The sequence below is a fragment of the Larus michahellis genome, chromosome 9 (assembly GCF_964199755.1).
Source record: "Larus michahellis chromosome 9, bLarMic1.1, whole genome shotgun sequence".
In the NCBI taxonomy this organism is placed as follows: Eukaryota; Metazoa; Chordata; class Aves; order Charadriiformes; family Laridae; genus Larus; species Larus michahellis.
The window spans coordinates 30,817-571,409 of record NC_133904.1 but is presented as its reverse complement, the minus strand read 5'-3'; the positions used below and the strand labels follow the sequence as shown (position 1 = coordinate 571,409).

The 540,593-nt window shown below is 55.9% G+C and overlaps 35 protein-coding genes and 4 long non-coding RNA genes across 98 annotated transcripts; 20 read left to right on the top strand and 19 right to left on the bottom strand.

Moving 5' to 3' along the window:
- Window positions 1–22,200: 22,200 nt before the first annotated feature.
- Window positions 22,201–28,165, top strand: ANKRD34C (ankyrin repeat domain 34C). 2 transcript variants are annotated; one of them, XM_074601191.1, is made up of 3 exons: window positions 22,201–22,620; window positions 23,444–23,661; window positions 24,523–28,165. In XM_074601191.1, exon 3 carries the CDS (start codon window positions 24,571–24,573, stop codon window positions 26,161–26,163), a length of 1,593 nt encoding a protein of 530 aa, XP_074457292.1. In that variant the 5' UTR covers window positions 22,201–22,620; window positions 23,444–23,661; window positions 24,523–24,570; the 3' UTR covers window positions 26,164–28,165. The 2 variants fall into 2 exon arrangements, with proteins under 2 accessions (XP_074457292.1, XP_074457293.1); XM_074601192.1 differs by having other exon boundaries at window positions 23,441–23,661.
- Window positions 28,166–28,308: 143 nt separating this feature from the next.
- Window positions 28,309–31,368, top strand: TMED3 (transmembrane p24 trafficking protein 3). Its single transcript, XM_074601189.1, has 3 exons — window positions 28,309–28,542; window positions 29,214–29,462; window positions 30,041–31,368. The coding sequence occupies exons 1-3, from the start codon at window positions 28,357–28,359 to the stop codon at window positions 30,275–30,277; spliced, it is 672 nt and encodes a 223-aa protein (XP_074457290.1). The 5' UTR covers window positions 28,309–28,356; the 3' UTR covers window positions 30,278–31,368.
- Window positions 31,369–32,726: 1,358 nt separating this feature from the next.
- Window positions 32,727–34,982, bottom strand: LOC141748848 (gonadotropin-releasing hormone II receptor-like). The gene is made up of 4 exons (XM_074601501.1): window positions 34,940–34,982; window positions 33,964–34,517; window positions 33,370–33,574; window positions 32,727–33,181 (listed from the first exon to the last, which is right to left on the bottom strand). Exons 1-4 carry the CDS (start codon window positions 34,980–34,982, stop codon window positions 32,727–32,729), a joined length of 1,257 nt encoding a protein of 418 aa, XP_074457602.1.
- A 1,589-nt stretch (window positions 34,983–36,571) lies between these two features.
- On the bottom strand, window positions 36,572–37,971 carry LOC141748257 (uncharacterized). The gene is made up of 2 exons (XM_074599986.1): window positions 37,060–37,971; window positions 36,572–36,634 (listed from the first exon to the last, which is right to left on the bottom strand). Exons 1-2 carry the CDS (start codon window positions 37,969–37,971, stop codon window positions 36,572–36,574), a joined length of 975 nt encoding a protein of 324 aa, XP_074456087.1.
- Window positions 37,972–41,855: 3,884 nt separating this feature from the next.
- LOC141748742 (uncharacterized) lies at window positions 41,856–43,014 on the top strand. The gene is made up of 2 exons (XM_074601247.1): window positions 41,856–42,833; window positions 42,895–43,014. Exons 1-2 carry the CDS (start codon window positions 41,856–41,858, stop codon window positions 43,012–43,014), a joined length of 1,098 nt encoding a protein of 365 aa, XP_074457348.1.
- A 968-nt stretch (window positions 43,015–43,982) lies between these two features.
- On the bottom strand, window positions 43,983–53,082 carry ANPEP (alanyl aminopeptidase, membrane). 3 transcript variants are annotated; one of them, XM_074601063.1, is made up of 21 exons: window positions 52,959–53,082; window positions 49,214–50,221; window positions 48,811–48,956; window positions 48,591–48,724; window positions 48,378–48,504; window positions 48,113–48,267; window positions 47,924–48,037; window positions 47,654–47,797; window positions 47,506–47,571; window positions 47,291–47,356; window positions 46,912–47,084; window positions 46,747–46,823; window positions 46,449–46,582; window positions 46,273–46,328; window positions 46,021–46,168; window positions 45,774–45,865; window positions 45,484–45,594; window positions 45,229–45,396; window positions 45,012–45,152; window positions 44,794–44,875; window positions 43,983–44,546 (listed from the first exon to the last, which is right to left on the bottom strand). In XM_074601063.1, the coding sequence occupies exons 2-21, from the start codon at window positions 49,897–49,899 to the stop codon at window positions 44,382–44,384; spliced, it is 2,985 nt and encodes a 994-aa protein (XP_074457164.1). In that variant the 5' UTR covers window positions 49,900–50,221; window positions 52,959–53,082; the 3' UTR covers window positions 43,983–44,381. The 3 variants fall into 3 exon arrangements, with proteins under 3 accessions (XP_074457164.1, XP_074457165.1, XP_074457163.1); XM_074601064.1 differs by lacking the exon at window positions 52,959–53,082 and adding an exon at window positions 52,175–52,335 and having other exon boundaries at window positions 49,214–49,970; XM_074601062.1 differs by lacking the exon at window positions 52,959–53,082 and adding an exon at window positions 52,175–52,329.
- Window positions 53,083–55,150: 2,068 nt separating this feature from the next.
- AP3S2 (adaptor related protein complex 3 subunit sigma 2) lies at window positions 55,151–63,102 on the bottom strand. Of its 2 annotated transcripts, XM_074601923.1 has the most exons (6): window positions 62,439–63,053; window positions 62,050–62,141; window positions 61,819–61,930; window positions 60,097–60,168; window positions 56,522–56,629; window positions 55,151–55,987 (listed from the first exon to the last, which is right to left on the bottom strand). In XM_074601923.1, exons 1-6 carry the CDS (start codon window positions 62,505–62,507, stop codon window positions 55,859–55,861), a joined length of 582 nt encoding a protein of 193 aa, XP_074458024.1. In that variant the 5' UTR covers window positions 62,508–63,053; the 3' UTR covers window positions 55,151–55,858. The 2 variants fall into 2 exon arrangements, with proteins under 2 accessions (XP_074458024.1, XP_074458025.1); XM_074601924.1 differs by lacking the exons at window positions 55,151–55,987; window positions 56,522–56,629 and adding an exon at window positions 56,642–59,672 and having other exon boundaries at window positions 62,439–63,102.
- A 3,515-nt stretch (window positions 63,103–66,617) lies between these two features.
- ZNF710 (zinc finger protein 710) lies at window positions 66,618–97,551 on the top strand. 5 transcript variants are annotated; one of them, XM_074601918.1, is made up of 5 exons: window positions 66,618–66,713; window positions 92,343–93,804; window positions 94,876–95,067; window positions 95,573–95,747; window positions 96,486–97,551. In XM_074601918.1, the coding sequence occupies exons 2-5, from the start codon at window positions 92,371–92,373 to the stop codon at window positions 96,656–96,658; spliced, it is 1,974 nt and encodes a 657-aa protein (XP_074458019.1). In that variant the 5' UTR covers window positions 66,618–66,713; window positions 92,343–92,370; the 3' UTR covers window positions 96,659–97,551. The 5 variants fall into 5 exon arrangements, with proteins under 5 accessions (XP_074458019.1, XP_074458020.1, XP_074458021.1 ...); XM_074601919.1 differs by lacking the exon at window positions 66,618–66,713 and adding an exon at window positions 86,243–86,360; XM_074601920.1 differs by lacking the exon at window positions 66,618–66,713 and adding an exon at window positions 86,463–86,601.
- Window positions 97,552–98,890: 1,339 nt separating this feature from the next.
- Window positions 98,891–103,350, bottom strand: IDH2 (isocitrate dehydrogenase (NADP(+)) 2). The gene is made up of 11 exons (XM_074601922.1): window positions 102,988–103,350; window positions 101,907–101,998; window positions 101,383–101,548; window positions 100,769–100,929; window positions 100,521–100,664; window positions 100,281–100,417; window positions 99,985–100,136; window positions 99,791–99,903; window positions 99,616–99,713; window positions 99,363–99,455; window positions 98,891–99,095 (listed from the first exon to the last, which is right to left on the bottom strand). The coding sequence occupies exons 1-11, from the start codon at window positions 103,244–103,246 to the stop codon at window positions 99,008–99,010; spliced, it is 1,503 nt and encodes a 500-aa protein (XP_074458023.1). The 5' UTR covers window positions 103,247–103,350; the 3' UTR covers window positions 98,891–99,007.
- A 3,116-nt stretch (window positions 103,351–106,466) lies between these two features.
- SEMA4B (semaphorin 4B) lies at window positions 106,467–118,634 on the top strand. 3 transcript variants are annotated; one of them, XM_074601419.1, is made up of 15 exons: window positions 106,467–106,498; window positions 110,636–110,784; window positions 113,555–113,715; window positions 114,059–114,121; window positions 114,232–114,330; window positions 114,477–114,588; window positions 114,730–114,846; window positions 114,961–115,118; window positions 115,590–115,771; window positions 115,936–116,086; window positions 116,228–116,438; window positions 116,528–116,643; window positions 116,798–116,961; window positions 117,036–117,130; window positions 117,228–118,634. In XM_074601419.1, exons 2-15 carry the CDS (start codon window positions 110,697–110,699, stop codon window positions 118,001–118,003), a joined length of 2,493 nt encoding a protein of 830 aa, XP_074457520.1. In that variant the 5' UTR covers window positions 106,467–106,498; window positions 110,636–110,696; the 3' UTR covers window positions 118,004–118,634. The 3 variants fall into 3 exon arrangements, with proteins under 3 accessions (XP_074457520.1, XP_074457519.1, XP_074457518.1); XM_074601418.1 differs by lacking the exon at window positions 106,467–106,498 and adding an exon at window positions 109,090–109,622; XM_074601417.1 differs by lacking the exon at window positions 106,467–106,498 and adding an exon at window positions 110,440–110,518.
- Window positions 118,635–120,240: 1,606 nt separating this feature from the next.
- CIB1 (calcium and integrin binding 1) lies at window positions 120,241–123,465 on the bottom strand. Its single transcript, XM_074601802.1, has 7 exons — window positions 123,357–123,465; window positions 123,146–123,180; window positions 122,497–122,599; window positions 121,969–122,122; window positions 121,561–121,679; window positions 121,390–121,478; window positions 120,241–121,144 (listed from the first exon to the last, which is right to left on the bottom strand). The coding sequence occupies exons 1-7, from the start codon at window positions 123,405–123,407 to the stop codon at window positions 121,123–121,125; spliced, it is 573 nt and encodes a 190-aa protein (XP_074457903.1). The 5' UTR covers window positions 123,408–123,465; the 3' UTR covers window positions 120,241–121,122.
- On the top strand, window positions 123,453–124,710 carry GDPGP1 (GDP-D-glucose phosphorylase 1). Its single transcript, XM_074601801.1, has one exon. The coding sequence runs from the start codon at window positions 123,453–123,455 to the stop codon at window positions 124,581–124,583; it is 1,131 nt and encodes a 376-aa protein (XP_074457902.1). The 3' UTR covers window positions 124,584–124,710.
- A 1,557-nt stretch (window positions 124,711–126,267) lies between these two features.
- TTLL13 (tubulin tyrosine ligase like 13) lies at window positions 126,268–139,628 on the top strand. Of its 3 annotated transcripts, none has more exons than XM_074601787.1 (18): window positions 126,268–126,558; window positions 126,740–126,858; window positions 127,405–127,535; window positions 129,248–129,404; window positions 129,666–129,809; window positions 130,931–131,016; window positions 131,157–131,382; window positions 131,882–132,066; window positions 133,029–133,217; window positions 133,690–133,873; window positions 134,214–134,405; window positions 135,899–136,268; window positions 136,980–137,174; window positions 137,691–137,801; window positions 137,879–138,059; window positions 138,674–138,729; window positions 138,819–139,059; window positions 139,396–139,628. In XM_074601787.1, exons 1-14 carry the CDS (start codon window positions 126,402–126,404, stop codon window positions 137,774–137,776), a joined length of 2,421 nt encoding a protein of 806 aa, XP_074457888.1. In that variant the 5' UTR covers window positions 126,268–126,401; the 3' UTR covers window positions 137,777–137,801; window positions 137,879–138,059; window positions 138,674–138,729; window positions 138,819–139,059; window positions 139,396–139,628. The 3 variants fall into 3 exon arrangements, with proteins under 3 accessions (XP_074457888.1, XP_074457887.1, XP_074457890.1); XM_074601786.1 differs by having other exon boundaries at window positions 134,208–134,405; XM_074601789.1 differs by lacking the exon at window positions 133,029–133,217 and having other exon boundaries at window positions 134,208–134,405.
- Window positions 138,053–139,628, top strand: HDDC3 (HD domain containing 3). The gene is made up of 4 exons (XM_074601800.1): window positions 138,053–138,293; window positions 138,674–138,729; window positions 138,819–139,059; window positions 139,396–139,628. Exons 1-4 carry the CDS (start codon window positions 138,143–138,145, stop codon window positions 139,542–139,544), a joined length of 597 nt encoding a protein of 198 aa, XP_074457901.1. The 5' UTR covers window positions 138,053–138,142; the 3' UTR covers window positions 139,545–139,628.
- Window positions 139,629–139,668: 40 nt separating this feature from the next.
- On the top strand, window positions 139,669–148,037 carry VPS33B (VPS33B late endosome and lysosome associated). 2 transcript variants are annotated; one of them, XM_074601795.1, is made up of 23 exons: window positions 139,669–139,827; window positions 140,040–140,120; window positions 140,199–140,260; window positions 140,480–140,529; window positions 140,844–140,911; window positions 141,111–141,156; window positions 141,512–141,606; window positions 142,015–142,119; window positions 142,614–142,710; window positions 142,921–142,998; window positions 143,296–143,369; window positions 143,769–143,855; window positions 143,941–144,031; window positions 144,238–144,312; window positions 145,366–145,430; window positions 145,523–145,577; window positions 145,658–145,704; window positions 145,960–146,092; window positions 146,377–146,450; window positions 146,985–147,086; window positions 147,234–147,309; window positions 147,383–147,499; window positions 147,654–148,037. In XM_074601795.1, exons 1-23 carry the CDS (start codon window positions 139,732–139,734, stop codon window positions 147,731–147,733), a joined length of 1,854 nt encoding a protein of 617 aa, XP_074457896.1. In that variant the 5' UTR covers window positions 139,669–139,731; the 3' UTR covers window positions 147,734–148,037. The 2 variants fall into 2 exon arrangements, with proteins under 2 accessions (XP_074457896.1, XP_074457897.1); XM_074601796.1 differs by lacking the exons at window positions 139,669–139,827; window positions 140,040–140,120; window positions 140,199–140,260; window positions 140,480–140,529 and adding an exon at window positions 140,614–140,738 and having other exon boundaries at window positions 147,654–147,833.
- Window positions 148,038–148,149: 112 nt separating this feature from the next.
- PRC1 (protein regulator of cytokinesis 1) lies at window positions 148,150–155,805 on the top strand. Of its 2 annotated transcripts, none has more exons than XM_074601797.1 (14): window positions 148,150–148,278; window positions 148,550–148,682; window positions 149,022–149,144; window positions 149,491–149,724; window positions 149,807–149,977; window positions 150,251–150,400; window positions 150,837–150,984; window positions 151,199–151,335; window positions 151,618–151,713; window positions 151,856–152,002; window positions 152,421–152,531; window positions 152,841–152,951; window positions 153,426–153,611; window positions 154,739–155,805. In XM_074601797.1, exons 1-14 carry the CDS (start codon window positions 148,268–148,270, stop codon window positions 154,811–154,813), a joined length of 1,833 nt encoding a protein of 610 aa, XP_074457898.1. In that variant the 5' UTR covers window positions 148,150–148,267; the 3' UTR covers window positions 154,814–155,805. The 2 variants fall into 2 exon arrangements, with proteins under 2 accessions (XP_074457898.1, XP_074457900.1); XM_074601799.1 differs by having other exon boundaries at window positions 152,421–152,522; window positions 154,739–154,946.
- RCCD1 (RCC1 domain containing 1) lies at window positions 155,727–161,029 on the bottom strand. Of its 5 annotated transcripts, none has more exons than XM_074601792.1 (7): window positions 160,859–161,029; window positions 159,563–159,920; window positions 157,406–157,527; window positions 157,080–157,184; window positions 156,827–156,979; window positions 156,654–156,683; window positions 155,727–156,541 (listed from the first exon to the last, which is right to left on the bottom strand). In XM_074601792.1, the coding sequence occupies exons 1-7, from the start codon at window positions 161,013–161,015 to the stop codon at window positions 155,727–155,729; spliced, it is 1,740 nt and encodes a 579-aa protein (XP_074457893.1). In that variant the 5' UTR covers window positions 161,016–161,029. The 5 variants fall into 5 exon arrangements, with proteins under 5 accessions (XP_074457893.1, XP_074457891.1, XP_074457892.1 ...); XM_074601794.1 differs by having other exon boundaries at window positions 155,967–156,392; XM_074601790.1 differs by lacking the exon at window positions 160,859–161,029 and having other exon boundaries at window positions 159,563–160,831.
- Window positions 161,030–161,233: 204 nt separating this feature from the next.
- UNC45A (unc-45 myosin chaperone A) lies at window positions 161,234–169,034 on the bottom strand. Its single transcript, XM_074601445.1, has 20 exons — window positions 168,954–169,034; window positions 168,473–168,631; window positions 167,746–167,782; window positions 167,465–167,640; window positions 167,265–167,357; window positions 166,833–167,000; window positions 165,869–166,037; window positions 165,449–165,619; window positions 165,147–165,318; window positions 164,617–164,917; window positions 164,361–164,455; window positions 164,135–164,276; window positions 163,816–163,956; window positions 163,470–163,597; window positions 163,226–163,292; window positions 162,951–163,064; window positions 162,499–162,614; window positions 162,267–162,384; window positions 162,009–162,164; window positions 161,234–161,779 (listed from the first exon to the last, which is right to left on the bottom strand). Exons 1-20 carry the CDS (start codon window positions 168,963–168,965, stop codon window positions 161,519–161,521), a joined length of 2,796 nt encoding a protein of 931 aa, XP_074457546.1. The 5' UTR covers window positions 168,966–169,034; the 3' UTR covers window positions 161,234–161,518.
- Window positions 169,035–169,241: 207 nt separating this feature from the next.
- Window positions 169,242–170,567, bottom strand: LOC141748738 (protein shisa-like-1a). Its single transcript, XM_074601241.1, has 3 exons — window positions 170,501–170,567; window positions 169,620–169,833; window positions 169,242–169,461 (listed from the first exon to the last, which is right to left on the bottom strand). Exons 1-3 carry the CDS (start codon window positions 170,565–170,567, stop codon window positions 169,242–169,244), a joined length of 501 nt encoding a protein of 166 aa, XP_074457342.1.
- Window positions 170,568–171,960: 1,393 nt separating this feature from the next.
- MAN2A2 (mannosidase alpha class 2A member 2) lies at window positions 171,961–181,548 on the bottom strand. Of its 17 annotated transcripts, none has more exons than XM_074600691.1 (24): window positions 181,453–181,548; window positions 180,781–180,935; window positions 180,335–180,589; window positions 180,038–180,182; window positions 179,750–179,921; window positions 178,859–178,986; window positions 178,556–178,729; window positions 178,045–178,231; window positions 177,780–177,957; window positions 177,385–177,587; window positions 176,855–177,037; window positions 176,557–176,671; window positions 176,288–176,355; window positions 175,943–176,108; window positions 175,392–175,628; window positions 175,162–175,284; window positions 174,960–175,074; window positions 174,731–174,864; window positions 174,482–174,623; window positions 174,005–174,138; window positions 173,682–173,759; window positions 173,163–173,357; window positions 172,935–173,048; window positions 171,961–172,654 (listed from the first exon to the last, which is right to left on the bottom strand). In XM_074600691.1, the coding sequence occupies exons 2-24, from the start codon at window positions 180,910–180,912 to the stop codon at window positions 172,502–172,504; spliced, it is 3,531 nt and encodes a 1,176-aa protein (XP_074456792.1). In that variant the 5' UTR covers window positions 180,913–180,935; window positions 181,453–181,548; the 3' UTR covers window positions 171,961–172,501. The 17 variants fall into 17 exon arrangements, with proteins under 17 accessions (XP_074456792.1, XP_074456798.1, XP_074456799.1 ...); XM_074600697.1 differs by lacking the exon at window positions 173,682–173,759 and having other exon boundaries at window positions 180,335–180,382; window positions 180,500–180,589; XM_074600698.1 differs by lacking the exon at window positions 173,682–173,759 and having other exon boundaries at window positions 172,935–173,045; window positions 180,335–180,382; window positions 180,500–180,589.
- A 364-nt stretch (window positions 181,549–181,912) lies between these two features.
- On the bottom strand, window positions 181,913–188,882 carry FES (FES proto-oncogene, tyrosine kinase). 2 transcript variants are annotated; one of them, XM_074600130.1, is made up of 19 exons: window positions 188,566–188,881; window positions 187,519–187,778; window positions 187,249–187,422; window positions 187,079–187,175; window positions 186,459–186,642; window positions 185,959–186,096; window positions 185,729–185,848; window positions 185,524–185,646; window positions 185,268–185,454; window positions 185,114–185,185; window positions 184,664–184,873; window positions 184,165–184,287; window positions 183,863–183,916; window positions 183,574–183,692; window positions 183,269–183,363; window positions 183,030–183,153; window positions 182,737–182,894; window positions 182,402–182,524; window positions 181,913–182,272 (listed from the first exon to the last, which is right to left on the bottom strand). In XM_074600130.1, exons 1-19 carry the CDS (start codon window positions 188,876–188,878, stop codon window positions 182,130–182,132), a joined length of 2,817 nt encoding a protein of 938 aa, XP_074456231.1. In that variant the 5' UTR covers window positions 188,879–188,881; the 3' UTR covers window positions 181,913–182,129. The 2 variants fall into 2 exon arrangements, with proteins under 2 accessions (XP_074456231.1, XP_074456232.1); XM_074600131.1 differs by lacking the exon at window positions 184,165–184,287 and having other exon boundaries at window positions 188,566–188,882.
- A 2,542-nt stretch (window positions 188,883–191,424) lies between these two features.
- FURIN (furin, paired basic amino acid cleaving enzyme) lies at window positions 191,425–208,150 on the bottom strand. Its single transcript, XM_074600283.1, has 16 exons — window positions 208,009–208,150; window positions 205,355–205,739; window positions 200,019–200,117; window positions 199,199–199,294; window positions 198,520–198,648; window positions 198,180–198,256; window positions 197,765–197,853; window positions 197,351–197,523; window positions 196,157–196,369; window positions 195,733–195,833; window positions 195,508–195,611; window positions 195,188–195,305; window positions 194,051–194,230; window positions 193,823–193,947; window positions 193,319–193,435; window positions 191,425–193,238 (listed from the first exon to the last, which is right to left on the bottom strand). The coding sequence occupies exons 2-16, from the start codon at window positions 205,532–205,534 to the stop codon at window positions 192,670–192,672; spliced, it is 2,370 nt and encodes a 789-aa protein (XP_074456384.1). The 5' UTR covers window positions 205,535–205,739; window positions 208,009–208,150; the 3' UTR covers window positions 191,425–192,669.
- A 5,577-nt stretch (window positions 208,151–213,727) lies between these two features.
- MFAP1 (microfibril associated protein 1) lies at window positions 213,728–217,846 on the top strand. The gene is made up of 9 exons (XM_074600284.1): window positions 213,728–214,197; window positions 214,296–214,515; window positions 214,686–214,815; window positions 215,110–215,297; window positions 215,809–215,917; window positions 216,009–216,169; window positions 216,414–216,573; window positions 216,948–217,037; window positions 217,165–217,846. Exons 1-9 carry the CDS (start codon window positions 214,119–214,121, stop codon window positions 217,345–217,347), a joined length of 1,320 nt encoding a protein of 439 aa, XP_074456385.1. The 5' UTR covers window positions 213,728–214,118; the 3' UTR covers window positions 217,348–217,846.
- A 377-nt stretch (window positions 217,847–218,223) lies between these two features.
- HYPK (huntingtin interacting protein K) lies at window positions 218,224–219,264 on the bottom strand. Its single transcript, XM_074600589.1, has 4 exons — window positions 219,010–219,264; window positions 218,795–218,850; window positions 218,594–218,645; window positions 218,224–218,393 (listed from the first exon to the last, which is right to left on the bottom strand). The coding sequence occupies exons 1-4, from the start codon at window positions 219,193–219,195 to the stop codon at window positions 218,298–218,300; spliced, it is 390 nt and encodes a 129-aa protein (XP_074456690.1). The 5' UTR covers window positions 219,196–219,264; the 3' UTR covers window positions 218,224–218,297.
- Window positions 219,265–221,082: 1,818 nt separating this feature from the next.
- Window positions 221,083–225,472, top strand: SERINC4 (serine incorporator 4). The gene is given in 12 exon segments (XM_074601587.1): window positions 221,083–221,133; window positions 221,256–221,402; window positions 222,380–222,558; window positions 222,638–222,717; window positions 222,801–222,894; window positions 222,958–223,169; window positions 223,454–223,549; window positions 223,631–223,757; window positions 224,057–224,129; window positions 224,356–224,442; window positions 224,445–224,674; window positions 225,119–225,472. Coding segments are annotated over 12 exon segments (1,590 nt in total). The 3' UTR covers window positions 225,333–225,472.
- A 5,169-nt stretch (window positions 225,473–230,641) lies between these two features.
- On the bottom strand, window positions 230,642–231,378 carry SERF2 (small EDRK-rich factor 2). The gene is made up of 3 exons (XM_074601434.1): window positions 231,287–231,378; window positions 230,969–231,077; window positions 230,642–230,862 (listed from the first exon to the last, which is right to left on the bottom strand). Exons 1-3 carry the CDS (start codon window positions 231,291–231,293, stop codon window positions 230,799–230,801), a joined length of 180 nt encoding a protein of 59 aa, XP_074457535.1. The 5' UTR covers window positions 231,294–231,378; the 3' UTR covers window positions 230,642–230,798.
- A 37-nt stretch (window positions 231,379–231,415) lies between these two features.
- On the bottom strand, window positions 231,416–234,100 carry LOC141748816 (peptidyl-prolyl cis-trans isomerase FKBP8-like). The gene is given in 8 exon segments (XM_074601433.1): window positions 231,416–231,801; window positions 231,889–231,992; window positions 232,146–232,223; window positions 232,299–232,471; window positions 232,541–232,758; window positions 233,020–233,108; window positions 233,191–233,426; window positions 233,429–234,100. Coding segments are annotated over 8 exon segments (1,176 nt in total). The 5' UTR covers window positions 233,670–234,100; the 3' UTR covers window positions 231,416–231,764.
- Window positions 233,668–239,163, top strand: LOC141748736 (uncharacterized). The gene is made up of 11 exons (XM_074601235.1): window positions 233,668–234,063; window positions 234,192–234,233; window positions 234,640–234,758; window positions 235,590–235,720; window positions 235,796–235,920; window positions 236,140–236,242; window positions 236,604–236,811; window positions 237,205–237,259; window positions 237,515–237,686; window positions 237,765–237,809; window positions 237,995–239,163. The coding sequence occupies exons 1-11, from the start codon at window positions 233,668–233,670 to the stop codon at window positions 238,057–238,059; spliced, it is 1,461 nt and encodes a 486-aa protein (XP_074457336.1). The 3' UTR covers window positions 238,060–239,163.
- An 841-nt stretch (window positions 239,164–240,004) lies between these two features.
- PDIA3 (protein disulfide isomerase family A member 3) lies at window positions 240,005–248,783 on the bottom strand. Its single transcript, XM_074601039.1, has 13 exons — window positions 248,486–248,783; window positions 248,297–248,375; window positions 247,283–247,400; window positions 246,743–246,850; window positions 245,687–245,816; window positions 245,088–245,204; window positions 244,478–244,603; window positions 243,727–243,909; window positions 243,078–243,186; window positions 242,077–242,205; window positions 241,278–241,357; window positions 240,684–240,741; window positions 240,005–240,413 (listed from the first exon to the last, which is right to left on the bottom strand). Exons 1-13 carry the CDS (start codon window positions 248,638–248,640, stop codon window positions 240,294–240,296), a joined length of 1,512 nt encoding a protein of 503 aa, XP_074457140.1. The 5' UTR covers window positions 248,641–248,783; the 3' UTR covers window positions 240,005–240,293.
- Window positions 248,784–258,885: 10,102 nt separating this feature from the next.
- On the bottom strand, window positions 258,886–268,357 carry CKMT1A (creatine kinase, mitochondrial 1A). 2 transcript variants are annotated; one of them, XM_074600560.1, is made up of 9 exons: window positions 268,011–268,357; window positions 262,681–262,879; window positions 262,172–262,267; window positions 261,833–262,054; window positions 261,253–261,338; window positions 260,103–260,226; window positions 259,808–259,942; window positions 259,356–259,481; window positions 258,886–259,136 (listed from the first exon to the last, which is right to left on the bottom strand). In XM_074600560.1, exons 1-9 carry the CDS (start codon window positions 268,157–268,159, stop codon window positions 259,020–259,022), a joined length of 1,254 nt encoding a protein of 417 aa, XP_074456661.1. In that variant the 5' UTR covers window positions 268,160–268,357; the 3' UTR covers window positions 258,886–259,019. The 2 variants fall into 2 exon arrangements, with proteins under 2 accessions (XP_074456661.1, XP_074456662.1); XM_074600561.1 differs by lacking the exon at window positions 268,011–268,357 and having other exon boundaries at window positions 262,681–263,061.
- Window positions 268,358–268,925: 568 nt separating this feature from the next.
- Window positions 268,926–318,718, top strand: PPIP5K1 (diphosphoinositol pentakisphosphate kinase 1). Of its 16 annotated transcripts, none has more exons than XM_074600545.1 (32): window positions 268,926–269,052; window positions 273,487–273,656; window positions 273,953–274,127; window positions 275,668–275,863; window positions 275,951–276,041; window positions 276,999–277,084; window positions 277,314–277,468; window positions 278,464–278,565; window positions 278,849–279,010; window positions 279,834–279,955; window positions 280,792–280,893; window positions 282,170–282,256; window positions 282,679–282,754; window positions 283,250–283,359; window positions 284,834–284,919; window positions 285,333–285,458; window positions 287,296–287,417; window positions 288,174–288,356; window positions 289,253–289,394; window positions 290,032–290,255; window positions 291,262–291,389; window positions 291,888–292,002; window positions 293,165–293,272; window positions 294,532–294,648; window positions 294,961–295,125; window positions 296,230–296,320; window positions 301,356–301,478; window positions 305,342–305,404; window positions 307,895–308,122; window positions 314,974–315,111; window positions 315,550–315,663; window positions 316,920–318,718. In XM_074600545.1, exons 3-32 carry the CDS (start codon window positions 273,981–273,983, stop codon window positions 317,612–317,614), a joined length of 4,404 nt encoding a protein of 1,467 aa, XP_074456646.1. In that variant the 5' UTR covers window positions 268,926–269,052; window positions 273,487–273,656; window positions 273,953–273,980; the 3' UTR covers window positions 317,615–318,718. The 16 variants fall into 16 exon arrangements, with proteins under 16 accessions (XP_074456646.1, XP_074456647.1, XP_074456644.1 ...); XM_074600546.1 differs by having other exon boundaries at window positions 285,330–285,458; window positions 307,943–308,122; XM_074600543.1 differs by having other exon boundaries at window positions 285,330–285,458.
- A 4,290-nt stretch (window positions 318,719–323,008) lies between these two features.
- On the bottom strand, window positions 323,009–391,288 carry MAP1A (microtubule associated protein 1A). 3 transcript variants are annotated; one of them, XM_074600540.1, is made up of 7 exons: window positions 390,990–391,288; window positions 386,175–386,276; window positions 341,276–341,358; window positions 340,489–340,629; window positions 329,879–338,726; window positions 327,477–327,709; window positions 323,009–326,533 (listed from the first exon to the last, which is right to left on the bottom strand). In XM_074600540.1, the coding sequence occupies exons 1-7, from the start codon at window positions 391,144–391,146 to the stop codon at window positions 326,378–326,380; spliced, it is 9,720 nt and encodes a 3,239-aa protein (XP_074456641.1). In that variant the 5' UTR covers window positions 391,147–391,288; the 3' UTR covers window positions 323,009–326,377. The 3 variants fall into 3 exon arrangements, with proteins under 3 accessions (XP_074456641.1, XP_074456643.1, XP_074456642.1); XM_074600542.1 differs by lacking the exon at window positions 390,990–391,288 and adding an exon at window positions 390,448–390,726; XM_074600541.1 differs by lacking the exons at window positions 386,175–386,276; window positions 390,990–391,288 and adding an exon at window positions 360,544–360,808.
- A 6,043-nt stretch (window positions 391,289–397,331) lies between these two features.
- On the top strand, window positions 397,332–431,312 carry TP53BP1 (tumor protein p53 binding protein 1). Of its 6 annotated transcripts, none has more exons than XM_074600065.1 (26): window positions 397,332–397,379; window positions 402,281–402,507; window positions 402,784–402,854; window positions 403,487–403,645; window positions 404,103–404,184; window positions 405,102–405,247; window positions 406,230–406,350; window positions 406,690–406,781; window positions 407,848–408,050; window positions 409,090–410,329; window positions 416,979–417,098; window positions 417,731–417,967; window positions 418,477–418,534; window positions 419,751–419,843; window positions 420,994–421,495; window positions 422,468–422,620; window positions 424,485–424,777; window positions 425,112–425,288; window positions 425,535–425,956; window positions 426,089–426,280; window positions 426,762–426,965; window positions 427,608–427,820; window positions 428,431–428,525; window positions 429,125–429,324; window positions 430,207–430,352; window positions 430,979–431,312. In XM_074600065.1, exons 2-26 carry the CDS (start codon window positions 402,425–402,427, stop codon window positions 431,164–431,166), a joined length of 5,490 nt encoding a protein of 1,829 aa, XP_074456166.1. In that variant the 5' UTR covers window positions 397,332–397,379; window positions 402,281–402,424; the 3' UTR covers window positions 431,167–431,312. The 6 variants fall into 6 exon arrangements, with proteins under 6 accessions (XP_074456166.1, XP_074456162.1, XP_074456163.1 ...); XM_074600061.1 differs by lacking the exon at window positions 397,332–397,379 and adding an exon at window positions 401,929–402,182 and having other exon boundaries at window positions 403,493–403,645; XM_074600062.1 differs by lacking the exon at window positions 397,332–397,379 and adding an exon at window positions 401,929–402,182 and having other exon boundaries at window positions 407,878–408,050.
- Window positions 431,313–432,365: 1,053 nt separating this feature from the next.
- On the bottom strand, window positions 432,366–446,035 carry TUBGCP4 (tubulin gamma complex component 4). Its single transcript, XM_074600059.1, has 18 exons — window positions 445,781–446,035; window positions 445,563–445,694; window positions 445,035–445,157; window positions 443,816–443,869; window positions 443,312–443,368; window positions 442,655–442,734; window positions 441,808–442,009; window positions 439,946–440,111; window positions 439,080–439,204; window positions 438,346–438,396; window positions 437,838–437,943; window positions 437,392–437,499; window positions 437,018–437,156; window positions 436,375–436,552; window positions 435,249–435,383; window positions 434,092–434,208; window positions 433,501–433,640; window positions 432,366–433,205 (listed from the first exon to the last, which is right to left on the bottom strand). Exons 1-18 carry the CDS (start codon window positions 445,856–445,858, stop codon window positions 433,193–433,195), a joined length of 2,004 nt encoding a protein of 667 aa, XP_074456160.1. The 5' UTR covers window positions 445,859–446,035; the 3' UTR covers window positions 432,366–433,192.
- On the top strand, window positions 440,024–443,921 carry LOC141748283 (uncharacterized). The gene is made up of 3 exons (XR_012588958.1): window positions 440,024–440,153; window positions 442,157–442,223; window positions 443,007–443,921. It is a non-coding gene; the product is annotated as an uncharacterized LOC141748283 (long non-coding RNA).
- An 8,496-nt stretch (window positions 446,036–454,531) lies between the features above and the next one.
- Window positions 454,532–523,033, top strand: IQGAP1 (IQ motif containing GTPase activating protein 1). Its single transcript, XM_074600058.1, has 38 exons — window positions 454,532–454,759; window positions 456,420–456,519; window positions 478,661–478,817; window positions 479,189–479,266; window positions 482,862–482,938; window positions 485,716–485,783; window positions 486,840–486,953; window positions 487,360–487,538; window positions 488,205–488,295; window positions 488,768–488,931; window positions 489,568–489,652; window positions 490,772–490,935; window positions 491,299–491,459; window positions 491,965–492,089; window positions 495,685–495,848; window positions 498,591–498,681; window positions 500,291–500,458; window positions 500,816–500,958; window positions 501,307–501,477; window positions 502,614–502,697; window positions 502,796–502,867; window positions 502,979–503,048; window positions 503,484–503,692; window positions 504,709–504,864; window positions 505,007–505,170; window positions 506,332–506,556; window positions 508,351–508,491; window positions 508,584–508,668; window positions 510,893–511,125; window positions 511,923–512,055; window positions 512,420–512,522; window positions 513,390–513,525; window positions 515,408–515,495; window positions 515,920–516,132; window positions 517,196–517,362; window positions 518,273–518,395; window positions 519,275–519,383; window positions 521,129–523,033. The coding sequence occupies exons 1-38, from the start codon at window positions 454,702–454,704 to the stop codon at window positions 521,240–521,242; spliced, it is 4,983 nt and encodes a 1,660-aa protein (XP_074456159.1). The 5' UTR covers window positions 454,532–454,701; the 3' UTR covers window positions 521,243–523,033.
- Window positions 523,034–523,977: 944 nt separating this feature from the next.
- LOC141748857 (uncharacterized) lies at window positions 523,978–526,249 on the top strand. Its single transcript, XR_012589118.1, has 3 exons — window positions 523,978–524,144; window positions 524,827–524,885; window positions 525,650–526,249. It is a non-coding gene; the product is annotated as an uncharacterized LOC141748857 (long non-coding RNA).
- Window positions 526,250–526,395: 146 nt separating this feature from the next.
- On the top strand, window positions 526,396–529,398 carry LOC141748858 (uncharacterized). The gene is made up of 3 exons (XR_012589119.1): window positions 526,396–526,628; window positions 528,797–528,839; window positions 529,249–529,398. It is a non-coding gene; the product is annotated as an uncharacterized LOC141748858 (long non-coding RNA).
- Window positions 529,399–530,519: 1,121 nt separating this feature from the next.
- Window positions 530,520–535,071, top strand: LOC141748851 (uncharacterized). Of its 2 annotated transcripts, XR_012589117.1 has the most exons (5): window positions 530,520–530,678; window positions 531,438–531,621; window positions 533,778–533,976; window positions 534,086–534,284; window positions 534,609–535,071. It is a non-coding gene; the product is annotated as an uncharacterized LOC141748851 (long non-coding RNA). The 2 variants fall into 2 exon arrangements; XR_012589116.1 differs by having other exon boundaries at window positions 534,086–535,071.
- The last annotated feature ends 5,522 nt before the right edge of the window (window positions 535,072–540,593 follow it).

The window sequence follows — 540,593 nt, the reverse complement described above, 5'->3', positions numbered from 1 at the left end:
TTGTTTACTCTGAAACAAATGTTCACATCCCTTGGAGCTACTCAGCTACATAATCACCAAAACCAACACGGGACCTGGGGCTGCTCTTGCTTTTTGTACTTGCCCACTGGCCGCTCACAAAGATAAAAGGCTTGGCTCTGGCCAGCCGCAGCCGGTCCTGCGGGCTTTGTCTGGCTCAGCCGGCCCTGCTTTCCCACCGGCGGTGGCACCCGGTCATGGGACGGTAGCACCGGTGCAGTGGGAGCACCGGGAGAGCCACCGGTGTGGTGTGAGCACCTGGAGATCCACGGGTGCAGTGGGGGCACGGGGAGAGCCACGGGTGCAGCCAGTGATGTTGCAGGACTCGAGCTGCTCGTGCTTGGGGCTGAAGCTTCCTGCTAACCCCGAAACACGCGTCCCTTCCAAAACGGCCCGAGCCCTGTCACGGCCGGGAGGAAAAGCTGCGGGTCATGCTCTGCCTCGGGGAGGGGGTGCGCGCAGGGCGCAGGGCGCTTGCCCTGGTGGGATGCTCTTATGGCCCTTTGGTATTGCAACAAGTTTGTCATACCCCCCCCCCCTCCCCACCTCTCCCACCAGCCAAAGCAGTGGGGACGTGATTGTCACTGTCACCGGTGAAATGTGGGTGGCTGTGGAGGGGGGCACACCCCAAAGCCAGGGTGAGGGGCGAGGGCCGGGTCCCAGCCCTGGGGGGCACGGGGAGCACACGGCCCGTGGCTGGCTGCAGGGGAGGGCTGGCGGTGGGACAGCTTCTCACAAGCCCCCAGTAGTCCGGGAAATACCCCGGGGACACCCTGGGGATGAAGAGTCACCCCAGAGGTTTCTGCTCACGGGTGCAGACCCTCCCACCCACGCACGGATGCCGCTGGAGGTTTTCTTGATCCAGTTTAACCTGGTCCAGCCTAACGGGTCCTGCCCCGCGGCCCAACGGCCGGCTACGTGTGCCGAGCCATGGTGGTCTCGGGGAACTCGGATGGCAGCGGGACACAGCTGTCACTTGGACGTGTGCCTGACCGGAGTGCGCGGGCAGAGGGGGCTTCTCCCCCCGTCCCTGGCAGAGTGTGGTGCTGCCATGAGACAGGGCACAAGGCAGGGAAATGTCTGTCTCCTCTCCTCACGGATGTTTTAAACGGGACAGTTTGTACCTTCCAGCGAAGTCAGACACTGAACGTGGCCTCGTCCAGCAGCCCGTACCGCCGGCTCTGCACAGCTTGGAGCTGGGGAGGCCACGGCACCTCTCGCTGCCGCCTGCCCATGGATTGGGGAGCTGCGCGCTCCCGGCTCACTCCCGGCTGGCGGCATGGGTCTCCCTGCGTGTTACCTGTCCCGGCAGGCTGTTGTTAGCCCCAGTCAGGGGGAACGTTCCCCAGCTGTGTTTTCCATGCGGGGGGAGGCTGGGATGCCGGGGCAGGCTCCTGACTCAGCGGGACGTGTGCGGGTTCCCAAGCGTGCCCGCACCGTGCACCCAGCGCCCGCGGCAAGCAGCAGATGCAAAAGGGCTTAACACGGCCCCGGGTGCTGTGGCAGACACCATTCCTGAGCGCCAAGCCACAGATCCCGCACCCTTCCCTCGGGATGGCCACTGCTGCCCGAGGTGACGGGCTCAGCCGTCACCCCAAGGGTGCCGAGAGGCCGCGGGGCGGCGAGGGGCAGCACACCGTGCTGGTCAGACTGGCCAGCGCTGTCACCGTCTCTCGCCCTTACGGTAGCAAATAAACCTGGGCCGAGAAAAGAATGAACGGCAGCCGTGGGTGCCCTGAGCTGACGGTTGGGGGGAGCACGGGCTCTGGGGGCCATGCTGGGAGCCGGTGCTGAAGCTCCCCCAGCTCGCTCCTCTCCAGCAGCAGAACTAGGCAAAAGTTTTAGTCTTGGGGAAAAAAAGGCTATTTCCACCTGAAAGGTCACCCTGCGCTCGCTCCGTGCTGGCACGTGGCCTGGGAAAGGTGACAAAGCCCCCGGGAAAGCAGAGGGTGAGGGGGAAGGGAGAGGTCAGGGCAGGGGGGGGACGCAGTGACCCAAAGGGGGGACACAGGGCACGGCTATCGATGGCTGCTTCACTGACTCCACCCTTCCCCGCAATCCCCCGTCATCGCTGCGTTCCAGCCCGGTTGACATGGGCTGTGCGGGCAGTGGGAGCAGGGGACGTGCCAGCCCCGCAGCCCCAGCCAGGGCTTTGCCACCCACCGCCAGCTGCGTGCCAGGGGGGGCAAGGGCGGCTCCAAGGGACAGTGGTGGGGGCCGTTACGGCCAGCCCCTCGTTTCAGCCCCACAGTACCTGTGGCGAGTCCCCACGACCCAGCCCAGTGCCGGGGGCTGAGGGCTGCGGCTGCTGCCGTCTGCTCAACCAAATTCCCCGGATTGCTGTCACCGCTGAGCACTGGGGACTGCCAGGCCAGACCCGGCCATGCAGAGGGGTCCCCACCCTGGGGGACATCGCTCCCACCTCGGGAGGACCCTGACCATGGGGCGGTTGAGCCAGGAGCACCCGCTTGGCATTGCCCCGCCAGCGGCTCCAGGGGGGTCCTGGGGGTCCGTTTTCCACTGACTCGTGCCGGGAGAAGATCTCCGGTCTACCCCGAGCATCTCCTCACGCGCCTGGTGCAGGACGGCTCCCCGGCGCTCACCGATGCCTGTGCGGAGTGACTCGACGGCTGTGACAAGCTCGCACACGCCCAGGCTGGGATCGGAGATCCGGATTCCTGGGCTCCAGCCGTGGCTGCGCTGGAGCTGAAGCCGGGTGGGTTGGGGTGCTCTGGGACGAAGGCGCCGGGTGGCAGCCCCCCCGCCCCTCCGGCAGGCTCAGCCCCGGCAGGCAGCACCCGGCGCTGGCCTCCGCCTGCCTCCCCGCCGGCGCAGAGCGGGTACGTGCCCAGCGGATGGACCCGGCGCAACCGCTCTCCTTGAACCATGGCCCTCCGGTGTGCCGAGGGGGAGGAATCGCTCACGGCAGGAGAACTGGAGGACAGCACGGGGACACGGTGATACGGGGAGCTACCCTGGGGCACAGGATGGGGTGTCACCGCGGGCAGCCGGCGCAGCGGGCAGGGACAGGGTTAGCGGGCCTTTCCCAGCCGCCCGCCATGGGGGTCTCTTGCCTGTTGCAAGTGGGGCATCCCCAGCCCCGGTGCCCCCCGGCACTGCCACGGCGGCGGGCTGGGGAGGGCGGTGGTTGTCGGCGCCTTTCTGCAGCGTCAGACGAATCCACCCGGCTGAAACCCCGTGATTTATACAGTTAATCCGTCGGCGGGCAGGTCCCCACCCGCGCCCGGCCCGGCCGGGGTGCGGGGCTGAGCCCCGGCGGGCGCGGGGCCGAGGGGGACGGTCCCACCCCGCAGGGAGGGGACTGAGGTTATGAAATTTGTGAATGGGGAGTGTCTGGGGGGCTGGAGCAGCGGGAGCCCACGGGGCGCGGGGCACTCGCTGCGGGCAGCGCAGGCAGGACAGGGGCTGCGGCGCAGGCAGGGCCAGGCGCACCCCCAGCGCCCGCCAGCGCCAGCACGAACCCAGCGCCTTCCCGCGCCGACAGACGATGCCGACCCGAGGGAAGAGGCAACCGGTGATGTCCTAAACTTTATTTCACCCATTACCGGTCTGGCTTGCTTTTGGCGTTTTATATTCCGAAGTTTTAAGGGGGAGACGTCTCCTGAGGCCACTCTCATCTCCTTATCACTTTTCCAGCCCAGCTTCGTCACTGTAACTGTTGGACGGAGAACTGATAAGGGTATGCGAGTGACACGAGCGACTGGGCGCGCTGTCCCCCGCCTGTCCCCCCGCTGTCCCCGCGCTGTCCCCGCACGGGCTGGGATGCGGCAGGCGTGCTGCTGGCTCCGCTGCAGATGGTGGCTCCGAGTAAAACCGGCTGCAGAGCAAACTCAAGGGTTAAAGAAATGTATTTTTTTTCACTGAGAGCTGGCAGGTTCTGTCATTCCTGGCTTTTTCTCTTTCAGCGTCTACAACAGGTCTCAAAGAGGAAAATGTGGGTTTTTTACAAAGGTTTTGAAATGCTGTTTGTACAAGGGGTCCTGAAATGCTATTTTAGCGCATTACCGTTTGCTTGTGTTTCGGTGGAGTTGGCTTGAAATTCTTTGGAATCTGTATAAAGAGTAATTACAAAAGTAAGAATTCAGTGTTGCGTAAGTGTAGAACTCCTATGCTTTATATATGTCTGGAATTGTTTACATTAGAAGTTATTTATTCCAAATGTTTACTTTATTTTAAAGGTGAGTGCTCGCATACGGCTCGAACTGCAGCTGATGAAAGGAACGGTGTTGCCAGAAAAGCAAATACCCCTGTGAGCCGGAGGAACAATGCCAGGATTTAGGGAAGCAAAGCAAAGCGGGAGGTAAGGGGGTATTTGCCCGTGTCCCCACCGAGCCGGCAACGCCGGCGGTCCCCCAGCGGCTGCCCCCGTGGCACAAACCGCTGCTCTAAAGCACTGGGGGTTTGCTTCACGTTTCCAGCCTCTTTTTTTCCAGTTTTCCAGGTATCCTGGTCCATCAGATCTTCCCTCTCTGCCCTGGAACACTGTGCAGGAGCGGGGCGCGGGGAAGGGCTGTGCGCAATGCCGGTGCCACGATGGCATTCCCGGGGGCTCGCCCCATGGCGCAGGGGCCGTGGAGAGGCAGGAGCCGGCACCGGGGGGGGTCTGTGCAGGGGGGGGAACAGCCCGGCCTGGCTGAAACCCACCGGCCGCACTGCTCTCGCCCCGGGGCTGCCCCGACCCCACAGCACAGACCCCCGTGGTCCCACGGGGCTCCCGGAGACGTCGCCATCCCCCCGCCACCAAGATGCGGGGAAGGGGCAACACCAGCGCGGGCAGCCCCTGCCCGCAACTCCCTGCGTTCCCCTCGGATCGACAGGGCCTCGCGGGGGGTCCTGGAGCCACCCAGGAGTGGGTGCCCCAAATTCCCTCTGTTTCCAGGGGCAGGGCACCCTCATGCCCACACCTTCCCCCCGCCGTAGCCTGGGCCTGATCCTGACCCCTTAGACCTGGCCCGGCCCCGGACAGTGAGTTGGAGGCACAGCACCAGCGGGGGGGGTTTGGCCCCCCAGGCTCGTTCTCCCACGGCCAGGGGGGCCGAGAGCTCTCTGCACCCACTGTGGCTGTTTGGGGAGTCCCAGGCTGCACCCTGGGTGCTCTCCCCCCATCGCAGGCAGCACAACGGCAGCCCCCGCCGCCAACGGGGGGACGGGGCATCGCTGATGGCTTGTGCTCCTGTGGCAGCCGGCCCTCCCCGCAAAATTCGAGAGTCCCCTCGGAGCAGAGAGGGAAGTACCAGCATTTGGGACAGGCTCCCTCACCCCTTGCTTTCCGCTTTGCCAACCGGAGTCACAAGAAGAAAGCCTCGGAGGGCAACCCCCCTGCTGACTCAGAGCCCGGGCACAGAGTGGCAGGATTGGGCCCCCCCCCCCAGCATGGCTCTGCAGAGCAGGGGAGGGGTTTGTGGGGGTGGCAGCGAGCAGACATCCCAAGCAGGCTGGCACCAGCGGGCACGGAGCACTCAGGGGTCCCAGGATGTCCCCTCAGCCCACCCAGCCGCCGGGAAGTGGGAGGGGCACCGCACTGCAAACGGCCCCCCCGCCGGGCAGGGCTGCTCCCCTCGCCCAGGGAGCTGGGAAGGTGGCACTGAGCCCCGAAAATGAAGTGGGGGCAGAGGAGGTTCCTCCTTAGCTTCCCCCCGTGAGCCGGCCCAGGGGATCAAACCCAGGTGCTGCAGCATCCCTCGGCCTCAACGGGGTGGCCGGCGGCGCTGGGGTTTTCCTGGGGAGGCGGCAGCAGCGCGGTGAGAGCCGAAAGCTGCCAGGAGCCACGAAGTGGCCGGGGGCGAGTGGCTGCATTCCTGCGGCCGCTTCTGCATGAGGGGTTCAGCGGCGGGACGGGACCTCATCTGATCCCTCTCCAAACAGCCGCCAGCGAATTGTCGGTGTGCATTGGGATTTCACCCGTGGCAGGTGGTGTGATTAGCCATGAAAAGCAGGCTTAGTGCGGGCTGGAAAACTACTGAGGCAGCCGAATTCCCTGTGCCAGCCCCAGCCCAGCCCCGGCGATGGGGAGTCGCGGCCAGGGGGTGTCGGAGCAGAGGGAGAGCGATGGCTGAGCCAGCACCGGCACCGCCGCCGTGCAGCCACTTCCCTCCCAGAGCACGTAGCCCTTATATTAAATCCATAAATAGGAAATACCACTTCTTCAGAAGAAAACAGAATCCGGATATTTCATAAGTGTCCCAGCGGACATGAAAGCCGGATCAGGAAATTTCACTCAGCAGCGATATTAAAATCGCCGCAGACTTTCACAGCCGCGGCAAAGCCCCCGCGCCCGGGGCCCGGCACAGCGCGAGGGCTGGCTGCGGGACACGCGTGCGCCACGGCCCCTCGGCCACAGCATCTGTGCGTTTCACCATCCCTCACATCCCTCCTCCCCGCCGAGCCCCCACAGGCCACAGCCGCTATTTTCTCCGCAATCGGCGACCCCAGGTTTAGCAGAGCTGCACTGCAGCTCCGGGAGAGCTCCCACGGGAAAGTGTCGCCTCCCACCCGTGGCATTCCCGGCTGCGACAGCGAGCCCCCCTCCCCTGCAGCCACAGCCCCGGCGGAGCGGGTGCTGCCGTGCTGCCTGCACCGAGCCTGCTGTGGGCAGCGCAGACCCCCAGCGCCCTGCCCGCGTCAGCGATGTGGCTGCAGACCACCGCCTGTCCAAGCACGCAGGGACCAGGCTGCCAGGGCAGCGACCAAAGCGGCCAAGAGGCATTCCCACGCGGCGGCACGTCCACGGGTGGTGGTGGGAGCGGGGGGAGACGCTGCCCTGGCACTGCTGAGGCTGCGGCGCGGTGCCTGCGGGCGCTGGCTGCGGGGCCGGTGTTCGCACCACGCTCCGCTCCCAGCCGGAGCACGCAGAGCCGGCAGCCCCGTGGGACGCTCGGGAGGAGGCAGAGCCCCGCGGAGGTTCACACTGGGGCTCCCCGGCACTCCTTGGGCTCAGCACCCAGCCCACCTCCACCCACCCAACAGAAAATGTCCCTTTGATCTCCAAGAGCCCCAGGACCCCCCCTTGGAAAACCCCACTGCCTTGGGGAGGGCTGGGATGGGGCCGTCCTCGAGGGCAGAAGACAAGTGACAGCCGCGCAGGCACCAGCCCCATGGCCACAGCCAGGGCAGGTGGGTGAGGGGCTCAGGGGGATGCTGTGGGCATGAAAAGCGAAAGCAGCAGCTGCTGAGCCCCCCGCCACGACACGTGCCGGGACGGGCTCCTGCGGCTGGCTTCACCTGGCCCGTGGGGAGATGCCACCCCCGGGTGACCGGTGCCCGTGGGGCCGGGCACAGTGGCCAGACTGCAGCTGCCCAGGGCTGTGGCTGCTCCTGGGCCACCCGCGCCATGCCTGTGCCAGAGCTGCCCTGCCCGGCCCTGCCAGCGCTGCTGCCCCCCGCCCTGGCCTTGCCCACCTGTGGCTCTCACCGCCCGTCCTGGCGGCCGTTGGCGCTGGTGCTTGGCCACGCTCGGTGCTCGCCAAGCATGGTGCCCTGCGCCGGGCCCCGAGAGCACCGCGGCGAGGAGGGAGGACACGCGCTAGGAGCAGCCGCGTCCACGCCGGCAGCATCTGCAGCGCAGAAGCGCTCACCCTTCTCCCTCTGCCAGGGAAAGAGCCGCCCCCACAGGCACCGCGCAGAGGTAATTGCAGGTTATTACACTGCTCTGTCGTTAAATACGGATCACTTCTCTTCCGACAAGCGTTCTGTGTAATGCAAACTCAAATCATCTCCCTCCTCCACAGAGCACCTCTCCTCACCTGCCAGAAGCTGTGGCAAGGCAGGGCGGTGGCAGAGGATGGGATGTGCATCGTGTCACGGTGGTGGCAGAGGATGCGATGTCCATCGTGTCACAGCAGTGGCAGAGGATGCGATGTCCATCGTGTCACAGCAGTGGCAGAGGATGCGATGTGCATTGTGTCACGGTGGTGGCAGAGGATGGGATGTGCATCGTGTCACGGCAGTGGCAGAGGATGCGATGTCCATTGTGTCACGGTGATGGCAGAGGATGCAATGTCCATCGTGTCACAGCAGTGGCAGAGGATGCAATGTCCATCGTGTCACGGTGGTGGCAGAGGATGCGATGTGCATCGTGTCACGGCAGTGGCAGAGGATGCAATGTCCATCGTGTCACAGCAGTGGCAGAGGATGCGATGTGCATCGTGTCACGGTGATGGCAGAGGATGCGATGTCCATCGTGTCATGGTGGTGGCAGAGGATGCGATGTCCATCGTGTCACAGTGGTGGCAGAGGATGCGATGTCCATCGTGTCACAGTGGTGGCAGAGGATGCAATGTCCATCGTGTCACGGTGGTGGCAGAGGATCCGATGTGCATCGTGTCACGGTGATGGCAGAGGATGCGATGTGCATCGTGTCACAGCAGTGGCAGAGGATGCGATGTGCATTGTGTCACGGTGGTGGCAGAGGATGGGATGTCCATCGTGTCATGGTGGTGGCAGAGGATGCGATGTCCATCGTGTCACGGTGGTGGCAGAGGATGCGATGTGCATCGTGTCACAGCAGTGGCAGAGGATGCGATGTCCATCGTGTCACAGCAGTGGCAGAGGATGCAATGTCCATCGTGTCACGGCGGTGGCAGAGGATGCGATGTCCATCGTGTCACGGTGGTGGCAGAGGATGCGATGTGCATCGTGTCACGGCAGTGGCAGAGGATGCGATGTCCATCGTGTCACGGCAGTGGCAGAGGATGTGATGTGCATTGTGTCACGGTGGTGGCAGAGGATGCGATGTCCATCGTGTCATGGTGGTGGCAGAGGATGCGATGTGCATCGTGTCACGGTGGTGGCAGAGGATGCGATGTCCATCGTGTCACAGCAGTGGCAGAGGATGCGATGTCCATCGTGTCACAGCAGTGGCAGAGGATGCGATGTGCATCGTGTCACAGTGGTGGCAGAGGATGCGATGTCCATCGTGTCACAGTGGTGGCAGAGGATGCAATGTCCATCGTGTCACGGTGATGGCAGAGGATGCGATGTCCATCGTGTCACAGCAGTGGCAGAGGATGCGATGTGCATCGTGTCATGGTGGTGGCAGAGGATGCGATGTCCATCGTGTCACAGCAGTGGCAGAGGATGCGATGTCCATCGTGTCACGGTGGTGGCAGAGGATGCAATGTCCATCGTGTCACAGCAGTGGCAGAGGATGCGATGTGCATTGTGTCACGGTGGTGGCAGAGGATGCGATGTCCATCGTGTCATGGTGGTGGCAGAGGATGCGATGTGCATTGTGTCACGGTGGTGGCAGAGGATGGGATGTCCATCGTGTCATGGTGGTGGCAGAGGATGCGATGTCCATCGTGTCACTGTGGTGGCAGAGGATGCGATGTGCATCGTGTCATGGTGGTGGCAGAGGATGCGATGTCCATCGTGTCATGGTGGTGGCAGAGGATGGGATGTCCATCGTGTCATGGTGGTGGCAGAGGATGCGATGTCCATCGTGTCACTGTGGTGGCAGAGGATGCGATGTGCATCGTGTCATGGTGGTGGCAGAGGATGCGATGTGCATTGTGTCACGGTGGTGGCAGAGGATGGGATGTCCATCGTGTCATGGTGGTGGCAGAGGATGCGATGTCCATCCTGTCACTGTGGTGGCAGAGGATGCGATGTCCATCGTGTCACAGTGGTGGCAGAGGATGCGATGTGCATTGTGTCACGGTGGTGGCAGAGGATGGGATGTCCATCGTGTCATGGTGGTGGCAGAGGATGCGATGTCCATCGTGTCACGGTGGTGGCAGAGGATCCGATGTGCATCGTGTCACGGTGATGGCAGAGGATGCGATGTGCATCGTGTCACAGCAGTGGCAGAGGATGCGATGTGCATCGTGTCACAGCAGTGGCAGAGGATGCGATGTCCATCGTGTCACGGCAGTGGCAGAGGATGCGATGTCCATCGTGTCACGGCGGTGGCAGAGGATGCGATGTCCATCATGTCACAGCAGTGGCAGAGGATGCGATGTCCATCGTGTCACAGCAGTGGCAGAGGATGCGATGTCCATCATGTCACAGCAGTGGCAGAGGATGCGATGTCCATCGTGTCACGGCAGTGGCAGAGGATGCGATGTGCATCGTGTCACGGCAGTGGCAGAGGATGCGATGTCCATCGTGTCACAGCAGTGGCAGAGGATGCGATGTCCATCGTGTCACAGCGGTGGCAGAGGATGCGATTTGTGTTGGACACTTCACGGACACCTCAAACCACGACGTTATGTTCCCGATCCAGGGTACATTTATCCCTCGGACCAGCCTGTGGGTGATTCTCAGGCAGGGGAAAGTTGTGCCTCTCCCACGGTGCATTTTCTGTGGGTGATTCGCCCTGCAGTCACAAAGCTCTCCCTGCCGTATCGCCCCAGCTAAGCGGCTAAATTGTTATTTTATTGCCTTCTCGCAGAATCCCTGCTGCTCTCCATTTGAAGTTTACCCTGTGAAGTGCAGAGATAAGGTGCTGCGGCAGAGCCATCCCTTCCCCAGGCGTCCACGCTCAGGTGCTGCTCGCGTCCCGGGCTGCGAGACGTTTCGTTACAGCTGCCCCAATGATTCTTTCATTTACGTGATTTCAAGAAAAAAAATCATCTAAGTTAATCAAGCGCTGTGTTTAACCACTGAGGCTTGGGCTCTGTGCCACCACAGCACAGGCCAAAGCCACTGCCGCTGTAATTACACACACGTAGCGATGAGGGAAAGAGGCCGGAGTCCTGGAAAGCCAAGGCCAAGGCCGAGTCCGTCTGTCCTGTCCCCCTCGACGGGTGCTCCCCCAGGTCCTCACCCACCTGGTCGGGACGTGGCTGGTTTCTGCTTCCATGGAGAGCCATTTTGAGGCAACGAGAGAAAATTTCATCCCAGATGGCCTCAGCTGTGGCAGAGTCAGGAGCCAGCTGCCCAAATCCGGGGCTTTGTCTCCAAAACTAGCACGTCTTACGGCAAGGGACAGGTTGACCTTGGCTGGCTGCCTGGTGCCCACCCAGCCGCTCGCCCTCGGGTGGGGTTCAGACACTCGGGTCGGAGCGATGCGCCGTCAGCCGGGTCCCTTCGGCAGAGCAGCACCCCCGGCACGCGGCGGCCAGGACGAGCCCCCTGCCGTCGAGGGCTGATGCTCTGCACGGCGTGTCCGGCGTCTCACCCTGTCTCACCGCAGCTGCCCTGCCGGCGGGGGGGCTCCTGCCGCACGCGATGTTCAGAGCCCCCCGGCACTGTCTGTCCCCAACTCGGCAGCACACGTCGTCCGGCGACACACGGGCAGCACTGGTGCTTTGGAGAGACAAGGAGTGAGCTACAGGAAAGAGAAATAGGAAGAAGAAATCCTCAGTAGTGACACTTGTATGGCGTACGGCACAGGAGGCCTCAAACCCCTCCAAAATCCTTAACTTTGCCGTGTGAGACCCCCGCAGCCCCGGCACAGGCGCAGCTGCTCTCCGTCGGCAGTGGGTAATGGAGAGGCCCCGATGCGGGCTCCATCCTGCCCCACTGCCCTGCCCGTGACCCTCCACCCCCCCCCATGCGCTGCCCTTGGCCAGGGAATCCTGAATGAACATTTCATCAGGCAGAAGTGGTCTGAGGTCAAAACAAAATTACTTTCTATATAAACGAGCTTAAAACAAGATGATTTTTAGATGAAAGTCTGTTTGCTGTGATGGGTCTCAACGCTACACGCATAAGGCAGGAGTGCCAGAGCAGCAGGGCCAGTGTTTACCCAACCCACCTGGAGCACAAAAAATGTCTGGAATGGGAATTCGTCAGAGGACACTGGTGAAACGCGGCTGCCAGCTCGTGGCCTGGTCCCCGCAGAGCAGAAGGCAGGAGCTCGGTGCACTGGACACACGTGCTCCGCGTGGTCCTCGGGCAGGGCAGCCCCCGTGCTGCCAGCCGCCACCCCGAGAAATAGGAAATTGGGCAGGGGGAGAAAATCCTCCTGTGTTTTGCGGTTATTGTAACAGTGAGTTAAGAACAAGCTGGTTTAGTTTCTTAACCCTTTGCTCTGGCGAAATGAGGTTCCTGGGTGAGGAGCGCCGAGCCCCAGCGCCGTAGGGCAGAGCAGTGCCGGCGGCGGCCGATGCCGGAGCCCGTTGGTGGGGTCTTTTCCCGGCACGGCTCGGGCACAGCCGCCCCGGCACTCACGGCACCGCGCCAGGCCTCACGCACACGCTGCTAAAATTCACCCGTCAGCTCCTCTTTGCCAAGGCTCAGGGTGGTAGACGGGGCCGGGAGGGCGAGCGGCACCGCGTGTGCCTCCCACAGCGGGACAGGGAGCGAGCAGGGGGGCCAGGGAAGAGACCCCCCTCCTTGGTGTCACCCGTGAGTCTCGAGGAGCACCCATTCGTGGTGCAGGGGGGCACCAACCCTCGGGGTGCGGGTGGGCGCTCGCAGACCCCCCCAGGGCAGCGGCTGCCGGTCGTGTCCCACGGGTGCTCCCCAGGGAGAGCCGGGGTGGGGGAGACGCGGGCTCCAGCCAGTCCCCCCCAGGCCCCCACTCAGCCGCGGGGTCTCTCGGTTCCTGTTGGAAGGCGCTGTCCTGTGCACCGCGGGATCTCGCCTGTCGGTCCGCAGCCCCGCGGCCCTGCCCGCCCCGGCGCCGAGGCGCTGGGCGTTCGCTTTTGCTGTCCCGCGCGCTGCTTTGCGTTTCGCTTCTAACCTCACAGGGTGAGAAGTGAAATGCCACCCAAAGACCATTGTAATCACTTCTCAAGAGAAAACGAGTTTCTAAAATTAAACCAGCGAAATGAGAGAATGGAATATTTTTGCATTGATTTCGTTGCCATGAACGTTTATAACATGTAGTTTAATAATATGAAATAGAATTAAAAAAAAGAGGAGCGGGTAGAGAACTACTGCCTGCATCTCTCTGTTCCCATCGAACCGCGAAGCACACGTGAGAAAACACCTCGACGACGGCCACTCCGGCGCCCCAGCGATGGCACACACGCCGCGGGTCAGGGCTGCAGCAGCAAACCCATTCCAGCAGCTCAGGGCAGGGACCCGCCAGGTTAGAAACAGGTAAAATCCCCCGAAAGATCCACAAAACCCCGTGGAGGTTCTTGCCCACTGCCCAGCTCACTCCCCGGAGAGGCCCTGAGCCCCTGGGCACCCACGTGTCTCGCCAGCCCCGGCGTGACCCCCCCCATGGCCACGGCGGTGTCTCGGGGGCGACCGGCGGGCTTGTGGCCCTGCCGGACGCAGGCGGAGCGGGAGCGAAAGATGGAGCGGGGGGGGCGAGCGCTGGGCATGGCTGGAGACGTGCCGTGTCTCGGGCGCAGGGTGCCGGCACCACCAGCCCCGTCCCTTCCCCTGCTCGCCTTCGCGCTCCCACCTTCCCCTCCGCCTTTCCAACCCCTGTCCTCGGACCGCGCGGCCTTTTTCTCCCGTCCCAGACGCTGCCTGCGCACAGCTTAATTGGCAAATAATCGCTACAAATTGAACTGCCACTCAGCTCCTCCTACGCCTGCCCGTTAACTCGGGAGTCAGCGGGTTCGAAAGCCCCCGTGTGAAACCGCTCTCTGTCACAGGCTCCAGCCCAACTCCAAGCTCCAGCCCCAGCCTTGCCCACCTGCTCCCAAACCCGCTGCGGGGACCTGCCACCCGGACCTGCCCCGGCCCCAGGAGACCCCGGGGGGGGGTTACGGCTTTGGGGAGCGGGTGGCATCGTTGTGACAGCCCGCGGCGTGGGAAGGACACAGGACACCGTCCACCGGGGTGAGACGGAGCAGCACCGTTCACCCAGCTGCAGGACGACGGTCCTCAGCTCCCAGCGCCGCCTCCCTCCGCCCGCCTCCGCCACCCCAGCCTGGCCCGGGGCGCGATTCCATGGCTCTCGACCCAACAGGATTCTCTGCGGATCCTCCGGAGCGCGGCCCAGACGAAGCAAACCACAACGTGGAGGTGCGAGAACGGAGAGATTCCAAAGGAAAAAGGATGAAAAAGTGCACGGAGAGGGATACGTTGCCAAGGCAACCACCGACTGTGGGGACGAGAGAGGGAGGCCCGGGGGGAGCGGGGGCAGAGGGGAGCGGGGGCACCCGGCGCTGGTGGTGGCCCAGGGGAGCCAGGTGAGAGGCTGCACCGTGGCCGGAGGAAACGCGGTTCCCCAGCTCCGCGCAGACAGGAGCCAGTTTGCAAATGCTCTTCCAGCCCCTTTCAAAATACATTCCCACCCGACCCGTGATCCTCGTGTGAGAGGAGGGGGAAAAGGAAGGTTTTTCTGGAGTGACCCTTCTCTGGAGCCCGGGGCTCCGCTGATGGAGACAGCGGGGCCAGAAATCCCAGGGTCAAGGATGGGGCGGAGAAGGGTTGCCCCCAGCCCCTCTGCCACCGGGTCAGCTCCCGGCGCCACTCTGAGCGAGGGAGGACTCCCGGCACAGCAGCATCCCCTGAGCCCATCACCCTGCGTCCCGCCTGGTCCCGCAGCCCGGCTCCCTGGAGCCGAGCGGTCAGGATCCAAGGGATGGAAACTGCAGTTATCTGAGGGCCAGCACATTGAGTTAATTGAGAAAAATGTCAACCGTTAATTAGAAAATGAGAAGCAGTCGCTGTTCAGTGACACATGGCAGTGGCATTTCTATTTTCAGACCTTAACACAACTTATTAGAGTCGAAGTCTAATTAATGCACCACACTGTCGAGCAGAGATGGAGTGACCCAGATCTCCCCCATCTCCAAACAATCCCCGCTTACAGCAAGGTTTTAAACTTTGTTCACGCCTCAGACGTGGATCGGGAGGAGGCAGGCACCGAAGTGCCCAGGGCAGGGCGAAGCGCTGGCGTGGTACGGGGGCTCGCTCCCGGGCTCCTCCTCTCCCTGGGCAGGTGCCCTCTGGGGCTTTGTTTGCAAGTGGAAAATGAAGCGATGCCAGACCTGTCCCGCCGGGGAGCAGCTGGCAGAGCCGGGCCCGCGGAGGCACTGGCAAAGGGGAACAAGTGGATTTCCACGTGTGGTCTCCATCTCCGCAGCAGGGAGCGATGCCGTGAAGCTGCTGGCCGCCAGCCGGGCTGTCCTCACGGCACGTGGAGGAGGCCACCAGTGCCCTCGGTGTCCCCAGGTCGGTGCGATGCCCAGCAGAGGATGCTGCACCCAGTTGCCCAGCCCTGGTCCCAGTGAGCATTGCAGAGTTGGGCCACCAACGGGACAGCCGCAGCCCCGGCACATGTGGCACCATGTGGCACCGGAGCGAGTGGGTCTGTGCAGAACAGGCAGAGGCTGCATGTACCAGGCGTCCCCGTCCCTGGGGAACACCCCCGGAGGGTCCCCAAAGCATGGGGAGTGCTGGGAAGCAGCACAGCCCACCCCTGCCTGGGCACAGCCCTGCCTCGGTCACCACAGCAGCACCCCGGGACCGCAGCGAAGCCCCAGTTCTCCTGTGCCCCCCCCTCCGCAAACCGCTGGGGGTGACAGATGACCCCCCCCAACCTGCCCCAAACCTGGGCTGAGCCCAAGCTGGCTGTGGTGTAGCTGGAGATCCCTGTCTCTGACAGTCAGAATTGAGCCCCCAAAACCCCCTGGGGACCCTCAGGCTGGCCCCGAAAATCACTGCCAAAAATTTGGGCTGCTTCTGTGCTCACCTGGTGCCAGAGTTTTGACAGCTCCCGGCCTCCGCAGGGTGGGCAGCCAGCGCCGCCGTGCAGAGCCCGGGGGGCTGAGCGCAGCCCCTGCCCGGGGGGCACGGCCGAGACCCAGGGCACGGCTCCTGCGGGAGCCCCAGGCGCGGGGAGGGGGACAGCTAGGCACAGCCACCCAGGACTCGTGGTGGCCAAGGCGGCTGCAGAGCTGCCCATCCAACATGGGGCAGCGGCAGGGAGGGCAGCCTTGAACCCACGCTGAGGAACACAGCGGTGACCGTGCGCGTGTGCTCCGGGCACGGCAAATCCTTGGCGCTCGGTCACCTAAGAGCGTGCAAACGCCCATCACCGTGCCTTCGGCCAGGAGCCAGCGCTGGGCGAGCCCGGGCGCTGCGGGGCCGAGGGGACAGGCAGGGGCTCTGCGCCGCCGTGCTCAGTGTCCTGAGCCCCACATCCTGCTCCCTCGGCCGCCTGGAGCATCCCTGGGACAGCCAGCAGCACGGCGAGCCCTGCCCGGCGGGTGAACCCCTGCTCCCCCGAGCACCGCATCCCGGGAGCTCTCGCTGCCAGGGCCGACAGCTCCGAAAAGCTGCTGCACTATTTTTACCCCGCGGTTGCTATAGAGACGTGAGACCCGCTCACAGTGATGCAGCCGCTTTCGGAAGCGCTGCATCACCCGCTGCCTCCCACCTCCGACGATGCACGGGGCAGGAGGCCACCGGTTTGGGCAGAGCCCCTCCGCGGCTGGAGATAACATCGCCCTGCAGGACAGCCGGGCCTGGGGAGACCAAGGGAGGGAGGACCCCAGCAGACGGAGGGAGGTGGGCATGTGGGAGGGGGACAGCGGCGTTTCAGCGCCCCAGCAGCCTGTCCCTGCACCCCTCGCCCTGCCCACCCCATCCAGCCCCGCTGCTCTTTATCCCCTGGGCAGCGGGGGCCTAGACCTTTTAAAAGCAAGAAGGGAAAGGTTGAGGCTGCCTGACTCGGGACGTGTCAGGAAGGGTTTGGGGCCCAGGAGCTCCCAGAGCCCAAGGTGAGGGAGCACGGGTGCAGGATCCATCCCCTCTGCCGGGCTGTGCCCAGCCCTGCCGATGCGAGAAGGGCTCGGTTGCGGCCATGCTGGAGGAGGAACGTGGTGTGGGCCCCCCTGAACCCCCCCTCCAGCCCTGGAGAGCTTTGCCAGCTCCCCCAGCCCTGCCGAGGGGCGATGCTGCAGGACACGGGAGCAAACGGCCGCCTGCTCCATCGCTCCTGGTGCCCCCGCATCGAGGGCGAGCTGCTGCCCCCCCAGCCCGGCCGGGGTGCGGCTGTGCCTGCGCCATGTCCCTGTGCCCGGGCTGTTCTTCCCCGGCACTGCAGCCAGCTCGACCCACTGGCCAAAGCCAGGGACGGGAGGGGACGCGGAGGCAGCTGTACACGGCACAGGTGCAGCACTGCGTGGCCACACAAGGTGTTAGGGACAGGGCTGTCACCGGCAGAGGCCATCATGGATATTAGCTAATTCATCGCCATCACACCCTGGGAGCTGGTGCTTGCTTGCTTAATTTTTCCAGCAGGAGAAATCAGGGTCAGGGTTAAAGCAGATGCAAACCCTCACCGGGCTTTGGCCCCGCTCGGGTCCGCAGGGAAACGTGGGATGCCGCAGGAATGGCCGGTCCCCTCGCCTGCGAGACCCACCGAGGAGCACAGCTGGGCCGGGAGCCGGCAGGGACCTGCTGGCCCCCCAGAGAGCGCGGGCAGGGCTGAGGGCCTGACCCTGAACTTCATAAACCTGCCGCCCGTCCTAATTAGCACCACACACCCGCAGCACCCTCCCACCTCAGGGGCAAACACAGACCACTGCGAGTTACAGCCACGCTGAAGGGCTGGGACCCCTGGCTGCCCCATGGCGGGCATGCGGACCCCCCTGTGCCCCGTGGGTCAGGAGACGCGGGCCGTGCCCCCGGCAGGGTGCAGGGTGGCAGCAGCGCCGGTGGTCCTCTCCAAAACGCCGGCGCTGGCAGCCCTCCCTCACCTGTGCTCATCCCTCCAGGGACGCGTGTTTATAAAAAGCGGCTGCGCGTGGATGAGCTGGCAGAAATAGCCGCACGCAGCCCTCCCCACGGCGGGGTGGATGATCACCAGCTGTTCTGCAAAACACCCGAAATAGAACCAGCATCACGCGGCCCCCGGGGAGACCGTCCCTATTTAGCCGAGGCAGCTGGAGCAGCAAGGCTGGGCTGGCGTCCCACCACGTCTGCGTCCTCCCCCCACTGCTCGGGCACCGCTGCTCCCAGGGGAGCCTTCGGGAGAAGCCCCTTCCCCAGGAGACAGACCAGGCTCGGACAAGCCATGGGCTGAGCTGCAGCCCCTCCCGGGGCTTTCGAAGCACAAAGAGCCATGATGGCCCCGTGCCACCCCGTCCCTGAGCCTGCGCCCGTGGCCTCGGCCCCCTGCGGCATCACTGCAGCCCCTGCGGGTCACAGCTGCAGCACACACAAACCAGACAGGCCCATTATGGTCCCAGCAAGCAGCTGAAAGCAGCTCACTCCTCCTCTGGGCTGGGCCAGACTCTAATTATAACTTTGGAAAGCTGTAATAAGCCGATGAGAGCTGCCCGACGGCTCGTCTGCGGTGAGATATTGCTGGAGTGGCCAAGGAAGCACTCGACATCTCTGCTATTCTCTTCGGTGTCACAGTTGTGTCACCTTCACCTCTCTCTCTGCCCGGGAGGAAGGCACAGTGGGGGAGAAGGAGCCCCTCCGCTGGGATAAGGGTTCTGGGAACCGGTGTCCCCCGTGCTGCTGCCCCAGGGCTGCTCGGGCAGAGCGGAGCCCAGAGCACGCACAGGATGGCACCCCAGGCACCTGCAAAACCGCCTCCACCCTCGTCTTGCCCCAAACTGGCTGGGTCTGGCCACCCCACCCCCCCGGCAGCCCCCAAGCCTGCCCAGGGCACTCTGCAGCGCCGAGGATCAAACCAAGCACTCGCAGCCCTTGCACCGGAGCTGCGGCTTCTCCTCCCGCAGCCATCCCTGCCAGCCCCGTTGCCATGGCATCCTCAGGGATGGCACGGATGCCGGTGAGGATGAAGGTAGGTGGACACGTTGGCTCTGCATAGCCAGGATGGGGCAGATCCAGAGGCTGTCCTGCAGCAGGCAGGGGCCATTCCCATTCCCTCCTTGGAGGTCCCGGCTCTCCGGGATAACTGCAGCAGCGGTTCCTGGAGAGCCGTGTGCTCGCTGCGCTCACCGGCGGCCACGGGAGGTGCCGGGCTGGCCTTGGCAGCACAGCCATCGCGCTGCCCCGGGCTCCTCCGCTGCCTCCCCAGTGCCGGCAGAGCTTCTCCTCTCCCTGTGGATTGACAGGGACGGGGGAAGGAATCAGCTCCTGCGGACACCCTGCACCGGGTTATAAACATCATATGAGCTGAGGGGCCCCAGGCCCACCCCTGCTCCGTCTCCCTCGCTCTCCCCTGGTCAGACAGCACTGAGACCTACACCTGGGCTGGCAGCGACCAAAGAGCGAGTCACGCTGCTGCTGCTCCTGCAGCAGAGGTGACCTAGAGATGCTCAGTCCAGAAGGACAGTGGGGTTAAAGCTGAGGCAACACAGATGACACTTTCCAGGTGTCTCTACACCTCCCTGGGCTCAGCCAAGCCCCCTTCCTGTCCGCTATCCTGGTAAACCACGGGGGGAGCAGGGATATTTAGCCCAAATCTCCTACTTAACCTATCGCCCATCTAACCAAAAGCTCCCATTTTAGGCACATCCCATCTTGCTTTCACAGCGACTGAACCTCATGCTTGGAGCCTGGTGAGCTGGCCCTGGGCGTGCTGTGCCCGAGCCCTGGTACCCGGGCAGGGAGCGGGAACGGTTGCCCGGATCCCCCGGTCAATCACCAGGGAGTTAAACCGCAGCCCGAGGAGCAGCGCAGACATTACTCAGCAAATCACTGTGAATAACTAATAGCTCTGAAAAAAACACAACCTGTGATCGTGTGCGAATAGGAAGGGGCGGGGGGGGGGGGGGAAGGGCATCTCTGTTAATCACTCATTATGAATTATTCAGCAAAAAAGGAAGCAGAAGACAAACACAGCAGCGGTTTGTGTAGAAAGGGGCTGGGGGGTATCATCAGCGCTCAGCCCCCTCCGCAGCCACCCCCAGGCCGTGGTCCCAGCAGCGCAGCCCCGGCAGGGCTCTCCCCAGCCGGCACATGGTGGCCCACGTCCAGCCCTGCCACCGGAGCCAAGAGCAGGCAGCCCGGCCACAGCAGCCCCTCTCCATCCGGGCAGCCGGAGCTCATCCCTTCCTGCTGGGAGCCGGGGCATCTCCCACCCCGCCGACACCGGGAAGCCAGTGAGTTCAGGCTGGCGGAGCAGGAAAGCAAACCTTCAGGTCTGAACACGGGCAAGGAGAGGTCACTCCTGCTCTCCAGCCAGGCCCAGCCCCGGCAGCGCCGCAGCCACTTGGGCAGCGAGCGGGAGAGCCCGGCACTGCAGCTGGGGCTCTGACCCAGGGACCGTAACTCATGGGAACGGCAAAGTTCACGGATGAGGGAGGGCTGCTTGCAGGTCAGGGGGTGTCAGCTCCCCTTTGCTTGTTGCCGACACTCCTAATTAAGAGGAGAGCAACCAGGAGGAGTAATTGGAGCCTGGAGAAGGTTGTGTGTGACTCTCAGCACCTCAGCACCCCTCTGCCTCCAGCCACGGCCAGCCCACTCCTTGCTACAGCTCAACGCTGCACGCTGGGGGCAAGCGACCCCCCCAGTTTGAAACAGCCCCGACAAACCTTTCCATGAAGCTGATGGCAGATCTCCTGCCCTCCAGGACGTGGCCAGCCCCGGCACTGCAGAGAGAAGCCAAGGCGGGAGATGGGACCCCTCAGCACCCGCCTGAGGGGCCGGTTTCCACCTGCCTGGGGCAATTTCTGCCATCTCAGCCTGTGCCGGGGCTGCAGCTCCTCTCCCCGGTGACCCAACCCCAAGTCCTAAGGCAAAAGCAGGGCAGACAAAACGCTTTTTGGTATTTCATAAATTAATTATAAATTGCCAGGCATTTATGTAATCCCACGTTACAGAAGTGTGTTGGTTCTAAATTTGTTTTGGGGTGGGTTTTTTTTTTTTTTTAAGTCCAGCTTTTCTACAAATAATCTGGTGTGTGTGCATGCATCTGAAAATGAATAGACAAACACACGCATTTTCAGGGCTTCTATGGCCAGTGTAAGAAGCTACTGAGAAGTCTCTGCCTTACTGGAGCTAACAAGGAAGCTGCCATAAGGTTTTCCTAAATGTTTGCTAGCGTAACAAAACCTACTTCATTTCTCTGTGAGCTCTGATTATTATTATTATCATCTTTTATCAAAGAAGGTTGCAATTTTAGACTGTATTTTAGTAATCACAAGAGAAATTTCCCCTAATGTTAATCTAATCTAAGAGAGTGCTATGAGAAATACCGTTACAGCCAGCAGTAGTTGGGTAAATTACAGAGCCATGTGTAACTCTGCGTTTATTGTGCATTTATGACCATTTCCCCACCTTCCACCTAATTACCTGTTTCTGCTGGGACCAGTCCTAAAGAGACAATCTTCCCAGCAGCCGCGGAGTAAAATGGGCTGGAGACTGCAGAAAAGCGGTTTTCTGCCTGGGTGAGGGATTCGGGGACCGGAGAGGCCTGCGCAGGGAGAGCAGAAGACCACTGGTCCCAGTAACTTCCCACTGCCATCAAGGGGAGGTTTGAGCCCCAGCGAGCAGTACGCAGGGACTCCGGCTTCCCCCCGCACCGAGCACTCGGGTACCCCAGATGCACACTCAGACCACAGGGTCACTGACATCGGAGGGGACCTCAGCGGGTCTCCAAGCAGGGTTGGCTGTGGACTCAGACCAGTTTGCCCACAGCTGGGTCCCACTGGGTCCAGAAACCCTCCGCTGGCGGAGGCAGCACAGCCCCCCAGGGAGCCCCCACCAGTGCTGGGGGGTCCTCGCAGTGATACCTGGGCACCGTAACACCCGTGGGGAGTGCAGCACAGCAGCAGGCACAGGGGCACTGGCAGCACACGCGCACCAGTGTGCGTCCACCCCCAGCGCCTGGGCACACATGGCACCAGGGAACACGTGTGGCACAGCTCCCCCCCCACTGCACGTGGGCACATGGACACACGGGGACATGGGCACCCCCCGCACACGCACACACCCTTGTGCATGGGCACACACGCAAATGCACACGCGCAAGGACATACGGACCTGGACACACAGATGCAAGGATGCCACCCACAGAGGGACGCACGCCCACAGCACACCCTCGCAGCCAGACGCCCGGCACACCCCCCCACGGCAGCACACGCAGGGCTCTGTGCCCGTCACACACACGCACAGGGACACACCTGGCACACACATGGGGACACACACACACACACACCCCCCGCACACCGGCACGGACACAGACACCTCCGACGTGTGCACACACCCCACACACACCCCCCCCGCACGCACACACACTCACCCCCACGGACCTACAGCCCGCACACGGACACCCGCGCACCTCCCACCCCGCACACACCCCACACACCCCCCCCCCCCGCTCGCGGCCGGACACACACCCCCGCACCCCCTCCGCCGGCGGGCAGGGACACAGACCCCCGCCCCCGGACACCCCCGCCGGCGGGCAGGGGGACGCACCCCCGCAGCGCACGGACACCCCCGCCCCGCCGCTCCCCTCACCCTCCCGGGGGCGGACGCGCCGCCCCCCGTCCCCGCGCAGCCCCGGTGCGGGCCGGGCAGCGGGTGACGCAGCCGCCCGGAGCGCACATAAGGGACGATGCGGGCGGGGGCGCCGGGGCGGCCGCAGGGGTAGCCCGGCACCGGGCGCCGGCACCCCGCCATCAGCACCGCGGACAGCGGGAGCGGGGCGGCCCCGGCGGGGGGGGGCACCGGCCCCGGGGTCCCCGTTCTCCCTCCGGTGCCTCCGCGGAGCCCGGCGGGACGGGACGAGGCGGCTGCCCCCGGGCCGGGACCCTGCGGCGGCAGCGCGGAGCGGGGGACGCGACCGGCGAGGAGGCGGAGGTGAGAGCCGTCAGGGGGGGACTCTAACCCGGGCCCCCCGGGGGGAAGGGGCAGCTCACGGACAGGGCTGCGGGGAGGGGGCTGGGGGGTGACGCCCCCCGTGCGAGCAAGTCCCGGAGCTGCAGATCCCCGTCCGCCGGGGCACGGAGGGGACGGGCAGAGCAGCTTGTGCGTGCCCCGGGGGGGGCCTGTTGGGGGGCCCGAGGAGCGCAGGCTGCCCAGGGCTCCGGAGCGACCCGGGCAGGCTCGGCCGGGCCCCCCGCAGGTGGGGGTGCTCCGGGGAAGGGACGGGCACGGCCCGGGGAGGGAAAACTGCAGCTCAGGGCTGGGCAGGCAGCAAGGGGCAAGGAGAGCGTGGGGCAAGCGGGCAGCAGGGCCCCCGGCCACGCCGGCAGTGGGTCTGTGTCTGCGCCTCTGTGGTGTTTCCATGGTGCTGGGCATCTGCTGGTGCCTCCAGTGCAGCCCCGAGCCGCTACCTCTGCGGTGTGCACCAAGCCCACCAGGTCTCGGAGCTGCAGGGGACGGGTGGTGGTATTCCTCAGGGACACAAGGCGCTTGGGGTGCGTAGCGTGGCTGTGGAGCGATGCTCGGGGGCCTTACCTGGCTGAATTTCCCGTGGCCAGCCCAGGCCAGGCTGTGGCAGGGAAGCACTTGCCAGCAGAGACGATGCCTGTTGATCCTCCTGAGCTGGTGCTGCTGCAGAGACTGCCGTGAGCAGAAGCTGCTCTCACAGCACTCTCCTGCACGAGTGGCTCACACCACCGAGAAGCAGCGTGGGGCTACGGACAGCATGACCGCAGCTGCTTCGCATTTCCTTCAGCAGTGGGGAAGCAAAGTCCGTGGCTCCAGACCAAGAAGTGCTGGGAGATGCTCACGTTGTCTCCAGTGGGCTCTGCCTTACCGCCTGAGAGACCTGGAAGACGCAGTGGAAACCATCTCAGCATCAGGACCAGCCCGATTTCTCTGGCACTTGGGGAAATGGGCTGCATCCAGGCAAACGCCAGTGTGGCTACTGGGCAAGCAGAGCTGGAAAAGAGCGAGGCAAGATGAACTGAGACCTATTGCTGAGGCTGCTTCACAAGGAGGGGCAAGCCCCAAGCTGAGGGTGACCACGAGACAGGCTGGGGGCGAGACCTCACGAGCAGGGCAGGGATGAGCCAGTGACAGGTCCCACCAACAGCAATCATCAGGCCAGGGCAAGGTGGCAAGTCAGGTCCCAGGTCAATGAGGAAAGCCCAGTGGACAAGTCTGGTCTGACGGGTGGATGGAGCCTCAGGCACCTTCAGAGCTCAAACCAGCACTGGGGGCCTGGGCCAGCATTTAAATAGAGCCCCCAGCCCCGGGGCAGAGGGAGGGCGGGTCCTGGGGGTCTCAGCTGAGGCTGCTCAGGCCAATTAAGGGTAATTGGTGCCCTCAGGGCCCTGGCAGCCACGTCCTCTGGAACAAAGGGAGCGCAGAGGCTCCATGGCCGATCGGAAAACGCACTCTGTGCTAAAGACGAGATTATTGAGAGGGGGCCAACGCCATGGAGCAGATGCGCAGTACGGCGGTGAGAAGGCAGGGCTGAGGCAGCTCCCCGCTGGCAAAGATCAGCCCTTTCTCCCCAGGGGACCCCAAGGAGACCAGGCCTTTGCTCCCGCGGCCACTCCCCTGCCTTGCACCCCCCCGGCACCCCCTGGGCAGCAGTGGACCCCGTGTGCAGGGGGCTGTGGGCGCTGCCCACGGGCAGGGGGGATGGCTTGGGGGGGCTCCTGGTGCCACAGAGTGGGGTGGACGGGCTCAGGGACGTGGTGGGATGTGGAGCGGTGCCAAGAGCATGAACCCCCCCCGAGGAAGGCAGGGCAAGGTGAGAGCCGGGGCTGAGGAGCAAGCCTCATCTCTCCTTCACGGTTCCTTCCGCAGCTGCCGGCCGACGTCGCCTTTGCCCACCAGTAAGCGGCGGCCGGTGCCATGGATGAAGTGACGGAGCTGGAGGTGGGGGGGAACTCCCTCCTGAAGGCAGTGTGGCTCGGCCGGCTCCGGCTGACCCGGCTGCTGCTGGAAGGGGGGGCTTACATCAACGAGAGCAACGAGAAAGGAGAGACTGCCCTGATGGTGGCCTGCATCACCAAGCACGTTGACCAGCAGAGCATCAACAAGGCCAAGATGGTGAAGTACCTGCTGGACAACAGAGCCGACCCCAACATCCAGGACAAGTCTGGGAAAACAGCCCTCATGCACGCCTGCATCCGCGGCGCCGGGGGGGACGTGGTGTCCCTGCTGCTGGAGAACGGGGCAGACCCCAGCCTGGAGGACCACTCGGGAGCATCCGCTCTGGTCCACGCCATCAACGCTGACGACAAGGACGTGCTGCAGCACCTCCTGAACGCCTGCAAAGCCAAAGGGAAGGAGGTGATCATTATCACCATGGACAAATCGGCCTCTGGCACCAAGACCGCCAAGCAGTACCTGAATGTTCCCCCCTCGCTGGAGTTCAAGGAGAGGGCCCCCCCCGAGGGGTGCACAGCACCCTCCAGCGCCCACCTGAAAAATCCCGTCTCGGCACCTTCCCCCGCTGAGGAGAGCGGCGTTTTCAGCCCGCACCCGTCGCACCCCGGGGACGGTCCCTCTGCCAGGGCGGCCGCCGAGCCCCCCTCCCCGGGCCGCAGAGCCAGCGCGGCCAGGAGAGCCCGCCTGCCCCAGCTGAAGCGGCTGCGGTCAGAGCCCTGGGGTCTGGTCGCACCCTCGGTGCTGGCGGCCTCCGCGCACCGCGACGACACGCAGGTCTGCGCCGACGACGAGGTGATCATGGGCATCGGCGACCTCTCGCTCTCCAAAAAGGCCCCCCTCGCCCGGAGCAGCAGCAGCAAGGGCAAGGACCCCTCTCTCTTCCCCCCGGTAGACGAGCAGGCTTTGAGGACGCCGCCAGCCTCTGGGCCACTGCCGAGGAAAGCAGGCTACGAGAAGAGCCAGCCCACCCACCAGCGCCTGCCCCGCAGGAGCACTGTCCCCGAGGAGCCGGAGAGCGTCGGCCCCGCTGCCGCCGGCTCGGCCGCGGCCATGGACACGCTGCACTGGCGGAGGCTGGGAGCCGAGCACTACGACTGCGACCCCCAGCTCTCCGGCGTCCCTAGCCCGGCGGAGGCGGGGAAGGTGCCGTCGGAGCGGAGGAAGCTCAGCGGGTCCCACCTGGCCTTGCTGGGCGGCTCCCGGGAGTCCCTGGACAGCATCGCCCGCACCTCGCCCGGGACCGCCCGGCGCCGACCGCCCGGCTTGCTGGAGAGGCGAGGGTCCGGCACCCTGCTGCTGGACCACATCTCCCACACGAGGCCAGGATACCTGCCCCCCCTCAACGTGAACCCCAACCCCCCCATCCCCGACATCGGCTCCAACAGCAAAACCCCCTCTCCGCTCGCTGCTGGCCTGAAGTCCCTGGTGCCCGTCGCTCCCAGCTCGCCCTGGCGGGGCGACTTGAGAGCCAAAAGGAAGCTTCTCCGGAGACACTCCATGCAAGCGGAGCAGATGCGGCAGCTCTCCGATTTCGAGGAAATAGCGGCCCAGTAGCCATGCCACCGTTTGCTTCCCAGGAAGGTCACCAAACCAGTGCTGTCCCTGCAGAAACGTGACGGTTCCCTCACAGAGCGGTCGCTCGGCCCCGGGGAAGCGCTGGCGGCCGTGGGGGTCAGATCTGTGCCCGGGGGGGGAATCGGGGGGTTCCTGCTCCCACTTGCCAGACCTGTAGGGGGAGCCCGGGCATCCAGCCCAAACAGCCGGAGTCTCTCTTGCGTTCTTCGTTCACCTCGACCTTTCCCCGGGAGGAGGTGGTACCTGGGAGATCGACCCCAGGCCATCTGGGATCGTCACCCTTCGCACCAAGGCTCCGGCCTGCAGCTCCCCTATTCCTCATTAGTTACAATCCGCTTTTCTTCCATCCCGCCGGTTCTGACACCAAAACCCGTCCGGAGCCCCGCGCCAGGGGGCTGGTGTGTTTGTGAAGTGCCTACCAGGAAGGAGAGGAGGTTAATGCTGCAGGGGGTTGGAAGAGCAGAAACCCCCCTCCCCAGCCACTGAATGTATCGGTCCCTCGCCGCGCTGGAGAGGGAGACAATTCTCCGCCTCAGAGATTCCCAAGCGCTTTGAAACTCCGGAGGCTGAGCTAAACCCGTTACTGCTGCAACCCGGCGCCTTCGGTGGGCCTGGATCGGGAACGGGTTCGTCTCTGTCTCTGAAGCGACCGAGGTTCGGGGGTATTTCCCACCGCACTGAGCAACTCCGAGCACCAAATTCCTGGGTGGGGAGCGCTCCCAGCCTGCCTGCGCAGGAGGTTCTGCCAAGGATGGGGGAGCAAGGACGCCACGTCGCCGAGGATGGCACGTGGTGAGCGTCAGGGGTTGGTCCCAGCAGAGGAAAGCTGCAGGCTCAGCACCGCAGCCAGGACGAGGGACCCAGCACCCAGCCCTGCAGACGGGGGACCCAGCGCCCCGCCGCGGGACTGCGCCTGCACCAGCAGCACGTGGCAGCTTTGCAGCATCAGGGCAGCGAGACCGTGCACCGCTGGACCCCCCCTTCCACCCCCACGGCCCCGGCCCCAGCCCAGCCAGGCACAGGTGGGTGGTGGGGTGGCTCCTCACCCCTCGCTCCGTTGGGACGGGGGGCTGGATGTGCGCTGTAGCTGCCGTCGGTCTCAGCCAAACCCACCCCACAGAGCCGGCTGTGGAGAGAAACCAGCCCTCGGCCCTGTGCCGCCGGCTCGGCGGGTGTTTCGGATCTGCAGCCGACCCCGAACGTGGTGCCGCTTGTGCAAGGCCAAGCGAGAGCATCGCCTGTGAGGTTACTGAGGGAAGCCTCACGTGCCCTGACGCCCACCGCACGGGCAGCGGGGCTTTGCCACGCAAGTGGCAGCAGTGTCGCCCTGCCGGGGCTGGTGTCGGGGTCTGCCCTCGTCTCCATCAGCCCAGCTCGCGCTTCCATCCGCCCCTCAAAACTGCTGGCGACCAGCCGGCTCCGTGCCCAGGGCAATTGCCCTCTTTCTCCAGGCTGTTGCAAAGCTTTGTACAGTTCCTGCACAGAGCAGCGTCGCAGTTTGGTGTGAACTGCACAGGAATGTTCTCTGAAAGTGCATTTTAGATTTAAATATGCTATTTAGAGTAAAAGTGGGTTTATATTTTTACAGCCTTAAAGTTTATACTTTCTGCAGGTCAAATGTCTTATATATTGAATTTCAGGCCTATTTTCCCTATAACAGTGACGTTTGTCTTATATTTCGTAGCGTGCAATTTTAAATCCTGTAGTCCACCTTTTCCGTTCACTTCTAAATATTCCGATGTTTTGCGTTTGTCCTTTTTTTTTAAGCACCGTTTGGGGCCTTCGTCGGGCGCTGGGAGAGGGGACGCGGCTGGGGTGAGGAGGGTGCCGCGTTCTGCGCGTGGGAGCGGGCAGCGCCAGCGGCGCGGGGCTATTTGGGTGGGTTTATTGCCCCCGGCGCGCGGTGGCGGGGGATGCCGTGGGACGGCGTGGATTTCGTATGTCATCGCGGCGTTCGTAAAGAGCTCGGCGTGGGCCTGAGCCCCGCCGTGCGGGGTCCCGGCCGTGCTCGGCTCCCGCTGCCGGGGGGTGCCCGGTGCCGGGGGCGGGGGGGGGGGGGGGGGGGGGGTGGCGGGGGGAGGCACCGCCTCCGGGGCCGCCCCCAGCGGAAGCGCCGCCGGTGCCGGTGCCGGGAGGGCGCCACGTCAGGCGGGGCGGGGCGGGAGCGGCGGGATGCGTTGCGGGATGCGGAGCGGGAGCGGCGGGATGCGTTGCGGGATGCGGGCGCTGGCGCTGGCCCTGCTGCTGGGCGCGCTGCGGGCCGGCGGCACCGAGCTGACCTTCGAGCTGCCCGACAGCGACAAGCAGTGCTTCCACCAGGAGCTGGAGCGCGGCACCAAGTTCACGCTGGACTACCAGGTACTGCCCTGCCCGCGCCCCGGCCCCTGCTTGTGCCCGTCGCCCTCTGCCCGTACCCCCAGCCCCGTGGCCCTGCCCGCGTTCCCCCACCTCTACCCCCATCCCCCCGCCCGTGGTCCTCTACCCATCCCCCTGCCCGTGCTCCCTCACTTGTACCCCCGGCCCCGTGCCCCTGCCCGCATTCCCCACTGTGTGCCCCAAGCCCCTGCCCGTGTTCCCCCACCCGTGCCCCTGCCATGCCCCGCAGAGCCCCAGACAGTGCCGCAGCTGCGCCTCCCCCCTGCACCCCCCAGCTCCCCCCGTGCAGCACCGGGCGACGTCCCCAGCCCTGGCCCCCTGCCCGGCAGTGCCCGCCTCAGAGACAGTACTGGGGTGTGCCCACAGCGGCCACGGGAGCCCCCGGCCCGGCCATCAGGGCTGTCGCCCTGTCCAGGCACCCCTACCTGAGCTCCGGACACCCCACCTGAGCTGCAGGCACCGTGGGGCACAGCTTCCCCTGGGGCTCCCCCAGCCTGGGCCCCCGTCCCGTGGCGGGCAGCCATGGGCACGGCGCCTGCTCGCTGCGGGCACGGCTGTGCGCACAGGCGTGGGGCCGGGCAGAGCTGCTCCCTCCGGGGCGGGAGGCTCTTGCCACGTAGTTCAGCAGGTGCCACCTGCGTCTCCCTGCGCAGGTGATCACTGGGGGACACTACGACGTGGACTGCTTCGTGGAGGACCCCAACGGCAGGACAATCTACAAGGAGACCAAGAAGCAGTATGACAGCTTCCCGCACCGCACCGAAGTCCAGGGCGTCTACACCTTCTGCTTCAGCAACGAGTTCTCCACCTTCTCCCACAAAACCATCTACTTCGACTTCCAGGTGGGCGACGAGCCACCGATCCTGCCCGACATGAGCAACCGCGTCACCGCCCTGACACAGGTGGGTCACCGCACGCCGCTGCGGGAGAAAGGTCCTGCCCCAACTCCCGCTTGCGGCAAAACGGCCCCACAGGATGGCAGTTGGGGGCTCGTCCACCCTCCCCTCCACCAAATGCAGAAGTGCCAACCGCCAGCCAACCGCCCCGCTGTGCGCAGGCCACGTCCCCCTCCCAGCGGCGCGGGCAGAGAGGGATGGGGGGGCTGATCTGGGCCTGAACCTCCCCTGGCCTGAGCACCCAGTTCCGTCCTGCACAAGGGAGGAGCAGCGGAGCTTTTCCATCCCTTGGGGTGAGCCCGCAGGGATGTCAGTGCCCCAGGCTGGGACCCAGACCCTGCCCTTGGCCCCCAGCGCCTCGGCTGTGCCCCGGTGCTCAGAGCAGGCTCCCTCCACCAGCCGGTCTCCAGCGTTGCCCCTTTGAGCGGGACCGCTCTCGGGTCGGGGCTGGCAGAGACGCAGCAGCACAGCGCGCTGCTGTCCTGCGCTCGGGTGCCCCAGCACGATCCTCAGCTCCCTCGGCCGCGAGCGCCGGGCCCGAGCTGTGCTGCATCAGGAGCGATGGAGCACGCTTGTCTCCCCAGATGGAGTCCGCCTGCGTCACCATCCACGAGGCTCTGAACACGGTGATCGACTCCCAGACTCACTACCGCCTGCGGGAAGCGCAGGACCGGAGCAGAGCCGAAGACCTCAACGGCCGGGTCTCGTACTGGTCGGTTGGGGAAACCCTCATCCTCTTTGTGGTCAGCATTGGGCAAGTGATGCTGCTCAAAAGCTTCTTCACCGAGAAGAGACCCGGCAGCGGCGGGGCCAGCACCTAGAGCCGCAGCCGTTCTGTGCCCGAACTGCGGGGGGAAGACGGGCGGGCGGCGTCCCAGCGTCCTCCCGGCTCACATTTACCTCTGGTTTTCACAAGGTGCTGCTGCGGGGAGGCGGCTGGAGGGGAGCAGGGGATGATGTGACGCTGCCGAGCCAGGTGGAAAATGGTCACCCAAGCATGGGCATCCCCGAGCCCGTGGGCCACCCCAGCATCACCTCCCGCTTTGCCTTCACCTGCCCTGTGGCCCCGTCCCCTTGCCCGGCTGCTCTGTCCCCACTCGCCAGCCCCACCTGGGCCCTTGTCCGACGCCTGGTGCACCTTCAGAGCCCGATGTGACTGCAAGGTGCAGCCGGGCATCCAGCAAGGCCGGGCACTGCCCGCTCGCGCCCGCGGGGCGGGGAGCTGTGCCCGGGCTGCCGAGGGGACGGGGCAGCGCTGACCCACCCAGCGCCCACCTCCCGAGCGCTCCTGCATCGAGCCGGGTGCCGTTATCCCAGAGGGAGCTGCCCTGCGGCTGCCAGCTCGGTGCCCGCGGGCAGAGGAGGGGCGAGCGCAGCTCCCCTTTCTCCCCGGGGCAGGCACACGCTCCCCGCCGCAGGGCCCACGCCGGCAACAGCATCCCAGGAGCCGCTGGCTCAAAAACGGAGGCGAGGTTTCAGCAGGAGCTTTTTGCTGGGTGATTTCCTTTGCTTTGCGAGCCCCCGTCCTCACAGCGAAGCATTTCCCAGGCCCTTCTCCGTGCCCCGAGCAAGATGGTAGTTTCATCCTTGCAGGAGTCCATGCCTGGGGTGCCCAGCAGACAGCGGCAGCGGGCACAGCTCTGCTCAACCCGTGCTGAGGAAGCCCCATCCCCGCCCCAGCAGCAGCGAGGACCCCCCTGCACCCCTGGGACTGCAGCCTGGAGCCCCCCAAAACAGAGACCTCCCCCCTGAGAGCCCGGGGAGGCCACCCTGTGCGAGAGCCCCATGGAGACCAGAGCACTGGCCGCTGCCGCCAGCCCTTGAGCGGGTTGAGGATCACTCCTCCGGAGCCGGAGCAGCACCACCACTGCTGTTTTACTTTGCCACTGCGTAATAAACCCCCGCGACTGTGCTTCATGCTGCCATTATTGGGCACCGCTCCCCGGATGGGCACCCCGATGTGGCCACGGTGGCTGCTGAGCTGGCTGTCCCTGCCTGCAGCCCGCCCGGCCTGTTCCTGCCTCATCGGGCACTCGACCCCCCAGCGCGCGGCAGACAGGCTCGGTACCCGCCGGGGTGATGCCCGTCTCCCCCCAGCCCTCGGCAGACCCCTGTCAGGAGAAGACATTTTGATGTAGGCAGTTACCACAGCTGCCACGCTGGCAGCGCGACTTCCCCGGGGCTAAGGGCAGATCCCCAGGTCTGGGTCCCCCCTGGCAGCAGGGACCGAAGGGGGTGATGGAGCCCAGCGACCCACCGCAGCAAAGCGGGGAGCTCCGGGCAGACGCCTCTTGCTTCAGTCCTGGCTGCAGCACACCCCGGTTCTGCCCCCAACCCTTCCCTGCGCCGGGGGGAGGCCGGGGCCGTTCCCATGAGCCATCCCTCACTCCTGGCATTGCTCCCGGAGCCACGGGCAGGGCTCAGACCGGCTGCTCCGAGGTGCAGGGGGAGAGCAAGGGGCCCAGGCACGCACAGCCCCGCTGCAGCCCCCTCCCCAGTTCTCCTGGTCCCACGGGCCGCGCCAGCTCCAGTGGCAGCGCTGGCCTTGGGACAGTTGCCGCGCAGCCAGGAGCAGCCGGGCCCCCGCACCTCGCAATGACCTTCACCAGGAGCCAAGAGCTCCTGTTTCGAGCGGAGCCGCCGGCGGGTGCAAGGCTGCTGCAGGCAGCACGGTGCCCTGGGACTGCTGCCAGCTCCGCGCCACCAGCGGGGACCAGCCCCACGCACCACCGGGGCCAGGAGCCCCACGGGGACAAAAAGCCCCCGCAGCCGCCGCAAAGAGGGTAGCACCCAGCCCTGGGCACTGTGCGGGACACCCTCAGAGCTGCCCATCCCTGGGGGCCATGGGACCCCCCGGTGGCAGAGACCGGAGCAGCCAGGACCAGCTCTGGAGCAGCCACCCCCAGGGTTGGGGCTCCCACCCACCCGTCCCAGCAGCGCTGGCTCTGGGGACCGCAGCCCGGCTCATGGCTGGGGACACGGGCAGGGCAGGACAGGAGGTGGCTGCGGGACTCTTTATTGCTGGGCTGGGCTCTGCTCCAGCGGCTGTGCAGGGCTGGGCAGGCACAGAGAGGGGACTGGGGGGGCCCCCAAAAGCCAGCCCCGCAGCCCACAGAGGCACTTCGGGGTGTGGGAAAAGAGCGGCAGTGACCCCGTCCCCACCAAGCCCGTGCTGCCCTCGCTGTCCTGCCGCCGGTCCCCTCCAGCCCGCAGCCTCGGTGCCTGCTGAGCACCCCGGGGCACCCCCATGGGCGCGGGGCCGTGCCCGGCTCACAGGGAGCTGCTCTGGCAGGAGCCAGCCCCGGCAGGCAGCCCCGGCCCAGCGGGCACCCGCTGCCCCCGCGCCCCCGGGACACCCCGCTTGCGTGGCAGGGAGGAGGCCGAGCAGCGGAAGGAGCCGGTGGCCGGGGAGGGCGGCTGGGGCTCGGGGCCGTGCCCACAGGGGCAGCCCCAGCCCCTCCGGAAAGGGATGGTGAAGAGCCCGTAGGTGATGGGGTCCAGGCACGCGTTGAAGAGGCCGAAGATGAAGAGGATGTGGGTGAGGGCTGGCGAGACCCTCTTCTCCATGGCCCGCGGGCAGAACCAGTACCACAGCCCCAGCAGGTAGTAGGGGGTCCAGCAGAGGATGAAGGAGGAGACGATGACCAGGCTCATCTTCAGCATGCGCAGCCGTGCCCGCGGGATGTTGTTCCTGGAGCACCGCAGCGACATGTCCCGGGAGGAGACTGGAGGGCACAGCCCGGAGTGGGGGATGCTTAGCAGCCCGGCTGGGACAGGGACCCCATGCCCTGAGGGAGGGCTGGGGGGTCCCCGCACAGCCCCAGCCAGAGCTCCCCTCGGTTCCCCCCATCCCAGGGTCCCGGCAAAGCCCCCCAGGCACGGGGACGTGGCAGCCGGGTGCCTGGGCACTCACAGAGGCTGGAGCCCATGCGCCGGGAGATCTCCAGGAGGATGCGCGCGTAGCAGCAGACCATGATGAGCAGCGGCAGCAGGAAGAGGCAGGTGAAGCCGAGCATGTTGTAGAGAGTCTCGTGCCAGGGCCGGGGGAAGCTGCCCCGCGTGGTGCACTGGGTGAAGTTGTGCGGGGGGCGGAGGGTGACGGTGCGGAAGAGGAACAGCTGGAGGCAGAGCAGAGGTGGGATGGCAGCCCCCTCCCCAGGGCCGCGGGGTGATGGGGGACCCCACGCCTTCCCAAGGCAGGGTACCGGGCTCTGGAGCCGGGGACCACCGGAGCCACAGGGTGAGACCCTGCCCGTGGGACTGGGTCCCTGTGCCAGCTCCGCTCCCCACTGCCCGGGGCTGGGGCACACAGCAGGGCGGGAGCTGAGATGGAAGGGGCACGATGCCACAGCCCCTCCTTCACTGCCCGGCTCGGCTGCCTCCCTCCAAGCCTTCTCCATCCCCATCCTGCAGGGTTCGCGGCGGCACCAGCCCCGGGGACACCCTGGGGGGCAGGTGGGCATCTGCCACGGGGCACGGGCTGGAGAGGAGCCCCGGGGACGGGTACCTGCGGCACCGAGAGCCCGGCGCTGAGGAGCCAGGCGACGTAGAGCATGATGCGGTTCCTCCTCCGGGCACGGGCGATGGCCAGCGGGCGCAGGATGGCAGCCTGCCGGTCCAGGCTGATGACGACGGTGACGAAGGCGGAGGCGTACATGGCCAGCAGCCGGACGTACATGAGGAGGCGGCAGGCCAGGTCGCCCGCCCGCCACTGCAGCGTGATGTTCCAGACGGCATCCAGCGGCATCACCGCCACCGTCACCAGCAGGTCGGCGGCCGCCAGGTGCAGCAGCAGCAGGCGGATGTGGGACCGCCGGCCACCCCGCCGGCCCCCCGCCGCCCGCAGCACCGCCAGGTTGCAGCCGGCGGAGAGGGCGAAGAGGAGGAAGGTGACGGCCACGCGGGCCTGGGCGGCGGGGGAGAAGGTGGGCAGTCGCAGGGGCTCCTCGCCGCCCTCGGCCTGGGGGCTCCAGGCGCAGCCCCGCTCCGGGGGGGGCAGGCTGCTGGAGGGGTCTGCGCTGGCGTTCCCCACTGCAGGCTCTGCGTCCGGATGGCTCCTTCCTGCCGCAACAGGCAGACAGGCAGCGGCAGCCTGCCCGGAGGGGACCCTGGGGTGGGGGCTTGGTGGGGGGGCAGGTCACGCTCAGTGTAGGAGGTCCGTTCCCTGGAGCCCTGCTCCCTGCCCCACACCGCAACCCCCACCTTATCTCACTGCATTCCCATCTTCAGCTGCTCTCTGCAGCCCCGCGGCTCCTCCAGACACCCCCCCGCCCCATAGAGCTTTGGGGGTCCTTGGCACCAAGCAGGGCAGGGGGAGACAGTCTCTGCTGACCCCAACCCACCACCTACCCCAGGCCATTCCTGCTGCCCACCCATCCTCCACCCCCGAGCATCCCTCGTGGTCCTACACGGGGACAGAGACCCTCCCAGCCCAGTTCTGGAGCCCCCCGGAACCAGGTACCCCCTTCCCCCTCCCACCTCACCTCCAGCCAGGGTGTCCTGCCCAGCACCGCCCGGCCCGGCCATGTCGGGGCCACTGCTCACGCGCTGCCGGCTCTCCGTGCCGAGGGCTCCCGCATCCGCGCCGTGCCTGCTGGCAGTGAGCTGGCGGGGGCCCGGGGAAGAGAGGGAGCAGGACAGGTACTGCCGGCGCCTGCAGCCCCCTCCTGCCTGCTGCTGGGCCACACTCAGCAGGCGGGCGGTGGGATGCCCTTGGTAGCTCAGGTTGCTCCTTGACGTAGCCAGCCCGCTTGGAACGGCTTGGTCCTTCGCCCCGCGCCACCCACACGCGCACACGGACACGTAAGCGTGCACAGTGCTCACACACGGGGACACACACACACACACACAGGGACACGAATGCACGTTCCTGTTGGTGCAGACGCAGACGCACACGTCCCTGGGCACGTGCACACACAGCTCTGCCCTGAGCTCTGCCCCCCCACCCGCCCGCAGGCAGCTCCGTCCCCCTCTGCCCGCTCCCGCTCCACCGGCTCATCCCAAACCCCATCCCAGCGGCGCGGGGCTGGCGTGGCCCCTGCTCGGCACCCTGTACGGCTGCCGTCCCCAGGACACGCACGCGGGGCAGGGCAGTATGTGCGGGACGGGGGAGCTGGGCGAGGAGCTGGGCAGAGGGAGATGCCCAGCAGCCGTGGGAGGGAGCCCCCCAGCCCGAGCGTGCCCCAGCACTGGTGGGTGCTGCACTGGCCTCCCCAGGGCCGGGGATCGGGGTGCACAAGGCCCCTCACTTTGGGGTGCATCTGGGGAGCCCAGAGACCCACAGGTCCCTTCTCCCAGCCCTGCCTCTGCCAGCTGCTCCCCCAGACCGTGGTTGTCCCCACGGCCGGAGCATGTCCCCATGGCCACAGGGTGTCCCCAAGGCCCATGAGCCCTGGCCAGGGGGGAGCTGCAGCCTGGGGGAGGGCAGGGGACCTGCTTTGCATCTCAAAGGCTTCGCCCCCCTGGCAGAGGGAATTAACATTATTAGCAAGCCATTTCACAGATAAGTGGGGCTCATTAGCCCTGCAGACCCCCTGCCCCAGGGCCCCCGGAGTGGGCGGGGAAGGGCCCCCCCAGCACATTCGCACCCGGCTGTCAGTCCCCACCACGGCCCCTCTAATGGACTCCCCAGACCCTGCAGGGAGCCGACGAGGGGCTGGGGGGCAGAGGGGCCGGTCTTCAGCCCCCCCCGCACTCCCCTCCACCTGCGGGGTCTCCATCCCGATGGGGTCACCTCGGCCCCACGCTTCTGCCTGTTGCTGGACCCCATGTGCCCACATTTAACCCTGCTCAGCCACCCTCTCCCGGCCCCAAACCCACTCCCGGAGGTGACGCAGTGGCCCAGACGTGCTGCACCCCATCCCGTGCCCAGCTCCTGCCGCAGGAACAGCCACGCGGTGACACACGGAGGGGCACAAGGGTTTATTTATGTACAGTCGCGGCCGCCCTGGCACGTCCAGCAGAGCTGCGGGCTCACACAAGAGGTAGCTCGTCCCCCCACCTCCCAGCTGTCCAAGGGGGGACACGCTTCCCCGAGCTGCAGGCATCCGCCGGTGCGTCGTGGGGCCGCGTGGCAGCGGGTGCTCCGGCACCGGGGAGCCGGGGGCTCATCTGCGTCAGTCCTGGGGCTGTGGCGGGAACAGAGCCTCCAGGAGGGAGAACAGGTCCGTGGAGAGGTCCTGGGGGAGCAGAGGGTGGGTGAGAGGGTGACCGGCCAGGGCAGGGTCCAGGGCAGGGCTGGGGTCTGGGGGGGTGCTGGAAGAGGGGCTGGCAGAGCCCACCCGCCAGGAGGACTCCGGTCAGGGCCAAGCAGGACCACGGCCTCAGGCCTGTCCCAGCTGATGGGATGCCACAAACGGGAGGGAGGATGGCACCGGGGAGGATCGGAGCAGGCTGAGGGACCCACGTGCACTCACTGCAGGGAGGAGGGGGGACACCTCCCCGTTCCCACCCCCAGACAAGGCTGCTGTTACCCCAAAACCAGTCCCCGCACTGCCCCAAGCCAAGGCGGCTCTGAGCGCACCGCGGGGGCTGAGCCCTGCCCCATGCCAACCCCACACTGGGGACCGCCAGGGCTCCCCCCGATCCCTGCCAGCGCACGTACCTGGGTGACTGTCCCTGCATCCACAAACTCCGGCAGCATCAGCCCCGCGTCCAGGAGGGGGCTGCCGAGGAGGTCTGGGGGGGCCCCTGCCCCTGCGCAGTGAGGAGGGGACAGCCAGGAGGACACGCTGGAGGCGACAGCCCCGTGCAGCTCCGAGGGGGTCCCAACCACAGGGATGTAGGGGGGCGACCCCCAGGCCTCCATGCCCGTGTCGGGAACCCCAAGCACCTCTGGGGGGGTCCCCGCAGCAGAGCCACACGGGGGTGATCCCCAGGCACCCGTCCCCATGCCAGGAGCCCCGTGAAGATCCAGGGACGTCCCCATCATGGGAGGGGACCCCCAGCCCACAGTATCAGGGGGCGAAGCATCCCGTGGGGCTGGAGCTGGTGGGTGCAGGCGGGGGTCCGGGGCCTGGCAGCACCCCAGACCCTGTGGGCAGAGGGGGCAGTGCCGGGGGGCCGCCCCCCGCCGCCGGGCCAGCGCCTCCTCGCTGAGCCCCAGCAGGGCCGAGAGGTGGGCGATGTAGCGGATGGCGAGGCGCAGGGTCTCGATCTTGGTCAGGCTCTGCCCCGCGGGCACCAGCGCGGGCGGCAGGTAGTGCCGCAGCCTCAGCAGCGCCTGCGCCAGCCGCCGCATCCGCAGCTTCTCCCGCTCGCTGGCGCTCTGCCGTGGGCCCCCCGGCCCCGGGCCCCGCACCCCCTTTCTGCCCCTGGAGCAGCCTCGCAGGCGAGGGGTGGCGGGGCCGCGGCAGGGTCCCCGGGTGGTGGCGGGGGACGAGAGGCCGCAGGAGTCGGGCGAGGGTGCAGGCGAGCTGCTGCTGTAGCCCTCGGGGTCCGGGGGTCCGCGGCAGCCCCAGTCCTGCAGCAGGGCGGTGGCGGGGAGCGGGAGGCCAGGGGCTGCCGAGCGGGCCATGGCTGTGGGGCCGAGTGCCGGTGTCCCCCGGCCGCCCTGGCTTTATGCAGGGCCAGAGGTGTGAAGTGGCACCTTCGTGGCCAGCATCAGCAGCACTTCAAAGGCCGGGGGGGGCTGAGGGCAGCCGGCTTTGAACACGCGGGTGACGAATTTTACCCCGGCGGTGTGAGGCGGCTCTGTGCTGCCCACCCCCCCCCGGCAGCCCTCACCCCCCCGCCACCGACCTCAGGATGGGGCTTGGGCCCCACGCGGGGGCTGCAAGGAGGCTGGCAGCGGGGCTTGTAGCAGGGCCTTCAGCGGGGCCTGCAGTGGGGGTCTGCCGTGGGGTTTGCAATGGAGGGGGACTGCTGTGGGGTCTGCCGTGGGGTTTGCAATGGGGGGAGGACTGCCGTGGGGTCTGCCGTGGGGTTTGCAATGGGGGGGGTCAGCCGTGGGGTCCACACAGAGGGGTCTGCAGTGGGGCCTGCAGTGGGGTGCGAGCTGCCAGCTCCGGGTGTCCACGTCCCCCACGGCGCAGCGAGGCCCCAGCGGGGCAGCCCCGGTGCCCAGCCTGGCTCTGTGGGGCACCGACCCCCTCGCCCGGTGCCGGGGGCGGGGGGGCACGGCCCGCCCTCCCGCGGCAGGTCCCCCGCAGCCCCCGCTAATGGCGTTTCACACGCTGTCCCTAATGAGCCCGGCCGCCCGCGGGGCCTCGGCGCGGAGCCGCGACCGCCGCCCGGTGCCGTCGGGTGCCGCCGAGGGGCGGCCGGGGCGCGGGGACCCTCACGGGGGGGGCCGGGGCGGGCGGGGCGGGGCTGGGAGGGGCCCCCCCGCCGCGTTCCCAGGCCCCGCAGGTGTCGGTGCCGGCGGGTGCGAAGGTTTCCAGGGAAACCCGGCCCCGGGAAGGGAAGGAAAATCCATCAGGGAGCGGGCGGGGGGGCCGGAGCACCACCCCCGGCACCGGCACCGGCACGGCCCCCCCCGGCAGCACGCCCCCCCCCGCCGGCAGCACGGCCCCGCGGTGCCGTGGGGTACGTGACCCCCACACGGCGCTGTGCGCGGCGACGGGGGTACAGCGGGGGGCACGGGACCCCTCCATACTGGGTGGGCACAGCCCCGGAGATACGGCAGTGGGCACGGACCCCCCCGTACCGGGTGTGCACGGCCCCGGGGATACGGCAGCGGGTGTGGGACCCCCTCATACTGGGTGGGCACAGCCCCCCCAATGCCGGGTGGGCACAGGCTTCCCCAATATCAGGTATCAGCCACGGAGCTGGGCATGGGGCACAGGGCCAGCAGTGGGGCACAGGGCCAGCTGTCGGGCATGGGGCTGGGCACAGGGCCAGCTGTGGGGCCACGGGGCACAGGGCCAGCTGTGGGGCCACGGGGCGCAGGGCCAGCAGTGGGGCACAGGGCCAGCTGTGGGGCCACGGGGCACAGGGCCAGCTGTGGCACCGTGGGGCGCAGGGCCAGCAGTGGGGCGCAGAGCCAGCAGTGGGGCGCAGGGCCGGCCCCTCCCCGTGACAGTGTTGGCGACGGGGCGGGTGAGCGGGCACCTCGTTGCTCACCATCTCGTGTTTCCTGGTGGTCACATGGAGCTTGTTCAGTTTTCCTTGGCACTGCCATGACGCAGAGGCAATGAGATAAACCCTGCTTATCACCCAGCGGTGGCCAAGTGCTCCCGCCGTCCTCGCCGCGCTGCCGAAGCCAGGCACGCTGCTCAGCCCCGGGTGCCCCGGCCTCGTGGGGAGCCTGGGCACGGCGATCTCCAGTGTTTCAAACCCGCATCATGCGGCTGTCGCAGGGTCCTGGGCATCCAGCGGTGCAGGGGCTGTGGGGACCCTGTGGTCCCTTGCCACGGTCCCATCCTGCCACCAAGCCACACCGTGGCACCCGGCCCTTGTGCTGCTCGGAGCTACCTGCACCCTGATTTGTCACCCCTGCAGCCCGGCCCTTGGCCAAGCCCTGCTCCAGGCATGCATGCCATGAGGATATCGGCATCTAAATTGGCATTATCTCCCACGGACATCGCAGACATGGCACAAAAGCACCAGAGTTAATTGCTATTAATTCCCGCTGCCATCTCGCTGGAGGAAGTGCCGTGCCGCTGCCCTGACCAAGGTCCAAGGGTGCCGGTGCCGACCCGGACCCACAGCACGTCTCTGGGTACACAAACATCTGATGCCATCCCAGAGCCTGTCTCTGGGGCTGGGGGCTGCAGTGGGGGTCCATGGGCAGCCTGGCCTCGGGAGTGCGGCAGGGTGCTCTGCGGGGTGCCCTGCACCCAACAGCACGGCCTGGGGCGCAGGCCCTTCCCCGCACGCCCCTCGGCACTGCCCTGGCCCCGCTCCCCCCGTTCCCAGGCCCCCTCCTGGGTCTCATTAGCTGATGAGCTCCTGGGTAATGAGTTCTGCGGCCCCGCTGAGCAGCCGCTTCCCACCTCCCCCTGTGTTTAGACAAGTGCTGGAGCGCGGCTGGGCTGTCACAGCGCTGGCCGTGGGGTCAGAGCCCCCCCAAGGCAGAGCCCACAGCCCCCCACAGCTCGGGGGGGATGGGGTCACCCCCGTGTCCCTCCAGCCCTTATTGAAGGAGCGTGGGCACAGGGCCGTGGGTGGATGGGGAGAGGGCACTGGGATGGGGCTCAGCCACAGGGCTCCTGATGGTGCTGCTGGCCAAAGCTGGCCAAAGCCCTCCTCAGGCGGTCGGTGCCCATTCAGACTCATGCCCCCAGGAGCCGCCAGCCCTCCCACTGAGGGGGTCCCGCCGGGCACTGCCGGGGGCCCTCCCCAGTGTGCCTTACTGTCTACCTTGGACTCACCATCCCTGCTCTGGCGCACCTCCTGGGCATCGTACGGCCGCAGGGCTCCTGGCCCTGGCTGTGAGCTCCTGTACCTCCGGCCGGGACGTGGACGGCTGGCAGGGACGGTGCCCAGAGGCTGTGCCCAGCCCGCGGGAGAACTGCAAACGCATCCCGGCAAATGGCCCTCTGCAGCCGGGAGCGCTGCCCACCCCAGAGCAGGGCCAGTAGCTGCCTCCCCCCTGCTCCTGCTGCGTCCCCAGCACATGGGTGCTGGCAGCGTCCCCTGCCCTGGAGCATCCTAAAGGGCTTAGCACCCCAGCACACTGCTGCCCGCTGCCTCGGGGACCCCGACCCGGCTCTGGGGTTTGCACCAGCTGGACAAGCAGCACGGGGAGCCTCAGCTCCATTCGGGGGGGGGGCACAGCCTGCTGGATCCCCACAAAAACTCAGGCTGTGCCTCCAGCTTCTCCAGAGCACGCCAACAGCTCAGAGAGCCGGGGCTGCATCCCGCTGGGTCAGGGAGAACAAGGCAGTACGGCCAGGGCAAGGGACGTCACCCGAAGAGGAGCCCACTGGTCCCGGCACCAGCGCACCAGCCCGGCTGCCACATTCCTGCATCCCCCTGCCCCTCCAGGTGGTTGGTTGGAGCTGGGGGCACACTCAGGACCCCCGGCCCGCGGGGCTGGGAGCTGTGCAGAGGGCAGGGGAGGTGTGGGGACACTGCTGGGTGTCAGGGCTGGTGGCTCAGCGTCCCAGCACTGGAAGGTCAAGTCCCCGCTGCCCCCAGCAGCACAGCAGTGGTGCCGTGCGGGGTGGTGCGGGCCCTGGCAGGGCTGGTCGACGCGTTAGCATCTCTCATGGCCGTGTGAATTGGTCCCTGCACACTTCCCAGCGCCGGGCAGCGCCAATTAAGGGCCGGAGGAGTCAGAAATGACACCTCTGCAAATGGGCCCAGCATTCCCAGGCTCCCGGCCGGCCCCAGCCAGGCTCTGTAGGTTTTGACACCTCCAGGTGGTCGCAAAGGTGTCACCTCGCGCCCCTGCCCCGCATAAAGCCAGGGCTGCCTGGGCACCCCCAGAGGCGGGCGGCAGAGCAGACCCCAGCCATGGATGGACCCCCAGCCCCACTCCTGCCCCGAGGTCCCCAGCCCCCAGCAGGCCATGCCCTGCTCCAGGACCGGGCCAGGGGGCTCGTCGACACCATCTCCCCAACCCCTTCTGGAGAGCCCCCCCGTGCGTCCCCATGTCCCCCGCGGGGCCGGCAGCCGGGAGCCGGGGGGCAGCATGGGGGTGGGGATGAGCCAGGGCGGCGCGGGGGGCCGGGGGGCCCGCGGCAGAGCGCCAGCGAGCGGGAGAAGCTGCGGATGCGGCGGCTGGCGCAGGCGCTGCTGAGGCTGCGGCACTACCTGCCGCCCGCGCTGGTGCCCGCGGGGCAGAGCCTGACCAAGATCGAGACCCTGCGCCTCGCCATCCGCTACATCGCCCACCTCTCGGCCCTGCTGGGGCTCAGCGAGGAGGCGCTGGCCCGGCGGCGGGGGGCGGCCCCCCGGCACTGCCCCCTCTGCCCACAGGGTCTGGGGTGCTGCCAGGCCCCGGACCCCCGCCTGCACCCACCAGCTCCAGCCCCACGGGATGCTTCGTCCCCTGATACTGTGGGCTGGGGGTCCCCTCCCATGATGGGGACGTCCCTGGATCTTCACGGGGCTCCTGGCATGGGGACGGGTGCCTGGGGATCACCCCCGTGTGGCTCTGCTGCGGGGACCCCCCCAGAGGTGCTTGGGGTTCCCGACACGGGCATGGAGGCCTGGGGGTTGCCCCCCTACATCCCTGTCGCAGGGATCCCCCTGGAGCTGCACAGGACCCCTGTCTCCATCTCGGGGTCCTGGTCATCACCGCTGTGCAGCCTCGGAGCAGTCACCCCGCTGGAGCCCCCCCAGACACGCGCCACCGCCACGGGCACCGGGACGGCTTCCTCCTGCTGCTTGGAACCTGCAGCCCCCCCGCAGCCTCCTGGGGCAGGACTGACGGACGCAGGGCCCCCCGAGACGCCCACGCGTGGCTCCCAGCTGCCTGCGCACTGCCAGGTACCCACAGCCCCCTCCCCAGCCCAGCCCCTGCTCCCGCACCCACCGCCCTCGGGGGCAGCGGGGCCGGGGGGTGGATGCTCCTCGCAGGGCGCGGGCAGGGCTGCTTCAGCAAATCCCCCTGCACGCCATGGCCGGGGGGGTCTGCCTGCGCTGGGGGGCACAGACTGATGCGTGCTGAGCCGGAGAGTCAGCCCGGGTGCGGGGTGGGGGGCACCGGGGTGTGGGGTGGGGGGCGCGGTACCGCCCCACGGCCGCTCGCCTGACACAGCTCTTTCTGCACAGCTCGGCAGCCCACCCGCCCTGCACAGGCTCGTCTGCCCGGCCCCCCGTGCAGACCCCGTCCTGCCCAGCTGCACCCCAGCACGGCACTGGGGGGGCTGGAGCTGATCCTGCACCCCCAGCCGCAGCGGCCGTGTGGGGGACGGCGGCGTGGCCGTCCCATAGAGCCGTGCCGGACGGACGCCGGGGAAGGGCTGCTCATTAAAGCTGCCATTGCACTGTTGCGCTCCGACTCGTTACTGCGGGACCCCAGTCGCTGCGCCAGGGGCACCCCACGCCGCGCCAGGGGCTCGGTGTCCCCAGCCAGCCCACCCCGCAGCTCAGAGATGTCCCCAGAGCTGGGGTGACGGAGGGAACCCCCACCCAGGGCGCTTCCCCAGCCCCACTGACCGCTGGAAGAGCAGCTCCCACCCGCCCGTCGGGTCCCTCTGCCCAAACCATTCCCTGCGGGGACCCGGGCAGTCCACGGGGGACGGTCCCCGGGGGGGCCAGCTGCTGGCACCCCCTCCTGCCAGGGCAGCCCAGGGAGCCGTGGCTGCCTCCTGCCCCGACCCCACAGCGCCTGCTCCGAGGGGACAGTGGGGAGACCTCCCATGCCCGGAGGGACCGGGCAGGCCAGGCGCCGTGCGGTGCCGGGACCCGGCAGGAGAAATCGCACCCAGCCGTCAGACGGAGGGGCCGGGGGGCTGGCGTCGGCAAAGCCCCCAGAGCCACTTAGCACCGGGCTCCTAACGGCCCAGGGGGCTCTGCGTTCCCGGCCCCCACCCCGTGCCCACCGCAGGGTCCCAGGCGCTTCCTGCCCGGGCCCCAGTGCAGCCCCCCCAGGCCGGTATGTGCCCCCCGTGCCCCCCAGCACCCCAGTCCAGTGGTGAGAGCTGTTGTGCAAGCCTTTATTTACACCTCCCCCAAGCCTTGCACGAGCCTGCAGGGCCCAGCGCCGCTCCGGGCAGCCAAGGGCAGCGGGACCCCCCCACCAGCCAAAAGCCCCCCATTTCCACCCTATCGCCCATCATACAGGCGCCAGGCCCCGCCGTGGGCATTGGCCCCAGCCCCTCCCGAGCAGCCCAGGACCCGGCCAGGCTGGGCCGGGGCCACCAGGAGGGAGCGTTTGGGGCCGGTGGCTGGAGTGAGCAGAGCTGGGGAGTGGGTGAGGGTCCAGCCCCACGGCTGTGGGGCAGTGGGGTCCATGAGCTTCAGTTCAGCCCCCGCCAGCCCATCCTGTGCCAGCTGGGTCGGGCGGAGAGTGCGTTGCGTGGCATCCATGCGTTAGCGGCGGGGAGCCATGATCTCACCCTGGAACCAGGACAGCACCGTCTGCTGGTTCTCGTTCACCCAGTTGATGTTGGCGCGGGTCCTCTCCAGCGCCTGCTCCAGCGCCCGCGTCCCCGACCCGAAGCCGACGTCCTGGTTGTCCTCCTTGAATTGCTGCAGCTGCAGGGGAGGAGAGGGGCTGGAACGGGTGTGGGGCAACCCCAGCAGCCCCCCGACGGCCCCCCGGCACAACCCCGGCAGCCCCTGACAGCCCCCAGCAGTGCCCTGGCTGCCCGGACCCCTGGGCACATGGGGCGCAGGAGCTGTTGGCGAAGGGCGAGCTGCAAGGCACCGCCAGCACAGAGCCGTGCCCCCGCCGCAGCCGGGGCTGGGCATCCCTGGTGCCAGCTCCAGGGTCCAGCCTCACCTGCTGCAGCTCAAACTCCGTGGAAAACCGCTGGGTCACTGACAAAATCAGCCGGGAGAAGGAGAAGGAGCCGCCCCCATACCTGGGAGAGCAGAGGGACGGCTGAGCCGGGGGTCCCGGGTAGAGCAGCACCCCCCAAAGGGGCACGGGCAGATGGGGGATGCTGCCCGCCCCAGCCAGCCCCCCGCAGCCCCCTGCAGCCCCCCCGCGGTGCTCACTGGCTGAAGAGCGTCTTCCAGTTGCCGCGGATGAAGTCCCAGGCCAAGGGCTGCCCCACCACGTTGCTGGCGATGCTGTTGATGGTGGCGGTGGCATCCTGCTTCCGGATCTTCTTGGGGTCGAGGGTGTACTGCAGGTACCTGGGGGGGCACACGTCACCGGGTGAGGGGCCGGCAGGGGCAGAGTCGCGGCGCCCAGCCGGGACCCCGCACCCACCGGTTGAGGATCCAGGGTTCGCGGCTGCAGGAGAGGGCCGTGCGGAGCTTGTCAGCCTCGGACACGACAGTGGCCTCTTGGAACTTGTCCCAGATAAAGGTCCAGGCCTCCTCCCCGCCCGTGGCCACTATGCTGCAGTAGATGGAGGAGCGCAGGTTCGGGGGGATCCTGCGGGAGAGAAGAGCCATCTCAGCTGGGAGCCCCTCGCTGGGCGGTCGTCCACCATGGTGGCACTGGGGCACCCTGGGGACTCACGGGTTATGGCTGATGTTTTGCTGCCACTGCGTGTAGTAGTTGGTGGCCAGGTCCTGGCACTCAGCGATGCCGTAGGAGCAGGCTGTGCTGATGGCGTTGATCTCGTTGTACCTGGGGAGAGAGGGGCGGCGCGGGGCTGGGGACCAGCACATGACAGCCAGGCACCAACCAGCCGGTGCCGAGTCGCGAGCGGGGCCGTGCCCTGTCCCCAGCACACACTGGGGTGACCATCCTGGTGTGGCCGGGGAGACCCCGGGAGTCCAGCCCAGCCCCGGGGCCGTGGCACTCACTGGTCCATCAGGTCCTCAGGGATGTTGTTCCAGTTGCCGGTGATGTTCTTGTAGTGGTTGAAGAGGGGCGTCACCTGTTTCCGTATGTATTTCTGGGGGGCAGGAGGACGGTCAGCGCCCGGTGGCACCAGCAGCAGCCCCCAACCCAGTTCTGGGTGCGGACTCAGCCCCTCGCCCCCGTGCCCCTGGCACGGGGCTCTGCCAAGCGGCAGAAGGGGGCCGGGGCTGGGCGGGTGGCACCGCTCACCGTCATCACCCCGAAGACCTCACTGCGGTCAAACATCAGCTGGAAGTAATGGAGGTTGTTGAGCGCTGCCTCCCAGGGCATGTACTCCGTCTCCTGGCTCAGGAACCGCGTGGTGCTCAAGGCCAAGGTCACGTTGACGTACTTGGCCCTGTGAGGGGGGAGGACAGAGTCAGCCCTCCGAACCCACGGCCGCTGCCCGCTCTCAGGGCTCCCACCCCGCTGGACCCCCCCGGGGCAGCCGGTGCGGCTCACCTGGCCAGGTTAAAGGCATCATCGATGATCTGGGCACGGTTGATCACGGGGATGACCTGAGAGAGGGCAGAATCGGCGTCGCAGGGCAGCCCTGAGTGGGGTGCGTGGGGTGTGGGGGTGTGCAAGGTGGGGGCCCACCCACAGCCCACGCCATGGCCCCGGCTGGCCCCGCGTACCTGGTGGTTGCTGGAGAGCTGGGCGAGGAGCTGTTCCCAGTTCTCCTGGTTGTAGTTGACGCGGAAGTACCCACTGACGTTCAGGTTCAGCAGGAGCCACCTGGCGCTGCCCACCTTGAATGTGTCGTTGGTGTCTGGGAGGGGGAGAGGAGGGTCTGACAGAGTCGCCCCCCACCCGCGAGGGAGGCCAGGCTCAGCCCCCCCCACCGGTGTCCCCCCTGGGGGACCCCAACCTCCGCCAGGGCAGGGGAGGTGGCAGCAAGACACCTGCTCCCAGCCTGGGCAGGACACACCATACCTGAGACTTTGGTCAGCCAGTACCTGTCCCCCATGGTCTCATTCGTCATCCAGGTGACGGGGACGATCCAGCTGTAGCTGTGCCGGGGACAGGAAGGTGGTGGGACCAGCCCTTGCCCCCTGGCCCCCCCAGTTCCCCGTCACCAACAGCCCCCACGCCACTCACTTGAAGGGGGAGGGCCTGTCCACCTTGGAGTTGGGGTCCAGCAGAAAGTGCTTCTGGCTGATGGTGCCATCAAGGGTGTTGACGGTCACCACGGGGAAGCCCATCTGCAGCGTCCAGGTGTCCATGATGCCGCCGATGGAGCTGGGCAGCACGACATTGTTCTTCTCGACAGCCTGCGGGGGGGGGCAGCGCCGCGGGTCACCGGTGCCGTGGGGTGCGGGTGGGGCGCGGGGCTCAGCTGGCGCTGCACCCCTCGCCCAGCGCGCAGCAGCCACGTGGCTGGGACCCCGTCTCACCAGCAGCCCCCGAGAGCTGGGGCAGCGGCGGGGAAGGGGCCGGTGTTGGGGGGAGCAGCCGGGAGCCGCCATCCCCCTCCTACCTGTTGCAAATGCTGCCAGAGGTCCGTGTAGTTGGTGTTGCCGTAGGCAAAGGTTTTGATGTAGGTCTGTGAGAGGGCACCGGGAGAGACAGGTGGGCAGGGGCAGGGGCAGGTCCGGGGTGCAGGACACCCACAGAGCACCCGGGGAGGGCCCTGCCATGGGCCACCCACCCCGCGCTGGGGCTCGGTGCCCCCTGGCACCAGCAGAGCCTCACCTGCAGCCCCTCCCGGAACACGTCCTCGGTGAGGAAGTCGGAGAGCATCCGCAGCACGGACGCGCCCTGCAGAGACGGCGGGTGAGAGACCCCGGGCGCGCGGGGCACCCCGCAGCCCACCCCACCGCCCCGGTGCCCGTGCGCCCACCTTGCTGTAGGCGATGCTGTCGAAGACCTCGCTGATCTGGGCCGGGGTGTTGATCTCTTCCTCGCTGAAGGTCAGCGGGTGGGAGGTGGCCAGGGCGTCCGTCGCCATCACCGCGTACACCTCGTTCAGCACCATCAGGTCTTTCTGCGGGGGTGAGTGCCAGCACCCGCTTCAGCCCTGCCTGCGCCCTCCTGGCCGCGGGGGACGCCCCCGGGGGTGCAGGGGTGGCGGGGGTGCCTGCACCCCCTGCCCGCTGGCCCCAGCACTCACGATGTTCCAGGAGGGCTCTGCCGAGTCGGCGCCCAGGTACTCCACGTAGGAGGCGAAGCCCTCGTTCAGCCACAGGTCGTTCCACCACTGCAGCGTCACCAGGTTCCCGAACCACTGCCGGGGGAGCACAGCACCCCGTCAGCCAGGCCCAGCCAGCCAGCAGGGCAGGTGGGGGGTCCGGGGGGGTACCTGGTGGGCCAGCTCATGGGCGATGACGGTCACCACCCGCTCCTTGTTGCTGATGGAGGAGTAGTTGTTGTCAAAGAGCAGCGAGTTCTCCCGGTAGGTCACCAGCCCCCAGTTCTCCATCGCGCCCGCGTTGAAGTCGGGGAGGCCGACCTGGTCTGGGGGACAGAGGGGTCCCGTTGGTGTGCTGCTGCCGGGGAGCCGGACTGCCCGTCCCCCCCGCGGCAGGCAGCTCCTCTCGGAGACCTGGCCGCCCCGTGGCACCCACCGGACTTGGGCAGCGGGTACGACATGTTGTAGCTTTCCTCAAAGAACTTGAGGATGGGGCCAGTCACCTGGAGGGCATAGTCGCCCTGGCCCTCAGCGATGGCCTTGGGGCGGCCCCAGATGCGGATCTGGAGGGGAGAGACATGGGGCTCAGCCGCTGCCCGGGCACAGACCCCCCCGGCGGGCAAGGGGGTGTCTCCCACCCCCAGCCTACCAGCACGTTCTCCGAGGTATTCTCCACGTAGTCGAACTCGCTGACGATGAAGGCCAGCAGGTAGGTGGACATTTTGGGGGTGGTCTGGAATGTGGTGATGTTCCACTTATTGTCGTCCTTCATCTGCTGGGTGCCTGCGGGGAGCAGAGGGTACAGGGTCACCGCGCAGCCCTGCCAGGCCCCTGGGCCCCCCCGCCGGGGCTCCCCCCGCCCCACTCACTGTTGACAGGCATGTTGGAAATGGCTTTGTGGTCGGAGGGATGGATCAGCGTCACCGTGAAGGTGGCTTTCATGGCCGGCTCATCAAAGCAGGGGAAGGCTTTCCGCGCGTCTGCTGCCTGCATCTGAGTGGTGGCCACCACCTTCCTGCAAGCAAACCCCGTCAGCACCCGGGGGGGCCTCTGCAGGGCCAGCACCCCCCCGGATCCCTCCGCTCCCCCCACACCCTGCCCGCTCCCCAGCCCCCTCCTCGCTGGGGGTGGCATGCAGACACAGCGGGGCACGGAGGCTTCCCCGCACCCATCCCGCCATCCCAGTGGGAGGGAAGCCCCAAACCCCCCCCGTGCCCTCCGCCACCCCCAGGCCAGCCCCGCACCCCCCTCGGCCCCCTGCCCTCCACCTACGTGTCGCCCAACTCATCCATGTATTCGCTGCGGTAGAAGCCGGCCAGGTCATCAGCCAGCTCCCCCGTGAAGATGCTGAAGAGTCGGTAGCGCTGGTCCTTCTGCAGCTGGCCGTCCAGCTGCACCACCAGGTACTGGGTGGAGCTCTCCAGCCAGGTTTTGGAGATGAGAGGGGCACTGGAGCCATCCACTGCCTCCAACGAGACGAGGAAGGACCCCTGCATGGTGTAGTTCAGCTTGTTGCTGTGGATGAGGATGAGGTTGGTTGCTTCCTTGCAGACAAAGACCACGCTGCTGTTGCCCTTGAAGATGTACATGTTGTTGGCGTTGGGCGTCAGGAAGGGCTGCAGGGTCACCTCGTAGGATTCTGGCATCAGCGTCGTCGGCAGCCTCCACCGGTTCCAGGGGTTGTCGGGGACGGTGGTGGTGCTGGAGGCAGCCGTGGTGGCGGGGACGGCGGTGGTGGTGGTCTTGGGGACGGCGGTGGTGGTGGTCTTGGGGATGGCGGTGGTGGTGGTCTCAGCGACGGCAGTGGTGGTCTCAGCATTGCCAGGATCTGAGATATGCCCCTTGTTCTTCTCCTGGGCATACACCACCGAGAGCGCGATGATGGTGGCCACAGCCCCCAGGCCCAGCACAATGGCCACGATGCCCACACTCTTGCTGATGAAGAAACCGGCTGCCATGGTGGTGCTGCGGCGGCGGTGCTCACGCAGGAGGTGCTGCCTGGCTGGCACGGCTTTTAGCCTCTCGCTCACTTGAGGTTTATTAGTCCAAGTTAATGAGTGAAGTATTAAACGAGCATGAGGCTCAGGGTGGCGACAGCCCCCAGGATGAGCTTTCCACCCACCCGCCACCTGGCCTTGCAGGAGCACTAAAACCCAGTGCCACTAGAGCGGGAGGTGAAACCAGCAGCTCGGGATTGCACCACTGGGGATGGGCAGCGCGGGCGTGGGCACGGACTGTGAGCCAGGACTCCCAGGGTCCCTCCCAAGCACCTGCCTGGCCCTGCAAAAGGAGGGACAGAGCGGGTGGTCACAGCCGGCGACCACATCCCCACCTCACCGCGGGGCAAGGCGGGCAGCCCCGGCACCCGAGCCCACCCTCTGGTTCAGCATTGCCCTGTTTGCCCTCAAGTGACGGGGTCTGCATCATCACTGGGGGGTCCTGGCTGCCCCTCTGCCTGCGAGGGACCTGCTGCTGGGGCTGAGGGCACGGTGGCACCCGCGGCCTGGCAGGGGTGCACCTCGCCAGGCTGCCCAGGCACCAGGGGCAAAGCGGGAGGGCGCAGGGTGCAGCCGCGGGGGTCTGGGCGGCGCGGGTGGAGCCCGGGCTGTGCTGGGGAGCCCACCTTGCCCGCAGCCCTCTCGAAGTCTAGGGCTGAGTCACCGGGCTCGCACCTGGAGGTCAAACTCCAGGCCCTGTGAACCCAGCCTGTGCAGGCACATGCCCGCTGCCACCCACCGCGGGGCACCCAGCAGCCTGCACGTGCCACAGGCAACGCTCAGCCCCCCCGCCAGCCGCAGCCCGGGCGAGCTGGGGGTCCCGAGCCGCACAGCACATGGCTGGGAGATGGGGGATCCCGTGGGCACAGCCTCACCCGCGCCCCACGGCGCAGAGCCCCTGGCCAGGGGTCTGGCTGGAGCCACGCAAACACTGAGCCGGGGCTCAGGGCGCACACGTCTCCTGAGAGCTCTGCCCTGGCAGGGAGAGCAGCCCGAGCCCCCCAGGCCCTGTGGGTCAGCCCCGGGAGCTCTGCCAGAGGCGTCCCTGGGCTGGGGCGTCAGAGCGGGCACAGCAGAAACCATGGAGCAAAGTCCCGGCGAGGGGCAGGGTGGGGAGGGGAAGCGCTGGTCTCTCCCTGGGAACCGAAACTCCTCTTCCCAAGATCTGTCTCTCCAGCGGGGTGACATGGGCACGTCCTGCTGGGAGAGGCACCTCTGGGGCAAAGGTGGGGTGAGGCTGAGCGTGTCCTCAGGGAACCGTGCCCTGTCCTCAACAGCGCCCAGCTGCACCCGCCAGTGTCACTCTTCCCGGCAGAGCAGGCCCTGGGATGCCGCGGCGTTCCTGGGCAACCCCTGCGCTGTGGAGCCCGGCCGTCCCCACGGCCTGGCCGTCCCCGCGGCACAGCACAGGGACGCTGTGCCCCGGTCCCTGCCCTGGCCGAAGGGACACCCCCCAGGGACACCCCCCACACAGGGTGTGGGGAACAGCAGACGCCAAATCACGGCTGGGACAGTCCCCCAGGGACCGGGGGCCGCAGCAGCCGTGAAGGTGCCAGGCACCCTGCACGCCCTCCGTCCCGCACTGACGGGCACCCTGTGCCCCTGCAGGCACTGGCCCTCCCCACACAGACTCCCCTCGGGCATGGCGTGCAGTCACTCACCCCGGCTCGCCCCAGGGCCGGCCCCCTCACACACTTCTCCCCTGTTGACGCCAGCGGCCCCCACACCCTGCTCTGAGCCCCCTCCCCGGGCTGCCTGCACCACCCCACGCCCCCCATCTCCCCCAGCCCACGCCGGCTGCTGCTCCCCCCACTGCAAAGCCTCCTCCTCCCGCGGCCCTTGCAGACGGCGCACACGCGTGTCCCGTGTCCCACACACAGGGCACACGGGTGTCACGCACGTGGGCACACAGCTCCCTTGAGGCTCTGGCCCCACGCGCCCCATAACCTCGCACGCGCGCACATCCCGCAGCCCCGTAACCTCACGCACCCTCATGGACCGACCCCCCCCGCCAAAGCCCGCCCCATCACATACGTGCTCTATGACCCCCCTGCACACGAACCCCACAGCCCCACCGCCTGCCCCGCACCCCACAGCCCCGCGCCGGCCCCTTCGTGCACCCACACGGCGCCTTTCCCCAAGCCAACGACCCCCCCAGGGTGGGGACCCCCAGGACCCCCGGCTCGGGGTCTGCCCCCCCGCCCACGACGGCAGCGGCATCGCTCCCCCCGCTCACCTTCCTGCGCTCAGCCGCGGGCAGCGAGGGGCCGCGGGGGTCCCGCCCGCCCCGTCGCCATCGAGGCACCCAGGACTGCGCGCTGCCTGCGCGCTGCCTGCGCGCTGCCTGCGCCCTGCCTGCGCCCGGTGCCGGGCTCTCCGCTCCGCCAGCTCAGCCTCCAGCGGGAGGAAACTTCCCTCCTAAAGCTCCGAGGGAAGTAACCCGAACCTCCTCGCCCCCTTAACCCCTGGGCTGCTGGCCGGGACGGGGGCTGGGGGGCACGGCCCGGGGCGGGGGGGCCGGGCAGCGGGGGGCAGCGCGGGGCAGAGCCCAGCGCGGGCTCCCGCACACCCCCTGCGGGAGCGGGACTCTGCTGGGGGAAGGCGCCTCCAGCCCCGGGTAGAGCGGGTCTCCCCCCCCGGGGCTGCGGGACCCCCCCCGCGGGGCTGCAAGACCCCCCAGCGCCACAGCTGGGAGGCGTTGGCCGGGGCTGCGTGCCGGCCTGGGGACCGCAGTGCCCCGCTGCTGCGGATAAAAACCCCCCGCCCGCTCAGCCCCTACACCCCAGAGCCCCCCCGGGGTCCTGCTAAGGGTCCCCTCCCTCACACCAGCCTTGGCCAGCACGCTCATCCCTGGGGGGGTCGCAGGAAAGGGGACAAACCATCACCCAGCGGCAACCAAGCCAGGCTGTGCCACCTGCCCACAGCACCCAGAGCACCCCGGCGTGCCGGGAATGGTGTCCCTGCTTGGGGGGTGCCCCTCGCCCAGCCCCCCAGCCCAGCACCCTGTGCCCCAGACCCACCTGGCACCCCCTGCCCAGGCAGCAGCGGGTTCAGAGACGTCCCGGTCCTTGTCACAACCTGCGGGGCTGTGGTCAGGGCACGGATGGCTTTGCGGGTGCAGCACCCTGAGGCAGCCGGTCCCCGAGCTCCCCCCGCTCAGGGAGTGACCCAGCAGAGCCTGGGCACGGGGCCGGGACTCGGACTCGCCCGGTGGCTTGGCAGGGCAAGGATAAACATTTGCCTACTGTACTGCAGGTACCTGCGGAAGGGCTGGGCCCGTGCCAGGCTCCATTGCGCGCTCCCCTCCGCCTCGCTGCCGGGGAGGGGGCCCTGGCGTCGGGGGACACGGTCCGGCAGGCACCCCGGCTGAGCTCAGCACAACCCAGCAGCCCGCAGTGCCAAAGCAGAGTCCGGCCAGGGACAGGCCACAGAGCCGGGAGCCGACAGCCGGGAGCCAGCCCCAAGACACAGCCACGTCTCCCACCTCCGGACCACGCCGGCAGCTCGGATGGGAGAGCACTGACCCCCACATCCCTGCACATGCTGCGTCCCCCCAGCTCGCCTCGGGGTGCGGGAGGGGTCCGGTGACCCGGCTGCAGCCCCTTGGGACACGCAGGGTCACGGCCAGCGCCCCATGCCTCACAGCCCTGCCCTGGGCAGGAACGCTGCTGCCCGCAGCAGCCAGACCTCACCTTCCTCCCTCCTCCCTGCGCCCTGCCAGGTCACCCGGGGCTCCCGTCCCTGGGCAGCTGAGGAGCCAGGGCTTGCAGGGCCACCTCTGCCCGGGCCAGGCTGGGGCTGCTCCCCGTGGCCACCGGGGTCAGGGCTGCAGCCCTCCCAGGTGGCAAAAAGGGCGCCCCGGGGTTTGACCGTGCTCATCCCGGGGTGAGCCACCCCATCGTCTCTGCCCACGGGCAAGGGGAAAGCGGGCGGCCGGGAGCAGCAGAGGGACTCACCCTGCCCCGGCTCCTCGGCCTCCCGCAGACCCACGGCTCCGGTGGGATGTGGGAAGGGGCAGCGAGGCCAGAGCCGTTACCGGAGGCGGCCAAGCACAAACATCTCCTCGCTGCAGAGGAAGCACGTGTGGACGAACACGTCCTGCACCGGAGACTGCCGTGCCACAGTGTGGGGCTGGGCACGGCCATGGCTGGCCCATCGCAGCCAGGGCCACTTGCCCCAGCCTGACCCCCCCCAGCACCCCAGGCCTGGAGCAGAACAGGACGAGGGCACCACGCCAAGTTCCTCACTGTGGGGCAAGCTGGATTTTTCCCTCTGCCTGTCCCAGTGCCTGTCGGACCCCGTGTCCCAGCCCCAGGACACAGCCCGCAGCACTGCTCACCTGGTCCATCCACCACACTGCTCCGGCAGCTGACAGCAGGAGCAGGAAGAGGGCTGGCAGAGAAGAGGAAGCAGGTTGCCCGGCTCCTTGACCTCCACTAGCCACTGGTGGTGGCTCACGGCCAGCTGGGGAAGGGTTAAGCTGCAGGGAGGGGAGACAGCAGGAAAATTCCTTCCAGGCAGAGTCACGGTTTCCCTGCCAGGGGAAGTGGAGGCAGAGCCCGGCGGGAGCGCAGCTGGACCGGCCGTGGAGGGGAAGCAGAGGAAGGGGCCCCCTGAGCTACCCCAGAGGCTGGTGGCCAGATGGAGCCGTGGCAGAGCCAGGGGCACAGGGCACCCAGCTCAAGGAACCCGCTGCTCAGGGACCTTGCTGCCTGTCCCGTCCCCTGCAGCCATGCTCAGTCTGACCCCCAGGGACCAGCCCCGCTCCCCCCAGGCCTCGGTGGGGGACACTATCCCCAGGCCCACAGCCCCCACCGAGCCATCCGGGGCTCACAGCTGCCCCGAGAGCGGACCAGGGATGCTCTGCGGCAGAGAGAAGGCAGGAAAGCTGGCAGGAGGGCAGGGGGCACTGGCAGACAGGCTGCTGCCCCTGCCCCCAAAGGCCCAGAGCAGCGGACGGCGCTGTCACAGCCCAAGTGGGGCAGCTGCAGCCAGAGACCCTGCCCTGCAGCCCATGCTGCGGCAACCCCATCCCTCCCCCAGGTGGGGTCCAGGACCCATTTCACCCCCTGGGCCCCAGCCTCCCCGCCAGCCGAGAGTCCCCGAAGGCTGCAGCCACCCTGCAAGAGCTGCGCAGAGCCCCTGGCCCCCACAGCCCCCTCCTGGCACTCCCCCCGGCGCCGGGCCAGCAGCACCCACGGCAGACATGGAGGCAGGTTCACAAGGTGGTTTATTAGGACACAGGGACATGCTCCAGCAGGCCCCAGCCTGGCCCCAGCCCTGCCAGCCCAGCAGGCGGCCCCCCCTCGCTGCCAGCACCCCCAGCTCCAGCAGGTTCTGCCCGCGCTGGCCCCAGCTCCAGCCCTCGCAGCTGCCCCATGAGCAGCCCCGACCAGGCCGGTTCCACCCCCAGCCAGACCCCACGAGCAGGACCAGGGCGGGCGCAGGGATGCAGGGCAGGGGACAGTCCGTCCCGGGGAGGATGGAAGAGATGACAACCTGTGGCTCCTGCAGGAACCATCAGCTACAGGTGCATTTTTACAACCAGGAATCCCAAGACGTGCTGGGAGAGGCAGGAACTGGCTCTTCCCCTGTGAGGGGAGATGCTGGGCATCCACAGGGAGGGAGGAGGGAGGGGAAGAAAGGCCACCCTTGTTGGGAAACCAGAGAGCGGAGCCGAGCCCAGGTCCAAGGTGACGGACAGACAGGCAGCACCACCACCTCAGCTCCCGCTGAGCCCCATCACCGCTCCCTACCCTCTGCCAGCCAGCCCGGCACCCCGGCAGCACGCCGGGCTCTCCGTGTGCCGCGGGGGCAGAGACCCAGAGCGGGCAGGGGGAGCCCAGCAGAGCCCAGCTCCTCTTCCCAGCCAGCCCAGGCCACAGCCCGTGCCCGGGCAGCCCTCCCCGCCGCGGGACGCTCACATGAACTGTGACAGGTTGGGCACTTTGATGTTGATGTCTCCGATGTTGATGTTGCGAGGGATCTCTGGCAGGTTGATGTTCTTCACAGCCGAGACTGCGCGGGAAGGAGCGGCCGAGAGGCCTCCCTGCGACGGGAGGGACCAGTGACCACCGTCCCCTTGCCCCCCGCAGCCCCCCTGCCAGGGGCTCCCGGCTGTTCCCGGCTCAGCCCCGTGCTTTGCAGCAGGAGCATCCCCAAACCGAGCCCTGCTCCGTGCTGCCCTGCCTGCCCCGAGCCCCTGGGCCCAGCCACATCCCCCCAGGTGCAGCTCGGCGCGAGCACACGGGGAGCAGCCCCCACGTCCACCTCCCACCCTGCGGTGGACCCCGTCCCACGAACAGCGCGGGATCGGGAGCCGGAGGGGCAGCGTGGTGCTTCCCTGCGACCGCAGCAACGCTGCGTCTTCACAACAGGGCAAACAAGGGCAATAAACCTTTCGCTGCCTCAGATTATAAACCTTGATGGGAACAGCCGTTGCCACACTCCTAAACTGCAGGAAGCACAGCTGGGGAGGGGTGCCCTCCCCAGCCCTCCCCCCAGGGACTCAGGCAGAGACTGGAGACACCCACACGCGGCAGCTCCCGACCCCCGCGGGGAGAGCCGCAGCATCGCCGCTCACCTCCGCCTTCTCCAGCTTGCTCTGGGCCTCCACCTGCGCCACGATCTCGTTCATGTTGGTCTCCAGCACCATGCCGCCGATCACCACCTCCTGCAGGATGTGGTGAACCTGTGAGGGAAGGGAAGGAAGGGAAGGCTGCGAACCCGGCGCAGCGCAGGGACGGCCAGGAGCAGCCCCAGTGCCTGCAGGCTGGTCTGGAAGCGCGCTGGGTGCTGGCATTTCCCCCGAGAGACGCAAATCCAGCCCCAAATCCAGCTCCATCCTGCCCTCAGCCCCACAGCCCCGACACCAAGAGGGCGGTCATGGTCCCCAGCATGGGGGCCTCCAGCAGCCCCGTTCACTGCTTGTACCTCTGCTCTGGGGGACACCCACCACAGGGGCCGGAGCGAGTGTCACCCGCCGGGCCAGCAGGCACAAGGCAGCCCCTGGCGAGGCTCGTCCCGGCCCGTGCCGCTGGCACACCCTGCCTGCCCGTCTCCGACGCCTCGGCTGAAGTCTGATGCCCCCCGGGCCGGGGACAGGCAGGAACCCTGCGTGCTGGGGAGGGGCCCAGGGGCAGCAGAGACGCCAGGGTCTCTGGAGCCATCGGGCAGGACGCTCCTTCCCAGAACCAGTTTCTTCAACCCAGAAAGCCAGGCCAGAGCCCAGGTTCTTTGCTTTCTCTTAGGAAAGGCGGGACCGCGACACACGCACAGAAAAAGCATGATACTGCTAAGAGAGTCTGCTCCCTTGCCCGTGTCCCGGGATGAAGCAGAGCAGCCTCACGGCCGCGAGCTGCTCCCACCGGGGACCGGCCGTGCCCCGCAGCCACCGCAGGAGAGAGCCCATCGCGGTCGCTGCCGCGCACGCTGGGCCCCGCTCGCCCTGCTGAGCCAGCAGCTCCCCACCCCCGCCCAGCGCAGATAAACCGTTTATGGGTCTCCGCTTACTTCCGCGTAAGAGGCTATTACTGGAAGATGGTTAAGTTTTTATCTTGTTTTATGGTTTCATGAGGGCAGGTTGCGCTGCGTGGCACGTACCACCAGGGCAATACCATGAAAAATAACGCATGCCAGAGAACCTGCTAGAAGGGGGAAACGTGGCTGAGTGCGAGCGGGAAGCCTGGTGCCCGCAGGTCTCCCCCCGGGGCCCGTCCCGCTCCCACAGCACCAGCACGGCGCGGGGTCAGGCAGCGCCCGGGGCGAGCCGCGGGTGACACCGCACCTTCCCGGCACCCGCAGCGCTGCTCCCGCTCTCCCTCTGCTCGGCCCAGCCCCGGCAAACGCCGCACCGGATGGTGCTACCAGCTCCCCGCAACCGGAGAGCATTCGGGCCGCAGGAAATGCTGCTCCTTCCAGATCTGGCTTCAGCCCAAGTTGGACCAAAACCAAGAGGGAAGACATCCCAAGCAAGCTTTTGTTTTCCAACCCGAAACACAGCACTTCCTGAACAAACCGTGCCCTCTCCAGGACCTTGCAGCTGCCTTAGCGAAACTCACGTTCTCCTCCAAGGTGGGAAGCACAACCAGGGGCTGGGCCAGAGCCTCCCCGCGGCTTCGTGGCTCCAGCCTCCCCTTGCGAAAAAGGGATCCCCGCAGCCCTGCGGCTGCGGCTCCCAAAGCCGACAGCCTGGAAGCGCTGGTGTCACTGGTGCCCGAGAACCACACACCCAACCGCCCCGTCCAGCTGCCCGCTGCAAGGCCAGGGACCCAAAACCCGCAGCAGCTCCCATTTCAGGGACAACACGGAGTGTAAGGTGTACCTTAAGGCAGTAACAGAAAATCACAGGACCCAGACAAGGCTGCGCCCAAATCCCCGCCAGAACCTGCTGGGCTGGGGATGTTCACAGCCAACGTCTCTGCCTGACACATCAGCGCTCTCCCGTTAACGCTGCCCTCATTTCTCCTGTTCCAGTCGGGAACTCGGGAGCTCTGCAGTCCATGTGAGAGCGGAGGGCAGCACCGAGCCCCATGCGGCTCCTGACACACTGACGTCCTGGAGGCAGGGCTCTATGGGAGCATCGCCCTGCCCGGGCATCCGAGGGGCAAGACCCGGGGAGCGGCAGGACACTCCTGTATTCCCAGCACCCCTTACGCTGCCCAGCTGTAACCAAGCTCTTGGAAGCACCGGCACTCAACACGAACACATCCGAGAAATAAATACATGCCAAATATAGAAAGAGAGATAAAAGGACCAACTGATAGCCGCCAAGGACTGAAGTCACAGCTGGGAGCACAGGATGGGAAGTAAACAACCGGACTGGCAGCACAGCCCCGGGGTGAGGAGCCCAGGGCCTCCCCTATCCGAACCCTCCGACTCCCGTCTCCTTCCAACCCCCGCTTGGCAGGAGAGGTCGGAGGAAGGGAGATCCGTGCTACCGCCAGGGAAACAGACACCAGCAGGGTAATCTCTTCTGCCCGTGGGCTGCGGACGGAGTGTAAAGCTGCCCGGCCTTGGCCACACCACAAGATAATTAACCGAGGGCTCATCCTCCGCCAGATGTGGGCAGAGGTGAGCTGGGCGGCTGCCATGCCCTCTCCGGCAGCACGCCTCCCTCCGCCTCACTCCTCCTTCCTCGCCTTTTGCTTGCTTTGATAAGAACGCTTTTGCTGACGAGATAATCAACCTTGTAACATTTCTTGAGGTTTACACTCGGGCAAATTATGAAATAAAAGTTGCGAGTACATTCAGCTGATGCGGCTCGCCTTCTGAGAAGATTTGCTAACTCCCCTCCTCTGCCAGAGTTCGTAAGCTGGGATCGCCAACAGAAAGGGAACGTTTTACAGCCTTATTGATTTTTTTTTCCCCCACTCCTCTTTTTGTTGGCACGTTTTGTTCTTCAACAAAGCAAGAAAACCCTTATCAACAGCAACACAAGTCCAGCACACGTCAGCTAAGCCTCTCTCTCCAAGTCCCGGTTATCTTCAGCCCCATCTCCGAGATAATCAGAGGATAGGTTTCCGCCCAGAAGATCTGCCCAGCTATAGAGGAAGCATCAAAGGCTGTGGCTCAAACAAAAGTTTACCAAACACTTTGTATTCCAAACACTCCCATTGTTCCTTCCCCTTTTTTTTTTCTTCCTGCAGCTCTAGTCCAATGTTAACAGGAGTCCCAGCGGGTCCCCCGGCACAGGGGAAGAGGCGAAACTCTCCTGCACGAGGCCAGAGCCTGCCCTGCAGAAGAGCAAGAGCGAACCCTCAGCGCGGATCCCTGTCACCAGGCAGCAGGGTTACCCAGCGTCGGTGTCAGCCCCCGGGACAGCCCCCCCGCCCCCAGGGCTGTGCTGCAGCAGAGAGTGCAGCCCCGCAGCAGCAATGCAACAGGGCGAGTGTCAGCGTACCCGAGGGCTCAGAACACAGCCCAGCGTCTCGCATCTCGGGGGCCACAATGTGAGCGGCTTAAGAAGCCCCCACACTGCCAACAGCCAGGATTTCACTCTCTCCCAAAAAAGCAACGCCTAACGCACCACCGGTCTCTCCTAAAGAGCTCCAGAGCTCAAGGACTGGCAGCTCCTGTCCGCAAGAGCACGGGCTCCAGGGAGGGCAGGGCTCCGGGGCAGGCAGGCGCTGGGAGGAGCGCACAGAGCCTACAACCCACCTTGTCCATGTGGAAGATGAGGTCCAGCTCGCAGACATTCTCAAAGCACTTGTCCAGCGTCTCCACAAACACCTGAGGAGGCGGAAAGGGCAGGTCAGTACAGAAGACGCGTCAGGACGCTGCCCACACGCAGCCCCAGGGCCCGCAGGCACAAAACCCTGCAGCCCTGACCAGAAACTGCAAAAGCAGCCGCTGCGCCCCGTACTGGCACCGGAGCGGGGACAAACCCCCCTCAACAACCCCATCTCCCCTCCCTGGCAGGGAAGTGCCAGTTCCCGGGGCAAACAGGCAGCTCCACCCGGGGGCTGCCCGGGACCCCCAGCGCCGCAGCAGCAGCCGGAGGCAGCGCGGGTCAGGGATTGCCACGCAGGCACCGGTGCCAGTCCCTGCTGCACCACGGAAACCGGAGCAAGAAGCGCAGAGCTGCTCCAGGAGAGTCTGTCCTGGGAAGGGGCCGCAGATGGAGCGGGAGCCCAGCCATGGCTGGGCCGGCTGCAAAGATGGGGCACAGTGGGGCCGGGCTGGGCAGCAGGGAGGGCTCCCTCCCAGCAGTGGCGTGTGCCCACCCGCTGGTGCCGTCAGGCGCCGCCTGCGTCCCCGGAGCCGCTCACTGCGGGGACCTGGTCAAGCCCCAGTGCAAGGGGCCCGGCACGAGGTCAAGGGCACCGAAACAGGGGGCTTGGCCGTTCTGGGGGGAATCCCAGGCGTTGACGTCCTGATCTGCTGCAGTGCTGGGACAATGGCTGTCACCATGTCCGGGGCAGGGCTGCAGCCACCCGAACAGCCCGAGTTACGGGAACTGAGTTACGGGAACCCGCACTACAGGGCGGGTGACCCAAGGAGGACAAGTGGCTTCTGCCAACTCCTGCGCCAGCACTCCCGCCTGCCCTCAGCTGGATCTAGCAAAGGCCCCTTCACAAGTCCGCAGCGTTCGCACACAATTTTTAAAATACACTTGTAGTTTTGGGCCCCTCACCACAAGGAAGACACTGAGGGGCTGGAGCGTGTCTGGAGAAGGGCAATGGGGCTGGTGAGGGGTCTGGAGCACAAGTCCTGTGAGGAGCGGCTGGGGGAGCTGGGGGTGTTCAGCCTGGAGAAAAGGGGGCTGAGGGGAGACCTTCTCGCTCTCCACAGCTCCCTGAAAGGAGGGGGTAGCCAGGGGGGTCGGGCTCTTCTCCCAAGGAACGGGCGATGGGACAAGAGGAAATTGCCTCACGTTGTGCCAGGGGAGGTTTAGGATGGATATTAAGGAAAATTTTTTCACCAAAAGGGTTGTCAAGTATTGGAACAGGCTGCCCGGGGAAGTGGGGGAGTCGCCATCCCTGGAGATGTTTAAAAGCTGAGCAGACGTGGTGCTGAGGGACATGGGTCAGTGGTGGGCCTGGCAGTGTTGGGTTAGCAGTTGGACTCGATGATCTTAAGGGTCTTTTCCAGCCTAAATGATTCTATGATTCTATTTTTTATAGAAATTCATTTGGATTGACCTCCCCTGGTGCTCCCAGGTGGAGGGGCTGCGTATCGGCTGACACGCTGCAGCATCCCCTGCCCATGGCAGCCCCCGAACAGCTTCAGCCACCTCCAGAAGGTCTGGCACAGGGATGCCACAGACACGAAGTGCACCGGAACGCTGTGGGGGCCGGGCCCCCCAACACGGACCGTGCTTCGGGGGAAGGCACCCACCGGCCACCTCGGGGCAGCGAACGCGGCTGCGGAGAGACCGACCTGGATGAGGTCCAGGATGCCCAGCTCGCTCTCCGAGGAGTCCACGCAGAAGACGAAGTACAGCGTGGCGTAGTGGCGGTAGATCAGCTTGTAGTCCGAGCCGCCAAACAGGCTGCGGAGACACGAGGAGGGGTGAAGGGCTTTGGGGGGGGGACACACGCTGCCACGGGGCTCCCCCGGCCACAGGGACGGCCCTGCGCGGCCCCCATCGCCGGAGGGGACGTGGGTTACCTGCCGCACTCCAGGAAATTGCAGATGTGGTCATCCCGCTTCAGCACCAGGTGGAAAGTCTCCCGGATTATCTGCTGCTGGACCTCCTCTGCCTGACGGGAGGTGAGGGCAAGCACCCATGGGTGCACGGCCTGCAGGACCCGCGGCCCCCGCTGCCCCCGGGACGCCGTGAGCCGCCAGCTCCGGGTGGCAGCAGGTCCCAGCTCCCGGCCGGCCCTGCCACCGCAGGCACAGCCATGGGGGTGACCTGGCCACGGGGCACCCCGAGGGACCCCCGGCACCCCCAGCCCCACACCGGGCTCAGGGACCCGCTGCCACCAGCCCCACGGGCAGCCCGGTCCCCGTCCCCGTCCCGGTCCCTGTCCCCATCCCCATCCCCGTCCCCGCACCAGGTGCTGGTAGAAGCGGACGAGCCGCGGCTTGCCGTGGTTGTTGAACACCAAGATGGCGTTGATCATCCCGGCGGCTGGACGGGCCGGGCCGGGCCGGGAGCAGCACCAGGGCCGCCGCGGCCGCAGCCTCCCCGCAGGAAACCCCTCACCCGCCCCGGAAGCGGCGGCGGCGGCGACGGGGCGGCGCTCCGGCCCGGGCCCCGGTGGGCTGAGCCCGGGCGGCCCCGCGGGGACCGTGCGCCCCGGCAGCGCCCGGGGACGGGCCTCGGCGACCGGGCTCAGGGGGGATGCTCAGAGCCCCCTCTCCGGCAGGGACCAGCCGGGGCCGCAGCCGCTCTCCCGCTGCCAAGGCCGGGGGCTCCCCGGGACCGGGCTACTGGACCGGGGGCTGACTCGGCCCCCTCCGGGAGAGCGATAGACACTGGGGCGGAGCGGGAAGGGTCAGACGTTCCCCGCGGGCTGCGATGCGGCAGGGCATGGGCGGGTCTAGAGCCGGGCTGACCCGGTTCCGGTTCCGGTCCCGGTCCCGGTCCCGGTCCCGGTCCCGGCCTCGGCCCCGGCGTCCGCTCCCCGCCCGCGCCACCAGGGGGCGCACCAGCCCCGGCGCGACGGCAGCCGCGCGCTGCCGGGCCGCGGCGGCGCGAGCGGAGGGCGGAGCCGGGCGGTAGACCACGCCCCCTCTTAAAGGACCAGCGCCCCGCCCGGCATGGGGAGGGCTCGCAGGCGGGGTCAGAGGTCACCGGCGGGACCGGCCCGCTGCCTCCTGCCCGCACCCTGCCTGCACCCTGCCTGCCGCCGTCCTGCCCCGCTGCCTCCTGCCCTCCTGCCTGCTCCCTGCCTGCTGCCCCACTGCCTCCTGCCCCGCTGCCCTGCCAGCCCCTGCCCTGTGGGGAGGGGAGAGACCCCCCAGTCCCGTGGCGTGGGGACAGCCGGGCCAGGCCAGGCCACCGAGGGCTTTACGGGAGGACACTCGGCTGCCCGCCGCTTCCTGCCCTCCCCACAGCCCCCCTCCAGCCCCCCAGGACCAGCCCCGCCAGCGGCGGTGCCCAGGGTGCGCCGCTCCCGAGGCCCCCCCCCGGGTCAACTCCCGCTGCAATGTCCCATCAGCCGGGCCGGGCCCTCGGGGCGGCTCGGGGGGACGAGTGGTGTCATGGGGCTGCCGGCCTAGGGCTGTCCCAGCACCGAGCAGTTCCTCCCGGTGAGGGGTCCCACCGGAGCCCGTGACCCGCCGGGACGCTGCCTGCGTGGGCACCACCAGTGGCAGATCTCTGCATAACTCCCTCTGCTCGAGGGTTGTTCTGGAGAGGGAGGGGAGAAGGGATCACAGACGCCCGCAGCTGCACCGGGTGCTTTTTGAGGAGCAGGAACTGGACAAGCAGGAGCGAAGGGCGCAGGATCCCAGATCTGTGTGGAGAAACGGCACAAGCAGGTCGGGTACAATCTAAAGACCATGGCGTGTCCAAGTCACGAGTGGCAAGGGACTCCTCGTTGCCTGTGTCTCCCTGAGGACCTGGAGCAGAGCACGGGGTCACCAACGCGGTGGGCGGCATCGAGCCAGGACGGGCCCGAGGTGGCGGCAGGACGGGCCCTGGGTGCAAACCCATCCTGAGGAGTTAAAGATGTCGTCCGAAGCCAACAAGCTGAGATTCGGCAGAAACGTGCGGGGGCCGCCCTGCGGGAGGACTTGGGGGCGCGAAGGGCAGGTATCCGCCAAGCGTGGCCGTCCCTGGTCTGCTGAGCACGGGGGAGCTCCAACAGTGACCAGGGTGGGACCCTGCACTTCACCAGGGGACATTTAGGGGGTGCCAGGAGGGAGCAAGGAGAATGACAAGATGCCCAAGTCCTTGGCTCGCAAGGAAAGGAGAGGGGAAGAACTTCAGGTGTCTGCAAAAAGAGATGGCCACCATCTGCTGCTGCCTGTGGGCGTTATGGGTCGAGAAATCACAAAATCAGCTTCAACGGCAGCAAGGAAATCTCGTGTTCTCAGCTCTTCTGGCCACCGAGCCCACCCTGCTGGTTGCAGAGCCCCTCTCGCTGGAGGCTGAAGGCCGCGGGAGGTAAAGGGGACCCCTAAGGTCCCCTGCCCCAGGCCTGGCTGCAGCAGCGTCACCCAGAGCCAGTGGCCACGGCGGGGCTGGGGGTGTCTGCGGGGATGGAGACACCCCCCCCGGCCCTGGGCAGACGTCCCCAGGTGGCACCGTCCCCCGGCAGGGTCCAGGTGGGACGTCCCCACAGACACCTCCCCGCGACGGCCTCCGGGACGGCGGGAGGCACCGGCCTCCGCTGAGGGAGAGCGATTGGCTGGGCCTCCACTCGGGGACAGCCATTGGCTGGGCTTCACCTCCGCCACACCTGATTGGCTGAGACCTCTGCAGACACCGGGTGTTCCTCTGCTGCGATAGGCTGTGGGTGCTCCCGGCCTGGCGTCCTGATTGGCTGAGCTTGATGCAGCTTCATATCTGCCTGTCCTGATTGGCTGAGCCTGCTGCAGCCTCGTGTCTCCCCGTCCTGATTGGCCGAGGACACGCAGCCGCGTGTTCCCGGGTCCCGGTTGGCTGCGGTGGCCGCGGGGCTGCTCCCGGCAGGCGGGTGCTGGGGGCCGCTCCCCACTCGGCCGCCCCCATGGGGGCTGCCGTGCCACTGAGCCCGGTCCCACCGCGGGCGCTGGGGCCTCCCCACGCTGACGCCTGGCGCTCGCCATGTGCCCGGCTCTGCATCCTGCTCCGCACCCTGCTCCGGGCGCACGCAACGGACGCTGCGGGAATTTAGGGGAGAGAATTCCTTCAGCCGCGTTTCTGAGCCTTTAATATTTGCAGATACCGGCGCAGGCAAACCCGTCCTCAGCGCAGCGCCCGGGGCGAGGCGGGATGGCAGGCACCGGGAGAGAAATGGGGGTCCAGGGGGGGTTCCCAGCACCGGGGCTGGTCTCTGGGAGTGTTCCCACCTGGGCCGGCCCGACAGCAGGAACACGGTGACAGCTTGGTCACCTCTCTGACACACAGCGGGTGTGGAGAGCCGTAAGAACCCACACTGACAGCTTAAACGGGCTGGCGAGGCCAATTTTCATCCGGGAATACAAAAACCCACTGAAAACCAGAAGTGTGCCTGCCAGACAAAGGACTGCGTTTTTAGACAAACTCTTTGCTGCGATTAGTCTGTCCAGCTCCACCTGCTTCCATGGAGATAAGAATCTCCCTCTCCCGACGCAGCAGCCGCATCCTGGCCACCCTCACGAACACCTTCTCCCAAGAGGAGGAGACCCTCACCCCCCTGGCCAAGGGGGCGAGCGCTCCCGTCCCCCATCCCCAGCTGAGAGACACTTGGCAGTCGCCATCCACTCCCCTCACCATGCCGGGTCACGGCCCTGTCCCTCCTTTTGGGGACCTGCCACCTCCTGCCACCGCAGCCCCGTCCCTCGCCCCACCATGGCGGACTTTGGCCTCTCCCTCCATCGCTGCCTGTGAATAACCCCAGGGCGGTTAAAGAGCATCCCCCGCCCCAAGACCCTCAGATTTCTGGAACATCCCAAATTCTGCTCATCCCTTTCTTTTTTTGGGGGGGGTCTGTCCACCAGCTGGTGCGACACAAACCTGCACACGTTTTCTGGGGCGCGGATGATCTTTCCCGTACACCCACCCTCACCGCGGAGGAGGCGAGCGATGCCCACCGGGAAATCGGGGTCCCACCACCCATCCCGACGCCCACGGCTCCTCCGGGCACCGTGGGAGCATCCCTCTATGGGGCAATAACCCCCCAAAAACCCAAGGGGTGCTCATCCCACGGATAAAATGACCCCTGGGGTTGGGGGTCCTGGGTGGCCGCTGTGAAAGAGATGCCGTGCGGGGCCGGTGCGGGCGCGGGGTCGGGCTGGCCAGCCCGACCCCGCGCCCGCACCGGCCCCGCACGGCGTAAGGAGGGGGATCCCCACCGTTCCCCCCCAACCCCGTTCCCACCAGACGAGCCGCGCCCCGCAGCTTTGTTCCCCGCAAGCGGTACCGAGGGCGGACCCGGCTGCGGGGGAGGCCGGGGAGCGGGATGTCGGGGATGTCGGGGCGGGGGGGGATGTCGGTGCTGGGGAAACTCGGTGGGGGGGACGCGGGGGCACGGCGGGGAGATAAAGGGCGGCCGCCGGCGGCCGAGTTAGGAGGAGCTGTTTTGCATCCCTTCACGTCAGCCCTGCCTCATTCCCTCCTTCTTCCTTCCTGCGCACCCAGCGCCGGGCCCGCAGCCGCCGCCGCCCCGCACCCCGCGGAGCCGCCGCGGGAGCGCACGGTGAGTGTGTGTCCGTGTGTCCGTGTCGCCCACCCCCACCCCCCCCTCCCCTCCCCGACCTCCACACCGCCCCCCCCACCCCACCCCCTCCCCTTACTCCACCGGAGGGGACCGTCGGTGCGCAGCCGGGGGACACCGAGTCGTCGCCGCCTTCTCCTCCGCTTCCCCCCGCCGCGGGGACGGGAGCGATGGCGGCGGGAGGGACCGGGAAGGGGACACACACACACACACACACACACACGCACACACACGCACCGGCGGTGCCCGCTCCGCACGTGGGTCCGCCGCCCCCCCCCTTTCCCCCCCCCACCCCCGACCCCGCTCCCCGCCGACAAGTTTTTCCCCGTGGCCGCTCGCAAACTTTCCCGGCGGTGGCGGGGCCGGGGAAGTTCCGGGGAGGGCGGCCCGGCCCGGCCGCGGGGCCGGTACCTGTTGAAGGAGGGAGGGGGCGCGGCGGCCCCGGGGGATGCGGCGGCCCCGGGAGCGGCTGGGGGAGGGACACGACACCCCGCGCCTGGGTGGGGGTGCCCGGAGGGGGACGGGGCGGGTGGGTGTCGGGACGGTCGCCCAGCGGCACCCCGGGGTGCCCCGGGCCGGCGGGGGGCGGGGGGGGGGGCCGGGCCGGCGAGTTGATGGCGAGGAGGGGGAGAGGGGGGGGCAAAGCCGTGGGGTCCCCGGCGCGGGGCCGCGGGCGAAGTTTGGGGACAGTTTGCTGGGGACCGTGCCGGGGGTGGGTGTCCCGGCTGAGCTCCCCCGTATCGACAGCAGCAGGGGCGGGGGTGTGAAGTGAAATGGGTGGGTGACTCCGGGGGGGCCCACGCCGCACTGTCCCACGCCGGCCACGGAGGCGCCCCGAGGTTTCCCGGTGCCGGGACCCCCGATGGCCCCGCGGGAGGTTACCGGGCCGGGGGCTCTGCTGCTGCCGGGCCGGGGGCTGCTTCGTCTCCTGCTGCCCTGCCAGGGCCGGCGGCTCGTCCCGGGCCCCATTTGTGCAGCCTTTTGATAGCTCCCTGTTAATCAACAGGATGCGGTGGTTAAATTAGTTATAATTAATTAATTAGTCAATCATTAGTAGTTTCTTTGTAAGCAGCCTGTGTGGGCAGAGGAGGGGGAGCGATGGGAGTGGAAGGCGGCATCCCGGATCCCGTCTTCCCGTTGGGCCCGGACCCAGCAGCGCCATGAGCTCCACCGGGCTCTGCCGTGGGGTTCCTGCTCTGCTCCGCGCTCCCGACCTCGGCTCGGCGGCTTCTTGCGCCTCTGGCTCAGCCCAGCCTCGCGACGCCGCACGCCGCCATCCCCGGCTTGTGCAGGTGCTGCTCTGGGCCGGCCTCGGCCTTTGTACCAGCGCGTCCCCGGCTGGAGGGAGTCCCCAGACCCACGGCTTTCCCAGGGAGGCCCCTGAGAGGTCACAACAGGGACCCTCACCTCAGCATCCCTTTGGAGCCCCTGGGGGTCACCGTCTCCTGATGGGCGGTTTGGGGGCCGCAGCTTTGCCAGCAAACACGGTTTGGGCAGCAGGACGCAGGGCTGTGACCTGTCCCCGGCTCCCGCCCCTGAGTCACAGCTTCCCCCGTGGGAGCCCGGCATGGCCCCTGCCACCACGGGCAGAGCCCGGGTCACCCCCAGCTGTGCCGGGCTCCTCTCTGCTGGTGGGCTTCCATTAACGCCCCCTTTGAATAGCGATCACGTTATATCCCCCTAAAATAGTAAATTAGACCACAGTAACCTGAGCCGTGCTACGCGCCGAGGAACGTTCCCAGCCTAAGCCTGGGAGGCGGCTGGGAGGGTCAGACCCGGGTACCTGAGGCGGGGGGAGCGGGAGCATCTTCCACGGTGCCCGAGCAGCGTGTCGCCTCTTGTTCCTTTGGACGCTGGCAGGGTTTGGTTTAATCTCTGAGAAAGTGTTTTTAGCTGGTTTTGTTGGGCCACAACACAAGGAAGGTTTTTCATTTATGAACTAGTTGAGGAAAGGCAGTGTAGAGAGGGAGGAGCGCAGACGTCGTGCTGCTCTACTGTGCAGCTGGAAACGTTAGGGAATAAGCAAAACGGTGGGTTTGTACCGCAAGGAACGTGCCAGCATAAAGTCCTGTGAGCGAGTGTTGCCTACACGCCTTACATTTATTTTACGTTTATTCTTTGTTGAGAATTAGGCTCTGATTCAGCGTCTGCTGGAGCACGGTCACCTTAGCATCAGCTGAGCGGGTCACGTCCTCGGTGTCCTGCCAGGCCCAAGGTGAGGGGACGGCCCAGTGCCGTCCCCCGTGGGCCGGGAGCAGGGGGTTCCGGACGGTTTTATTGCCGTGGCTCCCCCGCTCCGCTGCCCACCGCAGCGTTGGGTTTCCCTTGGCCCATGACGTCCCCTCCCGTGGGAGGGCGAGCGCTGGCAGCTCCTGTCCTCGGCCCGGCCGTGCTGCACCCGCACCGAGGGCACCCGCGAGATGTCCCCGATACTGCTGGGGCCGTGCTCGCCGTGGAGGCGGCGGGGGTTTGGTGGCAGAACGGTGCTGGGCAGCTGAGATGTGCCGGGATCTTTGTGCCTGCCCTGGGCAAGGAGCCCTCGGGATGAGTCACGGTCCCCGCTGAGGTACCTCAGCCTTCCCGCAGGGCTTGACCTTGGGGACAGAGGACTGTGATCCCATGATGAGCGTTTTCCCTTTGTCCCGCTGTCCCACATTTCCTCCTGCAGCCCGAGCACCGCTCTGCTCCTCCCGTGGTCCTTCCACAAATGGCAGCACGTCGTGGTGACATTTGCGCTGGGACAGGGACCCGGCTCAGCCCACCAGCGTCCAGGCGTGGCGTTCCCTAAAAAACTCATTTCTGTCAAAATAGGCCTGGTGCAGTGGAGTGAAACGCATGAAGTCAGCCAGGAATGGTGCTTTTGCTGGAGTGGGCTGGGGGGAGGTCTGTGCTGGAGAAGCCCTTGGAGCCACCACTCTCCTCTGCCCGGGTTTCGGTGCAGGAGCAGGATTCTTCCCGCTGGGAGAACGCGCACCTAGTGCAGTTTCTTTCCCAAACTGTAAATTAAGGGGCAGGGGAAACATGATTTTAAATTTTCCTGACGGTGGTCTTTACTCTCAACTCTCTGTCCATCATCCCGGTGATGGTAAAGTATTCCTAACGAAAACAAGTAGGAACAACATGTAAGCTCCCTGCGTAAAAATCTCTTGGCAAGAGCATGGAGCTTCCACGATGCCTTTGTGCTGTCGCCATCCTCCCGCTTCTCTGAACACTTGCACAATGTTCTCCACAAAGTAGCGTAGGTTTTTTAGCAAAGGAGAAGTGACCGGGGGGGGAAGCCTACTTGTTTGCTAGATGCCAGGTCTCCTGGGTCGCTGCGAGCATTCTCAAGTGAGAAGAAAAGCCTCATCTCCCACCCTTCCTTCCTTCCTTCCACCCTTCCGTCCTTCCTTCTCCGGCCAGGGCTGATTTCTCAGCAGAGGGACGGAGGGAGACAGGCAGTGTCGGGGTCACCCTTTTGTGCAGGGCAAAGAAAAACCTGTAGGAAGTTGCTGCCGGGGTAAATCAGCGAGAAGGGGGTGACGGGGAGCAGCGGAGGCCGGGCAGGGGCAGGACGCTGCGTCAGACCCAGGTCCATCCTCAGCCCTGGGGTCTGCCCAGGAGTCTCCAGGGCCATCCCGTGTACAAAGGGTTTTAAAAAAAACCCAAGGCACGTTATTTTTCATTTGAAAGGGACAATGTCCTGCTCAAGGCTGGAGGGCCGAACAAGTTACACGGGGTCTCTGCGGGTCTGTGGGAGTGAGACGGGGGATCGGGAGCCGGGGGCCTCTGGAGGGACCGGTGTACGTTTGGACCCAGCTGCCGGTGCGGTGAGGGGCAGAAGCGCCGGGGTTTGCCCCAGGGCCCTGCGCGGCTCAGCAGTGCACAGCTCACGCGGGAGATCAGCGAAATCCCGCTTTACCCCCAAAAGTGATAGTTGCTCTCCAGGAGAGGCTCAGAGGAGGGAAAGGGCAGCGCGGTGCAGAGCGCGGTGACGGTGACATTTCCTGTGGGTAGCTGAGTAGTAACCTACAAAGGAGGAAAATTTGTGATTGTTCTTCACCTTAGAAGGTTAAAAATTAACTGTATCAACCAAGAGTCGGACCTGGGCGTTGCTGCCGGCAGCTCAGGTGAAGAGCTTTGGGATGCGGCTATGAGTGGCAGTGCAGAAGGATGGGATGCTGCTCCCCGGGGGAAGCGGGAGGGACCATGCCACTGGAAATGCCGCAGCGTTGTCAGGCAGGGGGTGTCAGGGAGGTGGTCACAGCGTGAGCGACAGGGAAGGGTCTGACAGACCGTCCCCAGGGGTGGCAGCACGTCGGGGTCACGGGGATGAGAATCCGTCTGATGCACTGGGGGGGTGACACCTGGAAAACGCTGGTGAGGACAGACGTGCAAGCAGAGAGATTTTGGTGGAGAACATTTAACGACGGGGGTCCTTACGGCTCTGGAGGAGCAGCAGTGGCAGGAGCGGGGGCGGGAGCGATGGTGGGGACAGGAGCCCTGCAGGAGGTCGGGGCTGCGGGTGCTGCCACGGGGCTGTCAGCACCCGGAGGCAGCTCCACGGGCTGAGGACCCCCCGGCCAAGGCTGGAGGGGGGGAGTGGGACGGGGGGGGCTGGGGGTGCCTGTCCGGGGCTGCAGGGGAAGGTGGGGGCAGCACCGAAACCCACCCTCAGAGCAGGGGGCTGGAAAGGGCCGGGAAAGGGTTATTGATGCTGAACATGGGGCGCAGCACTGGCCTGAAAACGGCCTAAAAATGGCCTGAAAATGGCCCTGCTCAACAGCTCCCGCTGCTGCCCGTGTGCGCACACGTGTGCACGTGTGTTTGCCCCTCGGAAGCGCCCACGGGCCGGGGGCCTCGGTGCTGCAGCGAGAAAAGCTACTTCCAGTGCGAGTGTGTTTTACATGGATGCTGTGACGCCGAGCAACCGAAACGCGTGAATTTAGTTAAAATCCAGACTCTGTTCTTCATCTGTCCCCCTTTGCTCTTCAGCACATTCTGCGGGCCCCTGACGAACACGCTTCCCCCTGGCACGCAAACCCGTGGGTATCTCCAGCGCCGCCAGCGAATGACAGACACAAAGAGGTTTTGACTAAGAAGGAAATATCAGTCAGTCCTTCAGAGGCTTTATCTCCGCACGTCAGTTTGGGGAAGAGTGTGTTTTAACTGGGAGGCAGCACGTGGACGTGTCCGTTGTTCTACTTCCACGTCTTGTGGATGTGAAACCACGTTTCTGCATCGGCGTTGCGCTCCCAGGTGCGCTTTGCTGGGCGGCGTGGGAGCTGCCGTGGCCAGATGGGGGAATTGCGTGGGGGATTGCAGGCTGGGGCCACAAACAGAAGTCGGTGCAGAAGTGAAATCTCTAGGGCTCGCTGAAGCCTTCGACGTCCTTCCCTAGGAGCCACGGCGCCAGGGTTGGGCTTGTCCCCGGGTCACCGGGCTGCGGGGAGCCGGGCTTTGCCCCTGGCAAGCAGAAGCCACCCTGGGCTGGAGCCCATGTCCTGCCCCTGGTCATGAGGGAGAGGAGGGGGAGGAAGGACGGGCAGAGCTGCAGGAGGAAGAGCGCTCGCTGGCGGCCTCTAAATTTATCTTTCCTGTTTCTCAGTAGCAGCTGCGTCTCGTGTCCGTGCTCCATGGTGCCGGGTCACTTCTCCCCTCGCTGCCCTTTCTCCTGACATTGCTCGTCCGTATTACCCAGCTTTTAACGAGCTCTCTGTCCTTTCCCTGCTTTTTTCTTTCAGATCTGTAATTCTCGAAGTACTCCCTGGTTGGTTTTCCCTTCCTTCACCCTCAGTCTGTTCTCCCACCCTGCGACCTGCCACCACTTCGGCCCTTTCCCTCCTCCCTTGCTGAGTTCCTCTCTCCCCCACACCTCACCGGCATCACACCCCCCGTCCCCGCCGACGCGGCTCCGGTTTGAATGCTCGGGACACTCCAAGCAGAGGTTTCGGCCATAACGTGCCCTCGGGCGCGGAGCCAGCGGGGGATGCAGGGAGGTGCCAGCCCACGGCAGCTCGGCCGTGCTCGTCCTGGACCCCGCTGGGGAGGTGCTGATCCCGGCCGGGAGGGACAGAGATGGCCAGGACTGGCTGGGAGGGTCCGAGGTGTCCAGGACTGGCCTGGCCGGTGGCCGCTCTTGGGAAGCGTTAGTTGTTGTTGTAAGGATGGGGATTCCAGGGAGTCGGATCCTGTTCCCAGCCGGGACACACATCCATGAGGGTTGTGGGACTCGCTCTCTGTAGAATCATAAACCCAGTCGTTCGTGTTGGAAGGGACCTTACAGCCCCCCCAGTGGCACCCCCTGCCCTGGGCAGGGACACCTCCCACCAGCCCAGGTTGCTCCAAGCCCCGTCCAGCCTGGCCTTGAGCCCCTCCAGGGATGGGGCAGCCACAGCTTCTCTGGGCAGCCTGGGCCAGGGGCTCAGCGCCCTCCCAGCCAACAATTTCTTCCCGATATCTCATCTCAGTCTCCCCTCTTCCTGATTGAAGCCGTTCCCCCTCATCCTATCGCTACATGCCCTTACAAAAAGAGGGCATGCCCTTCCTCACAGAGGACTTTCCCCTCTCGAGTACTGAAACACAGGCACCATAAAACCTGAACTCTAATCACGGAATCACGGAATCTTCAGAGTTGGAAGGGACCTCTAGAGATCATCTAGTCCCACTCCCCTGCTAGAGCAGGATTGCCTAAAGCACATCCCTCAGGGCTGCATCCAGGCGGGTCTTGCAAATCTCCAGAGAAGGGGACTCCGCACCCTCCCTGGGCAGCCTGTTCCAGTGCTCTGTCACCCTCACCGTAAAGAAGTTTTTCCGTGTATTTGAACGGAACTTCCTATGTTCTAGCTTGTGCCCATTGCCCCTTGTCCTGTCACTGGGAACCATTGGAAAGAGCCTGGCTCCGTCCTCCTTAAACCCACCCTTTAGATACTTGTAAACATTAATCAGGTCCCCCCTCAACCTTCTCTTCTCCAGGCTAAAGAGTCCCAGCTCTCTCAGCCTTTCCTCATAAGGGAGGTGCTCCAGTCCCATAATCATCTTGGTTGCCCTACGCTGGACTCTCTCCAGTAGTTCCCTGTCCCTCTTGAACTGGGGAGCCCAAAACGGGACACAGTACTCCAGTTGTGGCCTCACCAGTGCAGAGTAGAGGGGGAGAATGACCTCCCTCGACCTACTAGCCACAGTCTTCCCTATGCAGCCCAGGATGCCATTGGCCTTCTTGGCGACAAGGGCACACTGCTGGCTCATGGATAATTTGCTGTCTACCAGGACGCCCAGGTCCTTCTCCTCAGAGCTGCTTCCCAGCATGTCCGCCCCTAACCTATACTGGTGCTTGGCATTCTTCCTTCCCAGGTGCAGGACCTTACACTTGCTTTTGTTGAACCTCATTAGGTTCTTCTCTGCCTAGCTCTCCAGCCTGTCCAGGTCACGCTGGATGGCAGCACGGCCCTCTGGAGTGTCGGCCACCCCTCCCAGCTTGGTATCATCAGCAAACTTGCTGAGGGTACACTCTGTCCCCTCATCCAGGTCATTAATGAATATATTGAACAAAATTGGACCAAGTATTGACCCCTGAGGGACACCACTAATATCTCCCAGCTCTGTGCCAATTGCAATCTTTTGGTTTTTTTGGAGCCGTCTGAGAGTTACCGCTCTCAGGCCGGGATGGAGCTGCCCTCCTGGGTTTGCCCTGGGCTGTGCCCCGGCGATGCGGGTGTGCATCCTCCCTGGCTGCTCCGCGCTCCCGGGGGGGTTCACCCCTCGGCCCCCGGGGCTGCCCCGTGCAGAGCAGCTCATCGCGGGCGTCCGGCCTCACGCCGGGGTTCGTGGCACGGCTGCCCTCCAGGAAAACACCGGGTTTCTGGAAGAACAGAACCGTAGGCAGAACTGAAAGAGCCTTTTCCGTCGGTGGTGCCCAGCCTCTTCGCAGAATTTCTTCTCGTTGTTCCCCATTTTACGCCTTGGCCATTCAGCGCGCGCTTGTGAAGCCCGTCAGGGTAATTGCAGAACTCGTCTGCAGAGAGCGAGCCTTGATTTATGGGGGCTTGAGTGGTTTGGTTTCATTTTATGATTATCAACAAGGGACACATATAAGCAAATTATTTCAACAGCTGAATATTCTGTATATTTATAGGACTTTCTTGCTGTAAGACGAAAGCGTGCAGAATGCAGCAATTATGCAGATTGTGATGAAAAGGGGGATGGGGGTGGTTTGAGCCGACCTGAGCGTGAGCTGGCCCTTGGTGCTGCCAAAGCAAAGGCAAAGCTATAGACAAACCCAGCTCTGTAGATACAGTATGAAATATTTATTAAGATGAGTAAAAAGTACAAACATCCCCACCCCCCTCCGTCCTGGACACTGTTTGTCCGCTGCGTTTTCCATTATATCTGGCAACAAGCTCTTTCCGAGCACATCACGCCGGCGGGTGTCTCATTCCCTTGGTGCCCGCGGCAGCTCCCAGCCCCGCGTTTGCCCCGCACCGGCCCCGGGGGCACCGCAGGGGCGAGCTCCGGGCTGTGCCCGTGCCCGACGCTCCGGCGGCGCCATACCCTCCGGGCAGCGGCACCAACCTCTGCCCGTCAAGCACCATTTGAAAACATCGATAAATATGACATTTTGTGTAAAATTTCAGCCCCCACTGGGTGTTGGGGGGGCTGGGTGAACGCTCAGGACGTGATAACATACACAAGAACGGAAGCGCAATAAGCGGAAATTTCTTTTCACCTTGGCCCTGTGGACCCTACAGGAGTTTGCCGTTAACGCCGCGTCCTTCCAGACCGGCAACAGCTTTTGCCTTCTCCGGCGACAAAAGCAGCCATGGTCCTCTCCTGCCGGGGCTTTAAAAGACATTTGCTGCGCAGGAAAAATGCGTTTATGGTTCGCAGGCGGCCGGTGGCAAAGACGTGAATCCAATGGCAGGGGCTGCGCACCTCGTCCCCAGTGAGAAGGTGCCGAGAACTGCAGCCACCCCCAGGGACCCGGCTGCCGGACGCCCCTCCTGCAGCTCCGGGAGAGCAGAGGTGTCACCGGGCACCGCTCTGCCGCTCCCGTCTCATGCGTTTCAGGACACGGATTCCAAAATCTAGGTTTCTGCTGCCCTGAAGTCAGCAGGAGCGCGAGGGATGGCAGATGTGGGGTCCTTTCCGCAGGGAGCCCCGGGTGGTTCTCATTGATGCCTCTGAAGTGGAATAAAAAGTAGCTCAACTTAAAAAAACAAAAAAAAAAAACCCCAAACGTCACTCATAGACTGTCAAATAGTCTGAAGTTACATGCACAGCCTTTACTCTCTGAAGCACCCGTCCTGTGGCTGCCGCACATTCATTATCCTTCTCGCCGTACATTGATTATCCTTCGTTAGGGCAGACGCGGTGCCTCCTGGCTTGACGAGGCGCTTTCCATATCCCTCGCTGACTTTGCTGCCTTGACTTGTACCCGTCGCTGCCTCAGCCTTCTCGTCTGTGCTGCGTTAGGCTCCGTGCCACGGGATTTTTTCCTTTAATGCCGAAATGCGGTATTTTGGAGCAGGCTGTTTGTGTTCCCGCAGTGCCGCTGCTCGGGGTTGTTGGGGTTGGGGACACCGTCCCTGGCCCCGCAGGGCGTCGGGGGGGTGGGTGGTGGACGGGGCCGGTGTGTCTGCACCGCTGCTCGGAAGCCCGTTTGCTGAGGGTCGAGAAATGGCGGCGATGCGGGGCGTTATCCGTGTTCCCAGCTGAGCCCCGGTGCGGGCGGGCGCAGAACCGGCCTCGTGCTGCTGGGTACCGGCAGGATGGAGCTGGGCAGCGCCGTCGGCTGCGATGGCCCCTTTGCCAAGATGAGGTTTTGGCTACCGAAGCCCTCCGTGCTGGCGCCCACCAGGCAGCCGCGCTGCTGTTTGTCACCGTGTGCTCGCTGTCCCCCACGGGTGGCCGTGCGGCGGCGGGTCCTGGCTGTGGGGATGGAGCTGGGCGCCCCGGGGCTGGGGGGGGTCTCAGCCCGAGTCCCGTGGCCGTCTGTCTCCAACTCCTCTTCCCCCTCTCGCCCCGAGTTTGCAGTTGGGGTGTCACCGGAGACCCTCTGCGGTGCCCTGAGCCACAGCTGCCGGGGAGGGTGCTGAGGCTAGCGGGGCTCGGGGGGGGCACTGGGGGGTGCCCCTCATTCCTCCGACTCCCCTCTCGCCCCCTCCCGGGGTTTGTACCCTGCGGAGCGCTGCAGAGGAGCCCTGGGGGGTCCGGAGGGGACAGGGCGGGGGGAACAGCCTGCGCGAAGCCCCCGCAATGGCTCTGCGTCTGCGTGGCCGCCGGAGAGCGTCGGGACCACGGGAGCGGAGCGGGCAGGGCTGGCTTCGGCTCACCCCCGAAAGCCTGGGGGAGGAAAGAGAAGCTTCTGCTCAGAAAAGGATATGAAACCTTTTTTGCCTTGTGGATCTGAAAGCGCTGTGGGGTTTGCAGCTGAGCCGTCAGGTCTGCTCCTAAAAGGGTGCAACAGGTGCAAAAACGCTGTTGTCCGAGAAATTGGAAGTGGGACGTTGCCAGGCGTCCCAGGTCCCCAGCCCCTGCCCGCTGCGGGAAAGCTCCGATTCTCCCTCCCCCGTTCACCCACGGCCGCAGAAAAGTGCACTCCGTGCGTGCACTCCGTGTGTTCGTTATTTAACGTTTCCCCCCCCAGGGCTGGCACAACCTGGGAGCTCCAGTGGCTGATTCCGCGTGGCGGGGGTAATCCCCGAGACATCGAGCTGGGAGGTGCTGCCTGCTCCGCGCTGCCCTGGCCGTACGTCGCCTCGCAAAGGCTCATCGCGGCTCTTTGCCCTTGGCTGTGGGCAAACCGCTGTCGCGGTGTGCTCAGGGACCTGCCCATGGCCAATGGCCCACGGGGCCCAGTGCGGTCGGTAGCACTTTTCTCCAAAAAACTGCTTTTCTCGGAAAAAGTGAAGTTCACAGAGGAGACACAGAGTGAAATGTCCCCTCACCCCCTCGTCACACCAGCCTCTGATGGCAGCGGGACCCGGCTCCGCTTACCGCTGAGAGTGGGCTTCAGAAGCTCTGACGAGTTTTACATGTGAAAGATTATCCGGTCGAGTATTAATTAACACGCTCAAATTAGAACCCCTTGGCTGTGACTATCACATCACCCGGCCCAGCAGCGGTGACGGCGGACGCGGTGAGCGTCGCAGCACGCAGCAGCCCCAGCTCCGCGGGCGCATGGCGCAGGCACCGGCACTGCTGCCATGTCCGGCACCTGTCCGTGTGCTGCGGTGCGGCGTGCGGCACCGGTGGCCGAGTGCAGCCCGTGCCCGGCAGCAGGGGAGCGGGCAGGGGAGGGGGAGCGGGCAGGGGAGGGGAGCGGGCAGGGGAGGGGGTGCAGCCCTGGCAGGGCTCTGGGATCCCCTGTCTCCGACACCGGGGGCGGCTGTTTGAGGAGCAGAGGGGGTTTGCGTGCCCGTACCGCAGCCTGTGCTGAGGTTCCCGTCCGTGCTCACCCCGGGACCGTCGGTCGCCCTCTCCCCCTTCCCCGCAGAGAGAGGGGTAAGGTCTGCCCGGGCACGGGGGTGTGGGGGGAGCATTTTCCAGCACAGGGGAAGATTGAACTTGTCGGCAAAATCCCGCGCAGTCCGGAGCGTTCGCCTTCCTCCCGGCCTTTAAGTCTCCAGTTGGAGATTTGTGGCTGCCGCGAATGGACCCGGGCAGTCCCGGCGTCCCCGTTTCTCCCATTCTGGCAGCCCAACGCAGGACGGAGCCCGGGGGGGACGGGGGTGACAGGCCCAGCAGCTGCCGTCCTGCGCACGGGCAAGTTCCACAGACGGGGAATAGGAAAAATAGATTAGAATTGTTCCTAAGGGTAAGGGCAGCAATGCTCTTGAAAGTGAGACCATCTTTCTGCAGCCGGGGGGTCTCTTCCCTCCGTCCTCCCCCCCGAGAGGCGGTTTCACATCCTGTCGGGCAGCGCCGGTTCCCTCTGGGCTGGCGCACACCTCACCACATTCGTAACGTTTTGGTTGTCTTTCCCCTTTTACAGCCAGGGTTATAGATACGGGGGTGCCTGAGCCCCCGCTGGTGCCTCGGCTCCTCGACCTCCCGCCACTTTTACTGCTCCGCTTTGAGGTCCCGCCGTCGATGATTAACCCCGGCCCCGGGGGTGCTGCGCGGGGGTCCTGCCCCGGGCGCCTGCCGCCCCCCTCCCCGGGGCACCCCGCTTCCCGCTGGGCTCCGTCTTTACTACGTTCCTCTCATGGTGTTTCCACTCCCACTTTGTCCCTCTTTGTCCCACGTCCTCGTGCCTCCCTCCCCCCCGTGCTTTTGGGTTCATCTTCACGCGTGAGGGTCTGTTACCCCCCCCCCGCACCCCGCTGAAGGTGCTGAGCAGAGCGGGACGGTGCTGGGCTTTGCAAACCCACGGAAAAAGCCCCGCGTGGCCTCTCCCGCTGCTGCTTTCCTCTGCCGGGGGGGCTGCCCTGGGCACCCACCCGCCCTTCGCCCCCCGGCACCCCCAGCGCTTGGCCTGGAATCGGGCCCCTGGTTTTGCGTCCGTCACGGACGCCCCGCGTCGTTCTGTGCAAGGTTTGGGGTTTGACCTAAATCTCTGGCGCCGGCTGCCTTTCCCGGCCGCGCTTGTTCCCGCAGATCTGTTTTCCCTGGGTATTTGCTCCGTGGTTTTTCCAAGGGACGGCGCGGTGGCTTTTCATCCCAGGGACCTTCTGCGCGAGGACAGTCCTGCCCAGAGCCGCGCGCCGCCGGGTTGCATTTACTTTTGTTTTACATATCTGCATGCGTGATTACGGGGAGAGGTATTTTTAAAAGTAGCTCGGCGTCTCTTTCAGGGAGTTAGCAAAGAGCAGATTTATTTTCTGCTGTGCTGAGAATTAACTCCCCTTTCTTCCTCTTCCCTCTGCCCCCGCTGGAAAGAGAGAGAATGCAGAAAAGAAGAAAGGATTTACATTGTGGTGGTGATTGGCACGGGCTGTGAATGAGAGGTCATTTCATCTGGCTGTTTCTTTTCAAGCGCTCTTTTTTTCATGCACACTGTATTCAGGCTGGGAGCATTCTTTCTTTTCAAAGCTTCTCTGTCTGTCTCTCTCTTCCCCCTCCTTTATTTTTCATCCCTTTTCTTTACTTTTGCTGTCTTTTCATTCTGTTTTTCTCCACCCCCTTGGGGCTCCATTTTTTCTTTCCCTTTTCCTCTATTCAGTTCCTTTTTTCTTCTCGCATCTTTTTTGAATAGCTCTTCTATTTTCGGAGAGGAAAGGGAGTATGTCGGAGAGAAGTCGTTGCAGCAAGGAGGAACTTGAAAGTCTTTTCTTTCCCTGTTTATTTCACTTAAAAGCAAAAAATGTTTTCCAAGGGAGAGCGAGGATTCTGGGCGCAGGCTTTGAAGCCAGGCTGGGACGGCGGCGGGGTGGGATTTCTCCCTGCTCCTGGCCACGCCACGGGTCCCCAGCTGCTGACAAACGCCCAGCGCCCCGTAGAGCGCGGGGAGGTCGGTGGGTCGGGGCTGTTTCTGCTGGTTTGGGGTGTGGGTGCTCGTGCTGCGAGAGGGGGGTCCAGGCAGGAGCAGCCCCTCTCCCTCTCCCTCTCCCCTGGCCGCTGCTCGCCCCCACCTCCGGACACCGATTACCCATATTTGATGGCCATTTCTGTCGCTGGTGCTCCAGTGCGAGTCAACGGGAGCATTTTGAGGCATGACGTGACAACAAGCTCTGGAAGCAGATCCCAAGAGCTCTCAGCTGCGGCCGGTGTTCCCAGGCGGCACTGGGAGGAGGCGGGTGGATGGGGATGGAGAGGCCACTTTTGGCTCGTTCTGAAGGGGCAACGTTGTGCTCGCACAAGTAGCCCATGGGAATCATAGAATCACAGAGTGGTTCGGGTTGGAAGGGACCTTAAAGATCATCCATTGCCACCCCCTGCCCTGGGCAGGGACACCTCCCACCAGCCCAGGTTGCTCCAAGCCCCGTCCAACCTGGCCTTGAACCCTCCAGGGATGGGGCAGCCACAGCTTCTCTGGGCAACCTGGGCCAGGGGCTCAGCGCCCTCACAGCAAAGAACTTCTTCCTGAGATCTCATCTAAATTTCCCCTCTCTCAGTGTAAAACCCTTCCCCCTCGTCCCATGGCTCCCCTCCCTGCTCCAGAGTCCCTCCCCAGCTTTCCTGGAGCCCCTTGAGGGACTGGAAGGGGCTGGAAGGTCTCCCCGGAGCCTTCTCTTCTCCAGGCTGAACCCCCCCAGCTCTCTCAGCCTGTCCTCCCAGCAGAGGTGCTCCGGCCCTCCCAGCATCTCCAGGGCCCCACGTGGAGAGCATGGGATGTGCCGGAGCGCTGTGCCAGAAGCGGTGCTGGGACCCTGGGGCACGGGGTGGCCGTTGGGCATGGAGAGACACTCAGGTCTGGGGGACACAGGGCTTTGGGGTGCCGGGGTTCTGTGGGTTCGGGCTTTTACACGGCAGAAGAGCAGGAAGGGTCTCGTACACGTCCATGGGACCCCAGCGATTCCAGCCGGGTCCGAGGGAAACATCATCAGCAAGTTTGCAGATGACACGAAGCTAAGCGGGAGTGTTGATCTGCATGAGGATAGGGAGGCTCTACAGAGAGACTTGGATAGATTGGACCGATGGGCCACTGCTAATGGAATGAGCTTCACCCCACCGTGGCCAAACTGACGCAATCAGGACTCTGATTTTCGGAAAGCGTTTTCTGCCCATCCGTTTTAGTCTCCTCTGGTTTCCTTGAAATAAAGTGGAAGATGGGGGCTGGTCTGAGACACACGAGTGAGCGCTGGACTGGAGCCACCGGCTTCCCGGGGGCTGGGGACGGGGCTTGGGACTGGGGACAGGGATCAGGGATGGGGACGGGGATCAGGGCTGGGGACAGGGATCAGGGCTGGGGACGGGGATCAGGGCTGGGGACGGGGATCAGGGATGGGGACAGGGATCAGGGATGGGGACGGGGCTCGGAGCTGGTGGCTTCATCCTGCTGTGGGGAGCGGTGCCGGAGCACGGGGGTGTGCGGGGGCTGCTCCCCTCCTGCTCCCCCAGCCGTTCTGGGGAATAGCCTATGCGTGGAAAATCCAGGGAAGTGGGGACTCCTCGCAGGGCAGCCCCGACCACAACGCAGGGAGGTGACCCCGCGGGCGGGAGGGGGGTCTGGGCCCGATCCTGAACGTCTTGCAGTGTGAGAGGAGAATTCCGCTTCCCCTTTGTCTGAAGGGCTTTGGGGGAAGGTTGGAAGGGCCTCGGCAAAGCAGGGCGACTGCGTGGTCCTCGGGCGGAGGGAGCCAGGGGCTGAGGCGTGGGCAGGGGTCCTGAGCCGCCCGGGTGGGCTGCGGGAGGAGCAGGAGAGGAGCTGGTGGCGCGGCGGTTAATGAAGTAGATTATTTTTTTAAAGTGAGATTCAAATAATTGTAACCCCAAGACAGAGAAGACATTGGAGGAGATGAAAAGGGAGAGAGAAAGAAAGGAAGCAAGGACAGAGGTTTGGAATAGAGAGGGAGATTAGGAGATAGATGAAAGAGAAAGGAGAAAGATAAGAGGGAGAGAGGGGACAGATCTCCGGTGCGAGATGGGCGTTGCCAGGGAAACGGGAAGAATGAGGGAGCGACGGAGGGATGGAGGAGCGGAGGATGCTGGGGGTGGGGAGCAAGGGAGGGATGGAGCTCGCTCTCGGGTGGAGGAGGAGAGCGGATTCTCAGCAGAAAGGGACGCAGGAGCGGGATGTCCCAGCTCGGCGTGGGTGCCTGAATGCTGGGAAGCCACAAGAGCATTTGGGATGGTGGCTCCCTCCCTCCGTGGCAAACAGCTGGGGCATCCTCTGCTGCTGAGGGGCTGATCCCTCTCGCCCTCAGTTTCCATCAGATGAAACATTTCTTGCCCACCGCAGGGAGGTTTTCCGCAGAAGGAGGACACCACGGTGCCCCCGAACCTACTCAGACACGTGGAACTTCTGGAGGAATGGCGGGAGGCGGGAGAGGGTCCGACCGGGGAGGGAGAGCCCCTGCCTGTGCTTGGCCTCGATATTTCTATACCACTTCCAGGTGCCGCGTTTCAAAGGTGAAAAACGTGGTGTGTGACGGTGAGGGCAGAGCAGGGACCTGCTGGCACCGGGGGGGGGCACCGAGGCACGGGGCAGGTTGTGCCAGAGCTCCACCGGTGCCGCCCGCGCCAGTGCCAGCCCGGCCGCCGCGTGTGCTGGCACCGGGCCGTGCTGGGTGGGCAGGGGCAGCGGGACGGGGGCTGCCAGCGCTGCCACCTCCTCGCGGCAGCAGAGCGGTGGCCGATTCCCGTCCCGTGGAGCGAAGGGCCCCCAGCAGAAATCGAGTGCCGGGTCGGGATAAATCCCGGGGTCATTTATTGCGGTCGCCGGTGGCTCCCGAAGCCGGAGCGGGGGCTGCCGGGGTGGCCGGGGCTGGGAAAAGGAAAAACTTGGTTGAAAACCAGCCCTGAGGTAGCGGTGAGGCGTCGCTCGTGGGCTGCGGAGCGGAGCCCTCCTTCCGTGGCACTGCGGGCGTCACTGCAGAGCCCAGAGACGGTCCGGGGCTCAGCGGCTTCGGCTGGTCCCTGGGAAGGTCCCGAAGGCACCGGTGGCTCCCGCGTCCCTGCGCTGGCGATGGGGGGGACCGGGCGGCTTGGTGCTCTGTACATGTTTATTCTGCAGAAACGGTGATTTCCAGGTACTTGAAAAACATTCCTTTTTCCCTTCCAGAGTTTGCCAATAACCTGGTGGCTACAAACATAAATATTTACTTCTTGCGGATGGACATAAAGGTTGGGGTAAAGAAACATCAGCAGATGGGCTGGGGAAGGCTTTGAGGTGATCTGACAAAGCTGCTCCTCTCCCGAGACGTTGTCTGTCCTACGGACCTGAAGTTGTCCTTTTCCCCAACTTGGTTTTCCACCGGATCTTACTCAAAAACGTTATCTAGATCATGCTGCAAACTGTAGGTTGTGTCCTTTTTTTTTTTTTTTTAATCAGAGCCCCCAAAGACGATAATTCCTCCACCCAGAACCACTTCACGTGATACACGGGATGTCATATACATCTTCCCTTGTCAGAAAGCAAATCCAAGGCTGAAGGCAGCAGTTCTGCTTTTTAATCGACTTAAAATAAGTAGGCTTTTTCTCCTTTCTAGAGAAGTCGTTAAGGAAAGTTTTCCTTAAAAAATGGAGTCAGTATCTAATGTGGAGACACCGATTGAATTAATTTAAAAATTGGTTTGATTTCTTTCAAGACGCGGAGTTTATTTGGTAGCAGCAGCCTGGCACCGTGCGTCCTCCTCCCCGTGTCTCAGAGCTTGGGCTCGTTATCTCAGCTCCCGGTGACGCTCGTGGGGTGGCAGCTGCGGGCGAGCCGTGGGGCCTGCGCTCCGTGCCCCCATCCCCGCGGGCAATCCTCCGGCCTGATACAGGACAAATGCTCCGGATCGGTTTTATGAATAATTTTAGTCGTTTGTTGCGATTTTTGGAGAAAACAATTTTTCTGTTTAGAATTTTTGTGGGTGCTTTGAGCAGCTTTACGTGAAAACCGCAAAAAAAAAAAAAAAAAGATGAAAGTGATTTTTCCCTTTATTAAATTTAAATGAAAGATCCTTTTAAGAAAGGAAGAGAAATAAAATCAAAGGTCTTCTCACAAATGTTACGGATCTGTTGATCAGCCATTTTCCATTAAAAATTGTTGAAGAGTTTTAAAGCCTCCTCCCCCTACAAGATCCCCCCCACGTGCCCGACGTCACCCAGTCGTCTTTAGCCCCAATTTTTGCTGGGGCTCGCCCCCAGCCCCCCGGCAGCGCTGCAGGTCTGACCCCCACACCGAGAGCTGCGGGGCAGCCTGCGACCCCCCCGGGGGCACCTGCAGCGAGGGGGCTCCACAGAGGGGGTCCTGCCATGGGGACCCTGCAAAGGCTTCGACAAAGGTCCCTGGGAAGGTCCCGAAGGCACCGGCGGCTCCCACGTCCCTGGGCTGGCGATGGGGAGGGACCGGGCGGCTTCATGCTCCGTACATGTTTATTCTGCAGAAACGGTGATTTCCAGTTGTTTGGAAAACATTCCTTTTTCCCTTCCAGAGTTTGCCAATAACCTGGTGGCTGTAAACACCGTACACACATAATAAATAGGATGGGATGGGATGGGATGGGATGGGATGGGATGGAACAGAATATATTTATTACGTACTATAAACATAAACACAAAGGGGTTCCCGCAGTGGGGGTCCCACAAAGGGCACTGGCAATGGGGGTCCGGCAGCCCCCCAGCCCCGATGGCACCTTCCGTGGGGTGGGAGCCCACAGGAGTCCAGGTGCGGGGGTTGCTCCAGCGCAGGGACCCGTGCTGGGGTCCCACAGCCCCGGGATGCGCGGCTGCGCGGGCTGGCAGCGGAGACGCCGTGGGAGAGGGGCTCCGGCACAGCCCGATGGCGCTGCTCAGGTGCCACCATTGATTTTCTTCCAGCTGGGAACAATCCCCCAGGTGCCCCCCGATTGCTGCGGGGTTTGTCCTGCAGCCCGTAGCCCCGAAGGCACGGGGGTGAGCGAAGTGAGATAATCTGCTGCTGGTACCAGCTGGGCTCCTCCGGCAGCGCTCGTTTGCTCGTTTGCCCTCTGACGGGGCAGAGATAACATGGGGAGGGCCCCGGCGGGGGTGGTCCCTGCTCCTCAGGAAGGCTGTGAAAGGTAAATCTCACAAACCCTTGGGGTTTTGGCTGCTCTCGACTCCCTTTCCTGCAGGAGGGGCTGCGTGAAGTTTGGTGGCTTTTGGTGGCTTTTTTTGTTTTTTGGTCTGCCTCTGGGCCTGGAGCAGCGGGGAGAAGAGCGTTCCATCGGGAAACGGGGCCTGAGAGAAAGCTCTGCAATAAATAACTCGTGCCTCCGCAGAGGGTGCGGGTGCTCGGGAGCCGCGGTCCCTCGCGGAGCGCCTTCGCTGGGGGCCGCAGCCAGGAGGGGGCTTGTGGGAGCGGGGGGTGCTTTTACCCTGGTTCCCCCCCATCAGATCCGGGGTGTTGCAGCCAAACCTCGTCCGTGTGCACCGGGGAGGTTTTTATGAGCCAGGCGGAACTTTTCGAGGCTGCTCAGTTTGGGATTACCCAGAGCCTCGCGGTCAGGGCGGTTGGTTGGCGTCCGCCGTGGCTGGGGGGGGACGGGGGGGGGACAGCGGTGCAAAGCGGTGGAGCCGCTCAGGAGCGGATGGGTGAAGCCGAGGGAATTAAAAGAGCAAAGGGAAGGGAAAAGTGTCTGGAGACGGGCGGCTTTCAGTCTGGGGAAACGTGGAACCCAGCAAGGGGCGAGCGGGGGGATGCAGGGGCTGTCGGGCAGAACGCTGCTGCAGGAGGGGCCTCTCGGGTCCCAGGTGACAGGCGTTGGGGTGGTTAAAGGTGGAGGAAGAGAGGTAAATAGGAGTAAAATTGCATAAGGAAGTGAAAGCCATGTAAAAAAAAGAACTATTTTAAGTGCGTAGAGACCCGGAGGTGAGCGAGGAGCTGGGGGCGGCTCTGAGGGGGCGGCCGGGGCGGGCAGGAGCCGCAGGGATGTGGCAGGGCAGAGCCCGGCTCTTCCCAGCAGTGTGGAGAGAGACGGGAGGAGAAGAGAGATTGCACGGAGACAAAAAAACCTCCCAGGAGTGGGAGGAGAGATGCTGAAAGAGAACCGAATTTCACAACCCCCGGAGGAGCAGGGTCGGGAGGTGCCGCTGCCGGCCCCGGTGCGTCCTTCCCGGAGCGTGGGAGAAGGGATGGTGGCCGGGGGGACGCGGAGAGGAGAGCACGGCACGCGCGGCCAGCCAAGGGGATGCCGAGAGTGTCTGTGTGACTCCACGGGCGGGCAAGTGGCTCCATCGGCGAACGAGCCGGGGAGCAGCTGAACCTGAGCTAAAGGCTGTGGTTCGGGGCCGGAGGAGGTTTCGATTCCCAGCCACGGGACGCGCACGGGGACGGCTGAGCTCGGTGAGCGAGAACCTGCCGGGTACGGCCATGGGAAGGGTCTGGAGACTGGAGCTGGGGAGGAAGAGGAGCTGCTCTTGCGTTGCTGCTGAGATCAATATTAAGACACGTTTAACTAACTTTCTGTTCCCCTGCTCTGAGAGGTGGGACGGAGGGATGAGCTGAATCTACAGAAAAGTAGTTGGAAAAAGAGATTCAGGCAGTTGGAGTGTGGCGAGGCGTAGTGTGTAACGGTGACGGATGGAGCAGAGGGCCGGGGGGAGCAGAGCCCTCCCCAGCAGCGCGTGACACGGCACCCGCAGAAGGGCCCGTCCCCTCGGGCTGGGGGTGGGACGCCGCAGAAACGGGGGGGGTCTGCAAAGCTGCGAGTGTTTAAAAACTCCGCAGCCGAGCTGGGACCCCCGCCCGCAGCACTGCTGTGCCCTTTCACGGTCACGCTCGCAACTCTTCCTCAAAACTGGCTCTCGGCATTGCACCCGCCGCAATAGGTACGGGCTTTGTCCCCCGAGGAGGGACGGCCGAAGGGCAGGACGGGGTGAGCAGAGACGCGAGAGCCGCTCCCTTGCTGCCGGGTGTCAGCAGGGCACGGGGGTGCTCTCAGAAGAGATTTGAAGAAATCGGTGTAGGAGCAGATTTTTGCATATAATTTTTTTCCCTGAAAAGCTGTGAACGTGTTGAAAAATGGGGTGATGAGATTTGTCATTGCTGGTGCCGTTGTTTGTCGGCAACTGAGGAGAGATGGGGTGAGGAAGGGCTTGAAGGGCGAGCAGCTGGTGCCCGGCGCAGAGCCCAGCGATGGGAGGGAGGAATAGCGGGGTCACAGCAAGAAGTGAGTGACGAAACTCCGGCACGACGGCCTTCCCCCCGTCCAACGGGGGCAGGACGCTGCCAGCCAGCGGAGCACCGAGATCTGCACCCGATCAAACGGCCCGATGATCAATAGCTATGGAAAGTGCTGTCTGTGGGCACGGGAAAGAGAGGCGGATCTTGGACTGCGCAAGGAACTGGAGTGCGGATGGGGCGGCCAGTGGAGGAGCGTGTGGGATGGTGGGCACGAAGGCAGGAGGAGGGGAGAGGTTTGCAGGACTGGGGTGGGAAGCGGGGGGAGGTCAGTTTAAGGTTCAGCCTGGCATCGTTTGCCCTTCACGGGGTGGAAGATGGGCGAGAGGGGGATTTGCCCGGCTCTTCCACTTACCCTCGTCCTGCCAGCTTGCCCAAAGCCCACCTTCCCCGCTCAGCCTGCGCGTCCCCCTCGGGCGGAGGAACGGGCACGTCCCACTCGCTGGCCAGAGCTTAATTATTGATTAGGGGCATTATCAAGGCGGTACTGCCCTTTGTAAAGATCGTAACGGTCTCCTTTTCCTCCGCGGGATGGCGTTTAATTGTCAGAGCATCCTTACGGCTCCTGGAGACCCGGCCTGGTGCTCGGGGACTGTCGCCTGGCCGGGAGGGACTGGCAGAATCCTCCCCTCCCGTTCTTCCCACTGCGCTGGTGCTGCGGTGCCGCAGCTCCCGAGTCCCCGGCCTGGGAGGGACGAGCCTCTGTAAGAGCTCAGCTGGTGGGATTTGTCAGCACCAGGAGGGACAACGTATTTGTGCTTATTTTCCTTCCCCTGCCCCTTCTCCTGCAGCCAAGGTGGGCTGGGGCTGAGCGGGTGCTGCTGGGGCGAGCGGCCCTCGGCTCCCCCGGCATCGCGGCTGTGGAGGGCTCCTGTGCAGGGATCCCTCTGGGACCCCGCGGGAGGCTGACACCTCTGGGTCTGGGTTCAGGCGTGCGGGCACCGCAGGAGCCTCTGCCTGGCCTCTGGGTGCTCGGTGCACTTCAGCCCCGGGCTTGCGTGGCCGTGCTTCACCCCGGAGCGATTGCGGCGCGTGGGACTGGCAGCGGCAGGTCTGTGCTCAGTCACGGTGACAGACCAGAGACCCCCCAAGGCCACTGCTCTGGCTGCTTGAGCGACTCTGGAGGGGGCTCCCTGGCGAGCAGAGGTTTCGGCGGTGCTCTGCACCCCGGGGGGTGTCAGGGTGCTCCCTGGGGGAGCTGGAATACGTGGCCCAACCTCACTTACCAGTGTGTTGGGAAACAGCGTTTCCAGCCCGCGCTGCGAGACCCGAGAAGGCTGAACAGGGAAGTGAGAGCGAGAAGTGAAACAGAAGCATCTGTCCCGTTCCCCACGTCTCTCCTGCGGTGTTTGTGGAGCCGCAGCCCCGCGAGCCCTCGTGGCCTCGCTCTCCCCAACAGCAAAGCTCCGTTTCCCATCTAGCAGGGCTCGCGCGCTCGATAGCGAAAAGTGCAAAGAGTGATTTGTGTAACACAATGGGTTTTTTTCCTAACGAGGGCCTGGAGGAGCAGAGCTTGCTCCCTTTCTTGGAGTGCCCCAGAGTAGGAATCCACCGTTTATTTTCTTCTAAAAGCCTGTTCTAGGGTGGTTGTTCTTAAAACGCTTTGGTGCCAGTCTTGAGAGTGCATACGAGCGTGTCGCTTTTTCAGCTTCCTCGTCTTGTGGTGCTCGTGCTGGGGGGCAGAGACCCGGGGCTGTGCCGGGGGGCCCGGCTGAGCCCTCCCCAGCACCAGAGACGTGGGAGAATGGTTGGGTCCCGTCCCGTGTCCCTTCTCCCCTCTCCCATCCCTGGCTACGAGCCAGCTGCGGGGCTGCCCCTGTCGCGTGCTGTCCTTGCCTTGCCCTCGCGTGGCACTCGCTGGCACCTGCCATGGCAGCAGGATCCGGCCGTGCCCTCCTGTCCCCGCCGGGAGCTGCGGTGACAACCCGCCACCGCTGCAGGAGGCGTGTGGGTGTTTGTCGTCCCGTATAAGTGGCTGTGGAAAAATCCTTGGGAAAAGCGCGACCTTAACTGGACTGGAAGAGACATCCAGTGTATGTGGAAATAGAAACTGTGCCCCAAACCAAGGAGGAAAACAGAATGCGGTGGCCTTCCCTGCCTCCCAGCCCCCCAGCTCCCCTCCCCAGGGCAGAGCGGGGGGACACCAGTGTCCCTGGCCGGGCTGAGACCCCGGGGAGCGGGCTCCTGACTTCGGCTTCCTCAACTCCAGCAAGAATTACATCAGCGGATGCCCGAAGGCAGCGATGCTGCTCGCGTGCTCCTTTGGGAAGCTGCTGCTCAGCTCCGTCTCGGCTCTGCCCGTCGCCCAGGCCCCCGCCGGGATCCCCTTGGGACCCGGCTCTGGACGCGGGGCAGGTGGGTGCTCGGCGGCGATGGACGGTCCCGCTGCCGGCCGGGGAGAGGAGAGCGGGGAAGCGGGAATGGCTCCAGCCCTGGCAGACGGGGGTGTCTGTGCGGGGGTGCGCGGCGTCGGGCTGTTTTCCCTGGCGGCGCTGCACCCCCAGGGATGCTCCAAAAGGGAGCAGCGAGCCCAGCCCGGGGGTGGGGGGCACCCTACGGCAGCGCCCCCCGGGAGGAGGAGGAGGAGGAGGAGGATGAGAACCCGCCCTCGGACCGCGGCTGCCCGGGCGGGGGGCGATGGGCCGCGGGGTCGGTCAGCCCGGTGCCGCCTCCCCCCCGACTCCCCGGGAAAGGGGGGGTCCCGGCCGGCGAGGGGCGGCCCCGGGGCCGGGCGGTGCGCTCCGGCTGCTCCCTCCTCTTCCTCCCCGTCTTCCTCCCCATCCTTCCTCCCACCGCCGCCCTCCCCCGCTCCTCGCTTTGTTTCGCTGCCTCCGCGCTCCCCCTCCCCCTTCTCCCCCCCATCCTCTTCCTCCCCCTTCTCCCCCCCCATCCTCTTCCTCCCCCTTCTCCCCCCATCCTCTTCCTCCCCCTTCTCCCCCCCCATCCTCTTCCTCCCCCTTCTCCCCCCCATCCTCTTCCTCCCCCTTCTCCCCCCCCATCCTCTTCCTCCCCCTTCTCCCCCCCCATCCTCTTCCTCCCCCTTCTCCCCCCATCCTCTTGCTCCCCCTTCTCCCCCCCCATCCTCTTCCTCCCCCTTCTCCTCCCCCATCCTCTTGCTCCCCCTTCTCCCCCCCCATCCTCTTGCTCCCCCTTCTCCCCCCCCATCCTCTTGCTCCCCCTTCTCCCCCCCATCCTCTTGCTCCCCCTTCTCCCCCCCCATCCTCTTGCTCCCCCTTCTCCCCCCCCATCCTCTTGCTCCCCCTTCTCCCCCCCCATCCTCTTGCTCCCCCTTCTCCCCCCCCATCCTCTTGCTCCCCCTTCTCCCCCCCCATCCTCTTGCTCCTCCTCCTCCTCCCCCATCCTCTTCCTCCTCCTCCTCCCCCCGCATCCTCCTCCTCCTCTCCGTATCCCCTCTGCCCCGCCGGCGGCTGGAGGTGCGGGTGCCTGAAGCCGTCCCCTCATCTCCCCCCACGCCGTTCCCGTCCCTGCCCCAGGAGCCGCCCCCCCGCCCCGCGGCGGGACCCGGCGTGGGGCCGTGGGGGGGCTGCGATGAGAACGGCGGGGCCGGTGGCCTGGCAGAGCCGGGGGGAGACTCCGGCCGTTCGGCCCAGGGCTGCCCCTCACCGTGCAGGCGCTCCTGGGAGCACGGCGTGACCTGCTGTGGGGTTTGTTCCTGGGTTACCTCCCCCGGAGGATTCCTCTTTTGTTGTAACTGCAGAAATAATTACGTTTAGAAGACGTTTTTTGCCGCAGGAGGTAGCGGTGGCCTCCTCGCTTTCATCTGGTGGTGGCTCCCCGAGCCCGTCCTTGCTGGCCCCCCCCAGGCTGCTGGGGGGAGGCTGTGGGGGGTCCTGGGCCGCACCCCGTCCGTGGGGGTCCTGGGCTGGCCCGGCCCAGGGGAGCCGGGCACCGCTGCTCCGGGCTCTGCATCCCCCCGCACCCTGCCCTGTCCTCCCTGGGGCTGTCGGGCCCCTGGGCACGGGTGAGCCGAGCGGGAGCGTGTTCTCAAGGTGTTTAATCCTCACACAACAAACCACATCCACTCCCCTCCAGCTGGAGGGGGCGTTCTGGCAGCCGGAGAGTCTTTCCCAGCCTCCCGGCGGGCTGCTCCGCTGCCAGCCCTGCCCGCGCCTTTGCATCTCTCCCACTTCGCGTTTGGCTCTGGGGCGCGCGTCTGATGCTCTCCCTTCCCCGTTTCCCAGCCTCAGTCCCCAGGGAGCCTGCAGCCGCCAGCCGGAGGGGTCCGGGGATGGGTGGTGAAACGGCATCCCCGAGGCGCAGTGGTGCCTGTCCCGCTCTCCTCGGGGCAGCGGCTCCTCCGAGCTTTGCCGTCCCACATTCCCGGGTTGTTTATGGCAGCGATTCTTCGGATTGCTGGCCAGCTGCTCTCCAGAAAGGGCTGGTAGAGCGGGTGCAGGCTCTGTCTGCCGGGTGAGGAATGCCAGCTCTTCCCCCTGCTGCCGTTCCCACCCTGGTCACACCATTTTGTGGGACCGTGCCCCGTGCTCTGCTCTCCGGGCTGGTGGGTCCCTGCAGACCACCGGAGCGCAGGGAGCTCCGGGTCTGGTGTGGGTTTGTCCCAGGCTCGGGAGCGGAGCTGCTGTCCCCGGGGTACCCTCCGCCTGCTGCCAACGCAGACTCGCCACCCGTGGCCCAGCAGTCGCCAGGTGAGACCAGCAGTGGCCACCTGTGGGCACAATGAGAACGTGGGGGTTTCTCCTCGTTTGTCTTCTGACTTCTGCTGCTGAAACTGCGGCAACAGCCGTGTTGGTCTGGGGTTTGCTGGGGACGGTGATCAGGAAAGGGGTGACGGCTGGAACGAGCCCCTTGCGGAGCGGCGTCCCCAGCGGCTGTGGGTGGCAGGGGCTCCAGGAGGGCTAACGGCCGTCTCTTTCCCTCCCCAGCCATGACAGTGTAGGCAGGCGGCGAGAGATGGATCGCTTCACCGAGTGCGGGACCCAGACGGACGCGGTGGTGGTGCTGTCTCTGGCGCAGGCGGCCGTTCTGGGCTTGGTGTCTGAGAATGAGCTGCTGGGGGCCACCGTCAGCCCCGCCGGCTTCTTCCCGGGGCTGGGAGGGGAGATGCCGGACACCGCCGCCGGGGAGCCCGGGGAGCCGGAGGGTGAGTGCCGGCTGGAGGGCGAGGGGCAGGCGCCGGGGGACGGGCAGGAGGAGGACGCCTTGGAGGCAGAGTCCTCCCTGGAGAAGCACGCCCGGAGGAGGAAGCGGCCTCCGGTGAGGCTGGTGCCCAAGGTCAAGTGCGAGAAGGCGGAGGCGGAGGACGAGGTGCTGTATGAAATGCCCGTCCCCGGGGACGAGGAGGGTGAGCAGCAGCGCGGCCACCCACCCCCGCTGCAGGAGCCCGGCCAGGAGCAGACGGTGCAGAGCAGCGCCATGAAGATGATCGACCTCGGCACCTTCAGCAGGAAGCCCCGGCGCCTGCGGCACCTGCGCCGGCACACGCGCCAGCAGCTGCAGGGCACCGAGCGCCGCCTCGGGGGCACCGACCCGGCCGGCCCCGCGGAGGGTGGCACCGCGGGGGCCCTGCGGACCGAGTGCGCCTTCGAGGCGGGCGCCCCGTCCCCCGGCGAGGCGGAGGGCCCCGCGCCGGCGTCCCCCGAGCAGGTGAAGAGCGAGCAGGGCTTCACCTGGCAGGAGGCGGGGGAGCTGGAGGCAGAGGCGGCGGGGGCCACCAGCGAGCGCAACAAGAAGGCGCAGCTGGACCGGCTGGACATCAACGTGCAGATCGACGACTCCTACCTGGTGGAGGCGGGGGACCGCCAGAAGCGCTGGCAGTGCCGCATGTGCGAGAAGTCCTACACGTCCAAATACAACCTGGTGACCCACATCCTGGGCCACAACGGCATCAAGCCCCACTCCTGCCCGCACTGCAACAAGCTCTTCAAGCAGCCCAGCCACCTGCAGACCCACCTGCTGACCCACCAGGGCACGCGGCCCCACAAGTGCGAGGTGTGCAGCAAAGCCTTCACCCAGACCAGCCACTTGAAGCGGCACATGCTGCTGCACACCGACATCAAGCCCTACAGCTGCCGCTTCTGCGGCCGGGGCTTCGCCTACCCCAGCGAGCTGAAGGCGCACGAGGTGAAGCACGAGAGCGGCCGCTGCCACGTCTGCGTGGAGTGCGGGCTGGACTTCTCCACGCTCACCCAGCTGAAGCGGCACCTCTCCACGCACCAGGGCCCCACGCTGTACCAGTGCCTGGAGTGCAGCAAGTCCTTCCACTACCGCAGCCAGCTGCAGAACCACATGCTGAAGCACCAGAACGTCCGGCCCTTCGTCTGCACCGAGTGTGGGATGGAGTTCAGCCAGATCCACCACCTCAAGCAGCACTCCCTCACGCACAAGGTAGGGGCTGGGGCACCCCAGGGGTGCTGCCCTTGCCGTGCCCGGAGGAGATGTGCCGGCTCTGGAGGCGGGTGCTGGGGGAGAGGGGTGTCCCAGCGCCCCGGAGTCCTGGCCAGCCCCGGCAGCCGGGGGGGTGCGGGTGGGCAGAGCACCCACGGTTGGCATTTGCTGGGGGTCGTTGATTAGCGGTGAAAGGGCATCGTTACGGGCAGGGGCCATGGGACTGCCCGGCCTCCCTTCTTCCTGGGGATTTCCATCCTCGGGGAGGGGGCTTTCAGACCTCCTGTGGGTGCTGCAGCGGGGTGACTTGGGGGGGACCCTGGCCACGTGCTGCCGCAGCCCCCAGCAGGCTGTGAGCGAGGGGGTTGCCCTTTTCCAGGGGTTCTTTCAAGGGGGAGCAATTGGCCTGAGCCAGAGAGTGGAGCTGGGTCTCAGCTGGGCTTACGGCACCCGTCCAGCCCCGCTCCCCGCAGCCCACCTCCCGCACGCTGCCTGGCTCAGGCCGGGCTCTCCACCGTACCCCGTGCCGGGTCGGCTGCCGGACGGCGGCCGCGCTCCCCAGCCGGCTCCTTTCCTGGGCGCCGCTTTGCGGAGCTGCGCTCCATGCAGCGGCACTGACCCGATGCTGGGGTTTCCAAGTGCTGCAAATGCATTTCCAGGGCGGGTGAGACGATGGTGTCTGGCGGCGAGGTGGGATCCTGCCCGCTGCAGCAGCAGGTGGGGGGAGTTACCCCCCGGGGTAGCACGGGGATGGCCCCAGGCTCCTGGCAGTGCCCGCTCTGCGCTTGCGGAAGGGGCAGGGAGAGGGGAGCAGGAGGTGCTCCGGGGAAGGTGCTGATGAGGGTAAACCTTCCCCCCAGTCCCTGCGGTCCAGCCCGCTGGCAGTCCCCGAAGCTCAGCTCGGCGGGAGGACCCCGTCCCACCCCCCGTGGGGGGCGCGGGTCCTTGCTCCGCACCGTGGCCGGCACCGCTCCTGTGCCCCCAGCCCCTGCCGGGTCTGTTCAGAGACCCCCGGCCGCGCCGCGCGCTGGCCCCCTCTGCCCCCGCCCACGGCTCTCCCCCCCTCTGCAGGGCGTGAAGGAGTTCAAGTGCGAGGTGTGCGGGCGGGAGTTCACGCTGCAGGCCAACATGAAGCGGCACATGCTGATCCACACCAGCGTCCGTCCCTACCAGTGCCACATCTGCTTCAAGACGTTTGTGCAGAAGCAGACGCTCAAGACCCACATGATTGTGCACTCACCGGTGAAGCCGTTCAAATGCAAGGTACCGTCGGGGGTCCGGGGGGGGTTAGCGGATCCCAGGGGGTTTAGCACAGGCCCTTGTGCACTGTGCTCCCGGAGAAACCCGGCCAGGCTGGGCTGAGTCCTCAGCCACAGGAAAGCAGTTTTGTGATGCCTCCCTCTGTTCGCTCGGGCAAACAGCTCGTCCTGCCGCGTCGGCTCCGAGCTGCGCAGCGAGGGCACGGGCAGCGCTAACGGAGGAGGACAACTAGTGCCTCTCCCTGACCAGCGCTTAGACGCGCTGGAGTTCCCAGCGATACCAGCATAGCATCCCCGAGGCCTCCCACCGCAGAGGGGCGGGAGGGGAGCAGCCCCGTTACTCTTGGGAGTTGGTGGGGGCAATGGGGGGACCCCGGGGGTGAGATCTGCTCTGAAAAGCCCGTGTCCCTGCGGCAGCACTGGCCGTCGTGGGCGAGCGCCTGCCGCTGTCCCCCTGTGCTGGGGCGGCAGCGGGAGAGCCCTCGCTGACCCCGGCACGCTGCCCACAGGTCTGCGGGAAATCCTTCAACCGCATGTACAACCTGCTGGGCCACATGCACCTGCACGCGGGCAGCAAGCCCTTCAAGTGCCCCTACTGCTCCAGCAAGTTCAACCTGAAGGGCAACCTGAGCCGGCACATGAAGGTCAAGCACGGGGTGATGGACATCAGCCTGGACAGCCAAGGTGGGTGCGGACGACGGCCGGTCCCCGGCACTGCCTGTGGCAGACTGGGTGCTGCGGTCTGCCCGGCCACGGCCGCCCCTGGGTGCGCCCGGTTCTCGGGTGACGGCTTCGGGAGCTGGGCTGTGCTGTGGCGGCTCCGGCATGCTTGTCCAGCCGGCGCCCAGCGGCGACGCTGCTGCCCCCCTCCATCCTCAAGCAGCCGTCCTCCCCCAGGGGCCACGGAAAGGTGGCGAGCGGGAGCCGGAGTGAGCTTGGTGAACGTGGTACAAATACAGATAAATAAACTCCATAGAAAATAAGTTAAAATAAATAGCTCCTTAAGGAGCCATTGAGGCTTTGGCACATCTCTGGCCAGGACGGTGCCCTCTGGTGACGTGGTGACTGTGGTTTTGGCCAAAGGGTTTTGCAAGGTGGGAGGGGTGAACGCCACTGTTCTTGCCCCTGCTGCACCTGCCCAAAGGCACCCAGGGGACGGGAGGTGCTCCTGCCGCAGGTTTCTGCACAGCACCAGTGCAGATGCTCCATCGGCACCATCCCAGGTCTTGCAGTGGGACCGCCCCCGCTTCCTACAAACACAGCTGGAGACGAGCTCTGGCTGCTTCATCCCCTCCATTCCCCCGGCAGCCCGATGCCCACCTCAGGTGGGCTCTCAACCTGAGCGGCCCAGGAGGAGGGTGCTGTTTTGGCCCTGCACCTTCATGCAGGTCCGTCATCGAGTGTCCCTGTGCTGAATCCTAGATCCCATGATGGACCTGGCCGGGGCTGATCACGCCGAGCTGGACGGGCAGCAGGAGATGGATGACTTCGAGGAGGAGAACTCTTACGGCTACGGGGGGGTGGGCAACCCTCCGGACGAGCACGCGCTGGCCGAGCAGGCCATGAAGGAGATGGCGTACTACAACATGTTGTAGCCGAGGCTGGAGGAGGCTGCGGGGGGCCTGCATGGACTTGGCGTGGTAAGAGGAGCTGCTGCTGGCGGGCTGCGGCACCCGGCCAGACCTGCCCCACCGCCCCTGCAGAGGGGGGGCTCCAGCTGGGCTCGGTGAAGGAGAAAACAGGGATGTCCAAAAACCTTTGCCGGGGCGGAGGTAGGAGCGGAGGCCGGAGGTGGCGCAGGGCAGTGGTCACTGCTGGCCGTGGGCACGCCGAGCTGGCCCAGCGGGCTCAGCTCCGAGCTGCCGCCGGACCCTCACAGAGCCTCAGTGGGGCTCTCGCCATCGCTGGGGGCTGGGCCACAGCCCTCCTGCCCCACGCCGACTCCCCCTCCGCTCCGCTCCCCCCGGCCCCACGCGTGGGGCCAGCTGGGACCTTGCCTCTGCCACCGCCCTGCCGGCACCCCAGCGCCCGGCTCGCTGGGAGCTGCGGGCAGGGGAGGGCACGCCCCAGAAGATGATGAGCATTACTAATTATTCTACCTCCTGGGTCCTCCCCCACGGCTGTGCTGGGGCTGCAGCCCGGCCGGCCCCCCGCTCCCCCCACAAGCGCCCTGTGGGGCAGAAGCCCCTCTGCCCGTGGGAGGGGGTGGGTTTGCGTTTCTTGCTCTTCCCCGTCTCCGGAGCAGGCGAGAGCTGCCCCACTTGCTCTGGCACCGGCTGCGGGCTGGCACGGGCAAAGCCGTGGCAACCTGCGCAAGGCCACGGGGCACATACAAAACAGAATATTTTCTTACAAACTAACGGCAAAGCTCAGAGGAAGCAGCAGCTCCGGGTACAGAGCGGCTGCAGCGAGCAGTGTATTTAAAGGAAGGCGAGCCCTGTTCAACTTGAGCAAATGATGGTATTTTGAAAGTAATTTATTTTTTTCAGATGTGCCGCGTGGTTGGATTTATCTTTTCACTGAGTTCAGTTTCCTTCAACCAATGTGCTTTGTAAAACCTGTGTAACGTGTGTGGTCTGTGCGCAGGGGGCGGCGGGGGCTGCGATGGTGCTCGGGGGGGGCTGAGCGTGGGGTCCTGTCCCCCTGCGGGGCTGCTGAGCACCGGCAGGGCCACGCTAACGAACCACAGCCACGCTCTGCGCTGCCGGCACCCCCTCCTCGCCGCTCTGCGCCGCTCCAGGGCGCGGGAAGAGGTTTTGATGGGGCAGCGCAGCCCTCGGGATGCGGGTTTGCCTCCTCCGTTCCCGGCTGCGGAGCGGGGAGAGAGGGGCTGGGAGCACCCTCCTGGCTTCGACCTTCCCTGCCGCGGGGCAGCACCCAGAGCATCGCCTCCCACACCTGCCCTGAGCCGGGCAGGGCCCAGGCGTCTCCCGGGGGGCTGCAGCAGGAGCTGGGGACAAGCCACGGGGCTGGCGCAGGGTTGGGGACCCCCAGGCTGCCCTGCCCCACACACACGGGCAACGTCCCACCACCCTCCCTGGGGCAGGACACCGTCTGCCCCATCCCCAGCAGCCCCAGGCTGGCACTCGCGGGGTGGCACCGCTCAGCCCCCAGCCCCTTTGCCATCACCTCCTTTCCCCCCCCAGGCAGTAACGTCCTCCAGCCTCGGGGCAGGACCCAGACGGCCGCAGTGGTGGCCAGCCCGGACCCCCTCCCCGCAGCCCCGACCCCCTCCCCGCAGCCCCCTGCCTGCTCCCAGCCAGCGCAGCCCCCCCAACATGCTACCTCAGTCCCGTTACCAAAAAGCTGCGATGTGTGTCCCCCCCGCGGCAGGGGAAGACGGGCTGGACTGGCCCAGCCGAGGGGTCTTCACTGCTGCTGAGGGGGCGGCTGCGGCACTGGGCTCTGCCGTGCAGGACGAGGCAGGGGGGCTTGTGCCGGTGGCACAGTAGGTGCCAGTGGCCATGTGGCTCCCTGGTGTCCCCCCCTCCTCGCGCACAGAGAGCGGTCAGACTCCCCCCCCTTGTGCAAAGCCCTACTGTGTTTTGGTTATTTTTTACCTCCTCGGTTTGCAGAGTTGTTTAGCAATAATTCTAATAAATGCGTATTCTTTAGCTGCTGGCTGGCACCCGCCCCGCGCCGCGAGAGCCGCGCCACCACCACGCGCCGGGGGCCGGTGAGGTGTTTAATGGCTGCTGGCACCGCGAGGTGGGGGGGGGGGGTACATGGGTCAGCGTGGGACAGGCTCCCCCCAGCACACCCCCCCCCCCCCCGCCAAGTCCTACACACCCCTGTTAGAAAGGCTTTGAAAACACTCGTAAGAAAACTGCTTATAAAAATTGTTCAACTGTTCCTGAGCCGTGCTGGTGAGCTGGAGGCAGCGCTGGGTCCCCGTCCATCCCGGTGACAGCGGGGCCAGGTGGCCTCCCCCCTGCCTTGTCCCCCTACTTTTTGCCCAGGGCCTTGTCCAGGTTGTTCTTGATGGCGTCCAGGAAGTCGGTGGTGTTCACAAAGTGCTCGTTCAGCTTCACGCTGGGGAGGGTACAGAGAGGGGCTGAGGGGGTCCCGCAGCCGGGGGGTCCCTGCCCACCCCCCCCAACAGGCAGAGCCCGGGCCAGCAGCACAGCCCTGGGCACGGGACGTGGCCCCTTGCCTGGCCACGGGCACGGCCTGACCCCGCAGCTGTAAATAGACACCGCGCGTCCCCAGGGACCGTCCAGAGGCCAGCGGCCGCCCCGCGCCGCCAGCCTGCCTCCGTGGCACAGACCCGCACCGCTCCGCCCCGAGAGCCACACGTACTTGGCGAGGCCGTGGATGCAGCCGGCGAGGTCCTTCGTCATCGTCCCGCTCTCCACTGTTTCGACGCAGACCTTCTCCAGCGTCTGAGAAAACCTGGGGATGGCGGCATCACGCACGGCTCCAGCAAAGCCGGAACCTCGCCGGCACCCCCGTGCTGCAGACCCGGCCGCAGCGGGGACCACAGTGGTCGGTGCTGGGGGCAGCTTCTGGCAGCATCCCCCACCCTGGGGTGCCCCCACCCCACCCCGCTCACTTGATCAGGTCGGGGTTACTGTCCAGCTTGCCCCGGTGCTCCAGGCCACGCGTCCAGGCAAAGATGCTGGCGATGGGGTTCGTGCTGGTGGGTCGCCCCTGCGCGGAGGGAACGCTCAGCCGCACGGCGCGGGCAACCCGCTGCGGGCAGCCCCCCACGGGCAGCGCACACCCACCTTCTGGTGCTCCCGGTAGTGGCGGGTGACGGTGCCGTGGGCCGCCTCGGCCTCGATGGTCTTCCCATCCGGACACACCAGCACGGAGGTCATCAGCCCCAGGGAGCCAAAGCCTGCGGCGGGACAGGGGTCAGGGCGGCCCAGGGAGGGTGACGGTGCACAGCCCACCCCACACCCACCCCACATCACCCTACCTTGGGCCAGGATGTCCGACTGGACGTCCCCATCATAGTTCTTGCACGCCCAGACGAAGCCGCCGGAGGACTTCAACACCTGGGCCACCATGTCGTCGATGAGCCGGTGCTCGTACCAGATCTTCAGCTTGTCGAACTCCGTCTTGTAGTGCCTGGGAGCGCAGGGCGGGCGTCAGCCGTGCCTGGCCGTGCCCACCCCGGGCCGGGTCCCACTGCCACCCCTGCACAATGGCCCCCCCGAGGAGGGGCAGCCGGCACCCCCCCAGGGCAGCTCCTGAGCTCCTCCAAGTCCATACTTATCGAAGATCTCCTGGAAGATGTCTTTGAAGCGCCCATCGTAGGCCTTGAGGATGGTGTTCTTGGTGCTCATGTAGAGAGGCCACTTCTTCTGGATGGCGTACTGGAAGCAGCTGTGAGCGAAGCCCGAGATGGACTGCAAGAGAAGCGCACGGACCCCCATGGCATCCCCGTCCTGCCAGCCCAGCCAGGTCCACCACGGACGGACCCCTCCTGCTGCCCCTGGCCCACCCCGATACCTCGTCCGTGTTGTACATGCCCATGCCCACGCCGCCGCCGGGGAAGTTGTACACCTCCCACTCCTTCGCCCCGCTGCCATCCTTCGGCGTGAAGACCATCTTGAACGTCCCGGACTTGCCCACCACGAAGTCGGTGGCTTTGTACTGCAAGGGGCAGGGAGAGCGTGGGGCAGGGAGAGCATGGGGCAGGGTTTGGCAGGAGCTGCCAGACCCCCCCAGGCCGCAGGCAGCCGCCGCACAGGGCTCACCTGGTCGCCGTGGGCATGTCTGCCGATGGTGATGGGCTTGGTCCAGCCGGGCACCAGGCGGGGGATGTTCTTGCAGATGATGGGCTCCCGGAAGACCGTCCCCCCCAGGATGTTTCGGATGGTGCCATTGGGGCTCTTCCACATCTTCTTCAGCTTGAACTCTGGGGCACGCAGAGGTGAGGCCCCCGAGGGACCCCCTGACACCCCCTGCCCAGCACAGCCCCAGCAGTCACCTCAGCCCAGCGCCCGGCCCCTGCCAGCCCCCCCAGCTCCTCCGTGCCGTGGGCCGCTGCCAGAGCCCTGCTGCCAAGCCAGCCAAGGAGAGGGACAGCCGGCGCGGGCTCATGACTGGCACTGGCCAGAGGCCGGTCTGACCCCAGCCTCACACCCGTGGGGTCCCCACAGCACCCCCGAACACCCCATGGCTGGGGGGGGACACAGCACTGTGCGTGGGGCCCCCAGCCCAGGCAGCGGTGCAGCCCCCGACCCACCAGAAACCTGAGGCGGGGGGTGGGGTGGGGGTGAGGCACTGCTGACCGAGAGGGGCCGGGCACACGTCAGGGGCTCGGCACCCCACGGGGCTGCCGGGACCACCACCCTCGCCCCCCGCCCACCTTCCACCCTGGCTTCATCCGGCGTGATGGTGGCACACTTCACGGCCACGCTGTACTTCTGGGTGGCCAGCGCCGAGTCGATGGTGACCTGGTCGTCTGTCTTGTCCCGGTGTGGCAGGCCCAGGTCAAAATACTTCAGCTGGACGTCCACGTTGGGCAGGATGAGCTGGGGGCCCGGGACAGCGTCAGAGCGGGGGGACGGTGCCAGGTGCCCGGGGAGCAGCACCGTGCACTGTGGCAATGCCAGCACCGGCCCCCAGCCCAGCCCCGGCTGCCCGGGACAGTCCCCCCTCCCCGGGACGGTCCCCCCTCCCCGGGACCTCCTCACTTCCAGGTCCCGCCGGAAGCTGCGTTGATCCCACCACCTGCTTCCTGCAGGCGGATGGACGGACAGAGGACGGACAGACGGGGGGGGGGCAGCGCACAGGGACTGTCCCCTGCACAACAGCCACCTGTTCCCTGTACAGCACCCGCCAGCTCCCCTTGTGCAACACCCGCCGGTTCCCCAGGCAGGACCCCGTTACCTTCTCCTTGATGAAGGCCCAGATGATCCGCGTCATCTCGTCTCCGTCCATCTCCACCACCGGGTTGGCCACCTTGATCCGCTTGTCGGCATCTGGGGAGCGGCGGTGGGGCGTTAGGGCTGCGTGCCCGGCCCCGCTGGCACCGGCCCCACAGCTCTGCACCGCAGGGGGACCGACCGGGAGATGTCCCACGGGGACCGCAAGGTCCCAGCTGTCAGGGCTCGGGTGCCACCGCCGCTCAGGTCAGGGTGCAAACCCCGCTGAGGTGCAGGTCAGGGCACGAGCCCCCCTGGGGTCCCGGCTGGTTCATGGCGCCCGCTCAGCCCTCGGGCGCGGGTCAGGGTGCAAACCCTGACGTGGGAGCGGGCACACACCCCGCTCGGGGTGGGCCCCGGGCTGCGCAGCCCCACGTGAGACGGGAACCGGCACCGGGTGCAAACCCCGGCGTGGGCAGACGCGGGTTCAGCTGGAGAGCAAAACCCCCCACGGGACCGGGACAGGAACAGACCCCTGTCGGGACTGGGCACGGGTAGAAGGCGGGGGGCAAACCCCTGCGTGGGACCTGGGCCGGGCGTAGACCCCTCTGGGTGCCCAGCCTGGCTGCGGGTCGGGCTACAAAACCCCGCGTGGGACCGGGACCGGCTGGAAAACCCTCTCGGGGTGGGACCTGGGTGCAAACTGGGCTGCAAAACCCCCGGCTGGGCCAGGAACAAACCCCTCTGGGGGCCAAACCCGGCTGCGGATGCGGCAGCGTAAACCCCGCGTGGGACCCGGACCAGGAACGACCCCCTCCGGGGACAAAGCGGGGGGTGCAAAACTCCACGTGGAGCCGGGACCGGGAGCAAACACCCCCCACCACCACCACCCCGGGGACCGTCTGCAAGCAGGGGGCACGCATCCAGTTCCAACCCGCCCCCCCCCCCCCCCAAAAAAAAACCAAACCAGCGTGCAAAACCCCCTCGGAGCGGAGCGGTCGCCCTCCCCCGTCCCCAAGGACGGGGCGGGGGGGGGGGGCTTCCCCTCCCCCCAAAAAATACACACGCCCCCCCCCCCGCCCCCCCAAGGCCATCCCCCCACTCACAGTGTCGGCGCTGCCCCACGGAGGCGGCGGGGAGGGGGCAGCGGGCCAGGCGGCTGAGCGCCGGGGCGGCGCGGAGGTAGCGGGCGGCCATGGCGGGGGCGCGACGGGGCGGACACGACGGAGGCGGTGGCGGCGGAGCGGGGACTCGTTTCGCTCCGCCCCGGGGCGGTACGTGCCCGGGCCCCCCCCGTGGGGCCCCGCGCGGGCCCGAAGGGGCCCGCGCGGGGCCCCACGGGGGGGGTCCGGGCCATTGCTTCATCCCCCCGCATCACGCATCCCCCCGGGGGTGAAGGGGGGATGCCCTCTTGGGGTGCCACACGATGCAAGAGTGGGGTGTGTGTGTGTGTGTGTGTGTGTGTGTGTGTCCCTGGGTGGCAGGCGGGTAGAGGAGGGCGGGGGGCGGGGGGGAGATGCCACTTGGAAGCGGTGCCAAAGCCCAAGGTGACCGGTGAGCCCGGGATCAGCTTTCAGCGGGCTCCTTGGGACGAGGTGGCAAGGGCGGGCGTGTGAAGTGTTGAGCGTGTCGTGTCGTGTTGTGTCGTGTCCCCCCCCCCTGCATTGTGTGCATCATCCCGCCCCACCACCACCACCACCACCACCACCACCATCACCATCCGGCGACTGCTCGGTGCAGGGAGCAGGAGGGTTTGCGGTGGTCGCCCTTCCTATAGCAAAGGGACGTGGATCCCACCCCCCCCGGGCACATCTGGGTCGGGGACACGCCGAGCCCAGGGCTTGGAGCGGGCTCAGGTTTTCCCTACATAGAAGCCAGCGATCCCATGGGCTGCCAGCGCGTGACTCCGGGCAGCCGGACGCAGCGGGGACGGGCAGCTGCCGCCATTTCTCCCCGGGGGGGAACCTTCGCCTGCCCTGACCGAGACCCTGTCACGGGGAGGAGGGAGGGGTGATGCACCCCAGGGGCACCCCGAGAACCCGTGCGGGTGAGCTGGGGCGGCCCCGCAGGCTGCTCGGCCCGGGGTGTTTGGTGTCCCTCTGCACGGGCCAAGCCGATGGCTTTTTTTAGCCACAGGGGACGGGCAGATCCCGCTCCGGGAGGAAAAACAGTCCTGCGGGAGCTGCCAGCCCCAGGCGGAGGGGCTGGGGGGGAGGCAGGGCCGGGCGCACTGACGTCTGCCTGGCTTTAACATTAACCAGAGCAGAAGCCTGTGGGGCTGCCAACCGCGGGGGGGGCCGGCGGCCACTGCTCCGGGGCAGTGCTGGGGTCTCGGGCGTCCCGGCTCCTGCTGCCCTCCCCGTGGCACCCGTCCCGCCAGCAACCGCAGGGCCGGCGCTGCCGGGGCTGACCCGCAGTGTGGCAGCGGGCGGTGTCGCCCCCCTCCCCAGTGCAGGGCCCGGGGGGGCTGCCCAGCTGCGCCCGGCTGCAGCGCTGCCCCCTCCTGCCCCCCCGGCTGCCCTCGCCCCGGCCCCGCGGTCAGAGCCGCCCAGTGACCACGGGCCTGGCAGGGACGAGGTCACGCCAGCGCGGCGGCCATCCCCCCGCGGAGCACGGGCTCTGCCGAGAGCAGCCATGTGGCAGCGTCCCAGGAAAGGGCTGCCTTCAAACAAAGGAGTCCATCCCTGGCCGGAGCCCAATCCACACGCCCCAGGCTGCTGCCAAACCAGCTTCCCCCGAGCGCGGCTGGCCCTGGGAGGGTCCCCGGGGGCTGGCAGGGCTGGCTGCGCAGGGCCCGGCTCCAGGGAGCAACGTGTCCCGGGAGGGCTCTGACGCCAGTGGGTTGGGGGCACCGAGAGCCCGGACAGAAGATGAGCAAGGACCTGGAGGGGGGGGGGCCTGTCCACACGTGCACCGCTGCCTGCAGGCAGCCCCACGTCTCTGCCCGCAGGAGGGGGGCACCGGGCGGGGGGCTGAAGGGCACTGCGTGCCCACGGGGCAATGCACGGTGTTCCCTTCTGCGAGTGGTGCTGCCCCCAAACATGGGCCTCCCTCCCTGACACCGCTGGGAGCTGCTGGCCTGCAGGCGGGGGGGCTGCGGCCCCCCTTCGGCAGGGGTCTGCCTCCCCAAGGCTGCTGGGCAGTGGCCTGGGATGAGACAGACCAGGGGGCAGGGGCACAGCCCCCACCAGCAACCCCACACGGCAGCCCCTCCGGGCCCAGGGCGCACAGAGCGGGCAGCTGCCCGTGGCAGAGCCTTTGCACGTGCCAGCGGCACGGCCAAACGCTGCCTGTGCTGCACGGGCCGCGGTGGCACGGCCGCTCTGAGGACACGGCGTGACGCCAGGTGGAGAAGCCGGGCTGCCGAGGGGCTCGGTGGCCCAGGTGGGCAAGATGGGGCGCTCGGGGATAGAATGAGGGATGGAAAGTGCTCGCTGCACGGCCAGGCTGGAAGGACGGCCTGGGAAGGGGGTGTGGGGCCGTGGCTGGCTGGCCCTGGGACCCCTGCCCTGGCATGTCGGTGCCCACGACACAGGGCGAGGGCTGGCACTGCTGCCACAGCTGTGCTGGCAGCTCTGCCTGGGGGCTGGGGGGGCTCTGCCTGCTGGCACCCTACACACAGTGTGTGCTGCCCAGCTCACCCCCGTCACACCCTCGTGGCACAGCCCCCTGCCCCGCTCACCCCTCTGTGCCCGGGGCACGGCCGCCTCCTGCCCTGCCCACCCCGGCCAGCCCCTGCCATCGGCGGCTGCTGCCCGGCTCCTGCCGCACCCCAGGGGCGCAGGCGCCCGCCCGACTGAGCACGTCACCGTCGGGACGCCTGGAGCTGTGGGCTCCCCCGGAACACACGGAGCTGTGCGTCACGGCGAGATGCCCAGAGCCATGGGCTACCCCTAAACACCTGGAGCCGGGTGTCACCCACGAGAACCTCACGGTGACGCCTGGAGCCACGTGCCCATGCACTGGGTGTCCCCGCAGCCCCCTGCAGCACAGACGGCCCTGCTCCCGGGGCTGCCTCCCCGCTGCCCCGCAGCACCCCCCTCCCTGCGGGCTGTCACCCAGGAAGGGCCCCCACGGGGCACACGCTGCTGCCCCCCCAAGCCATGCTCCCCGCCGGCCCCACGGCACTGCTGAGCCCCTCGCTGCGCTGAGGCAGCAGGGCAGCATGCGGCCAGCCTTGCTGGGGGGCACCAGCATCGTCCCTTGGGTGGGCCAGCACCAGCCCGGGGCCAGGACCCCCCAGGGTAGCCCCGGGTGGGGGGGACAGCCCGGCCGGCCCCACGCCGGGACCCTCCCTCCCCCCTGAGCCAGGGCCCCCCCCAGCTCCCGCACCCTGCAACGGGGACTGACCCTCCCCGAGCCAGGAGCAACGGCCTCCCCCGGGCTCCTGCCGCCCCCCCGCGACCCCCGGCGGGCGGGACTCCCGCAGCGGTGCCGGTGGCGGTGCCGGTGGCGGAGCGGGAGCCGTGCGGGGGCGGCCGGGCGGGGCGGCCCTTTGTTGCGAGCGGCGGGCGGAGCAGCCGGAGCCGCCCGGAGCCGCCCCGCGCCCCGCCGCGGGCGGGGACCCCGGAGCCGCCCCCGCCGCCGGCGGGACCCGCCGCACCCGCCGCCGAGCCGGTGAGCAGCGGGCGGGCGGGAGGCTCCGGGCACGGCGGGGTGGGGGGGAGCGTGTGTGTGAGTGTGTGTGCAAGGGGTGTGTGTGTGTGTGTGTGTGTGTGCTCGGTTCCTGCGGGGGTTCGCGTGCGGGTGCGCGGGGGGTGCAGGGGTGCGCGGGGGGTGCGGGGGCGCGCAGCGTGCGTGCACAGGGTCTGTGTGTGCGCGGGGGGTGGCGGAGACCCTGGGGGTGCGTGTGTGTGTGCGCGTGTGTGTGCGTGTGCGTGTGTGTGCACGTGTGCGTGTGTGTGTGCGCGGGTGCAGGCGCGCTCCGGGGGTGCCTGTCCCGCCGCGTGGGGCTGTTCCCGCGGGGGTATTCCCAGGTGTGTGTTTGCCGTCCGGGGTGTGTGCAGCCCGTCAGCCTCCCCGCCTGTGTTTACATGCGTGTCGGGTGCGCGTTACGCACGGCGCTTGGCTGCGGGTACGGAAGCGCGCGTGCACACACACAGCGCCCGGGACGCGTGTTGTGGGTTCCTCGTAAGGAGGTGTGTGTGCTCGCTCGGTGTCAGTGTGGGGCACGCGTGTGCGCTGCGTGTCCCGTGTGTGTGGATGGGCCCTGGGCACTTGCAGGCTGCACACGTGCTGCGTGTCCCAGGCATGTGGCCACTGCGCCCGACGATGCCGTTAGGTGACAAAGCCGCCCCTGGGCTTGGGGCCACCCGGGCTGTGGGGTCTCCCCGCTGGTCCCGGCTGTCTGCTGAGCTGGTGCTGTGGCTGCTTTTGGGGTTTGGCACCCCCTCCTCCCCCAGGCAGCATCACACGGTGCCGGGTGAGTGGGGCTGAGGAGACAGGCGCTGGTTTGGGCTCTGTGGGGCCAGGGATGGCTCGGAAGGGGTCGCGCATCACTGAGCCAGGAGCCCTTAGTTCCTGCACCCCTGGGTGCAGAAGCGCCCAAGCTGAGTCCGTCACATCCCTGCCCTCCAAGGGGAGCTCGCCATCTCCATTTAGCCCAGTGCTGGGGGTGCCCGACAGGCAGCGGGGGCTGCAGCTTCTCGGGCAGGCAGCATGTGGGTGCAGGCACTGAGAGGGTGAGCTGGATCGTGGGGATACCCCATAGGCCTCACAGCTGAGCCCAACGTCGTGCAGCAGCGTGGGGCAGGGGAGCGATGGGAGCGATGGGATGGGCGTGTTTTGTGCAGTGTCTGGCAGGCTGGGTCCGGAGGCCCCCTGCAGCACACCCTGCCCGGGGTGAGGGCGATGCTGTGGGGCAGCGTGGGGCTGGCTGCGTGCCACCCTTGGACAGGCACCGGCACATCAGCCGAGGGAGCGGGGTGGTCCTGGCAGTGGGATCAGAGCCGACTGGGGGCCATGGAGGGGACGGGGGCAGGCGGGATTTGTGTGTCTACTGGAGGGGCAGAGAGCAGACCTGTGGCCCTGCGGGTGGCCCGTGGCTTGGGCAGGACGCCCACGGGACAGAGAGGACGCCCTGGAGTCCCTGGGCCCCGTGGGGAGCCCTGTGGCGCCCTGCCCGGCTGGCCATGCCCCGCAGGCCCTGCACTGGGGCCAGCACCGGGCTGAGCCCTCCCGCGCTGCAGGCTGGAGGCTGCCCCAGCCCCTGCTCCTGCCCCTCGTCCCACGTGGGGCCTCTCCCCCGGGGTCACCGGCTGCTGGGGTGCAGCAGAGCAGAGCCTGCGCCGCACGCCCCTCCACCGCGCCGACCGCAGCGGTGCCATCAGAGCCACCCGGCTCTAGCGGGACGTGCGGCCATCTCCAAGCTGCTGGCGCTGAGCAGCTGGGTCTGGGAGCATCTGTGCGTGAATCAGCACGGCCCGGCAGCCTGCGCGGCTGCAGGTGTGCGTGCAAGCGCGCTCACACTCTGCGCGTGTGCGCGGCCGAAGGGAGGCCGTGGGTTGGAGGGAGGGGGGGCGCGGGGGGGAACGCCTGGCGGTGTCTGGCAGCCTGCAGGAGAGAGCCGAGCCGGGGGCGTACGTGCGAGCCCCAGGGGACGTGGGTCGGAAGGAAGAGCCCGGGCGCGTGGGCTGTGTGCGAGCCGGGTACGGGACTGTGAGCCAGGGACGTGCCTGCGCTGCTGCCTGCGCTGGGGCAGGCTGCAGGAGCGAGGCGTGAGCACACAGCAGCAGCAGCGGGGTGCACGCAGCCCCGGCCCTGCTCCTCGCAGGCAGCAGCACCCGGCTCCGCAGCCGAATTCCCAGGCGCCCGCCGCCCGCGGGAAGAGGGTGGAGGGCGCTGGCGTGGGAATTTGGTGGAGAAACCACCGCCCCACCTGCCTGGTGACCCCAGGCCACGGGTTTTGGTGCTGCCCGGGCCCGGCACCCCGAGCAGTTTCCCCATCGCCAACTGCTGTTGCGGCCGGAGGGTGGGCTGGGACGGCGGCACGGCTGCCGCACTTGTGCGTGCAGGTACCTGCAGAGCCGCGCAGGGCACGCAGGCACACACTTGCCGGGCCGGCCGGGCGCTGCGCCTGCGCGGGTGCGCGAGCAGGGCAGGGTGCTGCAGGGTGCCCCTGGCGCTGCCCCGCGCTGGCAGCCTGCGTGGGCAGGCAGAGGAGATAAATGGGAGTTTGTCGTAAACAGGCCCGGCTGCCAGCAGCGGTGGGGAGCGCCGCGCAGCCCGCGCTTAAAGGCGCAGGCTCTGGCCTCGCTCCGCTGCCTGCTCACTGCCCGGCCAGGGCCAGGGCAACCTGCCTGCCCTGCCTGCCTGCCTGCCTGCCCTCCCTCCCTGCCTGCCCTCCCTGCCTGCCCCGAGAGCAGCTGGTCTCCCCGTGGGGGGTTCCCGTCGCTGCATGCCATCACACCGGGGCGTTGGCATGGCGCTGCCACAGCCGCGCACAAGTGATGGCCGGGTCCCCAGAGCCCCCCCGGGATGCTGTGGGATGGGGGGTGCGTGGCTGCAAGGGTGAGTGTCTGCTCCCACCCCACGCAGGGTCACATGCACGGCTCCATGACATAGGGTCGTGTCCCGTCTGTGGCACTTCCCGGGCAAAGGTGCTGATAAGGCAGGTGGAGCGGAGCTGGCGGGGCTGTCCCTGGCCCAGGAAGGGACGTCAGCCGCCAGTGAGCGCAGCGGGAGCAGGAAGGAGCCGAGGGAGGCAGGGGCACCACCGGCAGCCCCAGCCCCTGGGTGCCAGGTACGGCCCGGGGAGCAGGCACCGTCCGGCAGCGCCGAGCGGGCAGAGCAGGGGAGTGTGGGCACAGCCATCCCAGAAGAGTGGGCACAGCCATCCCAGGAGCGTGGGGTGTGCTCTTCTGGGGTGGGGGGCTCACGGGGGGCCCTGCCGGTGGGGTGACAATGGCCTGGGGCACTGGGGCCGGGGCTGGCCGAGTGGGGTGGAGTGGAGCCCTGCCCCACACGGGGGGGGCAGCGGCAGGGCGGCCCCAGCCCCAGGATTGCTGCCTGCTGCGAGGAGAGACCCTTTCCCCCCGTTGCCATGGCAAAATAAGCAGCTGTCATTAATAAAGTGTTGCCATGGCGACCGCTGGACGAGCTGGCGGTTCTCCGGGGTCTGCATGTGCCGCTGCCGGGGGGCTGCGAGCTCTCCCCGCGCCCCCGCCTGGCTGCAGAGCCCACCGTGGGCCCAGGTAGCGGGTCCTGCCCAGCGCTGCCTGCTCGGCGGCGTGCCCACCCTGCCCCGCTCCCCCAGCTCCCCGGGGACCGGCCGCCGGGGCCCGCGGGCCTGGGTGCTGCCCCGGGCGGGTGTGCGGGTGTGCGGGGAGCGCTGCCCCGCGGGGGGGCTGGCACGGGCACCCCGCTGCCTGCGGGACCCCGCCGCCCCCCGAGGGAGAGCAGGGACCGCCGGGCAGCGCCCGGGCGCGGCGGGGCAGCTCCCGGCTCCGGGTGCCCCCCGCGGCGGCTGAGCCCCGGGAGCGGGTCCCGGCGGGGCGGGGCGGGGCGGGGGCGGTCCCGGCGGGGAACCGGCCGCCTCCTCTTCCGAGCTGCCCGCCCCGCCCGGGGCACCGGCACGGCTCGGTACGGCCCGGCACGGGCCCCGTGCAGGGGCAGCCCCGATCGGTACCGGGCGGCTCGGTACGGCGGGGCCGGGCTCCCCGCCCCGCCCCGTCCCGCCCCGCCCCGCTGCCCCGGGGCCGGGGGCGGTGCCGGGGCCGGGCCGAGCCGCGCCGCTGAGCCCCTCTCTCCCCGCAGGTCCGCAGCGCCCAGGCGGCTTCGCGGGAGGTGGCGGAGGCCCGGCCCGGCTCGGCTCGGGATGGCGGCGCGGCCGGTGCTGCCGGTGCTGGCGGCGCTGCTGCTGGCGGCGGCGCAGGAGCCCGTCCCGCGGGTCAGCCTGCCCTACGGTGAGTGTCCGCCGGCCGCCGCGAGCGTCCGCCCCCGGGGGCTACGGCGGGCTCCCCCCCGGGGGCGGCTGGGCATCCCCCCCCCTCCTTCCCCCCTCCCCGGCACCCCCCTCCATGGAACCCCCCCTCCCCGGAACCCTCTCCCCCCGGGCACCCCCCCCCCGCCCGGGCTCCCCACGCCGCGGGACGGGGCGGCCCCGCGTGGAAACGCCTTGTGACACCGGCGGTGCTGAGGCTGCACAACACCCTCCCAGCCAGCCCGGCAAGCTGGGGCTCGTGTCCCGCCGTGGGGCTGGGGCTCGTGTCCCGCCGTGGGGCTGGGGCGGCTGCGCTCCACTGGGACATGGGGGGACGCGGGGCAGCAGGGCCCCCGGGCCGTGGGACGCAGCTGCAAGGGCTGGGGACGTGCTGCTTGGAGAGGGCAGAGCCGTGGGGCTGCTGCGGGGCTGCGCACGCAGCATCTGGGGAGCAAAGAGGCTTCCCTCCGTCGGGACCCCCGCCGAGGGTGCGAGTGGGTCTGGGTGCTCATGTCCCCACGCGCAGGACAGCAATGTCAGCCACATCCTGTGCGAGCGTGGGATGTGGTGAGCCGGCCGTGGGGGCTCTGCCGTGTGGTTTCATCCTTGTTTGGGCAGTGGGGTGCCTGTGGGCCCCCTCCCCTCTGGGCTGTGTCCCCAGGGCTCTGCACGGCCCTTTGCTGTGCTGTGTCTGGCCCCAGGCTGCTCTGGGACCCACTGCAGCCCCCAGCAGTCGTGTGGCCCCATCGGGGCTCGGGGCTGCACTGGGCAGGGGCCGGGGAAGGACAGGGGGGAGGCTGCTCGGCCAGGCAGAGCCCCTCGCAAGCAGGGGGGCCTGGCCTGCAGACCCCTCTTGCCCTGCAGAGAGCTCCTGGTGGGTGTGCCGTGGGCGCCTTCCACCGAGCTCAGGCTCGGCACCAGCAGCTGCTGGGCCCAGCTCCATTGTCCGGCGCTGGGGCTGTGGCGTGGTGGGGGCCGCCCACGTGTGTCTGGGCTGGCTGTGCTGCCAGGAGAAGGTGGCTAAATCCAGCTGCCACCAGCCAGCGGAGCCCATCCTGTGCTGGCTGCCGGCTGGTGCAGTGGTTTGGGCCGGGTCGGCTCTGGCAGCGAGGCGCGGGCAGCTGGGAGCACTGCCTGGCTCAGCGCTCTGCGGTTCGTCGGCGTGGACGTGGCCCCACCACATGCTCCCGTGACCGCTGGCCGTGGTTGTGGTGGCACCAGCGGATCTGGGACCCGCCGAGCTGGACAGGAGGCCCAGGAGCCCGCAGGACAGCCCGGCTCGGCGTCGTGCCATGCAGTGCCACACCGCGTCGAGCCGCACTGCCCGGCCCTGCCTGCACAGACCGGTTCTGGCCGAGCTCTGCCCACCTGCAGCGGCTGCTTCGTCTGCAGGGGCTGCAGCTTGCGGGCAGTACCCGGGGGTCCCGACCTGGACCCCCAGCGCTGCCGTGGGGAGCCGGGCGGGGGGCACGGGCCTGCCACTGTGTCGGCAGCAGCGTGCGCCCGGTGGTGGCTCCCGGGGAGCATGGCCGCTTGCGGTTGGTGGGAGGGAGGAGCTGGCGAGCTGCTCCCCTGGAAGCGCTGGATGTGCCTCCAGCAGGTTTGTCTGGAAGAAGCAGGTCTTGTCCTAACAGGTCCCCTGGCAGCCGGGACGGGCTCCCGCAGCTCCCCGGGATGGGACACTCCGCAGGGCGCAGGGGCCCCCACTGCCCCTCCACTGCCTGCGCTGGGCCATGCCTGCCATGGGCAGCATCCCCCTGGTGCTGGGGCGTGGGACCCCTCGCGGGAGGATGCCCTGGGGGCGTCAGCATCCCTCGCTCTGTGCTGCTGCGGGAGAGCCGGGGCGGGTGCTGGGCCAGGGGCCAGTGGGGCCCCTGGGGACGGAGAAGGTGCCGCCCCATCCAACGGCAGCGGGGGCTCATGGCGCGACAGGGGAGGGACAGAGGAGCGGGGTCTGGCCCCGCAGCACTGCCGGCACCGCAGCACCTCCAGCCAGCTTGCACCGGGCGGGGGCTGGCAGCGGCCCCAGGGCCATCCCGGCAGGGATCTGGGAGCGGGCAGGGAGTCGGGGCAGGTCGGGGCGTCCCCGGGGCGCTGGGGGTCAAGGGTGAGGGAGTTGGCAGCGTGAGTCAGCCCGACGTGTCCCGCTGACACGGCCAGGCCCATCTGATTCAGAGCGGCTGCGGGAAAGGAAGGGCTTCCGGGGCCAGGCCACCCACGCGGGACGGGCACACGGCTGCTCCGTGACTCAGCCTCTGTCCCGCCGACCGGCACCGGCAGCCGCTGGGGCTGCCCCATGGGACAGGGTGGGCAGCCGGTCCTGGTACCCGTCTGTCCCCGTGGGGCCGGGCTGGGCCACCCGCGCCGCAGGGCTGAGCCGCGGGGGCTGCGTGCGTCTGGGTGAGCGCAGACCTGGCTGCGCTGCCCGGTGCCGGGCAGAGCTGCTGCGGCGTGTCCCGGGGCTGGCCCTGGGGGCTGGGATCGTGCTGGCAGCAGTGCGGGTGCTGCCCTCGGGCGCTGTCGCGGCCGTGCGTGGTTCACTGCGGTGCTGCGTGCGTCTGGCCGTGTGGGGAGAGCCGGGTCCGGCCCCAGCAGCTCCGTGCGGGCAGCACGGCCGAGGTGCGAGGCCAGGGCAGCGGTGCCGAGCAGAGGGGCCAGGAGTGAGCTCTGGCGCGGGGGCTCTGGGGGGGTTGGGTGCTGACCCCCCCCAACACGGGCTGCCTCAGGCTGATGCCGTTACTCTCCCTCCCCAGACTCTGCCGAGCGCGTCGTGCAGCGGTTCGAGGTGCCCGGTGTGTCCAACTACACAGCCCTGCTGCTGAGCCCGGACGGCGGCACCCTCTACCTGGGGGCGCGCGAGCTGCTCGTTGCCGTCAACACCAGCCACTTCCAGCCCGGGGCGCCGGCTCGCAGGGTGAGCCCGTGGTCAGGGGACGAGCACCCCATGGGAACGCGGAGCCCCCGGGGCTGGGCTGGGGGGAGGGAAGGGGGCACCCAGCCAACTCCGGTGCAGGGGGTCGTTCCCCCCGCCGCGGTGCTCCCTTGGGATCTGTGCAAGCCGCAGCGCATTCGGGAGCTGGTTGGGACAGTGTGGAGGCAGCTGCCCCCGCCGTCCTGGGCACAGGGTGCTTGGGGCAGCCCGGCTGGGACAGGGAGGACATCGATGCTGGGGGAGGCGAGCCCTGCCAGCCCAAGGGGGGTGGCGTGTGGGACCAGCCAGTGACGGGGGGCTCCCGGTGACTGTCCCCTCTCTGCAGCTGCTGTGGAGCGCGGATGAGGAGAAGAAGAGGCAGTGCGTGTTCAAGGGCAAGGACCCCCAGGTGAGTCCCGCTGCTGGCGGGCGTCTGGGGGCTGTGGTGGGAGCGGGCAGTGCCCCGTGGCGGGGTGCGTGCAGGCGGGAGGGCTGAGCCGGGTCCACTCGCCCCCGCAGAGAGACTGTCACAACTACATCAAGATGCTGCTGCAGCTGAACAGCACCCACCTCTACACCTGCGGGACCTGCGCCTTCAGCCCGGCCTGCGCCTACATCGTGAGCACGGGGAGCGGGGCAGGGGGACGCAGGTCCCGCTGGGGGTGTGGGGCCCCCCCTCTGCCGTCAGGGCCCCGCAGCAGGGCTCCCGGGCGCTGGGGTGGGCGCTGGTGGTGCTGCCGCCTCACAGCCGGGTCCTGTTGCAGAACGTGCAGCACTTCAGCCTGGAGCGGGATGCGTCGGGGAAGGTGCTGCTGGAGGACGGGAAGGGACGCTGCCCCTTCGACCCCGAGTACCGGTCCACGGCCGTCATGGTCGGTAAGGCTGCCCTGGAACCCTCGCCCTCTCTGCAGCGCCCAGCTGGGCTGACCTGGGGCCGGGCCGACATGGCCCCTGGCGGGGGAGCGGGGCTGTGCCGGTGGCGTGTGCCGGGTCCCAGCAGGAGCGTCTCTTTGGCAGACGGCGAGCTCTACGCAGGGACTGTCAGCAACTTCCAGGGCAACGAGCCGACCATCTACCGCAGCCAGGAGAGCCGCATCGCCCTCAAGACAGAGAACTCCCTCAACTGGCTGCAGGGTGGGAGCCGGGCTGGCATGGGGCATCGGGGTCTCCATCCCCCGGGATGGGGGAGGCGTGGGGACAAGGGCCGGCCCCGGCGGTGAGCGATGCTGAGGGTGCCTGTGTCCCCAGACCCGGTCTTCGTGGGCTCAGCCTACCTGCGGGAGAGCCTACCCGCCGGCAACCCCGAGGGCGACGATGACAAGGTCTACTTCTTCTTCAGCGAGACTGGCAAGGAGTTCGACTACTTCGAGAACACCATCGTCTCCCGCATCGCGCGTGTGTGCAAGGTGGGTGCGGGGCAGTGGGGGTGTGTGGCAGGGGGCCATGCCCATAACGTCACTTACTGCTGGGATGCAGAGGGGGGTGTGGGATCACCCTGCACATGTCCGTCCCCTGGGTCCTCGACACCCCAGGATGGGACCATTGCCCACGGGAAACCCCTGTGAGGTATGGGCTCCGAGGTGCCCAGCCCAGGGCTGTGGCTTGAGCCTGCTGCTCCCACTGTCCCCGTTGGTGGCAGCGACCCTTCCCCATCTCCTCCGCTCCCTCTCCAGCGGGAACGCAGGCCCCGTCCTCCGCTTGGGTCGGTTTCCCTTCCCCTGGGCACGCTGCTTCGCTTGTGCCTCTCTGCCACCAGGACTGCTCCCCTGGGCCCTTGGCGCCGCTGCGCGGATGGACAGACCCCTGCTCTGCTCGCCCAGCACCGCGGGGCCGCCGGGCGGCTGTGGCACCGTGCCCTGACCCACTGTGCCACGCAGGGGGACCAGGGCGGGGAGCGTGTGCTGCAGCGGCGGTGGACGACCTTCCTGAAGGCGCAGCTGCTCTGCTCGCACCCTGAGGACGGCTTCCCCTTCAACGTGCTGCAGGACGTCTTTGTGCTCACCCCGGGGGAGCTGCGCTGGAGGGAGACGCTCTTCTACGGGGTCTTCACCTCTCAGTGGTGAGCAGTGGGTGGGGGCTGGTGGGGGACCCAGGGGTGCTGCCTGCAGCACCGTGGCGGGGTCAGGGAGGTGCAGGTTGGCTCTGGCCGAACTCTGGCTCCTGGGGCGGTGCAGGGGCTCGGCGGAGCCGGGGTGCCTGATCTTGCTGCCTCTCCCCTGCCAGGAACAAGGGGGGCCTGGGCAGCTCGGCCGTGTGTGCCTTCCCCATGCGCAGCGTGCAGCGAGCCTTCGGCGGGCTCTACAAGGAGGTGAACCGCGAGACGCAGCAGTGGTACACGGACACCGGCCCCGTGCCGGAGCCCCGGCCAGGCACGGTAGGTTCCTCCTCAACGCCTGCCTGGGTGCGGGACGCTGGGCAGCCTGTCGTGCTCTCCCGGTCCTGGCGGCTGCTGTGGCATGGCCGTCCACCTGCCCGTTGTCCTGTGCCCCAGCCGAGCCCCTTCCTCTCTCCCCAGTGCATCACCAGCCACACACGGCACCTGAAGATCAACTCGTCCCTCCAGATGCCAGACCGGGTGCTGAACTTCATCAAGGACCACTTCCTGATGGACAGCCCGGTGCGCAGCCAGCCGCTGCTGCTGCAGAGCCGCCTGCGCTACCAGCAGATCGGCGTCCACCGCGCCCAGGGCCTCCACGGCACCTACGACGTCCTCTTCCTGGGCACGGGTGGGTGCAGCCAGGGTGCCGACGGGGTGGGCGCCGGTGCGCTGCGTGCCCCCGGCCCCGCTCAGCACGGCCCTTGTGTGTGTTTGCAGATGATGGCCGGTTGCACAAGGCTGTGCGTGTGAACCACGGGGTGCACATCATCGAGGAGATCCGCCTCTTCCCTGCCGGCCAGCCCATTCTCCAGCTGCTGCTGGACCGGGACCAGGCAGGAGCCGGGCTTGGGTGCACCGGGGCTGGGGCGGGAGGGGATGCTGTGGGCTCAGCCTGTGTGGGGCGGGTCGTGGTCGTGGGCTGGGGGGCCTGGGAGGGCAGGGGTGTGCGGGGGCCGCCCGCTGACCCCACTGTGTCCCCTCCTGCAGGGCCTGGTCTACGCAGCCACCTACACGACAGTGGCTCAGGTGCCCTTTGCCAACTGCAGCCTGTACCGCAGCTGCGGGGAGTGTGTGCTGGCACGGGACCCCTTCTGCGCATGGAGCCGGGGTGCCTGCCGCAGGGTCACCCTGCACCCCCCGGCACACCCCCAGTAAGTGCTGCACCCTCTCTCCAGACCCCTGCCCCCCGCCACCCCCCGCCGCCCTGACCCCTCTCTGTCCCCAGGCTCTGGGCACAGGACATCGAGGACGCTGACACAGAGCGGCTCTGCCAGCTGGCCAACACCTCCCAGCCCCGTCCCCGCATCCTCCTGCCCCCAGGTGAGCTCCTGCAGGTTCTGCCCCTGGCCCAGGGTGTCCCGGGGCCTCTGGGGTCCCCACGGCCTTGCTGATGTCCCCATGGGTTGTCTCCCCACAGCCTCGGGCTCCCCGTGCCAGCGGATCCAGATGCCACCCAACGCGGTGCGGCCGCTGCCATGCCGGCTGCTCTCCAACCTGGCCTCGCGGCGATGGCTGCACGACGGGGCGCCCGTCAACGCCTCCTACCTGGTGCTGCCCGACGGGTCCCTCATCCTGGTGGGCAGCCCTGAGCGGGCGGGCACCTACGAGTGCTGGTCGCTGGAGGAGGGCTTCCGCAAGCTGATGGCCAGCTACTGCGTGAGCATGCAGGAGCCGGCCCGGGGGCTGCCAGACCCCGGCAGGAAGGTGGCCACCGGCCGGGATGCCCTGGAGACCGTCAGCACGTCTCGGAGCACCTCCGCGGTGGGCAGTGCCGCAGCCCGGCTGGACGGCAAGACCTACTGGACCGAGTTCCTGGTGATGTGCGTCCTCTTTGCCACCGCCGTCCTTGTGCTTGCCCTTTTCCTCCTGCACCGACATCGTGATGGCATGAAAGCCTTGCTGGAGCCTGGCGACCCCAGCCGGCACCAGAAGCCACCCCGCAAGCCGGTGGAGAGCCTGCCCCTGAACGGCAGCAGCCTGCCCAGCACGGTGCCCGAGCACAAGGGCTACCAGGCCCTGCAGGACAACTACATCGTTAGCACCCCCGTGCACGAGCCACCGGGTCCCCCGCGCGCCTTCTCTGAATCGGAGAAGAGGCCCCTCCATGTCCGGGACAGCTTCGTGGAGGTGTCTCCCGCCTGCCAAAGACCCCGGGTGCGCCTGGGCTCCGAGATCCAGGACTCGGTGGTGTGACGGGGACGAGAGCCGAGCCCTCACCCACCACCGCCTCTGCTCTGCTGAGCCTCGCCGGACCGCGGCGCCGCGGCTGGGGTCCATGTTGTCTGTGTGTGCATGCCCGGAGCCCGCGCCCCGCTGCGGCACCCACCCCGCCGGCAGGGCCGGCCCACCTTGTCGCGTCGGGGCTCAGCTCCCCGCGGAGCTCCCTGGGCATCACCGTAGCTGCTCCGGCCCTGGGACAGTGCTGGTGGATCAGAGGGGTGCTGCGTGCCTTCCAGGGCTGTGCAGGACTTTTCCCCCTGCCCGGCATTGCCGCTGCAGGGATGGACACGGTCCCTGGCTCAGGCTGCTGGTGTGGCCCCGGCTCCGCGGGGCCCTGGCCCCCTCTATGCAGAGGGCAGGAGGGGGCAGCCGCAGCCCCCTCGCGCCCCGACTCACTGTGATGTCCTTCTGCGGGACCCGGAGCCGGTGCAGCGACCCGGCGGCATGTGCTGTGTGTCTGTGCTTGGTTCGTTTTTAATACGTTGAAAATGTGAATCGTGTCCCGGGGAGGGAGCGGCGCTCGCCCTGCGCCGGGCTGGGCAGCGGCTCGCTGCCACGTCCCCACGTGTGTGTGCAGAAACATCTGTGGTTTTTATATAAAGTCCAGGTGTCTCCTTTGTACAGGTGTGTGCTGCTGTGCCCACGCAGCCGGCGGGGCCGGGCACCTTCCTGGGGCCAGGGACCCATCCCGGCAGCCCCCTGGAGAGGAACCGTGTCCAGCTTGTGCTGCGGTCTCAGGAAAACCTGCTGCGTTCAGCGGCTCCATGCCCGGGCAGGGATGGACGGACGGACATACGGGGTGGGAGGGGTGTGCTGGCGGTCCCAAAGTCCCTGTGTGCTTGGCGAAGCGTTGGGCTGGGGCAGACGGGGCCCCTTGCAGTGATGCTGCCCAGAGCTGGCGCCAGAGGGTCCCTGTGACCCCGCTGTCAGGGTGTCACACCCTGGCTGTTTTGGGTGGAGACACGTGCTGCAGTGGACAGTCTGGGGGGAGTGGAATGGAGTGACCCCCACAGTAGGGGTCGGATGCTGTCCCAGCACCCCGAGAAACACAAAGGCAGAGGATGACCAGGAGGAAGAAAAGTGGGTGCCTGGGGCTGGGAGCAGGGCAGCCTCTGGCAGGAGAGGGGCTCTGGCAGCCCCCTTCCCCAGGACCACGGTGTCGTGCTGCACATGGGACCCTGCTGCCAGCCCAGGGGACAGGCAGGTCCTTGTCTCCATCCCATGGCGCTGCAGGCAGACCCCCAGCTGCTTTGCCAGCAGGACCCAGCTCCGTGATGGCTAACAACCGGGACCTGCCATGCGGCGCTGCTCGTGATCCCTCCTGCCTGGGAAGCGCCGGCAGCGTGAGCACGGGGCTGGGGGGAGCTGTGAGTCCCACACCAAGCTGGCGTGTCGGGACAGGCCACCCCCCAGGGACCAGCACTGCCTCGCTCCCGGCTGGACCAGCACACCGAACTTCCTGCCCAGCCTGTTCTGGGACATCAAAAAAGCCACCGGAGGCACTGGCTGGTGCTGTGCCAGCAGACATGGCCCCTGGGGCCACAGGGGCACAGGCCGCGGCAGGCAGATACCATCAGCCCCGCGGGGCACCGAGCTGGAAGGGCCAGCACCGCTGGGAGCGAGGAGCCGGTACGTGAGAAACGGCCGCGCCGGCACCCTGGGACAGCCCTCGGCCACGCCGCCTCGGCACGGGATGAGCCAGACCCCAGGCACGGCACCGGCCCTGACATGAGGTGCCGCAGCCCAGACATCGCCTTTGCAGAGTGTCTCCGGGGTGGAGGCTTGCTGGGGGGTGGGAGCGGTGCTGAGGGGGCTGGGGGCTCTCTGGGAAGCCCAGGCAGGGCCACTGATGGCGGCTGGCAACCGGCCAGGGCGAAGCCTGATGGATGAACAGACACAAAAGGCTCCGGCGCTGCCCGCAGCAAAGGTAGCTGCTCGCCTGCCCTGGATTTCCCTTTGTGCCTCTTGCTGCAGAGCCGAGCTCTTTGTGCTGCTGAGAACAGTCCCCGGGTTTAGAGGAGGGAGGTGGCCCGCGGAAAGGGCTGTCACCGAGCAGGACGTGGGACCCGTCCCCTGGAGCGGCGGCTGGCGCGCGGGCAGAGGGGCCTGGCAGGAGCCCGTGTCCCCAGCACCCCTCATGGCACTGGTCCCACCGTGCTGCCGGAGCAGCCCCCTCCCTCCCCGCGGCCAGACAAAGGCGGCACAGAGCAGAGGGTGAAACCAGAGCCCTTTATTTGTGTCCTTGCAGGAGCAGAGGGAGGAAGAGGCCAGGGCAGGCAGAGCAGCTGCTGAGCTGGAGCCAGAGCAGGGGCAGAGAGGAAGAGAGGAGGAAGAGGAGCGCGGTCAGTGCCAAGGCAGCACGGGGTGAGCTCGGCTGCGCTGCCTCGACGGTTGGTGGAGGAAGGCGTCCTGCGTCCTGTGCAGCCGTGGGGGGACAGCTCTGCTGCCAGGGTGGCACATCTGCAGTGCCACTTGGGGTATTGCTTCGAGAAACGGATCCACATTTGTGGGTATTGCTTCGAGAAACAGATCCACGTTTGCCTTATTGCTTCGAGGAACAGATCCACGTTTGGCTTATTGCTTCGAGGAACAGATCCACGTTGCAGCAGGGAGGCCCCCAGGAAGACGTGAGAGCCGGGCAGGGGCTTGGCTGGGGGAGGCAGCTCCCTGCCTGCCAGTGGAAGGCACGAATTGGTACTGAGGGCAGAGAGGGGCTGTGCTCGGTGCATGTGGCCCCTGGCCAGGAGCACTTCCTTGTGCCTCCCTCCACCCATAGAGCTGCCCTTGGTTTGCATCGGGAGTTACAATCCAGCCCTGGGAGAGCAGAGCTCCTGCTCTGGCAGACGCGGCTGGGGCTGCAGGCAAGGCAGCTTCCCGGGGACCGACTGCTGCAGGCTGCAGCCGCCCGCCATCTCGCCTGTCGGGAGGGAACGGGGAGCAGGAGGGTGTCCTGCCTAAGGCACTGTGCGGCACCGCTGGGCTGGTGAGGAGCAGGAGCCTCAGCCGCTCTGTTTGCTAAAAGAGGAAATGTCTGAGACCACGAAGAGCTGCAATAGCCGGAGGAGCAGTGCTGCTGGAGAGCCGCAGGGCTCTCACAGGATGATCTTGAAGGAGCTGCAAGAGACATGACATGTTCTGTACCTCCTCGCTGGGTCACACACAAGTGGTTTGCAAGCGCCCAGTGCTCGAGGAAGTGGTGTTACCCTGCGCAGGAGAGGCTCTCTGCAGAGCTTGCACAGGACGCCGTTCCCTCGTGCAGCGCAGCCTTGCCTTACTACCACCGAGAGCTCTGCCCCCACACCAGCAAACCCCCCAGAAAGGCCCACCGGGACAAGCTGTGTGACTGGAGAACACTGTACCTGGTGAAGTCCGGGGAGCGGGAGACGACGTGCTGGAACTCAGAGAGGTTGATGGTGCCGTCCTTGTCGATGTCAGACTCCTCCAGGATCTGGAGGGGAGGAAAGGGCTAGCGGTGACCTCTGCATGGCCAGGACCATGCAGTGGCCTGTGCCCAGTTTGATGGTCCTCACGTTTTGGATGAGCTGCTCCATCTCTGCGTGGCTCAGCCGGGACTCCTCGCCTTGCCCCGTCAGACAGTTCACCAGTTTCTCCAGGTCCTTTCTGTCCAGGGTCCCATCATCGTCAAAGTCTTTGGGGAGAGGAAAGTTATGTTTCGTCAGGGCCACAGTGACCCCAGAGAGTCAGGAGCACCCATGCTTGGCGAGGAGAGGGCCTGGGTGACCTGAGGACACAACGGCCTCCACGCCACGCCTCTCGGTGCACGTCACTGTGCCAAACCAGCAGTTCCTACAGGGAGTTCCTAAGCCACCATCCCTGTGGGCGCTCCGAGGGCACTGCCAGCGTTCCCGAACAAGGATTTGTGTCGCCTCCCCCAAGATGTGGGGACCCCAGGACATGGCATCCACCCCCAGCCTTACCAAAGATGCGGAAGGCGTAGTGGGATTTGACGTCTGAGGTAGCGGAGTCGCTGAAGACACTCAGCATATCGAGGAAGTCTTCAAAGGACATGCTGTCGTCCCCATTGCCCGAGGTGGAGAAGACGCGGCAGATCCGGTGCTGGAAGGGGTTTGCCTGCCAACAGAGGAGCGTCTCAGAGCAGGGCTGGGCCAGCTCCCTGGCAGACACCGGCCACAGGCTGGTGCTGACCCCACACATGAGCCGGTGCCACGCTCTGCTGCTGGTCCGTCGGACATGGCATGACCCTGCCTGTCCTGTGCCTCTCTGGGACAGCAGCCCCGCGCTGCAGGGATCTCTGGGATCCTCCATGGTGCAGCAAGGAGGAGGAAGCTGTTTGTTGGCACAGCTGACGTGCGGGAAGTGAACAGCTTCCCCAGGTGACTGTAGGAGCCACACGTCAAGGGCAGAGCAGCGGCACCGCGAGGGCCGCAGCGGGTAAACAGGGCCCTGCCCCAACACGCCCCGACCCGGGAGCAGCAGCACCGTACCCGCAGCTCAGGCAACGTCAGGATCTGGCTCTTGGGAACCCGCGCGGAGCAGGCATTCTCCCTCTCCTCCTTTGGCAGCAGTTCACTGAACCTCTTGTAGGCACTTGAAGAGGCAAGAACAAGAGACGCTCTGTGGCGTGAGCGGCGCGGGAGGCAGCCCTCTGGGCACGGGCCGCACAGGCAGCTCTTCCCAGCGCTGCACAGGGGCAGACGGCCCGTTTCCCACAGCTCCCTGCCAGCTGTGTGCCGAGCCGGCCTGGGCAGGAGTGTGCCGGCCCGGGTGGTCTTGCAACGGCCTCCGCAATGGCTCCCGGGACCCCAACGGCCAGTGGCCGGGGAGAGAAGCCGTCCCTGCTGCCTGCCCCCCCCAGACGGCTGGGACTGGGGAGGGGGACAAGCCACCTCTGGGCCAGCACCCTGCAGGGCGTCACCAGCCAGGCCCATGCCCTTTGCTCCCTGATCCCGGCCTGGGATCAGCACCTCCCGGCTCCAGCTCAGCGGAGGGAACCCCGCAGCAGGAGTGGGGCCCCCGCACCCCCACGGCAGGGGCAAACCCCCTCTTGGGGACCGAGGGGCGAGGGCTGGCCGCGGGGGTATGCGGGGCCCGGGGCCGGCACCCCCATCCCGGCGGGCCCGGGGCAGTACTTACAGCAGGATCTCCTGCTTGCTGAGGAACGTCAGCTCCTGCGGGGAGAGCGGCGGTCAGCACCGGGCACGGGGGCCTGGCCGGGGGCCCCCCAGCTCCGGCGGCCCTTGGCCTCGGGACTTCCCCGCCCCTTCCCGTCCCGTTCCCCCGGTCGAGAGCCCCCCACCCTCGGGACTCCCCGTCCCCGCTCCCCCCGGCGCCGGTTCCCCCGCACCTGGTACTCGCCCAGCGCCTCCCGCGGCAGCAGGCTGGCCGAGCCCCCCATGGCGGCCCGCGCCGCTTCCGCCTCGCCCGTCACTCGCCCGCTCCCATGGCAACGCCCCGCCCCAGGCCCCGCCCACCGCCGGCCCCGCCCCGCCCGGTAGCCGGCATGGCGGCGGCGGGCCAGGAGCCGGGCGATGCCGGCCCCGAGGAGTTCGCGTACGGGGAGGAGGACTTCGTGCTGCAGGCGGCCGGGTGGGGGGACGAGCCGGGCTCCGCGCCCTCCCGCTTCGACCGGGCGTTGCTGGAGCGCTGGGACGACAGGATGGAGCGGGGCTTGTTCCGGTACCGGCTGGGGCCGCTGCCCACCCGCCTCCTGCCCGGCCCCATGCGCATGGTGGCCCAGCTCAACGTGCAGCGCGGCACCGAGCGCCGCCCGCCGCAGCCCGTCCAGAGCCTCCGCCAGCCCTTCGACCCCGCCGCCTTCAACTTCACCCGCCTGCGCCCCGCCGAGCTGCTGCTCCGCCTGCGCCGGCCCGGCGGCCCCGACCCGCTGCTGGTGGCCATCAACGACAGCCCGCTGGTGCGGGGACACGTCCTGCTGCTGCCGGAGCCGGCGCGGGGGCTGCCGCAGGCGCTGACGGCGCCGCTGCTGCGCGGGGGGCTGGAGGCCGCGCTGCTCAGCGCCCACCCCGGCTTCCGCCTGGGCTTCAACGGCCTGGGGGGCTGCGCCTCCGTCAACCACCTCCACCTGCACGGCTTCTACCTGCGCCGCCCGCTGCTGGTGGAGTCGGCGCCCGCCCGGCCCCTGGGGCCGCCGCACGGGCCCGGCCTCCTGACCGCCGTCCCGGCCCCCGCCTTCCTCTTCTACGCCGCCGACCCGGCCGGGCTGGAGGCGGTGGCGCGGGACGTCAGCCGGGCGGCGGAGCGGCTGGCGGACACCGGGCTGGCCTACAACCTCCTCATCACCCGCGGCGACCCGCCGGGGGGGCCGGCGCCGGACGGGCAGCGGGGGCTGCGGGTGCTGCTGTGGGCGCGCAGGCCCAGCTTCGGCGCCAAGGCGGGCGCGGCCTTCAACGTGGCGCTGTGCGAGCTGGCCGGGTACCTGCCGCTACCGGCGGCGCCGCTCTTCGAGGAGATCACCGAGGAGGAGGCCCTGCGCGCCATCCGCGAGCACCTCCTCCCGGAGCCGCAGCTGCTGCGCCTCGGCGAGGACCTGGCGCAGCTCCTGGCGGACTGACCGGGGCCGGGGCCGGGGCCGCTCCCCGCAGCGGTACCCCGGGACCGGCACCGGGCCGCCTCCGCGCCGTCCGCCAGGGGGCGCTGCGCCGCCGCGGGGTGCCAGGCTGCGTGCCACGTGACCACTCGGGGGGCGCCGTGGCCCCGCCCCGTCGCCATGGGAACGGGACGGCGCCCCCCCCCCACCCTCCCTTCTGGCAGCGGGCGCCATGGAGGCGGGCGGCGGCGGGGGGCGGCCGGCCCCGGGAGCCCCTGCGGGCGGGGAGGCGGCTGCCGCCGCTGCCCCCCCTGCCCAGCCCGCAGCTCCCTGCGGCTCCCCCGGCCCCGAGCCGCGGAGGCGGCGGAGGAAGCGCAGGCGAGTGCGGCGGGAGGCGGCCGAGCAGGCCGCAGCCCCCTTCTCGGCAGGGCCCGGCCGCACCCCATTCCCGGGCCGTTGTGCCCGTGTCCCGCCGGGTCCCGGGGTCTGTCTGTCCGCCTGCGTGTCTGCCCTTAGCCCGCGCCCCCCTGCCCTGCCCTGCCCACCGCCGGGCTGGTGCTCCAGGGCCCGGGCCGGCTCCTCGCCCAGGGGCGATGCTCAGACGGGCCCACTCTACCTTAGCCCAGAGCTGCTTTCCAGGGACTTTCTGAATCGGAAAATAAACGCTCTTTCCCTTAAATTGTCCCAATGATCCCAAGCATGGCAGGTCCAAGGACGGCCCCGGGTTCAGGGCCCCTCTGCTACGCCGCCTCATGCCTCGCTGAGCCCGTGGCAGCTCCGGGTGGGATTTGCCCGTTCGCTCCGGCGAGTGGGAGCTGTGTGCAGGAGCGTAGCCGTCCCCGTCCCTCCCGCCTGTGCCCGGGACAGGGCCCCGGCTCCTCGCTGAGTGGCTCTTCTGTCATCTCTTTCAATTCCAGTGTTCCCTCCATCAACCTGACCAGCTGCAAGTATGAGAGCGGTAAGTCCCAGACGCTGCAGGGTGTCCCCTCGGGTCAGCCCAGGATGGCGTGCGAGTGTCCGCTCGGCCAGGGAGGAGCGCTGGTACCGGATTTCCAATGTATGGTCACTTTCGGTTTCTGTATTTCCTGGTTGCAAGCAACTTGGGCCCCTGTGAAAAGTGTGGAGTTTTTCACACTTTGGACTGAGGTGCTCTCTGGTTTGAAGAAACAATATGTGCAACAGCAGTGCACGCCCTCACACGCATTCCCCCCATGTCTGCATTCACCATACATCTGCTAAAATCGTGAGAAGGGGCTGGTTAGGGGCAGTTACAATGCAAAACCGGTACCTGTGCTTGGGGAAATGATGTGACAGCTCTCAGCTGTTTAGCATAAAGCCGGTGATAGAAGGGGCAGGATTGGTACCTGGAACCTCTCCCTTTGCCATCCATCCCCAGTGACGTGCTCCAGGGAGCTGGTCCCTCTCCTGTGCTGCCACAAGTTGTATCTTAAAATAATAGACTCCTAGGTTTTGATGGCTATTAGCCAATTTGCTAATGACTATTCTAGCAGTGCAACTACACATGTGCTGTTGAAGGTCACAGCCTGGTCGGCTGTGCAAGGAATGCGGTTTTTATCCAGAGGGCCGGGCGCTGTGTGTTTGGCCTGGGGCAGTTTGGTGACGAGGTGGATGGGGACCCGCAGCAGGAGGTGGTGTGGCAGCACGGGCGCCACAGGAACCAGACCTATTTCACAATGATTCCTAGCGTGCATTGACCTTCATTGCCTCCCCAGCCCCGTGAGAGGCCAAATTCAGAACTGGCACGAACACAAACCATCCCAGCAGCGACCTTCTGCTCCAGAGCTTGTGTGTTCTGCTGCCAAATAGCTTTTGATTTGGAAGATGAAACTAATACCTTCAGAAGACTTGTATGTGCCCATGTGGTGTCAGACCCACAGCAGATTCAAGCCTGCTGTAGTTCAGGATATGTTCTGGGACCCCAAGGCATGCGGACTTAGGGGGCTGGTAGCTCCCAATATACCTGCAGCCAGAGACTGGGGTGAGTTTGGCTGGGTAAACCTTGTGTTTCTGACACCTCCCTGAAGGGTTCTTTGCATCTCTGAGAGTGGAATTGCAGCCTGGAGAGGTTTGTTCCACACTCTGTCCCGGGTTACTCTGGGGATTGAACAGTCCCTGGTAGTGTACCCTCTGCCCCTTGTCATACGCTTGCTCTGGTGCAGTGCGGCGGGCGGCACGGTACTGCGGGCTGAAAGAAGCAGGAGAAGACGAGGAGTGGACAGTGTATTGGACAGACTGCTCGGTCTCTCTGGAGCGCGTCATGAAAATGAAGCGGTTTCAGGTAAATACCCCCCATGTAAAGGCTGCCCAGCAGGAAGAGCTCAAGAAGGAGGGTGAGATGGGGGCTGTTAGCAGAACAACGTGTTACAGAATGAATCGGAATTGTCCAAACTAGCACCCGTGCCCCCTTCTCTGCATTGATTTCAGAGGGCACAGGTTCAAAAGTCTTTACTTCTGTTCTGTCGCTGGTACGCTGCCATCAGCAACACTTTGGCAGTTAGTAGTGTGAACTGGAAAGCTGCGAGCCCCTTTAATGTAGCATGAAATAAATGGCTCTTGATGACAAACGGCTGCCTTCCTGGAGCTGTGATATTTCAGGGAGGGTGAGCCTCAGGGCCACGATGGAATGAGCAGATAAATCACACTGGTGAAGTTCAGATAAAGCAGTTGTAGCGTAATCCCGTCCCTCGGCAGACGGTCAAGGCAACCGCAGGCCCTGCTTCCTGCTCTGCGTGCTGGTTTCCCAGCACCCGGGCTTTCCTCGGGTCTCGAGGAGGAGCCCTGCTGTTCCTTTGCTGATTCTGTTTCTCATCTGCACCTCTTTCAGAAAATCAACCATTTTCCAGGCATGATAGAGATCTGCCGTAAGGACTTACTGGCTCGCAACCTTAACCGCATGCTCAGGCTCTTTCCTAAGGAGTACAATATATTTCCCCGCACTTGGTGCCTGCCAGCTGAGTGAGTGATATGCGTTAATGCAGTCGAGAGCAGCGCTATGAAATTAGAAAGTGGGAACCACTATTTTTGACAGCCAGGGCTGGGATGGGGGCGCCTCTCTGAGTTCTCATGTCTTGGTCTGGGCCTTCGTAACCTTCCCTGGAACTGAAAGGGGGGGTTGGCAAGTGTTTCTAGTTTCACACATCTTTAATTCCTATTAGGCTGAATTAGCCTGTGGAATGGCGTCCTCTGCGATGTGTGCCTTGCTGGGCAGACTGTGTGCTGGAGGGCTAAATCTGAGGAGAGTGACCCGCCCGGAAAGGCAAAGGGCAGTGGGCGAGTGGGAAGCGTCCATCCGTGTTTCGGTGGAAGGTCTCTCTGCAGCTCAAGGTGAAGGGGAGAGGCAACTGCAGGGCAGCGTGGCAGGCTCCTTCCCCACCAGCTGGGTCGGTGCCCATCGCTTGCCCAGGAAAGGCACGGGACCGGGGTACGAGGCCGTTCCACCCCACGACTGCGATGGCTGCCTTCATGGCCCCCCTTGCGCCTCTGCCATCCGCTGCAGAGGAGCACACCGATGGTGGAGGGTTGTGGGAGAGTGCAGGGCACTATGTTAATACATATACAGTTAGATGTAAATGTTCACCAAATTACTCAAGCTTTGGGGCAGAAGGCCTGGCTGCTCTGATCGTATACAGGCAAGCAATGACAGAAATATGGCTGAAAGAGGCCAAAGAGCACTTAAAGTCTGGGTGGTTGTAAGAAGACAAGATACCCATTCTTAGACGGATTTTGTTCTTACCATTTCCTGAAAAACTCAAAGTAGGGCTCTGGTCACCTATTCTGTAGCTGACCTCTCCTCACAGTTAGAATGATTTTCTTAATGTCTGACCTAAAGCACAGTTGCTGAAATATCAGCACTTTAGTACTTCTCTCGTTTGCAGTGGCCTTGGAGAACAGTGGTTTGCTGTGTTTTGCTAGTAGTGTGTCATGTCCAGGAAGGCTATTGCCATGTGTCCGCTTGGTCTTCCCATTTCTGGAGAAGATGGACCTAGTTCTCTCATCTTTCTTTCCAGAACGCATTTCCTGGCCTCTCATTGCTCTTGGTGCTGTTTTCTGGGATTTGTCCTGTTTGCCTCTCTCTTTCCCTAAACGTGGTGCCCACTAGAGAGGTGGTGCTTCTCCATCTACAGCAGAATAATTAATTGCCATATGGGCTTGACTCTTCAAAGCACCACACTCCCACTGGAGTTGCGCTTGAAGATCAGCCGCGTAACGTGATCCAGGAGCTCAGCTCGTGAGCCTCTGTGCCCTGCGCAGAATGCTCTGGCCGTGGCCTCCTGCCTGCTTGCTGATGAGCTGGCATAAAAGGGGATGCAAAGACTTGTGACTCCCTCCTCCTTTGTAGCCAAGGCTTATTTATTTTCTCCTGCTCTCTGTGGCAGCAGAGCGAAAATCTTACTGGCTCCTGCATGCCCAGAGGTGACCGCTTCCTATGAGCCTCCTGGCAGAGGTGGAGATGTGTGCAAGTAGAAGGTGGAACCAGGAGAGCTTTGTCAGGTCATGCAAGGACCGATTTGTAACTGAGGTAGATCAGGCATAGCTGTACTATTCCTCTGCTGCAGAAGTTTGGTCTGTACTGGCCCACAGCAGCACACTTGGAGTACCTAGCTGTTACGAGAGAATTCAGGAGCTGATTTTTTGCAGCTTTTAACAGTCACCCCTTCCTTACACAGCTATGGAGATTTCCAGGCCTACAGGCGTGCGAGGAAACGCAGAACATTTATCTGCAAACCAGACAGCGGCTGCCAAGGGAGAGGTATCTTCATAACACGCAATCCAGAGGAGATCAAACATGGAGAGCATATGATCTGTCAGCAGTATATTGCTAAGGTAACGGGGACAGTTTTGAAATACAGGTGGAGGATTACAACCTCCTAGCTCTTCCAGCATCCCCCTTGTGTCCTTTGCCCCACGTCTTCCTGGTCTTCCAGGGGCACCGGGGGGGCTGCAGCATGGCGAAAGCTTGCCTTTCTCCTCGCTGCCGAGGAGCGGCACAAGCAGTGCAAGTAGCGCAGCCAACCCCAAGGAGCCGTTGGCATGCCTAGCAATGTTTCCTTATCTCATGCTTGTTCCTGCCTTTTTTTCTCACAGCCTTTCCTGATCGATGGCTTCAAGTTTGACATGCGTATATATGTGCTGGTCACATCTTGTGACCCGCTGAGGATTTTTGTCTACAAGGAGGGTCTGGCCCGTTTTGCCACCATGAGGTACATCGACCCCAGCAGCAGAAACCTGGTAAAAAAAGGGAAGTTTCCAAAACCACTCATAGAATTCTTGTAGGTTTCAGTCCTCAGTTTGTCCCAGTGGCATTCCAGACCCTGAAAAGGCAGGGGATGGTGGGTTTCATGGGACCCAGCTCTCTCTCTCTTCCTGTTCTCCCCTCCTTCTCTACCTCCTCTTCATGGGAGGCATTTCAGGAGTGCCTGCAGTAGATCTGCTCCTAGGCCCCACGTTTGGGCTGTTTACTGGCATTATCACAGAATCATGGAGTTGTGTTGCTTGGAAGGATCCTTGGAAGGTCTCAAGTACAACCTTCTGCTCAAACCTGTGCCAACAATAAATTCAGATCGGTTTCTTGGGGTTTCACCCTGTCAGGTGTTGAAAAGCTGCAAGGACAGAGACCCCACAGCATTTCTGGGCAACACTCCTACTGCTCCTTGCCTTTATGAGCATTCTCAAGTCCACACCATTCTTTGTCTGCCTGCATTTCAGGTGGAAAAGAGGGACCTGGGGGTTATCTGGTGGTACTGGAACAGCCTAGGAGAGACAGGGAAGGGAGCTGGGAAGGCAAGGTGCAGAGTATGGCTGTGCCCATCTCCAAGCAGGGGTCTGTAACCTGTAAAATCCCAGCAGAAGATGGACTGTGGTGTTGGATTGCTGTGCTCCGGTCACGGGCTGCCCTGAGATACCCCGGGCTTTGGCTGTCTGCCCACTTGTCCCAGAGCTGTGTACTGTATATGCCCTCCCTCGCTCCAATACGTGCATGTCTTGGAGAGGTCTTCTGCTCTGGGTGATTAAAGGAAGAGGAAGAATCTGCAGAAATTTGCTGCAGTTTCTGTCCTGAGGAGCCCCTGGTTTACTGGTGAGGCCAGGACTGGAATGGCATTTGTGGAGCTGACCCCTCTGCTCTCCCTCAGAGATAAGGCCAGAGCGGTGGAGAGGGTAGAGCTCTGTTAGCTCTAACTTCTGGCTAGGGAGGGAACCACCAGCGCGATTAACTCCTTGCTGCAGGTCACTGCCACAGAGAAGAGAGAGAAGCGGGCGAAGTTGGTGGCTAGATTAGTGCTAATAGGGCTGTTTCTGTTTACGCTCTGTGGTTAAGAGTAAATGAAAGTCTCTTGCGGTTCCTCTCTCAGGGTGATATCTGCATGCATTTGACCAATTATGCTATCAACAAACGTAATGAAAACTTCATCCAGGATGACACGGTGGGCAGTAAGAGGTATTGTCCTGTCCAGGTACCGCAATGCCCTGTGCACAGCCTGCAGGAAGGCTGCATTTGGGATGCTGGTTTACTTCTATCTTTCCTGGGGCAAATGTGGTATCACAGGTCAGCTTTACCATCTCCTGTCCTCCACACAGGAAACTGTCCACCCTGAATGCCTGGATGATGGATAACAGCTACAACACCACAAAACTCTGGGAAGATATTGAAGATATTATTATAAAGACTCTTATTTCAGCTCACCCTGTTGTGAAGCACAATTACCAAAGCTGCTTCCCGAACCACACCACTGGCTGTGCCTGCTTTGAGATACTGGGGTTTGATATTTTGCTAGACAGAAAGTTGAAGCCGTGGCTGCTAGAGGTGAGGAAGGGGTCTCCTGCTGTGCTGAAGCAACTCTGGAAGCAGCAGATAGCCGAGCGCTGGCTTCTCTGGGGGAGACTCCAGAACAAGGGTGGTGGGGTGAACAGAACTCGTTTGGTTAAAAAGGGCCACCTTGTTTGCAAAATTAATCAGGCTATAAAGACAAGTAGCCAAACAACCTGCCGTAGGCTAGGCAGCCTCAGCTCGCAGGATCCAAGAGCCCGTTCCCTGTACACCCTTTCCTGAACCTTAGGACTCCTTGACCTGTGACAGCATCCTGAGTCCATGATAGCTGCCCCGTGGCTGTAGTCCCGCAGGGTGTGGGCTCTGAGCGACCTGCAGCGCACAGGGCAGAACCAGCCGCTGCATGCAGCCTCCTGCTTTCTGTTGCTGTTACAGGGAAGAACCATGGAAGGTGTGTGGTGGGGCAGACTTTCTGGGAGCTTTCTGTGGTGCTTTCTGGGAGCTGCCAGGTTAGATTAGCTGCTTGTTTTGGCAGGTGAACCACTCTCCCAGCTTCACCACGGACTCTCGCCTGGACTGTGAGGTGAAGGATGCTCTTCTCTGTGATACCATCAAGCTGATAAATGTGGATGCCTGTAACAAAAGGAAGGTGCTGGAGGAGGACAAACAGTGGGCAAAGGAACGGCTCCTCCAGGGCCATCAGGCTTTCCGTGCATCCAGGTATTGCTGTTCCCCATCGTGCTGCAGGTCCCTAGTGAGAAAAGATGGGCGTGGTGGAGCAGGATAAAACCAAAGCTGTCTGTCTCCAAATTTAAGCTCCCAGAGGCCATGGCACTATATGGCATCTGAGAAGAGATCGCTCAAGCCATCTGCATCATGCAGGAGGAGCCAGGGCTCGTCTCTGGGCACTGGAGATCTGAGATGCCTGGTGCTCTGGGCCCTGTACAGAGTCATCCCCATCGATCTGGGTCACATCCTTCAGTGCTGATGGGCTGTGCCAGCATCCCTGGGCTCACAGTGGTGCTCGACGAACTGCAGCACTGCTTCAGGGACCAAGAGAACCCAGAGGGAACGGGGCCCGTCTCCAGAGCAGGGTCTCTTTCCCAGGGTTGAGGGTTTTGCCCCCATTCTCCATCTGCATGTCCTTTCATGATTAATTAACCCGCACGGCCTCTCGAGGCTGTGATGAGCCTGCTGCCCGGGCTTTTCCTGCCACGCAGGGTGAGGCAGGAACTCCCTCCAGCTCCTATTTCAATTAGACCTGAGATAACTCCGGGCTGGAGATGCGGAGCGTGTTAGCCCTGCACTCTGCACGCCCTGCAGCCTCGGCTGCTCCGAGCTCCACGCTAGCGAGGAAAGCTCCCAGCAGCATCAGGGTGGCAGGTTCTCCTGGAACAGGCCCGTTTTAACTGAACTTCTCTTGTAAGTGGGCTAGCTGGGTGAAAAGGCTGTGGGTTGGTTGGGTGGTAAGGAAGAGATCTGAGAAAGCTTCACCAGCACTCTACAGGTAGAGGATGAAGAACTGTGGGTTGCTTTGGTTCCCTGTGGTACACCCATGTGAAACAGGCCCCCAAACGGGGAAAGATGGGGGAAAGTGCCAGCTATGCCTTTGTCCCTCAGCCAGGGCAGCACCTGGAGCCTCCTATCGCAGCTCCCTGCCCGTGCTTTCCCCCGGTTTGCAGACGCGAGGAGTTAGAGAGCAACCAGGCTGCCTGGCTCTCTCAGGCGGAGCAGTATGAGGACTCGCACCTGGGCGGTTACCGGCGCATTTATCCGGCATGTGGAACAGAGAAGTATGAGCCATTTTTCAAGCAGAGCAGCTCCCTCTTCCAGGAAACGGTGTCATCCAAGGCACGAGAGGAGTGTGCCAGGTACGCTGTTCCTGCCGGAAACCCGCTCCTCACAGGGCGGGCACAGAGACCACTTGCTTCTCATCCCTTCTTGGGGACGACTCTGCTGCTTAAGAGATGTAAGCGAGCTGGTGAGAGCTGGAGGGGAGGAGGCTGCCATGTGCGGTGTCACCGTAGCAAAGCAACTTCCTTTTGCAGGTACCCTTGAGAGGCAAATGCAATATTCCATTGACTTTTGGACTCCGGAGGCACCATGGTGCAAGTGTCCTCCACCCTTCTGGCAGGCACAGCCTAATTCAAGGGCATTTCTTACAGCAGCAAGAGTCTCTTTTAAAAGCACTCCTGGCCCATTTCTTGGCACACTTCTATTATGGACTGTTCACTACAGAACTTCTGACCGCAGTAAAATGTCCTCAAATTGAAGGCTTCATAACAGCCTTTTGCTATTACGCCTTTTACTGAACCAGTGACCAAGACTGTTGTTCCATGGCAGGCATCAACTGGAGGAAATTCGCCTGAAAAAAGAAAAGTTGGAAGCTGTTACCAGGAAGAAGAAAATGGAGAGGAAAGAAGACCTGCATGGAGAGTCAGCTGGGGACAAATCCCAGATCCATAACAAAGCCACAGCTCCTACAACCCGCCTCACCTGTAGAAGCACCAGGATGTGGGATAGAAAGGTACCATGCTCCTGTCAGTGGTTGTCCATGGGGCTCTCAAAGGCCGTAACATGGCTCTGGGGTCGCAGTGCTGGGCTGTGGGCGTCCCCCAGGGAACAGAACTACGAGGCTGGACTCCCTTTCATGAAGTCTAGAGAGCTGACAGCTTGTGCTGGGAGGTACTCGCAAGCACCAGTGTTGTCCCTTCCCTGTTGTGGCTCCCACTGGAATCGTCATCCCACTCCACCCCCAAGTCTGTAATTCTCTTTAGGGCGCGGAGCAGTCTGGAGCTTTGTCTCTCTTGCGCATTACTGGGGCTTCACCTTTGCTGTAACTCGGGTCTCTCTTTCCTAAGATACAGCGCATGCAGTACGACTCTATGCAACCCCAGGATATTGTGGAAAACGAGGAGAAGAAAAGAGTAAATGCTCTGCTGCAGCGTGAGAAGCTTATCCGAGGCCTGGGCATCATAGATCAGCTCTGCCAGCTGCTCCCCACAACCGACAGACCAGCCGACACCTGGGGATCCGACACCATTCTCTCCAAGAGCCAGGTAACTGAAGATTGCTCAGATCCATCCTGCAAGGCCGACACAGGAGACAGCCAGTTGTGGCAGGATCGTGAGGAATGAATCACGGGCATTGAGCATCTCTGGCGTGGCTCAGTTAAATGAGATCCAATGTAGCGTCTGGGTCTGTGGGTTTTCATACAGTTACTGACGTTGTCCCTTTCCAAAGGGGCATGCTGGGGGTGTGCCAATCTGCACGGAGCCCCCGAGCTCCCTTCCCCAGAAGACCCTTCTCCCTGGTATTCCAAAGAACAGACCACCATAATGTTGCCTTTTGGACACTGCCGTCCCCGGCGCACAGCTTAGCGTGAGCTACTGCTCAGTGGGATTCTCCCAGCTGGAGGAAGTGAATTCCCGGGTAGGCTAGGAGCACTGACACGCTGGGAGCGTGCTAAAGGAGCGCACGCAGCAAAGGGAACTGAAGGAAAGCATAGGGATGTCTGTGGGGGGAAAAAGAAAGTCTTTAGGTGAATTCTGCACTGCAAACAATGCCTCTTTGTAAACATCTCGCCTTCTACATTAGACCATTCCCCACACAGGGAAGGTGATGAGTTAGCGCATGTGCCTAAACCCCGCAGGGCTCAGCCCTCGGTCTGGGGCTCCCTCTTCAGAGTCACCCTCGCTCTGCAAGAGCGTGGTATAAATAAACCCCGGGTGTTGCTACTGCCGCGTCCCAGACTGTCTCGAGGTGCGCAGCTGAAGAAAGCCGGGCTTTGCAGAGGATTGCACAGGGGAACCGGGGTTTGGACCTTGGGTTAAAGGAGATCTGCATGGTTGTCTCACGCTGAGTCTTGGCTGCCACACCGATTCCCAAACCGGGCACCGGTCTGAAACCAGACGAGAATGAAGCCTGTGGGCTCCATTAGGCTACAAGGGCTGTTCTGGAGCACTGACGGTGGCTGTCACCTGCTGTGTCGGCAAAGGGCTAGTTCTGGACCTGCAATTAATGAAAAACCTTGCAAGGTCCATGGCCTCTTCCAGTGGCACCGTCTGTTTCCAGAAAAGTCTCCTACTCCTGGCCATTTAATTTAACAAAAGAAGTCTAAGAAGGGATTTGATCTGTAAGAATGGATGGTAGCTGCCTTTGCTTCTACCAGACACAGCAGGATGGATCCTGAAACCCAAACTCTGCCTAAAATCTGGATAATTTTTTCAGCAGCAAGGGATTATCTGGGAGTGGGTCAGATCCTTCATTGCTGAGTCTTCCCAGCCCACTCTGGCATTTTTTTCCACAAACCCTGCTCCAGCTCAGCCCAGTGTTACGGGCAGAGGACAGGAGTCTAGGTGCTGCTGCAGGCAGGTCAGGCAGCTGCCGTGACCCATAGGTGATTTGTATCTGGACTGAGTATGGCGTGCCTGGGGAGAAAGTGTAGGTTGATGCTTTAGTGAGCACCTGTAGAGGACTAGAGAAGACGTTTCCTTCCCATCTCTTGCCAAGGCCTCTGGAGCTGAGCTGCAGCCACTTTCTTTCCTTCCAGCCGCAGTTTCTCTGGGATGTGCTCAGGGGCCAGGACACCCACCGCTTAATGACGCTCATCCCCCTCTCTCTCCTGAGAGGTCCAGCCCAGCCTTCGGGACAGCCGTTCGTTTACAAGTCCAGAGCCAGTGCTGAGTTGCCAGCCAGCCCGGGCTCGGACCCTGCCGCCGTGGGCACCCTCTTGGTTCGAGGCCAGAGAATCCCTTACCGTAAGCAGCACAAGGTGCAGCAGGGCCTCTGGGCGCAGGACATGGGCTGGCTGCGTGGCCAGGCAGCGGGGACGGCAGCGGTTCCCCAGCCCTTCACCGAACCCAAGGGGCTGGAGGTGAGAGGCCAGCGGCTCCCCGGCGCTGGGAACATGGCTGAAGGCTGTGAGTACACATTACCTACCTTTGTCTCTGACAGTCCGCATCGTGGAGGCTCAAGTCGGTGAGCCAGAGCTGTGGGCAGGCGCTTGGGAGCTGTGGCTGTTCCTGGGCCTGCTGGGGTGGGAGGAGAGGGGGGGCTGGATGGAGCTCTGTGTCCCTGGGGTGCTCAGACCCTGTGGAGGGGACTCTGGGAACTGGTGACCACTGGACGTTGCTGCCTGAGGCCAGTAGTGTCGCATTTGCAGGGGCAAGGAGGAAAGTGGGTGATTTCCCAGGACCAAGGGTCGATGTGCTGGGCGGACGGGGTGTGAGAAGCCCCGAAGTACTCGAGAGTAGGGTCAGAAGTGCAGCAGATGGGACAGCCAAAGGGGCGCGTTAGCTGTGGGAAGTGCGGAGGAGGCACTGGGTGACGCAGTGTGGCCCCCAGCCCCTTCTCAGGCCTCACTCCTGCCGCACTGCTCCCAGTTGCCCACAGCTGTTCCTGCCAGCCCTGCCCAAGGGCTGCACCATGCTCCCACCACCCACACCTTCACCCTGCCCTCCCTGGCTCCCCCGCCATCGGCTCCAGCTGTTTTCAGCCTGAGAAGCTGGGGCAGAGGAGGGTCTGCCAGGGCCTTGCAGGGCTGGGCACCATCACGGAGGGCAGCAGCGTGCTGCCGACCCGCAGAGCTGCTGGTGTCTGCCTGCCCTCCATGTCTGCCTGCGCTCTTCCAGGTGAAGCTGGCAGGCTGTCCTTCTGCACGGGCAGCGGTCACCCGGCGTCCCCAGCCAGCATGGGGAAGGGCACAGGCGATGGCACCTTCAGCCCTGCCGCCATCCAGGCGCTCCCCATCGCCTCCGTTGCCCTCGTGCAGCACACGCGTGTCCCGCACCGCGCCAGTGCCCCGCACCGCAGCCTGAAGAGCACAGGTAAGGTGGCAAAGGGGACGCCCCCGCTCGACCTTCGTCCCGGGGGTGCTCGCCAAGAACCAGGGCTGCTGGGCGGGGAGGGTGGCCCCGGCCGAGCCCGGGACGGAGGGTCTGCGCCCCCTGACCGGAGCCCGGCCCCCGCAGGGTCCCAGGGCTGCGCACCCCGGGCAGCTTCCCCTCCGCCGGGCCGGCAGCCGGGCCCCGGGGAGGCTGCGCCCTCCTCGCCCGCTGCGGTCGTTCCCGGGGCCGAGACCCCGCGGGGGCCGCCCCGCCGCCGGCCCCGCCCGGTTCCCGGTGCGCCGTTCCCGGCCATGGCGGCGCTGCTGCGGCGCGGGCTGCGGGCGGCCGCACTCCTGGCGGGGACCTCGCGGCGGGCGGCGGCGGCGTGGCCCGGGGACCCGGAGCCGCCGGACCCGGCGCTGGAGGAGGCCGAGAGGTGCGGGGCGGCGGGAGCCGGGAGGTGCGGGGCGGCGGGAGCCGGGAGCGGGGCCGGGCCGCTCACGTCTCTCCCCGCAGGGCCCGGCGGCGGCGGGCAGCGGTGCGGTTGCAGCGGCTGCGGCGGGAGCTGGGCGGGGGCCGCGGCGCTCCCGAGCGCACCCTGACCTGGGAGGCGATGGAGCAGATGCGGTAAGCGGCGGGGCCGGGCCGGGGCGGGGGTCGGATCGGGAAGAGCCGAGCCCCGGTGACCGTGTCCGCGCCCGCAGGTTCCTGCGGCAGGAGCTGCCCGAGGAGTGGCCGCCGGAGCGCCTGGCACAGGGCTTCGGAGTCAGCCCCGACGTGGTGCGGCGGGTGCTGCGGGGCCGGGGCTGCCCCCCGCCGCGCCGCCGCCAGCGGCAGGACGAGAGAGCGCTGAGCGCCGCACCGGGAGCGGGAGCGGGCTGCGAGGTGCGCGCCCCCGACGGCACGCTGCTGTACCGGCTGCCGCGGGGCCGGGGCGGGCCGGGCCCCGGCGCGCAATAAACGGTTGGATGGGGCCCGCCTCCGCCGCGCTGCTTCCGCCGGCGGCCATGGGCTCGGAAGCGGCGGCACTACTGGAGGCGGCGGATTTCGCGGCCGAGAAGCACAAGGGGCAGCGGCGGAAGGACCCCGAGGGCACCCCCTACATCAACCACCCCATCGGTGCGGAGCTCCGCCGGCACCCGCACAGCCGCGTCCCGGGGCACCGTCTGCCCCCGGGATCCCCCCTTTCCGCTGCCCCGGAGCGCGGTCTGTCCCCGGGAGTCCCCTCCTGCCCTGGAGTCCCCCACTCCCCGCCCCTGGAGAGAGCCAGGTCCCCTCTCCTGTGCCACGTCCCTGCCGCCCGAGCGGGGTGTGAGCCCCCCGGGCACTGCCCACCCCTGGGAGGCAGCCCCCTGCCCAGACCCCCAGTATTCGGCCATGGGGGCTCCTCCTACGCTGTTGCCTGGCCCGGGACGGTGCCCACGGGAGCTGCTGGCCCGGCCCGGGGCCGCCCGCTCCCCCCGCAGTGCCCCCTCCCCACTCTCTGCTCCGCGCCGCAGGGGTAGCCAGGATTCTGGCCCAGGAGGCCGGCGTGACCGACACGGTGGTGCTGCAGGTAACGGAGGCCCTGTGCCCCCCGCCACGGCCGCCCCGTGCCGCGGCAGGGCCCGGCCCCGGACCCCCACTGTCCCCTCCTGGTGCCAGGCCGCCCTCCTGCACGACACGGTGGAGGACACGGACACCACCTTCTCGGAGATCGAGGAGCGGTTCGGGGCAGAGGTGCGGCGCGTCGTGGAGGAGGTGACGGATGACAAGGCGCTGCCCAAGATGGAGCGAAAGCGGCTGCAGGTCGAGCGCGCCGCCGGCAGCAGCCCGCGGGCCAAGCTGGTGAAGCTGGCGGACAAGCTGCACAACCTGCGGGACCTCAACCGCTGCACCCCGGCAGGTACCGCCCGCACCGGGCGCGGCCCTGTCCGGCACCGGGGGGCTGACACCCCGCACCGGCACAGCGCGGCTGCCCGGGGCCGGTCCCCGCTCCCGCCCTCGGTCCCGGCCCGCGTTGCTCCGAGCCCGGCCCGGCGGAGGGGGGGAGGCAACGGAGGGAGGTCGGGAGGGGCCGCCCGTGCCGGAGGAGCGGGGCCTGACGGGGCTCGGGGAGCGGCTTCCAGCCGGGGGGACACCGGCGGGGCTGCAGCACCCGGAGACGGCCGGGGCCGGGTCGGTGCGGCGGAGCCTCCCGCGGGCCCCCGCCGCCGGACGTGACGCAGCGCCGTGCCCGCAGGGTGGACGCCGCAGCGCGTGCAGGAGTACTTCCGGTGGGCGGCGCAGGTGGTGGCCGGTCTGCGCGGGACGAGCCCGCCGCTGGAGGCCGAGCTGCGGCGGCTGTTCGAGGAGCGCGGGCTACACCCGGAGCCGGAGCCGGCACCGTGACCGGCGGCGACGGGGCCCGGCACCGGGCACGGGAACGGCGGGCGGGGTTGCGGCGCGGCGGCCAATAAACGTGCGCAGAGCTGAGCAGCGTCCCGCCTCCCCGCGTTGCCATGGCGACGGGTGCTTCCGCCACGGGGTTCCGCCGGGGCCGCGTCCGCGTCCGGGCGTTCCGGGGCCGCTCCCCGCCATGGCCTTCGCCGGCCGCCGCGATGCGCCCGAGCCGCCCGACTTCGGTATCCTGAAGCGGCTGGCGCGGGACCAGCTCATCTACCTGCTGGAGCAGGTCCGGGCGCGGCGGGGGCGGCCCGGGACGGCGGCGGGAGGGGCCGGGCTCGGGCCCCGGAGGGATCTCGCACCGGGGGCGGGAGGGCCGAGGGGGCGCGGGCCAGCAGGGGAGGGGATGCGGGCGGGGAGGGCCCGGTACCGGCAGAGAAGGGGGCTCGGCCCCGAGGGACAGGCGGTGGGGCTCCGTCCCCACGCCCCGCCTGCTCGTAGCTCCCCGGGAAGAAGGACCTGTTCATCGAGGCCGACCTGATGAGCCCCCTGGACCGCATCGCCAACGTCTCCATCCTGAAGGTACTGCGGGGGCCGGGACGGGTGGCAGCTGCCGGTGCTGCCCGCGCTGCCTACCCACACCCCGGCGTCTCCCTGCAGGAGCACGAGGTGGACAAGCTGTACAAGGTGGAGAGCCGGCCGGCCCTCAGCGCCAGCGACCAGTGAGTCCCCCACCGCCGTGGCACTGGGGCTGCTTGCCTGGCCTGCAGCTGGCCCCGCAGCCAGGCCAGGCCAAAGGGATTGGGGCAGGTGCCTCTTCCCGTTGCCAGCTCAGGATTGGGCTCCACTGGACTGGACGGGTCCTGGGGCAGATCTGCTGAGGGAATGGGGCCGGGGAAGGGCTGGGCACAAGGGCCTCTTACTCCCCTTTGTGACCGCAGGTTCTGCTTCCTCGTCCGGCCGCGGATCAGGACCATGAGGTACATCGCCGGTGAGTGGAGCGGCCGAGGGGCAGCTGTCTGTCACCCGCTGTCGGTGGGTGATGCCTCAGCAGCTGCCGTCTGGGGAGCATCCCGCGCTGCCTGGGCTGAGGGTCGGTGCCTGGGGCTACCGGTGTTGCATGGCCTTGAGAAGGGCTTTTGGGGGGGCCACAGCCTCGGCAGACAGGCCCTGCCCCAGGGGTTTTGCTTCCTGACAGAGGTATTTTGGGTCCTATGAGATGTGGGACCCTCATCAGACACAAGGAGCTGTGCCGGTGCAGGGGTTGAGCAGCCTTTGCAGGGTCTGCATGTTTTGTGTCCGCAGACATTGTCAATGCTGACAAGATGTCAGGGAGGAGCAGGAAGTACAAGATTATCTTCAGCCCCCAAAAGGTCAGTCTGACTGTGCTCTGCTGCCCGTTACCCCGTTGCTCTGTGTCTGCCCGGCCTTTGTGCCTTCCACCCCTTCCACAGACACCAAAAGTTCTTAATTTCTAACCCAGAAATGTTTAATTAAAAGCCCTCACCACCAGTTCCTTGCCCACCCACTCAGAGCCTGGCCGGATCCTGAGGGTCTCTCCTTCTCTTCCAGTTTTATGCTTGCGAGATGGTGCTGGAGGAAGAGGGAGTCTTTGGTGGTGAGTGGGGCTGTGGTGCCTGCCCCTGCCCCTTCCCCTCCCCGAGGTCTGGCTCGCGGTAGCTCTGACGCTGCAGAATCCCAGTTGAATCCAGTGCTGGGATCCCTATGCTGGCAGGACGGGAGTGCGGGCAGGAAGCGCAGGTTTCCTCGAGCAGCCGTGTGCACGCTGCAGCATCGGCACCTCTCCCCCCTCTTCTGGGAGGAGAGACCGTCCTGCCATGAATCCCTGTGGAAAGGCCCCATCTCTCTGCTCCCCGCACCCCTGTTTGCGGGGCTGCCGTGATTCCTGCCCCAGGAGCCCCTGTTTCTGCTGAGGGCTGGGTAACTCCTGCCTTTCCCTGTCCCAAACTCAGATGTCACCTGTGACGAATGGTCCTTCTACCTGCTCCCGTTGGACGAAGACATCATCAGCATGGAGCTGCCTGAGTTCTTTCGCGACTACTTCTTGGTCAGTGGGACAATACTGCTGGGACGCTGCCCTGCAGGGTGGCAGCCTTTCCCTTGCCCATCTGTTGGGCTTGGGATAGAAAAGCTTTGTTCAGAGAGCTGATGTGTGACATTCTGCTTGGCCCCCTCAGCTCTCGCCCTCCTGGGGTGGCTTTTGCCGGAGGTGGCTGCTCTGGCAGGGTGTGATGCCTCCCCTCCTCCACATGCAGACCCCCTGTCCTGGCCCCTCTGTTCCCCTCTAAGCAGCTTCAGGGCACCCCAGCACGTTCCTGTGCATGTTCCTCCTGGAATTGCCAAGCCCAGGGCCCACTCCATCCCCACTCCATCTCCAGCTGAGTGCCCTGGCGTGGCAGTCGTTTCCCAGCCAGCCTGCCCAGCCTCGCTCCCTGACATCTCGTGGTCCCTGCAGGAGGGAGATCACCGCTGGATCAACTCCATCGCTCGAGCCCTGCAGTTACTGAACTCCCTGTACGGACCTTTTGGCAAGGCCTATGGGATTGGCAGGTGTGCCAAGGTATGGCCCATGCTGCCGGGCTCGGCTGGTGCCCAGGGAAGCCTCTCTGATCCCCGAAAGGGGTACAGCTCGCAGGGACTCAAACCCCATCAACCGCGTGGCATTGTGTCACTATAGAGGTGGCTGCTGCTTCTCCCCAGGCAGCTCTGGGGGCTCAGCAGGTTTGCGGGGGGCTCGGCAGGTTGCAGGGGTCCCTGCCATCCTGCATCTCCCAGCCAGCGCTGCGTGTGCCAAGGTTGGGCAGGGGCAGCCACGGCAGCATCAGCTGCTCGTTGGGGTGTTGTGGGGCACCCCATGCCCTGGAGGGGAAAGCGTTTGTGCCCAGTCTTGGTCAGTGTGCCTCAGGCCTGCTGTGGCCGGTTGTCCCCGTGGATGGCTTTATCCCGTGCCCTGGCTGGCTCATCACAGCGGCACGTGAGGGGCTGGGGTGGGCTGTGGGCCTTGTCGGGAGCCTGGGCTGCTCCCCTGGCCCTGCCACGCTTTGCCCGTCACAGATGAGCTACGAGCTGTGGCGGGACCTGGAGGAAGAGAGCGAGGGCGACAGCCAGGGCAGGAAGCCCGAGATTGGCAACGTCTTCCTGATGGACAGAGGTAGGCTGGAGTGAGGCGGGCAGCGGGCAAGGGCTGGCCAAGTTTGGGCCAGCACCTTGCCCGGAGAAGGCTCTCCCGGTGACGGGGCAGGGAGAGGCTGTGCAGGCTGCGGGGAGCAGCAGGCGGTGTGGGGCGGCCGGCTGCGGGGTCGGGGCCGGGCAGCGAGGGCGAGGAGCGGGAGAGCAGCCCCGGCACCGTCTCTCGTTGCAGACACAGACTACGTGACGGCGCTGTGCTCCCAGGTGGTGTACGAGGGGCTGGTGGATGACACCTTCCGCATCAAGTGCGGTAGGTCACCAGGGGAGGCGACAGGGCGGTGCGGGGCTGCACACCTGCGCAGGGAGAGTCCCCAGGGTTTGTGCCTGCTGTTGTCAGACCGAGAGCCTGCGTGCTGCAGCCAAAGCCGCTCCCCACGGGGACAGTCGCGGTGTGGGGCGCTGCTGGAGGCTCTCCACAAGGACAGCCCTTGGTCTGACCGAGCGGCTGGGTGGGCATCACCTCTCTCTGCTGCCTTTTGCAGCAGGGGCGACACGTGCCGGGATGTCGCTAGTGCTGGGGCAAAGCAGCTCTTCATCCTTTTTGCAGGGAGCGTGGATTTTGGGCCAGATGTCACTTCTTCTGACAAGAGCATTAAGGTGCTGCTGAATGCCCAGGACAAAGTGAGTCCTGCTCACGTGCTTTGGGAGAAGCGTGTCCCTCTGTGCTCCGGTGGCACCAGGAGGGGCTGAGCAGGGCATGTCCTCCTGTAAGCCCAAGCAGGGACAGCCGGGTGCTGCTGGGCCTCGGAGCACCCATCGGAGCACGGGTTGGGATGGGTCAGGACAGAGAGACCAGAGAAGCGTGGTCTGCAGGCGCAGCTTGGTGCCTGTTGTCGGCAGAGTCCCTGCGTGCAGGGCTGTGTCTTGCTGGCTAGTTGGAATTTTGGGGCACTGGCCTCCCCGGCAGAGATAGCACCTTGTCTCCCTACTGTTCGGGCTGCTGGCAAGCGTCAGCTCCGGGTGCCGTGGCACTGGGGGCTGTGGCTGCCCTGGCACCAACTTCTGGGGTGCTCTCCACAGGTCTTCAGCCAGATTCGGAATGAGCACTTCTCCAGCGTGTTCGGCTTCTTGAGCCAGAAGTCACGTAACCTGCAGGCACAGTACGACGTGAGTATGGCCCCGGTGTGCGGGATGCCCACAGTGCTGCCCCTCCATAGCTGGGTCGCCTCCCTGGATGCTCTTTTCTCTGCAGCGGCGCCGCAGCATGGACATCAAGCAGATGAAGAACTTTGTCTCCCAGGAGCTGAAGGGACTAAAGCAGGAGCATCGTCTGCTGAGCCTGCGTAGGAGCTGGGGCTGGCACAGCAGGGAGGGAGAGGCCCTTGGCTGCTGCAGCAGCTGCCTGGGCTCCCCGGGGTTAAAGGGCCCTGCTCGTCCCCAGGAGGGGACGATTCTCTGAGCAGTGGGCAGGGCAGCAGGGGCTGTTAGTTCACATGGGGCTGGGGGGACAAGCGATGCTCCAAAGTGGCCATCTCTCTTGGCTATGCAGATATTGGTGCCTGCGAGTCCATCATGAAAAAGAAAACCAAGCAGGACTTCCAGGAGATGATCAAGGCTGAGCATTGTGAGTGCTGTTCCCTGTCCCACATCTGTTGCTACCCCTGTCCCGGCCCTCGCTCCCCAACCCTCTGCTCCGACCCAGGGTGTCGCGTACCACTCAGAAAAGAGGGGGGGTAAACGACTCGGATTCGCACATCTGAGTGCAAGATGGGAGACGAGAGCTATAGTCATTTATGTTTAGCATGGTCTCAATAATCTTCATTAGCATATGCAGGGTGTGAACTTTAGTATGCATTTCACAAATAATGAGGCAAAGGTCAACACTGGGCATGGCGTCTTTCTCGGATAAACAGCTCGTCCTTCACAGGAGGAAAAACAGGGCTGTTTTGTTTCTTTAGAACTGGCGTCCAGGTGCCAGCTTCCTTTCTCAGGAGATAAGCAGGTGTTGGCTTTATCAGTTGCTTGAGAATATGGCCTGCTCAAGGCCTTACATTGAAAGTCTCTTCAGGCTGCTTTATTTAGGAGAAATTACAAGTTGTCCCATACACATGGCCTCACTTATAGAATCGCCTGGGTTAGAAGGGACCTTTCAGATCATCGAGTCCAACCATCACCCCAGCACCATCAAGCCCACCACTGCCCCATGTCCCTCAGCACCACGTCTGCCCGGCTTTTAAATCCCTCCAGGGATGGTGACTCCACCACTGCCCTGTGCAGCCTGTCCCAATGCTTGGTAACCCTTTCAGTGTAAAATTTTTTCCTAGTATCCAATCTACACCTCCCCTGGCGCAACTTGAGGCTGTTTCCTCTTGTCCTGTTGCCTGTTACTTGCGAGAAGTGACTGGCCCCCCCTCGCTACACCCTCCTTTCCCTTGTCCCAGCCCTGCATGACCACAATCCTTCCAGACCATTTGCACTGGGGCGGGTCTTGGGGTCCTAAATAGGATCAAGCATCATCCTCAGAGGGCTGGTGTGTGGTGGGGTGGGAGGCCCAGCATCACAAGCCTGCCCTGATCCCTGGGGCTCGGGGAGGGAGGCCAAGCCCGGGCTCCAGCTTGGTTAGCTGGTGAGAGCCCTGGGGGTGGGTGAAGTGACGCCGCCTCTTCCCCCACCATAGCTCTGCTGGAAGGCTTCGACATCCGAGAGAGCACCAGCTTCATAGAGGAGCACATCGACCGGCAGGTGAGACCTCGCCGAGCCGGGGGAACGGGCTGCTCCGGCCGCCCCGTGCCGCTGCGGGGGCTGCAGGGGGCTCACTGCTCACTCCCACCCAGGTGTCCCCCATCGAGAGCCTGCGCCTGATGTGCCTCCTGTCCATCACGGAGAACGGTGAGGTGTCTGGCTGCACTGGGGGGGGGCACCGGCACCCTGTGGCCATGGCGCAGAGCTCACCCTGGTGCTCCCCACAGGTCTCATCCCCAAAGACTACCGCTCCCTGAAAACCCAGTACCTGCAGGCGAGTGTCTGGGGGCTCACAGCAGAGCAAGTGTTGTGTGTGACAGGGCTGCCCCTCCCTGCCTGCTGCTTGCCACAGGCGCCGGGCAGCAGCGCTCCCCAGGGGCGCTCGGGCTGTCTCCTCAGGACAGCCCCTGCCTCCACAGGCTCCACATGGGCCCCGAGCTCTGCCCTTTGCCTGCGGGGTTGTTCTAAGCAGGCTCCCCACGGAGGTGGCACCCTGGCTCTGCGCTGATCCGGCTGCCTCCTTCCCCAGAGCTACGGGCCTGAGCACTTGCTGACCTTCCACAACCTCAAGCGCGTCGGGCTGCTGACCGAGCAGTCGGCTGGAGAGACCCTGACTGCCGTGGAGAGCAAAGTCAGCAAGCTGGTGACAGACCGCGCTGCAGGTGAGGGCCAGCCCTCTGCCCCCCGCTTCCCCTGGGAGCCTGGGCTGTGGGGAGCACTGGGGCCGAGACCTGTCCCCTTGGGAGCTCCTGCTTCAGAGCTGGCTGGAAGCTCGTGGGAAAGGTGGGCACTGCCGGCACAGAGCACGTCCCCGGAGATGGTGCTGCAAACAGGGGCAGCAGACCAGCAGGCACTGCTGCCAGTTCTCTTCTAGAGCCAGCAGCTTGCGTGTCCCTCTTATTCCAGAGGCTCTGAGCCGTTTCTCCTTGTCTTGTTTTTTTTCCAGGAAAGATTACAGATGCATTTAATTCTTTGGCCAGGAAGAGCAATTTTCGAGCCATAAGCAAGAAGCTGGGGTTGGTATGTCCTCGTGGGGCTGCTGGCCAGTGCCCACCGGTGCCAGAAGAGCTCTGGTGGGTCCATGCCCGTGCCCGGCTCTCCAGGCTCTGCACCTCCATTGTGCCCTCTGCACAGGGCCAGAGCTGCTGCTGCCGCTCCAGGCAGCGGAGGGGCTTTTCCCCTGGACAGGGGCTCACTGCGGGCTTCCTGGTCTGCTCTGACTCTGGGCCCCGGCCAGGTGGGGGCTGGGGCTCACCTTGCCCCCTGTGAACACTGCAGCCCCAGTCCAGGGCTGGCGCTGGCTGCGGGCAGCTGCCTGGCGCTGGGGGGGGGCAGCTCTGTGGCCTCTCTCCAGGGGAGAGGTGACGTGTCCGTCCCTGGCCCTCTGATGCCCGCCCGGGCTGCATATTGGGCAGGTGGTGGCAGGGCAGGATGGAGCGGGGACAGGGGCTTGCTCTGAGCACTGTCCCTCCCCATCGGTCTGCACCTCTTGCGGGGGTCGGTGAAGCCCTGAGCAGGCTGATCCCGTAGCCGGAGTCTCGCTCGTCTCTGCAGATCCCCCGGGTGGACGGAGAGTACGACCTGAAAATGCCTCGGGACATGGCTTATGTGTTCAGCGGGGCCTACGTCCCCCTGAGCTGCAAGATCATCGAGCAGGTGAGGCCGCCTGTCACCGGGGTCCTCCCTGCGTGTCCCCCCACACGCCAGCCTGCCTCCGGGGCGTCCGGCGGGGTCCCTCTGCCCAGGGCTGGGGTGGGCAGTGCTCCCGGGGGGCCTTAGCCTGACCCCCGCCCCGTCCTCCAGGTGCTGGAGCGCCGGGGCTGGCTGGGCCTGGAGGAGGTCGTGCGGCTGCTCAACGGCAACGAGTTTTCGGTCTCAGGTAGGTCCAGGCGCCGGGCTGGGGGCGGGCAGGCCGGGGGCTGGGGGGTCCCACAGCGCTTTGCCCCATCCAGACAGCGCCGTGGAGGACAACCCCGCCTGGGAGTCCCAGCGCGTCGTCCTCGCCGTCTTCCTGGGGGGCTGCACCTTCTCCGAGATCGCGGCCCTGCGGTTCCTGGGGAAGGAGAGAGGTAGGAGCCGCAGGGGAGGGGCAGGGCTCGGGGACTCCCGTAGTCACGGCGTGGAGCCGTGGCTGTGCCCGGTGCCAGAGGCGGCCGAGCCCCGGGAAGGGGGTGCCGGGATCCCGGGAGCACTGTCAGGGCACCGGCATCGCCTCTCCCCCAGGCTGCAAGTTCATCTTCCTGACCACGGCCATCACCAACAGCGCCCGCATGATGGAGGCCATGATCGAGGCCAAGGCGTGAGGCCCGGACGGGGCTGGGGGGGGCCTGCCGCCCTCCGCTCCCCCCCGACCCCGTGCCAATAAACATCCATCGTGGCACGGATCCGGCTCGGCTCGGCCTGGCGCGGGGGCGGGACCGGGGCCGGGGGCGATGGGGCGCAGAGGGGGTGCCCCCCCGTTCGCCGCCTGGCGCATGCGCAGTGGCGCTCCGGCGCCGCCCGGACGGGGCGGGGGGGGTGTCACGCACCAGGTCACGTGGTTGCTGTCAAGTACTGAGCGCCGTTACGCGTACAAACACGGAGGTGCCGGCTCGGTTGTGATTGGTTAAAATCCCCGAAAGCTTCTCGCTGCCATTGGCTGGCGGCCGGCTTGGGGCGGGACAGAAAAAGCTTAACGGAGAGGGTGCGGCCCGACGGGCGGTTGTGGGCGGGGCTCGCGGTGACGCGGTCGCTGGCGGCAGCCAATCAGAGCGTCCGGCAGCGCCTTTTGAATCGGCGGAGCGAGCGGCGGGCGCGGGTCGGTGCACACCGGGGCGGATCGGAGCGGAGCGGCCGCCATGAGGAAGAGGTGCGGACCGGGGCGCGCGGGGGGCCGGGGCCGCGGCGGTGGGGGGCCGGGGCCGCAGATGGCGGACTGGTGGGGACGCGGAAGCCAGGGCGGTGGCCGGCGGGGACCGGGACGGGGTATGAGAGGGCGGCGGGGAGCTGGGAGCCGGGATGGCGCGGAGCAGTGGGGACCGGGACGGGAGGGCGACGGAGAGCCGGGAGCGGGCGGCAGCGTCCCGGGCCCCCGGCCCCGTCCGGCGGCCGCTGATGCCGGCGCGCCCCCATGCCCTCAGTGAGATACTGGCGGCCGAGACCGTGTCGTGCCTGAACCAAGCCATGGCGGTGCTGCAGGACATCTGGGACGAGATCGGCATCCCCGAGAAGCAGCAGCTGGAGCGCACCGAGGCCGTCAAGAAGCACATCGAGGTGAGGGCGGCGGGGGGTACCGGGCCCGCTCGCCACTGGGCCTGCGGCTGCAGCTCGCTCGGAAGCACTCCCGGGCCAGGCTGCGAGTGCGGGGCCAGCCCGGGCTAGTGGCAGCACCTGGGGGCACAACCAGCCCGGGCTAGTGGCAGCACCGGGGGGCACCACCGTGCCTCTGTCCTCACCCCCCACAGCCCAGTCCTGCAGGCCCCCCTGCTGCCCACCCCTTCCCATGGCCCTTTCTCTCCTTGGCCCCACTAATTCTCCGTCCCCGGCCCCACTGGCCCGCCCCCTCTGGCGCTCTCTCCCCACGGGCTGCCTCTAACCTCGCCTGTGCCACAGAGTCTTCTGGACATGATGATCTCCGAGGAGAAGAACCTGAAGGAGTATCTGTTGAACAGCATTGCTGTCTGTCGGAAGGAGCTTGACACCCTCCACAGGGAGCTCCAGCTGGCCCCCTTTGAGGTAAGGTATCGCTTTTCACTCCTGGGATCCTGCTGGCAGCAGTCTTCTGCTGCCTGGCCTCTGCCCGGGTGTCTCGGTGAGGCACAAGCGAGACGCCTGCTCAAAGCCACTCTTTCTGGGGCTCGGTGGAGCAGAAGGCTTTATGGCTTCTTGCTGGTGGGGCACGGGCAGACGTTGGCGAGGGGGGCAGGTGACTTGCAGCGTCTCATTTGGTGCTGCTGCATTTGCACCTTCCTGGGGAACGTCTTGTTCAGAGCTAGGGCTTGCATCCCAGGTCATTGTTTAAGAAGCCTTAAATATGTAAGTTAGGCCTGCGAGAACAGAGCTGATTTCTGGACTCTTCCAGGTGGAGGAACAAGGTACCATTCTGCAGATGGAGAAGGATTTGCGTGCCCGCGTGCAAGTGCTGTTAAAGCAGAAAAGGGACAGGAAGCAGGAGCTGGAAAGTCTGCAAGAACGAGATCGAGACTTGTGCGACATCCTCTGCGCAGCCCCGTTCCGCATTGACAGCAATGCCGTGCCCAGCCTGGAGGACCTGGATCGTTACAGGCGCCACTTGGCCTCCCTGAGCACTGAGAAGGTGGGCAGAGAGGGGGTGAGGATCTCCCCGGGGGCGGCACGCGAGGTGCTCGCTGGTTTCTAATGCCACGTGTCGCCTCCAGGAGCAAAGGCAAGAACAGTTTGTCAGCACCAAGCAGCAAATCATCCTCCTTATGGAGGAGCTGGACCGCAGTCCGGACACAAGCTTTGAGCAGGACGTGGTGTGCAAGGATGATGAAGCCTTCTGTTTGTCCGAGGACAACATCGCTGCCCTCCAGAACCTGCTGCAGCAGGTATGTTGGCACACCCAGGCAGCGCTGCCTGGTGCAACCTGGGGAGCTGTGGAGGCTGTTGGTGGGCCCGGACAGGAGCTGGCACTGCCGTGTGAAGAGCGACTGCTCGGTTCCCAGTAAGGCTGTGCATTAGAACATCCTTGTGGGAGCTTTTGCCAGGAGATCCTGGAAGATGAGCGAGTGGCTCTGCTGGGTGCAGCAGAGCACAGAGCCTCCTCGTGCCCCTCGGGGCCGGGCTGGGCTGGTGCTGACCCTCTGCCCTCCCTCCCATAGCTGGAAGCCCAGCGATCCCAGAACGAAGCTGCGTGCACCGAGCTGCGCTCCAGAATCACTCTGCTTTGGGAAAGGCTGCAGGTTCCTGTGGAGGAGAGGGAGTCTTCTGCGGTGCACATGACTGGATCCAGTACCAAAACCAGGAAAGCTGTAAGGATCCTCCTGTGCCTTTTGGGTGGGGAGACAAGAGCTATGGTCACTTATGTTTAGCATGATCCCAATAATCTTCATTAGCGTGTGCAGGGTGTGAACTTTAATATGCATTTCATGGATAATGAGGCAAAGGTCAACACTGGGCATGGCCTCTCTTTTGGAGAAACAGCTCGTCCTTCACGGGATGAAAAACAGGGCTGTTCTGTTTCTCTAAAACTGGTCTTTCTCTTTCTCACAAGATACAAGCAGGTGTTGGCTTTGTCGGCTCCTTGAGCAGAAGGCCTGGTACTGCGAGTGTTTGGGACACGAAAAGTCTCTTCAGGCCGCTTCGTTTAGGAGAAATTACGAGCGCCCCTTACAGAGATAAATCCTGTTGTGCTCCTTTTCTTCTCATGCTGCCTTATCTGAGTCTGTGCTCTAATCTTGTTGGCAGCTGCAGTTGGAAGTGGACCATCTGGAGGAGCTGAAGCTGCAGAACATGAAATCTGTGATTCAGGCAATCCGGGAAGAGCTGGCTGACTACTGGGACAAGTGCTTCTATGGTCAGAAGCAGAGGGAAGACTTCAGCCCCTATTATGATGGTGGGTGCTGGCTCTTTCTGCTCGCCGACTCCCCTGTGGGAGCTGCAGGCTGCCGAGAAGGGCTGCCCTCAGCTCACAGGGGCCTCCCGAGGTGGGACGTGGGGTGGAGGAGGAGTAGCACAGGATGGGGTTTGCACAAGGGTTTACACAGGGGTTTGCATGAGGGTTCGTGGGGGGTTCAGCGTTGCTGAATGTGCTGTTGTATCCTCTCCAGAGGACTATACGGAGACCCTGCTCGAGCTCCACGATGCTGAGGTGAAGAAGATGAAGAGCCACTATGAAACACACAAAGATCTGTTTGTGGCTGTCCAGAAATGGGAGGAGAACTGGAAGCTGTTCCTGGAGCTGGAGGTATTGTCCGTGCAGGAAGGCGCTCTGCCCGGCCCTGTGGTGGGTCACTGGGCAGCACATGCCTCCGCTCCCACGTGCCGAGCGCTGCTGGGAAAGACCAGGGAGGCACTAGGAAATACGGTGGGTCGGCGGGGTGCTGTTTCTGGAGCACTAGTGTGGTTTGTGACGGGGGGCTGCGCAGCAGGGATGGCTTCCTCCAGGGGCCGTGTCCTGCGGGGCGTAGGCTGGGCTGCGGGACCGGGTGGTGTGTTTGGTTCTCTCCTGACCTCCCTTCGGCCCTAGAGGAAAGCAACTGACCCCAGTCGCTACACCAACCGCGGGGGGAATCTGCTGAAAGAAGAGAAGCAGCGAGCAAAGCTGCTGAAGACGCTTTCCAAGGTAGGTTCGTCCCGGGAGCAGAAGCCGTAGTGCCGGGCAGGCCGTCCTGTTGCTGACTGAGGGGAAGCCCAGCACTTGGAGCCAGCAAGGGCTGTCTCTGGCCGTGGAGCTGCCTCTCCATGTACCCTCATGTCCTCATCAGCTGCAGGAGCAGCTGGAGAGCAGAGTCCAGGCCTGGGAGCAGGAGCAGGAGGGACCTTTCCTGGTGAAGGGACAGCAGTTCATGGAGTTCGTGAGGGAGCAGTGGCAGCTGTACCACCTGGAGAAAGAGAAGGAGAAACAGGAGCGGGTGAGTGCCCAGCTGAGCGTGCCGCCTCCTGGCCCGGAGGAGCCCCCGCTGCGTCGAGCGCCCACCCGCCTGTGGGTGACCGTGCCCCGTACAGGTGCGGAGCTGCCCCAGCGCTGCGGGGGGCTCGCTGTCCTCTCGCTCCCTGCCCGCAAGTGGCTCTGCACGCGGTCGCCTGTCTCTGACAGCGGGACTGGGTCCATTGCTGTCAGCGTCTGTGTGTGTTGAGCCCTGTTCTTGTCCCCTGCTTGGCTCTGGATTCCTGTAAATCTCCGCTGAAATAGCGGCTGCTCGGCCGTGCCGCAGGCTGTCCGCAGGGTATCGCCCGCGGGCGGGAGCCTGCCCTTCCCCTGGCGGCGAGCGGCGGGAGGCTCTGCGCCGCTCCCCTGCTCGCCTTTGTAAGCGCGGATCTCTTGCGCAGCAACTGAAGAAAAGCCGCCAGATTGAGGCAGAGATGATGTACGGAAGCACCCCTCGGACACCCGCCAAGCGTCGGATGCACAGCCCCCACACGCTTGGCAAAGTAAGGAAGGTAAACTGTCTGTGCGAAGCAGCTTAGACGTGCTGGGAGCTGAGCGCTGCCCTTAGATTAGAGCCCTGCCTTGGCCGAGGCAGGTGTCGGTCCCGCGGGGAGGGCTCGGGGGGCTGCGGCAGCGTAGTGGAAGCAGGGCAGGGCCCAGGCCAGGGGCACCTCTCTCCTCCCTGGGGACAACCGGCCTCTCGCACCGTGGTGCTCTGGAGGCAGAAGGCTCTGCGCAGCCGGGGCCTCCGCCTTGGTTTCCCTGGCGCGGGGCAGCCGCTGGTTCCTCCCGTGATGTGCGTGCTCTGCTTTTCCCCTCAGCTCAATGGCACTTCCATCTCCAGCGTCACACCCAATGCCACCGTTCGTTCAGTTTTTGGGGGAACCACCTACCACTCGCCAACGTTTTGTTTCCCACCTTCCCGAGGGAAGGTAAGGAGCTTTCCAGGGCCTCCCTGCCCAGCAGGGTGGGCTGGGGAAGAGATGGGTGAGCTGGGACGGCACAGCTCCAACCGCTCTCTCGCTGTGCTTCCCTGCCTCCCCTGCCAAGCTCCTGGGGCGCAAAAGCCTCTGTTAGTCTGTAGCCTGCTGTGCTGGGCTGCCGTGATCCTGGCAGGATATTTCTGGGACCTGAGGGGGGAGGAGGAGGGTAGTAACAGCATTCGGGAAATCTTCCAGCCCATATTTCTAGCGTAACTGTTCCTCTGTGCTGAGCCTGCAGCTTGGGGGACCTTCAAAACGCGGGTGTGGTGCTGTACGTTTCCAGGATCAGAATTCGGCCCTAGACCCCGGAGGGCTCCTGGAGCTTGAAACTCTCCTGGCTCCGCAGAGGGACAGGCGCCACAGCTCTCCTAGCTCTGTCTACTTGATTCTTGTGTCCCATCTAACTGTCACTTCTTCCCATAGTTTGGCCAGGCTCGGACTCCCAACTGCATGGCTGCGAAGCCGCCCCGTCCCAGGCACAGGGAGCAGAACAAGGAGAACATGTCCCAGCCCAACGGAGCCAACGTGGGCGGTGGATGCACCCCCACAACTCCTGGCCGGCATAACCGCAGCATTATTTCTGTTGCCAGCACCTATTCCGAGTTTGAGGTAACTCACCCCCCCTCACTGGGCAGCACAGGGGGCTCCCCCCTGCCAGAGCACCCCAAGGGGCTCGGCTCCGCACCGCCCTCCCCCTGTCCCTGCGACCAGCGGCTCTTCCTGCCCGTGCCCGCGGCAGCAGATCTCTTGGCTCTATGGCAAGAACTTAAAATTGAGGTCTGGGGGCTGAGGCCAAGCACTGCTCGTGTCACACAAAGGCCCTGAGCAGCTCCGTGGGGAGGGCAACGCACAGGAGAAACCCTGGTGTGGGGGACACCTCCCAGCCCCAGGCAGGGGCAAAGCCCGCTGTGGCCCTGCAGCAGCCCCCCGGCAGTGACGCAGCCCCTCTCCCGCCGTGGGTCTGTCTCCAGCTGCTTGAGCAAAGTCTCCCCCTGCCCCCGAGGCCCGAGTCTGTTGATGCAGCGTGTCCTGGGGGTGGGGGTGGTTCCCAGCCTTTCCAGGGGCTGTGGCCTGGGCAGCTGGCAGCAGCAGCAGCGCTCTATCCCTGTCCTAACCCCTGCAGTGGGACAGGGCCGGGGGGGTGTCTCCTGCCCCGCCCCCCAGGCAGGGGAAGCCTTTTTCTGCTGCTTGCGGGGGCTCATCAGGCACACGCTCCTGTGGGATGCTGCTTGCTGTCCCCCCGAGCTGAGCCTCCAAAGGGACCCCGGCATCTGCCCCTCCTTTTGGGCTGGTCTCTGCAGTGGGGCTGGGGGGTGCCCCGACTGCTGACGGGGGGTGCTTTCTGCCAATGGATGGGGCTTTGCCAGCGCTGGCTCGACGGAGGTCTTTCACTGGCCTCTGCCCTTCCATTAGGATGGGCTGAGCCCAAGTTTAACATCTTCTGCCACTAGAAAGCCACGAGCGTCCCTTCCGTGTGTTTGGGCAACACCTACTCCTGCCTCTGGGAAGCTGAGGGGCTCGGAGTTCTTTCTCAGCTGCTCAATGCTCACGCTTTCGTGCTCTCTTCTGAAGCAAGCCGGGGTTGGGAGCCCAAAGAAGCAAGTAGGACCAGCCTGGTTGCCCTCTTTGGTGTCCTGGAGCCGTTCCTGCTTTCCTAGAGAGTCACGGAGCAGCAGCTCTCTCCCTGCTGCCCCCTCTCTCACCTCATCCCCGTCTCCCGCTTCTTGTTTCCGCAGCGTAAATTTTCAAAGGCGTCCAACTCTGACGGCTCCTGTGTCCTGAACTCCACCACCACCAATGCCTTCTGCTGAGCTCCCGCCTGCCGCTCCAGCTGCTCGTAGTGGTAGTGAGTCCCCGCTCCGGCAGAGCACGGCGCACCCCTGCCCCAGGAGCCCCGTGCTGCGGGGTTAACCTCTCCTGGCTCCCAGGTGTTTCTCGGGCCAGCCTGGCTCTGCGGGGCAGGGGCTCCCTGCCTGTCAGGGCAGGGCCTGCACGGGACGTTTTTTTTTTTTTGGAAAAAAATATATACTGCTTTTACTGGGGGAATTATTGAAAATGTTTTTAATAAAAGATTTGAGTAGGCGGTCGTGTTAGGGTAGCGCAGGGGTGGGCGCTGGCTTCTGCTGCAGCCCGTCTGGCTGGGGCGAGCGTTGGTGCTTGGCTGCGGGGACTCGGCCTTGCTGGGCATCCTCGGGGACAGACAGGACTATTTCAGAGAGCTGGCCTCAGTGCCTTTTGTCACAGGCTCTTTTTCCCCTCCATGTTTCTGTAGCTGTTGTCCATCAGCATCTTCCTTTTTCAACATCAAAGCATGCTTACTCCAGTAAGGGCTGCCTCTCCCCTACAGGCTTAGCTTTTTTTCCTTACCTGGGAGGCTGGGGGGGGTCCCTGGGGGTGAGCAGCAGCCTGGGAGGAGCAGCGAACCTGACCGGGCATCCTCCTGCAGCCCTGCTGGCCCCGCCACCCCCCTGCCCCATCCCTGAGCCGGGGAGGGCAGAGCCTGCGCTGGGGAGAGCCCGAGCACGCGTTACACCTTCCCTGCCATGGTGAAGGGGGCAACTTGTCCCCCTGCCCGCCGCCCTCCCCCTGCTTCAGCTGCGGGAGACAGCCCTGGGCACGCGCGGGGGCCTGTTTGCACTTTCACTAACAAACCTCTGTGTGTATGTGTCTGTCCCTGATTATGTCTAATTTGCACCTTGTTATCACTACAGCCCCCACTCGCTGTTATTTATTCTCCAGGTTCTGTCCCCTTGTTTTATGACTTTCTATACTGTTCATGGGCATAATAAATATACGTGTCCGCAGCCGCTGCTGTTGGTGTGTGCGTGGGGTGACCTGGTGGGGCAGGGGAGCGGCGGAGGGTCGGGAATGGCTCTGGAGGGGCTGGCAGAGGGTCAGATGGGGCTCCAGAGGGGCCGGGAAACATCCTTTGTACGCAGCACAAAGCACCACCACAGCCCTTATGGAAAAGCAGATGTAATAAATACGTTCAGCCCATCCCTCGGTTGTCCTTAGCACTTGCGTAGCTGCAGCCCGGGCAGGGTCAGGCACCAGCCCAGCTCCAGGGGCTGAGTTCAGTTCACCGTGGGCTAAACCCGGCTGATCCTGGCCTGAGGGGCCCCCGGCGCCATCCCTGGGGACAGAGCCGGGCCGGGGCCGGTCCCACCAGCAGACATGCAGGAGCAGAGCTCGCCCGTGTCTTCCTCGCCACAAGCAGCCGTGGGGTGGGGGGGGGACTTTGGGCCCCTCATGGCTCCAGCACATGGACGTAGGTGGTCCAGGGCCCGCACACCACTTCCTCCGCCTGCAAGCCCTCGGCCACCAGGTAGTCGACGCGGCGCGGCTGGTCCGAGCTGCTGTTGTCCCCGTGTCCCAGCTGCCCGTATTTGCCTGCGGACACCACAGTCGTGCCACGGTGTGGCCTCGGCCCTCGCGGGGCGATGGCTCCCCAGGCCTTTGGGGACCAGGGAGGAAATGTGAGAGCACCCCGGTACGAACGGCTGCGGCTGGGAACCCGCGGAAGAGCTCTGCTATGAAACCTCACAGCGATAAAATAAATCATTATACAAGTAATAGCAGCCAAGGGTAAGGCAGCGGCAAACAAAAGCTGGTCCTGGGGGGTGTCCATCCCAGAGCAAAGGCACCACTTACCCCAGCCCCAGGTGTAGAGCTCCCCGCCTCCTGCAAAGGGGACAGACGGCCCCCGTCAGCCAGCGCCGGGGGCTGCTGGCTCCCGGGGAGCCCCGGCCCCCCTCAGCCACCCCATGCGTCACCAAGGGCCGCAGTGCCACCCGCCGCCCCGCTGGCAAGAGCCGGGCACTCACGTGTGACGACGGCCGTGTGCCGGGACCCGCAGCTGACCTCGGTGACCTCCAGGTCCTGCGGCAGATCCAGCAACGCCGGGAACGCCTGGATGGAAATGAACGCGGTGCCCTCGGCAGCCGGCTGCTCCTGACGGGGCGTCAGCATGGTGTCCCCTGGGGACGAGCCCACCCTCAGCTCCCGGCAGTGACCGGGCCCCGCTGAGAGCTGCTGGCACCGCCTGCATCCGCAGGGCCCGACGGGCAGCATCCTCACCTGCACCCGCGTCCCCGTCCTGCACCCGCTCTTCTGCCAGCGCCTTGGAGGGCAGAGCCAGCTGCCCCGACTCATTCCAGCCCCACACATAGAGGTCTCCGGCCTCTGCGGGACGGGGAGCATCGGGGGCGGGCCCCGGAGCAGAGCTCAGCCCTGCACCGTGCCGTGGCGGCGGCTGCGTGCTCCGGGGGCACCAGCACTGACCGTGTGTGGCACAGCACCGGGCCCTGGGCTGCCCCGGCACCAGGGGCATGGGACAGCCCCAGCACGGGGACGGGTCCTGCCGCCGTCCGCCCCGACCACCCGCACCCAGCATGGCCCCTCACCACTGACGCTGGCCGAATGCCACCCGCCAGCCGCCACTGCCTGCATCGGCACGCCCGCCAACGCCTCCACCAGCCGCGGCTGCAGCTCCGACTCCAGCGTCCCGTGGCCGAGCTGCCCATGCCTGTGGGGAGACACACGGACAGACATCCATCCGTCCATCATCTCCTGCACCCCATTGCCCTCCAGCCCTCGTCCAAGCCCCTCCTGCCCGAGTCGCTGCCGTGTCCCAAAGGCCGGGGGTGCAGCGGGGGGGGGCCCAAGCCTGAAAGTGAAACCAGGGGATCCCACCGGGGGCAAGCTGGGCTTGTGTGTGGGGTGGTGGCACCAGCCGACACAAGGAGCATTTCATGCGGCAGGCACACAAGACAGGTAGGGCCATGGGCCCCGGACCCACAAGCTGAGGTGTGAGAAAACCCTCCCCGCGTGGGCAAGCCAATGATTCAGGCAGAGGTGGGGTTTTGTTTTTTTCCCCCCACTCTATTTTGTTCGTCTTCAACAGCAGAGCAGGAATCTCAGGCATGGTCGATAAGGTGCCCCAAGTCCTCCCAGGCCTGCTTTATCTCAGTGCAGGCGTTCTACTTGTCGAGCACATAAGACTAAACAACAGTGTGATGTATGAGTTTTCCAGCACCGCGCACGCGAGTCCCTTGTGCGTGTTTACCGTCCTCCTCACTGATCTGCCATCGCTTTCCCACAGTGCTGCAGCCACTGACCTTTATCATCCTGCACCATAGTGCTGGGTACAACAGGGGCAGTGCAGGGGGCCAGACCCGGCGGGGGTGGGGTGGGGGGGGGTGTTACTTGTCTGGTTACCCTAAAACCTGCAGCAGCTTCACCCAGAAGGGACTTGCAGGGACCCCAGTGGTCACCCAGAGAGACCTGAGTGTCCTCAGAGGCTGCCCTGGCAGGGCCACAAGCCAGAAGAACCCACAGGAGCTGCAGCCCCACCACCGACAGAGGAGAGGGGGCTGCCTGGGGGCCCATGGGCCAGTGAGGGTGGGAGGGGTGCGTGGGGACCGGGGGGGCTTGGCAGGGCCAGCACACCCCAGAAGCAGTGACCCAGGCTGCCTGCACTGGGGGGGTGGGGGGGACGTGCTGGCACTCAGAGGGACCGGCCATGGGCGCAGGGGGACACACTGTGCAGTGGGGGGGGGGGCAGGGGGGGAAGAGGCAGGCAGCTGGGGGAGGTGCGGTGGGTGGGGGGGGTATGTCTGGGAGCACCCTCCAGCAAGAGCACACCCATCAGCAATGATGGAGGAGCCTGAGATTGCTTAGTGACAGTGTGAGACGTGTCAAATTTGGGTACAAGTAGCAAAACCGGGCCCAACAGGGCAGAGTATCGGGGATGACCCACCGGCCCCCCATCGCACCGCTGGGCTGAAGAGGTGGTATGGGGGAGCCGAGCCAAGATAGACTCGCACCCTGACGCCAAGTGATGCAGGAGGGTAAGGAGGGATGGGCCTGCACCCCAACACCCCTGGCCCTGCCGCACCCCCCAGCCCCGGCCCTGAGCCCCTCTGCGCCCCCCAGCCCCCCGTCCCTGGCACCAGGCAGCGTGGCAAGGTAAGGAGGGACAGACTTGCGCTCTAACACCAGGCGGTGCAGGAGGGAAAGGAGAAAGGGCTGTAACAACAGTTGTATGTAATCAACATCGCTTAAGAGTTATTAATTGTAGCTCAATAATTACAGCATGAAGACTAACAGGATCATGAAGCGATGAGCGGTGTGTTCACTAGTCAATTAGTTTACTGATTGGGTAATTGCTTCATTACGTTATTTTACTGTGTTGACTAATCAGCACTACAGAGACTTGAACCTTGAGCCTGCAAGCTAATGCGGGGGGGGGGACTCAGCCCCTGAGGTGACCCCCAACATCCTCTCATCTGCATCCCCCGCATCCCCTCCCGTATCCCCCCATCCTCCCCAGCGTCCTTTTTGCCCCCCCACAACGTTCTCTCTTCGTCCCCTCCCCGCATCCCCTCGGCCCCGCCTGCCGCAGCCTTCCCTCCCGACCGCCCCCCGACCCCGCTGCCCCCCTCCTCCCGCTCCCCCCCGCGTCCCCGTCATACCCCCCGCACCGCTCCCGTCCCCACCCCGTCCCTGGCGCCCTTCCCGCGGTGGGTACCCTGTGTCCGCGCCCCCCGCCCCGCGCTCACCTGCCGCCGCCCCACGCGTGGACCTGCCCGGCGTCGCCCAGCGCCAGGGCGTGTTCGTGGCCCAGGGCGAGCCGGCGGGCGCGCACCCCCGCGGGCAGCGGGGCGAAGAAGGGCGGCCGCGGGGTGGCGAAGCCGCCGCCGGGCAGCAGCGGCAGCGGCGGGGGGCGGCGGGGTTCCGGCGGCAGGGCCCGGCTCCAGGCGGGCTCCCCCCGCAGCTCGCCCCGCAGCGCCGCCGCCCGCCGCCAGGCGCGCGCCCCCGCCGGGCCCCGCAGCACCAGGTGCGTCTCGGAGGGCAGCGCCTCGGCCCAGCCCCGCAGCCGCCGCCGCAGCCCCGCGCTCCGCAGCTCCAGCCCCGCGCCTGCCGCAGCCGCGCCGTCAGCGCCCGGGCGCGGGGCGGGGAGGGGGGGACCGGTAATGGGGGGGGACGGACGGGGACTTCCCGGGGAGACCGGCACTGGGGGGACACGGGGACATCCCGAGGGTCGGGGAGGGGAGACCGGCACGGGACGGGGGGGAGCGGGCGGAGAAGGGGACATCCCGGGGGGACGGGCACCGGAGGGACACGGGGACATCCCAGGGCGATGGGGACAGGGAGGGGGGGACCGGCACTGGAGGGGACACAGGGACTTCCCGGGGAGACCGACACTAGGGGGACACCGGGACATCCCGAGGGGCGGGGAGGGGGGGACCGGTAATGGGGGGGGACGGACGGGGACGTCCCGGGGAGACCGGCACTGGGGGGACACGGGGACATCCCAGGGCGATGGGGACAGGGGGGGGGGACCGGCACTGGAGGGGACACAGGGACTTCCCGGGGAGACCGACACTAGGGGGACACTGGGACATCCCGGGGGCACCGGCACTGCGGGGGGACGACGCGACATCCCGGAGGGACGGGGACTTCCCAGGGGGACCGGCGCGGGGAGGAGCGGGGGGAACATCCCGGGGGGACTGGCACCGCCGAGGAGGGGGGAGCACCTCAGGGGACGCGGACATCCGGGGGGGACCGTCACCGCTGGGGGGCGGGGGGGCGCATCCCGGGGACACGCGGCAGCACCGGCATCGCGGGGACCCCCGCACACACACACGTGTCCCGTGGGGACCAGCACCGCCGGGCGGGAGGGGGAAGGCGGGGACATCCCGGGGGAACCGGGGCTGCGGGAGACTGGGGGGCTCCATCCCGGGGGTCCGGCGTCAGGGGACGGGGCGGACCGGGACGGCGGGGGATGAAGCGGGGAACGGGGCCCCGCCGCGCCGGGGCAGCGCGGGGGAACCGGGCACCCGGCGGGCGCTCACCGGTCTCCACCACCAGGTAGCTCCAGGCGGGCCACAGGCGGCGGATCCCCTCGGGGCCCGACTCCAGCCGCCGCGGCCCCGGGCCCGGGCCCGGCTCCCCCGCCGCCTCCTCCGTGCTGAAGCCGAAGACGAGCCAGGCGCGGCGCGGAGCCGCCATGGCGGGGCGGGCGGGACCTGGGCCGGGCGGGCGGGGCCAGCACCGGGCGGGCGGAGCCAGCACCGGGCGGGCGGGGCCTGGGCCGGGCGGGCGGGGCCTGGGCCGGGCGGGCGGGGCCGGGACCGGGCGGGCGGGGCCGGGACCGGGCGGGCGGGGCCGGGACCGGGCGGGCGGGGCCGGGACCGGGCGGCGGAGGGAGGGACAGACAGAGGCCGGGCCGTGGTCCAAGAGCAGCTTTAGTGCGGTGACACCGGGCGGGCCCCCCCGCCATACCGGGCCCAGCGGCGCAGGGCCCCGGGCCGGCCCCCCCGGTTAAGGCAGACGGTGGTGGTGGCAGCGGCGAGCCCCATCCTCCCCCCGGCCCCGGGGCGGCAGCCGTGTCCCCGGGGCAGCAGCGTGCCAGCGCCCCTGGGCAGCCGTGTCCCTGTGTCCCCGGCCGGGGACGGCGGTGCCGGAGCAGCAGTGAAACCAGCCCACGCAGCGTGCTCGGCCCCGGCCGGCCCTCACTCCTGGCCGGGGTTAGGCTTGATGAGGCCGTAAGCCACCGCCTGCGCCAGGCTATCCTTGGCCGCCTGGGCCACGCGCGGCTTGTCCTTGTCCTTGGCCAGCACCGAGAGGATCTCCAGCATCTCGCTAGCCATGAGCTGCTCAGCCACCTCCCGCTCGGCCGCCATCATGTTCATCACCACCACGGCCCCGCGGTGCTGCAGCTCCACGCTGGGGCTCAGCAGCAGGGCCTGCAGGATCTCCAGCCAGTGCACCGTCTGCGGGGGAACGGGGCCACCCTCAGCACTGCCCCCTACGAGAGGGGGGCCAGCTCCCCACCACCCTGATGGCCCCCAAGACCCTCAGCCCTGGCTCAGAGTCAGGCTGAGGCCAGCACGGGTTGCTCCGTCGCCCAGGGCCAGTGCTGGGACACAGGAGAGGTTATATGGGACCCTGGGTGCTGTCCCAGGCATGCCAGGTGCCCCAACCCCACCGCTGTGTACTCACCACCTGGGGGATGCGCTTGCAGATGGGGGGGTGCAGGGCAGTCAGCATGGCCAGGGTCCCCGAGGCTGCCCGCCGCAGCTTCTCATCCTCCTCCCCGCTGTACAGGACCATCAGCTTCAGCCGGTCACTGCCCTCGGCCAGGAACAGCTCCTGCACCTGCATAGGAGGAGGAGGAGGAGGAGGAGGAGAAGGGGGCAGTGGGGGTACGGGGGCCAGCAGCCCCGGCAGAGGCCCGGCCCACCCCGGCCTGGTCCTCACCTCCTTGCTCATGGCCATGTTGCACATGCACTCCGTGGCAGCCAGCCGGATCAGCTCGTGCTCCTCAAACATGTACCCCTCGATCATGGGCACAGCCTTCTCCTTCAGGATCTTCTGCCTGCGGCGGGGCGTGCGTGAGCACTCCCTGCCCAGGCCAGCACACCTCCGGCACAGACAGGGACACACAGGCCCCCTCTCCCCTCCCGCCCAGTCCAGCTCCGCTGGCCCCTACCGCAGCCTCTCGCTGATGCCAGCCAGGTTGGTTAACGCCATCAGCCCCTCGAAGTTCTCCAGGCCTGAGCGCTGAAGGTGCAGAAGGCTTACCAGGGGTCGGACCACCTCGTAGATCTGCGCAGAGAGCAGGGCAGGGCTCAAGCCCTGAGCGAGGGGCAAGGACTCTGCACCCTGTGGAGCAGGGGGTGCAGGGAGCCCCGAGCCCAGCCCAAAGGCAGAGCGGCTCCTGTGGCCAGGTCTAGGCCATGGGGCCCTTGTGGGGAACACCAGGGGTCTTGCCACCTCCCGCTCCCCAGGGAAGGGCATACTCGTGCCAGCAGTTCCTGCGGTGCGGAGGGGGGACGTCTGTGTCCACTGCTGCTCCCACGTAAGCCCCTGCGCAGCCCCGACTGCCCCCACAGGGCCCCTGCTTGGCAGAGCCCTCCCCCAGCCCACAGCAGCGACACTCACCCGCTCTCCAGGGAACGCCATCTCCGGGTTGGAGGTGATGGTGATCTTGGCCAGGGCCTGAGCTGCCTTGGTCTGCCCCACCTCGGTGCCCTCCAGGGACAGCGGGATGAGAGCCTGCAGGCGCAGACACAGCAGCCAGTCCTGCAGCCAGCTCGGAGGAGCCCCAGCTTCCCCGTATCTCCTGAACGAGGGAGCCAGTGCCATCCCCCGCCAGACCACAGCCCTCCCCAGAGCCCCACTGTGTGGCGCAGGCACAGTGGGTCCTGTCCCCTCACCTTGCCTCCTCCTTGTGCGACCACACCGCCCCGGTCCTCCGCCTCCTCCACCAGCGCCAGGAACACTCTAGGGACAAAGTGAGAGCACCTGGAGCACCCAGACACCCACAGCATGCCCAGGCTGCACGGGACTCCCGGACATCCCCTTTCTTCTCCTGGGAGCTTGCACTCACCACAGGCACCAGCAGGACACCGGGAGCCTCAGAACGCAGCCCTCTCCCTGCCACCCCCCGCACGCCCGTACCTGGAGATCAGCTCCCGGCAGGAGTTGGTGAGCGCCGGGTTCTCGCTCTTCACCATGCAGGCCAGAGCAGACACCACACCAGCCGCCAGCAGCTTCCGCACCCGGCGCTTCACGAAGTCCGGCTTGTCCTGTCCCAGAGGCAGGGTCACCGCTCAGCTCGGTGGCACTAGTTTGCCACCTGCCGCCACGCGCTGTGAAGTCTCCCACCTCACCCCTGAAGGCCCCAGGACACCCTGTCCCCACTCAGGACCCCTGGCTCTGTCCCCAAACCATGACACGCACCCACACGCTCTCCTCTGGAGCCAGGGCTCCCAGCAGCTCCCGAGAAGGGCCGTGCCCTGCTCACCTTGGGGTGCTGCTCCGGAATGTGCTGCTTGGCGTACTTGGCCAGCTCCAGCATCTGGGGGTCTGGCTCCTCATGGTCATAGCTGTTGGTGCAGTTCACTAGCGTGGAGGCGACGGCGTAGAGCACGCTCCTGTCCTCCGACTGCAGCGATAATGGGGCACCCATCACACCCCCGATGGGGAGAACAGGCCAGAGCTCGAGCCCACCCAGCACCACTGGGCCCTTCCACACACCCCAGCCCCACAACCCCCTCCGCCACGTTTCCCCAGTGCCAGGGTGCCCACCAGCCTGGGTCCCTGCCGCAGCGCTCAGCACGCACCTTGGCCAGGTGGAACATGGCCTGCATCGCTGCCTTGTCCTCCACGAACTCCTCCTTGACATCCGCGTCGAAGGTGAGGTAGGCCAGGCCCTCCACCGCCCAGCGCCGCGTGCCCGCATCGATCATCTCATTGCAGAGCCACCTGTCAGAGGGGCCCGGTGAGCTCTGGCCGCGGGGCACCCTGCCCAGCCCCAGCCCCCCCTCCCACACACCCCGCAGCACTCACTTGCGGCACTGCTTGGCCAATTTCATCGTGGAGCCCTCGGCAAACTGCTTCATGCTGAAGTCCGTGCCTCCGGCGGATCCCAGCTTGCAGAGACCCTGCATCCAGGAGCAGAGCGTCAGAGCCCGGATGGCCACGGTCACCCCAACGCACCTCCAAGAGCCCCCCAGCAGGGAGGGGAGAGCGCTGCGGACCCTGCAGCTACAGTCTGCCCAGCACCACCGCCCCTCCTGTCCCGCTGTGCTCCCACCACACTCACCACCAGCGCCCGGATGCGGATGCTGTCCCTCTCGCTGTGCTTGTAGATCTCCTTGAGCAGGCTGACGCCGTTGGCAGTGATAAAGGAGGCACGTTTGGCCTTGTCGGCAGCGTGGATCAGCGCCTCCACTGCTACCAGCTGGTGGGCCTCAGAGACGGAGGCGCAGAGGGACAGCACGCTGTCCATGATTCCCTCCAGCTCCAGTACTCTGTTCCCAGCATCGGAGGGGCCCTGCAGCAGGCACGACACCGTCTGGATGGCCCGCAGCTTCCCAGCCAGCTCATGCCCTTCGAACCAGCTCCTGCAGGAGAAGACCACCGGGAAGGATAAGGCTGATCCCACCCACCGCCTTCAGCCACACACAGCCCCACCTGCTGAACCCCTGCACGGCAGGTCGCTGGTGGGTCTGTAATCTGCTTCTATCACCAAGAACAAAAAGATGTGGGGATAGGGGGGCTGCCACTTCCCCAGAGGGCTGCTAGCTGTACGGGACTGAATCCGCCTTCTGCCCCAGGGACACCCGCGCTCACCTAACGTAGTCCTCGCACAAGTGGTGGAAGTTCTCCCTCTCAGCATCACATTTCAGGTCATCATAAAGCTTGCTCAGCAGAACGGAGGCGCTCATCCGGCTGTTCTCTGTCACAGGCAGGCTGCCCGGGGTGCCACACACTGTGCTCCCCACCTCCAGGATCTTCTTCAGGCCTAGGAGGACATGGAGGTCAAACACCCACTGAAGAGCAAAAGGGGGTGCACAGGTGGAGCCAAGGTGCGCGCCACCCCAAGGCAGAGGGGCGCGATGCCCCAGCGGGACGCTGCAGGCTGTTCTGCTCACCCTGGTCAATCACCCAGAGGCTCATGCTGTTGTTGGTCTCCTTCGGCGACTTCCTGGGCACCACCTTGATGAGCAGGTTGAGGGCGTTGTCACGGCCATGCGCAGAGGCCCCTTCCAGAGCTAACAGCTCCAGCAGGTGCTTGATCAGCAGTTTCAGGTCCTTGGAGGAATCTTCCAGAAGAGCCAGTGCCCAGCAGTCAGCACCCTGGGCACAGGCCTCACCCCTGCTGTGGTGCGGCTGGCAGGAGACACTGCCATGACCAGGGGTTCCTGCTCCCAGCTCAACCTCGTATTAGCCCTGGACCAGAGCCCCGGCTCTGCAGCAGGGAGCGGTGACAAGGCGGGCAGCGGGAGAAGAACCTCAGCACCCCTCCAAGGTGCGCTCCCCACCCCACGCCAGCCGGGGCAGCAGGCACTCACCCAGCACCACCGCATCCTCCTTGCCACGGAAATCCTTCTGCAGCCCCTCCTTCAGGGAATCAAACATCACGTGCAGAAGATTGCAGGCAGCCAGGGAAACCTGCTCATGCTCCACACCCAGCACCGCCGAGAGACGAGGGGCCCCCAGCTCTGCCAGGATGGCCATGGTCTGCAGGTACAAGTACAGCTGTCTGCTGGAGACTCCAGGGAAGCCTTGGCACATTATCAGGACAGTTCCTTGTCATAGAATCATAGAATGGTTTGGGTTGGGAGGGACCTTAAAGACCATCCAGTTCCAACCCCCCTGCCCTGGGCAGGGACACCTCCCACCAGCCCAGGTTGCTCCAACCCCGTCCAGCCTGGCCTTGAACCCCTCCAGGGATGGGGCAGCCACAGCTTCTCTGGGCAACCTGGGCCAGGGGCTCAGCGCCCTCCCAGCAAAGAACTTCTTCCTGAGATCTCATCTAAATTTCCCCTCTTTTAGTTTAAAACTATTACCCCTCATCCTATTGCTATACTCCCTTATAAAGAGCCCCCCCCATCCTTCCTGTAGCCCCCTTTAGGTACTGGAAGGCTGCTGTAAGGCCTCCGCAGAGCCTTCTCTTCTTCAGGCTGAACAACCCCAACTGTCTCAGCCTGTCTTCATAGGAGAGGTACTCCAGCCCTCAGAGCATCTTCATGGCCCTCCTCTGGACCCATTCGAACAGGTCCGTGTCCTTCTTATATTGCAGATTCCAAAGCTGGACGCAGTACTCCAGGTGGGGTCCCACCAGAGCAGAGTGGAGGGGTAGAATCACCTCCCTCGACCTGCTGGCCACTCTCCTCTGCTCAGCAGAGCTGCAGCCAGATGCAGGCGGAGGTCAGCAGCCCTCCCCTGCCTGGCTCCCTTCGCAGCCTCCTCAACATTGACTTCCCCTGGGCCAGGCCCTGTCATGCAGGAGAGCTGGGCTATGTTGGGACCTACCCGGGAGCGGTGCCCAGAGCACAGCCCCACCAGGGTGCGCAGGGCCGCCAGCATCAGGTCAGCCTTGGCCGTGTCGAGCAGCTGCGTCAGCAGCCGCACACCGTCGCTTTGGAAGATTTTCTCTGCTCCAGCCTCCTCTCGTGCCAGCACAATCAGGTTCTGTGCAGCCTGGGAAAGGAGAGTCGTGTCTGGGTCACCTGCCCACCAGAACACAGCCCATCGTGCACAGGAAACCTCCCTCGTGTGACGCAGCTGGCCAGCCGCAGGCAATCCCCAGTTTGGCACCCCCAATATCCAGGGAGCATGTACTGCTGGCAGGAAGCTTGGCCTTCCCTAGGCAGCACCCTTCATCCCGCAGCGCTGACCTGGGAGTACCATTCCTCTCCTCCCTGCCGTCCAGCCATGTCACCCTCTGCCCCCCTGAGCTCAGACCTTTTGCTTCTTGTCCGCGTCCTTTTCTTCAGGATCCAGCAAGATCTGGAACATCTGTTCCACCTTTGAGTCCGTGCAGGACATGGTCTTCATCTGAGACAGAGCAGGAAGAGCAGCTCAGCCCTCACCCTCTCCCTCAGCCCTCCACACCCACGGAGGGCCACAGCAGCAGCAGCCCCACACGCTGCCTCCCTGCTCACCTTCTCGTGCATGCTGCTCCCCAGGGCACGCAGGGCCTCCTGGAAGGCCTTGTTCTTGGGCTCCAGGCTCACGCACCGCTGCAGGTCACTGACAGCCTGGTCCAGGCGGCCCAGCTTCTGCAGCGCCTGGCTCCGGCGGAACAGCGCCTTCATGTCCCGGCCATCGGCTTCAATGGCTGTGGAGGAGCGGGGGATCTATCACAGAGCCCCTGGACTGCTCCGGACTGCCTGGGCAGGCAGCACATAGAGGCTGGTCCCCTGCCAGCCACCACTGACAGTACCTTTAGATGCATCAGCCTCCGCCTTGGCATAGTCCTCCTGCAGAGAGAGACAGTCAGTGAGAGACAGTCAGTGAGAGGGAAATGCCTGACATGCTGCCCATGCAGGCCTCGCTCAGCCCAGCCTGCTGTGGGCAGAGGCAGCACCCACCACTTTTAGAAAGAAGAGCAGGGAAAGGACTGCAGGGTTTGAGGATGGGAACAGTGTCACTGAAGTCACCGAGCCAGCCCAGCAGGACATCCCATCCTTCCCAGAACGCAATCCTCATGGGGTCCCCGAGGAGCCCTAAGGGCCCCCTGATACTTTTTGAGTGCTCCCAGTCCACCCGAACACCTGAAGTTCCTTGTATTTTGCCTTGCCTCAGAGATAGTTCCATGGTGGGAGATGAGAGTCCCTGTGACTGCCTGGGGAACTGCCCCAGAGCCTAGGCACAGCCCAGACATGGATGGGAGAGCCCTGCCCAGGCCCTGGCGTCCCCCTAGGGGCACGGGCTAGCACAGGACAGCGGGCAGGGCCAGGAGAAGAGGTGAGCAGAGGAAACACCTGACAGCGTCCTGCCCAGGGACGGACACCACCCTGCCCGGGGACCGAAAGGGCCTCCCAGCGCAGGCGCCGCGGCTGGCGAAGGCGGAGTGGCCGTAGCAGCCGCCAGCAGCACAGCCCCAGCAGGCCGGGGCGGCCGGGCAGGTCGCTGCAGGCGCCGCGGTGACGCACCCTCCCGGCTCTCACCAGCTTCAGGTAGCAGGCGGCCCGGTTGCGGTGCAGCACGGCTCGCTCCGGCCCGGCGTCGCAGAGGCTCAGCGCCCGCGTGTAGGCGGCGAGGGCCGCGGCGTGGTCCCCCGCCTGGAAGAGCGCGTTGCCCCGCTCCCGCAGCTGCCCCGCCGTCACCTGCCGACGGACACCGGCTGGGACAGGCCCGCCGGGGGTGGGCACGGCCCTGGCCCCCGCACGGGCGGCTGCCCCGGGGAGGGGCCCGGGACGGGGCCCCCGGGGCAGAGCCCGGCGACGGGCCCCGGCCACCGGCCCCTCCGGCGCCCTGGGCCCGGCCGCGGCGGCCGCCGCCGCCGCCCCCCTCCCCCGGCCCGGCCGCGGCGGCCGCCGTCCCCGAGCCCCCGGCCCGGCCGCGGCGGCCGCCGTCCCCGAGCCCCCGGCGGCCGCCGTCCCCGCCCCGGCCGGTCCCGTCCCGCCCCGGCCGCCGGGCCCCGCTCACCGCCTCCTCCATCGCGCCTCGCTCGCCCTGCCCGTGACGTCACCGCCGATCGCCCGGGGAACCCGGACGCCGCCGCCCGCGTCACGTGCCGGGGGAGGGGGCGATGGCGGAAGGGGCGGGGCGGGGCGGGGGGAGCCGCCATCACCGCCCCCCGGGGCCGCCCCCGCCCGCCCGCGACCTCGTCGGTGTGTCCCCGCGTGTCCCCGCACGTCCCGTTCCCGCGTTTCCTCCCCACCGTGTGGCACCCCCCTCCCCGCACCCCCCCCCCCCCCACGCCCGCAGACCCCCTCAGCACACCCGGCCGGGGGGCGCCGGGCCGGCGGCACCGGGGGGCAGCCGGGAGCGGGGCCGGGGCCCCCCGGGGCGGGCGCGGGGCGGGCGGCGGGCGCGGGGCAGGAGGCGGCCGAGGCGACAGCGCCGGGTCCGGTAGAAGTGGAAGAGGTCGACGGCCATGAGGAGGAGGATGAGGAGGCCGTAGAGCCCCACGAAGGGCAGGGCCAGCGGGTTCCTGCGGGGGGGACACACCTCACACCACGGCCCCCACACCGTCACCCCTGCGCTTCGGGCCCCGGGGTGACACCACGCCAGCCCCCGCAGCCGTGCTGCCCCCTCCCAGGCACCGCGGCCCCAGCCCGAGCACCGCAGCCGGGCCGCAGCCCCACTCACCGGAGGAGGCCGGGGGGGGCCAGGCTGGAGAGGTTCACCCCGGTGATGGCCTCCAGGGCCAGCTGGGAGCAGCAGGACTTGAGGGCGAGCGGGCTGGCCCGGCAGCAGTAGCGGTGGCCGGCAGGGTCGGTCAGCCGCGGGCAGTAGAAGCCGGGGTGGTAGCGGCCGTCGGGGCCCGCGTAGCCCTCGCAGAGGTGCAGGTTCTGCACCGAGACTGCGGCCAGGAGCCGGGGCTCAGCCCCCGCCGCCAGGGGCCACAAAGCCCATGAACAGGGCAGGCGTGGGGCTGCGCCGAGGGGAGTCGGGGTGGCGGCAGCCAGCACGGTGCCGGTGGGAACAGGCTGACAGCTCCAGAGAGGTGGCCCTTGCAGGGACACTGCGGAGCGGAGCCTTCCCCAGCCCCAGCAGGGATGGGCTGGGAGCGCCCCGGCCCCATGGGGCCTCGCCGCCATGGCACAGGAGCCCCCGGATCGTCCCTCGGGGTGGGCTCGGGTTGCAGCTGGGGTCCAGCCCGATGGGCAGCACCGGCTGAGCACAGCCCCCACCCGGCACTGCCTGCTGGTGGCCCTGGCCCCATGTGTGCCGTGACCTCCGGTGCTCACCATGGTCCCGGCAAGGGCAAACACGGGCAAGGAGTGTGATGGCGGAAGAGGGGAGGGGAAAGCCCCCATCTCCCCATGCTGAACCTCCTCCCATTCCCCACCACTCCACCGGGACAGCCCCAGCACCACCAGCCACCATCCCCAGTGTGGACCACCACCACCCAGCACAGACCCCCCAGGCTCCATCATGGGCCAGCGGGGAGCAGCCCACAAGGGAAAAGGCCCCAGCAGGGACAAGGACAGGCTCAGGGAGCAGCAGGGGCGGGAGCGGTGCTGTACCTGTCCCGAGGAGGCCGGGGCACAGAGCCGTGGCGAGGAGCAGCCAGAGCAGGAGCCCACCCGGCATCTTCCCTAGGCAGAGGCAGCTCTGGCTCCGGCAGAGGCAGAAACCACAGCCCCTCCTGCTCCCGCCTCCATCGCGGCCCATCAAGAGCGGCTTGGAGCCATTAGAGCCTCCTGCACTTGCTGCCCGCTCCGCAGGGACCGGGGCGGGAGCATCGCTAATGAGCTTCTCGGGGGCCAAGTGCGGGACAAGAGGCGCCTTCCTCACCCGGCAGCAGGCACCGACCGCCGGGTCCCTGGGCCCCAGTCGGGCACCTCAGCCTGTCTGGGGATCTCAGCATCGCGGGCGAGAGCCACAGGCCAGGCTGGGTGTGGGCCGAGCGCCTGGCCCTGGGGCTGTGGTGGGCAGGCTGTGCCGCAGCCCCTCGGCAGCCCAGCCCCGGGGGGCAGCGGGCCCTCTGCCAGCAGCCTGGCCCCCCGCCAGCCATGCCATTAGCCCAGCTCCAGCAGAGCCACGGGTGGTACGCTGTGCCAGCACAGCGCTGTGGTCCCCCGCTCCCCGGCACAGCCCCGCAGCGTGCTCGCACCCCCAGCCGACCACAAGGCCTGGGGTCCTGCCCTGCTGTGCCGCCCTGGGGCGGTGCGAAGGTCCGAGCTGCCAGGGCTGCTCCGTGCCGGCTCCACGCACTCTGACCGTTCTTGGGGCCGTGGCCAAGGAGGCTGTGCGGCAGCAGAGACACAGCTCAGCCAGCACCACCTCCTCGCCAGCCCTCCCTGCGGCCCTCTCTGCCCACACCCCTTCGCAGTAATTAGCCCCGGGGGGGTGAGGGGAGCGCGGCAGCCCCTGCGGTCCCCACAGCAACCAGGAGGATGCTCCCAGTGACATGGCTTCCCGCAGTCCCTGGGGCACTGCGGACCAGCCGGCCGTGCTCCCCAGGCACCAGAGCATCACAGCTGCTGAGGGCTTCGCACAGCTCCCTCTCAGCCTGCTCTGGAAAACCGGGCACAGCCCTGTGCACAGGAGCAGGGTCTGGCTCCCTCAGCAGGGTGCTGCAGCAGGCAATGACCCCCCGTCTCCTCCCCGCTCTCCCTGCAGGGTCCCCAGTGACTGTCAGCACCTGCCCCTCTGCCACCGGCAGCCCCAGCGGACCAGGCTCACACCAAAAGGGGGATAAATGCACTGAATTTGGGAGGGGCCGTCCCCACGCTTAACCCACATGTTGCTGCCCACAGAGGGAGATGCGTAACTTGGGTCTGCACCCCGTCCCCTTGCTCTTGCTGGCAGCACTCTCACACGGGCCCAGGGGCTCAGCCCCGGGAACACCAGCAGGGCACAACCCGACTGGCCCTGGGCATGGCTCCGAGCCTGCCTCCCCGCTGCCCTGTCTCCTCATGGAGCACTATTCCTGCTCCCCCACGCGACCAGTGCGAGAACCACAAACCAGGCACAGACTGAAGCCCTTTGAAACAGCCTCGTGTTTCCTACAAGCTCCAGGCGAGCTCAGTCTCCAATCCACAGCACCTCCCCGGCCAGCTGCCCCAACCCCACCAGGCTCCTGGCAGCCCCCTGCTGCCCCGGGGGTCGGGGGGAGCCCAGGCACCAGCCCAGGCCCCTGCCCCTGACACGGGGGAGAGCACCCTCCCGGGGCAGCCGAGCGAACACAGCAGGGCAGCTGTGCCCATCCTGCTGGCAGCATCCAAGCCCGGCCCGCTGCCCCAGCCAGCCGTGCTCTGCTCAGAGCAGTGCCCGGCCCGTGTCCTCTACACCCCAGCAGCATCCAGCAGCCTCTGCAGTTCACTTCTGAAATCTATCCGAGAACACAGGACTAATAAATTAGAAGGCAGCAGCCTTTGCAAGTCCGGCACCTCGTGCCCAGCGCCTGCCTGCCTGCCAGGGGCCCCCTGGCAGGCCTCTCCCAGGCTGTGCTGGTGCTGCTGGGCTCGGTGGCTGCTCCCACACTGCCCAGCCAGTCTGCTCCTCTCCCACTCCGGGAGATGCTACCCCAGGCGGATGCGGAAAGTGGCAATTTCCATGGGGTCCAGGCGGATGTTGGTGCTGTTGGAGGCCGTGCCCAGCGGGTACATCAAGGTCAGCGAGGTGGGCTGCAGGGAGCCAAGCTCCAGCCCCTGGAACAGGCTGCCCAGGGCCAGCTAGGGAGAGAGGAGGGAGAAGGGCGAGTGGCCTGGATGAGTGGGACGTGATGCCTGGCAGCACAGTACTGTGCATGGGGCAGCCCCACACGCGCTGTGCCAGCAGCCGGTTCACAGGACCCCACAGCGCCCAGGGCACCAGGCTGACCCATCCCAGGCTCTGCCTGTCCTTGCTGGGGGATGCAGGGCTCATGCAAGGCTTCAGACCCCCTTCCTGACAAACCAACATCCTCCAGCTTTGCCTGGGCAAGCGGTGGGTGGAGGCGCAGCCCGGTCTCACCTTGCCCTGGCTGGTGGTGCAGTTAAAGCCCAGGTTCTTGGCCTCCAGACTGCAGTCAAAGCCTTTGCGGTGCAGGATAAGGGCTGCCTCGGCTGAGGGAAGCGAGTCGTCCTGCTGGGGAGCCGGGGTGTGAGGCGCAATGCTGGGGACAGCAGGTGCCAGACGCCCCCTCCCTGAGAACCCTGCTACGGGGGGCCATGCCTGCCCCGCTCATGGGGCGCAGCTCACCTCTGCCTGCAGCATCCGGAGGTTCAGGATGTGAAAGTCGCAGGGAAGGGTGGTGGAAAGGGGCATGAAGGAGCGCAGGGCTGGTGGGGCCATCTTTTCCTGGGCCACGGCCATGACCAGGGCTTCGGCATTCAGGTGCATGGACGTGATGTGGCTCAGCAGGGAGGGGAAGCTGATCGGGCGGCCATCCTGCACCTGCCGAAGAGCACGCGGGTCAGTGCAGGCCAGGGGAGCAGCAGGGCTGGGCAGAGCCTGGACGGGACCACGGGGCCTCCCACTCCTTGCAGCCTCTCCAGCAGTGCTCGGAGAGCAGGCGCCTGCCAGCACAGGGCACCCAGAGCTGCTCCCGCCCAGCCACGACCCCCTTTCCCAGCACCCAGACGGGGAGGGCAGCTGCCAGCCAGGCAGCCTGCACGGACCCTGGCTAGCCGATGGTCAGACTACGGGGCCTGGCTAGGCTAGTCGCTAGCAGCTAGTGCACGAGACAGGGAGAGACAGTGCGGCCAGGCCGGCCGTTACCTCTGGGCTGCCAGTCCTGGAGCCGGGGAAGCCAAAGGCTTTAAACATGGAGGCCAGTTTGGAAAAGAAGCCGGAGCTCTGAATGGGTGACATGGCGCATGCATAGAGAGCAGGGAGGTGACGGGACAAGAACACCGTGATTACGAGGGTGGCGTGGCTCCGCACCAGGACAGACCCCACTCCCCGATCCCACCCTCCCCACACACCCCCTGCACCAATTGCACGCACGGCTTTCACCCTGCTCCATCCCAAGGCAGGGCTGGGCGCTCCAGGTGAGCGGCACCATGCCCAAACCCCGTCCTGCAGCCTCACAGCCCACAAACCTTGTTGGCAGTGGCGCGGCGCTCCAGGAGGAGCCGGAACCGGTTGCAGGTCCGCTTGTTGTCCTTCAGCCCTTGGCCCAGGCCCCGGTTGTCATCCTGCATGAGGCGCCGGTCCAGGATCACCTCCAGCTGGCCTGCAGAGATGGGGTCCCAGCGTCCCGCGTTTTAACAGAAGCCAGCTGCCCCACGCGCCCCTCTGCTGCCGTGCATGGAAACGCTCCCACAGGACTGGGGGCAGCCAGGGAGCCCCCAGAGACAGCAGGACCAGAGCACCCTGCGCCCACCCTGCACCACCCTCCACCCCTGCATCCCCCTGCAGCACCCTCCACCCCTGCATCCCCCTGTGCCCACCCTGCGCCACCCTCCACTCCTGCATCCCCCTGCGCCCACCCTGCACCACCCTCCACCCCTACATCCCCCTGCGCCCACCCTCCACCCCTGCATCCCCCTGCGCCCACCCCGTAGCACCCTCCTCACCGCTGCCGAGGCTGGAGACCCCCAGGGCCTGGGCTGTGTGGAGCGTCAGGCGGCTCTGCATGTCCTGGATGTAGGCCATGGCGGGCATGGGGTAGAAGTTCGCCTGCAGTGGCAGCTTCCGCTGGTACCTGCGGGGCTGGATCTGCCGAGGGACAGAGGTGTGTGGCTGCAGGCGGCTCCTGCGGTGCTGGGTGGCAGGGCACTGTCCCCCCAAGGGCAGCTGCTGTCCCTCCCCAGGCTGCCGGATACCTGGAAGCCATTGAGGTCTGTGAAGAAGGCGTCGTCACTCTCGATGTCAGTGCTGAAGCGCAGGGCCAGCTCCTTGTTGATGTGGTCACGGATGTCCACCAGGCAAGACACATCCAGGGACAGGCCCTCCACCCCTGCGGGCAGGCAGTGAGGGGCTGTGTCCCACGGGCAGCATCGCCCAGCACCCCCACGCCAGCGACCTCCCCGGCACAGCCTCGCATTCTCTCACCTGGCACATTGTAAAGCCGCACCATGGTCTGGACATGCTGGTAGTAGCTGGTGACCTCTGAGAAGAGGGGTCCCTCCGTCACCCGCACTACTGGGGGGTCCTTGGGAGCGTAGGGCTGTGGGGGAAGGAGGGCTGCGCTGAGGCTGCTGCCTGCAGGAGTGCCGCACGGCTGCCAGCTGCCTCTCGGAGCCAGTCCCTGTACCTTGGCCTCGCCGTCAGGCAGAAAGAGATAGGCTCCGCTTTTGTCCTTGGAGGTCCTGGTGCCATAGACGAGGAACTCGCTGCTCACCCTCTGCTCCCGCTCCTCCCCAGCTCGGCGGATACTCTGCAGGGCGCGGGCCGGCACAGCAGTGAGCACACCTTGCAGGAGGCAGTGCTGTGCCCCGCTCCCCTCCTTCAGCCCCATGCCACCCGTCAGACCCCTGCGCTTGCCTGCAGCAGCCCCGAGTGTCCTGAGAAGCAGGCCTGCAGGTGCTGGTTCTCCAGGCAGAAGTCATCGGCAGTGGCTGGGAAGACGTGCACGGGTACGGCCTCCTGCTTGCGCACGGGCAAGTCCCGGCCGTGCAGGTACAGGCGCACGGAGGACTTCAGAGTGGCGTGGCCATTGAAGGACTTGTGCAGCTGCAGCACACGCAGCCCCAGCGCGGGCAGGCGGGCCAGGACAGACACCTGCGGGCAGCATGGAGATCTCAGCCAGCCCCTCTGTGAAAGGACAGCCAGCACCGGAGGACCTGCTGGCTGTTGGCAGGGCAAAGGCCCCATCTCAGTGCTTCTGGGGCCTCTGCCGAGGGGGATGTGCGTGGGGGCCTGGGGGTTCGCAAGCAGTGGAAGCTTGTGTTGTGGTGCAGGGACTCTTGTTGCCACAGAGGAGGGCTCACGGGGTGTCCCGGCCACAGGAGCAGTGTGGGAGAACGGGACGCTGGCACACATGGGCTGTGCAGGCTGAGGATGGGGGTGGCCAGTGGCACCGGGGCACCCCATACCTGGTAGACGTCGGGCACCACGTCAGTGGCAGAGCCCCAGTGCGCACTGAGCTGGGAAGGCAGGGGCTGCCCCTCCTCGGAGAGCACACGCACGTGTGGGGAGTCCACCAGCACCGGCACGATGCTCAGGCGCTCCTGCTCCAGCGGGTTGAACACCACCAGGAACCTGTGGGGTGGGGTCACACAGGGATGGCCACTCCAGCCCCACGGCATCACGGCTGCCCCGTGCCCCACACCACCCACAGGTTCCATGCACGCACCCACTGCTTCACAGAGCCTCAGGTACCCCCCTCACTGCCCCACCATGGCCCCACAAGCCCCAGAGCAAGGCAGGCAGCCCCTTACCGGGGCAAAGTGTCCAGCTTGACCACTGTTCTCTCTGGGAGGGAGTCCTGGCTGGGGCGCGTGTCATCCTGGGGGGAGAGAGGAGAGAGGAGCAGTCAGAGCTGGGTGCACCCACCACCCCTGCCAGCTGGGCTCAGGGACACAGGCACAGCTGGGGCTCTTTCCCCAGGCCCTCATGCAGCACCGGCTGTGCTCCCTGGGGACAGATGCCCCAGCATGGCTCGGCGTGTACTGGGGCGCAGGGAGCCACGGAGGGAGGTGCTGCTCACCGTGCTGAGGAAGGGTGCAGCGGGGTCGTGGCGGTAGGCGTCCTTGTCCCCCAGCACGAGGTAATGCGCAGCATTGATGATGACGCGCTTGAGGTTCGTGAGGGAGTGGAGCAGCCTGGGGCACAGGCAGAGTGAGGCACCCGGGACCGTTCCCCTGCCCTGTCCCAACCTTCCCCCAACATCCCCCCGGGAGGGGGGGCCCACAGGACCCCCACACCCAACCACGCTCCCAACCATGCCCACCAACTCCTGTCCGAGACAGGTCCCCCAGGGCTGCAGCCCGGCAGCCTGCACGCACCGGACTCCATAGTCAACCGCCACAGCCTCCTTGGCAGTGCCAGTGATGGCGTCGTGGTGCTGGAAGAGGCCCAGGTTGTGGCGGGCGTTGCTCAGCAGGGAGTAGTCGGAGAGCGGGTACCTGCCATCGGCTCCAGCGCGGCGGGCGTGGGCGAGCGCCAGGCTGTACAGGATCTCTGCCCCCCTGCGCAGGGACAGAGTCACCGAGCGTCCCTGCTCCGCTGCCCCAGCGCTGCGGGCCGAGCAATGCCAGGGCGGAGGAGGAGCAGCCAGCCCAGCCTGCCCTCGCTCCAACGGTGCCCAGCCCGCGCGCTCCACGCACAGAGGCCTTGGCCTCGGGGAGATCAGGGGGGGCACACGCTGCCCTGGGGCTGGGCAAGGGTTTGGCCCTGTCTGGGCTGTGCCCCCCAGGGCCTTGGTGGCTGGACACAGACCGGGGGACTGCCAGGGCTCCCGCGTGCTGCCCAGCCAACCCTTGCCCGTGCCCCCTGCACACAACCCCTGCCCAGGGCCCAGCCTGCTTCCCCTCACCGGAGATGGGCCTCCAGCACCCGGTCCAGGCTCTTGTAGAAAGGTCGGGAGGTGTAGTAGCCTGTCCAGTAGTGATCCTCCCGGTCCGCGTAGGAGAAGAAATCCCCGCTCAGCACTGGGAACCCAGGCGGCTTCATCCCCGGCACGATGCCCATCTTCTTGTACAGGGCATCAAAGTAGTCGGAGAGCGTCCCAAACTGCGCCTGCAGGACGGCACGCACAGCCCTGAGCGCAATGGAGAGCTGCTGTGGCTCCCGTGGCCGGGGCCTCCCTCTGCCCCTCCCAGCACTGCCCACCCTCCATCTGGGCTCTGCGGGTGGCCTCCCCACAGCCTCCGCCCGTGGGGCCCTGCTCCCCCCAGCCCCCAGCGCTGCCCCAGACCTCCCTGCACGTACCTGGACATGGAGGTTGGGCCGGGAGTTGAGGAAGTCGAAGATGCGCTGGTAGTTGAGGAACTGGGCATCCCACTCCTGAGGCTTGTCGTAGCGGAAATCGTCTCCCAGGGGCACCAGCAGCACCTTGCTGCGGTACAGCTTGGACTTCTTGCGGTACTGGTCCAGCAGCAGCTGGGCTCTGCCGTGGGGGGCCAGGGCATAAGGCTGGCTCCCAGACAGGGCCATGGGGCTCAGAGCCACTTGCCCTTGCCCCTGCAGCACTCACCGCTCCGCCACGTTGGCATCGGTGATGGCTCGGGGAGGCACCTTCCATGGGCAGTTGATCCGGCCACCCGGCAGGCGCTTGAAGTCGAACTGGCAGCAGATCTTGGGGTCTGGCCCACAGGTGTGGGGCACATCGTAGCTGTAGAAGGGCATCATGTGGCAGAAGATGTCGGTGCTGGCGTCTGGATCTGCGGGACCAAGGACAGATGAGCACCAGCAATGGCTCTGCCTTGCCTATCCCCAAGCCGGGCGGCCCATGGGCACGGCTGCCAGGGCAGAGCAGACCTGGCACGCAGGCTCACCCGCTGGGACCCCAGAGAGCACAGCAGCCTCAGCCAGAGGCTGGGGAGTCACCCTGGGGCTGTCCCACAGGGCAAAACTGCTGCAGGGCAGAGACATCACCACCTGGTGCTCGTCTCGCCATCCACACGGGAAAGCGGTTGGTAGCTGTTCCCTGCTGCCACCCGCCCCAGCAGGGCCACCTCTACCGTCACCTCCCAGCAGCCCCTCACCCCATGTCTGTCTCCACATGAACTCCAGGTTCTGTGTCGCAGCAAAGTGCTTCTTGATGGCGTAGTGCACGCGCTGGATGAGCATGCCCGTCAGGTTGGAGCGCTTCAGCAGGTAGGGCATGGTGGAGCTGTGCCCAAAGGGGTCCACGGCCCAGCCTGACCGGGGCGTCACACCTAGGGACACAGAGACCCATCAGCCCCACACCTCCCATGAGCAGGCTCCTGGCAGTGATGGGGGTGCCCACTAGCGCAGGCCCCCACCCAGCACTCTGCCCCTCCTGCCCGGCATCCCCTGGCTCTCACCGATGTTCTTCTCCAGCCACTGGTGCCCCTCGATCAGCTGGTCAATCATGGCGAAGTAGTGGGAATTGGCCTCGTCAGGCATCACCCAGCCACCCGTCACCATCTCCAGCTGCCCGTTGCCAACCAGCCTCCAAGGGACACACACGAGATGTGATCAGCTCCGGGCAGAGCCCTGTGGCGAGCCCTGTGGCCATGGCAGAGCCTCTCCCCATCTTGGAGCCACCTCCGCAACCACTGGCTGCCATGGCCCACTGCCCACACTGTCCCCACACAAACAAACATCCCCCCACAGCACCACGCTGGCTGAGACCCCAACCAGAGCCCATCCCCACAGAGGCCAACACCTTCCACTGTGCCCTGCAGCCCATGATCCCTCTGTCCTCCACCCCCAGCCCTCCCGGGGCAGGGGGGCTGATGAGAGGGCCCTCTCCCACCACACAATCCTGCTCTCCAGGTCTCTCACACCCCCGAGGGCGCCCTGGGCCTTGCGAGGCTCTGGCACCACTCAGACTCTGCGGCAGCGCTCACAGTTACAGCGACCAGAGGGAGTTTCCCAGCTTCCCTGTGAGCGCAGGGAGCAGCGCGGGGCGAGATCTGCCTCCCCCAGCCCCTCAGACCCCCGCCGCGGAGGCCCCAGCGCTGGCAGCACCCTGGCTCTCGCTCCGCACTGCTGGAGTTTTGACCTCTCGTGGCACCAAGAGGTTGCTGGCTGTGCCAGGGCACCCCATGGTGAGGACTGTGGAGCCCACGGCCGCGGCACTGCAGCCAGGGCTGCCCTCGTCTCCCCAGGGCCCTTCCCTCACAAGCCCCATGCTCGCAGCCGGCGTCTCCCGCAGCGCCCTGCCTCTGGGCAGGGGCCGCGCCGGCCATGGGGTCAGCGAGGAGCCCTACCTCCGCACCGCAGCCCGTTTCTGGGCGCTGATGTTGTCCCACCACTTGGAAAAGAAGGAGATCTCAGACCAGATGAAGCGCCGGCGCGGGTCCTCCTGCATCTTCAGCACCATGCTGTTGAGGATGTGCTGTGTCTGGTCATAGTAGTACTTGTCAAAGGTCTTGATCCAGCCTGCCAGCACATGGGGGGTCACTGCGCGGGGCCCGGCCCTTCCCCACCAGCAGTGTGGGGTGGCAGGGGCTAGGCTAGCCCTTCTCCTCCCTTGCTGGCCTTCGGCCACTGCTCACCAGGGTCATTGTGGGAGTGCGGCACCACGAACACCTGCAGGGGCTCAGCATCCCACTCATTGGGCTCGTAGGTGATATCAAAGCCCTGCTTCCACACACCGCCATCCTGGTTGTCAAAGGGCAGCAGGGAGTACACAGCCAGCATCTGCCGGGTGGGAGACAGGGCTCAGGGCAGCCACCGGATTGAGAGACCCCCGAGAGTAGTGCCAGGACCCCACAGACACCCAGGCATGGACACCCTCATGCTGGCAGAGATGGGCCCTGAGCTGCAGGGGGGCTCAGACACCGGCCCCTCACCTGTAGGTCTGGGCTCTGGCCCTTGCCCCCCAGTGCAAACTGGCAGTCCTGTGGGGAGACGGAGAGGAAGCTCGGGCGACTCTCGGGGGGCAGCACCCAGGAGCCATTGGGCGTGTGGTGGGTCAGTGCTGGCTGCCCCTCCGCGTGGGCCGTCAGCTCCAGCACCGAGTCCTTGATGTGGCTGATGATCTCGTGGTTCTCCTCCAGCAGCTGCTCCAGCTGCTCAATGCGGTTCTGCAGCACCGAGATCTGACTCTGGGGACACAGACGCCGCCGTGACAGCCTCCGGTGCCCTTTGACGGGTGGGTCCCAGCCCCCGTGTGCACTGACAGCAGCAGGGAACAAGCCCTGGCCCAGGCAACCGAACGGCCTCAGGCTGTGCCAGCTGGCCCGCGCTAGCCCTGGCCGCTTGCCCGCTGTCCCATCCCCACAGCCCTGCCGCTCACCCTGGGGAAGTTGCCCCCGCTCTGGTGGCGCGTGGGGTCGTGCTGCACCCTGTCCAGCATCAAGTAGAGGGAGAAGACGGCCACGCAGAAGATGGCAGCTCCACACACTGTCACCTGCTTCTTCAGCTTCATGCCGGAGGGCCGCAGGGACAGACCTGCACCGGGGCACAGCGGCGGCGGTGCCGAGGACAGGCCGGGCGCGGGGGCAGGCCGGGGGGCCGGGGGCATGGGACGGGACGGTGCCTCCTGCCCTCGCCCTGGGCTGAGCCCTGCCGGGGCGGCTGGGGGGCAGCCCGGCCCGGTGCCCCCCTGCCCACCGCCGCCCCTCACCGCGACCCTCCTCCTCCTCGCCCCCCCCCCACCGTGTCCTACTTCGCTTAATCCGGCTCCGGGTATTTATAGCCCGGGCCAGAGCGGCGCCGGCGGGCGGCTCAGGCCCAAGGCCGCCTCGGGCCCGGCCCGCCGGGGGCTGCGGACGGGAGCGGGACGGGAGCAGGCCGCGGCGGCCCCGCCGAGCCGGGCAGCCCGGGGCCTCTGCGCCGCGGCCCGGCGCGGGGAGCGGGCCGGGCCGGGCCGGGCCGGGCCGGGGAGGGGAGGGCCGGGCCGAAGCCGGGGAGGGCCGGGGCCGCCCACCGCGGGACGGCTCCGGGGGCGCGGCCGCTCCGCTCTTACCCTGGGCGGCTCCGCGGCCCGTCCCCGGCTCCTCACATCGCCCGCCCCGGGCCTGCCGGCTGCCGCGGCCGGGATGGGCCAGGCCCCGCCCGCCGCCCCGCCCGCCCGGCCCCGGGCCCGGCCCCGGCCCCGCCGCCCGCCCGCCCCCTCCGCCGGCAGCGCGTCGGGGGCGGCACCGACGGGCCGGGACCCCCGAGCTCCCGGGGCCGAACTGCCGGGGACTGACGCGGCCGGGTCCCCCGCAGCCCCGGGGACAGGCCCGGGCATCCCACGACAGCCCCGGGGAGGGACAGGCCCGGCCAGGACCCCCGTGGCCCCGGGGCAGGCTTGGCCATCCCCGGTAGCCTGGGGGACACCCCCGGACAGACCTCCGCAGCCCCGGGGCCGTCCCGGTGCGCCCCGTACCAGCACGCTGCCCCCCGCGGGGTCTGCGCCCCCCGTACCCCACAGACGCGGTGCTGCAGAGCTCCTTGGTTTATTAGTCAGGATGAAGCCCGGCAGGAGCTACGGGTGCCATATCCCCGGGCTGTGCAGGAGCCCCCTGCCCTGCGCTGGGGAGGGGGCACAGCCGTGTCCGGCTGCTCCGCAGCACCCACGTCCCCCCAAGGGACAGCGGGATGGATCTGGGGCACACGGTGCTGTCCTGAGCGGGGGCGGCCCTCGGCTGGTGCCCCCCCTCACCGGTGCCTCTTGCGGATGGCGATGAGGTCCTGGTGGATGGCGCTGAAGCTGGGCCGCTTGCGGGGGTCGTACTCCCAGCACCGCTGCATCAGCCGGTACACCTCCTCGGGGCACTGCTCGGGGGGGTCCAGCCGCATGCCTGGGGGGCAGCAGGGATGGCGACATGGCAGATGGGGCCACCCGCCCCTCACCCCTCACAGACCCGTCACAGCCCCGTCCTGTGGGCACAGTTCCACGGTGGGCCCGCAGTGGACCCCAAGTCCCTCACCCTGCTCCACCGCCTCTCGCATCTGCTGGTTGCTGAGGTTGGCGTAGGGGACGGCACCCAGGCTGAAGGCTTCCCACAGCAGGATCCCGAAGCTCCAGACATCGCTCTCAGAGCTGTATCGGCCTGGGGACATGGTGTGGGACGGATGCTGGCAGCTGGGGACACTCGTGGCACCGCTGCCCTGGCTGTGCCCACACTCCGAGGGCTGGGGTACCCCCGCTCTCTCTGCCTCCCTCCCCAGGACCCGGCACGTGGGAGCAGGATGGTGTGCCCCCAAATCCTGGCACCCAGCTGTGCTGCAGGGCTGCCAGGCCATGCCCGGCTCCATCCCATACCATAATTGAGTGCTTCGGGGGCGGTCCACTTGACAGGGATCTGCTTCATCCCCCCCGTGGAGGCGTAGACACCATCCTCCTCCTCCCGCGACATCCCAAAGTCACTGATCTTCAGGGTGTTCTTCTCCGTCACCAGGCAGTTACGAGCAGCCAGGTCCCTGGGGCCGCCCAGAGCCATCAGCCACACGCCTGGCCGTGCCCAGGGCCGTCTGCCTGGCATGGGACGGGGGGCAGCGAGGGCTGCGGGGCTCACCGTGCCCTGCCCGGCACCCACCCACACTGCTGCAGCCCACCTGTGGATGCAGTGCTTGCTCTCCAGGTACTCCATGCCGGCAGCAGCGTTCTCCGTCATCTTGATCAGCTCCTTCACCCGCAAGTGGGACCCCTCGCTGCGCAGGAAGCTCAGGAAGTCCCCCCCTGCAGCCAGGATGGCCGAGCTGGTGGGTGGCTGCCCTGGCACATCGTGGCGAGCTTGCACACACGTGCACCAGCTGCCTCGTGAGCGTGGGGGCTGCAGGATGGGGCTGCTCACCCTGCACGAGCTCCATGACAATGTAAATGGGCTGCTTCTGGGTGCAGACGCCGATGAGCCGGACGATGTTGGGGTGGTTGTATTGCTTGAGGATCCTGTGGGGACAAGGATGGGCACGGTGAGTGTGCAGGGGCCCGGTTGCCCTGGGCACAGGCCACCTCCGTGCCATCACCAGGACACTCTGCCCGGCCAGCCTGGGGACACAGCCCTCAGCACAAGGATGCCACAGTCCCAGCAGGGTTTGAACGGCCCCAGGTCCCGAGGACGGACAGAGAGGCTGGGACAAGGGTGACGGCCATACAGACCTGGCTTCCTGCAGGAACTTGGCCTTCAGCTCAGGCGGGAGGGTTTCCCGGCAGGATTTCACAGCCACGGGGGTGTTGTCAGCACGCAGGCGGCCGCTGAACACCTCTCCAAAGTTACCCTGCCAAGAGACATGGGTGCACTGGCCCAGCTTGCCGTGGCATGGCCCAAGGCACCCCCTGCCCTCCCGCAGTGCCCGTGAGGACAGCCCTGCGCTGCCGCAGACCCCCTGGGACAGCCCTGTCCTCCCACAGACCCCACGCGGGCAGGGACCAGAGCACCCTGACTCACCCGGCCGATGCGCTCCCCCAGCAGCACGTCCTCGTGGTTGAGCACCCATTTGTCCTGCAGCGAGTGGACACTGAAGGCGGTGAGCTGTCCCCCAGCCCGCCCCAGGCCCACATCCCCCCCCCGCCTCTGCAGCTCCCTGTCACAGAGCCCCCAGGGGAGGTCCCCAGCCCCCAGGTCCCCACCCCCAGGGCTGAGTCACCACGTCTAGCTGGAGAATGGGGATCTCTTGGGCAGGAGAAGGGTCTGGGCAGGGTTTCCCCATGTGCAGGGGACTCGTCCCCCTCCCCACTGCCCACTGTCACCTTGGGGACGGCCCTGGCCAGAACGATCCCGCTCTTCCGGGTGATGGGCTGCTGGCTCTGCAGGAGGTGCTCGATGAGCAGCGGGATGGTGGGGAAGCCTTCCCCCTCCAGCCGGTACGTGTTCTGTGGGGAGCAGGGGCTGAAGGGGTTTCCTGCGCGCACACATGGGTGTGCTCACGAGGGCTGGGGCGCGTGGCTGTGCACGCATGGAGGAGTGTGCGCGCATGGAGCGCACATGCACATGGCGCAGGACAGCCATGCACACCAGGCATGGCAAGCACACACAAGTGGGCATTCACATGCCCGATGCAGGGCTCATCCCCCCACGCTTGGCCCATGCGAGGACGGGTGCACACAACTCGTACCACGCACACGCATCCCGTGCACTCACACCAGGGGCCCCGCGGCTGCCCAGCCGGGGAGTTGTGACTGGGCAGGGACCCCCGCCTGCCCGCACAGGGCCAGCCCCAGCCGTCTCTCCCCGCCTGCGGTCACTCACGTCGGCAGCCTGGATGATGAAGTGGCGGGGCTGCCCGTCCCACAGCACGCTGAGCACGTACTCCTGCTTGCCCTGGCTCTCCCGCACCAGGAAGTCCCCGCTGCAGCTCAGCAGCTCCTGCACTTCTGAGCGCGGGATGGCCCCGTGGTACCAGGCCTGCTGGCACAGCGGCTTCTGCACCTCCGGGATCAGGGGCACGGGGGGGGGCAGCTGGATGGAGACAGGGGTGAGCTCAGCCGAGCCCCCAGGTCGTGCTGGAGGTAGGGGCAGCAGTGGTGGCTGGAAGCTGTGCCCTGGGCACAGGGGGAGCAGGGGCTGGAGGGGCTGCAGCAGGGACAGGAGGGGGCTGTGGGACCTGAGAGGAGAGGGCATGGGGTGTCGAAGGGCCGGGAAGCTCGGCAAGGCAGCTGGGTGGGAGGGCAGGGTAGCCGGGGGTGCCCAGGGACTCACCAAGTACTTGGTGATGCCCGAGATGTGGTTCTTGAGGGTCTCCAGCGCTGTGGCCCCACTCCGCTCCTGCTCCTGGGGGGAGGCGTGAGCTGTACGCTGGGCGGGGGAGACCCGAGCCCAGCATGCCCCAGCCCTGCGGATCCCGGGGACTCACCACGGAGGAGACGGACTGCCGGTCCTCCTGCAGAGGCAGGGCGGGCAGGGGCTCCCCAGCGCCCAGCTCCGCCAGCTTCCCAGCCAGCAGGTCCCGCTGCGCCTGCAGCTTGGCCTGGGTGCAGAGGCAGCCCTCCAGCTGCTGCTGTGCCTCCTGCAGCCCCTGCCGCTTGCCCAGCAAGTGCACCCTGGGGATGGGACAGGATGATCAGTCCCCGCTGCCCCCGGCCCCTCGCCCCCCGCCCGCCACACCTCACCGCTCCCCGGGGCTCCGGCCCTGCTCCTCGCCCCGGATCTCCGCCTGCAGCTCCCACACCCGCTGCTCCTTGCTGCCCACGGCCTCTGTGGCGGCCGCCAGCTCCTCCTCGACCGACGTCAGGCTGCAAGAGACATCGGTGCCGGACAGCGCTGAGCCACGCTGCTGGCAGTGGTGGCCCCTGCCCATGGCCCAGCCCCACTCACGAGTGCTGGACGCTCTCGATGGTCAGTTCGTTCAGCTGCAGCTCCCCTGGCGCCAGGCTCTCAGTCTCCTCCAGCAAGCTCTCGTCAAAGGACACAGCCGGTGGCACTTCGGAGCCATACCTGCAGGCACCCAGCGCGGCTCTGCCTCCCACCTCCCCATGCCGGCCGCCGGCACCCGTGGCTGGCAGGGCCGTGCCTGGCTGAGGGGCTGCAGCCGCGCGGGGCCGTACCTGTGGCTCTGGATGAAGCCGCTGTACTCGGTGTCAGGGTCGATGGCCTGGATGGCACCAGCGATCTCCTGGTGCACGGCCAGCACGTCCTCCTGCACCAGGCTGCTGATGCTGTAGTACTCCCCGAGGATTTCCTTCCTGCGGGGGCATGGGCACCGGGTGCTGCTGGGCTCCTGTGTCCCCCAGCCCAGGGACCCTGTGCCCAGGCGCCACCGCCCCTGTCCCAGCCCTGCCACCTGGGCAGGCCGGTCCCCGCATCCCGCTGGCTCACACCCTCGGTCCCCACATCTCGTGTGGCGCTGCGGGGCATCACCGCGAGGGGCAGGGGGTGTGTGGGGCAGGCGATGGGGCAGGGAGGATGCAGGTGGCTGGCGGGGCTCCGTCAGGAGGGGGGAGCGCCTGCGGCTCTCGGGGCCCATGGGGGTGCCAAGGGCCGGGGCGTGGGGCAGGCAGCGGGGCGCGGGGCGGGCAGCAGGGCACGGGGAAGGCAGGGCTCTTACAGGATGAGGACCATCTCCTGCTGCAGGCTGTAGAGGGACTGGTGGAGGCTGGGCAGTGCCCGCTGGTAGTGGTGGTGGTGGTGCAGAGTGGCTGCCTGCACAGCCAGCACGTACTGGTTGTGCAGGGCGTAGAGCTTCCAGAGGCTGCGCACGTACTTCTCCTTTGCCTTGTCCCGCTCCTTGTCTGGGGGGAGAGGCCACGGAAAACACCCACCACTGTCGCCAGTCTCAGCCCTGCGGCGCATCCCCCCGAGCAGCCGGCGAGGGGCAGGGGCACCCGGCGGGGCTGGGGCAGGTGCCAGAGCGGGTGATGGGGCTGGGAGGGGGGTGCCGGGGCCGGCAGGGGGGCCGGGGCAGTCACACCCCTCCCTGTGCACGGGGATGCTCCCGACCGGCAGCACAGCGTCCCAGGGCTGTAGCCCCACGGAGTTTTGCCGGCTCTCCAGGGGCCAGTCTGGGCTCCCCCCGCACCACCCGCCCCTGCACTCCCCACCTGGTCCAGGCTGTGCCGTGGGTCCCGCAGGGTGCAGGGATGTCCAGCCATCCCTGACCCACGAGGGGAGCTGGGAAGGGGCCCAACGGGACGGGACAGGGGAGGTGAGGGGCAGGGGGGGCAGCACCTTTGCTGGCCTCCTGGTACTTGCGCTTGGCCTGGGCGCTGTCGCGTGCCAGGCTGCGGTACTGCGCCTTCAGCTTCTCCATCTCCTGCTGCGTGGTCTGGGGAGGGAGACGCTGTCAGGGGAGCGGGTCCGGTTGGACTCCCTGGTCCCCCCCGCAGGGACCTGCGTACCCGCGCGTATTCCTGGCTGAGCTGCTGCCACTGCTCGCTGAAGGCCTTGCGGAGCTGCTGCTTGTCACGGATGAGCAGGCTCAGCTTGGCCAGTGGCCCCGCCACCAGCTCCTCCGCGTGCCGCCGCAGAATCTGGCTCAGTGTCTCCGTCCGGCTCGCCAGCACCCACCAGGACTGCGGGGACAGGGTGTCAGGGACAGCCACCCTCTGTCACTGCACCATGCTGTGCTGGGCTCTACGGGGTGAGCTCCCGCCCTGGGACATCCCTACCTCCCCGATTTGGCCACCGTGGTCGCCGGCGCGGAGCTGCCCGGGGCCCTCCTGCTTCTCCAGCTGGGAGAACATGTGGTGCAGCATCCCCGCGTACTCCCGGTCGCTCTTGGCGCGCTGCGACATCCACTTCTTCATCAGCTCCAGGAGGCGCAGCTCGCTGTCCTGCAGCCGCAGCAGCGCGCTGTGCCCCTGCGGGCACCACAGCTCCGGCCCGAAGCCCATGGCACCGCCGTCCCGGGCGGGAGGAGGCTGCAGAGCTGCGGGAGAGCCTGAGCCGCTGCTGCCGTCCCGTGCCCCGCACCGCCCCCCTCAGCGGCTGGGGCCCTTTGCATCCACACCCTCCCGCCCCGTCGCCCCGTCACCGGGACGTGGTGCCCAGGTTGGCTGGCGGTGGGGGGCAGAGTCCTCCCTGCCCCACGCAATCTGCCTTGCAAAGCGCATTCAAAGCAGGCGGGAGGGCTGAGTGCGCCCCAAGCCCTGCGGCAGCTGGGGCCGGCGGGGACGGTGCTGGGGAGGAGGAAGTGTGGGGTCAAAAAGAGCAGTGTCACCTCTGCTGTGCGTGCGGGTCCCCGAGGGCAGCACGGCTGTCCCCCCGCCCTGCCCGGGCCACTGGCCCCTCACAGTCCAGCAGCTCCAGCCCCATGCCGCCCATCGGCACGATCACCCCTGCGCCCGCTGCAGGGGCAGCTGGGCACGCCGGGAAGGGGGAGCTCCTGGGAGCCAGGGCACAGGCAGGAAGATGGCAGGAGGAGGACGGGGCGCCGAGCCCCAGAGGAAGGTGCTGAGCCTGGATGTGTCCCAGCACCTGGGACTCCAGCATGGCTGTTAGGAGCCAAACTGGTCCCAGCCGCAGTCGTGGGGTGCCCTTCCCCATGGCAAAAGCGCAGCAGCAGCACAAGGGTGCTGGGGGACGTCTCTGTGCAGGGCAGGACGTCCCCTGGCACAGCCCTCGTCCCCCAGAGGGTCAGCGACGAGACCCCCCCCCAGCCCCGCAAAGGGGCCCCCTGTCCCCGCCAGCGACCCACAGGGCACGGCCCCTCCAACCTGTGTGTGCCTCGAGGTCCCCGCCGCGGGGCTGGCGCTGGCGTCCTCCTGGGGCCGGGGCCGGCGCAGTCTGGACCTGGTGCAGCTCCGGCTCCTGGGGAGGAACAGGAAACCCGGTGCTGACCATACAGCCATTGCGAGATTTCCTGCGCTTCCTCCCCTCCCTGCCAGTCCCCGTGCACGGGGCCACCGCCGGCACACGGCTCTGCCATTGCTGGGCAGCCCCCAGCCCCGCTGCCCCTCCGGCTGCCTCGCACCAAGGATCCGGCCCTGCAGGAGCCCAGGGCTCTTCCTCACCCCCGCTGTGGTCCATCACCCCTGGGGAGCCTGAGCTCAGCCCCGTCCCCACAGGGGTTTCACCCCACAAAGCCCCTTCAGCCATGCCCTGTCCTGCCTGTCCCCCAGCCCCTCTCTGTGCCCTCTGTGCCCCCGCTTCCCCGACAGGCTGCAGGGACTGGGGAGGGGACCCGGGGTGTCCCCAGGGCTCTGAGCAGCCCTGCTGAAGGGAGGCCATCCCATCACCACCCCTGAGCTTGGCCATCATGGCCTGGAAAGGCCACAGGACAGAGCAGCCACTGTGTGGGCACCCATGGAGCCGTGTCCCATCCCTCGGTGCCAGCCTGCTCCCACATGGCCGGGACCCCCATCTCTGCAGCAGCCCCAGGCGCTCCCCCCCTCAAAGTGCTTCACTGGTGTCACAGTGGGACCACTCAGCCCTGGCAGACGCATTGCAGGGGCAGCTGCCATTGCCTCCACCCAGCACTGTCACATGTGTCCCCGGCGCTGGCACAGCTCAGCCTGGACACCTCCCGGGTGGTTTGTGCTGAGCCCTCCATCCTGTGCCCGGCCCCAGAGCAGCGTCACGGTCACCTGCAGGACAGAGCCGAGCTGATTCCTCTTTCAGAGGAAGCTGGGGGAAAAGCATCGCAGACAGGAGTTTTGCTGACTCGCTTTCCCACGGCTGACAGTCACACGAAGGAGCGGCACAATGGCCCTGGGCACAGACCCCAGGCAGCACCACAGCGCCGTGCTGAGCCACACAGATGCCCAGATTTGAGCCAGAGTCGCCGCTCCCCCCGCCAGGCCAGAGGAGCCCGGTCAAAGCCCCCTTTGCCACCTGCTCAGTTGAGCAGTTCAAGAGCTGCCACGTGCTGCCGGAGTCCCCAGTCGCCCACCAGCGGGTCACCCTGCAATTGGCCCTGGTCCCCATGGGCTCCTGCTGCCTGGAGCACCCGGTGCTGCTAATGCTCCCTGGCACCACCAGTGCCCGGCTCCCCGGGAAGTTCGAGGGTCAGAGCAGCTCCGCCAGCACCAGCGCTGCGGCTGCCCCGACCTGCAGCAGACGCCAACTTGCCTCCAGCCCCCTCTGCCCCCGCCATGGACCCGGCCCAGGAGTAGTTTTATTTTCTGCCTGAGCTGTGGGTCTCACCACAAGCTTCCACACACCCCAGTGGCCCCAGAGACACTTGCAGCGGCGTCACAAGCTTAGCAAGTGTTTCGCGAGCAGCTGAGGGGCTGCTTCTCCCTACCCCCAGCATCCCTCCAGCATGTACCGGCCTGCGCCGGGGACACCAGGCACCTCTGCTGGGAGGCACTGGAGCCCCAGGGGCTGGGGGGCTGCCCCCCCCTGCAGTGCCAGGCCAGGCAAGATTGTGCTGCGAGGCTGCGGGTGCGATGGTGAGTGCAGAAGCTCCCCTTCCCTGGAAGCCGCGACCACTGCCTGCAGCAGGAAGGCTGCTGCGGTCCACGCTGCAGCTCGCCCAGTTTCACATCCTCCATCTGCCCTCCCGCATCCTGCAGAGCCCTGTGGGGCCACGGCCTCTGCCTGCTCCCTAACGGGAGCCACCGCTGCAGCACCCGCAGTGCCTGGCTGCCCCGACCCACGGGCTGCCAGCTCAGGGCCACGCCGGCCCCCACCGAGGGGTGACAGGGACCTGTCCCCAGCCCGGCCTCGCGTGAAAGGAAAGCGCTGGCTGAGCAGCGCCTGCAGCGCCTGCACGCCACGGGGAACTCGCTCCCGACCACAGGAAGCCACCGCAGGCACGGGTGCAGCGAGGCCGAGGGGCTCTGCAGAGAGGAGCTGCCTCTGCGAGCGAGCACAGCCCCGACAGACCCTCCTGGGGGGCTCAGTGGGGCTGGGGGCGGTCTGCCCTGGGGCGCAGCCAGGACGGAAGCGGGTCCCGGCTCCAGCCCCAGGGCTGCGCCGAGGGCACCACGCTCGGGCTGCAGAGGCTGCTGGTCACTGGGGCTGCAGCATGTGAGCGCAGCTGGTCCCGGGCTGCGGCAGAGGGGCTCAGCCCATGCACTATCGGAAGTGGTTCAAGTTCCCCCTGTGTTTTGCCCCCCCCACCTGCACCCGCCGCAGATGGTTCCCAAATTAACTCCCCTCTCTGCGGGTTCCCCATAAGCAGCTGCTTCCTATCGCTCAGGGGAGGGGGCCGGTCCCTGTCTGGGTGCCAAGTCCCCAACCGCATCCCCAAATAGCAGCCCCAGCCCAGCACTGGCTCCTGCCTGCAGCCCGGGCAGGGCAGCCCCTGGCTCTGGGCGGGGGTTTTACCTGCTGGGGGGGTTTCTCTGTGCTAGCCGTGGGCTGCGGGGGAACCCAGCACTGCAGGCTCCTGCAGCTGCACTACGGTGGGCAGCGCAGCAGCCTGCATGGCCCGCATGCCCCTCAGCAAGGAGCCCCTGCCCCAGCTGCAGGCAGGGCCCCGGCCCCCAGCTGCGGAGCAGATGAGGGGGGGCCCCACAGGCCCACAGCAGTGGCACGGGGTGACCCTGCACCCTCCTGCCACCGCGGCCAGGCTGCCGTCCCGACTGGGCCACCCGCTGCTGCGGCACACAGAGCACGGGCACGGGAGCTGGATTGCATAGTTCTGAACATTTAATAACTCAGTCTCTCTAGCGTTATATCCACATCCATTAAATTAAAAACAGGCTCAGGAGGCAGCTCCCGGCTGATTAAATTACAAGAAAAAATTACTGTGCACCAAAAAGTTATTATAGAAAAATAGTCCTGTGGCCCCTGGCCGGCATCTCTGCCCGCAGCAGGCCGGGGCTGGCGCTGGCACGGGGCAGGTGGGAGCCCGTGCCCTGGCCCCGGTGTGCAGCGGCAGACAGCAAAGGGGCTCATGGCACCGGCCCCCAGCCTGCGGGGAAGGGGCAGTGAGGGCAGGTGGTGCCGGGAAGGGCCTCCAGCAGGGAGCAGAACGGATTGTCACCAAGTGGGGGCAAGGCACGTCGGGGGGCAGGGGTGCAGGGGGGCTGCAGGCAGAGCCAGGGCAGTGCAGGCACCGGCGCTACCCCACTGCCCCGGCCGGCAGCGCACACAGCCCTGCCCGGGGACAAAACACAAGGGCGCCCGCGGCTGCCCTGCAGAGCAGGGTCTGTGCAAGGGGGTCCCTGCCCACACTGGCGGGTCTGGACCTCGGGCACAAGGCGCGGCGCTGCCCTGCCCCACGCTCTCCGGTGCAGGGGGGCTTCTGTCCACGCTGCAGGCAGCCGCAGCCACGGTGGGATGGGCAGGCAGCGGGCAAGCTGGCAGCAGAGGCTGAGGCCTGGCCATTATTGCTGTTGAAGGGCACGGGTGGAGGCGGACAGGCCCTGGGGAGGCGGCGGGGAGCTGGGAGGCCGCAGGCTGAGCAGGGACGCAGGTGGAGGCCCGGGAGGTGGCGAGGGTGGCAGGGGCAGGGGGACGCCTGGTGGGGCAGCGCTGGCCCTGCCCTGGCCAGCCCAGCCTGAGCAGTGACAACGCAGGGACCCCACACACTGCCTGTCCTGGGGGACTCGTGTGACCCCTAGCAGGGGACACAGCTGCCGGCGCAGGGCCATGGGCCCCGCCACCATCAAACGCCCCAGCGTGGAGTAGAGGGTGGACACGGGGCCAAGAGAGATGGTGCAAGACTGGGACGGTGCCGAGCTGAGGACGGTGCCGGCAGGGCTCTGCCCGGTAGCCCAGGCCGGGGCCGAGGGACGGTGCCGGCAGTGGGGGAGGCCCGGGCTGCTGCGGTGCGGGAGGGGGACGGGGGCAGAGTCCGGGGCCCCTCGGCCTCACCTGCCCCGGCCCCGCGGTGCTGGGCAGGGAGGAGGGAGGGGCGGGAGGGCTCATCAAAGGGCACTTTGGTCTCTGATGAAGGCAGTCCTCTCGTTGTGGGCCTCGTACTCCTCACCGTCCGACTCGGAGGGGCCTTCCTCCTGCCAGATGTCGGAGGGGAGGCCCTTGTAGGAGATGATCCCGCTGTCCAGGGCGTAGACCTTCACGCCCCGCAGGCTGAAGCCTGAGCGCGCCTGCAGCACCAGGAAGATGGTGACAAATATGACGACGATGAGGACACAGCTGAGACTGGCAATGAGGACGGGCAGGTTGGCTGTAGGGGGAGCCTCGGCCAGCCCCTCGCCATCTGCCAGGGCAGGGGATGCGCGGCTGCTCTGCGTCTGGTGGGAGCAGGAGAGGTCCAGGCTGCTGAAGTGGGAGTGCGCGGGGCAGGTGAGGCACTGGTTGGGGCCGGGCCCCGCGCAGGTGGCGCAGGAGGGGTGGCAGGGCAGGCAGAGGTGGGGCGCGATGGGCTCCACGCTGTTCTCCAGGTTGTAGTGTGTGTTCTGGACGCCGGGTGCGAAGCCAGGAGGGCAGCGCTTCAGGCAGCTCTTCTGGTGCAGATAGTACCCCTCCTCACAGACTGCGGGAAAGGCAGGGTCAGCAGAGGGGGGCTGCCTGCGCCCCGCGGCCCCCTCCCCTCCCCACTGGCCCCACACTCACCCACGCAGGTCTGGCTGGGCGTCAGGGTCTTGCAGCCGCTGCTCTCCAGCTGGTTGGAGAGGCTGGGGGAGTCGGTGGCCGTCCCGTACAGCACGAGCGTGAACTTGGTCAGCGTGCCTGCAACGAGTCAGGGTGAGGACCACCGACGGGCCCACAGGCACTCGGGGCAGGCACAGGGAGGGGGCTCGTACTGGTCAAGGCTGTCAGGGGACCACAGGGCTGTGCCCACTCACTGCCTGGGAGAGCCCCCAGCGTGCAGCCATGTCCCAGTGCAGGGCTGCCCAAAGGGCAGGGGCTCCTGCTACCGCAGACCCCCACTGCCCCCAGAGCAGCCCCATCCCCTCCCCGTGCGCCCAGCTCCAGCCTCTCCCCAGCCAGGTCACTGCAAAGCATCTGAGGTGCCACCAGCCCCTCTGCTCAGGGGCACTGGGTGCCCATGCCACTCCTGCTCCTGCCCCGGCCTTGGGAGAGGCAGCGGTGGGGGCGAGGACTGCCCAGCCCTACCATAGTTGTTGGCGTCGCTAGTGTTCTCGATCTCCAGCACCCATTCCCCAGAGGGATCCTCGTCCCACGAGTGCGTCGTCATGAAGGCCCAGTCGTTGAAGCCATCAGCCGAGAAGTCATGGGGCCTGGGTGAGACGGGGCGAGAGGTGGGTGCCAGCGTCCCACAAACCCACTCGTGCCAGCCCAGGCCTGGGGCTACCCCGGGGTCCCCCGCAGCCCGGCACCTACCTGGCGGCCAGGAGGGTGGAGCGGGTGCCCATGGGACTGACAAGGTGGATGGCCAAGTCCCCCCGCCGGTTGTAGGACAGCGTCAGCCTGGCCTGCGCGTGCTCCAGCCGGCTGATGTAGTTGGCTTTCCCCAGGCAGGCGTCCACCTTCCGCCGCACCTCCAGGCGCTTCCCGATGTCCCTGCCGAGGGCAGGCAAGAGTGAGACCAGTCCCAGCCCAGGGGCACGTAACAGGGCACCCTGGCCCCCACTCCCCACCGTGGGGCTTTGCGGCTGCCCCGGCAGGCAATCCCGCAGCGGCCGGCAGCGCCCCTCCATCCCCGGACAGGGCGCAGACAGCAGAGGGGCCTGCCCCAGCTCCCGGACACGGCGGGGATTGCTCTGCTGAGCACACGCTGCCCGACGCCGCCTCCCCAGCCGCCGCGCCGTGCCAGCCCTGAATGGGCCCTTTCTTCACCCGCCGCAGGGCCGGCTCCACCCTGCACGGTGCGGCCAGGGACGGATGGGCACGGCCATCCCCGTCCCACTGCTCGTGTGCGGCTGTCCCCTCCACAGCCGCCCGCGGCGCCGGCCTGGGTGCCAGCACAGGATGCTGGTGACAAGGAGTGCCCGCTCTGGACGGGCAGGGCTGGGTCCCAGGGGACTGGGGCAGGGCAGCAGGCAGAGGCAGGGCCCAGCCTCGGCTCCCTCCATCACAGGGATGCCCCACCCCAGGAGCCCCTGGGGAGCCCCCCGGCCGCACACGAGACACAGCACACGCTGCGCTGCGGTGGCGGCGGCCAAGCCAGAGTAAAAGGAGCTTCTGTCTGACCCCTGAAAAGCCCCTCTGTCTGGGGATGACTCGCGCTGGCTGCTCCCAGACCGCACCGTCCCAGCCTGCCCGCACCCCCACCGTGCCCAGTCCGGCCCCAGCAGGAGCCGTCAGGCTCAGCAGCTGATGTTGGCGTTGGATGGCTGAAAGCGGCTTTCCCAGCTCTCCCCCGGCTCTCGCAGAGGATGGTCCAGGATCCTGGGGGCAGCTCAGCCCCAGAGATCCTCCCCACTCCTCGCCCTGGGTTCACAGGCATCTGGGCTCCTGCGCAGGGCAATGCATGGGGTGGACGCTGGACGATGCCCTCCTGGGCTCACCAGCCCTTACTTCGGCTCCGTGAGGACGTCGATGACACACTTCCTCTGAGGTCCCACCGTGGTCCAGTTCTTGGCCAGGTTCACCATGGCCCCGGCATCCAGCAGGCCATAGCCGTAGGAATGGCTGACTGTGGACAGAGAGGGATCACTGCGACTAGCAGGGCCGGGGATCCCTGGTTGGGGACATGTGCCCGGCCATGCTGCATGGCTCACTGGGGCCTCCTGCCTCCTCCACCCCCCAGGGCTGCTGAGGTGCTCTGCTCTAGCACCCATGGGCTAGTGGCGCTTGCGGGAATGGGAGCCCCTGGTCCATTCCCAGCACCCTGGTACCTTTGCGGCCGACGCCGTTGGTGACCCAGTCATTGGCATTGAGGTGGGCCGGCTTCGACGTCTGCACCACCAGGTGCTGCATGTCCCGCCAGGTCAGGTTCTTGCTGCGGGGAAACACGGTGTTCAGGCACCGGTGCCCAGCTCCTCCTGGACCCAAGTGGGTCCATGGCCTCGCAGGGCTTGCACAGCCGCCCCAGCCCAGCCCCGCTCTGTGCCTGCCCTTACTTGGCTTCCAGGGCGAGGGCGATGATGCCAGCGGCCAGGGGTGCTGAGGCCGATGTCCCTGTGTGCGATTCGGTGCATTTCTGTCTGAGGTCAGTTGTCACCTGCAAGGAGGAGTGCCGGGGTAGGAGGTGCTGTGGGCACCAGCCACATCCAGGAGCCAGCTCGGAGGCTGGCGTCCCCTTGAGGGCTGCAAGCGGCGAGGCAGAGCCACCGTTCCTGGGGCAGCTCACAGGCTTCCCCCCAGCAGCCCTTAACTCACGAGACCAAGCCCTCTGTGCAACCAGAAGGCAGCAGCATGGCAGAGCGGGACCAGCCCCGCTCCCAGCCCTGTGCCCTGCTCATCCTGGAGGGACGCCTATGGTGGTCGCAGCTTATCCCACCCCCATGAGCCCCTGGCCCGCAGACCCCAACAGCCCTGACTCACAATTTGCTTCTCGTTCTGGTTGCCGCTGCTGTAGGTGGTGGCGAGGGTGGAGGAGCAGGCCTCGCTGTACCAGGGCACGTTACCGTACTGCGTGGTGCTGCTGATGGACAGCGTGTAGATGCTGTTGGTGTAACCGTCACAGTTGCAGCTGTCGTGCTCGCGGCCCCCGTTCCCGGACGCCCAGACGAAGATGGAGCCCAGCCCCCCTCGGCCCTAGCAACAGAGGCAGGGTGAGGGCCAGCACCGGTGCCACCCACGCTGCCGCAGGGCGGGAAGCCTCAGGCCGGAGCTGGGGACGAGGGGACGGAGCTGGCCCCAGGGGTCTTGCAGCCTGAGCGGGAAAAACTGAGCAGATGCAGCTGGTACACCGGGGGACAGCAGGATGCCACTGGTCAGCATGCCAGCCTGGGGGCCCAGCACCCCCATCCCTCACCACTGCCGTGCCTACGGAGATGCCGAGGCAGAGGCTGCCCCAACAGGTAAGGCACTGGGCGGCAGGAGGCCCTGCCGAAGTCGGGCTTCCAAGAACTAATGTCTTTTTCTGCTCGGAAATCACCCAGGCTGACTCTGCCTGTGTGGGATTTGCAGCTGCCTGGCAGTGCTGCAGGAGCTCGGCGGAGTGGTCCCAACCGCCTGCTCGGCACCCAAAAGCCACAGCTCCGATCACAGCGTGTGTGACAGAGCTGGCAGGCGCAGTGGGGGCGGTTTGCCAGCACAGCCTGCACAGCACACATGTGTCTCCATGCAGGGAATCCCAGGCAGAACACAGGGCACAGCTGAACCATGCACCACGGCCATGCCAAGGCACAGGCTGCACTGACAGCACATGGGGACAGCGAGGAGAGGACAGGAGGAGGAGGCGAGGGCGAGTGGCTGGCATGAAATGAGGCAGGAGCCAGCACAGGGCTTTGAAGAGCTGGGGGAGAGACCATCTGAGTGGGAGCCCTGGGAGCAGGGAGGAGAGGGCTCCTCAGAGATAGAGCCCTGCACGGGAGGAGCCCTGACTCAGAGCCATCACGCAGGAAGAACCGGAAAAACCAACAGAGCCTGATCCTGGAGATGGGCTGGGGGACAGCTCACAGACAGCTCATCACTGGACAGCCCGGATAACACCTGGGGCAGGCACAGCAAGGGAGACCTGGGGGAAGGGGCAGGAGCTCAGCCGGCGCTCCCCCGGCAAACTCTCCTGCTCACCTGGCTGACCCCTCGGAAGAAAGCCTCCTCCGCCAGCCGGGCCGGGCCATCCACAGTCTTGCCGTCGTCCTCGGGGCCCCAGCTGGCACTGTAGATGTGGATGTGGTTGGGATTGAGGCCCAGGGAATGGGCCTCCACAGCATCAGTCACCTCCCCATCCAGCATGCGCACGCCTAGGGCCAGAGAGCAGACGTCACGGGCGACCGGATGGGGCAGTGCGGCCACGCATCACAGGGCAGCAGTGTTGCTGGCGAGAGCCCTCCGTCCGCTGCCGCCGCCCTGTGCCACGGGCCATCACAGGCCTACCCTGGCCAACAGCACCAAGATCCCGGCACAGCCCGCTCCTCCGGCCACGAGGCACCCACGGAGCCCAGCGCAGGCTTTGCTCTTGACGCAGGGCAGGGTGGCACCCACCTCCGATCCTGGCATTGTAAGCCACGCCAACGCCGCAGATCCCGTTGTTTGCCACAGCAGCAACTTCCCCAGCGCAGCGCGTGCCGTGTCTGCAGTCAAAACAGGACCAAGTGTGCTTAGATGGGACGCAAGGAGCACATGGCTGGGCACCAGCCGCAGCCGGAGGGACCAGCGCCCAGGCTGCCTCGCATCCCTCCCGAACCAGGCGGCTGACAAAGGCTTCACAAGGCTCCTCTATCTACCCTCCTGCTCCAGGGGGGACTGAACAGCCTGCAGTGGTGCTGGGCAGCCCCAAAGGATGCTGCCCGCGTCAGAAAGGCAGGCAGGGCGTTTCTCTGTGGGGCAGAAGGATGCCACCATGCTCCTGCACCCTCCCGCAGCCACCTCCCGGTCGCACTGCCGCTGAGTCCCTCACCTGTTGTCGTTCATCTGTGTGTAGCGGGGCTGCGGGTCTGGGTCCTGGTCATTGACATCAAAGCTCGCCCCTGGATCCTGCAAGACAGATCTGGCAGTTAAGAGACCGTCTACCTTGCCCACCGAGTTCCACTGCCCTGGGGCCACACCTGTGCTCCACAGCCCTGAGGCTGGGCTGAGCATGGGGGCAGGCTCCAGTCCCACCTCCACCGTTTTCCTGCATGTGCCACCACAGCAGGCACGAGCCCTGTGCCACGTGGCTCTGGGGCTGCACCGAGCGGACGCAGCTGCCCAGACAGGCTCCTGTGGCACACCGCCCTGCAGCATTGCCCCACACTTACATAGTTGCCCTCCAGGTCAGGGTGGTTCTTCTCAATGCCATCATCCAGGATGGAAACCACGATGCCCTTGCCCGTGTAGCCCTGCTCCCAGGCCTGACGCACATTCAGGTCCCGCTGGTTCGTGTTGTACTGCCGAGAGAAGCCCTGGCAATAGGAACTGCACCCGGCTGCTGGCACTGTGGCAGGGTGTGCCCGACACCTCCCAGGCCCAGCCGTAAGGGCAGGCAAGAGTGGGGACAAGGAAATCCCCGGGAACCTGTGCACAGGGGGCTGAGCACGGCCACCTGAGGAAGGCCACTCCAAAAGGAGACTGAGCCCCAGGCTCTGCTTGGGCCCCATAAACATGGCTCCCTTCAGAAATCAGGCTTGTGCCCGAGCTTGACAACACAGACAGGGCACGGGCACAGACCCCGTTCCTGGGCCAGGCAAAGGGCTGCTCCCTCCTAGTCCAGCCCCTGGCTCTCCCCAGCCCTGCCAGTGCCCCGGCAGGGAGCCGCAGTTCCATGAGCACAGCCTCTTCCCTGGGGTATCCCTGGATCCACAGCACCAGACGGCTGCCGCAGGCCTTCCTCCTCCCCGCCATCCCTCCGGTGCCACGTCCGCATCCCCAGAACTTGCTGTTGTGACTGTGTGGCCCCCCTCCTCACCCAGCAGCACGCAGCCCCCACCCGGCACTCACCAGGTACCACTGCTGCGGGAACTTGGGGTCCGTGGGCTCCATGAACACGTCTCGCTTGGTCCTGCGCTTTGCCACCTGCTGCTCCAGCCACTGCACCTGAGGGCAGAGAGGGCATGGGGCTCCTCCGCTGCCCCTGCCTGCCCCCTCGGCAGCTCACACCTGTGCCAGCAGCTCCCGAGGCCCTCTGCCCCGCAGCCAGCAGCTCGCCCAGAGGAGCCCTCCGCCGGGGGCTCCCAGCCAGCCCTGGGCTGGCAGAGCATCTCACCCACCAGAGCTACCGCAGCACCTAGACCCTCCCTCCTGGCCCCTTCCGCCTGGCCGTGCCGGGGCGGCAGCACGTCCGTGACAGGCTCCGCTCCAGCGGAGCGGGCAGGTCAGAGCGCAGAGCTCTGCTGAGCAGCCGAGAGCCTGCCAGCCGCTGCGACGCTGCATGCCCTGCTGTGACACGCTGCACGCCCTGCTGCGCTGCCAGAGTGTCAGGCCCCTGGGACAGAGATCACGGCAGCCCCACCACACTGCCGTGCTGGGATCTGGCACTGCCCTGCACACCTTGTCCCACGTACAAGGACAGAGAGCCCTCCGGGGAGCCAAGGCTGCCCCGTGCCCCGGGATCTCAGCAGTCCACAGGCCAGTGACACCAGCTCTGCTGACCCCCTGCCCTTGCCAGGCATGTGCCAGGCTCCCACCCAGCTCTGCCACGGGCCTCAGTGCCAGGGGACGGTTCAAGGCAGCTCAGTCCTGTCCTGTGCCCAGGGTGAAGTGCCCAGGACCAAAGCCAGGCTCCTGCAGACGGCAGGCAAGGCCCCCCCACTGCACGTACCTGCGGCTCCCTGGCCAAACGGCTGTGCCAGGGCTGGTGGGGCGAGAGGGAACGCTTCACCACACCGCTGTGCCGAAAGTGGTAATAGTCACCAAAGATCTGCAACAGAGAAAGGAGCAGGATGGACATGAGAGCCCAGTCTCCCCAATTCCATGTCCCCCCCCACCTGCAGTCCCAAGCCCTGGGGCTGCCACAGGCAGGCTGGGCCACCCACTCCAGAGCAGCTGCTGGTACACGGTGCAGGAGACACTGCAGCAGCTGGTGACAAGGCAGCTGGGGAGACCCTGGGTCCACTGACGTGGCCTCTGCCCACCTTACCTTCCCGTAAGTCCCTGCATGGCAGTAAGTCCCTAATTGTACAACAAAGCTGCTGCCCTGGCAGGGAGGCCCCGTGGAAGCAGCAGCAGAGGGGGACAGGCCTTTCGGAGCCAGCCTGGAAGAGGCTCCAACCTCAGGAGACAAAACTGCTGCTCGCCTCCCTGAGCCAACCAGCAACCCCTGTTACTGGTGAGGTAGGGACCGGGGCGTCCAGACCTCACTCCTCAGACAGCCCCAGCCAGGGCAGGGAGGGTCTGAGCCAGCCTCCGCTCCTTCGGACAGGCCACTCACAGAGCCCTTCTGCCCCCCACGCCAACATCCCACCGGAGCACCCACCCTGCGCCGGTCTCTACCTCGGGGTACAGTCAGCTTCAGAGGAGCAAAGCGAGGGAGGCACGCAGGCATCCGACCCCAGGCAGGGGCCACTACCAGACGAGGAGCCATGCTGCTGGCCGTGGCTCAGCTCCCACGCATGTGGGGACAGCCCAGCCAGGGCTGGGGCAGGACGGGACTCCAGCGCAGCACAGCTGGGCCAGGAGGCCACGCAGCCGCCCAGCCGGTTATTTTTAAACCCCAAACCCTCTCCAGTGCTGTCATTTCCTTGTCCCCTCCTGCACGTCCCAGAGGCTGGCCTGGCCGCGCTGGCTCCACCCCTGCTGCCCAGGGCCTCCCGGCCCAGCAGCCTGCCTGGACTGGGGAGAAGGGGGCCAAGTGGCCACCCTGCCCCGCTGGAAGCCACGAAGTCTGGGCAACAGCCACAGGCAGGATCCATCTGCCCAGGCTGCGCCATCACTGGCAGGGCTGGGCTGCAAAGGCTGCAGGAACATGAGGGAGAGGACATCTTACCCTCCGCTGCCCCAGGCTGCCGCAAAACTGTTTGGCTGCAGTTAACAACCCCCGCCAAGCTTATCAGAGTTCTGCAGGTGTGCCACCACCCTGGCCAGCCATGCAGCCAGCCGGCGCCGAGCAGGGGAGGAAAGATGCACCTGGCTGACTGGCACCCTCAGTCCTGGGGCAGAAAATCCGGGCTGCAGCTCCCCAAGTCACGAACCTCACCCCGAAGCCCCTCTGTGCTCTGGGGGGCAAGGGAGATGCACCCTGGCACCTGGAGCCCAACCTGCACCACCCCTGCTTGGGGGGAACCACCAAGCCCCTGCCAGCCAAAATGGAATTGCTCCGCTCCGCAGGGCTCCCCCATGGCACAGCCCACCGTGCACCAGCTGCTCCATGAGCAGGAAAGGGAACGGACTCAACTTGTGACAGCCCAGCACCGTCAGCACAGGATGGCAGGAGACAAACACCAGGGGCAGGACTTGTGTCCATGGCTCCATCACCAGAGGAGTCTGGTGCTCACAGCTTGCCGGCACGCATCAGTCCCCAGGGAAGGGGCCGGCAAAGCCCCCACCTGCCAGCTCAGGACCCGCTCCCCTCTGCACGTGTCCCCCAGAGCTGGGGCCGTGGTGGGGAGCAAGCTTGGGGCAGGGGACAATGCAGCGTGCAAGTCAACCCCATACCGCACCAACTGGTGTTATCCAGGGAAGCCGCAGACCACACCGGCTCCCTGAGATGTGGTGCTCGTGATGTGGGGCTGCGCTCCCCAAGGCCGGTGGCACCTGAGCCCTGCTCCCACCCTGGGCTGGTGGAGGCAAGGCCAAGACTCAGCCTGCAGCTCTGCGCCCCTTCCCTGTGGGGCACAGCCGGCTGCAGAGCTGCAGCCCTGCCTCTTAGAGCAGCACTGCGCCTCCAGCACTGCCAGAGTCACTGGGGACAGACCCGGGCCTGTTCTCCACAGCACACCACGTGCCCTCAGCACAGCCTGGGACGCCTGGCAGCTCAGGGCATTTGGGAAGGTGCTGAGGTAAAAAGCCTCTGCACCAGGCTGGCAGAGGGGAAAGCGAGCTGCAGGCTTGCTGCCCTCCCCCCAGCACCCCCTCACCCCCTCCGGGGGTAAGGACAGAGCCCTGATTGTTCCTGCAAGCAGATCGCGGCTCTGCCTGGTCATCCGACTGGATTAGGTCTGCACAGACACTGCGGTGGCAGCCAGGAGCCGGCCAGCCCACACGCTTCCACCCTAATCCCCACAGTCCCTGTCCTCAGCAAGGGCAGAGCCGCCCCCCAGCCCTGCGCGTCCCTGGGGCGGGCAGCGCTGATCCCATGGAGAGTGGTGTCATCTCACTGCTCCCGTCTTGACCTCCCCCCACAGCTCGCAGCCATCTCCACCAGCCTCGGGGACAGCAGGCTGCCACACTCCCACCCGTGTCCCCAGGAGCAGAGCGATGTGCTGGGCAGCAGCAGGGGGCTAGCGGGGACTCGCAGCCTCCTTGGGCTGGGGCTGCTCACCACCTTGATGCAGCCCAAGGCCGGCACCAGCAGCCGGGCCCTTGCCAGTTCTCCCCATCCCCAGCTGGGGCAGGCAGCACTTGCACCCCCTCCTCCGCACCACCCACGCACTCCTGCCTCACTCATCCCTTTCCTCTGACTCCCCACAGCACTGTCCTTTGGGTCCCCTTCGAGGCCGCTGCCACCAGATGCGGGTCCTGGCACCTCTGGCTGAGGCACCGCTGGCCCAGGGGATGGCCAGCCCGCCCCGGCTCTGCAGGGAGCACCGCAGCAGGGAGTACGCCAGGACAGGACGCCTGCGAGGACAGTGTCCAGACCCCACGCTGAGGCCAGGATCCTCTCAGATAAGGACCCTGGGGGCCTCTCACTGGGGCACTGCCAGAAGCACCCGGTCCCCCCCCTTCCAGGCTGGCTGTCGCATCCTGTCCCAGCGGCACACACCCCCCGGGAACAGCAGCCCAGAAACCTCCCGGGAGGGAAAGCTCGGCTCCTTCCAGCCCTGCTCTTCCCACCAGGCTGCCATGGCCCCTCTGCGGGAGCAGGCTGCCCAGGCCAGCCAAGCTTTTGTCCCACAGCACAGACACCAGAACGGGCTTCAGAACGGGTGAAAACATGCCCAGACCAGCAGCTCCCGCCACAGCCCGAGCGGCGCAGGGAGAAGGTGAGCGCCAACAGGCAGAGCTGGCACAGAGCCTCCGTGGCTCGCAGGGACTGACCCCAAACAGGCCTGGGCTCCCTGACGAGCCACGGGGCCCTCCATGGCTCTGTGCTGCTACCCCGGGCTGGTGGAGACACGACCACAGAGCCCGGTGCCCCTTGGCCCCGGCAGCTGGTCTGGGACCCAGCACTGCAGTGCGGTGGGAAACACTGCTGGGAGCAGGCTGATGGCACCTCGGACTGTCACCGCTCCCAGGAGTCTCTGCAGAGACCTGGCCCAGTGGGACACATGCTGGGTTGCTCTCCCAGTCCCCTCTGCATGGCAGCAGCCCTGGCCTGACATGTCCCTTGCCCTGACCCTGGCTCTAAGACACTTCCACACAGACAGCACCTGCGTGAGGCCGCCTCATCGCCCCCTCAGCGCAGACACCCTCCGCGGGGCCTGGCCCTGGCCCCCCAGAGTTCCCTTCTCCAGTACGAGCCCCAGAGGACTCGAGGCCCCCTGTCCCCAGAGCCCTGTGTATCCACTGTCCTGCGCAGCGCTCCTTTCACGCGGCAGGACAAGGCACCCGCCGGCTCCAGCAGCGGCCACCTTCCCCGCCCGCCACAGCTCCAGCAGCTGCTCACAGCGAGGTCCTGACACCGCAACCACAAGTTGTGCAATTTCCTCTGGGATTTGGCCCCTCGCTTCCTTCCCGGAGAGCCAGCCCAGCCCGGCGGCAGCACCCTGCTCTGGGTAACAGACCCCAGGGATGCATGCAGCCCAGCGGGGGCCGGCAGAGCCGTGCAGGCTCTGCTCCACCAGCACCAGCCTCACCTTGCCGGAGCAGCACCGGCTCAGCTCCCTGTGCGGGGGCCACGGGGGCGTCCTTCTGGGCCAGCCCTGCTGCACCCATTCCCCTGGAATCCCCTTGGCCTCCCCCTCGGTCATGGCAGCCGTGCTGGCGCCAGCTCCATCAGCGAAGCCCCTACGGGCTGCCAGCCCAGCACCCAGTGCCCTGTCTGCAGCGCAGGGTGAGAAAAGCCCCACAGATCAGTTTGTGCTGAGAGCACGGGGCAGCCGGCATCACACTGCAACAGTGGCATCAAGAAGCACTGGCCTGCAAGAATCAGCCTGCCAACAGAGACGTGTCATGCCCATAGCACCACGCTGGCAAGCAGGAGCCTGGCCATCGGCCCGCCCAGCCCCACCGCTCTTGGCCAAGGCCTGGCTTTCACACCGACACCTCAGACCAGACCTGCGAGCACGCCTGCTACCAACGAGAGCATGGCCCGCAGCAGCCAGGGAAAGCAGAGCCTGGGGCCTGGGGCACAGGGGTGCTGGGAGGAGGGCACCACAATGCTCCTCGCACTGGGGACAAGGCCAGGAACAGCCGTGACTGTGGGGAACAAAAGGGGCCCTGGTTCCTTCACTGTCACCCCGTTCTCCCTGCTCTGCTGCCAGGAGGGTGATGGCAGCGACAGCCCCAGTGCAGCTGCATGCTCTGCCCCATCCCTGCACCGGCTGAGGGCAGAGAAAGCCGAGAGCAGTGTGGACCTGCTGACGCACCTTCTGTGAAGGGCAGTTTAGGGCCAAGGACATGCGCTGCTGTCAGACTGCCTGCTCTGGGGACACCCAGGAGCTGCTGCTGCCGCCCCTGCTGAGCCGAGGCTGTGCTGCGCTGGGGCAGCTCGTTGCAGGGAGCACCATCAGGAACTGGGAGCCCTCCCTTTCTTCATCAATGCATAGCACTCCCAATTTTTTCATGCTGGGATGGGCTTTTCCTCCTTTCCCCTGCAGCAGGCAGAGTGTGCCGTGCCATGCCACCAGACCATCCCGCTGGCAGGGGGAGGCCCCGGCTCCATCTAGCTAATTACGACCCTTGAATCAACGCAGCAGATGCTGGAAGGCTGCAGTGAGCGAGCACAAACGCAGTGGCCCTGCTGCCAGAAAGAGCAGCCCCCAAGCCAGCTCCAGAGCTGAGCCTGGCACCCCCCAGACCACAGTAGAGGACACCGGGAGAGGGAAGCGGGGCACTTACCGGGCCCAAGTTGAGGAATCCATGCTTCCTGGCCAGCCTGTCAGCCTCCTGGGGCCCCGCGGGGACGAGCACGGCCCAGGTGTTGGTATAAATACGCTGGGCCAGCACCTCCTGGGCCAGGAGCGCAAGGGCAACCACCAGAGTCCAGAGCAGGAGCAGCGAGCAGGGCCTCAGATCCATCAGAGTATCGGGGTTCCTCTAGCCGGGGAGCAGGAGGGTCCCAGGAGCAGCGGGTCCAGCGTCCTCCCTGCGTCAGCACCCTGAGGCGCGCCGGCCTCTCTGCCCCGCTGGTCCCTGCTCAGCCCAAGAGAGCATGGGGACAAGCCCACGACAGCTGGGCCGGAGGGCGGCAGCAGGAACAGACCGTCCGGGACAGCAGCACGATCTGCAGAGAGACGGAAGAGCGGTCAGGCCCCGGGGCAGCTCTCCTCAAACCCAGGGAGGGCAGGCTCCGCCGGACCACGCCGTGGCTCCCGCACCGGGCAAAGGGACCTCGGCACACAGCACCCGCTGTGTCTCACCAACAGCCGCATGGGAGCCGGGGCCCTGAGGAGACATAGTGGCAGCTGGCTTGGCAGGGGTCCCAGCACGCCTGCCCCGCTGCGGAGCCGCTGTTTACCTTGTCTATTGCCCAATGTGTACTTACACTCTGTGCTTACAAACACGGGAGACGAACTGGGAGGGGAGAAAGGCAGAGAAGGAGGAGAGAAGCAAGGGAAGGGAAGCCATGCCTCCTGCCGCCACGCTCTGCAGCAGGCAGGAGCCCCTTCTCCAACCGGGACAGGCCTATCTGGGCAGAGCTGGGAGCAACTGGGATGGGAAGCCTGCCTCTCCAGTCCCAAGGGGTGACCGGAGGAGATGCCCCCCACACACTCTGCGGGGAACCCCAGCTAAACGAGAGACTGGAAGGAGGAAAGCCAGGGAGAGCTCTCGCTCGCTGATTAGTGGAGCACCAGGCCCCAGCACCTCCACAGTCAGCGATCGGCCAGGCAGTGCCCAGTAGCAGTGCTGAGCGCCGTGCGGCCTGTCGCTACCAGGAGCTCAGCTCTGCCCTTCCTCCGGAGCACAACATGGTGACACCGGTGTGACTCATCTTCACAACAGAAAGGAAATTGGCACAGGGACTAGGAAAAGGGACACGCTGTCACCTCCACCACACACCCAGGGACATGCACCCCAGGATGCCTGGGGACAGCTCACACCATGTCAGAGAGCAAACACAAGCAGCTGGGAAGGCACGTGGGGAGCGGAGCAGGGCGCGACCCACCCAGCGCTAAGGAGCCCACAACACGATGGCGCCGGTGTGAGCTCCACAGGGACCCTGAAATACCTGGTCGTGTTTCAGGGACAGCGGGAAAGGTGAGAGCCAGCAGTGCCCAGAGGAGCCCCATCCCCCTCCAGCCATCAGCAGCCCCAGCGAGCAGGGAGCCTGCGGCTGCCAGGGGAGGAGAGCAGCTCCTGGCAGCCGCCTGAGACCCCGCCGCAGGCTGCAGCACAGACAGTGCCGCGATTCAGGCACGCTGCGGCTCCCTCTCAGCGACCAGACCTGCTGAAGCACCCAGAGCCATGAGTACCCACCGGAGGCTGGACGGAAGCCCTGGGTCCCAGATCATGCCAGGGCCCAAATCACAGTTTCCAGCAGCAAAGGCTCCTGGAGCCCCCAGCGAAGGGAAAAAGCTACCGCAGGCACAGAGAGAGCAGCAAGCACAGCACAAGGGGACACTGTCTGCCATGGCCGGTCTCTGTGCCAGCACCTCGCACCCTCCACAGGTCCCTGACCCAGGCAGTCTCCTCTGCCTTGCTGATCCCAGAGCCAGCAGCCACCCGGCTGCCCGGTGACAACCGCTCCACGTGGGGACAACGCTGCAGTGGGCCCCTGCCACGGGGTGCAGAGCCCAGCCCTCCACAGCCCTGGCACTCGGTGCCTGCTGCCCCAGCACACCAGGAGGGGCTGGCTCCCTCCCCGCTAGACCGCGGCGGCTCTGCTACGTGCCCCGCTCCTGCCTGCGAACCTCTGCCCTCGTGTCGCGGGAGCAGAAGGAGGAGGGAGAGGCACCGGGGCAGCCCCGGGCTGCTGCAGGCCAGGGGTGCGAGCGGGGCAGTGCTCCCTGCTCCGCACCCGCAGCCCCAGCAGCACACTGCCCAGGGACCCGGCACGGGCAGGACCGGCCGCGACCCTGCCCGGTGCTGCTGGACGCTGGCTCTTCCCCGCGGGCTGAGCCCGGCTGCCACACGGCCGGAGCCGCCAGCCGTCCCCGCACCGGCCGAGCCACGGGTGGCTGCGAGGGCGGCGGGGCCGGGGCTGCCCCCGCGGGTGCGAGGCCCGGCTCTCTCCCGGCCCTCGGCCGCTCCGGCCGTGCCGCCGCCAGCCCCGGCCCGCTCCCCCCCGGCGCCGGGGCGGCCGCAGCCCCGCGTCCTGGGGTGCCGCCGGGCAGACGGACGGACAGACAGACGGACAGACTTCGCCCCGCGGCGCCGAGCAGCGCCCCGAGCCCGTGGCTGCCCAACGGCCGCGGCGCACCCGGCCGGCCCCAGCCCCGCCGCCGCCTCCCGGGGTCCCGCCCGGCCGGGGCCGCCCCGGCTGTCAAACCGCCGGCGCCGGCGGGCCGAGCCCGTCCCCGGACGCGTCCGCACCGCCGCCCCCGCGCCCTTACCGCGCGGCCTGCCCGCTCCCGTCCCGCCGCCGGCCGGGCCCGTCTGTCGGCGCCGCCGCGTCACGCCGCGGGGCGCCCGCAGCGCCCGCCCCGGAGCCGGGCCCGGCCCAGGCAGGGGCGGCCGGGGCGGCGGCGGGGCCGCTTGTTTACGCCGCGCAGCTGTCAGCGCCGCCCGCCCCGCCCCGCGCCCGCCGACCGGCCCCGCTCGGCCCCGCTCGGCCCCGCACGGCGCGGCCCGGCCCGGCGCGGCCGCCGCTCCGCCGGGCGCCGCCGGATGCCGTCACCGCCGCCCGCCCCGCCCGCCCCGCCGCCGCACCGGCGCCGCCGAGCGACCCGCGACCCGCCGCGGCGCCCGGCCCCGGCCCCGCTGCCCGTGCTGGGCCCGGGGCACCCGGGCACTCCCCGGGGCACCGCGAGAACCGGGGCTGCTCCCCCTCGGCCCGGCCCGGGGACACCCACCCGCCACCGACACCGGGCACGGCCCGGGGCTCAGCACAGCCTCTCCCCCGTCCCGGCATGGGGCTGCCCGTGCCCACCCGGGGCTGCCCGTGCCCACCCGGGACTGACTGCCCACCCGGGGCTGCCCGTGCCCACCGGAGACTGCCCGTACCCGCTCAAACGGGAGACCTGGATCTGCCCTGCAACAGCCCAGACCCCACCATGGCCCCCGGCACCGACCAGGGTGTTCCGGCACCCGCAGAGAAGGGCACCCCAAAGACACCCCGTCTCGCGTCCCCACACACCCAGCGCAGCAGACGGCGGGTCGCTCTGTGACCAGGGGCCGGCGGGACACAAGCCCACCCAGACCAGCCCCTTTCACCCCAGCCAGGGGGTTCCTCAGCCAGGCCCACAGCAGCGGCACCTCCCTTCCTTGCACAGACCGTACCCGGGGGCTCAGCCCCCGGCCAGCAGGCAGCAGCCTGACGGAGAAACTGTCTGGAAAGCAGCAACACAAGGAAAACCCATCAGCCCAGTTTCAGGTTTCAGGAGAGAGACTTCCACCAAGGAGAAAAGGTGAGAAGGGAATTGCGCTTCATCTCAGCTTCGGTCGTTCGTAAAAAACAATACACTCTGTCGCTGGCGTGCGCAGGGCTGGGTCAAGAGCAACACAAAAGCTGGGTCAAGAGCAAAAAACAACAGCAGCAGAACCCAAACTGACCTGAATCCTCCGCACCTCCGAAGGGGTCTGGGCAGCCCCGGGGAGGAGCGGGTCCTACAGCTCCTTACAGAGAAAAGGAAGTCCCTCAGCTATCATGATTGAGATCATGAAGCATTAGCAATCGCACAGGAAACAGTCACCTTGGTAACTGAGATGCTGAGAACAGCCCAGAAAATCTGGCACAGGGCAGGTTTCTCTGTGAAACTGGGTTAGTTCTGCGGGGCAGACACCTGCCGGCGGCAGCTCCGGCTGGGCAGGCCCCTCATACTGGTCCCACGAGCTGCCGCGGGGGCCACGGTAACCCCAGGCCCACCCCCTGCAGCCCCTGTCCCGACAGGCAGTCCGGGGGTCCCGGCGCCCCACGGGCGTGCAGCGCTCACCCCTGCCCTGCTGCAGCCAGGTCGGGACTCGTCCCTGGCAGCCGGAGCCCTGGCCAGCCCCACAGCCCCGGGTGTGTGGCCGAGCCGGCAGTGCCCCAAGAACATATATGGGGGGTACAGGGGGCAGGCCCTGGGCTGGACCCTGGCCCGGTGGTGGAGGGAGGGCAGTAGGCAGGGGGCCTGCCCCTGCATCCCCCCCCGCCCCCCGCCAACCTTATCTTCAGAGGCCTCACTTAGCGCTGGCGGCAGGTGACAAGCTGTTGCACCTGGCCCCTGTGACATGGCACCGGGGGAGAGGTGCTGACAAAGGGCCCTTGTCACCATGGGCTTATCTTGGTGCCGCGGGGCAGGCATGCAGGAAGCACCTCTCTCTTACATAAAACACTGGCTTTGGAGGCGAGCGCTGACCCCGTGGCCCTGCCAAAGACAACGCCTGTGACGGGGAAGCACCTGGCTGCAGGACAAGGCCACGAGTGGACCAGGGGGTGGCTGCAGATGCAGCAGAGCAGGGCGCCAGGCTGGCTCTGAAGGGCTGCTGTTCCCCCACACCTCACAGGGCTGCTCAGGATCCCTCTCCTCGGCCACTGCCTGTGGGGCAGCAAGGGGGTGAGGCAGCTACCGCAGCCGCAGCTGCCAGGACCGCCAACCCTCCTCTGGGATACCAAAGTGACTTAGGGGCCATCGCTTGGAGGCACCGGCACATGCCAGGAGATGGCCCGGAGTGGGCTGTGACTCCCAGTGCACCGGCAGCTCCCCGCGAGGTGTGCCCAGCCAGACGACGGCCCCCCACGTCCCCTGGGGCCGACGCTGTAGGCACGGGGGCCAAACCAGTCACTGCGGCCGGGGGGAGACCCCCCCATGCTCCTCCGCACCAAGCACACTATGTGGCGTGGCCCGGCAGCGCACAGCGATCAATAGAAACCTACTTTCATGGAAAAATCAGGTCAATTTTTGGCTTTCGGGTTGCAGAGATTGCACAAGCTCCCACAGTGATGCAACTGCCCATCTGCTCAAGCTTTCCGGGCGGCAGAGCAGCAGTGGGGCTGCCCCCCCGCCTGCAGGCACCCCCAGCCGGGGGGAGCTCGGGGGCACAGTGGGACCGCGGGCGGCAGTGCTGCTCCCCAGCAGCCACCGTGCTGCGGCGAAGGCAGAACAGCGAGTGGGGAACCAGCGGAGGAACGGTGAGAGGGCCCTGACGACAGCAAGGGCAGGCAGAGGACATCCTGAGGAACCAAATCAATAACAATGTTTACCTGGAGCACAGCGACCCGCTCCGTCCCCCGTGCTAGCGCAGGGCGAGCCCACAGCCCCTCTGCTGTGCTGCAGATGCGTTTCCACAGCCCCTCTCCTGTGCCCTCTCCCGAAGCTGCGGCCACAGTCCCCTTTCCCTGGCATCTCTCCAGCCCCTCTGCTCCCCTGCCCTCCCCTCACCTGCTACCGGCAGGCTCCTGGGGAGGGCCCGGTGCCCCCCGAGCCGGACGGCCGTGGCCCAGTGGGGAGCCACACTTCACAGGTTCCCGCTGGCTCCAGAGGCTCTATTCATAGCCACGCTCCCAGACACAACATCCCACTGTGGTCACACGCGGGGGACTCAAGGCCCAGCCCAAACACCTTGACCTTGTCCTGCAGTACAGCCGCAGACACAAACAGCAGCGGCTCGGGGTGGTTCTGTAACTTTATCTGCCTCTGACTGTGCCAGCAGCAGCCGTAATGCTGCCAAGGTATCGACCCGCAGTCTGCCACAGCATGGCTGCGCCGCGCCACACCCTGCCATCGTTGTCCCCTGACGACTGCAGCTGTGCAGCTGCAGGGACTTCCTCGCCCAGCCCGAGCACTGTAAGGTGCCTGCGGCACTCAGGGGCTCCACGCAGGTGACGCGCAGGAACACAAGTACACGCATGCAGAAAACACCAGGGCTGGGGCTGCCTTTGGCTGCAGTGGCTCTTGGCACCCCGTCTGTGGCAGCCCCAAGGGACTGGGTAAGGGCAAGTGCAGAGCCACGACACCCCCATACACTCCCGCCATGATGGGCGCTGCAGGGCCCTGCCTGGGGACACCTCCTGCCCCTTCGCCTGTAGGGACAAGTCCCCCTGTGGCTCCCGCCACACCACCTCGGGCAATGCTGCCATTTGGTTTCTCCAGCTTGGCTGTGCCTCTCGAAGGGACACGGGGCTGAGGGGACACGTCACAGGCCAAGGGCCGCTTCCTGCCAGGGCCTCCAACGCCTGCGGTCACAGAACTCAGCCAGGCTGTGAAAGCATTTCCCTGTTTGCTGAGGTCTTTACTTTTGCTTCACCTGAACAGGACATTATGTCCTTTGTGTGCAGCTCCCAAGCTTCCCTTAAACTGGTGTGTATAATTGTTTCACCGAGCCATATGTTGAAGCTCGCTCCTTGCGCGGTGGCACAGGACCCATTAGGTGGGAACGCATTGTGATAACCCACAAGATTAACATCTCATCAGATGATCAACTGCAGAGCTGGAGCTCTAATTGTCGTCTGGGTGTAAAGGCCAGAAACACCCGAATGAGCTCTTGCTTATTCATGGGCAAGGCCAGGGAGGACCATGCCCCAGTTTCTAAGGCAAACCACAAGCTACAGGGCACATGGGGGCCCTGCAGCACCAGGGCCCAGCTGTGCACCGCGTGCCTCCTCCCTGACCAGCTCTGGCAAGGCTGTCCCAGCTCCTCCAGCTGCTGCAAGGACACACTGACGCAGGGGCACCCTGAAGAGAGCCCACAGCTCTGCCTGGGGCAGAAATGGGGCCATCTGAGGCAGTTCCTGAGACTGCACGGAGAGCCTTCCCCCCGCGCCACAGCAAGGACTGAGCCCAGGACAGCCGGGCGCAGCCAGCCCACACTGTGAGGGGTTGGGTCCCAGCTGTCCCCCGCCTGCAGCCTAGCAGGATCACAGTGACCCAAGTGGATCCCAGCCCACAGAGGTGCTGAGGGCAAGAGGAGAGTCCCCCAGCAGAGAGCCTGCCTTGGTGCCACCGCAAGGACCTCCCACCCCAGCAGAGCTGGGCCCAGAGCAGGGATGGTATGGCTGCCGAGCATCAGGTCTGCGCAGCCCAACACCAGCTGAATGAGATCCCCCCAGGAGGACACATCCCAGCCCAGGACACCGAAAAGAATTGAATTGTCTGCACGTCCTTTGGGATCGTGCTCCAGCACTGACCCACCAACTGGAACTGCACGCTTGCTTTGGTGCTTCCTGGCTGCCACCTCCGGCGCTGGCCTGGCCTCACACAGCCCCCACAGCATGGCCACGAGAGCAGCTGCTCCGGTGAGCGCAGGGCAGGCACCGGCAGCACAGGGTTAAAGCACAGCTCTGGCCCCTCTGCTTCCCAAATTCCCCTGTGCAGAGTGCTGGCAGGTTGCCTTCCCGGAAGACAAAACCTCTTCCTTTCTTGTGAGAAGGTGACACAGGACGGCAGACGTGGCTGCGGTGGTTTGTGACACAGTTTTGCCCAACTTCAAGAGAATTCTTATCTTCTGTGGCAGGATACCAGGGCAGGGGCAACTCACGCAAGCCAATCGCTCCCAGCTCTGCACTCGACTTTCCTCTGTGAAACCTCACACCTCTCGGAGGCTGACGTGGGCAGCACCCAGTTGCTTACAGAAAACCCCCGATGCCGGCCATGAAGCAGCCATGGCCCCAGCCCTTCCCGACACACATGCTGCCACCGTCACCTCGCCAGTGCTACTGGGAATCCCAGGAGATGCCCCAGCCATGCAATGCAGTGTGGCGGGAAGGTCCTGCTGCAGCAGCAGCCCTGCCACCCGGCACTGGCCGTGCCAACGGCTGCAGTGGGATACGTAGCTGCACAGGGGCCACTTGTCCTCGCTGCCCCGGAGATGGGGACCTGAGTGGCAGCACTGGGGCTGGATGGGGCCAGCTCTCTGTGGGCAGGGTGGGACGGCTGGGGCTCAGAGCTGAGCAGGGGCTCAGAGCCAGAGCTCCAGCTCCACCCCAAAGCAGCTGCACCCGTGGCGGGCACAGTGCAGACCCACCGGCAGCTCTGCCACTGGGCCCTGCTGCGCACCGACGGTGTCCGTCGGGCGCAGGGCGCGCCCCGCCGCCCAGCAAGGCGCCGGGGGCGCCGAACAGACGGCGCCCAGGCGGCCGTACGAGCCTCTGCGGTTCGTCACTCCCACCCCAGCCCCGCACGAAACACTTCCGTACCAGGGAGGGGCAACAGGCGACGGCCGGGGCCCCAGAGCCAGCAGCCCCGGCCGTCACGGCACCGGGCAGACGCGGCCGGAGACCGGGTCTGGAGACCGGGTCTAGAGGTGGGCTCCTCCGCCCGAGCAGCGGGAGCCCCAGCCGGTGCTACCCGGACTCTGCCCCACCGCGCGAGGGACCCGTGCGGCTGCGGCCTCTCTCCGCGGCCCGGAAGCGACCGCCGCGCCGAGCGTCACGTCCGGTCAGACGCCGCGGAAGATTCCCCTTCCGGCGGAAGTGAGAGTGCGATTCCGGTTCCGGTTCGACGGCTGCGAGGAGACGTTGTTAGCGGCTGCTGCTCTACCCTGTCCCGGGCCGTCCCGTCCCGTCCCCAGCCCCACCGCCACCATGTCGGTCCCCAGCGCCCTCATGAAGCAGCCGCCGATCCAGTCCACGGCGGGCGCCGTGCCCGTCCGCAACGAGAAGGGTGAGTGGGGGGGCTGCGGCCGGGACCATCCCAGCCCTGGTGGCGGGGGGACGCGGGCCCGGTCGCGGGGCCCCCGGTGACGGCCCGGGCTCCTGCAGGCGAGCTCTCCATGGAGAAGGTGAAGGTGAAGCGGTACGTGTCGGGAAAGCGGCCTGACTATGCACCCATGGAGTCCTCGGAGGAGGAGGATGAGGAGTTCCAGTTCATCAAGAAGGCGAAGGAGCAGGAGGTGGAGCCCGAGGAGCAGGAGGAGGAGCTCGCCAACGACCCCCGGCTCCGGCGCCTCCAGAACCGCATCGCGGAAGATGTGGAGGAGCGGTGAGTGCTGGGGTCATCAGGGAGCTTCCTGGGAAAGAACGTGTGGGGTCTGCTCACACTCGACGGTTCCAGCATTTACCAGTGCCTTGTTAGGAATGAGTCATGAACAGTCAACTTTATGCAGCCTCTTTGCATTTGAAGTGACATTCTTTAACTGGGGTCTGTTGCAGGCTGGCAAGACACCGTAAAATCGTGGAGCCTGAAGTGGTTGGAGAAAGTGATTCAGAGGTGGAGGGGGAAGCTTGGCGCCTGGAGCGGGAGGACACCAGCGAAGAGGAAGAGGAAGAGATCGATGATGAGGTGCGCTTGCAAAGCCAAGTAATGGGCCCAGGGAAGCCCCTGAATGACACAGGTTGGAACTGTCATTTGCACGGACATGTGGGCTGTGTGGTGGAGCTGGACAAGTGTCACAACTGGCCGTGATTTAACTTGTGGGTTACTGTACTCTTGCATGGGACGGGACACCGGGAGAGGCCACTCTGCATCCAGAGGGACGGGCGTATTATCTCATCGCCAGCACTTCTTATACAGGAAAGCAAGAGGGAAGCGGTAGCAGGGCTGGTCACCTGACTCCTCTGTGTCTGTCTCTGTTAGGAGATTGAGCGTCGGCGTGGGATGATGCGTCAGCGAGCACAGGAGAGGAAAACGGAGGAGATGGAAGTGATGGAGTTGGAAGATGAGGGTCGATCCGGAGAAGAGTCCGAGTCAGAATCTGAGTATGAGGAGTACACAGACAGCGAGGATGAAATGGAGCCGCGTCTCAAACCTGTCTTCATCCGCAAGTGGGTGACACAGCTGTGCGGGTCAGCTCTGGGCAGGATACAGGAGGCAGCGGCCACACAGACACTGCTGCTGTGGTCTCCTCTTCCTCGTTGTGGGGCAGGGGTTCACCTCCTCCGGAGGGAGTGAGGGGCGATCCCAGCACCGACAGCCCCTTGTCAGCTGCATCAGTCGCTGCAGGATCAGGCTGTGGGTCAAAGTTGCAGCAGGGTCTGACCAGAGCCCTCGGGCAGGTGCCGTATGGTGGCAAAGGGAAGCTATCAGCGGGCCGTTCCCCACAGCTGGTGGCCTGGTCTCCCTTCGCTCGCATGCGTGCCTGCAGCCGTAGGGGAACAGCGTGGTAGCCTCAGTGTGGGCAATGCTGGAAAGGGGAGAGCTCTGGGACTCGGCCTGTCCTTGGAGAGAGAGAAGGCTGAAAGCGGCTGCGTTGCATGATGGGGGAGGTCTGTGAGGAGCCAGGCAGCTGCGCTGGCTCACAGAAGGGCTGAAGGCTGTTGCGGTTCCTGCCTGCAGGAAGGACCGGATCACAGTTCAGGAGCGAGAAGCAGAAGCCTTGAAGCAGAAGGAGCTGGAGCAGGAGGCAAAGAGGATGGCGGAGGAGAGGCGCAAGTACACCCTCAAGGTGCCAAGGGGCGGGCTGGGGGTCGCGCAGGGAGCGGGGCAGTGGCTGCGGGGCAGTGGCTGCAGCAGGCTTAGCTTGTTCCTTGCTGCAGATCGTAGAAGAGGAAGCAAAGAAGGAGCTGGAGGAGAACAAGCGCTCGCTGGCAGCACTGGATGCGCTTGATACAGATGATGAGAACGACGAGGAGGAGTACGAAGCCTGGAAAGTACGTGAGCTGAAACGTATCAAACGGGACCGTGAAGAACGAGAAGCGTAAGTATTGTCTGTGTAGATATGAGGCTGAGAACGCGCAACCCAGTCCCCGCAGGCCCATGGGCAGTTGAGGCATCTCTTTCTCAGGCTTCCCTTCGGCAGCATGGCTGTCCTGCCTCAGGGTGCCTTTGGTCCCCTGCGGAATCAGTAAATGTATAATCCCTCGGACGGCAGCTGGTGACAGCGGCTCTCCCAGGAGGGTGCTGGGGGAATGCAGGGTCTCAGGGGTTTCTCTCCTGCCCAGCATGGAGAAGGAGAAGGCGGAGATCGAGCGCATGCGGAACCTGACGGAGGAGGAGCGCCGTGCTGAGCTTCGGGCCAACGGCAAGGTCATCACCAACAAGGCAGTGAAGGGCAAATACAAGTTCCTGCAGAAGTACTACCACCGCGGCGCCTTCTTCATGGTGAGTGGTGCTGCGAGGGCCTGGGCACCAGCAGGGCTGTGCGGGGCTGACTTCCTCCTGCGGGGAGCCAGCAGCGGTGCCCGGGGGCTGGGGGTGTTTGGACCAATGGACCCTGACAGAACTGAGCCAGCTCCGTGTGGGCTATGGCCCAGGTTCTGGAGGAGTGGCCTAAGGGGATGCGAGGGTGGCTGCCAGGGACAGCTGGGGGACAGCGCTTGTGTCACCCACCTTCAGCAGTAGATTAATAGGGCTGCAAGTAGCATGGCAGGCCCTGGCAGAGCAGCAAAATGCGCTTCTGGTGTCTCTCCCTGACTGCCTGCTGCTGGCACTTGCTGGAAACTTGTGGGTTGAGCATGTGTGTCCTTCTGCTGCAGGATGAAGACGAGGAGGTGTACAAGAGGGACTTCAGTGCCCCGACCCTCGAGGACCATTTCAACAAGACCATCCTGCCCAAAGTCATGCAGGTGGGTGCACTGGCTGCAGGGTACCCGCTCTGCATGCCACACTGAGGGGATGTGATTCCTCGGTGGGGGAGCTGTGGGTCCCAGCATCCCCCCTGAGCAGCTGTTCACGAGCTCCTCTGCTCCGCAGGTCAAGAACTTCGGGCGTTCAGGGCGGACAAAGTACACACACTTGGTGGACCAGGACACCACCTCCTTCGACTCTGCTTGGGGCCAGGAGAGCGCGCAGAACACCAAGTTCTTCAAGCAGAAAGCAGCGGGCGTTCGGGACGTCTTTGAGAGACCCTCCGCCAAGAAGCGAAAAACCACTTAAAGGGAGCAGGCAGGAGGGCACTTCTCTGCCAGCTGCTGGGAGCCTGGCCAGGGACAGAGGGGACACAGCACTGTGCCAGGACTCGTGTGGTGACAAGCCCTTCCTTTGTGCCCCTGTGCCACGCCTGCCCTGTTGACAGGGTGTCCCACTGTGGAGACCCAGTGGGCTCCCTGCCCTGGTGCCGTGGAGGACGGCCACACCGTGCTGGCCAGGCCTGCAGCCAACCTGAGAGCCTCGGCAGCACCTGCCAGGGCTGGGCAGGAGCAAGGCAACGTCCCTGGCTCCATCACACCCGCTTTTGGAGGAATTAATGGAGTTTTATACCTGTCTGGTCCACAGCATCTCCCTATCGCCTGTACTTTCCCCGTTGTCAGTTTGGGCCCTTTTCTGGTGTGGGACAGCAGTGACCCCATCTCCCCACCCTGCCTCTGCAGGGCCTGGCTTTTCTACCTGTGCATAGGGGTGGGGTCATTTTGATTAAAGCGGTCATTTTCTTACACATTCTGTCCGTGTTGTCTGTGGAACGCAGCTGAACCGTTCTGTGCCTTCGTGCGAGACGTGGTGGGCTGGTGCAGCTGGACTTGCCGAGGCGGGAAGGGCCAATGTAGTGTTCCCCTGCCAAACCCGCTGGCACATGAGCAGGGACAGTGGAGCGACAGGAGCTGCTCCCCGTGGGAGAGCCGCTGCGCTCTGGAACGAGGGTCCGAGGTTAAAAGTGGGAAGAGCGGCACATCGCGGCGTTGGGGCAGGTCGCCTCGTACCACTCCAGTCACAGTGGTGTCCAGTGCTGCCAGCACGATGCCGCAGGCCCGGCCCTGCTTGCCAGTCTCTCTGGGAAGGGGCAGGCGCCTGGCGCCATGCAGACCACAGCAACAGCCCAGTCCCACCAGTGCCTTTATTGGGTAAGGTAACACACACCGCGTCTCCGGCGAGGGAGTGCCCGTCGGCGCTCAGTTGGTGAGGGTGATGAGCGCCTCCACCACGTTGCCCATGTGCTCGCGCAGGCTGCGCTCCGCGGCTGCCCGCGAGATCTCCATCTCCGTCATCTGCAGGGAAACAGCCACAGCCCCTGCAGCGGCCGCAGCACGGCACGGGGACCAGGCCACGGGGCAGCAGCGGGGGCCGCCCGGCACCGTCGGCCAGTGGGCACCAGCCTCCTCCTTGGGCATGGTTCCAGTGACCAGACACCGGCTGCAGACGAGGTTTGGGACACGCCACCGCCCGCCCGGCTTCCCCCCCTACTCACGATCAGCTCCAGGTCCTCCTTCTTGATGGTCACTTTTGCCAGCTCCTTCTCCCTGCAGCAACAGAGAGACAAACCGCCGGTGAGACTGCCGGCCGTCCCCCTCCTCCCCACCGGCAGGGTTCCCTCCCGCCTCCGCCGGTGAGACGACCGGCAGAACCCGCCGGTCGGTCCCCAGCGCCCCACGCGAGCACGGGCCGTTACCTCTCCTGCTTCGCTTTCTGCTCCCGGGACCTCCGGTCTCCGATCACCGACATGGCCTGCCGGGACGAGCGCAGTCACCGCGCTGCGCGGCACCGGGTGGGCCAGCGCCGCGCCCGGCAGCACCGGCACCGGGAGGGGCGCCGCGGCGGCCGTGCAGGCGCGGTGCTCAGGGCGCGGCTCGGCCCCCCTCCCCGCCCCGGTCCCGCCCGCCGCACCGTTTCCAGGTTGGAGCTCTGGATCTCCTTCTCCTCCGCGTAGTCCGTGACGCGCTCCAGGTCCGCCGCGCCGCTGTCGTGCTTCCGCGGCTTCTCGGCCGCGCGCCCGCCCGCCCCATCGCCGCCGCCGCCGGAGCCGTTGGGCTCCGTCTCCAGCTCCAGCTCCACGTCGCCCTCCGCCGCCATCCCGCCGCCGCCGCCGCGCTTCCGCTCACGTGCGCCGCCGCCGCGCTTCCGCTCACGTGCTGCCCGCCGGAACCAGAGGGCGGCGGCGGCGGCGGCGGCGGCGGGCCCCGCCCTCCCTGCGGGCAGCCCGGCCCCGCCCCCGCCCCCCCCCGCGGCTCCTCCTCCGCCGCCTCCCAGGCAGCGGCCCCGTCCCGCCGCCGGCGGGCGCTGCGGAGCCCGGCGGGCCGAGCGGCAGCGGCGGAGCGGCTGAGGCGCGGGTCCGCGGCGGTGTCCGGGCGGGGAGGGCGGGGCCCCGCCGCCGCCGCCGCCGCCGCCCCCCCCGGACCGCCGGGCGGGCCGGCGCTAAGCCGATAAGAGGGTTACGGATCCCGATTTGGCTCCCGCCGCAGTCGCACGCGAGGAAAGGACGCGCCCGGGCCCGCGCCGCCGTTGCGGAGGTGCCCGGGCGGGGCCGTGCCCGCTGGGCGGTGCGCCCCGGGGCTGGGCCGGGAGACCCCCGGGAGCGGGGCCCGCCGGCGCCGCATCCCTCCCGCACCCCGCGTCCCCACCGCACCCTGACGGGGACACCGCGTCCCCTCTGGGGACAGACCGTCCCCGCGCTGCGCGGGGCCGGCGGGGTTTAGCCCCAGCCAGCAGCGACCCCTCGGTCACCGCTCCCCAGCTGGGGCGGGCAGAGAACTGGAACGGCGGCAGTGAGGAAAAAGTTGTAGGTTGAGATAAAGACAGTTTAATAACGCGGAAGCCAACGCGTGCAAGCAAAGCAAAGCAAGGAGCCCATTCCCTGCTCCCCGTGGGACGTGGGGGTTCAGCCATGCCCAGGGAAGCCGGGCGTCACGCGGGATGGTGGCCTGGGACGGTGACCCTGTGGTGGGCTGACCCCGACCAAGCGCCCACGCAGCCGCTTGCTCCCCGCTTCCAGAGCAGGAGCAGGAGAGAAGAGGAAGTGCAAAAGTAAAGAAAAAAACCTCATGAGTCGAGATACAGACACTTTAACCTGTGAAGGAAAGGGGAAAAATAAAACAACCCCCAGCGTGTAAAGGCAGTTACTCATCGCCTCCCACCAGCAGCCGGCACCCAGCCAGTGTCCAAGCAACACGCTGGGAGCCAAAACCCTTCAGCTCCCCTGCCGCCAGCCTCTGCCAGGACAACGCTGTGTCATGGAGCGTCCCTTCGGCAGCCAGGGTCGGCTCTCCCGGCTCTGTCCCCTCCCAGCCCCCTGCCCAGCCTGGCCTCCTCGCCGCGGGGAGAGCGGGGAAAGGGAGAGCCTTGCCGTGGGGCGAGCCCTGCGCAGCCGCAGCCTGAGCACCCCTGTCAAGGCTGTTCTAGCACAAAGCCCGAGCAGCTGCAGAGGAGCTGGAGGAGGCGACGCCATCCCAGCCAGACCCAGCACAGGGGCAGCAACAGGCCCCCCGCACAGCCTGGCTTGTCCCCAGCTGCTGCCCGCGCTGGGGGGATCCTGCTCCCCGGCTGGATGTGCTTGTTGCCCTCTTCATGCCCCATGGGGTACCTGTATCCCTTGGGTGCCCACGGGTGTCTTTGCACCCCTCCAGCCCTTTGGGACCCCCATGCCCTCCAGCCACCCCGCACAGTCCCATGGCACCACTGCGGGACCAGCGCCCCACGGACCCCACGTGCCCCACCATGCTCCCCATGCCCCCCATGCCCAAGCTGGCTGCCGCGGCCTCATCCTGCCCAGTGAAGGGCCAGGGTCCAGGCGGGGCTCCCCATGGCAAGGGGGTCACTGGTGGACCCTGGACAGGCTTCCTGCAGAGCGCCCCAATGGTGGCTGCCGGGAGGTGGTGGAGAGCAGATGGCGGGGCGGGCCGAGCCGACAATCCCCCCTAATCCCATCAGGGCAGCGGGGGCCAAGTGGAGCCAAGCCGGGCCATGGCGGGCACACGGGCGCACGGCCGCCTCCTGCACTCGCTGCTCTGCCAGGTGGGACTGAGGGGGCTGCGGGGCTGGGGGGTACGGGAGGGCTGGACCAGGGTGGGGGTTCCAGGCCAGGCTGGGGGGCAGCTCTGGCCTGATGGGGTCCCTGCTGACCGTGCTCCCCCCAGCTGTGCGGCAGTTGTGGCTGCAGCTCCTGCCACGGGCTCCGCGTGTCCACGGGCACCCGCATCCTTTACACGCTCCTGCATGTCCTGGCCTCTGCCGTGTGCTGCCTCATGCTGTCCCGCACTGTGGCCCAGACCGTCAGGGAGAAGGTGATGGCGGGAGCTGGGACACCGGGGGTGCTGGGGTGCCAGGGGTCCCAGGGCACCGGGGGTGCTGGGGGTCTGTCGTGGGTTAAACCCAGCCAACAACCAGGACCGCACAGCCGCTCGCTTGTTTTCCCTCCAGTTGCGATGGGGAAGAGAATCAGAAGAGTAAAAGTGAGGAAAAACTTGTGGGTTGAGATAAAGACAGCTCAATAGGGAGAGCAAAGCTGCACACGCCAGCAAAGCCAAGGAATCCATTCCCTGCTCCCCAAGGGCAGGTGGGGGTTCAGCCATCCCCAGGAAAGCCGGGCTCCATCACTGTAATGGTGACTTGGGAAGACAAATGCCATAACACAGAAGGTCCCTGCCCCTTTCTCCTTCCTCCCCAGCTTTATGTACCGAGCGTGATGTGACATGGCATGGAACATCCCTCTGGTCAGCTGGGATCAGCTATCCCACCCATGTCTCCCCCCAACCCCTTTGCACCCCCAGCTCTCGCTGGAGCGGGGGGTTTGAGGATCAGAAAAGGCCCCGATTGCTTAGCAACGATCAAAACCACCAGTGTGCTTTCACACATTTCCTCATCCCAAACCCAAAACAAGCACTACACCAGCTGCCAGCAAGAAAGTTAACCCCATCCCAGCTGAAACCATGGTACCAGGGGTACCACGAGTGCTGGGGGTGCCAGACATCCCAGGGGTATTTAAGGGTTCCAAGAGCACTGGAGGTACCAGCATTGCCAGGGGAGACAGGAGTACTGGGAGCAACAGGAATGCTGGGAATGCCAAAGTCCTGGAGGAGCCGGGGGGGAAGGGGTGCCAGGAGTACCAAAGATGCAGGACTTGCCGGTGCTGGGGGTCCCAGGAGTGCTGGGGATGGAGAAGGTACTGGCAATGCTGGGGTGTCAGCAGTCATGTGGTGCTGGGTGCCGAGGGGTGCTGGGCACACCAGCAGCCCCATGCCCTCGCTCGCCCCGCCTGCAGGTGCCCTTCTCTGCTGTGCTGTGCGAGCACCTGCCCGGGGGCACGGACTGTGAGCGGCTGGTGGGCTCCTCGGCCGTCTACCGGGTCTGCTTCGGCACTGCCTGCTTCCACCTGGTGCAGGCTGCCCTGCTCCTCAACGTGCGCTCCAGCGCCGACTGCCGCGCTCAGCTCCACAACGGGTACGGGGACAGGACGGGACGGGCTACCGAGGGGGGGGCTGCTGGGGGCCCTGTCTCCCTGACGCTCGCTGCCCCGCAGATTCTGGCTCCTGAAGCTGCTGGTGCTGGTGGGGCTCTGTGCCGCCAGCTTCTTCATCCCCGAGGACGGCTTCATCCAAGGTGTGTCCCCCACCCCTCCTGAGCCGGCACTCCGGGGCCCCGTGTGCCCCCCGTGCCAGCCCCACGCTACCCTCTCCCCCCAGCCTGGCACTACACAGGCGTCTGCGGGGGCTTCGCCTTCATCCTCATCCAGCTGGTGCTGATCACCGCCTTCGCCCACACCTGGAACAAGAACTGGTGAGTGCCGGGGGGCCGGGTGGGCGCCTGCCTGCTGCCGGCTCTCACCCGCTCTCCCGGCAGGCTGACAGGCGCCGCGCAGGACAAGCGCTGGTACCTGGCCGTGCTTCTGGCCACCGCCGCCTTCTACACCCTCGCCTCCGCCGCCTTCTCCTTCCTCTACAAGTTCTACACCCACCCGGCCGCCTGCCACCTCAACAAGGCACTGCTCACCCTTAACGGCAGCCTCTGCGGCATCATGTCCTTCATCTCCATCACGCCCTGTGTGCGGCTCAGTGAGTATGGCACGGCAGGGCACCGCACGGGCTGCCAAGTTGCAGGGCCAGCTGCGTCCTGGGGCTGCTTGGTGGGGGTCGGTGGTGGCTCTGGGCTCCCAGATAAGGGCAAGCAGATGGGCACCTGGGGAGGACCCGGCTCCCGCTGGTCACTCCTGTGCCTCGGCACAGGGCGTTGGGCGGGGGAGCGGTGGGAGGGGGCTGCCCGTGGCCCACGCAGAGCTCGTCCACCAGCTCCCGCTGCTCCAGGGGCTCCGGTGACACCTCTGACCCCACTCTTGCAGAGCAGCCGCGGTCGGGGCTGCTGCAGTCCTCAATCATCAGCTGCTACGTGATGTACCTCACCTTCTCCGCACTGTCCAGCCGCCCCCCAGAGAGAGGTGGGTGTCCCCACCTGCCTCTGGCAGCCCCCCCCACACGCACCGGGGCACGCACCCGTCTCACCTCCGTCCCCCTCACAGTGCTCTACAAGGGGCAGAACCTCACCGTCTGCTTCCCGGGCGTCCGACAGGATGAGCTGCAGACAGAGGACACCACCGTCGCCGTCCTGGGGGCTGCCATCATGTACGCCTGCGTGCTCTTCGCATGGTGCGTGTGCCCGTGGCGCCGGGTGGGCACTGTCCCTTCTGGGCACGGCCAGCCCCACAGGTGCTGCGTGGGGACCCTGTCCCCAGCCCGTGGCAGGGACAGTGGAGTTGGGTTGGGTGATGTCCTGAGGGATGGCAGGGCTGGAGCAGGCTGGGCATCTGCAGGCGGGCAGGGGCAGCGCGGTGACCCCGGGCACTGCAGGTCTCCGGTGGCTGTGCCGGGTCCATGGGGCGGGCTGGGGGCCTGACATAGGGTGGTGGGTGCCCGTGTTACACTTTCTGCCTCTCTCACGGGCACAGTAATGAAGCCTCCTACCTTGCTGAGGTCTTCGGGCCCCTCTGGATGGTCAAAGTCTACAGCTTTGAGTTTAAAGTGAGTATGGTCCTGGCACCCCGCAGCTGTGCCCTATGTCCTGCTGCCATGGGCACCCCAGACCCGCCGCCCCAAGCCCTCCTGAGCCCCAGGTCCTGGTCCTGAGGCACGTTTGTCCAGCCAAGCACAAGGGGCTTCCCTGGTGGGGCCGGACCCTGCGGCCGGGCGCAGCTTGGCAGCGTGGCGGGGCTGCCGTGCTGTCACCCGCACACTGCGCTCTCTGCAGAAACCCTCGTGTTGCTTCTGCTGCCCCGAGAAGATGGAGGAGGAGCTGAGAGGTGGGTGCAGGGTGGGTGCAGCAACACACGCCCTCGGGTGCTTGTGTCCCAGCCCTGGGGGGCTGGCGAGGAGGGGGCGCAGGAGCCACCGTGCTCCTGTGCTCTCCCAGGCACCAAGCAGATGTGCGAGCAAGTGGAGGAGACCAACGGGGCACAATGCATCGTCCAGGATGAGCGAGACCGCGTGGTCTACAGCTATTCAGCCTTCCACTTCGTCTTCTTCCTCGCCTCACTCTACGTCATGATGACCCTCACCAACTGGTTCAGGTAGGGCCCCATGCCGCTGCCCAGCCCTCCGCACTCTCGCTCCCCTTCCCTGTTGCTGGTGCAGCCGCCCGGCTGGGACTGCAGCGCCCCAGCACCATCACCCCCCCAGCGTCACCACCCCACCGGCTCCCACCCGCTCCCCGCGAGGGCTGGGGGTGCTGTGCTCCTCGCTGCCCCTCTGCTCCAGGCTGCGCCAGTGTCACCGAGCTGGTGCCTGCTGGGGAAGCGCATGGCTTTGACCGACAGCCCCCGTTGACTGCAGCCCATGGCTGCGCACTGCAGAGATGGGCTGGGGTCTGGGGGGCTGTGGGGCTCCACGGCAGGTGGGATGTGCCCAGGGACTCACAGCCGCTGGGACATGGGGTGACCTGGTGGCCGCAGCTGGCCCTGGGAACCCCCGTGCCGGCACCTCCCAGGCGCCCAACGCCCGCCCTCTCCCACCAGCTACGAGAATGCGGTGCTGGAGACCACCTTCACGCATGGCAGCTGGTCGACCTTCTGGGTGAAGGTGTCCTCATGCTGGGCCTGTGTCCTGCTCTACCTGTGGCTGCTGCTGAGCCCCCTCTGCCTCCGCGGCTCCCCCCAGCACCGACGCAGCAGCCCGGCCCTGCGTGTCCTACGGCGACGTGCCCCACAGCGCATCAGTGTCTCCACGTAGTCCCTGCTGGGACAGACTGTGCCTGGCGCCGTGCGCGGCAGCAGCCGGGGCTGGTCCCTGCCATGCCCTGTGCCTGTGCCGGGTCCCGCTGGCCTCCCCTGACCCCCTGTCCCAGGAGATGGCAGCATCTGAGAGACCGAGGGGGACCCAGGCGGTGGGCACTCCCGAGGACACGGGTCCTACGCTGAGACGGAGCCAGCGGGGCGGTGGGTGCTCAGCCCTGGCTGATGCTGGGCTCCCCCTTGGCCACGCACTGACCACCAGCCCGGCTGCCCTGGCCCGGGGCTGGCTGTGGGAGTGGGGCTCTGCCCCGGCCACCTGCGCGTCTCAGCTCACCCTCCGGTGGTGTGCTCATTGTAAATACCTCCTTGAATACATTTTTACATAAAACTCTGAGCCGAGCCTGTGCCGTCCACCGCCATGCAGGCTGCAGCCATGGGGCTGAGCACAGAGGTGCCAGCAGCACCCCAGCGCCCGCCCCCTCCATGCACCGGTCACGGCCAAGGACGCCTTCGGGGCGGCTCTGCTGGAGAGGGGGACAAGCCGGGGGGTGGCAGAGCAGGAAGCGCTGGCCTGGGGACCGGGGCTCCAGGGGGGCATTCAGCCCACGGCCGGTGCCCTCAGCACACTCCCAGCTGAGCCCCTGGAGGAGCCAGCCCCCCTCGGGACACAGGGATGGCTCCAGCATGACGTGGTGCCGGGGACACCGGCCCAAAAGGTGCCTGTGAGCTGTCAGGGCACCGAGCCCCAGGCGAGCACCTGCCCAGGCAGCAGGGACCGTCCCAAGCCGCTTGGCCAAGGACCTGCCCCAGCACACCAGGGACAACGCCGGGACACGGGGTCCTGTGGGCACCATGCCCAGCCCTGGCTCCAGCCTCTCCTGTCCTGTCCCATCGCATCCCACCACAGCAGCTGGGAGCAGTGACCACAGCCGCCCCAGAACACCCTCCACCCTGCCCACTCTCCGTGACCGAGCAAAGCCCCGGGGAGGACGGATGGGCAGGCAGACAGACCGATGGAGCCCCTGGCACCTGCCAGCGCCCAGTGCCCGTATGGTCCGGTGGGGGGGCTGGAGGCACTGGGTGCAGGTACCGGAGCAAGACAGGGCACCGAGGGGCCCGTCTGGGCCACCCAGGAGGGTGCGGTACCAGCGGTGCCGCAGGACGGTGCCCCAGGCCCCCGCCCCACCCGCAGAGCAAACACGGCGGGGCAGCACCTGGGGCCACGGCACCGGCTGCGCCCAACGGGCCCCACGCAGCAGCGGTGGTGGCTGGTGCCAGACGGGGACCGACACCCGCAGCCAGGGGTCCCAACAGGCCCTGCGCCCACCGGCGCGGCAGGATACGGCTCTGCAGGAGGTGAGGGCAGCACTGCGGAGTGGGCAACACGGGGGTCTGGCACGGTCCCCACGTGGCAGGGCAGCTGCCATGGGGTCCCTGGCCAGAGCAGCGGGGGCTGCACCAGCAGCAGGGGGGGTCTGCAGTGCCCGGCACGGGGCTGCCCTGGGCGCTGTGACTTGCACCTTCCCCAGGAGATGGAGGCACCCACACAGGGCTTGGGGACAGGCATCGGGCAACTGCGGCGCCAGCTCGGGGACATCGCCCAGGTAGGGCCGGGATGGGGCCAGGTGGGCGCCCCTGCAGCCCTGGGCACCCGAGGGACCCCGGTGCACCGGGCTGCGCCGCAGCAGGGACCCATCTCACCCTGCCCAGGAGAATGACCGTCTGCGCCGCAGCCTTCACGAGGCCGAGCGTGGCGTCTCCCAGCTGCAGGCGGAGCTGGATCAGCTGCGGGGGGACTTCTCCGAGCGGGACCAGCAGCACAAAAGGTGGTATTTTGGGGGGGGGGGGTGGGTAGGATGGCAAGGCTGTCCCCAGCTCTGCAGGGACCCTGTGCCAGCCCCGTGTGCCGCTGCAGCAGCCGAGCGCAGCACTGCCAGCGGGTGCCCCACCGAGCCCAGCTGCAGGTGGAGGGGCTCTACCAGACCCTGTCCATGGCTGCCTGCCCTGACGCCGTGGGGAGGGCCAGCCGTCCATCGGGGACGCGCTGCCCCACTCGGCCCAGCGGTGAGCGCTGGCAGCCGGGAAGCCTGCCCAGAGCTGCTGGCACGTCCCTCCAGGCCTGCCATTGGCAAGCCCTGTGACGCTGGGTGTCCTTGGGGCCCCCCGGCTGTCCCAGCACCACCACGGGCAGCTCTGCCGCCCCCGCCACGGGGGCACAGCCCCTGCGCCAGCCCAGGGCAGGTCCCGGTGGGGGCCCTGCCGTGAGGATGCCGTGCCCCTGCAGGGAGCAGCTGGCCCTGCGGGAGATGGCGGAGAAGAGCCTGGCGTTCACAAGCTACGTCAGGATGCTGCAGTATGTCCGAGCCTGGCCGGGCAGCAGCGGGGAGGCAACCACGGGGGCAGCCAGGGACATGCTCCCGCCTGGAGCAGGGGGTGCCGTTGCTGTGGGTACAGCCCTGCCCTGGCTTGGTCCCCTGCTGCCCACCAGCCTCAGGCTGCTCCCTCCCACCAGGACAACAAACAGGACCCTCTGTGAGAGCAACATCCGCCTGCGCTCAGCGCTGCTGCTCAGCCCGCACAGGGACCCGCCAGCGGTGAGCCCCGCAGGGGACGGACAGGTCCGGCACCCACCCGGGTTGAGGGGCGCAGGGATGCTGTCCCCCCACAGGCACACGGCAGGCTGGCTCGGCTGCCCTGACTCGCCCCGCCTGCACCCCCGGCTCCGACAGACACAGCACGCAGGCAGTCACCAGCACTTGGACCCACATGAGCCCCTGGAGCCAGAGGCCACAGAGTCCCCACGCCCCAGGTACTCCCTCACCTCCTCGCACGGTGCCTCTGTGCTGAAACGCCTTCTCCCCGCAGCCATCCCCCCTCGCCGCCTGCCCAGAGGGCACCCGCAGCAGGTGAGCGATGGAGGGTGGAGGGGCAGCACCGGCTGCAGACCCCCTCCCTGAGCACCATGCTCTGGCACAGGCACTGGGGGGACAACTCCCCACACCACTCGCCCCCTGCCACAGCCTCCTGGGCAGATGGAGACCTGGTCCACAGCGATGCCAGCCTCGGGCAGCAGTGGAGCTCAGCCTCCAGCTCCGATACGGCCTCCTCGCTCAGCAGCAGCTCAGAGGATGGGTCTCCCCCCAGCCCCCGTTGGGGCACCAAGGTAAGGGAATCTGTCCCCGGCCTGGTGCACCAGGCTGGGGAGAGGGACACAGATCTGCTTGCCCACAGCTCCCAGGCTCAGGCCCCTCACCGTGGTGTCTGTCACCCAGCAGGCCTCCAGCCCCCCAACAGGTGATGCAGAAAGATCCCCCCGCTCCAACGGGCGCTCCAGCAAGAAGAAGCTTCCTGCCTTCGCGCCAGAGGTAACTGGCAGCTCCCCATCCAGGGCAAAAGGGCCAGGCTGGGGGGAGCTGGGGTACCCCTGCGCTCCATGCCAGCCCTCCACCTCCACTTGTCTCACCAGGGGTGTGAGAGGAGCGAGGAACCCGTGTCCCCCTGCCCCATGTACCGGCTGGTGCTGGCAGGGGACGGGGGCACAGGGAAGTCCAGCTTCCTGCTGCGCCTCTGCACTAATGAGTTCAGAGGAGACATCTCCAGCACCCTCGGTACACCCCCCAGCACCCCTGTGCTTCCCCCTGGCCCCAAGCACCCTCGGTGCCCAGGCCAGGGCACAGGAGCAGTGCCTGACTGTCCCTCCTGGCAGGGGTGGACTTCCAGATAAAGCAGCTGCTGGTGGATGGGGAGCAAACCACGTTACAGATCTGGGACACAGCGGGGCAGGAGAGGTGAGAGCACAGGGACGGGGGCTGCTGCCGCCACCGTGCCAGGCCAGCTGGGGATGGGTCCTGCTCCAGCAGCAGCCCCATGGGCTGGGGGTCACCACAGCAGTAGTGGTGACACCCCTGTTGCCAGGTACCGGAGCATCACCCAGTCCTACTTCCGCAAAGCCCACGGCATGCTGCTCCTCTACGACATCAGCTCCCCAAGCAGCTTCCTCAGTGTCCGCCAGTGGATCGAGGACATCAAGGTTGGCAGGAAGGGCCTGACAGGCACCCAGCCCCTACGGGGAGGGGCAGGAGCCTCGGGGCTTCCTCAGGTGCAGGGTCTGGACCCACACCGTGCTCCCAGGCACAGCGCAGACGTGAGAGGAGGCAGCCGGCGTGCGGCAGAGCTCTGCGGCTGCCGGAGGAGGCGGGCACAGCAGCAGCTGCAGCCAGAGGCTGCTGGCCCCGCAGAGTCCTGAGCCGCCCTTCCCTCACGCAGGCCACCGAGAGGCCACTGCCGCTCATGCTGGTGGGGAACAAGATGGACCTGCGGCCCAGCCTTCCGGAGGCGGCGGGGGTCCGCACAGCCCACGGGCAGCAGCTGGCCATGGTAAGCCAGTGCGCCTTGGGGCCGCCAGGGCAGCAGGGACCCCACTGACACCCACTGTCCCCTCAGGCCCACGGGTCGCTGTTCTGCGAGGCCAGCGCCAAGGACGGCACCAACGTGGTGGAGGCCGTGCTGCACCTTGCCCGGTGAGGAGCCCTGCGGGGCCCCCAGCGCCGCCGGGCTCCATCCTGCCCTGGCAGCAGGGCCATCTGACACCGCTTCTCCTGGCCCTGCAGGGAGGTGAAGAGGATGGTGGGCCAGCATGAAGGCCACAGCGCTGGGCTGGACCTCAGTGTGCCCCCACGGGCAGGTCGGCCCTGCTGCCAGACCTAGCGCAGGAGGTGGCCAGTGACGGCTGCCGCGCTCCCCACAGACAATCCCCACAGAGGTGCTGCGGTGCTGGCACTTCACCCTGCTGCAGCTTCTTCGCCTACTTGGCCCCACCGGCTGCAGGAGCGGCCCAGTCACCATCCCCGTTGCCCCCCCTCCCTGCGACTGGCCCCAGCGCCCCCCTTCCACCCCCACAGCATCCCCTCCTTCTCCCACGCAGTCCTTTCCTAGTTCCACTCCTCCAGGCTTCCAGCAATCCCATCCTCCCCAGGATGTTTGTCCCTCACCACCTCCGCCCACACCTCGCCCCCGAGGCTTCCCACACGCCCGGGGCTGTGCTCGGGGTCCCACCGGCTGCTCTGACCCCCGGGCGATGCCTGCAGACACCTCCCAGGCCAGGCCCCATCTTTGTTCCTCACCATGAAGATGCAGCTGCTCCACACCGCCACCGCCGTGCTTAGTCCGTCCCTCCTCTTCGCCGTCACGAAACACGGCCACCAACGCTCCCTCCCGGCCGGGGGACACGGCGGCCGCGTCCCCTCCCGCTCCCCAGCAGCCCCAGCCCCCCCGCCCGGGCGCACGGAGAAAGGAGACAGGGCCTGCTGGGCTCCACAAGCTACTTTAATAGGAGATGGACCCGAGGCGGGCGCGAGGCGCTGCCGGGGTCCCCGGCGGGGCGGCCCGGCCCCGGGGCTGTGCTGGGCATCCTGCCGGCGGGCGGCCCGGCCCCGGGGTAGCGGCGGCCCGACCCGGCCGTGGGCTACTTGGCGCCCTCCTTCTTCTCGTCAGCCTTCTTCTGCTTCTGCTGCATGATCTCCGAGTCCCTGCGGGAGAACCCGTCGCCGGGCTGGCAGCGGTACCGGCAGGACCACGGGGCCAGGACCGGGAATGGGGGCGGGGGGGGGCCGGCGGGGCCAGCCCGGCGCTCACCTCTGCTTGCGGGCGGCGGCCGAGAGCCCGTCGTCCCGCCGCTTGCCCTTGCCCGAGTCGCTCTGCTTCTTCAGGTTCTTCTGCCGCGCCAGTTCGCGCTGGTTCCCGCCTGCGACGGCGCGGCCGCCTCAGAACGGCCCGGCCGGCCCGAGGCCCGGCCCCAGGGCCCAGCCCCCGGCCCCGCGGCCCAGCCCGCGCCCCGGCCCCGCGCTCATGGGTCACGGCGCCGCTCCCCCCGCCCCCCAGGCCGGCCCCGGCCCGCAGGGCGGGTCACGGCGCCGCTCCCCCCGGCCCGGCCCGGCCGCGGCCCGCACTCACGGGTCATGGCGCCGCTGCCTCCCGCCCTGCGCTCCGCCGCCACGTCCCGCACTGCCCCCCCACCGCCCCGCCCCGCGCACACCTTTAAGGGCGCGGCGCGGCCAATCGCCGCGCCGCGCCCGCCCATGCCGCCTGCCTATTGGCCGCCGCGCCGGCTAGGCTCCGCCTGATTGGCCGCGGGCTACGGCTGCCGATCTGCCGGCGGGGGCGAAAAAGCCGGAAGCTGGAGCGCAGGCGCCGGAGCCGCGCCCACGGGGGGGGCGCGGGGGACGGCAGGGGACACGCCCCCTCGTGACGCTCCGGAGGCGAGGCCTCGTGAGCGGCGTGGGAGGGGCGGGGCGATGGGGGGCGGGGACGGGTGCCCGTAAGCGGGTGCCCGGAGCCGCCCCCGGGCCCGGCCCCGGCGGCCCCGGCGGCCCCGCAGCTTCTCCTTCATCCCCGGCGCGGCGGCTCCTCTGGGCGGGCTGCGGAGCGCCGCTCAGGCCTCTTCTTCTGCCGCGGGCGGTGCCGGGGGTCTGCGGGGACGGACCGTCGTAAGCGCCATCCGGGGCCGAGCGGGCCCAGGACGGGAACCCGCCCCGACCGCCTGGGCCGCTACGTACCCGGGGCTCGGTGGCGGCACCGGCCCGTGGAGGGATTCCTGGGGGGCGGCGCTGGCCGGGGGGCTGCGGCGCTTCGCCAGCTGCGACAGCTCGGCGTGGATTACCTGCGGGCGGCGGGGCGGCTGCGGCGGGCAGGGCTCCGGCGGGACCCCTGACGGCCCCGGTGCTCCTGTAGCCGCGCTACGGCGGGACTCCCGACGGCCCCAGCGCTCCCGCTACCCGGCTCCCGCGGACCCCCGCCCCCCGCCTGGCCGCACCTTGCTGGCCGGGTCCAGCTCCAGGGCTCTCCGCAGGACGAGCATGGCCTCCGCGTCCCGGCCCTGCTGCGCCAGCAGCTGCGGGGAGAGGAGCGGGCGATAGCGGACCGCCGGGCCGGGCTGGGGGGCGGTGCGGGGCTGTGCGGGACCCACCTGCCCCCGCCGGAGCAGCGCCCGGCCGTTGTCGGGACTGATGCTCAGGGCCGCCTCGCAGGATGCCAGCGCCTCGTCCGCCCGCTCCAGCTTCATCTCGGCGGCCGCGCAGTTGTTCAGGCACTTGACGCGCTGCTCCCGCAGCTCCTCTTCCTCCTGCGGCCCGGGCGGGGCTGCGGGACGAGCGCGGCCTCAGCGCCCCGGCCCCGCCGCCCCGGCCCCCCCTTCCCGCCCGGTCTCACCGGAGGCAGGCCCGTCGAGGGCGCGCAGGGCCAGGCGGTAGGAGTGCAGCGCGGCCGCGAAGTCGCCCCGGGTGAAGTGGAAGTTGCCCCGCTCCCTCCGCTGCGCGCCCAGGAGCAGGCGGTCGGCGGGCGGCAGCGGCTGCGGGTCGGGGCCGTCCCGCACCTCCAGCAGCGTCACCTCGAACAGCAGCGGCGCCTCGGGCGGCACGTCGGGCTCCCTGCGGGCACAGCGCCGGCTGCCCCTGCCCGACCCCTACCCGCCCACCCCGGTCCCCCTACCCCTACCCGACCCCTGCCCCTGCGCAGCCCCTGCCTGCCCCGGCCGCTACCCCCCCTGCCCCTCCGCTGCTGCCCGGCACCTGCGTGTCCCGGCTCCCCTGCCGAGCCTCTGCCCTTGCTCACCCCGGCCCCCCTTCCCCTGCCCGCCCCTGCCCTGCCCCGGTCCCTCTGCTCTCCCTGCCCCTGCCCTCCCGCCCTACCTGCCCGGGCGGCCGTAGCCGTAGGGGAAGGCGGCGAGGAAGAAGGAGACCTCCCCGGGCTGCATGGTGGGGACGCCCAGCTCCAGCGCCTGCGGAGGCGGACACGGCGGGGCTGGCCGGGCGCGGCCCCGGGCGGCGCTCGGCCCGCACCGCGCCCCGGCCGGGGCTCACCTGCACGACGTCGCCGTGGCCCGGCACGAAGGTGAGCCGCGGGTCCCGCTCCACAAGCCCGCCGTCCTCCAGGGCGCCCAGCACCTTCACCGACACCTCCTGGCCCGGCTGCGGCCGCGGCCCGCCCTGCCCGTCCTGCATCACTCGCTTCCGCAGCAGCCGGTCCTCTGCGGGCGGGGGCGGCCCTGAGAACCGCCCCGGCACCCCCGGCCCGGCTACCCCCGGGGCCGCCCGCGGCTCTCACCCGTCAGGTCGCTCCAGCCGTCGGCCGCGAAGAGCGGCCCGAAGCCGCCGGGGCCCAGGGCCACCAGTGCCTCCAGCCGCCGGTAGAAGAGCCGCTCCTCCTGGCGCACCGACGGCAGCGGGATGGCGGTGTGGGGCAGGAGGAACCGCACCCGCCTGCCCCGGCCTGGCCCCTGAGGCGGCCCTCGGGCTCCAGCCTCCCTCTCCGGGGAGCCGCCGGGGGAGGGTCCCGGCATGCCGGACCCCAGTCCTCCCCGCTGCCCGCCGCTACCCCCCGGGGCCCGGCGGCGGGCGCCCGCGGCCCCCAGCCCGCACCGGCCCCGCCGCGCAGCGACTGCCCGGGGCCGCCCGGGCCGGGGCCGCCGCCGAGCGCATCCCGCCGCGCCGTTACCTAACACCGGGAGGCGGCTCAGGGGATTAGCCCGGGCCGGCGGCAAAAATAGCCGGCTCAGGCCGAGCCCTGCCGCGGGGCTCCCGCCGCCGCCCCGCCCCGCCGCTGGCCCCCGGGACCGGACCGGCCCCGCCCGCCGCTGTCCCGCACTCCGGGCCACGCCGCGGCCGCGGGCGGAGCTGCGCGGGCGGCTCCGGTACCGGGGCTGCGGGCCGGGCCCCCGGCTCAGCCTCCTGCACGTGCGGCTCTCGGCGGCGGCGGCGCGGGCGCTGCGCGGCTGCGGGCGGCGGCAGGTGGGACCGGCCCGGGCGGGGGGAACCGGGGAACCGGGCGCAGGAGAACGCACCGGCGCCCGTTGCTGTTGCAGGGCGCGCCGGGGCCCGTGATCGCCTTCGAGGGCAGCCAGGGCGTGAGTGGGGGGCCGGGGAGAACCGGGGGGGCCGGGGAGCCCAGGGCGGCCAGGGAGTGGGGGGATCGGGGGATGGCCGGGGAGCCCAGGGCGTCCACGCCGTGGGGGGATCGGGACGGACAAGGGGGTGACCAGGGCACCCGGGGAAGGCGAGGAGAAGGGACGATGGAGCGGGACAGGGGAACGCACGGCTGCCGGGGAGTGATGGGGACCGAGGAAACCAGGGCGCCCACGGCACTAGGGGACCGGGAGGGACACGGGGGGGCCTGGGGGTGAGTGGGTCGGGGACCGGGGAGATGGGAGGGCCGGGCCGGTACCCTAGGGCCGGGTGGTGGCGCCGCGGGGAGAATCCGCTGTGCCCCGGGGGACGGGAGGCTGCGGCTCTGACGGCCCGTCTCACTGGCAGCTCCTGACGGTGCCGGGAGGCCCCGGTACCCCCCCGCGGCTCTTCGCCTTCTCCCTCTCCCGCTGCGGCCGGGACGAGCCGCAGGGCAGCTTCGAGTGCGTGCGGCTGCCCGTGCCCCGGTGAGCTGCTGGGCCCCGCCGTCCCGGGGCTGTGGGACCCCCCGTCCCCCCGGTCCCCTTTGTGCTCGGGGCTGTGCCGGCAGCACCGCCTCGGGGTCAGCCCCAGCCACGCTCCGCTGGAGGGACCGTGGGCACTGACGTGTGCGATCCCTGCCCTGGGGCGCCAGCTCCCACCACTGCCCAGGGCCCACTCGGGTCCCCTCCCGCTCACCTCGTGGTCCCCAATGTCCCCGCCCAAGCAGCCCAGTGCTGCGGGTTCTAAAAGTCCCTGAGGTCCTCTCCGAGCTCATAGCATCCTGAGCACCCCAGTCCCCATAGGGGCATCCAGAGGGCCGGGGCAGTGGCAGCCCTGGAGATGGGCCCTTTGGAGACAGTCTGGGGACAGATTCCCTCGTCCCTTGCTTGCTCGGGTGCTCACCTCACAGGGCCATCTCTGGGTGTTGCACGGGGCTGTGGGAGCGGGCCGGGCTCGACTGGTGGGAGGTGTTGTCTTCTCCCAGGCTAGGTGAGAGCTGACTGGACAGCCTGGGCAGCATCCAGGAGAAAATCACGGTCTGTGCATGGGAGAGCACCCGCTCACCGCTGCGAGAGCGTCTGTCCCCGGCGGAGGAGCCCTGCAGCAGAGCAGTTGTTGAGCCCGATCCGGCTGTGCTTGGCTATGGTTAGTAGGGTGCCACAGGTGGCACTGGCCCAAGCGACAGTGGGTGCTGAGCCTCTGCCCCCAGCCAGGCTGGGGTTTGGTGGCTGTGGGGGGGCCCGCTGTCCCCCTGGGACGACAGTGCTGCCTCCTCTGGGACCAGCTGTCCCTGACACGTGTCCATGTCTCGACAGCAGCCAGCCCTGGGGCTTCTCTTCAAAGCCCGGCTCAGTCCCGGGCCCTGCAGCCCTATCGCAAGCACAAGCTGGTGCGGACACCGCCGGGCAGGCACGGCAGGGCACAGCTGCTGCCGGCGCCAGAGGAGGTGCGCGTACCGGCTGTGACATCTTCTCGGGTGCGGGAGCGCTGCAGCGCGCCCACCCTGCTGCGCTCCCCCCAGGTCGCGGGGGTGGATCCCACTGCCTGCTGCTGCCGTGGGAAGGGGACGGCGGCGGGCCGGGCGCAGGAGGACTGGCCGGGGAACATGGCCCGGGAGCAGCAGCAGGATGCCCCACTGCAGCACAGGTAGAACAGGGGCCTGGGGGCAAGCAGCGGCGAGAGGAGTGGGGTCTGGGGGTGCTCGGTCGCTGCTGGAGTCTGGCCATGAGCATGCTGCGTTCACCCCGGGGTTCTCGGCACCCTTTGGGCAAGACTGGGCCCTCCCCTCTGCTGCCCGGGCACTCGGCCTTTGGAGGCGTTTTCCCCAGCTGTGGTCTCTGGTCTCCGCTGTATCCCACTCCCCAGGAGACAGAACTGTGGACCCTCAGCCCCCTCCTTCCTGGTGCCTCTGCAGCAGCCTCTGGAGCACGGCTCCCCGTGGGCCACCGGCAGGAACCTTCTGGGGGTGGTGAGTGCTCGTGGGCTGGGGCAGCAGAAGCCCCCAGGTTTGCGTGGGGAGAGCCTGGTTCACGGTAGTGGCTTCCTGAAGGCATCGGGCTGCTTCTCCTTCCCGGCAAAGCCTCCTTCTCCCCCAGCCCAGCTGCTCCAGAGGTCTGGACTCTGCCTTGTGTCCCGTCCCCCCTGTGCAGGGGGGAGTGGGGGGCACTGGCCCTGCTGTGACACCCCAGCACAGCCCAAAGGACAGGGCATGCCTGAGTGCTGGCATGAAGCAAGGGACGCAATAGCCCTGGGCTGGTGGGGGACCCTGTGGCACCGAGTCCCAGCGCGGGGGCCAGGACAGCCTGCAGCACAGCAAGCTTGCCTTCCAGAAGCGCCTGGCACTGCTGGATTTCTCAGATCCAAGAGCCAGCAAGAGGCACCGGAGCCTCCTGCGGACGCTCAGCAGGCAGCACCCAGGAACTCTGGCCCCCAGCAGCCGCGCCGGGGAGCTGGAGAGCCCAAGGAGCAAGGAGGAGACGGGCCATGGCTGGGAGGAGAGTGCCCCGTGCCCGGAGCAGCACCCCTCTGTCCCCAGAGGTGGGGGGCTGCTGGGGGAGGGGGACAGGGACCCAGCCGGGGGTGCACGGCCCTGCTGGTTCCTGCAGCAAAAGCTGGACCAGAGCCCTGGGTGCCCTGGGAGGAGGCAGGTGGCCCAAAACAGGACTCCTAGCAAGCAGAGAGGTGTTGGCCCAAAAGCCAAGGCAAACGTGGGGAAAGTGCAGCCTCATGGCCAGGGGCCGTCCCTCCTGCAGCTACATGGCCGAGTGGGGCAGCCCCCGCACCCCACTGTCCCCGGGGCTCCATGGCCACCAGGGCCCTGTGAGCCCGGCTTGGGGAAGGGCCTTCCAGCATCCCGGGGGTGGGACAGGTCCTGGCGGAGGCAGGGGAGAAGTGCCCCAGGAGAGCTTTAACACGATCTGCTCCGTGTAGATGCCAGGTCCCAGCCCAGCTGCTCCTCCTTAGCAGAGACCCCGGATTACTTGCGGTAAGTTTGGCACTCGCTGCCACGGGGGTCCCCTGTTCCTTCGTGTACTTTGTCCCAGCCCCGCAGCGTGGGACGAGCTCCCTGCCTCACCCGCAATGGTGGCAGCACGGGCTGCAAACCAGGCCCGGGCACAGCCCTGCCCACTCGCTGCCCCCCACGCCAAGGGCCTCGCCAAGACGTGGCAGCGCCAGCCCCCGCCCCGGCAGCGGGGGTCCCACAGCCCCGTGGAGAACGCGCTTCTCCCGGTCGCTGCAGCAGGTACCACACCATCTGCTCGGTGGGGCAGCGCTGAGCCTACGAGGCAGCGTTCAGCACCAACTACGCCGAGTACCGCCGCCTGCACACGCGTGTCGGCAACGTCAGCCGCAGGTTCATTCAGCTGGGAGCCAAAATGAAGATGCTGAAACAAGGAACGAAGGAGCACGAGGCAAGGGGGAGCCCAGGGGCAGGATGGCGCCATACGGCCGTGCTCCAGCTCTGCTCACCCACCTCTTTTGGGTTTCAGGCACTCGAAGCTACGATTTTGCACGAGTACAGCCACTTCAAGAAGGTGAGGCTGGATGCCAGGCACAGGCTGTGTTCCCTCAGGGTCATTGTCCATATAAATGTCCATAAATGTCCATAAATGTCCATAAATGTCCATAAATGTCCATAAATGTCCATAAATGTCCATAAATGTCCATAAATGTCCATAAATGTCCATAAATGTCCATAAATGTCCATAAATTATCCTAGCTACCACCAGGAGAAGAATCGCTGTGAATACCTGCGCCAGAAGCTGTCTCACATCAAAAGCCTGATCCTGCACTTTGAAGGAAGAGGGAGCTCCTAGGCAAATTGCCGCTGCAATTCCTTTTTCCTTGCTTATCAGTACCTGTTCCTGAAGTGGTGAAGGAAGCAGCTCCCCGAAGGTGCGTTAGATTAAGGCTGAGGTTCAGGAGTGCACCGCAGCCCAGGACACTGCCGGGCCGCTCCTGCTGCCGTTTCACCGGGGCTGCTGGTCTCCTGCTCCGGCAGGAGCTCTGGCTGCGGAGGCAGCGCCAGGCTCTTGGAGACCCTTTGCTGAGGCCAGAGACAACCCTCGGGGATGTTACTTGAACCCTCTCACGGAGCTGGGCCAGCTTTCCCCGGCCCATGCCAATCACGTTTGCTGAGTTAACCTAAGAAGCCTTCCTCTGATGTCTGCTTCTTCTCAGCTGAAGCCTCATTAGCTTTAGCTTAATTGCAGCACCACGGCAAGGGATACCTGGGCAGCCGGGAGCACTCCCCAGCCCAATGCCCTTTCTCACATACTTTGTCCTTCTTGCCAGAAAGCTTCGCCAAACTGCTGCTTCCTTCACCCCGGCTGGTCCAGCTCTGGCAGCGACGCTTACCAAGACAGGGCTTTGGGCCAGAGCCACCAAGGAACTTAACTCCTGCTTAGCGCCCAGCTGCCACCAGGCCTGGTCACAGACCAGGGAGCAAAGCCAGGATCAGCAAAGCTTCCCCTGGCTCTCCCGTGCCCATCAGGGGAGCACAGCTCCGGTTTGGTTTTACAGAAGGTAGTCGTCAGCAGTCTGAAGTGGAGCCTGTCGTAGCCCCCTGCTCCTTGCACTACCGCCTGAAGCCTGCAGCCAGCTGAAGGGTCCCGCCAGCTCGAGGTGCAAGGACCACTCAATGTCACGTGTATCTGTCCCCCCAAACACGCACTCCTGTCTGTTCTGGGGGACAGAGCACCCGACAGCCAGCAGCAGGGTACAGAGGGTAGATGTCGTTAAGATACCCACATAGCTGGGGAAGGAATTCTTGTTTCAGAACTGATACTGCATAGCTGTTGTAGACAGAGAGCTGTGTGCTAAGCATTGCATGTTCTACTGTACCTGGAGAATTCCAGCAGCAATAAATAACTGGTACGCAGCCTTTGGAGTTGCGGGGGAGGAATCTACGGAGAAAGCAAGCCCCGGCTCTTACCATGGTAACTGCCACAACACAGCAGAGCCTTGAGCCTGCTGATCCTCGCTTCAGCTCACGGGCAGCCCGAGACGCTCGGAGACAGGGCAACAGCCCATCTCTGTTCACCCACTGCCTCACTCCCCACCCTCCCCATCAGCACGGGGCTGCCCGCACCCCAGGGTGATCAGCCACAGCCCACACCACCCACCCACAGCATAAGATCCTACTCCTCTCCCTCCTGAAGCAAAAGCCACAGCTACCAGCCGGCTTTCTGCCAAGAGAAGCGATGATCTTAAGTTAACTGGTCTTAACTGTCCCAACCACACACAAGCTCCGGAGAAACCTCCTGGCTGCGACAAACACCCTCAGCACTGGCCCTCCTGGAGTTAGCAGCACTCCTCCCCTGCACTCGACTACTTCTGCACCAGCTTCAGAGCTGATTTATTGCTGCCCTTGTGCACTGTACGCCTCCACTTGTCCAGATCCAACAGTCACATTAAGTACTACACACTCCTAAACTCGCTGAGGCAGCACGCAGACAGCAAAAGCGTTTGTGACCAGAGTCCCATAGCCCAAAACCCGCACCAATGTAGCGCCCGAAGCAGAGCACATTGGGACAGTTGCTGCTACTCCCTTCTGGAAGGACTCGCATTAGCTGAAGAAGATCGAGAACAGGCTAAAGGCTGAGCTTAGTGTCTCAAAACAGACTTCTAAAGGCTCGCTGGAAGAAACCAGACTCACGGTAAGAAGCTGCTGGCTACAAAGAGCAGGATCCCGGTGTTAGGTTTGACAGGTCTCCACAGACAGCGACACTTGGTCTTAAGGGGGTCATTTTATTGTTTCACTTCTCCAAATGTACAAAAAAAATTAGAAAATAACCCTACCCCCCACCCCCTCCCAAACCACAAAACAAACCAGTCTGGGGAGCCCCACAACAGTGCAGCTAAGAGACGGCAGGAAATTAAACAGAACTAGATACAGCAGCTGGGTCCCCTCAGCCCACGCGGTCACTGGCTCTCCACAACCCAGAACTGGCCCCAGTCTGCCCAGTGCTTCCCCGATTCACACAGAGCTCATCCTGACAAGATGGCGAGCGGGTACTTTACAAATCCTCCTTCACCTTCTTCTTGGATTTCTTGGTTTTATCTTCCTCCTGCAGCACGGGAGTGTTGGTTGCCTCCCGCTTCAAGTAGCTAATGAAGTCACTCACTTCTCTGCCACCCTGTGGAAAGCACGAGACAATAAGGCGGTGCCTGGGCTCCCCGGGGGCACCCCCTTCGCTGGGGGGGCTCAGGTGCCAGGCAGAGACCGCACGCAGAGCTCTCCCCGGTGGGTCTGCAGCAGGCGCAGAACATGCCCTGCAGGCACCAGTGGGCGCGTCCCCAGGGTAACTAATGGGACGGAGGCCACCACAACTCCAGAGGGGCTCGGCTCGATTTGGACACCTGGATGCTACTTCTTTACAAATAAGCAAGAGCAGCAAAAGACTCACCTCGTACTTCTTTGGACTCTGCTTCTTGCCAGCTGGAGCAAAATAGATGGTGGGGAAGCTGGGGAAGAGAGAAGAGACATTGGAGCTCCTAACGTGCTCGGTTTTCTTTCAGACCAGCAGGCCAGCCCTCCCCGAAGGGACTCGCCCCTGCCTTCCTCTGGTTTAACGTGGTAACAGCCTCTGCAGCTCAAAAGCCAGCAGGTGTGGCTTCCAAAGCCTGGCCATGTCCAGAGTTGTCTGAGCTCCACTACGTCCACGTTTGCTGGCTAAACTGTTTTCACAAAAGCGAGCCAGCAGTCTTTTTACACTGCCAAGAACAGAATCCCAACAGATTCTAAAGCAGAGGACGGGGATCAGCGAGACAGGCCTCCAGGCACAGCCAGGACACCAGAATCCCAGAGAAGTAAGGCAGACGACTGTCCTTTGTTTTCACTCTTGATTTCTTCACACTAAGTAAATGCCTCGCAATCGCATGCCAATCGCCCCCACCCATCCTCCCCATGAGACTCGTTCAGCTCTTCTTCTGTGGCTGCTGCTCAGAGACAGAAGCCTGAACTTGTCCACTGACAGTGGTGTGACAACAGTAAGACCTACCCTCTGACTTCATACGGAGAAGGCACATCATTGGCTGTAGCATCCATTTTGGCAATGACAATATTGGGGTCTTTACTGAGCTGTTGGTAGAAAGAGCTTATCAGTAATCAATCCACAGTAGTTAACACCAGGAATTCACCGATCAACATCAACTAAGACAGTGATGTCTAAAGGACAGTGCACACAGTATGCTAAAAGGTGAACAAATTTCTTCTGAGCAGTTTCCTTCTGCCTCAAGAGGGGCACGGGGAACAAAGCCCCTCCTCACCCAGCTGTATGCAGCCACACCTCCCAGTGGAATTGGTCTGGTATAAGTTCTGGAGAATGCTTACCCCAGAGCAACTGCTTGTCTGCTACCCTGGGAAGTGAGCTGTGAGGATATGCAGTGCTCGGGAAGGAGGGGTGCCTGACGGCAAAACAGCAGAAGGCTGGTCAGATCTGGGAGAACAAATTAATTTACTCCACTCATGAAAGTGTGCAGGGCAGTGTCATCCTTCAGCAGATGGGAAACTGTAACCACGCAGAGGGAAGAGACCCAAAAAAGAATTTTGCCAGTTGAGACCAGTCACTGCATCAGGGAATACTTCACAGCAAAGGGAGCAGGCTAAACCTACCAGCGTGGTTGCTACCACGCTCCAGATCCTGCCAAGGTACTTCTGCATTCACAGGAGAGGCCAAAACTCATAGTCCTCAGGAAGGCACAATTATACCCCGTTATCATAAAGGCTAGACAGAACCTGCAGGATTGTTTATTGCTGCCAAATTCTGTTTTGCCTTTGCAACAGAGTCCCAGACCTACCTTCTCCCCCAATTCTTTGTATTTGGGCTCCAGATTCTTGCAATGTCCACACCAGGGTGCATAGAACTCTATCAGGACATCTTTGTCTTCTGCGTTGACAATTTCATCGAAGTTCTCAGCAACCACCACCTGGTAATGTTTGATCACACAAGTTAGTTCTTTCTAAGTCAAGAGTAGGCTGTAACACGACACGCTCTATATGCTCTGCCCAAGCAAGCCAGCCCTCCCACGGTACGAGTCACGCTGCACCTACACACCAAGCAGCAAAATGACCAAACACACAATCTTCACCAAGCTGTAACATCCTCGACTCGCAGGTAAAAACCTGTCCTAAGGTACCAGCGCTACCTGCAGGTGAGGTTTGCACCTGGTATCCTCGCAGGAGGAGGACGACAAAATAATTTCTTTTTAATCCCAGCAAGTTCCAGGCTGAGCAATCAGTTTAGCAAGACTGGCTGAGGCGATGCCCATGCACACATCAATACGGGAGTGGAGGTCACTGCTTGTAAGGCCCTCACCATAAAGCCAGGCCACGGAATGCTTTCAGTCAGGGCAGACTTTACCGTGAGGAATGAAAAGTTGTACCACTCCCGCAGTGATGAGATGAAGATGTAACTCTTCAGAAATAGCGCAGTCACAGCCAGCTTGAAAACCACGCCACAAGGAGCACAAGGCCAGTAGAGCAGGCCTTCACGTAATCCCTGTACATCTGGATGATCCTATACCTGAAGAGCACATTGCTAGCACGCTCAAGCAGCAGTTACTAAACTGAGAGAACAAAACAGAATCAAAACTGCAAACTGCATTTCTCCCTCGGCTCAGAAAACTGCAATACAACAAGGCACTGAATTCTTCTTCCATCTATCACAGTAGAGGCTTCTCAAGATGCCACAACGTGGCACTCGCAGCGTGGGATACTGGCGTATGACTAGAAGCTGCCGCTGAACAGTGTCTCTTTATCCACGGGTAGGAGCTGTTGCTGCGCTTGATACAGCACTCACCTTCACAGGGCCATCATTGCTTTCAGGGACAGGCTCCGATTTCAGATACTTTTTCAAGTTTCCATCAAAGTAATCTTGCAGGAATCTCTCCAGAGCCTTTCCATCACGGCTGAAAGCGAAGTGACATTTTACAGCCATCACCACACACACAGGATGAGAGGGGAAAACTTTCAAGGCTGATTTAAGCTCCTTCCACCCACAGAACATATGCCACCCGCACCTCCAAGAGCACCAGTCTGGGGCTGGCTTATAGGCCCCAGAACAAGTGCAAAGACGCCCCTAAGAGTTTTGACAGGAGGCTGGACACACATCCCATTCTAAGTTTTAGGCCTTTCGGCACCCTTAAGTTTCAAGAAGAAAGGTACAACTGTTTCCTCTGCCCTTTAATGCACCTTAGTTCCTAAATAGACACTTAAATATCTTGAATTAAATTATCTAGCCAAAGCTAGATATAACAGGAGGGGCTGCAAACTCTCTACAGGGCAGGAAAACACATGAGTAGGAACCATTTTGACCCAGCAATCATTTCTTCCAGCTGGAACATCCAGCTTTTCTGTTTCCTCTGAGCTAACAAAGTATGATCTGGTCAGAGACCTCCAGACCAAAGTCCATCAAGTGAGAGGCAACACTGCTAAGTTCCAAAACTTACGAGAATTCTTCCTGCATGACGTATTTATCTCCTTTAGCGGTTCGGATGGCAACAACTGGAGCCTCACCCACGCTGCTGTCTAGACCAAACTCTGAAAGCTCATGGCCAAAAGTTTTCCGACTAGCAACAGCAAAAGACAGTTTGTGGCCAGCATCTAAGAACTTCTTTGCAATCATCATAACTCTAAGGGGAGAAAAAAAAAACAAAAACACAAAACAAAACATAGAAAGCATTATTCATTGGAACATTTTCTTCCATGTGATGTAACACCCTTCGTGTTGAAGTGCACGTTGACAAGGAATTCAATGGCATGATGTGTTCTGCACAAGCAAGTCCTATAGAGATGGTGTTAAGAAGCAGAGGAATCAGCTTGTGTCTATTGTGACTGAGGCCTGTGCAAGTGTTGTGTGCTTTCATCCTCCACCCCAGTCAACATGACCACCAGGGTCTCAGGCACTGGGGAATATAAAGGATAGAATCCCACACAACACCAATTAGGAAGTTTGTGTTTAAGGTCTAAGGAGTATGGATACAAAAGCAAAGGGGTTTCAAAGCACACACATATCACATGCTGCGGGCTCTGCAGGCAGCAGCCACCCCAATAGTTCCGATTAGAAACTCAGCTGGAAGCTTTCTGGGAGACAAGAATTCAGGTATGAATAATAGGAGAAACTTCGTCAACTGCGCTATTGAGTAGCGCCGACGCCGGGAACAAGTGAGAGAGGACGATTAACCCCCTGCCACTGCCTACCTGTTGCGCCAGTAGTTGGAGCCCTTCGCATTCTTCTCATAGTCCACATCATAATATGCCACCAACAAGTCCTTCCCCTGGATCAAGTCTTTGTTGTCTTCAGTCATGTGTGGACAGATGCCGAAGCTATCAACGAGACAGATGTTCGCAGCTTCAGTCTCACTGCCCAGAACCCATCGCCCCCCAGGAATAGGCTTGATGCAGCACACTCTTGTTTCCCATCCAAGAGTGTTAACTGCCAGTCATCAGTAAGACCTCAGTAGGAAACACCTGCCCATTCATGTACCACACTATTCCAAGTCCAACCTTCATCTCTAGCCACAATGTCAGCAGCTGTATCTGACCTAAATAAGGCCAAAGCTGGCATACTTCTCAGGAAGCTCACAGTTTTTAAACAGAAGCGTGGTTATTAGAATAGGGACAGTAAATGCCAACAGCAACGCCAGACTTCCCAGAAAGAGGGTGGTCAGAGAGAACATGGGCAAGACAGCTCTTCTGGACGCTAAAAAGGAAGTGGCAGCAACGCCAGTTAGAGAAAACAAGTTCTGACAGGGCTGAATCCAACTGGGGCCAGTCTATCTATCACATTCTCTGGTGAGGAATGACTCACATGTTCTCCTGGATGAATTTCTTGATTTTTCCACTGGTGATTTTGTCTTCTGTGTACTTGATGGAGCTGTCCTCAAACTTGTTCATCAGGCGTGGAGGACGAAATAAGATTATACCCCTGAGGGAAAGCAGGTATCGAGAATTAGTTTAATGTATCCCTGGGTTTCTAAGGATGGCAGCTAGATGAGACAAGAACCCCATCTCCACTGACCACCCACATTCACTGTTCATAGCTTCAACAAGACTGTCTAGTTTCTTGGTGGCACTGCTGCATTAGATGTACCTGTCAGACACTTCTCCGTTATCCAGACAGGCCACAATGACAAACAAAAAGACCCCACCATAACAAGCAACAGGGAAGCAAAACACCTCTGTTGAGATACTTCCCACCTGGAGGCAGACACTAACTCCCCAGAGCCTGCAACCATTTTGTACCTTTCATCTCAATTCTGAAGAGATAAAAAAAGATACGCCACTGGCCGTTGGGGAAGAAACAAGACCTTAAGCTATGTTCAGAGAGTGAATCCAGTTAACAAGTGGAACCCATGAATTTGTTCCAGATATATCATTAACAAGAAATCCTTGCGTTAAGCAACTTACTCTCCATCTTCCTCATACTTCTGCACCAACTGGTCCTCACTGGTGTGTGCAAAACGGTAGTTATCTCTTAGGTTGTTGGCTGCTTTCATGAATTCTGAATAAGCATCCCCAGATGCATCTCCAAAGAAGCCTGCAGCAGAAAGACAGATGGTGACCCCAAACCGACTCATCAGCAACGACTGTGTTCATTTATTTCATCATTTATCTCTACAGTGCGCTGAAAGATCACTTCTGAATCAAGTCCTCCAATGCACGTCCAGGCCTCCATCTTTGACAGCTTCTCTCCCATTTTTATTGGAACCTTTCTGCATTCCCTCCCTTCCACCCGCAGAAAGTTACTCAAGAGTCTGCCCAGCTTAGTTGCTCAGCCAAAAGGCAGCTGTCCTCTGAGCACTGAGATACCCCTTCATAACCACGTGCCACTACTAGTGATAGCAACTGCCAATGGTACTTCACAAAAATAAGTTTGGGAATGCTGATCAATACTCATCCAGTTCCACTTGTAAGGTGGCACCTGATCTGCACAAAGGAAAACTGGTATTGCTGCTTCTAAACTGGGATCAAATCATACGATGTTGACAGCCTAAGAGTGTCACGAGACAGCACTCGAATGTACTTTCTAGCAACCCAAAGCTACCTGTTGTCAGCCAGCCAAAAGAGCAACCAGCTTTAAAAAAGATACACTGTGGTGCCAGGAGATCTGAAAGACAGTCAAAGAATCACCGGAAAAAAACAGATTGCAAGAAATCCCTAGAGGTGACTGAGTCTGATCTCCTGCTCAAAGCAGGACCAGCTTCAAAGTCAGGTCAGGTTGCTCAGAGCTTTGTCCAGCTGAGTTTTGAAAAATCTCCCACACTGAATGTTTCGAAATCCCTCTGGGCACACATTCCAGTGCTTTATCTTTCTCATTACGAAAAACTCTTTTGCTCATGTCCAGCTAGAATTTCTCTTGCTACAGCTTGCGATACTGCTTCTCATCCTTTCACAGTATGTTCCCCAAGACATCTCCCAGAGCCAAGCATCTACTCACTTCAGTGCTGCACCGAATCTACTCACCCACTACAGATGCATCTTTATCACTGATGAATTTCTCAAAATCAGCCACAGAATTGAGAGCCACCGAAGCAGGTCCCGCCTGTTTCTTGAGATGACTGACAATCCCATCTTAAAAGAAATTAGTTACATGATTAAAGGGATCACTACAAAGTTCCACAAGACATTTTTCAAGTTTCCTAAAAAAAGTTGTTTCTGCAGAATCCCTACACCCCTCCCATACAGTAAGTGATTTGTATTAAAGGAACACTGTCACCAACTTCACATAGAAAGCTTCTAGCATCTTCTAGATAGCGCCTATCAAGGGTAGTAGGATTTAAAGATAATGTGGAAACCTTCACCTTTAAAAGCGAGCTTTAAGGGATACTAAACATCCAGGGCTCTGCCAGCACAAAGAGTTCCGGAAAGGGCAAGGGGGAATTGTGTGTGTAGGCGGCAACCTTCTTTGTATCCCTGAACACACGTAACGTCCCTGACACAGGTCTATTAGATGTGGGTCTGCCTTCCAGCACCATTTCCAGACACTTGCCCATGAGCTCTTACCTGCTGTCCTAGGCCCATCATAGGTTCCTGCCTCTTCTCCATCTCGAAAAATCTTTAAGGTGGGATATCCACTGACTCCATACTTATTACAGGTGTTTGAGTTTGCTGTACAGTCAACCTAAAGGAAGAGGAATACTGCTACTCAGTGACCCAGCCAGCTGAAGGCACAAATGAAAGCGGCTTTGCCATTGCCCACATTATCACATACAGAGTCTAGAGGGTCTGAAAGCTCTTTGGCTTTTTACCCAAGGCTGGATTCCTTTCACAGAAAGCCTAAGGATCCACAAAGCATCTACAAGATCAAAAGCTGGAAAGTGAAGGATAGGGAAGGAGGTAACATAAGCGTAATGACAGGCCCAGAAAAGTATGTGAGGAAACACTGGAAAAATTAAATAGTTGCAAGTTTGGCCAGACTACATGCAGAAAAATACTAGAAAGATCCTTGTAATCAATGACAGGCTTAACAGGAATCAATTGTTCTTAGCACCTCACCAACTAACATTCCTACAACGCCTGAAAAAACAGGCTGACCTCAACTGACATGGTGTCAAGAGCCCACGCCGCTTCCCAGAAAGGAAGAGGAAGACCCTGATTTGAGAAAACCATACAAGTTTCCCTGGCAGAAAACAAAGCTCCTGTACGGGAACCCTGACTGTACGAGTCAAGGGACAAGACCGTGAAGCACGGTACGGGCCAGTTCTCGGGGGGATCGCACACCTCCCAGGTGGCTTCTTCCTCCCGGCCCGGGCGAGCCCTGGTTACGTGCTGGTGCACACCCACGTTATGCTCTGCACAGCGGCTGAGCAGCAGCAGCCCTTGGCTTCCAGATCCTTCCCTGGCGCCTAATGCTTCACGGAGGCGAAGCCCATCAGGCCCCGAGGGCCCCCCAGGCCCGATGCGCGCCCCGGCCGCCGGGCGAGTGCAAGGCCGCGGCACAGCTCGCGTTTGACCCAAGTCCACCCCCAGGCCGCCCCCGGGACACGCCGCCCCCGGGCCGGTGCCGCAAACACTCACCTTCACCAGCGGCACGATCCCCTTCAGCCTGGTGGCCGCCGACTCATACTCCGGCGCCAGCCGCTTGCAGTGCCCGCACCTGGCAGAACGCGGGAAGTCAGGCCGGCCCGTAGCCCCCTGCCCGCCCCAGCCCCAGCCCCTTCCCCGCCGGGCCCTGCCCGCACCCGCCCGCCCCCGGCGGTCCCTCACCATGGCGCGAAGAACTCCACCAGCACCAGCCCCGGGCGCTCGGCCAGGCCGCTCTCGAAGTCGGCATCGCTGAGCTCCACCACGTCGGAGGCGCGGGCGGCGATGGCGAGGAGCGGGAGCAGCAGCAGAGCGGCGGGCGGCCGGGGCGCGGACATGGCGAGGCTCCCTCCTCGGCGGCGGCGGCGGCGGCTGAACAGGGCCGGGGGCTGCAGAGCCGGAAGTCCCGCCCCCCCAGCCGGACCTGCCGTGTGGCAGCTCTCCGTTGGGCACCGCGCAGCGCGTCACGCCGGCCCCGACCAATGGGCTACAGACACAGGGGGCGGGGCCAGCTGCGGCGGCCACGCCCCTCCCTCCCCCGGCCGCCGGGTCTCGGCGCCGCTCGGAGCTGGGGGGGCGGCGCCGGGACCCGTCCCGGACAGCGCAGCCCCCGGCTCCCTCCGCCCCTCCCTACCGCCGCCTGGCCCGGCCCGGCCCGGCCCGGCGGGACCCTGCCGTTTGCCGGGAAGCTCCGAACCCGCCTCGCCACGTGCCTTCTCGGAAAGCCCGGGAGGAATCCCCGTTCCCGACCACCCCCGGGAGCGGGGAAAGGCTCCGGAGACGGCACTTCAAACTGCAGGGCCGACTAAACCTGATCCTGCCTGTTACAGAAACAAAATCATCGCCCGGGGGGGTTGTGCCGTACAGAAATTGCCACCAAAGGATCCAAAGCCAGGGCAGGGCAGCAAAGGCTTGGGAAGGGGAAGAAAAGGAGAATCAAGGAGGAAATATTTGATGATCTCGTGGTGGTGTGAGAAACGCAGAGGGTGATCTAGACGCAAAGGCCAGGAAGCGAGGGGACAGTGGTGCCAAGTGCTGGGATGCACAGCAGTGACCCCGCGGGGGTGCGCGTTGATGGCCCCGCGGGGACGCACAGCGGTGACCCCAGAGCTGGCGTGCACCGGCAGCGGGTGGGAAGGGACCCGCATCGCCACCCAGCCCGTGACAGACACGGAGCTGGAAGAGCAGCTCCTGCAGGTGACGAACCAGCCCAGGCTGGGGAGGGAAGACAGCTCCGTCACCACTGCTCCTGCTGCCTTCTTCCCCCTCGCCAGAGCGCCCTTCCGCTCCCACGCCCGGACCCCCGGGACACCTCCCGTTGGAGATGCCTGCTGGGCCCTGCCACCACGCTTCCAGCGGGGCTGCAGAGCAGGAGCCGGGGTAGCTGAGCCTGCGGGGAAGGAGCAGCTGCCCCGTGGCGGCCCATCGGATCCGCACGAGCCAGGGCTCCCAGCACCGCTGGCGCCACTGCACAGAGCCTGTGCACGCCATTCTGTCTGTTAGTGGTGCGAGAATGGCCTAGTTACTGCCAGAGGAATGGGTTTAAAACTGCGTGCTGGTAATAGCTAAAAAATCTGCGTTTGACCATATTCCTTTAGCCTGTGGAAAGTTGAAGAAGATGCTTCAAGGTACCTCTCAGGCCTCCGCTGTGGAGTAACAGCCGTTCAGTAATGCAAAAACGGATGGTAGAGTAAAATCTGCCTTCAGTATTTTCACATGAGTTCTCAATTTGAGTTTCCTTCCTTTCGTTTAGGAATAAAATTACTCATCCGCAGACAACTGGGTGGGGACCATCATCTCGTACCCACCCAGCTGTTCTCAGGACCGGATGCAAACACCTCTTAAGTGAAGAGCAGTAGTTGGGCAGCCAACAGAGGGAAGGAAGAACAGGTATTTAACAACCTGAGTGGGAAGTTCACGTCGGCGGGAACTGATTTTGTTCAGTAGGAACCACGTCCAGGACATTCGATGCTCAGCAGGAGTGGCCGCGAGAGCTTTGAGGAGTGATGAGAACGGCAGGAGTCGGTATTGTCCACGAAGCCAAGGGAAGGAAAGCAGAAAGATGCTCTGCCCGGTGGGGTTGCTTCGGAACCCCCTTGGCTCATCCCGCTGTTCGGAATGAGCCAAGGACTGTGTGTTCAGCGGGGGGAGAGTCCTGCGTTTCCTCTGAGGAGGGTTCAGCTGGAACACCGGGATCTCTCTGGAGCAGAGGTAAGGCACACCAGCGGTTTTACAGGGAAAACATATGCAATGCCAATTCCGCTGATTGCTTTTTCTGTGCGTTGGATACTCTTAGTCTTCAGAATGCAAATCCAGCTTCTCTTATAGTCAAACTCTTAAAGAGAACACTTGGCCCTTTGAACTAAAAATTAATATTATTTTGTGCACAAACTGTTTTTGGCTTACGACAAGACAATTTTCCTTTTCTTCTCTGAAAAGCTAACTTCTGCAACCAGGAGCATCTTGCACAAGAAGATAAAAGTAAGAGTTATGTTACCTGCAAGAAAGGTGTAAACACACGATGAGAAGAAATATAACACCAGAGTTCCCTGGGGGGAGATGATGCTTTTACACTCTCTTTAACATAGCTACTTGTTTTTATTTATACACGCAGTTGGAATTTGAAAGAGGAAGTTAAATAATTACCTGCTTTTGTTTTACTAGAAGATTGAGCAGCTTTTTAAAAAAACTGCCAGTAGATGGTGCCCCAGCTTAAATAATGCACAAATCTGCGGCATTTCCCCGTGCCCCCTCCGTCCCCGGCACCAGCAGGACACAGCACCACACCGGGGAGCAAACCTACCTCTTGCCGTTGGTATTTGTCAAAGCAGCAGCCAAAACTAGCTTTCCCCCAGGCGTAATAATTCACTCCCTTCTCTGGCGTTCCTTTTAAAGCGGAGGCAGCGGCGGCGGCTCCTCGGAGGCAGAACGGACGGTATCGCAGATGCTGTGACCGGGAGCCATGGGGACACGCCTCTGTCACCCCCCAGAACTGCTGGCAGCTCTCCTTGGGACCAGGCTGCTGCTTTCCGGATCAGCCGCCAGCTGACGCAACTTTAGCTTAATTGCCCCAGCACGGGCAGGACGTCACTTATGGCCATTCTGGGCAGCAGCGGGGATCCCGGTGTGACCCAGCCTCCTGACACAGGCCAAAACCACGTCATTCCTCAAGGCCCAGAGGCACGCACCATCATTTTCTAGCTAAACCCTTTCATTCAGGCACACAAAACCTTCTCCGAACCCTGCGTGTGGTTTTGCTGTGTTTTTGTCTCAGGCGGTGGCAAGCATTTGCTTTAACATTACATTTGGTCACTTCTGGTACCTCAAAAAACGGGAGAGTCAGCTCTCACTGACGGATAAGAACTGTGTCGTTTTAGCTCCTGTCAGAGGCAACTCCAGACAGAAGATGACAAAGCAGTGGCAAAACTACCCAGATACAGAGACCATAGTTCATATCCTCCTGCCTGTGAAAGACAATTTTTCCTTTTCTTTGGTGAAGAGAGTTTAGCTTGTGATGTGTATTTTTTGTTCAAATGAACACAACTGCAACTGACCACCACATTTACTGATCGGATTTTCTGATCCGTGCTAAATATTCACACTAGCAAGCACAAACGTGCCTGTCAAGTCCCAGGAGTAAAACCACGAGAGCGTCGCTGGTCAGGCTTACGGTTTCAGTTACACTAACACCTTTACAAGAAACAATATAAAGGTGTATTTTAAAAAAAGGAAACAACAAACCACCAAACTCTCGCCCGCAGACACCCTCCGTTTCCTCTTGTCCATTAGCTTTGGCAGTGATGGGTGACGCCGTGTGGTGGCAGCAGGCGGACGATGCCACCAGCATTTTAGCAGCGGTGTCCCGCAGAGGCGCCGCGCCACAGCACCAGTCAGCATTGGTGCATCAGTGCTGTGTTTATACATCACCGTCTTAAATGCGGGACACAGTCGCCCTTTTTCCTGCATTATTTTCAAGGAGTTCCCAGAAGCTGACGAACCATAACCTTTCTGAAATAAAGGCACGTTAGTGCTCTTAAAGAACACCTTGTTTCAGTGTGTAATCTATTGTTTGATAAAATACACCCTTGCAAAGTGTGGTGGGTTTTTTTTTGTCGTTGTTTTTTGTAAGTCTAACTGGCGAAGGGGGAGAAAGGAACAGTTCAGACTTACTACTTTGGTTGAACCCAGCCATTATTGCCCAGGAATTGCTCTATAATTAGTTAAACACACATTTCCCAAACATTCTCATCTTTTATGTGCTTACATATGGCAAAATCTTTCTAGCCTAAACTTTTGTACATATATACCTCAGGAGTCTCGATGATTCCAGCAGCTCTTTGAAACAACCTGCAAAATTTCATCTCAGCTGTGATTAAGTTGTGATTGTAGCTGGCTCAGTTCACTCATGTGAATCCATTTTTAACTGGAAATATATTTTATAGTACCCTCTCACTCTTCTGCAAGCTGCCTAATAACTAGAGATGGAAATACTGATTGGAATGTATATTTTTATTGCTTAACCTTAAAGACTTTGTCTCTATGACTTTCAGTTGCCGTGACACAGTCCGGAGATAAGGCGATTAATTGCTACTCACGGCAACAGCACAATTGTTTTAAATAGGTGGGTGAAATGACCTGGAAATACTGTTCCTTGCTGGCATTAAACAACACTAAAGTCATCTAAAACCCAGCAGAAATGGCTAATCACTGAAATTCTCTCTCATTCAGGTATAGGGAGTATTCCAACAGGAGGAGTTAAGACACTACACATTTTTTAGCTAATTAATGACTGAGCAAGCTACAACTAAGAGGTTCAGGTTAAAACTGCTGACATTATCCCTGTTTGAAGTAAAATGCAAACCAGCTTCTCTGTTCTTCCTCTCCCCTCTCCGCCTGTCTTCAATAAAAAAGAGGTTCACGTACCTCAGTGCAGATTTATTGTCACTGCTTTACGTATTGGGCTCCACCACCACCGCTGCTGAACACGGAGGAAGCAAAAAAGACTTAATTCGAGTTTAGAACTGAAAATAACACGAAGACGGGGCATGCCGGTGTCATCTCTTAAAGAATGAACTACTACTCTGCTCCCGACCCTTGAATTTGCAATTTTGATGCTCTGCAGGGCTAACTATTGACCTAAATCGAGTGCCAAAATCATAAAGAAGGGCATTTTCTTCTAAGCAGAAAATAGAAGTTAGAATGATAGAAGTTGTTGTTGGTTTTTTTTTAAATGAGCTTACTAAGTAAAAATACATATGCTATTCTTTGATTTATGAGTCGGGAAATACTGCTATCTAGCACTACCATAAACTAATTTGTTCCGATAAAGATGTGCTCGGTCATGCTCACGTGCAGGCACCGACAAACACAACCTTCAGCCAGCAGCCATCGACACGTCAGGCTCCCATCAGCGAGTGCCCCTCTCACCCCGCCTCACCTCGTGCGGGCGGGAACACACAGAGGCCACGCGTGACAGGGACATTTTCTTCTTGCAGCAGCTTTACTGGTGCCAAGATGACTGTCCTCATGCTCTTCACCACGGCCCAACCTGCTTCAGGAAGCTTGGGAGGTCCCCAGTTTGAGCAAGTTCATCAGCGGAACCTACATCATCCTTTGGGTGCTGATCGCGCCCTTTCTCTTCAAGAGCATCATTGTGGCCATCGCGGGTGAGCGCCGAGCCCGGGCCAGCCACCAGCCTCCTCCTGCGGATCCCCCGGACGGCTCGCAGGGCGATTCTTTGCCCAAGCACCAGCAAGGCAAGGGCTGCCCCACCGGGGGAGCTCGGACAGGGGGTGCTGCCCTCTGCCACCATGGGCACTGCGAGCCCCAGGGACATGGGCTGAACAGAAAGTGAGACACGGAGAGGGGAGCAGAGGCTGCCCCCGAACTCTTGCTCGCTTTCAGTGGGGATCGCTCACAAATGGGAGCCCGGAGGCCGGTGCCCAGTTGTGGTTTCTCCCCCCGGGTTCGGAGTGGGGCAGCCACCTTGGCCCCCCGTGTTCTCCGGGACACAGGGACAGGACAGCCCCCTCCAAAGGGGCACAGGCAGAGCAGCCTGGGGACAGCCCACAAATCCCCAGGTCCTCTGCTCCCCAGGGTGTCAAGTCCCTCCTCTCAGGACTCACGACTGTACGGTGTCGCTTCACAGTGAGCGTTTCACAAAGCGGCCGGAGTGACGCGCTCCTGCAGCAGAGGGGAGCCCCGAAGCAAATGGGTTTATGTAAAATGCAACGTAGAGAGAGGGAGGGATGAGAAGACTCCAACAAACTCCTGCCCAGAAACGTTCCCCACAGCACGTGGGAGCTGCGGTGTGAGGGAGATTCTCGCCTTTTGTAGTGGTTTCGGCTGGGAGTGAGTTAACTTTCTTACGAGCGGCTGGTATAGTGCTATGTTTTGGGGTTGGGATCGGAATAGCGTGGTAGCGTGCTGGTGGTTTTGGTTGTTGCGGGGCTCTCAAGGCCTTCGCGCTGCCGGGACCCTGGAGAATCCCCGAGAGCCCGCGCGGTGGCTCGGACACGCCGGGTCCGGACGGGAGGAGCGGGAGCCGGAGGATCGTCCCCGTGCGACGGCGCCGGGAGCGGGGGAAAAGCCCGGCCCTGCGCCGGACACGTCTGACGGTGCTCCCCCCGTTCCCCACTGAGACACAGGGCAGAGAAACAGCAACAGAGCGTCCCTCCCGCCGCGGTCACCGAGCCCGGAGGGGCAGCGGAGGGGCCGCCGCTCCCCGCCAGGAGCGCTCCCGGCTCCGCGCCCGCCGGTCCTGCCCTTCAGCCTGACGGGCCGCGGGTACCGGCGTGGCGGGGCTCGCCCTGCCCCGGCCCCGGCAGCCCTGGCCTCGGCCCCACCGTCCGGAACGAGCCACCCGCCGCCGCCCGCAGCACCGGCACCGCCCGTCCCCCGCCTCTCCCGTTACTCCGCGCCGCCGCGACCGGGTCCTGCGCTCCCCGGGGCCGCCAGGGGGCGCTGCCGGCCGCTGCGGGGCCGCCGCCGCTGGGGGGGGTGCGTTCCGGTCCGGTCACCCCTGCGGGGGCCGCCGGGGACACCCAGCGCGGGGAGGGGGGGCTGCCCCCGCAGCCGGCCCGGGCGGACCCCGCACCCCGGGCAGTCCCTGCGGCCCCGCTGCCCCCTCGCCGGTCCCTGGCATCAATACTGCAGTAGCCCGGCGCCGTCTGCGGCGGCGGCCTCGGGTTACAGCCCCGAGCCCAGGCCGGCAGGAGTCAGCCCCGCCGCCGCTTCCAGCCCCGGCGGCAGGAGCGGCGTGAGCGGGATGGGCTGGGGCCGGGGCTCGGGGAGGAGCTGGGCTGGGGAAGGGCTGGGGCTGGGGCTGTGCAGGGGCTGGGGCTGGGTCTGGTGGAGGGGCTGGAGCTGAGGCTGGGGCTGGGGCGGGGGCCGAGCGGTGTGGGCAGCCCGGTGGCAGCTGCGGGCGCAGCCCGAGTCGGGGGTTCGTCCATCGCTCCCTCCCGCCGGCCGGGGCTTCCCGCTGCCCCTCCAGAGCCTGCGCGCCGTCCCCCGGGAGCACCGCGTCCCGTCCCGCTGCCAGCGCGCTGCCCCACGGCTGGCCATGCCGCGGCCCTTCTGCCCTGTCCCGGAGCTGTGCCGTCCCCATCGGTGCCCCGTCCTCCTGTCTGTGCTGTCCCTGCCTGTGCCCTGGCCTTGTGGCTGTGCCATCCCCACTCCTGCCCCTGCAGCCGGGCCGTCCTTGCTGTCGTGGCCCCTCTCTCCGCGTCTCCGGTGCTGCCCCAGGTCCTGCTGAGGCGAGACGTGGTGGAGCAGCTGCTGCAGAGCCAGCCGGACTGGGAGCAGAGCGAGCTGGGACGCCTCTGCCACCCCCCGGCACCCTGGGTGAGGGTCCCAGCCCGCAGGACGTGCTGGTGGCCCCACTGGTGGCAGCTGCCAGAGCAGGGGACCAAGATGAGACTGTGCACTGCCGTCCCCAGCCCTGTCCCTGCTCATCCGCCTCCTGTCCCTGGTGCCCTCCCATGACCTGCACACATACTTTGTGTCCCTGCTTCCCAGTATCCCCTGTCCTGTCCCCTCCCTGGGCTGGCCCTGTGTCCCCGGTGCCTAGTGTCCCCATGCTGTCCCCTCCCTGGACTGGCACTGTGTCCCTGTGCCCGGTGTCCCCATGCTGTCTCCTCCCCAGTTGGTGTGTCCCCCTCATGCACCCCGCGGGGCACCGTGGGGGTCCTGGGGCTGGGGCCAGCCTGCTCAGGCCAGCCCTGCAGCCCCCGTGCCCAGCTGTGCCGATGTGCATGCCACCTTCCCTGCGGCATGGAGCGCAGCCCAGCTGGCCGTCATGGCCCCCCAGCAGCTGGGGGGCTGCTCAGCTGGGACCCTGTGCTGCATCCCAACCAGCTCCAGGCTGCGCTGGGCCAGGCCGGGCGGGTGAGGGGGGATGCAGAGGCCATGCTGGTGGGGGTGGTGGGGCTCTGCTGGGCTGGCCTGGGGGGGAATGGCCTTGGCAGGCACTTTGGTGGTCTTGGGGGGCTGCCTGTGAGAGGGCTGTGCTGGCCATGGGGGGGGGTGTCCTTGGGGGGCCGTGCTGGTCCTGGAGTCTGTCTGTGGGGGGCTGTGCTGGTGCTGCCCAGGGGCCCTGGGCTGGGGGCTGCTGGTGGCTCACGGTGCTGCTGGTGCCGCAGCTGTGGGGCAGCACCTGGGCACTGGAGCCAGCCCAGACCCTGCACCTGGGCCGGCTGGGTGAGCCGGAGCTGCGGGAGCTGCTGCTCCCCGACTGGGGTCCCTCTCTGCCCTGGGGGAGCTGGACGGCTGGTCACCTGAGCAGGTGAGGTGCTGGGGGCCGGGGGGTGGCTGGCCCCTCAGATGGGCTCTGCCCCAGATGCGGGCCGCGGTGTCTGCCTTCCTGCCGCAGCGTGGGGTGAGCACCCAGACCGAGCTGGTGGCCCTGGGGCACCTGCCCTGCAGGCTGCTGAGCTGCGGGACCTGGACAGGCGGGAGCTGAGGCGGGTGTGCGCCCACTGGGAGCAATGGCGGAGCCCCCGGTCACGGCAGGCACCGCCTGCTGCCTCGGTACAGGCGGGGATGCTGCCCCCCAGCGCTGCCCACTCCCTGCAGCAAAGTTGCCCCTTTCCTGGGCTCGCTGAGCCTGTGCTGCACGGAGCAGCGGGCGGAGGCACTGGCCGCCCACCTCACTCCAGCACTGCCTTCGGCCCCACTGCTGCCTGGGGACCTGAAATCTTCGTGGAGGTCGGGACACTGGCAGGTGAGGGCTGGGACAGCACCGTGCCCTGCGGTCACTGCTGCCTGCCCTGCCAGCCCCTGTGCCTGGGGAAGGCGTCCTGACCCCATGCTCTGTGCCCCAGCTGGGCTCCCCGACATTGCTCTCCCTGCAGAGGTCCTCGAGCAGATCTGGGCGCTTACACCCCGGGCCATTGCTGCCATCCCGGCACCCAAGTTCACAGGGAGTTCCTGGCATCCCTCCCTGGCACACTCAGCTGGGGCGGCCATGGCACCATCCCCTGCATGCAGGGGAGGGGACACCCCTGTCTGGGCCAGCGTGGTGGGAGCCCCCCACACCGAATGCTGATGGATAGAGGAGGGACATGTCCCGGCTGCACTGGGGAGGGGGTGCAGAGCCTTGCCATGGCTGGCTGCCCTCTCCCCACAGGTGGTGTTTGGCCCAGCTCAGCTGCACACCCTCTCCAGGGCCCAGGCTGGGGCTGTCAGCCCTCGGCAGTCCCAGCGCCAGGCCCTGGCCAGTGCCCAGCGCGAGGGACAGGCTGCCCGGGACGGCCAAGCTGAGAGCAGCCGGGTGGCTTCTGTCCCCACACGGTGCCCAGGCTACTGCCCGTCCCCGCTCTGCTCCTCCGGGCTCAGCATGGGCACCCCGGGGTGCCGGGAGGGCTCAGGTGGTGCTGGTTTGGCCCCGGTGCCACAGCGCTGCCTCACGAGGATCCTGGCCCCGCTGCCTGCCCGGCTCCTGCTCCCTGTCGTGCGTGTCCCATCTCACCCCTGCCCAGAGGAGACCCCCCTGCTCCACCCCTGCCCTAAACCCAGGTCCTGAGCAGCCACCCAGACAACCTGTGCTGTCGCTGCCCAGAGCTGTGCGTGCGGGCGCTCGAGGGCTGCCTGGGCTGTGAGCCTCTCCGCAGCGCGCCGGGGCTGGCACGCTCACCTCTGATGGTGCTTTCTCTCCCGCGGGCACGAGCGGAGCCAGATCCCAGTCTGGCTTCACCTTGGCTCTCCTCCTCTGCCTGCCCGCAGCAGAGAGCACAGAAAGCCCTGCCCTGCTTCCCGTGAGCATCCCAGTAATAAACTTGTGATGGGCACCCAGCTCTGATCCCTGCCTGCCTGCAGCACCTTTCCCTGCACAGCCCCGACTGTCCCTGCGGCTCCTGGCCCTGGCTCCCTACGCACACGCAGTCCCTTGAGGCCCCCCATACCAGGGCAGCCCCAGTGGCCCTCCCAGGCCCGTTCCCCAGGACAGCAGTGGCTCAGGGAAACCCCAGGGAGGGCTGCTCAGGCCAGGCGCAGGCAACCCGGACCCTGGTGGGTGCCTCTGCAGGGGGACAGGGGAGAACGGCGGGTGCCGGGGAGGCGGGATAAGGAGGAGACGGAGCCATGGCTACAGCAGCACAGGTTTATGGGATCTGGCCTGGCGCGTTGTGGGTAACAGGACACAGCGACATGCTGGGCACAGAGATGGCGTAAGCTATGGGGAGAGCTGGGTCCCGTGGGGCTGGCGCTGCCTTGGTCCAGCTCAGTGCCGGAACTGCGGCACCGCGGCGGGAACGCGGATGTCCTGCCCCTTCTCCAGCCGCCGCTCACAGTCAATCAGGTAGTTCACGCCGTCTATCACCAGCTGCACCAACTCCACCTGCACCAGGAGCACACGCGTCCTGACTCGGGGGCTGTCCCGGGAGCCACCCCAGCCGGGCACCCAGCTGGCCCCACGGCACGCCGGGCAGGCGCTGCCACCCCCGTCCGTGTGGCTGGGCCCAGCACATGGCTCTGGCGCTGTTTGGGTGCCACAGGCCTGTCACACACACGCGCTCCAGAACCTCCCTCCCCAAAAGCATCTCTGCCCAGCACCCACCTCTGACTTCCCCAGCCGGTCCAGGTTGGAGATGTCAAAGACATTGCCTGTAGCCGCAGTGTCCACACCGCCCGTCCCACGCTTCTGTAGCCGGAGGTTCTCCAGGATCTTAGGGAAGCGGCTGTCCTGGTGCCCGGAGAAGGTGTCAGTGCTCAGCGGGACCATCAGCAAAGGAGTCGGGGCTCTGCAGCCCGCTGCTCCCCACGCAGCCCCCCACTGCTCACAGGATCCTGTCAGCGGGCTCACAATCCCCGCGGGGATCCCTGCCCTGAGCAGACCCAGGTCGATGCCTGGGTCCCCGGCCCCTCCGGCTGCGGATGCAGGCGTGGGCTGGATCATACTCTTCCTGGGGGAACCCGAGCGAGTTCCAGTGCACTCCTGCACCGCCCGCACGGCTGGGCTCCCTGCACCCTGTGGCTGGGGCTCCCCACAAGGACCGGCCGTGGTAATACCTTGCTGAGCAGCGGCAGCTTGATGTGGACGCCCGCTCGCAGCCCGGTGCCCAGGTTGGAGGGGCAGGTCAGGATGTAGCCCAGCCTCTCGTTCCACATGAACTCCCAGCCACGCTCCTGGATTAGCCGCTCCACCTGGGTTGAGGCACAAGCAGCCATTCAGCCCCTGGCCGTGGGGGGCACGGCTGCTCCTCGGGCGCTGCGCAGCCCCAGCCAAGCGCAGGGGCCAGCGCCGCAGCAGCCCTGCGTGCCCCCGACCACTGGGCTGGTGCAGTGGGGGCTGGCGAGTGCTCACCTCCTTCAGGCCCCGACAGAACCGCTCAAAGACGCGCTTCATGTTGCCACCCTTCTCCATGGAGATGACGCGCGTGTGGTCCTCCTCGTTGATCCAGATGAGGAAGGTCTTCTCGTTGTTGTGCCTAGGGACAGGGCAGTGTTTGGCTGCGCTGGCGGCCGGCAGAGCCCTCGTGCCCACCCAGCCACCTGTGCCAGCCCTGCCCATGCCCCTTCTGTCCCTGTGACCATGGTGCCAATGCTGCTCCGTGGTCCCGGTGCTCTGCCCGCACCCGTGGCTGGGAGCGCATTGGCAGAGCACAGCCCGGCAGCGAGGCCGACAGCCAGGAGATGCTCCTGGGGACGGGCCAGCGCTCATCCTCACGCACCACTGCGGGCGACGGCTGCTGGCTCCAGTGCCATGGGCGCAGGCAAGCAGTGCCAGCGTAGTGGCAACCCTGCCTGGACTGGGGACGGGACCACGGCTCCTGCACTGTACAGGCAGCAGGAGGGGGCTGCAGGCGTGGGGTGCACATCGGGGTGCTGCGTTAGGGGGCGGCCAGAGCTGGGGACCATGTGTGCTGTTTTCCGTGAGGCGGCTATAAAGGCGCTGTGCCAGCGAGGGCGGTGCGGGCGAGTGCGTGTGCTGGCTGTCACTCTGTGGGTGCGCGAGATGCTGCGTGGGATGCTGCATGGCTGTGCAGAGATGCTGGGAGGGAGCGGCAAGATGCAATCGTGGGAGGATAAGATTGGGGGCAGGTAGAGCACGTGGAGAGCCAGGAGGAGCGCTGGGGATGGCCTGGGGAGCAGAAGCAATGGCAGGTTTTTGGCAGCCTAGAGTGCAGCGTGCTGCAGGACGGTGAGAGCGGGCAGGACCGACAGCAGGGGCTGGCTCCAGGTCCCAGTTCTTAGGAGGACACTGTGGTTTGTGCATGGAGCGGCTGGCTGCTGACTGAGGTGCACAAGGGGCTCGCTCCCAGGTCAGGTGTGAGCAGGGAGAGCCCAGCTTGGCGTGGCCACAGAGCCTGGGCTGAACGCGGCCCAGGGGCGCCGGGGTCTGTGGTGGGGCGAGCACGTGGGACGCGGGTGACAGGGCTGGGGCAGCCAACACAGCAGCAGCGTCCCCCGCCTTTCTGCCCTGCTGGCTCCCCGATGCTGCAGCAGATCCTCACCAGATCCCTCGGGCGTCGGGCCAGTCCCGGGCCATTCCTGCTGCCGTCAGGAGCGGGGACACTGGCTTGTCGAAGAGGAAGTGGTCCTGGAGGGAGGCAGAGTGCGTGGGCTCGCCTGGGCTGCGCAGCCGGTGCCAGGGCACCCTGCCTCGCTGTCCCCAGCCTGCCACGCACCGCAGCTGTCCCCACCTGTGGGCAGGAGTCCCCCCCTTCCCGGCCAGGGAGGCAGGAGGCTGCTGGTGCACAGCCCACCCCGCACCGGGGGCTGGGGGGCCGCCGGCTGTGTGCCATGAGCCCACCTTCCCCTGGGCACGGGCAGGGACACAGGGTGAGACCCGGAGCGGGCCACGAGCTGCTGGGGCTGTGTTCAGCAAGCTCCATCCTCCCATGGCTCAGGGCGGCTGAGCAGCACCTTGAGCACCCTCTGCACTGTGGGGCAGCCTCGCTGGGGAAGGGGGTCCTAGCCCGAGGACCAGCGGGGCTGGGAAAGGAGGATACGGCCTCCCGGAGAGGCAATGTGGGGAAGGGGTCCTGTTCCGTGGGCACGCGGGGTGGCTGGCTGGCAGCTTCACCAACTTACATCAATGAGCTGCTGTTGCTCCTTCTCCGTCATCTCACTGAGCCGGTAGTACCGTCCCGCCAGGTCTCCGGTGAGGCCGTTCAGCGCCTCCACTGTCACCTTCTCCACCTCTCGCCGCTCGGCACGGGTGCAGGCTGGCGGCAGGCTCAGCCCACGGATGCTGCGCCCAGTCCGCACCCGGGACGAGAGCACATAGCGCTCGTCGAAGTGGCCAAACTTTATCTGGAACAGACAGGAGCCGTGGGGTGCTTACAGGGCGGCGCTGGTGCTGGCAGGGGCCCCGTCCCCAAGGCCTGGGGAAGTGTCCCCATGCACAGCACCGCTGCCCGGCTCGTGCACCTTGGTGGCATCCAGGTCTGTGACGTGCTTCATGGTGCGGGGGTTGTATCCGTTGTGCCGCTCCTGAATCACGGGGTCAAACAGGTCTGCAAACACCTGAAAGCAAGGGGGACGATGTGCGGCACTGCACACCCAGCGTCCCGTGGAGCCCTGCCACGGGCTCAGCGCAGCCCCACGGCGCTGCGGGGCGGGCAGAGGGTGGCTGGGGCCGCGGTGTGTCCTGCGACACAATGGCAACCCATAGGGACGACGCTGCCTGGGCAGGGGGGCTCAGGGGCCAGGAGGGGGAGGCTGCAGGGCTCTAGGAACAGCAGCGCTGAAGAAGCCTGGTGTCCCACAGGGACACACTGGGTCTGGCCAAGGGGCCCCCTCCAGCTGCCCGGGCTGGGCAGGAGGAGGTGGCAGTAACACCCCAGGCTGCTGGATGTACCGCAGGTACCAGGACTCCTCCGGCTGCTGCAGGCACGCTGGAGAGCCTGGAGCACAGCAGGGCTCCGGTCGCCACTCACCTCGTAGGTTTCTTCGTCGCCAGCTACCATGCCCACAGTCTTGATGAAGGGGTGGCCGGGGTTGTCAACACCCGTCTGGATGCACTGGTCCAAGGTCCAGCCATTTGGGGTTGCTTTGTCACACAGCCTGGCATAGATGGCTGGCGTCAGGTTGCTGGCCATGCAGTTGTTGTGTTTCCGCAGGTCGGGGTACTCGGCGCTGCGGGAGGAGAGACTGATGAGTCCTTTGGGGCCAGGGCACGCCAGCGCTTGTGCCCCTGCCCCACAGAGACCCTTGAGCAGGCGTGGGTAGGGGAGGGAGGTCAAGCTGCTCTGCTGGTCCGCAGCAGCGAAGGCAGCCGGGCACGGGAAGGCAGCCCCTGGCATCGCACAGCGAGGGCAGGGAGCAGCCCGAGCCGAGGGCTGACATTGCCACAAGGACAAGAGTCCACGAGCAAATCCCAAGCGGTTGTAGGGTGCGGCTCCTTATCAGGGCCCTGGGGTTGGGAGAGCTTGCCAGGCGAGTGGCAACGGCCACGTCAGCCACAGCCCCGCGCTGGGGCACAGGCAGCTGGTGGGGCCCATGCATGGGCCGCGGGGGGGGGGGGGTGTCTCGCTCCCCTTCTCCTCCCCAGGGCTGCCCCCAAGGAGGGGGCTGCTTCCGCTGCCCCATTGCCTGGCCCCAGGGCCTGCCCGTGTGGCGAGCGGGGGGCACGCAGCCCCCGGGGGCCCTGGCGTGTCTGGCCACCAGGCCCCCCGTCCCTCTGCTCCCCAGATGCCGTGGGGCAGGGGATGGGTTGACCCTGATCTGCAACCGGTGGGAACCGCACTGCTCTGGTGCAGTTTATTGTATTAGGGGGACGCTTTCCTCTAATCAGCTTAGCGGGAGGCCGTCTCCTGACCTCATTCCCACTTTAGCCAGGCTTTGGGATTGTTCTGCGCTCGCATGGGGGGATTGGCAGGGCAGGACCCCGAGAGCACTCTCCTTCACCAAATCCCTCCTGCTGGGAGGTGGTGCCTCCGCTTGCCTCAGTGGGGCAGGACTGGCCTTTGACAGCCCAGGCAACCCGGCTGGTGGCCAGAGGGGTCCCGCAGCCCTGGGGACACCTGTCCCCTCTCCCAGGAGGGGCACTGCCTTCTGTGTGGGGGTCCATGTGGGAGAAGAGGAGCCGGGGCTAGTGCAGGTCCGGGTCTGTGGGAGCAGCAGCCAGCCACCATCCCCAGCAGCGAGTCCTGGCAGTCGCCCAGCGCCCAGGTCCCGCTCCGGGGCTGAGCCAGCGCCCGGCCCCCGTGCTGCAATGCAGAGTGCCGTCGCTGCTGCCACCTCCCCCCCTGCGTCTGCAGGCCAAGGAATGTGCGTTGGCCCTTCGCCTACGGCTTGGCTACTGCCTGTGGCTTCCTGCGCCTTGCAGAAAGAAAGGGAGGTAGGGCTTGCATTGTCTGCTCTGCGTAGGGAAGCACTTGGCTCCAGCCTGGACCAGTGCAAGGAGGCGTCAGGTCTGAGCAGGAACTCGTCCCAGGCCGTGCAGGCAGAGGGCTGCTCCCCCAGCCCAGGCATGTGTCTATGCTGTGTTGAGATGCTCCAGGTCAGAGCCAGACTCATCGTGTATGGGACGCAGCCTGCCTCAGCTTCCCCAACTCTCCTGCCATTAGCCAGCTACTGACCCACGTCTCCCCAGGGAGAGACTCTGGTAAAAAGCATTTGTTGATCAGAATGGGAGACTTGGACAAGTTCCTCCCCGGCCCCCAGCACAGCTGGTGCCACCTGGCACACCGGGACCACAGCCTGCCTGCTGGGCTTGCCACTCTGATGGCAGCAGACTACGTCCAGAGAGCCAGCAAAGGCTGCTGTGGAAGCAAGATTACTTCCAGCCAGCAGAAGACAGCTGTAGGTTTGGGCATGCTGCCTGCTATGGTCACTCCGTACCTTCACTGAGGTGTTCCGAGAGTCCAAAACACCGAGAGTCTCTGGCCCCTGGCTGCAGGCTCCGTGCCCCCTGCGGTGCTGATTTGGCTCCTGGCCCGAACACACCCCCCAGGAGCAGCCCCGAGTCACAGCCATCAAACCTGGGGACTCTCTTCAGCCCTTCTGGAGCTCCCAAACTAAGCCGGGTGGTGCCAGGATCAGCAGGGCGATGCAGGGATGAAGGCGCTGGATGCCCAGTGCTGTGCTCACGAGCGGTGCCCGCAGAGCTGCGGGGAGACAGCCCATCCCTGCAGCCCGAGGGAGGGCTCAGCAGCGGGTACCGCGCTCTCCTGGGCACCCAGGTGTCCTCCGCCATCAGCATGAAGGTGACACTGCTCTTGGCCTTACTGGGGCTAATCTGGACCCTTGCGTTTTGTCCCCAAAGCTGGTTTTTGAATTATGACCCCTTCAGCACTATCTTTTGTTCCTCATGCCACGCAACCAGGCACCGCTCCGCCCCGGCTCCCGGCCACAAAGGCTGTAAGCGTCTTCAGCGGAAGGTGGACGTCTGCCAGGAGCGCGACTCGGTGCCACCCGCGCTGCCGTCCTGCCTGCAGCAACTGCCCTGGCGCCAGGAGGTGCTTCGCGCGGGAGGAGACCTGCGTTATCCATCCGTCCGCTGGCTGGGCAGTCTCTCCAGGAGCGGCAGCCCATGCATCGCCCCGCGGCTCTTCACCGCGCACCCAGCAGCCTCCAGCGCCCTTCCTGGTGTCACCCTGCCGACGGCAGCCCCTCGGGGGAGGCATGGGGGCAGTGGGGCGAGTGCTCGCAGGGGGCTGTGGGCAGCGGAGCGCAGTGAGGAGGGGGCTTGGGCTTTGTGTGGAGACACTTTGGCAGGGAGCCCCAGTGCGGCCATCCAAACGTCGCACTGTCCCTTCTGCGGGATCCTGCCTGGCAGCGGGCACATCCTGCCCTCAGTGCCTCCGGGGGGTGCCCGTGTCCCCCCAGCATGGCCCTTTGGACTGCGGCGCCTCTGACGAGCGGCCATGGGGAGCCGCTCTGATCTCTCAAGGCTGTTGCCCATGTCTCTTGTTATTTAACTTAAAGACTAGAGGGGCGAAATCCCAGGTGGGTTGACCTGCCCCCGCAGGGCGGGATGCTGCATGTCACCCGTGGGCTCTGTCTGGGCCCGTTTCAGGTGTCAGCACCGACACAAAACCATTCCCAGCCATAGACCCTCCCAGGAAGCTCATTTTAGAGCTTCCCAGCCACATCCCCATCCTCGATTTCATCCCCTCCTCCAGACTCAGCTCAGCCCCCTCCTTCCCACGGATGGTGCCTGTCTGTTCCCTCAGCCCCATCCCCATTTTCAGCGCCCTGACCTGTTTGTCTCCAGACCACTGACCCTGCCACAGCAGCGCGGCCAGCTTGGCCCCTGCCCCAAGCCACAGCAAGGATGCAGCCGTTGTTTTGTGCACAAGGGGACACTTGTGTGCCCAGGTTAAGCAGGGACTGGCCAGCTCTGCCCAGGCCCCGGTGCCCTTGCCACAGCAGCAGGACACGGGCAGAGTGCCCTCCCCTCTCACACCAGCCAGGGGGTCTCACGGGTTTTTCCCTCACCGTCCTCACTCGGTGAAGACCCGATGTCTGTGGCCCTGCACTTGTTCAGAAGGCTTGAAAATACAGCCTTCTTGGGAGGTGAGTAAACAATAACATCCAGCCTTCATCATTCTTCAAACTGGCTCCATTTCCATCCCCCGGTTCCTGTGGCCCGACCCAGCGTGTCTGAGCCCCAGCGCCAGCTCTGGGCACGCAGCTCCCTGCGCGAGCGGGGCTCTCAGCCTGCAATGCAGCGCCGCACCGCCCTCCCCACATGCTGTTTGCTGCAGGGACCACGGCAGCCGCGTGTGCTTGGAGCCGTAACGTGCTGCCACCTTCCCTGCTCCGCTCCTCCACGGTACGCAGCAGGGAAGAAAACCTGCTCCTCACTCTCCTGACCTGCCTCCGAGCTGTGCCGGGCTGAGCAGACAGTGCCAGTGCAAGACAGAAAGATCGGTGGCCGCCACGTCCCTCTCCCCTCCCAGCCCTGTCCCTGCCCCACACGGTCCTTGTGAGGCACAGGCAGCCCCTGCCTTGTGCCCTGGCCCCCTGTGCTCCTCGGGGACAGGCAGTGTGGGTGCCAGCAGGATCTGCCGTCACCTCCCCTGGCCCGGAGGCTCGCCTTCCCCACTGCTACAGCCAGCGATGGCAAATGGAACAGCCATAATGCCCTCCTGGGGCCCGGCCAGGCTCCCCAGGGCAGCCCTTGGCAAAGAGTGGCTCAAAGGGGGAGTGACACGAGACCTTCTGTGCTGGAGCTTGACCCTTAGCACCGCTCTGCAGCCGGGACACTGATCTGGCTTAAGGGATCAGGCATAGGCTGGGTAAATAGGGCCAGTGGCTCTTGCAGAGCCAGCATTACCCCAAAAGCACCCCTAAGCCAGACCACGGCCGTGCCAGCGCCCGCCTGGCCTGGCTCGGCCCCGTGCCCACCCCCAGGAGTCCTGCATGCACATCTCGGGGCGCGTCTTCATCCAAAATTTGCCCACAGGATGGGGGCTGCCCGCAGGCCCCGCCGGGTCTCCCTTTAAAAACCGCCCCTGAGATGGAAGAGCGAGGACCTGCCAGGAAACCTTTTCTTCTGCACAGAGCGGTGCCAGCCCCGAGGGCAGGCGCGTGGGAAGGCTGGTACAGCCAGATGGGGTCGGGCCAGGAGCTGCCGCCAGCCCCGGGGGCTGTGAGGAGCCTCCGTCTCTGCCCCGACCCCGGCTCTTGCAGACGGAACTGCCGGGTGTTTCGCCAGGGGAAGGGAAAATGAGCCCTTTTCGCTCCATCCTGTTCCCACCAGGACGCTGGCAACTGTCCCCTGTCTCCTGCGAGATGCACTTGCCCACCCCCCCCGGCCAAGTGCCCCCAGCCCCGCTGGCAAATGCTTGTCCCCCCCGCCCCGCTCCGGGCTGGTGGCTTCTCCCGGTGCTCTGCCACCGCCGGTAGTCCCGGGGCACCCAGCCTGGAGCAGGGGGATGCGTCCGGGGAGGCCCCCGCCGCGCAGCCCCAGTACCGCGGGGAGGACCAGTGGCCACCCGGCCCCGCGCCCCGCCGGCCCCAACGGCTCCGCGCCCCCCGCCATTGGGGCCGGCGGGGCGCGGGGCCGGGCAGGGCGCGGAGGCCCCGCCGGTGCCCTTGGGCGCGGGGACGGCGGCGGCCGGCGGCCCCGGGCGGGGTGGCTCCGTCCAAGAGCGGCCGAGCCCCCGACGCCCGGTCCCCGCCGCCGCCCGGGCGTCCCGGCGACCCTCGTCCCCGGACGACCCCCGCCCCAGCGGGAGCTCGGGGGCAGCCCCGCGCCCTCCCGGTGCCGGGGGGACCGGCCCCCGCCCGCCGCCCCCCGCACGTGCGCGCCCGGTACCTGGGCGGGTATCGCCGCCGCTGCCGGTCGCCCGCGCTGACCGAGTCCCGGGCGAGCAGGAAGCCGGCGGCGAGGGAGCCGGCGCCCACCATGGCCAGGAGGCCGGCGGAGCGGCGGGAGGAGAGGGCGCGGGCGAAGGTGCCGGCCATGGCGGAGCAGCGGAGCCGGGCGGCGGACGTGATGGGAATGGGAATAACGATGGGAATGGGAACGGCGGCGGCGGGAGGGTGCGCGAGGGGCGGGGACCGGCCGGGCGCGGGGGGGCTGCAACGGCACCGCCACCTGCTCGCGCGCCCCGCCCCGCCCCGCCCCACCCGCCGCACCGGGGCCGCCGCCGCCTTCAGCACCGCGCGTCGGACAGCGGCGGGGGCGGTGGCCACGGGCCGGGCCCCGCACCGGACCCCGCAGCGCGCTCCGGCCGCCGGCGGGCACTGCGTGGCGAGGGTGCGGCCGGGGCAAAGTCCGCGCACCTGGAGCCGGGAGCGGCAGAGGCGGCTCCCCGACGGCCCGGAGCCGCGCTCGGGTGCGGCCCGGGATGGGCGGCGGGGCCGGCGGCCCGGCCTGGCGCGGGCGGCTGTCAGCGGCTCTGCCGCCGTGCCCCGCGGCTCCTCCGCGGCCCGCGCACGCCGGGACTGGGCGGCCGCCCCGCGCACCCCGTGCCCGCGGCACCGGCGGGGCAGGGCGCGCGCCGCGGGCCGGCCCGCGTTTCGCCGCCGCAGAGCCGGCGGGAGGGGAGCGGCGGCGGGCGCTGCCGGGGCCACGCTGACCGGCTCCCCGGGCTCCTCCGGCAGGGCGGGGGCGCCCCGCAGTTGCCGTGGTAACGCGGCACCCGGCGGCGCCGCCGGTGCCCGGCGCGCCGCCCGCGCCCCACGTGCGCGCGACCGAGCAGGGCCCGCCGTCGCCGCCAGGGGCCGCCGCGCCGCGCCCGCCGGGGCCCGGCCGGCCCGCCCCCCTCCCCGCTGATTGGCTGGCTGCGGCCGTCAGCAGGTCGTGATTGGCCGGCGGCGGCGCCGGCAGCGCAGGGTGCGCTCGGAGGCCGCAGGTGAGCGGAGGGAAATGGCGGCGTCCGGCGTGGCGCCCCCTGCTGCCGCCGGCGGGGCGCCGGGGCGTCCCCGGGGCGCCGGGACCGACCGGGGGGGGCGGCGGCGCCGGGCCAGGGACGGGAAGGGAGGCGAAGGGAAGGCGGCGGCGGCAGAAGCGGGGGGTGGGGGGGTGGCGGACGCGGCGCCGCTGGGCCCGGCTCGTCGGCGGCTGTGCGGAGCGCCGAGTAGGTGGTGGCGGCGGTGGCGGCCCCCCGGCGAGGCGCAGCCCGGCGCGGGCCTGACGTCCTGCTGCCCCCCGCGGGGCTGTCGCGGCCCGCCCTCCGCCCCAGCCGCCCCCGGCGCGGCCTGCCCTCGGCACCGGGCGCAGCGGGCCCTGCCCGGGAGAATCGGCGCGGCTGGGACCCGGCCCTGGCCCTGCAGGCCCTCCCGGCCGGCTTGGCCTGGCCCTGGCCGTTTCCCCGCCGGTGTCGGTGCCGCCCGATCCCTGCCCCGGCCGGTCCCGACCCCGTGGCTGCCCCTGGGGGAGGAGCCGCCGCCCCCCGGGACGGGTGTGTGTCCGCGTCGCCGCCGGGCTGCGGGGGGGCAACCGGGGCCGACGAGCCGGCAGGCTGCGGTCTGCCTGCTAATAACGCAAAACCAACAAACACTGTGAATTATGCCTTCAAGATCCAAGGCATCTTTAAACTCCTTCATAATCTTGTTTAAAAAACATTAGAAGGTATTATTTTATACTTCTGTTTGTTAATAAACCTTTATTAACAGTTACAGTCTCAGAAATTCTGATACTGTGAAGTTTCACACTTAACAATCTCATAAATCTCATTAAAAGCAACCTCCGACGGCAAGAATTGGTCTTACTGCTACAATTGCTGTGTGAGCAATGTAACGCTTGCCCAGACATGGAAGTGACAAGCCAACATTTAACTAAATTTGCAAAGGGCGTTGTCTAGCAGAAGGGGCTCCTGCTCAGGAGACCGTCGCCCTGGTGGCTGCGCTCTATCCGGGTTTGAGGATGTTGGTGGATCTGGAGGTACCGAAAGTGCTGCTGGAGCCGGAGGGGCCGCTCGATTAGAGCTTGACTTGTGCTTCCTGGTTGTGAACTCATTGAACTTCTATGCTAATACAGCATGGAAAGCTTTCTTTGATACATCAAGTCTGAATAGCTTTTAATTATTAACTCTGGAATAGGTGTTCTTTGTCTTCTGAAGCAATTAAGTGTCTATGATAAGAGTTCAGCTTTCACCTTTTGTATGTAAGTATGTAATTAACCTTAATACAAATAGCCCTTGTGACAATGGGGGTAATTCTTTGGGCAGAGGTACTTCACTGGTCATGCATACGGAGGTACTTCATGCATCAGGGCCTAAACTTTCAGGGTTTTTTTTGTTTGTTTGGGTTGGTTGCTTGCCTTAGTGCCCACAGCAGTTTCAGGTAGTTCAACAAGACATTGCCAGCATTAGCATTCTAAAATGCCACCTATGTGTATTCTTAAAGGTTACAATTCTGCAGGTGCCTGACCTGGCTTAGGTCCCCGCTGTCGGTCTGTAGCTGTCGCCTGCGTGGGCTGTCTGCAGGTGGTGGTACCCTCAGGCTCCCGTCTCCGCTCCGAGAGATGCCTCTTCTACCGCTGCCGGCGATGGCATCAGCCGCGTTTGGCTGCCGCAGGGATTGCGCTTTCCGTCGTGCGTCTGCACCTGTAACAGGCTTTGTTTTAAAACCCATACAAAACAGAAAACCAGCACCCAAACCCACTCTTTCGGTGGTTAATGGCACACTGACTGCAAAGTTAATACAAGGCCTGATCATACCTTTTTCTGTCTTAAATTTCTGGTACCTCAGAAGTGGGGCTCAAAGAATAACTCTTTACCCTGTGAACCTCCTTATCTCAGCAGCGCCAGAATGATCTGCTGGGAAACCGGAAAATGATTTACTATCTCATCTGTTATCACTAATACGGGGTAGTCTAAGGAGCTGAATTAGTCCCAGGATACTTAGAGGCAAGGTCTACATCTCGGTTTCAGGTTGTGTGTCAGCAGCTTCTGGTTGCCATTAGGTGATTACGGTAACCTTCGGTATGACTGTAGCCGACGACAGCTGCCCTTCTTGGAAGAGAGTGTGGGAATGTCTTTAGCTGTAGCGGCTGGTGTGTCCTTCCCTGCGTGTCCGTGATGGGACTGGCAAACCTGAATATTCCGTATTCAAGGGCAGAACCATCTTTACCTTTGTTGTGTGTATGCTGGAGCCGTGTTAATGCCTTTGTCCCTCTTGGACAGTACAGCCAGCAGCATTAACTCAACACTTAATTTTCTTGCTGTGATTAGTGAAAGGTGAGACCATAGCACTCTCAGCAAGTGGAGGCTGGTCTGAACGGTGACCTCTAGGACCAGTTAGCTCACGAAGTGATGAGAGTGGTGCAGAACCATCATCGTCGCGTACTGTCAGTGCCTCTCACAGCTCCAGGTTTGAAGAGGAGAAGTAATGGTGCGGAGGTGGTGTGGGCTGAGTGCTCTACAGGGACCCTGCTTCTTACTCTGCTTCTGTAAGGGAAGTTGCCACGCTCCTGGCATACAGACTCTTTGGTAGCCCAGCACTGGAGCCCATTCAGGCATGGTGGCAAAACCTCCCGTTTTTAGCCTTTGGGAGCAGAATAGAGCTCCGCTTTCCCGTTTCCCTTTAAGAGCAAGAGTCTGTCTGAGGTTTAGATGCCTTAGTTATGCCTGTAGCTAATAGCTCTGTTTCATCGAGAGTCTAGTCAATGAGGGATCTACTTTAAAAAGAAACTTGAAAAAGGTTTTGGTTGTACCCTCTCTCTTTCCCCTCACCAGAAACAACCTGAGGTGATGAGGTTTTCCCTGTTAACACCAAGGGGCTGCCTGATGCATCAGCAGCCGTCGGCTTCAGTGAGCCTCTGGGTTTTTACCTGGTTTGAGTATGGCACGTCATAGCCTCTAGAAACAGCTACAGGGCAAGGCAGAGGCTTTTTTCTGGGACAGGAGCAGGAATGTAGAGAACTTACTGCTTTCTTCGTTCTTAGGGCAAAGGTTTTCCTGCTGCTTGATCTGTTTTTTCCAGGAGGGAGGGGAGAGTAAGGGATTGGAGAAAATAACCCTCCTCCTCTTCTTGCATGGTTTACTTCATTAAATCATCAGCCATCAAGCTGATAGCATACTTGCTACGGTCTCGCTCTGCACTGGCGTGCTGAGGCAGCAGGGCACAGGAAAGAGAATGGTTCTGGAGCGTGTTGGGAATCCTGCTCTTGTCCTCGCGTAGGAATAGCAGGGCTATATGGAGCACACAGCAGAATGCCTGTGTAGCCTGGTCTGCCAGCACAGGCGGGGACTGGCCTGAGCTGGGACTCGGTGGAGGAGATCGTCCTTGGCGCGGTAGGTGCAAAGTCGGGGCTTGCTTGTCAGCTCCCTGGTTTCTGTTGTGCTGCTGTCGCTCCGCCGGTAGATCTGGTGTGATAACCCACCAGTTTGCTGTCAAACCAGCACCTAGCAGTGCGGCTTTGGGACTGCGTCTGCTGTGCTTCTGCTCCACCGTTGTCTCCGGGCACTTACCTGTTACGTCTCCTGTCCTTCCTGGGGGCGCAGACGGCCTTTTTGCCTGGGGGCATGCTTTATTTTTACCCTTATTTCTGCGAGGATTTCACAAGCAGCTGGATTGCTCTGTGTGTTTGTTTGTCTTGCCTGTTCCCACCCTGCTCGGATGGATTCAGGCAGTCTCCCTCCTTGGTTCCTGGTGAGGGGTTCTCACTACCGTGTGGCAGCGCTGCCAGCAGCACAGCGTGTGCCGCCTCGGCTCCAGGCTGGGAACTGACGGCTCTGTGTGGCCGTATAGCCTCCTACGGTGTGCTGGCTGTAAGGAAACCATGCTCAAAAGAGGAGGAAATACAGTAACTCTCAGTCTGGGGAGCGCTGGAAATCATGTGAGAGCGTGAGAAGCAGCGGTAGAGTGTCTCATGTCCATTTTTAGGAAGTACTTAATAAGAGGAGGTGGTCGCAATGTCCTCAAGGTTGGACTTACATGGGAGGACAGCTTTTCACCACTTTATTGTTGGGGAAAACACAGCAAAGGGCAACCACTTGACATTTATCTGTGTGCAGCTATGGTCAGGGGTGAACAGCTGTGTCCTTGGTGTGTGCAGGTCATGCATACTGTGTCTTCAAACGCTGTCACTTCTGCGGCAGGCAGTGCTGCTGTTGTAGGTGACAGCACGAGGCACGCTCCTTCCCTGGCATTTATAAAGCATAGCTTGTGTCCCGATAATTGTCCTTCATGGTCGCAGAGTAAATCAGAGCCAGCTTGCAAACCCAGAAGCCCTGACCTCCCGCAACCCAAACCGTTGATGATGCTTCCTCCGTGTCCACTTTCCCTTTTGCCTCTTCCTGCAAACTCCTGCGCCTCTCAAACTGGTCTCTCTGTTACTCTAGGTCTTCCTGAGCTGAGAGGATGAAAATTGGCAATTGGAAAGTCACCGTCACCGTCCTAAGCTTCATCCTAACTTCTGGAGTCCCAGTTGATGTATTTGGGTGTACGAGCCTGCGAGAGTGTCCACTGTCCCCTTCCATGATTTAGACAGCGGCTTGGAGCATGCATCACTGTAAGGTTTACATTATTTCAGCGCTATCAGTGACACTGTCCCTTTCTCGCTTGGTGCAAAGGGGTTAATTGCACGATGGAGCTGCCTGTGTAAAATGGTCCTGAATCCTGGACCCCCTCCCACCCTGGGGGTCTCATCCTGCTCCCCCGGTTTGTGCTGGGCAGCGGTCCCTGGGCTCGCTCATGCCAGACCAGTCCCTGCCCGCCCCACCGTCACCTGCTTCCAGTGGCGTCAGCCAGCCCCTGGCTCCCCTGCGCCTGACCTTCTCTATCCCTTTCTGCACGCTGTGATTCCAGAGCGGGATGGTCGGCCACCGAAGCTGCCATGTCGTCCCTGACGACCTCCAGTGAGGGAGAGAACTCTGCTCCCAGATTTGTTGTTGGTTCCAGGGATGATGAGACAGACTTTCTGGGATCAAACATGAAGACAGACGAAACCGATTTCTTTGAAGATGATGAAGAGGAGGAGTCGGTAAGGAGGTCCCGGTGTTCTGGGTTGGAGCATCTGTGCAGAATTCCTGGGTCTCCACAGGCAGTCAGGACCACAGGGGACATGGCACCGGGTTGTGTGGCACAGCCGTGGGGAAGGGCAGTGTCACTTGTGACAGGGCGTATTGCGTTGTCGTGTGGCCGTGCTTGGTGCCGCATGCTGCAGTAAATTCTGACCTGTTTGCTCGCAGGCCTTTTTCAGGTACGGTAGTGGATTTCCTTGTCCTAGCAACTTAACCCTGACGATCCTGTAAACCTTTCTGTTTCACTGGTGAAATTACTGAGGAAAACTCTGGCAACTGTGGAAAGGGCAAATGTGTGTCTGCAGAGAGGCAGTGTTTACTCTTCTCTGTAATCTCCAGGAACAGGACGCAGGAAGGAGAATGATCTCCAGCTCCTGACTGCTTTTGGCCCCTATTCAGTGTTACATTAAATGGTGCATTTGCTGTTCTGCGTGTGGGACTTTGATGCTGCAGGGCCATTGCTGCTGCCTGTGCAAATTGCCGGGACCGTACGCCAGCGCAGTGGTCATTTCCATTGCCTCTGTACCCCGATTCTCCATGGCAAGTGGGTCGTTAACTTAGGAGCCCACATGGGCTCCCTTCAAACCTACACAGTGTTCTCCTATGCTCAGTGGAGAGCTAGTTATCAGGTGTGGTGAAGGATTTGGAAGGCCTTTCATTTCCCAGGTGTTGTTTTTGCTGTGGAACCTTGGCTTTGCAAGTCAGCGCAGTAACTTCTAAAGTCTCAGCATACGGTTTGAAGCCACAATTGTTTGTGCTGGGTAACCCGCAGTCCTGCGTGTCGCACTTCAGGTGATCTCACTACATTTAATCTTACTTGGGCCAGAATTAATCTGTCAGGAAAATGTCTAGTCTAGATGGTGATGGGAAGTCCGCCACAGACCTTAGCCTGTTCCTCCATTAGGGTTACCAGTGCTTTTTAAATACACACCTTCTCTCTTGTCTTAGACTTACTCAATTCCATCCCAATGGATCTTGGTGTAACTTTGTCAGATATATAGAAGAGCACTTGGTTCTCTTCTACTCATAGCTGCTTACTCTTGTTACCTCCCCTTCATTTTCTCTCAGATAAGACAAACAGACTGAGCTCCTGGACTTTTTTGCTATGAAACATTCACAGCTCTCCTCTGAGCCTGCCTAAGTCCACCAACTATCTGTGTGAGTTTTGGGCCAGAGAACATGACGGGGAATTCCAGCCCCTGCTGCTTGTTCAGGTGCCCGATACTTATTTCTGACCTTAGCTTTAGCGCCCAGTAGAAGGAGGAGGTACATACTACCTGGTAAAGAAGCAGTTGTTTTGGGCTGCTCCTTAATGATGTCCCCCAGTGGACTCTAGTGGGAGGTGGAAGTGTGTTTGTGTTCGAGTCTGTCATGAGCTGTGAGTGCATGTTTGGAAGAAAATCACCTGTTTGTTCTGCCTTGCTGCATTTCTATACTGTTGTGGTTTAAATTCAGTAAAGTAATCGATGCTGTACTGAACCGTTGCCTGTCTTCCCTTAGCCACCTGAACGGCAGATTGTGGTTGGAATCTGTGCCATGACCAAGAAATCCAAGTCAAAGCCCATGACACAGATTCTGGAGCGTCTGTGCAAGTTTGAGTATATCACAGTGGTGATTATGGGGGAAGACGTTATTCTGAATGAACCGGTGGAGAACTGGCCCTCTTGTGACTGCCTGATATCATTCCACTCCAAAGGTAAAAAGTCTGCAGCAGGCCTTAGCCTACTGGAGATCTGGGCAAGGGAGCTTCCACTCATTCTCTCCCCCTCTCCCTGTATTTCAGGATTCCCCCTGGATAAAGCAGTTGCTTATGCCAAGCTGTGCAAGCCATTTCTGATTAACGACCTTGATATGCAGTATTATATCCAGGACAGGTAGGTGTCTGTGATCCACTGAAGCCCCTTCCCTCTTCCTTTGTCTGATTTCCCTTCTCAGCATGCTGGGCAAACTTTGTCTTCCTGACCACAAGCAAATGCGTGAGGTGGGGAGGAAGGGGACCTTAGCAGCCCTTAGGGATTGTTTATCCAAAACATGGAGGGGAATAGATTTGGGGATAAAACCATTGAGACTTGGCATGTTTCATTTTCTGGTGCAAACGTCTTGTAAGGAATGGCTGGATGAAGTAGGAAGTGGAAGAGATCTCACAGAATGAGACGGCCGCGACTAAGACAAAAAGACTAGTCTCTGAGTAGGAGAGCCAAGCAGTGGGATGGGGTTCTGGGGCAGAAATTGGTCTCATTCTGAGGAAGGTATGTTGGTCAGACACTTCAAGAGGCTTCTCAGTCAGCTGTTGGTAAAGGCAGCCAGCAGGCATGTCCTTCAGTGCGCACAGCCAGACTGCTTTGGCTGCCTGTGGGTAGGGCTCATGCCAGACCCCAGCCTCCTGCCACGTCTGTGGGTTGTGCGCAGTGTTCCTGTGGGGGCTGACAGGCAGGATAGGGTGTAACTCCAGTGAAATAATTGCAGTTTTCCCATTGACATCAGATGAAAAGAGGCTCTGCTGCATCTGCCTGGCCTGGGCCTTGGGCAGCTTAGCGTGACGGGCGCCCTTCGAAGGGCAGGTCTGGGTAGCGGCGTGCGCTGCTGAGGATTGGGCTTGTGCTAGTAAATGAGTATCCATGTTTAAGCCAGGTAGAGATTTACTCTGGGGCATCTCTGGAGCAGGACAGAGGCATGCCCCATAGCCCATAGGTATTCTCTGGAGAGCACGTGCTGAGAAGTATTTGCTCTCTGTCTTGGGGCTTTTTTGTGTTCATCTGACTTTGTTCTTCATCAGTGGCATGTACTGAGGACCTTCTAGACTCTTCTGACACTGTTTCTGTCCTCTACAGGCGCGAAGTGTATCGGATCCTTCAAGAAGAGGGAATAGACTTGCCCCGCTATGCAGTGCTCAATCGAGACCCTGACAGACCAGAAGGTCAGTGTCCAGGCTTTACTGAAAGCCATTTTCACATGCTGGGCTATTAGAGATATTCTGCAGAGAACAGGTACTGACAGTCAGCTTGAAGAAGCCAGATTCACGAGTCTGTTGTTTTTTGCGGACGGAGGTCCCAACAGCCAAACTGGCTACAGGCCGGGACCGAAGGGCTCCATGCTAGGGCTGTCTCACCCTTTCCTGACATGCTGCTGCTGCGCTTTGTCTTCAGAGTGCAACTTGGTAGAAGGAGAGGACCACGTGGAGGTAAACGGAGCTGTTTTCCCAAAGCCATTTGTAGAGAAGCCGGTCAGTGCTGAAGACCATAATGTGTATATTTACTACCCGACGTCAGCAGGTGGGGGCAGCCAGCGGCTCTTCCGGAAGGTGAGGATGGAGATTTCAGTTTTGGTGTTGGAATCAACAGATCTGTGGCTCTGAGAGCCATGTGGCTTCAGGAGGGAGTGTTGGGGCAGCTGAGGGGAAAGGAAGGCTTTGTGTTGGGGAAATCTAGACCTTCTTAGCACTTTTAGTTCAACCCCATCTACCTGGAATCGCGGAAGGACATATTTTAGTGGTAGTGCTTTGCCTTCCCCATCCTCTGTTTGACCCGTGTCCTGCCTAGCAGTCACGGAGAACTGTGTCCCTCATTGAATTGCATGCTGTTTTTTCCGGATCACTTCCTTAGTTTATCAAAATGATTATTTTTTAAAAAACTTATGTTCCTGTCCTCTAACATCATTGTTGCCCTTCTCAGCTTAGTATAGCTTGCAAACGTGATAAATGCAGTATTTATTCCTAGATTCCACAGGGAATCTGCCCTTACTTACTTCTTCTACTTTGCCAGCAAACACTTAATAGCCGTGATGAATTTTTTTTCCAATCAGTTACATATTTGCCATTAATAATCTTAAAATTATTGTTTCCTTAGCTAACACACATGCATGCCACGAGGTTGTATCCAAAGCCTTACTAAAAATGAAAACAACATCATCATCTGTCCATAAGATCAGTCAGCTGTCCTAGAAGAAAGTTAAATTGGTCTGATTATAATAATTTATTTTCATTTGCATATTAGCTAGGGTCCTTACTTTCTAGGTCTTTATCCACTGTTGTTTGTTCCGTATCCTTGTGGTGACCAGAGTCAACCTAATGGTATATAATAACTTTTCTCCTCTTTAAAGCCTGGAAAAGGACATACCTACTGTCTGCGTTCTGGAGTCTCTTTTGTCCTCCATAAATAAGTGTGCTGTAATAGCTGGGGGTTCTGAGAGGCGTTCTGCTAATTCACTACATAAGGGATTAAATTTATGCTTTTTATTTTTCTGTCTCAGAAAAGAAGCCCCACACTCTTCCCTGAGGTCTTTGTTCTGTGCTTTCAGATCGGCAGCCGGAGCAGCGTGTACTCCCCGGAGAGCAGTGTGAGGAAGACGGGCTCGTACATTTATGAGGAGTTCATGCCTACAGATGGCACTGACGTAAAGGTAAGGAAAAGCCTGGAGTGGCTCCTTCCTTCTCTAGACCTGGGTGGCTGAAGGGTGGGCAGTCCTGCGTAGTCCTGCTTAGATTCTGGAGCGTCTGTTTAAGCCGAGAGGTGCTGACTGTGCAGCTTGGGTCCCAAAGCGGGGAGCAGGTGTTCTCTAGGTCATGACAGGAGGAGCGCCTGAGACCATCCCATCTTCTTCTCTGTGTCTGCAGTGCAAATACCTTCTGGAAGCTGTAGTTAGTCGTGGTGGTTATGTCAGGTGTAACTATTTCTCTTCCCAGGTGTACACTGTTGGGCCGGACTATGCCCATGCAGAGGCTCGCAAATCCCCTGCTTTGGATGGGAAGGTTGAACGGGACAGCGAAGGGAAAGAAATCCGTTACCCAGTCATGCTGACTGCCATGGAGAAGCTGGTTGCCCGGAAAGTCTGTGTAGCCTTTAAGGTCTGTGTTTTCTCTCCTATGCAAGCAGGATACTCCACGAATGTCTGATTCGAATCTCAGTCAGTGTTAAGACTTGAGCTCCGTTCCCCCGATGTCTCTGGTGTGGCAGTCTTCCATGCCTGATGCCAGTTGCCCTCTCTGGGGGCTGGGTGCAGCTGGTCCTGCTGGCCATGAAGCTTGGTCTTTTCTTCTGTTTTTCTTTTTTTTTTTTTTGTTCTATTTTTGAATTGGCTTTGGTGCACATTTGTGTTCTATTTTACAAGTCGGAAGAGTGTGTGAGTCTAGGTATGGTTATGTGACGTGTTCAGCAATATCAACAGAAGCAGCACTTGGCTACGTGTTCCTGCCCCTGCTGCCATCTGCAGCCTGTGCTGTGCCGATACGGCTGTGGGCTTGTTCTGCCTTATGGCCTCTTCCACATAGTGGTGGATGGCTTTGCCTGCACCACTTATTGTCTGTACTTGTCAGTCTGGTTCAAAACAGTTGATTTAGAGGCAAGAAAGAGCAGGAGAGCCAGGAGCTGCTCTGTCTTAAGCCTTTAGAGCTCTGGGGGGTAGAGGGGTGGCCCTGACGGCTGAATCGGGGGCTCGTGAGTTGGTCCTTTGATACAGTGGTGAGGGTGTAAAGATTCCTCTAAAGGGCCGGTTACTGTTGGCTAGTGGCTGTATTTTCACACTTCATGGAGTGGAGGATGGCCGCAGCGCCAGCAGAGCGGAGCTGGGCAGCGTGTGCTGCGTGCCCCGCGGGGCTGGGCAGTTGCCGCTCCCTTGCTGTGCTCCCTCGCAGCACGCCCGAGTCCCGTGTCCTCTGCTTCCTCCTGCAGCAAACAGTGTGCGGGTTTGACCTCCTGCGGGCAAACGGACACTCTTTCGTGTGCGATGTGAATGGCTTCAGTTTTGTGAAGAACTCTATGAAGTATTATGATGACTGTGCCAAAATCCTCGGGTATGTAAAATTCAAGTTTTGACAGCGAGTAAGGGAACTCATAGCAAAGTAAAATGAATGCAGAGTCCTGATCAGTACGTCGGAGAAGTCTGCAGGTGGTTCATATCGGGACAGTTGTTCAGCAGGTGAAAGCTTGCTCCGGGAGGAATGGGTTAATTGTTTTTATCCCCTGGATTTCCTGCCTGCGTTGGCACTAGCTGTCTCTGTCTACAGCTAGATGTGTCTTACAGGACTTTTCGTTGGGTGCTAAGCCCAGCTGCAGTATTGGTGATGTGAGGGAAACTGATGTCTCTCTGGGGTGCTCTAACTAGGCCATGGTGTGATAGGTGTCTCTGAGAGGAAGGCGAGGAGAAATTCTGTGACTCTCTTCAAGTGTTTCAGCTGGACCAGTAAGGAGGAGGTGGAGAACCAAGGGAATCCTTAGTTTGAGGAAGAGGAGGCTGAGGGGAGACCTCATCGCTCTCTACAACGTCTTGAAAGGCCATTGTAGAGAGGTTGGTGCTGGTCACTTCTCACTGGTAATTAGCGACAGAACAAGAGGGAATGGGTTCAAGCTGCAACAGGGTAGGTTTAGCCTGGACATTAGGAAAAAATTCTTCACAGAAAGAGTGGTCAGACACTGGAATAGGCTGCCCAGGGAGGTGGTGGAGTCACCATCCCTGGGTGTGTTTAAGACTCGTTTAGATGTGGTGTTAGGGGATATGGTGTAAGGGAGAACTTTGTAGAGTGGAGTTGATGGTTGGACTCGATGATCCCAAGGGTCTTTTCCAACCTAAATGATTCTGTGATTCTACGAATCAAATTTCTTGTGAGTTGTGTATTCTAATTTCTTCCAGAAATATAATCATGCGGGAATTGGCTCCCCAGTTTCACATTCCCTGGTCCATCCCAACAGAGGCAGAAGACATTCCCATTGTCCCCACAACTTCAGGCACCATGTGAGTACCTGCCACCTTCTCAAAGAATGACAGTGATGGCTACGTGAGGGACAAGGTGCAAACCCCCTCCGAGGGACTGACATCACCCAGCAGCATGGCGTTCTCCACCTGCTGTGTTGGTTGCAACCCTGAAATGCCTGTGGAAAGGCTTAGCCACGCACATGGAAGGGGTGATAGATGGTAAATTAGTCGTAGGTTTGATGAATGCAGACAAGCAGTTGTTGCAGGTATGACAGAAACTTCTCATATGGCTTTCAGAAGGCCCACATTCTTGACCAGCACAGGAAACAGATTGGGGCATCGCTGTAGCTGGTGCTCTGTTCAGTAGGCTGCTACTCGGAGAAAATGTGTGTTGAGCTGCCAGTGAAATAGGTGGAAAACAAATAGCTGAAGTATTCACATTACCTGTACACTTGGCAGACCCTCATTTGATGCTATTGGCTTTACTAGTTTTCCACCGCATAAGGCTAAAAGACCAAAGGCAAAAGTTTCTTTGTGATCCTCAGCACACTTGTATGAAGTGAATAAAGTAGGTTCTCCAGAAAAGGTAGACCGAGAGTATGTATTCATTCTTCCTTTACTGTGTGATCCTTTGGAAAAAGTTGGCACACACAAACCCTGCACAGCTCGGAGGACTGCGGGCTGCAATGACACCTTGTGACAGTGAGACTGATAGAATCCATCCCTGTTTCTCTGGGATCCTATAAGAAATAGTGGGATATTGTAGTATCTGAAAAGGCAAACTCATGTAGCCCTTCTGAAATTAGCCAGCCTAACTGCTGATTCCTGCAGGTGGCTCATTGCTATGGGATCTTTCTATGTACAGCTCTATTGGCTGCTCAAAGACAGGACTCCACCTGCATAACCATTTTTCTGAATCAAGTTGTTTTTTTCTTGGGTCTTTTTAAGTGGTCCTGTGAACATTACACAAGTTTGGCATGAAAACAAGCTTGGCACAATTCATGATTGTGTTTCTGTGGTTTCTGTAACATCCAGCCTGGTCCTTTCTGCTGCAGATGTGGTTCTTCCTGTCATATCGTGGTGCTGTGGTGCTTTTCCCTGATAGGAAACCAGATGACCTGGTCGCGTCTGCAGTACTTTGGCTGCTTTTACAGCCTTGGCACTTGTGCCTAGTTTAGTCTGGGAGAAGTTCTGCCAGTGATGAGGAAAGCAGCTGTCAAAAGGAAGGAACTGAATGAACAACGGGAAGGTACTTTCTGGTGTCAGTTCTGGAGCATAGGGACACATTTGTCAGGTGTATCTTGTGTTTCCCCAGGATGGAGCTTCGTTGTGTTATTGCAGTCATCCGGCATGGAGACCGCACCCCAAAGCAGAAGATGAAGATGGAAGTTAAACATCCCCGGTAAGAGTCAAGGCAAGAAGACGCTGTGCCGCCGGGAAGTGAGGAGGGCGAGCAGAAGGGCTGAGTGCACAGGAGGCAGTGCTTTTTCCTGGCTTCATTCAGGCAAATACTTTCTGCCCAGTTGAGGGAGTCCCCTTTCCCCATAAGGATCCTGGCACCTTCTGTGTGAAGTCTGGAAGAAAGAGTGAAGGTTTGCTAGGTGCTGCAAAGGGAAGTGCCCCCTAGATGGGAAGCGAGTGACTGCTTCCTTTTCATACCGCAGCTGGAAACACTTGTTTTCAGCATTTCTGAAGCACAGGAAGGGACCAGTGGGCCTGCTGGTTCTCCCTGAAGAACAGAGTGTGAATGCATATGTAGGGATGACAGTCCTTGTAGCATTGAAACAGCAGAAAATGGATCAGAGTTCTTTGTTGTCTGTTCAGGTTCTTTGAATTATTTGAGAAATATGATGGCTACAAGACAGGGAAGTTGAAGCTGAAGAAACCAGAACAGCTACAGGTGAGGGGAGTCCTCTCTGGGGTTACTGTGTGGGACATGCAGGTAATACGCATCCCAGAGCGATACAGTTCTTTGGAAGGGTGGAAACCCTCAAAAGGGCAACAGTCTGTCGCACAAACACTCCCTTTCCCATCCCCCACCCCGTGCGCACTCAGCTGGGTGATGGTATGAGAGCAGAATGGAAACTGTTCCTGGCTGATGCGGACTGTAGGTTGGGGGTGACCTGATGCAGCTTGTCCATCTGCTGTGGTTGCCTCTGGTGGAAGATGGGTCCAGGCTTGGGAGTGGGGCAGTCAGAGGCACCTGCTTGGTTCTGAACAGGGCTGGAGCACAGGGTGGGGATGTGAAAGTTTGTCCTGCCTGAGCTGTGTCTAATGAAATGACGTGTTTCTGACGAGTGTCTGGGTGAATGTGGTGCTGGGTGAAGCCATCTGGAGGCCTTGCAAGAGTATGGTGGTGAGTCTGAGGCAGACTTGCTGGATGCTTCTCCAACAGGAGGTGCTGGACATTGCGCGGCAGCTTGTGGTGGACCTGGGAACCCACAGCGATTGCGAGATTGAGGAGAGGAAATCCAAACTGGAACAGCTGAAGAGCGTCTTGGAGATGTAAGGGTTCATGTCTCGGGGCACTGTGAGTTTGTCGGCATCGTGGGTCAGCATGCGATGTAGAAACAAGCTGTGCTGCCGATGTCCTGGACAGCTGGCTCCCCAGAGGTCGGATTCTCCTCCATCCCCCGTTAGCAGCTGTACCTGAAAGGTGCCATGCGCTTAACATTTTTTCATTGGCATCAAAACCACTGCTGACTGTTGTTCCAAGTTGTCGTGGTTTAACCCCACCCGGCAGCTCGGACCACACAGCTGCTCAGTCACCCCTCTTCCCCAGAAGGATGGGGAGAAGAGGGAGAAAAGGAGGATAAAGGGAAAGGGAAAAACCTCATGGGTTGAGATAAAGGCAGTTTAATAGAACAATAACAGAAAAGGGAAAAATAGTAATAATAATGACATAAGTCACTCTCACCACTCAGTGAATTGGCACCGTCCCGAGCAGCATTCACGAGTTCCTGGCCCCCCGGCCAACCCTTGTTTATGTACTGAGCAGGTGCCTACAGTATGGAATATTCCATTGCCATTCCATTGCTGTCTAGGCTCCTTCTCAGCTTCTACACAAAGCGGAAAAAGTCCTTGAAAAATATAAACAATAGCTGGCAATAACTAAACCCATATGCATTATTGACATTCCTTTGGTACCAAATCTGAAACACAGCAACCACTAGAAAGGAAATTAACTCTGTCCCAGCTGAAACCAGGACACAAGTGTGTCTGGTTTTTGGCTTAACAACTTGAGACAAAACTGAGCTCCCTTTGCTGCGGGAGGGGAACTGGACTCCTGTAGGGACCATGTTGATATGATTTTGATAAATTCGGAACAAATCTTGTTTTAAATAAGGTTGTCCTGGTGCCAAAAGTTGAACAAAAAGGAACTTGGAAAACATGAAAAGATGTTTGTGTCCTCTTGGGTTTCGTACAGCTGAAATAAAAGGCCATATGGTGGTGTTGGCATTTATAAACAAAAGAAGGGTTTCTCTCAGAACCCCAGCTCGCTGTGGCATACGCAGGCAGTGTCTGTGTTGGAGCCGTGTCTGTGGAGCACCGAGATGAATTTTTGCTATGATTCCTTCCCTTGCTCTTTCTGCCCATTATAGATGCGGTTATCCTCAGAGCGGCTGGCAGATTGTTTTTCTGTGATCTCATTAATTCACTTGTTAAAGATGTAGATAGACATTAACTAAGGCTGATTAAAGCCTCACTGGGATATGAGAGCACAGAGTGCTGTCAGCTGAAAAGCAGGCAAGTAAATGGGTCTTTGAATTTCATTTGGGGCAGTTGTTTGACTTTATCTGGGGGTGTGTACTGGGTCACAGGTAGATGGCAAAAATGTTCGTGTTCTGTGGCAATCGTGTTACAGCAGAAAGTCTCTTGCCTGTGCTGTATTTTTGCTGTGTGCTGCCGAGGGACCTCTGGGCGAAGGCTGAGTGGAGTTGATTTGTTTAAATTTGTTTCCTCCCTCTCTTTGTGACAGGTATGGACATTTTTCTGGCATTAACCGTAAGGTTCAGTTGACCTACCTGCCTCATGGACATCCAAAAGCTGCAAGTGAAGATGAAGGTAAAGAAACCTGATGTTACTGCCATGATCTTCAAGCCTGGTGTTCAAGAGCACGTGCAGCTATCCCACCTACATAGGCCTCTGGACATACAAGAAAAATTAGCAACCCGTGTCTTTATCTTTGCTCACATCGTGTGAAGGGTTGGAGCAATGCCTAATGCACTGTACTAATGTACCCCGGATGGTGCCACAGGGCCTATGCTTCCAATTTCATGAATGTCAGCCTATACCTTCTAAAAGTAGTGACTGTTAATTTCGTACTTGCTGGTTTGGTTCCTGGGGATTTTGGGTCAGGCTTGTGTTGAGAAAGCTTTGCAAGGTGCTGATGACAACCTCTTCTTCCTCCCCTCCTCTCCCCCTGCAAGCTCAGCTTTGAGATCTGATGTAGTCAGTACCTGTTTGTCTCCTAGAAGCTCGCCGAGAATCTTCCCCATCCCTTCTCCTGGTGCTTAAATGGGGTGGAGAGCTGACACCAGCAGGCAGAGTCCAGGCAGAAGAGCTGGGGCGAGCCTTTCGCTGTATGTACCCTGGGGGCCAAGGTAAGCTTTGTCCGCCTGTCTCCGGTCCTGTCCTCTGACTGTGCCAGCCTGCCCAGCCCCAGTGACTAATCACCGGCGCGAGGGATGCGCAGACTCCGTGGGCTGAGTGCAGCCTGTGTGACTCAGGTCATTGCTGGTTTTGTTGAGTTGACCTGGTAAGGATAAATAATTCAAGTGGGTTTTGCCCCCAGAGATCCATCCCTAGGCTGGCGAGAGATGTCTGCTGCAGTGGTTAAACTTGAGTATGTCTTGGAGCACAACAGCATTCTTTCAACTGACATGCCAGTATTCAAATATGAGAAGCCGTTCTGATAAGGTACATTCTGATGCAGCAAATATGATTCAAAATTTATGTATGATTAACAAGGAATTTAGGTCAGGTGCAGAGAACAGAGGAAATCTGTCTTGGAACACAGATAATTCTGCCTTGAGACAGGAGAATAGGAAGGTAATTTCTCCATATTTTCTCCACTGTAATTCTGTGACTCTGAAAAGCATTCAGTACCCACTCAGATCAACAAGATCCCAAAGGGCAAAAAAAAAGGCTGAGATTGCCTTTTTCATCCAAGTAAAGAGTCAGAGGTAATACACTGCTACTGTATCGATCTGATGAGAGCAGTATTGGATGTTCCTTATCTTTGACTTGTATGTTTAATTAATTCAATTTAATTAATTAAATTTCAAATTAATTAAGCTAATTTAAATTGAATGGGAGAAGATTTCCTTTTGGAATAAGGAAGAGTTACCCTTGGTGGAAGAGGATGGGGTGAGGGAATACTTAGGCAAACTGGTGCCTGGTGGGACGCGCCCACAAGTGCCGAGGGAGCTGGCAGATGTCACTGCGAGGCCACTCTAGATTATTTTTGGAAGATTGTGGGGACTGGGGGAGGTGCCTGAGATCTGGAGGAGAGGAAATGTCGCTCCTACCTTCAAAAACGACAAGAAGGAGGATCCAGGGGATGGGAGCCTCACCACAGTCCCTGGGAAGCTAATCCTGGAAACCATTTCTGGGCACATGAAGGACAGGAAGGTGATTGGGAGTGGTCTAGCATGGATTCGCAAAGGGAAGTCAAGCTTAACCAACCTGTTAAGCTTCTACAGTGAAGTGTCTGTCCTCGCCTTAGAAGGGCGTTTCCCTGAGCTGTGAGCTCAGAGCTGGGAATAGTTTTCCCGTCTTCGCCTGCAATGTGACTGACTACTGCTCAAAATCATCATGGGATTCCAGGCAGCAGCCAATTAGTCACCACTGTGCTGGCTTTGGAGGGCTAGGCTCAAGAGCTGCATGAGTTACTGTCTCCCGTTACTGATCTGACTCCTGTGGCTGACTCAGCCATCGTAAATAAACTGGTGTTTTGTGCCACAAGGTAATCGTAGCTCTACAGGGTATGCTTTGGAAGCCGGGTGCCTCCCTGCTGAATAGCTCTGCCTGCAGTTCTGGTGGCAGCCGTGCCCGCTGTCCTGCAGGGAACAAGTAGGAGGAGGCATTTTTTGTGTGCGTCTTTATCCTGCAGAGGGGTATTCACACGAGCAGGACGACTACGGACTGTTCAGAAAGGGATGCTGCAGAATTTGGGCAGCATCAGACTTGACTGGTGAATCCTCACTTTTTTTCCTCAAAATGAACTTTTCCAAGTTAAGTGAAGCCTGAATTGGATTTCTAGTCGTGACGTATGGCTAGAACTGTCTATTTTGGAGTAGCCTGAATGTGGGCTATGAAGGTGATTAATTCTCTATGTAACTTTGTTACCGTGATAGAGTTTGTTGTCTAAAGCAGTATATTCAGCTGATAGTTTTGCAGGTGTCAGCATATTAATTTTGACTTTGCTCTCTGTTTCAGGTGATTACGCTGGTTTCCCTGGATGCGGCTTGCTCAGACTGCACAGCACCTACCGTCATGATCTCAAGATCTACGCCTCGGACGAGGGACGTGTTCAGATGACAGCAGCAGCTTTTGCAAAGGTCCTTCCTCTCTTTTGGGCGTCTGTTAGTCTGCTGCATTAGTCTTGAAATATGCCAGTTCTAAAGGAAAACCTCTGGTGATGAGGAAGGAGCCGTTCTAGGAACTTCTCCCTCTCTTGGGAGGACGGTGGTACACTGTGCAAACAGCAAGTGTACGGGGCGGTGCTGGGAATCCAGTGTAGCTGCACACGTTTGTTACCTTTAGTGTCCTGTCCAGGATAGGACTCTGACTGGAGACAGAGTTGGTTATGGAGTAGTGCTGGTGTTTGATGGTGGGGCACATCAGACCTGTTGCTGAGTATTAATTGCCTGCAGAACGAGAGTTTCTTGGATGACTGCCCAGCCAGAGGGCTGGATTTAAAAGGGGAAAAAAACGTCTCTGGTGCAGTGTGGGGTGGGGGCTGGAGAGAAGACAGGTTCATCTGCAGTTAAAGCTCGAGCTGAGGGGAATCCCGTGGTGACTTCAGCTGTTCTTCAGAGCCTCTGCTGTATCAACATTTTCCAGCAAACTGCGTTGGCTGCTCAACAATTGCCTAGACAAATCTGGGGCTGCTGCAGGCAGAGCTGGGCTTTTGCCTCAGATAGCTCTAGAAGCATGCCAGCATCACTGGTGACCGTAGCTGCTGCGGCTGTGAAACTGCTCTTCAAGGACAGTTGAGATTTCAATCAGGTTGACTGATGGCTCACCATGAAACTACCAGAAATGTTTGTTGGTTGGGTTGCACATAACTGAAGTCTTTTTCTGTGTTGCTTTAGGGTCTGCTGGCCCTGGAAGGAGAGCTGACCCCCATCCTGGTGCAAATGGTGAAAAGTGCCAACATGAACGGTCTCCTGGACAGTGACAGTGATTCCCTTAGCAGCTGTCAACACAGGGTGAAGGCACGACTGCATGAAATCATGCAGAAGGATGCCGAGTTCTGTGAAGAGGATTACGAAAAGGTAAAGCACCGAGGTGACTTTATTGCTTCCTGTCTCTGGAAGGAGAATAGCGTTGCTCCAGTGGTTCGACGTGAAGCCTGCTGCTGTGTGAACAGTAGTTTGGTTAGTCTGAGATCAGTTCTGGTCAAAATTACAGGATATAAACAGAACTTAAGAAGGGAAAGGGAAGGGTTTGGGGGGGTAATAGCCCCTGCCCTTCTCCACCGTTCCCTTCAAGAATCGTCATGGTACCCTTTAGAAGTCCCAGTGCATTTTATTCCCATGGGGTGCTAAAAGAAGAGTTCTCGTGGTTTACTGCATGCTGCCCAGAACAGCCCCAGTTGCCGTGGAGAGGGAGTATGCCTTGCCATATTCTAGATCTGTGCTTTGTGCATGTGTGAACAGATCTTTTGGATATAAACCCTTTTGTGCTCCTATCAGTGTCTGATAACTGCAGAGAAGGGAGCGTGGGCTGCATCCAGCACAGCAACCAGTAAGAGCACTATAGCTGCTTCTCTGACAAGTCCCCAAAACACTATTTTTCCCGGACTTTGGGATCTGATTACCAGACTGAAATCCATTACCATTAAGGAATATATTTTTCACCTCAAAGAACTACTTAAAACTTCTATGAAGCCCTTCTGCTCAATCAGAGAAGCAAAGTGGGACAAGAGTGGATGTTGTAGGTGGAGGGAGGTCTGATCTGAAGGGAGCAGTTGTTTGCTCTTTTTGAGGTCGGTCCTGAGGAAGGTTTTAAAACATGCCTAACTACCCCTAGGAACAGGCCAGCATACTACACCTAGCTGGGGGCACAACTTGTGTACCTGATCAGAAAGTGGTACAGCTGCAAAGGGCAGACATTTTGTGTTCCCAGTTTGTAAAGATACTAACTGATCTCTACCGGTACCTCCTCTCAGCTAGCACCTACAGGCAGTGCTTCTCTGCTCAACTCCATGACGTTTATCCAGAACCCGGTAGAGGTCTGTAACCAGGTGTTCGCCCTGATTGAGAACCTCACGTCCCAGATACGAAAACGTCTGGAAGACCCAAAATCTGCAGGTGAGCATCAGGAAAGGGTCTGGTGCAGATTCATTTATTGCTACATCTTCAGAGCTCCCAAACACCACTATGGTTTATGTTTGTCTGTAGTAAAGAAATTCTGAAGTTAAATTCTGTATCTGCTATTGGTGTAGAAGGCTCCTATTCTGCTTTCTGCTACTGTTAGAGAGAGCTGTCATGTAAAGGAAATCATATGTGCATCTTGGGTTCAGAGTGGATGTAAAGAGCAGCAGTATAGCCTGGAGAGGTATGCCTGATTTTTCCAAGCATCTCCTGGGGGGGAGCCCAAGACTATAAACAGCAAGTTTTTCAGTCACAGTTTGCTCATCTCTTAAGAACTTTCCTAATAACAACGCACAGGTTTTAAAAAGGCATCTGTGGGACATTTCACGTGATTTATGGCAGACGTAAGCCAACAGGCAATCAGTCTCAGTCTTCTCAAGTATTTCCGAAGTAGTGTATTGCTGCAGGTTAAAACTCTGCAACGGGTCCAGTGGCTTTTCCAGTCTGGGATTCCTGTGGGTGACATGATAGTCGGAGCCCCTCTGTGCTGGGAGAAGTCAGTCACAGCTGTCCCTTGAAATCTGGGCAGAAGCAGTCAGGATGTCAGTGTGGTCTGGTGTTCTCTGCTGTTTAGACCTGCAGCTGTACCACAGTGAGACTTTAGAACTGATGCTGCAACGCTGGAGTAAGCTGGAGCGAGATTTCCGCATGAAGAACGGGCGTTACGACATCAGCAAGATCCCTGATATCTATGACTGCATCAAGTATGACGTACAGCACAACTGTGCACTGAAGCTGGAAGGCACAGCTGAACTCTTCAAACTCTCCAAAGCCCTGGCAGATGTGATCATACCCCAGGTATAGCCTGTCCTGCCTGTGTGACCATGTCTGTGGTGTCACTTTCTGACCCCTTTCCCTGTCTGTTTCCTCTTGATTCTCTTGCACGTTAACTCTCAAGGCAGAGTATTACAGGTATTTCTCAGATATATCTCTTAGTCTTTGTATAAGGCCAAAACCATTTATGACTTAAGATGTGGCAGGGCTTGCTTCCTGGGTGAGGGTTCTGGCAGCGTCAGAATAACGAACAGCTGACGCAGCAGCTTTTCTGTGTTCATCGTAGTGTGTTACAGCACGGCGTCGAGCTGCGTGTGTGCGCTACAGCAACGTCCCATTCTCCACACGTAAGATTGTACGGGGGAAGAGAGATTTCTGTGGTAAAGTGGAGGCTTGTTCTGGAAAATTTGTTATTCTTGTCAAACGAGAACTTGTTCAATTTACAAAGTTGGCTTGCTTCTCACAAAGTTTTTGCCCATGAACGTGGGAGGGGAAAGGAGCGCCACGTGCAATGGATCTCTGCCTTCACCATTGTTCTGTCCTACTTCTGGATAAATGCTTCGTTTGCATGGGACAGGCTTCTACCGGCAAGGTCCAATTGCACGTGTAGAGCAGACGTGGTCTTAAGCTTTTTCACAGTGTTCCTCATGAGATGCAGTTTGGCTGTTTCTAGCGTAGCTCTTAAAGTTTTATCTTTGCAAATAGCGGTCATTGCATTAATACTCATGCCAGGTCAGGGTATAAGTTTGTGTGTCATGAGAGGAGGTTCCTTGATGGCACCTGTGCCTCTCAGCTGTTGGAAGAATACTGACAGTCATGTCTAGACAGACTGGGATTCTCAGAGGAGTCTCTGTTACCCTTTGCGATACATGGGGAAAAAATAAGAGAAAGGCGCTGAGTGGCGTTTCCCTTTCTGTCCTTGCTTAACCGTAGTGCTTGCGGACAGGACCGTTGAAGTCCAGCCTCCTTTCGTGTGAGGATGCGGCAAAGAACCAGGGCTCAAAGGGTATCTATTGTTTTGTTCCTGCAGGAATATGGGATTAATAAGGAGGAAAAACTGGAGATTGCTATTGGCTTTTGTCTTCCTCTCATTAAAAAGATCCAGTTGGACCTACAGAGAACCCATGAAGATGAGTCTGTCAACAAACTACATCCCTTGTAAGGATTGTGCTGCACGCAGCTGCTGGTGGGGAGGGCAGCTTTGGAGCGGTGTGTGGGAGCCGTGCCAGAAGAGTGTAGTGGTGTGGAAGGAGGCTCTGAACAAACACTGAAGGACGCACCAAGAGGGAGGCATGTTGGTTCTTCTGGAACTGGCAGGGAAATGGAAAGACACATTGAGACTGTGGAGCAGGAGTATGGTGCCACAGAAGCTTACACCCTTTGTAGTTGGATGGTGGTGCCTTCGTCCCTGTCTCTGCAAGGGGCAAGTGGTGGTATGATGAGGCCACCTCTGCCCCACCATGTGTCTCCATTGGGATACGACAAAACTTGCTGCTTCTGTGCCTGATGCTCTCACTGTTTGTTCTGTTCCTGCTGCTCTTTGACGGTTCCTAGTGTGGTGTTATCTTACTCCGTTAAGCATGTGGAAATGCTGCTGTGTGATAGATGACACTTCATTGGCAGGCTGTGAGTAACCCTGGGCTGATTTTGGTTTAGGTACTCAAGAGGAGTTCTGTCACCAGGTCGCCACGTTCGGACGCGGCTCTACTTCACCAGTGAGAGCCACGTGCACTCTCTGCTCAGTATCTTCCGCTATGGGGGGCTCCTGGATGTAAGTGTCCCAGCAATGCTCACAGAGTAAGCCTCCCTGCTTCTTTCCAGCGGCCCTTCCCAAGGTGGAGAGTGTATGTTTGTAGTTGCCCCTCTAGCCAGCTCCCCCAGTGAGGACGTGCCAGCTCCATCTCCGCTGTGTTTGCATGCTGCAGCTTCCTGCCTTCCTGGCATGTAGGAGGATTGTTCTTCCTCAGTCCTGACACTGCCTGCCTTGCTTGTACAGAGGCATGTTTTCTCCAAGGGCTGTCCTGCTGGTTTCAGACGAGCAGAGCGCTGACCCGTGTAGGAGGATAGCAGTGGGAGGCAATGGGGATGAGGGGATTTCTCTCTTCAGGCTTCCTTCAACCCTTTATTCCTTCAACCCGGTATTTGTTATTTAAATAACACACCCCTTGGCTGTGTTATTTAGTGACTTTCTGTCAATTCTAAGTCAAGAAAGTCAGCTGGCTACGGAGGAAGTGACTGGAGGTTGCAAATGCATAGGGGGTGCTCTCTACCAGAGGGACAGATGACACATTTTTAGGGGACTAACTCATCCAATCCAGCCTTCACTTGGTCCTGAAGGAAATGCCAAGCAGACCCTAAGAAAAGCTCTGCTTTAGACTCCTCGATAGACTCTCTGGTTTATTTTCGCATTTTTGAGTATGTTGTTCTGAAATGCCTTGAGAGCAGCGGTGGGAAGCAGCGAGGGCTTCCCCTCTGGCACGGCTCTGTGGCCTTTGCATTCAGCATCGTTTAAAGCAGCTGCACTTGGTCCCTTGTTTAGCACAAGTTCATCCCTTGTGCTTTTTTTTTTGAGGTTTCTGCAAAGTACTCCATTCTGCAGGCCACTGTTTGAGACGTACTGTGTTTGGGAAGGGGCTGTGGGTTACGCGTTTCTCCCGTCAGCATGGCACAGGGGCTGGCAGCTGGGTGTGCTCAGGTCTGCACGCGGGTTGTGTGGGTAGCTGCACTGTCCCTCCATGCAGTTGCTCCTCACCGTAAGCACCCTGCCCTCGTTGCAAGGTCATTTCTCCTTGTGCAAGTTAAGCAAGGTGTTTTTTTGTCCTGACAATGTTGTTATCTTGTGGAGAGACAAACTCTCTCAGACCCATTTCACTGAATGCTGCAAGGTGTCTGCTGTTGCTTATTCCATGCGACTGTTTATGTGTATATATCAGGAAAACAAAGACCAGCAGTGGAAGAGAGCCATGGACTATTTGAGTGCTATCTCAGAGCTGAACTACATGACCCAGATTGTTATCATGCTCTACGAGGACAACAACAAGGTGAGGGATATAGCTGTAGGACAGAATCCTTCCTGCCATGATGCAAGGCACAGTCCCGAGAGATGAGTTCAGCTGGGAAGTCTGTAACCTGAGCTCTCTCCGCCTGAGAATAAAGACCGGCAGACCATTAACACAACTGCTAGTTTTCATGTTTAAGTGGGAGGCTTAATGCTTGTTACATGTAAGCGGAATGCCACCCTGAGCAGTAACACCAAACTTAAGTAATCAATACTATCTATTTTAAAGCATTTCCTAACACAAAATAATTTGCTGTTTCTTAATATTAACTATGAATGAATGGTAGGGGAAAAAAAAAAGGAAAAAAAAAACCCCAAATTATATTTGGCAGTTTTTTCCAAATATTTCTGGAAAACATCCAGAAATTCCACGTTCATAAACTTTTTCTATTTTAAAAATCCACTGACACAGTTAGGGAAGTATATACTGATATCTTCAGGAAGTAAGGAGAATCATTTAAACAACAGCTGGAATGTGGAAGCCGGAGGTGGTGACCAGGAGTAGGTTTGGCACCGAGCTGCAGGTACCGGGCCCCAGGCTGTGACGGGTTCTGTGCTGCGGGAGGTGGTGGGTGAGGGGAGCAGTCCCCTTCCTCCGGACACTGCAGAGTTAGAATCTTGTATTCACGGAGCTGATGTGGGCTTCTAATGGTACAAGTGAAATATTTCCTGGTGCTGTTTGTCCAAAAAAGAGAAAAGTCTGAATACCGGTGCAAATCTGTTAGTAAGTAGAGATGGTGAAACTTTTGGGTGTACAGCATTAGTGCCAGATAAAGAAAAAGCTCTGACTTCCTTTAAAAAAATAATCTATACGTTAGAGACAGTTACTTAAGTCTTGGAACAACCTGACTAAAGGTCCAGGAGGGAGTCGATCTCTCCCTGCCCCGGTGTGTGCTGGTTTTGCCACAGGAGCGGATCGGAAGGGGCTGTGGTTTAGGTTTGTGGACATATATATAAACATGTAGCCCGTTCTGTTTTGCTCTTCTGGTGGCTGTTGTCACAAAATAACAACAATCTGAATGCCTCAGCTTTGTGCTAATAAGGGCTGTCCTTTTGGATGAAACGAACCTAGAGCCATGATGTGTGTGGTTTCTTGTTGCTTCAGCTTTCCTTCCAAAAGGATGCGCTTGGGATGTGTGCTGCACGGGCATGGCAGGCTGGCCCAGGTCCGGACTGTGGCCTGTGCTGACGGTGGGACTGATTCTTATTTATTTACTTATTCCCCGTGCCTCATGTTCGCAGGACCCGTCTTCAGAAGAGCGTTTCCACGTGGAGCTGCATTTCAGCCCTGGCGTGAAAGGCTGTGAGGAGGACAGAAACGTGCCCACGGGGTTCGGCTTTCGCCCTGCCTCGTCAGAGGTGAGCGCGCTGCCTGGCGCCGGCTGCCCTGACAGGGGATCGGCCATCGCCGGCCCTTGGGCACCACGCCGCTCTGCCGGGCACTGCCGACGGCCCCTCTCCAGCAGCACCGTCACCCCTGGCCTTTCCCTCCTGCCCGCGGGCGGTTAGCGGGTTGCCTTCCCCAGCTGCCAGGGTTTGTCAGGGCAGGCATGGGGAACGCTGGCGTCCTCCTGAGCTCCGCGGAGCCGGGAGGCCCAGGGCTGGAGTCAGTGCCTGGGCAGCGCTCGCGAAGGCCAGGTGCCTGCAGGTGTCGATGTTTCCTTACTGCAGAATGAGGACAAGAAAGCTGATCAAGGCAGCATGGAGGACCTCTCCAAAGAGAAGAGCATTGATGAGCCAGACCGCGCACAGCAAAGGTCTCCGCAGCCTTCTGAGCCCGTCAGCCTTCAGCGCAGATCTCCACTGATCAGGAACAGGAAGACAGGGTCCATGGAGGTAACAGTGCCATGGGCGCCCTCGGTTGTTCTAATGGAGGTCTTTTGCTTGGTTTCGTTTTCCTGGCATTCCTTTTAACGTGCCAGAGTTTGAGTTGATTCTGGGAAAGGATCTGCAGAGGTTAGAGGGATTTTTTGGAAGGCAGACTTTCCAAACTCCTCACTGGCAAAGGACAGGGGGAGCCCAGGTCAGAGGAACTGATGAGGAAGAGCAAGTGAGGAAATGCTTGAGAAACACAAGAAGCATTTGGATCACGTGCTCTGTAGAGGCATCAGTGTAACAAGCTACGAGATTGCATGCAACCTCTTCTCCTAGCCAGAGACATCTTTGCCTTCCCTTAGACTCCAGCCTTTGCCTCCCGCAGGTCATCTCCACGTTTCTCGTTCCTGTCTCCCATCTAAGATATCACACAAAGCGGGGGTCCCTGCTAACCCATGGGTTTATTAGAGAGTGTTTAAACTGTCAGGGTTTAGAAGTGTCCCATTCACTGATCTGCTAAAGTAACAAAGATCGATTTTACTGTTCGTACTTCTCTCCTTCAGGGCCAACATGTGCCATAAGGCTAGCTTCACAGTCGGCAGGTGGCTGGCACCTTCAAAGTGCTCCAGAATTGCCCCTCCTTTTGGAGAGCTTTTGCAGACATTTTTGCTATCTGTTTTCTGAACCAGTGGAAGCAGAGAGTTAGGGCTTGAGGTATTTGTTAGCTGGCTTACATCTTTGTGTCACTCATGATGTAATCTTTGCATGCAGCACTCAGGGGCTCTTTGTAACAGGCACGTACTAAGCTGAAGGGGATATGCTTTCCTGCTGCTAAAGAAGGAAGTTTATGTCCCAGTTATCTCAGCAAGACTCTCGGGAGACAAGGAGCTCAGTACCTGATCTCCGTTCATCTCCACTGTTCCACAACCCAACAGGAACTTGAAATGAAAATTGAGCGTGCACTGTCACAATTTTAGCATATGAGTATTTTATGCGTCTTGAAAAATGTGATTTTTTTTTTAAGGAAGAGACCGGCTTTTCTTTACCTTCAATTGATGTATAAAGGCTTTTGAGACCAGTGGGTAACTTAGAGCACGGCACTGATTATACTGTCTGTCTTTGCAGGTGCTATCTGAATCTTCTTCCAAATCAGGAGGTTATCGCCTCTTCAGCACTTATTCCAGGCAGTCTTCTGAGATGAAGCAAAGTGGCTTAGGTACTGTACGTGACCCGTAACCAGCCTGCTCACCTGTGCCGCTCTGTTTCTGTGGGCATCTGTCTGTCTCTCCACATACACATCCGGCTTAAGTTCCTTGTATGTCTCTCTGTGTGTATTATGTCTTCTTTTAGTGTTATTGTTTAGACCACTGTAGAGACTATCTTACTGTATTTCCTTTTGTGTATGATCTTCTCCTTCAGCTTCTAGCTACAGAAGATGCACTTTTCATCCTTTATAGTATGGGAGCAGCAGAGCAAGCTGCGTACTTGCGGGCTGGCCTTCTGGTTCCATGTTGCTGTCATTTGTTATACCATTTCTGAACTTAGTAGGAAGAGATGATTTTAGGTGAGAAATAGCGTGCTTTCTGTTCTGCAAAACAGTAGTTTACACGCAAAGCTGCTCTTCATGTAGGGCTATTATGTTTCTGCCTTTGTTTCATAAAGATCTCTTGTGTGGAACAGATCTGTCATCTGCAAAGGTGTTTGACAGCTCTCTAATTGAGGAATCCCTGATTAGCCATTCTTTGACTGGTAGCCAGAGGAAGAGAATATTTTTGGACATTTGGGGTTCTCTGCCTGTCCTTGAGAGTAGCATTCCCTGCCGTCCTAACCTGAACTATGTCTTAATAGTTGAAATTGTTCCACAAATATTTTTGCTAAAGCAAGATCTATTTGGAAACTGAAAAGCTGTCTTTGCTGTCGTGAGGTTCAAAGACAGCTGTGAAACCTAGATCTTGCAGATGACTAATAAGCACCAGGGGGTGAAAATGCCCAAGTTATGCCCACTTTCTTTTTTCTTTTTTTTTTTTAAATAATTTTTGCATTATGTCATGGCCGTAGACTTGCAGCGGTTCTGGCTTACCAGTTCTTTACTCTGTTATGTGGACATCCTGCAGCCAAGAGATTTCTGAAAGGCCTGATCATTTCTTTGTCACTTTTGAATGAGCTGCTTCTTTGGAAGCTAATTCTTACCAAGTAAAGGGAATTTTCTTCAGAGTGGTTAGGAAGTATCCCTGGAGTCTGCCAGCTATGCTCCCAGCCAGTTGGAAAAATCTAAGAAGGAATGGCTGATGCATATTATTTTCATAAAGGTACAATAGCCTTGGCCATAGTGGGTTTTGAATGTGCTTTTTCAGGTAGTGCATCTATTTACATCTGCTTTTAACAGAGCGCCTGCAGGATTAAGTAAGCTGTAATAGACTGCCGTGCTTAGGCTTGAAGAAGCCTGTGGTTATTCTGTGAAGCCCTGTGAATCAATGTGAGAATTTCTGAGATGGCACACAGTCAAGGAAGTGCATCTGCTTGGAAAATTACTGAGTACGTCAAACGCCACATGCAAACTGTCTTTACTGTTTGGATGTCTGAGTACCAGAAGGCACGTGCTCTGGACAGCAGATATTGAGAGCCTGTTTACTACAGCCTTTTCCAGGTTTCTGAGGAATGTCTGTTTTGGCAATAGAGAAGACTACTACTCTACTGGACCCTTGTACAGTACTGCTTTTCCTTCACAACAAAATTTGAAATGTGATCCCAGCAGGTTTAATTTGAGGTTCTTGCCTGACTTGCCTTGCGGGGAAGCCTGTCCTGGTCACTCTCCCAGCTGTGAAGCTCTGCAGAGACAAAACGTTGAGTGGGAATTGATAGACCTGATCTGTGACAGTAGACCTCTAGCTGCAGACTCAGTCCAGCCGCCATTCTTCTCCATAGAGTCTTGCACCTGCAGGCACAGAAGGGCTGAGCAGGAGAGACCAACAAATTGTGCAACACCAGCTTGCACAATCCTGGGTTATTAGGATGTCTCTGAATTTCTCTTAACCTGAGAACTGTTAAGAAGAATTATGCCTCTTTACCTGTAAAAGTCAAGCTCTTCAAGGAATCTTCCTGATTCCTTTCCTGCTTGTTTTGTAGAAATCTGATTTCTTCCCCCTTTAGGACCTGAAATGTGCTCTCTCTGTGAGATATAACATGGAACTCATGGGAGCTTGAACATTGGCTTTGATACTTGTCTCAGCAGCTGTGCTATGAGGGGGTTCATTCGGATTCTACCTGCTGTTTCTCGGCTTTTGTGAAGTTGAGCTGACCTCCTGTTGCTGGACCGTGTCAGTGGCTGGCTATCGTTGTCTCTGGGAGAACGACTGTTCAGGGGTAACCTCGTATGTCTAGGCATGCAGGAACGGGGAGCAGGATGGAGCTCCTGCAATAACCCTGCTGCCATACCTGTCGGAATTGTGTCTGTACTGTAATTTAAAATATGCCTTGAAATGTCTGTTTGGAAAAGGGGCGGGCTGAGCTTGTTTTGTGTATGCAAAGTGGGCTTTGGGGTGTGCCGTGTTTGTCTGGGCAGGAGCGAGTGCGTTATTGTGGCTTGTCTGCAGTAGTGTGCATGCTTCCAGCTTGAGAAGCCTAGGGAGGTTTCAGTGCCTTGCTTTGCTTGCAAACGCACTTCAAAATGGGGGAAAATCGCTTCCTTGCTGTTTGAGCAATGGAAGTGGTGTATTGCCGTTGGGCAAGAAGCTTTGTGCTGAGACGCACGTAGGGAAATAAGGGATGTCCATTTTTTAAACATCTGAAACATTGAATGCACATACGGTAATGTCTAGCAAATGTTGCTATACCTTAAGTCCAAATGGCTAGTATACCATTATGGTCTTCAGGATGCGTGTGTGGTACAGGGGTCTCCTAGAGCTCACTGTAGACAATTTGTAACTTCTCCTCTGGCTTAAGGATGCTAGCAAAATGCCTCTGTCTACTGTAGGACAGCAGAAACACTGGGGTATCCGTAGCTTAATGATTAGTGACACGAGGTTGCTCAAGACAGAAAGTCATAAAAATCTTCTGTTCCATTTTTATCTGCCAGTAAATGAGCCTGTTGGCATTTTGTTGTTGTTGTTTGTTTTTAAGTCATGGAAGGATGATTGGGAGCGTCATCCTGGCTGCTGCTTGACAAAATTTTGTTTGCATTCTGACAGATTCCAGTTCATGCTAAGTCCGCGCTGAGCTCCACTTTAAGGCATTAGGAGGAAATTTTCTAAGACTTGGGTATCAGTCACTCTGCAGGCAAGAGTTCTTCGCCTGTTTGTCAAAGGACACGTATGTGCTAGTCTGTCCTGTGGAAAGCTACCAGCAGTGTCACAGCGGTGGAATGGCTTAAGTTCAGCGCCTATGAGGACCCTTTCGGTCATCCCCCACTGCTCCCAGGAGCAGATATCATCAGCTTAGGCTGAGCTCACATGTAAATAGCTCAGAACTCAGGATCTGTGTGTTTTCTCCGAAGAAGCTCTGGCTAAAAAAGAGCTTTGCAGAGAAAGAGCTGGGTTTCTGAAGAACCACCGGTGGACACGAGGCAGCAGCACGTCCTTACACCAAAGGTGGCCAACGGCATGCTTTGCTGGGTTAGCAGGAGCACAGCCGTCAGGCTGAGAGATTTGGTTCTTCCCCTCTATCCCCTCTTGGGAGCCCGCGTCCTGTCCTGGGCTCCCTGATGCCAGAAGGGTGTGGGTGTAGCGGGTGTAAGCCTGTTAAGGGGCAGTGGAGGTGGCTGGGGGCTGGAGCCCATGACCTGGGAGAAGAAGCAGAGCGCGCAGGGCTTGTTCAGATCAGAAGCTGTGGGGAGTGGAGACCTTGATGCTGTTCAACCACCGAAATGGCAGGTTACAGAGAAGACGGAGATGGACTGTCCTCCAAGGCATGTGGCATAGGACGAGAACCAACAGACACAAGTTGCAGCATGGGAAATTCCAGCTAGCTAGGAGGAACAAATTTTTCACCATGAATGTGCTAGACATTGGAACAACCAGAGAGGTTGTGAAATCTCCTTTCTTGGAAGTATTCAAAACTTGACTGGACAACCCCTAGCAAGCTGATTCAAGTTGTCCCTGCTGGGGCGTTGGGAAAGAAGCCTCCAGCGGCTTCTTCCAACCTAAATCATGCTATGATGCTGTATTTTAGAATCAAGAGCTGCTTGCAATATGGGCAGGATCTTTTTAACAGTAGTAACAGTTGCGCTGTTCCAGTTAAATACTAATAGGCAGTATGTCGGGTTTTTTGCCTTGGCAGACAAGGTAGAACAATATCAACCTGCTTCCTTCTGGAAGCCTTTTGTATGTGGGAGTAATGTTATTTTTAGCCGTTGGCATTCTCAGTACAGCATGCAGGATGGTTTAGCAGAGAATTTATAGCCTATCAGTGGCTTTGGCCCATTTTGTCTCACTCACAGTTGCCATCTTCAGTCGAAAGAATCCTGTTTCAAATGCCCAATGTTCCCTAAATAAAGACAAGTCACTCTACAGAACCTTGGAGAGGCAAAAACCAGCAGCTGCCAAAGCCAGCGGTATTAGGTTGCCCTCCTCTGCGTGAGAGTGCCTTGCATGCCGTATTCCTCGCCATAGGGTAAGCAAAGTTCCTCGCTGTGTGCGCATCTGGTGCTTTGGAAGGGCAGTGCATGGAGCAATCGGACCTACTCTGGAGTAGCAGGACATGACCCAGTGGATGTGAAATGGCATCAGGGCAGCAGCTCATGAAGGAAAGCTCTCTGGTCACATTGCTTTTGTTACTGTGTGACAGAGTGATTAATCCACGTTTGCTGATCAACAGATCAGGCAGTCCTTTCTTCTTCTCGGTGTCCTACAGAAAAAGGAGCTTTCCAAAGAGAAAGGGCAGAAGAGCAGAAATGAAGCCCTGTGACACGAACGTCAGTGATTTGGCATCCTGGCTTTTCTCACATGACGGTGTAGATTTGCTGACTGGAGGGTGTCAAGGTGTTTCTCCTAGGTCAGGGCAAGAAAGCCAAATGGAAATAAACCCCTGGATGGAGTCAGGAACTTTCCTGGTGCTGAGTTTTGGTTTACCTGATGTGCATTTGGCACTACTGAATTTAGAATCGGGAATACTGCCTCCCCATGCTCCCTGGCATCATGTGTTTTCCTGAGATTGCCTGCGAAGTGGCAGTTCATTCCTCATTCTTTGACTAACCCTGCTTTTCTGTAGTTGCATGCAGTGGAGATGTAATACTAACACCTTCCATGCCTTTCCAGGGTCACAATGCACCGGCCTGTTTAGCACCACTGTGCTGGGAGGCTCCTCCAGTGCCCCCAACCTCCAGGACTACGCACGCAGCCATGGCAAAAAGTTTGCCAGCAGCCTGACATACAAAGACGGTATGTGTGTTCCCCATGCAGCAGGTGCTTAATGTGTGGACTTTGGTGTCTCAGGATGCTATTGAGACAAAGACAGACTGCGAAGAAGAATGACAGTTGAGTGTGTATATTCGTCGCATCTACAGTTATGCATTTTATCGTATCCCAAGAAATTGTGACCCTTGCTAAGACAAGACAGGAGCTGACTCTGTGCGAGGAGTTTTATGCCGATGTATGGTATTACTGGGGTCTGATTGCGCTCTGACATTTTAATACTAGTTGCTGTTGTGGAGGAGGATTTATTGGTCTAGGTGTTAAATAGGTTTGTCCTGGTGTGGAAATCCAGCACGTCGCATCATCTTGCGTACCTTGGTGATCTTGATGATGCTAAGTGAAGCTTTTGTGGTGACAGTAGTCCTCACCCTATAGAAGGTGGAGCCAACCCAGGGGCAGAACGATGTGCTTGGGGGTGGATAAGATGGGTACTAGAGTAAGGCTGGGTACACAGAAGAGTCCGAGGTAGCTGTCAGAAAGCAAGTGTAATATGCTTGAAATGCTTGAGGTAAGTGGGATACTCGCATGAAATACTGCAAAAGTCATTGTGCAGTTCTGCAGAAACTACCTTAAAGTTCAGCAAGATAATCCTGTAAAATCTACTTGGGTTATTAGTATAAATGTTACCTGATGCACGTGGGTGAAAGGTGTTGCTGGCTGCAGATGGATCTGCAGTTAGTCCTAGCGCGTTGTGCATTGGGAAGCAGAGAGAGTGTTGCTGCTTTCAAGGAAATTGGAGCACAGGGAAAGACTGGGGTATCCTGGAGGAGTTGTGGGGGTGTAACGCACAACTGCAAGTGTCCGCTGTGATCCCGTTAAGGCAGGCACTCGGACTCTGCAAGTGCCGATTAACATATCATTTGTTGGAATGCTGAGTTAAGCAGTGGTGGACAAACCTCTCCGTGGACAGGACCTGCACAGCGTGCTGTGTCCTGGTTGGAAATCCACCTAATGTTGCACAACTTGGGCTTCCCAGCATCTGAATGGATGTGAGATTATCTGTCCTCTCTTTTTCCTTTTTGTGTTAGTTCCAAAAAATGGTATTTTGCTCAATACCTTCCAGTCTGAGTGCCTTTCTTACCAGGATCATGACGAACACTAGCACTGTTGGATTATAAGGTGGGGAGATGATTAAGGCAGTAATTTGGGGCCTTTGGGGAAAATGGGAGGTTGGTCCATTTGGATTTTTGTCCACTTTTGAGGCAAGGAAAATGGCCTAGCAAATCAGGGTGGAAAGATGCTGCCCAGTTCTCAGACCTGATGGAACATCCTGAATGCGGTTGTACCGAGGTCAGTATGCGTACTGGCTTTCTGTGCTGCTTCTCGCTGTGTAAGAGAGAACTGTGTTGCTTCTCACCTCTTCAGGGGGCTGTGAGCGATACAGGGAGGGTGAGCTGGAGGGATTTTAAACCCCGCTCTACCAGTCTGAGCTGCTCAAGGCAGCAAGCACTGTCTACTCATAGGTCCCAGAATAAGCTGATGATGTCTGGCACAGGACAGGGGTGGGAATACCAGGAGAGTTGCTGAAAAGGCCAGTGAGGGCTCTGGCTGCTTTTCTTCCATAAATCTGCAAGCAGCATGAATCCAAGGCAGCACTGATTCCCAGGGAAAAGCATCAAAGACTGCTCTGTACCCAGCTGGGAAGAGAAGAGGTTCTGCTCCGTGCCGGTGCTGCCTTTCCCTGCAGGCTGTGAGTAGGAGTGTGCCTGCAACTGGCTGCCTGCGTTCCGGGTCCAGAGCAGAGTCCTGCTGCATTGGCCTGAATTCGGTGTCAAGGTCTCTGCATGCTGAGACGCAGTTGTGCCCTCAAGTCCTTAAAGGCAGACTTATTTAACTAGCGTGTGACTAACACAGCCCAGAATTATTCATCTTGATGCTACGCTTCTTTTCTCATGTTTCTTAGGGTGCTATGGCACCCTGTGCTACCAACACCTTGCTGCAATAAGAGCAATTGTGAGGAAGAAGTCGGGGGGCTTGGAAAAACAAGTAGGAGGCAGAGGGGAATTTAGCTTCTGGGGAAGGTAGTTTGGAATGTGAAATAAGGCCTTGATCTGCATGTTCCTGCTTAAATGAGCACCAATGAAATGCTGAACAATGAAATTTAAACCAAACATCACTAGAGCTGAATATGGTGACACAGCAGCTACAGCAGACTCTTGCAGCATGTTTGTATCAAGGCCTTTTTCACAGTCATCAAGCTAATAATGTTTTAAAATCTCCAGATTCTGTAGCACATCTTTGCATGAACTCTGATATTTTTTCATGGCTGTGATGCTTCAAGGTGTGGTGCATGGCTTGTAGCACTTCCTTAAAGACTTGCTCAAGGGAAGTTAAAATGGCCCTTATTTCTGACGTCTTTTTTGCTTGGGGCTGGAAGAGGCTAAGGAAGACTTCAGTGGAAAGTTGTGTCCCAGCCTCAGGTGGTGGGACAACCACACTGGTGGTTGTGATTTGAGGTTGCCTTGTCTGCAGCCAGGGGTCCAGTAAGCCGTGTGGCAGTACCATGTAAATGGATGTGCTGTAAAGGCGGGGGGAGATGTGGGGTGGAATGGAGAGGGTTACCAGCTGGCTGACTGCAGCTCCAGGGCTGGGACACTTCTAAGGGACCGCACGTGTAGGGAAGATTGTCATGTTCTCTTTGCCGAGTTTAAAGAAAGAAAAACAATTTTTAGGGCTGTTGTGCTGGTGAAGGAAATTGCAGCAAGCTTGAGATTTGGTTTAAATATATTATTTGGCCAAGTTGGTGGATGTAGCTAGAGAAGCACAGTGGGGGTGTGGAGCATAAATTGCTAAGTGTATCTTCTAGCCTTGGAGTAGAGGGGTAGGCGTACAGACCCTATTGACTAGGTAGAACGGCCGCATGAAACGTGAGAGGGAAATAAAAACATTTTCTAGTATTTCCTAAAAGTTCCTAAATAGCAGCAGAAGGTATGATTGGCTGGGTTCTCACATCAAATCCTACATACAGGTGTTCTGATCTAGGCTGAGGAATTTCTGGAGTGGGAATAAACTGAAGTTTTCAGCCTCTTTTTTTTTTTTTTTTTTGTTGTTGTTGTGCACATGGAGACTAATCCATGTCTTCTAAAGCTCATCTCCCTACACGCCATTAGGTGCCTAGAGTCTCTCCTTGCACTGTCTTTCCAATGTGTGATTTCTGTGGGAGAGCTTGGCCTGGGACATGGCCAGGAGAAGCCCGAGGACCAGTCTGACGGGTGTATCCCAAAACCTCTTCTGTACTGAAATGCTTTGAGCAACAGAACTGTAGAGGCATGTGTTCACGGGCCTTCTATTTGTTCACCAATTCGTTAGTTGATTTAGCTTCAAACGCATAAATAGCTCTGTTTAGCTTGCATGAAGGGGATGTCTCGAGCTGCACTTACCGATGCCAGGGCCCTTCAGTTCCTCTGCAGAGCAGTTGTGGTTTTCCTTGGGCAGAGGTGAATCCTGAGGACTCTTGTGCTTCTGCTTTGCCACGTGCTCCTGTGGCTGTGAGCATGGCCCGGCTGCATCTTGCACTGGACCGAGCCTGGGTCGCGCTCAGGACGGCTGGAAGCGTGGTGGGGAGGAACGAGGTGCTGCCTGTGACTGAGAGCGTGGCTGAGTCTTTGCAGCGTCAGGGGAGACCCTGTCAGGGCAGCGCAGGGGAAGCGGGAGCCGGCAGAGTGCGAGGAAGCCAAGAGGTGCGGTCAGAGCCACAGCAGTGCCCCGGGGAGCACGTGTTATGGGGGTCAAGAAGAAGGTGAATCTGAAAGGGTAGTTGCAAGCATGTGAAGGTCGGGGATCCTTAGAAGCAGGCTGTTAACTGAGATGATCTGTTTTTATTTCCTCAGAGCTCTTGTCTATGCCAGCCGTAAAACGATTTTCTGTGTCGTTTGCAAAGCATCCGACTAATGGTACGTTTGCTTCCTTGATTTGACGTTCCCTCACACTTCTAACCCCATGCTCACATTCAGTTCTCTCTGCACATATTCTCCTCTCAGCCTTCTTGTGGTTTTTTTGTGTCTGTGTATCTGGTGTCCAAACACGCTTCACCCTCCCCCCATTGTCTCGTTGTGACTAACTTGTTCATTCATCCTCTGTAACTGCTCGGTGGTTCCTCTGCTGTTCCCCAAGGCATTTGCGTCCCAGGTGAAAAAGCAAGAGCAGCAGCTCTGTGAACGGACTCCTTAAGCAGCCTTTAATTCCACTACTAACATTAAGGCCTTCTTTCACACTCCCTTTTCGGGGAGTGGGGGTCGGGGGGAGAATACCATCGGATTTGGGGCCGGGGATATCCGCTCCATATTCTGTAAGAGCATCAGCAGCTTAGGTCCTCAGTTTGTACAATGCAGATTTGCAGGACCAAAACAAGGATAGCCTGAGGCTGCCCACGTGTCACCTGGAAGAGTGCGGTGTACGGTGGGAGAGAAGGAGGTGCTGACAGCATTCTCTCTGCGTGTGGTATTCCTCAGCACAGTCGTTTTAGGAGTACTGGTAACCTCATGGCCTCCTGTTTGCAGACTTGTCTGTTCGGGTGGTCCCTTGGTTACTGTAGGCACGGTGGTGTTGGTGGGAGTAGGCTCACCTTTCCCGCAGAGGTTATCCCAGGAATGGTGTCTCTCCAGAACTTTCACTCATCTGCTGTTGGTGGACAATGCTGCCTTCCTGAGGCAGGAGGGGTTCTGCACCTGCCACCCGGGGGGGTGTAACCTGCTTCACTCCCGTCATGCCAGCAGCTACGAGGAGGCTTGGTAAAGGACGCCTGACATTGCTTGTGTTTTCTCACCGTCTGTGCTTCATATTGCTGCTAACCTAACACCCGAACTGGGAGTCCTTTGAGGTTAAAGACCACTAGCTCTGTTGTAGCAGATGCCTTGAACTAGTGTTTATTATTCCAAGTCTTGCACAGAAACTTTTGAAAAGGTTTGTTTCACCGCACCGCTCCTACCTCATGGCTCCTGCTGTTGAGACAAGTTAGAACCAAAGCAGATCACTGAAAGGTGTCAGGTCAAGTATTTCTGTCTTATGTGATCAAGGCTGCTTCTGCAATCTTGTTGCTTAGTAAATGTGAAGATATTCTGCTCTACGTGATCTGGAAGACGAAAAAAGTTCAGAAGACTACTATGAAGGCCAGAGTTTTGGGAAAGATGAAAGGGGACGGGGCAGCTAAAAGTGGCTTTATTGTTTCAAATACCTGAAGGGAACCTGTTTTCTGTGCTTGCTCAGTTTTGTTTTTCCCAGAGTGGCCAGCTGCTCGATTTGTTTGTATGTCTGGATGCCATCTGAGCTCACGTGGTGTATGTCAGCAGGATGTGTCGTTCTATCTTGCCAGCAACACTTGTACCCAGCGTCAGTCTTTCCTAAGCCACACTGTAAAGCAACTGCCTCCGCCCCAGATACAGTAACGTGAAACTAGGCATCAGGTTTTTCTCAAGAACCAATGACTATTTCTAGTGGCAAAGTGCTCCTTAATCCAGAAAACAAAGACAAAGGTCCAGCAGGTGTGAGCTTGAAGTTAGGCATATTTGGTTTAGGCTTGGCACTGGTTTTCACAGGAAGGCTGTTTCGCCACACCAGCTGCTCGCCTGAGGATGCAGAAGCTATTCACGGCTCTGAACCTGCATTTTGTTTCTGAAGACCTACCTCTGTGTGGTGAAATGGGATGGGTGAACCAAAGCAGTGGCCAAGCACAGCATCAGGCTGTGTGCTTCATGCCCTGGTCTTGTGAGTCTCGGGAGTGTGACACGAGTCCTGGAGCTGTATACGTGGAGGAGACGCGCCTGTGTGCTGGTGCCTTGTCTGCCATGCAAGGATGTCACAGAAGATGGCACTGGGCTCTTCTGAGATCTAGAGAGGGGCGGTCAGCACTTCTGTGCCCCCTCTGTCCTTCCTGCTTTAAGCACTGTGCTCTCAGTCAAACCCTGCTGTCCCCAGCATCCCTTTCACAGCCTCCAGTCGTCTGATGCCGGGTCATTTGCTCTCTTCCATGTGCTGGGGTGGCTGGCTGCGTTTGGATGCAGGACTCGAACGCTCTGTTGGCAGTCCGGATCTCTTGTCTCAGCTGGGGGAGGGCAAGTGTGGGCCTGACCTTCTTGTCTAGCCAAACCTGAGCCTTAATGGAATCGGAACGTGTCCTAAAATGTATTTGCTTGTCAGACTTTGACTTACAAAGGTGAAGCCTCGCTGCTCGGGGGCTGCCCCTGCGCCGCAGCTGCCTTTGGCGGAGGCTGGCCCGGCCGGGCGGCTGGCCTGGCAGAGTGACGGGGGCTGTGTGGATCTGAGGGCACCCCGACCCGCTCCCTGCGGGAGGGATGGGGCTTCAGCCTGTGTGTGGGTCTTGCCCACGCAGCAGCCCTGGTGCTGGCAGCTCCATCCCCACATTTCCTCAATTTCTCTGTCCCCAGCTGCACCTGCCCCGCTCCTCTCACTCTCTGTGGCCCCCTTTCCTCCAGATGCGTTTGAGCACCACCACGTTGCCCAGTTGCTGCGCCGTTTTTCCTCTGACTATGCCACGAGCCGGAACGTCTCCCTGGATGCCGCTCTAGCCCATCACCTCCAGCAGTGCTCCTACCACCTGCGCCTCTTCAGGAGCTGGCTGATCTCAGGGCAGGATGACTTGGAGTGTCTTTACGGTACTGCACGCTGCAGCTGCCTTGGTCCCGTGCTCTTGTAGCTGAGCAGGGACCACTGTCTGCTTGAGAATGCAAAGTATGCTTTGCTTCTAAAATAGGAAAGCATTTCCCTCACTGCATCCCTTAAATCTCTGGGCTGCTGCTGCAGCAGGCTGTGTGGGCTGTCGCACCCGGCAGTTTTGGAGCCTTAGGCAGTAGCCGTTCCACACGGAGCTCTTCGTGTGGCCGTAACCGTGCTCTCTCCATCTTTGGCAATGGTTCGTTGCCTCCGTCCTGTAGCCAGGGTAAGCCCTTAAGCTTCCCTCAGGTTAGATGCTGAGCTCCTACTGGTGCTGACACGATACCCCTGTGCAGGCCTGTGGAGCGCTGGAGGTGTCCCACTGTTACAGAGGAACCAAAGTGTAAGAGTATGGGAAGAAAGAAGATTAAGGAGGTGCTGCAGCTGGTCACGTGCAGAGTGAACTTGCTGTGGAAGTTTGGGGGAAGCGAGTGCTTGTGGGATTGTGTTGTTTCTAGAGAGACCAAGTTAAGACAGGGTAGAAAGTGAGCTTCTGTGTGGCTGCATTGCATGGCATCTGTTTTGCCGGTTAGGATCTTTGCAGCGTGTCGTGTCTCTGGTGGGAAGAGGTAGGCGATTTCAGTATTGAATCTAGATGTTATAAATCAAAGCTTGCTACAGTTTCTCTGATGTTTTTCAGCCTCTGGCACAGATGGGAAGTCTGATGCCTTGAGGTCTCAGTGCGTCTAAGACAGGTAGAAGGATTCCTCTCTGAGGGGCAGCGAGCTAGGGCTGGCTGTTCGTGTTTGCCTTGCACCATAAAACCTGCTTGGTGCATGTGGCTTGCTGAGCTGTGTGGTGTGATGCATGGACCTCCTTTTTCATTCAGACCCGTAGGTGGAAGGGGCAGAAACAGTACAGCTTTTCAGGTAGTGAAGCAACAGGATCAAGCGTTTTCAGAGCCCGGAAAAGAGAATTTTTTCTCACACAGTCTATTTTTTCTTGATATAGCCCTTTCTGTCAAGTAGGCAATTTGGAGATGGCAGTTGCTTTTCATATATAATTAGGACAATCCTTGGTCTCCTAGCAACAAACGCTAAAAAGGAGCAAAATTGCTTCAAGGGAAGAGATGCTGGAACCCAGCAGATTGCTCCAAAGCTGAGCTTCCCCTGCTGCAGAACTCAGCCGTCTCCTGGGGTCTCTGGTGGGGAGAGGAAATGAAGTCAGCGCTTTGGGCAGCAATACGCCAAATATTGCAGCACGGTGCTGGGTTGTGCAGCCTGCCCTAATGCAGCCAAACCTGTGAGTTACGTTCCTCAGCGCAGCAGCCTTCCTGCGTGGAAATCGGGTCTCTGCAGTCAGTGAGTTCTTTCTTGCTGCTTTCTCAGTTCTGTCATCAAGCCCACAGTTAATTAGCGTGTTTGGGATTCCTGCTGGGGTTCTTCTCAGAGCAGACACATCTCCGGTCTCTGCAGCTGACAACGCAAATTCCCCCCCCCTTGTGAAAACTGCATACTCCTGTCTGCTCTTTCTTGGCTTTCAACCGCACTTCTATCCACACAAAGAAAAGATGAATTAAAACTCAGGGAGTTAAAAATATGCAGTTGGCATCCATATTTGGAAAGAACGGTGGTGGAGCCCCGAAGCAATCTGTCTGGGAACCTGTGTGTCTGGGAACCTTATCTGTGTGGTCATAGCTGGGAAAGAGAAGAGAAAATTTACATGACAAGGGGAAACAGCCTCAAATTCATATCCAAAATGGTGGGCTCTGATCTGTTCATCACCTCTCGGGAGGATGTGTAAAAGTTAGAAATTTGCATTCTGGGAAAGACGTTTGTGACAGTGGTCAGAGCGGCCCATAGAGCGGTGGTGGGGATCCACAGTTCAATGTCTGTCCCAGTACGGGAGCTGGGAGGTTTCTAATAGAGAGAGTTAGAGGCAGCTTCAGACAGATTTTTTTTCCACGCAGGGTGAAACTACTCACTGTGGTACGTGGGGGGATTAGGAGTTTAACTGAGCTCAAGGGGAGACTGGAGAATATGGACGAGGCACATCAGGGTCAGAGCCGTTCTGAGCTGCAGGTCACCGGAGTCCGGGGACTGCCTGGGGGAAGAGTCGCTCCACGCTGCCTCGTCTCGCACCCCTTCACTCGCAGCCGCTTCTGGCACCGTGGGCAGAGGTGCTGAGCTACGGTAGACCTTCAGGCTGACTGTACAGGCTTAAATTTAGAAAGGCTGTTTAGCAAAAATCCTAGTTCATGTCCACATCGTGTATGCATATATAAACACATACAAATATACATGTGGCATATGGGAGTTCTCCCCACAAAAGAGGCTGGACTGACCAAGCATGTTGGAGAGGAACTTGCTGAGCGTGCTTTCTCCCGTGCCCTTCCGAATCTGTGCTGGGGCTGGGCAAGTGCTGCTTTACTCCAGAAGCGCTGACATCCAGACCTTTGGCGTACAGGCCTTTTGGGGATGTGCCAGGTGCCCTTGGGCTGCCTGTTGCTTTCGGGGTCTCCATTAGAAAGGAACGGGTACCTCTCCACTGCAGTGTAGAGCTCACAACTGGAGAGTTGGGTGTAACTCAGCAACTTCTGCTAGTCAAATTGTGTGTAGTAATGTTCAGAACTCTCAGACAAAAATATAGTACGCAAAAAGGATTGCTTTGGACCAGAAAGACTTCTCACCTGAGTCTTCCTTGGCATCTGTCTTTGTCTGTTGGCTGACAGCAGTTTGGCTGCTTTCTGCTTGTGAGCCTGCAGCAGCAGCAAGTACATTCTCTCGTTGAACAAGCCCACTCTGCTAGTAGAGAAGCTTGCCCTATTTGGGACCTCAGCTCAATCTTAGTAAAGCTGAGGAATATGCCATTTGGACTACGTGAAGACTGCTCCTTTGTCATGCCCGCTAGCCAGGAAGTCCGCTGGCTCCCAGGTGATCTGCTGAATTACCAGCTCTGAGGGATCATCACACCTGCACTGATTTCATTCCGGGGGGCACACGTGTTCCATATGAACTAAACTTTCCCAATTCATATTACACAGTATGCTTTCTTCTTGTCTCTCTGGACATACTTAGAATTTAGGAAGCTTAGTGTTACCTTGATTCAAATTAGATGCTTCCTCTTAATGAAATGGTATCAGTTTCCTCTTGAGGGTTTAGACTGGGACAACTCCTGCAGTAATCAAGAAGGTGCAAATGAATTCAAGGCCGTGTTTTCTCCCTTGTTCTTCCCTTTTCCCAGTATAAAAATCTGCTTATTTTACTTCTGCTGCTAACACCTTTGGTTGAATTTTCTTTAAGACCTCAGGGTGACTGAAGAAAACATAGCTAAATGGGTGAAAGTACCTGTTACATCTGCAGTGAAAGAGCAATAGTGTAACTCAGCGTATAGGGTTCACTCAGAGACCTGCAACGTATTTGCTTGATGTTCAAGCCGTGTGATCATAAAGTAGGTGTTGGCTATTTCAGAATTCACCATCATGTAGTTCAGGTAAAAAGGTGGCACTTCTTGACTCTTCCTTTGAGGTCATCTGCTAAGAGATAGCTGTTCACAAGAATCGTATCTGTGTGTTCCTACCACCTGCTGGAGTCTCCTAGAAGTCTGGGATTCTCTGGTTTAGACAGAAGATGTGAGGTGGGTGCAGGTCTACGCTTGCTTTATATAGTATAGTGTCTAGATGATCTCTGCAAAAGGGTCCTTATACCCAAATCACCTTCTTAATACTCTTATGAAGTGTTGTGTGCAGCTCTGAAACAGTCTTACTCTAAGGGGAGAGTCACTTCCTGCTTGAACATCTGGACGACTTCTTCATAAACCGAGATCGCGCCCAGTAGCCTCTGCCAGGGGGCAGTAAATGTGCACTTGCCAAGAACGTGAAGCTCCGGGGAGAAGAGCTCAAGCTGGAACACGGTTAGTTCAGCTCTAACAGGGGTGGGCCTTCAGCTTTGGCATCAGTGTGCCTGGGAGAGTCGGAACAGGACGTGTAACCCCCTGGCTGGACTGCACCTCTGGTGCTCACCTGCAGAATGGCTCTTGAGGCAGTTCCATTCTCTCTGCAGCTGTGCCAGGATGCGGCTGCGTTATTGATTCGGAGTGGAGATTCCCCCATAGCTGCTGCCCCACATCACACGCAGTCTCCTTGGACATCCAAAATAATACATACTCAGCAGACTCCACTGCCTTGTGTATCTTAAGGTTTTTCCCATAACCAAATCTTGTTTTCTTGACTCTAACAGATGGTTTCTTCCTATTTTAAGGAACAAAAATTTTGGAGACATAACCATGCCGTACTCCTTGCTGGGAGAAGTTTACAGTTGACTTTGGGATTCATTTTTAGCTGCTCTGGTCTGCAGACCGCAGCCACATGCTGTCCCTGCAGGGCCGGTCTCACTCTGAAGGGAGCAGATTGCCCTCTGCACCCCTAACGCAGCTGCTCTAGTCAAACTTGAATGAAATGAGAAGTGAAACTCCTTCCTCTGTGGGCTGCTGTTTGACTTTGGTACCAAATGAATGGAACTCTGTCTAATTTCTTGTGCTGTTGTCTGCATCACAGACCCCTGCCCTGCAGGCCCCAGGGAAAGAGTTTCGGGAAGCAGCAGCAGTAGCGGAGCGGTCAGCAGTGGGTGACTGTCAGGCTGGAAGGGTTCCTGTGGTTTGCACTCACGCTGTGTTTTTGTTGCCCCTTCCCAAAGATGTTGGTTCTTTGCTAGATGTGTGCGGTGCAGCAGTGGTCAGGGCCGTCGCTGGGGACTGGCTGCTGCTGCGATACACGGAAGCACGACGGTCTGTAGCAGTAACTTCTGCTTCGGCTCTGCTGTGGTGTATGAGGCTGCCGCTGTTGGCCTCTCCGCAGCAGCTAAGCAGATCAAGGGAGGTATGCAGGGAAGAGGGCTGCCGTACACAAACCAGAGGGATTCCCTGGAAATAGTAGTGCTTCACCTTGAGAAGGTGAACTTTTGCTTTTTCTCTACTTGCTTGAGACCAGTTAAATGACACAGCGCTGAGCAGAGCTGTGCAAGGTCTCTGGGGACATAGGTGTGTCACTTCACATCAGTGGCGTTGTCAGTGGTCCGTGTTTCCTTTAATGCTGGACCTTTCATTTCCTCTTTATTCGAGGAGTGCCCAAACACTCGGATCCCCATCAGTGCCTCAGTGTATCTTGTAACTACGTTGCTTTGCCCTGTTATATTCAAACTTCTTCCCGTTGTCTTTGGAGACCCCAATAGATGAGCCAACTTTGGCCCCTCTTAGAAGCAGATTCTGTTGTGAAATGACCTTAGCCTCATGTTGTGCTGCTCCGCAACCATCTCCACGTGGTTGTCCGTTAAGTCTTGCTCTCACGCTTTTCCTTTAGCTCTGTCTCCAGCATGCCTTTTAGAAAATAATGAACAGATACTCTTCCTTATTCAGCACTTCCACTCTAAGGACTTCCCAGTAAGTGTTAGAAGACTGCAGTATTTTTCCCATGTCTTACATTCCTTCAACCCAGCCAAGGATTCATTATCCTTCATGTCTTGAGTTGATGTTTGTAGGCCCTTTGTGGCATAGGAAAAATCTCCGGACTGTCTGGAGGGTTCTTTGTCTCCAGTAGCTGTTACGGCAGCGTGTCTCTGCAGCATCGCAAACTGGTGGTGATCTGGTCTGCAGCCTCCTCGTATTGCATGCAGATTCACTCTAAGTATCATCTGCTGGCTCATGCTCCTTGCCTCTTGCAGAACTGGGCGAGATGAGCGCCTTGGGGCAGGGGCTGTCCTGGAGGTGACTGGAACAATGACTACAGCAGATAACCCACGTGCTCTAGGCCTTCTCCTTGGGTGCTGTCAAGGGATCAGTTTTACCCTGTCAGTGCGCTGGGCAGCAATCTTGACACAGTGGTGCATCAAGAGCTCTTGTACTTTCTGCATTTCAAAGTAATTTTCTTTCTCTGTAGGAACAAACCCAGTTCCTTCACAGGGCCTTTTTGAGCTCCTCGGAGGGAGCGAGGGAGTCACAGAACGGGAAGCGTAAGCTTAAGAAGTGGAGATGCCTCTGAACTCAGGAGGCTCCGAGCAGGAGGAGGCCTCGTTCCCATATGCCCAGAGGCTCTTCCCGGCTTCTCTGACAGTTTCAAGTTGGTTGGTGCCACAGAGCATTGCCAAGAAGCTGGGATGAAAAGGAAGATGCTTTGCCGTAATACTCTGCTGGCTCGAGTAGCAAAGAATTTATTGTGAATGGTTGTGATACAGCTTAGCTCTGAGCACGTGTCTGTTAAATGTTGAGATACCTATTTCTACTAATCCTGGGTTTGCTGGCGGTGAGATCTTGTTAAGGGGACAAATAATTCAAACAGTTGCCCAGCCCTTCCCTGGGAGACAGTCTGTCAGGCGCACGCAGGGGTCTGCTGTGAGAGAGGCAGGTTCTGCCGCTCCCTGCCGTTGTAGCAGCGTGCGCTACCTCACTGGGGGAGAGGGTGGACGGTGTCACTAGTGGTGGGAGTCCTTTCATGGAAATTCTGTTGGCTTCACTCAAGTTCTGTTTAGCTTCTGTAAAGTGTGGGGCATTGTGCTAAGTTCTCCATCATAACCATGTATTTTAGCAGAAGGGTCACAGGCTCTGCAGCAAACACGACTGCTGCTAGATACGTTTCCTCCTCTTCCCCCCTCCTTCTGCGTGTGCCTGGGCGCTTGCTTTCAGGTCTGTTATTGCATGTGATTGCCTAGTGGTGGTTTTTTTGCCTAGAAGAGGTGACCTTAGGCCTGATTGTGCCTGGTGTTTGAATCCTGGACTGCCCAGCAACTTCGACCATGAGTGGTCCTGCATGGATTTAGGTTGTTGTTTGCTCTATTCACTTTCTGATTGGGTTTCTTTCCAGGTTTTGAAGGCTGTTCCATGGTTCCCACCATTTATCCCCTGGAGACCCTGCACAACTCCCTCTCTTTGCGACAGGTCAACGAGTTCCTGACGGCTGTGTGCAGGAGTTGCAGCGAATCGCATGTCCAGTCTACCGCAGGTACTGGAGAGGTGGGCTTGTCTCTGGGTAAGCCAGAACAGAGTCGAGGCGAGGAGACCTTTTGGTCCTTTACATTATCGGGACAGATTGGCCCGACAGGACTGGCAATAATGGCAGTCTCTGAAACCTGCTCCAGGGTGTTCTAGCCCAGGAGTGAGCTATGGGATCCAGCTCAGAGCCATCCTAGGCCACTTACTTGAGAGACAAGTAATCGGCCAGGTCTGTCCGTGGCTGATAAGTGCGGTGATGTGGATACACACTCCAGCTTGGGAAATCTTAGCCTCATATTTCCAGGAGCTGAGGGACAAGCACAGCTATGAATTTGCACCGTTCTTGAGCTCTTCCTGGAGTGCCTGCTTGTGGCTGCTGGGCTATGAGCCATTCCTTTATGTCTGTCTGAATATTACTGATCTGTGTTGTTTGGTTTTTTTCTCAAAGCTCTGTTTGATTCAATGATTGGCAGCCAGATACCGGGAGACCCCTTTATGTCCCAGCGAATCCTGTCATCATCCTCTTTGCCGTTGCGCCAGCGTTCGGATAAGCCCCCTTGGTGTGAGTGTTCTCCCTTCTTGATCAGGGATGAATGTGACGGTGAGGGAGGGAAGCAAAGGGTGCCAAATGGTGGCATTGGTACTGGTGCTCAGGGTTTCTGTGTGCTGCACTTGAAGGAACAGAAATGGAAAAGGGAAATAGGTAAAAGGGAAAGTAGTCGTAGGCCCTGTGAAAAAGCTTCCAAAGAAAGATGCAAAAAGGGGACTCTCTGTAATATTGTATATCATGGGAACAACTACTGTTGGATGGAGGCTGTCTCTCCAGACATCCTCTGCTTTGTGCTCTAGGACATGGAGGGCCTGAATGCACTTCATTTCCACCTCAAGTTTTGTGATTCTCCACGACACATGGGCAACTCATCGCTGGCAGGTGGAAATGCCTTCCTTTCCTAGCCAGCCACATACACGCCTCAGACAGAGCTCCAAACAGGAGAGGTGATTGTTTAGTTCTTCACTTACAGGCTTTTCTGCAGCTGCTGGGCCTCACTTGTCACAGTCTCTGCAGAGCTGGTGACTTGTTGGTCCCCTTTGCAGACCTGACTGGAGCTCGACGGGGAAAGGGTTAGCCAGCAGTTGCACAGCAAATGCCTTAATAGCGCAAGTCAAGGTTGCCACTGGAAGAGCAGTCCTGCCCTTCTCCTGGCTGTACGCTCCTTGTGCCAGCGGTCGTGTGTGTCTGTGTAGAGAGCAAGGTCAGGGAACTGATCTGACTGAAAACAGTTGTTTAATCCTCCCCCCTTTATTGGATTAGATATAATCTAGATCTCTTCTCAGTTTTGCTCATTGTGCGATGTAAGGCAAGAATAAGCATTAGTGGAAAAGCTATATTTCTTCTTCCAGTGGTGACTCTAGCTCAACATTCAGGGGTTGTGTGTGGCAGGAACCAAGAGGAGCAAAGTTGAAGCTGAGAGCGTTCCATAATAAAGAGGGAATGAAAGAAACTGTTTTTCAGCTCAAAGCCCAACATCCCAATTCACATATTGCTTTGTGGTGGCAACAGAATCCACTCTTGGCTGTATGCCAACGTAGCACTGTACAACAAGATGTTAAGTGTGGTGTTTGTGCTTGGGTTTTCGTCAGCTGAGCTGCCAGAAACACACCTAAGAGCAGCAGCAAGCCCGTGCCAGGTTGCATGGCATGTAGACGACCCTCACCCATGGGAGGTAGAACTGTGGGAGTGCGACAGCTCGGGTCTGCCCAGGCTTTGGGCTGGGGAAAGATCAACTAAATGTTTAAGATTTTTCTTCCTCTTTGCAGACAGCAGTGGCCCCTCCAGTACGGTCTCCAGTGCAGGCCCGTCCTCCCCAACCTCTGTGGACAACTGCGCTCGTTTCAGCTTCACTGAGAAACTTTCCATCAGTCCCCCAAAAAGTGAGGAGCAGCTGACTAGCCAGTCCCCTGAGCAAGGAGAGAGACAGCCTCCAGGCAGAGGGACTGACGTGGAGGTGGGGATGTCTGGGTTGTCAGTGGCGGAGCCAAGTGCCCCAGAGACCCTGATCTGGAATAAGTGCCCAGAGCCAGGCAGGGTCCTGGAGCTGTGCAAGGAAGAGCTGGCGGAGGACTGTTACCCAGAGGAGAAGAGCATGGTGGAGCTGGATGAAGAAGAATCAGCTGGGGAAATGTTAGAGCCAAGTAACACAGGGAACCCAAAGTGTGGTACAGGGTCTGATATAAGGCTGGCAGGGGAAAGAGTGAAGCCAGGCAACGGGTACACAGGGGGAATGACTGTCCTGGATCAGTCAGGGCTGTCCAAGGAGACCTTGGTGCCCTGTGAAGAGGAGCTGCTGGGAGAGGTGTTGGATCCAGAGCATATTCAGGGCAAGGAGCTGCTGGGGGACAGTGGTCTGTCAAGCCAGCTTCTGTTTGGTCACCCGTGCCAGGTGCAGCCACTGCCTCCTGAGAAAAGCGTGGAGGAGCTGCAGCCGCTGTGTCAGGAGGATCAGCAGAATTAGCAGCTCACTGGACAGCACACTGCTAGCGCTTCTAGCCTGGAGACTTCATGCACAGCACCTCTTGCAGCTGGCTGTCCACAGCACAGAACAAGCCATGTCCCAAGGCCACAGGACTCTGAGGTGTGGAAGATTCTGCTCTGCTCCTCCACAAGCCAGCCCTTTGCCATTTGGCAAGAGACAATGCCCCATCTGCCTTGTTAAATGAACAACAAATGCAGTCTTGGTACCGGCATGGCACCTCCACGGAGCAGGGACATGGGGCTGCATTGGTGTCCCAAGGGCTGTGTGCTCGCCGGGACAGCAGAGTTAGAGGATTGGTACAGCCAAGGCTTTTGGGGTGGTAAGTCCAAAGGGGACAGATGCTGCCTTGAGATTATTTGGCTCATAGCCTTTAGGGAAAGGCACTCTGGGCCCAAAGTAAGCAGATCCACCACAACCACCAACCTCCTCTCTGTTCCTACCTTCTTCCTCTCTCTCAGTTCCCACCACTGGCCACCAAAAACAGGTCCTGCGGGTCCATGGCAGGAAGACTAGGAGAAGCAGAAAGCGTTCTGGATGAGTGGGGGAAGGAGAGTAATGAGGGGATCAGGTTCAAGGCTGACACTTGCAAGAAAAATGTCTCTTTGGTGTGGACTTGAATGCTTTCTTCCTGGTCTGAGGCAGGCAGGAGCCTGGGGATCCTGCCTGAGAGAGGTGGGCAGGGAGGATACACACGGGTTTGTTTTTTTTCTCGTCCCCAAGGGTCAGGCAGGGTACAGCTCTGAAGTCTTGGTGACAGAAATTAAAAGAAATTGCTATTTGAACAAATCAGGATTATTAGAAACCAATAAGGAGAAATCTTTATTATATATAAAATGAAAAGTATTTAATACATATTTATGTAAATGACTTGTGAGCACAAGCCTGAGGGCAAGATTGACACGAATGTCCCTGCTGCATCCTGAGTGCGGGCCAGGGCTGTGCCGCCTGCGCCTCCTGTATTTATGGACAAGTCTGCGTGTTTGTCTGTAGCTAGGTTCCGTGTTTTTGTGAAGCTGTGCCCAAAGATCTCCGCGCTGTGTTGTGACGATGTGTGTTCACAGTAAATCTATGCTGTGGGTCTGGCGTCTCTCTGTCTCTGATGCTGACTTGCGCAGCAGTGTGTGTGTGCCAGAGCTGGCGGGTGCCCAGGACAGCAAGCCCTGCTCATTCTCCACCATCCTGGAAGAGGACGTGAGTGCACAGGCATGGGGCCTTACTCAAGAAGGTCAGATACCTCTTTTTTTCCTCTGCAGAAGAACTGGTCATACTGGGAAGAGGTCCTGGCTTCCCAGGTCCCAGGGTGGTTTGCGGTAGAACGAAGATGCTGGGGCAGAGTGTTCAGCTCCTTTCACGTGGCCCACTCCTTCTCTTTGGTTCCAGGCATACTCTCGGTGCCGTGGCCTCTTCCTCATGCCTGATAATCCCTACCTGCCAGTTTGGGTATTTAAGAAAGGTCATGTTTACTCGCACTTGCCATGCAGCAGTGGCAGAGCTGCCTGCAGGGGGAGGAGGCCTGGCCCTCTCTCCCGCAGGGACGTGCCAGCTCTGCTGCGAGCTGGGGTGCAGGGAGCAGGGCCTGCCTCCTGCTGCCTGGGGACGCCTCTGGCTTTCACCGCAACCCTCTGTTAAAGACCTGCACTGACAGATACCCGGCGGGTCCCTCTGGGGCCGAGGCCACGGGGCTGCAGCGTGCCCTGCCCCGAGAGATGGCGGCAGGGATGGAGGCAGAGCAGCACTCGTTCCCGCGCGTGCCCCTCTGGCACTGCTGGCACCCTGCTCCCACCGCCCTGCCCCCAGCCTCCCGGGGTCGGTAGCGCATGGCACCCACCGCCCCCCAGCAGCAGGGCCCGGCTGGCACCAGAGCTGCCTCTCGTGCCAGGATTCGGGTGTTTCTGTCTGGGGGAGGCAGCACCCACCCCTGCGCCCGCGGAGCAGAGGCCATGGCTCAGGTGTGGGCAGGGTGGTTGCCGTGATGGCCCTGCCGCAAGCTGTCCCTGCTTGGTGGGGCACAGCCCCTTCAGTGGTGGCACGAGCGGGTCATGGAGCAGGGTGTTGTGGGGTGAGGGCCTGGCGCTTGGGTGCTCACCCCACACCGCTGGGAGCTTGCTGCCTCCAGGGCCCCACAGCCTGCAGGAGCGATGGCTGTACTGCCTGCAAGTGCCTGGCAGACCTCCTGCCTGCGGCCCCCACGCTGCCAGGAAACAGCCAGGGGATGCTCAGTGCTGGCTGCCCTCCTGCCGTACTGCCCAGCAGCACAGGAGACAGGCTGGACTCAGTCTCTGGGGGTGCTTTGTCGTCAGGAGCCCTTTCCCCGCCAGAGAAAGCAGCTACTGGCCGCAGTGCCCTTGTGCTCCCACAGCTCTGCAGGGGCAGCACAAGTGCTGTGGAAGCACTGCCCGAGAGCTGCGGCTGCATCTGAGTACAAACGTGGCCTTTCTTGCGAGGCTCTGAAGGCCACATTCTGCAAGAAGGGATGTCTGAGTGCTGCAGTAGTTGCATTCCTGGGTAGATTGCTGCCACTCACAAGAACCATTGTTATTTATAACGTTCCCCAATCTTCAACCATTTCTTCACCTGGAAATGAAAAAGGAATGACGCTTGGGAAGCAGCTCGCAGCTGCGTCTCTCCAGCTCAGTGAGCGCTCGGGCCCAGGAGAGAGGCCAGAAGGGTTTTTGTTGTGATGAAAAACACAAACCTCCATATCCCTAAATTGAGAATATTTCTACAAATTCTAATTAGTGTCTAATTTCAGCTTCTGAATGTATCTTTCGGTTTCTGAAGTCCTCTAGCCAGAAATTATCTGGCTGCTTTGGTACTTTGCATGCTGGTAATACTGCGAAATGTTGTTCTCCAGATAGTTTGTAGGATCAGAGGGGGCTTCCTGGTGCAGCGCAGAGTAACAGGGAGGCAACCTGGTTAATTGTGGCTAGTAGTGCTTACGCTGCGGAAGCAAATGTCCTGAACTCAAAGGCAGGTATCATCCCACAGCCAGCCAAAAAGAAAGCCGGGCTGCCTGCAGTGGTACAAGAACTGCGTCCGAGTCTGTGTCTGCTCTCTTCAATAGGTAGGCCAAGAAGGGACAGTGCCTTTTATTTTAAAAGCTGCCTAATAGCTGCCTCTGTTGATAAGTTTGTGGTCTTTCATGATGCTCTAACACGTCCAAACGAACACCTGCAGAGTGTGTTGTGACATCTGAGCACCGACCCGTCTGCTCTTACGCAGTGTCTTTACTGTGTTTTTCTTGGCTTCGCAGCTGCAGTGATTAATGACAAAGCCCTTTCCAAGCAGAAGGGTGGTGTAAGGAAGTGCTGTGAGTCACAAAGGAGGGAGAAAAGGGCGATTGCACAATTTCTGGATACAAGGGCAGGAGCCAATATTTTTGGCTTAATCCTGTCAAAGCCAGTTCTGGCTCCTCAAATCTATGCTGATGCATAAGCTGCACTTTCAAATGCTTTCAGGCCGCCTAAGTAGGGAGAGGCACAAGTGGCTGCTGCGTGGTCCTGCACCTGGCTGGGTGTCGCTAATACTGCCTGCAGTGGCCGGGACAGCTTGTATCAGGCTTGTCAAATCCCTGGCAGATGCAGCTAAGCAAAACTCTTCCTGAGTTGTAGTCGTGTGGCAGAACGGGCAGGAAACTGTCTATACAAGTAGCTGAAGTATGGCGATGCCCTGTGTAGGCTGTGGGAAGTGACAGGCCCTCTGTCAGCCTGCGTGTACAAGCCACGTCCCTGCAGGTGGGGGATCGGTGGGGTTGTACTGCGTGTGCCGGCTCTGGGCCTTTGGCGGAGCAAGGCCCAGGCAGCCCTGATGGTTGAAACAAGACCAAAGTCAATGTTGCTGCTGTTGCCTCGGACACTCCTCTGGCTCATCAGTTTGCAAATACTGATGGAGCTGATTAAGGAAAGGCCGTTTCATTGCCTTACTGGGACCTGTCCTTTGCTTAGCTGTTCGGGTTTCTCAGAGCTATGCCGCTTCCCCACAAATTACTAACCCTTATCTCTCGAAGTGCTACGCAGCAAGTGATGGACACAGCTGGCCAGCAGAAGACAGCTGGTTTCTGTCCTTGCTGCGAGAGTCCCGTTCCCCACTCCTCCTGTGGCCCAGTGCTGTTGGCCCCAGCGCTGCCCAGCTGCCGCCTGCTCTGTTTGCTGGCCACAGGGGAGCAAGAGGCCAGGAGTTTGAAGGATTGCTGCTCCCCTCTTCTTGTTTGAGTTGAGCAAAGTCCAGCTGGTCGCTGAACTGTAGCCCTGGCAAAGCCAAGGCCTGCTTTGGTGGCCTGGGCTGATCCGGTTCCTCCTTGCAGACACCTGCCCATGGATCAACACTGATGCTTCTATCCAGGTCTCACGGGCACGCGAAAGCTTCCCAGCCGCAGTGTACTCCTGCCGTTGGGAAATGTACGGTCACAGCCTCTCAGCTGGCAGGGGCACGGCCGTATCCATGTGCTTGTTTACCTGGAAAGCATCTGTGGAAATAGTTTGTGTTTATGGTAGCGGGTTGTGGTCCCTCCCCTGCCAGTAACAGCTTTGGCAGCTGCCCCGAGCTCTCCATTACATGCTGCACAAGCCGTGGTTTGCTCCGTGGCCACGACGGCCCCTCTTCCGAGGGTCTCAGCACAGCACCTGCTTTCCTTTTCCCTTTGTGTTTCCCCTGTTTCCTCCTGCAGAGCTCGGGCAGCAGCAGGGCTGACCGGGCGTCAGCCCCTCCCCACGGCATCCGCGCAGCAGGACAGAGGGCTGCAGTCCCACATCTCTGCTGAGTAGCTAACAGAGCTGAAATAAAGTGATTTCCCCCTCAGAGGTGGGTTCGGCGTTCCGCAGGGTGCCAAGGCCCGCTGTTGCCGCAGGGGCAGGCAGAGCATGGTGGCCACAGACCCTGAGCTGGTGGCTGCCCAGAGTCGGGCTGAGCGCCCCGGCCCTCTGCCTCCATGGCACCAGCTCAAGGAAGGCCCGTGGTGCTGGCTGGAGCAGCCATTCCCGAGCAGCGCAGGGACAGGCAGAGGACCACGATGGAGAGTATCCTTCAGGAGCTGTGGCATCAGTGGGACAGGCCGTGCCGGGCTCCACACCAGAGCACGGGGGCTGCTCCCCCCGGGCCCTGGGCCGGCCATGCAAGGGCCCAAAACTTCCTCTGGTGGGGAGGCCGCCGCAGCTGCCAACCTCCCTGCTGGGGTGGGGGTCCCAGGTGGTCTCTGTGCCCCTCAGGTGCCCGTCCTTTCCCTGGGGCCGCAGGAGTGTGAGCAGCCGCGGGAGAGGATGTGGTGTTGGGGAAGCCAGGCTGGGTGGCAGCAGGGAGGGAAGGCATGGCGGCCGTCTCTGCGTCGCCCCTGCCTGCAGTACAGACTCACCCAAAGAACGGCTTGAAACAGTTGGAGGTGTTCTTGTTCGCAATTAATGTGGCTTTATTATTAATGTGTTGGGCTCCTCTCTTGACAGCAGTTAGTTACAGAGTATTTCACATGGAAATGGGAAAAGGACAGAACTCAAGGAACTAAATTCAAAGAGAAACGTGATGCTGAAGAAAAGAATCAGGGCTCTGTTCTTAAAACATTTAGCATAGAAGAAGCTAGGAGCACAAGTTGCCATTTCAATACAGTTAAGACGTTCACTTTTTTAATTATAGGTTTAAAATAGTATTTTGTACCTATTACATACAGGAAGATTACGCGTTGTTGCCCACATGCAGAAACAAGCAAAAGCAGAGTTTAACTGTTTCTCTCTGTAGTGTTGTATTACCTCTGGCTTTGGATGGGTTCTGCTGGCTCCTGCAGGCTAAGCAGGGTCAGACTCTTTACAAATTGGCATTTTTACAAGTCTTTTTCACCATAGTTTTTTAAGGGGGAGAGAGGGAGGACGAGGGGAGGAAGACAGAGAGGGAGGGAGAGAAGCAGAAGGCAGAACAGGCTGCCACGGGAGACTAAAAAAAATGTATCCTTGAGGCGGGGGGAGCGGAGGGGCATGGGATGAAGCTGTCCAAGCAGCGCAGCTGCGGAGCACAGGAGTACGGCACACGGCGGGCAGGCGCCAGTGACCCCGCTCCTGCCTGGAGGATGCAGGCACCTTGCAAAGCCTCACTATTACTGCTGCTTAGTCAGAATTGCTTCAAGTTTAAAATTGAGAAAACATTCATGTGTGGGTCTATCTAAAGTTAGTGCATTAGCTTTTACACCTAGCCACGCTTTGGGATCCAGGGAGCCGGTCTCTGAGGGTCCCCTTCGCTCCTCTCGCCTGGCATCCCGCGCCTGCGCTGGCTGGCAGCCAGTGCCATCGGCAGGTGAGCCAGGACCCCCCCTCGAAGGAAGGCAAAACCCCCCCAGCAGTGCTGGGGGGGAGCAGGAGCACCTCTGTCACTGCCTGCAATTGCTTGCCATAACCAACATTCACAGACGCTGACCCCGTCGGGCTACAGAGAACGACATTTATTCTTCTGGCAGCCACCCCGTGATTCCACGGTTAAAATGAGTACAGCACAGGGCAGGGATTTGCTGAATCCCTGAGTAAGCTCTCATGCTCCTAACAAGGCCTGTGTCAAAAGGGCCGGCTGCTCCTCGGGAGGGGCTGCTAGCCTCAGGCTTTGTCCTGCAGCTGCTGGGTTTTAGACACAGCCTTGCAGGCTGCAAGCGGAGACCCTTTTTGCTGCCAGAAAGTTCTCTATGGTCTCTTTATGTTGTTGTGGTTTAAGTTGCAGCATCTAAGTATTTGTACGGAGAAACCTCTAAACTGACACTAAGAGCACATGGTGTCATGTTAACATGTATAAATTAAAATATTAAATCTACACAAAATGCAGCTTAACATCAAAAAATAAATATATAAATTAAATGCAAAATAAACCATTTCCCTAGAAACTCCATTTTAGTCCTAGGAGCAGGTTTCTAAGCAGCATTTCCTTCACATCAGCTGCCAGAAAACTAGCACTGAGACTGAAGAGCCCCAGGCAAGCACAACACAGGGTCCCAGGATGCTTAGTACGGAGTCAGACCTCGGCCTAGGGCCAAGCAGTGCGGGACAGCAGATGGAAATACCTTTGAGGTGCATGTCAAGCCTTGCAGCATCGCTTTCTCTATCTCCTCTCTCCTTCTCCAGAGCACACCCCGCTGCCACGCTCTTTGTCTTACGGAAAGATAAAAGCCGTCTTTGCGATGAGACGCTCTCGCAATGCTCTCGGAGGCAGCACAGGCTCAGCGGTGCTGCAGGCTCTGGGCACCGAGCGCTGTCACGCTGCACTGCTCTCCCTGCAGGTGCTGGGAGCCCCGCAGTGGGGAGGGGTGCGCGTGCCAAGGGGGCTCCGGGTGCCCGCTCAGTAGCAGCGACGCACTCAGGGCACACAGCCACACTTCTGCCAGGGTGGCCTGGGGGCGAGGACACGTGCCCACAACGGCTGCACTAGTAATGGGCTGCCAGCTGCAAGGTGTGCACAGCACCTCATCTGTGCCGGCAGCAAGAGCCTGCGTGTCCCTGCCACAGGTGCGGAGGAACTAAGAGCAACTACACTCATTAAACTACTTTCCCTGGGTGTTTGTGGAAGGGGGTTCTCTTTCCTCACACCACAGGTTCCGCTCCCGCATCCCGGACACGTAAGGGGACAACAAAAATCTTGAGCACAGCTAAGAGGCTTGGACCCCCAGCATACGGGCGGTGATGAAACTTCTGCTGCTTGCAGAGCTGGCGCACATCAGCTGCCCCGGCCAGACGCCAGCCTCGCTCAGTACGGCGTGCGGGTTCCTCAGCGGCCTCACCACAATCCTCAAGAAAGCCTTTGGTTTACAAGGACAGGGAGGTTTCTCGTACATTTTAGGCCAAGAGCAGCCAGGGCTGTTTCAGCCCTTCTGCTTTAAGGAGGCTGTAGTTGTGCGTTTGGATACTCTATTTGTGTGACTGTTCAGGCAACAGCCCCTCTGTGCCTCCTACTGTCACACTGCTGATGTGCAGGAGTCAGCTGGCCACTGTGTGTGTGCGAAGCTCACGTTTGCAGGTTAGGAATGTGCTCTTTGTAGCAAAGAACAACAAACAGGCTGAACCCTCCCCTCCCACCGACACCCCGAACAAGTGTGTCCTTCACCCCAGTTCCTTGAGCATAGTGAGCAGGTATCGCAGGATGCCACAACCAAATACTTGGGACAGAAACCTGCAGAGCTGGCAAATGGTGGTCCTGCCTAGTTGGAGTACAGGTCCTCTTGCTCAGAACACCACCTGTACGTTCAGGATGGGAGGTGGAAGAATGACCTTCACTGTCATGTACAGTTGCAGGGTTTCGCCTTCCCTCATCTCCCAGGTGCATTTTCTTTGCAAATTAGTTTTCTTCTCTGTCCCCCCCTGCCCCCCATGCACTGTCTACATGCAGCAGCAGCACTTCAGCCCTCACCAGAAAGATGAGGTTCATGGTGCTACAAGTTAAATGGCAAGGCAGCCAGGAAGAGAGTAGAACAAGCTCTCACAGCAGCAAGGCAGCCAAGATAGTCTACAGAAACTGTACAGGCAGCAGAATAAAGCAGGGAAAGTGAAAGTGCCCCTGGCCTGCAACTGCTCTTGCACAAACTCTTAGCTCAGTCCAGAATATTACAGAGCCCTGCACTTCTTTCTCATGGCATCCAGTGCTGAGCTAGATGGATACCCGATTGCCTGACAAATGGGAACCATGTAGAGGACTAAACCAGAGAAGAACTGGACTGTGATTAGATGGCGTCTCTGATGTTGCATCGGTGATTGGAGAGTCAATGGATGAATGCAAAATGTGGGAGATTTAGAATTCGATCTTACAGGCTGGAAAAGATTCATCCTGCATCACAACAGTGCTGCTGCTTGCCAGTACCATGATGTTCAGCTCCTGCTGTTTCTCATGGGTCTGTTGGTACCATTCTCGTGTCACCTCAGTATCATGCGTTGGGATCAATGTCACCTGGGAAAAGAAAGCAGCAGAGATGATTGTCTGAGAACAACTGCAGTGACAAACAATGCCCATAGGAGCTGAGGCTAAAATTTCCCATTAATTTCGGAACACTGTACCCTTGGTACTGCTTGTTCTATTTAATGTCTTTCAGATGTTAGGTTCTCTACGGCAGAGCTGGTGCTTTATTTTGTGCAGTACCAGCACAATGGTGCTCTGAGCTGGCTGCAACTGGCAGCACTAACACCATAACGATGAAAATGGCTGCAGCGCAGGGGAGAGCATCTGTGGAGCTCAGAAAACAGGCTCAGAAAGATCAAGTGTCACAAGGACAAGGCTGAGAGTGTCACTGTTAATGGCCTGATACTAGACTTTATGTGAATATTGACCCAATGTGCAACTTGGGGACCTTGAAATCTGAGCCTGCTTCATCTGAAAGATCATACACACTTTCTTGTACCTGTCTTCAGAAAGCGCCCATCCAGGATGTCCTGCAAACCTCACTAAGTAAGAACTATGTGTAAGAACACTCTGCTTTAAAAGCACTAATAAAAAGTTGCTATCAGAAAGATCTTCAGCAAGCAAGGCTAGCAACAAATGCCACTGGGTGTGGGACACCGATGTGAATTCAGGCTGTGATGGCGCTTGTTTTCGCTAGAGGACAGGCTCATCCTGCAGCAGATGAGGAGGACTGTACGATCTCTAAAAGCTTCCTCCCCTCAGAATGATGTGGAAAGGAGGACATATCTGCTTCCACTCACACCATTTTGCAGGTGTCCTCCTCCCCATGGGCAGAAACAGTTACTCTTCTAAGACTGCAGAGCAGGACGTGCCCCAGCACCATTTGCTTCCTCTTAGCGTGCTCCCTCTGGGTACGTTTGTGACACACACCTTCTCCCCAGCAGTTGGGACACAAGGAGCATCACACACACTCCTTAGCATTTCCATGACCTACCTGCAGGTTCTCCCCCCACTGAGACTTCCCTTCCAGGAGCGCATCCAACACTGCACGGCTTGGTTCTCCATTGGCTGCGTCATTCCCACTCACAACATAATACGACGCTCGAACCCGCTTGAAGAACTCTGGATCTGTGTTCTTTCCACTGCAATGGTTGGGGATGTACGCCAAGTCCACATAGACAGGTGGGCCCACGGGCACAGTGAAGCTGCTCTTCGGACTATTGGAAGCTTTGGAAAAAGAAAACAGAGGCTATCAAAACCCTTCTGGAAAGGACAAACACTCAAATTAATACTGAAGGACCTGCATTCCAGAAAGGTTTTTCCCTGCAGCTGCAGCAACAAGTTAAGATCTCTGCAGGCTCTGCTGCTCAGGAGTGACCTGGGCAGATTTCTGTGCCAACGCTGTCACAGCTCTTGGGAGGGAAAGGGAGTTCTGCTGTTCTTTGGGGAGGGACTGGAAGGCTTTAGGCTCAGAAGCCTTTCCTGGGGAAGGGAATCAAAAAATCTCCATTATTAGCTTTTGCAGAGTTGTCGTCCCAGCCAATATTTAGTCCTTATTTTTGTTGTTTAATAACCTCCATTTGCTAAAGAAACCTGTTCTGATGGCCTTTATATGCTATCCCAGGATATTACAGTAGTCCTTCTGGAAGCTCCATCCTGGCTTTCTGCCACCCCTGTGAACTGCTGCTATTCTAAGGACTCTATTGCTCTTTCCTATCAACCTTTTGTACCTCTTTTCTTCATTTGCTGCTGCTTACATTTATGAGATGAGAGATGGTCAAACTAGAGTTGTTACGCTCAGCAATATATGCGCATATACATCCCCCCCCGAAGGACCGTCTCTTCTCTCCCTCCTGCTCCCTGTGGAACGAGAGAGGCCTCTGTCCTCTGTTTCCTCACATACACGGTCTCTGGGTAGTCTCCTCTGTGAGCAAAAAGCCACTAACTACTAGCACGGACAACTTGTAGCCTAGCTGCTACACAAGCAAAAAATTCCCTACCTGTCTCAGCCAGTCTTACGGATGTCTTGCCCTCATCCCAAGTTTGATTTGGGCAACCCCCAGCACTGCTCCGTGCACAACCTCTACACCCCGTATCCTCGCCTCAACCCTCCCTTCAGACTGGCATGTCCAGGCACTGCATCCTGCCCGTCCTTTCTGTGCAGCACCTCTAAGACGTGCAGACACTGTACTAAAACCCCAGTAAAGGCTGTCTCTGGATGCACCCGATGTGCTCAGCAGCTGTTCCTGAACACCCACCCAGCCCCTCTTCACTCACGTTCCCTGGCCTGGCGCTGTGACCACCGCACCGCTCCATCCCTGCTTTCCTCCCACTCCCCCCTGCTCTGAGCAGACCAGAGCCTTCATTAGACGCTTGCCTGGTCCATCGCCCTTGATGACAGTGACACCATCTCTCAGAGACACCAGTTTGCCCCCCCCCCGAGTTGTATTTGCAGCACAGAGGCTCTTTCCAGGTCTTCCCCTTCAGCTGCTCTCACCTCCGCAAACCTTCCCCCACTTCTCCTACTACGCCATCTCTTTGCCACGCATCTGCTGAGACCACAGCACACCAGCTGAGTTCCAGTTTTCCCCATTCTCCCTGGGACTACCCCCCTGCTGGCTCTTGTCTTTCACTCAGCCTCGGTGACATGGAGAGGTATTTGCTCTGTGCCTGGCACTACGGGCTCTCAGCACAGGCATGGCAATGCCGCAATACTGTATCAGCTAATACCGATACTAACTGGTAGGATACCAGTAGAGCACTGGTCTCGGTGTGAACACCTACCAAGAGGCCATGGGCTGTACAGACACGCGAGGCTGAGTCCCTGTTTCCCACAGCCAGACCGCCTTGGGTGCGGAGCTCAGATGTGGGAGCTGTTCCCATTCCATCCCTGATTAACATTTCAGAGGAAAGGACATACCTGATCGTGGCAGTGTCCTGCTGTTCTAAACCACAGCTTTAACTCAGTCCAGTGCAATGCACTCACCCCACTCACAGGCCGAGAAGTTGCCACCTCTTTTTAGAACACCCACACATTTTGTCCTTCAGCTGCTGGCACTTCTTTGACAGCACCCGCCTCTAAATACCTACAGACGTACTCCACAGATGTAGCCCCTGGCTGGCACTGAATCTTGGCCTATAAAGTTCTGAATTAGGTCTCACAGGTCTGTCTCCCTTTAGAGGTGGCTGCATTCATCTCTACAGAAGTTGAGAGTTTTCCTCAAGGCTTTGAGATTTTTAAGTGATTTCTGTGACAACCTCTCTACCTTATCACTGCTTATAACTTTTTATGCCCGACTGGGAAGTCCTGTTCCCTGGTTTGCTACGTTTAACCCAGCGCTGCTTCTCTGTGTTGGACCTAAAGAGAAAACGCATGCTTAAGGAAGAATTTCTTACCGGGGTTTGTTTTGATGCCATTAACAAGGCTCTTGCCAGGGTTGCTGTGACTACTCCGGGATAACTCATCCTCTGCGTGAGGAGGCTGCACCAGCGCACTACGTGGTTTGGGCTTCTCTCCTCCATCTCTTTCTTTTTTGGCAGTGACAGATTTTGGAGATTTGTCTGATGGCTGTTTCACAGGAGTGGGTGACCGTTTCCCTTTCGCATCTAGTTTCCGGGCAGGTGAGGAAGATTTGGGTTTGCTCAAAGGCTTCCTCACACCTTTGTTCTTTTCTTTTATGTCTTTCTTGGAAATTTTATCAGTTCTGCTCATGCTTTGCTCATTTACCAACATATCAGGGTCTACCATGCAGACATCAGGATGAGGAGGGTGGGGATGGGGATCTACCATTGGAACAGGCTGAGGATCATGGCTGGACCTAGAACTGGCATGATGAGCATTCCCAACAGCTTTGTCCACTGGCAGGAAATCAGCATCTTCATCTGAGTCCATGTTGGCATCTGCTGTGATGGACGGACATTCTTCTGTCTCAGGCGGGACATCCGAGTCTGACTGAGAGGTTCCAGAATCACTCACTGATGTTGGAGGGGTTTCCTCCACTGTGGCACTTTGCATGGGGCTACTACCAGTATGGGGTGGTCTCCCTTGCACTGAAGGATGACCATCCTCCTGTGAGAGGTCACTGTCTTCAGAGAGCTCATGAGGGCTCGGGTTGATGAATGAGGGAGAGAGCTCTCCCTTCCTGTGCTTGTATTCACATGAGGAAAATTTCTGTCCACAATCAAAACTGCCTCCTAAATGTGGCTCCATCTCATGGGAAGCATCTCCATGGTCCTCTGTTTTTCCACCCCTCTGCACATCAGGGAAAAAGGGCTGGAAACTGTGTTCAGGGGACATCAGAGAGGAAGGACGGCTCTGCCTCTCTGTGTCCGTTTTGCCTGCGCATGGAGAAAAACCGCTGTCAGAATCAGGACAGGTTTTTTCATCTTTTGCCTCTGCTGCATGGTATGTACTTTGGAAAGCTTGCAGACTGGTGCTCACCTCTGTTGGACCATTGGCTGTGGTTTCATCTTCACGCTGATGATGAGGAAATGATGTCAATACATCAGGGAGAGGTGTCAGTGTCATCAGCTGTTCTGCAAACGGTGCCTTCTGCTCTGGACTGCTTACACAGGGCTGCTGTTTCTCTGCAGACAACGGTGCAGGCTGTGAACTCTGGCTCTCCTTTCTGCATGGCGAAACGCTGTCACCCATGCCACTTACGAACGGAGAACCATGTTCTTCGGCAAACACAAAGTCTTTGGTTTCAGCTGTGTGTGTTTTCACAGCGTTATCTGGAATCTGCGGAGACACATCCCAAAGACTCCTGGTACCTGGTTCTGCTCCTGCACCTGCGTGTGTGGAAAGCATATGGGAGTAGAAACTTTCTGCTGTAGTCTGTATCACAGGAGTGGTAGCTTCAGATGAAGGTTCCTCTGACAGGCTGGAAGAGTCATCTTTCAGCTGCTGTTGGGGCACAGACTCTCTTTCCACAGCTTTGGAGAACAACTTGTCTTCTTCATATGGACTCAGCAGTGAGAATTTAGTAAAGGATGAGTCGAGGCTGCTGATTTTCTCAGAAACCTCCAAGTACTCATCTTTCTTCCCCTGGTCTGAGGGCAAAGCACAAGGAACCATTAAAGGAAGAGAGATATTCCCTAAATGGCTTGCTGAGGTTTGCTCATGTCTGAACATACTGGCTGTTTCACTCTTTCCTAGCAGGGAGCATTCAAATCCAGAAGAGCTCTCCATCACTCTGCCCTCTACTGTTGGGCCCTTTTTGTATCCCTCTTTCTGATTTCCAGAAGCAGATTTCAAGTACATGGCTTGCTCTTGGCACTCTGAGACCACCGCCGCACTTGGATAATCTGTTACACAGAAATGGGATTCCTTTGTGGATTTTTCAGCAAGCTCTCTCTTTTGCGAAGAATCGTGTGTTAAATGGCACATTTCTGAAGCCTGCTCATCTCTGCCTGTGTCCGGCAGGTCACCATAACCAGGAACATACGTCCCCACAAGAGCGGCTGATGCAGTTTTCCTACTTCCGTATTCCTCTTTCCAGCCTGGATCAGAAGGTGAAGAAGCAGAGGAACCAGGCGAGACGGACTCCTGACGCTTGCTTTGCAGAAGGGGTTCTGACACCTGGAACTTGTCCATGGCTGAGATGTGTGCATAGACTGCGCCTGCAGCTTCAACAGGGCTGTGCAGTTTAGACTCCTTTTCGGATTTCTCCTTAGCGCCTTTTTCTAACTCTGAGTCACTCATGCTTTCTTCCCCTCGACCTGCTTTCTCATAGTATGTATCTTTGGGAATTGGGCTTTCAGATTTCAGGGACAGAGATACCTGCTCCTGGCTAGACAAAATGATGTTCTCATCTGGATAAGCAGCATCAATACAGGCAGCTGATTTTTCTTGGTAAAACGTGTCAGTCATGTCTGTGGGAGAGGCGAATGCTGTGCTTGCGGATGATGGATGCAGTTGAGAGTCCAGTTCTTCTGGCAAAGCAGAAGACACCTTCGGTTTTTCCTGTCCTTTGGATATCCGAGACTTATCTGTTTCAGACAAGGGTGAGTATCTTTCACGGACATCTGTATAGTCAAAGGCTGAATCTGCTTTATCTCTAGGGGATGCTGGAGATGACAACTCCTTCTCAGCAGAGGTATAAAGGCAGGACTCTTCCTCCTTTGCAGAGACATGAAAACTTTGATCTTTTTGAGCGATCAGTGCTGCTGCTGGCACCTTGTCGGTGTGACCTGGGCTGTCCGCACCTTTGGCTGTGAAGGGAGAGGGTCCAGCTCCAGACACAATTATCTTCTCATAGATGTCAGCATACTTGAAACTTCTTTCATCAGGGTAGGGAGTTGGTTCTCTTTCTTCTTGCTCTTGTCCTGTAGGACTGTCATCACCTCTGGGTCTGCAGACCCCTTCCTCATAGGAGTAAGGCTCAGGGGAGCTCCTGGAATAGGTCTCTGGAGGATATGCCGCTCGGCTGGCAGAACCCACGGCTTCAGCATGGCCCATGGCAGCACTGCTTTTTTGACAAGGGCCTTGTCCTAGAGGGGAGCGTGGATGCTGTCCTGACACCACAGCGCTTTCTTCTGGGGATGCTGCTGGGTGTTCTGCCCATCCTGTAGATTGCAACAGAGCAGATGCTGCTGCCGTCTGCTCTTTCCTTCCCATAGAGTCGTAAAGACGCTCACTGGATTTGCAGTCATCCTCCTGCTTTCTATCTGACTTGTATTTGTAGTCTATTTCCTGATACAAACCACTGATGTCTGATTTCTTCTCTGTGTCCTTTGATGGGACTTCTTCCCATAAAGGTGGCTTGCACTGATCTAACTTGTAAGGCCTTTCTCTTTCTGGTGTTGTGTCCATCTCCTTTTCCAGAGTGGTAGCCATTACAGACAGGGGAGATGCCGTCAGTGCTTGGTCTAGTGACTTTGCATAGATATCTAGGACAGCTTTCTCCTCATCATCTAAGTAGGAGTAATCTTGCTTAGATGTCAAGAGCAACTCTTGCCTTTCTTTGTTTCCAGTTAATGCTTTGGCCTGATTTTCCTCACCAGAGACATATTGAGAAGACAGAAGAGAACTTTCCATTTGTGTTCTTTCTGGGAGAGTGATGTCAGCAGGAACTGTTTCCACTTTCTTTGTTTCTGATGTAGGTTTGGCACTCTTCTGTGTGTCTTCTTTGTAATCACGTGATTCCATCTTTAAACATTCTGCTTGCAGTAGCACAGGTTTGTCTTCAGCATGATGGAGATCCTCATCCTCCTCACTGGGTAACTGCCCTCCTCTTCCAGTCTCTCTTCCTTCCTGAAGATACCCATACGCAGAGGCCCATGCTTCACTTTCTGTTCTTCTCCAGGCGCGACTGCCAGGCACTGCAGGAGATAGGATCTCCTCCTCTCCCACTTTAGGAAGGGCTTTTGTCTCATATTCTGGTACCTCGTCCAAGAATGTGCTCTCTCTCTCTTTATCATATCTCTGCCGCCTTCCCTGAACAGGGATCTCCTCCACCTCTTCTGGAAACCACACCTTCTTCTCATAACTTGAATCTTTCACGTAAAAGTCTTCCATTTCTGGAGATTTTTCTTCTTGAGCTTCCTTGAACCTGCAAGATTTTGCACCTTCAGCAGGTATGTGTGAAAATGTTTTATCCTCAGTTGGGCTAGATTCAGTAAAGTCTAAGTCCTTCGCATCTGGAGATACCTCCTGAGAGTCCAAGCCTGCAGTTCTTCCCCTAAATGGGCCCTTTTCTGCTGCAGAAAATAAACTGCTGTCATCTGGAGACATTTCTTCAGTTGAAGTGTCTCCGGGTGACATGTCTTTAACTGGGCTACTTTCTGGGCAAGGAAGAGATTTTGACACTTCTTTTGTGAGTTCTTTGGCAGAAATTTTCAGTGATTTTTCATATGTAGGTGGGCTCTGCTCTATGAAGTCCATGGATTTCACAGCTTCTGAAGTGAATTTGTCAGTAAAGTCAGGCATAGTTTTTTCTTTTGCAGGTATCTCTTCTGTGAAACTAAGAGATTTGATGTCTTCTGGAGAAATTCCTCTAACAAAAAGGTCTGAAGATATTTCCTTGCTGGGACTCTCAGTGAGAGAAATGGATTTGGTCTCTTCTGGAGAAATGTCTTTAATGGAAACATGAGAAGATTTTTCTTCTTCTGAGGCCTCTCCTGTGAAATATGGCAGTTTTCTTTCTTCAGTAGTCACTCCCTTAACAGAAATATCTGAGGATTTTTCTTTACCAATACTTTCTTCTGTAAAAGAAAGTGATTTGGTGTCATCTGGTGACAATTGTGAAGACTTGTCACTTTCAGACTTGCTTTGGCTTGTGAACTGTGGAGGAACCATACTTCCTAGAGATGCTTCTGTGGTAGAGGATGGTTCAAAGTGTTTTGAAAATCCCATTAAACTTTCTGCTGTGGTTTTAGTTCCTTGCTCTTTTTCTGGCTCCAGAAACACATCTGTGCTGGGATGCGGCAGCACGGGACACTCCTCCTCCTCCCCTATCACCACTGTGTCCTGCTTGTGGTAGGAGAGCCAGGGCAGCTCCTCCTTCCCCACCGGTGGTTCCTGCACCTCCTCCCCCAGGGGCACTGGAACATCACTGCCTAAGTCCAGTTTGTGATGTACAGGTCCAGGCTCTTCTTTTTCATCTCTGTATTTAGCTGCAGATACCTCATCTTCTCTGACAGGTTCACCCTTGGCGTCCTTCACCACAATGGAAGTTTGGCCTTCCGATTTCTTGTCAGCAGCATCCGTTTGTTTTTCAAATAGATCTGAATCTACTGTTTCTAGTTTTTCCTCCACTGGAGACTGGTGGAAAGGTGTGTGTCCTGCACTAGTGGGGCCAGATGGGGTGGGAGAGGCCATTTTGACTGTACTGTCATCAGGACTCATGCATCGTTCTTCAGCCTCTGCAGAGTCAACCTGGGAAAACGGTGTTTCTTCAGTGGATAACGGCAGACCAGAAGTTTGCATCACTTCTGTGGGAACGCCAATTAACACATTATCAGGACATCCTTGATGAGCAAACATGGGGACAGTGTAATGCCCTCTAAGTTTCCCAGGCATTTCAATATTTGGAGTTCCATCTTCTTCTTCCTCTTCATCTTCTGCCTCTTCATGAAGATCCTTCTTTTGAGCTTCCGGTTTTCTCTCTCCTTCTGCTAATGCATGGAAATCTTCAGGGGGTGGAGATTTAAAACATTTGTCTTCCTCCAAGGATGATGTGGGAGAGATTGTGCCAGCAGAAGGAACATAGTCGAGACCTTGGGTTGCTTCAGTCCGAGAGGAGGGCATGCTGTTTACTGTGTCTAGAAGTAAAGAGCTTTTCCCAGTCTCTTCTGTTTGTGGCGCTGTTATAGATGCAACAGATTGATCTTCTGCTACTGAGGTTGCAAAAGATGAAAGCTTATCGCATTCCGTAATGGAGGTAGCTGAGGATATATGTTCCTCCTCAGCTAGAGGTGCTGCCACAATGTTTGTGGGATATGCCAGGATTTCAGACTCCTGGCCAGCATAGCCCTTGGCTGAAAGGTCAGCTGTAGGCATGGCCTGTATTCCATGTATTGCTTCGAAAGAGGCTGGGTGGTCAGGAACAGAAATGTCATAGGCATTGACATCATACTTCAAGTGTGGGATCCTCTCTTCCTGCTCATCGTGTATTTCTTCATCAGAAATGGTCTGCTCTGTTTCTGAGTAGCCTGGGATAGTTTCATCTTGGATATATGAAACATGTTCTGCTGTGGCTCCTGGTGGGACTGGCAGACTGCTCAGATATGACTCTTCCTTTGTTACGTCCTTTCCAAGTAACTTGTTTTTCTCGCTCATGTCACCAAATTCTTTTTCCTTTTCTGTCGTGGCAAATATTTTGTCCTCCCTCTCATCCTGATTCAGCTCATAGAATTCTCTATTTTTTTCCACCTTCTCCTCTGCCTTCATGGGCTGCTCTTCCGTTTCTTCCAGTTCTGCCTTTTCTATCACATCCTCCCTCTTTTCCTTCTCACCCTCTTCATGTGCCTCTCTCCCTTCAATATATTTTTCCGAAGTCTTTGCTTCTGCTTCCCTCTGTTTTCTGTCCAAAAAGATTTTTTCCTCTTCCTCCTTTTCATCCTCTCTGAACGCTGATGACCAAACGCCTTTTGCTAAGAGGTCTATCTGTGATGGTATCTGTTCCTCATCTGGAAACAGCTGAACTTCCTTGTCCTGCTCAGCTTTTCCCTCCCAGTGTCTTATGTCACGATTTTTATCTATTGTTGTTCTTTCATCTATTTTTTCAGCACGACCTGCTCTCAGTTCTAGCTGATGGACTGCCTTTTCCTCTGCTGGTGATTCTTTTTCCATATCGATAGTAGTTATTTCCTGATCAGGAATGTTTGTTTTCAAAATAAGATCCACTTCAATGCAACTCTGAGCAATCATGTCAGCAGAGTCTTTTATCTCTGTTTCAGGTACTCTCGTTATCTTATCACTAACCTCAATATCAGACATTTCTCGAGCCACCTGCAAGGCCCCTTTCTCCTCATGCTTCAGTTCCTCAAAGTCCTTTGTGAGATCTTCTGGTGAAGACAGGACTAACCTCTGTTCAGCTATGGAAGCCTCTCCTGGCTCCTGTACAGGTGCCTTCTCCATTGGTGACATCTTCAGGTCAGCAGGCACTTCCTTTTCAGGTTTGGCTTTAATCTTCTCAGTTTTAAGTCTGCCTGGAACTTTTGCCTTGTATAATGTTTTCCTTACTTCTGGAGTAAATGGTTTTAAGTCTGGTTTAGAAAGTTTTTTGGGCTCTGGTTTGGTTTCTTTCTTTTTATCCTCTTTCTTTGAATCTTTTTTTTCCTCTTTCTTTCCATCATCTTTTTTTAAGTCCTTTTTCTCCTTCTTAATCTCTTTCTTTTCTTTGTCTTTCTTCTCTTCCAGTTTAGATACTTTCTCTTTGAGATGTTTTTTTCCAACCTTGTCCTTTGCTAATTTTCTTTTCTCAGCTTTGAGAGCATCAGTTGTTTCTGTCTTTATCTTTTCATGTTTAACAGGTTTCTCAGGAATTTTCTCCGAGTGTTCTTTAACCTTTTTCTCAGTTTTAGCATCCTTTATGACTTCTGGTTTTACCTCCTTAATCCCCTCCTCAACTGCCTCTTCTTTCTTAGCTTGCTTTGTCACAGATGGCTTGGGGGAAGACTTAAGACTCTCTTTACTGTCCGTTCTTTGTTTAATTTTGGTCTGCTTCAGCACAGGTGGAGGTATTCCAGAAGTGATATCTTTCTGAGTAGCCACTGGGTACCTCAGAAAATCCAGGTGCTTGAGTTTCTCAAGACCTTCCAGTATCTTATTTTGAGGAGCATTTCCAGGAAACAAAACCCTTACAATTTTCTCCGTTGGGCTCGCCGGAAGCCACACCACTAGGGCTGTGATGGACGTGAGATAGGGAACAGAAATTTCACCTTCTTTCCCACTTGCGAGAATTATGCCAGTCTTTGCTTTACTATTACCAGCCCATTTCTGCATTAGAAACTGCATTTCTTTACTGTCCTTGACAGGATTCAGTATATACATGTCCAGCTTACCCACTCCCATTTTGTGGAAAAGTGTGATAGGTTCAATGGTGCTGCTCACCACCCTGTAGAGAGGCTCTGATTTAATGCCCAGTCTGTTGAGATACTGCAGCGTCAGACAAGCTTCTTCGATGCTCCTCTTCACTTTCATGGATGATTCAGGCATCTTCAGTTTTTCAGGAACATTAAAAAAAACCACCCCTAGCTCAGGAGAAATTAGGTTCTTCATCCAGTCACTGTAGTTGGTAGAGCCCTGGGACTGTTCCTCCTCTTGCTCAGCAACTTTCCTCTGCAGCAGCCCATTGATGCCAGGCAGGTTGTCTGCACCGATGTGGGTGAGCAGGATTGAGTCAATCCTATCCAGGTGCCTTACCAGCTTCCAGAAGCAAGATTTCCTGTCTGAGCCACCATCCACGAGGATGTTAAACCCGTTGACAGCAAAGAGAGCAGAATCACCTCTTCCCCCAGGGAATATGTAGCAGCAGGGTTTAGAAAGCTTCAAAAAGCCCCCTGAGGTGGGTGGCTCCAGGAGATCAAATGGAGACGGCACGTCAACTGTCTCAGAGACATACTCTGCAAACTCAGACACCCCATCCATTTCTGGCAGAACTGGATCAGGATTCAGTTTCAGATCAATAATTTCCTGAAATCGAGGATGCCCAAGGTTGCTCCAGTCTCCTTCTCCCAAGCACGAGACAGTAAGGGAGGCCTTGATATCTGAATCAGTGTTGCTAAGAATCTGGGTGACCTAATGAGACAAGCACAGACAAATAAAGGTCAAAGAGAGCTCTGAGACCAATTCAGCACTTAAAAAAAAATAGCCAGTTAATGCAGAAATACTGAAGACACCATAACCACTTTACTGACAGAAAACACTGGGGATAGATTAAATAGTCCAAAAGCCTGTTGCAAATAGATGCGTGGGCCTCGCCCTGCTCTCCTCTGCAGTTCTCACTGTTGATGAGCTGTTATGCGTCCTGACTGTTGGGAGCACACGGTGACCTCAAGAAAGAAAACAAAAGCAGGAACCACCTTGTCCTCTTTCCTTACGTCTTCCTATTTAACCTGGGAACATCAGTCCCTGGCTTGGGCTCAAAAGTAGCAGTTTCTTTTTGATTTGTGAACTCTAACCCTGAGATACCCTTTTCAGTGCTAAGCACCATTGCCTGAGCTTATCCTCGCTCACTGGCCAGTGAACAATCATGTAGCATTTCGTGCAGTTTTAGTGCCATTGGACTTTCTTTTTTATTCAGATTCATTTTCTTTCCTGGGCCCTATTTTGAAAGTCGTGACTCCATCTCTGACATACGTACAGGATCGGGGACACGCTACATGATTAATAAGTAGAACTAAGGTCGATATGATTTCCAAGGCTCCTTAAAGCTATGCTGAACATATCCCGAGCAAAGAAGGATTAAACCTCAGACTTCCCAAGTACCATCTGGAATGAGATGAGTACACTTGTTTACACTGTGTTCTCTTGCTTAGACACCCCTTAGTTGACTAGTTAGTGTCCCAATAAATGGGCACCAGAAATAAATGAGAACAATCAGCCTAAAATAAATGAAGGTGGGCAGATTTGCTGATGTAATTACAGCAACAATGATATCAATTGTCAAAATATCACCTAGCCATTCCTGCAGCAACTGCATGTTCAGTCAGACAGAGACGTTCTAAACATCTGGCATACAACAATCAGTGGAAGTAGGGCCTATCAAAAACTGGAGCAGCATACCCGTATTGGCAATGAGTGCCAATGGAAAGGGAGTTTAAACCCTCTGAAGAAAGCTATAGTACACTTAGCTAAGATAATAAGCACTGGAGTAGAGGTTCAGAGGCCCTGTAAGGTTTTCAAGAGCCCACTGGACAAAGCCCTGAGCAATCTTGTCCAAATTCAGTGCTGCCACTGCTCTATGCAGGAGCTTGGGCTGCAGACCTCTCAAGTGCCCTTCCAACCTGAATGATTCTGCAATTCTATGATTAAATAACAACATTTGTAGTTATTTCATCATCATGTAGTTACTTAATCAGCATTTAATCATCCCCTTGTCATCTTTGCACACCCCCTAATGAACACTCTAAACCCTGTGAACAGCTTACGCTTGATGGACTGACTGTGAAATTAAGAGAAATTCACACTCTTACCAGGGTGATGATGGCCTCTGTTAGCTGTTTTTTGCAAGTTGCCCACAGATATTTTAGGACCTGCTTTAAGAAATTTTGAGGCTCTGCCCACTGCAGAGCCAGTCTAGAAGGTTATTTCAAGCTGAGAACTTAAAGGTGGAATTGCCCGTGCCTGCCACCCTGGAAAACTTAAGCCAGGGAGCCAAAGCAAGATGCCCGATACTATAACAGGAATTATTTATGGTATTCAACAAAACAATTGTTTTGCTGGATTCCAAGCCCATCTCTCTGCGGATCTGCCACCTGAAGGAGTAGCGCAGGCTGCACTGCTCTGTCACGCACCCTGCGACCAGGAGGGGACACGCTGGCTTACTGCTCCCACTCACCTCTGGGTCTGAAAGTATCTCAGCAAACTTCTGGTAAGTGAAGGTCCCTGTCTGCAGGATCAAGTCTCCTTCCTGGTCTGAGCTTTGACCACAGAAGATCAGTAGTTTGTGGGCTGATGAATCACACACCAGTGAGCGGACCTGTTAGCATGAGACAGAGTCAAAAAGTTATCTGCATTCCTCACCAGCACCCAGAAACCCAATCACATGGACAGGCGATACTTATGTATTATTTACAAATAGCCAAAATGTAAATTTTCTACATAAAATTGAAGAGGGAAGACAATGCTACTGCCTGCCCAACACAGCTCCACGTCAAATCATAATTCGCATTGAGAAAGTAGGCCAATGCTAAGAGAAAATGTTTGCTATTACACTGCCATGGAAAAGGTCAGTGCATTTAGACCCTCATCAAACCAGAATGCTCACAGTTCAGAAGCCCTCTGCCTTGTTTGCTAGGAAACTCTACAAGCTCCTGAGAAATCCTTAAAATCGGGCAATTCTAAGGCACTGACTCTTCCAGGAAGCAGCTCATTCTTAAAGGGCTAACACACAAGAGACCAGACACTCTCATGTGTTTCTTTGTCTAGCAGCAAATTCTGCCACAGAATAGCTGTTACTGCATAGACCTTGCTGCAAGACCAGAACACCGTCACCACACCTTGCAGCAGACTGGCAGCATGTTCCAACTCTCCAGAAGACGCAAAGTGTGACAATCATGACCTCTATGTCAAGCATGGGCAGGAGAGCTGGTGTGGAGAAAAACCTGCTGGCATCTGGTCCTTACCTCAGACACAATGCTGTCCACATTGGGGTTCACCAGGATCACTGTCTCCAGGGTATCGCTCCGGTGGTGGAGGGTTCTTTGGCCTAGGGAGAGGCAAGGGATTAGACAGGATGGGAGAAGCTGCTAGGACAGTATCTGCCTACCGATGTTTGAGCCTCAAAAATTCCACTTCAGCATGGGTTTGATTGCAAGGCTTCAACTTGCATTCTAGAACCAATTCAATACCTGGGTCTCATAAACCGAAGCAAACTCTTCTCAGTAACAAGGCAAAAAAAACCCTACTTCTGGGTCAGCACAATTTGCAACTCAACTCCACCATGTTCGGAAGTCCGCGGCGCCAGGCACGTCCAGCTGCTCGCTTGTGCCGGACAGCCATGCCCCATAAGCGCTGGCACGGACCAGCTGTCCCCTCCAGACAGAGGTATCTCGCCTCATCGCAGCTACCACGGAGCGGTATCTTTGGATGTTCTCCAAGCCTTAGTCACCACAGGGCTTTAGGAGCCAGCTGGTGCGTGCCAACTCAGCCTTCATTAGAGCAGTGCAGCACTAATAACGAATCTCTTGACATTCTTAATACGTTTTTTCTCTTACAAAGTGTTTTCCTTTAATCCAGACCTGCAGTCCTGGAGGTAAACTGCTGCGATAGGAACCACCTAGACAGTAAGAACGCTTGTTCTCCTGTTCCCCTCCTGTGAGAGTCACAAACAGGCGCCCAGACAGGATTCTGCTCTCTATATATTTAGGCAAAAAGGCAAGGGCAAAAGAAGAGCAAGCAGGAGCCTGAGGGTGCAAAAAAGCAGCTTGGCATTACATGGATATTTGGCAAAATATTGACATAATGCCTGGGCCCTATTAACTCCTTAGAGAGAACAGCGGTGAGTGCCTGCCGTGCTCAAAGGCAGGGCTGGGGCCATCCTTGTGCACCCACAAGCAGCAGCTCTGGGAAGCGGGAGGATGTACAGGACCTTCCTGCAGCATTTCCCTGCACACTGCTGGCAGCATGTAACTTTTTGGATTCTGGTCTTTGCCAATACCTACCTCTGGCCATTACACCCACTCTACAAGCCAGGCACTTAGAACTTAATTGCTGGAATGTATAATTTATAGGGTTTAAATCTTTCATAGGCTTTGACCCCTCATATAGACTGGAAGACCATAGATTTTCACTGAAAACCAACATCTATTTCTATTTTTCATCTTACAGACAACTGTGGCTCTCTGACAAAGTTGTTCTTTCCACCCTCTCTGTTCCACAACCCCCATCACCTCGCTTTCTCGGCAGATCTCAATCCTTCTAAAATAGCTTGATCAAACTGGTATTTCAAAGAAAGACACCAAAAGGACACAAAAAGAAAGAAGTCAGAGAAAGGCCAATACTCAGTATAGCTTTACTCAAATTCAGTTTACTGGGATGTGTTACTCTGGCTGCCAGCCATTATGTATGAACCAGACAGATATGCCCAGAAGGCAACTTTGAGTCCAAAATGAAAGCGGCTCTTAGCTCTCAGCACAACTATTTCTACTCTGCATCTCTAGCTGCTTTCTGAAATTGCGTTCTTTTCGTTTGTCTAAAAATGGTCCCTCCAGACTGAAACAAAACCATCACTCTGCAAAGGAAACACTTGCACTGAGTTCAGTGGCTTTTCTGCCACTCAGTGCGGGACGTGGAGGGGGGAGGCCGGGACAGCCCCTGCAGGGGAAGGCTGCGGGTGAGCCCCGGGGGGTGGCAGGTGCTGCAGGTGCAGGGGGGCAGGACATGTTCTGGGGCACGCTCAGCCAAAAGAAGCAAAACCCCACCCATCCTCCCGGTAATAGCATTGCTGATGCCTGGGCATTGCTTAGATCCCAGCAGCGAACACCAGGTGCCTCCTTTCCCCACCGATGCACCGTGCAGATTTCACACAGCTCACCCCACACCCCCACCCACGCGCGGCCCAGGACAGAACCGATCGCCTCCTGTTTTTCAGCAGTAGGTCTGGGACAAAGTGAAACCCCAACAATGCCATTCCCCAGGCTTCAACTTCTGCCACCTTGCTGCCTGCACCCCAGACAGACCTTTCAGCGGCTGTCGCCCGCGTTGCCGGGGCACGGCTCTGTGTGTAGAGCCAACACCAGCAGCCTCTTCCCTGCACCAAAGGAGGGCTCTCGGGCGCGGGGCGGTCGCTGGTGCCCAGCATGCGAGCGTCCCTCCGGGCACCAGGTGCCAAGGGCTGCAGGGGCAACACCAGCCAGGGGGCTGCAGGCTGGGCAGCGCTGGGTGGACAACACCAGCGCTACGGGGAAAAGAACCTGTCTGCAGGACTAACAGCCATGACGATACTGCTGCTCTCTGCCATTTCTGTGTCTGGAGCCCAAGCAGCTGAGCTGTCACCACTGAGACTGGCAAACAAAGCGTGTCTGGTTAGCATTCTGCTGGCATCCTCCCCCCCGAGGGGCTGTCCCCTTCATCCCTGAAAGAAAGAGAAGGGCTCAGGCTGTGGGGCCAGCAGCTGCTGGCAGATGGGGGGTAGGAATGGTGAAGTACTGAGTCTTGCAAAGGGCCGTGAAGATTAAGGCATTGAAGCATTTTCACATGAGGCAAGACTGGGCGCACTGAGAGCGTTTAGGCTGGAAGAGAAAAGGTTTGGGATGGGGGAGGGATCTTATCAGTATGTGTAAACACCTGATGAGAGGGAACGAAGAAGAGGACGTCAAACTCCCTTCTCACAGTGCCCAGTGACAGGCCCAGAGGTGAGAGGCACAAATTAAGACACATGCAATTCTATCTGGACACAAGAAAACACCTTTTTTACTCTGAGGGTGGTCAAACACTGGAATAGGTTGTACAAAGAGGCTGTGGAGCATCCATCCTTGGAGACATTCAAAGACACCCGGAGATACCTGCTCTAGCAGGTGGCATTGGACTAGACAGTCTCCAAAGGCCCCTTCCAACCTTCGATTCAGCGATTCTGTGACTGTGTGAAGCACTGCCACCCTCCAGAGCCTTGCTCCTCACCCACTGCTGGGCAGGTTCCCTCTCTTCAGCCGCAGTGGTTGGTTCTCAGAGGGACACAGAGCACAGGCACACAGACAGGCCGTTTCCAGAAACACCAAATCACTGTGCATGCCAAAACACCTTCAGCTTAGTTCAGCAATAAAGCAGAACCACACAGAAATTCCAGGCCAAACTGCAAACTGCGAGCGAGGTGGCGACACGTGCCCATGACACCCCCCAGGCTGGGGCAGCAGCACCCCCCGACGCTGAGGCGCGAGCGCTGGGCTGCAGGAATCCCCATCACCCAGAGCCGTGGAATCCAAGGGCCGATCGGCCTGAGGAGCCCTTTGCTGGCTGCTGCCTCCACACAGACCTGCAGCAGCAGCTGCACAGACAAAGGATTTAAACACAGACTGGGGTATCCTTCGTCTTACTAATGAAAATTACTTGCAGCAGAAACGAGTAGCGGTGCAAGCGACACTGCAGACACAGTGATTGAAAGCGCACCGTTCAGGTCATTGCCAGATACTTGTCCTTACTAGAGCCCTGTCGCAGTGAAAGCCATGCCTGAAAATATCACTGCAAATGGCAAAATCCCTTAATTACATTTACCAGCACGAGGAATATCCTTCTCAGGCTCCTGAAGACTGCTGCCTTCGACTTGGCCAGAACAAACATCCGAACATAGCTCTGACCACAGACCTCCAGGCACATTCTGGACACAGATCCCAGCCCCCTCCAGCCACGCACACAAGCTGCTACACTAAATGAAGTCTCTCCCCCAGTAACCGTGAGAGGAAACTTCATTAGCATTGAATTTCTCATTTTGTACAAACCTTCACTTTTTGCGTTCAAGTACATACTCATTACTGCAGTCACCACAACTCCTGTGCGCTTCCTGAGAACGTTTCTAGCCATCGTGCCCCAACCGAGGCAGGAGCCCCCAGTCTCCACCATCTGTTCCTTAAGAGGAGAGTTTCCCTCATCCCTCATAAGCACTTGTCACCCAGCCCTGAAACTCTTCTAGTTCCGCCATGGCCGTTGGGATGACTAAGAGCGAAGTATACATGATGAGAAGGAACAAAGATGATTCACAGTGGGGCATTATTGTATTTTCTGTACTATTCCCCATCCTCTTTCTCTATGCATCACAACATAACCTGACATGAGCTTTGGACCAAATAAAGATCTTCAGTTAGGGGTACACAGTGACATCCAAAATTCACCCTAACATGATACTATTAATTGACACCTTATATGGAGTCTGGAAAGTTTAATTTCTCCAGTGTGCTTGATTTTGCATTTCTTGACAATTAATTTAATGGGGCATCACAATGACTGTTCAATTTAATTGCAGAAGTTCTTTTCTAGGTATAAGTAACTAAGTCATCTACAAATTTTGATACCTCCATGTTCATTCCAACCCCTTTCCTCGTCATTACAGTATTGATCAACTCTGTTTCCAGTAGGAAATCATGTAGCTCTTGTATTTTACCTCTGGATGCTGCACAAACTTGACCATGTATTTGTTTTCTAATTTGTTTTCTGTCTCTTAGGTAGTTTTTGACTGCTGGCATTAGTTGCTTTTGACCAACACAAAGTGCTTGCTGCGTAACATATGTAAAGATTTAATACACAAATGCACCCCATTCATAACCCCCCTGAAATTTCAGAAAACAGAGGGGCATTCTCCGTCTCCACATGGATCACATTACTTACCATTGTGCACCAGTATCACCTTCGTCCTGAAGGGCTGCGGAGGGCACACACAAAGCTCTCGGATGGCAGTCAGCGGGACCTGACCGTGGAGGCATTACCCAAGAATGTCCCAGAGGTGACGAACAGCAGCTTCTCCAGGCAATACTGGAGGAACTCCATGGCTAATACTAATGGGACATTTCAGGGTGTGCAGGCTGCTCTCATGGATCATTAATGGGGAGGGAGAAAAGTCTGACTTTATGGGGGTTTTTAGAAGAGTATATGTAGCTTTCATGCTAGAAAGGCTGAGGAGCGCTCTCATGGCAGACTGAGCCTTCCTGGAGGGGGGCAGTGGAGGGGAGGTGCTGATCTCCTCTCTCCGGTCACAAGCGACAGGACGCGAGGGGATGGAATAAGGCTGCGTCAGGGGAAGCTCAGGTCGGACTTTAGGAAAAGGTTCTTCACTGAGAGGGTGCTCGGTCACTCTCGGCCCAGGGAAGTGGTCACGGCACCAAACCTGTCAGAGTTCAAGGAGCGTCTGGACGATGCTCTTAGTCAAATGGTTTAGTTTTAGGCTGTCCTGCGAGGAGCAGGGAGTTGGACTCGACAATCCTTATGGGTCCCTTTCAACTCGAGATATTCTGTGATTATTTGGCCCACGGAGTGTAGCATCAATTTGGTTATGGGGCAAGATAGCGAGTGATGAGCAAAGCCACAGAGATTTTGGAGGCAGTGAGAATTAATCATCTGGGGCTGCCTACATGTGCAGAGACCAAGGGCAACAGAACGAAGGACCAGACGCTGTGTTTTTGGTGACTAGTGCTCAAGTAAAGAGGACTATGTGGAGAGGTCAGTCTTGGATAAAGCAAAGGACAGTGCTCTGGGTAACTGTGTGGCAAACAGGATGCCCAAGAAAGAGATGATCCTAGAAGCAGACAGATGGTCGTGGAGGAAGAAAAGGAGGTCATGCAGCCAATACAGATCCTCGCATGCAATGTGATTTGCCGTTCTAATTGAAAGCACCTAAAAATCCCTGTAGCTGAATAATAAATTCTGGGCTGGTCCGAAGGGCTGGCAAAGATAGCTGCAAGAGCTGCTGCTTGTCACTCGCTTTAATCTTTGAGACCATCAAACCTCAGAGGTCTGATTAGTCTGTTGATCAGAACTGGAAGAACCGTGGTTACGACGGACTGCGCTGAAATTGTCAGGGCAGCGGGACCTGGGTTCTCATCTTTGTGAGACATCATCAGCTAGGCCTGGGCACGAAAGGGTCATCTTTCGAAGGAGACTGTGCTAAAGTCAGTCATGATGCTCTGACTGGTACACCAAAACGTAATGAACAGGAGGGCCCCAAAGATGATTATAGGACTGGCACATCTCTGACGAGAGGCGGGCCGAGAGGTGGGACTGTGAGCCTGGAACAGAAAAGGCTGGGGGGGGGATCTCACAATGTCTGCACGTACCCGATGGCAGGGTGTGAAGGTTGGGCTGCAGAGCTCTCAGGACGTGCCCTACAGAGGATGGAGACTGCTCATCCGGCCTCAAAGAAACCAGCCCTCTCCCCATCCAAGGGGCACTCCTTATTCCTCATTACCTGTCCTTCCCGCACCCTTTGCCTCCTTTGTCCCTAAGATTATTTGTGCTTACCAGGCCACGTTCTACCTGTAAAGCAAACACCAATAGTACGTTGACAAAAAATACCAAAGTTTCACAGTCTGAACATGTTATCAAGTCACACAAGCCACAGTGACTAAAAAAATGACTCTTCCTAACTTTCAGATCTCTTACCTGATGTTATGAACATATTTCCTCAGGGTGGCACTTCTGAAAAGATCTTACAAGAAGATACCAGATATCACTATGGTTCAGTACCTTTTGCTACACTTCAGCAAAGAGCTGAGACTTGTATTACATGGTCTTCCCCACGCTCCACTGAAAAAAGTCCCCCTCTGGAGACAGTCAAACCGAGCATGAGGGTTCTCAGAGTGCATATATTTGCATAATTAACACGAGCTAGTGCAAGCTGAAAGACTGCCATTTCCTTCATTCTGAAATGACATCATAACGCTGAGATAGTAACTGATTCTTTCATTCTGAGTCTGTCAAGTCTCCAACTGCAGCTTCTTCAGTGCCAATGGGAGAAAAAGGATCCAGCCCCAAATGGTGTCCATTCAGAGAAAACGAAACAATGCATCCATTCACCAACACGCCGGGGCTGTACCGAGTACAGCAAGCTACAGCTCCTCAGGACAGAGACTATAAGGGCCAGAGGCAAGGTCCTGCACAGAGCTCCGGGCAGGGTCCTGCCTCTTACCCGCTCTGTGCAAACGCACCTTCCTATCGCCTACCGCAATACGGACCGACCCCCCCGAGAGACCAGGGAGCCCCGTGCTGTTTGGCAGCGAGGGAGAAGAGTGACTGCTCTCTGGCTGGGAGCAGCGTCCTACAGCCAGCACCTGAAGGGCACCCAGCTGCTGAAGCTCCTTCCTCCAGCGTGCAAATTTGACAGCGTGCAGCTGGTAGGACCAGCTCTGGCTGGTGGAGATCTGGAAGCTCTGCCAGCTGGTCAAATGGGCTCAGGAATTAAAAAATAAACACAAAGATTGCTTTGCCGGCCAGTGCACAAGCCAGCAAGTGCGAATCCTCCTTACCTGCAGACTTGTGCATCTCGGAAACGTCTCTCAGCTTCTCTGCTCTGGGGCATCCCTGCTGCACTGCGGGAGTTGCAGCAGCCCCCGAGACACGCTTAGGCCATTTTGTAGCTGTGGGCGATCTGCGGGCAACCACATCACCAGCAGCATGAACTGGAATGTGCCTCAGAGCGGCACGAGGGACGTGCACGCGCAGCCTTCCTGCTCTCTGCGTGCTCAAACCATTCCAGTGAGAGTCCTCAGTAAGTTTAGAAAGAAACCCCTCCACATAGGGGTGGGCTGAAGAGACTCTGAACAGCATGTGGGCATTTGTGGTAGGTTCTAGAAAGGGAAGATTCTGGGCAAATTCAATTTCAAAGAAAATTGTCATTTCCTTCTCCTGGCAGGGGGAGGCAGCTGCCTTTAGCGGAGACCCTGTACGGGGTGGGAGCCACAGCGGCTGCCGCAGCCACAAACGCAGCATGGAAAGAAAACGGCTACATCTCACTCTGACTTGACCTTTAGAGGATAAACGGGAGCCCAGGATGGGCTAGCGTCAGCCTCAGCCCTGGCCCAGGGAGACGGACTGTCTCCACTGCTAGGCCTTGGCCAGGTAGGAGATGGCCACCATCACATGCTGCGTTACAGCCAACTTCCAAACTAGATCGCCCTGACGAGGAACGGAGCGTGGCCAGTTCCTCAGGCTCCAGAGAGAGCTGGAGCGTGACCCACAGTCTCAACTGGTTTCCACCATCTGTAAATTGGATTCCAAAGCTGATGTAGCGCTTATATTAGCTGCAACAGTAAACTGTTTTACTAACGAACTGCCCTTGAAAAAACATTTCTTTTTATTTCAAAACAAAATATTAAGGTTTTTAGATTACAACAGAACATCTTTGTTAGAGTGAAATAATGGCTAAAATTATCAATAAAAGCAATTATAGATTTTTTTCTTAAACTCGCAGCGATCCATCAGTTATTTTTACTTCTCTTTCTTTTCCCTGAAAACTTTGAGAAAATTCTTTTCGGGATACTCTATTTATTTACATACACGGAATCCCAGGCTCCCAGTTCTTATTTTTTTTTCAGACAACAATGGCTGTATTGGCTTCAGCACATGTTTTGATTGAGAAGATACGATAAGGTCGCTGCACTTCCTCAGTTTTAATCTCTTTTTTCTTTCTTGCCCTGACCACTTCGCTCTTGGGATTATTTTTTCATCCATCTTGGCTGTTTGAAACACCATCCAATTTGCTATCAGCCATGTCTACGATCATGCTGGTTACATCCCAATCCCAGTCTGCCTTAAAGGAGCATTAAGGAAAATGGAAGAGGGTATTTCGGAGCAGCTCTCTGGGACGCGGGAGGCTCATCTGCCTCTGGCCTGCACTGGGTCTCTCATGCGGCAACCAGCCCTGGTGGGGACCGCACTGGCACCGACCATCTGAGCAGCTGCGGGAGCAACCGAGAGACCATGGCAGGGCCCCAGCACGACGCCATCACCCCTGCACTCCTAAGACAAGAGATGCACCTGCAGCTCCTCCCTTGCAGGGGGTGGGAAGTCGCTGTCTTCTCAGAAGACGACAGAGAACCTGACAGAGGACCCTCGTCCAGAGAGGACGGCACAGTGGCCTGCTCACTGGCATGTTCTCTCATGAGATGGGCGGCCTCCGAGTCCCCCCCACCAGAGAGCGCGGGACTGACCCCCACCTCCAGCTGGAGTTTGTCTCTCTGTCTACAGCTGAAGAACCCTCTAGCACAGAGATGTGAACGACATCTTCACACATCTGCGTCCCAAACACCAGACTGTAGAATGACTGTCTTTGCTCCCTCCCCCAACAACTCTAAGGAATAATTAGTTAATTATGCAAGCCACAGCTATCTCAACAGGGGACACAAAGAACGCCCTTGGCCTGGCAGCGCCCTGCAGTGCGGGAAGCATCTTTGCCTTGGTGCAGTCCTAAAGCCCTGTGTTGGTTCCAGCTCAGGAACTCAGACACCATCTCCAGCGCCCCAGTGGCTGGAGACCGCTCTGTCACACCTCACCTTTTACAGGGAGCACCCAGTCAGATAAGGGGAGACTTTCGGGCAAGATCAGTGGAGAAACGCGGTGAAGGCTACAGCTGGAGCGTGGTGTAAACTGCCCAGGAAAGACCGAGAGGTATTTTGAGTGCCGGGTGGGGGCTGCAGTGCAAACCCGTGCCTGGAGAGATCGCAGCGATCGCAGCAATTCTGGGCACATCCAGCTCTTTGTTTCTTTTCCAGGGACGAGCAGAGCAAAGGGCACAGACAGCTCACTGGGTGATCACAGTCCCACAGCCTCCCCCCGACTTGCGCTCACAACATGTGACACTACAGTAACCACTTATTACAGTAAAATCATTATTGGGAAAGTGTTGCAGTTTTAGCTTTCTAGTGTGATTCAATAGCTGAGAATGATGAGGAATTGGCTTCAGACAGTGCTTTGTGGTCCACCAGCAAGTGTCCTGCCTCTCATGGTCTGAAAAAGTCTACAGTAAAGATTTATTTCATATACTTTCTATTTTTAGGTCTTCAAACTCTCTGCAGAAATAGATAAATAAGTATCTATTTATTTATCAATGGCTAAATCTAAAGATCTACCCTCCTTAGAGATTTTCTTTAGTGATTTTCTCTTAGCTAAAGAAAGAAGAACCACTGTGTACTAGAAAAGGGAAAATATATTTTTAGTGGGAATATGAAAATCAACAGAAAATGGAAAGGCAAGAAGCTGCAGCAAAGTGCAGAGTCCCTGCTGGGGAAGGCTGGGGCAGAGCCATGTGCTGTCCTCTGGAGCAAGGGAAGGGAGCATACGAGCGATCACCAAACGTGTCAGATGAAACCACAAAGGACATAAAATGAGGGATTTTAAACTGCACCTAGAAAAGAAGGGCAAGCCAATGGTATTTGAGCAGTAAAGTATTATTGCATGTATGAGTTTTTATTTTTTATGGAAGTTTCAAAATAGCGTGTGACGATTTTTCGTATTGGAATGCTGAGTCACATAGTTAAAATCACGGCACCACCGAAATAAAGCCCTGTGAATGTGAAACAGGAGACAGGCCTTATCTGGAGGAACTGAACAGACAGTTACAAAGGACAGGAAAACACAAAGCACTGTGCTGAGAGAGTGAAGATAATTCAAACACCTCTAGGAAGCAAAGCATCCCCTAGGGACTGCAGACCTGACAGCACACCCACACCGACTTCAGCCTGTTAACAAGGAGAATTCTCCAGGTGTTGGGTTTAGCTTTAGTTACCATCCCAGGCACACACCAATGGGAATTTGGGGTACACATGGTATATTTACCACTATTACCCGTATTCCAGTCAGACTGAAGCTGGGTAGAAGAGCTCCCGCTCAGGAGTACACCAACACCTGCACTAAAACCCCCTCAGAGTTCCGGGTATCCTGATGCCTGTCTCTGTACACGCAGAAGAGGGCGAGAGCCATCCCACCAACCCCGCAGGGAGGCCAGCAGCACGCAGGGGCTGCAAGGGGGAGGAAGGAGCACAGGCACGAGCGTTAGGGGAGACAGAGCGGACCCCGGGACACTCTGTGCTCCTTCGAGGGCTCCAGACAGAGCGTTTCCAACCCCAGCGTCTACCCAGCTGTCTTCAGGAGGGCAAACAGGACAACTGGTCACAGATATGCTTCCAGGAAACACCGGCACAACCGAACACTCTCAATGCAAAAGGAGCCATGAAGCACTAAGATCAGGAAAGAAGAGCACAGCTGATTTGGGACAGACCAGGCACTAACTTTAGAAGAGCTCAGAGGCAGAGAAACAGAACTCTGCAAGTAGAGAACTTGGTGTAAAAAGGTACAGAAAGAAAACAGCATCAGCAAGACAGCTCCAAGAAGAAAGAAGTTTCTCAACAGGAGCAGAGTCAAAGAGTGAAATTAATTGAGAACCACGCTAGGCAGGACAGAGAAATTAAAAACACAGCAGTAACCAGCCATTAGGGTCAAAAGAAAACTATCTCCAGGATAGCAACAGATTTTAAAGAATACGGGAAAAGCACAACAGATTAATTACTGTCAAAAACAGCAGCGTGTGGTGTGGAGACCTACACAAAGCCGGAGGGGCACAGAATGGTCTGGGGTGAAGAAGAACAAGGTCTGGTTTCCAGAACCATTGCTGAGTCTGCCAGGATGGAGATACTGAGGTGCCTGAAGGCGTGTTCAGGTTTCCTTTTGTGGATCTAGCTGGAGATGTTTAATAACTTACCTTACCTTACTGTTACTGCACGTCAGGAGAACTGATCATGCTTTAAGGCAAGAACAGACTCTGCAAAATGAAAGACCACCTCCTGGGGAATTACTACAAAGGTGAACCAGCAGCACGGCAAGAGAAGGAGGTGAAATATTCTTGAAGGTGTGGGAGGTTGTGGGCACTTGCCACATCCCAGGAGATACTCCTCCTAGCCATTTGCCTGTGTCTTCCTATCTTCCCTCCTCCTTGTGATAATTTCATGCCATCTACAGCTCCTCTCCCAGGCAACTTCTATTTCTATACAGTGCCAACCATAGCAACCATCTCATTGCTTCCTAATTGCACATACTGTCTCACTTTTATGCTAAAGAGCAATTTGATAGCTCAGCCATTTTAGAACCACTAATTGAAGACACAGATGTTCACTTTGGAAACAGCTGGATCTATTTCCAGAAGGTACTGTTCCTCACTGTTCATTAAATGCCCCTCACCTGGACATTACACCACCGCTGAGCTACACTAATGGGTGAGCGCTTCTATCTAGTATGCCAGGTGCAGAATCGGTCACGAGAGATTCTGTTGCCTTCAGCGGCTTTGCTGACTCCAGCTGGCCTTGTACCCTTTTGTTGTAACACAGTGTATGGCAAGAACCGAGATCACAGCTCTGCACAGAGGCATAATCCCCATCTGTGAGGAGCTTCTGCTGCAACTTCTTAAACGTCTCCAGCTAAACCCACAAAAGGAAACCTAAACACACCTTAAAACGCCCTCTTATCTGGTGCCCTCGCTCCACCAACCCCGGCAGACTTATAGATGGTCTCTTTGGAAACCAAATTAATGTTTTGTGTTTTCCTTGTCAGTGGGACTTCAGCTGTGATTCGCTGCCAGTACCTGAACAGAGGCTCCCCCAAAACGGCTCCTGTTGGCAGATCCCTGTTCCAGATCCCAGGGCTGAAGACTCCTCTGAGTCGCAGAGCTGGACAGCTTCTGATTTCTTAATTTTAATAAGAACATGCATCACACGTTCTTACAACCAGAACACAGCACAGATTCAAGAAAACTGCACGTTTCCCCTAGTTTTGCTGTATGTGGGTAATGCCGATTCTGACCAACTTGGAGGTAACAGCTTGTGATCTGTCCTATTTCTCTCTGGGTTTTTTTGTTTTTTGGTTTTTGGGTTTTTTTGAGGACTGATCAATATGAAATGTGTAAGCAAGCTGCCTGAGGCAGAGAGAACTTAGCTGTATCAAGGAAGGGATGGCTGTCACAAATAAGGAAATAATTCTGAGATTTCCTCCCCTTTGCCTATTGAGACAACAAATTTCTGGCAAGAGGCTCCTGCCTCTGATTTCTAGCATCTGCTTAGACTCCCCAAACCTCCTTCCTATTCCGCACTGCTAACAGTCTCATTCTAAGTAGCTTTTCTTCCCTGTCACCTGCTTGTTTTGAAGATGACCTGCTGAATGCGATCTCCGTTTGGGACACGGATATTAAACCCGCTGTGGACTCTGTGCGGCAGGGGCTGAAGCAGGGGCAGCCTGTACTCGGCCGTTCCCTGAGAAGCAGCAGCTGTCCTCTGCCAGCATCTTTCTTTGATGCATTTTGACTTTGCACTCTTGCATCTAGTTGCCACTTGACAGATTCTCTGCGTGGTCTGGATTCCTGGGATTTGATTTACAGCACAGACCACGGTGACGATGAATGGGATACAGAAAGTTATTTTGAAGTGCAGAGGTTCAAGGCCCCCCATCCCTTCTGCCAGCAAATGTAGGCCTTGTCTGTTCAGCATTGAAGAGAGGCATTGGGGAGAAGCCAAGGAGGTTTCTAGCAGAGTAGGGACAACTTCTCTCAGTTCTGGTGACGAGTCAACTCAGCCACCGCCTCTCACCAGCGCTGAGCTCACTGAAGTCTCACTCCATAATGGGAGCCCCTGCTTCTCAACGCTTCCCCGTCCAGCCAGGTCTCCTTCCACTTGCAGATTACACAGTGGCATCGGGGACTGAACTTACTGACCTGGGAGAACAAAAAGGACTAGAAGAGGCCGCCACCACCACACACACTCTTGTCGCAGGGCCTCTTACTTGTTCAGCTCCCCCAGAGCCACGTGGGCACAGAACCCCTCCACGCTCCCATGCCTCCCTCTGCCTCGACAATTGTCGTTGCCTTTGAACATGAACCAACCGCAAGAAAGAAGCCCCGTAACAAATAAAACTCCCATGCAAATCTAGCAACCAGGAACTGGGCCAAAACACATACTGTGCTCACACCTACCAGCCTGCAAGCTGGTTCTTCAAACAGATGCCACACAGATCAAAGCCACAGAGAACCACCCTATCCAACGTTTTCCTACGTGTCGTATTCTTTCGAAGCCATTTAGTTCTCACGTGGCCTGGGCAGTGTTCGCATTTCTGTCCAACTACTGCAACTTACCCATCTTAAACCATTTTAGCACACTTTCCAGAACATAAATCTAGTCAACCAGAAGGTAAATCACTGACTTCTTGCCCACTTCTCCTCTAAGATAGCTATGAGCACCTTGAGCGCCTGATGACAGACCGACATTCCTCAGGCAATATTCAAGAGAGATACTAATGGTCTTTCCTTCCAGTTTTCTCCTTAATTATTTAAAAATTTGCCACTGGAGCTTAATAGAGAGTGGCCCAGGCAAAATGTCTGGATCCCAGTGAAATAACGGTTAGCTACAGCAAGCATAAAAGCAAATGACAATCTCTTAACTTGAAAGTCAGTAGAGGAAACAAACAATCCAGACTTGCCAGCTATGCGGCCATACTTTTCTAGCATGATGTATTTGTAGCTATAGCACGTTGTGAAAAACAGCAGTAAGCTTTTATAGCCTTCATCTTTTCACTGGAAACAACCAAAAGGACTTTTCTCAAGACTACGAAAGTACATGAAAAGCAGAGCTAGCAAATGCCAGCCCACCATGGAACCACGCAGCTTCTGGACAAGTCTCCAGGTGAGAGCTAAGGCTACAGCTCGTGCTGCTTATGTCCTGCCAGCTGGTATTTCTATTTTCTTATCGTGGCCGGTATCCCAGAGATAGGAATGGACTCTCCTTTCCAACCTTAAAACAGCTATAAGAGTTTCAGGTCAGGTATTCTATGAACATATTCAATAACAACCATTTATTAAGCCGCTGCTGCCTGAAGTGTTTAGCTGACTCCCAGGGGAGTCTGAAGAGGCTCAGCCTTTTGCAAAGGAGGGGTCTGAAACTGTCTCGCTGTGCCTTAACTCTGCAATTTTTTTCACCTTTGCTTCACACTAACAACGAGGAGACAGATTTCCACATGCCTGACTGGTGGAGATGACTTCTCCTTCTGCTGCACCTTCTTCTCCAGGATCTTAAAAGTCAGTACAAATTTACAAAAGATTTCTTGTTTTGCAGGATGCCAGAGACATGAAGAACCTTACATACTTGATCGAACTGTGAACCCAGGGCCCTGAGGCAGGTTCTAGCAAATTGCCAGAGACTTTGGTGCTTCACAAGAAGGCTCGTGAAAGACGATGATTTGTCCAAAGAGGCACACAAGTTATTCCGTAGGACACACTGGTAACAGACATGCGTATTAAATCCTACCCCCTCTGAGACTTACATGCCTCCTTCCATTTCAGATTCTCAACCTTCATCCTCTTAGAGGAAATATCCAAGCTTTTACTTCAAAAGCAAAGAAAGGCCTCGCTCATTTCTTTCAAAACACAGAAACTGTGATGGCAATGCTTTTCAGAAAGGCAGAAATGAATCAAAGTTGCATTCCCCATTAAAAAAAACCTAAATATCCAACCCAATACTACTGTATACATTTGAGAGATCATTCCAGCAAGACTTAAAGGCCTGTCTCAGGAGAACCGAGAACCTGCTGGCCAAGGACACCAATGCTCAAGTTCATCGGTGAATAAGGCCTTGGAAGGACAGAGATTTCCTGAAGAGCTGGACACATAACTAATTGTTCCGTTAGCACTAACTTTTGATATGCTGGAGAGGAAGGCGCGAGAGGAGGAGAACTGATCTATGGTCACCAGTCAGCACACGCAGAAATTAATCTCCATTTCTTTTGTGTGAAGAAAAGCTAAAAACAAGCCCCACAGCTTATGCACAGCAAGGCATGGAATTAACGAAGACTGCTTTTTGCCTGTCCACGCTGCACTGTCCCACTGCTATAATCCCAGCTCCCTCCACGTTCCTCAGCTCCTCTCACGAGTCACAGCCACCAGTGCATCGAGCAGCTCAGAGACAGACGCACGCTGTCCTACGGCTGGTGCCCGAGTGGCGACTGCCCAGGTGGCAGGGCACACAGAACAGGCACTGTCCCAGGCAGGCACCCACTCGGATTGCTCTCCTCTGCTGCCCCATCAGTTTTCACAAAACTGGTAGAAACTTGCTTTAGTTTCTACCAGTTTACTGGCAAAAAAAGAGTTTACTCCAGACAAACACAAATTGCATGTATTTGTAAGAGGAATTCATACAACTCAATCAAGCACCTTCAAGGGGATGGAAAAAAACCTAATACAAACTGAAAAGTTAGAACCAAAGTAGCTTAATACTTTCTCTAGTCTTTCCTGTCAACAGCTCCAGGGCTTGTGCTGGAGTCCAGAAAGACATGGTCCTGCAGCTAATTCAGGATTTTCGAGGGGAAAGAAAAATAAATCCTCTTTTTCCATCTCAGTAAATTCTCCCCAGAATAATTTCTAAGTATTCATTTACACCTAACTTACTCTTTCTTCCCACACACAGAGACTGTCCATCAGCCCAGTAACTATCACCTCCCTTTCTTCCCCAGGTACTTTTGCCTAACGAACACTTCACGGCCCAGCAGATGCACCCTTTATTCTGAGCTAGCCACTGCTGTCAGGTCCCTGCACGCTAACCATATAAAACAGTCTTCTTTGGCCTCCCATAGCATCTCTTTTCAAGGGCACAGAGGTCTCTCTCCTACCCATCAATTAGTAGTGGAAAGCCTGCGATAATGCATATAGCACGCTTGGCTGTGCTAGCCAAGTGGCCAGAAGTAGCACCCACTAGGATCCCTATACTCGGACACCTATCACAGAGATATACCGCTGGATCCTTATTTGGCACTCAGTTTCTTCTTCTTCTTCTTTTGTGAGATGCAGCCATCCCAGGTGTTACCTAGGGTACGAATATGTGTATGAACATGTACAAAGAGCACAAGACCATGTCCCACAGAAGCTCATGCTGAGGAACCCCTCTCCCACCCTTGCTGTGGTGTCCAGCCATGCTTCTTTGAATGAGAGAGACTGCACCGGAGCGTCCTTCCTCGCTTCCTCGTTGTCACCAGAGAGAGCCTGTGCTTGCTGCTGCTCACCATACTCCTGTGCTCAAGTCCATCATCCACTTACCACCACATCTGCTGAGGACGTGACTAAGGTATGCTGACAACAGAGATGTAAGAAAGAGCGGCAAAAAGGCATGACAGAACATGAATTATTTTGTTAGGAAAGAAACTACTGCAAAGCTACACATATCTCTGTCTGTAGAATGTGAGCAGGGCAAGGAAACTGACAGCCTGGCCTTGTCAGGTCCCAGGAAAGGAAAGAAAAGGAGGGAAAAAAAAAAAAAAGGATTCCCAGCCTGTATAGGATAGCTATTTGCTGGAAAAGTGTAAGGACAGACACGCAGTCTGGGTGCAGCCAACCAGTACGGAGCCATCAAGGAGATGGGGAAGGTACTGACCTCGCACAGCAAAAGGTCCCCTGCCCCATCAGGAGAAAGAGGAATCCCTGTCACTCTGGAACAGTGCCCAGCCTGCAGGGCTTTTCACAGCGGAACCAGAGCTACTTGGAATAGAAACAGCCTCGTCTCTGAGATCAGAGAGTTTAAACCGGAGCTTGTTTTTTCTGCAGTCATAAGCCAGCAGGCACCAGCTGCAGAATTTGCCGCAGTGTGTGTGTGTGTGCGCGTGTTCCTGCGTGTGCGAGTGTGCAGCAGCCACGCTCCTCCCCTGCAAGCTCACTGTGTGATAAATGTGCCCAGACCCCTCCTCTTTCTCCTCCCTACACCACTGACCCAGTCTAATAGCTCTCAGCCCCCTCTCTTCTCTATTAAGAAAGCTTTTGTTGGCATCACTACTGACTCCTTTTAATTGCACCCTCCCTGGTCAACAAGGTTTGCCTCTCCTCCTTCTCCCTTTTACCCGAAACAGCAGTGTCTGACAGATATTCATGGTCACGTACCCTGATCTGTGCAATGTGCCAAACCCTGCTCCAGCTCCTCTAGCTCTGGACCCTGGAGATAAGAGGCCCTATTTTGAAATAGTTCAACACATTTTAGCATTAGCATACAGATGATTTAACACTTTTAACAAGATGTTTGCCAGCAGCAACTCTAAAGGATGTCAAAGATACCCTACGAAAACAGAACTCCGTGTGTCCGTGGACTGCAATGGGGTCATCATCGCACTGTAGCGCTGGTGATGCAGGAGAGCTAATCATAAAGGGAGAAGATGGCCCCTTAGACCTCTGTGCTACATGGGGAATATCGCAGGGCAAGGGATGACAAAGGACCACTGCTAGGAAAAAGAAAGCGCTTTGCTGTTTTCACCTGTAAAGCACAAAATCCCTCCCCAGCCTACTAGGATGAAAATGAGCTCCAAGCCTGGCCGCATCTCCTCTCCTTTGCTGCCCTAGAAAGGCTGCATCACTCACATTTTACAAGAACCTTCCCTTTTTTCCTCCCCCGCTAACTGGATGCGTTTGGATGCTTTTTGGCTTCCTGTAGGGGAAGAATGTAGTGTTGAGCAGCTCAAAGCCAGACTTGAGCTACTTCAAGACTATTCGTGTGTGGGTGTGCAGCACCAAAGGAAAGAGAAATTGCAAAAGGGGCCCTGCATCTCTCTTCTGTCTAATCATCAGCACGACAGTCCACCTTAACAACCCTCCCCCCTCCTGACTGGCATTAGCCTTATTCCAGCATCAGCACTGAGCCGAACAGCGATACAGACATTAATACTGGCTTTCACCAAGCCTTGCCCAAAGGGAGCGTCTGGGAGATGCCTCGAGCCACCTCCTCCCTTCTCCAGGAGCATCTTCTTCAGGAAAGACCATACTGGGATAAATCGTAATGCTGCAGGACTGCTTAAGTCCCTAGCAGGAAGAATATCCTCTCCAGATTCTTCTCCAGACCCATCTTCATACATCCTTCCCTGTGCCTGAGCTAATGACACAAGTGCAGCAAACAGCTGAGCAGCCAGGGAATGCCATCGCTGTTCCTATACTCGGGACACAAGCAGCTGAGAAGGGGCGAGGTCCTCACATAGATCATTCCCTTCTCGTCACCAGTCCTTTTCCCCTCAACCACCAGTCCCCCCCCACCTCTGCGCTCCAACAGGATCAGATTCCAAGGAAAAAAACCCCGCATCTGCTACCGAGTGCTCGGCACAGATTTCCTCACCTGCTCCCCCGCAAGGGCAGAGCAAACCCAGCGCCTCGCCCGGAGCCGCGGCAGATTGAGCGGGAGAGCCCGCCCGGGGGTCACCGCGCTGGACCGCTACCTACATTGACAGTCGCCTCCCCCCGAATAACGCGTCCCCCCCCCCCCGCCGACCCGCTTCCCCCACAGCGGCAAACAGCATCAGGGCAAGAACAAAGCCAGCGCCGGCTGCCCCAGTCCTGCACCCCCAGCAGCACCGGGGGCTTCTCCTTCCCCACCGACACCCCCCGCCGCCCCCGGCCTCGGGAGGGGACGCCACGTACCATCCTGTGCCGGGCGGCCCCGGAGCGGCGGCGGCCGGGGAGGCTGGAGACCCGCGGGCAGCGCCGGTGCGGGAGCGGCTGCTGTGTCAGGGCGAGCAGGGAGGAGCCGTCGCCCCCCCGCACCGCCCTGCGCAGGGCGGCTTAACCCCCTCCGGGCCGCAGCTCCGGCAGCGTCCCCGAGACACGGCCGCGGGAGCACCCACCCACCGACCGACCGACCCACCCACCCATCGATCCCCCTCCCACCCATCCCTCCCTCCCTCGCTCCATCGCGCTCCCCCGGGCACCGCCGCCCGCCCCGCACCAAGCCAGGCTGATCCTGACGCAGAGTCTGGGCAACCAGCAAGGCCAGGGCTCCAAAATACGTGAAACTGGACAAACTCCCGCAAACAGATGGGTTCCCAACTACCGGAACATTTCCCCCACACACAGCCTAGAGTCAGGCTGCTCCTCACAGAGGGGCACTCCCCATCTCATCCCAAGGGGGCTTTGGTTTAAGTTACTCTTAAACTGGAACCTGGTGCCAGGCTCCAACCGCAGCGCAGCTCCTCCAATTAAAGAAACACAACACGAAATACCAGGCGCAGCATCGGCTGGGGAGAGGGTGCCCAGTGCCACAGACCCCGTGTCTGGCTGCTGGTGAACAGGGATGTGTCAACAGTGGATTGAGCGGATAAGAGAACTTGGATGAGCCATGCAAGAACACCAGCAACCTCACCTCCGGAGACTTATTTCCAGCGCTACTTTCAGCTAAATGTTTAAATCATTTTCTAAGAACCTTGCAACTCATTTCATGACCAGTATCAGTGTCTGGCTCATTTGACCTCCAAGGCACTTGAGAGGAGCATGCTTCCTTGCTCCTGCTCTACTGGGCTTAGGCCCATCAGTCCAACGTTGGAATATACAGGTTACTCCATGGCACGCTAGTTGCCAAGAGTGACTTTTTTTCACAGCAAGCACTGAAACCACTACCAGGGCCCTGTCTGCCTTACACAAGATCCCGGCTTACTTTTAGATTCCAGAATTAACTGTGAAAGCTGGAGGTGTCCTGCCTGCCCTACAGCAAGCCTCCTTCTCAATGATCTTCCAAGGGCTGTCAGAGGCAATGGAATATTCAGGAATAAAAATATCATAGAATTGTGATGAGTTTCAAAAAAAATAAATAGAATCTACTCTTCTGTAGCTTTCACGTGACACCAATCAGGGCAAATATCTGTGAACCTCAGGAAAAGTTAATGCACTGGAATCAAACATCTTTGATTTCTGTATGTTTTGAACAGGTAACATCCTCATCTTAACACCCTATTTAAAAAACACCACAGATTAAAAAATTCTCAAGGGACAAACTATTGAAAAAAATAGTTCCATATGGGAGCTGCTGAACTACTCCATTACATCGGTCACATCCCAGCCTTCCGCTTGACAGTTCTGACACACAGCCAGTAACACCAGCTACTTGCTGGTGCCAGTTGTCTACTGCGGTGCCTGGGAACCACTCTCAAGGGGCCGGAGCCCTGTGGTGAGCACTAGGAGGGAACAGAGCCTTCTGGATTCTGCTTTCACCTCCAACACAGAAGTCGCTGCAGCGAGTGGTTCTGAGATCCGTGCCCAGCCACTCCCTTGACAGTCAAATCAGCCAACTAACAGATGGAACGGGACACAGGTCTCTTCCAGCCACCAGAATCATCAGTACAGCATAACCTCCCAGCCACAGGAATACAGCAACAACTGCAATTAAGTGATCGAGCACTTCTTTTTAATATACACATTTGGATTGTTAATTCCTAGGACAAAGTGTTGGAATGTTCTCTGACAGATCCGCAGCAAGGCATAGTGGCCTTCCCATGGCCCAGAGGGGCAGCTGGTTCTGGTCACCAATATAAACAGGCCCAGGTAACGGCCAACGCTTTCAATCATTATTCTCAACTGAGATACTTAAAAGGGTTTTATCTTTGGAAAGAAAATTAGGGTTCAGTCTGAAGCCAGCATATTTTGGTGAAAAAGCCTGGGTTCTGAAAAGAAGTAAAAGTTCCTGCTCTCCTCTTTGAAATAGCGCGGAGAGCCAATATTAACAGAGTTGAGCTGACCCTTTTTCTGTTTTGGTGGAAAGTGAAAGGTTTGTGGTTTTTTAAATGTATACTACGTAATACGGAATGAGAATCTATGGATTTACATTTGTTTAATTCAGGAACTAATGGCCTGAGTCTACTGGACGCTACAAAGACTACCTCAACGTAAAAGCTCCTTTGGATTTATGTCAGCACTAGGATTACAAGGAAGATCAGTTCTACATATGCTGAAGAAGGGTCCACAGTCAAATGGCTACAGCCACCCATTGACACTAGGATCTTAACAATTGGTTCAGTATCTATTGAGCACTACCTGCAACTTCAGCAAAGTCTCATCATCAGGGAATTAATGGATTCTGACAGTAGCCAGGACTGTGAAACATATGATCAGAGATGTGGAAAAGTAAATCACTGCATAGCTCAGACTGGGAATATCCCATCTTTGGCTGCAGAAGGGATCAGCTCCCCACCCCAGTCAACCACGTAGAATGGAGGAACTCCAAGTTCCACTTCCATGAAACGTTTGCCTCAAAGAGCAGAAGCAAGCCTGCTTGCTGGCCCTAGGCTCTTCCATGCTGCTGCTTCTTGGTGCTGCTATAATTAGTTCTGCCAGTTGTAAGGTAACGATCAATCATTTCAGTCGATCTGGTTTGATGGTTTTAATTAAAACTGTTGGGACAGCAGTCAGAACCCCGCCCACCACACCTTCACGTATTCTTTATTCCTGCCTGTAAAGAGTGGAGAAGACGCAGAAAAGCCCATTCCATACCCTACCTGTTCATCCCTACTCCCTCATCTGAGGGTTTGGCCTCAAAAACCTTCTCATGACCCTTAATCCTTAGGAACTTCAGAATGGGAACACTGGGTCAGGCCCTGAGCCCGTCTAGCCCACAGCCCTGAGTGGACAGCTGGGGAAAGAGCATAAAACACGTGACAGATGGATTTACCCTCAGTTATACCTCTCAGCTTCTGGCAGATGCCCTCACTCACCAACAAAGGTTGTTTCTGCATCTTTATGTAGAAGTTGCATGAGCTTCTCTATTGCATTCTGAAGCTACGTAAACTTTTGAACTCTGTGGCAATTGTTTAGCAATGCATCATGTGTGAAGATGACTTCCTCTTCTATATTTAGTTTGTAACTTCTGCTTAGTGATTTCATTTGATATTCCCTAATTCTTAGGTTATGAGGGGAAAAAAAATAATTCCCATTAATCTTCAGTAGAGCATTTGTATTCTCGTATTTGTCACACTGCTCTTCCACTCCCTTTTCTGTAAGGTGAGAACTGCTAGGTTTGGGTTTTTTATTTGGTCAGTTGGTTTAAGTCTCCTCCTGTAGTGAAGCCTTTTTGATCATCCCTATCACTTTTCTGATGTTAGAATATTCTTTCTGAGACCAGGAAAGAAGAAGGACCAGAACTGCACAACACATTCAAGAACTGAGTGCACAATATACCAACACAGGGGCATAACGATGCTTTCTATGGTGTATTCTACTGTTCTAATTGCTAACATTCTATTTGCTTTTTGACTGCAGCTAAGCATTAAGATTGCTGCAACTCTATAACCATCAATAACTTCAAATCAGCAGCCGTCTCTGTTATTTCAGCATTGACACTATGCCCCAAATCATTTATGAACACATGGAACAGCACAGGCCCCACAGATCCAGGGCACGTGGCTCGTGACAGTGATGCTGGCAAGAACCTCCCTTACCACAGTAAAGAAGAGCATCAGGATAACATCTGCCAGTATCCATCTATTCACCGAGGACACAAGTATAACACTAATCTTAGTGGTCCCGGGTCCTTCCAAGTCCTTTTAAAAACAGTGTCCCACGTTCCAGGTTTTTTCTTTGGTATCCTAAAGCCATTTATATCAATCCTTAATATAATAACTGCAGAATAGCATCTTCAATTATCTTTAGAAAGTGTTTTAGCCACCACTTAGCAAAAGCTTACTAATTTCCATGACATCATAGAAGTAATCTGTGGTAGTGTACTCCCTGTACACTACTCCCCCTGCACAAAAAAGAAGTTAACTGGCTCCACACTGATGGCTTTTTTTTTTTTTTCATATGTATACAGGGTATATTTGCCCCCCTCCTATCTCCCAAACATGAATATATTACCTTTGTTGTCTGTGCTTCCAGCCACCCCTGCTCATCATCACTTCAGACTCATTTTCTTAGCCCCTGCGCACTACAGCAGACATTCTTAGAGGAGATCGTTATAACCACCTATTGTGCTTGCCATCCCACCACGACCAGTATAACCCAAGCTAGAGAGGCTTGCACAGTCAAAGGGAATAGGAGTCGGAAGTAAAGAGCAAAGTAAACGGCTGGGGATGCAGAACGACTGCAAAGCAAACCGGCAGTCCCTTTTCGCAGCTTACAGATGTACAAGGTGAGCAAAGGACGTTACTTAAAAGGTGCTGCTTTGCGGCAGTGCTGAGGACAAAGCAAGAGGATATATTTGCTACTACTGCTACATATAAACTAGGCTGCTTAGTATTTGAGTTAACATCACCCACTGAACTGTACAACTGCCCAGGTGGCGGCCTGCAGGCTGGACCTGGCCTACGGGGTAATTTCATCCAGACTACACTTTTTGAGGTCTTTCCTAATAAACTTACCACAGAGACACAGGTCTATGTCACTCCAGAGAGCAGTGCGATGGGTGCAGGAAGGAAGGGAGGGGGGTTAGACAGCCCCGCTCTAGGACTGGTCTATGCTGGCAATTGCGCTGCCATTAGCAGATTTTTCAGAGCGCTTCAGGACCCAGCTCCCACCACCGCTACGGACGTACACCGGGGACATTCCACACAGTGACGCACAACTCTGCAGCCGTTTCCTTTTCTATGCCCATCACAACACTCACCAAATTTAGCCCCTAGCAGGATATTTAGGGCAGCAAGATCTCCTTCTGTATTGATTTTTTTTTAATATTGATTTAGCATATTCTATTTCAAGCAGCAAAATAAGATTTGATATAACTGTTTAATCAGGACATTTACTGATATTAGTAATTGTTCCAAAATCCCTTCCTCTTAACAGTCATACAACTACAGTTTAAGCATGAACTAGTCTGATGTCTTTAACTGTATTAAAACTTTTTGAATATATAAACAGGCCAATTTGTTATCTGCCACCCACAATCTTATTTTATAAGGAAACTATATTGTTTCAACAACATCATATCATGCTTTTATCTCTCTTTTGCCTCAAAATCTCTGTATATGTCATAAATTTGGTACTTCTAATAACTATTTCTGCTGTATATTTTCAATAGCAATCTCCATGAAATTCATGACTGAAGGTTGATGCATCTATTTTCCTCCAATTTTTGTTTCACTTTCTGCTCCTGGTTATGCGTTCAGGTCCCAGCAGCCACGAATGCATCTTTTTATACTTTGCAGGTGTTTTTTATAAAGAAAAATTACTTATGAGGTATGGTGATTTTCACAAAGCACAGTTCTTTGGCATATATGTCATATATGTACTGCTTGACCAGCAAGACACTTACTTAAAGCTGAAGAGGTTCTTAAAACAGCTGCTGCTTTTACCGTACTCCAGTTATTTAACTGGCCTAAAAAGCCTCCTGCACAGCAGTTCTTTGAGACAGGCCTCCTGCCTTCATGCGATCAGATAAGAGTTGCAGATAACCTCTTCATTTTAGCTTTTAAAGAAAACAACAGATGATCATTTAGCAAAAAACCTAAAAATAGCTGTCAAAAGCAGAAGAAAAGGGGCGCTAGTAAGGAAAGCACTTACTGAGTTTCAAGCCTCTTCCAGTTCCTAAAGAGAGTGTACTGAGCTTATGGTTTCTGCTTCCTACTTTCTAAAGCCAGGAAGACCTACAGAGCTGTGATCAAGAACGCTTCAGTTTCTTCGGTCCACCAGGAAACCAGGAGGTTCACCTGACAGTTATGGGACAGCACAGACCAGACACCAGCACCACAGAACAGGAGTATACACAGCCTTAGTATTCAGGAGAAAAAAAAAAAAGGAAAAACCCCACACTGAAACCAGTCCCCCCACCTCTGCAAACCAACAAACAACCCCCACCACACCAAAAAAATCCAAGCCCAAGACAAAAACAGTGCACTGAGGTAAGGCTCATTGATGTTCCATTCCAATGACCACTCAAACATCGGTATTTAAAGACACTATTATCCTCTGATGCAAGGACATATTTATATCAGCTGCTGAATTAGAGAAGAGACGGAGTGTTTCCCCACTTATGCTAACAAAATAAACTCTTCTCCGATTAGTCAGACAACAGCCACTGAATCACTGTGGTTTGAAACAAAGATCCTGCCTTTTGGTGAGGAATTCTGTTCCTTGTCCACAGGGCTTTGAAAAGGCCTCAGAGCTTCCTAGGACGTTAGGTGTAGTTCTCCTCCGACTAGAATACGGAATTAAATTTATTTCATCATTGCACACCTGAGTCAGTATCACACCAACAGGAATGTTCTGGATCATAAAAATTACGGAGCCACAAACTGGCTATGCCCCCAGGCTTGCATATATAACAACAGTGACTACATAAAAGGTTTTTCTGTTATTTTCAAATTTTAGGGTGCAGACAGGGTTATGTCTCCATGCTCTTCTCTACCATGGTATTTAAAACATTTTTATAAAAGTGAAGGCTGCATATCTTTATGAAATATGAGACCTCCAAGAACTGCAGCTAAAGCGTAATACCGAACGGGGCTTACGGTACGTGTTGAGTCCAGAGAGGTCGTGCTTCTCTGAACAATAGCTCTGAGTTACCCACTGTCTTATGCTCAAATACACTTGATTTTCTTCACAACTATAGGCCAAAGGCTTTAATGCGAACCGAGATTCTAATTAACACTAGACTTGCTTCTTAAAAGTGTTGCAACAAAGAATAACCACAGCCTGACCCAGCCGTAGCCCTGATAGAGTTAGATGCTTTTATTAGGAAAGATAGGCATTTATTTCTCCGTACCTCTGCATAGAAAGCATACAGATCTCAATGCACAGAGCTCTAACCTCTCTGTCAGTCTGCATGCCGGGCTTGTGAGATCTCCTTACACAAGGCTGCCCAAGTAATTACAGGAGAAGCAGGCTGTCACCACAGCATGCTGTACAGAGGAGGCTGCGGAGAAGCACAAGGATTTGTTTGCATCCATCCTCTTGGAAGATTTTTTAACTATCCGGTTTCTGACTTTCACAGGCTATGTGCTGTCAATAAACCAAGAGCCCCAATTACTTTTTCAAGCCTTTGGCAAATCACTTCTAAAATCCTCTTGGCTATCCTCATTTCTGTCTAGGTACAGCAATTTTTACTGTTTTCTACAGGCTTTACTAGGATGTTTTTAGAAGATACTTGTTTTTGCTGAATACTTCTGCATCTTTCTGTGCAACTATTTAATAAGTCTTTGCTACTTCCTATCTCCTTTCTTATTGACAGATATTTGTACCTTTTTGTTCTGTATGATTACTTAAATTATGATTAAAAAGATTTGTATACCACTTTTGTGAAGTTTCCTTGTTTTTTAAATAACCATTTCTGAAGTGAAGGGACACCTCGTTAGTTGTTTGTATACTTCTATTTCAAGGAATCCCTGATCCCTTAAGTATTTTATTCTTTCAGCTGCTTTGCAAGTCCAATACAGTTACATATTTAGGCTTCTCTTCCTTAATTTGAGAATAATCTTTACATCTTTCTGATACTTCAGGGCCTAAGGAGTGACTATCTGAGCTATTAAGAATTAGGTTCTCTAAACTTGCTGTGGTATTTGACAAGTTGATAGGTGGATAGCACAAGTCAAGTCATCCATTCCATTTAGTTCTTTATCGTTTTCTTCACCAAGTAAGGTTTTCTCTTTGTGTTACTAGCATCCCTAATACAGGTCCAGAGAGACTGTCAGCACCCATTTCCAGCTTCTTTTCCAATTCCTACTTTAAACAAATTTGTGAATCCTGTGAGTTTTCTGTGGCAACACTCTGGTCTCTCCTGTCCCAGAAAATAAGGTTTTAAAAACGGTGATCCTAATTTAACTCAGCAACTCAAAAGCTTTAGGGAAAACAGCAGAAGATGACCTGTCTAGAACTCTCAGCGGAAAGGATAAAGAGGTTTATAAATCAAGGCTGCAAAACTGGAGCAAACATGAGCAGTACTAAAAGACCAGAAGGAACATGAAAAGAGGGATGGAGGAAAATATTGGGGCACAGTAAGAGCAGCAGTGTCCCCTGCACAAGCACAGTGTGACCCCCCAGCACCCAAAGAGGGGCTTAATGCAGCAGAGAGGAAGGAGGGACAAGGATCAAATCTTAGCAATTTCTTAGTGACACTGGGATAAACCCTAGTGTTCTCCTAATAACACTAACACTGAGTTCAAGGAAAGACTTCTCCAGAAGTGTGTCCAATAACCAGCATGCGTCTACCTGAAGAAAAACGCATGCCTTCCAGGCAGCGTTCAGGCTGGCTGTACTTCCCCAGCCTTAGCGCCCGATGGGCACCACTGGATGGCCCTGGCCAGAGGCACAGTGAAGCTTCCCACGTGTCCCAACAGAACGGAAGAGAGGGTACAAGCCAGGTCTAGCACCAAAAGCAAGAAAGAAATGCATCCAAGGCAACGTGAGAGACGCTACAAGAGCCAAAGCGTACTGCAGAGGGTATCTTTTCCTTATAGACGTGTTTAACTGCCTCAGATCACATTCTTTCCCAGAACCAGCCAGTAATCTCTTGTAAAAGGCACCAGCTGCCCTGAGAAGGGTCAGATTCCTGGGAACTTGCTGTTTTAACTCTGTCTCCAGGGCCTGAACAGAGGCAAAAAGGCTGCTGAGATCCTTATGCAGGAGAGTGCCAGCCCAGAGGCACCGATGCACCCAATGCCCCGTCCGTTTTCCAGGGAAGAGGTGCCACGCTGCAGGGAGAGAGGACACCCGCGGGACAGTCTGACCAAGTCACAGCAGGAGACAGGCAACAGGCACCAGTGGCAGCGGTGAAGATGATGCAAATGGATGTTGGGAGCTAAGCCTGGGACAACCCAAGAGGAAGGCTGAACAGAGGGTAGAGCAGGATTTAGGGTTGGCAGTGGCACAGGTAAAATATCCAAGACAAAATACATTTGGGAACGTTGACAGTACTCTGAGTATACTGCCATGTTTAGGTGACTCTGTCAAAGACTGTAGAGGACTTGCTTAAGAAAGGTACAGTTTTTATTAACCCATACTTGTTACTTTTCTGCTTTATTTTTCTCCTCGGTATGATCTCTAGAATTGGAAACCGAGATGTTGAAATGCCAGCATTTTTCTGTAGTCAATGCAAAACAGCTCTGCCACATTCCTTGAAGCTGCAGAACCCATAACCTGTCAGGTTCACGCAGATTTAATGGGCATCGTATGGAGGCTTCTCTCAGTGACTCTAGGGATGAGCAAAGCAAAGAATTCTAAGAAAAACTAACAGATCTAGTTGCTACTACATGCAAAGATACCACAAGAAATAACCATATGTTATGATTACAGAACAGGAACTGTTCTTCCAGGTGTATTTTAAATTTAAAGAGATAAAATGTTAGTCCCTCCAAACTAGTGCCCATAAATTGTGTGTATGTTTGGGATATTACAGCTACCAGCCATGTGCTGCTCATAAGGCCTACTAGTTAAGAAACAGAAAAAAGATGCAAAGTAAGCGAGTGTTCCTTAAACATCAGTCAAATAGGACATCCATTTTAGGCACTATTCCCTCCTGGGTTTATGCCCTTCTGTAGGATGAGATCAGCACTGCGGCACGTGCTTTCTTGCAAGTATATAGTGCATATGAAACCAGAGATGAAAAACAAATGGAGGGGAGGGGGAAAAAATAAAAAATAATCAATAACCACTTTGAATTATTCATCGCCATGAAGTAGGAATAAAAATGCAAGCAAATTCCATCTTTAGAACAGTGATCCCAGGAGAAATCTCTTTATAGGAGTCAAACTGTCTAACACAGATTTTCCTGCAGAATCATTGGTACTCCGTAAAATTTTGGAGGCACAGAGATAGGATTAGGTCAAACCCAGGCCATTCACCTACCTGAAGGCAAAGTAACACTGTGAATACCCATAATCCATGTCCACAATGGCTACTGTCAAAAAGAAGGCAGACAGAATCCAGAACAGGTCTGTCTACAAAAATATGAGTAAAACTACCGAGGATGGGTCATCTGAAAGAAAAAAAAAAATATGGCTCTGTCCTATTGTGTTGTTTGGGCATTTTTTTTTTCCCCCTCTTTTTTTTTTAAGCCATGAGAAATGTAAGTGTCATCCAGCTTGTCTGTCCTAGAAGGTTCTACAGACAAAGACCAATATCTGTTTTAAATGGATTCAAAATGCATTCCACCAAATCCATTTAACAGAGGACTGAGAAATCAAAATCATTGAGTTATGCACAAGGTACTACCTCAAAGACAGACCAGTGTAGACTTAGTATTTCTTTAAAAAAAAAAACCAACAACAACAAAAAATGACACCAAGAAGATAACTATAGGACACAAAGTACTAAAAAAAAACCCAAACACAAAAATGAACAAAAAAAATGCTTCTTTTATTCTGTGAGCTCAAAAAAGGTCCAACCCTTCCCCAACAATCTCATCATTATTTTCCTTTTCTAAGAAATTAAAGGGCTCATCTTCTCTCAAGGTCCATTCAAACAGATCCTGGCACCTCCAATCTTTATATACGAAAGGCAGTAGAGCAGAACTGGTTCAGCACGATGCACTACCTCCGCTCTCCTTGAAGGATTCAAAGGACCGTTCCAGGACAAACCCTACACTTCAAGGATTTGAATTCCATGAACTGCCATCAACACCTAACCACAATGTCTGGTTTTAGAAGCAAGAGTAATAATTTAGCAGGGCAAGTTCTAACTTTAGAAAAGCTCCCAGTGAATTCACGACTGCAGTGATTTCAACTCTAGGAGCTTTGATCTAAGAAACTCACAAAATCAGGAAGTCAGTTATCTGTGGAGATAAAACTCAGAAAACTAAGGACAAACCACACCGAGCATTATTTTTGCCTGTGTTTTGTATAAGGACTATTTTTTGAGTAGGAAATAACTATATCAGTTTATTTCTAGTTAATCAACACCATCTGGCTTTTGAAGACTTATTCTTGAGTAAGTATGCCTGCATCTTGAATTCTACTGCTAGCATTGCACTGGCAGTTTGGCTAGTAGGTTTCCCATCACAGCAGCCCTAAGCAGTGACCACCGAGAGGAGAGGGGTGGAGCACAACAGTTACCTCTGTTCCCTGGGTTTCCTATCATGGCAGCGTCGGACTGCCCCTCTGCAGCAAGTGAGCCCCACAGGTAACACGTCTTTGGTTGTGCTGAACTTTTTCCTTTAATAAACACATATGCCTGCAGTACTCCGTTTAGAGGCAGCAGGTTAAAGAATCACACTTACATGCCAAACAAGAAATGAGCTTGTGGTGACCACTGGACCATGTGGGAACTCTTACATTACCAAATTTAGCCTCCAAGAAGCCACATCTGCATGTGTCATTTTCATGTGTGCAGCACAGTCCCTGCTCCCCATGAAGTTATACCCTGCAATTTTAGGAGCCATCCTATCCCCGAACTCAGGTCACCAGCCATCCTGAAGCAAGAACCAAGATCTGGACTATGACTCACAGTTCTATGGGTTCAGGCAGCCAAGGGCAGGTCTGATGCATTTGCATTGTCAGGCAGAAGGAAAGAGAACAGTTCCACATCCTAGAAGACTGATAGTTTATTATATTGGGAAGGTTAAAATCAGTTTTAAGTGACGGACAGCTTTCAAGATATTTCAGGGGAATCTCCTAACTTGTTATCAAGGAACCGATTACCTGCAAGAAAATATGCTAATTGTTAACTGAAACTCATGATTAGTACCAAAATCATTGATGTGTCTACTTGAGTAGACACACTACAGACAAGAGCAGGAAGTTTACAGCATACTTCTGCAGTGTCGGTTATGTTTTAGAAAACAGTAGCTTCACAGCTGAGAACAGCACGCATGAGGTCAGCTCAGTGTAGAGAGGCAGCCGTGGATGTACTGCAGGCTACTGAGGTTTTTTTGTTGGGTTTGGGTTTTTTTTGGCCTAGGGTTTTAGTTTTTGAAAGGCAGGTTCTAAGATTCTAAAACTGAAGAGATCCTAACACAGTTACAAGCATTGTTTGAGTCAAAACACCCAAAATTAATCCGATTTATGCAACAGAATGCATTATGAGGTGAGAAGAGACAGCTACAGGTAGTAAGAATTCTTCCAGAAGAGAACTCAGACCTCGTAGATACAGGCAGAATGCAATATAGTGGCTAGAAGCCACAATAAACAAATTTAACCTAGAAGGGAGGGCACAGTTTTAACTACAGGTAATTAACCACTGAAACTAATTACCCATTGTTAATAGCAGACTACTTGCAACCTGATGCATTCAAATAAAAAGCAATGCCTCACCTTAAAAAGTCTGTATAACACAAAAATCATAACACCCCCAAAAAAACCAAACACAAACCATAGTTTAACATTTGTTCAGTTTAAAATAAAAATAGGAGACTGTCTTCAGGCAGTGAATTTTGTTTCTTTGCAGTGCTCTTAGTCTTCCAAAGGCTGAATGCAGGAATTGACTCATTTATTCCATTACTGCTTCATACAGGCTAGCAGGATAACAGGTTGCCCAGAGGGGTGGTGGAGGCCCCATCCCTGGAGACATCCAAGGCCAGGCTGGATGAGGCTCTGAGCAACCTGATCCAGTTAAAGATGTCCCTGCTACTGCAGGGCGGTTGGACTAGATGGCCTTTAAAGGTCCCTTCCAACCCAACACATTCTATGATTCTATGATAAAGCAAAACCTAAAAAAATTACAGATGGAATAGGGATCTGGTGTAGATCCTCTGCAGTAGCACATCCACCTGAGCAAGGAATCCGGAAAATTTGATTGCTTTTGCACACAATCCTCTGAAGTTTCCAAATCAAGCAGCAAGGCATTCCAATACACAGACTACAGCAAAAACAAGCTGGTACTTCAAAAGAAAGATGCCTCTAGACACAAGCCCTTAATGATCCCTGTTAACTTCACCTCATAATTCATGATTTTCTAGCACAAAGACTATTATAATTTCTCAGTATCAAATAGGAAGCCTGGCATCTCAGATTCCCTAGGAAAGAAGCAACACCAGATCAGGAAAGGAAAACAGTGCCTCCAGTCTGCAATTTTGAGTTCTTACAGAGGGAGTAAAGTGGCGTGTGTTCTAGCGAAGCCACGGTTAACAGGGCAAGACAAAATCCTGGAGCAGAGCCAGTCAGGCTGAGAGACATCTGTTTTCTAAGGAGGTAGGAATTATGGCATTAAAATTACAATAGCACATGACAACAATTAATCTCACTGCAAAATAGGATTAACAGGCTCCTTCCACAGTGTTTTTCACTCTTCTGAATCTGCACCTAGTGGAAGAATTTATTCCCTGAAATAGCAGCTAAAGTCCCAGGCATGATCCCCTGGGGGGACTCTGATGGGCTCCTTTGCCTGGGCTGGAGGCAGCAGGACGGTGTTGTCCCCACACATGCAGAGGTGCCACCAGCTCCGGGGTGCGTCTGCGCCTCCTGCACCTGCATGGGAGGCCAACGGCTGGCCTCATTCCCGGGCATCAGCACTTGGATGTCACCAGCTGCTCTGCACCAGAGCCACAAGACAGTGGGCATCTGCGGGCTCTCGGGGAAGGGGCTTTCCTTCACCTTGTGAAACCGCCATGGGAAGTCTGCAGGACCAATGGCCAACCCATCCCAGATGCCTCCATGGGCTCTCACACGGTCACGACTCAGCCCCAGAGCCACAGCCCCAGACAGCAGCCGGCATTGGAGCACCCCGAGACACTGACCTCCAAGTTGGGTAAACAGGAATTGAGAGCAGCTGGTCAGGGACTCCCTCCTCGAGCCCACGCAAATACTTGGGACTCTTTAAAAGCAAAGAAAGAGTTGGGGAACTGCACTCATAGCAGGGTAGAGGGAAACAAACCAAGAAGTCTGTCAGAAAATTACACACAGCTGTTGGAACTGTCACATGTTAAAGATTATTTTCCTACTTAATCCGCCTTCCCCTTTGCTCATCTTGTTTGTCTTAGCAAGGTCCAGTTGACAAAGACTGTAAAGCTACTCTAAGCCACTGAAGCCAGGGACACTAGAGGAGTAAAGTGTCCAGAGCCACAGTGAAATAATGATGCACTAATGATACATTAACAAGGCTTTTGTTACCAATAATATAACTGGTTCTAGAACATTCATAAGAAGAAGTCGCCCAAAGCTTGTATTAGCTCATAGTAAGTATCTCTAGTTTCAACATTTCTGTTAAAACATGGAACAACATGAAGACTCCAAAAGACGTGTCTTTTAGAACTAGTCTTATTGAGGAGGTCGCTCTGTCACTGCAGCTGCCGTGCTTACAACGCACGTGGCCACCAAGAGAATGCTGCCTTTGTCAAGTTAAAGAAATGTCACTGTCACACACACAAAAAGCCAAAAACAAAAACTCAAACACACACCAAATCCCTAACTCACCCACCCCCAAGTTATTCTGTGTGCAACCACTGTAATGGACAACATTAAATAGTTATCAGAGCACTGTTTAAAAAACTGTTCTGCATCTGTTATCCAGTGACTGAAAGCTGCTAGTTTTATAAGATTGAGAAAATGGTAAATTCAACAGCCTTTGTTGTTTTTTCTGCTGGCATTGAGTGGAAGTACATGCCCAGTTTTTTTTGTTGTTGTTTTTAACTGTTCACTCAGAGCTATTGAACACTTATTTAAAAAAAAAAAAAGACAGACAAACAGCTTATCAGAAAAGTAGAGATAAGAGAATAAGGCCAGCTAGTCAATGAAAGAAGAGAAAATGCTATTCTAAGCAAAAAATAGGAAGAATTAAAATGGGTTACACGCTAAAAGATGGCAGGTGTCTGCTAGGGGAAAAAAATTATCTTACATAAGGTGCTAAAAACAGTGTGTGCAACCCTTGAAATGCCTGACTTGTCAGAACAATGGAACTGGTTGCTCACCAAGGTCACAAGAGACGCTGCTCCACATACTCAAACGCTGAGTCCCAGCAGCCACATCAGCTTTCCTGACTCTGGCCGGCCGTGCTCTGACCCCAGCCAAATTTTATGGAAGCCGGTCAGATTCCAGGGGATGCTGAAGTCTGGAGTGCAGGTAGAAAGGTTTATTTTGTGGTGATGTCACTCGTGAACAACAGCAAAGAATGAGAATTGAAAATCTTATAATTATTTTCAAGAAGTACAAGAAGTCATATAAGTACTCTACCGTAAATAGGATCCACAATTATAGACAGGCAGTAACACTGAGTATTCATTAAAATAGGGACTATTTTGCTAAAGTTCTTATGTGACTGACCTTGTCCGGGGGTGATGTGCGTTTTCCATTCTTTAGAAGTACAGTTTCATGAACTCTATTATCTTTATGAGGGTGAAAGATGATCTAGGATAGCACTGCATGCTGTTGCTGCTTATGAAGATAACAGTGTTGTGCCTATCGATTCAGCTTTAGCTTAGATAATCAAAATGATTAAGAGGTTTGAACAGTGGCATTATCATAAGAGTCTTAGAAGTCCAGAACTCTTCAATTTAGAAAGGAGCTTAGAAAAAAAAAAAGTGAGGGACCTGTGAGGAGGAAAAAGGACAATCGAAAGCAGTTAGGCTCACGTGCTTCCCTGAACTGCATCTCTTGTTGCTACTCCTGGAGACAGAATATTGGGCTAGACAGACCACTTTCTGATTCACTAAGGCATTTCCTTTCATCTTATTCACTTTTTAAAAGCTGAACAGGATTTTCACCTTACCAGGCAGCAGAAGAGAACCAGAGCATCTATGAAAAAAATTTTCTTTGATAGGAATGATGCTTCACAAGGGTAGATCCCATATGATTTTACTGAACCCTCAGCAGTTTCAGATTTATAACCCATACACAGAAGTGTCAGTTGCAGAGGGTTGGTTTAATGCTTACGTTAATTTTGGAGGGAGAGAAGTGTCATTTGCCCCTTCAGTCAGTACTCAACATTTGGACAGAACAGCATGAAAGCAAGAATTAAATTAACCTCTGCTTAGCTGAAGCGCAAGACAGCTAATTGGAGCTCTGGTTTCTTATCCTCACCCAATAGCTTTTTGGGTATCGCAGGCAGAACCATAATGTATGTGTTATAAACAAAGGAATATTTTGAAATACACAAGAGGAAAACAAAGATTAATCCTGTTACCTTCCTAGTGTGGCCTACCAAAGAAGGTTCAGTATGCTGGCTTCAAATACATAAAATGCAGCCCAATATTATCAAAAAGAACTCTGAAGATATGTAGTTTCCAGAGGAGCTCTCTTGGCATTAAAAAATTCTGTTAAAGATGGTAAAATCAGCATGTTGAAATAAAGTTTTATACATGATCTTACAAGTTTTTGCTTTTGTGCTATCTCTTGTTTTTAAACAGCCCTGCAAGTCAAATAGACCCAGAAATATTCAGTAAGTATTTCTGTTATGTATTTGGAATAAATGAAGAATATATTTTAGAGACAATGAAATTATTTGTGTTTTAACAGTAATGGTAGTGGGAGAATGCAGCAATCAGACTACATCTATACAAACCCGTAATGTCTGTACAAGATCCAAGAGATTGACTAAGAAGCTTTCAGCTTCCAATCTGAGCTCCAGTGCTCTGGCATTTAAGTCCTAAAAGACTGGAAAACCCAGCAGCAGTAAAAATCCAAATAGAATACAAAATGAATGCCAATCAGCATGACATTACAGAAAATATGACCCTACTTCTTAATAAAAACCAAATAAGCTTGTCAAAACCTCAAAGGTTGTATTGATATAGTGTAATTATTATTTCATAAGGCATGTCATACAGCCTATACCAGGACTTGTGCTGTTCACCCTATTCATAAACAACCTGAAAAGGAGGAAAGCAGACTGGTGGCAAAGCTTATGCATAACACCAAGTTATTAGCATGGCTGAGGATGAACTACTGAGGGAGACTTCACAATGCTGAGTTTTATTTACCATTTTATTTATCAGTGTAAATCACACTTAAAATGACACTAACTAGAGTAACTAGGGCTAACTGCTAGCACTAGGGAGAGATCTTGAGGTTATGATAGTCATAGCTCTATTCAGGAGTCAGCTCCCTGCTCAGCAGCAGTCAGAAAGTGAATAGATACGTTAGAAATCAGAAAAAGAAAAAATATTGTGATACTGTATAAATACATAGCTCTACCCCGCTTTGAACACTACACACTTCTGATCCCAGCATCTCAAAGAGGTAGTTCCAGAAGACATTAATAAAACAAGAAAGATAAAAGGTATGGAATAGCTTCCCTATAAGGAACCATTAGGTAAACCAGGCCTCTTCAACCTGAAGAAATAATGAGAAGGCAAATATGCCAAACCTATAACACAATTAGACTAGACAGGAATTGTCCAGCGTAGGAGGGTAGATCAAAAAGAACAGACAGGAATGAGAATCCAAGGCAATGAGAAGAGGTTGCAGATTTCTTCCGGCAACATGTCACTGAACTGTTCAACTCCTTGACAGATTTTTTTTTTTGCTTCTAGTAGGGGAAGACTGGAAAACGTTGTGGAAGTTGAAGAGTGCTGAGTGTTACTAAACACACAGAAAATATAGCTCTCCATGAGCTGGAAAGAGATATGAGCTAGGACAGTACAAGGAGGAAGTATTTTATGTGCTCATCTTACACTACTGCCTACACATCCATTTTTTGTCACTGTGCTGGGTGCACCTTTTGCTTGAACCCGCACAACCACCTACCCTGACCTACAGCATCCTTACAGAATGCATATTCTTACAGAACACACAAGTAACTGATTAAAGGATGTCTAACTGGTGGTGCTTTCAAGTCCCACAGAGCCGATCTTTAAAGCTGTTTGTGACAAAAGTCAGCTGAAAAGAGCAACGCTTGGGATTGCTGCAGCCACACCGTAGCAGCAAGAAACACAGGCTGCACTTACAGCATGGGAAACTGTATTTTGGGAGGCCGCAGTTCACATAATCTTTGAGGTCACACTCAGCATTGTTACTATGAGAGCAAATACAGCCCTCAAACATGTAAGGAAAAAGCACAGAAGGTGACAAGTGTTTGCTTTTATATTTCTCTGGTCAGAAGTATGTTGGCAGACAAATGGTGCAGGAAAGTTAATTGCTCAAGGACTAGAAATCACATCTAAAAGTCTAAAGAACCATTATTGCATCTGTGAAAAAAAAAAACAGTATTAACCACTGACTTTTTTATTACCTAAACATGCAAGTTTAGAAAATAGTAGTCCTTTTACTAACATCCAGGAGCTGAAAAAAATCCATCACTGGATGATCTATGTTACAGCAGTCTCTCTAGGAAGAGGCCACAGCTGTGGGGAACACGCATGTTCACTGTAATATAATTTTCACAAGCAATTGGTCTAGAACACCTTTTGCTTGAACACACAAACTTGTCATCTGCGCAATCTGGGAGCTATAATTTGAATAAACAAGGCAGGGGTTTTTTTATTGCCATGCTCTTGAGATTAATCACTGAAAACTAGCTAAGCAGTGCAGTGGAAAAAACTATATGGCACAAACTGACACTCAAAGCCATTCCAAGTTCCAAGAAGTCACTTGTACAAGTAAAAACATTAAACTATGAGATATTTGTTACTGTAAAAGGAGGATCAAATTCAGACTTTGAGACTAAGATGTTTGTAGTGGACTCGTGCATTTGCCTTTGCTTCTTAGCAGGTTTGTAACCTCACACAACCTTATTTGTGCCACTAGTAAAACTCTTCGTTCTTTAACTGTTGCAAAGTTAAATCCTTAGAAGCACAGAACAGCGTGGGTTGGGAGGGACCTCAAAAGATCACCTCATCCAACTTTTCATGGGAAAAGGAGCACACATGATATTACCCAGCACCCTGTCCAATCACATCTTGAAAACCTCTGGTGATGCGGACTCTACCGTGTCCCTGGGGAGGTTGTTCTGTGACTGTTCTCACAGTAATAGAATTTCTTTCTTACCTTGAGTTGAAAGCTCTCCCAATGCAACTTGCAGCTATTGCCCCTTATGAACAGAAAGCCTCCATCCTCTTTGTAGCTGACCATAAATTCTAGAGAGGCAATAAAACCAGATTCTTCTTCTCCGAGCTCGAGTTGATAGCATTCCAGGAGTACTCATCCAAAAAAAGAGAGCTGCCTTCAGGAACTATAATGCAACCTTGCTACATCCTAAGTGAGCTGTGGCAGATATCTGTAACCTCAATTGTCATTAAATGTAAAACAAAGGCATCGGTAGGATGTGGAGCGTGTGTATTAGGTCGAATATGGAAGGCTTCAGAGCCTGAAGGCCATCTGCCTGCAAGGCAGCTTGTTATTAGACTGTTATACAAACCCTGCTGGCTTTCAGCACACAACACTACGTTTGCAAAGAAACCTGCAAGCTGATACTTGAAAGTGTTTAATATTTCTGATAACCCTTTTACAGAGGCAAGAAAAGTAGCTCATCAATGTTTCATTATTTCAAGCATTTGTTCCATCAAGTTCAACCTGAATGTTGTTTTTAATTGCTTGATTTTCAATTATGTCATTAGTTATTTATAAAAAGTTTTCTGAAGACTACTACACAGTACGATGAGAGGAAAGATCACTGGGACGGCTGTTGAGCTACTTAAAATCCCCTAGTTGGGCTGAAAGTAGCTGCTAATATTTGTGTAGAGAACTGTTTTCAGAAAAAGCAGCTGTTTTCCCTGAGCATCAAAACCAATAGGTATCAGAAAGCATACTTCCCTGTGCTGAGAAGTTATTTTGAGCATTACACCTTGTACCACATCATTTTTTTTTTTGAAAAGAGACAGTCCCTCTCAGCTGTAAGGAAATATTAACATCCAGCACAAGGAGACACTGTACATGATCTTAAACTACTGCGGCAGCCGGTGGGTATTGACAACTGTGCAAGAGTGGACATGGGGCTGCCCTTGCCATGTAAGAGCACACAAGCCTCCAGTAGTTCACCCGGAATTAGTTTGACACTTCTGTTCATTTTTCTCATCACATCACCCTCTCCCTCCTTCAGACCATTTACCAGCTTCCAGATTCTCCATAACACATACAAAGTTTGTCATGCAAGGTCTTCCATACAGCAAGAGTCACAATGTTTGTGATACTCAGAAAAGAGCCAGCAAGTCAGTGTAGAAAAAAAGAGACCCCAACAAATCAACTTCCATGAGGTGCATTAGGTATGACCACCTCACCATTACCAGCTCCGTCCGCATCTTTTCTCCTCTCGTTTGTAGCACATTTGAGATTCATTTGTTCCTCGTCATCTCTAAACAGACTAAAAACTTGTCAGAAGGATAACTGTGCCGTCTGCTCCCACACAATATTGCAGTTACATTTTGATTTCAGCTTCAAACACTAAGCATTAACATAACACAAATACAGTTTGGGAATAACTACTGTAACCAAGTCAGAAATTGCAGGTAGGAAAGCCTTGGAATATTCTGTTAGACTGCTTTACTTAGTCATATTGTATTACCAGCCTTCACCTTTTGGTTATTGCCAGTGGTGTCAAACTTTTACTGGCTGTTACAAGTCTGTAGAGCGAGAAGCCTTTTGCATTAAATAGAAGGTCAAAGAACCACTTTGGCTTGAAAGTAACTGCTGCGCTCCAGCTGACTTTTCCCTAATCACAGAGTGCAAACATTAACCATTAAAGGAATGATATTCTGAGATTAATGCACATCTGAAAATAATAGTTTTATCGTCCAGATACACTGCTGAGCATACCAGTATGGAGACACACTCCCACACACAAGGTAGACTGGGATCTTTCAAGCGGTATGGAACCATAAAAACATTAACTGGAAGGGATTTCAGGAGATCCCTAGGACAGCCTTCTGCTCAGAGGAGCTAACACCAAGCTATGAATACTAAGAGGAAAATCAGTTGCAGCCATGCTTCTCTACGCACACAGCAGGAAGAAGAGGGCATCTACAGCGTATAGAGCAGAACAACTCCTACTGTTAAAGAGTTTCTAGTTCTATGTATGTCCATCTGGAGTAGAATGGCAATGAACACACATCTTCGTAGGGCTGTTACAGGATATACAAGTTGCAACAGAAGTTAGAAAATAAATTATAAAGATTCTTAACCATGAAAGTAATCAGTATAGAATAGCTGCTCAAGCAGAACCAGCATAGCTAGAAGAACATTTGTTGAGACTGCAGCTATCTTCCAAAGGGTATGGTCTGACGGCACATATGGAATTCAGTCAAGACTGTTCCCAGTTTACATTTAGAGCTTCTTCTAGATTATATTATCAGTTGTGACCTGAAATTTCTCTGGTAGCAGTCTTTCCCATGCCCTCCGCCTACTCAAGATCCACCACCATCAAGTAAATAATGGGATTATAGCATAACTCCTCAGTTTAAACCCTCAGCATTCATCTCTAAGCTACACTATCTCTTGCTGCAGTCTTCAGCTGTATGGACTGTCATCATTTTCTGCAGCTCTAGACCACTGCTTAATACATTTTAAATTGTGGCCGTTATTCGCATGCTTATTCCTTTTGCTTCAGTATTCTTGAGTCCATGGATAGACCCTTTCTGAGGGATCATCTTGCTGCATTTCAAGATCCATGCTAACCGAATCAGTCAACAGGAACATGCAAATATCTAGTTTGATTCAAACCTGCTCTCTAAACCTTTGTAATCCCAAAGCCTGTCTCTACCTGGCTGTTCTTGCCTTACGTGCTGCCAGGGGACTCTGTTAGAGAAATTACATATGCCGGCTGTACAAACTTGCCACAAACCAAACAGCTATCTATAGTAACTGATCTGTTCAAAAGACCAATCCACGTTCCATAGATTACCAGGACAGAATATCTCACATCTACACCACTGACCACACCAGAAGCAGGAACAGCTGAGTGCCAGCTATGCTTTTCCTTTCCTAAAAAAGTACTAGAGCTTTTGTGTAGATGCTGTGCAGAGTTAGCGGGAATGGGTAGGCCCACAGGAAATCCTGCAGATGTGTAAAGATGGGGAGGGTCTCTGAGGAAGAATGGCAGCATATCTTGTACCACATTAAGCTGCAAGCCTCCAATTCAGGATCAAGTCTCTACAGACAATTTCAACTCCTTTAGTGAAATCAGCTGACCTAAGATGAGGTGAGTTTGCCCTACAAAGAGAGTCACCCCAAACTGTTTAACATGATTATGATCCTTAGTGATACCACAACATCCAAAAAGCAGCATGGTAAGAGGTTTTAGCAGTATTAGCCACTGCTAGCAGAGAGACTGCAATAGCTCTAAGTCACACTGTCTTTTCCTAAGGAAAAGCTCACCACCACCCACTTCTCTCCCTGACTCTCCTCAATCAGGCAGCTTACAAAGCTATTGAACTACTGAAAACATTATTCTGTTACACAAACTGCCTCCATCATCTTCCAGAAAACAAGCGCATCTGGAAAGAGACTTGTCCAAATAGCCACATCGAACCATCCGGAAGCATAAGGATACCTTTACTGAACAGACCCACAGGACAGACTCAGGCACAAAGGCAAGACCTGCTGAGGGGCTTAGAGCCTTGTCTGTTTGGGGGATCCCTGTGTAAATAAGAGGTGTAAGTTAGGACAGAAAACCCAGCCTTTTCAGACAGTGCAGCAGTCAAAGCTTGCCTGCGCTGCTCCAACTGACCAACACCATTAGCACTTCTGCAGCTGTTGCCCAAGTCGTAACTAACTCATCGCAGCTACGATATAGTGCTGTTCATACTCACTGGGGTTCGGAATCCATGCCAGCAGTTGCTTTTACAGCAGTACAGGAGAGCAGCCTCCCTCAGATTAGATTACTAAATTTGATAGAAAATAGCTTATTTGGTATATCACTTTTGAAGAGATAACAGTATCTGGGAAATGTCTTACACTGCAAGAGCTACACCTGCGTAAACAAAACCCAATCTGACTTGCAGCACCTCAAGAAGCCACAGATAGAGACTATTCTTCAATATATCCTGCATCCATATTTGCTATAGGATGAACTACAATTGCACTTGACCCCAGGTAACAAACATTTGGTTGAAGAGACACAGGGACAGACTGGTCCAGGGCAGGGCAAAGGCGAGTTCCTCCAGGAGAAGCTGGGAATTGTCCTGGAATGCAGAGTGCATCCCATCGGCGTCTAAACCGTCACTGTTTCTCCACAGTGTTACTGAAGAACAGCAGCACCAGAATCTTAAGGAACAATTTGACTGAGCCAAATCCAGAACTTTCTCCATCGCACATTGGTTAATACACAGCAACACGTGAAATCCCTACATCAAGGAAGAGCATTAACATATGTGTTTCTTCAGCTCTGCCAGATCCTGCAGATAGCTATGGCCACTTAGTCTGCACTGTGGCACTAGAACCATTATGTAGAAAGGAAAACAGATATCAGTTCCCCACCTTGCACGGTCAGAAGATAGAAAACAGACTTACAGATCACAAACTTTTCTACTAGAGTGGCAGGCCATTGTTCTGTTGTTTATTTGTGAGACCAATATCTGTCAAATTAAAGCATGATTATAACAATTAATCTGTATTTCTAAGTAGAGGAGAAAATTACAGCTACCGATCAGCAAGTTTGTCAGTGAAGTATGCAAACAGACCATAGAATTGTTCGTGTTACTGGAATCCTATTCATGCCTTAGCTCTTTCCTGAGCAAATATTGAACACTTCTTATCACATGCCCATCTAATGCTAAGTACAATTGGGAAAACAGGTCAGGATCTTTAGACCCTAGTGTGATAAAGCAAGGGTTTTTCAGGTCCAGTGACAGCACAGCACTTTATTAAACAGATTAATGTTAGCCTAGCCATTATCTTACAAATGCAGTGTTAGCAATAAGAACCTGAGTCCTTAAGATCGCAGTGGATGAATAGCAAGAACCTACAATCCTTTAGGCCACATGACTAACGGCTTGGGGCTGAGTGGCTGGAAAGCTGCCCAGCAGAAAAGGACCTGGGAGTGTTAGTGGACAGCCAACTTAACATGAGCCAGCAGTGTGCCCAGGTGGCCGAGAAGGCCAACAGCATCCTGGCTTGTATCAGGAATAGCGTGGCCAGCAGGAGTAGGGAAGTGATGGTACCTCTGTACTCGGCACTGGTGAGGCCTCACCTCGAGTACTGTGTTCAGTTTTGGGCCCCTCACTACAGGAAAGACATTGAAGTGCTGGAGCGTGTCCAGAGGAGAGCCACCAAGCTGGTGAGGGGTCTGGAGAACAAGTCCTATGAGGAGAGGTTGAGGGAACTCGGCATGTTTAGTTTGGAGAAGATGAGGCTGAGGGGAGACCTCATTGCCCTCTACAACTCCCTGAAGGAAAACTGTAGAGAGGCAGGGGTTGGCCTCTTCTCCCAAGGGAATAACGACAGGACCAGAGGAAATGGTATGAAGCTGCGGCAAGGGAGATTTAGATTAGATATTAGGAAGAATTACTTTACTGAAAGAGTGGTCAAGCACTGGAACAACCTGCCCAGGGAGGTGGTGGAGTCACCATCCCTGGAGGTATTTAAGAAACGTGTAGACATGGCTCTTCAGGGCATGCTCTAGTGCCCAAGATTATTGGTTTGTGGTGGGGTGTTGTGTGTGGAGTTGTGGGTGTGGAGTTTAGTTGGTGGGTGCTTTTTTTGTGTGGGTTTTTTATGTGGTTGGACTCGATCTCAAAGGTCCCTTCCAACCACTAAGATTCTGTGTGTCTGTGACTAACATCTCACATTTTACAGATTAGACCTGAGTGAAGAGACCGCAGGAGGTTTCATGGAAGCTTACAGGACTCTCACAGAAATCACTTCTGGGGAGGAGAGAGGTAGCGTTTTTAGATGTTTAATAAACTCCTGCCATACTTTACAGATGGTCATAGTCTAATTCAATTTCCTACTTTACAGCCTGAATCAAGGTAATGCTTCAGGTTCCAGTTACATTGCTCCAGAGTTAGAGCTGTCCTGCCATACACAAATGGAGACATGGTTGCAAGATTAAGTCAACTTTTAGGTCTTGTTCACCTACAGAACCACAAGGCCACAGCCGTGACAGAAGGGGGAATAGGCCTTCAAAAAAGGGATTCAGAAAGTCATTCGACTAGCCTTATACACTACTTGCAATACATTTTGTGCATACAAAAGGTACATTCTAAAACCCAAAAGGAAGAGATAGATAATAAACAGCTTACAAAGTAAAACTATATTGTGCCACCCGAGTAAGGTACAGGAGACAGACAGGCAAATTATAACTTACTAGCTTAATAGGCTTTTAAACAGCACATGTTTCGATCTACTCTATTCTCAGTGGTAAGATCTTTACTTTTTAGTTAAATTCCTTGCATCCACAGATCCTTAACATAGTTTTTCCTCATTAGTATTCATATCTGAAGAATCCTGGGCAAACAACTCATTAATTAAATTTGTCATTCTCAATCACAATCAGCTTTATTGTGTATTTTTTTTCAAGCCCCAAAAAAAAGTTGAAAGTTAATGCTAATAAACCAAAAAGCTGACCTTTGACTTCTGAAGAAAACTGCGCCAGGTGTCGGGTCACAAAGAGTCTCAGTTGCTGATTCAGGTCACAGGACAGAATGTTAATGTTCCAGGAACGAATTCCTGCCAAACAACAACAAAAGAATAGTGAGCTGTTATTACATTTACTCCAGAAACAGAAGTGGAGATAGAGAAGTTAACGGGACACACAAGGACCAGTGATGCTCATCCAAAAGAGCAGACTTAGGATGGAGAAAGTCTTCAAAAGCAGAGGGCCATAAGATGCTTGCCCTCCATAAAACATCTATCTCTGAAGTACATGCAGTGAGCAAGCCTTCATTCAACTTGGGCTTCGCACAAGTAAAACCAAAAAGCTACAGGGGGTTGAGGCTAAATAAATTACACCACTGCCTAAGCAAGAAATGCATGTTGTGTTACGCAGCAGGTTACATTAGTTCTACATCTTCTGCGTTATCCAGCATTGGTCACTAGTCTACTGGAGGGTTAAGCTACTAAACGGCTCAGAGACACCAGCTTCTCTGCTCTTACAACTTGTGCATCCTCCAAGTCACAAAAGCCCCCCCACAACTTGCCCTGCCTAATCACTCCTTCAAAGCCTGTGACACCACCGAGACCCTCTGAGTTTGCTCTTTAATCTATATAATCTTGGTAAGCTAATCGCCTTCATATCACAGCAGGAAGCAGCATCTGCTCCCAGAGCGAGTGGCACCATGCCATGCTGAGGAAGTCACCTTCAGTGTGAGCAGTTGCACATTCTGGATGACACCAAACACTACAGATTACACATCTTCACATCCCAGTACGGAGCAGCCTCTCCTAGATGGTGTGATACTACACGTCAGCACCATGAACAAAACCAGGATATCAGCGTGAATCAGTACTACAGCCTCTTGTGCTGCTGCCTGATGAAATACAGGTGTTGAAGGCCAATGTCACAGACTTCTAAGAGTTAACTGAAACAAGAATTTCAGCCCCACTGTTTCTTGATGGGGTCCTCATAGAGTTCTTCCACCATCTTCTGGAGACATTTCCTCTCTTGCAAAAAATAAAGTTTTATTGCAGCTGATATCTGCCTTCTTTCAAGTGAAGCATGTTGATTTTTCACGGAGGTATCATTCCCAGTTACTGCAGTTCTAGTTCTCCAGCACAGTAACTCCACGTTGTGCAACAGCTTCTGCTGGCCACTGGTGGGAAAGAGGATCTTTTAGGATACAAACTCCGGCTTTCTACACGTAACCAAGATAGTTAGTAATCATTGCATCACACAGTTCAGTAGTCTCAAGGCCTGCAGAATCTATAGCAGCTCAAGAAAACTTTGTTCTTGGCTTCTTCTGATGATAGCTGACAGAGTAATAGCTTATGTATTACCTGACAGTCTGCACTGCAGAGCGCACAAAAAACCCTCAGTAAACCCTCTGAACATCAAAGGCGGGGAATAAAACAACTTACCACCACATTCAGCGTCACAGAAGATCTATTCCTTTCAGTTTGGGCATGGGATAGGAACAAATTTTACATGTAATAAAAGACAGGAAGCAAGAAGGTGAACAAAATGTTTTAGTGTGCTATACTCTTGGAAAGCATGATTGCTTAAACAAATGTCCAATACCAGTGCATCTTAATGCAGTACTGATGAGCATTCTGACCTGGACAGGAACAAGGTGGCACTCTGCAGGGCAAATCCTGCTGACTCTAGCTGCTGTGTCACTATCGTGGTGTCCTACTGCAGCAATAAATGCTATTTGAGGTACTGCTACATCCTCTAGGATGCAGAAAGAAGAGATCCTCTTTCAAAGCAAGGAAAGGGAAGAGTGAAATTATGATCTCACTCATCATCTTACTTGCAGCAGTTTATTCAACATTTTTTCCCCTCCAGGTAGTCTGAAGTTACTCCTAATCAATTTATCATCCCATGGCACAGGAGCCAGAACACTGTCCTTGCTGATTAGGATCCTCTCTACCTCCCAATACAAGAGTGCACACTATAACATAATAAGGTTTCTAAATATTCATTCTCTTTGCACATGCATGGCTTAGGTAAGGTACCATGCAGTTCATCAGTTTTCCATCTCTTCCCTTATGCCCTTGTGAACTTTTTTGATTTCCTGCTGAGGTAATTGGCTTATAAGATTTGTCATTTCCCCCTAATACCAGACCTAGTCTTCCAGACGTTGTTTCAAAACTGGACAAAAGTCACACAGGAGCAGAAAAATAAGACCAGTATTTATTAGAAAGCATTTTAGAATAAGTGTTATTCAAGCATCCCACAGACACATAATGCCACTGCCTAAGAAGCACTACACATGGGAACAAGCAGGTTCCCGTGATGTCCTATATTCACTATTCCATTCTCCTGAACCAAGGTATAGGAAGAAGTCTGGGAAAGCACACTTTCTGAATCAGCCAGAGCAAGAGATTTATTCACTGAAAAATATTTTTGTGGTTTTTTTTTGTTTGGTTGGTTTTATGTTTGGGTTTTGGGTTTTCTTTTTTGCACAGACAGGGCACCACAGGCAACAGAACTAAGACACAAAACAAAACCTAGTTTTTTCATTCTTTAGAAAACCCTATCTAGATGTACATGTAACACTAAGGACCAACTTTGCTTGCCAACTTCATTTGCCAGTTTTGTTAATCTGATTGTTTTCTGGGCTATAAGCCCCTTACCAAGTTACAGAAAAATGCTTCTCTGAAGGGCAGAAGCATTTTGTTATTTACACGGCTTTGTTTCCTGAAGAAATAAAATCATCTGCTCAGCAGCCTGTTCTACCCTCACACAAACCTCACATAAGCACTCTCCAGCAAACTATTGCTTAAGAAACAGGAATCATCATGCACGTACCATTTCCACATTTCTTGAACTCCCTGAATCAAGATTATAGCTGTCTCCAGCATTGTAATATGCTCTCTGGTGGCAGATCGAAGACCCTGCTGTCACTTTAACTATCCTTCCTTTTTATATCCATCTTCCAATTTGCAGATGTTGGTCCATTTCCAGAAGAGGTCATTCTCACATTTCAGTGGGGAAGACTCCTCTATGACTTGCTGGAGGTCCTACTCCAAGTCAGTGACAGAGGAAAGTCCGAAATCCAAGTTCCTAGCTCCCTCAGCAGTTCACTTCTACTGTTAGTAACTTACCAATACTGCTTAAATGTCTCTCATGCAAAGAAGTGTCTGCACTCCGCAGAATTTCAGTAGGTTTCCAGTCAGGCAAAACTAGCTATAGAACTTACTCCTGCTGTAGCAATTACCATTTATCTTGCAAAATTGGCATTTATTTTTTTTTCTGCAATGGGAATTCACAGATTATTGGCATATAATCACAGAATCAGAGAGCAAAATTCATTAGTTTACAGTCTGATCTGTCACTATTTCAAAGATTCAGAGAATAGATAAGGATGCAGGCTGGTACAGGAGTACCTCCTCAAATAGGAGCTTTCAGAGGCCAAATGGTCATAATCTGGCTTACTCCTACTGAAAAAAGCTATCGCTTGGAAAAGGGACCAAAACATTGCCCTCAGAGTAGCTGGTAAGTGGCCTGCCGGCAAAGGTAGATGGAAAAGATGCTGAAGTGGAGAAATTGGACAAGATTTGACATCTCCATACCCATACCCTCTCAAATTGCACTGTCCACCTGTTCCTCAGTACTGTTTATGCTTGAAAGGAAAAGAGTCACAGAAGTATCTCCAAATAACCAAATCACAACTGTTGTCACTGGCATCTTTTAAACCAACACGTCTTGGAAATGGGGGGCGAAGAGGGAAGAATTGCATGCAAAGTCAAAAGGCTGTTACTCTATTTCTCAGAGGTGTACTAATCTGTTTCTTAGAACAGGGATTCCCTCAATGTCCTGATGTAGCTGACAGCCTCTCCTTTCTTTTTCTTAGGAACCATCAGAAACCACCACAAAACAAGAGCTACCATCTTGCCACCTCCTTCCCCCTCGCTTTTATACAACACAGCATCTGGTAATACACAAAGACTCATTCATTGCCAAGGCCTCTGGGCACTACCACAAAACAGACAACAAAGGAGCCAAGTGTTATGGCAGCCGTGTCTTGCTCCGTGTGGCTCCTGGAGCAGTCCAGGTCACCACTGTGGCTCAGCCCCCTCCGCCCCTGGCCCACACGGCTGCTCCTCAGGCAGGGGGAGGCCGCGACACCGCAGGCCCATTTGCGGCCCTCACACCGCAGTGGCGGGCCCAGCCAGGCAAACCCTCCGCTAATGAGGGAGAAGCTCAGGGTATGAGGGAAATGAAAGGTAATCCACTGACCTGCTCATAAAATAGAAACTTGAGGAATTCAGAACCATAAAACGTCTTCAGGCTTTAAGACCTTCAAACCCAGCGTTAACCGCATTTCACTCATGCAAATAAAGGAGCGCTCAGGGGGACAGGGCTTACGGCCCGACCGCCCGAGGGCACGACAGCGCGCGGGAGCGGGGCCCGCCGAGCGCCATCTGTCACCGGGCTCGTCCTCGAGGGAGCTCAGGCCCCGATCACGGCAGCACCGCCCGCGCCGCCCCTGCGGCTGCGCCACCGCCCGCCGGCCACGCCCAGGACCGCTCCCGCGGCACAGGCGCGCCCACCGGCGGCCCCCGCCACCCCCGCCCGGCCCCGGCAGAGCGCCGGCTCGCCCCTGGGCTGCATCCCGCCGGCCTCCTTCCCCGCCCGCAGCGCCGGCCCCCCGGGAGCCTGCGGCGGGGCGGCGGTGCCACAGGGCAGGGCGGGCACGGCAGCTCTGCCTCGGGCCGGGCGCGTTCTCAGCCCCGCAGCGCCCGGCCCTGCGGCGGGTCCTTCGGCCGCCCCCCGCTCACCGCGCTCCAGAGCGGCGCGCAGCGCCCCGCGCTCAGGCTCCGTCCCGACCTCCCCAATCACGGCCAGCAGCGCGTGCCTCCGCGGCTCCCGGCGCCGCGCGCCCGCCGGCCCGGGCGCTGCCGTCTCCATAGCGACCGGACCGGCCGCGGTCTCCATGGCAACCCCGGCGGCCGCTACTGCAGCGCGCGCTGACTGGCGCACGGCTCTTAAAGCGCCCGGAGCCCCTCCCCGATTGGTCGAGCGGGCACGTGCTCCTGCGCTACTGCGGCGGAGGGGGCGTGGCCCGCGGGCCCCGCCCCGCCCCGCCCCGCCGCTCGCGAGCGGCCGGCGCGGGGGCCCGTTGCGCACCGCCCCCCGGCCCCGCGGCCGCGCAAGGCCCGGGCGGGCCCGGCGAAGCCCCGGCTCCGGGACACCCCGCTTCGCTTCAGCGCGGCGGCGGCCCTGGAGGGACGGCGGCTGCCCTGGAGGGACGGCGGCTGCCGGTGAGCCCCAGGGGCCGCAGGGAGCGGGGCTGCGGTCGCTGCGCGGGCGGGCGACCACAGCCGGCCGTGGAGGGCCCGCCGGCCGCCGGGGAGAGCCGGGAGCGGGGCTCCGCGTACCCTCCTGACCAGAGTGTGGGAGATGTACCTAAACACAGAAACCCGCCGGGATTTTTAAACGCCCGGCGTTCAGTTGCTGCAGTATCCGCAATAAATAATTACGCAATAAAATCACAGGAAACGGCGGTGCTAAAAGACGCCTGGGCTCGGTGTCATCGCTCCTGTCCCTTCACTCTCCTCCGCCGCTTGATAGCAAGCAGAACAGTCAGATCTTCATCTCTTCCCTGGGGTTCTCCTTCCTGCCCAATTAAAGACAAGAGTAATGGTCTGTAATGGTAAGTGATGAGATTCCCTAGATTCCAGAAACGTGAGATACAAGAAGAATCTCAGTGAGCTTTGCCAGCCGCCAGCACCTGAGCTGTCAGCTGCTGCGTGGACAGCCCTTAAGGCCCCGGGTGGCCGGAGGGGGCCTGGGTCCAGGCCAAGGTCCATGTCACCGGCAGCCAGTCCCAGCCACATCTTCAGAGCACGTCAGTGCTGTGTGTGGGAACGCCGAGCACGGTCAAAGTGTGAGATTTCTGCATGCTGGACAAGAGAGAGCCACCAGAAAGGAGTTTCGTATAGAAAAATACATGTCTTTTATGACAAAGGGAGATCCGTCCTGCACTGATGCAGCTGGGTGGAGGAAAAGCAACCCAGCTATTGTAAACCAAGAGTCACGTCAGCAATAACCTGCAGTGTTCCTAAAGCGGTGTCACGTTCTGTCCCCTGCGGTCTGCCAGGTTTCCATTTTGGGAGGTTTGATGGACAGATAAACCAGGGTCCTGCCCTGTTGTGCTCCTTCCTACCCACCAGGCCCGCAGTGAGGACACCGCCAAAACCTCAGGAGGTTCGGACAGTTGGATTTTGGCGAGCATGTGTGAATCTATAGTGTCGTAAGACTCTAACAGAAGATAATCAGGAAAAATGCCAACCACAGAAAGGGGGGAAAATCCAGCATGATTATCTCTGCAGGCTACAGCTGACGTTGCTAGCTTACAGAGTTTTCTCAAATTTAGGTCTTTAATCAAAAGGTGCTCTAGCTCTCAACAGATAACTTACGAGGTGATGCAATAGGTCTTTTTCACATTAAATCGTGGTGACACCACTGGCTATGATCTTTATGAAATAAATCTCATAAACAGAGAGAATTAGTGCATCAAAAGGGTTCAACTTATTTCTCCGTGCTAATTTATTTAGTTTGTCTCAAGGTATTGCACTAAAGTAGGTAAATATGTGAATAAAGCAATAAACCTGCAAATAAACACCAGTGTACAATAAATTCTGTCATGGAAGTAGAATTGTAGATCACGGAGGGAAAACATGATGACAAAACGTAAAGATGAAAGACTTTCAGAGATTTTCATACCAGCTGGTAGAAGTGCCTTCTGTTTTCAGGTGATTCAGTCCTAATACTTGCTGCTTATTTCTGTCACGGAAGCTTTCCAGAGCTGCAGCTTTTCACTGCAGTGCAGAGACGCTCCTCCAGCTGGGATTCTGCCAAGGGGAAGAGAAACAGGAGACACACAAACTGGAGTGAAAGCTCAGAAAGAACCCCCACGCATGGTTCTGTACCGGAGAGACTGGAACCTCTGGGGAAGACTGTTTACAATTAAGAGATGTGTTTTCACGACGTGACCCATTTGCGTTCTTCTACTGTACCACGAAATGATAGAATAATGATATTTCTGTCGCTTTCTGATGTGAATGAGAGCTGTCTGTGGTCCCGGTAGAATTGGGGTGGCTTCACTGCATACGGCAGTGAAATGAGGGATTTCCAGCCTACCGAGTTCCTACTTTTCCCTGCAAATTAACACTCTGGATCCATATAATAGATCTGTATAGCGATTCTGGTGTAAGTTTCTGCTTTCATGCCCTGCAGCAGTAGCTGGCACCCCCATGAAATATCAAAAGCTGACTGGGCTGATCACAGCTATTAGAGTCCTGGCAAACATCACAGAGTGAGAGTTGGCAAAAACAGATGAAAGGATTACTTCTAAACAGTGAAGGACGATGAATCACAGGTAAATGACCGTTATAAAAACAGATTTAGAAAATAGGCTCAAAATAGCGTAAAAAGGATCTTCATAGTATCATGGGAAGAACAATCCACACGATTTCAGTTTCTCTCCTTTAGCCTGGAACGGTGACTTCCTGACCCCCAGCTAAAAACGTCCGTATGAATAAATATACTTCCAGGAACCAGAGATCCACGGCAGTGTCTGAATGAGGATAACGCCTTTAACTGAGGTAAAATACAATGTCATTTTGGCCGTGACGTTTCTAAGTGGCAGGGGAAAATAGGTGACTGCCTAAAGGGACTTTGTGCGGGCCTTGGCCTCCCCGTGGTGAGCAGAGCTGCCCTTACCTGCGGCAGAAGGACCCAACTCCATAATGCTCCCGTGCAGAGATGGAGCCGCACAGCCGGTGTGGTGTCGCTTCCAGGGTGTGTTGTAAGATACAGAAAGAGAGGGATAAGCCCTTAAGTTTGACCAAACTCCACATACTTTTGCTTCTGTTTAACCCCATGGGTGATTTATCAGAGTAGCGCTCCCATTCCTCCCACTGTTGTGTTACAGAAGGTGTTGCCAGATACTGAGTGTCTCCTGTGCAAAGTGGAACAACCGCAGCTCTGGTCGAGACTAGGATCTAAGGGCCTATGAAATTATCGTGTATATTCGTTGTGCCATTTCCAGTGATCCGGAGCTTTGGAATTAAAGCAGATGTTTATCAGACCAAGAAAGGTACTAATTCATACTGATGCCACAATCCCTCTTTGAAGCCAAGGTGATTTTTAGTCAATTAAATATTAAATACAAAGTGGCCAGAATTCTTACCTCTTTGTTTCATCTTTCCTGATAGCTAAAATCAGTCGGAATAACGTAGCTGAAACAGCCAGGCAAAGCACAAGCATAAAAAATGAGCATAAATGGAATATTACTAAGGTTTTTTGCAGACTGAACCGAAGGGGTTGCCAGCAGCCCCGAACGCTCAGCGTTCCACCGTCGCTGTGCAGACGTCTGCCACAGCGTCCCTTGCTCAGCAAAACCGTGCAGCAATTCTAAGATTTCTCCAGAAGAAGGTGCAGAGAAACTATGTGATCCTGGCTTATAGTGAAATCGCTAGATTGCAGTCTTACGTGGTGCATTTTGTGTTACTGAATATGTTAGTAGAATTCAAAGGAAGCGATACACAAGTCGATAAGTAAAATGTACGCTTAAGAAGGAAGCTAATTTGCTGAGGCAATCTCAGCCATGTAAGGCTCTCATGATTAAATACCTGTCCTTTCTTTTGTTGCATTCCTAGGATGAACACTTTTGTGGTCAGCCTTTCACAAATCAAGAATGCAGATACATTGCGTTAATGGTAAGAGCCTTTGGCTGAAGGCCACGGGAGAGCAGTGAATTGCATTGTCATTCATGGCTGACGTCCTCTTTCAGTGTTGCTCTGTTCCCGGAGCACACAGTCCCTGAGCACTGGTAGGTCATCAGAGAAACCACAGATCTGGTATGTTTGCACTCAAATGCAACAGCAACGAAAGGCTAAGTAAACCAACTTTGAAATTAATGTAGAAATATCTGACTAAAATAAAGTTTGATGGAGGCGTAGGTAGGTATTAGACACAGGGTTTAAGAGCACACTAAGTACAAAAATGCTGTTTCACTCTGGGACTGATTTAGTGCATCAAGAGAAGCAGAGACCTCCACTTTCATGTCTCAGAAGGTAACAAAAGCAAATTTGTTGTTTAAATGTATTTATCCCACAGCACAGCTCACAGTAATGTCTCTAAATCCTGCAGTCGTGTGTCCGTCTGTACGCTGTTATTCAAAACCATCTCAGCTTTCCTTTAACGTTTGATGGAATCACAGTGTCTGTTGCCTGTACATCACTCCTGGGTCAGCTTGGTGGAGCTTTAGGAAGCGTTTCCTCAGCATCCAGAATTTATCCTTCTCAATGAGACGGACACAGGTGTCACCAGGGCAGACACCACTGCACTCTTTGTACACGGCTGTGTTTTGGAAATCATTTAATGTCACTGGGTCTGTGAATGAGAGACGGACGATGCTCGCGTGTTCCGGACGGATACTGGGTAAAAGCCTAAGCCTGCTGAAGCCCAGTAAGAACATACCATGTATGTGGCACCCCTATCTTTGTCAGATAGAGATCTAATGGCTATAGAACCTGTTCGAATTTTCATGTTATCAGGCCAACAAAAAATGAAGTAATGCACCTGATAAATAAATATAATGTGCTTGTATCATTTAAAAAGCCTTCAAAATTATTCCGCCTGGTTTTTTGCTTTCCCTTTTTTTAATTCTGCTACTCTCTTGGCCCAGCTGTCTCTCTTGCCAGAGGAATGACAACCTTTGCGGATATCTATTAATTCCCTTTTCACTCTGTCCTTGTTAAATCTAATGGTCAAAGTTCCAGTTAGTTTGTGCCTGCTAGAAATTATTCCAGTAACTTCATCAGAGCATTACTTCTTACACTAGCAAAATCAAACAGGTATTTATTGTAAAACAGAGAGACTGTTGAGATTGAAAGGGATACAGAAATAATACAGACAATTCTCCAAAGGTGTTTCTGGCTTGGGGAAAAGCCACATTCTTACCAGGCTGAGTTACAGTGTCTCACTCAACAGTACAAAGCAAAATCTTCATGAAAACTGGGCAGTTTTAATAAGACTTAGCAGGCTGCAGAAACGGCTTTTGGCTCCCCAAAGCTTTGTGACTTCACTTTTGACTTTTTATCCTAAGTACAAGTGGTATGCTTTTGCTGGGTTTTTACTTCAGGTTGTAGCTGTTGTGTGATAAGAATATAGGTAAAAATACTATCATAGAAGAAAAGGAGAATGCTCTGCGGCAAGAACTGAATGACCTTGAGGACTACAAAAATGAAAACAGGACGAAATTTAACATGCAGAGAGAATGGTTGTGTATTTGGTGACTGAGAATAAGAATTTCTGTTAGCAGTTAGGCACCATCACCTGAAAATGATCGAGGAGGTTGCAGCCTTAGGTATTTTGGTTGCTCAAAAGCCAACTGACTTTACAGCATGATGGAGCTCCCCTCCCTGCTCCAGAGTCCCTCCCCAGCTTTCCTGGAGCCCCTTTAGGGACTGGAAGGGGCTGGAAGGTCTCCCCGGCGCCTTCTCTTCTCCAGGCTGAGCCCCCCCGGCTCTCTCAGCCTGTCCTCCCAGCAGAGGGGCTCCAGCCCTCCCAGCAGCTCCGGGGCCTCCTCTGGCCCCGCTCCAACAGCTCCGTGTCCTTCTGCTGTTGGTGCCCCAGCGCTGGAGGCAGCACTTGCAGGGGGGTCTAGCTAGGTGCTGGGCGTTTTGTCCGGAAGGGTACTGTGAAAGAGAGAATCAAAAGCTTTGCTAAAATAAAACCCCCAAACACATACGCTGCCTTCCCTCCATCTGCTGGTAATGGTAATCTTGCCACAGAAGGACAGTAAGTTCGTAAGGCACACGTTAGCCAGCTGCTTTCTGGAGTTGCATGCCAGAGCAAGGGTTCCCCATCTTTTCGCAGCCAAACCTCATCTAAGAAACCGGTGTTTATTTAAAACCAGGGAGCTGTTAAGGACCACGGGCACCTTACGGCGTCACGAACGAACCACCGCCCGGTGTAGGAGATTCCTCCGGGAAAAGCCCCGAGAAAAGCCTCGGGGCCGGCCCCGCTCCCCGGCCCCGACCCCGGTCCCGGCCCCCGGCGGGGCGGGGCGGGTAGAGGCGGGTCCCGGCCCGTCGCCGCCTGCCTGATGTCACGGGGCGGCTCCGTCGCCCCTGTCCCCGCTCGCCGGCCGAGAGCAGGTAAATCCTCCCGCGGCCGCCCCGTCCGCTCTCCTCCGCCCGGCGGAGACCGACCCGGGACGCGGCCGGGGTGCGGCCCCAGTCCGGGAGCCGCCGCGGGGTCGCCGCACTGGCGGGGCCCGGGCCCGGTGGGAGCGCGGGGGCGAGGCGCTGGGCCGGGGTCTGGCCGGGGCCGGGGCTGGGGCTGAGGCCGCCCGCGGGCGGGGGATGTCGGCGGGCGAGGGCAGCGCTCCCCGGAGCCGCCGCAGCCCGGGGGGTGCTCGCCGCGTGCGTTCGTCCCCGGCGGGCAGCGCAGGGGCGGCGCGGGCGGAAGCCCCCGGGGCGTCGTCAGGTGCGTCCGCCGTGCCCGGCACCGGGGCGGTAACGCAGGACAGCGCTTAAACGCGGGCGTTCGCGGACAAGTAGCATCTTTGCTCCTTCAGCAAGTTTAGCTGCCTTGCTCGGTGTCTCAGTTCAGGCGTCTAATCCCCACGTGAAGGCGGCGTCTGGGATTTGGTGCTTTTCACGTGAAAACCGTCCTGGTTTGAAGAGGGGGCTGGGGCTGCACGGAGAGAGCGCGGGTTCGCAGGGGAAGAAATGAGCGTGAGTCCTCGCAGTCCTGTATTTTGTTTGAAGGGAAAGGAAGCAAAGATTGATTTTGCTCTTTTGTCCTCTTTCTTGAGTAAATATGGACACACCCTGTTTGTAATTTATCATAAGACTCAGGAAAAAAGGCAGTCTGCAGGCTGAGGGGGATATTTAGATCAAAGGTTTACACGTTGTAAGGAAAGCAGGATGCTTTTTTCATAGCATAAAAAAAATGGGAAAAAAATAGATTACAGATTTACCACCAAAAAAATGTACAATCAGGTTTAAAATTCAGATGCAGATTTGGCATTTTCTAGTTTGACTGCCTGGACTGAGCTCTCAATTTTGTCCTACCCAGGTTCACGCAAACGTATTGAATTGTAGAAAAATGAGACTGGAAGGGAATCCTGGAGATGTTTAGTCCCGCTTCCTGTTTCAGACCAAGATCAACTTTGCCTGTTTGTTACTACTTCAAAAAAAAAAAAAAGAAACTCTTAACTGTTAAAGACTGCGTAATCTTCAGAGCTTAATTAGCCTTACTTTTTAAGTATTTTTGCTTCTTTCTGCTGTGTCTTTAATTTGAACCTCTTTACAATTTATGTAAACAAATTTGCAGTTGTCCTCTAAACTTTGAATGTGAAAACAAATTATTTGCCATCGACTTGTTTCCATTTGAAATGATAGCCAGTTCCTTTGCCACTTCTCACTAGACGTAGTGCTCAGCTCAGGCCTTGCCAGTGTAGAGCACAAGAGTTATTTCACACTTCTAACATACCTGCGTACTATACGTAAGTATAACACTTGCTGTTTGCACCTTTTCCTGTGTCAGCAGTGCAACACTGACTGGAGATTAGTTTGTCAGGCACGATGACCCCCGACTGCTTTATTTTACAGTGATGCCTTGTACCCCAGCAGCCCCATCCTGAAGTTGTGCAGTCATTTCTTTCCTTCTGCAGAATATTGGTCTTATCTGCATTGTACTTTGTCTGGTTTTCAGACCATTTTTTAAAATTTTTCTTCAGCTACTTGCAGTCCCTCTCAGTTTCAGATGACGTGTGGGTTTAATAAGTGTACTCCTTATTTTGTGACCAAGGTGCTTAACGAAAACAGTGGACAGAACAGGAATAGCACATCGATGTGTGGACCCTCACTTGTTTTGACATAGAACTGATGATGCTTACTCTCTGGGGATGGATATTCAACAGGATTTTTTACTTACCTTACTGAAATTTCATCACAGCTATGCTTCCCTCATTTGCTTATGAGAACCCCATCCAGATACTGCTCAAAATCTCGCTATAGTAAAACTGCTGTTCTGCCACTTTTTTTCTGTCCACAAGGCCTGTTGCTCTGACATGAGAAGAAATCAGATGGATGTTGTGTGCCTTGTCTTTACAGATCCGTGTTGGCTGCTAACTCCTCTCCATGTTATCTCCTAGATACAAACTGGTAGTTTGTTTGATGATTTGTTATGAAAGGCTTCAAGGATTTGAAGGGCGTTTTGAGAAAGGGTGATGGCACATTTGCCACTTCTAGTCCTCGGGTACCTCATTATCCTCCAGGAGTTTTGAAAAGTAACTGCTGACACTTCTCAGACAAGATCTTTTGGGAAGAAGTCTAGACTCAACAGTTTTTAAAACATCTGGCTTAGATAAGCCTCTTTAACCTGTTTCAGCCTTGTTTCAAGGCTGAAATCTTGCCCTTCGTTGTTGTTTAACTGAGCTCCCTCCCATTTCTGGATAACCTTTTCAGAGAAGAACAGTAAATGCCTCTGCCTTCTTGACGTTAGCTGCCCATCAGCGTTCCCTCCGAACAGCAGCCCTACAGTTCTTGCCATCGCTGTTTTCCTGCCAGTGTGCCTATAGATTGTTTTCTTGTTGCTTTTGATATCTTGGGCCTTTTTAATTTTTGTCCTTGTATGCTTCTGCCGTTCTTTTATACTGATCCTTTAAGAAAGCTGATACAGTTCTGATTTGCTTGTTTCCTTTCCTGTGTTTTCTTGTTACACCTGAATCAAATCACCTTCTCCTATTACATTTCTTATCCTTTCTTTGCATTAAGATAGTTTGCACTTGTGCCTGTAGTAAAGAAGCTGCCATCTCTTTGTAGCGCTTCTTGTGCCTCCAGTTATCTGTTTATTGATGTCCGCTCCTCAAAATACATTGTTTTTCTGTTGTCTTTATTTTCTTCCCAAAGATACATTCTGCATGGCCAATGTCTGCCCACTTGCACATACTTCTCGTGTTGTTATAAACACGAGCGTTTTGTTTTTCCCTCCCCCCACAGTTCGTAGCTGACCGTATCTATTGTAAAAACACCTCCAGATGAAAATCCAGAGTTTGCAGAAGGGCTTGGTTTAGGTAGGCATTTCAAATGCACTAATGAGGAACCTGTACTCTGTAGGAGAAGCTAATAAAGAAGAGGTGCTGGCAGGGTTAAAGTGTAAAAGATGAATGTGAGGAAGGATATAGCTGTTTAATGTTCTGTCAATAAGAAAAGTTTATTTTCACACGCTTAAGGGGAAAACAGCAGCAAGCTTGGAAACCCACTAGTAAGTCCAGCAAGGATCAGTGGTGGAATACCATAAACTGGCTTAAAAAATGAGGGCTCTTGCTATACTTGTGTTTAGAACATGGCTTTACTTATTTTTATCTTATTTGTCAAAATAAGAAAAAAGAGGAATTTTATATTTTATTTGATTCTGAGAGTAAGCATAGAGGAAGACCATTTGGCATGCTCTCATTCTGATGGAAGCAGAATTCTGCTTGAAGGGAACTGAACAACTGCAAGAGCCTGTTCTAAAACCTCTGGGACACGTGAGGATCGTAGACTGACGACTGTCCCCTCACGGTCCGAGTCCCTGGGATAAAGCTTTCCATTCCCTGGGATAAAATATTTTGTGAACGTGAAATCTGGCTTCCCCAGACAGCTAGCAAAAGCCTGTGAACATCACCTTTCAGAAGGAATTAGTGGTCACAGGCCTTGTGGTGTTCTTTAGCGTTGGGGCACACTTCAGTCAATACCTGAAGCTGTATGTATTTTTTGAAACTAGCATACCAGAGAAACTTTTCAATAATACAGCTTGAAATGTGCTGAAGAAGCACCTTCTGGGAGCTGAACAACCTCCTGTTAAAGCATCCTTCCTGTGTAGGACCTGTAAATACTTACAGCCGGTTTAGTGTTCTTAACGTGCACGTGCAAACTTGGATTCCACATTACGCACAAAAACTGTTGACACAAACTTGTATTTAGTGTTTCTCTATGAACAACCTTTTGTCTATAACTTTGCATAATAACAGTTTCTTCCAGACCAGGTATCATTTTTTCAGTCTTCTGCATTTTTGGTTCTACAACAGGTTTTTAAATAAATAATATAGAATTCTCATCTGTAAAAAAAGAGAACTTGCAAAAGCAGTTTTAAATTAGTCTATTCAAGCTAACTAGTTTCTAGGCAAAACCTTAATGCTGAAAGACAACAATACAGTCACAATTTGTGCACAAGACTTCTTCAATAACTGCTGTTTGTTAATACAAACACGGGGAAATTAATCAGCTTTCACTTTCCTGTGATACCTAAAAATCAACGTACGAGGCTGGCGTTGTCCGGGATAAACAGTTCAGTTTGGAGCTGGAGCCGGGAGGGTGTTTTGTGCCTTTGATGGAAAGGGGGTTGGTGGGGCACCGCGCTGAGGCCCTCGGGCTGTCACCCCTCAGCCCGTGACCCCTCAGCCCGTGACCCACTCGCCCTTTCGCCCCTCCGGGCCCGGCCCCTCTTCCCCGGAGAGGCCGCGCGGGCGCCTCCCTTCGCCGAAGGAGACGGCGCAGGGCCAGGGCCGGGGCCGCCGCCGCCGCCGTTACCGCTCCCGGTGCGGAGCCCGCTGCTGCCAGTCCCGGCGCCGCCCCGCCCCGCGGCGCGCGCGCCGGCGTCTCCCTGGTAACGGCGGGGCGGGCGGGTCGAGCGCCGCCAATCGGGGCGCTGCAAGATGGCGGCCGCGGGAAGCGCGGCGCGGGGCGGCGGGCGCGCGGTGTAGGGCCGGGGCGGGCGCGGCGGTCTGCATGGAGCGCGGCGGTAACGGCAGCCCTCTGGACCCCGGCCTCTCGCAGCAGGGCACGCCCCGCCTCATTGTGGAGGACTCGCAGCCCGAGAGCGCGGGCGCGGAGGCGGACGCGGAGCAGGCCTGCCTCGGCCTGCTGGCCCGCCGGCTGCCGGCCCGGCGGAGCCCCAGCCCCGTGCTGGTGAGCGCCCGGTGCGGGGGTGGCGTGGCCCGGCCCGGCCCGGCCCGGCCCGGCCCAACAGGCCCGGCCCTGACGCAGCCCGTCTCTCTGTCTTGCAGGAGATCGTCCGCGTCCTCGCCGGCAGCCGCGCACCCGCGGGCGGCGGGGCGGCGCGGGAGCGGCCCGCAGGTGAAGGCTGGGCGCGGGGCGGCGGCGGGCGCGGGGACCGCGGCAGCGCTAACGGCGCCGTGCTTGAAGGGCCGATGGAGAGCCCCGCCTGCCCGGAGGCCGCCGGCCCGCGGGGCCGCGTCGCTGAGGAGGAGCCACCGCCCGGCGGGGACAGCAGGTGCGTGGCAGGGCCGCGGCGGCCGCCGCCATCCCGGGGCCTTCTCGCCCTGCGAAGCCGCCGGCCCGCGGCGAGGGCGGGCTGGGTGTGGGCTCGGGCGCCACGGCCCGTTGTAGGTGGCCCGGCCGGCGGCGGGGCCCGGTTCGGAGGGCCGGGGGGCGGCTGGTCGGGCTGGGGGCCGGTCGGCCGAGCGCAGCCCCGCCGGACAGGGGGCGGCCGCGGGAAGGCAGCCTGCGGGAGAGCCCAGGGCGAGGGGAACGCGTGTGTCTGTTGCAGCGCCCTTGGAAAGGCTGGAGAAAGAGGCGAAGGTGATGTCGAGGACTGTGCCGCCTCGCCGTGCGTGGAAGGTAACGTCTCCCTTTCGGGTCTCTTACCGGGGCTGTGAAGGTCGGCTGCGTGGGTTATCTCACTAGGGGTAGTTGTGCCGGTTAGAACCGGTCAGAAATTGGTGTCTTTTTCCAGAAGTTGCTTTGGATGCTTTAGCGCTTGGAAAAAACCTGGTGATTTCATATCATTGCTAACAAGGATCTTGGAGACAGGAGACAGCTTAGAAGAGGTGTCGATGCATTGTGACTGTTAGCAGATGGAGCCTTTTTGTGGCAGAGTGAAGAACCTCTGGCATAATGGTTGTTGTCATCAAAGGCCTTTCAGGCACAGGATGTGTATTATCAGGATTGTTTTCTCATCACAGAATCCAAACCTACTGCAGTACCTAATGGCATTACATAAGACCTTATTAATTAACGCTAGTTTCTGAATTAATGGCCACTGTCCCTGTTCTGTTACTATATTTTTAATTAGTTCAGCTGAGATCAGAGTCTGTTAGTTTATTCAGTGTTTCAGCAACAGCCTAAATACTTTTCTTGTTAGAGGGTGTATCTTTTGCCCTTGTAAAGTGAAAGATGGCTCTTTGATTATTTTTTTTATATTTTTCTTCAGTGTGTGTATATACATATAAGTTATGGATGTTTGGTGTTAGATACAGGCATGTCGCAGCTGCAGTTTGGAGCTCTAGAGCTCTCACAGAGCCAGGACTTTGAGAGTGACTTTGTGCCCAATGAAGGAGATGCCAGGCACCAGTTTCACTCTGCAGCTGCTGTCCCTTCTTCCACACTTGTGAAGAAAGAATCTAAAGATGGTATGTGAAAATGACCTTAGATGTCCTTTTGTTGCACTGTCAATTCTCTCTGGTTTCTTGAAATCATGGATGTTATGTTTCTTTGACAGGAAATGCAGTATTAATAGTTTTCAGAAATGAGTTCACAGCGGTAGTTGAAAAGAACTTTGCCTTCTCTTTTCTTGGGGCTAGTTCCTTTGTTTTCTTGTCCATGTGCTGTCATTGATTCATGCACCTCTTTTTCCTAATTTATTTCCAGAATATTCAGGCAATCTCATAATTAATTCCCTCCCTGGTAAAAACCTCATCCTGTCCTTTTTTGTTGCTGTTATCGTTGGTAGTTCAAGATCAGGGTTTTTTTTTTCCACTTAAAGCTTGTCTTGTTATTTGTGTAATTTACAGAACTATGCTTTCTTCTCTTTGTATATTAATTCAGGTGACCTGAGTAACATATTATTTTTTTTCTCTCTCTTGCTAGAACTGCGTGGGGAGAGCATGGAAACTGCCTCCAGCCCAGAAGCACATACTTCCTCGGAAGGCCAGCCAGAGAAGTCTGAAAGGTAAACCGGTCCATGTTCTTTGTAGGTCTGTCGCTGACATTCTGGAAGTTGATCTGTGTCTTTTTTTTACTAGGTATTTAGTTGTAGGAAGGCTCAGGCTTCAAGGCAACAGAGAAAAGTGAAGGGAAAGATGAAGTATTGCTAAGACCTTTTCGCATCAGTGCTGACTAAGGAGTGCTTTCGCCATTCCTAGCTGAGAAAAGAGGTGGTGTTAAACTCTTACGCACAAAGACATCAATAGGTTTATGTTTCAGGGACAGTACACTGGATAATAAAATACACTAATAAATTTCTTAAAGTTAAATGACTGGAATCTATTAAAATTAATAATTTGGTTTAAGTCACGGAAGTTATTTCAAACTAACGTAACCACTGCAGCATGGGCTTTGGTCTCACAGGAGAAATCTAGAGGCTAAGCGGTGCTGTTCCAGGATGCTTTTGAGTATTTGCTATTGTGTGCTTTATAGTTGTAATTATTTTTAAATGTGAAACTGCAGTTTGTTGAAAACTCTCTATATATCTTTTATGCCGGATAGAATAATATTTAGCTCATCTTGTAGTGTTATATTCTGCCGCAAATCGATATTAAAAAGGAGGTGAAATGAAATTCCTAGAAACCACATTACATAGAAGTCAGTAGAACAATCCGCATGCCATTTAAGCATCGCTTAGATTGTCAGAAAACTTACAAAACAACTCTGAAAATGTAACTTGTCAGGCATGAACATGTTATTTTATCAGGAGAGAAGTCTGTTTCCATTATTCTCTTTTTTCTTTTTTTATTCCTTTTTTTTTTTTTTCTGAGGGATACACAAGTGAATACCTTTCATCTGTGCCGATAAATTTTCTTTACAATGTTGCAGTATTACTTCATACTTGGAATTTTTCAGGTCAGTGACTGTGTCTTGCTTTTCCAGAACTCTACAGGAAGCAGAAGACGATACCAGGAAACAAATGCCTGTCTGTGATCCCACTGAAACTGAGAAACCCCTTGATTCTGGTCAAGAGGAGTCGGATATCTTGTCAAGTCAGGAAGAGATGTTTCCTGAGAACAATGCAACAGGTAACAATAGACAAGCAGAGCCAAAACGTCCATCTCGGGGATCATCGTAATCATTATCCCTACGTGATCTTTTTAGGCACGTAGTGTTTTAAAGTGTGGATAAATAGCGTAGGCAAATGTAGACTTTCTTATGCTGGGTAACTTTGGCAAAACATTCCACCTCACTCCTCTGAGTTGGCCTTCTTATTTGGGATAGGACAGGATCCTGCAATCAAAGTCTTCGTACCATGGTTTTGGTCAGTCTTAGTTGTCATTTACGTTAATGTTCCTTCCCTGTAAGAGAAGAGATTACGTGACATAGGATCAGGAGAGAAGTCATCACTGTATGTCTTGCTATGAGGATGTCTGTGTCTGGTTTTGGTATCCACAACTGAAAGGCTAATAAAGAAATAGGAAGGTTCTTAACAATCTTAATAGTGAAAGGCCTAGAAAATAAAGTTTTGAAAGGCAACTTTGTTACAGTTTATAGAGCATGAGCTAAATTAAGTCTCACTTTAGGCTTTTTGTTTAGTTTTAATTTCTGCACAACCACTATGATCTTGTGCATGAGCCCTCTGTATCCAGAAGGTTTGGTAACAACCCCCTGCTCGCACTGAGTCAGTGATCAATGCGAGGTGTCTTGTCTTGTAAGAACCTTGCCTGTATTTGCATTCCAGTGCTGGATCAAATGTGCCGATATCAGAGTCATTGGGGATTTTTCTTTTAAAATTCCCAAGTAGGAAGACCTGTACAGTCTGGCCTTATAAAAATCTATTCTATAGGTACAAACCTATCTCTTTCATCTTAACTATGTTATGCTCACATTTCACATACTGAACTCTCGTGTGCAGTCCTTCTCCAAGTCTGTGTGAAAAGCAGCTTGTCCTTGCCTACCTGAGAAGTAACTGTGCAGAGCGTCAGTATCATTCCTCAGAATTTTCTGATGAGCTTGGTTATTGGCCAAATTCCTAATCCCATTTCCTTTTGTTCAAAACCGCTGCAGGGAGCAGCTGTCTGATTACCAAGGTGGAAGAGGGAAGTTCTCTGGCGTGCACCCCTGCCCGCAGCCTGCAACTGCTGCAGCTCTCTGGACAGGGATCCCTTGTACAGGAAAGTCATTCCATGTAAGCAAAAAGTCCCCAAACTATTGCAATAGCCTCACTGCAATACTGCGTTTCCACCATTCTTTTCTTTATTCTCAGGCTTGTGCCTGCTTTTAAGCAATCAGTGTTTCAATTTTGCACTGTGAGAGGAGCATGCCTTTATTTTGCGATGAAATGAACTCATGATGCCCATGTGGTCAATGGCCATTTCCCAAGTCCCTTGCTGGTGAACACCTGACACTCTCCTTTTATGAGAAGGCTCCTGTTGTGGCAAGCTGGAGCTACATTTGGGGAGAAGTTAATGCATTTTCTGGTGATGCATTCTCTTCTTTTCCATGTTCCCTTTTTCTCGGTCTGCAGTGTCTCTTCGGGCCTAGTTACTCCTGCCCCTGTTGCCTTTGGATGCAATGCACTTGTCCCCAGCAGTCCTACTGAACAGGAGCAAGCAAAAGGTAAAATTTTCTGCATATGGGTCTGTGGTTGTGTTTCTCTGCCCTGTGGTTTAGTCTGAGCGTGCAGCCTTTTCAAAACCTGCTAAAATTATATTTAAAGAGTAAAGCAGAATTGAGAACACTGAAAGAGTTAGGTGAAGAGAGATCTGTATTTGAGTCAGATGCTGATGTGCTGTCAATGTTTTTCTGCATAGCTATCATACTAAAATTAGTACTGTCACCTAGCTCCCCTTCACTTGAAAGATGGGAAGCCCTTAGTATGGGGTACAAATTGCTGCTTGCAATTGTCCTTCTTTCTTAGGGACAAGCCATTCTTGCTATAGGCAGGCATCAGGTATCTGTATTAAGTGTATGCTGTTGGGGCAATAGAAAGGACAGAGGAGGACTGCATCATAGTAGTTATTTTACGTTAGCTTGGATGACTTGGACAATATTTTAAAGAGTTTTTGTACGTTGTATGTGTTTATTCTGGAACACCATTCCAAAGAGGGATTGTTCTATATGATACCTCGATTCTTATACGTTTTCTCTAAGTACCCATTTGCCATCAGGGATAAGATATCCATCTATGCAGACTTTTAATATGGTACAAAATCAACATTCTTTTCTGTGAGATTCCTGTTACAAAATATGAAATACTTTTAGAATAGATATTTTGTTAGTCAGGGTCTGAATCTGATTGCATTTTAATGAAGATAGCAAAAGGGGTAAAAAAAAAACAAACTTGGGGAAATGTTTTTTATGAATTTCAGATATCTCTTTCTAATTGCAGAAGTTCTAGACCTGTAGCAAAATAATTATATGAATTCTGAACAAAACACTTCCTTCCCCCCGCCCCCCCACTTTTAAGGATAGGGATGTTTTTGTTGATGACACTTCCTCCTCCCCCCTAAAGAACAAAAAAAAAAGAGAATTCACCTGGAGAGAAGATTTTAGATTCACCCATTAAAGTATGAGAAAGTCGTATACACCACTGAAGACAAGTCTTTTAATAGAATGATGGAAACTTTAGGTATGACCAGAGGTCGAATTTGCTAGTAATGTATTTTCTGCTCTTTCAAACCAGATGAACAGATGGATGTATCTATCCCTGCAGAAGGAAGAGAGCTGATGCAGAAGCAGAGAGGAGATACGCTACTGGAGGTGGCCATCCCATGTGTCCCACCAGGACCTCTTGTCCTACCACAGGTTTCAACTCCAGTGTCCCAGAGTGCCCCGGCCTTCTTTCCTGGATCTGTTCCTATACCATCACAACCAGAGTTCTCTCATGTAAGGGCTCATGTAGATATCTTTTCAGAGGTTTTTATACCGCTGTTGGAGAAGATGTGTGTTTCAGTCAACCTCCCTGCTTCTGTGTTGAGCTTCCCTAATAAGCTGGATCTCACGAGCTTCCCTGTTCCCCCCAGTCGCAGTTCTATGTTGATCATACTGTGTGGCAGTTTATCCTGCAGAGAAAATGTGGAACAGCTTAAGAGGGCATAGTGAGTTACTGAACAAAATATTTGTTGTCTTTTTAATCTATGCTAGAAGCCTTTTTTGTGTTGCTTTTTTTCCTTTTTCTCTTTGAAAGGCTACTGCTTTCTGATGCTGAACTGGGCATACTGCATTTCAAACTGTGTCATAAATTAGACTTTTATCAGGAGAGACCTTAACATCATTTGTCATAGAGAAAGTGAAGCTGTTTTGTAATGAATCATTTGTATTCTTCTACAAGGCTAGACTTCATTTACTGCATTTTTCAAGTTGCTTATTCTTATTATCTGTTGTTTCCTTTGTGCTTTTTGATTCTGGAAGTTATTGCAGACAGTTGAAATGGTTTTAGCAGACAGTTGGTGGCTTTATAGCTTAAAATTACAAATTTCATCAACTTCAGGCAGAAAATAGTAAGGTTGTACTAGAGACCAGTAGTTGAAGCAGGGCTTCTCCTTAGTTGAAAGCGGCTTTCATGCTAATATAATAGATTCCTCCAGAGAATCTTCCCAGAACCTTTTTGACTAAAAATAGATACTAATTTGCAATACTTGACCTGTACCTCATGATTTGGTAGTGAGAGAGGTGTACCAAGGATTCTGTCTGACTTTGCCACAGAGGTACTAAAAAGTAATGGGTGGTGATAATTTTTCTCAGCACGAACGGGGCAATTATGACTTATACAAATGGAGGGGGGGAAGTTTGGAGGTTTTTTTTATTTGTAGCTTTGTGCTGAGCTTGCTGTGCTCCATAATCCAGTGTAACGTTCTTGGAAAAACAAATAAACAGTCCTACCCAGGATGCCCTGATGCTCCATGTCCCACTTTTTTCATTTTAGGATATCTTTATTCCAACTCAGAGCCCAGAGAAGAAGCCTGAAGGAGAAGAAAAAGCTGGTGCTTTAACCCATTTATGCTTACCGGGAGATCTCTCTGGTTCCACAGATGCTTTGTCAAAGATGCCTACAGGTGACTCTGGGTCACAGCCTCCTGAGTCCTGTAAGCTGATGCTTTCTGCAAGTGAATGTAGCCAGCCCACAAACACAGACCTCAGTTCAGGCTCTCTGAATATGGGCCAAGAGAGCGAAACCACACAGGTAGAGAGAGTTTCTGGATGCGAGGCCTCAAACTTGAGACTCTGTTCTGTGAAGAATGACAGCATAAAACTGAGCCTGGATGCAGGTGATCAAGCCCTCTCTGAAAACTGTGAAAAAGCAAAAAAGGATGATTTACAGACTGCAGGAAAGCCTGTAATGCAGATAGTTAGTGCAGATGTAGCAGGAGATGCGTCATTAGCTCCTACAGCTCGTCAGGAGATTGAGTGTATTTCTGGAAGTCAGGCTGCTGCAGGTCAGTCTGGTCTGCCTGAGACTTCGTCATATGCTCAGGGTAGAGAAGCACAGTCTGAGGATTGTCCATTGGAAGAGACTTCTGAACCTGAGGCAGTTCCTGAGACTCAATGTGAAGAACAAGAAGAAAAGCTGCAAGTAAGAGAGAAGCAAATAGATGAAGTTGGGTGCCTTTCTCAGAGGCTTATTCTTGAAAGGGAAGTACAGTGTCATGAAGATATGGAAGTGGAATTTGCTGATGATTCTTGTAAAAATAGCAAAAAATTGTCTGATCAGGCCCAAGAATTAGAAGAGATTGGACCAGAGAGCCAGGGAAAAGAAACTTCAAAAGGTTGTACTTCTGGCACTGGAGACGCAAATAGTATGGATAAACTGTCCTTTAAGGCTTCATTGGAAAACATGCCAAAGCTCGATAAAGTTTTATCTAAGCCTTCTGTAGGGGAGTTTCTGGAACAGCACAACAATTTGTTTCCTAAGCTAAAGAGTGACATTCCATTGGAGGTGGTGTTGTGTGACAAAAAACATCCAGGTTGTTCAGAATTAGGACAGATAACGATAATAGGGAATCAGTCACCACTTCAAGAGAGAGGGGTTGACATGCTGGTGACTCAGCAGGAGAATCGGGTGCCAGAGAATGCGGAGGACACTGTAACGACGAGGAACCTGGAGCAAGAAGAGCAGATGCAGCCATCGGAGAAGGCAACAGCTAAATCCCCCAGCCCTTCCAGTGGTAAGTGAATTTAGGTTAGTAGTTCACAGGTATATATTTTGAATAATGCCAAGGACAGCTGTGTACAATCCTCAGTGTTTTTAGGGAGCACTGATCTTGGATGCATGTTGAACGGTGTCTTCAGAGCAGCACTACAAGTTACGGTGTTACATGCGTAACATGCCTTTACTTTTTTCCCCTTTGTCACACTACTGCAGGTAAGAATGATAAGGTAATTCTTGTTCCTAACACTTGCTGTTTTATGGCAGAAATGCAGAGCAGCTTTCAGAACTCAGAATGTTGTGACTTTGGCAATACTCAGGGATATTTGTAACTTTTTTTTCCCCCCCTGGAAGCAGCAACGGTAGTGTCCTTGAAAGGAAAAGGGTGTGTGGTAATCTGTACTTTCCCTCTTGTAGGTCTCCTTACTTTTTTTTTCTTTTTTTCATTCTTAGAGGAGAATTTTCTTTGTGGGGGAGTGTAGAGCAGCTTTGAGCTACATACAGCAAATTTATCTTGAGATTGTTTTAAAGTAGAATGGCTTTTCACTTGCGTGTAAGCTGTCTCTCGGCAGGTATTGTCATGATGCGTTGAAATCCCTTAACATGCAGTTGTGTAGTTATACAAGAAATGTGGGATGCTATATCTGAGTTTTGTGGAGTTTTTGCCTCTTAGTTGGCTTCATTTTAAAATGGAGTTCTATACTCCTCAAATGAGAAAATTATAGAAAACAAAGTTTTACTAGAGCTTTGCCTTGAACGGTACACATTTTTGAGAGCTATGTAGTCTTTCATTAAACTGCAGAGAGTGAGAGTTTCCCCCTTCTTATGATGGCGGTAGGTGACTTTAAGTCTGCTGAAGTTGGTGATTATGAAAGTTGAGGGTCTGAAAACAGTAGTTGTCAATAGGTGATGGTTGTCTTTACATCTGCTGAACAGACCAGTATGTTAGTAGAGGTTTATTTAACTCTTTACACTGTTTTGCTAGGTAACTTTTGCTCTGTGAATTATCTAAGTCCTTCAGTGGAGTGCAATGGAAAATCAATAGAATTGTGCAGTGCTATGAGAATTAAATGAGATGTCTAGCTGGGAAGATGTTTGTGAAACATCTGATAGATTCAGATTGACCAGTCTGTGATTTTGATTTGTGGAACTTGGAAAACTGTGGGCTACGTAGAATGTCTCTTATGACACAAAGATCATGGTATTGTTATATAGCCCTGTAGTCTGTTCTGCAGAACTTTGTTCAAGTGATTATGTTCTCTAGTTTTTCCTTTTGAGAAATTAGTGTAAGATACACTGCTTAAAGAAAACATTTCCTAACACTCCGCCTTTTTTTTTCCTTTATGTACTCAGTTAATAACCAGTCTGAATAATTCTCTATTCTTCGTCAGTGAGGGACATCCCTTATTTTCTCTGCCGGTTTATATTTGGGTTTTTTTCCGAGACCTGTACATTTCTTCAAAACTTCTCACATCAGTCTCACAAGTCCAATATTTTTTATTACTGTATTCTGAACTACTTGTCTAATTTTTCCAGTTACAAACTGATCCTTACTGCCGGTTATGGCAGCTTTGGCTGTTTCTTCCTGAAAGCCTTTAGAGCTTGTTCTTATGTGGTTCCCTCCCCTTTTCTTCAGTTCTTGTGACCTTGAACCGTGCTGACTTCTGGAACATGTGATCCTGTTTGGAAAGGTCAAAATGGCAGATTTCAAAAAGGAGCAAGATGAAGAGCTTTCTTCTTTATGTCTGAACAGAAGTAGGTGAGATGACTTTGAAGTGCTAGATGGAGACTTGGATGAAGAGGGATTGAGCGTAATACTTACGTGTGTTTTTAATATAATTTGCTGACAAGTTTGAGAAAGATAACCATTTAATAGTATGGAATTGGCTGTTGAGAAGAATCTCGAGACGCTAAGAAGTAGGATGAAGGTAGTGTCTTACGTTGTAAGGTAAGAATGACAGGTAAATATTGATACCTGTAGAAGTTAGATTACAGCGAGGTGTGGAAAAGAGATTTGAATGCTTCTGCAGGTCATCAGTTTTGGAGAGACTTCCAGCAAAAGGTAATCGCAGTTTTCAAACTAGACTTTGCTAAAGGTATCTCTTGACCTATTTTAAAGCACAATAAAGTTCAAATTATTTTCAAGGAGTATGGATCCTTGTGGCCACAGCTTTTTAATATCACTGACATCTGAGAACAACTTCTGCAATGGTTACTTTATTTTGAGCTAAGTATATGGTTTAGTCATGTAAAAATTCCCATACTTTAGGGGTTCTGATATCTTCTTCGTTTATTAAAAACTCAATATGAATTAATCTGTACTGTTGAGCACTGCTTAATATACCAGCTGTTGTGGCAATTTAAATGATGTAACTTTTGCACCCTTTTTTCTGAATGCGGTAGGACCAGTCAGATGTGTGGGAGCTCTTTTGGTTTTGCATTCTTTAACATCCCATAACTAGTGACCGTCATGTTCTTTCAGAACGTTACAGCAAAACGCTTCATTGTTAAGCGTGAAAGTAAAGTATTTCAGTTGGCCAAAAATGCAATGTGTGTGGGTTTGGGGTTTGTTTTGTTTGTTTGTTTGGTTTTTTTAATTTAGTGCATTCTCTGACAGTAGAGGCTTTGTTGGCTTAGGGAACTGGTGCTAAGCAAGTAATGTGCTGGAGGCAATTCAGTGAGTTGTTTTGTCAATCCAGACATTAGTGTCATCAATTTCAGATTTAAGTTCTTAGTTTGCCTTATTTAGATGTGTCTAAACATTTTATCCAAAGCAACATTGTATCTAGGCTGCCTCTCTAATGATATTTAGGGGAAGCGTTTATAAGTGGTACAATTGAATCATGCAGTATTTTTCAAATTAGAAAAAGAAGAAGCTTCAGTGACAGATTTTGGAGACTGCAGGCAAAATCTGAATCATCATGTTTTGAGATACTCTGTGAACCAAGAAGACCGCCTTCTTTGTTAGTGTTAGATTATTTTGTTGCCACTGTTGTTGTTGTTGGAGTGGGATTTTTTCAATCTTTCCCACTTAGGGGCTGCAATAGGTCATTGTGCCTTTGTGATAACTCTGAGCTGAAGACTGACAGTCCTGGTCTCTGTGAATTGAGATGCTGCATCAGTCAGAAGAGCAGTTATACTGCATCAGTCCAAGTTGGTATACAAGTTCCCCCAGTATTGAATGGCAGATGCATATGGCTGAGGATAAGGACAAAAATGCAGCGGGGAGATACTTCTGAAGTCTTTCGTTCACCGCCAGGGAAAGTATGGTTTAGGAACGTGCTGAGTCTTTGGTTTTTGTTATCTTGGATAGGTGTGTTTTTTCTCCCCCACCATGGGATTGCCATGCATGGTTTTGGGTGTTTTTTTTGAAGCTCTGTAAACTTTTAGGCTTCAAAGCTTCCTGCATTAGGAAGTTTGTCAGCTTAGATTATATACTGGGTAAAAAAACAGCTCTGTGTCACCGGGTATTAGTTTCATCTGATACCCCTAATTCTGAAAACTTTAAGAACTTCAATTTTATGTAGAAAATGGCATGTGGCAAAAATGAAGGAACTTGTTATTAGTATCAGAAAATCTATTTCCCTTCTATTGAGTCTATTAGGGAGGTGCAAAGATTGCAGGAGCTCAAGTGTTATTTAATGTGAGGTTGAATTATGAAGTTTTAGATACAGTATTCTTAAGATACAGTCTTTTTCTAGGACTCCATGGAGTTTATAGAAGTTGTGGTTGTCCGTGAAATCTTTTTTGTAGATTGCACAATTTTGTGCATACAAAGCCTTATTCAGAAAATTTTCTTTTTACTGGTAATATAAAATAAAGAAGAAACAGATAAGCAGTGCAGTTAACATAGTTATGATGAAGTTTAAACACACCAGGTTAAATAAAAAGTATTTATATTAGAATAATTAAGAGCTGTGTTGTCAAGCTCTTAAATTTTTTTAACATTGCCTCAGGCCTGGCTAGAGCGATGATTCTTAATCTGGAAGATTAAGTAAAGCTGTTGCTTATTTTCTTATTTTCTAATGGGGTCTTTTAGTTATATCACAGCTAGATAGGAATTACCTATTGTAATTTTTGTCCTTCTATTAAATAGTTGTGCTAGTGAGTTAAGAACAGAGCTAAGAAAGGGTGTTTGGAAAGAGAAAGCAAAAGTTCATGAATAAAAGGCATGGGGTTCTTTAGGGTGGTGGTTTGGGGTTTTTTTCCCCTCCCTTCTGTATGCACAGGCTGTCCACGACTGCTGGCCTCCTCTGCAGATGTTCACATGGCTGAGAGCCACGGCGGATGTGCCACGTCCCTTGTAGAGCTGATGGGTAGGAGAGAAGAGGTAGAGCAGAGGGAGCTGCGCTTGAACTGCGTGGGCTGCAGGCTGGCCATCCATGTCGTAGCAGTGTGCAAGAAGTACCACAGTATGCAGAAAAGGCAGTGGGACTTATCGTTTCACCTAGAGAAGAGGATGATATCTCTGCTTCACTTAGTTTGACTCGGAGTCGGGAGATTCCTTTGCCTCCTTCCCGTGCGAGGGTGCAGTTTTGTGCTATGCTGGTGGTTGCCATCTGCGCTGTGCCAGAGACACCCAGCTCTCCCCGTGAAAGCATTACCCGAGCAAATGAAAGTTTTGATACCTTAGCACTAAGCAAACTTGAGAGAGACTAAGTGGGCCAAAGAAAGACCCAGTCTTTTGATGCTGAAAGATAAAAGGAAATGTTTTAGGGTGATGGTATTAAGGGCGTAAGAAAAGCGTGTAGAGAGAATTAACCTTCTTTCGTTTTTACAACAGTTGATGCAGTTATGTGAAAGCAATTAAGCTTTCAGGCGTATGCATTTTTTCAGGTCTTGTGAGTGTGAAAGCTTCTTTGCTTTCTCCAATGGTATCTGTTGGTTTAGTAACTAGATTATCTCTTATTAAAATGCAGGCTGATCATTTCATAAATTCTTTTGATCACTTGTTATTAGCCTGCTAAATGGGGATTTGTAGGCTAGAACGGACTGTGGTAGCTAAAGCAATCAAAATTCAGTGGAGTTTCTAAAGACTTCAGTTTTTAAATAAAAGGCTTTTTAAATGGAGATCTCCTATAGGTCAAGATATGACAGGCATTCATAAGCTGTTTGTGAGGAATGGTAGTTGGCCTTTCGATATGTGGTGTACCCCTGAAGGGTGAGTAACGTTGCACTGTGAAATACCTCCCCCCACCAAGAATGCACTGAAGTCCTTAGGTTGATCTCAAGGACACTGCAGTTGCTGAACCGTATCTTTAAAACTTGTGACAGTTGGGCAAGTGGTGGCTTTGAAAGTTTTCAAATGCGCTGTAGATAGCTTTTCACTGGTTGGATTTTTTTTCTGTGAGGATGTTGTGTCCTTGTCATGTATTTACGGTTTCATTTGCCACAAGGTACTTGTTTAAATCATATGTCAGCGACTTGTGTAACTGAAGAATGATGCACTGCATCTGGCTGTAACTAAGAATTGGATCTGAATATTGAGAACTAGCTCTTCAAGTAACTTGAATTTGTGATCTCATGACCTTAACTAACAATTTTCCAATACTGTTTAGTTTTGAGTCTTTTTTTTTAATACATGCTTCTTAAAATTCGGGAGTTGTGTAAATTGTGACTTGCATTATTCAAGTAATATCTTGAAGGAAATCCAAAGAACAAATACAGTTTTAGGAAAAAGGGACAAAGAAAGATAGTGACAAAAATTATGAAAACCTATTTTGACCTCAGTGCGGGGAGGAGAGGGTTATTCTGTTAGTTTTGTTAAATACTTCTGTGCAATTTGGAAAGAATGCAGCCTGCAAATTACTGATGGGCGATGTTGAAGGTTTGCAAATAAATGGTATGGGGTGAGGCAAAAGGAGGAGCATTTTACTATGTTTTGAATGTGTTTTACCTGTTAAATCCTGCAAGTTCTGCACATGGTAAATCCAGAAAGGCACAGTTTCCCTGATGTGTTAGGCTACCTTGGCTGGGAGGCCCTGCAGACCCTCCGTGCTGGAGACTGCACCAGAAGGGGCAGAAGTACTGGGGAGGACGGGGCCAGCCCTTCTGGTGGCAGCCTGCAGCCGGTTATGAAACTGCGGTATCTGTTACTTCTCTTCACGCTTACTTTCCAGGCAAGTTTCTGCTGTCATCACCTAACCCTTATTTGACAGCTACTAATTATTCAGGCTCATAGGTGGCTATCTGAAGTATATCTGCTAAACTTTTATCCAAGGCTGTTTGATACTAAGCATCATTCTGTGTAAGTTTCAGGTTATTAATTCAGGCAACATGTACCTCTGCCAATTCACTTCTGTCCTAGCCTTTGTTTCTGCTTCTGGCCTCATCTCCCTTTTCAGTGGAAAATCCTGAGCACTTCTGAAGCAAAGCTGCATTCTGTAAAAGTCCTGTTCCTGTCAGGATATTTAGTCTCGCTTTTATCTAGCACCTGGGGACAGCAGCATCAAGTTGACCGCAGCCCAGATTTTCACTGAGAGAAACTTTCCACGCAAAATATGAGGAAGATCAGTTACTGAAACCAGTAGCTGTTCAGGGGGTTTTGTACAGGACAGCACCAGGGTTATGCTTTTCCCTGTTTCCACAGGACAGTGAACCTGTCCTTTTGGTATTGTAACCAAACTAGTCCCCTCACATTACTAATCCTGGCGCTCTCTGTCTTCTAGGAACCCCGTTTCATTTTACTTTGCCAAAGGAGGGTGACGTCATTCAGCCCCTGACCAGCATAACACCACCTCTTATTGGGCAGCTTAAAATGGGACCCAGAAGACACAGCACACCAATTGGTGAGTTTGACCCGAATGGCTCCGTTCTGCAGTGAAAGCCTGTTTGGAAGTTTTGATTCTTGATGTGGGATCTGATGGGATAACTCAAACTTACCTTGGCAAAACCCACTGCTGTTCTTTGGGAAGAGCTCGTCCCTTCTCCACGCTTTCCTTCTTATGTTCTCTCCTCAGTCTCTAGTGAAGGTGTTTGCTCCCTGGCTATGGGGTGGTATCGAACGTTTCTTCCTTGTACTCACTGCGTTCCCACATGCAACTCCATTAAAGAATGCAAAAGACCCCTCTGAGCAGTGAAAGAGCTTAGACTAAAAGAAGATTGTTCCCAGTATTCATCATCTTTTAGCAGGACTTTCTCTGCTGGGTTCACAAAACACCACCCTGCATTTGCTGGATGAAAGGAAGCGTGCGTTTCTGCTTGGGTAATAGTAAAATATTCTGTCCCAAGCTGAGGATGATATCTGTACTACAGAACTTTCATGCATCAGAACTCTAGGTAGGAATTTCCACCACTGCACTGTTATTGATAATATACATGCAGTGAAGCATCTCCAAAACAGAACCGGGACCTGAACCCCAGCAATGTGAATGAAAGTAGCTATTTTTTGGTTTACTTTTTTTTGTGTTCCTATTTTCAGTGGATGACAGTTGCCCGGACAGCACTATAACAACTAGTGATGTTACAGCAGAGGGCACGATGGAGACCAACAATGTCACTGTGGAAAGTGCAATGGTATCAGCAGATGTGTCAGACGTGTGCGAGAAAGGAGATTCTTGTGGGGTTCCTGAGGCTGATGCAAAACTCTCTCTGCGAATGAACCTTGTTACCCCTGTGAATGACGGGAGTGAGGAGTCCCTGCCATTCAGCTTGGAAAGTAAGAGGATGAAACCTCAAAGAGGTCCTCCTAGATCTCAGCCCTAACTCACAACCTCTTTGTGGCATTCCCTGACACAGTCTCTGATTCTCTGTGATTTTTCTGGTTTTTCTTTTTGGTCTCTGTTTCTGCAATGCTCTAAGCAAGGATGGAGTGTGAGGGCAGGCCTCTGTTGTGAGGAAAGGTATTTCCAGCAGATTAAAAACTCTGATGTACAGCATCAGCGTCACAGGACAGGAACTGGAGTTTGATTATATTGGGAGAGAAAAGATTTTAAAAGTATAATCTGGACAAAAAAGTTTGACAGCATTTTAATCAGAACAGTGACATTCAGTCTAAAAGTACGAAACTTGTAGAAACTCGGGTCCGTGACGAGAAGTTGGGTGGGGAGGCCTGGGCACCCTGTGTTCAGCGTTACTCAGCCTCTCTCCTCGCTGAGCGTGGAGGGTTGAGGCAGGAGAGTCTGTTAGGTGACACTGATACCGTCCTTCCCTTCATTCTTGTTTCAGAGCCTACAGCCAGTGACAGGAAAGATGGATTCTCTGCTGCTGCTGGGGCTGCTGCCAGGTAACTGGGCTTGTTGCTGCGCAGAGTTAATAGGAAGGTCTGGGTAGATCCTTTTTCTGCTCATTACCACCAGCAGGGGAAAAAAAACCCAAACACAAAAAACCACAGAAGCAGGGAACGCTTTTAGCAGTAGCCACGACAGTAACTCCTTAGCTCTCGGAGCAGGTTTTAAGTGCATAGGCAAGGTGGGTGCTCCATCTACTCTTTCACTACAGGCTTTGTGCTTCCTATTAATGTCAGCTTTTTGCCTCCGGATTGTAATCAAAATAGAAATTGATGTCTTGTGCAGTCTGGAATGCGAGTCTGCCGTATCCACGTCTTAAATTCCAAATACATGTTTTTCTGCTTTCTTTCCTTATTGTGCAGTTTTCTGCAGAGAATCTCAGAGTTGTTCTGAAAAAGAATTCTGTTTTGACATGAAGCTGATAGAAATATAAGCAAGTCAACGATATACTGAAATCACAGTTTAACGTGTTGACCAAAACACACGTTACTCCCTTGGTCTTTTGATTTATATATATCTGTCATGTCTCACATTTAATGCCTAGCATTGCTTGATTTTAGCTTTTAGGGTGTATGGTTTGTAAGTACTCATAAGCGTGTGAGTCAGAACGTAGTGGCCTGTAGTCATCTAAGTGAAGTATAATGGTTTGAAACAGTGAGAAAACTTTGAAATGAACTCGGTATCTCTTGTCACAGGATTGCATGCTGGATGGTAATAATGCCTCGGTGCTGAGGATGGGTGGCAGTCATTCCTCACTGGTTGAGGATGGGTTGCCTTTGTAGGTATAGGTTGAACTTGATCTCTCAGGGTCTGCTTTATGACTGTCATTCCCAGTATTTTTGCGGTGTCATGAAAATTCTGAGAAGCAAGCCATAAATGGTCTAACTGTGTCCACTGGTGGGTACCAGAGATAGTAGATGGTGAAACTCCTGATGGCGCTGCAGTTTTCCACACTACATTTCCTGGAGTTGTTACGTTGCTCTTGACTGTTAGGTTGTCTGCAGAAATGACAGAAAGGCTTATGCAATTGCAGCTTGTTTCTTGACCTTTGAGACTGATCCTCTCACTCATTCTGTGGCTGTAGAGGGTCAACAAGTTCGGTACCCGTTGTTTTCTCAAGGGGCTAGAGAACTCTTGTTTTGCTGTATAAGGGATTTTCTCACTCCCTGATGCTTTTTTGTTTGTTTGTTTGTTTTAAATCTGCACTGCTAGCTCCCAGAAAGCATCATCTGTGTTTAGTCGTGTCTGTGAAGTTCGTCGAGAGGATGAGGCCAGAGGTCATGGTCTTTCCACTTCTCCGTTTAGGTAACTCCTCACTGTCTTTGCCTGCCAGTCCTGGTTGGATTTATATGCACATGTGCTTTTTCTACATCAAAGAAATTGCACTAAGTCATTGTCTTTGGGTGACTTAGAAGGTTGGGGACAGCGGGGTAAGTATAATACGTACTGTGTGTTTGTATCTCACATGGTAATCGGACTTAGCTTTTTGACTGAGCAGCGATGTGATTCCAGATGGCTAGGATTCTTTGGTAAAACCTGGGGCTTGAGAGGCTGAGATCATACTTACACCTGTTTAAAATACCTTTTCTTTCTCCTGTTCCAAGATCTTTTTACCTATTGTGTTTGTTACTGTTCCTGCTATCGTCTCCCTTCCGAGTCCATCAATTTTTGCTGTCACTGGTTGCTTTGAAAAGGACCGTGCTGCTGCATATCTTGTGGTGATAAGGGTGCTGGCTGGAGTACCAGGTGCAGAAATCTGCGTCTTCAGTGTCTTCCATTCTCTTTTGACGGGGCAGTGAGGTCTTGGTCTATGGAGAAAGATTAACCTGTATTTCAAGAGCATTGAACAGTTATGCTAAAGGCCGTAATGAATACGGAGTGCCAGTGCTGGGCAGTGTACAGACAGAAAGGAAGACAGTCACTCCTCGAAGTCGTCAAGTACAGGAGGGAAGCCAAACACATACTTCTAGTAAGGCGCAGTGTATAGTCCCATATAGTACCTGGTAACGCTTTTGACAGGGCAGACAAATTTTAATGAGAACATTAGACAGCCTTTGTGTTTATGCCCCTGCCTTCTCTCGCTAGCTGTGATGACCAGTTTCAAGGCAATGAAGTGCTAAAGCAGCCTGTAGCAACTTCAAGATGGCATGACTTCCAGAAGCATGTTGCATAGTTGGTGCCTGATGTGTGGAGTATAGGTTGCTTTATTAGCATTTGGAAAAGTACCTAGTCCTCTACAGGGGTCAGCCATTCTTGTGCTACCATGTGAATCGCTTGAGAGATGTTGAAAAGTTATTTTATAATTTGAGACTCACTGAGTTCTGTGCAATCTTAAGAAGCAATTGAAAGACTGACAGGGTTGTTTTTTTCAATAGTGCTTCCACTTGAATGGTGGCATATTGATTGTCTTGCTTTTTTAGTCAGTAATTTTGATATCTCTATAACTGGTTTGCAGGGGGAATCTGTTCAGTTTTCCTGGCACACAAGAAGATGCTGAATTACATAAAAATCCCAGTGGTTGGCAGTACCAGCAGCACGAGGCAGATGACAGTGGTGGACAGGTCCTAATTCCTCAGAGGATGCTGCAGGACTGCCATGAACAACCTTCTGGTGCGGAGGATCGGGAGTCTGTGGAGACTGATATTGTAAGCACTCCGACAGAAGAGGGGAGAATAATGCAGAAGAAACCAAGTAAAGCTGTTAAAATGGATGAAAACCAAGAGAGGTGGGCAAACACCAAGAATAAAGGGATTCAAACTACAGAAGACTGTCTTTTTACCCCAACGACTGTTACAACAGCAACACAAACGTCAGAAGAAATCTGTAGACAGGTGGAAGTGGGAACCAGTATGTCTGGGCAAAGACCTGGGCGACAAGATGCGAATGTCCAAACTGAGGAGAGTGAGGAAAAGCCTGTGAATGCATCTGGAGAGGACACGGACTCTCTGCACAGTCAGGTGGGATGAAGGCTGCCTGTATTTAATTTTACTGCTTTAGAACAGTAAAGCATCCCTTCAGCCAATAAATTTACTAACAGTAGGTTCTCTGTTGAAAAAAGCGAAAAGACCACTTTAAAGTGTTAATGTCACAAGCTTTCCTGTATCAACTGTCCACAACTGCTGAGGTAGCAATACTCAGTGGGCAGCATAAGTCTGGGAAGTAAATGCCTTCATATTTATTTTGTGGGACAGTATGACAGATTTTGTTTGTTTGTGGGATGTTGTATGTGTGTGTGTCCAAATGTAGTTAACACTGTAAAAAAAAAAAAATTTCACTTTTTGTTGGATGGAGATGGGAGTTGCATGAAACTTTGAATGAATGGTTAGATGCCTTCTGTTTTTGCACCAGCCAGCTTTGGACTGCTTGTTCTGCCACTCCATCCAGTGTCAATGGATAAACCCACGAGGGGGGAGCTCCTCCAGAGAAATGTTTTAACAAGAGGAGTGACGTTGAATTAGTATTTCAGAAAGTATTGCGGATTCAAGAAGAATCACTGCTTTGCAGTTACAGCTTGTATGTTTTCTTGTAAGCACAAAAGCTAGAAAAATTATCTCTTCTAAATTTAAGAATAGTGTGTCCTTTGGGAAATGTGAGATTAACAGGGCCATAAATATGCAGTGCAACATTGCTGTGGTATGTCTGAGAGTCATTGAATGACAGTATCAGAAGTCATGCTAAGCAAGTTTGCTGTTTCCTCCTTGGACTGCTGTGATTTCCCTTCCTCTACCTGTCAGCAAAATGTGTTCAGTTCTCCCTTATTTAGGGTCTCTTGTGTTCTTGCATCTAATTTGTAACGAGTTGCTGAAAGGTTCCCTACCCCAGTACTTGAATATCATATGATGAAACTGTACTGCAGGGTTAGCTCTACCCAGAAATTACTTGCTTTTCATCGTGGTCTGTTTTGGTTTTAATTTTCCTGTTTAATACAGGGAGAGGAGGAATTTAACCTTCTTCACCCACCGAAAGGCCGAGTTCAGCATCGCCACACGCGAACTATTCGAGAAGTGCGCACTGTTGTTACGCGTGTTATAACAGACGTTTACTACATAAATGGTGCAGAGGTGGAACGAAAGGTAGTTGAGGTAAGTTCCTGTTTTCAGGGCTAAATGTAATGATATGCTGGCTGAAAAATAAAATTAATTGAAATAAGAATGTGTTGAGGCTGCAGAAAATGAGTGAACAAGTTGGCATGCTGTGATGACAGACTTTTCTTCATGAACAAACATGTGGACCGTTTAGTGCGTGGCTGTGCTGGTTTGGCTGGGGTAGCGTTAATTTTCTTCCCAGTAGTTAGTATGGGGATGTGTTTTGGATTTGTACTGGAAACAGTGCTGATAACAGGGATGTTCTCGTTACTGCTGAGCAGCACTTACACAGCCTCAAGGTCTTTTCTGCCCCTCACCCCACCTTCAGCAAGGGCTGGGGGTGCAAAGGGGTTGGGGGGGACACAGCCGGGACAGCTGACCCCAGCTGTCCAGAGGGATATTCCATGCCATGAGATGTCCTGCTCAGTATATAAAGCTGGGGAAGAGGGAAGAGCAGGGGGACATCTGGAGTGATGGCGTTTGTCTTCCCAAGTCACCGTTGCACATGATGGAGCCCGGCTTTCCTGGAGATGGCTGAACCCCCACCTGCCCTTGGGGAGCAGGGAATGGATTCCTTGTTTTGCTTTACTTATTAAACTGTCTTTATCTCAACCCACTAGTTTTCTCGCTTTTACTCTTCCGATTCTCTCCCCCATCCCACCTGGAGGCAGTGAGCGAGCGGCCGCGTGGTGCTCAGTTGTCTGCTGGGGCTAAGCCAGGACACTGGCAAAAGCCGTGTATTTGTTGCTGGTGTATCTCATCCCCACTGCTGTAATCTGAAGATGCACTGACTTTTTTTTTTCCTTCCCAAAGAACTGAACAAAAGACTTTATGCATCCAACTGCTTTAAAATTCTTGGCATTTTGTCAGAATAGAGAGATTTCAGAATGGGCAGAAATTCTATTAGTAGGCAAAAATCACTTCTGCCTGTAAAATTGAAACATGTAAGATAGTTTAGCCTGTTTTGCAGCTTACTGTCATTTTTAACCACACTCTTTTGAGTCCTGTGGACCAGGTTCTATAAGAGGTCTACGAAAAGCAACTTAGAAAATAAACAAGCCTATAGTTAGTGTACTTGTGTTGGTGTATGTGCATTCATTAATCAAACAATCTTTAGGGAATCTCAAAAGATAGCTAACAAATGCTGATTTGATGTGCATGGTAGTCTTATCAGCCTGATAGCAATAACACGTTACTGCTGTTCTGCTATAAAGGTAAATAATGTTAGAGTCTTACGCTGTGTTGTTACAATGAGTAATAACACAAAAGGATAAATTAGTTCAGTGCAAAGCTTATACTTTCACACCTGATACTACACATGAAATTCCTTATTGTAACATTAAAATAGAGAATTAAGTTTCCTGAGATGTCCTTACGTAGGCTGTGTAATCACAATCATGTAACCATTTCCAGTTTGTCTACCAAGATTTGATATCACTATTTTGTAGGTACATATTTTTATATCCATAAAACTGTAATGGCTCCAAATGACCAGTTGTCCGAAACAGTAATAATCCAATAATCTTGGATTATTAGTAGCCAAAGGCTGCTGGTGTCTCATGTGTTTGTTGCACTCTCGCACTCTCGAAGCGTGGGAATTATTCAAAGCCAGCCTCATTTGATACCACCCACGCTCTGTCCTGTTGACTGATCTCTTCATGTCACTGCTTTGTACAGAGCAGCTACAGCCTGTAGCGAGAGACGCGCTGCCTGCCATTGATCAGTCCAGGCTCAAATCTGCATGGCTAGCTTCAGTTTCATGAGGGTGCTCTCAACTTGGCTGTGCTTTTGCCTGGTAATTGTGGAGCTTCCATCTAGCAAGTGCGTCACCTTTGACAAACCTTTTTTTTTTTTTCTCAAGGAAAATGAGGAGCCTGTAGTGGAGTGCCAGGAGTGTGAGACTGACACATCCTCCTCTAGAACTGCAGCGGGCTCGTCCCTGACCTCAGGGGACCTTGGTGATGTCAGCTCCTTCTCATCTAAGGCCTCAAGCCTCCACCGTACATCTAGTGGAGCAAGCAGTGGTCACTCTGCCACACACAGCAGCAGCAGCAGCTCAGGGCGAGGAACTGGAGCCGTCAAAGGGAAAGTGTGTGGGACTGAAACTGGAGACTTTGCTTTACCTGTTGGCAGAGGTGTTTTAGGAAAATTAAGGTATGTGCAGAGCCTTGGGAAAGGAATAACGTATTTTGCAGAAGTGAACAGCTGGCTTGGGTGGAGTGTGAAGCAGGGTAGACCCTAATCCAAGAACTTTCTGTGAAGGATGTGGCTTGGTGAACAGAAATAAGGAGATAGTCTTTGCTTTCACATCTGTCCTTCCTAAAGGAGTAGTTTGTTTCCTTGTGAGGCATTGCTTTGAGCTCTTGCCAGTTTAGCACTGATGAGGCAAACTTCTTGACCAGTTGTGCGATCACAGAGAAAAGGGGGGGGGGGGAATGCTAATGAGCTGGCTTCCCTCTTCAGAGCCATTAACTCATAAATTCTTTAGCCCTAGGAAAGGAGCTGGTCAGCCGGCATCTCCGCTCAGAGTTAGCCAGACAGGAGCACTGCCTTGTGAGGAAGAGGAGGACTCTATGCCTGGCACTCGTCAGGGTGGCAGAGCACCTGTGACACCTCGTGGGCGAGGAAGAAGAGGCCGCCCACCATCTCGAACAACAGGAACAAGGTACCCTGGGAAAAGGAGACTGTAACTTTCATTTATTGCCAAGGAAGAGAATGGGGAGCTGCTGTCTTAATGTGACAGAGAAAAAGGAGTCCTGAATGTTTCAGGAGCTAGTTTTTGATGATAGCATGTAGCAGCACCTGCAAGCATCTCACCCGAGCATTCTTTGTTTAGTAACCGGCTTTCCTGATCCTTCTGGGTGTGCTTTTATCTTTTTTCCTTTGGTGACTGCTCTTCTCTTTTCTACAGAGATTCAGCTGGACTGCCAGGTGTGGAGGATCTCTCAACTACAGCATCACCTGAGGAGAAATCATCTACTCGCCCAGTTCGCCTGCCAGATGGAGGGGAGAAATCTGACACTTCTGGCTTCTGTGCCTTACGTCGAAGTGACTCTCCAGAAATCCCATTACAAGTGGTGACCGGTCCTTCGGACTGTGGAGACTCAACCTCTGGGAGCAGCTTTGTGGGCCTCAGGGTTGTAGCGAAGTGGTCCTCAAATGGATACTTCTATTCCGGGATGATTACCCAAGATGTTGGTGCAGGAAAGTATAAGCTGCTCTTTGATGATGGATATGAATGTGATGTGCTAGGAAAAGATATTTTACTCTGTGATCCTATTCCACTGGAGACTGAAGTGACCGCACTCTCTGAGGATGAGTACTTTAGTGCAGGTAAGAGCAGCGCTTGAGCTCCGTCCTGGGGTTTTCTGAGGTGCTGAACGCAGTGGGAGATGGGTGCTGGTCCAGGATACCCATGATGCCTGGGTATAGTTGGTTAACGGGTGCTATTTTCTGTCTTGTCAGGTGTGGTGAAGGGACACCGGAAGGAATCTGGAGAGCTATACTATTGCATTGAAAAGGAAGGCCAGAGGAAGTGGTACAAACGAATGGCGGTTATCTTGTCTCTGGAACAAGGAAATAAGCTCCGGGAGCAGTTTGGGCTAGGGCCTTATGAACCTGTCACCCCCCTGACCAAAGCAGCTGACATCAGTCTTGGTAAGAGGAGGTGCTGTTGACCTGCTGGCTGTGCTGTTCTGTGTCTTGTGGCTTTGAGATACGTCTAGTTCCTGGTCTGAATTACCCATGTTTAAATGTTTCTGGGTATTCAGCAATGCTTTTGGTACTTTATAATGGTATCTTTGAGATACTTTTCTTGTTTTGTGTCTTGCTCAGAGACTTAGTGGTATGGACTGGTTTGTGGAGAGTGGCCTGCCTCTAGGACAGTGATGCTTGCTGTGCTCATTTACACTGCTATGATACAAACCCTTCAGCAGTACTGAGAGGAAAAGAGACAGGTGGCTTGAGAAGAAAGATACACGAGCGAGAGATCTTTTTTTCTTGCTCTTCCCTGTCCGAGGGTGGTAGTGTGTACCTTCTAGGTACTATTGAGTTTAGCCACCTCTGCACATATAGGTAGGGTGAAAGCTCTTGAAGTTAGGCGACAGCCAGTGATTAATCTCTGCGTGCTATATTACAGATAATCTTGTGGAGGGGAAGCGGAAGCGACGTAGTAACCTTGGTTCTCCCAGCACTTCCAGCAGCAGCACAACTCCCACTCGTAAAGGGCAGGAGAGTCCACGCACCCCAGCAGGCGCGCTATCTGGGAAAAGGAAGCTCGTTGCTTCTGAAGATGAGAGATCCCCAGCTAAACGTGGCCGCAAATCAGCAATGATAAAGCCTGGTGAGAACCTTATTTTCTGCTCTTAAGCTTGCATTCAGCTGTTTTTTTTTCCTCCCTGGTATTTCTGTAATTGATCCTTCCATTTCCCGTAAGGAAAAAGTAGATTAAATTGCTTGTTTGCCCTGCCCCACAGGATTTGAGGCTGATTCTCCCTGGGTGCATTGGGGGTTGGACTAGATGATCTACAGAGGTCCCTTCCAACCCTATGGTTCTATGATTCAGCAGCCAGAGATATTTTTAGCATAGTCTGAGTACTTACCTGCCATCTTTTCAGTTCTGTCTTTTAGAAATGTTTTGACCTTAATGTTGTGATTTGCCTCTCTCTTGTCTCTCTTTCTTATCTTTTTACTCAGTCCTGAAATGCCTAGCTGTTAAAAGGACCCTTTGCACCAATTAAGTGTTGTTTCAGGATGTTGATAGACTGGCAAACATTGTCTCATTAGTCATTCACGTTTTGATTTGAAGATTTGTTGCATCCAGAAGGGTAAAAGATCCCTACCTATCCTAACGTAATCCTAACCCAATCCTGCCTCCCTCTCTCCTCCGGTAAAATAACTGAATTTGAACACATCCTGGATCTTACCCTGGGTCTTTGTGCTGAACCTGACTTTTGAGACTTACGGTGCTTCTGTCTCTCTGCAGGAGCTGTAAGAGCCGGAGAGTTTGTAAGCACCTGTGAGGACGTGGATGCTGTAGATCCCCCAGTACTAGAGGACCACCATGGACCCTTGCCCCACAATAAGACCCTCTTTTTGGGCTATGCCTTTCTCCTCACCATGGCAACATCCAGTGACAAATTGGTCAATCACCAGAAGCCATCAGATGGTCCTGCAGGGAGTAGCGAGGAGGAAGAAGGTGAGGCAAATCTTACCTATTGCATTTCCAACTGGAATGATGTGGCTTTAGGAAAAACACTAGATGCTCTCTGATCGGGCATTTGTGTGAGTGCTTGTTTTTCCCTCTTGCTCTTTAATCCTTTGCAGAAAGAACCAGACTGACCAAGACTCAGTCTTTGTTTTAGAGGAGCTGCAGCCTGAAATGTAGCAAACCGCAATGACGATCATAGGGCTGCTGAGCAAGTTAAGGAAGGTGTGAAAATTAGTGAGATCGGCTGTCTCAGAATAGCATAATATGAGAATAAAGGTTTTCAGAGATAAGGGATAATGCTGGGAAACAGGACTTGAAAGCATGAATGCATTGCTCCAGTTTGCCTTTGCTAGGGTCACGTTTCAGGCAATGGAACTGCAGCATGAAAAAAGTGACAAGGTGCTCACTTGGCTAGTTTGGACAGTGCTGCACTTCCTTCACGCTGCCTCTTTTTTTTTTTGAGTCTTCCAGAGGTTTTCTGTAGATAATCCTGGGAGAAGGGCTTACTGGTATGTATGAGGGCTTTCTAGACTGAGGAGTGTATGGACATAAGTAGATAAATTATAGCCAAAAATTGAACTTTCTGTTTCTGCTGTAGAATTTTTAGAGGTGACTCCATATGACAAACATTACTTAGCACAGCAGCTGCGAGCAGGAGCTGGCTATATCATGGAAGACTTCAATGAAACCCAGGTAAGGGCTTGCTTACTAATCTAGAACGATAGTCACAAAATAGTGGAGATTGGAAGGAAATTCTATAGCTCATCTTGTCCACTCCCCCTGCTGGAATCAGGATCAAATGGAGCAGATTGCTTAGGTCCTTGTCCAGTTGAGTTTTGAGTATCCTCAAGGATGGAAACTCTACAACTTCTCTGGGCAACTCGATCCTGTGTTTGACCACGCCTATTTAATAAAAAAGCAAAACCAAACCAAAAATTCAATGTAACTTCCTGTATTTCAATTTGTAGCTGTTGCTTCTTGTCCTTTTAAGTGGATAGCACTGAGAATAATCTGGACTGTAAGATGAATCTTCTTTGGCTGAACTGTAAGAGACAGTTATGATACAAAAAAAAAATTAGATATTTTGCCTGTGAACTCCATAGCTTGGAATAGGTGACTATTATAGGTACTCCTGATTTCAGAATCTGTTTATGTAATTCACCTTTAACATAATATGGCTGTGAAAATCAGGGTTGCAGTTGTTTTCTTTAAAGTGTTTAGCAGCAGGATAACTTCTGGGTTCTTTTGCAAGCATTGTCTCCTGTTTACATGCCTCTTTGTCTCCCCTGAAGTGTAATGCAGCATATCAGTGTCTTTTAATTGCGGACCAGCATTGTCGAACTCGGAAATACTTGCTGTGCCTTGCCAGAGGGATCCCTTGTGTGTCTCATATCTGGGTCCATGATAGCTGTCACGCTAACCAGCTTCAAAATTATCGGAATTACCTTTTGCCAGCTGGTTATAGCCTCCAGGAGCAAAAGTTGCTAGAGTGGTAAGTGCCAGATAACCATGATCTGAGTCCACAAACTGAGGATTTAATCAGAGAGAACTGTTACGCTTGGGAGGCTCTTGAATACTACAAGTACTGAAGGTGTCCCTAGTACTGCTCCCCATGCTTTCCCTTCCATACAGGAACAGCCCTCCCATTTCTTTCCTTGGATTTACAGTGACCTCTAATGCCAAGGTACTATATACATAAAAATATACACATGTACAGGGTGCCATATACACAAAAAAAGACAGTCTCGTGGTAAGCAAGAAGGATGTCATTCTCATGAGGCAGACTGAATTCATGCAAGGCTTCCCACACGCTTGGCTGACTTCTCTAATTGCTCAGAAATAGATAAAGGAGGGTGATACTACTGCAATTTCTGTTTCCTTTGGTATGTTTTGAAGCCGGCTTCTGCATCTTCTATGGAATCTAATCCAGGAGGTCTGTTCTGAGAGAGCAGTCTTCGGGTTGGACTCCTCAGGCAAGATGAGGGGCAGACAAAAGCAGTTGATAAATCTCTGGGCTTTTGGGCAGGAGACTGGTGCCTGCCTGCTTAGCCCTGACAAAGCTGAGGCATTTGGGATATGCACAGAAAAGGTGGTTCAGGATTAAGGAGGAGTTCAGCCTGATTTTGGATTTAGTCTGCTGCACCCCCCCCATATCAATGTTGTCTAGCTCTGTTGTACTATCTATAAACAGAGGGTAATTGTTCCAAGTATTTCAGGAGAGTGTGGTAAGAGAGCAGGTCATTGTATGCATGATATTAAAAAAAACAATATGGGAGCCAACCTGGTGACTGCAAGTAGATAATGGTCCTCAAATGAAGTCTCAGACTACTAGATATTCTTAGCAGTCTGCATTTCTCGCTTCTTTCTTCTGCAGGCACCCACGAGAAAACCCATTCCATAACCTGAAGGTTCTCCTGGTGTCAGACCAGCAGCAGAACTTCCTGGATCTGTGGTCTGAAATCCTCATGACGGGGGGAGCAGCATCTGTTAAACAGCATTATTCAAATGCTCACAACAAAGGTACTCACTGGCCACTTTCTCAGGCTTAGTAGTGAGAATCCCATGCCAGTGCGGCCTCTAGCATGGTTTAAAACCATTTAGGATGGTTTACTAGGTAGTCTACAAGCATAAAGGAGGCCAAGTGCAGACGCTAGCTCTCTGGTTGAATATAATCTCAAACATCTACAAGACCTGCCTTCTGGAGAAGGAGATGCTGCAGCAATTCAGGATACACGCCATCAGCTTCCAGCCTATGCTGAAAGGGGGAAATAGGCAAGAGTTGCTCCTGGACCTTCTATAGACCACTAAAATCTTGTTTCCTTGTCCTTCTGAACTCGACTCTCTCCATCTCTGTATGGGACGTAGGTCCTCATACTCACAGCATGAGGTCAGGACTCACGGTTATCTAGTCCTGCCTGCAATGTTGGCTACTGGTTTTCTGCTAATTTCTATCTGGAGTAGAGGGAATCTCTTACTTGCAAGGTGCAGTGTTGCTCTAGAGCATGACTTGGCTTTTACAAAGAGAATTCACTGGCTAGGAATGAGAGAACATAGAAGAGATGCATAGTGGTGAAACACACTGGTCTTCTGCTGCAGAGAAGATCCTTTTTCTCTACTGACAGATGCCTGTCTTTCCTCCTGTACAGATGTTGCTTTGGGCGTTTATGACGTGGTGGTGACTGATTTTTCCTGCCCAGCTGGTGTCTTGAAGTGTGCAGAAGCTTTACGGCTGCCCGTTGTCTCGCAGGAGTGGGTGATCCAGAGCCTTATTGCTGGGGAGAGAGTAGGCTACAAGAAGCATCCACACTATAAACATGATTATGTCCCCCACTAATCTAAAACTTTGCCTTGCTGTCCCGCTGTTGTGCAGACTGTGTTTTAATCAGGTTTTAAATGTTTGTGTAATTGGACAGTGTGCATGGATTACTGTATATAGTTTTATCTGCTGGACTTTTATGATGAAATAAATGTTCAATCTCTTGTGGTAGCTACTGGGACTCCTCCTTTATCTAAACTTATTCCAGGGCCACGCCTACAGAGAAAGAGGGCAGAGAGAAAAGAAATGCTTATGTTTCTGACATTCTGTTAAGAATTTATAGGATGGAAATGTCATTTTGTTTTGGCTACCTCTGTTTTTTTCCTGTTGTGACTATATAGGTATTAACCTTCCTTAGTGCAGACTGGCGCTACCTAAGTAGAGAGAGAGACAGAGGGACCTAGGACAACTAAACTGCTGGGAGACTGAGAGGCGAAGTATGTAAGTGCTGTGTATCTTTGTTTAAATGGCAATGGGGTAAATACCTGCTTTTGAGCTGCTGCATTCACAGCTGGGGACTTTATCTTAGCTGTCAGCTGGCATAAAGGCAAAAGCTGAGTTTGACAGCTCTTCACTCTAACACTGCTATAGGCCCCAGGTATAGTGTACCCAGGCCTCCCTCCAGCCTCGTATTGCAGTATTTAGTCCCCTGCTTCCAAAGTAAGTTTTTCTTGATGCGTGTCTTTTCCCCGATCATTTCCTAGCTCAGTCACCTTCTGACTGTGTTAGTCTGTAAATACCATATCCAAACTTCCAACAGCCTTTCTCCAGCTTTTTAGCTTTTTTCATGGTCACAGGTTTTTTAACTTTGCATCGGGCACATGTGGTTGTAGTGCACTGGAGATGCCAGGCCTTACCCATGCTGTCTGTTAATGCCTCTTTCTGAGTGAGCAGAGAGGACTTCTTCCTCCAATGACACCTAACTTTCTTGGGAGCTTCGGCTACTGTGAGAATACCAGCCCCTCGAGGGGAAGGCTGGCTTCCTGGCAGCCTTTATGTTCAAACTGGGGAACCTGATCGACACCCCGGTGACAGACTGGAGGGCTCTCTTCTGCTGGTCATCCAAATGGACTTACAGCAAGACAGTCTGTTACCACAAGGCTAGGAAATCTGAGTAACGTGCAAGTTCCTGCCAGATACTGCTTTGCACTGAAATAGAATGCTGTGCCACTCCAGTCCCGTTGTGCTTGCGCAGACATTGACGATATTCCACATAATTGCATGACAAGATGGTTTTATTTTGGTTCAGAAGAATAGTCACTAGTAGCATTCTAAATACTCTTGAATGAAGACTACATTTGGAGCTGGCCTCCTAGTTAAGTTTCTCCTTAGTTTTAGTTCTAGCCCACTTTTCTGCCCTAGTCAAAGTACACATCTCCTCCTGCTGGCAAAGCTCCTGCTTCTGTCTTCATGTGCATAATTTTAGCACACAAAATCTAAGTTTTATAGAGAAAGCACATGACATCACTAGTGGCTCCGTTACCTGTACAGATATGCTAGAACAGTGCATTGCATGAGAAGAGACTCTTAAAATATAGTCCTTCTTCCCTCCCCCTTTACTTCAAACTGCTGGTGCAGTCCTTTCATTTACCTAGAGGTATTTGATTAGCAGACATTGTGTACTGCACAAGTGGAACTTCAGAATACAGCCAGCACTTCATTCGTAGTCAAGAACAACAGACCACTTCCTTCGTACTCCACCCTGCAAAGGACTATAATCCAGCTGAAGAGTCAAGACATCACAATTCTTGTTGCTTTTTCACTTTCCATAGAGGCACAGACTGCCTCCCTAGAAAGATTCGTAAGTACATGCAGGGCTGCAGAAAGCATGTGTTTACTAGTTCATAAAAAATGGAGTAGCTTTCTGCAATCAGTGGGCAGCTTCACACAAGCGGCACTTCTTGCCAATTCCTTCTGAAACAGTGGTTCACCAGGCAAGAGACAGCTGCAACGAAAGATTCAGTTCAGTGCAAAGTCTCCAAGAGCACCAGTCTCCGCTGCTTGATGCGCTGTTGGTCGCAGCCTGAAGAAAAGGTCTTGGTGCTTAAACCCCAAAACTGCAAGAGAAGGGTACAATATTAACTATGTGTTGAAAGGAACTCCCTTTATTAACCCCCATCAGTATTTTTCAGGCAGCATGAGCCAGCAGCTAGTTCAACTTCATACCAAAACAAACTTGAAGGGGACAAAGCATATGAAAACCAAAAGTTAATTCATGGTTCGTTACTTTTCTGTTTGCTTCTAATTATTTTGGCTTACACAATCAATAAAAATGACTTATGATCATTTAGATCACTTCATACTTCACGTAACCCGGGATAATGCTACAGCCAACCCTGAAGATATTCCTACCTGCCCAAGGTTCCTCCAGCCTGGGTGTAGTATTTGTTATAATCCAAGCGTAGCAGCAGTTGAGCTAAGTCAGAGTTTATCTGATGGTTGCGAACACTTGAGAGAATCTTGAAGAGGAGTGATGACTGACGACTGAATCCCTACAAATTAGAAGAAGTCAGTCCTGGGCACTCTCAAGAGAGAAAGCAAGCAAGCAAGCCTTTCATCTCTGTTCCTGCCTAAACAATCCTTTAACAGCCTGAACAGAAGAATCACCGCAAGAGAAGTGATGCTTGTGATCCAGTATAAGGTAAGCCGTCAGCCACAAGAATTATTAGGCGTCAGGTATCCAAAGGGAGGGGCAGAGGTACAGGCTGAGAGCTATCTGCTTTCCATTCCAATAGGGTAATTCCTGAATATCTGCTCGCGTTCCTCCTCTCTGTGCACACAGAATTTTTGACACAGGAACAGTTGATAAATTAAGATCATTGCAAGCACTCATATAGAAGGCCTCAGCTTAAACTCACTCCTGTTCTACAGCTGTTAAAGCCAAGATGACTGCTTGGGCAAATGTTTGCACGGGAGAATAGGTCCATATAAACACAGATTCACCTTCACCAAAATGCTGAGTTGTGCAGCTCCCCGTTCATCTAATGGACCCAGATTCTGACTGACCAGAGAACAAAAACTATGACAAAGATCCAGAATTTCATTTAAGCAGTGGAAAACCTGCATGGGATAAAAAGTACAAGACAGTAGTTTAGACAGAGCTCAAACCGAGAGAAAGCTGTTCCTAGTACCTGAAAAGTTGCAACATCTTGAATATGAAAGCTGCAGATACCATATTTTTCAATCAGCAAGGAAGATGTTAAAGCACCTGTAGCATTTTTGTAAGTTTTCTATGGAAAAAGGACTTGAATGTTTTGCTTTATCTTTCCACTCACCCCAATCTTTTGCAGACATCATCGGGGAAACTGCAGTTTCAGGATTGAGAAGGAAGAATAAAGAACAGCAAAAGCTGTGGTTCTAGGCCTTGGTTTCACTGTTCATAAAACTTGGAATTTCTTCTGTATTAGCTGATCAAGGTAACTTACGTCCAAGAGTGTTAAGAAAGCCCAAACGCCTCACAGACATAACTACTGGGTCACTTAAAAGTTCCAGACAGGACAATTTGTATTCTGCCACCTTTATGTTGTAGCCGCATAGCCCGAGCGAAACAGACAAGATCTGCGGTATGGCTGTGTTTCATTGATACCAACCTTCTGTGGGAATAATCTTGTGAGGCTACGTGTTTAATAAAAATACCAGCAACACCGTAACATGTTTTTTGTACAAAAACAACAATTAAAAACACCCTTAAAGTCCACTCAGGAACACCTCAACTATTTTTATCCTCTAAAGTGTATGAGAGGGAATTTTTCCTAATCTAATGCATTTCAGCATGAGTCCCTCAGGAGTACAGTTCCCAGCACTATGCTAATTAGTAATTCTTTAATAAAATTCCCTAACATAGCAATGAAGTTCAAGTTAATCAGGTTGACTGAACATTGGAATAATCTTGATTTAGAAGTGCCTGGAATTCAGCATCCACACTCACCAACTGTAAAGTAAGTGATCTTAATGCAATCACCTGTTCTAGTTTATACTTGCTTTATTCCTAGAATTGTAGTCTGCTCTGCAGAGATGGTCTGTCTTATCTGTTCAAAAAGGTGTGTTTCTTAGGGTAGTTGGAGAATTGGTAGGAAAAGGTGGAAACAAGACATACTTACAGGTTTTAGGAGGATGAAAGACTGAGCCAACAGATTACTCAAGAAATGATCATGAGCCAATCGTATACTCTCAAAATCTCGTGTGGCATTTATCTGCTGCAGAAGCTGTGAGAACTGAGATTCCAGTACATCCACCTGATGGATGTGTAAAGAAATCTCAATTAGTATCTTAAGGAATGGGAGTACTTCAGACCAGACAGAAGTTTTGTGTAAGAAACCTAATTTCCTTATTGCTACTCTTACCGTAGAGGCTGATGATCGCCTTCTCTCTGCCTCCTCAAGGGGGAATTACATACAACAGTAGTACGTAATGAGGGGGGAGGAACAACAATTTTTGATGCCTAAGTATTATCTAAGTAGAAAAGGAAACGGTCACGTTCTTTAAGATTAACTATTGAAAAAGTATATAGCTAGCATGTAAACAAAAGTATTTGATTGTGGTCATCTCTGAATTTTACACTGGGAGATACTATCTGGAGTCTCAGGGCAGCGGCTGCAGTGCAGAAGCTCAGCCAGATTACTCTGGAGAATTCAGAAAGCCAGACCCTCAATTCAGCTGTTATGGCTATTAACAAAATGATGTGTAATTCTCACAATATCATTTTACTAGTAACCCGTGTTTACATTTGAGAAGTCTCTTTTTTACTTCAAATGGTGAGGGTATGGCTTCTCTCAACTCTTAAAAGAAAAACAAAAAAAACAACAAAACACCCCCCCCCGCCCCCCAAAAAAAAAAACAAAAAAAACAACCAAACAAACCCCAACCAAACCCCACACTCTGAAAACAACTTGTCACTTAAAGAGGCAAGAGAAGCAGCCAGGATAGTATCTTAACGATGCTACTTCAGAGGCAACTGTGGCTTTTCACTAACGCTTAGTAGCACTGGAGAGCCAAAACTCCTGTATTTCCAGTAACACTCACTGATTCACAAGTCCAGAAGCTTTATGATTGTAGTGCTAGGTCTGGGAACATGGAGAAAGTTCCAGACTTGTTTCAAAGGAAATCCTGATTTCCTTAAAGTACAAAGAATCTGAACCCTGAAAGATGGGACTTCTGTGCTCCCTCCATGAATTTCTGCCAGTTCGTCTTTAACTGATATGGTTTACCTTTCTCTGTAATCCTGACCTGCAGATAATACTGAAGATTGTCCACAAGGAAAGCCATGTGATCCCTCAGGCGCCACTTGATGGCATCAGTTCTGTTGGATTTCAGGTGTTTGCGCTGCATCTGGAGAGCCCAGCAGTGCTGTAGCTCAGCCTGGACTCGTCGCACGCTCAGCAGGTATTTGAACACAACATTGTACCTACAGTCAAAAAATATAAAGTTGTTTAAGATTAAAATCTTCCTTGGGTGCAGGTAGTGGACAACATAACAATGCAAGACTGGAAAAAGAAACAGGAGGTGGCTGCCTGCCAACAGACAGGGTAGGTCAGGTGATGGCCCATCTCAGAGAAACAGATTTCTGCCTGTATTGCTTACGATACAAGGTTAATTTCACCATAAGAGGCAAGAGCTGACAATGTTTTGTCGAAGTAGCACTGCTCATAAAGTAGTGCAGATCTGTCATCATCTGGCAGGTCTTACTGTCCTTACAGCAAGTACCAACAAGTACCCTCCATAAGAGTAAGTGGAAAGAGTAATTTCAAGGTTCAAGGAGCACACTAAAGTACTATAGCTCTACCTTTCTCTCCACTGAGAGGAAAAAAACCCATTAGTGAGTGCCTGAGATCAGGGAACCTACAGGTGAATATACAGAGACCATACTTACTTCTCCAGAACAGCGGGAGTAAAGAGAATGTGCAGTGGCCATTGAACTTTGTAAGAAAGGCCCAGCGCTGCCCATCCAGATGCGGGGGCTTCACGTGGAGATAACTCCCGGGAAGGCCCTTCACGAGTCTGAGAAATATCTGAAACCAAATGAGGTGCTGAATTAAGGTGTCTTCTCAGTCAAGACGAGCATGGCAAGGAAGAAAAGGGGAAAGAACAGGATAAGAAGAGCCAAAACAGGCTAGGCCATCACATAGGGCTGCAAAGGGAACAAAGTTAATATTTCTTTAACTTCAGAAAAGGGTATGGAATAAGACTCGAACACAAGGTCAGCATCTCCCCTCTTAACTCACTACTAAAAATGCAAGTAGATACCTTTATGTTCCTTTCCATGATACTCAATGGTTAAGTGAAGCAGAGGAAGAAGGTTGTCATCATCTAACAGTACCTTATGAGCAGACTGCTGAAATGCAACGTTGACATCTGACGAGAGAGCACAGAGAGCAGCACAAGATGATGCATCTAGTGCAAACTGCACCCATTAATTACTTACGTTTGGCCATAAAAGACAACACTGACATGTTATTTTCATTTAATTCCAGTTTCAAATATGGAAAGAGACCTGCCACCTGAAAGTTTCTGCGATGTTATTTTTACCCACTCTGTGAGTCGTTCTAACTGACAAGTGCTGATCTTTCAAAACTAATGACAACATCTAAAAGGTAAGACAGAGCCCTGCGGTACTGGATGTGGACGTGGCTAACCATTTTCCTGCTATACCACAGCGAGGGCAGTTTGGTAAGTGAATGAGTAACACTCACCATGTTCAGTTACAGCCGTAGGTGGTGTTTTTAACATGTGCTGTGCAGTGTCAATGAAAGCCTGAAACAGCTCACCTCTTCCCAAAAGGTAAAAGTCTTTTATAATCTGTGGAGATAATTTTTTTGTATGTAAGCACATCAAAAACTGAGCAGAAATTTCAAGCATCCTAGCTGGTAGCATCCATTTTTATTATTGCTTGGACAACCTCTGCCATTTCAAAACACCGCTGGAGAGCTATGAATTTCATCCAGTGCCCAAGAAGTCTATGGTGGCTTTGCTTCAAGATGCAAACCACAAAACCACATACACATACCCCTCTAACTCTGTCTCTGACCAAGTTCTATCACTCAGTGCTCATTCTTGAGACCTGGAAAATGAAAACAGCTTTACCTAAAAGAAGGAAGCGCGGAATCTGATACAGTGAAGCATTTAATGGGCAACAGCCACGAAGAAAGGAAGAAATTGAATTAAGCTGCCTTAGCAAAAACGAGTTATCAGTTACATTACCTTCAGTTGTCCTATTAAATCTGATTCCTCCACCATGAGTTTCCAAAGATGCTAGTGAGGAAACAAAAAAGAAACCTTCTCTCAGATTTATCTAAACCCATTCAGTGAGAACAGCAGCTGTTTTAAAATACTTGTTATGTATGCAAAAAAAGCACCTATATAAAATGCTATATAAAGCACAAGAGAACACACCAAGATTCCTGCATTTAGGCAGCCCACGCTCCTAGTTACAACATTCTTGATGTACACCAGCAAAAAACTGCCCAAGAAACGTGAAGACCCATGACAAAGATTAAACAAACTCTCAGGAAATCAGTTCCACTGAAGCTTTTATCTCACTTCTCTAACCTCCCCATCTTCTCAGGTTTCTCCCCCGCCCCAAATTAAAAAAAGATTAAAAACTGCCAGAGCAAAGAATTTGTCCAGTGAGACACCATCCAGTATGCTGAAAGTGTGATGAAAAGTTCTGAAGTTGTTGAAGTGAAGTAAAAAAAATAATTAAAAGAATTCCCTTCTTCCCCCCATGAAAGTGAATAGTATTTGTTAATGTCCTTTTGTCACCAGAAGTTGGGGTAACATGAAGCTCTAAGCCCTGTAAGAACATGAAAGCCACCTGCAGTGTTCACATGCTTGTTCAATCACCGATTCTAAAGATCACACTTCTTCTCCCAGTCATTCACTGAAGTGAGGAGCCCCTCAGCCCGTATAGTAGTCATCCTGCCCAGGATCCTGACCTCGGCAACAGTGCTCCGTATCCAGTCAACCACTGATTCAAAGTCCACCAAACTAAAGAGCGGTTGCTGTTTGAGTCGATGTAGCTCTGCTGCAAAAGTGTCCTCCTGGTTTTTTAGGATGGAGCCTGTGAAGCAATGAGAAAAGCGTTTTGGACGATAAAAAGGAATGCCATTTGGAGAAGCGCAGACCCCTTCCAGCATAGCAGGGCAGAACGGCACGGCTGTCCAGGCAGCACCGTCTCACGTCTGGCGAGAAACGTGAAGTTGAGGAGGCCTCAAAGTACAAGTACGAAGGTACCAGATTACTGTTGCAAGTACAGTTACAGTACAGACGCGTGACATGGCAGTGCTGTAGTATCAGTAAAACACAAAATATCTTCTACATAAATGACTGCCACCAACGGCCCTTTTCCCAGGACTGAGCTAGATCTTCGTACCCACAACTTTTCTACCACATTAATTGGTTGGTTTGGCTCTCCATCTACCCCCACCCCTTTCAAATCTATCCTACTGCTTGAACTTGGGGATTTATTTACTTATTTGTTTGTTTTTTTACCAACTAAGCTAGAAGACCAATTTCTTTTCACCTCCTTTCTTTTCACTTCTCCTAAGGCAAAAAAACACTCCAGCTGAATTGGTCCTTTGTTCTCTGCAATGTCGCTCAAGTCATTTGAGTACTTTTGCATAGACAAGCTCAAGATAAGAACACTGGGACCGCTGCTCTGTCCAGAGACAACCATCCCTATGTTCTGAAGAATATCAGCCAATAGTCAGCGACTGTTGAGGAACTCGTTAATACAGCATTTTGGAAGATACTTGTCAGTGACTCGTAACTGAGCAAAGGCTGCAAGAAAGATGTTCCTTACCTTTTCTGGTCAGGTTAACGTTTTGATTCTCAAACATCTGTACAGATTCTCCCACAAAGAGGATTTTCTCAGCAACCCGCACAGGAATGTACGAAGGCAGCATTTCTACTCGCAGAGAAAACTGTTTTAGAGATGGAGCTAACATGTTCTCCTCCTCAATCAAACGCTGCCACAGACCACAGGGAAAAGAAATCAAGCAAAAAAAAGTGTGAGTAAGCCAGATAGAAAAGGCGTATAAAGGGGGAAGGGACGTGTGGGAGGGGGAATCCAAGTACATTGGAAGTAAGCAGAAAGGTAGCAAACGCGATTTGCATCGTTTAAGTAAGCCTACAAACTCCTTTATACTTCCGGGACACAAGCAGAGCTCCCGAGAGAAGATGTTGCTTTCATCAGAGAGGGGAGCAGAAGTGGGAAGAGGAGAAGTTAAATCTTTGTGGAATAGCGGCAAATTGGTTCTCCAAAAGATAATGTTACATCAGCAAAAGGGATTTTTATTGCCACTGCATTACATTATTTTTTTTTGCAGCCATAACAATATTAATTAGTATTACCAAATATAATCCTCCCCTATACCCACTGCTATGTTTTAACGCTGCTAGAACACTTGTGATACGGGCAAAATATAAACACTTCCACTAGTAACCCAAGAGGTGAAAGATCTGAAGGCTTGCTAGCATGAATTAGGCAATTTTCTCAGTTCCTGTGAAAGGTGTTTAAAACAATACAGTAAGTTATTAACTTTTTTCTGAGTGTATTAATAAAGAACTCCAAGTATAGAGGCAAGATTTTCCTTCAGGGAAGCAATACTGGTTATTTTATTCAGCTTTCTTGTTACTGGAGAATTAGGTTCATTAGGCCATAATCCAAAAAACACTGTGCTAACAGATTTTTGAGAAGATTTGCCATCTACAGAATTCTTCTTTTAATAGGACAATTCAGTACGAGTTTGTATACGGACGTGAATTGATGTTGGCAATTCTTTTCTTAAGGTTCTTCTGACACTTTTACATGAGGAAATACCCAAGTATTTTATCAGTCTGTCCTATCAACTCAGGATTTCTTATTTTACTCTCTGACTGATGAATTGCCAACACTGTTAGTCAATACTGAAGAAGAGTTAACACCGTTCTCGGTGTTATTTTCTCAATGCCTACATTTTCCAGCATGGATGTAGCAAACTCACCAATTTTCACATTCTTCCTATATCCAATATAGGGAAATAATAGATTTTTTTCACTAACTGCCTTTTAAAGTTTTCCCTTGGTTTTGCCTGTGTGTAGCCTGTCCTCAGCAGGGACTGTTTGTACAGGGCACTTAGTAAGAAACGCAGGGTGTTTCGTGGGTGAATCTTCTGTGTCTTCACAGCCAAGCTGCATGCAGCACACCAACACCATGGGTGTCCACGAAATGTTTTCTCACAGTGGAGTGTGAATTTACAGAGTGGCAGTTGCTCCTCACTGGTCCCTGATGCAGGCACTAATCAGCTGCACAAAGCGCAGGTTACTCCATTGAGAAAGCTGCTTTGCACGAGGGCACTCCAACGGTGTGCTGTCTACACAAGGAGTTACCACATTTCACCAGTATAGTGGCAGGTCGCTCCCTTGCTTAACTTAGCGCCTTTGACATGTTCTTAGCAGCCTCTTGACTGATATAGCACATTTTTCCCCAGTAATGTCAGTAGTGTTACCCTGATAGTTAACATTTGCACAACAAACAGTTGTGCAAGAAAGGAAAGGCCATCCTGCCTGGTCTCAATCCGTGTCCGCTTTAGCATAGCTTGCACTGAAGCGGAAGACAATATATTTCTTCTTTCATTCCCTAAGGATTCCCGAAGGATGCCAAGCTGTGACTTGCAGTCTTACCAGGTCCTGCAGTTCTCGTAGCTGTTTTCCTGTAAGCCCCCCAATTCCTAGGTCATCGTCATCTTCTTCAGGTTGGCTAGGGACGTTTCCAGAAGAGGGGCCCTGTTTGATAAAGAACTCTTCGTGTTGGTCTAGCAGCAATCCATGCAGCATCCAGGCAGAGAGCTGCTTATACATGACTCCATGACACACTGCCAGAATCCTGAGGTGAAGAGAAACAGACAGTGAGGCCTTCGCACGCAGTAATCAAAACCTCATTGTACATCATTCTGGAAAGTCCAGTTAGTAAGCCAGGCAATATGGCAAGTGCTAAACAGCTAATGTGGAATTTATTTTTTTTTTTAAACAGAGAAAGGTGGATGGACCGACCACTTGCAAAACAAAACGAAGAGATCTGCTAGTATACAGAAGTATAAGTAAGTTTGCAGTGGCTTCCCAGTCCTGCTGTTTCTACTCAATTACCATATCAGCATGAACACAATTTATCTTTTAAGTGGTCTGACTTTCTCCCTAAGGATGTACAAACCTAGCAACTCTCACTCAGTCACATTTATCCTTTTGAAGGATCAAAAAACAGTAACAGGTCTATCATACGCAAAACAGTTCACGTAGACCTCGAAAGAAGGAAAAAATGTAGGGTCTGAACTTTCCTCAGCCTTAAGTCCTGCCATAAGCCTACTTTAGATAAATAATGGGGACTGTGGTAGTTTTCCTTGCATGCTACTCCTGCTTTTCCATCACGCAAGCCTGTTTTGCATGTACTGTTCACGCAACTAAGATAAACGCTTTGACACTAACTCCAGCTACTACAGGAGAATGAAATAATAGCTTTACTCTATCTACATACTTTTCAAGAGCACTGCGAACAGGAGGCAGCCCCCCACAGCTATGTTTGTGGACTGTCTCCAATATCTGACATCCATGAATCTGCAGAAAGAAAACACAGTTAGACTAGGTCCGTTATTGGGATCTGTACTGAACTTTTCAGACACTTAAACATTACACTTTCGGCTAACAAGAAAATACCTTAACGAGCTGCACAAGTCTTACAGAAAGAAAGATGTAATGTACTCCATGTAGTGAAGAAAGAGACCTTGTACGTGTGACTACACCCAAGCTTCTCTCCAAAATTTCCCTTAATGAGAAGTAAGCACCTCTGAATTCTGAAACATTAGCTTCTGCCTTTTTTTTTTTTTCAGGTGATGGTGGGAGAAGACAGACTCAGAGACGAAGAAACTCCAACCAGCAGCATCTCGTACTATGAAATGTATTGTGATTATAAAATGCAAGTCATCAAAGATCACACTGATAATGAAAAAGTCAAATCCAGTGTAAATGGATTTGCAAAATAGTTATTCAATACTTACAGTAGTACTAGGAAAAGGGCACCCATTACTGAAACCACATTCTTTCCTAGTATTAAAGGTCCGGGATGGGGGCAGAAAGAACTTTATCACCTAAAGAGGAAACTTGTTAAGAGAAACTAGATACAATTTTACTGTACCTTCTGAGTCTTGATCTGTTCCACCATGACCATCACAGAGGGGAAGAGTAACTGAAACTGCAGAACAAAACATTGAATGTGGTTGCTATGCAAGGGAGAGAGAAAAACTACACTTGAATACGTGTGGACAGCTGATGACTACGATAATTTAATGAAACTATCATCTGGCTTTGCCCACAAATTAGAAACATGACCTACAAATCTCTAGGAAGAATATCCTCCCTCCGCTGGGCCAAGATGCATGAAGTTGTTATATTGCAGCTGCTGTTCAGGCTGAACACAGGCAGCGAGGAATATGCGGGGGTCAAGGTGAACAACCTAAGCTTTGTGTCAAAGTGCAAGCAATCCCCTGAGCGTGATTAAGGGACTACAAATGTAGAGGTGTTAAAAAGAAATGGCATGGCGTGACAGACTAACCCTTATTTATCCCACACACTTTCTTATTAGACTCAAGGAGCGATAAGAGTAACTAAAGAGCCCTACCTGTTTATTAATATGACATACCTGGTCCAAGGAATAATTAACATGTGAGATAGAAAGATGTGGGTCAGCCAGAAACTGTAAGAGCAACAAACCAATTAATGAAAATTAAAATAAGATATGGATAAGTAAAAAAGCACGTTTGACTCTATATTCCAAACCTTTAGTTCCCACAGCTTTTTCCCACACACACACATATTGGGGGGGGCTGTGTCCCATTTTAGGCTATAACAACCCCTGGATGGTGACAGTACCCAAGGTATGACAGCTGCTAATCTAGCAGAGATTTATCAAAACCTTCACAACTGAAAACAGAAGTGACAATTGTCTGAGACAGCACTGGACTCCGAGGCAGAGGGGACACTTACTGAATTAAAGGTAGAGGGGACTTAATACTTATTAGAATGAAGAGTCGTTTACAATGGCACCTCACAGGAATAATTTGGAAGACATCTGTTATGGTTTGAGAAAACCCATAACAATTCGTTGCTGTTTAAACAATCATTCTATCACCCGATGACCCCTCCCCACCCGGAAAGGGGTATTGGGGAACACAATGAAACATGAGGGTTGAAATATAAATAGATTTAATAGGATAAGACTAAATAATTAACAATAATAATAAAGAACCAGCATTGATACTAATCCCAATACTAATATAAGATATACAAGAATTACACTCAGCCAATTATATCAGCAGGAAGCCGTGCACTCCCAGCAGTGACAGCAAACGTGGGACACCGCAAGTGCTGCGGCTTTGGGAGGAAGGGAAGGGCTCAGGGGTCCAGCACTGGGGCAAAGAGTTCTCTGGATCACCACCATCAAGGGAGAGAGAAACTATGCAGCAAACTTTCTAATTTCTGTTGAGGGCGATGTTCATGGTATGAAATAATCCCATTGGCCAGCCTGGGTCAAATGCCCGGGTCTCGCTCCTCCTCATCCCTGCACCGGGCAAGGCTCAAAAACACTGAGACGCTGAATCCGACATAGCCTACCTGGCTACAAAGTAAATATTTTCACGAATTCAGACACTACAGTCTTCCAAAAGTAGAGTTCTCCCCAGCATTAGAAGAGAAGTTAGTCCTGTATTGCTCAACCCAGGACAACAACCCTGATGTGAAAAGGGAAATACCATGCCTCCTCTTTAGCTACTACCACTTAGCCTATTAATTGCAGAAATGACAACCTTCCACAGCCTGTCAGCAGCAGGACACCCCTTTGTTCCAAAGTCTCTCTCCTTTACCTCTTGTTCTAGGTCAAGTAGTGCCTGTCGATATGGCTGCAGCACTGAATCAAGACCCGTGCAGAAGGCTCGCAAATAAATGCCATGTAATCCACTCTGGTTTTGCTGAGATGGATGATGGTCCTGAAACCAAACAATAAAATCTACATCAGCTCCCTAAGCGCAGGTCTAGAGTAACGGACTTTCTGTGCAGTGTTACACCAGCAGCCAGTGGTCCAAACATGCGGAAATGCACCCTGGCCCACCAGAAAGTGCCCAGAAAAAAACAGGAGTTTGCCAGAAGGAGAGTTACTGGAGCAGAGTTACATTTAGCTCTTGGGCAGGCATGTGCAAGTGCCGGGCACCGCTGCCGACTTCAGCGCCGCTTTGCGCTCACGCACGGCTCGTCACCCAGCAGGACGCCGCCCGCAGCGCGGGGCGAGCGGCCCGCACAGCTCGCAGGCCCCGGCCGGTCCGCGGCGACCGCGGTCGCTACGGGGCGCTTCCCGGGAGCGAGGTTTTACACGCGCGGGGGCGGCGGGGCCCCACCTGCTGCTGCTGCACGTGCCCCGTGTACTGCTCCACGAACTCGGCGAAGCGGATGTAGTCGGTGCCGAGGCGGCAGAGCCGGTTCAGGACGCTGGTCTCGCTGGGGTGCAGGAACGGCAGCTCCTGAGAGACCTGGGGAGGGGGGAGGAGGGAAGAGCGGTGAGGCCGGGGCGGGGCGGGGCCGGCCGGGGGCCGTGCCGGTCCGGTCCGGTCCGTACCTGCAGGCCGCCGCGCTTGCTCCATGTGAAGGCCGCTCCCGGGTACCCGCTCAGCGCCAGCAGCAGCTCGTGGATCATCCTGCCGCGCGACGCCGCGCGGGCTGCTGGGAGCGCGCGAAGGCCGCCGGGAAGGGCGGGCCCGGGCGGCGGCGGGGCCGGTGGTGCCGTGAGCGGGGGGCGGTCCTCACCGGGCACGGAGAGTAGCGGAACCGACCGAGCGGACCCGGCCGGCCCGCCTCCGCCTCCGCCTCCGCCTCGCGAGAGGCGCCCCGGCCGCGGGAGTTGGGTTGGGCACCGCGGGTGGTTGCCATGGGAGGTGCCGGCCCGGAAGGGCCCTTCCAGGGCAGCAGCAAATCGGCAGCTTTCTAGGTTGATTTTTGGTTTTGGTGTTCCTCACCAGAATTCTTTACCGGCTCCTCATGTTGTTTGCCAGTGTTTTATCAATGCCACTTTTACCTTTCTTCACTTCTTGTACATTGCTTTCCTTTACTTTCTTTCCTAACCCAGACAGCTTTTAAACCAAAACTGCCCACTTTCAAAATTGTGGATTTATCTAATAAACGGGGTTTTAGCAATTTCCTTTTCATTTTCTTCTTCCTGTTTTTGGCAGTATTTTTCTTTACATGCGTTTTTACTCTTCCTTTAGAAGAAATGAGCATTAAGTATCATATAACAGATGTCCATTTAAAATGCGTGTTTGGTTCATGATCAGCTTGTCACAATGAGGCCTGAAACGTCGGAAGAACTTCTGTTACATTCTTACAGGGATGAGTAAATTCCTAGTACGTTGTCCCATTTTCTAAATAATTTTCTCTTTTAATATGCTCTCTCTGACGTGTGTGCCTTTCGTTCTATAGATCTCTTCCTGTGTGACTTGGGAGCCCCAACAGTACCGTTCTATCATGTACCAGTACAGGACACCTGTCCTCTTTATGTTGACAAAACTTCTGTTGTCTGAATAAAGGCCGAGGAGTTTGGTTCGGCATTTGTTGTTCGTCATTGACGTAGATACCACGGCACACAACTGGGCCAGGAAAGCGATGTGCCATTCCTGCCTTTAGGAAGCTGTATTTAAGGTTTAGCGCTGCTGGCTTCAGCCTTGCGGTGCACAAGTTAGCGTCAGCCCTTCCCTTGTTGTAAAAGGTTGCGGTTCAACCTCACGCTGATGACCAGAAGTTCTGCGCTAACAGGTGGGCTTTGGTAAATGAATTTAAATACCATTTTCAGTAGATTGTAGAGCTAAGCAGCATGCTATAGATAGCGTATAGGTAGTTAAATATGTAGGGATGGCTCAATAATTGGCCAAAAAATGTTTAGTCTGTAAAGACTAAATGCGTGATCTAGTGGTATCTTTGAACAGTACTATTAGTTTAATGCTTTTATTAACATAAATACATACTACATATTTAATCTGTTAGGTAAATCTTGAATCTAAACATAGTTGTTTTCTGCAGTCAGAAACTAAGCTTACAGCAGCGTTCCTCCAAAAAAAAGTGGAAAATCCCAAGAGTCGTCTTTGAGAACAGGGCAGGAATAAACGGGGTGTAAAATTTATTCAAACAGAAGGAAATTGCCTTCATCAAAGGCAGGGGCTGGGGGGGAGCTAATTTTTGTGGAAGGTAGTGAATTGTTGGAAGCGAATCATACTAGGGATGAGATGATAATTAACCATCAAAGCAATTTAAAGAGAGAGATGGTGGCTTTTTCCTCATTGGAGGAGTCCTTTGATGGTGAAAGTTATGGGTTTGATGCAGTGTTTGGGATGTGGCCAGTGTTGCAGAATTGGGCAGACTAGATGTCTTATTGTGTCTTTGCTTTACAATCTGTAAATCGGCTCATCCCCACTCAGTTGCTTACAGCTAAATATTGTGGCCTGCTCAGGCCTTAAATTAGCATTAAAACTAGATATGAGGGGGGAAGGGGAGATAACTGGGCCTGTCAGGACTAAACCCAAGGGAAGCATGCCAGGCCTTGAAGGATGGTGGGCTAGTGAGGACTCTCGCTCTGCCATTTCATTTGAGAGAAGGGATAGATGTTCAGAAATCATGGAAGCACCCAAGAGGGGTCTGGTAGGAAATGGGGCCCACACTCACAGAAGGTGTTGGAATCGTTAGCTCATCGGAAGTGCATCTATACCAACGCACACAGTATGAGCAACAAACGGGGAGCTTGAAGCCATGATGCACCAGGGAAACCATGACAGAGTGGCTATCACAGAAATGTGGTGGGATGCCCCACACGACTGGAGGGCCACAGTCGATGGCTACAAGATCTTCAGGAGGGACAGACAGGAAAGGAGAGGTGGAGGAGTGGCCCTGTATATTAGAGAATGCTATGAGAGCTCGGAAATCAAGTATAGCGATGATGGGGTTGAGTGCTTGGATTAGGTTAAGGGCCAATAAAGCTGATATCGCTGTGGGAGTCTGCTATAGACCTCCCAACCAAAGCAGTGAGGTGGATGAAGCTTTCTATAAGCAGCTGGAGGAAATCTCACAGTCACTTGCTGTTGTTCTTGTGGGGGGCTTTAACCTCCCGGCTATCTGCTGGGAATACAACACAGCTGAGAGGGAACAATCCAGGAGGTTCCTGGAGTGTGTGGAAGATAACTTCCTCACACAGCTGGTAAGTGAGCCGACCAGGGAAGGTGCCCTCCTGGATCTGCTTCTTGTGAACAGGGAAGAACCTGGGGAAGTAAAGGTTGGTGGCCGTCTAGGGCACAGTGATCATGAGATGATCGAATTTCTGGTTCTTGGAGAAACAAGGAGAGGGGTTAGTAAAAGTGCCACATTAGACTTCTGGAGGGCAAACTTTGACCTGTTCAGGAGACTGCTGGACAAAGTCCCTTGTGAGGCTGCCCTGAAGGATACAGGAGCCCAGGAAGGCTGGACATACTTCAAGAGAGAAGTCTTAAAGGCACAGGAGGAGGCTGTCCCCGTATGCTGAAAAACAAGTAGGTGGGGAAGGAGACCGGCCTGGCTAAATAGGGACCTTTGGCTGGACCTCTAGAACAAAAGGAGAGTCTCTGACCTCTGGAAGAGGGGGCAGGGCTCTCATGAAGACTATAAAGATGTAGCGAAGCTATGCAGGGAGAAAATTAGGAGAGCCGAAGCACAGCTGGAGCCCAACCTAGCTACAGCTGTTAAGGATAACAAAAAATGTTTCTATAAATTCATTAACAACAAAAGGAGGATTAGGGAAAATCTCCCTCCCTTACTGGATGCAGAGGGAAATATCGTCACAAAGGCTGAGGAAAAGGCTGAGGTGCTCAATGCCTACTTTGCCTCAGTCTTTAGCAGTGGAACAAGCTGTTCCCTGGGCACCCAGCCTTGTGAGCTGGGAGACAGGGAGGGGAAGCTGGACGAGGTCATCACAATTAAAGAGGAAGTGATCAGTGACCTGCTACGCCGCTTGGATGCGCACAAGTCTATGGGACCGGATGGGTTACATCCAAGAGTGCTGAAAGAGTTGGCAGACGTGCTCGCCAAGCCACTTTCCATTATCTACCTGAAGTCATGGCTAACTGGGGAGGTCCCAATGGACTGGAGGGTAGAAAATGTAGCACCCATCCACAAGAAAGGCAGAAAGGAGGATCCAGGAAACTGTAGACCTGTCAGTCTGACCTCAGTACCAGGGAAGGTCATGGAGCAGATCATCTTGAGTGCCATTACAAGTCATATAATGGACAAGCAGGGGATCAGGCCTAGTCAGCATCGGTTTATGAAACGCAGGTCCTGCCTGATGAACCTGATCTCCTTCTATGACAACATGACCCGATTATTAGATGAGGGAAAGGCTGTGGATATTATCTACCTAGACTTTCGAAAAGCATTTGACACTGTCCCCCATAGAATTCTCAAGGAAAAACTGGCTGCTCATGGCCTGGATGAGCATACGATCTGCTGGATCAAGCACTGGCTGGATGGGCGGTCCCAAAGAGTGGTGGTCAATGGAGTTAAATCCAGCTGGTGGCCGGTCACAAGTGGTGTTCCTCAGGGCTCGGTGTTGGGACCGTTTCTGTTTAACGTCTGTATTGATGATCTTGATAAGGACATAGAGTGTATCATCAGTAAGTTTGCAGATGACACCAAGTTAAGCGGGAGTGTTGATCTACATGAGGATAGGGAGGCTCTACAGAGAGACTTGGATAGATTGGACCGATGGACCAATGCTAATGGAATGAGCTTCAACAAGGCCAAGCGCTGGGTCCTGCACTTGAGCCACAACAACCCCATGGACGCTACAGGCTTGGGGAAGTGTGGCTGGAGAGCTGCCTGGCAGAAAAGGACCTGGGGGTTCTAATTGACAAGCGGCTGAATATGAGCCAGCAGTGTGCCCAGGTGGCCAAGAAAGCCAATGGCATCCTGGCTTGTATTAGAAATAGTGTGACCAGCAGAAGTAGGGAGGTGATTGTCCCCCTGTACTCAGCACTGGTGAGGCCATGTGCCTTGAGTATTGTGTCCTGTTTTGGGCACCTCAATACGAGAGAGATCTCGAGGTGCTGGAGCGAGTGCAGAGGAGGGCAACGAAGCTGGTGAAGGGCCTGGAGAATAAATCTTATGAGGAGCGATTGAAGGAGCTGGGACTGTTTAGTTTGAGGAAGAGGAGGCTGAGGAGAGACCTCATCACTCTCTACAACAACTTGAAAGGCCATTGTAGAGAGGTTGGTGCTGGTCTCTCCTCACAGATAATTAGCGATAGAACAAGAGGGAATGGCTTCAAGCTGCAGCAGGGTAGGTTTAGGCTGGACATTAGGAAAAAATTCTTCACAAAGAGTGGTCAGACACTGGAATAGGCTGCCCAGGGAGGTGGTGGAGTCACCATCCCTGAATGTGTTTAAGAGTCATTTAGATGTGGTGTTAGGGGATATGGGGTAGGGGAGAACTTTGTAGAGTGGGGTTGATGGTTAGACTCGATGATCCCAAGGGTCTTTTCCAACCTAAATGATTCTATGATTACGTTATGGGTTACACAAGTGTCTTTTTAGGTAGCCTACATAAGAACAAATAGGGAGGATACAAAACAGCATTACAAAGCAGATAAAAAGACAGGGAGTATGTACCACAGACAAAACGAATTTTGAATTACCCAATTTTGTTTTGTTTTGTTCTGTTTTTCCAGGTAGCTGTGGGCCTTCCTTGGACCTTACAGGTCCTTCAAGAGAAACTGTACCCGGTGCGTGGGGACAAGGGCGGTTTTCCAGTTCAAGATGCCTTTTTGCCAGTACAGACCTTGCCCATGTTGCACTGTCGTGAGGGGGGAAGGAGCGGGTTTTGTCAGGGGCGTTCAGAGTGGGGAGACTGATAACTCACCTCCAAAGAAAGGGCCCCTCTGCTGTTCCAGCAGCCTGTTGCATCATGTTGTGACTATCAGCAGAACTGGGCAGGATTTGGGCTCCAGGCTTTTCTGTCCCTTTGTCTTGGTCTGCCGTGGGGAGCCCTGCAGACAGCGTGTGTGCAGGGCTGTATCCCAGCAGCTGCCGGGCCACGTGAAGCAAGGTCAGGATGCAAAGGCAGAGCCTGGAAGCGAAGGGGAGTGAGGAGAGCCATTTTGAAAGACAGACTTCCCCGTTTCCTGCCTGGCTTGTCTGGTGCAGTAGAAGTATGTGGGATACGTTCTCTTGCCCCAAGTGTGCAGCTGCCTCCCTGCAGCTTCTCCAGAGCTTCGTGCAGAGTTCCCTGCTGCAAACGTGGGCGGATGAGGGCTGTGGGAGTGATTGGGCTGGCACCGAGCGCAGTATGAACAAGCACTGGGAGGGGGCTGGGCGCGTGTTTGTGTGCATGTCTGTGTGTGTGCTGCTTTTCAGACCGGACCAGTAGCTTGTCTCATTTGACCACTATGATTTTGATCTGATGCTGGCAGACAAAAGGCAACTTTTGCTCTTGGCAATCCATAGCCTAACATGCAACTATATACAAAAGAGCGTAATCAAGTAAATGAGGGATAGGACTCTCTTACATATATACATATAGACACACATAGACATATTTTTAAATATATCTATGTAAAATCTACCTACTTACTCAATTGAGACAGCTCCATCTGGATTCCTACAAGGCATCCTGACCCTGTAGGCACAGAACATGTAGCTAAACCAGGTAATTAGAGAAGACAGCAAAAATGAATAGGGACCTAAACCTTATTACAGACATAGGGGATAAGAGTTAAACTTATCCAGGATAAATGGGGTCTAAACGGAAAGGTCGTGGTTTGCTGTACCCGACTGAAGTACAAAAAAATAGTATTAAGAAAATAATGATTAATAAGGATGAGATGGATGATCGGAATGAAGGATGCTACGATACAGAGTGGCAATAGACGTATGTTATTCCAGCTGTCTGAGAGTTTCATGTGTGCTATAGAGCGAGTAAGTGATGGCTTGGAATTCTTAGTGTTAAATGGAACCTAGAGCAGATCCTACTCCATCTTTGGGCTTCGTTTTGCCAGAAATGAGGATACAGGTGAGCAACGATTCAGTGGAAGGTTGTCTCTATATGCTGTTATTTCCCAACTCTTTTGGACTGCAAGGCTGTAATACTTTGGAAAGGCAGCTGTGGTAACCCTATGTACTGCGCTGTTTGGAGGAGGATTTGAAGAGGTTAGAGATCCCTTGTGTTTCAGAGGTAGCCTGCGGCTAGGTTATCTTTAAGTGACTATAGAATCACAGCTTCAGTCTTCAGGTGTTCTAAACGTGTTTTTTTCAGCACCATTCACAGAAAGAATCTTTCTCATAAAGTGGCCAATAAATACCTGCAAAAGAACAGATAACAATAGTTTAAATAAAGGACTGGGGTTTGGAGCTCTTGCTTCCCCTAGGAAGCCAAGTGATGCGGCATTAAGGCCAAGTACCTAAATAATTCTTTTTTACAGAATTGATCGCTCAAATTTTGAAACTAGAGGAAAAATAGATACCTCTGTAATGCTATTTGTAAGGCTATCTGACTAGTGCCTGTTCAACACCTTAAAAAAAAAAAAAGACAAGACAAGAAACAGGAGAGGCAATAAATTAAACACATAGATACATTACCCTAACAAACAACAGCTAGCAGAGACAGTAACAAAGACCAGAAATCTTAAATCAGGGAGCTATTACAGGAACCACTGAAATACAACCTTGGAGAGGTTCAGCCAGATTCTTTGATGGTGTGTGACAAGAGTGTTATTTTTCTTATCAGAATGGGCCTTATACAAAAGAGTAAGTTTATGAGATTTTTTTGAGGGAGGATCATGGGACTGTGCAAAAAATATTACGGGATTTTTAGAGGGAACAAAACCAGTTCTGCACTCTACAATCTACACATAAACATTATTTTAAGTACTTTCTCATTGTATAACTGCAAAGTGGCCACATGTGAAGTAATGCAAATAAATGTTAATAATTAGAACTATAACTGTTTGTCATAAAACCTTTTGTAACTTATGTCTGGCATTCACCTATATTTCTGTATATTATATATTTCTGTATGGTTGAACTGTGACATGCAACCCTTATAATCAAGAAAACCCACTTTCACTTAGTCTGCCTTTCACACAGAGCCTTTAAAAATTTATGTAAATATACTTTTTCAAGGACTTGCAAAATCACTGAGGTTGGAAGGGACCTCTCGAAGTCTCTAGTCCAGCTTCACTTCCTCAACGCAGGGTGAACTAGAGTGGGTTGTCCAGGACTCTGTCTAGTTAGGTTTGAAGCACCTCCAAGGATGGAGACTCTGCAACTTCTCTGGGGGACCTGTTCCAGTCTTTGACCACCCTCAGAGCAAAAATGTTTCTTCTTATGTTTAAGTAGATGTTCGTGAATTTCAGTCCATTGCCCATTGCTTCTTGTCCTGTCCTCTCTCAGCCTTTCCTCCTACCTCAGATGCTCCAAGCGCTTGATGAGTTTCTCAGTGCTTCACTGAACTTGTTCCATTGTGTCCATGTCTTCCTTGTACTGGGGAAGCTGCAACTGGACCCAGTACTTGAGATGTGGTTTCACCAGCACTGGGGAGAGGGGAAGGATCCCCTCCCTTACCTGCTGGTGATGCTTTTCCTAATAGAGGATATTGGTCTACCAAATTACTTAATTTCTGCTTAAGTAGTAACCTTATGCCCTGTCAGCGAAATTCAAGGGACTAATTAAAATGGACAGACGGCGGCATCTTCAGTGTTTTGACTCTTGAACTGGGCAAAGCAATAGTAACAGATGAGCACTGAGGGGAAGGGAACGTCCAGGGCATGATTACCTCCTCTGTCAGTGCTGTTGATGGTCGCTGTTGTTGCGGGCCGCCCTGCTTCGAACGGTGGCTGACACTTCAGATGAGTTCCCATGGTGTGGTCAGCAGAGTTGTTTAGATGGACGGGCACAACTGCGGCCAGCGCGGCCGGGTGTTGCTGCCCAGGAGAGCTGATGGCTGAGGCAGCAGGAAGCCTGGCCGGAGGAGAGGGGTCCGGCTGGGCTGGCCCAGCAGGGAATGAGGAGAGGCCGGGCTGCCCGGGCCGAGCTGACCTGGCTGCGCCGTACGCTGCGGCCCGGCCCGGGGGGGCTGTAAGGGCTGGGGGGAGACGTAGGGTCATGGCTGGGCTGACGTGGGCTGCGTCCCACGCAACTGGGCTGGCAGAGCGTAGACCAGAACAGGGATGGGTGACAGGAAAGGCCAGGGCCAGGGCGGGGGCTCTCTGAGGGGGCCTCGGGCGGGACACAGCGACCTGCGCGGGGCAGGGCGGTCGGGCCCGGGCGAAAGGCGGCGGGCAGGGCCGGGTGACGCAAGCGATCGCCCCGCTCCAGCAGCGGGCGAAGGTGACGGAGGCGGCCAGGGTGCGGCCAGGGCGGGGAGAGGGAGCGAGCGCGGAGCGGCGGCTCCTCCCCCGCCACACCCGGTGCGGCAGGAAGAGGAACAGCCGCGCCCGCGCCCAGCTCCCGGCCGGACCCGGCCCAGCGCAGCGCCATGGCGGCGGCGGCGGAGGAGGTGGACGGGCTGGCCATGTCCCGGCCCCACTATGGCTGTGAGTACTGGGGCGCACGGGGATCCGCGCGGCCGCCGAGCGACGACCTGCCTGGCGACGCCCCGCCCGGCCCGCGCCGTCTGTTCCCTCCGGGAACGGTGCTGGGAGCGGAGGCTGGGGCGCCGCAGGGGCGGCCACGGGGCCTTGGCTGTGGGGCCGGCCTGCGGGCGCGCTGGGCCCCGGCAACCCCGGGGCGCGGCCCGCTGCTCCTCCCGCGGGGGGTGCGCCGTGGGGCGCGGGAGCTCGTCCGAGCTCATCGTCCCTCCCCGGGCTCTCGGGAAGAGCGCGGGAGAACGCGGTGGGGGGGCAGCGCGGGGGCGTCCGTCGGCTCTCCCGTCGGCTCTCCCGCCGGCGGGCTCCGCGTCACGCCCAAGATGTCCGCCGCGGGGAGGGGGCGCGGGGCCGAGGCCGTCCCCGCTGCCTTCCCCCCGCCTGTTTCGGCAGCGACACCTGACTTACCGGGCGAAACGGCGTCGGGGGAGGCCGCGGTTCGGGTGTCCGGGAGACGGGCGCGCCTGTGCCGTCGAGCAGGAGCCAAGGCGGGGCGGGCGGCAGGTGGAGCGCGGCGGGAGCGCTCCGTGCTCGGCCGGGAGAAGGAAGCATTGAGCGGGGGAGTCGGGAGGGGAGAGCAGGGGGATTTCCCTTACCGGTGGGCGTTACCCTGTGGTTGGGGACAGTTTTTGGCTCTTGTAACTTTGGGTGGAATTGGAGTAATCGGAAAGATGCTTTTGCGGTATTGGACCGCTGTCGAAGAGACCCCGTGCGGTTTGATCCCAAGTGCTGCAGTTGATATCTCGTCCCTTGCATGTATTTGTTGAAGGCATTTTAGGTGTAAGTTAAGGTAACTGTCGATTAATAATGGTATGACACATTTCCTATTTGTCAGATTGGTCCATAAAACCTAAAAAATTGTGGGGTTTTCTGGTTGGTTGGTTTTTTTTTTTTTTTTTTTTTTTTTGACCCGAGAGGGTGAATGAGGTATTTAGCTGCAAGAGTGGAAAGAGCGGGCTTTATCACCGAGGCTTTAAACACACAGAATCTGGAAGATTTAAGCACATACCCTGTGTAGGTCCTCAACTTAATCTGAAGATGACACACAGGTTGTGGATCTGAACGATTTCCTTTCAGATAAAGGCTGTGAGTAGCATTTCCATCTTTTTTAGAGATGGACTATAAAGATACAGAAGGGATTATATAATGTGCATGTATATTGTTGTCCTTCCTTAATCTTTGACTACCAAAATCAGAGGATAGATGGAGGGACATAGAATCATAGAATGGTTCAGGTTGTAAGGGACCTTAAAGATCATCTGGTTCCAACCCCAAATGTGACTTGTGGTCACTGATGTGCTTCTGAGGACCAGAAAGGCAAAGCTAGAACAAAATAAGAAAATGAAGGACTGTTTCTAAGAAATGGGAAGATGAAAAAGGTTGGATCACAGTCAAATTGAGAAATCAGAAAGAGGGAAGATGGCAAGTTTACGTGACAAGGAAGGATGAGGAAACAGGGTCTCCTCTGTTGCTTGTAAAGAACAGATATATTTGGTCCTTTCTTTTCTTCAAATAAAACCTGTGGGAAAGGTTGGATCTGATTTTTTGGTGTGCCTGTTCATTTACATTTAATCTTCAACAATCTGAGAATGTGTTTGGCTATTTGCAGCTGTCTTGGATAATGAGAGATTAACAGCAGAAGAAATGGATGAAAGACGACGCCAGAATGTAGCCTATGAGTACCTTTGTCATCTGGAGGAAGCAAAGAGGTAAGAACATGTGGTTTTGAAACTGCTGGTGCTTTAAAAGAACTTGTGATATTTGGTAAAGGGAATAATTTGCATGCAGCTTACCTGTGTTTCTTAGTGGTTATATAAATTTATTTTAAAACAAACAAACAAAAAACCAAAACAACTGACCCCTGATGTGCTTATCTAACACATTCTTAAAGACTTCTTGTGACGAGGGCTCCGTAGCTCTAGTGCTGCAGTATTCCTAGCACAGGATGGGTTCTCCCTGTTACCTAACTTGTAGATGTCTTGGTGCAATATTACCTCACTACTTATCAATGGACATGAAGAACAAGTTATTCTCTTCTGCTTCACCGCAACCTTTTACAAATTTAAATTGTAACAGTGTATTTCCCTCTCATGTATCTCCTCTTAGACTGAAAACCAAATTTGTGTGTGTTTTTCTGTGGGTCCCATTTAATAGATCTGTAGTACTTTTCCCTGGATTGTTCTGAGTTCTCTCCACTCGCTCCATGTCTTTCTGGAAGCGCACTGCCAGACCAGAAGTCTTCCATCAGGAGTGTTAACACGCATACTTATAAGAGCACAAGGATTATTTTGTGTAGCCTGACAGATACGCTACTATTGTACATTATGGCATGGTATCTACATTTTCATAATGGTATGATGTAGTAGAGTTCTGCTGAGTTGCCACCCTTTTTCTTGAAGATGTGCTGCTGAAATTTGTTCCTCATCATGTGTTTATACACCCTATTGTGTTTTCCTGAGTGTGTTACCTTTCACTTTATCCTGCCAAATTTGATTTTTCCTGATCTTTAATATGTTGAAATAATTCTGATCTTACTCCTGTTCTAAAGCACGTGTATAGCCTTTGTGTCATCTCCACGTAAGCATTCTGTATTTCTTCATTCAGACAATTGGTGAAAGTGTGATCAGAACACACTACACGCTATGTATCTGCTGTTAAAGGTAAAAGAACCTGTATTAAAAATGAATGCATGGAGTCTTACTGTTGGTATTTTTTTTTAATCTTTTTGCAAACATTCAATCCTATATGCTGTATGTGGAGAATAGGAATGAAACAGACCAATTTGTCTGTTGCTTCCCTTCGTGACAGTTGGGTCTTTTCACGCCTTTGTATAAATTGAATTTTTTACTTTAATTTAAAATGTTTTTTGAAGCTGGGATTGAGACCAAAGACAGGTTTTCAAGAACAAGATTAAAGAAAAAGAGGTGAGGTAGTGTTTGTATTGGTGACTCCCCCTGCCCCCAGCACTTTTGAAAGGCTAGTGTTTCAGTTTGCATTTTGTAATTAGGAAATGGATTGTGAGCGTTTTGCAGTTAGTCAGGAAATGGATTTTGAGTTTAGACTTTCCTTGTTCCCACAAAGATCTAGGCAAAGTAGGCAATGTACATGCCAGAAAATAATTTCTGGAGCAGCAGCAAAGTACGGAGTGTGCGTAAAAACATATTCTAAATGGTCAACGGTGTGTTTTGTCATGGCTCACTGAATACTTCAGTCTGCCTTTGTCCTTCAAAAGATGATACGAATTATGAGCCAGAAACCTTTCTCTTCCACTGGCTGGGTGATGAATTTTGGATAAATCTGTGTAAGTCTTCCCCTGCAATACAGACATTTAGGTGTTAACCTGTTGGTTTTCCTTCTCCTTTTATCAGTGACCTGTGTTTGAAAGCCAAGGGCTTAGATGTGTATCTATTCCTTTTGCTTTTTGTCACTCATTTTATTCTCCTCACTGGACAGTTGTTCTTCCAAGCAGCAGTCCTGCTTCAGGTAGTTTTAGACTACATACAAGGAAGAAATTTTCTACAGCGAGGGTGGTGAAGTACTGGCCCAGGTTGCCCAGAGAGGTGGTGGATGCCCCATCCCTGGAAACATTCCAGGTCAGGCTGGATGGGGCTCTGAGCAGCCTGGTCTGGTTGAAGATGTCCCTGCTTGTGGCAGGGGAGCTGGAATAGATGGCTTTTAAAGGCCCTTTCCAACCCCAAACTATTGATTCTCTGATTCTATATACCACTGTAGTGATTTTATTGGTGAGGAAATGCCGGGTTTGTAGAAGTTCACTGCTGGCAGAGTATAAAGAAGGACTTAATTCCAGGATTTTAATAGTTTACACTGCCTTACCAAGAATGTAAAGTATATTTTTAAAGGGGCAAGGAGCACTCGGTTTATGCTGTAGTTTTTGGGTACTTCATAACAATCGTCACCACTATAGATTCACAGAGGCTGCATAGTTACTAGCAGATAATAATTTTCTGTACTTACGGATTTGGATGAGGTTTGAAGTAGTAAGAAAGATCTGACTATACGTCAAAATAACTCCTTCCCTTGGAATCCAAAACCTTTAGGATCAAACGCTGGATGACAGGGAGAGATGAGTTGTGCTGTAGTCACTCTCCGTGCTTGAAAGACCCCCGGATCCACCACTTGTGGACTCTTTCTGTCATTGACCTCAGAGTAAATGCTCTCTGAGGTGCTTGTTCTCTGTTCAATTCTGTGTCCAGATTTGCAAAAAAAAAAGAATCGGGCAAAAATACCTAACACAGCAACAGCTTTACTTAAACTGTCATTAAGCTCTTAATCGTGGGGACTTACTCTTTAGATAAATCATCTTTGACTCTAAGGTTCCTTGGCCATCTTACCTCTCCTTCCGAGTATTGCCTTGGTATTGATAAGTCTGAGCAGCTGGGCATTTGATTTTGCCACACCTTGTCAGAAACAAGGTTTTTTCACTGTTTTATCACAGGACGAGCCTTCAGATGTTTCAAATAATGCCTAGTGGTTTCCAGTATGTTTTGTGAGGAATGAAGTGACAACTGTGTTGCTCAAAATGCAAGTAGTGGAGACGGAGCCTTCCTCTGCCTCGGCAGTCAGCGCACTTACTTGTTAAGTGGAAGGTCTGCTTGGAGAGCTTCAGATGCCCCTTTTCCAACCCTCAACCCATGTTTTCTTAGTGGCCTACAGACTCTTCGTGCATATGGGAGTGGGAATTCCTGACTCTTATAGCTGAAGCCATACCACTTTGCATAACAGTTAACGATTAAATGACCAGAAGGAGGGGTGCAGACTCCTTAGTTTAATAATTCAGATACACAAGTGAGAGCAGAAAGGCTTGAGTTCATGGTCTACTCCCAAGAATATTTTTTTTCCTCACCGAGCAGTCTTTTTGTAATTGTACTTTGATATTTTTTTTATTACTACTAATACAGCCTAAAAGAGGGCTCTTGGCTGCATTGTTGGAAAGGAGTTTGTTTAACTAAAACAATTAAACCATAACTGTAAGAGATCATTATGTTTGAAATTAATGTCCTCGGCCTGAGTGTTTTTGTATTTGACTTCTTTGCCAGTAATGCAACTGAGACAAGGGGTGTGAATTGGGTACTGCAGCATTTTGCTTGTGCTGTTGATTACAGTGCCTCAGAGCTATGGGTATGGGTAGGAGTGTTTACAGTCTTTTTTCATAGCGAGAGATTTTCAGATTGAAAGTTGTAGGTGTAAGGAGAAGAGGAGGACCTAATAGCAGAGGAAGGTATCTGTTGTGCCCTGCATCACACGTTCAGAAGCTGAAAAGGTGAATGTGGTAAAGTTGGTGGCGGCTGAGGCAGGGTGGGAGGTGGCTGAAGAGCAATTCTTAGTGCCCCCCCCTTCTTCCCTCATTAATCTTACTATCATACTGCATTATAACATCACATTCAGACGCTGTAGTTTATATTCAGTTTTCCTATAACATAAAGGCCCCTGAAGTGTGATGTGAATAATATCGTGCTGATTGGCATTGCATCAGCATTGTCAGAGGCTTGCTATCCCTTTAACCAAGAAAAAAATACAGAATCTAGAAGCAGAAGTTTGGTGTTGTGTTTTTTTTTTTTTTTCCCCATAAACGTTAAAAGAAGAAGGTAAGATGAAAATTGTCTAACACCTAGTTTCCTACTGAAATGAAAAATCCAGAAAAGCCTGGATTTCTGAACTGTGTAATGTAACAGCACATGCGCAGTAGCTTTGAGTATTTCACTAAGTTGTTTGGAGTACTTGTCTGCTAAGGAGCATACATCAGAGGCATTATCAAAGGAATATCAATAACTTGTATGTATTTAATGGTATTCCAGCCTGTTTTGTTTTTTCTTGAGCTGTCACTGTTGTTCTATTGTTATTTAGCAGTTTTTGATTTCAACCATTAATGTACAACCGTCTTGTGAAACAGGCATTATTCTTGCTAAGTTAGAGAAAGGGAGGCAGAGTATGCAACTGAGTTGCTCAAGATCATGGAAGACATTGAAATGACAATTGGAGCTAAAATGAAGATTGTCAATAGAGGGATTCCTGTACTATGGTTCCAGAGGACCAGATACCTCTTTCTTGAATAAAAATGACTTATATGAACAAGTGTTGTTTAATACTCAAGTTTTGTGTTTTGTTGCTTGTGGTTTGGGTTTTTTTTTTTTTTCTGTCTCCAAATCACAGTAGTCTATACAGAAAAGCTGTGGCAGTGCAGATAAAACTGTAAGTAGTACTCTGTTCTGTTGAGACATGGCAGCTTGTGCTCACAGGAAGGTAAGGGTATAGTTATCTGGAACAGAAGTAACAGAGAGAAATTATTTTTGTGGTCCTTACCTAGAAATCAGGCAGGCCCACTATAATATTCTCCATCTGTATTGTGTAATAGCCTTTTTTCCTATCTGGGTTACTAGTTGGGGTATTGTGGCATTTTTATGATGAAATTAGCGCTTACCAATTTGGCAAAGGTTTTTTTTTGTTTGTTTGTTTGTTTTTTTCAAGCTTTGTCTTTCACTGTGGAATATTTTAGTTTCTCCAGGTTGGAAATAGAATGTCGTTGGCTCTCTGGTTTCCTTATCTGGCTTGCTGGGTGATGGTACCATGCTTTTCCCCTGGGATAGTTGGAAGTATTTTCATTCTGGGTTATGCTCTAGCATGGTGTAAGCATTTTAGTGCCCAGATTATGTGGCTTCCAATAATTGTATAATTTCCATTGTGCCTGAGCAGTGTGTTTCTTCTTGTGTGCATCAGGATGGAATCTGACCATGTGGCTTTTTTCTCCTTTTTGGGGTTTCTTGTAGATGATGTTCCCTATTGAGCAAGAAAAGGATGCTGCTTGCTCTTTATTGCTGATTTAATCTGTTCAGGATTGAAGTGTACTGTCTGTGATCTTGTGGTGATCCCCTTCTTTCTGATAGACTGGAAGATGGCTTAGTGTAAACTGATGATACCATTGAGAGAAATTAATATTTTGTGCCTATGTGGTAAAGCCTGAAAGGGTCTGGCCCATCAATCGCTTTTCTGCAAGAATTACCTTGCCCTCTCCCTCACGCATGTTTTCTCTCTTTAAAGTGGGTAGCAATTTTTTTTTCCTCGGATGACTTGTCTATGTCATTAAGCAAAAAATAAACCTAAATTGTCTGCCAGGTGACCAGTTAAATTTTGTTTCCTAAAACAGATCTAAAGTTTAAGGAAAAAAATCTGTTCTTCATCTTTTTGGGTTTCCCACTTCTAGTTTGAAAATGTTTGGATGGATATCATTGTGTCTTGGAATTTGGCATAGTTATCCAACATCTGCATAAACAGTTTTCTTTCTTCAGAGGTGTAGGGTGCCCAGAAGAATGAAGAGGAAGAATTAGATGTGTTCAATCTGTCCAGAAAGTGGTGTCCTCTGTAGAGTTAGTGCTAGATAGGAAGCTCTGTAAAGCTTAATCTGTGAGTAACTTTGTAAAGGTGGTTCATCAGTGTCTGTAAAGGTGTAGATACCCGTTGTTGAAGGAGCTCTTGTTTGAAGATAAAATATTTAAATAGTACCCTTTATCTTCTTAAATCTGCTTGTGAAGGAAATGTGATAGTTGCTCTTTTACACAGAATTAGTCTCAAGAGGCTTCTTCATTGCAAATCAGAGATTTTTCAGAAAGGCAATAAATTGCACTGGTTCCATTCTCTTATTAATGTGAATTTGGAAAAATCGAGGTAGTTTATTTAAAATATGTGTCTTATGAGCCTCTGTTAAGAACAGGGCTGTGATAGAGAACTAGGTACCAGTAAGGTAGTTTGAGAAAAGCAGGATTAGGCGCTCTCTCTCACTTTTGTACAGGTCTCAGTGTGCCTCAGATAAGCAAGTCGCGTACAGAATGTCTTATTTAAATCCCGCTTAAATGGATCTGCAAATTAGATACAGGCATGCTTCTCGTGGGTTTTGAAGCTGTAGAGTTAGCGCACGACCTCTTGGAGGTTTCTGAGGATGAAGTGGTAATAATACAGCCCGGAGTGCCACAGTCCTGGTGGCGTGAACCAGAGCTGCAGCTGAAGACCTTAAATTTTTTTTGCCTTGTTTTATTGTAAATCTCAAGACAGCAAGAATCATAATGTAACTCTGCAGTCCCTCAAATAAAAAGAAAGGTGAGGATTGTTTGAAAGCTGTTTTGCCGTATGCAGGTCAGCCTGGGTCTATATTTAATCCATCACATCATAATGGTCCCCTCTTTAATAACTGCTGGTCAGTATTGTATGCTGGAAAAGATCTAAAGATGGAATTAGTTATGTTTAGAAAACATCTGCAGTAATTTCATCAGTAGGCTGTAAGGTAGAACCTAAGAAAGTGTTCCTCTCATTGAGAAGGTCTTCAGACTTAGATGAGAGGCAATTTGAGACTTCTGAATGATGTCTGTCTGGTTTGCCCATGTTTTATTTCAAATGTATAACTCCTTTTTGGAGACCTTTTGTTTTTATTTTCTAACTTCAGAATGAGGCCTTTTTTCTTTTCTTTTTTTTTTTTTTTTAAGCCATTTGTAATATTGCGGTATGACTGGAATTTTGCAGTTGTGGAGTCAAGAGAGAAACAAGCTCATTCATAATTGGATGTATTTGTAGATATATTTGTATGTGAGGAGTCCTGATATCTTCATGTATAATGAAAGTCACAGAACTACAGGAACTGGCATTTGGCTGAAAGTGACTTCTATAATTCCCATCAAAATTGACCCCTCTAGATCAGGTGAGTGGGTCAGGAAGTCACTAATGATGTGGTAGAACTTACTCTCATGTAGCATAAACAGGGGTCCTCTTTTTACTCCAGTCTAGTCAAGACTTTTTTCTTTATTTCTTTGTGTTTCCATTTTATTCCGACTTGTAAATTGAGTCAGGTACTTTTTGGGTCGGTTGGTTTTTTGTTTTGTATTTTTTTTCCTATATGTGGGGTTTTCTTTTTTTTTCTTGGTGTTTTCTGCTTCTGTGAGATATGATGCAAGTCCTGTGTTAGATTGTAATCCCTGAATATTCATAGATAATGTTTTATTATCAATAGTTGTAAGCTGAAGTATCTGCTGTTTAACTCTTACTGCTTCATCTGGGGCTTCTTATCAGCTCCTGTCTGGACTTGGGGAGACATTTCTCTACAGTTCCTTTGCTGTTTCATTGATGACCTCATGCAGCTGGCAGGGAATGGCTGTCTGGACTGGAAGTGTCTTGGAACGCACATTCAGAGTTATATTTTTCTGAGAAGTGGGTGGAGAGAGGTGGGGGGAGGAGGACAGTGGTGGAGTACCATCATCTTTGCCTCACTCTGAATACTTTTTTTGTGACTCGCTGGAAATAGTAATGAAAGGCAGGCCAGGAGGAGAGAAGCAGCTGTTTGCACAGAATTCAATCCAGAGACCAGGGTTTTGCTGTTTGGATGGTGGTTTCTGAAGGCATATTGTGTGTAATGCAGGAGGAGAGCAGCCCAAAATAACCAACGCGAGTAGTTGTCACATAACAGTTCTTGACTATCAGGTACTGTGGAGTGCTGCTTATAACCTTTATTTGCAAGAAATCAACTTAGTTTTGGGTTATAACTTCAGTCATGCTATACCATTAGAAAGTAAATAGGCTTAAATGTTTGGAAGATAAGTGATCAAGGCAATCAGCTTTGGCAACAGAATGGTTCAGAAAGATTTTTGCATATGTGATAATTAAGTTCCTCATCACTATGTGCTTGGTACCTATCTGAAAGCTCTTCAGGACTAATCTTTTTGGCAAACATGGCAAACGTTATAAGATACCCATGAGCAAGAGCAGCTAAAGTAATTTTTGCCAGTTGTTGGCAGTGTTTGAAATGGAACAAAGAGGAACCTCATATTTACTTTTATAGGGGAGAAAAAAGTGGATTTCAGTGCCAGAATATTAATATGGTCTTTGGTTCAGCTGCTTGTTGCCAGGGAGGGTACATCAATCACTGGGGAAAAATCTGGCCAATGTTACCTGCTAATCCTTTGCTTTTTGGTATCTTTGAACTGAAAGTGTCTCTGTGGATAATAAGAATGTTAACTGTGACTTAGATGTGGGCAGCACTTGTTTTCCTAGCTCTTCATTTGAGAAGCTGTGTCTTTTCCTGCACAAACTGTACTGAAATGCATTTACATTTCCACCTATTTCTCTAGAAGAGAACACTCCTGGTATGATAAATTTATTTTACTTTGTTGTTATACCTCCCTGAGAGATCTTCTTTTATCTTCTCAGGTGATTCCTTGATTTATTCATAGTTGATAGAATGAGTTATTTTAGAGAGTGGTTTTTGTTTGGTATTTTTGCATGGCTGTCTAATGCCCTTGCTCCAGTGAACTGAACGAAGAGCTGAGGCTCTCTGCACGTTTTCTCTTCCGATTCTCTGTGAGAATGTGTGCCAAGTCTGCAATTGTGACTGAACTAAAAACGTTTGAGATTCATATGTAGAGGCAGTGATCTGCTGGAGTACGAGATCTTTCTTCTGTCAAGAAAATGAACAGTATGATTTGTCCAAAAAATGCCATACCTGTGGTGTGTTGGCAGTAGTGAGCAGTGCAAAAGCTTTTAAGCCATAGCTTCATACATTCTTTCAGATGGCTTATGCAGACGCTATTGGGGGGGAAAAAACAACCAACCAACCAACCAACCAAATGCACTGCCCTTCCGCTCTGCTGCGGCCATGCATGTTTTACTTGGCACACCTGTAGGGAATTGCAGTAGAAGGGCTAAATGGGTGTGCATGAAAGCATCTAGATGTGGGGGCTGTTGGAATGCCGTGTGTTTAAAAATGCCCAGATTAGCAGCTGGTCACCGAGACCCCAGCATGTTTGCATTCAGTTTCACGAGACACCCTTTGGAGGCAGAGCACAGTAAACGAACCCAGTGAGTCGAGGCGGTGGCACAGGACAGAGGTAGTCATCGCTGTCAGCTACAAAAGGATATGAGAAGGCCTGCCTGTAACCTGCAAAATCTGCATGTGGTTGCCAACCAAGGAAGAGTCCAGGAGATGTAAGAAGAACTTGAGAACTGGTGTCCTTTGCCCTCCATGTCAGGGCAACAGATCCTGGACTTCCTACCACTTGTTGTTGGGCCAGGTGTAATCGCCCACTGCTGGGTGGATAGCTTGAACATCCTTCTCCTGGTTGCCCAATTGCTGGACAGACTTACTTGGCACCAAATGCTTTCTGGTGCTTGTGAGTATGAGACCGAGTGAAACATGTTTTGTTTTCAGTTTTTACGTCAAATACAGTCATCTTCCCCCTTCTATAAGGTCTGGTGTAATTTGCTATGTTGGTGGTACAAGGGTGTAGCTGCGTTTCCTACTTGTCTGCCACCTTACAGGTTCAATAGACACTGGCTTTAGACCTCAGCTGAACGCAAGAGTTTTTTCTTTCCTCAGGCAGGTGACAAAGAATTAAATTTCTATTTCAGCTTGTTAGATTTCTCAAAACTACTTGAGTTGAAATTGAAATTAAGAATGCTGCTTTTGATAGAGAACTAGAGAATTATAAACCAATGGTCATGTGCTTTAGGAAACAGATGTGCTCAATAAAATATTTCAAATTACAATTCTGATTATTTTGTGGTAATTCCTGGTGTAATTTTACTAGTTGTAGAGGTACCTGACGATGTCATACTGATTTGAGCAAAGCCCTGTGTGTTTACAGGTGTGATTTCAAATTTACCTGCTTTGGAAGACTTTAAGGGGCTGATCTTGAACACTGCATCTCTTGATGATGACCTCGTTTCCCAGGATTGTTGCACCACTGCGGAAGCCAACTTGCCTTCCCCACCCGCCACTGGATTTGTATATGTTCTTTGAAGAGTGGAATTCTAAATAAGTATTGTTGGTGCCTTCCTTTAGCTTGGACACCTGCTGTCTGGAATGTGCTGGTGTCCCTCAGTCCACTTTTGTGAGCCTTGTTTCTGTAGGATGAGTTGTCAGGGAAAAGGAGGAAATGTTTGAAATTCTATGTGCCAGTGCAGGACGCCAGACGAGGTGGGGAAAGCCAATGATGTTACACAAAGATTGACCTGAGGGTGAGCAAACCTGGTGGGGAGTTAGGGGAAGGGAGACGGCATTTCTTTCTTGAGGTTTTGTTGTTCTGAGTGGAATGCTTGGTATTCTGAAAGTCTTTGCGTGATGTAATTTGTCCTTTTTGTAGTATGGATTGAGTGGCTGGTTAGCAGCGTTCACCGCCTCGATCCGGCTTCTGATAGGCAGTTACACTGCGATCACTGAAACTCATTTTGACAGAGAGTTCTGCCCTCTTCTCCTTGCAGCTTTTCTACCACCTACCAGATTCTTGCCAAATTTTCCTGTTACAGCAGCCGCATGAATAAGATGTTATCGCAACCTCTATTGCTTGAGGAAGATGATATCACTTACTGCATGTCAGAAATCCTTTGAAACAAACTACTCTCCACTAAAATAAAAGTCCTTTTCAGCACAGGGACAGGTATGTTATGTTACAGGTCCTTGTTTTTTAAAATGTAGATATCCAGGAATTGTGAAACTAGCTAATTGAATGCCAAAACCTGAAGCATATGAACATTGTTGGGTCTTTGCTGCTGCGGTCTATTTTTCATTTTGGTTTTGTTAGATCAGGTGCAAACTTTCCATTTATTTTCTTGTGGCCAAAACTTTTATCTTGCCTTTCACTTGGCCTCTAAGCTACTGAAAGGAGAAGAGAGAAACTTTTTCAGTCTTTCTCCAGGCACTCCTTTAAAAAATTAAAAATGCCTGTACATCAGCAATGCATGCTGTGACAGCATAATCTATTTTTTTCAGTAGTTCTGTGATTCCCAAATACATTTTTGCACATCAGATAAACTCACAAATGTGACATTCATAAACTTCTGTCGAAATGAAAAGTTTTATCAATTAAACACATGCTATGTACAATAATTTAGGAAAGTTATGAAAAGATACAGCATATTTAATTGAACCATCAATTACCTAGTTTAATAAAAGGCTACGTTTATTTGCATCTGTCTTACCCTGTCTCTGACAAAGGCCAGTATTGTGCTACGTGGGGCGGGAAGTTTTGGTCTGACACCATGAGCAGGCAAAGGGGCTGCTCTTGTCATCTGGTGATAGGTGTCTTTCCTTGGTGATAAGTTCCTGGATTAAATATGGTTGAGGTAGCTGGAAGGCATTGTCAGCAACTGTGCTCACCAGATTGCCAGGCAGAATAGTCATCGAGTGCAGGCAGACAGCATGGAGTGGTTGCCATGGGGAAATGCAGTTGATGCTACAGCAGTTTGGGAGGCCTGAATTTTCTAAAGGTATGTGTCCCCACCCCTTTCTGGCATTTGGTTGATGTGCTTTCACCTCTATTTTGTAACTTCTGTTGTGCATTTGGGAATGTGGTGTGACTGGGGGCAAAAAATAAAATCCTAAAGAGAACCACCCCCCAACCCCTGAAGTTCTCTATGGGCAGGAAAATGTTAATTTGCAGCATGTGCTTGGGTATGCCACCTGACTGCCTTGCATTTTAGCTGCCTGTCTGGTGTATTTCAGTGCGAGAGAAGAGCAGGGAGCCAACAGTGAAGCCTTTTTGTTACATGGTGGTAGCTATGCTGTTTGAATGAAGTCAAACTTTGGTCATCTTTACTAGCTAGTTTGGAGATGTAAGCAATAAACCCTTGCAGGAACCTTCTCCTTCAAGTGCAGTAAGCAAAAATATTTCTTATAAGCGAAGTGGGAGAATGCAGTGCTGTAGATCCAATGTAGAGCTTGGAATTACAGGGGTTTATTTTAAGACATGTAATAGTTTGAGGGATGGACTTCCCAGTCTCTCTCTAGATGATTGTGTTTAAAGAACTGTGTTAGTTCCGTGTGAGGTAACAATATCCCCACGATCTCAGCCTTGATGCTCTAGGATTAGCTCATTTAACCATCAGTCGAAGGCCTGCTCTTGCAAGAGCTCATGTAGAATCCCAGCCTGATGTGCAGCATTAGGTGAAAGGATCCTGGTGTTTGTGTGTCACCATTCCGTGCCCTTCCTAGTGCCTTGCCTCTGCTTAAAATCAAGATGGTTATTTCCTTAGGGAACGTGTTGGCAATCCCTTAGATGACTGAGTGCTGGGCACATTTGGAGTAGGAATCATAGAATTGCCTTGGTTGGAAACGACCTTTCAGATCATCTAGTCCAACCATCAACCTAACACTAACAAAAACCATCACTAAACCATGTCTCGAAGCACTATATCTACCCGTCCTTTAAATACCTCCAGGGATGGTGACTCAAGAGAGGAGCCTCTCTCTGAGGTCAACAGGACATCACTTCAACAGTGGCATCGGTTGTAAGGCTCTCAGCACTTAGAATCTTTGAACTGTATTTTTTAGCATAGCATACTGTTAATCCCTCTTTCTTGAACTATATGCATTCAGGATATTTATAAATGAGTTCATAGTCTTGGACACCATGAATGCTTAGTCTTCAACAGGCTGAAGGTCTCCAGTGTGATCTCTTGCCTCTCTGTTTCCATAGCAGAGGGCACCTGTATGGTTTATGTTGACGCATGGGTGTTTGTTGCACTCAGCATTGGATTCTGAAGAATATTCTACAAGAGCGCCAGTATTCATTGTGCTGTGAATACCTTTTGAGAGTACAAATGACTTTGGTGGTTTTGAGAGACATCTTTGAAGCTTTGTCAGCAGTTTCGGTAAGCACTGCATGTGGCTTTTGCACAGCTTCCAAGTTCTAACCATAGCTCTTCAGTCACTCTTCCAACAGTATCCAGGTACCTCTCCAGATTCCTGTGTAGGCTGAACAGTGCTGCTTGGAGTTGCCTACATTTTAAACGTTAGGGTGAGAACACTCAAAAGGGGAAGCAACTGGAAATAAGTCTTAAGTTCTTCATGGTATTTTCAGAACTTCCATTCAAATTACACCGTTTCCATTTAATTTTCAGTATTGTGCGATTTGAAGAAACTGATTCTAAGATGCACTTTTTGTCTGTATATGGATATAGCAACAGGCAATCGGTGAATACCCACAGGATTACTTTGAAAGCGCAAAAAGGTCACCTCATTTCAAGAATTTGTGTGCACACGAAGATCACATCTTGAAGATGTGTTCGAAGAACTTGATTTTGGGCAAACAGCCTGCCTCTTTCATGGTTATGAGAAGGAGATGTGTAAAACAGTCTGTGTATAAGACAGTCTTAACTGTTAGTACAGCACAGGCTTAGGCAGGCTTATTTTGCTCATTAAAATATATTGGTATAGTATGCAGAGAGTGTTACAAAGACTGGGGATAATATCATATGTGCATGGAAAGAGAATCAAGCTCTTCGCCCCTCCAGTCTACCTCTAGACCTCCTTCAGGAGGAAATAAAGCATGATCTTTACGGTCCCTTCCAACTCTAACCATTCTGTGATTCTGTGTGTTATGTTACGTACTTCTCTTAAGAGTTCTTAATGGCTAGAAGTACTGAAGCTTTGTTCTTGAGGCCAGCACAGTGGAAGTGACCACCAGGTGCAGACCCAGATGTTGTGCTGGGCCACAGTCTGGTCTCAGAGTTGAAAAATGTCACTGGCTATGTCTGTGTACGAAAGGAAAAGCCATTGTCTTGAAATTCTAGGCCAGCTGAAGGTTAGAAAAAGTTAATTCTGGCCTCTGCAAATAATTAATTTTACCTTGAAATTACTACTACTTAGCGATAACCAAGAAGTGAGCTTTCCTCTTTGGTTGATAAAGATCCCTTTTTTGAATGTTAATGCCTTCTGTATTTTCTGTACCATGTTCTGTTTTCTTTTTGTGCTGGAACATACTGCGTGGTAGACCTATCATGAAATGAGTAGTGCTCCTTACAGTTTTTGTCCATTTTTTTTATTGTCTGCTCTACTATTTTTATTTATTAAATTGGGTATTCTTGCAACAATTTCTGGAGAGATGGGTTGCTAGTTCTTCTTCTTCAGGCTTATCTATAATCAGTCTGAGAGGAAGAGAGTGACTTTTTCTTTCTTTTCCCCATTTTTTTCCGTTGTCTCAGGGTTAGCCAGACTTTTGACATTTTTGCAAGTGTAAGAGCAAAATGTGTGCTGTGTGATGAATGTTAAGTTTCTGCTGTGTCTACACTCCAGTTCTGGTTAAAATTGGCCTCAGATACCATTGAAAAATGACACCTTTGCGTAACTTGTCAAAATCCTTGATAGAGCTGTATTGGGGGAGACTAAAAGAGTTGGTAGTTGAGATGACTGATGTTAATTTTTACCAATCCTTGCTAATGGAGCAATGTTTCCTTAAAAGTTTGAAGACTTTGAGAGACTGGCGACCTGACAATACGTGATGTTACGTCTTTACTCTCACGCCTTCTCAAGGAAGGCTTGGCTCTAAATTGCAGCTGATGGTAGTAGCTGCGTGTAGATATTGAAGGATCTTTTTCTAGGAGGGGGATCTGCGTTTTGTAGCAGTAGGACTGACTGATTAGAAAGGTGCAATTACTACTATAATTTGAGCTAGCTTCATTGAAATTGGAGAGTCTGACATTACCAACACAGTCATGTGACAACATTTGATTGGAGAATTAATTCTGGGTTAAAAACTGCCTTTTTCTGTGCTGGTGAGAGGGAGGGAGCATAGTGGGAACTGCCAACGTAGCAAAAAAGAATTCAAGGTTTCTGTGGGAAGTTTATTGATGACACATTATTCTAATGTCTAAAGGGAGTAGAGGTTGCTGCCCGGTCAGGTCTGTGTCCCACCTCCCCTCACTCAAGCCCGGTGAGACTTGAGAAATGCTTTCCTCTTGTTGATCTGGAAATTCTGCATTTATTTCTGCCTTTTAAGGATGACAGGTGTTAATTTTAATATAAGTATGTAGCTTTTAAATGTAAAAGGTACTGGGTAATGCTTTCTGAAAACATAGCTTTGCCCTCTGGCCTAGCAAATGGTTAAGCAATGCCGCACCAAACAGGAGCGTTATTGTATGTAAATTGCCCTAGTTCTGTAGTTATATTAACACCCACTTAGGAACCTGTCGAAACAGGTATGAGTACATTGAGACAGCTTATGTTTTAATTATGGGCTATTAATCTTACTTTATGGAGGTGCTTAAACAGAATTCACCGCCTCTATGTCCTTCTGTCGCATGTCCCTTCTACTTTCATTTCAGGTCTTCCTAGGTTGAAAAAAGTGGGTGTGTTGTTTTGTTGCCCCAATAAGGTGCTTGGGAGGGTATCATGAACCCCACTGATAGCATTTGGACTCTTCCAGGGTTTGAGAGCTCTGCATCCTCTCCGGAGTCTATGGTTGTAACGATCAAAGGCATGCAAGCTGACGCTACAGAGAGCTCTTGCCCCTCTTGGGAGGAATGGGGAAAAGGGTGGCTTGTGTGGGCAGATCTCAAGAGGTCCCTTCCAGCCTCAGAGATTCAGTGAAGGTTGGGTTGAAGCCGCACAGGAAATGCAGCCATGTGTGGTAGGGGAAGAGCACGATTTGAATGACAGTGTGTGACTTGCTATATGGTATCTTTTGGATAATGGCCCAGAATTTTTAAACTTATGTCATGTGTTCTCTATCGTTCATTCAGTTGCTATCTGCATTTTTCTAAAACTTAAAAGTTCAAGAAGAACTGATTTTTTTGAAAGTATCAAACCCCCAGGAAAATAGTAGCTTGCAGGGCTTCTTTTTGTAGCTCGTGTACAGAAGTTGGCCAGGTGTTCACAGAAACCTTTTCTTCCTGGTAAACACTACTCCTTGTTGCTTTTCCAGGCTCCTTGTCCTGCTTTAGGTTACAAGCCCCCCTTTTCTTGGGCTCAGGCTGCACTCCGCAGTGTAATGGTGTCTCATTCAGGATTTACAGTGCTTTCCCAGTTTAACTGCCTGTGATCCACAATTCTTCATCTGCAGTAGAGGCTTCTTTGAGAACGTTTCGTTCAAGAAGCTGTGGCAACCAGCTTGATTTTTAATCTCTTTAGGAGAGCGTTTGCATTCCTATTTATAAAATTAACCTGAGGAAATACAACAGTCTAACTCACAAAACACACTATTTATGCCACATTAGAAAGGAAAGTGCGGTACTAATTCTCTTACTGTAGGAAACTGTTGAAGAGCTTGCAGGAAAGCTAATGCTTTCTGGGCTATACTAGGCTCAAATAAGCAACTTCCTATATATACTTTTTCCACTTCAAAATTGTTACCTTCTGTGTAAGTGCATCATATCTGAAGTACTAAATGTAAGGTCCGTGAGACTTGCTGAGGTTATTAATACTGTTTTCACTTGGACAAGAGGGACTGAGCATCCTTTGCCTTGTGAAAACTTCTCTAATATGGGGTATTTTGATATATATCTTATTTGGAACTCTTCTGACTTGTAGACCCCACCATCTATGACTTCTGTGTGTCCTGAGTTGATGCCTTCCGTACTCCCTCCCATCCCTTTACTGCATAAAATTTGTAAGCTGTTCACGTTGAATCCTGAACTCCTGTCAAAACTTGTTGAACTGGTTTGCTTTCCGTAACTTGTACTTTGACTCAATTCCTTACTCCCTTAACATGTCCTTCGGGTTGTATTTGTTTTCTGTACCTCACAGGCTTTGCGTAAACAGTCTTCCTATTGTTTTCCCGAGTTAGGTGGCAAGGAGCTCAAAGACAAGATGGGAGAGAACGTGGCTGTGCATCATCTGGTGTTTGGTGGCTAACTGGTGACTTTCTCACATGTGAATAGAGGGTTCTGAGCGAGGCCACGAAGATGATCAAACTGACGGAGAATCTGCCCCGTGAGGAAACACTGAGGGAGTTAGGTCTTTTCACCTTGGAGAAGAGAAGGCTTGGGGGGACCTCATCACAGTTTTCCAGTACTTAAAGGGTGGCTAAAAGAGGACAGAGGCTCTCCCTTCAGAAGGAGCCACATGGAAAGGATGAGGGGCAGTGGGTGCAAGGTGCACCAGGAGAGGTTTCATCTTGACACAAGAAAGAAGTTTTTTGCAGTGAGAACAATCGACCACTGTAGCAACCTCCTCAGGGGTGTGGTAGAGTCCCCATCACTGGAGGTTTTCAAGATGTGTCTGGACAGGGTGCTAGATAACCTCATCTAGGCTCCCCTTCCCATGAGAAGTTGGACCAGATGATCGTTCGAGGTCCTTTCCAACTTGGGCTGTTCTGTGATTCTGTGAATAAACTAAGCAGTGTGACTAACCATCATTTCCAGTTAGTCAGGTGCTATCAAAGGGCACAGAAATCAGTCCTCTGACTTCGTGCAGCTTTTTAGGAAAGCAACTAGAACCCACAAAGAGTGTGTGAGACTTGAGGCTTGGGAATGTCATTTTTATATAGCTTTCCAAATACCGTGCTTCTCCAGAATATGGAAATACACTACTTGATTTCTGCAGAGTATCCACTCTTTTTGGGGCTGGGGGGAGTTTTTCTGCACCCGCCATGTAGTGTTGCGGTGCACCATTTCAAGTTGTGCTTCCTTCAGCAGTGCCAGGGCTGAGTCATTTTTGCATAAAGCTTGTCTCAGCCATTCCAAACAGCTACTTGTTTCCTGATGGAAAGTTTCTGCACACAGAGCCTTTATAATCTGGACATTCAGAGCAGAGGCTGCGATTGTCATGTTGTACATTTTTTGAAGAGTTTTGTGAGACGTTAATTAGGAAATTATTCTAGTTTGGAGGGTTGGAAAAGACCAGAAGCGAGTGAGACGTCTGGAGAAGGAGAAGCCAGCAGAAGCTGGAAGAATCTGGGGTGTTGCCCGTTTCCTGCAGAAAACCACTCCCTGTTGTGGGAGGGCTGTCAGCAGGAACATAAAACTGTTTCTTGCTGTTGATTTTTGTGAGCGTAAGGAACTATGCTGAGAAATGTGTGGTTTCCCTTTTCTCTTCCCCCTCCTTCCAGTCGCTCCTGAAACTTCCACCATGCTGTGACCTGTTTCTGTGATTAGTTACTGCGGCAACTTCATTGAAAAGTTTCTTGGTACCTTCTTTTCAAAGGTGTCACCTCTGCTGCTTGGAGCTGTAGAGAAGCCCAAGTGTGAAGAAAATGCTTTCCTGGGCAAAGGGGATAGGTCTTAAAATGGAGTGGTTCATTTGCATTCAGATGGCACAATCAGTAGAACTGTCATTTGAGGATGGTAATAGCGGCTGATTGTAGGTACTTTTTGATGAGCAGCTGAGGAATGTTAGTGGGCTGCTTCTTTTGAAATTACTTAATGTTTTTCTGTGTTATCCAGAAAAGGGTGCAGATACTGAAAACAATCTGAATAGCCAAAGAAACAGCAATGAAATCAAGCTGTTTGTAAAACCTCTGTTGAATCGTGAGTATTCTCTCAACAGTGAGGCTGTAAGCGTAACTGTCAGCTGCAGAATCCACAAATAGGAAAACAGCATCGGGGATTAGATCTTTAAAAAAAACCTCAAACAGAAGTGCAAGAGGGATGAATTAAAAATTTGGGGACTTTATGCTGTGTTTGTGCTACAGTCAGTTTTTAGATGCTCTTGGGTATAGGCATTGGAGTCGCTACAGCTGATTTTAACCTGCGTTAATAGAAAAGGCCATCTGAAGACTAGTGGCACCTGAGCTAAATAGATGTGTTTGAATTGTACCTTTAAGCAAATATAGAATTAGAGCAAACAACAAAGCACAAAGTATACCAGTGGTTTACCTGACCCAGGTGCAGGACCCTGCACTTGGCCGTGTTGAACCTCATGAGGTTCACATGGGCCCACTTCTTGAGTCCGTCCATGTCCCTCTGGATGGCATCACGTCCCTCAGACATGTCAGCTGCATCGCTCAGTTTGGTGTTGTGCGCAAACCTGCTGAGGGTGCCCTTGATCCCACTGTCTATGTTGTTGATGAAGATATTGAACAGCGCTGGTCCCGATATGGACCCCTGAGGGACGCCACTTGTCACCGATCTCCATCTCGATGTTGCGCTGTTGACCGCTACCATCCAACCAATTCCTGATCCACCCATCAAATCCATACCTCTCCAATTCAGAGAGAAAGATGTTGTGGGGGACTGTGTCAAAGGCCTTACAGAAGTCCAAATAGATGATATCCTTAGCTCTTCCCTTGTCTGCTAATATAGTTACTCCATCATAGAAGGCCACGAGGTTGGTCAGACAGGACTTGCCTTTGGTGAAATCATGCTGGCTGTCCCCTTGAGTTTAAGTAGTGAAGATGTATGTTCAGATGAAATACATGTTTTAGCAAGCATTCTGGTTATGCTAACAGACACGAAAATGGAGGAGCTTTGGTAAAGTAACAGACTAGCTCTGTGGTAGGTTAAAAAAAGCAAACCTCAGAGACAGTTGAAACTGAATACAGGCAGGACAATTCAGAAGAGTGTCTAAGACTGCGTATCTGCCCTAGTCAAAGTTATCTTTCCTTCGACAGTTAAAATATTGCAGCCTGTGAGATTTCTCATTTTCACTAACAACTACCTGTCTTCTATAATTAGAAAAGCAGTTTATTGCATTCTCAGAAGAGATGAAAAACTGACCATGGTCAATTTGAACGCATCTCATCTCTGTTGTGTACCGCTACAATGTTCTGTATTTGAGATCAAGAGTAAACTGTGCAAAAATACCCCCAAAATGCAAATTAAACTTTATGTTTATAATATTTCTTTTCTAAATCACTGTAAAGGAATCGTTATGGTCAGAAAGAACTGTCATTTATTCTGTCGTCTTCTCAGATACTGCAGGTTAAATAATTTTTAGCTTTTTCCATTGAGCCTTGTATGCTGGGCTGAAAATTGGTGGTTCAGAAGCTGATTCATGTGTAGTCCATATGCTCCTGCCTTAGGTTTGGTGCTGTTTATCAGAAAAGGTGGAGCAGGCTGATGTCGGTGACTACAGTTTCAGTCTTCTGATTTCAGTCCGCTACTAAAGGACTGTCAGAGCACCAGCTGCTTCTCAGACTGTGTTTCAACAATGAATGTACTGCATTGTTCAGGCTTCTCGCTATGAAGCATTATCTTAGCTAATTAAAAACTTCATTCCTGTCTTATTTTTGCTCTTCAGTTTGAAAAAATGCAGGCCACAGTGACAAGGTTAGTCTCATCAGTGTCATATACAGAAGAATAGTATGCCCGTCTTCAGTGTTCCCCTTTTTATACACCTCACAATAACATTAGGTCTTACAGCTTTAAACTTTGAATTCGTTATGGCTGCTGTACTCGTTACACATTTTTAGTGTCACAGTTGTCTTTTAGGATACAGTCTTCAGTCTGTCGGTAGGCTAGATCGATGACCTGATATTTAACCATGTCTAAAGCCTAGGTTATTTGAACAGTCCTGCTCTTACCCAAGCTGGGACCACCTGTGTGTTAATTATAGGTTACAGTTATGCTAATACTGGTGTTATTCTCTAATTCTCTAATTTTGTCAGCCTCAATTTTTGTGTTTAGTTCTTGGAAAACTGAAAGAGGGAGGCATAGCATGCATCTAAGCCAAAATGCGTTAGGAACAGGACCGTTCAGTGAATCCCTATGAAGACACTGCTTGGAGATGTCTGCTAGTTCTTAGTATCTATGAGCTAGTTTTTGTATGTATGTGCAGTGCTTGATTTTAATAAAAATATTATGAGACGTGAAGCTTCTCACCTTGCAGATGTGAAATGTGTGCAGTTTTACTTGGTCAACAGAGTAGCATAATTTTGCTAGTTGTGTTTTATAGGACTGATTTCTGTGAAATTGTGTTAATTTACTACAGTTACTCATTTACTCTTGTTATCACTTGCATCCAGTACCGTGTTTTCCTGTTATTTTGCCTGGATTTAATATGGAGCTAAATGGTTTGCAGTTATGTATGCATCTGAAACAGCCTTTAGAATATTAAAATTCTGTTATTTGGGTTCAAGCAGGATCCTCTACTTGCCTATCTTTTAAGATCAGTCCCAGTAATGTGGAGTCGTCATCCCCCTGAGCCAAATTGTTAACCTTGCGTGTGTTATGCTGTTAGCCGTGTTTTATAATACGGCCTACTGCTGTTCTGGGCCACTGCTGTCTTGAAAGCCACGTTTCTGTGATCTTTAGTGATCCAAGGCTCATACGACCTGTAAGAGCTTTAGAGTTTAGCTGGAAGCGAGGCGTGATCTAAGGAAGATGCTTTAGAAAGCGGCCCGTGGCAGTGCAGCTCCCTTTTTCGGAGAAAGAACAACCAGGGGCAGCATACAGCCTCTGGTAGCTCTGTACAGAAGAAACATCAAGGTGCGCCTCTGTTTAGAGAACAGGGACTTTTCAAATTAATTTGCTGTTGTAATCTTTGTTTTTGTCATGAGGATCTGTCATGCCATTAAAAGAGATGGAAGGAAACAAGATAGGGGAAAAGCAGTTGTTATGGGGAGAGGAATGCCTGTTCCAGGTTTTTTTCCCCCCTTGTTTTGGAATGTGAAGTAGGGTGGGAGAAAACATATAGGTCAGGAATGTAGACTTGATGACAATATTGTAGGGCCTCTCTATGAGATCAGCTAAAAGAGCTTGAATAAGTGGTACAAAGTCATGAAATAACTAGCGAATACTTAATAAGAGTAAAGAAATACTTATGAGACAAGCCTATACTCAAGAGGAAAGCTTAACTTAGTTAAAAAGACAAGTTGGCCACTATGTCTAGAGCAGTACCAGCTAAATCATGGGCTGAAAGAAAAATATGATGGTAAGATGGTACCTTAATTACTTGTGAAACTATGGCTACTGACTCCATACTACTTAATATTTTGTCTGAAATGTTACTGAAATGTTACTGACTAGCACTTTAATGACACAGATTGTGTGGTAGTGCTATGCTCACTCACAACCCCTAATGCTAAGTAAATAGTATGCTCGAGTATGACAGCAGTAGCAGCATGAAGCTTGTTTAGCGTGGGGTTGTGTTCACAAATCGGAAATATACTGGTGTGACTAACTTTGTTCCTCTTGCGCTTCCAGATGGATGGAGGCCTGTCTGAATGAGGAGCTGCCTCCCACAACAGAGCTGGAAGAAGGATTGAGAAATGGAGTCTACCTGGCCAAACTTGGAAACTTCTTCTCCCCTAAAGTGGTTTCTGTGAAGAAAATCTACGATAGGGAACAGACCAGATATAAGGTGAGAGCTGATGGCTGTAGATACTGCTTTAGGTCGATATCTAAAATAGGAAAATATGCACACAGAGGTACTGTGAGCAAATAAACAGAATGTTAGTTTATGTTAGTATTACCCGAGAAACTCCACCTGCACTCTAGAACATTGGTTAAGAGTGTGTGTGTGTGAACGTTTAGCTTTATATCTGAGCTTGCACTATGTGAAAGAACTTGTCATAAGCAGTCAATGTAATCTGTATAGAAGACTTCTGACTTCTTTTCTGTAAGAGTACTGTTTTCACTGTCCGTCTTAATGAACCTCCCTCCTGTTCTTGGCAGCTGTGACATTTTGTTTCTTACTGCCCTCCCCCTTGTTCCTGCCTATTTTTATTTCAGGCAACTGGTCTCCACTTCCGGCACACAGATAATGTAATCCAGTGGCTGAATGCCATGGCTGAGATTGGTCTCCCCAAGGTAATTTCTATGTTGTAATGTGCAGATAAATAAATAATACTAGAAAAGCTTTATGTTCCGTTATGTTATGTTCTAGTTTAGAAGAACTAGACTTCATCTAGTTAGTTCTTCATTTTCTAGATTTGTGTCCCTATAGAAATTTTGTCCTAAAACTTGCTGAAAGATTTCATTCTGCTATGTATGTGCGTCGTGGTTTAACCCCAGCAGGCAACGAGAACCACACAGCTGCTCGCCCACTCCCCCAGCCAGGATGGGGGACAGAATCAGAAGAGCAAAAGCAGGAAAAAACTTGTGGGTTGAGACAAAGACCATCCAACAAGCAAAGCAAAAAGCCATGCATTCAAGCAAAGCAAAACAAGGAATTGATTCCCTGCTCCGCATTGGCAGATGGGTGTTCAGCCATCTCCAGGAAAGCCAGGCCCCACCATGCGCAATGGTCACCTGGGAAGACAAACACCATCGCTCCGAACGTCCCCTGCTTCCTCCCTCTTCCCCAGCTTTATATACTGAGCAGGACATCCCATGGCATGGAACATCCCTCTGGTCAGTTGGGGTCAGCTGTCCCGGCTGTGTCCCCTCCCAACCCCTTTGTACCCCCAGCCCTCACTGGAGGTGGGGTGAGGGGCAGAAAAGGCCTTGAATGCCCAGCAACAACAAAAACCACCAGCGCGCTATCAACACCACCTCTCATCCAAAACACAGCACCACACCAGCTGCCAGCAAGAAAGTTAACTCCATCCCAGACGAAACCATGACAATGTGAAAATGATTAGGAGCAAAAATAATTCCTCCTTCTGTACCATATCCTTAATATCACTAATCTTGCGTAACATCTGCATTACATTGTTCTTGCCATGCATTCTTTTGAGCAATATCTGAGCTACAGTTTCATTGTGGCAGTTTTTTTAGAAATCTATGCTGAAAGAAGCAGTGCAACAGAAAATACTATTGTCATGTTCTCCATGTCTTCAGATTTCCCTACGAAATTTTCAAATCAAGTTGAAATGTTCCTGGTATAGCTTAATCAAATATAAATTATTGGCTTCCCTAGCGGAATGGCCAGATAAGCTCCTCTGAGCTAATTAACACTGTTGCCTGAAAATATATGGAACCGTGGCAGTGTTGTGCCGATAGTCAATTTACATGCAGGGATAGTAAGTAAATTTTTTTTTAATGTGGTGGGGGTTTTTTTGTAAGTAATTTTATGCTTAGTCTCACCAAAACCAGCATTACGTAGTTTAATATGATGTATGATTTGTTTGCATACATGCTTGCAAATTGAACGCTTTATTTTGGGCAAAACTTTTCAAATAACTTGTTGAGATTTACTAGTTGAGCCTTGCTGGGATTTATGATGGTTTTGTGGAAATAAGTTTGAGATTAGGAAATATTGAAATGCACTGTTGATGTTGTTAGGTGAAAATGAACGAGGAGGGAGCTAGACAGAGAGAAGTTAAGTGCCAGGTATGAGTCAAAATTTTCAGATGTAAGCGAGTTTTGGGGGGAAATAAATATGTGAGGACATGTTAAACTGCGCTGGGGTCCAGTACAGTGACAAAGAGATACTGGTGCTTTAAGTATTTTCCCATGCAGAAGAGCCAGGAAACTGATGCTGTGGAATTGTGAGGGTCCTTCAGTTGCTCTTGCCTTTACAGAAGGAGCAATGCTATTTTGTGCTCATAGGCAACAGCAAGGAACCTTCCAATAACTAGAAAGTAATATACCTTTTCAGCACTTCCGCATGAACTGACACTTCTAGTATTGGCCCCTTTGCGTTTGAGACTGTCTGAAAGCTTTTGGGTCCAGCTAACTGGAACTGTAGTGAGCAGAGCACCTCAGTGCTGGCCTCTTTCCCTTTGTCACTATCTCTTCTCTTACTTCTCAATCCTATTTAATCAGAACAAAGTCCTCTTTTCTTGCTTTTGTTGTATTTTTTTCACCTCTTGGCTTTCACCGAAGTCCTTGCTAATACCTCATGACCCAATATCTTGGTCATCAATGGTATAACCAGTGGGGTTGAGTGCACCCTCAGCAAGTTTGCGGACAACACCAAGCTGAGTGATGCAGTTGACATGTCTGAGGGATGCGATGCCATCCAGAGGGACATGGACGGACTCAAGAAGTGGGCCCATGTGAACCTCATGAGGTTCAACAAGGCCAAGTGCAGGGTCCTGCACCTGGGTTAGGTCAACCGCCGGTATCCATACAGGCTGGGAGATTAAGGGATGGAGAGCTGAAGATGTCTGCTCCGTGCAGAGTTTTTGCATCGTCAGTACTGGGACCGGTGTGTCAGTACTGGGACCAGTGCTGTTTAACATCTTTGTTGGTGACATGGACAGTGGGATTGAGTGCACCCTCAGCAAGTTTGCTGACGACACCAAGCTGTGTGGCACGGTCGACACGCTGGAGGGAAGGGGTGCCATTCAGAAGGACCTTGACAGGCTTGAGAGGTGGGACTGTGTGAACCTCATAAAGTTCAGCCAGGACAAGTGCAAGGTCCTGCACCTGGGTCATGGCAATCCCAGGCACAAATACAGGTTGGGCGGAGAATGGCTTGAGAGCAGCCCTGAGGAGAAGGACTTGGGGGTGCCGGTGGACCAGAAGGTCAACATGAGCAGGCAATGCGCACTTGCAGCCCAGAAAGCCAACCGTATCCTGGACTGCATTAAAAGAAGCGTGGCCAGTAGATCGAGGGAGGTGGTTCTGCCCCTCTGCTTGGCTCTGGTGAGACCCCACCTGGAGTACTGCATCCAGCTCTGGAGACCTCAGCACAAGAAGGACATGGACCTGTTGGAGCGAGTCCAGTCGAGGGCCACAAAGATGATCAGAGGACTGGAGCCCCTCTGCTGTGAGGACAGGCTGAGAGAGTTGGGGTTGTTCAGCCTGGAGAAGAGAAGGCTCCAGGGAGACCTTATAGCGGCCTTCCAGTACCTAAAGGGGGCCGACAGGAAGGATGGGGGGGGGGCTCTTTATCAGGGAGTGTTGTGATAGGACACGGGGTAACGGCCTCAAATTGAAAGAGGGCAGATATAGATTGGGTATCAAGAAAAAATTATTTACTGTAAGGGTAGTGAGGCACTGGAACAGGTTGCCCAGGGAAGTTGTCAGTGCCCCATCCCTGGAGGTGTTCAAGGCCAGGCTGGATGAGGCTTTGAGCAGCCTGGTCTAGTGGGAGGTGTCCCTGCCCAGAGCAGGGGGATTGGGACTAGATGATCTTTAAGGTCCCTTCCAACCCGAACCATTCTGTGATTCTGTAATGCAGGGGAGTTGAACTAATTGACCCTTAAAGTTCTCTTCCAACCCAAACTACACAAAAGCACACAAAAGAAAGGGTGTACTCATTCATGTGTGTAGAACATGGGCAGGAAAAGAGGAGCACTGGTTTGGGTGGTAGAAACAAAAGGAAGGATTGGCACTTCAAGTAGGATTGGCACTTCAAGTAGGAGAAATGTTGGGCCAGGGCAGAGAAGCTTGAAGAGTTTCGTTGTGTGGGCTGTTTCATTAGTATACTGCCAAAGAATTGGACCTGTCACAGTTATGCGTTTTGGTTGTAGAGAGTGAATATAATTCAGACTAACTTTTGTTTTATCTTTAGATATTCTACCCAGAAACTACAGATATCTATGACCGCAAGAACATGCCACGCTGTATCTATTGTATTCATGCACTCAGGTAAGGCGTGCTAGGCACAGATCTAATTGCTTCTGAAGTCTTTCTGCAAAACTGAAAGGCGAGAGGGGACAGATCTGAACTGAAGGCTGGATGGGGATGAATTTTCTAGCAGACCAATCTTACCAGGTCAGAGCAAAGATCATGAAGCCAGTATTTTGCCTTGGGCAGTGGCCAAATCAGATACAGATGGAAAAAGAACCAGTCAAGTATGATGTGATTACTACCTTCCCATCCGAATTCTCGCCCTTCTTTGCTGTCTGAGGCAGAGCTAAACAATTTGGGGCTTAAAGGAAAGCCCGAAGCCCTCAAAGGTGTTTGTGAGAAAGGAAAACAGTAGTTTATCTAGGGATCAGTCAGATCACTGAATGAAAGCCAGTGCGGTCGCAGCATTGTACTGCAACATGGGTATCTTGATGACCATAGTAAGTGATCAAGCAGGAGCTGTTGTTGAAAGGTCTCCTAAATTTTAAAATCTCAGATAGACCAAGTAGGATAACTTTTCTTGAAAAAACTGGGAGGATTCATTTGTTGATGCTGTGCTCTTCAATTTGACAGGATGGCACGTTGCATGTGTGTTTGATGTTTTGGGGATTTTTTTTGGTTTGGGGTTTTTTTTTTTCCCTCTCCTGGCTAGCTGGTTTGAATGCAAGTGTGGCTTTTGGAACATGTTGAGATTTTTATTTAAAAAGGATTCCTTTTGTAGAATTTATTATGTGATTGAATGCTGGATTGTATACATTTAGGTCTTCATCTGTTGCTTGCTCGGTTTCAGTTCTCAGGAATGGCTTGTTCTGTTGCCAGTGTAAATTCCATAGAGATGGATTGCATTTATCTGAATTTTATCTGACATTTCAGATTGCTGTAGATGAAATTAGTATTTATAGAAGAGAGCTTGATCCCAAATTTAGATCTAAAATGAGATCTCTCTAGAGTAAGTTATTTGGAGTTTATAGAACAGTGAGGAGAGGGCCTGTGGTGGGGTATGCCACTGTCAAGAACAGTGCTCCTTTTTCTATAGGTTATGGCAAAGTTCTTTGCTTGCTGGCAGCTTTGTGGTAGCTACTGCAGCTGCTTTACGCCAGGAGTTGGCTGGCATACATTCTTGTTACGTGTTCTTGGTTATATCCTGGCCATTCCCACCCCCCCCCCAGACAGTCGTCTGAATCGTGGAAAATCAACAGCTTTCCCAGGAAAATTAAGTTGCTGTTGCTGTACTCCTCCTAGATCATGTATTAGGAAAAGAAATTTAATTCAGGGAGCAAAACTAATAGATGCAAATGGTCCCAGAAGTTAAAGACTGTAGAAGTTAAAATCTTTCATCTAATAATACCTTTTTTCATACTACTTTTTTTTTTTTTTTGAAATTTTTGAACCTTTTTGGCCAAAATGTTCTGTAGCCGGTTTCTCTGCAAGGGCAGCTTCCTCAAGATTTTAACATAATTTTACTTATCAAGGGGAGAAGAGTAATTCTGAAATATAAATATATGGAAAAGGATGTTCTGTAAGAACTTGTTATTTTTTCAGGCTTAGTGCCAAAGTATATTCTAGTTAGGAAATAAAGATCTAGAATGCAGTTTTGTTGACAGTCCGTAGGTCAGAAATGTTCCTGTCTGGTATTTGTCTTTGGTTTTGTTTCGTAAGAAGAAAAAACTGCTTAGATTTATAAAGGTTGGAGATTTAGATTTGACACGTTGAGGTTATTTGCAAAGGTGAAATTGCTTACCCTCTATTTTTCAATCACATTAAAACGGAGTTTACTGGAGGAATGGATATGTACTTTATTAATAGTTTATTTTTAGTGTTCCTATATAATCAGATCTTTTAATAGGGGGTACATTTCCACGATCTGTGCTGAGCTGGCACGACAGACAAAAAGGAGAGAAGGTGCCACTCTTTCCCCAGTCCCATTTGTCCTTAGATGTATGGATTCATCTCTCCTTTGTAGCAGTTCCGTTTCTCGTCACGCTCCAAGTGACTACATTAACACCATTTTACTGAGCCAGATCAGCTTAGTGCATACTTACCTTCTCCTCAGCCCCCGGTAAGAGCACACTGACCCTCTCCACACACCTGCAGTACCGTGTCCATTTCTGGGCTCCCTGGCAGGAGAGAGACACAGACGTACTGGAGACTGTTGAAGGAAGGGTCGCTAAGGTGGTTCGCGGACTAGAGCAGCACTCCTGTGAGGACAGGTCGGGAGAGCTGGGACTGTTCAGCCTGGAGAAGAGAAGGCTCGGGGTATCTCAGCGATGTGTGCAGCTATCTGAAGGGAGGGTGCAAAGAAGGTGAAGCCAGGCTCTTTTCAGCAGTGCCCCATGACAGGACAAGAGGCAACTGGCACAAAGTGAACCACTGGAGGGTCCCTCTGAACATGAGGAAACACTTCATTTACTGTGAGGCTGACCAAAGAGTGGCACAAGTTGCCCAGAGAGGTTGTGGAGTCTCCACCCTTGGAGATATTCAAAAGCTGTCTGGGCATGATCCTGGGGAACCTGGTCCTATGTGACTTTGTTTGAGAAGGGAGCTTGAACAAGGTGAACTTGGGAACGCCCTTCCTAGCCTCAGACATTCTGTAATTCTGAAGTCAGGGTGGTGGACCAGTTACGTGCAGCTGAGGGGGGAGGAGAGGAGTCCGCTCACTCTTGGTGTTTATGAGCTGTTACGCTGGTTTACCTGAGTGGCTCCTTGAATCTCTATTTCCTAAAATTATCTGTGTCTTTGTCAGAACCATAAGGAAGAATTACTAGTTCTAAGTATTTGCTTATTTTCTTTTCTAGCCTGTACCTGTTCAAACTGGGTCTTGCCCCCCAGATTCAGGATTTATACGGGAAGGTGGACTTCACAGGTAAAAAAAAAAAAGTAAAAAAAAAAAAAAAGTACCGATATGTGTGCTGACTTTATCTCGTACTCTACTAGACATTATATAGATAATTAAAGGATTGTTATTGTTGTTATCCTAAATGCAAATAAAATTCAAAATTAATGTCTGTGAGGAGTTGTAGTAATTTAAGAAAAAGGTTTGGTTTGGGTGCTTCTGAGCCAGGCTGCTAAATAGCCATTGGTTTGCTAATCATTACTTTTGCAAAGAACAGCCCCTTAACTTTTTTGCCCCTGTGGTAAGATGCTTAGACCTTGCCTCCATCCCCTTGGGAGAGGTTTCGGTTTGGAAATTAGTAAGCAGTTCTGACCTCCCTTGGCGGTTTAAAGTAGAGGTGCCATCAGCTGAAGAAGAGTTTGCCAGCTGATCTGCTGCAAGAGATTCCAGCACAAAGTCTTGCGTCTTCCTCAAGGTGTCAGTTCCTTCAGATTTTTGCAAAAGTGTAAAATTCTATGTTTTGCATTAGTGAGGTTCCTGTCTGAGGGCACGCATCTAATTTAAAAGGTGCATAAACTTTATCTTCCTTCCTGCAGAGCAGTTTTTGATTGTACCTCTAAAATACTGAGCTATCAACTCTCTTTTTGATCTGTATGGTATTTGAGCATGTCTCAATATCCTCCATTCGCTTTTCTCAGCATAGTCTCTCTGCGGGGAAAAAAAGAATGCTAAAATATTGCCTGTGCATGTTCCTGACCTGTTGGCAGCAGTAGTGAGGCACCTCAGAATGATGGAGTCTGTTTCCAGCTCCTCATGAGAGTCATGTGTTGTTTTCTAGTGAGGAAGACTACCGAATATTCCCGTAGGCGTTTCTTGGAGAAATGTAGATTTTAGGAAAGTATACAAAATGTCTATCAGTTGTCACTTACTTTGTTTCACTTGCTGAGTTACGTTCAAAGTATTATTTAAGCAGTAATTGTAATTTATTCTAGTTATCCTATTTTTTTTTTCGTAGCGGCAGTTGGTATAGCAGTGCTGATTCCTAATGCATTTGAGCCTCTAATGCTGTTTTTATGTTTGTTTCAGAGGAGGAAATCAGTAATATGAGGCTTGAACTGGAGAAGTATGGTATTCAGATGCCTGCCTTCAGCAAGATTGGGGGAATTCTTGCAAATGAACTTTCTGTGGATGAAGCAGCATGTAAGGAAAAATGGAGTTTCATTTTATGTGATTATTCAAATCAGCAGATTAGATTATTTATTTTTTTAGGTGTTGGTTTTAATGCCCCCTGTTGTAAGACAGTACAGCCCTTTTGATAGGGCTTTGGGAAGACTGGGAGGAGGGTTTTCTTCTTTCCCTTTTGTATTTTTGTTTTATTTTCTTTGTGGAACATGATGATTAGACTAGCTAAAGTATTGTACTAGGCAGGAGTCTGCCATCTTTTGTCAAGAACACAAAGCCATCATGGGATGAGAGGTACTTTGATAATTCGTTTGCTTTCCAGTTAATTTCCAGATAATTCTTATGCTCTTTCCAGTTAAGCTCTCAATTTTTAACAGAGTTGTTGTGTTTGGGACCAACTGGCAGACTGTGACTTGTTTTTCAGTACATGCTGCTGTCATTGCCATTAATGAAGCAATCGACCACCAGGTTCCAGCTGACACTCTTATGGCAATGAAGAATCCTAATGCCATGCTAATAAATCTTGATGATCAACTGGAATCCACTTACCAAGACACACTGTACAGAGCAAAGCAAGACAAAATGGAGAACGCTAAAAATAGGGTAGATCAGTTCTTCTTTCAAACCATCTGTTTGCATGCATTGCAATTTTGTATTGAAGTGTAAACTGTGGGGAATTCACAGAATGCGTGTTACAGTCTTGTATGTATAGTGTTAGGTGGATTTACCCCTGGTGGTATTCTAATATGTACCCCAGTAACCTGTCTTCCTATTGTAGAAGATAGGCAGCAGTTAGCTGTGTTACTCTGTTTACCTGTCTGAAATATGGGCTGCATAGATGCAGAACTTGTGTCAGCCTTTATATGTTGGCAATGCTATCCCTCTCTTTTCATACAATACAGATACATTTTCCTAACAATGAAATGATGAGCGAAACTGACTGGTGCTCTCAGAAGGGATCAATGTTGTTTCTGAATGCTGTATATCGAATGTCTAGCTATGTGTACTGCTTTCTGTGCTCTACCGTGTGTTCATATTGAGCCACTACATTGAAATAAGGTGTTTCTAGGCTGTCTCTATCAGAGCGTGAGTGTGCTTACTTCATATGTGTTTACTTCTAGGGCTACTTTTTGCATGTGTAGAGGTAGCTTATGACCTATCATATCTCTATATAGATATACAGTTATTCTCCCTTATCTTTTCAGTGAAAAGGTCTATGAGGGCGAAGAAAACTGTAGAAACACTGATTAGTTTTTATTTCATCTTCAGATCGCCTCAGAAAATTCAGAGAGAGAGAGAGATGTGTATGAAGAACTTCTGACTCAAGCTGAGATTCAGGGAAACATCAATAAAGTGAACAGTAGGTATCATGCTAAAGTAATAGTCTTAATTAAAAGAGTACTTAAAAACAATACCTGTGTTCCTCCTTGCTCTCTAATGCTAGCAAAAGTGGAAGGCAGCTTTCCTGTTTTTTGTGGGGTCTTTTGGTGGTGGTGATTTTGGCTTGTTTTTTTTTTTTTTTTAACTCATTGTTAGTACATAGTTGTAAGCTGAATTCATTTTGACTTCCGTTGCCCTTCCTTTAGGAAATGGAGTGTCCATGTTGCTGGCCCCCCCAGTTTTCATCTTGAGTAATGCATGCTATTTCCAACCTCCAGCCCCTTTTTCAAGCGCTACTTTGCAATGGACTTTGAAAGTTCTTCCATTCAGATTACATACCTAACTTGCTACCCGTCAGGTCTAAGAGTATTTCTTCCTGAGCAGTAGGTTATAAAAACCACGGGACTTTCTCATTTGATGTTTCGCTCAAAACTCTGCTTTACTGTTGCTAGCACATGCCGCCATATCAAAGATTGACCTAGCTTTGGAACAAGGAGACGCATTAGCACTGTATGAAGCACTGGCAACACCATCTCTGGGGCTCCGAGGATTGCTACGAGAAAATTGTGATTGGTATTTTAAGCAGTTTTTGAGTGATAGACAACAGAAACAGGAGGTATGGAAAAGTTTAGATTACCCTGATTCATGAGGTTTCCCCCCGGCTGTCCCTTTTACCATAGCACAGTATACGAATGACTTGCTGTATACCTGTGTTAGTTTAGTGTTGGTTTGAAAAAGTTAGGGCTAAAAGACAGAAGCATATAGTAAGCATATTTATCCTTTAGTTTTCATCTCTGCGTATGAAAGGCCAGTATAATGCTTGTATGTACGTATATATAATTAAAATACTTTTCACCAAACCTTAAAATACTAACTTGTGTGTGTGTAGAACCGTTATATAATATAGATGCATCTTCCCTCTCATTTTACTATTGTCAGTGCACAAATAATGTGGATGTTTGTGTTTTATAAATACCTGTCAGATAAGCATATAATACTTTCACTGTGGAGATTCATGATGCTGCACTCCTGATACTGTAAAAGGGGTCAGGTTGTACACGTATCAGCGTATGAACTGAGAATCTAATGAGTAATTTCTGTCTTCCTCACGTATGTGGCATTCTTTGTTTGCAGAAGCTATGCCTGGGGCATTAGAGTGTTTTAAGGAAAAGCTAGGGTATTTTTCTTTTTACTGAGCTACTTGAATAAGCTGTCATCATTTCACCCTCCTGGTTTCTTTTTTTTTTCTCAGGCTGGCCTTACAGGTCCTCTGCAGAAGGAAGAGTTGCAGTTGGGAGTGGATGCTGCTAACATTGCAGCACAACAGTATCAGCGAAGTAAGGATCAGCAGAAATTATTGCAGCAAAGTGACCACGGATGTGATCAAAAGGATGAGACAGCACAATATTTGGGTCTATGCGGGGATATGTGAAGTCTCTCTCAAACCATTATGAATGTTCTTTAAGTACATCATGGCTGCTAAGATCATTAGAGACGGTTGCCATGATGACTTATAGAGTCTTTTATCCAGCTGTTACAATACTGCTGGAGATAACAGCATATAATTTGAAATATTAAGAAGTACGGAACTTTTGCATCTGCCTTAAGCAACTTCTTTTTCTAGAATGCTTGTAAGAGTTTTTGTGCCGTGGGTCTGTGAAGGAAATCTGGGTTGCTCCATGAGGTGTGAATGCTGGGTTATCTGATGACTGTTGACATGAAACTTACTTGGTTTGAGCTGCAGAACCTTTAACTGTTTCTAAATATCAGGTAGCAAATAAAATGCAGATCACGATGGCTGATTGTTTTTTGATTGATGCTTCTGACACCATGCAGAGCTTTTCTTTTGGAGAAGAATGTTCAGTTCTGGCTGTGCAGGAGCAATTAGTTCAATTTGTAATAGGTAGAAGGGAGACTACTAGAAATCTGGGGAGAGAGGGTTTAGAATACAAGAGGAAAGTAGTGAATGCCTAATAACTACGATGCAGCCTTGCTCAGCATGGAGCTCGGTGTTTGCTAACCTGCTTGTGCTATTTTAAAGTTAGCCAACATGTACCCACGATAGGATGCCTGTTACTGCCTTGAGCAAGATAAATGTAGACAGGAAGAAAAAGTTGTTACTACTCATTCATCCAAAAATTTGCAATTATGAGGCTTCTTACTATCAGAAGACTGAAATGGTGAAACAATTCTTTGATAACCAGGCAAAAAGGTGAACTGGTTTTACACGTGAGCATTGTTTTAAAGGCGGCAATTATGTATGTTAGTTGTTTGTAGTAATGGAAGACTATCTGGGGAAGTATGGATCAGAAAACTTCACTCATTTCCTGCAGCTAAGGGAATTATTCTTTTTATTGTTAGGTATCTGATTATCGAGTAGAATAAAAATGCTCTTATTACTGGGGATTCAGCTGTCTGTCTTCCTCGTTCTTTATGCTGCCTCTTTGAACTTCTAGGGCTGGCAGCAGTAGCCAGAATTAATTCTGCAATTCGAATGGGTGATGCTGAGAAGACTGTGGCAGAAATGATGAATCCAGAGGCCCAGTTACCAGAGGTGTATGCATTTGCTGCAGATCTTTACCAAAGGGAGCTCGCCACTTTGCAGCAACAGAGTCCTGAAGTAAGTACCGCCTTCCCTCTTATTTCTGGAAGTTGGTATGGATCACCGTCTCTACTTTGTCTGTTTCGTTAAATGTGCTCTCTGGAACAAACCTGTGTTGAGTCTTCATAGAACTGTTTTGGTGTTCAGTGTGTTCTGGCATGAAGTTTAATCCCTAAACCTTGAGCTACGTGGCCCTGTAAGATTCTACTTTAATCTCTTACTTGGTGTTCTAGCTCTGTTTATGATGCTCATCTTTCTGCTTCTATGTCGTAAAGGTTGTCCCTTTGCTTTGTTCTATGTCTGTTCTGACAACTACTCCGTTCTGTGGGCAGCAATAGTAAGGAGCGAGAGGAATTAATTTGTTGTCCTCTTTGTGTGCAGGGTAACCTCACCCATCCGGAATTATCTGTTGCTGTGGAGATGCTGTCTTCTGTGGCCCTGATCAACAGGGCTTTGGATTCAGGGGATGTGAACACAGTGTGGAAACAACTGAGCAGTCCTGTCACCGGACTTACAAACATTGAGGATGAGAACTCTCAGAGGTGGATATTTCAAGGATCATGTCTGTCCTTGATGTTGCTTCTATTCTGTGACTTTTTGAAAATTTGTTTCCTCTCTTACCCTTTATGTTCTCTCTACGTTATTTATTATGGTATTGATTTAATCTCTGTTGGCTCTTGCATCTTGCTTTTGTGATTTCCTACAGGTCTGATTTCTGTGCTGTCTCTCAACATTTTCTCGTGTATTTCACGTTAAAGCTATGTTGTGGTGCCATTCAGTTGTCGCTAATACTGCACCAGCTCATCCATCATGTTCTTTGTCCTGGACCCTCATTTAGTGGTTTAGTGCTTTTGTTGATTATTTCATGTTTGGGATGGTCATCCTGCACGCAGCCTTTCCTCTTTGTCTTCCCCCCCATTCATATTTGTTCCAGTTTCAACCCTTGTGTTAACCTCTTCCACTTTGTGTACAGTTCTCGTGCTGTGTTGTGTGTTCCCTGGCCAGATGATTGCCTTGTGATGTTTGTTGGGTTTTGTTCTTCGACAGGTATATCGATGATTTGATGAAGCTGAAAGCTCAAACACGTGCAGAGGGAAATGAATTTATCACATGGAATGATATCCAGTCGTGTATTGATCGTGTGAACATAGTTGTGCATGAAGAACATGAAAGTAAGTTTTTCTGCTTGATTCATGCTAGAATGGTTCTAGCACACAAGGAGTGCTAAAATTAGGTGCAAGTCAATACAAAGAGTTATTGATTGACTTATAGTTGTGTCATACGTTAGATATCTAGGAAGGTCTTAGTTGTGAGCAAGACTTGGTGGTCTGTAATATAAAGGGCTTTGTAGCAGGACTGTTGATGGAGAGACCAGGCAGTCAGGAGTGTCTGTGGTATTGAAATCAGCATCTCCAAACAGTTTATTAATCCTTCCAATGCAAATTTCAACCCTTTTTGGGTAACAAAATGCGTTGTCTGCCATCAGTGTCTAAGATTAGTCTAGGATCTTTTCTAATTTTGTTTCAATCCCTTAAATTTAATGAAAACTACTGTTACCAAAATCTGAGTTAATTGTAGCCAGCCCAGTCTTGGAGTACTCCATCCTCTTTCCTAATTTGCTGCGTTCAGTGGAAGTGACTTTTCTTGAAGTCTTGTTATCTCTTTGGTTTCAATCTCTGCCCTGTTCAGGATTTCCTCGTCTCCCTTTTAGTCCTCCTTTGGAATGTGCTTTGGCCTTTTTACCTTTGCAGTTAGTGGAAGTTCCATGGACTCTGTCCAGGATCCCCCTCTACTCTTTATCTGTGGGTAACCTGACCCGCAAATGCAAGATAAGATACCCATCTTTGTGTTGATGACTCTCAGATGTAAGGATCTGTCAGACGCATTTCTACAGTGGATGAGGAGCTTGAATGAACAACAGAGAGATGAGTCTGTCTGGGTCTTATTGTCGGGCCTTTAACTCCTGGGTGCATTAACACTACTTCCGAATGACAGCTTCTTTGAAGACCAGTAGTGCTAATATTGCATTGAAGAAATAGGCTTTTGCAGTGACTTTGATTCATTGATAAATCAACAGAGGTGCCCAAAAAAGTTTATTCTGAAATGCTGTCTGTTCAACAGTTCAAATGTTTTTGCTTAAAACATTTGGTACAGATTTTTTTTTTTTCAAAGGACATTTAATTGTCTCATCAGTTTGACGCCATTCAAATTCTGATTTCCATATGTTGGGACCCAAATCACAATTCAGAGTTGAAATGGAAAGTGCTGATCTTTTAAGAGGTTAATTGCTTTATTTACAGTTAGTTCCGTCAGGAAATGAGAAGCTTTTATTTTCTGTTCTAACATTGCATATGATCACTAGTTGTTAAAATCAGTATCTTTAACAGCTGAAATGACTGATAACTGACCTCCTGACCAGTAGAAGAATATGCCTGCACAGCTGTTGCCTTTTAGTGTGAAATATTGGTAAAGTGGAAAAAAAAAATCCCAGATTGGAAAACATGCAAAGCCCCATAGAAGTTAAAAGTGTACGCAGCAACTGCAAGTACCATAACTTAAATACTCATGAAAGAAAAAATTCCTGATGCAAGCTGAGAAATGTGAATGGGTGTTCTTCTGTGCTTCTTCTAGTTCTGCTTTTTTTTTATTTATATTTTTTAGTAGCGTTGGCATTAATAAGTGTCTTTTAGCAGTGATAAAAGGCTGGGATTGAGCGTAATGATGAAAATTTCAGCAAAACAGAAAATTGGAGTAATTCTCCTTTCTCTTAAGACGGTATTAATCGACTTAAAATGCAGAGTGGAGATAGGTGAGTCCTTGAAAATAGCACAATTAAGCTTACAGTTAACTTACTCTTAGGTAGATACTTGTGAGGTTCAGTATCAGGTGGTTTAATTATCTATTAATTTTTTTTTCCCCAGTTTCATTAAGGGACCATAATTTTTGGTTAGGACTAGTACTGACGACCTCCTGCATATGCAAGTAGCGTGGAATTTACTTTCAAGCCATCTTTATAATATTTAGCGCAAAGCCCTGCATTGTAAGAGGGGGGAGGTTTCTCTGAAATGTGGAGGCGATGATAGGGTTTTTATTGTACGCTGAGACAGACAGCTGTCTTCTGCCGCTCCTTGTTGTGTAGTTGGCAATTCGTGTTTCATCTTGAAAGGACTTCATAGAGGGTTAAATTTTAATTTAAGAGGCTGCTATCTTGATTAACTTGTTTCCTGGATCTCCAAATAGACACTGGTTTTCCTGTTTGGGTCACGTGAGCAGATTTGTTGAAACCACACAAACACGGGCTCACACTGGTGTGTGCACAGGACAAGATGTTAGTCTCATAGTGTCTTATCTATGTAAGAGGTCACAGCAGAAGTCTAAAAGTTTGTGTAGTCCCAACACCTGTCTCTTATAACACTCCTTACCCTGTAAAAAAAGGTGCAGAGAATCCTGTAATGAGATAAGCTGTTCTCACAGGGAATTTCTCAATTCTTTGATCTGCTTCATTTACGTCCTCATGCAAGAACACTTTTTATCTCCTGTCTATGAATTAGTTAAATCAGTCTGAGAAGGTACTCGGGGCCAACGAGCATACGTATTTTTCATTTCCACTATCCTTGTAGATAGTTTCAAATTAAAAACTGCTTTCTAGTGAGGAGCTGTAGCATGTTGCTGTTCCGTGGGAGTAGTCTTGTCATGCCCGTATTAGCAAACTAATCGGAGAGAACGGCAGCTTACGTTCTGTGCCCTTTCCTACGTCAAACTGTTGTTATAGCTGCTTTTTGACAGAAGCCATGCCATCATTGTAGTGATCCTGGTTCTTGCAGTGTCCTCAACGTATATTTTTCCCTAATCTCTACTCCATCCAAATACCACCTCTTCCCTAAGATGTTGTTTTTCATATAAACTTTTGTTTTGTGATTCTTTTCCTGCATAGAAGAAAAAGTCGCAATCTTTGTGTATGTTAGCCAAAGTTGGAAATCTCCACACTGAGCTCCTTACTTCCTTTTGTCTAAAAGATTTCTTTGCTCTGCACTGATCAAACCATGATTTGAATTCATCCTTCTTTAGGCAAGGAATTTAATTGGATGACTTCCAAGGTCCATCTCAACCTAAGTTATTTTGTGATTTGCAGGAGATGTTTCCTGTAGGTAGGGCATGTATGATGTAGACTCTCTTCACATTTAGCTCACTAAGATATTCATTTTTGTTTATTTTTATTTAGCTAGCTGAATGGTAAAATTTACTGTACTTGAACAGCATCTGCATCTCTGATAATAACAGTTAATACTACATATGTTTAATAAAAGAGTTTTCTAAAATATGAAGTTACTCTATTTTTAAATGGTAGTCCATGCAAATCTTTAGCTTCATGTGAAGATTTCTTTCTAGAGAAGCCAGAATCTTGGAAAACCGTAACCTGTGCACTTGGGCCATTTGGACTTTGATAATTCTCTTCTAGTAGGTCTGAGCTGGATGTCTGAGGACTCAGTTCTGTCCATGCATGTGGTCTCCCTGAGTGATTTTTTTTTTTTTTTTTTAATTCATTTTTTTTAATTGCAGTGCCCAGGCATTATGAGTACTTTAAGGTGGAGAAATAGTCCTGCTTTCATTACTAGTAAATAATGTTTTCTGTTAAAAATACAGCAGTTCTCGGCCAATACCTGGTTTAGGAAGGACTAATGGCACTCTTCTTCTGAAGCAATGTTTGTGATTATTGGTGACTGAAAATGGAACTTTGTATTTCTCTCCCTACGCCTTCCTCCCTAGGGATTTTGGCAATTGGTCTTATCAATGAAGCTCTGGATGAAGGGGACACCAAAAAGACTATTCAAGCCTTACAGATTCCTGCAGCAAAATTGGAGGGTGTAGCCCCAAAGGTAGCACAGCATTACCAGGATACACTACTTCGAGCCAAGAGAGAGAAAGCACAGGTGAGTGCAATTAAATACATGTCTCAAAAAACCTGTACATCTGTTTAATGGGCTTATTACTGGTCCTGAAAGCCAGGAATCAAAACTGGAAGTGGAGAGCTGAGCATTCTGCATCAACTGATCTTACCCAGGTGGTTTGAATCTTTCTATACTAAAGAGATTTGCAGCCAGACTGTATGAATGTTCATGAACTAGAGATGGGTATAAGGATATTAACTGCATGAGATGGCTTGCTACAGCTAATCCCAGGTCCAGAACGAGATATGTATCTTGTTTGCAGAGAAATAGTATGCCTCATCTGTTTTTGCAAGGAGACCATATTCATACTAGGAGTTCTGACCTTCTGAATGCAAGTTTCCTGCAATTTTAAGTTTTGGGTTTTTTAGTGTTCTTTGTTAAATGTAGTCATAGGCATAGTTATATATTGCAAAAAGAAAGCTTCTGAAAGTGGAAAAATCTGTTAACTGATAAACCGGAAAACAGACATTAAGCAAAATACATGCTACTAGCAAAATGTATGCTGATGCCTGTTGTTCACATAGTGACACTTTTGCTAATGACTTTTTGAGTGGTAGTTGCCTTTCTTATTAGCCGAGGACTTCCTACCTACTTGTATGTAGTTGCGGCTTTCGCTGACTAAATGTGAAGGTGAAGGTGGGGAGAGGGAAGAGCGAATCTCGTTCTACGAGATAAGGAAAGAGTATGAGAGTGCACATGTGTGTACGCAACTGATTTTTGAGTAGTGTGGATGGGATACTGACTTTTTTTTTTCTCATTATTTACAAAGAAGTAGCGAATAGCTCTGCTTTCAGTGGCTTGAGAGTGTTTTGGGTTTTTTAATTTTTTTTTTTTTTTTCTGCTGTGGAGCTCATTGGAAAATTCTGCATTGATATTAGATCATAGTGACTAAAATCTAGATTGTGTTGAATACTGATTTTTGGTTTTGGGTTTTTCCTTGTTTTTTTTTTTTTTGTTGGGTTTTTTTAACTAAAGCTAAACCTGCGTGATGACAATAGCTGAGAACTGTATGCGTTTCTGATGAAAATCATTAAGCAGCTTCCCCAAGGGCCCTGAAGGGGTTAATGTTCCTCAGGAACACATTTTGTGCTGAAGCATTTCCTCTCGATGACTCAGAATGAAATAATGAACCCTTTTTAGTGTGCACTTAAGCTTGTGCCAGGCCATGCTGGTAACTTCTCAGTTGGTGTGAAATTGCCTTATTTAGGCATATGTTCAGTTTAGGGCTCCTCCCAGCAGCATGGCAGTAATTTCAGAAACTGAAAGATCATATTATAAAGTAGCACTGTGGGGAAAATAGTCACTATCTGAAGTCAGCTGTTACTTACATCCTAGCGATTTCTGTGCCCTGGGGCACCGTAGCTCCCCAGGAGACATTCAGTTGCTGATGGAATGGGGGTGTTTCTTACCTGATGAGTAGAGAGAGGGAGAAACAGTAGACTCTGTAATACATTACATGGCGTGTATCTTCCAGAAAGCCCGCAACGGTAAATCTGTAGAAAAGCGTGGGATGGTTTCGGTAGCCTTTGGGCTGACTTCTGCAGGTAGAGGTTACAGTGGAGGAAGTTGTGTCTTTGATTGTTCTCCCTCACTCCCTGGCCCGGACTTTGGCTGTTGCTGGTACTCGCCTGGGAGTATCTAGGCTTTCGGATGAAATCTGCCCATGAAAGATGTGTTAGTCTCATGAATGAACTCTCACTAAGCATGTCAGTTTCAGACCCTCCAAACAGTGGGGAAAAATGTGGAGGGCAAGTAAGGAAATGTGCATTTTCAGTCTGGCCCGAAAGCTCTCGAACACTGTAAATAGTGGTGCGTTTGTGCAGTGTGATTATTATTCCATACCAGAAGTAAGTGTTTCCTGTGTTCTGTTTGTGAGCTGTCAGAGGGGTGGCCGTTGCATCTTGGCATTTCTCTCAGTAGTTACCTACAGGAAGCAACAGTGGGTGGGGAGAAGCTGTGCTTGGCAGCTGCTGGATCATTGTTCTTTATGTATATTTTGGGATTTGATAAACACTTGTCTCTTTCCCCTTCTCAAATTTCTGCATGTAACGTCAGTTGATTGGATTTCTTCACATCCCAGCCAAAATGCAGGATACTGTGTGAAAACTGCTTCTTGACGAGCAATCCGTGAAAACAGACTTGGAACGTGGCGTTGACTGTTGTGTGTGTACCCCCAGCCACAATATACACAACGCTTTTTGGTTCGCTCATTTGTAGAGCCTTGTGAACTTTTGTGGACAGGGACAAGAACAGCCTGGTGTAGCATTAAGTTACCCAGGAGTTTTTAGCTCCTGCATGCAGATTTGCATTGTCAGCTTTTTGTTCTAAGAACTCTTTGTGGGCATGTTCTGTCCACAAGTCGTCCCCTCTTGGCAAGTACGGCTTTAGGACTAACCAGTACAGAGTCTTTGGCCTTGTGTTCTATTTGCTTATCAGAGTGATTGCCGCTGATGGAATTTCCTCTTCATTCTGTTTCCTGAAAAGAGTTTTTGACTGGGAGGAGGTATTGAGTCTGGTAACGCCATAGTAGTCTCTGCTAGTCACAAATGCACGTGATGTCCTTGTGTTGGAGTCCATCAGAAAGACTGAAATGTTTCTTACTCCCTCTGATACGGAAAACTACTATATTGACTATTGTTGAGTACGGGTTATTTTACTTTGCAAAAATAGTGATACTTTTCTCCTCATGCTGTGTGTGTATGTTTCTCATTGTATTCTCTTCAGGACACACAGGATGAAACAGCTGTACTTTGGCTAGATGAAATTCAGGATGGGATTCATAGGGCTAACAAGGACACAGAGGAGTCGGAGAGATGTAAGTATTGTCACACAGTATTGCAGTTAATCCCCATTATGAATCAAATGCTGTTTACTTAAGGAAAGATTGGGAGCTAGAAATGTCATGTAAATGTGTCAAAGGAAATCAAGTGCACTTATGTGCTTCTGATGTAGTAATTTTTCTTTGAAGAGTGAATGTCAGATTCTTCAAATATTAAATTTCTTATCTTTTGGGGGGATACGCCATTTTTCCAGTTTTGCATGTGACCATGTTACCTGATTGGGCAAATCTCTTAAATTGTTTGTCATTTGCAACTAATTGTGTGTGTCTATGCATGGTTAGTTAGGTACGAGAATCTTCACAAGCACAATTTAAGTGGTGTTTTCTGGTGTATATTACCTGTTTGTATGGCATGCTGCTCTTTTGGCTCAGTTCTAGTAAGTATTTCTAGACTACCTTGCATCTTTTTCAAATACAGACAATAATGCACATCGGTGACATCCACCTTTGCTCCTTAGTGCAGTTTGCAGGTGCATTGTGGACATTTGTGCATTGTCCATTAGTATTCTTTATTTGTAAATGTTTTAGAAGAGAGAAAAACCAACAGGTTCACAAAAAGCTTTCTAACACAAGACAGAATGAGTTTGTCCAACTCCATAGCCTAGTTCAGTTGTTTTTAATGATACTATTTGGTCAGTGAATTCCCCTGTCAGCTGCCTTAAGGGGGGGGGGGGGGGAGAAAGAAGAAGAAGGAAAAAAAAAAAAAAAAAAAGGCAAAATAAGGCAGGGGGAGTAGGGTAGCTTTACCTGTTCATGTTACTGTTTGTTACCAGCAGTACTGGTGCAATTTTTTCACCATTTTTCCACCCACTGAGCACTTAGGCAAAGGCAGCAGCTTGAATATCATGCCAAGGAACATTTGGTCAAAAGCAGGATTAAAGTAAGTGCCCTTAAGGCTGAATAAGATCTGCAGATACCCTTATCTCCCTTATCTATCCATGTACGAACAGACATTTTTGCAGTCTCACCTAGCACTGAAAATTACTGTATTTCATGTTTGCTGTGTCAGTGTGATTCCTGTGCTCTTGTGAATATGTCTGTACCTGAGTTGGAGTTCTGGAGTAGCCCTGGAATGACATGTTGTTATTTTTCTCTTCCTCTGCCACCTGTCTTTCCCTGATTCCTGTCAGATTTTTGACTTGTTTACAAACTGCTTCTTACTTTCTTCACTAGGGACGGGTGAATGGTGCTAGTTGTTGAAAAGGCCCCCTTTGAGTTGTGACTGGCTCTGTCAGAAGAAACTGCCTTAACTAAAAGGGATGTCAGAGTAGAGCTAAAACGTGTTGTTGAGAAATATTGGTGGTAAATCAGCACTATATTGAGACTCGAAGCACACAAATTTAGATGCTGTCAGGTGCTGTACCACGTGTGGTTGGACACTGTAGTAAAGAGGCCTCTGTACTGCAAGTTGTCTGGTTTTATTTGTATTTTGTATTTATATACACTTAAATATTTGTGTATATACACACACCCCAACTGTTAAGTGTGTGTTCATGTTGCCTTGCTCTATTCTTTTGTTCTGTGTTTGCTGTGAGTCACTGAGCCCCTGAATGTCAAGACAACCTGCTTCCTTGTGTTATCAAAGTCTCCTTAGGAATTCTGGCCATTAATGAAGCAGTAGACCGTGGGGATGTTACCCAGACCCTGAGTGCCTTGCGTTCACCGGATGTTGGGCTGTATGGAGTCACTCCAGAATGTGCCGAGACGTACCAGCGAGAGCTGTCAGAAGTCAAGAGAAGAAAAACAGCAGCAGGTGAGCCTCAAGTAGCTAACTGTTATTGAAATAAATTCAAGATTATTGCGTGTGGAGTTGGAACCAGAGGTAAAAAAGCCTCTGGGGAGAAGGCTTGTGTTACAAGTGGCAATTGTGGATGGTTTGTGAACTAAGGTTTAAAAAAGGAAAGAAGTGAATAGTCCAGTGTTCTCCACTTGTAGACTGTTATGTTTAGCTAATTCTCGTATGAGGTCATTAGGGTCTTGGAAACATTCCTTCCATTGCTTGGAGGAAGGGGCATCTGTGTATGTGGATTTCCCAGTTGTAAAATTTGTGTGTGGGAAAGGTAAGACACTTCTCTGTTTTTGAGACTTACTCTGAAGTTTCTGCTCTTAGGGGGCAATGGCAGCGAATGGGTGAAACACTGGGTGAGAGGAGGCTATCATTATTATCATAACCTGCGGACCAAAGAGGGAGGATGGGATGAACCAGAGGGATTTGTGCAAAATGACACACAGCTGTCACGGGAGGAGATACAGGTAAGGTAGATAACACGTGCTCTTTCTCTGAAAAGTTGAGGTTCCTACCATTCCCATCCTTAACGCGGCTCTAAGAGTGAACACTTCAACGCCATAGTCATGTTAACAAGCTTGGTAATTCATTTATTTTGCTGGGCATGATCAGACTGTGTATGTCAAAACTCCTCATCCTATTTCAGAAAAATTCGTCCTGTCAATAAAAAGGTACAGGACCACGGCATGGCTTTTTATTGAAAGGCAACTTGGAAGTTTCTCATAAGCACAATACAGAAAGCTGATGTAACACGCTGTTTCTTGTATCTCTGTTCTCTTTTTCTGGCTCTTCTTCTTACTGTAACATTAATTCAGAGCACCATATCTGGAGTCACTGCAGCATACAACCGAGAGCAGTTGTGGCTGGCCAATGAGAACCTGATTACGAAACTTCAGGCTTGCTGTCGAGGATATCTTGTTCGCCAGGAATTCAACTCAAGAATGAATTTTTTGAAGAAGCAAGTACCAGCAATCACTTGCATTCAGGTAATGACATCCTTTAATTATGTTTGGAACTTGTACTCTGCAATTGTTTTCTATACACAAGCTTATTGACAGGTTTTGTTCAATTCAAAGTTACAGCACACAATTGTCTTCATCTCATTTTGCAAATTATCTGAAGGCATTTGCTTCTCCCAACGAATTTTGGTGTATTATTTACTTTTCCATGTCATATATAATCAATAAAGTCTTCTCAGGCAGAATTGGAGAGAGAAAAAACTTAAGTGAGGAAGCTTTACTAATCATTTTATTATCAGATTTGGTGTTTTGGGAATAGGGCAATGTGAAGCGTGTTGTATGTCTTTATGGCGATAATACCACGTGATGAATTACTACTGCCATTCCTCATGAATTGAAGAGAAACATCATGGTTTTCAGTATTCCTGAGTAAATTCAAATTTGTCCAGGGATTTGGAGGATTGAGGACCTGAAAAGAGATGGTGTGATAATTCAGTGTGAGGATGGGCTCGTTTGCAGGAGAACAATGAAAAAATATTTCTCTGGTGTTGTAACTGAAATGCGTGCAAATGAAATAGATGCTTTGCGTCTATTACCACTCTATTATTTGAGTAGTATATGTGTGTTTTGTTTCTGCCTAAGTAGCACACCCTACTTTTTTGGAAAAAAAAAAAAACAAAAAAAAAAAACAAACAAAAAAACAAAAAAACCCACAACAAAACCCCAAAAACCATTCCCAGCTCATTAAAATAACACTCTCTTTAAGTGTAGTCGAACCCCTTGCCTAATCCGTTCCAAGTAGCAGTGAGTCTGCTCTGAAGGCTTGTAATGTTCCATCACTGTTCTCGTCAGCAGCCGTGTCTAATGCACGATCCTTATGTAGAACAGTTTCTGTCAACTTGACTGTTTAACTGTGTCCTTGATTTCTAACTGTACTTCAGAAGGCCCAGGCTTTTCACGGGGTAATTTCAAGTCTCTCATGATTACAGTTGTTGAAACGGTTAATGCTTCACGCTCTATCTCTTGATAAGATAAGAGTGTCTTCCTCACATTTTACTTAGCCAAAATGGAAGTTGGAAGCTGAGTAGCAGAAAGAAGCTCAGATTTGTAATTACTTCTCTCTAATTAGAAAAGTAAAGTCAATGCACCTATTCTGTTTTCAGTCCCAGTGGCGTGGCTACAAGCAGAGGAAGGCATATCAAATCCGTTTGGATTACCTGCGAGCACAAAAGGACCAAGTAGTGAAGGTAGTGAAAGCTTCCTGTTGACTTTTTTGGTAAACCTCTTGGATAGTGAACTTTATAGGAAAGGTTTTTATCTGAGTGTTTTGGTTACCCTTCTATAGATTCAGTCAATGACCAGGATGTATCAAGCCAGAAGACGTTACAGAGATCGTCTGCAGTATTTCAGAAACCACGTAAGAGGCTATCTTGTTAAATGAATTCCGTATCTGACTTTTGCACTCTTTCCAGAATGAGGTCATGTGGGTTTTTTGGTTTTTTTGTTTGTTTTTTTTTTTAAATCCTAGATAAATGATGTAATAAAAATTCAAGCCTTTATCCGAGCAAACAAAGCACGAGAAGACTACAAAACCCTCAGTAAGTATTGCCAAGAGGATAAAATGTGCCTTGAATCCCTATTTGCGAGGGATGTTGCTAGTGTGATCTATAACATCAAGTCAGTTTTGAAGAGAGATTGTGATGATGGTGGTAGGGCGGTGTGGAGAGTAGGTAGTTCTTGAGGCTGAAGGAAAACTTGATTCCACCTGTTGCTTTTGCTGCTGGAAAAATAGAGTTGTGTCTTTGCGGTTAACTTTGGCGGTGTGGACTAAGCTAGGCTGATGCTGACTTCGTTCTTTACTGCTTGCTTCTCTCGTGATTTACTCAAAACAAGAAATTCAAAATGTCAGAAACTGTTTAGACAAGGTGATGGCTAATTTTATTCTGACTGCTCCTTGATGTGCTTTTTAAACATAGATAAAGCATATATTTACTCTATTTCCTGTCCCCTGATGTTTTCTTGCCTATTTTTAGTTAATGCTGAAAACCCACCTATGGCTGTTGTTCGGAAATTTGTCCACTTGCTCGATCAGAGTGACCAAGATTTTCAGGAGGAGCTTGAGCTAATGAAACTGCGTGAGGAAGTTGTAACCTTGATCCGATCCAATCAGCAACTGGAAAATGACCTCAATCTCATGGACATCAAAATTGGGCTCCTTGTGAAAAACAAAATTACATTGCAGGTAGGAAATGTGCTGATGGGACTGATGGCAGACCAGCTACAGATTGAACTGAGCCCAGTGGCAGTTAGCATGGAGAGTTCCTGGCCTTGGCTGTCAGTTGCTCAGCCCAGTGAAAAACACTGCCTCAGACTTGAAGATTTTACTTCCAATACGTTCTTACTCCATTCCACTAATTTAGTATGTATCCCTAGAAAGAAAGTGTAGGAGGAGAAGAAACAAGACCTGAAACTAAAAAACACAAACACACACCAGACTATCTTGACCTAATGAATGCAACAGATTGTGTGTTTGAAGGCTTTGAGAGCTCTGTTTTGTTGCTCATTTGTGGTTAAACAAGTGGATGCCACAAGCTTGCAGTGAGGCGGGTGATTTTGGAGGCAGGAGACATGCTTCTGCCACTTGGTGTTTGTTGTTTAAAGGAGGCCCCCTCTGTCACTTGGCTGACGTGATTAATTTCACAAAAAACCGCTTTTGCTGATACAGCATTGCCTTTTCTTCAGGCTGAAGTTCTAGTTAGCTTTTCGTTTGGTCCAGGATGGCATGACACTAGGCTCCTCCCAGTGTAAAATCTCAGTTGGCGTAGTGAGGTTAATCTCGAAAGGAGGCTGCAGCTTTTGGGCTAGTGCCTACAGTGAAAGGTGCTGTTGCTGTTGGAGTATGTAGGGGAAGCAAGCTATCTGAGTATGAAGCAGGATTTTTAGGTTTTAAGCCCAATTTAAAAAAGAAAACATTTTCAGGCATCTTCAGGATGCTACCAGCTCTGATAGTAATTGCTGCCAAGAGTGACTAACCCTTCTGGGGTTTCAGATAAATTCAGGAAGTCATAGAAAAAGCAGAACATGTACTTCCAGTCAGAGAAATTGCTGCCATAGCGAATAATGCTTCACTTCAATAGCCCCAGGCATACACTGATGCTGCCTTTCCACATACAAGAGAAGCATCCTCTCTATTGCAATTTTCCAGTATTACCTGGTATAAAATAATTAATGGTATCTGTCCCTGTTGTCTCTTTCCAGGATGTTGTTTCTCATAGCAAAAAACTTACCAAGAAGAACAAGGAACAGCTTTCTGACATGATGATGCTGAACAAACAAAGGGGAGGCTTGAAAGCTTTGAGCAAAGAGAAGAGAGAAAAGCTGGAAGCCTATCAGCATCTGTTCTACTTACTTCAGGTAAGCAGCTTCTAACACTGCTCGGTAACCTCTTGCCGTAGAGGCTTATGTGCTTATGCACTGCAGTTTTGAGCCACCATAGTTCTTAGCGACACCGGCCTGTGTGGACATGCATGCTAAGTATTTTTTCTTCTTGTTGTAGACTAACCCAACCTACTTGGCCAAGCTGATTTTTCAGATGCCACAAAACAAATCCACAAAGTTCATGGATTCTGTCATCTTCACACTGTATAACTACGCATCCAATCAAAGGGAGGAATACCTGTTGTTGCGGCTTTTCCAAACAGCATTGCAGGAAGAGATCAAGTACGTGGTAGCATACGGCATGTTTTTCCTGTTGAATCAGTTCTGGCAATTTCTCAAATTGAGGCATTTTTCACGTTATGTCTCATGCTAATATGTAGATAATGCTAGACTTGTCTCTTTATTGTTGTCTTCCTGTTTCGTACCTGTTCTTAACGTAGGCTCTAAAGGAAGAGTTGAGTATGTCCATTGAGGATGAAGGCCTCTTACTTCAGATTTTACTGCTCAGCATGCCAGCTACTTTTAATCTGATGCAGTCATCTGAAAATTCAGTCTAATCTCAATTATCCAGTGTCTGATTCTAAACACCTCCAACAAACTGCAAACTCTGGCTTCACAAGCCAGGGAGAGAGCTACCACTAGGCTCTCTGGATTTCCAAAAGCTGATGAGGAGGCTGAAACCGAGAGGCTTTATTGTTTGGCATTTCTGTTTACTATCAGTGTTAGAACTCTGGCTATCCTCAGGCATGTTTTGTTGATCAGTTGGGCCTTAGGAGCTCAGTGTTACATGACTTCAGTTCTTTACAATGCAGAGCTGCACAACTTGCTGTGAAGAATATGCAATAAAATTTTTGAGAAACTATTCTTTAAGCATTCTTTGGAATGCTTTTTAAGCATGAAGATGGTATATGTCCTGAAACAAGTAGCTTCTGAAAGAAATTTTTTCCCCTTAAATTCATGCTTGGAATAGTAGTCCAGGGAAATGTAGCTGCTATGTTCTCCACTGCTGTATTTCTCATAGAAGTATACTAGGAGTGGCTTTTGTTGTCAATTGCTTGTTTTCTTATTTTAAATACTGGAAGAACCTAGTGTTCTTTTTCTTCTTTGTATAAAACATGCTCTGTTTCCTTTGTATTTTTGAATTTGCTCTCAAATAGAACAGTACAGTTGGATTTCTGTTGTCGTTGAGATGACTACTAGCATGTCACATCGGAATTTCTAAACAGAGGTCCTAAGTTTCTTGCCTCATCTGTCTTGAGAAATGTTCCAGTATTGTTCTTATACAGTGTCGTAGTCTATTGCTGTATCGAGATTTTAGTACAAATCCATAACTTGTTTCATGAGGGTGATGCTCTTTAACAGTTTGATTTAAGCCAAGAAATGTACTTAAAGCTGACAGAGTTATGCATACCTCATATTTCATATAGATTCTTTCTTCTTCAGATCAAAAGTAGACCAAATACATGAAATTGTGACTGGGAATCCTACTGTTATTAAAATGGTGGTTAGTTTCAACCGTGGTGCCCGTGGTCAGAATGCCCTGAGGCAGATCCTGGCACCGGTTGTGAAGGAAATCATCGATGACAAATCACTCAATATCAAAACTGATCCGGTGGATATTTACAAGTCTTGGGTTAACCAGATGGAGTCTCAAACTGGTGAGGCCAGGTATGGGAACTGCTACTACTGTGTTTTTTCTAAACATTGCTCGGCTGCTTTGCACTGCTCTGTTAATCTTTACAGACCGTCCTTGGCTTCACTGCATGCATCTATCCGACTGATACCGGCTTTTCCGTTTCATCAAGATGGCTTTCATGCAGGAGTTCTAAAGATCATATTCTGGCGCTGAGGGTATTGAAAGGGAATCTCATTAGGAGATGGAAGAAGTGCTCTTTGGTGTTTGCCTATGTTGACTTGGTAATTAGCTATGATGTGCCCTCTAACCTAAAAGAAATCATTTTAAAAAAATAGTACTTGGGAATTGATTCTGTGTTAGTCTCTGTTCATGTCGTTTATAGCCTGTGCAAACTTAGGTACTATTGGCAAGCCAGCTGTCGTGGTTTAACCCCAGCCATCAGCTCGGACCATGCAGCCGCTCGCTTGCCCCCACCTCCCCCAGGAGGGTGGGGAGAAGAGGGAGAAAAGGAGGGGAAAGGGAAAGGAAACAAAACTTGTGGGTTGAGATAAAGACAGTTTAATAGAACAATAAGGGAAACGGAAAACAACAGTAACAACAACAATAATATAAGGACATAAGTCACTGACTGCCCAGTGAATTGACACCCTCCTGAGCGGTGATCCCGGATCCCCATGTACCAGCTAACCCCCGTTTATCTACTGAGCATGACTGGTATGGAATATTCCATTGGCCATTCCCTTGTTCTGCCTGTACTCCTCAGCTTCTATTGGAAGCAGAAAAGAGACCTTGAAAAGCATTAACATTGCCTAGCAACAACTCAAACAATATTCATTGTAGAAATTCCTTTCACAGCAATCACTAGAAAGAAAATTAACTCCTTCCTGACTGAAACCAGGACACCAACAAAACCTATTTTGCTGGAGGAGAAGCATGATATTGCAGTTCTTCTATCCTAACATCTTTCTAATTAACATCAGCCACTGATGACAACTGGATTGTGCTAGATGGTTTTGTGTCATTCTGGTTTCTTTTTCTTCCAGCGCATGTGATATGCTAGAACTCGAGGTTTCTATTGTGGTGGGCTTTTTTTAACATACTTTAAAAAAAAAAAAAAAAAAGGCACCATACCGAATAAGTTTCCACATTCAAAGCAATCTGCAGTCATATATTTTGCCATACACCCAGTTCAAAATTCTGGATGTGTTAAAAATGTAGGTGAAGATTTGTGTTCAGGTCCTTCTCTTTACGTAAGAATTAAGAGACGCTTTTACGAATTATCCGCTTCATCTGTCTGTCTTTACTGAAATACTCTGCAGTAATTTCAGCTGATGAAGAAAATGTAACAAAAAGCATTTGACACTGCTTCCCACCAGTAGCATGTTATATTGTTTTTTATGGATACTGTTCTAGCTTCTGGCTTGTGTCCAAGCTTTTATCATCTTAATGTTCAAGCGTGTGGCTTGCTTGTTCACTAATTTCTTTGCAGCTCAAAGTACCACTACATGTCACTGATGGCACTTTTTAACCTAGTATGCATGTGTGCATGCTGTAAAAAAAAAAAAAAAAAAAAAAAAAAAAAAAAAAAAAAAAAAAAAACCAGTTTTGAGTTAGCTGGGCCTTTTCTCACAGTGGCCATTGCAAGAGAGAGTAGAGAAAGTAAAAGAAGTCTTCAGCTCTTCCAGTGCCTGAAAGGTTGACTGAAGGCAGTGCACAGCTCTTGGCAGCCAAGTCAATATAAGGTTGTTTCTATGTTGAGCTAGAAACTCTTGAAGTATGCTAGGCTGAGGAATACTCACCTTCATATGTTTGGCTTTTTCAAATAGCAAACTGCCGTACGATGTTACACCTGAACAAGCTCTAAATCATGAAGAGGTGAGGACGCGCCTGGATGCCTCAATCAGAAACATGAGGACAGTGACAGACAAGTTCCTGTCTGCCATTGTTAGCTCAGTGGACAAAATCCCGTGAGTCTGGTGTACCACAGTGTTATCCCTGAGAAGGTGGTGGTGGGTTAATGCTTGCAGCAGCCTTACTTGCCGTTTTCTTTCTCTTGAAGTTATGGAATGCGTTTCATTGCCAAGGTACTAAAAGACTCCCTGCATGAGAAGTTTCCTGATGCTGGCGAGGATGAGCTTCTGAAGGTGAGGATCTGAACGTCTTTGTGAATAATTGTCAGCCAAATTGGCTCTGACAAGTGCATCTCATTCTTCTCTGTTGTGTGTGGAGAGGAGTGAGTGTAAACCTATATAAAGCTTGTACTTGTACAGATAGAAAATGTTTCACATGGGGCTTTTAATTGTGAGCTTCAAATACGTCGCCTGAGAAGTAGTACGTTGTTCAGAAGGAGGTACCCTGTCGCTTCTGCTATGCTTTTTAATATCTTGGGCATTTGGTCCTTTAGGTTTCTTGACTTGGGGTACTCTTGCTCCTAGAAAGTAAACCTTGTGTTTGCTGGTATGGTCACAGCCAGCTGCTCCTTTCCTAAAGAGACAATGTCAAGTTAAAAAGGCTGTGTGCAAAATTCTGATATTCCTAATTCCCCCCTATCTGTAACACCCTGGGATGTTTTGACAGCAACAGGCAGAGTCACTTTCCATGATGTCCAGTCAGTTTTTTATTTTGCGTTTCAATACCGTTGGAGAACTAAAAGGATCCTAATAGTAGGCACTCTGAGTATAGCTTTGGGGTTTTCATTTAAATTTCTTTAGTTTTATGGCTTTTGGTAATTGTGAAGGCCTCTAGGTCCATGAATGCGTTGCTTGTTAATAAAACACAGTTTGGATCTTAGAATGCTTGACAACGTCTCTTTAAACTTCTCTGCCTCTGCTTCATTACAAAATAATTGCCAATCTGAATGCTGTTTTCTTCTCTCTTCTAGTTCTGTGCTTTCCCATTCTGAGGCATCGATTCTTTCTATGCAGGTGAATTAATTTATTCCATCTGTAAATTTAGGTGGAAAACTGAGGTTTTCATTAATCCTCATGGAAACAATGTAACTGTCCACATGAAAGTCAAAACTGCAGTTGCATGCAATGGCTTCTCGTAGATTTTTTTTTTTTTTTAGCAACAAAGCTCCCCATATACTGTTCTTCTCCTCCCCCTCAATTTTGCAAGTTATTAATACAATTTCTTTCATAGACGCATTTTCTTATTACTTGTAGTAAACAGCTTTGACTGTTGTCATCCCGTGATAAACTCTGTGACAGCACAGCAGGGGCTTGCATGAAACAGTTGTCACAAAAATGACCTCACTGGAAGCGCTTCGTAATTTCTGGGGCTGCTCAGCAATGGCTAGATTTTTTCTCTCTGTTCCCAGCTGTTTGTTCAGACCCCAATCTCTTCCATGCGTTTAAGTCACATGGCAAGCAGGTGAAGCCAAGATTCAGTGACCGGGCCCTCTGCAAATTTCCGTGAACCACCAGAAAGTACTAGAGCATGCGGTGTGAGGACTATCGCTTTACATTGGCATGTTAGGTTAATTCCTTTTCATTGCTGGAATTATTTTTGGCAAAATATCAAATATGGGTTAGAAGTATATTTGTGAGCGTATGGATAATGTGACGTCTTTATTTTTGGTTCCTTGACATTAATTGCTGCTCACATTTGACTAAGTAAATTGGATTTGGAAGTGTCAAATGCCATTCATCTTCTGTACTTCTGATTTTCTTACCTCTAGATTAAATGGTTTCTCACTTACTCTTGCTAACTTGTAAATGGGGTCTGTGCCTGAAAATGTTGCTGGCTTATTGAAGAATTATTCTGAAAGAGAAGAGGGCTTTGGAGAAGGAATGGAAAGTAGTTTCCTCAGTTTATCTTCTTGGTGTGACATGCTTCCTCACCGTTTTTGCTTTGTTGGAGATGGCAGACGATTCTGCATGCTTCTCTAAGAATTATCACTTGTTCCATATTGAAACTGCGTTACCGGGTTCCTCTGTACCATGATCGTTCTGCTCTCTGTTAGACTAACTCAGTTGTGTTTAATTCTCCGTATAGATTGCCTCATGCTCATACGAGTAGTCCGTTGGTAACTTGTAATATCTCCTGTCCATACGTTTTTAAGCTAAAGTTTTAAATCTTTATGCATAGGAACATCTGCTGCTGTATTGTCCTGTGACTAGTAGTGCTCAGTCTTCCCTCTTTGTGTTGACCATCCTATTGCATCTTAATGGTTTTTTTTTTTTTTTAACACTGTAGATAGTATGTGCTTGTATGCAGCAGCACAGCAGAACCTTTATCTTGGAAGAGGCCTCTGGCTTACAAGAAAACAACTTACCAAAGCACAGTCAGAGTAGTTTTCAATAAAATTCAATTGGGTCCTATACCATTGTTTCTTGATGTGTTTCTTCTCTACTCAACTTTTCCCAGATTGTTGGCAACTTACTCTATTATCGCTACATGAATCCAGCCATTGTCGCACCAGATGCGTTTGACATCATTGATCTTTCAGCTGGAGGTCAGCTGACCACGGATCAGCGCAGAAACCTCGGCTCCATTGCGAAGATGTTGCAGCATGCTGCATCCAATAAGATGTTCATGGGAGACAACGCACACCTAAGCATCATTAATGAATACCTGTCACAGTCATACCAGAAATTCAGGTAGAAGACCGTAGCTAATTAAGATGGGAAGTTTGGCAGAGGGTAACGTTGCAAGTAAAAAGGGCTAATAATAAATTTTAAATATGATAAATTCTGTCTCTGTCTAATATGCAGTCTGTTGAAAGTAAGAGATTGCACTCCAGACTGCCATGAGCATCAGTGACAATGGCAGATAAAATGCGTACCTGGAATTTATGAACAGTACATTGTATGTTAATGAGTTTATCAAGTCAAGTATTCTGACTTGGGAGTTTCCAGAATAAAGGTTACTTCTGCATCTGTTTATTGTGATACTTGGGACGTGGACAGCTAGAATGGATATACATTCCTCTGTCCCATGTAAACCCTGGCTCCACATGAAAACTCAGTGGTGCTCAGGAATAAAGCAGGTTGGCGTTCAGCTGTTCATATAGTTGAAGTAAGCTTTTGTTCAAGAATTGTCGTCTTATACCTCTCATGTTTTGGAAGAAAGAAGACCAGAGATTGGTGGGAGCAAGGGGTGTTACTGCAGTGGAGGCAGGAGGATGTGCGAACGAAGTCACCGGAGCCATAGACTAGTCCTGTGACTGCTGAAAATGAGCCAACGTCAACATGGCCGATATCAATAATCAAATTTACTAGGTTACTTCTGATGTGTTAAAAATCAGAAGCTGACAAAACTGTAGTATGTTGTAATGTAGCATAGTTTAAAGAAGAGAGACTACGCTTGGGATTGTCATGGGGAGTTAATGCTCTTGATATATCACGTGGCTCTCGGGGTCATACTGATTCTTCTTTTCTCCTCCTTTTCTCTAAAGACGTTTTTTTCAGGCTGCCTCTGAGGTTCCTGAATTGCAGGATAAATTCAATATTGATGAATATTCTGATTTGGTCACTCTCACTAAACCTGTTATTTATATTTCTATTGGTGAAATCATCAATACACACACTGTAAGTATACATCGGTCACAGTTGCTCCTTATAAGCAGTGCTGACGGAGAGAATGCTGCTTCTGGCTGAAACGCAAAGTTACCAAATACAAGGCTGAAAGTTGTCTTTTGATTGTAGTGTGCAAGAGGTTGTCAGTTTATAGAATTTGCCTTGTGGCCTTTCTAAGTTTATTTGCAAGTATTTGAGTATGTGATATCGGCACATCTTTGAATGTTGATGTTGCTGCTTTGGCGTTCAGTGAAATAAGATCTTTTTCTAAAAGATACCAACTCAAAGTAATGTAATTTCTAGAATTACTCAAAGTAAGGAATGTCTAGAAAAGGTTGTACTATTAACAACATAAATGTTCTTTCTGTTCATCTAGTTGCTCTTAGACCACCAAGATGCAATTGCTCCTGAGCACAACGATCCAATTCACGAGCTGCTGGACGATCTTGGAGAGGTTCCTACAATTGAGTCCTTAATAGGTAGTGTAGTTTATTGTACTTCAGAAATACGTGATATTACCTTAAATTATATGAAGTGCAGTAAAGAAACTATCTAAGGAATCATCACAGGTTGTTTGGGAGGATGCACTCTAAAAAGCAGCAGCAAATTTTTTCCACTGTATTATCTCTGACTGCAGAATTTGTTACCCTGGGAAAAAAAGGGGTTCTTCCTCTTCTTCTCCCCCGCCCCTCACCTCACCCCACTTCAGAAGTTTCTAGAAGGCAAATGGATATTTTGACATGTTTTCTTTGTTCCATTACGCTGGAGCCAGTTTTCTCTGTGAGTGTGTGTGTGTGTGTCGCTCTGTCCCAGTTGTTTGCAGAGATCTGTCCTCCCTTCTGGCCATCTGTATGTGTTCCTTTCAGAGTGCGGTAATAAGTGTATTAAATGACGCGTGTATTAAGCGGACACAGTTTTTTGGCTTGTTTGCCAACAAGGGCTTCACTCTTAGCTTGGAAGATTTATTCTAGTGAGGGCACGAACATAGAGGAGGCACAGTCATATTTTTATTTATGTAGTATTTTTGGCAGGTCAGCTACTCTTCTCAGTAGAACGTGAGATGCTGGGATACAGTCTGGAATACACATACATCTTTGAGGCATACAAACTAGTGATTTTGTGGTGCCTTTCTGGACAGCGCATTCTCTCAGTTTTGTGAAGAAAAAGTCTGTAACATGTTCAAGGTGATGTTTGTAAAAGCTGGTTTTGGCTTTTGAAGTGTCCTTTTGACAGTATAGGGAACTGTAGTTTTCCTGTGGTCTGTTATGTAGGGAAAACTTACAAAGCTCTGGCAGTCAAGAACGTAAAGAATACTGTTTAATCTATCTACTCTTTCTGCTTGGCAGGGGAAGGGTCGGGCAATGTTAATGACCCCAACAGGGAAATGCTAGCAAAGACAGAGGTTTCTCTCACACTCACTAACAAATTTGATGTTCCTGGTGATGAGAACGCAGAGATGGATGCGAGGACGATTCTGTTGAAGTAAGTGAGGGGGTAACTACCTGTTAGGTTTCTCAAGAGAATGAGGAACCTGAATTTTCACAGTTGATCTGCATGTGAAAATAAGAGCATTGAAGTGTAATTTAAGCAAACGTGGGACTGTTACTCCAAATACGCTGAGCTTGTAGCCATGTCCTTGCAATGCTGTGGCTGTTAAATTTGTTCCTGTTAGTTCTTTGTCACTGTTGAATTTGCCATTCTTTAAAAGTCTGTCTTGGATGGTTGTGGAGGGGAAAACTACCAGAAAAGAAAAGTTTCTTGATGTGAGCGAGTGTAACGGCAGCAGTTGGATTTGCCTACATGTGTAAAATTTGTAAAGATTACCTTAAACAATTGAGTTTTAACTCTGAAGTTTATGAACGTAAAACTTAGATGAATCAATATTTACGTTGCCTATATAATGCCCCATGCAAATGTTTTCAATAGCATACGTGTGACTTGGAAATTTTAAGGGTAACTAAATGTCCAGTGTATGTGAATAACATTCCATTGCTACATGTGCTAGTTCCTGCAGAATTAGCTTCTTTATGCGGCTGTTGAGCAGACAACGTCTGTATCCTGTTAGCGAAGCGGGAGACGATGGTAACGATACTCTCCCTGTCGCTTTCCCCTGTCTGTGGGAGATATCTTCATAGGATATTTGCCACTCTCCTATTTTGGTTTATGCTGCGGTCCGCTTCTCTCTGCGCTTGCTGTCCCCCACACCCGACTCTTAATAGACGAAGACTAATAGCCTCTGGGAGATAGAGGTATTATTAGCCTAACGGAAGGAGAGCAGTAGACTGTCAGGGATTTTGTTATTGCAAGGCTCTTTGTGCCAGGGAATTTAGTACTAATATTGATCTGTGGCCAATTTTAAGCAAATCCCTGTTGCTGAGATGTATAGAACAGCTACCTGACATTCGGATGCATGTTTACCTGTTCTGATGCGTTTCTGCTCAGACGCTAGATATTTTAACTGAGAATTCTTCAGGTTAGCTTACACTTGGCCTAGACAGACCAGTGGTCTCCCAGAAGAAAATTTTGCCTCCAAAAATAACTTTAAAGTAACTGGCCTTCTCAAAAGATACATCAGTATTTCCCTACCCACCAGAAGAAGGTGACATGGATTTCAAAAGTGAAGATTTACCAGACGTGCTGGTGGTCATCTAAGTTGTGATGGGGGTGATGGGTGATGAGGAAGGTGTGCACGTGATGTGCTTTGTGTGATGCCAGAAATAATTCCAGTCTGATGTGAAGCACTGAACGCGCTATTTGGTTTCATGGTGTAGCTCAAGGACAGAATTGCCTCAAAACAGGCACTGACTGTGATTAAATTGCAGGTGAGATCAAGGAACAACACTGTCTGTCACCAGATTGGAGTCAGGGATCTGCTTTGGCTCAGTTACCTTACACATAAGAAAATGGTCCCGTGGAGATTTTTCATACCCGTTACAAAGCACTGAAGTGCGCTTCTGAATAGATAATACTATAGACTTTTTCTGGCTGCAGAAATCCACTGTTGCTGCTACCTGCTTTACCTTTCAGCTTGGAATTGCAGCTTGTGTGGTCCACATGGCAGTACTGGGGCTGCCCTGGGATGTATGGGTAACATACACTCCCATGCTCCCATTCCCTGGGGAGCAAATCCTATGTACTACATAGATGAACCTTTCAGGGAACCAGTTGCTGATAACGATGTCAAAAAAGCAAAGTGCTTCTCAGGGTTCTGGTCTGCTCTAGTGTATGACTACCTAAGCACGCATCCAGTGATAATCTGACTTCAGGTAAATCGGTAATCTTGATATTATTGCATAATAGAGTAGTATTAAAGGTCTTTCAGCTTAAAGTTTTTTTTCTCCTGTTCCCGTTGATTTCTTTGCAGCACAAAACGTTTAATTGTTGACGTGATCCGCTTTCAACCAGGGGAGACGCTGACTGAGATCTTGGAAACGCCAGCTACCTCAGAGCAAGTATGAAGTTGTTTACCTGTGTTGTTTTTAGACTAGGAAATTGTCACCTGTCTAGATGGATGTGGGTATACTTGGGAATCCGCATTTATGTATTGCACTGAAGCTGTCTCCATTGATGTTGGGGCAGTGTGTAACAATAATAAGGAGGGAAATATAATGGAAGTAAATCGTGTGTGTGAATCTTACTCCTCTGGTAGTTGCTAGAAACTATTCATCTAGGAGACAGTTTTAAACAGCAGGTAGGCTTCTGCTGGTTCACATATGTGGAACGTGTTCACCAAACATGGATTCATTGGAGTCAGTATGGGAATGACCAGGCAACACTCTTTATTGTATGTTATGCCGAAGGTCAGACAGTCTGCTTCTGGTTGTCACCTTAAAATTGATGCTTATGAACTTGTAATTTTTTGTTTTCTTTTTCTAGGAAGCGGAGCATCAAAGAGCTATGCAGAAACGGGCCATTCGTGATGCTAAAACTCCAGATAAGATGAAAAAATCTGTGTCTGTAAAGGAAGATGGCAACTTAAATCTTCAAGAAAAAAAAGACAAAATCAAGACAGGCCTGAAGAAGTTGGCAGAACTGGGTACAGTGAATGCAAAAAATAAATACCAGGAACTAATCAATGACATTGCAAAGGTATGCCAATTGATGGCTTCCTAGTAATCATAGTGGAGTTTTCCCAGAGTTTGCAGCATTGTGAAACTGGCATGAGTTTTCAGGAGGAGTAAGTTTTGTAGTAGCTAATTTACAGACATGAAGTCTACCTTTTGCTGCAATGTTTCCACTTCTCGGCATTTGAGAAGTCCTTTATTTTTATAGGATGCCTGTGTTGCCAGAATCTTGAGCACTTTCAGGAAAACTGTTGTAGCTTGGAGGGGGAGACCTGATGTGTGATCTTTTTTTTTTTTTTTTTTTTTCCTTGCTCCTTTTCACTAATTTAAGTAGTGCCTCTACAAACTTACGTGCACAAGGACATTTTGCATGTAACTTAAAGGCATCCTAACCATTATTTTTATTTAAATGTACCCATTCAAGAATACCCAAATGATAAAGGAGGGAGCTAAGAAAAACTTGCAAAAGTGATCTAACACTGTTGTACATTGCTATGGTGATAGTGTATTTTCTATCGCATCTTTAAAAAAAAAACTATTCGGGAAATGTTATGTCTGTAAAGTGAATAATTAATTGCCTTTAGGGATCCGATTGGAAATAATCATACTGTCACCAATATGTATCAAAAATGAAAACAGAAGTTGACTTGAACACATCCTGGTTTTTTTGTTCAGGTATTAAGGTATCGTATGCTTAAAAATGGCAGACTAACAAAGAAAGATGAGGAAGTCTGTGCACTGCTATGGTTATAGAGCTTGATTTGTAAGATACCTTTCCTACCTAGCGGTGGCAAAAATTGTTGTCTGCCACACATACGATCAGTGCGCACACTAGTCATTGCAACTAGGCCAGCAATGAAGTTTGAAATCAACTGCTGTGTTGAGTTGGTTAGTTCCAAAAATAGTCCACACAGAGAAGAAGTGGTGATGCTTAAACGGGGGCAGGTGCAACTGAGTGCTCCAGCTTGTAGCACAAAGCAAGACTAAGCAAAAACCAATGGTGCGATTCAAGTACTGTGCTCTGGGCTTAAGCAACTGGAGAGCTCAAATGCCTGTTAAGCGTCTGCCTGTCTTTCTCTGTGGTGTAGGATATCCGAAATCAGCGTAGATACCGTCAGAGAAGAAAGGCGGAGCTGGTGAAACTGCAGCAGACATACAGTGCCTTGAACTCCAAAGCCACTTTTTATGAGGAACAAGTGGATTATTACAAAAGCTACATCAAAACCTGCTTGGATAACCTGGCCAGCAAGGGCAAGTAAGTATCTCGGGACTGTGCCCTGGCCCTGGAAGTGTTTCTTACAGAAAGCACATGTAGGTTGTTGCCAAGAAGAATCGTAATGCCATCTGCTCAAGGCTCCTTTGCTAAGCTCTTTACCGCAGCGATAGTTCTAGGAAAAAGGTGTCAGCAGTGGTGGGAAAATGCGGGGAGAGAGCAGTGCCCCGAATGGTTTGAAAAAGACATACTTGAAAGAATTTTGGTCCCTCTGGGAGAGGGCAGTATAGAGAGTCAGTGGGAATAAAGCAGGTTGCCCAGGTAGTGCACGTTCTGCTCAGTCAATCTGCCTTGTCATCCTTTCTAGGAGCAGAGAATGAAAATAACATAGTTATCTTCAAGGAAAGCATTGATCGCATATTGTCCTCTTTTGATCCTGAATGGAGTCAGTTGTCGTAGTGCAAGACCATTCAGATTTTCCTGAAAAAAAAAAAAAAAAAAAGTCTTCCTCCCCAGTGAGACGTGGGAAGACCAACTACTAGCGAAAACTGAGGCAAGAAAGTTGTTGAGTAATCTCAGACTCTTCTCCATGTCACTTGTCACCAGATCCTCTTTTGCCTAATGACAAATGGTACTGCTTATTATGAAGTACCATGTGGTTATATTTGGGGGGGGTGGGGTTTGTTGACTGGTTTTTGTTTTGTTTTTTTTTTTTCCTTCTCCTGTAGCATAAGAGTTATAGTAGAAAATCAAAGATTGATCTGAGCTACAAGCGCCTGTGTAGATAAACTCACTAGTAGAAATACCTCATCTGCCAGCTGCATTAGTTATAGTTTATTAGCTACACTCGTTCTATCCCCTCATCCAAATAGGAATAAATATTTGCTGTCTGAAATCTCTTTACTCGTTTGACTGATCATCTTGTTTGGTTGTTTTTTTTTTTTTTTTGCAGAGTCTCTAAGAAACCTCGGGAAATGAAAGGCAAAAACAGTAAAAAAATTTCTCTAAAATATACAGCAGCTCGACTTCATGAGAAGGGAGTGCTTTTAGAGATCGAGGACCTGCAAGGTAACCAGTAAGTATCCTTTTAAAACTCTTCAGAGCTAAATAACCTTCTTGGAGCAAGAGGAAAACAGGTATGTTAAATTCTTGTCTCTTTCTTCAAACTAGTCTAGGCGCTGGCAATTGAGGAACAGAAGCTCGGAGATTTGTTTGAGATCGTGACAGATTGTCTTGCGATTTTGTTCTTGGAATTTAGCATTGTTGGTAGAGTTAGCTACTACAGCTGAAGAAATTACTTTGGTGATATAGGCTGGTATGCCTAGGGACAGGAAACATTGCAAGTTCTCTTTTTTTTTTTTTCCTGGTAGAAGTGAAAGCACGTCTTTGATTGAGAAGTGTAACAGGATTTAAACATGTCATCCTCTTCCCATCCGCCCCTTCCCTGTCACCCCCAGAGTCATGGAGGGGTACCTCCTCAGAATTGCTACTATGGTTAATAGCTCTCATTGTTAGAAAATGAACTTAATGCTAGCTTGAGTTTGTCCAGCTGCAGTTTGCTAGCCTTGAGAACTTGGTGTATGTTCTGTGGAATACAGAGAAGCTGCCTGTTACTAGAATTTTTTTCAACCCCGAATCATATTTTGTGCTTTGTGCTAAATGAGGCATGGATGTGTGGCACTAAAGTAAACTGTTTAGACTGCAGGGGCTAAATTGACATGTTTCCTACCATGCTTGTGTGAAGATGCGATCTACTGGACATAGAATCTGCTAGGCTTCCATTCTTTGTTATGTTGAGTCTGGTCGGCTTTTAGGATCTCATTCCAAACGGGGATGCAGAATAAAGAGTTAAGAATAGAATTCTTAGAAATTTATCTTCAGATTTTATCTTGTACATTCTCTTCCTGTTTCAGTAGGAATTACATGTTTGATAATGAACTGTGGTTTTTCATAGGTTTAAAAACGTGATATTTGAAATCAGTCCAACAGAAGAAGTAGGAGATTTCGAGGTAAAAGCAAAATTCATGGGGGTACAGATGGAAACCTTTATGTTACATTATCAGGTAAGAACTGTCCTATTTAATAGTGGCATATAAGTTCTGCTTGCCAGACTCTTCATCAACATAATAACGACATGTTTTCTGCCTGAACAGTCTGAAAAATGCTCTCAAAAACAACCCATTTGTTGCAGATGAAACAGATGCAATGCAAACGGGAGATTCAGACTACTTTTGTTTCTTTACTGATGAAAGCCTGATAGCCGGTCTGTGTTCTTAGTTACACTTACATGTACACACACAAAACAAACGCATGCATATTCAACCGCTTCCTGCTTACAGCAGAGAGATGGGGACTCTGTGGCAGCAGTCAGCTGGGCTTGGATGTGGTGGCTTCAGTCGGTTGTGACGTATTCTTTCTGCCACTATACACTTACTGGTTTCTTCAGATGTACAGTTCTTAAGAGTCCTCAGCCTTTACTTAGGCCAGGCTACCAGAACAGGCGTACTGACTGACCTTTTCCCAAACAGTTCCCTGTTCTTCTTCCCACGCCAGTACTGTTGTGTCTGGTGTCTCCGTCCCCTTCTTCCACTTCTGCCCCTGCCCACCACCCACCCAACTTGGGCATCATTAGATTTGTTAATCTTGGATGCCTCAGGGGTCTCAAAACAGGTTGTGCGCAGGAGCACCTTGCATTGCAGTAAGTCCATGCCACCTGACTAGGAGGGGGACGCTGTCTCATGCAGCCCATTCCTGTGCTCTGAGAACTCCCTTGGTTCATTCCAGCCCTAATCCATCAGAGCTGGTCACAAACTTCCTGGTTCGTGGGGCTCCCCAAGGTCGCTCAGGCACGTGTGTTACCATACCACTATGCCTTTGTAGCACTGCTTTGCAGAAAAAGCAGATGTTCTGGGAGGACAGCAACGAGGGAACTGCTGTCGGTCATCCAAGTATAGCATTAACGGTGGCATCAGTTAAAAAGACTTGCATTGCTACAGCCAACACTTTTACAGAAAGCATGAGAAATAGCTTTATGGTTGTTTACTCCAGCATCGCCTGGGCTGGACAGCTGCAGGAGCCAGGTTTGGATTTTGGAACGCACACAACGTTTCCCTGCAGTAGCACTACCTGAGCGCCTTCTCCAGTGTGTATTGTTCAACAGCGGGCTTGCTGAAAGAAACTCATTGCTGAGATAAATGAGTGCAGGGAGCCTTGTTGCTCTGTGGGGTGCATCGCTGACAAGAGCAAAGCATAACTAGAAATAGTGCCTATATAAATGCCTGAGAGACTGAGTCAGCATCACATACATAGTCCTAACAGAGATGCTATTTCTTTCTCTGCCCTAGATTGCAGTGATGTAAACCCCCCTAGTTGAGACCTGTGGCAACTAAAATTTTTAGAAAGTGACGCTGTGAAGTGTTGTAACGTTTCATGGGTACATAATATAATTAGGCATATAGGAAACCCTTTTGAAACGTTATAACTTCATGGTTACTGTGCAGATGGAAAGCCTGGAGATGGCTAGATCTGAAACTTGGATTTCTTAGAATGGTCTTCTATTTCTTCCCTCTTTTGTAATTTTTTTTTTTTTAAATAAACACAGATTAAAAAAATCAAGATCTCAAATGCCTTAGAGCAACTTTATTTCTCATGCAGTATGAGCAGGTCTTTATCATGTCTCTTGTTTTTCTATCTTATGCTGTGTACTTTGTGATAGATATTCCTCAAAAACCTACTGTACCACAGGGTCTTGTATATTCTCTATAAGCTCTTGAGGATTCCTGGCTCATAAAGGTATTCTCTTTGGCAGGATCTTTTGCAGCTGCAGTATGAAGGCGTTGCAGTCATGAAGTTGTTCGACAGAGCAAAAGTGAATGTCAACCTTCTGATCTTTCTCCTGAATAAGAAATTTTATGGGAAGTAAGTGACCTCTGCCAGCAAGTCTGTGAAAGGGGAGATGAGTAGAAACCTGCACATAGAACTTTTAATGACATAGATATGTATCAGTATATGCCTGTGCTGTGCTAAAATATATCAAATGTATCATGAAGGAGGACTAAGAACCTCTTGTGAATTGACAACCCTGATTTAGTCTGCAGGAAGTTGGTTTTTTGTTTATTTATGATCTTCATCTTCAACTTAGAAGGTCCCCTGAAAAGCAATTCATTTAGAATGTATTTTTACATGGCGCTAGGGATTAAACTAATGTTAGAGTATATTTAGGGCAACTGGATGCTTTATTTGCCTAATTGTGAGCTTCGTGAGGCTTGAATTCTTGTTGCCAGTGCGAAGAGAAGGCCGTCACTGTGCAGTGGTCGGTTTGCCTCTTCCTGAAAGCAAAAAAGAGTTGCAGATTGTATTTGGACTCTAATTATTCTCCATGAGCAGTGACTGAAATAAAAAATGGTCAAGGTCCGGTTTACCCATTTGTTTGCGAGGCAGTTCCCAAGGTAGAACTACTATGGTCTGGGGAATCGGTAAGCATCACAAATGGTTGCTGAACTATTCGTGATTATGTACTATAGCCACATAGAACAGCTCTAGTGTCTCATTTTTCTTGATTTTTTTTTCTGTTTATCACACTGTAATAATTTACAGATGGCCCCTTAAAATAGAGGGACCATGGAATGTATTTACTAGTGCTTACAGATGAAAAGAATTTGGGGAAGAAGAGGGAAACTTAACAAATTTCTTGAGACATGTTAACTTTTAACATTGTTTGCAAAGCATTTGAAATGTAAAAATACCTTTTTTTCCAGTTTAGAGCAATGTTCTATATATCTGTATCTGATGCAATAAATGTTAGGCTCTACCTGCAGACTTGTCAAAGGAAGAAGACTACCTTAAATAGGTTATCTTTTAAGAAGTTACATTTTTCTAGTTATACTCAAGTTCCCGTTTCTTTTTCTACTTTGTTTTTTCTTTTCACCATGGTGGTGGCTATATACAATAAAAATGCGGAGACTCTTTAAAAAAAAAAAAAAAACAACCCAAAAAACCCCTTTAAATTCATCAGTTGCTCCAGCTCTCCCCCTAGGTTTTTATTAACATTTTAGTTTTTTTAAAAAGGGGCATCTCTCTTAATTGCAAATTTCAAGTTATTCACAGGTCACTTGTGGTATTTGTTCAGATTACTGAGTTTAATTAAACTGCTTTATCTCTGATCTACACTGAGATAGTTATTTCCGCTTAAATCTTTTTTTCTCATAAAAGGCACTCAGTATTTGAAATGGCTACATCCTTGGGGATGACTTTTTCGCAGTCCTCTTGGAAGCAAATATTTATTTCAACCTTGTCTTGACTGTATTTAAACATATTTTAATGTTGATGCATGTGTGGTCCAACCAGTAACAAAAACTACCTGCTGAACCCAAGAAAGATCTTTATGGTCCAGATGATCTGAAACAGAAATACCTCAAAATTGGATTTCCACTGAAATCTGATGAAGAGGTCTGAAATGGGGTAATGCCCTTGGTTTTGTGTTTGTTTGGCTTTTAGGTTTTGGTTGGTTTTTTTCCTGCCTCTGAATTTGCTATATTGTAGAAGAATTTAAAAAATTAATTCCTTGGATTTAGGGATGATGAGAATAATGGTAGAACATTATAAAATGATTGTTAGGAAAATGCAGCTGTACTCTGTAAGCTCTTTGAGCCACTGGGATTGATTATCACCTTTTTTTTTTTCTTTTTTTTTTTAATGAATAGTTTTAATACTTTTCAGTGTCTGCCAAATAAATCTGGGACAAGGTAATGAGGTGTAACGAGGCCCGTGTAGTACCCATGAGGAAAGCATCCCTACTTGTGTGATTTACAACAATTCGCTTGTTGCCTACACCTATTGGAAAAAATGGGGTTTTGGAAAAAATTGAAAAAAAGCCACCAACACATCAGTTCTTTTGAAAATAATCTTAAAAATGCAGTCTACTCCTTTTAGCTGAGCAGCAGTATGGAACGGTGGAGTCCCGCCCTGCTTCCCGCCTCTCCCGCGCGCTCGCTGGCGCCGCCACCGCCTGTCCCAAGGGCGGTACTGCAGCGCCGTCCCCCGCACGGGTGGTTACCGGGCGCAGTCCCCGGCGGCAGGGGAAGGACAAAAAAAATGCTAATTTCGGTATCCGGGAAAGGCAAATACACCTCAATTTGTCCTGCTGGAAAGCAAAGAATCCCCTGTTCTCACGCCGAAAAGCAAAGGCCGACAACTTTTATAGCGCTGAAAAAAACCCCGAAATTTAATAATATAGGAAAGCAGGAAAAAAACACACAAACAATTTGGGGAAAATAGGACCCTCTTCGGTGCCGCCTGCCGCCCCGAGCTGCAGCACCGCGTTGTGATCGCCGGGCGAGAGCCGGGAACGCAGCTACGCGCGCTGTACTGCGCATGCGCAGCCCCCCCTCCTGCAGTAGCAGACGGTGGACGCAAGGCGGCATCTGTGAGCGCTGTGACGCGCCCCGCCCCGGCTGGCATCTTCACCGTGGCAACGGCTGGCGGGCATATAGACGGGAGGGTGGGCCAATCACAGCGCGGGCTCCGCGCTCCCATTGGTCGGATCGTTTCGCCGGGGGTGGGGCGTGGTAAGGATTGACAGCGGCGACGCGCCAATGGAGCGGGGCTGCCCAAGGGTGGGGCGGGCGGCGACCAATGGGCGCGTGCCGTAGGCGAGTCGGGCCGGGGCGTCCGGAAGCGGAGGCGTCCGGGGGAAAATGGCGGCCGACTTGAAATCAGAGCGGGGCGGTCCGGGCGGAAAGCTGAGCCCGGCAGGCGGGTCCTCGGTCGGGCCGGGCCCACGGGGCTCCCGCGAGCACGTCGTGAGGCAACTGGAGCGCGTCAAGGTGAGTCGGGGCGGCGGGGGCCTGAGGGAGCCCCAAAGTGTGATGGGGGGGAGACGGGCCGGGAGGGCCCTGTGCGGGTTTGGGGGAACGGGGGGCCTGAGGGGGGGCATTGTTAGGTCGGAGGGGGGTGGCTGGGCCTGGCTCCCCGCGGGGTCCCTTCGGCGTGGGAGGGTTGGGGTGCGGTGCTGGCGATGCCGGAGAAATAAAGCCCAGCAGGGCAGTAAGAAAGCGGTGCCTGGGCCGTGCCGGTGCCGCTCCGCAGGGACGCGGGGCTGGCCCCCCCGCAGGTCCCTATACCTCCCCCCTAAAGTGCCCGTGGCTCCTGGGGTGCTGGGCTGTGGAGTGGCTGCGCTCCCTCAGCATCACCCAAGGGGACTGTAAAGGGAGGAAGCGGAGAGCCGGGGCTGGTTTGGGACCCCACAGGGAGACCAGGTCTCCTGCTCCCGGGGCTGGCAAACAGTCTCGCATGGCTGGTTTTGGGGCTCAGAAAGAAGGGGAGTTGTATGGCTTTAGGCTCAGGGAGAGGGCTTGAGATGTAAGCCACACCAGGCCACCTCTCTCTGAGCGAAGGGTCCGTCCCAGCCCCGCTCCCAAGGGCAGAGGTGGGGTGGGGGGTCCCCTGGCTCGTCCCCGTTGACTGGGTGGGACAAACAGGCTCATTTCTTGCCTCCTGTTTTCCCAGGGTCACCTTCTGTGGCATGGCAAGAGAATCCTGCACAGCTGATTCTGCTTGCTGCTTAGGTAACGGCATGCATGGGGCTGGGGGAGCGGGAAGAAACATTTGCAAGTTCAGGGACGCTACGGAGACTCCATGTCTAAGCTGCAGAAAAGGCATGTTTGCTGCCAGCGCAGAGAAGCTGATGAGGAGCTGCAGTGAACAGAGCATGCCTCCTGCCTGAGCAGGTCCCTTGGCAGTTAGGAATGGTTTCCTTTGGGGTCAAAGCCTGAATTTTCAGCTAGGATAAACTAAGAGCTGCCTGTTACCTTTGTTAGGGTCAAGTGTTTCTCTTCTGTTTGTTCATACTGGTTCCAGGGGCAAGTGGGAAACAGCCTTTTCTTTTCCTACGTGTAACTAAATTTTGACTAGTCTGTGGTGTCAGCCTAGTTCATGTTTAAGCACCTCGGTGCCAGTAGAAATGTACCGACTGAAACGTGATGGAAGCCGATGTGTCACTTGGATTTTATTCTTTTTTATGATTATTGCTTGACTGTGAAGGGCGTGTTTTTCTGTGGCTCAGTCCACATTGTTCCGTGGAGCCTTCAGTCTAGGACTTTTAAGCAAAGAAAGTTTGTTGTTTCAGAAGGGGACTGGTCCTTCCTAGGACTGAGGTGTAGACTTGGAGAGTCTCTTAAGTACACGGTCGGAATGAAAGTCAAACTTCACTGGATGTTGCTGCTGTTGGTCTTCCCTTTCGCTGAGATCCCCGCAGCTCCCTCATGGGTGGGAGCTCTGAATCATCCTTAATTTTTTTTTTTCAGTCTCTAACACGTTTTTTTGTCCCCAGGGAGAGGCTACATTTAAAAGTTCATTAGTTTCCTCGTGACCGTGTCAGTGACTAAAATTGAGTTATGATTCTTCAGCCAGAAAAATGACACCGCTCTTAAAGATCCGGGCTATTTCCAAACACGTATTCGTCACGTGCAAATGTCCTCGGGATACAGATCGCCTGCGCTTGGTGCTCTGATGAGACCATACGCTGAGACAGGGATGAGCTCCGGCAGCCAGAAAAGACACGAGGTCCTGGGGTTTTTCTCTGTCTGTCTGCTTGTTTTCTGGGGTGGGGGTGCATGTGTTTTCAAAAACAGAGTGCACTGTTGACCTCAGGTGGCAGCCTGCAGAGCTCCCTTGCTGCCTGACCTCTCCTTTTCTTTGTCACTCCTCTTTCGTGGCTACAGCTTTTGTTCGGATAATTTTAGACAAGCGATGAAGTGACTTGCCTGTGTAAAAGTGTTGGCAATACCAGGAAGGACCGGAAGGTCCTTGTAGTGTGGACTTTGAAGTTAACATGAAGGCTTTGTTGGCTCTCCTTCTATGGTTTTTGTATGAAATAGTTTAAGAAAACACTAAAAAGAGTATAAGGTCCGTTCTGGAGCATGTTACGCCCATGCAAGGCTTACTTCCCAGCATTTATTTTCTCTTCCTGAAAGCACAGTCTTCTCTTTCTGTGTTTCTGTGTGCTCACCATTAAGCGATGCCATGAAAAAAACTGTGTACTAAAAGGGGGAAGAAACTGTTCGTAAGAGTTCAGATGTTCAGGAGAAGGAGCCTCTGTGTTCACGATAAAAGCTTTATGCTTTTGCAGTCAATACGTCTTTAGGATATCTTACAGTGGGATTCGAGAAACCTTACTGAGATACTGGCATCTGTCCCAAAAGTGATTGACGTCAAAGGAGAGACATGGACGAACCGGGACAAAGCAGCGTCGCTTCTGCGTGTTTTCCAGGCGTTCCCACGAAGCACCAGCAGCCTTGTAACTAGTGACGGCGAGTCCCGATGTGGTGTTGGTGAGTTGTTGCTTCCGTCACGTCTTTTGTCTATAACCTATAGTGTGTCACTTTGATGTCGGTTGGAAAGAGATTTTGCGAAATGGAAACGTTTCTCGCTCAAAGCAGTTGCCTTTTTATGAAGTTCCCGTCAGAGCGGATCCTCAGAGATGAAGCGCTGGGCAGCAGAAGGCACGAGCACCGAGACTTTGCGCTCTCTTTGCACTTCTTTACCGACCTTTGGGTTCTCGGTTGTTACAGTCGAGATATCATAGAACCGTGTTCCTTCACGTGTTTAGCACGGCCAAAAGCATTCACTGATCTGCCGGTGCTTTTTGATAGCCTGATGGATTGTGCCACCAGGGATTAGATTTCCCCCCCAACCCTCGAGAGTAAAACCATTTGGGGGGGATCTCTTATTTCAACGATTTTTCTACGTCAAATGAAACTTTTTTTTAAAAAACAAAAAGCTAAAATCATATAACTTACAAACTGACTTGGGTTGTTTAAACTGCTGCCACTGAATAGCTGTGGCATATGTTTTATAAGGCGTACCGAAGCAGTTAGGTATTTGCTGTACTTGTTTAAAATGAGAGGTGACTGAAGGTAACGGGCTATTTTCCCCTGATATTTTGCATCCCCTGAAGTTCTGCGTTTCTATCTGGCTTTCAGTGGCGTGTTTTTTTCCAGCAGCCCAGGGAGTTGCCTCAGAGTGGATGGAAGGGAAAAATTATTCCCTGCATGGGAAAAGAAACTGTTGTTTTTTTTTTTTTTGAGGATGAATTCCCCAGGAAAGCTTGGAACCCCAAGGTTTTTCGAGGTTTTTGGGGTGATGAAAGTGCTGCTAAGGAACAGCGAGGACAAGCCACAGCTTTGTCTCCTGGCACCTTTGGTGTGGGAGCAGTCACTGGACGTTTGATGTTTTTTGTCCCAGCCCTGGGAGAGTGAAATAAGGTGTTTTTGAGGATGAAGTCGCCAGGAAAGTGACTTAAGAGCCCCAGGCTACCTGGGAAAGTGGCCCTAGTGCAACTAAATCTGCCAGTGAGTCAAAAAAGTCAGGGTTGTCTAAAAAAATGCAAAGATCTAGTGACCCATATCAATGACTGTGCCAGACATGGTGCCGAATAATTTTTCCTCCATTCAGCCGTAGTCTTTGCAAACCTTCGCAGAAGAAGGAAGCTTTAGATTCCTACCCAGCTTTGTGCTCAAAGTTTGGTGGTCTTTTTGTTGTTGTGGTTCCCCCCCCCACCCCCCACCCCCCCCACCCAGGCAGAATGTCAACTGCCAGGGTTTCTCCATGGTCGCCCTTTTGTTGTGCTGTGACAGTGCAGGACAGACGGAAAAGATCCGGAGAGCTCTGCGAGTATGAGGCACATCTGCGACATGCGCCTGCTTTTTTCCAAAGTGTGGACTTTGAAGTTAACAGGAAGGCTTTGTCAGCTCTCCTTCTATAGTTTTTGTATGAAATATTTTAAGAAAACACTAAAAACAACATAAGGTCTCTTCTGGAGCATGTCACGCAGCCAAAAGCATTCGCCCATCTGCCAGTGCTTTTTGTTAGCCTGATGGATTGTGGCACCGGGGATTGGATTTCCCCCCCAACCCTCAAAAGTGAAACCATTTGGGGGTTTTATGTTGCTGACTTTTCTATGCAAAATTAAACTTAAAAACCAAAAAAGGTAACATTGTACAATTTACCCACTGACTCGCATTGTTTAAAGCGCAACTGCCCAATAGCTGTAGCATACAATTTACAAGGCGGAGTGAAGCGGTTAGGTGTCAGTTCTAAAGGTTTAAAAAGAGAGGCGACTGAATGTTACCGGGTTTTCTCCTCTATCATGACAGAGTGCTCTGAGGTACTTTATTTCTGTCTGGCTTTCAGTGGCGCATTTCCCCGGCAGCCTGGTAGCATCTCTGTTGAGCAGTGCCGCTGGCCAGATGTCCCTCCTCCTTGTGTAACACCCAAAAAAACCTGGAGTCAAATGACAGCTGCGTTTTTTGCAGAGGGGTAGTTTACTGGTATCAGTTCACAGCTGTGCAAGTTGAACTAGTGCTACAGGAAAGTCATATACTTTTATTTTTAAAGAGCATATGTAAACGCAGGCACCCCTTTTCAGCACGGAGCGAATGACCGAGCTTTGTTCTTTATTGCTTCTTTGGCTCTTCAGGGTTTGACCCGTCCCTCTCGGCTGCATCGACCCAGCGAGCGAGGTGAGCAGTGGCAGCAGCGTGAGGGCCGTAGCTGCGGTGGTGGCTGTCAGCATGGATTCTGGTTACGGCTCAGCCCGCTCGGGCCGGCCCGCACGAGGAGTGAGGGATCTCCCTGCAGCTGCAGTGGAACGAAGGGGCCAGGTGTTTCCCAGTGCCGGCCAGAGTGTTCGCCCTTACGCTAAGAACGTGTTCAAAATGTCATTGGTTAGCCTTAATCCTGGCTTTAAGAGTTGAGCTGGCGCTGGCTTTTGAAGGCTGTGCTGTGTTTGGAGCTGAGCTGTTTCCCCAGAATCTTCCTGTAGCTCAGCTCCTGTCCCGTCCCTCGGTCTGAGGGAATTCCTCTACTCTCGTCTCTTCTGCCCTACTTTTTTAGCATGCTGAACTCTAACTGGGGATTTTTGTTTTCCAGGTGCCTCGTTGTAGGTGTCTCGTGCTGCTCGAGAGATGCCCCAGGCCAGGTTTGCAGCTGGTGGCGGAGCCCCACTGACGGGAAGGGGCCAGCCCTGGGTCTGGTCGTTGTGTTCCTTTTTTGGGGGGGAATAAAAAAAGGGGACACGTGTGTGTGTGTCTGGGGGGCGATGGTGTCATTGGGGACGCTGTGACGTCACCGGGGCAGGGATGCGATGGGTCGGCGGAGGAGCAGGTGAGTGGGGGACGTGGGGGTTATGTGGAGTTCCCCCAGGAGAGGCGCGTGCGCTGTGGCCCCGCCCTCGGCCCGCCTTGGCCCCACCCGCGGTGGCGCTGTGCGTTGGTTCCGCAGCTCGTGCGCGAGCGCGGCGTTGCGGAGGCCGGTGCGGTGAGAGTCTCCAGAGAGCGGCAGCCAGAGCGCGATCCAAGACCGCTGGGACTCCGGCGAGATCCGCACTACCTGGAGCGTGATCGGTGCCGCCCGGCCGGCCTCGAGAGCGGCCGTATGCGGTGCAGTATCGGCTGTTAGGCGTTACTGCGCCGTCAGTTTTACGGGTGTCCATCTCCATGGCAAGGCGGTCATTCAGGACCCTGGAAGTGCCCCCTCAGTCCTCCGATGCGTGTCTCTATGGCACTTTAGTCGTCCAGGCGCCCCCTCAGTCCTCCGACTCGCATCTCTATAGCACTTTAGTCTTCCAGGAGGCCGGAAGTGCTCTCTCAGTCCTCCAGCGCGCGTGTCTATGGCACTTCAGTGCTCCAAGAGCCCGTAAATGCTTGTCAGTCTTCTGGAAATCATATGCTTCTAGCACTCTTCCGAAACCATAAAACATGATTAACAGTTAAACACAAAAATATCTGAAGATCGCAAAAATAAAGTGACCCCCGCATAACTCTCCACAGCAACAACTGGACAGAAATCAAAAGTGGCAAGAGAATGCTCGTCCCCTAGTGCCGTAAAGCTGTACTGCGCATGCGCACGCCTAGTGCAGTAGGGCTATACTGCGCATGCGCCGCGTTCTGTGCCCTACAGCTGTAAGGCGCATACATGCCCCAGTGCCGTAGAGCTGCACTGCGCATGCGCGACGCTTTCCGCCGTACAGCTGTACTGCGCATGTGCGCCCCGCAGTGCCGTAATGCTGTACGGCGTGTGGCGCCCCCTAGTGCCGTACAGCTGCACTGCGCATGTGCGCCCCCTAGTGCCGTACGGCTGCACTGCGCATGCGCGATGCTTCCCGCCGTACAGCTATATTGCGCATGCGCGCCCCCAGTGCCGTACGGATGCACTGCGCATGCGCGACGCTGTCTGCCGTACGGGTGTACTGCGTGTGCACCGCCCGTAGTGCCGCACCGCTTGGTTGGCGTGGCCGCTCGGTCTGGTCTGCCCTGCTTGGTCCCCGTGAACACGTTATGAGGTAGCTGGATTGCGTGAAGGTGAGCCGAGGGCGGTGGGGAACGTGGCAGGCAGCGGCGGGGGGCTTGAGGGGACCCCGAGGGATAATTGGTGGGGCTCGGGGGGATCCCCCAGGGGATTGTGGGGGCTGAAGGTCGGACTTGAGGGAAGCTGTGGGGAGCGGGGGGACTGGGGGGACCCCGAGGGGTGGTGGAGGGAGCTGAGGTGGGAGGACACGGGTGTTCTGAGTGGGAACGGGGGCGCTGAGTTGTCCCTGGGGAGTGGCTGGGGTGGGACAGGGGTCCTGAGGGTAATGGGGAGGCCTGGAGAGGGGCTGCGGGGTGCCGAGGGGTCCCCGATGGGGAATAAGGGATGATGGGGGGGGCTGAAGGGACTTTCTGGGGGAGGGGGAACTAAGGGGGGGGAGTGAGGGGACTGAGGGGGACCTGGGGGGCCGAGGGGGCCCCGAGGGGTGAGGGGGGACCTTGAGGGGGGCTGGGGGAACGGGGGGGCTGAGGGGGCCCGGACAGTGGGGAGGGGGGTCCTGAAAGTGCATTGGGGGCAAACGGGAAGGTCTGAGGGGGTGGCTGGGTGGGTGGGTGACTGTGCTGGGGGAGCCCTGAGTTTGGGGAAGGGGGCTGTGGCCTGAAGTGGGTGCTGAGTTGGAGAGGGGCTGTGAGGGGGAGAGGGGTACAGGCTGAGGGGTGATGGGGGGCAGGGCTGGGGGTGGAAGGGGAAGGTCGAGGCATTCTCCAGTGTTTGGGGGTCCCCGTGACCCTCCACTGTGTCCCATCCTGCAGGACAAGGAGTCCTACAGTGAGCTGTACTGGAAGGTCTGTGAGAGGCTCAGCGCCTTCTCCGAGGTCATTGTCTTTGGCTTCAAGGGAATGTCCCCCATGACTGGCATGTTTCCCCCCCCCAGTGCAGGCTGCCCCCTCACCAGTTGTTCCTCGGGGGCCTGTGCTGTCGCCATCCATGTCACAGGTATGGGGATGCTGGGACCCCTCCGGAGCTCTCTGAGACAGTCTGGGACCCCCCAGAGCCCTCTGATATCCCCTGGGATCCCCCAACCCCTCCAGGATTCCCCTGAGACCCCCTAGAATCTTCTGGTACCCCTGCTGCCCCCACAAGAGCTCTGCGGGATGTCCTGCTTCATCTTTTCCCAGGACACTTCTGGGACTATCTGGGACCATCTAGGACCTCTCATGTTCCCCCCAGGGTTCCCTGGAGCCTTCTGGGATCCCCCACATTCCCCCCAGGACCCCTTTAGGACCTTCCCACACCCCCTCCAGGACCCCACAGATCCCCCCTGGAGCCCCCCAGGACATGCCAGAGCCCTCTGGCACCCCCTGGAGCTCCTCCCCAGTACCCCCCATGTCCCCCTTGACTGTCATGGGAGCACCCTCTTACCCCTTGAGAGCCCCCCAGAGGCCTCCAGGACCCCTGGGACCCTTCTCCACACCCTTCAGGACCTCCTTGAGCCCCCCCGGGCCCCACAGAGCCTTCTGAGAGCTCCCCCGGTACCCCCCACATCTCTGTGGGACCCCCTGCACCCCCGGAGAGCCTCCCAGGATCTTCTGGTTCCCCTCATGTTCCCCCCAGGGCTCCCTGGAAACTTCTGGGGCCCCTCCAAGCCTTCCAGGATCCCCTGGAGCACTCTGGGTCACTCTGACACCTGCTCTAGGATCCCCTAGAGCCCCCCAGAGTGCTCTGGGACCCACTGGAGCCCACCCCTGGTATCCCCCACATCCCCCTGGGACGCTTCTGTGACCTCCCCCCAACCCCATGAGAGCCCCTCAGAGTCCTCCAGGACCCCCTGGGACCCTTTGTCTTCCCCCAGGACTCTCTGGGACCCTCATGGGACTCCTCACATTCCCCCAGCACTCCCTGTAGCCCCCTGGGACCCTCACACACCCTCTCCGGCACCCCACACATTGCTGCCAGGACGCCCCAGAGACTTCTAGGATCCCCCTGGAGCGCCCCCACCACTACCCCTCACATCCTGTTGGGACCCCCCGCACCGCCCGAGAGCGCCCCCAGTGCCTTCCAGGATCCCCTGGAGCCTCCTGGGACCCTCCTGTACCTTTCCTCCGGAGCCCTCCAGGACCCCATGGACCCCTCATATTCCCCCAGGACTCTCTGGGGCCTGGGAACCCCCACATTCACCCCCGGGACTCCCTGGAGCACCCTGAAACCCTCTCACCTTCCCCCTGGGACCCATCCACACCCCCTCAGGACACCCCAGAGCCCGCTAGGACCCTCCTGGGACCCCCCATTCCCCACTGGGAGCCCCTGGACTCCTCCATGGCATGCCCCACATGCCCCTGGGAGCCCCCACGCCACCGGAGAGCTCCCTTAGAGCCGTCTAGGATGCCCTGGGACCCTCCCACACCCCCCCAGGATCTTCAAGGGAGTGTCCCCTATCACTGGCACGTTTCCCCCCCCCCAGCACAGGCTGCCCCCTCACCAGTTGTTCCTTGGGGGCCTGTGCCGTCGCCGTCCATGTCACAGGTATGGGGATGCTGGGACCCCTCCGGAGCTCTCTGATACCCTCTGGGATCCCCCAACCCCCCCAGGATCCCCCTGAGACCCCCTAGAATCTCCTGGGACACCCTGCCCCCCCCACAAGAGCTCTGTGGGATGTCCTGCTTCATCTTATCCCAGGACGCCTCTGGGACTATCCGGGACCATCTATGACCTCTCATGTTCCCCCCAGGGTTCCCTGGAGCCTTCTGGGATCCCCCACATTCCCCCCAGGACCCCTCTAGGACCTTCCCACACCCCCTCCAGGACCCCACAGATCCCCCCTGGAGCCCCCCAGGACACGCCAGAGCCCTCTGGGACCCCCTGGAGCACCTGCTGGTACCTGCCACATCCCTCTGGGACCCCACCCCCTGAGAGCCCCCCCAGGGCCCTCCAGGATCCCCCTGGGACCTGTCGTGTTCCCCCAAGACTCCCTGGAGCCTTCTGGAACCCCCCACGTTCCCCCTGGGACCCTCCCACACACACCCCCCAGAACACACCAGAATCCCCTGAGTCCCCCCCAGGACATCCCAGAACCCTCTGGGATCCATTGGAGTCCCCCCTGGTACCCCCCACATCCCACTGGGACCCCCATTACACCTGCTTCCCCCTCCCAGGGGACACCAGCTCCTGCCAAATGCTCTGGGAGCGCTGGAGCCTGACAGCATCTCGGCAAAGGAGAGATGAGCGAGGAAGCGAGCGGGGACCCCCTGGATGCAGAGAGGAGGATAAAGGAGCTGCGGAGCAGAGACCAATGGGGACTCGGATGGGATGAGAGAGAGGGAAAGAGAGATGAAGTGCCACAAGGTGCCCCAGGTATTTGCTCTAAAGCTTTAAAAAGAGGGAACTGAATGTAACGGATTTTTTTTACCCCTGATATTTAGACAGCATGCTCTAAAGTACTTTATTTCTGTCTGGCTTTCAGTGGCGTGTTTCCTCGGCAGCCCAGTAGCATCTCTCTCAGGCAGTGCTGCTGGCCAGATGTCCCTCCTCGTTGCGTAGCACACAAAAAACCTTGTAGTCCAATTATAACTATGTATTTTGGAGAGAGATAGTGTTATGGTATCAATTCCCAGCTGTGGAAGTGAAATCAGTGCCTGAAGAAAGTCAAATACTTTTATAGCGTAAGTATTTTTATTCTGTGTATATAAACCTAACGCACACCTTTTCACCGAAAGGGAAGGGACAAGGCATTTCCCAACACCAGTGAGAAGGTTTACTGTTACGCTAAGAACGTGTTCAAAATGGCATCAGTTAGCTTTAATCCTGACTTCAAGAGTTGAGCTGGCGCTGGCTTTTGAAGGCTGTGCTGTGTTTGGAGCTGAGCTGTTTCCCCAGAATCCTCCTGTAGCTCAGCTCCTGTCCCGTCCCTCTGATGGAATTCCTCTACTCTCTTCCGGGCTATTTTTTAAGATACTGAGCTATAACTGGGGATTTTTGTTTTCCAGGTGCCTCGTTGTAGGTGTCTCGTGCTGCTCGAGAGATGCCCCAGGCCAGGTTTGCAGCTGGTGGCGGAGCCCCTCGCCCCGAGGGGAAGGGGCCAGCCCTGGGTCTGGGAGTTTTGGGGCTTTTGTGGGGGGGAATAGAAGGGTGTCTGTCTGTTTGTGTGTCTCGGGGGGTGATGGTGTCATTTGGGACACTGCAACATCACTGGGGCAGCGATGATGCAGCAGAGGAGCAGGTGAGTGGGGGACGTGGGGTTACGTGAGGGTCTCCCAAATGAGGTGGTTCACAGCCCCAAAACGTCTGAAAATCTTGGAATGCGTTAAAAAAATGTGAAAACCTGTAACTATGGGCGCGAGGCACTGAAATAGAGAACAATCTCTCATTTATATATGAGAAATATATATACTGAGAAATAATATTATGTATGTAAAATAACTTCAAAATAAAAACCTGTATGTCTAAGGATTCTATGATTCTGTGCTTGTGTTATATAAAAGATCCTAGAAATAAAAATATTTTTAAAAATGTATTTATAAAAAGATATTAGTGTCAAAATAGATGTGTAAGCAGACAGTCTAAATAGATATTCTGTATCATAAATGTTAAAATCTAAGCAGATTTTCTACATAAGTGCAAACAGGTGATATAAATTCCCTAAATAGATAATGTGTAAATAACTAAGGGGAGGCTGCCGCCCGGCGGCTGAAGGCCGGTCCTGCAGGTGTGCGCTCCTCCGTGCGCTGTGGCCGCGCCTCCGGCTCGCCTTGCCCCCCGCCCCGGCGGCGCTGTGCGTTGGTTCCGCAGCTCGTGCGCATGCGCGGTTTCGCGGGAGCCGTTCCGGCGCCGGTCTCGAGAGCACGGCGGCCGGAGGGCGAACCAGGACCGCCGGGACTCCGTCGAGCTCCGCGCCACCTGGAGCGCGATCGGTGCAGCCCGCCCGGCTTCGAGAGCGGCCGTCGGCGCTCCAGTGGCGGCTATTACGCGTTACCGCGCCCCCGTCTGTGCCCGGCAGTTTTCCTGTTGTCCATTTCCATAGCCCCTCAGTCCGCCGACGCGCCTCTCTATGGCACTTTAGTCCTCCAGGACGCCGCTCAGTCAGCCGACGCGCCTCTCTATGGCACTTTAGTCCTCCAGGACGCCGCTCAGTCAGCCGACGCGCCTCTCTATGGCACTTTAGTCCTCCAGGGCGCCGCTCAGTCAGCCGACGGGCCTCTCTATGGCACTTTAGTCCTCCAGGACGCCGCTCAGTCAGCCGACGCGCCTCTCTATGGCACTTTAGTCCTCCGAGGTGCCGCTCAGTCAGCCGACGGGCCTCTCTATGGCACTTTAGTCCTCCGAGGTGCCGCTCAGTCAGCCGACGGGCCTCTCTATGGCACTTTAGTCCTCCGAGGTGCCGCTCAGTCAGCCGACGGGCCTCTCTATGGCACTTTAGTCCTCCGAGGTGCCGCTCAGTCAGCCGACGGGCCTCTCTATGGCACTTTAGTCCTCCGAGGTGCCGCTCAGTCAGCCGACGCGCCTCTCTATGGCACTTTAGTCCTCCAGGGCGCCGCTCAGTCAGCCGACGCGCCTCTCTATGGCACTTTAGTCCTCCAGGGCGCCGCTCAGTCAGCCGACGGGCCTCTCTATGGCACTTTAGTCCTCCAGGGCGCCGCTCAGTCAGCCGACGGGCCTCTCTATGGCACTTTAGTCCTCCAGGACGCCGCTCAGTCAGCCGACGCGCCTCTCTATGGCACTTTAGTCCCCCAGGACGCCCCTCAGTCAGCCGACGCGCCTCTCTATGGCACTTTAGTCCTCCAGGGCGCCGCTCAGTCAGCCGACGGGCCTCTCTATGGCACTTTAGTCCTCCGAGGTGCCGCTCAGTCAGCCGACGCGCCTCTCTATGGCACTTTAGTCCTCCGAGGTGCCGCTCAGTCCGCCGACGCGCCTCTCTATGGCACTTTAGTCCTCCAGGGCGCCGCTCAGTCAGCCGACGGGCCTCTCTATGGCACTTTAGTCCTCCAGGGCGCCGCTCAGTCAGCCGACGGGCCTCTCTATGGCACTTTAGTCCTCCAGGACGCCGCTCAGTCAGCCGACGCGCCTCTCTATGGCACTTTAGTCCTCCGAGGTGCCGCTCAGTCAGCCGACGCGCCTCTCTATGGCACTTTAGTCCTCCAGGACGCCGCTCAGTCAGCCGACGCGCCTCTCTATGGCACTTTAGTCCTCCAGGACGCCGCTCAGTCAGCCGACGCGCCTCTCTATGGCACTTTAATCCTCCAGGACGCCCCTCAGTCAGCCGACATGCCTCTCCATGGCACTTTAGTTCTCCACTACGCCCCTCAGTCCACTGACGCGCCTCTCTATGGCACTTTAAGTCCTCCAGGACGTCCCGCAGTCCGCCGACACGTGTCTCCATGGCGATTTAGTCCTCTAGGATCCAGGAAGTGCTCATCAGTCTTCTGGAAATCACCTGCTTCCAGCACTCTTCTAAAACCATAAAACATGATTACCAATTAACCACAAAAATATCTGAAGATCGCAAAAATAAAGTGACGCCTGCAGAACTCTCTTCTCTACAGCAACAAGTAGACAGAACTCAAACAAAAGCGGTAAGAGAATCACCAGAGGCAAGTGCCCAATAGAAATAAAAATGACTGTTGCTTTGCCTGCTGGGAACTTAAGGCATAAGAAAAGGAGCTCCTATCCCTGTGGCCACCTCTTTGTCTTCGGGGGGGGGGTGTGTGTGTGTGTGTTTGTCCCCGCCCCTTTCTCCAGGGGATTGTGGGAAGGGCAGTGGGCGGGGCCCGGGGTATATGAGCCACAGGCTCAGCTCAGGAGCTTGTTCTGCTGCTGGGCTCCTCTGGGGTTGGTGCTCTGCTGGTCCTTCACTTGGCTGCAGCTTTGGGGCAGGCATGTTTTGGTATTTAGGGAGGCAGAGGTAAGAAGGCTGAGCTAAGACCTTCAGGACCAGTACACATCCTGCCACCTGTATAGTAGAAAGTTGACTGGTATGCAGCTTTTTTGTTTCCTTTTTTTCAGGTCAGTAACTTTGTGATGAGTGTTTAGGGGATGCCCAGATGGTTTAATAGTGTGCTTTCCTGTATTCTAGGAGGGCTGCATTTTCCTAGAATTCCTAACTTTATTGAAGATGGGCCAGAGATTTTTTCCACCGGTTTTGCAGTATGCTGTGTGAGTTGCTGATCTTGTTTCTCTTAATTGGGTTGATGATGAGATTATATTGTAGGGGTTAAGGTGAGCATTTTGTATGCATCTGCATATTGTACTTTAGCACTTCTCAAGAAAGCAGCAGGGATGTAAGGCATAGTGTCATTCAGGGTATGGCATGGCTCATCACCTTTCCCCATTGCCCAAAGAGTGACGTGGTGTCCCTAGAGTTTTTGCAGCTTGCAGCAGGCCCCTCGTAGATTGTGTCAGGGCATTACTTATTTTGTGGGTCTATAGCAGAGCCCAGAGTCCGTGGGAAGACAGAAGATAGGAGGTGCCTGCTGAACACAGGGCATGGCTCAGAAGAGCAGCTCCTGAGGAGTGGCTGACACAGGGGTTTCAGGGTCACAAATATGGAATGGGAGCTGTCAAGAAGAAGTGGGGGTCCTTCCCTGACAGTTGAGGAGAAGAGGTTTCTAAAAGTTTTGGTGCTGGGGCTTGGCTAAGAAATGGAGGCAGGTTCAGCAGTCTTTATCATATGGGTTTTGCATTTGGATTTGGGTGTCAAGAGGGTCTGGTCTGTTCTAGTCCCTTCCATTTGAGGTGAGCTGGATAGTATTGAGGAGGAGCATGGGACTGGTGATTTCACAGAAATGCAATGGTAATTTTGTGTTTGTTGGTATCTTAGGTGTCGTAAGTAATTGCTGCTGCAGCCTCTGACTCTAGAATCGGTGTGAAACAGGTGAGCAGATTGCCATGGCACCTCTGAGGATGAGGGTGCTGTAGAAGAGCTTGGCCTCTACTATCAGGGTGGTCACTGCTGGAGCCATGGTTTCTTTTTGTTTTACAGTTGAAGAGGAACCTGGTGACTGCAGGAACACATCAGTTAGCTGTTTGTTGTGGGTTCTTTGTCAAGGATGAATTCCGACCCCTGGCTGTCTGAAAGCTAAGTAGAGGCACAGGCGCTGGAGGGGGGCCAAGGTTGACAGTTTCAGGGAGGAGTTTTCAAGTCAGGGTAGAGCAGAAGGCTATCCAGAAGGAGTGTCCTCTGAGTAGGTAAAGGGAGTGGATTACTCTTCAGCACAAAGCTAGCGTGTGCTGGGCAGGGCAGTTCTGGCCTGTGTCTGTTGTTGTGTAGTTTGTGTGCTCTGTCTTCTGTGTCTTGGACTTTCCTTAGGTTTTGAAATCCTCGTTTCTCTTTGCACTCAAGGGGCACAGCATGTGCCTTGGGCAGCCCCTGTAGAGTCTCGAATGCCTGTGCTAATTGGCAGAGTGCCCAATGGGCACTTCTTGCATAACAATTTTAAAGTGCAGATCGGACTTGCCTCTTGGAAGTTTCTAGATGGTCCTCTTTTGCAGCATCGTTCGTGGCTGCATGAGCAGCTCTGTTCTCTGAGCTATAGCAGCTCTAGCCATCTGCTTTTATGAACTGGGATTTCTTCCCTGCATCCTTACATTCTCAGGTCTTGAAGCCAGGCTTCCTGCACATATGTCATCTCCATTTTGACAGGAACTTCTTGGAATGGGCTGTTACATTTGACTCTTTTATGATTTTTATGACTTTGCCACAGAGCCTCCTCACGTCCGTGCTGTGGCCATTGGTCTTCTTGCCCAACAGCATCTCTTGTCTGAAAGTCATTCTTCTTGTGGAGAGTTTTCTCTCATCTTGGAGTCACGTTGTTGTCTATAGTGCTGTGTGGTGTTGGGCTGCACGTGGGTGTGTTTGGCGTGGAGCTGCCCTGCCTGGGGGTGTAGAGTCAGGGGTAGGTGGAACAGCAATAAGAGTCTATGGGTAATATGTTGATCTGCCAAGACTGTTTAGCCAAAGGTTGTACAGTCATCTGGGATCAAGCAGCCATTGGTAGGGACAGTCATTTCCATAGTGTGTTATGGGGATGATTGGAGCCTCCTGGGAGCCTCCTGCTTCACTACTGTTTGGCAGTAGTGAAGCAGATTGAAGGTGTTAAGGCTTGTATGTGTGGGGATTAATGTTGGGTCCAATTTTTTTTTAATGGCAGGTTGTAGTTGGAGCCTAGATGATATTCCTAAATGGAAACAAGACCCCTGGAATTGTTCAGCTACTGATCAGCATCTGGGTGACTTGTTTACTAATTTTTTCAGATGCAGAGGGACAAGATGTGCACCAAAGAGTCATGGAGAAGGCAAGCGGGACCCTGTAAGAAGGTGGGTCAGTTCACGGTGCTGGAGGGAAGATGTGACTGGTGGCTATATCATTATATTATGGCTTGGTGGTGGGGTGTGGGTTGTTTTTTTTTTTTTCATTTTGAAGGTATGAAGTGATGAGTAAAGCAGGATATTGGCACCGGATGTGACTCTCGGGCAAGGTGGTCAATGAATAGTGGGCTGAAGCAGCAATTCTTCTCAGATGTTATATTGTGGGTGAAGTTTTTAGTGTCCTTTGTCTGTTTTACAGGTAGTTTGTAAGCCTCAAAGCAGCAGCCCAAAACCATGGAGGGCAGGTGAGCGAGAGGCCAGGGTAAAGGAGTAGGAGACAGGAATGGCTGTAGGCAGGCTGTGGTGTCGGGCAGTATGTCAGCATATGTCTTTTGGTTGGCTTTTTTTTTTCAGGTGCAGGATGCAGGCTCAGAGGGACTAAGCCACATGCTGATGAGCGTGCTGAGAAGGTGAGGCGGTTGTGGGCCACATTGGTGTCTTAATAGTGAAGTATTATACGGCAACCTGGTTAATTATTTATCTTCTGGTTTTGCAGGTGCCCTGTGAGCCATCTTTGGAAGTGGGTGAGCATTAGAGGTGAGCCGAGGCAGCAGTGAGGAGGAGCTTGTGGCTGGTGATTTCTCACATGTGCAACAGTAACTTTGTTTCTT

Bases quoted from the DNA above. Each gene is read 5' to 3' on its own strand.
- AP3S2 (XM_074601923.1), bottom strand. From the start codon at position 62,507: ATGATCAACGCCATCTTGGTGTTCAACAACCACGGCAAGCCGCGGCTC. The intron at 61,931-62,049 runs GTAACCCACGTC...GTGTCTCCGCAG, and splicing joins AATTTCCTGGAGTGCGGCAG to CCTGTTTGGCGGCTCGGACT. The intron at 60,169-61,818 runs GTCGGTCTCTCC...CCGCCTCCTCAG, and splicing joins GCATCCTGGACCTCATCCAG to GTGTTTGTGGAGACGCTGGA.
- LOC141748848 (XM_074601501.1), bottom strand. From the start codon at position 34,982: ATGGCCGGGCCGGGCGGTGCTGGGCAGGACACCCTGGCTGGAG. The intron at 33,575-33,963 runs GTACCCGTCCCC...CTCTGCCTCCAG, and splicing joins CCGGGCTCTCGGTGCCGCAG to CTGTTCCTCTTCCGCACCGT. The intron at 33,182-33,369 runs GTGAGTGCCCAG...TGTGCCCTCCAG, and splicing joins GCGCATGGGCTCCAGCCTCT to TCTCCTCCCGGGACATGTCG.
- GDPGP1 (XM_074601801.1), top strand. From the start codon at position 123,453: ATGGCAACGCCCCGCCCCAGGCCCCGCCCACCGCCGGCCCCGCCCCGC.
- PPIP5K1 (XM_074600543.1), top strand. From the start codon at position 273,981: ATGTCGTCCCTGACGACCTCCAGTGAGGGAGAGAACTCTGCTCCCAGA. The intron at 315,112-315,549 runs GTACTGGAGAGG...TTTTTCTCAAAG, and splicing joins GCATGTCCAGTCTACCGCAG to CTCTGTTTGATTCAATGATT. The intron at 315,664-316,919 runs GTGAGTGTTCTC...TCCTCTTTGCAG, and splicing joins TTCGGATAAGCCCCCTTGGT to ACAGCAGTGGCCCCTCCAGT.
- PDIA3 (XM_074601039.1), bottom strand. From the start codon at position 248,640: ATGTCCGCGCCCCGGCCGCCCGCCGCTCTGCTGCTGCTCCCGCTCCTC. The intron at 242,206-243,077 runs GTGAGTGCTGTA...AAACATTACCAG, and splicing joins GCAATGATGGCCCTGTGAAG to GTGGTGGTTGCTGAGAACTT. The intron at 241,358-242,076 runs GTAGGTCTGGGA...TTCTACCAACAG, and splicing joins ACAAAGAATTGGGGGAGAAG to CTCAGTAAAGACCCCAATAT.
- ANPEP (XM_074601063.1), bottom strand. From the start codon at position 49,899: ATGGCAGCCGGTTTCTTCATCAGCAAGAGTGTGGGCATCGTGGCCATT. The intron at 48,957-49,213 runs GTAGGTGGAGGG...GTTTGCTTGCAG, and splicing joins ATGGATGAGTTGGGCGACAC to GAAGGTGGTGGCCACCACTC. The intron at 44,876-45,011 runs GTGAGCACCGCG...CTGCTCTCCCAG, and splicing joins TGGAAGACGCTCTTCAGCCA to GTATGGGGGCGGCTCCTTCT.
- LOC141748736 (XM_074601235.1), top strand. From the start codon at position 233,668: ATGCCGGACCCCAGTCCTCCCCGCTGCCCGCCGCTACCCCCCGGGGCC. The intron at 234,064-234,191 runs GTGCGGCTCTCG...TTGCTGTTGCAG, and splicing joins CCCGGCTCAGCCTCCTGCAC to GGCGCGCCGGGGCCCGTGAT. The intron at 236,243-236,603 runs GTGAGTGCTCGT...CTTGCCTTCCAG, and splicing joins GCAGGAACCTTCTGGGGGTG to AAGCGCCTGGCACTGCTGGA.
- RCCD1 (XM_074601790.1), bottom strand. From the start codon at position 160,701: ATGTCCCCGCCTTCCCCCTCCCGCCCGGCGGTGCTGGTCCCCACGGGA. The intron at 157,528-159,562 runs GTGAGCGCGGGG...GTCTCCCCACAG, and splicing joins CACGCGTGGGGCGGCGGCAG to GCATGGGCAGCTCGGCCACG. The intron at 156,684-156,826 runs GTGAGTGCCCGG...TCCCCTTTGCAG, and splicing joins GCACACGGCCGTCGTCACAC to GAGGCGGGGAGCTCTACACC.
- FES (XM_074600130.1), bottom strand. From the start codon at position 188,878: ATGGACCACAGCGGGGGTGAGGAAGAGCCCTGGGCTCCTGCAGGGCCG. The intron at 187,176-187,248 runs GTACGCAGGTCC...CTCCCTCCCCAG, and splicing joins TCAGCCAGGAATACGCGCGG to ACCACGCAGCAGGAGATGGA. The intron at 184,874-185,113 runs GTGAGTCCCTGG...GTCTCCATCCAG, and splicing joins CGGGCATCACCAAGTACTTG to CTGCCCCCCCCCGTGCCCCT.
- TUBGCP4 (XM_074600059.1), bottom strand. From the start codon at position 445,858: ATGATCCACGAGCTGCTGCTGGCGCTGAGCGGGTACCCGGGAGCGGCC. The intron at 437,944-438,345 runs GTAATGTAACTG...TTATCTCCACAG, and splicing joins ATTTAATAGGACAACTGAAG to ATTATAAAAGACTTTTACCT. The intron at 433,641-434,091 runs GTGAATCTGTGT...TCTAATTTGTAG, and splicing joins AACTCAGCATTTTGGTGAAG to GGATTCAGTCGTCAGTCATC.
- SERF2 (XM_074601434.1), bottom strand. The intron at 230,863-230,968 runs GTGAGCGCCGGG...GTTCTCCCGCAG, and splicing joins GCCGCCGCCCGCAAGCAGAG to GGACTCGGAGATCATGCAGC.
- TTLL13 (XM_074601786.1), top strand. From the start codon at position 126,402: ATGAAACTAATACCTTCAGAAGACTTGTATGTGCCCATGTGGTGTCAG. The intron at 126,559-126,739 runs GTGAGTTTGGCT...GCTCTGGTGCAG, and splicing joins ACCTGCAGCCAGAGACTGGG to TGCGGCGGGCGGCACGGTAC. The intron at 131,383-131,881 runs GTGAGGAAGGGG...TTGTTTTGGCAG, and splicing joins TGAAGCCGTGGCTGCTAGAG to GTGAACCACTCTCCCAGCTT.
- LOC141748257 (XM_074599986.1), bottom strand. From the start codon at position 37,971: ATGGCCCGCTCGGCAGCCCCTGGCCTCCCGCTCCCCGCCACCGCCCTG. The intron at 36,635-37,059 runs GTACGTGCGCTG...CTGCTCCCCCAG, and splicing joins ATGCAGGGACAGTCACCCAG to GACCTCTCCACGGACCTGTT.
- MAP1A (XM_074600540.1), bottom strand. From the start codon at position 391,146: ATGGAGACCGCGGCCGGTCCGGTCGCTATGGAGACGGCAGCGCCCGGG. The intron at 386,277-390,989 runs GTGAGCGGGGGG...GTTGTTTGGCAG, and splicing joins GCGCGCCGCTCTGGAGCGCG to GAATTCGTTCCTGGAACATT. The intron at 327,710-329,878 runs GTAAGAAATTCT...CTTTTTCCAAAG, and splicing joins TGGCATCAAAACAAACCCCG to CTTCCAATAGTCCGAAGAGC.
- FURIN (XM_074600283.1), bottom strand. From the start codon at position 205,534: ATGGATCTGAGGCCCTGCTCGCTGCTCCTGCTCTGGACTCTGGTGGTT. The intron at 195,612-195,732 runs GTAAGGGCAGGC...GTTTCCCCGCAG, and splicing joins GCCCTCGCCCTGGAAGCCAA to CAAGAACCTGACCTGGCGGG. The intron at 193,948-194,050 runs GTAGGTGCCGGG...CGTCTCACCCAG, and splicing joins TCCACCCTCCTGGCCGCCAG to GCCCCATGACTTCTCGGCTG.
- PRC1 (XM_074601797.1), top strand. The intron at 150,401-150,836 runs GTAAGGATCCTC...TCTTGTTGGCAG, and splicing joins GTACCAAAACCAGGAAAGCT to CTGCAGTTGGAAGTGGACCA. The intron at 152,952-153,425 runs GTAAGGAGCTTT...TTCTTCCCATAG, and splicing joins TCCCACCTTCCCGAGGGAAG to TTTGGCCAGGCTCGGACTCC.
- VPS33B (XM_074601795.1), top strand. From the start codon at position 139,732: ATGGCCTTCGCCGGCCGCCGCGATGCGCCCGAGCCGCCCGACTTCGGT. The intron at 141,157-141,511 runs GTGAGTGGGGCT...TCCCAAACTCAG, and splicing joins GGAAGAGGGAGTCTTTGGTG to ATGTCACCTGTGACGAATGG. The intron at 141,607-142,014 runs GTCAGTGGGACA...TGGTCCCTGCAG, and splicing joins TCTTTCGCGACTACTTCTTG to GAGGGAGATCACCGCTGGAT.
- MAN2A2 (XM_074600683.1), bottom strand. From the start codon at position 181,008: ATGCCCCCGGCCCCCCGGCCTGCCCCCGCGCCCGGCCTGTCCTCGGCA. The intron at 180,590-180,780 runs GTGAGCGGCAGG...CTGTGTCCCCAG, and splicing joins GCGGGGGCAACTTCCCCAGG to AGTCAGATCTCGGTGCTGCA. The intron at 179,922-180,037 runs GTGAGCAGTGGC...ATGTGCTGGCAG, and splicing joins GCACTCCCACAATGACCCTG to GCTGGATCAAGACCTTTGAC.
- TMED3 (XM_074601189.1), top strand. From the start codon at position 28,357: ATGCGTTGCGGGATGCGGAGCGGGAGCGGCGGGATGCGTTGCGGGATG. The intron at 28,543-29,213 runs GTACTGCCCTGC...CTCCCTGCGCAG, and splicing joins AGTTCACGCTGGACTACCAG to GTGATCACTGGGGGACACTA. The intron at 29,463-30,040 runs GTGGGTCACCGC...TTGTCTCCCCAG, and splicing joins GCGTCACCGCCCTGACACAG to ATGGAGTCCGCCTGCGTCAC.
- ANKRD34C (XM_074601191.1), top strand. From the start codon at position 24,571: ATGGATGAAGTGACGGAGCTGGAGGTGGGGGGGAACTCCCTCCTGAAG.
- SEMA4B (XM_074601418.1), top strand. From the start codon at position 109,330: ATGGCCGGGTCCCCAGAGCCCCCCCGGGATGCTGTGGGATGGGGGGTG. The intron at 114,847-114,960 runs GTGGGAGCCGGG...CTGTGTCCCCAG, and splicing joins CTCCCTCAACTGGCTGCAGG to ACCCGGTCTTCGTGGGCTCA. The intron at 117,131-117,227 runs GTGAGCTCCTGC...GTCTCCCCACAG, and splicing joins CCGCATCCTCCTGCCCCCAG to CCTCGGGCTCCCCGTGCCAG.
- IQGAP1 (XM_074600058.1), top strand. From the start codon at position 454,702: ATGGCGGCGGCGGCGGAGGAGGTGGACGGGCTGGCCATGTCCCGGCCC. The intron at 487,539-488,204 runs GTAGATCAGTTC...TTTCATCTTCAG, and splicing joins TGGAGAACGCTAAAAATAGG to ATCGCCTCAGAAAATTCAGA. The intron at 488,296-488,767 runs GTAGGTATCATG...TACTGTTGCTAG, and splicing joins AAACATCAATAAAGTGAACA to CACATGCCGCCATATCAAAG.
- LOC141748742 (XM_074601247.1), top strand. From the start codon at position 41,856: ATGGATGGACCCCCAGCCCCACTCCTGCCCCGAGGTCCCCAGCCCCCA. The intron at 42,834-42,894 runs GTACCCACAGCC...CCTCGGGGGCAG, and splicing joins AGCTGCCTGCGCACTGCCAG to CGGGGCCGGGGGGTGGATGC.
- LOC141748738 (XM_074601241.1), bottom strand. From the start codon at position 170,567: ATGCCGGGTGGGCTCCTGCTCTGGCTGCTCCTCGCCACGGCTCTGTGC. The intron at 169,834-170,500 runs GTACAGCACCGC...TCCTGGCCGCAG, and splicing joins CCCCGGCCTCCTCGGGACAG to TCTCGGTGCAGAACCTGCAC. The intron at 169,462-169,619 runs GTGAGTGGGGCT...TCCCCCCCGCAG, and splicing joins GCCCCCCCCGGCCTCCTCCG to GAACCCGCTGGCCCTGCCCT.
- IDH2 (XM_074601922.1), bottom strand. From the start codon at position 103,246: ATGAAGCAATGGCCCGGACCCCCCCCGTGGGGCCCCGCGCGGGCCCCT. The intron at 100,930-101,382 runs GTGGGCGGGGGG...TGCGTGCCCCAG, and splicing joins GGATGAAGCCAGGGTGGAAG to AGTTCAAGCTGAAGAAGATG. The intron at 99,714-99,790 runs GTGGGTGTGCGC...CCCTCCGCGCAG, and splicing joins ACTACCGGGAGCACCAGAAG to GGGCGACCCACCAGCACGAA.
- UNC45A (XM_074601445.1), bottom strand. The intron at 163,598-163,815 runs GTGAGCAGGGCA...CCTCTGGGACAG, and splicing joins TTCCGGAGCAGCACCCCAAG to GACAAGCCGGACTTCGTGAA. The intron at 162,615-162,950 runs GTGAGTGTCGCT...CTCTCTGCGCAG, and splicing joins TGGCGTTCCCTGGAGAGCGG to ATCTACGAGGTGGTCCGACC.
- HDDC3 (XM_074601800.1), top strand. From the start codon at position 138,143: ATGGGGCCCGCCTCCGCCGCGCTGCTTCCGCCGGCGGCCATGGGCTCG. The intron at 138,294-138,673 runs GTGCGGAGCTCC...TCCGCGCCGCAG, and splicing joins CTACATCAACCACCCCATCG to GGGTAGCCAGGATTCTGGCC. The intron at 138,730-138,818 runs GTAACGGAGGCC...TCCTGGTGCCAG, and splicing joins CCGACACGGTGGTGCTGCAG to GCCGCCCTCCTGCACGACAC.
- CIB1 (XM_074601802.1), bottom strand. From the start codon at position 123,407: ATGGGGGGCTCGGCCAGCCTGCTGCCGCGGGAGGCGCTGGGCGAGTAC. The intron at 121,479-121,560 runs GTGAGGACCATC...CCTCCCCTCCAG, and splicing joins TGGAGCAGCTCATCCAAAAC to ATCCTGGAGGAGTCTGACAT. The intron at 121,145-121,389 runs GTACAGTGTTCT...TGTCTCTTGCAG, and splicing joins CGCTCCCCGGACTTCACCAG to CTCCTTCAAGATCATCCTGT.
- TP53BP1 (XM_074600060.1), top strand. From the start codon at position 402,003: ATGGAGCGCGGCGGTAACGGCAGCCCTCTGGACCCCGGCCTCTCGCAG. The intron at 410,330-416,978 runs GTAAGTGAATTT...TCTGTCTTCTAG, and splicing joins ATCCCCCAGCCCTTCCAGTG to GAACCCCGTTTCATTTTACT. The intron at 422,621-424,484 runs GTAAGTTCCTGT...TTTTTTCTCAAG, and splicing joins TGGAACGAAAGGTAGTTGAG to GAAAATGAGGAGCCTGTAGT.
- MFAP1 (XM_074600284.1), top strand. From the start codon at position 214,119: ATGTCGGTCCCCAGCGCCCTCATGAAGCAGCCGCCGATCCAGTCCACG. The intron at 216,170-216,413 runs GTAAGTATTGTC...TCTCCTGCCCAG, and splicing joins GACCGTGAAGAACGAGAAGC to CATGGAGAAGGAGAAGGCGG. The intron at 216,574-216,947 runs GTGAGTGGTGCT...CTTCTGCTGCAG, and splicing joins ACCGCGGCGCCTTCTTCATG to GATGAAGACGAGGAGGTGTA.
- HYPK (XM_074600589.1), bottom strand. From the start codon at position 219,195: ATGGCGGCGGAGGGCGACGTGGAGCTGGAGCTGGAGACGGAGCCCAAC. The intron at 218,851-219,009 runs GTGCGGCGGGCG...TCGTCCCGGCAG, and splicing joins AGAGCTCCAACCTGGAAACG to GCCATGTCGGTGATCGGAGA. The intron at 218,646-218,794 runs GTAACGGCCCGT...CTGTTGCTGCAG, and splicing joins CAGAAAGCGAAGCAGGAGAG to GGAGAAGGAGCTGGCAAAAG.
- CKMT1A (XM_074600561.1), bottom strand. From the start codon at position 263,046: ATGCCAGGGGCTGCCTTCCCGTGCCCGGCTGCCTTCGCTGCTGCGGAC. The intron at 262,268-262,680 runs GTGAGTGGCGAC...CCTTGCTTTCAG, and splicing joins GCGACGAAGAAACCTACGAG to GTGTTTGCAGACCTGTTTGA. The intron at 259,137-259,355 runs GTGGGTGCTGGG...CTCCTGGTGCAG, and splicing joins ACCGGCTGGGGAAGTCAGAG to GTGGAGTTGGTGCAGCTGGT.
- ZNF710 (XM_074601921.1), top strand. From the start codon at position 89,666: ATGCCCGAAGGCAGCGATGCTGCTCGCGTGCTCCTTTGGGAAGCTGCT. The intron at 89,794-92,342 runs GTGGGTGCTCGG...TTCCCTCCCCAG, and splicing joins CGGCTCTGGACGCGGGGCAG to CCATGACAGTGTAGGCAGGC. The intron at 95,068-95,572 runs GTACCGTCGGGG...CGCTGCCCACAG, and splicing joins TGAAGCCGTTCAAATGCAAG to GTCTGCGGGAAATCCTTCAA.